This window comes from Balaenoptera ricei, chromosome 19 (genome assembly GCF_028023285.1).
Source record: "Balaenoptera ricei isolate mBalRic1 chromosome 19, mBalRic1.hap2, whole genome shotgun sequence".
Taxonomy (NCBI): domain Eukaryota; kingdom Metazoa; phylum Chordata; class Mammalia; order Artiodactyla; family Balaenopteridae; genus Balaenoptera; species Balaenoptera ricei.
The window spans coordinates 52,365,351-52,942,066 of record NC_082657.1 but is presented as its reverse complement, the minus strand read 5'-3'; the positions used below and the strand labels follow the sequence as shown (position 1 = coordinate 52,942,066).

General features: G+C 38.2%; 1 protein-coding gene and 1 non-coding gene across 8 annotated transcripts; one reads left to right on the top strand and one right to left on the bottom strand.

The window, feature by feature from the left end:
- Positions 1 to 307,700: 307,700 nt before the first annotated feature.
- On the bottom strand, positions 307,701 to 571,050 carry CNTNAP4 (contactin associated protein family member 4). 7 transcript variants are annotated; one of them, XM_059903577.1, is made up of 25 exons: positions 570,951 to 571,035; positions 532,799 to 532,909; positions 494,194 to 494,387; positions 429,334 to 429,481; positions 415,615 to 415,818; positions 414,844 to 415,028; positions 413,890 to 414,033; positions 410,530 to 410,791; positions 396,182 to 396,331; positions 390,118 to 390,289; positions 375,447 to 375,553; positions 372,440 to 372,559; positions 362,015 to 362,212; positions 357,559 to 357,715; positions 353,078 to 353,205; positions 340,793 to 340,963; positions 339,854 to 340,072; positions 328,977 to 329,216; positions 327,328 to 327,552; positions 325,895 to 326,028; positions 324,967 to 325,054; positions 314,341 to 314,376; positions 314,158 to 314,235; positions 313,755 to 313,826; positions 307,701 to 308,418 (listed from the first exon to the last, which is right to left on the bottom strand). In XM_059903577.1, exons 1-25 carry the CDS (start codon positions 571,033 to 571,035, stop codon positions 308,225 to 308,227), a joined length of 3,822 nt encoding a protein of 1,273 aa, XP_059759560.1. In that variant the 3' UTR covers positions 307,701 to 308,224. The 7 variants fall into 7 exon arrangements, with proteins under 7 accessions (XP_059759560.1, XP_059759558.1, XP_059759559.1 ...); XM_059903575.1 differs by having other exon boundaries at positions 314,158 to 314,376; positions 570,951 to 571,050; XM_059903576.1 differs by having other exon boundaries at positions 314,158 to 314,376; positions 494,194 to 494,384.
- LOC132354388 (small nucleolar RNA SNORA2/SNORA34 family) lies at positions 519,944 to 520,075 on the top strand. The gene has a single exon (XR_009499258.1). It is a non-coding gene; the product is annotated as a small nucleolar RNA SNORA2/SNORA34 family (small nucleolar RNA).
- Positions 571,051 to 576,716: the final 5,666 nt, after the last annotated feature.

The window sequence follows — 576,716 nt, the reverse complement described above, 5'->3', positions numbered from 1 at the left end:
TACTATCTTTTCCCCCTTTTTTATGTTTATAAAGTTTGTATGTAAATATCTAAAGGAAACTTAAGGGAGGCTGAGATATATTTTAAACCATGTGTCAAAGCATTATCTTCTGTATATAGGAATGGTATTACATATGGGAAGACATATTTTTAAAAAATTTATTTAATACCATAACCTGAAACTTGGTATGTGGTATACCCCCAATTCATTGCTTTGTAATGCCTTCAAATTCACTGTTTTAAATCAAAAACTACTGATCAAATTATATTTTGATAATCAGTAATGTTCAGTATAAGAAAATTTCATCTTGGAAAACTTCTATATCTAAGACGTAGTGTGATCTATAGTAACCAGTCATAATGTATGTCGTGATGGTATGTGGTTTGCCACAAAATAATCCATTTTTAAAATATTTTAATTTTATTGGAGTATAGTTGATTTACAATGTTGTGTTAGTTTCAGGTGCACCGCAAAGTGATTCAGATTCTTTTCTTATATAGGTTATCACAGAATATTGAGTAGAATTCCCTGTGCTATACAGTAGGTCCTTGTTGGTTATCTGTCTTATATATAGTAGTGTGTGTTTGTTCATCCCAAGCTCCTGATTTATCTCTCCCCTCCACGTTTCCCCTTTGGTAACCATAAGTTTCTTTTCTATGTCTATGAGTCTGTTTCTGTTGTGTAAATAAGTTCATTTGTGTCATTTTTAAAAATTAGATTCCACATATGAGTGATATCCTGTGATATTTGTCTTGCTCCATCTGACTTACTTCACTTAGTAGAATGAGCTCTGGGTCCATCCAAGTTGCTGCAAATGGCATTATTTTATTCTTTTATATGGCTAATATTCCATTGTATATATGTATCACATCTTCTTTATCCATTCCTCTGTTGGTAGACATTTAGGTTGCCTCCATGTCTTGGCTATTGTAAATAGTGCTGCAGTGAACATTGGGGTGCATGTATCTTTTCGAATTATGGTTTTCTCCAGATATATGCCCAGGAGCGGGATTGCTGGGTCATAAGGTAGTTCTATTGTTAGTTTTGTTTTTTTTTTAATTTATTTATTTTTGGCTGCGCTGGGTCTCCACTGCTGTGCACAGGCTTTCTCTAGTTATGGACAGCTGGGGCTACTCTTCATTGCTGTGTGTGGGCTTCTCATTGTGGTGGCTTCTCTTGTTGTGGAGCATGGGCTCTAGGTGCGCGGGCTTCAGTAGTTGTAGCACGTGGGCTCTAGAGCACAGTCTCAGTAGTTGTGGAGCACGGGCTTAGTTGCTCCGCGGCATGAGGGATCTTTCCAGACCAGGAATCCAACCCATGTCCCTTGCACTGGCAGGCGGATTAGATTCTTAACCACTGCGCCACCAGGGAAGCCCTATTATTGGTTTTAATAGGAACCTCCATAGTGGTTGTGTCAATTTATGTTCCCACCAACAGTGCAAGAGGATTCCCTTTTCTCCACACCCTTTCCAGCATTTACTGTTTGTAGATTTTTTGATGCTGGGCGTTCTAACCTCTGTGAGGTGATACCTCATTGTAGTTTTGATTTGCATTTCTCTAATAATTAGCGATGTTGAACATCTTTTCATGTGCCTTTTGGCAATCTGTATGTCTTCTTTGGAGAAATGTCTATTTAGGTCTTCTGCCCATTTTTTGATTGGGTTGTTTGTTTGTTTTTTTGACATAGAGCTGCATGAGCTGTTTGTATACCAAATAATCCATTAAGGTGGCTTGTCACAATTATCACTATCACAATTTTAATTTTTTAAGATGTGTCTTCATGTCTTTTTGATAATTCCTTCAGCTCTTTAAAAACCTAAATTTGAATATCTTATTTGATCTGGAAGCAAAACATAGAAACTGATGAGGGATGTCAGTAGCTAAACAACACTGCTATGTGACCACAGAGTCTTTTATGGTAATTGAAATATATGTGAGAGGGAAAAAGAATAAGTTGAAAGGGAGGAACAGAGAGAAGGGATTCTAGAGAAGACTGGGCTCTCCATTGTATCTTTAATTCCTAAAGCAGTGCCTGTCACAGATAAGCATGCACAGTTTGTGTTGAATAAGTGCATGATTAAAAGATGATGAAGTTCAAGGGAAAATCGTTGATCAAGAGTGACTGTAAATGAGGGCTGGATGTTCCTAATTAGCCAGAGGACTGGCCAGACGAGTCCCAGTTCCTCCAAATGCTCCAAAGATGATGCACAATCACAGACCTTGTTGAAATTCTTAAATTCATTTTGGAGTCTGAGATCCATGGTTTTGAATAGTTCTAATTATGACATTACCTTTTAATCCTTCCTAAAATGGAAAGTTTAGCATTTTGTTTGAGGCTAAAAGTCATTTGGTGACTAAAATGAAAAAAAGGAGACTATATTTTATTAGCTGTAAGGTGGAACTATATGGCAATGAATCATTCTACTTCTAAATGACATTAGGAAAAGAGTCCAATGCGTTGGTCACCACTAATAAAATAAGAACCCAGCCTCCAAAGTTTACTACTTAGGAAGTTCTGATAGTCTTTCAGTAGAGTATTTCTAAAATGCTTTCTAATTTCTTAAAATAGTGGTTTGAAATGTTCTGTGTAGAGCCCTTGAGTGGCTTTGTAAAATGGATCAATGCCTAATTGAGATGTATTTTGATTTTGTATTTCTATATTTTATTTTCTATTTTTTGTGCATACCTATAAGTTGATTTTTGCTATATTTCCCTTCTATCCAATGACTGTGCTAAACTCACATATTAATTGTGACAGCTTATCTCTGTATTCATTTGGATTTTCTATGTGCACCAGTCATCTGTGAATAATGGCAGTTTTATTTCTTCATTTCCTAAGTTTGCCTTAATGCATTACATAGACCTTCCAGTAAAATGTCAGAGAGAATTGGTGATAGCAGACATCCTTGTTTTATTTCTGATCTCAAGGGAAAGCTTTCAATATTTCACACTGAAATGTGAGGTTTGCTGGAAGATTCTTTCAGATACACTCTATCAGATTTATGAAGTTCTCTTTTATTCCAAGTTTGCTAAGAAAGTTTTCATTAATGAAAGCTGAATTTTATGGATTGCTTTTTCTGCATCAATGTGAATGTTATTTTTCTTTATTTTTCTGCATCAATGTGAATATTGTTTTCTCCATTGTTTTGTTAATGTGGTGAATTAAGTTGATTTCCTTCTCTTTTGGGGAAAATGTTATTGAAGTAGAACATGCATACAGAAAAGTGCAAAAATCATAAATGTATAATGCAGTGAATTTTGACAAATGAAATTAGAGTGATCAACTGTCACATGAAGAAACAAGCCATTACTAGGGCACCAGAAATACTCTAGGACCCCTTTCAGTGTAGAGACTGGGTAACTAGAATCTTGACTTCTAATGCCATAGGTCGGTTTTGCCTTATCTTGGGGTGGGTGGGCATCTGGCTCCCTTCATTCAAAATTGTGTTTGTGTGATTAATCTTTGTTACTGTAAGTAGTTGTAGTTTGCCTGTTCTCATTGGTGGAGAGTGTTCCATTATATGAATACACGACAATATGGTTACCCATCCTACTGTCCATGGATGTTTTGCGTCTTTTGGGGGGGGGGCTGTTATGATTAGTGCATATGACAACATTCTTGAACTGGTCTCTCATGACTGTATCCGTGCATTCCTTTACCAGACACACACACACATCCCCCCCAAGAGTGGAGTTTCTGGATCAGAGGTTATGCCTATCTTCTGCTTTAGTAGATACTGCCTAACAGTTTCCCTAAGTGATTGTGCCACTTTGCACTTCTACCAGCAACATATGAGAGTTCATAGTACATTCTAAGTAAATAATAGGTGTTATTATTAGAGAGTATCCTTCCTTCCTAGGGAGGTGATTGAGGGCTGTAAAAAGTAGTGGCATTGGCCTCTGGTCAAAAGAAGTGGTTATATGGTGTCTGGTTTTATATTTTGCTTCCATGGTGTTGAACATATTACCTTACAGCAAGTAGCTGTCCAGTAGGCTTCAACTGAATTGAAAGGTATCACTACGGCCTCCTCCATAATACCTGGCTTGTGGAGTCAGCAGGTGTATGGTGGATTTTACTGGTGGACATGGGCAGCCTGTAAGCACCATTGTAGATGGGAGTGGTGAGAGAGAACAAGAGAGAAGAATATGGAAATTGATGTGGAAGGACCTTGAAGATGAGTTTCCCACCTTGTATTTTTTCTCAGGGTTGTTTGTGGTAAATAGTCAATGTTAATTATTCCATTTAGTATCCTTATCATTTAATATTGTTTAAAAACTGGAATTGTTTTGGGGGCAACCTTAGAATGATAAGGGGGAAGTCTGGTATCAAGAAATCCCGTTCCTTCACCCACCACTAGCCCTCCCCACAATCAATCTGGGCATTTCTGTTCATTTCAACTGATTGCCATCGAAGATTTCATTCAAAGATACTGTTTTGCTAAAAAAAAAAAAAAAAAAAAAAAAGACATCATTGATACAGTAATATTTTTCTTGATAAATACTGAGTTCTTTATTTCCTGTCTCAACCACATGTGAACCATTTTTAGCTTTTCTTTTCAGCTGTCACTTAATGGTAATGTAGGCGTGTATTTTTCTGTGTGGAAGGGTCATTCTGACATATTGTTGGTTCTTTTGGTTGTTAGTTTTGTCTTTAATCACAGCACCCATTTGCTTATATTTCTGTCAAAGAATATCTATTCTCCCAGTCTTTCAGTGACATCTAACTGTGTGATATTTTTACCATTCCTAACGTGTGCCATTTCTTGCAATCAAAAGAACTGGAAGCAGATTTTTACATCAATCGGATTTTAACAAAGCAATCACATCTTGATATATATGACGTGGCATGAATTAGCCAGTTTTAAAATTTCCCATCTAGAAAGGAAGTGAAGTCTACTAAATAATTCTTGATGATGCTGTAAATGTTGGTAACTCAGAAAAGCATGATTTATTTAATCATTTAATGAGAAGAAAAGGCAAATTTCGCAGGGAGGTATCAATGTTAGATAATAATAAACATCATATAAGCAGTATTTTGTCTCTTAGGAATGTAAGAATTAGACAGATTTTCAACAGTAATTTAATTACTTTTGAGAATTTAGTTCTCTGTTCGGTTTTTGTGGTGGTGGTGGTGGTTTATTCTGTTCCAAATCCATATGTTGAAACATAATCCCCAAGGTGATGATTAGAAGGTGGGGCTTTGGGGAGGTGATTAGGTCATAGAGGTGGAAACCTCATGAATGGGATAAGTGCCCCTATAAAAGAGGGCCAACGGAGCTCCCTTGCCCCTTAACCCTGTGAGGATGCGGGTGAAGAAGTCAGCTCTCTGTAACCTGGAAGAGGGCCTTTACTAGATCCTGACCGTGCTGACACCCTTCCAGCCTGCAGAACTGTGAGAAAGACGTTTCTGTTGTGTATAAAGCCAGCTAGTTTGTGGTATTTTGTTATAGCAGCCTGAACAGACCATGCACCAGAGTGCACGACTGTACAGTTTCTCCTTTTCCTACTTCACACTTCTTATTAGAGCATCTCTCATGACCCAAGCGTAAGACACACCTCACCATCATCAAGATCCTACTCCTCTTTGACATATACACACTACTATATATAAAATAGATAACTAATAAGAACCTACTGTATAGCACAGGGAACTCTACTCAATACTCTGTAATGGCCTATGTGGGAAAAGAATCTAAAAAAGAGTAGATATATGTATATGTATAACAGATTCACTTTGCTCTACACCTGAAACTAACACAACATTGTAAATCAACTATACTCCAATAAAAATTAATTAAAAAAAATGATCCCACTCCTCTCTATGGGGGAGGAGCAGGAGGCAAGGAGCTATTGGGAATTCAAGAGGGGGTGCTGAGGATCCTGGAATCCCTCGGGCACCCACTCCATTCAAAAGTTAAAGCCCACGCAAGAGTGAAGAGATATGGGGATATATGTATATGTATAGCTGATTCACTTTGTTACACAGCAGAAACTAACACACCATTGTAAAGCAATTATACTCCAATAAAGATATTTTTAAAAAAAGTTAAAGCCTTTTTACACCGGAAAATAACACAACATTGTAAATCAACTATACCCTGATAAAAATTTTAAAAGTTAAAACCTTTTTTAAAGAGGCAGCTTCAGCTATGAAATGGATTAAAATATATGGATATGTATCAAGAATAATTATTCTGCATTTCTTAGCTGAATATGCCTCTAATAAATGTCACTGGTATTTTTCTCAAAAATATATTTTTCAGTATGATCTTACTAAAAATTTTTATTTAAGAAAAGGTTAAGCGCTTTTCAAATTGTCAGGTGTCTGTTTCCTCATGGGACAGTACGGTATTTGCGCAGTTCTGAGTTCTTCGAGTCTGGGGGGATTTCTCCGAGGTGGTAGCAAGTGAGTGTACAGTGAACAGAGTAAGCAGGTGGGTATCACTGATTCTGCAGTTGCCTGGCTGGACCACAGGGGTAGCCAGGAGACCACTTCCCCACGGAGCCGATGTCACAGAAAACTTGGTTGTGTCCTGCTTTTTTTTAACGCCACATTTCCTGCCACACTGTATTCGGCAAACCAGTACTTGGAATCATTTTTCAACTTTTCAACCTTTAATTTTGTTTGCTAGTTTTGTTAAGAAAAGGTAATGAGTTTTGTTTCTTTTCTTTTTTTTTTTTTTTTTGGTTAATCTCAGAAAAGATATTTTCCTTCTTTTATCACATTTACTTTGGCAGGGTACACATCTGCTCAAGGGCCCTCAGAGACCTGGAAAAGGAGTTTTGAGTTTGTGAAATCATATTTTTTTTTGCTTTGATGGAACTGTTCAAATCTCCATCCTGCCAGCTCTTTTAAAATACTCGCCTCTGACTTGCAAGACACTGTTTTTGACTCCCCTAATTTATTGAGCATTTTAGCACTTGGCTCAGTGATTTTTCTCCCCACCACTGAATGTGACATTTTTTCATGGTGATCTTACCATCTTTGTAGATGTTGCATCCAGTGTTCTGTCTTCCTTGTTTTCATCTTATCTCAACCCAGAATAACAGCCTAGATTTTGTTTTCATCAAGGGCTGTGCTGTGTCTCACATCTCCCTGGCCACCTGTCTGTCTCCAGCTGCTCTTTCTGGTCCCTCCGTTCCTTGAGGACTCCCCACTCAGGCATCTCCTCCGGGGAGCTCAGCATCCTCTCCCTGTCCACACTCTCCTCCCGTTCCCATTCCTTTCCTCTGATTCACTTCCACAGTCCATTGTCACAGTTCTGATCTTGGACACTCAACTCCCTTGCCCTGTCTAACTCTGTTGTAGTCACTGGGCCGTACCTCTTCTTGGTTAAATCCGATGTTCTACCTACTCTGTGTCTGTAACCAAGTATCTCATTACGGTTGAATAAAAGCCCTGGGCCATCCTGAGATGTCTCACTTTAATTAATGACCACTGACCTCAAGTGGAACTTCAGACTTTTTGGTGATACATTTCCCTTTTATTTGACTTTCTCAAATTTCCTCTGTCCATTACTTTTACAGAAAACTCAAGTGAAACTGTAACTTTAGGCATCTATGCAAAGACCAATTTAACAGACCAATTTAACCAGAGGCCAATTTAACAAACTATTTTCTTATCAAAAAATTATAGATTCTACAAATAATTTACAGCCAATATGAATTCATATAACACTTGCCATGGCCTGAACTTTCAACTTCCATTATTGATTATTTCAGCAGAGCTTCAAAATGAAAACAAATAGACATTAATTAAAAATTACTCAGTGATTTAAAAATCTATGACTTGCCATTTCAGCTATCTAAAATTAAAATCTAGGCTATTACACTGGGGGAGCAATAATGAATGTTTGAGTCTGAAATGCACACAAGAGGCTGCAGGGATATACATTTATATCAACTTAATCGTTACCAATAAAACGCAGTGAGGAGAGAAGACATTTATCTTCCACACACAGAGTAATTCTAGTGTTTTGTGTCTTTTTTTTTTTTTAAACATCTTTATTGGAGTATAATTGCTTTACAATGGTGTGTTAGTTTCTGCTTTATAACAAAGTGAATCAGCTTTACATATACATATATCCCCATATCTCCTCCCTTTTGCGTCTCCCTCCCACCCTCCCTATCCCACCCCTCTAGGTGGTCACAAAGCACCTAGCTGATCTCCCTGTGCTATGTGGCTGCTTCCCACTAGCTATCTATTTTACTTTTGGTAGTGGATATATGTCCATGCCACTCTCTCACTTTGTCACAGCTTACCCTTCCCCCTCCCCATGTCCTCAAATCCATTCTCTACGTCTGCGTCTTTATTCCTGCCCTGCCCCTAGGTTCTTCAGAACGTTTTTTTTTTTTAATTTTAGATTCCACATATGTGTGTTAGCATACAGTATTTGTTTTTCTCTTTCTGACTTACTTCACCCTATATGACAGACTCTAGGTCCATCCACCTCACTACAAATAACTCAATTTCATTTCTCTTTTTATGGCTGAGTAATATTCCATTGTATATATGTGCCACACCTTCTTTATCCATTCATCTGTCGATGGACACTTAGGTTGCTTCCATCTCCTGGCTGTTGTAAATAGAGCTACAATGAACATCGTGGTACATGAGTCTTTGATGGACGAAACAATCATTGCTTATCATCAATCCAGGAGAAGCCACCCATTCCTGATGGTGCCAGCACAGGAGCACAAAATATAGAAAGCTGAGAATCCTGGGTGAGAGCATCTTCCCATCGGCCTGGGCCAACTTCATTGTTGGATACTGAGGAAAAGAGAAATTCCAGTTATTCAGGGGAAACATGAGAAACATGGACACAGTTCAAAGTGTTGAGGCTATATCCAGGCTTGTCTCTGTCCTCAGATGCTGGTTTCTCTCTGACTGTTTTCCTGGGTGTTATTGTGGAAACCTGGCAACACGGACACTAGTAATTTCATTTGTTTCATATAGTGCAATTCCCAAAAGAATTTTGTGAGGGAAGTTTAAATTCGGCATTCTTCTAATATAAAATAGAAAGTGAAAATAGAAGCTGGTAGGAGAAGCACAGAAATAAAACAAGAGATGACAGAAAGTATCGACTGAAAAACAGGAAAGGCGAAGGGAAAATGAAGAGATGATTCACAAAAGAAGATAAAAAAATTAGAAATTAAACTTAATCATGATAATCAAATACATTCAAATTACTATAGTAGGAGTAATAATTTGACTACCATTTATTTAATGGTCATCTAACATTGTTCTGTGACTTCATGTGGATTAACTATTTGAATCCTGACTATGGCCCTAGAGGTAGGTGCAGTTATTCTTCTTCTTACCAATGCTTTAATAAAACAAGAAAACACTCAGGTTGCAGAGGGCACAGTGCATTCATTATTGGTCATGGATGTAGAACAAACATGTTGGAAAGCATTTTGGTAATAGGCATTGAGGAACTTAAGAATAATTCGCCCATTTTCAGTTTAATCAACTCTTCTCAAATTAACTCTTCTCAAGAAGCAATATTATATATAATAAAGTTTTAGAAATTTGAAAATGTTTAAAGTAATGTAGTATAACAGCAAGTCAGACTATTAGGCAGGCTTAAAAAATCATGGAGCTTAAGGAGAATTCAAATTTGTGAAAATGGGCACAATATAATAACTGGAAAAAGGATACAAATCATATGATTCATGTTTTGTAAATGAAAGTACATATAATCATAGAAAAAAAGACAGGGCAGAGATATAGCAGGATATTTTTTCTCTAGATAGTGAAATATGGTGACTTTATACCTTTTCAAATTTCCAAGGTTTCTGAATTTAAAAAAACAACAAAAAAATCAGGGGTGGTAGATTGAGTGCATCTCTGGTCCTGGACCCAGACCTTTCCTTCGTGCCCTCCCACAGTGATTCTGGCCTCAGATGACTTGCTTTAGCCAATGGGACAGTAGCACGTTGGATGCTTGCACTTCGGTGCTGTCTCACCTGTGATCACCGTCAGAGGGTTCCCTGGTGGGGATTTGGAGGGAACCTGCGGGAGAGCTCATTCATCCCCGCCCAGGCCAGCCTCCATCCACGGGCTTCCAGCCAACAAGCCGGCTTCTACAGACACGTGAGCAGCTCAGCAGGCAAGCCTCACCCAGATCGGCAGAACTGCCACTGCCCCCTGGGCGCATGGGGATTAACACACGGCTGCTATTTACCCCCTTCGCCCACTAAGATTGGGAGTAGTTTGTTGTAGGGCCAGTTAACTTACATAGGAGGCCATTTAGGGTCCAGAGCTTTACTGAGCAGCAGACCCAGGTGTATACGCATTCGTCCGTAAAGACGTATGCAGGGGCTTCCATTGCCCATTCTCTGAATCACCCCGTGTTCCCAACCTGGCTTTATATCCTCCATGTATTTAACTAGCCGCCTCCACGCCTCTTTTCCTAATTACTGTATCTGTGATCAGATTCTTTCTCAAGGCAGCCGCAGCTTCCTCTGACGACCTGGGCTGGGAGGCGGGAGCGGAACAGGGTCATAGGCAGAGGAGGGTCAGTCAGGCCTGCGGCACGAAGCCCGATGGGCGATGGCGATAATTAATGTGTCCGTGGCGTCATCAGGTGTGTTGGAGGGAGCTCACGGCTGTGACACGGGGGAGAGAGCGACAGTGGCCCCATCTGCCCTGGCTCCGCCCTCTGACCCCTCACAAGCTACAGCGCGTGGCTGAGTCTCATGGCCTTTTTTAAGCAAAGGTAGGCTGGTTTGCATCTGCTTGGAGGGAAACATTGCCTGCCGAGTCAAATAAATTCTCCCCAGGGCCTCTTCGGAGCAAGCCCATTAGGTGCCCTGGGCCTGGGGGTGAATTTTGACCTTTCCAAATTTCCCCTTCACAACGGAATAGCAGTGGTTCTCATCACTACATCAAGAAGCAGTGAAATCCCGGGCGGTCCAGATTGCTCCCTCAGGACCGATTAGCTCGACAGAAGGCGTATGTGTGTGCACGCAGAGCGGTCCAGCCAAACTGATTTGGTGAGAGTGTGGTCCGGCCTTGTGCCCCCGGCATGTCGTTCACCCGTGGATACAGGGCTGCATTCACAGGGACTTTCTGGGCTCAGGGTGGTCTCAGCGCTTCAGAGAAACATTGGGAAACATCTCATGACCCACAACTCTTGCTTCTGGTGTTAACATGGCATCCGGCTTGCACACAGTAGGTCCTCAAAAATTAGTTCGTAAGAAAGAAATTTAAATACCCTGTTTGACCAGGTTAGGTGATCAGGTACATAAACTGGATAGCTAAAAATATGTGTAAGTGTTGTGAAAACATGGGGAATTCCCTGGCGGTCCAGTGGTTAGGACTGCGCACTTTCACTGCCATGGGCCCGGGTTCAATCCCTGGTCGGGGAACTAAGATCCCACAAGCCGCTTGGCGGCCAAAAAAAAAAAAAAAAGTTGTGAAAACATAATAATCCAGTGTAGTAGTTCTTCAAGTGTGGCAGCATCAGAATTACCTGGGGACTTGTTAGAAATACCTGTTTCCTGTTCCCCCTCCTCCTCACAGAACCAGAAGAGCTTGGGGGGGGGTGTGTGTGGCCCAGCCACCTGTGTGTTTAGTGCCTTATGTGATGCACATGCTCATGTGAGACCCATGGACTGAGTGGTTAGAGACTCTGGTTTCTAACGAAGGGTTGCAAAATTATTCTAAAGTTAACTCTCACTCACTTTTCCAAACAAATGGAGAATGTGCGATTGGTTAAAACTGCATTAGAAATGAAAACAAAATAGCTACAATTCCCAAATCCCATATCCATAACTTAATGTTATTAATATATGAAGGCTTTTTCCCATAGTTAAACACAATTCACCGCCAGTTTTAACAGACCCATTGGATCAGTTAGAAAATTTTCATTTGAATTGGTATTAGGTAATATTAGGGAATTATTATTTATCTTATTTGTTATCACGGTATTGCAACTGCAGGGATGTGCTGGAGCATGTATGTTTGAAATGATTATTGTTATCAATACACCCGAGTGAGATAAAATGCAAAATTCATATTAAACGTATTATATGCATGTGTTTTTAATGGATTGGATTAAAGTAGGACATAACAAATGAAAAAGTGATTCTTCTGTACAAATAATACAAATCAAAACTGAGTTTTTTTGGATTCTAGAGGCAAGTTAAAGAATGTCAAATTAAAATTTAAAACAATATAGGTCAATATATTACTAATATTCTAAGTATATTCCTAACTGCGGCAGCCATTAATGTTGATCTGTTGTTTGTTATTCTGAAGCTCATGTCAGAATCTGTGCCTCACCCTCCTTTCATCTCCATAACGACAAGGGAAGCTATTTGTAGCACTCCCTGGTTTGACACATGGTGAAGATAGGATGTAGGGAAATTAAGTAACTCGTTCAAGGTCTTTTAACCACTAACAGTGCAGTTAAGATTCATGATATGTTCTCAAATCAAAATTGTAGGGAACAGGTTCTTTCTACACAGTAAGCAGCTTCAGGAAGGAGCTTATCAGAAACAGCTGCACTTACGGTTTGAATGCAGTACAGCTGTCAGGAGCCATCCTAGACGAACAAAAGCATGTGTACACATATAGCTTGAAGGATTGGGGTTGGGAGTGGAGCTGGAGATGGGGGAAGAAGCAAAAGTCTGTATGAATATGTAGTCTGGGAGAGATTAGAGAGCAGGAGGATGTTAACAGCTAGCATCTGGAGAAGATTATTATTGGCCAAAAAATGCTACAATTTTTGCAAAGGGACACTAGGTCACTTAGAAAAACAATTACTAAAAATGAAATCTAAGTCCTTACCCAGACCTCAATGACCCTGCAACAACATATGATCCATTCCTGCCTCTTAGACTCCTTTTCCAACCTCTCTGCCTCTGTCCACTTGGCTCCAGTTACCTCCTTGAGGCTGATGATGCTTCTGCCTCAGGGCCTTTGCACTTGCTCTTCCCGCTTTTTCCTTGATGACTAATGACATCTGTGTCAGTTTTGTCCCTAGGTATTTCATATGTTTGATGTTATTATAAATGATATTGTTTTTATGTTTAACTTCTATGTCATAAGTGTGTGGGTTTATTTCTGGGCTCTCTCTTCTGTTCATTTAATCTATGTGTCTGTTTTTGTGCCAGTACCATACTGTTTTGATTACTGTAGCTTTGTAGTATAGTCTAAAGTCAGGGAGCATGATTCCTCCAGCTCTGTTGTTCTTTCTCAAGATTGTTTTGGCTATTTGGGGCTTTTCTGTTTCCATACAAATTTTAAAATCATTTATTCTTTTGGTGTGAAAAATGCCCTTGGTATTTTGATTGGGATTGCCTTGGGTAGTATTGTTAGTTCCTAGGGACACAGAAATATAATTTATTTCTATATTTCAATCTTGTATGAACTTTGCTAAATTTAGAGTTTTAAGAGATTTTTGGATTTTATAGATTTCTCTATATAGACATGTGCCTTTGAGATAATGTGTATTGTGCTATTTTTGGTGCAAAGTACTATAAATGTCACTTAGGTCAAGTTGGTTAATAATGTTGCTCAAGTCTTTTATATCTCCCGATTTTCTGTGTACTTTTTCTATGTGTTACTGAGAGAGGAGTGTTTAAATATTTGACTATCATTTGGGTTTGTCTGTTTCCTTTGTGGTTCTATTAGTTTCATCTTCATGCATTTTCAAGCTCTTTTATCAGTTGGATAAAGGTTTAGGGTTATGTACTCTTGGTGAATTTTTCATTATGACTGCTTTATCATCATGAAATGACCCTCTTTGTTCCTGGTGTACTCTTTTCTCTAAGATTTACATTGTCTGATATCCTTTTCTGTACTTTTAATTTTAAATTATTTGTATCTTTATATTTAGTGTGAGTTCCTTATAGGCAGCCTAAAGTTGGGTGTTGCCTTTTGTCCAATTGCACAGTCTCTGTTTTAAATAGCATGTTTAGACTGTCTCCATTTAATGTGGTTATTTTTATGGTTGGGTTTAAATTCACCGTCTTGCTCTTTTTTAAAATCAATCTCATTGGGTATTTGCTGATTTTTCCCTCTTTTTGTAACTTTTGGATGGTGTATTTCTTTATTCCATGTTACTTTGTTGTTTTACTAGCTACATGATTTGTTATTTTAAGGATTTTTTAGGGTAAATAATACAACCGTTTAGGTTATCTCTATCCAAGTGATATTATATTTCTTTGCATAAACTATGGTTATACTTTAATTCTACTATTTTAGAGATAAAGGAAGCTGAAATTCAGAGAAGTGATGTGACTTATCTGTGGCCACACACCTTGGTTAGGGGCTAAAATAGGAATTCTAGTTTACTGACTTCAGACTCGGTGCTTTTTTCACAGTGTAACACAAGGATGAGCGTCACTTTCTTTGGAGAATACCAAGTCACCCACCATAGTTACAAATTATACTTATAAGCACCAATGTGGAAAAATTTGGGATTATTCTTTTCCTGTTTAGGAAAATGTAAGTTTTAAACATCCAGTAGGAAAGCCGTAAAATTTCCCTGCAGACCACTTGGATAGGCATCACACAAAGCATCAGGTAAATAATTAGAGATAAACCTGTGAGCCAGCTTTTAGTTGAGACCCTGGAGCAGAATTTGGCTTCCTTTGGCTTCTCATATTAGTCACTGTGGGAGAGTGATTCACATCCCATAAATCACATTCTGCCTGTGGCTGGTAGGGTTGTCTGAAATTGTATTTACTCATATTATTCTATGTGCCAGGATTAAGGAATATCTGAGACCGTCAGCATGATGGGTACCTCTGTCTAGGCCTGGTTATGTAAAAACTGAACGGAAGATGCATATTTACTTCTTGCATTTGGAACATTGGGATTGCACAATTAATATACTCAATTTGGGCAGATCACATTTTATGTTCCCTGGATCATCATAGGAACAAAGAAGAGAGTCTATTAATAATAGAAATGAATATGTTAATATTACTTTTAAACACAAGTATGACATAGATAGGAGCCAATATTTACTAAAATTTAAAATCTTGAATTGCCACGGTTCTCTCAGATGTATTTTCCTTGTTGTAATTGCATTTATGTCCAGCTTTATTCCAAGTATTATATATTTATACCAGATTAAAATGAAATGCTCTTCTGAGTATTTACACACCATCACTTTGTCATTAGTATTCATGAGCTCTAAATAGCAGATACTTAACTCTGAACCTAGGAGACAGGTCATAAAAGTAATCAGTTGTTATAACTAGTCTGATTTCTGCTTTTTCTCTGGTTGAAGAAAATAAAGAGTAGAATTCTTACATTGAAACAAAGTTTATCAGACCAGAAATTTATGTATGTATGTATATTTATATATGTATTTTTCCAGAGCTTGCTTTTAAAGAAAATCAGTGATGCCAGAATGCCTGGATTTTTTCCTATATTCATAAGAATATTATATAGAAATAGCCTCAAATTATAACTTTTTGACTAATATTTGTATAGTCAAAAGAATTCTCCAAGTTAGTTGTTAAGGCATTTGACAGTATCTAATCAGCTTCTCCTAGAAGTTTACATTGTATTGGGGGGAAGAAAAAGGAATAACCATCGTCCGGTGGTTTCCACTGTAAATGCACAAAAACGACTGTGTGTGTGCAGGCAAATGATCATCACAAATGTAGGCCTCTGAAGACAGTGTAAAGACGAGTTCCTGTGCTGGGTGTGTGATAGTGGAGAGTGGAGAGGTAAACAGTGAAAATGAGAGGACCGAAAAACGAGGCCACTTAGCCTAGCCCCATCACTCTTTGCTGTATAGCTGTGCAACTTCCAGACCAAATGCAGCTCTTTTCAGCCTTTCCCATATGGTTTAATAAAAACAGATTTCTCCAGCATTCCATAGTGCAGTCATCTATTGGAATAGATGTTTAGCTGGCGGTTTCACTGTCTCATTTCTTTAAAAGAGGCATATTTTTAGTGCTCCTTGCATTTCAGTTTCAGGAAATTGCTTTCTTTCTGTGTGGCGGCTCTCCACCACACTAGACTCGATGATGGCGTGTTATTACCCTGCACGTCCACTGCAGGTGACCATGATGAGCCCCATCCTGGGCATGGCTTGACCTCATTTCCTAAAATGTGCTTTAGGCAGGCCGATCATTTGGGTGAATGATAACACAAAAACTCTGTAAAACTGAATTGAAATGTTTGCTCAGGAAAAGCAAAAACGTAGGGTGAAATTTTATAAAGGATTAATAGTAAAATATTCGGTTTGATTGATGAGATGTGCATTCATTTATTCAAAGATATTTCTGAATGCCCTCCATGTCCCAGGCACTGTATTGTGCCTGGTTATAAGTTGGCAAATTAAAAACACATGACTACTGCCCTGGGAGCTCAAAATTTAATCTGGCAGGAGGTCAATAAACAAGTGAACAAATAAAAATTTAAATTTTATATGATAATACAATTATACACGATGAGTGCTATGGTAGAGAATCATTTAGTTGGGCTCCTATTCAGAAATTGAAGTCATAGAAGATCTCTCAGAGAATTTATTTAAACAAGGACTCAGTGATATGAGCAGTCCACCCTGTGAAAATTTGGTGATATCATTCTACGGAAAGGAAGTAACATGAGCAGAAGTCTGGAGTTGGACAAAACTGAGAATAACTGGAAAATTGAAAGGGAGCCAGTGTGCTGGGAGAAGGCAGAACTGAAGTCAGGAAATAATCAGTTTGGATTATTTAGGGCCTTGTAAATCACCGTAATGTATTTGCAATATATATAATTAATGGGTCAATATTTTAATTCCGTTTCTTTACTAATTGGTGTTACTTCTATTCAGTATAAATTATTGAATAGATACAAGTTTTGAATGAAGTATTTATATTACTCTATATACATTAATAGATATCTACTTTCATTCTGAAAACAAACAATTTCAGATCATCCAGTGGAAAAGTATAGGCATTGTGATAGGGCTGACATGCTGAAGGAAATGATAATGACTTTGAAATGACATAGACTAAGGTTAAGTAGCAGAAGCAGATTTAGAACTCAGTTCCTGTTTAATCTTTAATATGATTCTGTTAAACATCAATGGATTGAAAAATAAATCCTGGATGTATTGATGTATCACGATAAAAGGTGACAAAACACACTGTATGACAAGCAGGATTCAGGAATGGATAATGTAATGATGGTGGAACAGTTTTCTGGTTTGGTTGTCTATACTTCCTAAAGAAGACGGAAATGAGTAGAAACTTAAAATATCATGAGATGCTGTAACCCATATGTGTGTCAAGAATGTTGAAATTAAGAGCTGGACCAAAAATGTCCCCAGTTATGTGGAGCATTCCCTTTACTACAGCAGCTGGGGGGAAAGGCATGCAGGATAGGTCAATACTGTGAGTAGAGTTGTCATCTAAAGCATTTTTCTATATTGGTTTGTCTGCCCTACTTTCAACCTCACATTGAGGTTGAAATGTATTTTTCTCTTTACCTGTTATCCCTTCGTGTATTCCAGGCTTTTAGGTTCTTCCCTGTTTTTTTTTTTTTTTTCTTTTCTGACAGTGCTGTCTAATATATCCCCTTCACAGAGTAATTCACTATTTTTTTAAAAAAATAATTGCTGGAACACCTACTATGCAAGACATAATGAAGAAGATACTGCCTCTCCTGTCCAAATAGTGAAACTGGATCAGTAGAAAGAAGTATTTACATTAGTAACTACACATTCAGGGAAAAAAGTTGTAGGTGGTGCTGCAGAAATTAGAAACATCTGCGGAGGGAATTCAGAAGAGAAAGTGCAACATTTAGTTGGGAGGAAGGATGAACACAATTACACAAGCAGAGGAACTTTAAGTGATACTTGAAGAGTGGGCGTTATTGTGCAGGTCGGGAAAGGAGGTCCAGGTGAAGGAATACGGTGAGCGGAGGAGAGGCGGGCACACGCACATCCTCAGGAGAACAGGGTGATGCCACCGACTGATGGTTTGTTTGGACACAAGCCAGTATTCTCCAGCTTGCTCACTTACTTGGTTCATCCTGCTTGGCACCAAGTGACTCTTGGTTATTATCAGAAATAACCCACCTAGTAAGATAAAAATATGTATCCTGATATGGCTGATTTATGTTTGTTTTACTGTGGGAGCCAGGTTCCCTGTGATTCGTGCTCTTGTGTAGTTCACTCCCACGTTGCACCAGGGTTGGTCTCCGGGTAAATATGATACAGAAGACAGGATGGAAAGCAGCTTCTGAGGTGAGGTTATAGGATACTGCTGCTTCTGGCTTGGTTGTTTGCTTGCTGCCTCTTGGGTCGCTTACTCAAGGGAGAGTCAGCTGCCATGTGATGAGTAGCCCTATGGAGCGGTCTGCATAGTGAGGAACTGAGGTCTGCAGCCAGTAGTCACCTGAGTGGCCTTTGTAGGAGATCCTGAAACCCCAGTGAAACCTTCAGACGAGCGAATCCTGGCCGCCATCTTCAGGGCAACCCCATGGGAGACCCTGAGCCAGGACCACCAGCTAAAGCGCTTCTGGATTCTCATCCTCAGAAACTGTTGGTGAATGGTTTTTGTATTAAGCTGCTGGGTTTCGGGGTAATTTTGTTAAGCATCATCAGTAGATAATTAACACTTTTCCCAACACCTAGAATAATGTCTGATATATATATATATGAAAGATTCTCAGTAAAGGTTTAACATTTTTTTTTTTTAATAAATTTATTTATTTATTTATTTAGTTTTTTTGGCTGTGTTGGGTCTTCGCCTCTGTGCGAGGGCTTTCTCCAGCTGCGGCAAGTGGGGGCCACTCTTCATCGCGGTGCGCGGGCCTCTCACCATCGCGGCCTCTCCCGTTGCGGAGCACAGGCTCCAGACGCGCAGGCTCAGTAGTTGTGGCTCACGGGCCCAGCCGCTCCGCGGCATGTGGGATCCTCCCAGACCAGGGCTCGAACCTGTGTGCCCTGCACTGGCAAGCAGACTCTCAACCACTGCGCCACCAGGGAAGCCCTTTAACATATTTAATACATAGAATATTCACTAACTTTTTATACTAGAGACTCATTTTTAAAATTTTAGTTCTAAATATGTAATTTTTATAAAGAACTCATGTTTAAAGAATATTTAAAGACATTACTTAGCAACTCTGCAATGTACCGTTGACTTATTCCCTTCTCAAGTTAGTCCCTGACCTTCAAATACCAATGTTGGCTGCAGGTTAAGATTCAGTTTTCAGCAGCTAGCTCCATTCCATATAAAAGGCTATGATTCTATTTTTATTACATATGATTTTTATTTTAGTCTCCAGAAGCAAATTAGGAAAAAAAGATTCATGAAAGTGTTGATTATTCAATGCAAAATTCGTAGATCAACTTGTAAACATAATCAAGAGACTTAATTTTTAAAATTTTGTCTTTAGTTTTTATTACACTTAAAAGCTCTTTGTCGGGACTTCCCTGGTGGTCCAGTGGTTGAGAATCCGTCTTGCAATGCAGGGGATGCCGGTTCAATCCCTGGTGGGGAAACTAAGATCCCACATGCCGTGGAGCAATAACAAGCCTGCACGCCACAACTACAGAGCCCATGCGCTCTGGAGCCCGTGCGCCACAATGAGAGAGAAGCCCTACACCGCAACAGAGGATCCCGTGTGCCACAACTAGGACCCGATGCAGCCAAATAAAGAAGTGTTTTTTATTTAAAAAATATATAAAAGCTCTTTGTCATGAGGATAGATGATTTAAGAACTTAACATTTGTACAGAGTCACAGTGAAATGGAGACTTGAGGTATTATTCTGCATAAGTCTTGATCAATCCTTTAATTTTTAAAAAGACATTATTTTCTGAGAGTTTAAGGTTCACAGCAAAACTGAGGGGAAGGTACAGAGATTTTCCATATACCTCTAGCCCCAAGCATGCATAGCCTTCACCATTATCAACATCCACCCATTAGATGGTATATTTGTCTTAATTGATGAGCCTATATTGACACATCATAATTATCCAAATACATAATTTACATGATGGTTCCTTCTTGGTGTTGTACAGTTTATGGATTTGAACAAGTGTATAAGGACATGTTTCCATCATATGGTATCATACAGAGTATTTTCACTACCCTGTTAATCCCCTGTGCTCTGCCTCTTCATCCTTTCCCTACCCCCAACTCCTACAACCAGTGATGTCTCTGCTGTCTCCATAGTTTTGCCCTCGCCAGAATGCCTTATAGTTGGAATCACACAGTATGTAGCATTCTCAGATTGGCTTCTTTCACTTAAGACTCTTGATATGTCGCATTTTGTTTAGTGCTGAGCAATATTCCATTGTCCAGACACAGTTTATTTATCCACACCTACTGAAGGACATCTTGGTTATTTCCAAGTTTTGGCAATTATGGATAAAGCTGCTATAAACATCCATGTGCAGGTTTTTGTGTCGTCTTAAGTTTTTGACTTTTTTTTTTTAACATCTTTATTGGAGTGTAATTGCTTTACAATGGTGTGTTAGTTTCTGCTGTATAACAAAGTGAATCAGCTATACATATACATATATCCCCATATCTCCTCCCTCTTGCATCTCCCTCCCACCCTCCCTATTCCACCCCTCTAGGTGGTCACAAAGCACCAAGCTGATCTCCCTGTGCTATGCGGCTGCTTCCCACTAGCTAGCTATTTTACATTTGGTAGTATATATAGGTCCATGCCACTCTCTCACTTCGTCCCAGCTTACCCTTCCCCCTCCCCGTGTCCTCAAGTCCATTTTCTACATCTGTCTTTATCCCTGTCCTGCCCCTAGGTTCATCAGGACTGTTTTTTTTTTTAGATTCCATATATATGTGTTAGCATATGATATTTGTTTTTCTCTTTCTGACTTCCTTCACTCTGTATGACAGACTCTAGGTCCACCACCTCACTACAAATAACTCAATTTCGTTTCTTTTTATGGCTGAGTAGTATTCCATTGTATATATGTGCCACATCTTCTTTATCCCTTCATCTGTCAATGGACAATTAGGTTCCTTCCATGTCCTGGCTATTGTAAATAGAGCTGCAATCAACATTTTGGTACATGACTCTTTTTGAATTATGGTTTTCTCAGGGTATATGCCCAGTAGTGGGATTGCTGGGTCATATGGTAGTTCTATTTTTAGTTTTTTAAGGAACCTCCATACGGTTCTCCATAGTGGCTGTATCAATTTACATTCCCACCAACAGTGCAAGGGGGTTCCCTTTTCTCCACCCCCTCTCCAGCATTTATTGTTTGTAGGTTTTTTGATGATGGCCATTCTGAACGGTGTGAGGTGATACCTCATTGTAGTTTTGATTTGCATTTCTCTAATGATTAGTGATGTTAAGCATTCTTCCATGTGTTTGTTGGCAATCTGTATATCTTCTTTGGAGAAATGTCTATTTAGGTCTTCTGCCCATTTTTGGATTGGGTTGTTTTTTTGATACTGAGCTGCATGAGCTGCTTGTAAATTTTGGAAATTAATCCTTTGTCAGTTACTTCATTTGCAAATATTTTCTCCCACTCTGAGGGTTGTCTTCTCATCTTGTTTATGGTTTCCTTTGCTGTGCAAAAGCTCACTCAGGCGGGAGTTGGGGGGAGGGAGGGGTACGGAATGCGGGGCGAGCCTGCGGCAGCAGAGGCCAGCGTGACGTTGCACCAGCCTGAGGTGCACCGTGCGTTCTCGGGGAAGTTGTCCCCGGATCACGGGACCCGGGCAGTGGCGGGCTGCACAGGCTCCCAGGAGGGGCGGTGTGGAGAGTGACCTGCGCTCGCACACAGGCTTCTTGGTGGCTGCAGCAGCAGCGTTAGCGTCTCATGCCCGTCTCTGGGGTCCGCGCTGATCGCCGCGGCTCGCGCCTGTCTCTGGAGCTCGTTTAGGCGGTGCTCTGAATCCCCTCTCCTCACGCACCCGGAAACAATGGTCTCTTGCCTCTTCGGCAGCTGCAGACTTTTTCCCGGACTCCCTCCCGGCTAGCCGTGGCGCACTAGCCCCCTTCAGGCTGTGTTCACGCCGCCAACCCCAGTCCTCTCCCTGCGATCTGAACTCCCAAGCCTGAACCTCAGCTCCCAGCCCCGCCCGCCCCGGCGGCTGAGCAGACAAGCCTCTCGGGCTGGTGAGTGCTGGTCTGGTGAGTGCTGGTCGGCACCGATCCTCTCTGCGGGGATCTCTCCGCTTTGCCCTCCGCACCCCTGTGGCTGCGCTCTCCTCCGTGGCTCCGAAGCTCCCCCCTCCGCCACCCGCAGTCTCCGCCCACGAAGGGGCTTCCTAGTGCGTGGACACCTTTCCTCCTTCACAGCTCCCTCCCACTGGTGCAGGTCCCATCCCTCTTCTTTGTCTCTGTTTTTTCTTTTTTCTTTTTTCTTTTGCCCTACCCAGGTACGTGGGGAGTTTCTAGCCTTTTGGGAGGTCTGAGGTCTTCTGCCAGCGTTCAGTAGGTGTTCTGTAGGAGCAGTTCCACGTGTAGATGTATTTCTGATGTATCTGTGGGGAGGAAGGCGATCTCCATGTCTCACTCCTCTGCGAAATTGAAGTTCCTCTCCCTCAACTCTTTTTGGGGAAAGACCAAGAAGTGTGATGGATGGATTGGATTGTAGGTGTATGTTCAGTTTTGTAAGAAGCTGCCACACTGTCTTCCTGAGTGGCGGTACCAGTTTATACTCCCGTCAGCAGTGAACGAGCGTTCCTGTTGCTTCAGTCCTCACTGGCATCTGCTGTTGTCAATGTTCTGGATTTTCACCATTATAATAGATGTGTAGTTGTATCTTGTTGTTCTTGTAGTTTGCATTTCCCTGATTACATATAATGTGGAACATCTTTTTATATGCTTATTGACCACCTGTATGTCTTCTTTGGTGAGGTGTCTGTTAAGGTCTTTGGCCCATTTTTTAAAACACATTGTCATTAAGTTTTAAGAGTTCTTTGTGTAGTTTGGATAACAGTCTTTTATCAGCTGTATCTTTGATAAAGATTTTCTTCTAGTCTGTGGCTCGTCTTCTCATTCTTTTGACATTGTCACAGAGCAGACATTTTTAACTTTAAGAAAGTCCAGCTTATCAGTTATTTCTCCCAACCCTTTAAGTATTGAGATAATGGATACAAATGTGTTTTTTATAAGTTACTCACATAACTTAATGTAGAAGACAGAACCTAAAGTGATCCCCAGTGATTCCCAACCTCTGATGTTCATGCCTTTGTGAAATCCCCACTCCTTGAGTGTAGGAGGGCCTGTGACGGTATTCTTACGAGTAGAACACAGCAAACGTGATGGGCTGGCGTTCCTGTGGTTATATTAGGTTACATATGACTCTGTCATATCCGACTGGAGCTACAGACTCCCCCTGTGAACCTGACGAAAAGAGTGGCCATTTAGAGAAGCCCCGTGGAAAGGACCTGCAGGAGGCTTCCAGGGCCCGTGGGCCCCCCATGACCTGTGGTCACCTCCAGCCAACAGCCTGCAGGAAGCCGGGCGCTCACTTGTACAGCTGCAGGTGTTGGACTCGGACAAACGGAATGAGCTTGGAAGCCAATTCTTCCCCAGTGAAGCCTCCTCGTGGAAGGCAGCTCCGCAGACACCTTGATTGCAGCCTGGTGAGACCATGAACGGAGGACCAGCTACGCTGCGCCTGGACTCCTGACCCATGGAAACTGAGAAAATAAAGATGTGCTGTATTAAGCGGCTAAATTTGTGGTAATCTGGTGCACAGCTACAGAAAACTGACACACTTTGTGACTTAAATGTATTGTTACTCATGTTCTTAACCTTTTAAACCCACTTCTGTCTTTGATAATAACAAATATATATATATATATTTACTATTTCAAAATAAAATTACTTCAAAACAAATAATTACAATGACAAATCAGAACAAATCTTTTTTTTCCTTCTCTGAAACTGGATGACAATCATTTTCTAACTTATTGGAACCTGTTAAATTATTTTTACATGTAGGAATACGAAAGGGAAGTGGGAAGGCAGGACCATTTGCTCTTGGTGGTCACTCATGCATTTTCTTGCAAACAGAAGTGGTCCTGCACGGTGATCAGTCCCCTTGTGGTAAACGCCTGGGCCCGTTTCAACGTGGGGCAGCCAGCTGGCTTCTTTTCTGCAGGGAGGATTGGCTGCCATCCGTGTACCAGTTTTCCTCCTGCGTTAGCTCCAGTCTCAGTATATGGGCATACGAAGAACGGCTGCATTTAACAAAGTCACTACGTGTGATCATCTAATTCAGTATGATTTACACTGTGACGTGAACCTCAAACTTTTTTCAGTCTGTACCAGGTCATTCACTGACTTGTCCTGGCGAAAGTAGACAAGAAACAACTTCAGATGCTACAGTCCACATTCTCTGCTTTTGTGAAACATCCAACTTCAATGTATCCTGAATGGAAAGACTGCTCTCATCTCTGTGACATCTCTCTAACAGTATTCTGCATGCTTTCTTGTTATTTTCTGTCTGCATATTTCCCTGTCGTGTGAAACATCATATCCTTCAGGGCAGATATATATTTCCTTTCGCGTTCTCAGCCTGGAGTCTGGCTCTTCTTTTTGCTTCTCCACCAATTATTCCGTTGCTGTTGTTGGGTACTAATTTTTTTTTTTACTGCATTGTTTCATTGCGTTCCCCTAATAACTTTATGTTTGAGGTAATAATATTATCTACAGTCTGCAGATGAGGAAACAGGCTAAACAGGTTGTTTAAAGCACTTGGCATTGGAAAGGCAGTTGGAAAAGATTTTTGAAAAGGATAAGCAGAAAGGAAATGAAAGATAAGTTTTGTGTGTGTGTGTGTGTGTGTGTGTGTGTGTTTTTAAAGCAAAGTGACTCAGCTATACATATATATATTCTTTTTCGTATTCTTTTCCATTATGGTTTGTCACAGGATATTAAATATAGTTCCCTGTGCTATATAGTAGGACCTTGTTGTTTATCCATCCTATATATAATAGTTTGCCTCTGCTAATCCCAAACTCCCATTCCTTCCCTCCCCTCCCCCTTGGCAACCACAAGTCTGTTCTTTATGTCTGTGAGTCTGTTTCTGTTTCATAGATATGTTCATTTGTGTCATATTTTAGATTCCACATATAAGTGACTTCATATGGTATTTGTCTTTCTCTTTCTGACTTACTTCGCTTAGTATGATAATCTCTGGATCCATCCATGTTGCTGCAAATGGCATTATTTCATTTTTTTTGGTGGCTGAGTAATATTCCATGGATGGTGTGTGTGTGTGTATACACATCTTCTTTATCCATTCATCTGACAGTGGACATTCAGGTTGCTTCCATGTCTTGGCTATTGTAAATAGTCCTGCTATGAACATAAAGGTGCATGTATCTTTTTGAATTATAGTTTTCTCTGGATATGTGCCCAGGAATGGGATTACTGGATCATACAACAACTGTATTTTTAGTTTTTTGAGGAACCTACATACTGTTTTCCATAGTGGCTGTACCAGTTAGTAAATTGTTAAAAGATAAGTTATATTTTTCTCTATTTTCTGTTTTAAAAATATGACACAGGAGAACTTTCAGGGGAAATATTCAGTGAACAAAACATGTTTAGGGCCCTGACCTAGGCTCTGACAAGATTCCAGATATATTAAGTGTGATCTGATGATGAAGGAAGCACATTGCTTCCCCAGATACCCGATAGGGACAGAAGTGTGGACTGAGGGGAACAATGAGAGCTACTGGACCTCACAGAAGGGACGGCCATTGATGGTGACAGGGGCCACATGCTGAGATTTGATAGGTTAGTATAGTAGTAGTAGTAGTATATATTTTGACAAGGCAGAGAGTGAGAAAAAAATTCTTCTGGACCAGGAAAACTAGGTTACTAATAATGGGAAAATGAGTACGTGTATTTGGGGCAGATTTAAAAATTTTTTTAAAGTAAATAAAATAATGCAGAAATGAAGGCAGAATAGAGGGGGAAATCTCTATGCCTTACTCTCCTCTTGAAAGTCAACCTCATGACCCTAATCTCCCCAGTCTGAAACCCAGCACCATTTTCCTACCAAGTATGTTAATTTGCTTCAATTGATGAGGTGACTAAATAGATGAGTTGACTAAATACCCAGTTCCTAACTGAATAAGACCAAATCTCCAAAGTTCTCCTCATCCTTCTGAGTCATTTTATTTTAATGACATATGTGCATGGTTCATTTGGCTGCTAAATATCCAAGTAGGGTTTATATTTGCATTTATCCAAATGCCACAGGCCACTCAGCACAGTGAGATCCTAGTAAGCGATTGTTGAGAGCCCTGGAGGTGAGGTTGGGGAAGGGGGATTAGGTGGGAGCGGCTGAATTGGTGGCTCCTTCTTGGTGGGAGCAGGAAGGGCTTGTTGAGAGCACAGCTGGGAAGCAGGGCGCAGGAGTCCAGGTTGTCTGTGTTTTCTCATCTCGTCACGAGCAGCCACTTAAAGGTCTCTTGAGCAGTGGAGCAGTCATGAGCGGATCCACTGTTTGAAAAATTGAACTGAGCAGGAGATTGAAGGAGGAAAGATGGTACTGGAGTCTAATCTAATAGTTTAGGAGGAGGCAACAGGAATAGGAAGAGATGACAATACTGAGATCTAAAGAACAGGGGTAGAAGTTCAATTCTAATTCCTTCTTTGAGACGCTCTGGGGTGTGAAAATTGAGTCACTGTGTTCCTTTGATTGCTGGCCTCCAACAGGAACGTCCTGTTGCTCTATCTGGGTGGAAGGCGTGTTGGGTTGGTTACTGGCATCGTGCCATCGGTCTGGTGGAGCTCAGCACCTGATTCCTACTCACGTTAGGGAGAGTGTAGCGTACACAGAGGGAGCTGCTCAAGCTCTGCTCAGACCACCTGGGCTCAGATCCTTGCCTTCCCACCTGTACCTGCGAGTTCACTGCTGACCCTCCCTGGTCCCCCGATTCAAGTGCACACGAGGTCAGCAGGACTGCGAGTGCAGCGTGGCCCCCGTGGGGATTCAGGGATTTCTGTGAAGCCCCGAGCACAGTGTCTGACCCACACGAAGCGCTCGTGCCCACTCGCCAGTGTGCAAACTTCTCAGGGCACGTGGTTCCTAAACTCTGATCACCGCATTCAGTGAACAAACCAAGGAGTATACGTCCTGCTTGATAGGGTCTGCCTGTGTGTATCATGTTCTTCAATACTGGGCTCGCAATTATTTTTATAATGGGGCCTATTAAGCTTATTTTCTTACGAACAGAATTGGTATGCATTGCCCCTTTTCAGTGAACAAAATAAAAGATTCACTGTCGAACTTTCTTTTGAATAAGAGGAAAATTTCCACACAATGGAACTATAAATTTGAGTGAAATACACTCTGGAATTTACAATAGATGGCAGACCATGTTCTTCGTCTTTCTGAAGGTGTAAAATTGTAGTTAATTGCTTTGTTCTCAATTTTAAAGAGCAAAGAGTTCATAAATAATACGCTTGAGTGGCAGTTTGCAAAGGCTCTAAAACCTCTCAATGTAGTTTCATTGCCAAAGAGGTAATTCTTCTGAGTGCTGATTATTCCTATGCATTTTAAAATATTTAAAAATACCCTACAGAGACTAAACAGATGAAAATGATCTCTGAATTGCCTTTGAATAGAGCTGTGTGTGTCAATGAGGAGCTCTTTGGTTTGCTATGACACATGCATCTTTTATCTAGATAGAATATTTCTTTAGAATATAATGTAGGGTTTTACAGTGAGATGTAAATAATGAAATTACTGCTTCCGAAGTACATAATAAGTCAATTTTCAAAAATTTTAGGTTACACAGTACACGGGTGTGGGCGTGTGTGTGTGTATATATATGAATATAGGTAGAGAGAGAGGAAGGGAAGGAGACTATTTTCTTCATATCTGGCAGCTATTTGCTCATTGACAATACCAATCATTAAGTGAAAGCATGATCTATTCAGTATCCTAAATTTTTCTGAATTAAAAATTTCACCAAGTATATAAAAATGCTTACATGTATCTTTAGAACTATACCACTCTTAACGGTAAAAATGCAATAAATATGCATCAGTTTTGACCCCTTCCCACCAAAAACCAGCACAAATATTCTCATGAAAACTGCAACTACCTGAGGTAAATGTAATTCTTTGGGACACCCCAGCACCAAATGATTGAGATTTTCAAGGCACTGACTCTTTCTGGCTATGCGGTGTCATCATCTTCTTTGTTTTTGTTCAGGCAGGTTTTGTATATGAAGAGTTTTCACGTTTAACAGGGTGATCAAAATCCTTGTTTTAGTGGCCACATGTTTAGCAGACAATAGTAGCAGCAAATAAATACATAAGCAAAGCAACCAAATTAAGGCATGAATAGAACCGTTGTTTTGCTAACTCAAACCCCTGCCCCAGGAGTCGAGGCGGTAACTAAGGTTTGTTTCATTTAAGTTACCAAGAATCCCATTTTCCTCTGGGTTCTTCAAATCCCACAATCTCCCACACAAGCAATTGGAAATCAGACTTTGAAAACACTATTCAGAGAGAAGAAACAATAAATTGTTTAACTTGTTTCTGAAGTCTAATGTCACTTATGTTTTGTTCTTGGGAAATTACACAAGGGAAAAATCTGTTTTAGGTAACTTTAACATATTAAATTATTAAATTGCATGCCGTGAGAACCATTGGGATTTTGCCCTGGGAAGCAGCCAGTATTCAGGTTCTGAATACAGTATTTGAGTCCCAACTTGGTCACTAAGAAATTTACCTCATTCGTTTGCACTCTCTTCATTTAATTAGGTTTCCTTGATGAGTGGAATGCTTGAGAAAATGGTTTGTGGATTTAAAATGCTATGCAAAGATTAATCACTCTCATTTTTTCCATTTTTTTCTCATTTTACAATGTTTGAGGAGCCATCTTGTAAGCTCAACCTGAGTGTGATCTGTCATCATTTGAGATTTAAGTATCATGTCAGTACTAGAATTATTAATAATGCCATTGGTGTAGATGTAAAAATTAATATTTCCATCGAAGAGCAGGCATGTCTGAAAGTACAGCACGAGTCATCACTGTTTGCTGAGATTCTTTTCAGAAGCCATCTTAGAGGCTGCTGATTTTCTTTTCACTCCTGTAATTCCATTTTTGTTTTGGTTTAAGACAAATGACCACTTAGAGGATACACTGCATACAGGAAAATGAAAAGATGGCTGTACTATACTACACTATCCTTGAAATCTTTAGAAAAGAAATTTCTTTGTCACACAACATTTTTCCCATCAGAGCTACTGTTTGTAGTGGTTGCATGACAATTAATTTTATAGAACAAAACCGTGTGGTATTCTTTCTCTCCTTGGACTTGCATCATCTAACTGACATTGTTGCCTCCAAAATAATTGGACAGCTCGCTGTTGGCACTCTCAGGGAATGAATGGCTGAAATGAGAGCCATGCTCTTTTCTGATTTTCATCAGATTCTCAGCAAAAAACCTTTATCTTACTCCATCCTCATATTTTTACTCCTTTTGTCATCCAAAACAAAAACAACTACTAGAATGAAAACTCTGTACTTTAAAGGTTATAATCTTTCTCAACATAGTATCTAAAACGGTCTCATTTCCTTAAATCATAATATACATATTTATATAATATAAACGTTTAAGATCTAGAAGGAGGAAAGGAGGATTGTGAAATAAATAGGACTCATCTCTGATGTCTCTGAAACCAGAGAACCTACTTTACTTGCTAATTCACACAGATAAGCTCGGTCCAGCTTCATCTGCCACTCTGTGCCCCACAGAGAAGAGATGCAGTTACAGCAGCACAGAGATGATGATGTGATCTTTCCAAACGACAAGAACTGGGACACGCTGTGGTGTGCAGCATAAAGGGACGGGATTTTCTACATACTTTAATAAGGCGTGAATGGTTTGTGACCTTTCCTCCTATTCCATAAAACCTCACGTTGAAACACTAAGGACACAGGAAAGTTGTATCCTTTAAAATTAAGTAGAATTTAATACACATTTCATACATATCTACTTATTTATAAATAGTTTTTAAAATTAAAAAAAGCAGAATTCCTCTTTCTCTAATTTTACTGGCTGGGTTTCACCTATGTTGATCATAAATTTATTCTCACTCAAAACATCATGGTAGCTCTGTGTGTGTGTGTGTGTGTGTGTGTGTGTGTCTGTGTGTGTCTGTCCGTCTCTATCTCTGTCCATCTCCATCTCTGACTTGCAGGAGTTAGAAGCATATATGACACATGTAGTCATATAATTTCTCAGTGGCCTGGAACAGGTAATGGCACACAGCCCCCTGGGCTGCTTCTCTTCAACTCCATTCACTAAGGTTATCGTGGGTTTCCTTTGTCAGTTGGGATGATTTGGGCTGCAGGTAAGACAGTGTCCTCACTATAGTAACACCCAATGCAGTGAGAAGGTTGTTTTCTGCCCTAACGATTGTTGGAAGGGTTGCCGGCTTCAGGCTTGGTGGTGCCGCCCTCGCTGACATCTTCAGGCACCTTGATGCTTCCCTTGTCTCTCCTCTGTCTTGTGCTTTTCCATACAGCCCCCCTTCCTGTGTTGTGTGATGGCTACAGGGATTCCAGGTATCACGTAGAAAAGACAAGAATGAGCAGAGAAGAAAGGAATATCCTCCCTTGCATCTTTTCAAATTAGGTTTGAATGACTCTTGCCAAAGTCAGCCCTGTGCAGCCCTTGCCCGTGGCATCTTGCACTGTCTCTTGGGGCACCTGAGAGACAGCATTTCACCTGCATCGTGTCAGCATCTGCCATCCCTGCTCTAAGCAGAGGGTTTGCAGTATTTCCAAACAACTGTTGCCTTCTGCCGTGGCAGCATTTGCCTGACTGCCTGCCTGGTTTGACGTTAAAAACTTATCTCCTCAGAAAAAATTTATTTTTGTTAGTGTTCTGGCAACAAGGTTGTGTAGCTATGGGGAAACTTATTTTTCCCGTAAACCCTATTATTATATTTTAACTTCAAAGGGAAGTTGCAGATACATGGGTATAATAATTATAAGCAACAGTCTTTGTGTTGCAGGCATGGTTGACCGATGGATGCTAAAATTAGGAATACTCTTTGATCCTGAGGTGGAGTTCTTTCACGTGGTTTACATGTTTTACCTGGTTTGAGTGCTTTACAAGGGTCCCTACTTAAGAATTTAGACTCATCCCTTCCTCTCTTCAGTACTGCAAACCTTACAACATGGATCTTACCTTGTCAGCTGCTCAGCAATCTCCTCTGTGTACATTTTCGGCTCTGCGTGGACCTTGTTCTCCCCATCTCTTGTCTCATTAACTTCTGTAATTCCTCAGATCTCAGCTGATGTGTCACTGCTTCTGGGAAGCTTTCCCTGGTTCGTCTAAGTTAGCCCCCTCTGCTTTACCTAACCCAGCTCTCATCATTCTGTGGTAGAACTTCCTGCTTGATAATCTCTATTCCCCACTAGCCCTTAAGATGCATGCAGGCAAGGATCTAATATGTGTCAGGCACTTAGTTGACAGACAAACGAGGAATAAAGTAAGGAAATGGTCCTACTCTTGGTCTTGCCTTATCCAGGATACTTCTTGCCCCACACCATTCCCACTTTAAGCCCCTCTTTTAGCATTTTCTTTCTTTCTTTTTTAAATATTTGTTTATTTATTTGGCTGCGCTGGGTCTTAGTTGCGGCATGCATGCGGGATCTAGTTCCCTGACCAGAGATCGAACCCCGGCCCCCTGCATTGGGATCGTGGAGTCGTAACCACTGGACCACTAGGAAAGTGCCAGCATGTTCTGATAAGTGCCTTTTATTCTGTCTTAACAAGATATTTGCATTTTTGCAAGTTATCTCTTGAGCACCAAGGCCTTTAAGTAACATCCAGATTAATATGTTGGGAAATTCTAGGGCTTGAGAGACTGACCACTCAGACTATATCCATTGACCCGTCCACTCAGACTATATCCCCCGGCTGGCTCCCTATTGGTAAGGTCACACCTGACACACTTTTTTATTCTAAAGTAAAAATTAAGGAACAGAAGCAAATAAATTTTAATAACTTCATACTGTCAGTTAATATTACTAATTCCTTCAGTTCATTTAATAATTGCATGCTTAGAATAGAATCTCTTTGTGTTAAGCTACATATATGGAATTTGGAATATGAAGATGAAAAAAAATGCCTGCAGACTTGGACCTTGGCCTTAAGATGTTAACAAGCTACTGGGATAATAAATACACAAAACAAAATTCCAATATAACCAAATAATTGCTACGGTGGATCACTGCACAAAGCACAGGGGGAGCATATGGTAGGAACGTCTGTTAGGAGTCCAGGAGGGAGGAAAGTTTTAATTCCATGCATATTAAGTTACAAAATCATCAACTGGTTAGGCTGGCTAAGTATTGGAGGTCATCTGGTTTATCCTTCCTCCATCAAATTCACGCTTTTCTTAATTAATGAAAAAAATGTGTCTGGAGAGATTATTTATCTTGCCTAAGGTTGCCAAACAGTGTCAGAATCACAATTACAACCAAGATCACATCCCCGGAAATCCAACTTAAAAAAAAAAAAAGTGAAAGGCACTTTCACGATCTTTAATTTGTCTTGGGAATTGTCTTTGCAAACTGCCAAACTTTAAAAATCTTCCATTTGCATTCATGGGAAAAAAAAATCAGGGCTGTTTGTGCAGTCAAGGACGATTTACTCTTCCTCTCCACAAGTCAGTTGATAGACCAGAGAAGCTGGCCTTAAGCACTGTGTAAAAGGAAAATGTTAGGATTTCAGCTCATTGTACCAGAGATACCGAGAAATCTCAGAAGAGGAGTTCAGGTAGTTTTCTTATGCTCGCCAGGGTAATTGATACCCATATAATTAGGAGGCTGGTTAGAAATTTCTTCTTGATTTTATATATATATTATATATATATATATAAAATCATGTAATGTAGAACATTAACATATAATTAAAATTTTTTTTCCTAATTAAAATGAAGTTTTTATCCAAATCCTTTTACAATTCATGAAAATATGATGTCTGGAGAAAACAGGTTGAACAACAACAGCAGTCCTAGCAGGAGAAGTGGGGATTGGATTGTGAAGCGGGCATGGCTGGTCTCGCACGGAGGCCACGTTCTGGACTTGAAGCAGAGGGCCTAGAAGGGAAACCTTCCCTCCACCATCTCTTATCTCTGGTTGAGTCGCTGTTAGAGCTGCAGATCTTGTGTGGGAATGTTTCACCCTTTCTTTCTAACATCACGTTTGGGGCTAGAGAACTTGCCATTTGACTTTGCTTTGGTGCATCTGAGAGCTCTCTGTAATGCGGACTCACTGGGGGAGGCTGTTGATAGAATGGGTCCCTGCAAAGGCTGTTTTTACTTCCTGCTTATTTCCTGCTCTGTTGTTTGTTGATTGCCTTAAGGACTTGGCTGAATGAATCTGGGGAGGTCTATTCCCCCCACAGTCTGCATGGTCTCATTTCCCTGCTCAGATTGTTTTACTTCCTTCTTGTTCTTGAGTCTGGCTACCTGGGTTTTCCTGGGTAGAGTAAGCCAGTGATGGCCCAGTGTTGTGCTTAAGTACTCTTTGCCAGATAGATGTTTTACCCTTTATCATTGGATGTGTCTGTGGCTTGGAGGGTACTGTCATAGTTCCAGGGGTTTACATTTTTTGGTGTATCTTCAACTAGAGTCTATTAATTTGGAAGGTCCCTGCTCCTGAGAGGACGCAGGTTTAGTCATACAGAGTCTTCCAGACTTCCAGGGACAAGTGCCATTTAATTCGGAAACCTGCTTTCTCGAAGTTCCCTCTGGGTCAGTAACTTATTTGCTCACTGTTAAGTCAATATTTGTCCAGAATTTGTGTTTAAGCTCATTGTACTTATAAGGCCTTGCCCTGTGTTGAAAGAGTGTTTCTCCTTTTACTGTATGCCTCTAGGACAATTTCCAGAGAGTCAGAATGGTTTTTAAAATTAATTCTCAAGAGATAAAGGATTGTTTTGCTGGGGGAGAGAGTTTGCCAAGTTCCTGATTCTACCAGTTTGCTCGTAGGAATTTTTGAGAATCGAATGAAATCACATATGAGAAAATCTTAGCAATGCTTTGCCCATGGCCAATGCTCTGCCCATGGCTAATGCTCAGAAAAAAATGTTTTCTTTCTCTCTCTACTAGAGAATCGGCTACTGTGGTTTTTAAGTTATGGTGATTATGGGTGCAATGAATGAAAGATATATTGCAGAATTTATATATGTTTATATTGAATATACATATATTTCATATAACTACATGTATTAATCATATATGTGAGTATTATTTGTACCTACATCTATATCGCTATATAATCATAGCATGGAGAACAGCGTTATAGCTTTTGTCTGTAGAATCCACATTATCATTCTTTGTTTCATTCCTCCCATGCTATCCTGAAGGGCCAAGTCAATAAGGCTATATACAATCTATATATATAGCCTATATATAGTTAAAATATAAAAACATTTCCTGGGGGAAGTGTCTATTTAATTACTACTGTTCTGAATATATTTATGTCTCTAACTCATGATGAGTAAGACTAGATCTGATGGAAGTAGTTTGGATTTACCTGCCATTCTGAAGTCATCTAGTACAGGGGCTCTGCCCTTGTCCTTGGAAGAGCGTACAAAACTCAAATCATGAAGACTATTTCTGAGAATGAGCCCACTGAGTTCCCTTGCTTGACTCCTCTATCTTCTATCTCCTGGGTGGGTTTACCAGCGTTAAACTTTCAGCAAGACAACCTTATTGAATTTTGCTTTGCATTTTCCACGTATTGAAGGGAAGTTGTTTTGTTTGTATAAAAGCGGAACAACATTGACTTCTCTATAAAGTCTTTGCAAGCCCCTCACACATATATCCCAGGTGTATGGAGTGGGGATTTTACGGGACTAATGTACTACCTCAGCATCGACAACATACGTGGATGTAAAATATCCATTTGGCAAAGGTTTTTGTAGAAAGAGGGAAATTCCTAGACAGACTTCATTCAGCAAAGTCAGACAAAGTGTCATCCCAGCAAAGTCCAACTCCTTGTATCCGTCACTCACTACATGCACGTATTCCTATCTCACTGCAGCAGAGAGTTTCACCAAGATATAGAAGATGTGACACAGGAATAAGTAGGAAAATATCCAGTGATGGGGTTTGTGTAGGGTAGACAAAATATCAGTTAACAAGATGAAATCACCGTTGTAGACTCAGTCATTTTCACATCCTCCCGTCAGAAAGAGAAGAGCGCATGCTTCAGCTGAGTCTTTTGAGGATCCAGAAAGAAACGCTGATGAAAATAACAAACCACAGCATACAGAATACTCCAGGATGGATGCAGATCTCGTTTCAACACCAGTGTGTAGAAATGTCGTGTCATTCACTCAGTGCTCTGAAATTGTTTGTGTTGTACATTTTTGTGAGCCTTGTCACGTCCTCAAATAAGGTAGCTTCTTTCAGGAAGATCAGAGGTTTCGTGCATAGCAACAAGAGCTAATGTTGCTAAAGTGACTGGAAAGAAAGGGTTTTGATGTACAAGTTAAGAACAGATTTTTCTCCTTTACTCCAAAATATATATATATATATATATATATAGAGAGAGAGAGAGAGAGAGAGAGAGAGAGAGAGAGAGAAAAGAAATGCCTCTGGCTTGTCAGCATTCAAGTTGACTAGAAGAATTTTTATTCTTCTTGATACAGTATATATATATATGTAGTTATATATGATAGTGCTTTGTGTGTGTGTGTGTGTATATATGTATATGATGTCATATATATCATATATATGATGAGAAGGTAATTACATTAAATAAACACTGAATCATATGCTAAGATTTTTTTGAAGGAAGAAAATTTTGCTTCCTCCCAACTATTATGCTTAAAAAATAGAACAAATAGGATAGCAGGACAGTAAAACTAAGAATCTGTGGAAAATAATAACCGAAAAGAAAAATAAAGAATAAGCAGCACCAACAAAAATACTAGATGCAAAGTTTTTTTTTTTTAAATGTTTTACATATTGAACAAGCTGTAATTTTAAATTTACAAATAGAAGCGACTCAGTAAAACTGCAGTATAGTTTGAATTTAATATTTAATATTCACAGATACTTGTATATGTGTATGAGTGTGGGTCTGTGTTTGTGTGTGTGAGCTTTGTGTGGGTGTGTTTAAGTGTGCATTGAACCTTTAATGTGCATCGAACCCTTTATGTGGGGTGTGTGTGTAAAGGGATTATAAGGGGTCACCCACCATCCTGCCATATGACTCAAATGGGCTTCAATGGGAAAATGGGGGGAACCCGTGGAGGACTGAAATTCTCTGTTTCCACATGGTTTTCAGGATAAATACAGGGCTTTCAGCTGGGAACCAAGTGAATTAGGTCAGGTGACTTCTTGGCGATGATGTGAGAAACTGGTCTCCACCTTGCTTTTTCCCTCAGCTTTGCAGTGCTGTTAGGGAAGAAGGCATTTCTTAGGAGGAAGGAGGTGCTCTTCGTTACAGAACAGCAGGACCGCACTGCTCTGGGCACCTGGGAAGAAAGTCTCGATGGGAACATGTTTCCTAGTCCTAGTGGCTCTTTCTTCAGTGGCTAAATTCACAGAAAGTAAAAACAAAGGAAAGTAATATTTGCTCTTGTTGAACATTAAGTACAGAACGTCGAGGAGCTTCTCTTTTATTGACAGTGACATTGACTGTCTCTTCAGTTACTCATCATTCAGTCATGTCAGCGTTTCTGCCCGTTCTGGCGCAGGATCTGTCCAGCCCTGGTACATTTCCTGTCTCAGTCTGGGACCAGCAGATTTTCTCCCCCCACCCTCGCCCCCTAGTGTTGCTTTTGCTAATAACACTTAACTTGCTTCGTGTCTCCTTGAGATCATGAAATGCTATTTATGAAGCATAGGCCCTGGGATTTAGTTCCTTCTTCAATATTTATTAGTATTAATCATTATTGTGCATGTTTATTGGATCGCACTTACTTAAGTTGAAAGAGATTAAAAGTGATACTATTAATTGGCATCAAGTTGGTTTAGACCTTGAAGAGAAAGTGATCTGCTTTGATTAATGTAATGAGATAACGAGAAAGTGATCTACTTCAGATATAGTCTTATCGACATAAAGAAATAAGGTAGTTAGAAAATTTAGCTGTTTTACTGGGATGCCATTTTCAATACATATTTTTATTAATAGTTCTTTTTTTTTAACATCTTTATTGGAGTATAATTGCTTTACAATGGTGTGTTAGTTTCTGCTTTATAACAAAGTGAATCAGTTATACGTATACATATATCCCCATATCTCCTCCCTCTTGCGTCTCCCTCCCTCCCTCCCTATCCCACCCCTCTAGGTGGTCACAAAGCACAGAGCTGATCTCCCTGTGCTATGCGGTTGCTTCCCACTAGCTATCTATTTTACTTTTGGTAGTGGATATATGTCCATGCCACTCTCTCACTTTGTCACAGCTTACCCTTCCCCCTCCCCATATCCTCAAGTCCATTCTCTAGTAGGTCTGTGTCTTTATTCCCGTCTTACCACTAGGTTCTTCATGACCTTTTTTTTTTTCTTAGATTCCATACATATGTGTTAGCATACTGTATTTGTTTTTCTCTTTCTGACTTACTTCACTCTGTATGACAGACTCTAACTCCATCCACCTCACTACAAATAACTCAATTTCGTTTCTTTTTATGGCTGAGTAATATTCCATCGTATATATGTGCCATGTCTTCTTTATGCATTCATCCAATGATGGACACTTAGGTTGTTTCCATGTCCTGGCTATTGTAAATATTAATAGTTCTTTAAAAAATATATACTCCTTATAATTTAAAAAAAAAGAAACTGCATTGTCCAGTCTGGTAGATATTAGCCACAGACACTACTGAGCACTTGTAATGTGGTTAGTCCAAACTGTGAGATGCAGTAAGTGTAAAATACACAATGGATTTCAAAAACTTTTTGGAAAACATACAATATCTCTAACACTTTTATATTGATTGCGTGTTGAGATGATACTTTTGATGTATTAGGTTAAATAATATATATTATTAAGGTAAATTTCACCGGTTTCTTTTTTTGTTTAATGTGACCATTACAAATTTAAAGTCATATGTGGCGCCCATGTGTGGCTGACATATTCCTCTTGGAGGGAAATATTTTTGAAGAATAAATAAAATAAGTAATATAAAATTAAGATAAAACAAGTAAAAAATAAAAAGGTGCCACTTTCTCATCTTCCACCAACCCCAATCCCTCTCCTGAGAGTGAAGACATTTCTTGGCGTTAAAAAATACACAATGCATACATATAAACTGTTTTCTAACACCAAATGAAAGCAAAATCCACGTGGAGTTTTGCAACTTGCCTTTTTCATTTAAGAATATATAATGGAAATCGTTCCATAATTATACACTTTTCTAAACTTTTTTTATTTTTTTCACTTCAGTGTGTAATGAAAGCAGCAGACTTGCCAAAAAGTGCAGTTTAGTGCTTTCTGGCATTGGCTGTTGGTGGTGAATTCTACTCTATGTTTCTACTGCTTGACTCCTAGGGCCTTTCAGAGGCCTGGCCTGGTCCTGTGTTCATCTTCCTCTGTTGTGGTCCCAAAGGATCCAACTTCCTTACCATCGTCCCCTTCAGAGCAGTCCTGTCTATGATGCCTTCGATTAGCCCTGGTTGTATGTGGAGAACGTTCCCTGTGAATTTTCCTGTTCCGCTCTGAGTACAGCTCAAAGAGCTTTTGTGTTTAAAGACTCTGCTTCTCAAGGCCCCTAGCGTAATGAAGCTTAAGACACCTTTGCATAGAAACCATTGGGTTAATAGTTCCAAATGTCAAACATATAGTCAATCATTATGTCAGCCAATCATATAACTGCCCCCTGGTTAAGGGGTTTTGTATCTAAATACTTACTAACATCCTTAAAGAGAGTCTTTGGATTCAGAAACATCAGGTAAAAATGAGGGTGAGGTGAAGGGGTTTTACTGAAAACAGCAAGATTACGTGAAAGTCTGCTAACTGAACATTGAGACACCATCTCTCTTCTCATGCTTGGCTCCCAGTATTTTGGATCCAGATTTGTAGGCTCAAAGCAGAGAGATTGGAGGATCCCTCTCTGAGGAATTGTGTATAATTTTTTTAAAGTGAGGGGGTTACTCAAAGTAACGAATGGCTTCCACCATGAGCCCTAAGAATGAACAAGTCTACCACATCCTGGGTGAATCCTAATTCAGGACTGAGCACATTAAATTGAGATGATTCTGGCGTGGTGCTTAATTTCTATAGCTAAATAAAATCATTTACCCTAAAGAGGTAAATTATATCATTTTATGAAAATGTTACTTTTTTATCAGCTTGTCTGCCCATAGAGAAGTTTCCTATGAACTAGCTCTTCTTCCTTGTCTATGAAAGAGGTTGGAGCTTTGAGTTGGTGGCTTGTTTGACTCATATTGTCTAATTGAATGCAGGTTTTCTCTTGGATTAAGCATGTTAGAATGCTTGCTTTGGTCCCCAAGGAAAATATTCAAGGACATTAAGTAATAAAACTTAACAAAGGAGCAATTAAAATATGGAATATAATTTATGAAATATTGGAAACCAAGTTGAATGTTTATTATTGCAAACGTTAATAAAAAGTTAATTGTGCCCTTTAGCAATTAATTTATGCACAATTATCTCAAAGTGTTACCAGGCCTTCTAACTAATTATAATTATATAGAGGTATTAAAAAGAAAACTCCAAAGTATCTACAAAATAGCTCCATAAAAGTCTGTATGCTTAGCTGATGTGGAAGCCCCCAGCTATGTAAGTAATATTAAATGAGTTAAGACTGTACTCCAATTACTCTATAAGAGTTGATCATTTAAAATTAGCATGCTGTGGTTGGGTACATTTAAGGAGCTTTAAAATCATCAAGAGGCATTCAAAACAGTTACTGTCTATTGTACATTTTATTTAATCACAAGCTCATTCTTGTATGTTAGAACGCTTGCATTTAGTTCAATAGGTATTAAATTAATGCACTGGAAGAATGTAAATCTACGTAATATTGCCTTCCTAGCTGCATTTCTTTTTTCAGGCTTCCACCCCTTAAAAATAAAAATAAGGCAGCTGCTGTCAGTTGAATTTGTTATATTACAAGTAATAATACTATCTATTGAGAACCTGCCAGATGTCATGTATTTTGCATATAGCAATAGATAACTCTTATGAGGCTCTTAGATCATGCTAGGCTCTGTTCCAAACATCACACACACACACACACATTCTCTCTCTCTCTCTCTCTCTCTCTCTATATATATATATATATATATACACACACGCACACACACACATACATACACACACATAGATATACATAGTGTTTATATTTCTATGTTATATAATATATAGTATATATTTTATATTATATGCACTATATATTATAATGTATACATTATATATTGTAATATATTATATGGTATACATTATATGTTTGTTTAATATATTAGTGTGGTACTCTAAGTTTGGTACTTTCCATATATACAAATCTTGGGTTGGCCAGAAAGTTCGTTCGGGTTTTTGGTACGATGTTACAGAAAAACCAAAATGAACTTTTTGGCCAACCCAATATTCACTTACTCTTCATAAGAAACATATCTGCTATTATTATTATTTTGAAAAAACTGAGGTCCAGGGGACTTAAATGACTTGCCGAATTGTAACATTACAAAGTATTAGAGCAAGAATTTGGACCCAGGGAGCACAGCTCCGTCAATGGTGCTCCCTAACCACTAGCCCACACTGACTGTTTGGAACCATATATTTTTTAGGTTTGACACTAGCTCTCTGCTTCTTCCCAGAGTTGTGACATTGGACAAGTTATTTAACTCACTTGTGAAATGGAGGGTAGTACCTGAACCATCTGATAGGGATGTCAACAGCATCAAATGAGATAATCTGTGCATGTGAGTTAGCACAGTTGCTGGCATGTGGTCCATATGTCCAGGAAATGCAAGCTTTTGTTACCACCATCTATTATTGCAGTTCTCCAGGTTGGAAACTACTACCCAAATTTCATAACAGAAGAGCAAGCTAATGTCCTCAAAGTTAAGTGTATTGCCAAAGGCTTATTTGAGAGCAAGCGTTCTAACTAAATGTATCTAATTCCAAAATTCTACATTCTGTCCATTCTAACAGAGATACCTTAGCAATGATGGCAGGTCTAAAACTGACGACTACCTTTTCAAGGTGGCTACATTTGGTTATACATGTTGGGGCTGAGTGTGTATGGTGTTTACTGACCTAAGACTAATTACTTCTCTTGCTGCTAATTCTCCAACCAGCTGATGTTCAGCCCCTTACTTTCCCATTTAAGAAGCCAGTGAATGTGGTCAAGAAGCTCCAGTTTAGTGAACACTAATTTTTTCCCCAGCACTGAATTGTGCTAGAATTGGGATGGTGTGGCAGAAGATGGGCATGAAGACTATGAGGAGGGCAAAGGGCCCCCCCCGCCCCCAGGATTCAAATCTTTTTCTTGACTCACTATGGAGACATTTTTATTTTCTGATAAAATAGCCTAAATATTTATTTAATGCCTCAAATGTTTATTTTTCCCCACTTAAGTTGCCTTTCTGAGGTAGCCTTGAGCTGATTTTTTTCCTCTTCAATATTGTACTATCCTTTTCCAGATTATTAGGTGAAAGTGTGCTGTTTCCTTTATTTTAGTGTTATTTTTTTCTTTTTTTTTTTTTTAATTTATTTATTTAATTTATTTATTTTGGGTTGAGTTGGGTCTTCATTGCTGTACGCGGGCTTTCTCTAGTTGTGGTGAGCGAGGGCTACTCTTCATTGCAGTGTGTCGGCTTCTCATTGTGGTGGCTTCTCTTGTTGCGGAGCATGGGCTCTAGGCCCGCAGGCTTCAGTAGTTGTGGCATGCGGGCTCAGTAGTTGTGGCTCACGGGCTCTAGAGTGCAGGCTCCGTAGTTGTGGTGAACGGGCTTAGTTGCTCCGCAGCATGTGGGATCTTCCCGGACCAGGGATCGAACCCGTGTCCCCTGCATTGGCAGGCGGATTCTCAACCACTGTGCCACCAGGGAAGCCCTATTTTTTTCTTAGTTCTTTAAAGGGTACGCTGGTGACTGACATTGTTGCCTTTCTCTAGAAAAGAGCTTCAGTGGTAGATATTTTAGTATATTTTAATATTTGATCTGATTTCAGGCTTGCAAAAAATAAGTTGTAAAAATGATGCAAGGCTCTACTGTAGCCAAACTCACTAATTGTTAACATTTTATTCCATTTGCCTTATTCTCCCTCTCCCTCCCTCTCTCTCCTTCCCTCTCCCTCTCTCTCTCTCTGCGCACACACACAGACAAAACAGCACATACACACACTCGTATTTTTTCCTTCATTTGACCATTTAGCAGTTAATTTATAAAGACTTTGGTAAGTTAACATAGTATGTAGGCAAACTGAGTCAGTTATCTGAAATAGATCATATGTGGTAATGAATTGATGAAGAAAATAAATTTACCCAAAGCTAACACATTATCCAAGGTCCCTACATACAAATAAACATGTACAATCCATTTATGCCAATATGCAGTGGTATTACATGCAATTGAAAGACATTGTCCAATTTGTTTAGGAATTTTAGCAAGTCAGGATTTTAGAATATTAGTATATTTTTAGTCCACAGATGGACTAAAAAAAAAAGTAAGACAGGGGAGAATGGACAGAGGCAGGAGAAACCCTCCAATACCTGCCAGAGTCTAAAGCTGACAAATTTGAGAAAAAGAACTGAATTCCTTTGGTTTTAAATACTTATATCTTTTGTTAGATTATTTTTATTTGCTCATTTGTATGTATGTTTAAGTAAAGTTATAGAACACAATGTCTGTTTTTTATTTATTAAGTGGTCCTGCAGTGCCTGTACAGATTATAGAATCTGGCCACTCTTAGAACATAAAGGGTGTTAAAAGTCATTTCATCAAATTTCTTAGTTTACAGATGAAAAAAATCGAGACCTAGAAGTAATAATTAGTTGTAGAGTGCTAGGCACTAGAATTCTGATTGTTGACTCCTGATCTGGTGTTGAGATGACCTTGTTTCTTGAAGGCATTCTGCTTGATACAACTGGGGATTTGAAAAAAAGCATTAGGTTGAATTTATGATAGTGGAATATTCTTTCAGGTACCTGTTTTAAATTGTGTGTGTCCTTTCCTCTTTGCTGTAATGGGCTCTCTACTGGGATAAAGGGGCACAGGTGAGACCATTGTGATGGATTCTTAATATCATTATTAATTACATTGTTCCCACTTTCTGTAGTTTACTGTCTGATGCTGAAGGAAAATAGACTCTCGACTGCCCATTCCTTTTAATGAAAAGCTGTATCCCTTGCACCCATCCTAGAAAATCCTAATGAACTTCTCTGAAGAGACATAGTTCATCTCAACTTCTAATGTTATCTTCACTTTGGGAAAGCCTCCAATGTATTCTTGATTATTCTTTGAAATATCATTTGGTTTATGGCCATAGAGCTCAGGAATCCTTTTAGAGCCCAAGGCACTGGAGTTTCCGTAAGTCTCAATGGTGCACACTTTATCTTTGGGACTGTACCAGAAAATCCATTTAAAAACAATCTTCTTTACAAGTAGCATTGCTTCCATCATTTGCCTTACACCTGATTTTTTTGGGAAATTGAGAACCTATAAAAGAGGACCTAGTTGTAGTATATATCTTTTCTACTTTTCCAGTTGGATGAGACTTTTATAAACGCCTGAGCACCACTACCAATAAGGATTTGTCATCTGTTGTCAAAATAGTCGTACATAATTTTTATTTTGAACTCAAGCCTTAGATTTCCTTATGTGTTTGTTTTGTCTTTTTTTTTTTTTTTTTTTTGACCCCCCTGGCTTAATGTTTTAAGCTCTGTAGCTATGATAATATATCTTCGACTCCCATTTATAAATCCATCAATAACATTGCAATCCAGTTATGCAAAAGAAATCATTAGTCGATGCCTGTATATTAATCATTCAAAAACAATAAACATAAAATTGAGGGCAGAACACTAGTTGCCTCGAAGTACTGAATAAGCAAATTCCTCTAGGAGTTTTATCATCAGGATTTACAATTATTTTTCCTAATGAAATTGAGCTTTGTCTGTTAGAATTAAAGTGCAGATCACCTTTCCTGAGTCTTGTAACCATGAAAATATATTCTTGAAGAGAATATAAGGATCAGAAACCTCATATATTTAGAGTTTTTTGCACCTTTTTATATATTCATAAAATAGAATATATAATCTTTGTAAATACAATGATTGCCCAGATACTACTAATTTATCTGAATTGATTTCTGTCTTGGAATTTCTGATGAATGAATAAGTACCGTAAATCAAACAGTCAATAAATTGACTTGAATAAAAACACCTGTAAACAAATGTCAAGGAGTAAAGATGTGTAGCATCAGTATAAGTCATACTAGATAGAATTTCATTAAGATAAAAAGTGTCTTAATGTTCTAGAATATACCTTTCTTTTAATATACAATGTCATCCTATTTATAGAACCACAAGCATGGTCAAAATTCTTGAATTGCAAGCAACAGAAATCAAACTAAGCATAGATTAGGCCAAAAAGTTTTTTTTTTAATTTTTATTATTTATATAGTTGGTAAGTCCAGGATGGTAAGATGGGTAGATTGGATTTCAGGACAACAGGGTCTAGGAGTTCGGACCCTGATGTCTTTTTCTCCCTTTGTGCATCACTGAGCTCTGCTCTTATGTTCTTATCTTCATTCTTGGGGCTTTCTCCATGCTGGCTCCAGCAGGCTCCAGGCTCATGCTCACTGATTTCAGGAAAGATATAGAGAAGCATCCTTCTCTAGAATCTGGCAAAATCTCAGGAATGTTCTAGTTGGCCCTGTTTGGTCACATGCCTACCCATGAGGCTAACAACTGTAGACTGGAAGATGAGAATACGTAATGGATTAAGTCCAAATCAAAGGTGATACTCTTGCCAGAGAGCAGAAAGACATTGTGATTGACAATCCCACCTGAATCACATGGGATATAGAATGGGCATTGTCCAGTTGAAAGAGGGGTGCTGGATAGAAAATTAAAATAGATGTCCATTATATCCTGCCATGACTTTTATAAAAACTGTGTAATATTTGCTACCTTGTCTGCTACTGACATTCTCGTTCTAAACAACGTGCCATTAGAATGAGTCACCCATTATTGAAGCAACTTGAGTGAGGCTTGGGTGGGACTCTTCCTTATAACTATGGAAGAACCCCCAGAATAGCTCAAGTGGGGCTCTTCCTTATAACTGTGTAGAGCACCCAGAACATCAGGGTTTCTCTTCTGCATAGCAGTGTCACTCATCTGTAAAATCTCTTCCTTCCATTTCTTCAGAATTCCTGTTTTTAGGGCATATGAATGTGGGGAGTAGATTTTACCCATCATCTCTCATACTCATCGTCCTATAAAGGTTTCTAAATGACCCTTCATAAGAGTTAAAAAATTTTTTTAATTGAAACTTGGTAGTCAAAAGTTCAGAGATGTTTGATTGGCTTAAGGCTACATCTTTCCATTTTTCTTCTTGTCTTTCTGGAGAGATTCTATAGCTCTTCAATTTTCCAACAAATATGAATGCTCATATGAGTCAACCAATAAAAAAAGGCAGACTGGTTGGCTACAAGAAGACTGGAATGTGAGTCAGAGATTCTGGATTTCCATCCTATGTCTGTCTATTAGGAGTGGAACTTTAGTCATTTTTTATAAGATCTGTGAGTCTGTGATTTCTCATTTGTCAAAGTAAGGGCATAATTTATTTCATCAGCACCTCCTATATCCCATGCATGTTGTAGAGGTGGAGTACAGTTAGGAAAAGAAAACAAAATGGAAGAGGCCTCTGCTTTCATAGAAATTTTTTTCTAGGGTGAGGGAGACTAGCAATGAATAGTTAGACAAGTAAGCAAGCAAATAAGGGAATTTAAGCAGAGCTAAGTGCTGTGAAGAAAATGCAATGGAGCAATGAGAGAGCACATGATTGGTGAGGGCGTGGTGAGGACTACTTATGCAGGGTAACGAAAGAAGGTCTCTTTAAAGGGACATAAATAGAACCTTATACCTCAGTGATGAGAGTAAGTTAGTCTCATGAATATTTAGGAAGAGTGCATTCCAGGCAGAGGAAAAGAAAGGGAAAAAGTGCTGAATTGGGAGTAAGCTAGGCCTATTTGAAGACTATTAAGCAGGTCCATCTGTCTTGTCCATAATGAGGAAAGAGAAGAGAGAGAGCTGAGTTCAGGAGTAGTGACGGGGGCCACCATGGGATGAAAGGACCCCCTGGATGGTTTTAGGAATGGGGAGGATATAATCCAATTTTTGTTTTTAAAATTTCTTTTGAGATGGCTTGTCGGCAGGAAAAAAAATGGAAGTGATGAGTCCAGTTAATGGCTTATGGTAATAATTGAGGCAAAATGTGTTGGTGGCTTGAAACAGGCTATTTGAAATGAAGGTAGTGGTGAGTTTTATTTAGTGATAGGTTTTATTTAGGCAACATCATAGACAGGACCTACAGACGGACTGAATATGAGGAGTGAGGAGAGAGATGACTGATTTCCAGAGTCTACCCAAGTATGTGATAGTTAAATTAAATGATATGACTAGGGTATGAATAATTAAATATTGGCCTTCTAGATATAAAGTGCTGTAGTCCTATGATGACTTTGAACTTATGGTGAGCCCTGGGCAAGTGAAGGCAGGACCACCCATGCTCTGCTTCCCCCAGGACACTCGGGAAACTGTGAAGTGCAACAGATACTCAGGAGCCCAGAGCTCTTCCACACCCTGAGTCCAGTAGCATAGTAGAAGTTTTTTGACACACTACAACAGATGTGCAAATGTCAGATATTCTTTTTGACTTACTGCCAGATATTTTTATCCCCTTCTATGATTTCTTTTCCCAAATTTTGTAGGCAGACATGAGTTTGGCCGTTGCTATAGAAATGGAAAAATTATAAGACATGCTGAACTACTCAATAACTAGATCTAGCTTTGAAATGTATTTTTTTCTACCTTCTTTCCTCCTAATTAATTACAGCTTTGAACATTTGGGTAGCAGATAAATTGACAGGAGGTTTTGCCCCCCTCTGGCTGAAATGATCATAATATAGTGAGTAGTTCTTCAAATTGGGTGACCCCAGACTGTGATAAATAGAACTTTGTGAAACAGTAGAAGTGTTTCAAATGACAGTGTTTGAGGCTGTGACGGTGGCATGATGCCAGTGGAGATAGCTAATAACAAGGGTTTCTGTTGGACAGGAAACATATGAAAGTAGCTTTAAAAAGTCATTAGAATTCAGTGTTCAGGGTAATCTTAAGCAATGTTGATTTGCCTGATGTTGTTTGCAATTAAGTCTTTGTGCTTAATTCAGGTGTGGGTGAGAAAAGGGGAAAGGGTCTTCGGAATTATTAAAAATATTTAGGGGTGTGTATCATTGTGTACCTCCCCTTTTCCATCTCTCTGTCAACGTGGAAGTCCCAGAAGGGAACACGTGAAAGCAATCATTGTGAGAGGATTAGCAAAGAGAGAGATGGACCCACCACTCAGTTTCTCCGTTTCAGAATTTATTGTGCAAGGACAAATCAGAGTCAAGGTTTTCAGGGGGTACAAAAAAACGCCTTGTCGGTGAGGTGGACTCTCCAGCTGGGTCCAAAAAAAGAGAGAGCAACAGTAATACCAAATTAAGGCATTGGCACTGGTGCAGGGCGTCATCACAGCCCACTCACGCTGGGTGTTTCTTGTGTCTCTACGTGTGTCAGTCTAAGGAGTATAAGTTGGGAGTATATATTGTGGTTTTGGTCCCATGTCCTTGCTTGCTCCTGGAGTAAGACCCATTGTCATGAGTTTATTGGCATTTTCAATTACCGTTTCAGATATTTCTTTATGTCCTTTGCCCTGTTTTCTATCATTTTTTAAATCATTGGTGTAATAGAAGTTATATCTTTCCTGTTTTTGTACATGCCATGTACTTTTATAGTGGCTTTTTCATGTAGATATTTTTAGCTTGTACAAAGTCAAAGCATTCAGTCTTTTTCTTTCATGATTGCAAGCTTTGGTGTCATATTTAGGAAGTCTGCTCCTGACCCAAGATTCTAAAAATGTTCACCTCATTTCTGTCTAGGCCAGTTTTTTCATTTTTACGAAAACACTTTATTATTTTTGCTGTCTTATCATTCCATGATTGATTGTAATACAAGGTGAGAGATACAAATTCAAGTTTATGTATTTTTTTAAATGCTTAACCTTATGAGACCAGGAACTCTATCCATCCCCTCCCATCTTGATACAGTATATAGTGCACAGTGGGCTCTGAATAATTATTGAACAAATGAATGAATAAGCTACATCTAGAACCTCATGGCTCCCTATGGTATATGTGAGTCACAAACTCAAAGGTTAATAATAATCTGATAACTGCCTATTAAATTAGAGAACTGAGTTACAAGAGCTCTATAGTACTCAGTAAGAAAAGAGGAATCTTTTAAATCTAGGGTCTAGAAAGTTTTTGGACATTATAAAGACAATTTTAAAGACACAGTACACTGACGTATTTTAACCACGTGAGAGATGGCATGGTGAACGCTTTTGACTGAAACATATTCAGGTTTGAATTCTAATCTTTGAAGTCCTTGTTTTTTAATCTGGATTTTGTTACTAATCTAGACTCAGTTTTTCCATCTTTTTTTTTCTGCTTTGTCCTCACACGTCCTTTCCTCTGAGCACACATGGAGAGAGCGAGTGAGCTCTGGTGTCTTTTCTTCTAAGGATACTAATCCCGTTGTATCAGGGCCCCACCAACATGACCTCATTTAACCTTAACTATTTCCTTACTTCAGATGCAGCCGCTGCGGGTTAGGGCTTCATATACAAATTGGGGAGGACACCTATATTCAGTCCATAACATTTCAACCTGGTCCCCCCCAAATTCATGCCCTTCTCACGTGCAGAATACATTCATTCCATCCCAACAGCTCCAAACGTTTTCATTCATTTCAGCATCAATTCTAAAGTAAAGTTCAAAGTATCATCTCAATATCAAATAAATCAGGTATGGGTGAGACTCAAGGTATGATTCCATCCCGAGGTAAAATTCCAATCCAGGTGTGAACCTGTGAAACCAGACAAGTTACGTGTTTCCAGAATTCAATGGTGGGATATTGTCCTTCCAAAGGGGAGCAATTGGGAAAAAGAAATAAAACCTAGCAAGGCAGATTACCATCAGATTGTAAGGCTCTCAAGAATAATCTTCTTTGATTTGATGCTCCGTGCTTCAGACCCCTCCATCTTTAATGTGGGACTAAAACTGCGTACTTTCCAGGGACAGTGTAGGAATTGCAGTGTTAGCGTACACAGAGCATCTAGCATGGTGCCTGTGAGAACAGATGTTGTATTAATTCTAGTTGTCCTTTTCAGCCCTCCTCTAAGCATCCTTCTAGAGTTCTCAGAATTTGAGAGATCTGTCAGTACATGTTAGCATAACAGTCTTTAAAGCGTGTGTTCCTTATGTAAACTTTGACATGTGAGTCATTTCCTAGTATGAGTGTGTGCTGTTCTCTAATCTGTCATTGTGGACTGAGTGTAAAGATTCAGATTGAACGCTTTTGTTTGTGTGTGTTCAGTGTAGAGTATTTTAAATTAATAAAAAAAGAGGCAGGTTGAATGAAATGCAGACTGCAAAGTTTCAGGTGATTTGCAGTTAAATAGTTTGTTGTCCAAACAATCACACAGTTAGTGTAGTTATGACAAATCCTGTACCAAGTCACACTGCTACGGACACGTATGTCTGATGCTCCAATTAAATAAATGCCCGTTTTCATCCAATAGAACATCCAGCAGTGTTTAAATCGGGCTTTTGAATTGCCCTTTCAGTGAGTCATTTGTATGTTCACGTGCTCACATAAAATAAACTAGATGCTCATACGCTGTTCAGTCGCAGGGAAAATGCCAACTGAATTGCTGAATGATCCGAAGTATAACAAAAAATCTAAAGAAACTAATCATGTGTCTAGTGGACAGCTGTGACGCAGTCACTGTTGAGAGCTTGTGCCAAAGGAATAAATCATGCGCTAAAGGTATTTCTCCTGTTCCACTCCCTGGACAGAAGGACCCGTTTATATTATCCTATAAAAAGCATACTGTGACTGGGAACAAACAATATTCTTACATACGTTCCCAAAAAGGCTCAGCATGGTTCTTTTTTCATAAAATAGAATTCTCTCTAGCAAACTAATGAAATACGATGAAGAGAAAAGAATATCATCAGGAGTACAAATTATGCTAACTGAATTTCTGTCACTCTGATTGCTGTAGATGGCAAACGTTAAACTTGCCAAAGGAAACTTGACAAGATTAAATGCTACCAGAAATAACTTAGGCAAACCAAGCTGGGTTTCTGCACATCTTACAAAAGCATCCACTCCCAAGCAAAATGTTGAGCCAGTCTGGTTTCCATATTCTGGAACATTTTTCTCCCTTTTCAACAATGTGTCGTTTTCTTACAAATGCTTAGAACCCTCTTCTGTCAGCCACTTTGCCTAAGAGTGCTAATCTGTTCTATTGCTTTAAAATGAACTTTTCCACCGAGAGCTGCATGACTTCGCCTTACTTTTTTTAAAAATGAAAACATCTTTTTCAATAAAGACTACATTCTCAATGACTAGAATGCTGGTAATGAAAAAAAATTCATAAACATTTTTCATTATTCTTTATTCTCTTTGGAATAAAAATAATAGTTGACAATTCTAAAAATGTATTAATTTGATTAGAAACATATTTACTCACTAGTAATGAGCGTTATTTTGTTTTTCTGACAACCCTAAGCGAGTTTATATCACGTGTTAAATAATAAATACGTGGGAAAAAAACAGATTGACAAAAATGTCATGTATTTATTTTTTAAGATTGGACATTAATTCAGGGTTGTCAGAAAAACAAAATAATGTATAATTTTCTTTACATTCAAAGTATCTGTTTCATCAGGGTTGACTTTTAGGTCTCAAGTTTAAGTTTTTTCAACTGAATTATATGTAGGTAATCATTGTACATAACTGAGAAAACACTTAAATAATATGGGAAAATAGTATTCATAGGATGAGATCATATTCTATAGTATCTTGGCAGTAGCTTAGGACTAACGTTCAGGTACAGACTTTCTGAAAAGTGAATTTCACCTTCTATTTTTATATCTGTATCTCCTGCCATATGTAACACAGTGCGTTGCACATAATAGGACAGCCATCTGTTGAATGAATGAATGAATGAATGAGAGAATGAGCACAATAGACTTAAGCTCCTTTAACAGTCCTTGGTCCAAACTAACCATGAGAGCCCATTCTGTTGTTCTGTCCTCTATCATTTGATGAGTACTCATTTGCCAGTGTAGACAAGCAAGGTCAAGTGCCAGTAGGTAATTTCATATCCTTTCATTCACAAAAGTGATATAGAAACTCTGTTTCTTTAAAAATTACTGTATTATAGTTTTACCTAGAAGGACTGTATAAAACATTTTTTACACGTTCATTCTGCTCTTTCTTGAGCCTAACCATCCATACCTAAAACAAACCTGGAAAATATGTAACATCCTTTGCTACAATATGGTGGGAATTGAACTATAATTAAGTGAATTCTCTTTCGCATTTGGAGTATGTCAGTAAAATGAGCAGAGAAGAACTGCTAATAATTGAGATTAAAAATGTGCTTGTCTAGGTGACTATGTGGTTTGGGCAGACATTGCCAGAAAAATTACTTTTGAGGCAAGGATTTTTCAACAGATAGATTAAAGTACCTTTAAACTGAATTATTGCTTCCTTTGTGGTTTTCTTGACTGTGGACTAAGAATAATGAGCTGTCCTTGGGTCCCCAAGTATAGTAGCAGAAGTGCTTGGTAGAGGGCTGGCACTGATGCTCCTGGTCCTGTCACAAGGTTGGTGAGATTTCCTAGCATTCAAATATACACGGTGCCTTGGGGTCTCTATTATCTGAGTAACGCGGGAGTCTGGCAGCCCCAAGCGAGACTGTCTTTGTCGGTCTCTCTGGTCTCAGCTGCCTTCCCCTCTCTTCTCTCTACCTGCTGTGAGGAGCATGGCATGTCTTGCATCTTCGGTTTTGAAGGGAAGCAGCAACTTCCAGGCTGAGGTGAGCTCTCCTGCAGGTCAGTAGATTCTCCAGAGCCCCGTAGCATCCTGCATCCCTGCTGCCACTGCAGCTATTTAGCATCTGTTATGTGACTGTTCACTCTGCCCAAATGGGTACCTTTCCTCATTTTTGACATACCCACTGAGATGCCAACTGAATACGTTGAAAAATGGGTTGTACACTTTCAAATGGCAGTTTTCCTCTCAAATACGTCATTTACAAACAAAGGAACAAATAAAATGTCATCAGGTATTTAGCCGCCTCTCCACACCTCCTCAACAGGCTGGTCCAAGCCTTGATACTTCACATGTATAGGGAAGCCTGGTGGTCTGAACCCTAGTGCCCACCAGGCCTCCCAGACCTGCCTCTGTGGAAGTTTCTTTCATTCTCTCTCCCCCAGGCAGGTAACCTATTTGGGACAGGCAGGAAACACAGATGGACTTCTCAGTGTTAGGAGTGGGGAGTTAAATATAGGAGCTGAAGGTAGTGTCCAGGTGTGATATTGTTGCTAATAAGAAATACATGTTTGGTCTTTGCCCCAGGCTCCGGCACAGAGCTCTTAAAACCTTTGTAATTTCCTGAGTGATAGGGATGAGAGGAGCATCTTTTGTTATTCATAATAAGCCCCTTTCACCCAGACCTGAGTTTGTTAATGAGATGACTGGTGACAAGATGCTCCTGAGAGCTTCAGGATGACGGCTGGTTCCCAGAGGAACCAACCACGTGGTTAGAGGGTTTGGACTTTCAGCCGCACCCTCCAACCACTGGGAAGGGGACAGGGGCAGAGGATTGAATTAATCACCAATGGTCGGTGATTTAATCAATCAAGCCTACATAATGGAACCTTCACAAAAACCCCAAATGAAGGGGTCTGGAAAGCTTCTGGGTCGCCGAATGCATCCATGGGCCAGTAGGGTAGCACACCCAACTCCAAGGGGACAAAAGTCTTGCTCTGGGGATCCTTCTGGACCTCTTGATCTAGCTGTTCCTTTATATCCTTTATAATACCCTTTATAATAAACTGGTAAGAGTTAGAACAGTATCCAACCTGAGGAGGAGGTCATGGCAGACCATGATTTGTAGGCAAAGCAGACAGAAGTGTGGGTAACTTGGGGACTTACTACTTGTGATTGGCATCTGAAGGTGGGGGGGTAGTCTTGTGGGACTGAGCCTTCAACCTGTGGGATCTTCACTAAGTCCAGGTAGTTAGTGTAAGAATTAAACTATAGGGCACCCAGTTGGTGTGTCCAGAGAGTTAAAGAATTGATTGGTGTGGAAAACCCACACACTTGGCGTTTATAAGTGTTGTGAGTAGAGAAATAGTTGTCCCACCAGGCCATCTGAATTAATGTACATTTTTAAAGCATAGTCATTAAGAACACAGACCCTAGCTAGACTACTTAACCTCTATGAGCCTCTGTTTCCACAACAGCAAAATAGAAATACTAGTACCACCAGGCTCATTGAGTTATGAGGAGGGTCACGTGATTTAATATTTACAGATAATTTAGAAATTTCCTGGCCCGTAGTAAGAAGTAATGCTTAATTAAATGAATGAATAAAGTAGAAGGAAGCTATTTTTTCCTGTCCTACTTTGTCTTCTGTTTTCTCTGTTTTTTTTCTTTTTGCCTCATGGATAATTCATTTTCCTTCTTTTTAAAAAATATTTATTTATGTATTTGGCTGCACCAGGTCTTAGTTGTGGCACACGGGATCCTCGTTGTGGCATGCAGGATCTTTTAGTTGTGGGATCTAGTTCCCTGACCAGGGATCGAGCCCGAGCCCACTGCATTGGGAGCTCAGAGTCTTAACCACTGGACCACCAGGGAAGTCCCGATAATTCATTTTCTATTCCTATTTACACTTTTTATCATTAGCCCTTGATATTCAGCTAGTATCTTTACATAATACTTCCCTTTGATTACCATGAAGGGCTAAATAATAACAAAAAAAGGAAACCAAAAAACAACACATAATTTGCTATTGAAATATTCCTACTTAAGGGTACAACAGAAAATGTTTATTCTCCGAGTTGAGAACACCACTGTTTATATATTATTTCTTCATGATTTTTATTTTTCATTATAAACACAAAGAGGACCTTCATACTATGAGAAAAGAATTAGCATGCGTTTCTTCTCTACTCTTGAAAATAGCTCGTTAATATGACACTTCTCTAAAAACAATCATGTATTCCGTCTGCATCAGTGATTCTCAACCAGGGCAATTCTGCACATCCTCCTTCCCGCAAAAGGGATGTTTGGCAGTGTCTGGAGACAGTTTTTGGTTAGCATAATTAGGGAAAAAATGCAACTGGTATCTAGTGGGTAGAGGCTAAGGATGCTGCTAAACATCTTAAAATTCACAGGACAGTTCCCCATGACAAAGAATTATCCATCCTAAAACGTCAGTAGTACCAAGGTTGAGAAACTCTGATTTATATAAATCCATCATCGATAAAATTCCTATGCTCTCTCTTCCTGGGACCAGGACACCCCTTTCTTCCCACCACTATATACTGTCTTCATCTCTTAAGACACTCAGCTTATAATAGAGAAGACAGAGAGCAAAAATGGTAACTGAGACTTGGGATAATTTTGTGGAACTAGTAATGCTCTGGGACACCATGGAAGCAGGCTGCCCTGTCTCAGGAATGATTCCAGAAGGAATCATTCATGAAGATTTTATAGATGACCTCTGACCACGTTAGTACATTCCCAGTGTCCTTTCTATTCATCTAACATCATCATACAACTCAATTGTCGCAATAAACAGTTACAAAATGATTACTGTTATAAATGATTAGTGTTATAAAAAGTGTTTTGATGTTTGTCTTTTGAAAGTATTTGTCTTCTTGACATTTCAGACAGTACATAGAGCATATCAAGTCAAGCCAGGCCCTCCAGCCACCCAAACATGTGTGTTCACGTGATTTGAACCAAATGGGATCTCTGCTTACACGGCACACAGCAGATAAGAATCTACAACTCGAGGTATCAGCTTGCACCTAACGAAAGGAAGAAGGCAGAACTGTAGAACTAGATGAGAGTGTAACACTGACATCAAACTAGGCCATTAGCATTCTGAGAGTCAAAATTATAGGGAGTAAACACTCCCTATAAGTTCTGAATAGATTTATCCAGTTTTGATGGCTGTCTTTTAAAAGTATATTCTACATTGAACACTTGAATTATGTTCATGATAATTTTGATATATATATGCACACCACATTTTCTTTATCCATTCATCTGTTTATGGACATTTAGGTTGCTTGCATATCTTGGCTATCGTGAGTAGTGCTGCTATGAACATTAGGGTGCATATATCTTTTCGAAATAGTGTTTTCGTTTTTTCCAGATATATGCCCAGGAGTGGTATTACTGGATCATATGGTAGTTCTATTTTTAGTTTTTTGAGGAACCTCCATACAGTTTTCCATGGTGGCTGCACCAATTTACATCCCCACCAACAGTTTGTAAGGGTTCCCTTTTCTCCACACCCTCCCTAATATTTATTTGTAGGCTTTTTGATGATAGCCATTCTGACACGTGTGAGGTGATACCTCATTGTGGCTTTGATTTGCATTTCTCTAATAATCAGTGATGTTGAGCATCTTTTCATGTGCCTGTATGTCCTCTTTGGAAAAATGTCTGTTCAGGTCTGTTGCCCATTTTTTGCTTGGGTTGTTTTTTGATATTGAGTTGTATGAGCTGTTTATATACTTAGGATATTAATTAACCCCTTGTGGGTCATATCATTTGCAAACATTTTCTCCCATTCTGTAGGTTGTCTTTTTACTTTGTCAAAGTTTTCCTTTGCTGTGCAGAAAGCTTTTAGGTTTAATTAGGTCCCATTTGTTTAACTTTGTTTTTATTTCTTTTGCTTAGGATACAGATCCAGAGAAATATTGCTACAATTTATGTGAAAGAGTGTTCTGCCTATGTTCTCTTCTAGGATTTTTATGGTTTCAGATCTTTTTTTTTTTTTTTTTAATATTTGAGTTCGATTTTTATTTATTTATTTATTTATGGCTGTGTTGGGTCTTCATTTCTGTGCAAGGGCTTTCTCTAGTTGCGGCAAGTGGGGGCCACTCTTCATTGCGGTGTGCGGGCCTCTCACTATCGCGGCCTCTCTTGTTGCGGAGCACAGGCTCCAGATGCGCAGGCTCAGTAATTGTGGCTCACGGGCCCAGCCGCTCCGCTGCATGCGGGATCTTCCCAGACCAGGGCTTGAACCCGTGTCCCCTGCATTGGCAGGCAGATGCTCAACCACTGCGCCACCAGGGGAGCCCTGTTTCAGATCTTATATTTAGGTCTTTAATCCATTTTGAGTCTATTTTTGTACATGGTGTGAGGAAATGTTCTATTCTCATTGATTTACATGTAGCTGTCCAGTTTTCCCAGCCCCACTTGTTGAAGAGACTGTCTTTTTTCCATTGTATATTCTCATCTCCTTTGTCATGGATTAATTGACCATAGGTGCATGTGTTTATCTCTGAGCTCTCTATTATGTTCCATTGATCTATCTGTCTATTTTTGTCTCAGTACCATGCTGTTATGATTACTGTAGCTTTACAGTATAGTTTGAAGTTTGGGAGAGTGATACCTCCAGCTTTTTTTTTTCCCTCAAAATTGCTTTGGCAGTTGGGGATCTTTTGCTGTTCCATGTGAATTTTAGGATTATTTGTTCTAGTTCGGTGAAAAATGTCATGGGCATTTTGATAGACATTGCATTAAATCTGTAGATTGCTTTGGGTAGTATGGCCATTTTAACAATATTAATTCTTCCAATCCAAGAGCATGGGATATCTTTCCATTTCTTTGTATCATCTTTAGTTTCCTTCATTAATGTGTTATAGTTTTCAGAGTATAGGTCTTTCACCTCCTTGGTTAAGTTTATTCCTAGGTATTTGATTCTTTTAGATGTGATTTTAAGTGGGATTTTAAAAAACGTTTTCTGATAGTCTATTATTAGTGTATAGAAACACAACATATTCCTATATATTAATCTTGTATCCTACAACTTTGCAGAATTTATTTATTAGTTCTCATAGTTTTGGGGTGGAGACTTTAGGCAAATAGTGACAATTTTACCTCTTCCCTTTGAATTTGGATACCTTTTATTTCTTTTTCTTTTCTGATTGCTTTGGCTGGGACTTCAAATACTATGTGAAACAGAAGTGGTGAGAGTGGACATCCTTGTCTTGATCCTGAATTTAGAAGAAAGGCTCTCAGCTTTTCACTGTTGAGTATGATGTTGGCTGTGCATTTGTCATAAATGGCCTTTATTATGTTGAGATATGTTCCCTCTATACCCACTTTGATGAGAGTTTATCATGAATGGATGTTAAATTTTGTCAGGTGCTTTTTCTGCCTCTATTGAGATGATCATGTGGTTTTTATCCCTCCTTTTATTAATGTAGTGTATCACATTGATTGATTTGCGAATGTTGAACCGTCTTTATGTCCCTGGAATAATTCCAACTTGTTCATGGTGTATGATCCTTTTTATATATTGTTGGATTGAGGATTTCTGCACCTGTGTTTATCAGAGATATTGGCTTGTAATTTTCTTTCCTTTTTTTTTTTTTTTTTTTTGGTAGTGTCTTTGTATCAGGGTAATGTGGCCTCGTAGAATGAATTTGGGAGTATTCCACCCTCTTCAATTTTTTGGAATAGTTTGAGAAGGATAAGTATTAGTATATCTATATATCTATATCTATATCTATATCTATATCTATCTATATCTATATCTATCTATATATATATATATATAGATATAAAATGTTTGGTAGAATTCCCATGTGAAGCTATCTGGTCCTGGACTTCTGTGTGCTAGAAGTTTTTTTTATTACAAATTCAATTTCGCTACTAGTGATTAGTCTGTTCAAATTGTCTGTTTCTTCTTGATTCGGTCTTGGCAGGTTGTATGTTTCTAGAAATTTGTCCACTTCATTTAGGATGTCCAATTTACTGGCATTTAACTGTCATATTTTTGTGATTTTTTTTTGTAACTCTGTGGTATTGATTGTTGTTTCTCCTTTTTAATTTCTTATTTTATTTATTTGGGTCCCCTCTCTTTTCTTCTTGGTGAGCCTGGCTAAAGGTTTATCAATTTTCTTTATCTTTTCAAAAAACCAGTTCTTGGTTTCATTGACCTTTTCTGTTTTTTTGACTTTATTTATTTCCTCTTTAATCTTTATTATTTTCTTTCTTTTGCTGACTGTGGGCTTTGTTTGTTGTTCTTTTTCTAATTCTTTTAGGTGGTAGGTTAGGTTGTTTATTTGAGATTTTTCTTGTTCCTAGAGGAAAGCCTGTATCACTATAAACTTTCCTCTTCTTAGACCTACTTTTGCTACATCCCATAGATTTTGAATTTTCATGTTTCCATTTATATTTGTCTTGAGGAATTTTCTGATTTCCTCTTTGATTTTGTAATTGACCCATTGGTTTTTTAGCAGTATTGAATATGTTGTTTAGTCTCCACATGTTTTTATTCCTGTTTTTCTTTCCGAGATTGATTTCTAGTTTTATACCATTGCGGTCGGAATAAATGCTTGATATAATTTCTATCCTCTTAAGTCTTTTGAGGCTCATTGTGTGGCCTAGTATGTGATCTGTCCTGGAGAATGTTCCATTTACACTTGAAAAGAATGTGTGTTCTTTTGTTTTTGCATATAATGTCCTATAGATATCTATTAAATTCAACTGATCTATTGTGTCATTTAAAACCACTGTTGCCGTATTGATTTTCTGTCTGGATCTGTCCATTGATGTCAATGGCATGTTAAAGTCCTCTACTATTATTGTATTTTTGTCAATTTCTCCCTTTATTTCTTTTAGTATTTGCTTTATATATTTTGGTATTGGGTGCATATATGTTAATAAGTGTAATATCCTCTTCTTGTATTGATCCCATTATCATTATATAATGGCCTTGTCTGTCTTTTGTTATATAACCTTTGTTTTAAAGTCTATTTTGTCTGATGAGCATTGCTGCCTCTGCTTTGGTGTTGCTTCTGTTTGCGTGAAAGATCTTTTTCCTTACTCTTGCTTTCAGTTTGAGTGTGTTTAGCCCTGAAGTAAGTCTCTTGCAGGCAGCATATTGAAAGATCTTGTCTTTTTTATCCAATCAGCCACCCTATGTCTTTCAATCGGAGCATTTAGTACATTGATATTTAAAGTAATTATTGATAAGCATGTATTTATTGCCATTTTATAACTTGTTTTCTGGTTATTTTTGTAGTTCTTCTCTGTTGATTTTCTTTTTCTTTTTCTTTTCTTCCCTTATGGTTTGATGATTTTCTTTAGTAGTATCCTTGGGTTCCTTTCTTTTTGGTTTTTGTGTATCTATTGTAGGTTTTTGATTTGTGGTTATCATGGGGTTTATGTATGTTGACCCATAATTATGTCTACTTGTTTTAAACTGGTAGTCATTTAAGTTCATACACATTCTAAAAGATCTACATTTTTTTTTACTCCTCTCCCCACCATTTTGTGGTTTTGATATCATATTTTATACCTTCAAGTTTATCACTTTATTGTTTATTGTATTTATAGTTGCTTTTATACTTTTTTGTCTTTTAATCTACACACTGGCTTATTTAAGTGATCTTCAGTCCTTAGTACATGTTTATTAACTTTCCTAATGGGATTTTCCCTTTCCTGTTGATTCTTATTTTTTCCATTTGGAGAAGACACTTAAACATTTATTTTAGGGTAGGTTTAGTAGTGATAAATTCTTTTAGTTTTTGCTTTTCTGGGAAGTTCTTTATCTCTCCTTCTATTCTACATGATAATTTTGCTGGGTATAGTATCCCAGATGGCAAGTTTTTCCCTTTCAGCACTTTGAATATATCATTCCACTCCCTTCTGGTCTGCAGAGTTTCTGCAGAGAAACCAGCTGACAGCCTTATGAGAATTCCCTTGTGACTCTTTGTTTTTCTCTTGCTGCCTTTAGAATTCTCTATTTATATTTAACTTTTGCCATTTTAATTATGATATGTCTTGGTGTGGGTCTGTTTGGGACCCTCTGTGCTTCCTCTGCCTGGATATCTATTGCCTTCTTCAGGTTAGGGAAGTCTTCAGCCATAATTTCTTCAAGTATATTTTTTATCCCAGATTCTCTCTTCTCCTTCAGGAACCTCTGTAATGCAAATGTTGGAATATTTAATGTTATCTCAGAGATAGCTTAGATTGATTTAATTTTTTAAATTAATTAATTAATTTTATTTTTATTTTTGGCTGCATTGGGTCTTTGTTGCTGCATGTAGTCTTTCTCTAGTTGCGGTGAGCGGGGGCTACTATTTGTTGCGGTGCACGGGCTTCTCATTGTGGTGGCTTCTCCTGTTGCAGAGCACGGGCTCTAGGCACATGGGCTTCAGTAGTTGTGGCACGTGGGCTCAGTAGTTGTGGCTCACAGGCTCTAGAGACCAGGCTCAGTAGTTGTGGCACACAGGCTTAGTTGCTCCATGGAATATGGAATCTTCCCGGACCAGGGCTTGAACCCGTGTAGCCTGCATTGGCAGGTGATTCTTAACCACTGTGCCACCAGGAAAGCCCTGCTTTAATTTTTTTTTTTAACATCTTTATTGGAATATAATTGCTTTACAATGTTGTGTTAGTTTCTGCTGTATAAGAAAGTGAATCAGCTATACATATACATAAATCCCCATATCCTCTCCCTCTTCCTGCTTTAATTTTTTAAAATTTGTTTTTTTTCTACTGTTCTCATTGGCTGATTTCCATTTTTCTCTCTTCCAGATCGCTTATGCATTCTTCTGTGTCACTTAGTCTGCTATTCATTCCCTCTAGTGTGTTTTTTATTTCAGCTATTGAATTATTTATTTTTGTTTTTTTAAAATATTTTCTAGTTCCTTGTTAAAATGTTTGGTGTTTGGATCAATTCTTTTTCCTAATTCAGTTAACATTTTTATTACCAGTGTTTTGAATTCTTTGGTAAATTGTTTATTTCTGTTTTATTGATTTTTTCAGGAGTTTTCTCTTGCTCTTTCATTTGATAGTAGTCCCTCTGCCTTCTAATTTTACTTAACTTTCTCTGCCTCTATGAATTCAGGCGAAACAGTTACTTACTGCCGTCTTGAAGAAGTATTCTTATGTGGGCGTGTCCCTGTGAAGACTGTCTATGCCCACTGCTTTTGGTGGGAAGGCTAGATTTGATGTGGATGCCAGTTACGTCTCTTCTCTGGGTTTGCTTTAGTTCTCATCTTGGTAGGAGGTGGAGCTGGAGATGGTGGAGCTGGAGATGGAGGGGCTAGAGCCAGCACCAGGCGTGAGGCTGGGCTTCCTCTCTGCTCAGTGGCTGTCATTGCCCTATTAGGGGTGGAGTCTGATCCCAGGTTCTGGAGGCAGAAGACCTGAGGGTTGGGTTTGATCTGTCTCTGTTCCCTTTAAGTGTGTGTTCTTCCCTCTCCCCAGACCAGGATCTCTGCTTCAGAGGAGGGGAAGGGCCTGTGTGCATACAGAGGTCCAGTGCACTCTGCTCAGCTCTGACACAGCCCACGTTCAAGTCTTTTCCCTGGTCATGGGAGCCCAGATCCAGTGCCACACTGTGGCATTCTCTGAGTGGGACCAGAGCATTTGCTCGGCTTGAGCTGAAGTGCTTGGCAAGGCTGTCACAGGAAACCTGGCAGCTAGTAGGGCAGACCTCTCTCTGCCCTGCCTCAGGTGCAAACCAGCATGGGTGCCCTCCTCACGAGCAGAGTGCGGCTTCTCCAGCCTTTCTGTCTGTCCCAGTGGTCCTCTAGTCAGTCAAGGAGGCTTGTCTTCTCCGTGTAGGACCCTGGGGCTAGGGTGCCCAGTCTGTGTTTTGACCCACTCACTCCCCAGAGCCGGTTTCCGCTGATGCAATCTCCCTTTACTTCCACATCCACTCCCAGGGGCAGCGGTCCTGACCCTATTACTTTTCTTCCCTTCCTACCCAGTTATGAGTGGGTCTTCCTTCCAGCCTTGGTTGTGCAGGTCTGCCAGCTTCCGGTTAGTTTTCAGTGAGAACTGTTCCCCACGTAGATGGATTTTTGATGTGTTTGTGGGGGGAGGTGAGCTCCACATCCTCTTACTCCCCCATCTTGATCTCCGCCCTCAAGAAACTATTTTATAGGCAATAAATGTGTCACATTTTATCTAGTTTCATAAATGTTTCATTATTATATGTTTGTATAATTACTTGTTTTTGTGGTTTATCATTCATGTAATCCATTTTATTACAGCAAGCTCAGATTTTTCAAAACGAAAACAAATCACTTGACAGAATACATATTGTCATATTGTTTATTCAAGACTATTCTGAGACAATTTCAGAAATGTGGGAGGGAAGTAGGATTGGGCAGAAGGTAGAAGGTTGGTCTTCATCTGACTCTAATCTACTTGGAAAGAAGAACATCCACCAGTGTAAAACTTAGTGCATCTGCACGAATGGAAATCAATTGAATTGATTTTTGAGGGACTTTTTCCTACGCTGCCATTTAAAAACTCAATACCGTGTAATGTTCTAGGATAAGGTCATTACAAAGATCAACAGAACAAAATATAAAGTTTTACTTAATGCATGAAGATTACACATTTACAAAAGCCTTTAATTGTACAAGTTTTCAGTGAAATTTGAAGTTTTAATTTAATTACAAATCTATAATATGCACGTAGGCATTGTGCATTCCAGTACTAAGAAATCCATTCTTCCACTGATGTGTGAAGGATTTAAATGGCCATCAACTCTGAACACTAATAGATTTTCTCTTTTTCGCTCTTGAATCTGCAGCAGGTATTGCTGTTGCCCAAAGGGTTCTGAGCAGTGTTTCCGAGCACATCTTAGAATTAAATATTAAACTTCTACTAAATTATAATGCTAAAGTGATAAAATGTCAGCAGTAATTATACCCACCAGATTATGACAATAGAACTTTCTTTATTCCATTAAAAATAAGAAACGTCAATAACAAAATTTGTATTCAGAAGTTTTTATTCTTTAAAAAGTATTTGCTTACAAGTGGTAATATTCTTTTAAAAGTCAGCTAAAGTGTTTGTGCTTATAACAATTTCAGGCTTATTACTAAGTTACTGTTAGGCACCACTGTTTTATGGTTTTTAAATTAGGTTTGTAAACATAATATAAACACAGGTGTGTGTCACATATGGGTATATGTGTATTCAGTCGATTAAAAAGAGAAAAAGCATCACTTGACCATTACTGTGTAAAGTAGCAACATCAACTGAATATTAGGATGAATTCAAACAACCAGAAGACGGACTCTTGCATAAGGATATGCATCATCTAAATCTAGATGGGATTCTTTTTTTCCCCAAATCTCCTTAGTATGACAGCTTTAGTCTTGTTTCTATAGTTAACATGGGGGCATAGGAAACTCAAACCCTGGACCATCTGGCACAAAAGCCCATGTTTTGAAAATTGCATTCTTTTACCGACACATCAACTATTTTTTTGGCTGCACCGCGTGGCATGCGGGATCTTAGTTCCCTGACCAAAGATCGAACCCGTGCCCCCTGCAGTGGAAGCTCAGAGTCTTACCCACTGGACTGCCAGGGGAGTCCCTCAGCTGCTTTTTTATGTACATTAAATTTGAGCAAAAGAGCCCTCACCTCTTTGTCCCAAAGATTGTTGCATGAAAGTAACCAAAATTTGAATAGTTAAATTTAAGCCTCGGCTTTCTCCAAGCATGGAGTCATTAGCACTGCTAATAAGTGTTTAACGTGGCAGACAGTCCCTTTTGTCAATTGTGAGCTGCTTCACCTAAACTGCTCATTCCCTCTGAGACCATCCTCATATCTGCGTGGTGTTTAGCTTTATCTCTCAGCCAGGGCTTCTGACTTTCGACCTTCAAGTCATTTGCATTGATTCTGCCTCTTCTGCCAGTTTGCATAGGACTTTGGCCCTGGCTTTTGTCTTGATCAGTTCAGTAATGCCAACACCACTGTGATGTGATGCTGTCCATTTCTTTGTTTATCTGGGAACATTTTTCTCTCATTGTCTCTAAAACTCATTATGAGGATTATGCTCTCCCAGGTTTTTGGCTGAGGTTCCATGATATCCATTGGATCATAGAACTTCCTTTCTGCAATTGATTCCCTGCAAGGTAGGCAAAAAAATATTTATTTTTTCTTACTGCCCTTTCCTAAAATTCCAGGTGAAATGCTTTGTTTATTTGTTTTTCTCCAACTTAGTTAGATTTATGAACTCCACTCAAGCTCAATATACAATTTTAACTTGGTCAGTCCTCATTTTCCAGAATTTTATCAATCATTTGTCTTAGATGATTTTCTAGCTAATTTGTTGTCTCATTTAGACACCAACAAGTGCCTGGAAACACTTTACTAAAAGTAAAAACTTGTGATTGGTACTACTAGCATTCTTGGTAAATAAAAGTAGATACGCAGAATAATATAAAGTAGACAATGGAATACTATAGCAGTGATTTTGTTTCTGAGATCTCAAATATAAACTAAAATATTTTCCTAAAAAGTAGGTATCAACAACTTAATATAGGAAAAAAACTTAATTGAGGTTGTTTATCAGAATGTTGTAGGCAAGTGTTCTAGCCTGGTGTTAGGATGTTAGTGTCCTTATCCTTTGAGAATTTCTAAATACATTGGTAGAAAGGTGTATATATATAAACCTTATGAGACTCCAACACATGTGTGTGTATATATATATATATATATATATATGTATGTGTGTGTGTATATATACATGCATACATATACATATATATATTTATGATATTACTAGAAATGGAACATCTGAGGACATTTTATTTTAGAATGGAAAAATTCTTTATCTTGATTGGTGTGGTGGTTAATCACATGTATACACTTATCAAAATTCATCAAATTATGCATTTTGTAAGATCCATGCATTTTGCTAATGGAACTTTTACCTTAGAAAAAATATTTAAAAAAATTTTTAAAAATAAATAAAAAGAAAAAGAAAAAAAAATTTTTTAAAAAGGAAAAATATTGGTAAAACATGTATACTAATGTATATTTGTAAATTTAGTTTTATTTACTTTATTTATTTTTGGCCATGTTGGGTCTTCGTTGCTGCACACAGGCTTTCTCTAGTTGTGGTTGAGTGGGGGCTACTCTTCGTTGTGGTGCGCGGGCTTCTCATTGCAGTGGCTTCTCTTGTTGTGGAGCATGGGCTCTAGGCGCGCGGGCTCTAGAGCGCAGGCTCAGTAGTTGTGGCGAACGGGCTTAGTTGCTCCGCGGCATGTGGGATCTTCCCGGACCAGGGTTCAAACCCGTGTTCCCTGCATTGGCAGGCGATTCTTAACCACTGTGCTACCAGGGAAGTCCCACTAATGTATATTTAGACTTAAGTCTAAAAACTATCTCATGGTCTATAAGGGGTAACTGAGATAGCTATTTAGTCATCTTACTTTCTTTTTGCTTACACTGATAAGCTATTTGAATGAGAATCTCCATCTTCATTTTCATTTCCCCTCCACACCTTCTCTTGCCCCTCTTGATATCTCACTAACATCCATATATGTTTATAACTGTCTCTGTGGTTGACAGCATAATAATGGCCCTCAAATATGTCAACATTTTAATCCCAGAACCTGTGTGAGTGTTACCTTACATGGCAAAAGGGACTTTGCAAATATTTGATTAGGTTAAGGATCTTGAGGTAGGTAGATTGTCCTGGGTTATCTGGGTGGGCCCAATCTTACCACAAAGGTCTTTAAAAGGGAAAGGGGGAGATAGGAGGGTCAGAGTGAGAGACGACGTGACCACAGAGTCAGAGGTCAGAGTGATGCAGTTTCTGGCTTAAAGATGAAGGGGACCGTGCGTCAAGCAAGGCAGGCAGCCTGCCTCTAAATGCAGGAAAAGGCAAGCAAATATGTTCTCCCCTGGGAGATTCTTCACTGCTTCCAGAAGGAACACAGCTCTGCGAATACCTTGATTTTAGCCCAGTGAGACCCATTTTATATTTCTGCTCTTTTGAATTATAAGGTAATTCTTTCGAGTTAAGTGACTGCATTTGGGTAATTTGTGACAGCAGCAGCAATCCGAATCTAATACATTGCCCTAAGCTTTAAAAATCCCTTTGTCCTTAAAATTATGACAGTGAACTTTCCTAGATTTCACCTTCACCTCTTTGTACCCTCTGTCTCCTTGTAAAATTTTTCTCTAAGAGAAGGATTTTTTTTTTAAACCTCTAGAAATCTAACTGTGGATGATTTAATGTCACTTTAAACACAGCATTCCAAATCTTAATTTGTTATATTATTTCTCAAATTAGGACTTCTCCAGCTCTTCCTCTTTCTGTAAATGGTGTGACTACTTCCCAGACATTATGGTCAGGACAAACAGCAAAGCACATGCCGCCTCCTCTCCTGATAATGGTCCCCTTGAGAATCATCATGTGGGGTCATTCGTGGGGAGAGGAGTAATCTGTAGGAAAGGATATTTGTCAGTATTAAATGAGGTAAAAAGAGAGGCATAGTCATCATTTAATAACTCCTAGCATTATTATTTTTTTGTGCACACATCCTAGTCCTTCTGCAGAATCGATTTCTAGAAGTAGCCTGTGCTAAATATGCAAATAACATGGAGATCTGGAAATTGCCTAGTGATTTGCATTATTTTATAAAATGTTTGTATGATTATGCCATAATTTTATTGCCAGATTATGTGTGCAAAATAAATTTGTATCTCCCCAAAGGATTTCAGAGATGGATTCTGTGTACTAAAGAATTTTCTTTCTTTTCTTCAGTAACATTTTAAAATAAATCATTCAAATGAGTCCTGATGCAAAATATGTTTTTTTTTCTTTTTTTAAGCTTTTTATGTCTTTTCCACAAACCATGCTTGGATAGATACTTTTAAAAGATTTTAACAGTTGAAGAGTACACAGGGCAAAATGGGGAAGAAGCATTCACCATCCTCCTCTGTGATGATGCCAGCTTAATGCTGGGGTATCTGAGGATTATTGTTAAAGAAAATAAAAGCTTCTGAAGCTGTTAATTAGATTAACTTTCTTGTTTCTTCACTGATTTATTTATTTTTTTACTGAAGGTCATGCTCAAAGTCTTAGCTTACTGGCTGCTAATTTTAGTCTTTTATTGTAGCAAGAATACTTAACATTAAATCTCCCTCTTAAATGTTTAGGTGTAAAATACAGTATTGTTGACTATAGAAACAATGTTATGCAGTGGATCTCTCTAAGGATGCATCTTGCATACTTCAGATTTTATTCCCATTGATTAGCAGCTCCCCATTTCCCCCTTCCCCCAGTCCCAAATAACCACCATTCTACTCTCTGCTTCCATGAGTTTGACTATTTTAGTTTCCTCATATAAGTGGAGTCATGCAGTGTTTGTCCTCACACTGGCTTGTTTCACTTAGCATAACGCCCCCAGGGTTCATCCATGTTGTTGCAAATGGCAGGATTTCATTCTTTTGTAAGGCTGAATAATATTCCATTGTATGTATACACCACATTTTTTTTATCCATTCATTTGTCAAAGGATATTTAGATTGTTTCCACATCTTGGCTACTGTGAATAGTGCTTCCATTGAACATTAGGGTGCTAATATCTCTTCAAAATGCTGATGTCAGTTCATTTGGATAAATACCCAGGAGTGTGATTGCTGGATCATAAAATAGTTCTGTTTATAATTTTTAAAGAAATATCTAGGGCTTCCCTGGTGGTGCAGTGGTTAAGAATCCACCTGCCAATGCAGGGGACACGGGTTCAAGCCCTGGTCCGGGAGATCCCACATGCTGCGGAGCAACTAAGCCCGTGAGCCACAACTACAGAGCCTGCATGCCACAACTACTGAAGCCCTCACACCTGGAGCCCATGCTCCGTAACAAGAGAAGCCACTGCAATGAGAAGCCCATGCACTGCAACGAAGAGTAGTCCCTGCTCGCTGCAACTAGAGAAAGCCCGCATGTAGCAACGAAGACATAACGCAGCCAAAAATAATAAACAAATAAAATAAATAAATAAATAAACAAAACTAAAAACTTTATAAAAAAAGAAAGAAACATCTATACTGTTTTCTATAGTGGCATTGGTTTTGACAGTGATTTCCTGGATATGACACCAAAAGCATAGGCGACAGAAGCAAAAATAATTTACAAGTAAGATGTCATCAAACCAAAAAGGCACAACAAAGGAAACAAGAGTGAAAAGAAAAGCTATGGAATGAGAGAAAATATTTGCCAACTCTATACCAGATAAGGGGTTAATTTCCAAAATACATAAAGAACCCCTACAACTCAATAGCAAAAAAAAAAAAAAAAACCCCTAAGAAGCTAATTTTAAAATGAGCTGATTAATGACCTGATATGAAAAAGATGCTCAGTATCATTAACCCTCAGGGAAATGCAAATCAAAACCACAATGAGCTGTCAACTCACACTTGTTAGGATGACTATTATCCAAAAAAACCCAAAAGAAAACAAGTACTGACCAAGATATGGAGAAATTGGAACTTTGGAATTTTAGTACAATACAATGTACAATACCAAGATTGTGATTTATTGACCTGTAGGTAATATTCATGACAGTGGGTGGTCCATAAGGAAGCCAGTTTTACCATGTGAGTCTAGTAGTGACAGACCTTGTTCAGTTTTAATGTTCTAAGTGCATCCCTCTTTGGGTTTGTTTGTTAGTTTGGTTTTGGTCTTTCTTTTGTTTTTATGTAATTTATAACTAACAAAATACTTAAATAATTTTGTTTCCTGAATAAAGTAAAACTAGCAAAGTGTTTTAGGTTAATAATATGCCTAAGCCATCCTCCTTTCAAGAATGCTCTCAATATCATTTTAGCTAGTTATTATATGTTATGCAATTAGCACTGAACCATTCTAATAAGTGCTAGAGTGTTTCTAATGAAAATTATCAGAAGAGTTGTGAGAAATATTAGAATATATCTTTTATAATTTGTGATAAATAATAACATAATCAAATCTGGTTCTAAGTCTATATTTCAGAGCTTTAATTAGGTTTTATAATTCTCTTGCTACTAAAATTCAGCATACTGTGTAAAACATCAATTATTTTAAGAAGCCAGTGTCAGTAATAACATGAAACAAGCATTGGAAGAGAACGTTAGAAGTGGAGGGATTTTAGGAAACCTCTCATCTGAGCTTAAACAGGTAGAGAATCTGAGATCCAGAGTCTGGAAATGAATGGCCCTAGTTGGCTCTTCCTTTGGGTTGACCTTTTATGTGAGAGGAATGAATGGCTCCAATGATGTGATATCCCAGAGGCACGGCGGGGAGCCTGACATCTGTCCATCTCCTGTTATGTGTGGTCTACAGGGAGTCCATACTTATGTACTACTCTACACAGTTCTCACAAAAATTCAGAGAAAAAAAACTTTGTGTCCCTGTTCTGAAGTCTCTGCTTTTTTTTTTTTTTAACATCTTTATTGGAGTATAATTGCTTTACAATGTTGTGTTAGTTTCTGCTTTATAACAAAGTGAATCATCTGTACATATACATATATCCCCATATCTCTTCCCTCTTGTGTCTCCCTCCCTCCTCCCCTCCCTATCCCACCCCTCGAGGTGGTCACAAAGCACCGAGCTGATCTCCCTGTGCTATGCGGCTGCTTCCCACTAGCTATTGGTTTCACATTTGGTAGTGTATATATGTCTATGCCACTCTCTCTCTGTGTCCCAGCTTACCCTTCCCCCTCCCCATGTCCTCAAGTCCATTCTCTAGTAGGTCTAAATCTTTATTCCCATCCTGCACCTAGGTTCTTCATGACCATTTTGTGTTTTTTTTTAGATTCCATATAAATGTGTTAGCATACGGTATTTGTTTTTCTCTTTCTCACTTACTTCACTCTGTATGACAGACTCTAGTTCCATCCACCTCACTACAAAGAACTCAATTTCTTTTCTTTTTATGGCTGAGTAATATTCCATTGTATATATGTGCCACATCTTCTTTATCCATTCATCTGTTGATGGACACTTAGGTTGCTTCCATGTCCTGGCTATTGTAAATAGAGCTGCAGTGAACATTGTGGTACATGACTCTTTTTGAATTATGGTTTTCTCAGGGTATATGCCCAGTAGTGGGATTGCTGGGTCGTATGGTAGTTCTATTTTAAGTTTTTTAAGGAACCTCCATACTGTTCTCCATAGTGGCTGTACCAATTTACATTCCCACCAACAGTGCAAGAGGGTTCCCTTTTCTCCACACCCTCTCCAGCATTTATTGTTTCTAGATTTTATGATAATGGCCATTCTGACTGGTGTGAGGTGATTGATAACCTCATTGTAGTTTTGATTTGCATTTCTCTAATGATTAGTGATGTTGAGTATCCTTTCATGTGTCTGTTGGCAATCTGTATATCTTCTTTGGAGAAATGTCTATTTAGGTCTTCTGCCCATTTTTGGATTGGGTTTTTTTTTTTTTTTTGATACTGAGCTGCATGAGCTGCTTGTAAATTTTGGAGATTAATCCTTTGTCAGTTGCTTTGTTGGCAAATATTTTCTCCCATTCTGAGGGTTGTCTTTTCATCTTCTTTATATTTTCCTTTGCTGTACAAAAGCTTTTAAGTTTGATTAGGTCCCATTTGTTTATTTTTGTTTTTATTTCCATTTCTCTAGGAGGTGGGTCAAAAAGGATCTTGCTGTGATTTATGTCATAGAGTGTTCTGCCTATGTTTTCCTCTAAGAGTTTTATAGTATCTGGCCTTACATTTAGGTCTTTAATCCATTTTGAGTTTATTTTTGTGTATGGTGTTAGGAAGTGTTCCAATTTCATTCTTTTACATGTAGCTGTCCAGTTTTCCCAGCACCACTTATTGAACAGGCTGTCTTTTCTCCATTGTATATTCTTGCCACCTTTATCAAAAATAATGTGACCATATGTGCATGGGTTTATCTCTGGGATTTCTATCCTGTTCCATTGATCTATATTTCTGTTTTTGTGCCTGTATCATACTGTCTTCTTCTTTTTTTTTTTTTCATACTGTCTTGATTACTGCAGCTTTGTAGTATAGTCTGAAGTCCAGGAGCCTGATTCCTCCAGCTCCATTTTTCTTTCTCAGGATTGCTTTGGCTATTTGGGGCCTTTTCTGTTTCCATGCAAGTGGTGACATTTTTTGTTCTAGTTCTGTGAAAAATGCCATTGGTAATTTGATAGTGGTTGCATTGAATCTGTAGATTGTTTTGGGTAGTATAGTCATTTTCACAATGTTGATTGTACCAATCCAAGAACATGGTATATCTCTCCATCTGTTTGTATAATCTTTAATTTCTTTCATCAGTGTCTTATAGTTTTCTGCATACAGGTCTTTTGTCTCCTTAGGTAGGTTTATTCCTCGGTATTTTATTCCCTTTGTTGCAGTGGTAAATGGGAGTGGTTAATTTCTCTTTCAGATTTTTCATCATTGGTGTATAGGAATGAAAGAGATTTCTGTGCATTAACTGTGTATCCTCCTACTTTACCAAATTCATTGATTAGCTCTAGTAGTTTTCAGGTAGCATCTTTAGGATTCTCTATGTATAGTATCATGTCATCTGCAAACAGTGACAGCTTTACTTCTTTTCTGATTTGGATTTCTTTTATTTCTTTTTCTTCTCTGATTGCTGTGGTTAAAACTTCCAAAACTATGTTGAATAATAGTGGTGAGAGTGGACAACCTTGTCTTGTTCCTGTTCTTAGAGGAAATGGTTTCAGTTTTTTACCATTGAGATCAGTGTTGGCTGTGGGTTTGTCATATATGGCCTTTATTATGTTGAGGTAAGTTCCTTCTATGCCTACTTTCTGGAGGGTTTTTTTTTTATCATAAATGGGTGTTGAATTTTGTCAAAAGCTTTTTCTGCATCTATTGAGATGATCATATGGTTTTTCTCCTTCAATTTGTTAATATGGTTTATCACATTGGTTGATTTGCGTATACTGAAGAATCCTTGCATTCCTGGGATAAACCCCACTTGATCATAATGTATGATCCTTTTAATGTGCTGTTGGGTTCTGTTTGGTAGTATTTTGTTGAGGATTTTTGCATCTACGTTCATCAGTGATATTGGCCTGTAGTTTTCTTTCTTTGTGACATCTTTGTCTGGTTTTGGTATCACGGTGATGGTGGTCTTATAGAATGAGTTTGGGAGTGTTCCTCCCTCTGCAATATTTTGGAAGAGTTTGAGAACGATAGGTGTTATCTCTTCTCTAAATGTTTGATAGAATTCGTATATGAGGCCATCTGGTCCTGGGCTTTTGTTCGTTGGAAGATTTTTAATCACACTTTCAACTTCAGTGCTTTGGATTGGTCTGTTTATATTTTCTATTTCTTCCCGGTTCAGTCTCAGAATGTTGTGATATTCTAAGAATTTTTCCATTTCTTCCAGGTTGTCCATTTTATTGGTATATAGTTGTCTCTCATGATCCTCTGTGTTTCTGCAGTGTCAGTTGTTACTTCTCCTTTTTCACTTCTGATTCTATTGATTTGAGTCTTCTCCCTTTTTTTCTTGATGAGTCTGGCTAATGGTTTATCAATTTTCTTTATCTTCTCAAAGAACCAAGTTTTAGTTTTATTGATCTTTGCTATTGTTTCCTTCATTTCTTTTTCATTTATTTCTGATCTGATCTTTATGATTTCTTTCCTTCTGCTAACTTTGGAGGTGTTTTTGTTCTTCTTTCTCTAATTGCTTTAGGTGGAAGGTTGGGTTGTTTATTTGAGATGTTTCTTGTTTCTTGAGGTAGGATTGTACTGCTATAAACTTCCCTCTTAGAACTGCTTTTGCTGCATCCTATAGGTTTTGGGTCATTGTGTTTTCACTGTCATTTGTTTCTAGGTATTTTCTGATTTCCTCTTTGATTTCTTCAGTGATCTCTTGGTTATTTAGTAGTATATTGTTTAGCCTCCATGTGTTTGTATTTTTTACAGATTTTTTCCTGTAATTAATACCTAGTCTCATAGCATGGTGGTCGGAAAAGGTGCTTGATACAACTTCAATTTTCATAAATTTACCAAGGCTTGATTTGTGACCCAAGATATGATCTATCCTGGAGAATGTTCCATGAGCACTTGAGAAGAAAGTGTATTCTGTTGTTTTTGGATGGAATGTCCTATAAATACAATTAAGTCCATCTTGTTTAATGTATCATGTAAAGCTTGTGTTTCCTTGTTTATTTTCATTTTGGATGATCTGTCCATGGTGATAGTGGGGTGTTAAAGTCCCCTACTATGATTGTGTTACTGTTAATTTCCCGTCTTATGGCTGTTAGCATTTGCCTTATGTATTGAGGTGCTCCTATGTTGGGTGCATAAATATTGTTATATCTTCTTCTTGGATTGATCCCTTGATCCTTATGTAGTGTCCTTCTTGTCTCTTGTAATAGTCTTTATTTTGAAATCCATTTTGTCTGATATGAGAATTGCTACTCCAGCTTTCTTTTGATTTCCATTTGCATGGAATATCTTTTTCCATCCCCTCACTTTAAGTCTGTATGTGTCCCTAGGTCTGAAGTGGGTCTCTTGTAGACAGTGTATATATGGGTCTTGTCTTTGTATCCATTCAGCCAGTCTACGTCTTTTGGTTGGAGCATTTAATCCATTTACATTTAAGGTAATTATCGATAAATATGTTCCTGTTACCATTTTCTTAATTGTTTTGGGTTTGTTTTTGTACATCTTTTCCTTCTCTTGTGTTTCCTGCCAGAGAAGTTCCTTTAGCATTTGTTGTAAAGCTGGTTTGGTGGTGCTGAATTCTCTTTGCTTTTGCTTGTCTCTAAAGGTTTTAATTTCTCCATCGAATCTGAATGAGATCCTTGCTGGGTAGAGTAATCTTGTTTGTAGGTTTTTCCCTTTCATCATGTTAAATATGTCCTGCCACTCCGTTCTGGCTTGCAGAGTTTGTACTGAAAGGTCAGCTGTTAACCTTATGGAGATTCCCTTGTATGTAATTTGTTGTTTTTCCCTTACTGCTTTTAATATTTTTTCTTTGTATTTAATTTTTGATAGTTTGATTAGTATGTGTCTTGGTGTGTTTCTCCTTGGATTTATCCTGCATGGGACTCTGTGTGCTTTCTGGACTTGATTGACTGTTTCCTTTCCCATATTAGGGAAGTTTTCAACTATAATCTCTTCAAATATTTTCTCAGTCCCTTTCTTTTTCTCTTCTTCTTCTGGGACCCCTATAATTCGAATGTTGGTGTGTTTAATGTTGTCCCAGTGGTCTCTGAGACTGTCCTCAATTCTTTTCATTCTTTTTTCTTCATTCTGCTCTGTGGTAGTTATTTCCACTATTTTATCTTCCAGGTCACTTATCCGTTCTTCTGCCTCAGTATTCTGCTATTGATTCCTTCTAGAGAATTTTTAATATCATTTATTGTGTTGTTCATCGTTGTTTGTTTGCTCTTTAGTTCTTCTAGGTCCTTGTTAAAGATTTCTTGTACTTTCTCCATTCTATTTCCAAGATTTTGGATCATCTTTACTATCATTACTCTGAATTCTTTTTCAGGTAGACTGCCTATTTCCTCTTCATTTGTTTGGTCTGTTGGGTTTTTACCTTGTTCCTTCATCTGCTGTGTGCTTCTCTGTCTTCTCATTTTGCTTAACTTACTGTGTTTGTGGTCTCCTTTTCCAAGGCTGCAGGTTCGTAGTTACCGTTGTTTTTGCTGTCTCCCCCAAGTGGCTCAGGTTGGTTCAGTGGGTTGTTTAGGCTTCCTGGTGGAGGGGATTGGTGCCTGTGATCTGGTGGATGAGGCTGAATCTTGTCTTTCTGGTGGGCTAGTCTGTGTCCGGTGGTGTGTTTTGGAGTGCCTGTGACCTTATTATGATTTTAGTCAGCCTTTCTGCTAATGAGTGGGGTTGTGTTCCTGTCTTGCTAGTTTGGCATAGGGTGTCCAGTACTGTAGCTTGCTGGTCATTGATTGGCACTGGGTCTTAGCGTTGAGATGGAGATCTCTGAGAGATATTTCACCGTTTGGTATATACGTGGAGCCGGGAGGTCTCTGGTGGGCCAGTGTCCTGAACTCAGCTCTCCCACCTCAGAGGCACAGGCCTGACACCCGGCCAGAACACCAAGACCCTGTGAGTCACACGGCTCCAAAGAAAAGGGAAAAAAAAAAGAATGAAAAAAAGAAAATAAATAAGTAAAATAAGGTTATTAAAATTAAAAATTAAAAAAATTATTAAAAATAAAAGTTTTTTTAAGTAATTAAAAAACAAATGGACAGACAGAACCCTAGGATAAATGGTAAAAGGAAAGCTATTCAGTCAAAATCACAGAAAGAAGCATACCCATACTCCCTCACAGAAAGATAAATAGGAAAAATATATATATATCTATATAAAAAAAAAAGGAGGAAGAGAGCAATGAAATCAATAAACAAATCTACCAATGATAATAAACTAAGATAAACATAAAACCAAAAAACAAATTGGATGCAGAAAGCAAACCCCAAGTCTACAGTTGCTCCCAAAGTCCACTGCCTCAATTTGGAATGATTCGTTGTCTATTCAGGTATTCAACAGATGCAGGTACATCAAGGTGACTGTGGAGCTTTAATCCGCTGCTTCTGAGGCTGCTGGGAGAGATTTCCCTTTTCTCTTCTTTGTTCGCACAGCTCCCGGGATTCAGCTTCGGATTTCGCCCTGCTGCTGCATGTAGGTCGCCTGAGGGCGTCTGTTCTTCGCTCAGACAGGATGGGGTTAAAGGAGCAGCTGCTTCGGGGGCTCTGGCTCACTCAGGCGGGGGGAGGGAGCGGTACGGATGCGGGGTGAGCCTGCGGCATCAGAGGCCGGCGTGACGTTGCAGCAGCCCGAGGCGTGCTGTGCCTTCTCTCGGGGAAGTTGTCCTCGGATCACGGGACCCTGGCAGTGGCGGGCTGCACAGGCTCCCGGGAGGGGCGGTGTGGAGAGTGACCTGGGCTCGCACACAGGCTTCTTGGTGGCGGCAGCAGCAGCCTTAGCATCTCATGCCCGTCTCTGGGGTCCACGCTGATAGCCACAGCTCGCGCCCGTCTCTGGAGCTCGTTTAGGCGGCGCACTGAATCCCCTCTCCTCACGCACCAGGAAACAAAGAGGCAAGAAAAAGTCTCTTGTTTCTTCGGCAGCTCCAGACTTTTTCCCGGACTTCCTCCCGGCTAACTGTGGTGCGCTAACCCCTTCAGGCTGTGTTCACGCCGCCAACCCCAGTCCTCTCCCTGGGATCCAACCGAAGCCCGAGCCTCAGCTCTCAGCCCCGCCCGCCCCGGCGGGTGAGCAGACAAGCCTCTCGGGCTGGTGAGTGCTGGGCGGCGCCGATCCTCTGTGCGGGAATCTCTCCGCTTTGCCCTCCGCACCCCTGTGGCTGCGCTCTCCTCCGTGGCTCCAAAGGTCCCCCCTCCGCCACCCGCAGTCTCTGCCCGCGAAGGGGCTTCCTAGTGCGTGGAAACCTTTTCTCCTTCACAGCTCCCTCCCAGAGCAGCAGGTCCTTTCCTTATTCTTTTGTCTCTGTTTTTCTTTTTTCTTTTGCCCTACCCAGGTATGTGGGGAGTTTCTTGCCTTTTGGGAAGTCTGAGGTCTTCTGCCAGTGTTCAGTAGGTGTTCTGTAGGAGTTGTTCCACGTGTAGATGTATTTCTGATGTATTTGTGGGGAAGAAGGTGATCTCCACGTCTTACTCCTCCACCATCTTGAAGGTCTCCCCTGAAGTCTCTGCTTTTTAAAAAAATTTTTTTTAATTGGAATATAGTTGATTTACAATGTTGTGTTGAAGTCCCCACTTTTAATAGGAAAACTGAGACTGAAAATCTGTTGCTGTGGACTGATTTTGTGTGATTTCTCCTGCCTCTTCAAAGTTCATATGTTGAAGCCCTAACCCCCAAATAACTGTATTCAGAGATGGAACCTTTGGGGGATAGTTAGGGTTAGAATGGTTCATTGAGGGTGAGACCACCATGAGGGGATTAGCGGCCTTATAAGAAGAGAAAGAGAGAGAGAGCTCCTTTTCTTCATGTGCATTTATCTGGGAAAGGCCACTTGAGGACAATGAGAAGGGGTCCATCTATAAGCCAGGAAGAGAGCTCTCAGTAGAACACGACCATGATGGCACACTGATCTTGGACTTGGAGCCTCCAGAACTCTGAGGAAATAAATTTCTGTTGTTTAAGCCACCCAGTCTAGATTATTCTGTTATGGCAGCCCGAGCTGAGTGAAATATCTGTCAAATAACTTTCCCAAAGTTGCCAAGATACTGAGTGCTGAGTTGAGCTCCTGAAGCAGATGGATCTCTGTGCCAGTCTGTCCCTTGGGGCTTAGACATCAAGCTCTATTAGGCTGTTTTAACGTTTTCATTGGCTGTCCATCACTACTTAAACTATTACCATGCCATTGTAAAAAAAAAAACAACAAAAAAACACACACACACAAATAATTAAGGCTCAGATTTATGGAGCCTTTACCAGCCACTGTGCTTAATATTTTATAAAAATTGTCTCATTTAAGCTTATTTTCTGCTTTTCTTACTTTTGGTCTATTTTTCTTCTCCTGAAAGATAACACTTTACTCTTACCTTCTTCAATAGTTTCTCATGTCTGATTCTGGAAATAAATTACAATAGGGTCCATGGGGAAGAAAACCCAGTTTATTCAGAGGCTACAGATATGTATCTTTATGATTTTCTTATTAAAACACCCCATGTGGATGTTATAAATTTGTGCAGTGTCATTGCTTCAAAAAAAGTTTTTTAAAGAAACTCTACTCTTTAGCACATTTTGGTAATTAGTGTGAGCCCTAAACTAGGAGTAATTGGGCAAGTTATTGTTTTTAGAGCATTGTCATTGTTTCAATGTACAGTCTTGTGTAAATCATTTCATTTCTTGATGTTCCCCAATTCTGACATCCATCCATGGTTGCTACTTAGGAGAGATTATGTAAAACAGTAAGATAATGCATATGAATGTTTGGCTCGTGTCAGTTGTATTATAGAATAGCCTCTGGGGAATACACTAGTGAAGGAAAAGTTTCCATACAGAAGGTCAGAGGGTCCTATGGTTGGCTGCCCTTCCTGCCTGTCTCCTGCCTGCACTGAGGCTTAGCAGAGATACCGTAGGTCAACCTGGAAAATATAAGTCACTGGCCTGGCAAAACAGTCTTTCAACAAGTTCCTAATGAGAGCTTACAGAGATATAAGACTCATTAAAATGAAAATGAGGAGATAGAAGTAATCTGAACAGGGTCCCTAAGTAAAGGAACTGTAATCCATTGAGGAGATTAGAGATTCGATTCATCCATATATTCCATGAACATGCATTGGTAATGTGTCAGGATCTGTGTCAGCTCCTGAGGACGGAGCAGTGAAAAAGGCATGGCCCCTAAAGCTTGTGATCAAATGCAGCATTTCTCCTGCAGGGTTTACTGAAGCTCTGGGAAATGCTGTTCTCTCTGTATCTACTTCCCGCTATCTGTTGAAGAGAATTTCATAACATGATTCCTGTGGGGGTAAAATACCTCCTGATGGAGGTAAAATACCATTTTTTAAGGAGCATGGGTTTTAGAATCATATAGGTATGGTGTGAATCTCTTTCTTGCATTCCATGTGAAATCTTGAGCAGTTGCATACCATCCCTAAACCTCAGATTTCTTACCCACTCAATGGCGGATAATCCAGTTCCAACCTCCTGATTTTGTTGAGAAGATTAAATAAGATATAAAGTGTTTGCTATCACAAAGATATATAATAAATTCTTGAAAAAATTTAGCCATTATTAATATTCTCATCAGCTGATTAAAATTTTATAGGAGAGATGAGATAGGAAGAATAGTGCTGCCTTAGTTAGGGTTGCCCCAGAAGTAGATCTTGAGACCTGGACTTAAGTTGCTTATTTGGAAATAGATTCTGAGAAACGTCACAAGAAATCAGGGAGGTAATATGCAGCAGGGAAAGAAGCCAAAAAAAAAAATAAGGAATTATCAAGTATGTCACCCCTGTGGGCCACTGGAGTTTAGCCCTGTCAGGAAACTCTGGCAGCAATGCCAAGCGCACACCTCAAAGTTACCCCGCCGAAGACGTGAGGCAGCTGGGGTATCTCCATCTGTGATCAGTTCCCTGGCACTTGTGTCCTGCATCCTGCTAGGGCAGAGTAGTAGGCTCTAAAGGCCAGAGAGAGCCTTCAGAGAAAGAGATGTGGCCTTGGCAATTTGAGGTTGGTCTGTGTTTTAGTTTCCTATAATGACTGCAAATTTAGCAACTTAAAACTGCACCCACTTACTGGCTCACAGTTATGAAAGTCAGAAGTCCAGGGACAGTTTGATTGCACTGAATCCTCTGCTTAGAGTCTCAGAAAGCTGAAATCAAGGTGTCAGCCAGGATGTATTCCTTCCTGGAGGTTCCAGAGATAAGCCCGTTTCTAAGTTCATTCAGTTTGTTGGACAAATTTGGTTCCTTGTAGTTGTAGGACTGGGGTTTCCTTTGTACCTAGAGGCTGCCCGCATTCCTTCTCATGAAGATACCCACCAGCAACAGTGGGTTAGGCCCTCTCCCACTTAGAATCGCTCTCCCTTTCCTTTCTGCTCCATGTCTTGAACTTCAGCTGGAGAAAGTTCTCTGCTTTTACGGGATTATGTGATTAAATTGGGCCCACACAGATAATCCAGAATAATCTCCCTGTTTCAAGGTTCATAACCGTAATTGCACTTGCAAAATGCTTTTTTTCCCAAAGAACATAATATGCACAGGTCCCAGGGATCAGGGTGTGGGTGCCTCTGGCATGTGTAGAAATGGTAAGGCCTGGGCACACACATAGGCCACCAACATAAACGACTAGAACTCCCAAACATTGTTCAGTTATTCACGTGCCTAAGTTTTGAGGGATAGGGAAAACTCTAAAACAGTATTTTGTAGGGGCAAAGGGTGGCAAGATACGGTAGTTTTTCAAACCTTTCTTATTAAGAAAATAACATTTATCAATATGCAGAAAAAGGAAATCTGTAACAACTGGCTTTTTGACATGGCAAACCTAGGAAGACTAGGGTCTAGGATTCGTGGAAATGTGTGCTTTATTCTTGGTTTGGAGCCAGTCAACAGTCGTTGCAATGTCAAAATTTACATGGAATTGAAGAGAATTGATTCCACGATGTTTTAATTATGGAATCTGGGATATGATACATTGAGAACCACCTCTGTGCCTTTTTTTCTGACAAATATATCTAAAACAGATTTCTACCAAATGCTCTTTCAAGCAGAAGATAATAACTGACACACTTGTACCCATTCCAGTTTATGTTCTGTCCATGAATGTTTGTCCTGTATTTGTGATCTCTTAAAGAAATCTGATGCGAAGCCCTCAGTGACTGAGACAATGCACAACCAAGCTCTGTGCCCTTCCTGTGGGGAAACAATGAGTAAAACTTTTCTGGGTTTTTTGAAATTGAATTATAGTTGACTTGCAATGTTGTGGTAGTTTTAGGTGTACAGCAAAGTGATTAAGATATCTTAATATATATAGATATGTAGATATATTCTTTTTCAGATTCTTTTCCATTATAGGTTATTATAAGACACTGAATATAGTTTCCTGTGCTATACAGCAGGTCCTCATTGTTTATCTATTATATATATATAGTAGTGTGTATCTGTTAATCCCAAACTCCTAATTTATGCCCCCCCCTTTCCCCTTTGGTAACCATAAGTTTGTTTTCTATATCTGTGCATCTCTTTCTGTTTTGTAAATAAGTTCATTTGTATCATTTTTTAAGATTCCACATGTAAGTGATACCATATGATATTTATCTTTCTCTGTCTGACTTACTTCACTTAGTATGATAATCTCTAGGTCCATCCATGTTGCTGCAAATGGCATTATATCATTATTTTTATGGCTGAGTACTATTTAATTGTATATATACACCACATCTTCTTTATCCATTCATCTGTCAATGGACATTTAGGTTGCTTCCATGTCTTGGCTATTGTAAATAGTGCTGCTGTGAACATTGGGGTGCATGTATCTTTTTGAAGTATGGTTTTCTCTGGATATATGCCCAGGAGTGGGATTGATGGATCATATGGTAATTCTATTTTTAGTTTTTTAAAGCACCTCCATACTGTTTTCCATAGTGGCTGCACCAGTTTACATTCCCACCAACAGTGTAGGAGGGTTCCCTTTTCTCCACACCCTCTTGAGCATGTATTATTTGCAGACTTTTTGACAATAGGCATTCTGACCAGTGTGAGGTGAAAACTTTTCTTTTGATCTGTGAATACTGTTTGATGTTTTGCACTCAAAGGTAAAGAGGTGGGTTAAAGCTTTCTTATCTCTTCCCAATGGTAACAGGGCTATATTCAGAACACCCCTGAGACTTCATTTAAAAAAATGTCCCCATGACTTCAGGGTTCCAGCAAATAGAGGCACAGTGTAATAAATAGCATGTCACTGTAGATTGATTACCCAAATGTTATAAGAAAGGTTTTGGAGACTAAGAGAGCAGCATTACCTGCTCTCTTCCATGATGGTGGAGACTTTCTTTGTTCCCTGTTTCATCTGACTGCACCAAAGCGTAGCCCTTGCAAAGCTTTTACAATGCTTCCAAAGCACATTTTTTGCTCCGTATATGGCGGTTGACATTTTCATACTCAAGTGTGAACTATTAGAAAGAAAAAACTACGTGTTTCCTTTAAATCTGAAGATTTTTTAGCATATCATCAGTTCTGTTGACCTTGTATTTGCTCCCAGGAATATGCTTAGGAAGGTGTCAGTGGTTTTGGTCTGAGGTCTGCTATAAAGAGTTCACTGGGTATGCTCACTTATTCTTACTGGAATCTCTGATGTATACTTATTTTCCAGATTGTTTTGTTTGCTTATTTCTCCTCATGGAAAAAAATCTAGAATGGAAAACACCAGTGCAGCAATAAGTACAAAAAAATAAATAAACAAGGCTAAGAATTCAGACAACAAAAACATTGCCAAGTTCCCAGCTAATTTTATCCCAGGAGGGAAAACAAAACAAAAAAGCAACCCTTAAAGCAAAATTAAATACAACGCTAGAATACTGAACTGGAGTTTGCTTAAAGATTTGCTTATTTGTCCACTAGGTTTGCTTTTACATATATGGAAGGATATTAGTCAGAAGCAAATACTACAGAAAAGCATTCACTCTCTAATATAATATATGTTCAATTTCTTTGTTGCTTTCAATTTTATTTCCAAACAATGCAGGCCCTGATTCAAGATGCATATTAAACAACCCTGTGCTAAATTTTTTACCTTTCATTTTTGCAGTATCATAATTAGATGTGCCTGAGAGACGGGGGAGAATGTTTATCTACAATCATATTTTGTTTATATTATAAGAAACCATTTGAGAAGTTAAACATGATATGCATTGTAATTAACTAGGTTCTCTTCAGATATTGAACTTAACTGAAAGAAAATGCCAACTGATTAGCAGGTGGCAAAACTTAAATGGATCTGGACGAAAGTGTCATGAATATGTCCTGTTGGGATGTGCTTTTCTTTTCATTAGACTTCCTCTGCAGTTCTATTTTGTTTATTAGGAGTTAACACATAGCCTAAAAGAACCTATACTTTCAGATATATTGAACACAATTTGTGACCTACTCTAAGAAATGTCCCTAGATGTGACACTGATAAGAGTGAACTAAGGAACTAGTTGTATTTTATGTCACTGATAGCAAACTAATGATTGGCTAACATTTCTTTCTATGTTTTGTAATTCATTTTTTTTTATTACCAAGTTTTTAATCATTCATGATCCCTTAAGGGGAAAAAGGACAATCTAAAGCAAGGTTCCTTGCTGAGAAGTGAAAGTACAATCATAAAAACCTCTGGTTACACTTGTTCTTTTATAATTTTTTTTTTTAGTTACTCAGAACTAAACGTTCATGTTGACATACTATTGTGTACTCCACACTGCACATTTGTGGGTGAACGTGGGAATGTTAATGGTGAATAAGGAACATTAGAGTAATAATATGACAAATCCTCCATCAACCCTAACTCGGAGAAGTCAGCTGTCCCTCATTCCCAGGCTCCCTGTGTGGGCTGTCCTACCACATTCCTTAACAGCATGTACAATAAAATGCAGTAATTGTAGGACTTCTATCAGTGATTTAATCTAAAATTCAGCAGCAGAAAGTTATCGTTCTCTTTTGAAGAGCAGGCATGCTTTCCTTCATTGGATAATATACTTTAGAAAGGCCACCTGAAAACAATGTATTTTAATTATCAATCAGAATAATTATATTAGACTAGGATTTTCTATATTTAATCCCATCTAAACTGACATTTTAATCTGCTTCTATTTTTATACTTTTACAGTGTAGGTAGGATTGGGTTTTATGTATGTGTCCTTATAGGAAAAAATAGAGATCTTTAGTTGTAAACCTCCTTTTTTTTTTTTAACATCTTTATTGGAGTATAACTGCTTTACAATGGCGTGTTAGTTTCTGCCGTATAACAAAGTGACTCAGCTGTATGTATACATATATCCCCATATCCCCTCCCTCTTACGTCTCCCTCCCACCCTCCCTACCCCACCCCTGTAGGTGGTCACAAAGCGCCGAGCCGATCTCCCTGTGCTATGCGGCTGCTTCCCACCAGCTATCTATTTTACGTTTGGTAGTGTATGTATGTCCATGCCACTCTCTCACTTCGTCCCAGCTTACCCTTCCCCCTCCCTGTGTCCTCAAGTCCATTCTCTATGTCTGAGTCATTATTCCTGTCCTGCCCCTAGTACATTGGAACCATTTTTTTTTTTTAGATTCCATATGTATGTGTTAGCATACGGTATTTGTTTTTCTCTTTCTGACTTACTTCACTCTGTATGACAGACTCTAGGTCCATCCACCTCACTACAAGTAACTCAATTTCGTTTCTTTTTATGGCTGAGTCATATTCCATTGTATATATGTGCCACATCTTCTTTATCCATTCATCTGTCGATGGGCACTTAGGTTGCTTCCATGTCCTAGCTATTGTAAATACAGCTGCAGTGAACATTGTGGTACATGTCTCTTTTTGAATTATGGTTTTCTCAGGGTATATGCCCAGTAGTGGGATTGCTGGGTCATATGGTAGTTCTATTTTTAGTTTTTTAAGGAACCTCCATACTGTTCTCCATAATGATTGTATCAATTTACATTCCCACCAACAGTGTAAGAGAGTTCCCTTTTCTCCACACCCTCTCCAGCATTTATTGTTTGTAGATTTTTTGATGATGGCCATTCTGGCTGGTGTGAGGTGATACCTCATTGTAGTTTTGATTTGCATTTCTCTAATGATTAGTGATGTTGAGCATCCTTTCATGTGTTTGTTGGCAATCTTTATATCTTTTTTGGAGAAAAGTCTATTTAGGTCTTCTGCCCATTTTTGGATTGGGTTGTTTGGGGTTTTTTTGATATTGAGTTGTATGAGCTGCTTGTATTATTTTAGAGATTAATCCTTTGTCAGTTGCTTTCTTTGCAAATATTTTCTCCCATTCTGAGTGTTGTCTTTTCATCCTGTTTATGGTTTCCTTTGCTGTGCAAAAGCTTTTAAGTTTCATTAGTCCCATTTGTTTATTTTTGTTTTTATTTCCATTACTCTAGGAGGTTGATCAAAAAGGATCTTGCTGTGATTTATGTCATAGAGTGTTCTTCCTATGTTTCCCTTTAAGAATTTTATAGTGTCTGGCCTTACATTTAGGTCTTTAATCCATTTTGAGTTTATTTTTGTGTATGGTGTTAGGAAGGGTTCTAATGTCATTCTTTTACATGTAGCTGTCCAGTTTCCCCAGCACCACTTATTGAAGAGGCTGTCTTTTCTCCATTGTATATTCTTGCCTCCTTTATCAAAAATAAGGTGACCATATGTACATGGGTTTATCTCTGGGCTTTCTATCCTGTTCCATTGATCTATATTTCTGTTTTTGTGCCAGTACCATACTGTCTTGATTACTATAGCTTTGTAGTATAGTCTGAAGTCAGGGAGGCTCATTCGTCCAGCTCCTTTTTTTTTTCCCCCTCAAAATTGCTTTGGCTATTCAGGGTCTTTTGTGTTTCCAAACAAATTGTAAAATTTTTTGTTCTAGTTCTGTGAAAAATGCCATTGGTAGTTTGATAGGGATTGCATTGAAGCCATAGATTGCTTTGGGTAGTATATTCATTTTCACAATGTTGATTGTTCCAATCCAAGAAGATGGTATATCTCTCCATCTGTTTGTATCAACTTTAATTTCTTTCATCAGTGTCTTATAGTTTTCTGCATACAGATCTTTTGTCTCCTTAGGCAGGTTTATTCCTAGGTATTTTTTTCTATTTGTTGCAGTGGTAAATGGGAGTGTTTCCTTAATTTCTCTTTCAGATTTTTTGTCGTTAGTGTATAAGAATGCAAGTGATTTCTGTGCGTTAATTTTGATCCTGCTACTTTACCAGATTCACTGATTACCTCTAGCAGTTTTCTGGTAGCATCTTTAGGATTCTTTATGTATAGTATCATGTCATCTGCAAACAGTGACAATTTTACCCCTTTTATGATTTGGATTCCTTTTATTTCTTTTTCTTCTCTGATTGCTGTGGCTAAAACTTCCAAAACTATGTTGAATAATAGTGGTGAGAGTGGGTGCCCTTATCTTGTTCCTGATCTTAGAGGAAATGCTTTCAGTTTTTCACCATTGAGAATGCTGTTGGCTGTGGGTTTGTCATACGTGGCCTTTCTTATATTGAGGTAGGTTCCCTCTATGCCCACTTTCTGGAGAGTATTTTTTATCATAAATGTGTGTTGAATTTTGTTGAAAGCTTTTTCGGCATCTATTGAGATTATCATATGGTTTTTATCCTTCAATTTGTAAATATGATGTATCACATTGATTGATTTGCGTATAGAAGAATCCTTGCATTCCTGGGATAAACCCCACTTGATCATGGTGTATGATCCTTTTAATGTGCTGTTGGATTCTGTTTGCTAGTATTTTGTTGAGGATTTTTGCATCTATGTTCATCAGTGATATTGGCCTGTAGTTTTCTTTCTTTCTGACGTCTTTGTCTGGTTTCGGTATCAGGGTGATGGTGGGCTCGTAGAATGAGTTTGGGAGTGTTCCTCCTTCTGCTATACTTTAGAAGAGTTTGAGAAGGATAGGTGTTAACTCTTCTCTAAATGTTTGATAGAATTTGCCTGTGAAGCCATCTGGTCCTGGGCTTTTGTTTTTTGGAAGATTTTTAATCACAGTTTCAATGTCAATACTTGTGATTGGTCTGTTTATATTTTCTATTTCTTCCCGGTTCAGTCTCGGAATGTTGTGCTTTTCTAAGAATTTGTCCGTTTCTTACAGATTGTCCATTTTATTGCCATATAGTTGCCTGTAGTAATCTCTCATGATCCTTTGTATTTCTGCAGTGTCAGTTGTTACTAATTCTGTTGATTTGAGTCTTCTCCCTTTTTTTCTTGATGAGTCTGGCTAATGGTGTATCACTTTTGTTTATCTTCTCAAAGATCCAGCTTTTAGTTTTATTGATTTTGCTATCATTTCCTTCATTTCTTTTTCATTTATTTCTGATCTGATCTTTATGATTTCTTTCCTTCTGCTAACTTTGGGATTTTTTCTTTTGTTGTTATTCTTTCTCTAAGTGCTTTAGGTGTAAGATTAGGTTGTTTATTTGAGATGTTTCTTGTTTCTTGAGGTAGGATTGTACTGCTGTAAAGTTCCCTCTTAGAGCTGCTTTTGCTGCATCCCATAGGTTTTGGTTCATCGTGTTTTCATTGTCATTTATTTCTAGGTATTTTTTTATTTCCTCTTTGAGTTCTTCAGTGATCTCTTGGTTATTTAGTAGCCTATTGTTTAGCCTCCATGTGTTTGTATTTTTTACATTTTTTTTCCTGTAATTGTTAGCGTTGTGGTCAGAAAAGATACTTGATATGATTTCAGTTTTCTTAAATTTACTGAGGCTTGATTTGTGACCCAGGATATGATCTATCCTGGAGAATGTTCCGTGAGCACTTGAGAAGAAAGTGTATTCTGTTGTTTTTGGATGGAATGTCCTATAAATATCAATTAAGTCCATCTGGTCTAATGTGTCATTTAAAGCTTGTGTTTCCTTATTTATTTTCATTTTGGATGATCTCTCCTATGTTGGGTGCATAAATATTTACAATTGTTATATCTTCTTGGATTGATCCCTTATTCATTATGTAGTTTCCTTCTTTGTCTCTTGTAATAGTATTTAATTTAAAGTCTATTTTGTCTGATATGAGTATTGCTACTCCAGCCTTCTTTTGATTTCCATTTGCATGGAATATCTTTTTCCATCCCCTCACTTTCAGTCTGTATGTGTCCCTAGGTCTGAAGTGGGTCTCTTGTAGACAGCATATATACGGGTCTTGTTGTTGTATCCATTTAGCCAGTCTACGTCTTTTGGTTGGAGCATTTAATCCATTTACATTTAAGGTAATTATCGATATGTATGTTCCTATTACCATTTTCTTAATTGTTTTGGGTTTGTTTTTGTAGGTCTTTTCCTTCTCTTGTGTTTCCTGCCTAGAGAAGTTGCTTTAGCATTTGTTGTAAAGGTGGTTTGGTGGTGCTGAATTCTCTTAACTTTTGCTTGTCTGTAAAGGTTTTAATTTTTCTGTTGACTCTGAATGAGATCCTTGCTGGGTAGAGTAGTCTTGGTTGTAAGTTTTTCCCTTTCATCACTTTAATATGTCCTGCTACTCCCTTCTGGCCTGCAGAGTTTCTGCTTAAAGATCAGCTGTTAACCTTATGGGGATTCCCTTGTATGTTATTTGTTGTTTTTCCCTTGCTGCTTTTAATATTTTTTCTTGTATTTAATTTTTGATAGTTTGATTACTATGTGTCTTGGCATGTTTCTCCTTGGATTTATCCTGTATGGGACTCTCTGTGCTTCCTTGACTTCACTGACTATTTCCTTTCCCATGTTAGGTAAGTTTTCGACTATAATCTCTTCAAATATCTTCTCAGTCCCTTTCTTTTTCTCTTCTTCTTCTGTGACCCCTATAATTCGAATGTTGGTGTGTTTAATATTGTCCCAGAGGTCTCTGAGACTATCCTCAATTCTTTTTCATTCTTTTTCCTTGTTCTGCTCTGCAGCAGTTATTTCCACTATTCTGTCTTCCAGGTCACTTATCTGTTCTTTTGCCTCGGTTATTCTGCTATTGATTCCTTCTAGAGAATTTTTAATATCATTTATTATGTTGTTCATCATTGTTTGTTTGCTCTTGGACAAACCCTAAGACAAATGGTAAAAGCAAATCTAAACAGACAAAATCACACAAAGGAACATGCACACACACACTCACAAAAAGAGAAAAAAGGAAAAAAAGAAGAAAAGGAAGCAAGCAACCAAACCAATAAACAAATCTACCAATGATAACAAGCACTAAAAACTAAACTAAGATAAACATGAAACCAAAAACAAATCAGATGCAGAAAGCAAACCCCAAGTCTACAGTTGCTCCCAAATTCTACCGCCTCAATTTTGGGAACATTCGTTGTCTATTCAGGTATTCCACAGATGCAGGGTTTATCAAGTCAATTGTGGGGATTTAATCTGCTGCTCCTGAGGCTTCACAGAGAAATTTCCCTTTCTCTTCTTTGTTTGCATAGCTCCTGGGGATCAGCTTTAGTTTTGGCCCTGCCTCTGCATGTAAGCCATCCTCAGGCATCTGTTCCCCACCCAGACAGGAGGGGATTAGAGCAGCATCTGATTAGGGCTCTCTCGCTCACTCAGGCCAGGGAGAGGGAGGGATATGGTAGTCATAATTGGAATGCGGGGTGAGCCTGCAGTGGCAGAGGCCAGTGTGATGTTGCAACAGCCTGAGGCACGCTGTGTGTTCTCCCGAGGATGTTGTCCCTGTATTGTGGGACCCTGGCAGTGGCGGGCTGCACAGGATCCCAGGGGGGTGTGGTTGGTGACCTGCACTTGTACACAGGATTCTCAGTGGCAGTGGTGGCAGCGTTAGCAGTCCATGCCCACCTCTGGGGTCCGATATGATAGCCATGGCTCACGCCCATCTCTGGAGCTCACTTAGGTGGTGCTCTGCCATCTGTGGGCACACGGAGCAGAAGGCCCCTCTCCTCACGCACCCTGAAACAATGGTCTCTTGCCTCTCCAGCAGGTCGAGACTTTTTCCTGGACTCTCTCCCAGCTAGCTGTGGTGCACTAGCCCCCTTCAGGCTGTGTTCACGCAGCCAACCCCACTCCTCTCCCTGGGATCTGACCTCCGAAGCCCAAGCCTCATCTCCCCGCCCTCGCCCACCCCGGCGGGTGAGCAGACAAGCCTCTCGGGCTGGTGAGTGCCGGTCGGCACCAATCCTCTGTGCGGGAATCTCTCCACTTTGCCCTCCGCACCCCTGTTGCTGTGCTCTCCTCCGTGGCTCCGAAGCTTTCCCCCCACCCTGCCCACCCCCTGTCTCTGCCAGTCAAGGGGCTTCCTAGTGTGTGGAAACTTTTCCTACATCTCCCTCCCAGAGGTGGAAGTCCTTTCCCTATTCTTTTGTCTCTATTTTTTCTTTTTTCTTTGTCCTACCCAGGTACGTGGGAATTTTCTTGCTTTTTGGGAAGTCTGAGGTCTACTGCCAGTGTGCAGTAGGTGTTCTGTAGGAGTTGTTCCACATGTAGATGTATTTTTGATGTATTTGTGGGGAAGAAGGTGATCTCCATGTCTTACTTCTCTGCCATCTTGAAGGTCAGACCTAGTTGTAAACTTCTTAAAGTAAACTTGTGATCCTGTGAAATACAGGACATCAATTAAGAGTCTCCACAATTCAAAGGTTCATGAGCAAGTCATTGAAGAGCAAACCCAAGAACCGCATAAGGGAATCCACTTTGGAGTAATAGCAGTCTTGCCTGGCAACCTCCTGCTTTGGAAATTAAATTTTTAGGAAGAGCAACTATGATGTTTGGGACCTGAAGTTGAGCCAATTTAGCATAAACTCAGCTTTCCCTTTTTTTCTCTGAGAGTAGGTTGATGGATGTTACCATGTCCTTTGAGGAATGGAACTTGCCAAACTAAGGAGGAGATAAAAGGAGAACTCTTAACACCCATGCCTTCCCCACAGTAATCTTTGCTGACTTGAAGCCAAAGCCTATGAAATATCTGGAGCTTTTCTTCCCTCTCTGCTTTTATCTTTAATTAAGGGTTAGATGTGACCTGTATTTATGAACACACACAGTGTCACGTGGATGACGGTGGGTAGTGCTGTTGGTGGATTCATTTCTCCTCAGGCGATCTGGATCATTGGTGTCACTGACAGTCGTGGGATGGGGAGCAGCTCAAATAGCAGCTATGCTTTCATATGTGTGTTTGCCAGTGACCACTGTTTAGGTCAGAGGAGAAAAGAAAATATTAGAATTATCACATTTGCCTACGTCCTTCTCCAAAACTGCCATAGTTATGGGAACAGGGTTCTAAGACCAGCCATCACCAGATCTTCTCTTTAAGATTTCCCCTCTTCATCTCGAGGCACAGAGCTTTGCTCTTCATCTGCTAGCCCTTTGCAGAGAGCTGGGAATCTCCAAAGCTCTGCCTCATTGAGCTCCTGAACCCAGAGGGCAAAATCCAGTGAGAAACTGTGTGCAACAGAGTACACACCTCATGGACCAACGAGTAATTTAGGACACAAATGGCATAACTACATTTCTTTTTAATTGAGTTATAGTTGATTTACAATGTTGTGTTAGTTTCAGGTGTACAGCAAAGTGATTCAGATATATATATATATATATTTTTTTTTCAGATTCTTTTCCATTTTAGGTTATTACAAGATATAGAATATAGTTCCCCGTGCTATACAGTAAATCTTTGCTGTTTATCTATTGTATATATAGCAGTGTGTGTCTTTTAATCCCATATTCCTAATTTATCCCTCCCCCATCCCTTTCCCCTTTGGTAACCATAATGGGGTATGGATTTGAATGGTGTCAGTTTTCAGTCTGTTACTACACTCAGGCTATCCTCTTTTTGTTCCCTCACTATTCAAAGCTCAGAGTGATACCCTCTCTATTTGCAGCCCTTTCTTTCCATCTATATATACCAAGTGATGAAGTAAAATCAAACCTTTCCTTTTATCCCAAATCCCACCAGGTTGGTCCCTTACCATTGGATGGTCAGAGCATCATGCTGGCCTCCCAGTTGCACAAGACCTTCAGAGATTTCCATTAACTTTGAATACTTGGAAATTACGTAATTCATTTGTTCAGTATTATGTTTACTGAGCAGTGATTGTTGCATCCTGTGCTACACAGTGGGAATAAAATAAATAGATGAGTTGAGAACCTGCTTTTCAGGGAATATTAGCAAAGTGACAGCTTTGAATACACTTATGGGAAGAAATACAAAATGTGGATTTTGTATTTTAATATGGTATTTATGATGTAGAAATTGGATTAAATTTGGGGAGTCATGGTGGAGTATTGGTAACAGAGAATGGAGCAGAATGGGGATTCAGATACCTGGGCGGAGAAGACAAGGCATGAGAGTGTCAGGACATTGGGAGGGTAGTTCAGGGCAGTGGGTGCCCGAGAAGGATCCTGCAGTTGTGATGCGGATAAGTATTACTTTCAACTGTTGCCAGTTCCTCTGTCTGTGCCTTCACTCCTGGCTGCGATCTCTGGTTATGTTAGCTAGACAACCCAAGGTGATGCTGAGCTGTGACTTGAGCTCCTCGCCACTCACCATAGCAGCATAATGGAGGTTCTCATGTCGTTCCCTCCCGCTTCTGAGGTGAGCCAGGTGTGACTGATGATTTTTGCTGACAAGGATTCTGGAATAGTCATCAGGGTAATGAAGCTCAGAAGCTGTTAGTGAGATCCACCCTTATGTTCTTTCACGATGGGAATATACCTAAAGTAAGTTAAACATGAATTTTTCGATAAAGTAGTTTATCTATGGTCATCCCATCAGCATTACAAGGAACTGTCAGAATCTAGTAGATCCATTATGTGTGTGTGGTTTCCTCTAGGTTGTTCTAGAATAAAATTAGATCGAGTGAAATCATATCATAGCTTTACCAGAGATGATTCTACTTTAACTGCTTTGCAAGACTGAGAAGTTTGCTGGGGCTCAAGAGAGTATATCTGTGCATATGGCTTCTCTTTATCACTCTCAGAACTGCCACTCGGATTTCCATTTTAAATTATCTGGGGTGTAGCAATCCCGTTATTTCTGCACCACCACTTCTTGAAGATGTGAAATAGCTCTCATCACAGCCCCAAAAATAGAACACCAAAAACAGAACTAATGAAATCATCGGCATTTTTAAATTAAGAAAAAAGATGAAATGTCTTACTTTGGTCTGAAAGAATAAGGACTATTTAAAATGTTTCCTATGAGATTGAGGTCTGTTAGGAAGAGGCTTTACCCCTTTAGTTATCTTTGTTTTTTTCTGTGTAGTTTATAAATGAATACAAAGTTTTTGTTCTTACTTCCTCTATTTTCTCAGGTACTCGTCTTGTATTTATTCAGGTTTTGGTTGAGGAAATCATATTATTTTTTCAACAATAAATGTTTGTCATATACTTTTCAGAAAAACAATCATCTCAGTTGCTATGATTCGTAATGTGATGTGTAAAGGAGAGATTAAATAGGTATTAGACTTTTTAAATAGATTGTGATGGCTTCTATCTGTATTCCAAACATAACTTGGAAAGGAGGGGATTGTTAAAACGTATAAATGCACAAACTCGTGTGTGTGTGTGCGCACGCGCATATTTTGCCATTCTGAAAAGAAAGCTTCCATATTGGAGCCAGATCTAGGGAGCTAATGTTGAGAGTCACTAAATATCTCTCACCTCCCTCCCAGCTCTGCCATCAACCCATATAGACCCAATGGGAAGCAGAGGAAAAGAATGATAATTAGGAGAAAGCAGAGCTAGATCAAAGCAGGGACGTGTGTTGGTGCTTGTGTGTTGTGATGCTGGGGTGGTGGGAATTAAATATGTTCAGAGCTCTCAGAAGCCTGCTGTCTGATTTTCATGCAAATACCAATTAGACTCAGTTTATATAATAAAATATAGGGTTTGGATGGGGGAAAGGCATAGACTCCTACATAAAACTTTTCTTTTAAATTGTATAATGGAAAAAAGGGTTAGGAAAGGAGATGTATATATTTAATAGGACATAGTTTGGCAGGAAGTAAGTCAAGGGCAAGAATCTGGTACCTCTTTTTGGATGTATCCTTTCAATGTTGTTCTTGTGAGTAACCCTCGCCCTCGCTTAAATTTCCTATTTGACCCAAAGCAATATCCACAAAGTTATTGAATTGCATTGGAGAAAGCAAATCTTATTTTAAGATTTGTACGTTCTTCCTGACAGCAGACTGTTTACTGACTTTAAATACTATGTGACTTCTTGGCAGGCATCCCTTCTTTCTCTCTCCCTCTTTCTCCATTTAATCCTTAAATAAAGACTTGTATGTGTGTGCGCATGCACCTGCATGCGTAAGAGAGCACATTTTTCTTGTAAAAAGAGTATTAGGTGCCTGAAGATCCAGTAAAGGCCCAGAGGTGCAAGGGGTGGGGGACAATTCCTACAGAGGGATGAACGCGTTCTGGAAACTGCCGTCTTATGTTAATTTTCATACAGGTGATAATATACAATTAAATACTGTCATATAAGCTATTGGCTGCTTAATTGTATGAACAAGAGGGTTGTAGTTCTGTTTGAAAGGGGAATTATATACCAAAAAAGGAAATCTACCAATCACACCTTGGGAGTAGGGCCACCATTTAAAGGATCTGCCAGTAAAACTTAGGAGATTTGACCATAGTCTTTAAACTCTACAAACCTAAAGAGGGTGCATGGAAGCATTTGTATCTGTTGGTACCACTATGTAAAGGGTTTGCATTAAATATACATCCTACAGTGAACCCCTCCTCCTGTCACATATCAGAACTAAAATCAGAGAAGAATTATGACTCCCATTCTCCACTGTGTTTAAAAACTGATGGGAATTATATCTATACATCCATGCACATATATACCAATTTCTCTATCCCTCCCTCTCTCCCTCCCCCGCAGTCCATCCATCTATCTATTCATCTATTCATCTTCCCTTTAGGGAATATTTTCCTGAAATCATATTAGAGTTCTGTGAATGATATTCAGATGCAAATTAGAGACTTTAATTGTGTTATGCTCTGCAAGCAACTCAAATATTTTTTGACCTAATTGATTTGTGCACACAATAACAATAACTGAAGAACTTTGAATAACTGCTACCACTGCTGAGCTTTGCTGCTTTTCTTGAAAGCTACATATTTTAATGTTTATCCTGGGACTTAACAAATTGTCTCTATTATAAAAGTTTTTCCAGGATAACTTGTAGATATTTGTTCTGCAAGACTAGAGAACAAATAATATAATACTTCCCTAATCATTTTAAAACTGGGTCTGTGATCCTACCTGACAGAGCTCTCTAGAAATAAAATCTCAGACATATTTTGAGGTTCATTCCATCACACCATGGTCCCACAAATTTTCTGGGGTCTTTCCTGAGAGAAAATGTGTACTGGGCTTGTCTTTAGTTTTTGGTTGTCACTATTGCACTATTGACTTTTATGCCAGAGTCAATCTAGAGTTTTCATCTACTGTAGAAACCCCACAAAATCAAGCAAATTAATCCAAAATGGAAATGCCACATAGAATTATCCCAGGTAATACGTTGCTAAAATATTTTTTAATAAAGAATACATGATATTCCCAGAGCCTGGTTTTACCGCCACTGTATGTGTTAATTGTGACCCAACACTGTGAACCCTTTCCAGTTCACAAATGCTGGTGAACTGGAAAGACCATTGGAGAGTTGAGCCTGTCTGCAGGCCCCTTCTGTCATACCTGGGTCGTGTGTTTCCATGGGTGAAGGTTAGAACAACCAGCGTCAGCCCACACACCTATAGCATGATTTCGAGAGAAGCAGGCATGCTCTCGCCACTTTGGCAGTGACATCTATTGTCTTTCTGCTGGGAATGAGTTTGGGAACTGGCATGCCACTCCGGTGCTCTTATCAACCACCCTATGCTCATTTCCTATTATACATGCGTCGGACGATATTCAAAATGTTTATGCATGTCTTTCTCACAGACGAGGTATGAACTTTCTGAAGGCAGGTTGGATGATATGTTTCTACATGAATTCTAGTCGCCAAAATGTTAAAGGTTCAATCAAGGGATTAGAATAGATGAATTCCTTATTTATCTATAGGTATACATTCCTGGGGGATCACAATGATGCTTTAGTCATCTTTCATATTTCACACACCTGGTGCTTTTTTTTTCTGGTGGAAATGCAGAAACATTAGTAAAATCTGAGACAGACAAGATCTGGATTTGAGTGGTAGCATGCTGGTAGCTCCGTCTGAATCACCCGTCTGATATGCATAGGGCATCCAAGATTAGTAGGAGAGAATAAACTTAAGCCAGATGTGCACAGAAAGATGCATGTACTTTTCAGAGCATATACTATCCCAATCTCCAGTTGTGCTAGTTGGTTTGTACCTGCATGTTCCCACTCTCTATTCTCTTTTCCACCTCAAATCATCCTCTTTCCACTTCTGGATGCTGTCCCAAGCATGGATCCCAGCAGTGGATCCTCTAGAGGAGTGCAGGTCCAGGTGACCTTGACTTGCCTGGGAACACTGAATACTGAAGTGACTCTAGTGTCTATACGTGCAGTCTCTTTCAACAGTGAGTTAGGAAAAAGGTAGAATACATAGTAGTTATGCTACCTAACTATCTAATCAGACATGCCAAGATTCAAATCCAAAATCCAGCACTTGGATGCCAAGTGATCTTGGACAAATAGTTAAACTTAATAAGTCTTTGTTGTCTTATCTGTAAAAAGTGAGTAAATGTATTTATTCATAGAGTGGTAGGAAGGATTAAATTAGGCAGTGCAAAGCATTCAACATAGTGCCCGGGAACATACTAAGTGCTCATTAAAGAGTAGCAGTAAATAGTTATTTAAGAGACTATTTGGGCTGCTGGAAATGTCACATTGGTATTTAGTTGAATTAAAAACTATCTGCATATTGTAACATTTTGTTGAGTAATTACAATTATAGGATTCCATAGTTCTTTAGAGACATGACAAATGATTTTTATCAATTGATTTAGTAAAAATTTACAAATATAATGTCAATGTAAATATTTGCTTTTTAGAATTCGGTAATCCTGGAAAAAATTGTTGCATTTGTATCCTAGCATATATATTTATTGTATATAAAACGTGATCAGTGTGATTGGGAGAGAAATACATAAGAAATATGATATAAAGAAGATGCAAAGCTCATTTTGTTTTCAATATCAAAGCAAAAGGGGATATTATTAATCTCTTTACCCTCTAACAAAATGATTTATTACCCTGTATTCATGTATCATACTGAATTTTGTGTAAGTGTAATGTTCCAAAATATAAAGTAGATGGCCTTTCAGCTTCTTTTACACTGTTTGCCTACAATGCAAAACTTAACGTCTCTGTTAACATAAAGTTTGTGCATATTATGGCTATTGGAAGATCCTGAAAAATATCCTTGTTTTTCATTGTTATTCTAAGAAAACAGTGACTCCCAAATAATCGGAGTTTAGCATCTGATGGGTTTACTCTTTAGTCAGACATTTTAGATTCAAATATTATCAGAGAAATTAAGATCCTAATAATTCTTACAGGATATAAACTGACCTCAATTCAAATTCAAGTTAATAATCGATATAACACATCAATTTTGAACAATTACCTTGTTCTACAGTTGATGATTTGCCAGATAATCATTTCATTCCAATTTTATTTTTTGTTTTGAACAAGTATTCAATTCCCCAGAATCAAATGAAAGCTCTTTAGGGACTGTACCTATTTCTTTATGGTCATTGATGGTAATTTTTAGTATTACTTTGTGTTACTGGCTTCTTATATTAATTTTACACTTTCTCTGTGCTTAATCTCACCCCTGCCTGTGATGTATGCACAATGAGCAGGTATTTGAGTACTAGAGAACCTAGCTGTTCATTTGGTTGCAACAGCGAAGCAGGTTCATTTTAATTTGATGAGCAAGGCTCTCTGGATCAGAAAGATTAAGCTGGTCTGCTATACCGGGAAATGATTGCCCTTGCTTTCAGCCTAACCATTCATAATTTACTTTCATCCTTTCACTCATCATGTTTTTTTCATTAACTCGGTAGAAATGCATTATCACAGGGCATTCACATTTACTTGGTATGTGAATTAATGGTTTCCATTGGAATTAACTGACTAGAAATTTGTAAAGCAAAAATGATTGGGATCAGACAGAAATAACAAGGGTTGGCAATAATACAGGGAAGTGGGAAACCTCATATGTTGATGGTAAGGATGTGAAACAGTACAGCTACTTTGGAGAACGGTTTGGTAGTTCCTTAGAAAGTTGAATATATATTTCCTATACAACTCAGGAATTCTACTCTTAGGCATGTAACTGAGAAAAGGTTTAGAGCAGCATTATTTTTAATCATCAAAAAGTAGAAACAGTCCAGATGTCTGTCAACTTAATGGATCAACAATATGGTAATTTTATACGATGAAAACTATTCACATGAAAGAAACAAACAACTGGTACATGTTACAATATGAATGAACCTCAAAAACATCAGGTTACGTTAAACAAATCAGACACAAATAACCACATATTTAGACAAGTGGATAATTCTAGGACTATTTGGAGCTCGACCAATAGATTGGATGTAGGGTATAACAGAAAGTGAAGATCATAGATAACTTCTTAAACTTGGCCAGGTTCAACATATGCAAATCAATCAGTGTGATACACCACATTAACAAAAGAAAAGACAAAAACCACATGATCATCTCAGTAGATGCAGAAAAAGCATTTGATAAAATTCAACATCCATTCATGATAAAAACTCTCACCAAAGTGGGTATAGAGGGAACATATTTCAACATAATAAAAGCCATTTATGACAAACTCACAGCCAACATAATACTCAATGGTGAAAAGCTGAAAGTTTTCCTGTTAAATTCTGGAACAAGACAAGGATGCCCACTTTCACCACTCTATTCAACATAGCATTGGAAGTCCTAGCCACAGCATTTAGACAAGAAAAAGAAATAAAAGGTATCCATATTGGAAAGGAAGAGCTAAAATTATCATTATTTGCAGATCTCATGATACTCTACATAGAAAACCCTAAAGACTCCACACAAAAACTATTAATGAACTAATAAATGAATTAAGCAAGGTAGCAGGATACAAGATTAATATAGAGAAATCTGTTGCATATCTTTATGCTAGCAATGAAATATCACAAAGTAAAAAAAAAAAAAAACTCCTTTAAAATTGTGTGCAAAAAATAAAATACTGAGGAATAAACCTAACCAAGGAGGTGAAAGAACTATATGCTGAAAATTATAAAACGTTGATAAAGGAAATTGAAAATGATTCAACAGAATGGAAAAATACCCCATGCTCTTGGATTGGAAGAATTAATATTGTTAAAATGGCCATACTACCCAAAGCAATCTACAGATTTATGCAATCTCTATCAAAATACCAATGATATTTTTCACAAATAGTCTTAAAATTTATATGGAACCACAAAATACCCAGAATTGTCAAAGCAATCCTGAGGAAAAAGAACAAAACTGGAGGCATAACCCTCCCAGACTTCAGACAATACTACAAAGCTACAGTGTTCCAAACAGCATGGTATTGGCACAGAACTAAGATATATGGATCAATGGAACAGAACAGAGCCCAGAAATAAACCCACACACCTACGGTCAATTAATCTATGACACAGGAGGCAAGAATATACAATGGAGAATAGATAGTCTCTTCAGTAAGTGGTATTGGAAACACTGGACAGCCTCATTTAAATCAATGAAATCAGAACGCTCCCTCACACCATACACAAAAATAAACTCAAAATGGTTTTAAGACCTAAAGATAAGACAGAACACCATAAAAGTCCTAGAAGGGAAAATAAGCAAAATATACCCTGACATAAATTGTGGCAATATTTTCTTAGATCAGTCTCCCAATGAAAAAGAAATAAAAGCAAAAATAAATGGGACCTATTCAAACTTAAAAGTTTTTGCACAGCCAAGGAAATCATCAACAAAACAAAAAAACAACCTGTGGAATGGGAGAAAATATTTGCAAATGATGCAACCAACAAGGGGTTAATTTCCAAAATATACAAACAGCATATGACTCAATATCAGAAAAACAATCCAATTGTTTGTGCCTGCCCAATCCTGCAGATTTTCTGCCCCAAAAATGGGCAGAAGATCTAAATACACATTTCTTCAAGGAAGACATACAGATGGCCAACAGGCACATGAAAAGATGCTCAACATCACTAATTATTAGAGAAATGCAAATCAGAACCACAATGAGGTATTACCTCACACCAGTCAGAATGGCCATCATCAAAAATTCTACAAATAGGGCTTCCCTGGTGGCGCAGTGGTTAAGAATCCGCCTGCCAATGCAGGGGACACGGGTTCAAGCCCTGGTCGGGGAAGATCCCACATGCCGCGGAGCAACTAAGCCCGTGCGCCACAACTACTAAGCCTGTGCTCTAGAGCCCAAGAGCCACAACTACTGAAGCCCATGCACCTAGAGCCTGTGCTCTGCAACAAGAGAAGTCACCGCAATGAGGAACCCATGCACCGCAAGGAAGAGTAGCCCCTGCTCACTGCAATTAGAGAAAGCCCGCGCGCAGCAACGAAGACCCAACGCAGCCAAAAATAAATAAATAAAATAAATTTAAAAAAAAATTCTACAAATAATAAATGCTGGAGAGGGTGTGGAGAAAAGGGAACCCTCCTACACTGTTGGTGGGAATGTAAATCGGTGTAGCCACTATGGAATAGAGTATGGAAGTTCCTTAAAAACCTAAAAACAGAGTTACCATGTGATCCAGCAATCCAACCTCTGGGCATATGTCTGGAAAAAATGAAAACTAATTAGAAAAGATACATGAACCCCAGTGTTCATGGCAGCATTATTTACAATAGCCAAGATAAGGAAACAACCTATGCCCATCAGCAGACAACTGGTTTAAGAAGATGTGGTGTGTATATATGTCTTTGTGTGTGTATGTCTGTATATATATATAATATATATATATATATATTATATATATATACAGACATACACACACACACAATGGAATATTACTCAGTCATAAAAAAGAGTGAAATATTGCCATTTGCAGCAACATGGATAGACCTAGAGAATATGCTATTAAGTGAAGTAAGTCAGACAGAGAAAGACAAATGTTATATGATGTCACTTACATGTGGAATCTAAAAAAATAATACAAATGAATCTATATACAAAACAGAAACAAACTCACAGACATAGGAAACAAACTTATGGTTACCAAAGTGGAAAGGGGGTGGGGGGAATGATAAATTAGGAGTATGGGATTAACAGATACAAACTGATATATATAAAATAAATAAGCAACAAGGATTTACTGTATAATACAGGGAAAATATTCAGTACCTTATAATAACCTATAATGGAAAATAATCTGAAAAAATATGTATAACTGAATCACTTTTCTGTATACCTGAAACTAACACAATATTGTAAATCAACTATACTTCAATAAAAAATACAAAAACAAAATAAAATTTGGCTAAAGGAAAAAGGTAGATTTTGAGCCTATTTAATGACATGGAGAAGACTGGGAAGGGTGTGGATATAGAGATACACCTGAGGGCAAAAATTTAGAAATGCCCAAGAGAGGTCCAGGTGAGGAGTCCCATGCAGTTGGATATGTGTCTCAAGCTTTGAGGAGTGGTCAGAGCTGTAAATATATAGATGCTAATTAAAGTCATGACTTGATTAATTCTTATAGAGTGTAAAGGTGGAGAGGAAAACTAAACCCAGATTCTTGGAATAAACCAGCATGTAGAGATCTTAAGAAGAGAAGAAGCCAAAAATAAGAGTGAGAAGGAGTGGATAGTGAGGCAAAATTAGGAGCATGGTGAATAAAATAAAGAGAAGACATTTTAATGGAATAGAACAGAATGAATATAACTATAAAAAGAGCCCAATCCTGCTACATTTATTTTAATTGATTAATGTATATTTAATTATTTCTTACTGGTAAATATATTCTCCTAATTAAACTTTGCATTTTGACTTCTTTTTATTTAACGGAAGCATTCTCCATGCATCCATATTAATGATGACATAAAGTTTCATCTTCAGGAAATTAATTAAATAGTGAGACATGCTGGAGATGAGTCCATTTCCAGATAAATAACCCCTGTTTTAGAAATAAATTATCATACCCAACAATTGTTACTGCAAGTGTTTGAAAATTCTAAGTGGCTCTGTTCAAAAATTCTCACCAGTCTAAAGCTTTTCAACAAATTATCAGTTCCCATATTTACATAATATATTCAAGAAAATGTGCAAGTGTGACAATGAAGCAGTTTCTGTGAAGAGGCCAAAGGACAGGAGAGAGTCTCAAATGAGTTGTGAAGTCTTTTATTGAAACAGATTTTAGTTTAAATGTTCATTAACTTAAGATTTTACATTAAATTTTGTGTAAAAATGAGAACCGCTAGAATTTTTTTGTTTCCAATGCATGGGTGTTCAATTAGCTACTGTCTAAACAGGTAATCAAACTGATATCCTGAGTCAGAAACCAGTAAACAAATGTACTCAGAAGGAAGAGGTTTGGCTTTTCTCTTCCTTGTTCTCTGTGCACAGCATAGAATTCGTGGACCTTTCCCCAGCACCTCAGAATCAAGTAAGGGTCACCATGGACCAAGGAGGACCTGCCTGATGTCCTGTCCATCCCTAACCCCTCTGGTCAGTCTCTCAAGACCTAGTTACTCAGTTTCCCATTGAATGAATGAATATATTACATTATAAAGATGTTATATTCTTCTCCCTTTTAACCATTTGAGCTACAAACAATAATTGAACAAGGAATAACCATTAATTCACTCTGATGAAGGAGGATTAATTATGATGCAAATCTATTGATACAAACTCTACTATGTGTTCTCAGTTGTCACTGAGCAATGTAAGTGCTTAGGATAACATACATGTTGAAGAGTCAGAAGGTTTCACCGCTGAAAATGAGGAAAAACAGAAGAAATCAGAGAAGGCACATTATATACCAGAATGTGATATTTTCCAGCATCATAAGTATTTTCCCAGAAACCCACTCCACAATCAACTTACTGTATGAAAAATAAACTCTTGTTTGGCATATCCCATTTTCTAGAACACATTTAAAACTAGTCTGATGGCTACCTGGAGAAACGTCTGATTCTTCTTCTGGGGTAGGAAATATAAGACGATCCTGGAGGATCCTGATTGCCAGAAAGTAAGGAATTGCTAAAGAAAAAAAATGAGGCACGCAAAAAGGAAATAGGAGTCAACCTAAAAGAGCTCCCGGGGCCAAAACTGGAAAATGATGAGCAACAAAATAAATTAGGAGAGTATTTTATTGTAACTCCAAAACCAGAATGAATATCTGAGTCAATATTGATATAAATCAATGATTGTATAAATAAATAAATGTAGGAGAAGGGATAAGTCTGCCTTAGAGAAAAATTCTAAATAATTCTTCTCCTCCCGGGGAAAATACATCCCCTCCAGGTGGTATAACAATTTCCCTCCTGCTGAGTGTGGGCTGGATTTAATCACTAGCTTCCAAAGAATAACATATGGAAAGGGAAAAATAGAAACTTTCCAGTGAAGAAAGCTGGCAGTGTTCAAGATTAGCATCACCATTGAAGGCATGTTGATGTCAGCAGTGTCTGCCTATGATTAGGGTCAATTACCTCTGTAAGTATAGTAACTCATTTCTGTGTCTTTCTAGATATATTTTAGAGTGTCTTTTTCTACTACAAAAGATACCTCTAGTATCGTGAAGTCTGTTGAATCATTTGGCTGAAGAGGCAGGGGTACGTGCGCCTCAGCCTGGATCAGCTACAGCAAACTATTTTTCTCAGGACCACGCTCAAAACTAAAAGCCTTCCACATAACCCAATAAATGGGTCAGCGCATTATTTATCCTCAAGTGTAGAGTGTGCAAAACCTGAAGAAGTTTGCCTTGCATGACGCTTTCTTTGTTGTAAAAGATGCAGTGTGCAGGATTCTTCCTTTATTTTTAGGGGATGTTCTGGCAATCTTCTGAATCTTTGTAGAGTTTCTCTTCTACTATTGGAACATCTAGAGTATTTGCTTCTTTTAGCTCAACAGATTAATATGATGTCCTAAATATAGTGGACCAAGGTGATGTTCTGTAGAGTATGCAAAGTGCCAAGACACCTTAAGACTATGTTGTGATGGACAGCAGGAGAATTAGCCCCCTAAGAGAAGCAGCCCCTCTTGGCTGAGGGCAATTCCCAGAGAGGGAGTGCCATACAGGATACATGAGTGGCTAAAACCCAGAGTGATTGGGAGATGGATGAACTTGGGACCTGGAAGGGCACCAATTATACTTGTAATGAATGCCATGAACAAAAAGAAGCTAAGAAAAAAGACACGAGAAAAAACATGAATCGCCCGGGAATTAAAATAGAGAAGATATTTTAGGCAAATGACTGACAATTAATTTGTTATAATACCAAAAAGAGAAAAGCCATTTACTTGTGGTTCAATGAGCCATGATAAATTTCATGAGGTTTCATTTATATTTATACTTGTAGAACGTGGATTGCATATGACATCATTTTAAAGCCAGTAACTGGAATGAAAAATCAGAAACAGAATATAAATGAAAGCTTTAAAAATAGTTCCATTTTCTGATTGCAAACGTTTTGTATTTTGAAAATCCTTCTGTGAAGATAAACACATACTGTCAAGCCACATTGTAAAGTGGCTGATCAAAACCCTTTTTCAAGTTGTTATCAAGAACAGCTCTGAGAGAATTGCCTTTATGACTTGTATAGTTGTCCAATGGGTACATCGCTGGGAGGATGACTGACATTCACATACTTGAGCACAGAGACTCCGTTCTCTGGAGATCCTAAGCATTCATAACATTGATGAAGAGAATGAAATAGTAAAGTGACCATTGAAATGTGCAAGGCTCAGCCATAGGCTGAGAACTTAGGTGCTGAGTAATTTTAGAGCTAAAGACGATTTTTGCAGTGGTTTGCTGGCCATTTTAGTGAACCTTAGATAGTGTGTATGAGCTCCTTCAGAGCGGCTGGGACTTCGTTAGTGATTGCAGAGGATATGGCAACCCTCCGTGTAACAGCTGGACTACAGTAAATGCCTTGGCCTATGACGTGTTGGCAGAAGGTAGATTATACCAATTCAAACCTAGGCCTGGAGAGGCCTTGTGCATTTCCACCTGTGCTTTTGTGTGTCAGCTTTGCCATGAGAGGAGCAAGGCCTGGCTATCGTCCCCCAAGAAGGATGCAAGACACATGAAGCAGAGTCACTCCAGCTGCTGCGGCCTGAAGCAGGGCTCATTTCTGTACGCCTCTGAGCATTGCTGGTCATTCTTCATGTAGCAAACCCCAACCAAGCCAGCTGATTTTGTACAAGTCTATTCTGCACCCTCGTCTCCTGCTGTGGATCTAAATTTCCTTCAGTCCTGCCTCTGTTTTGGGTTGCAGCCCTGCCACTGGAAGTGTAGCCAACTCAGGCCATATGACCTCCACCATCTTTCCTGACTGCACAAGCCTTGGCCCTGAATCTCATGTAAATTATGCCTGTAAGCTTCCACAGGAATCAGTCGCAAAGTGAGGAATTAAACCAGTTATCAGAAAAATATGATACTAAAGATTAATTTTCCTGCCTATGACCTGTTTGGGGACTGAATAGCATTTAGTGAGTACCTACTATGTGTGTGTAGGACGTTTTGCTGCGGGTTCTAATGCCCAACATCTCCTTTAATCTTTATAATGAATGTTCACAAGGGTATCATCACTCTAAGAGAAGGCTCAAAACTCAGAGGCTATGTCACTTGCTAAAAGTCACCAATCTAGGAACTGAGCTGCGGACACAGGATTTTATGGTGCCAAAGCTCACTCTTTCTCCATTACTCCAGTGTGTCTGAGTCCACAGTGATATTGTTGTAATGACTCAACTTTGCTAAAATATCTAATATCTACATGTCTCATCACAAAATGAGATAGTGCAGGAAATACTAATCTCCATTTTTTCTCTAAAATGATATAGGTAAATAAGTTATCCCAATACCTGGTTCCTAATTGTTAGCTACCATTAAGGGTTAGCACTCTTCACTATTGTCACAAATATTGCTAATACAAATTAAAATAAAATATATTTATAAAGACAGTGGGTTCCCAAGCCATTTACTTTGGCTGTCACTGTGGAAGACACAGATTCTTTCTTTTTTAATTTTATTGGAGTATAGTTGATTTACAACGTCGTGTTAGTTTCAGGTATACAGTGAAGTGATTCAGTTATACATATTCATATATTCATTCTTTTTTAGATTCCTTTCCCATATAGGCCATTACAGAGTATTGAGTAGAGTTCCCTGTGCTATACAGTAGGTCCTTGTTGGTTATCTATTTTATATATAGTCATGTGTGTGTGTGCATCCCGAGCTCCTGATTTATCCCACCCCACGTTTCCCCTCTGGTAACCATAAGTTTGTTTTCAATATCTGTAAGTCTGTTTCTGTTTTGTAAATAAGTTTGTTTGTATCTTTTTTAAAAATTAGATTCCACATATGAGTGATATCATATATTTGTCTTTCTCTGTATGACTTGCTTCACTTAGTATGATAATCTCTAGGTCCATCCATGTTGCTACAAATGGCATTATTTCATTCTTTCTATGGGTGAGTAGTATTCCATTTTATATATGTACCACATCTTCTTTATCCATTCATCTGTTGATGGATATTTAGGTTGCTTCCATGTCTTGGCTATTGTAAGTAGTGCTGCAATGAACATTGGGGTACATGTATCCTTTCAGATTGTTTTTCTCCAGATTTATACCCAGGAGTGGGATTGCTGGATCATATGGTAGTTCTATTTTTAGTTTTTTAAGGAACCTCCATACTGTTCTCCGTAGTGGCTGTATCAATTTACATTCCCACCAACAGTGTGAGAGGGTTCCCTTTTCTCCACACCCTCTCCAGAATTTGTTGTTTGTAGACATTTTGATGATGGTCATTCTGACTGGTGTGAGGTGATACTTCATTGTAGTTTTGATTTGCATTTCTCTGATAATTAGTGATGTTGAGCATCTTTTCATGTGCTTTTTGGCCATCTGTATGTCTTCTTTGGAGAAATGTCTATTTAGATCTTCTGCCTGTTTTTTAAATGGGTTGTGTTTTTTTGACATAGAGCTGCATGAGCTGTTTGTATATTTTGGAGATTAATCACTTATCTATTGCTTCATTTGAAGATAGTTTCTCCCATTCTGTGGGTTGTCTTTTTGTTTTCTTTACAGTTTCCTTTGCTGTCATAGATTCTTTTTAACATGATAAATGCATTCACTGGTGAACTAATGTCAGAACTTCTCTTTGGAAGGAACTATTTTTTGTTTATAAAATATTTAACGTGCCCTCTGGAATAGAAGAGAACCTAGGGGCCTGGATGTCAACAGAACTCTAAGAGTGCAAAGAAGAAGGACTGAATTCTACATGATATGTGATATAAACTAGTGGCTGATACTAGCATGGTACTGACCGTGTACCATGAAAACAACTGTGTACATTAACTCGTGTAATCCTCAAATACTACGAACTAGGTGTACTTCTACTAACCCACTTCTCCAAATTGGAAAACTAGCCATGGAGGTTAAATAACTTTCCCAACTGTATACAGCTCGAAGTTGTATGCTTAGGAATTAAGAACTAGGTGTCCTCAGCTTCATAGACAGTTGTCTTAATAACTGTTTTTTTGAATATTTCCCTCTAGAATGGGATATTCTGCAAAAAAAAAAGAGTAAGGATGGAAATGGAATCTCTACAGGGAGAAATATTGAAGTCCTGAGTTTGATGAAAAGTCACTAAGTAATACCTGATGGTTGAATGGATTATAGTGTGAAAAGTGAAATAAGAATTAATGGCTAATATAAAATGGGGTATTTTTGTCTCTTTGGTACATGATATAAATTCAAAACCATAGTAAAAATCAACTGTGTGCACAGTGACTCCTTTAAAGGGTGTTAGATTTACTGGGGAAAGAAGGTAGGTGATGAAGAAGATGTTGAATTTTCTCATAGCATATTTGTGTATATAAATAGCTATTTCCTCAATGCCATAAACACCTGTAAAATAATCTAAAATTAATCAAATGTGTGGCAGTATTTTAAAAAACAAACCAAGTTTGAGGCATTTTGAATGAAGAGAAAAGTCTATGAAACAAATGAAAACATTTTTCAGGATCCTCTTTCATCTCACTGGTAATAGATTATTAGTTGGAATAATTTTCTCATTGGAAACACAAGCATGTTTTAGGAAATGGTTATAGTCTATTCTCACTAGAATAGAATAGGCTACCACTTAAAGGGGATAAGAAAAAATCTGGAGGAAAAAGGGAGGAATAAAAAGATTTAATAGCATGAAACTCCTAAAAGGCTAAATACAAACATCGTTAGCAGCAGGATGAAATGAGACACGACAGAAACTCACTCCTTGAGAATCGGTTTGATATTCTCCACCATGCGTCCTCCACATCTCAACGAAGAATTTCTGTTAGCAAGGAAACTCAAAATAGTTCCTGCTTACATGAAGATCTGCAGTGGCAAAGGTCATCAATTATTCTTTCCTGAAAATGTAGGAAGGACGGAAGTAATTATACTTTGCGGGTGAAACAGGGCTTCCTCCTAGTGGGAAAGAGTTGATCTTTCCTGCCACCAAGATGTTCACAGTGTTTGATAAAGAGAGAGCCTTCAGTTAGTGGTCATATATGAAACACTGAAGACCACAACTCTGTATGTGCAATTTAATTTACCCTTTTCTAACTACAAAAACTCCAAAGTAGGAGGAATCTCCATCAAGCTGCATATTCATTTTTTATTCTAAGGGCAATATAGTTTAGTTATGCCCAAGGTAAAATTTCTAATTTCTAAATTCTTAAAACTTAAGTTTCCCAAGTTCTGCTGGTATTGATCCCAATTAAAGACAAGTTTTGTTCTGCCATTAAGTCAGCAAATTAAATGAAATCAGGACAAACTGTCCATATGATAACTTTTCCGTTCTGATTTTCTGCATTTTAATAATTAGGTAATAACTTATGATCCATTACCATGGGATCCCATATAGAAAATAAACACCACAGGCAAAATTTTTTACACAATTCTACATTTATTTCATTTATTCCCTCTAGAGTCAGAAAGACTTAACGTTTGAATTCAAATTTTCTCTTTTATCCGCTATATTATAAAAATCCACTTAAAAAAAAACTGACTATGCCGAATACTGGCAAAGATAGGGAACAACTGAAACGCTCCCATATCATTGGTTGGAAGCAAAATGATACAAGCCCTTTGTACAAGAGATTGGCATATGACCCAGCAAGGAAAAAAAAAAAAGACATACGTCCACACAAAAACCTTACATGAATGTTTATTGCAGCTTTATATGTAATTGTCCAAGAGCTGGAAACAACCCAAAGTGGAAAACCCCATTTTCCATTCAATGGATGAATGGAAAAATTATAGTACATCTACACTATAGAATACTACTCAGCGATATATGAGAATGAACTCTTGATACAGAATAACTGCCTTTAATGAATCTCAAAAGCATTATGCTGAGTGAGAGAAGCCAGACTTAACAGACTACATACTGTGTGATTCCATTCACATGACATTCTGGAAAAGGGAAAACTATAGGGACAGAAATCAGATCAGTGTCACCCAGGGACTGAGGAGTAGGAAGAGGGATTGACTATGAATTAACCTTTAAGGGTGATGTCAAATATCTTTCTTGACTGTGGTGGTGTTACATGACTATATGAGTTTGTCCAAATTTATAGAACTGCATCTGTAAAATGTGTGGATATTATTTCATGTAAATATAATACATACCACAATAGACAAAAAATGCAATGACTATGTATTTACTACCTTAAATTATTTTTTTTCATATCAAAAAATAAAACATTTTAAGCTTCAGTTTCTTCTGCAGATTACCCCGTGGTAACCTCACAGGACTGTCATGAAGACTAAGCAGTACATAACACCAGTGTTTCCTAAACAGTCACTTATATGCAGTTTCTGTTACCTGGGGAGAAGAGGTCAGAGGTTATTGGTCCTTTTCTAGATTAAGTCAGTTACTTGTCCTTGGCACTAACTGGTAAAGTACATGGTTGGGACTAAACTTCAGATTCCCTTTCTGGGAGTCAAGGGAGACTTTTCCCATATATTTTGTTTTTCTCCATCCTAGGTAGTAAAAAATAACCCCAAGATCTTTAATCTTAATTCCTTTGGAAAAGGATAATCTCTCCATAAAATTGTACATATACACATACCATTTTATAGTCCATGATGGAGGATTCATAATTGTCCCCTGGAAAACCATCTGCTTGTACCATGTTCCCATGAATCCTCCCCTCTGAAGGGAACACTCTCCCCTTTACTCTAGGGAAGATCTTCTCCCTTTCACCCCACCTTTAATGATGTGGTTTCCATGGTGATTGGCCAGAGAAGGGAGCAGATGATGTAGCCCCAGGGACTTTCTAGTTAGAATTGAAGAGAGGAGTCTTTCCAAAGAGTGGGAGATGTGTTCCAGGAGCTGCTGGAGACAAAACCTCCTGTCTCATGTGAAAATCCGAGGAGAACGAAGTAAGGCAGCCTGCAGAGTGTGGAGACAGGAGTCACAGGATCCTGAGCATTGAGCTTTGCTCTCGTTCTTCTCCACTTGACACAGACGACGCACCCAGTAGATACTGGTCCCGTGCCCTCTCTTCAGTGTAGTTGTGTCTTATCATGAGTTGGTTTTGAAATGAGTTTTTGTTTTGTTTTGTAACCAAATGAGCCATGACTAATAGCCCAGAGATCCCTGTTAATAATCCTTGATATAAGCCATGGGGCCGTGAACTTTTATATTGAAAGTTAAGGTAATGTATGCAATCCTCTAGTATTAATTTTAATGAAGGAACTGAAGCCTATAGAGTGAAGTAATTATTGCATTATCACATGATGTAAATGAGCATAACCAGGAATCAAATTGATGGCTTTTTCTGTGGCTCCTCCAGTACATGTGAGGAAGAAGCAACACATATGTCATGTCTGAGTCTCTTATGATTCAGCAGCGGGTGATGATACTAGTCTATGTGTGTCTCTTGTCCCTTGTTGCTACCAAACACAAGTTCGTGTGCCTGATGCACAGTGAGGCCAAACAAACTGAAACACTGCAGTTTGGAGCAGAGAAAGGTTTCTTGCAGGGCCATGCAAGGATCATGCCCCCCAAAAACCCTAAACCGCCCAAAGGGTTTCAGTAAAGCACTTTTAAAGGCAAGGTGAGGAAGGGGCATGGTTAGTTGTTGCAAACTTCTTGGTGTTGGAATCCTTTGTTCTCGCAGGTGTCCACATAGGTCAGGTCACGATGTTTCTGTAAACCTCCACCAAACAAATGTTATTCACTGTTGTGCAACTTTTTTTTTGAAATTTATGTCACTATTTATTATTTATCAATACAGTGATCAAAGATAAAAACCATTCTTTTTAAAAAATGTTATTGTATAGTTGACTTACAATGTCATGTTAGTTTCAGGTGTACAGCACAGCTATTCAGATATTGATATTGAGTATAGTTCCCTGTGCTATACAGTATGTCCTTGTTTGTTATCTGTTTTATATTTAGTAGTCTGTATATGTTAATCCCTTTTAAGCAACTTTTTATCTCTTTATGAATGGAAAAGAATTATACTCTTAAAGGTCAGAGCCTTAAGAATAGGCTAACCTGTATATATCAGGCTATAGGCAAGATTCTTTTATAAAAGGTACAGAGCCAGCATGACTAAGCACAGGCAACAGAGCACAAAGGTTAAAGTAAAAGAAACAGATCTAATGTGGAGTCAGATTTGTTCTTCCCTATTACATTGTTTACATTGTTACCAATAACTTTTTTTTTTTTTAATTAAGAGACCTGAAAACAAAGTTCTACATAATTTGGCTACCTGTTGCCTCTGGGACCTCTATTCTCCACCCTTCTCAAGTACACTTCACTCTAGCCACCGGATCACCTCACTATTTTAGCATATTTTTCTCCATCTATTTACTTTAAACCTATTTATATGTATCTTTATATATGTCTTTAAAGTAGGTTTCTTGTAGACAACATATAGTTGGGGCATGTTTTTTGATCCACTTAGGCAGTCTCTTTTAATTGGTGCATTTAGACCATTGACATCCAGAGTGGTTATTGATACTGACACAGTGTTATGTTGATATAGTTGGATTAATATTCACTATATTCATTACTGTTTTCTATTTGTTGCCCTTGTGCCTTGTTCCAATTTTTGTATTCCACTCTTTTTCTGCCTTTTGTAGTTTTGAGAAATTTATGATTCCATTTTCTATCCCTTCTTTGTACATCAGTTATACTTCTTTTCCCACTTTTTTTTAGTGGTTGCACTAGAGTTTGCGATGTACAACTTACCGACATCCAATTTCAGATAACGTTATACCCCTTCATGGCAATATGAGTACCTTTATTTTTTTTTTTTAATTATTATTTATTTATTTATTTATTTTTTGGCTGTGTTGGATCTTCGTTTCTGTGCGAGGGCTTTCTCCAGTTATGGCGAGCAGGGGCCACTCTTCATCGTGGTGCGCGGGCCTCTCACTATCGTGGCCTCTCTTGTTGCGGAGCACAGACTCCAGACATGCAGGCTCAGTAGTTGTGGCTCACGGGCCTAGTTGCTCCGCAGCACGTGGGATCTTCCCAGACCAGGGCTCGAACCTGTGTCCCCTGCATCGGCAGGCAGATTCTCAACCACTGCGCCACCAGGGAAGCCCGTGAGTACCTTTTATAGTTGCCTCACAGTCCTTGGACATTCTCTTCTTTTTTGTTGTTGTTGTTTGTTCGTTCCTTTTTCTTTCAGTGTTTGTTCTCTTTGCTTTTCAGTTTGGAAGATTCTGTTGCGATGTCCTTCAGCTCAGAGGTTCTTTTCTCAGCTGTGTTCAGTCTACTAGTAAGCCCATCAAAGGCATTATTCATCTTGGTTACAGTTTATTTATATGTAGCACTTGTTTTTTGTTCATTCTTTAGCAGTTCCGTCTCTCTACTTCCATTGCCCTTCTGTTCTTGCATGTCGTCTACTTGATCTAATAGAGCCCTTAGAATATCAATCTTAGTTGTTCTGTATCCCCAGTCAGATAATTCCAACATCCCTGCCACATCTGGTTCTGATGCTAGCTCTGTCTCTTCATATTGTGTTCTTTGTCTTTCGATATGCCTTTGGAGTTTTTCTTGATAGCCTGACGTGATAGCGCGTTAAAAGGAACTGCTGTAAATAGGCCTTTAGTACTGTGGTGGAGAGGAGTAGGGGGAAGTGTCTGTAGCGCTACCATGGGTCTCATTCTTTTCGTAAGCCTGTGCCTCTGGACTGTGAACCTCGTGAGTCCTGCTTAGTTTTTTTCCCTCTCCCCTTAGGTGGGACAGGATGGCTGGAGAGGGCTGGAGTTGGGAGTTGCCCTTCCCCAGGTCAGTGAGGCTCTGGTAATACCTCAGCAGGTCAGACTCTGGTTAAGTAGTTTCTTCTCAGAGCAAGCCTGTTAAGAACAGAGTGCTTTAGCGTATCTCAGAGTGATTCCTTTCCCCTCCCCGTGCTGGAGGAGGGGAGGGAAAAGGAATATTTGATGCTTCCTTCCTTTCTACATATCAGAAATACTTCTCTGATATTTCCTGTGGGAGCCTGGTTGAGCTCCAGGAGGTAAATCTCACCATTTTGGGTGGGGGGGTGCCCTAACAACCGGGTCCCCCAGGAGTTCTAACGCTGACTGCTCCACACTGAGCCTCCAGAAGCTCAACAGTCACAGTTCAGGCTTTCCAACGCGGTCCCTGGTTTGCACAGTGGCTTATACATCTCTGCTCTGGGAAGCCAGCTGCAGCTCCCGGTCACTTGCCTGTCTCTCTCTCCAGTCTTGGTGCGGGAGGGGCATGGCTCCTGGGTCCATAAGAGTGTCCTCACCTCTCTTATGGATCCAGAAAATCCAAGACCAGTTGATTTTTCCAGTCTGTTCAGCTTTTTACTTGTTGTTAGGACGGAGTGGTGACCTCAAGGTCCTTACGTGTGGAACTGGAAACCAAAGTCTCCCGTCACTACTCTACATCATTGCTCGTCATGCTTCCACCTAAAATCCTTTTTACTTATTTCCACCTGTGAATTCTCTGCCGTCAGCTGTCCTCTTGGCCCTACTCCCTTGTCTTCTTCAGGTGTCCTTTTGTCACATAAAGGCTCCTCTGGACACTTCATAGACTATTATAACCACCTCCAACATGAATTTTGCTGTCTTCTCCCTTATATTAATTTTCCTCCTTAGAAGACATCATTAACATCTATTACTTCTTTTATATTCTTCTTACTTATTACCTGTCTTCCCCACTGAAGTGCAAGCTTCATGAGGACAAAGATATGTGTCCATTTTGTTGGTTACTGTATCCACAGACCCTGGAAAATGCCTAGAATATATGAGGTGCTCATGTATTTCTATCAAAATGTGTAAAATGAATGGATAAGTAAGTGATTCTGGGATTTTATTTATTTTACCATTGAGTTTTGTTCACTGAATACAGAACTCACCCATGAAATATGCTGGGGGCTTTCATTTTGCTTCTAGTAAAAAGAAGACTCCAATTCTAACCAAATTCTATACAATGAAAAAAGTCTTTATGGTAAGGAGCACCTGTAGAATCTAAGGACAGAATAAAAACATTTCCTGGCCTTGAGTGGTCTGGTCCCTAGAGACAGGGGCTGTAGCGAGGTTGGGGCAGCTCTGCTCTCTAATCAGTCCATCCAGAGCCTTCTGGTCTCTTTTCACTCTCTGCTTCTCTGTACATGAGTTTGTTGTGGTTACCCCAGTCAAGTTTATAGAACAAAGACAGGGAACAGGACTGTCTATCAGTGATCAGGTGTCCATCCCTTTGTGATCATCCATGACCAGGATCACGGAGAGGAAGGTGGAATCATGGGAAAAATAGGAATGCCTCTTCTAGGGACTGTGGAGAAGCATATTCTCTACAAAGGACTAAGGACAGGTCTGACAATGAAACGTCTTCAGTAGTATTCTGTCATTTATAAAGTTGTTGATGTAATATAAAATTAAGTCTGTGACTCTCGGCCTTTTGATAGATCTGAAGTAGACCTCAATGGATGACATACATTTTCCTTTCTTCATTTTACAAGGAGGAAATTCAAATCTGAATTTGAATTTTGAAGTACTGAGTGTCATCAGTGTTAACCACAGTACTGAGCTTTGATATCTTATGAAACTAACCTCAACATCCTAGGGTCTCAGTTTCCTGGTTAGTGAAATAAAATGAATTAGAAATTTAAAAAAAAAATAGTATTGGCCTTGAAATTAAATTTCACCAGTAATCTTACCTACCATTCTCCCACTATTTCTGTCCTTGGAACACTTTAGTCTCTATGTTGGCCCTTTTTTTCTTTTCCTCCATAACTTAAAGAGTCTTAATTGGTGAAAAAAATCTCAGGAAAAGAAGCAAAATACCCCACAGGAAGTTCTTGATTAAGAAAAGACAAGTATAGCAGCTTTATACAAATGAAACAAGAACTTGTGCAGAACACTTACACATACAAACACATACATACAAAGGTGAATTCTCAGATATATTCACACCCCAAACATTATTCTTGTGTGAAGAAAATAAACATAGTATCTACAAAAGTTCATTTTGATTTGAGCAACAGAGGAGGAACAGGTTTTGTATCATTCCTTGAGAAGCATCTGTTTACTTTCCATTTACATCTGTATACTTTACTGTACATATTTCTTTTTTTGCATGTATTTATTCTTATATACATCTTAGCAAAATCACCAGGAACACTTTAACAAAATGAAAGGAAAGCTACTAAATTAATGTGTACTGCATAGTTCTTAACACAAATCAACGTTAAAGGATTATATACTGAAGAAAAAAAAAGACAAAAAACCCTTGAAGTGGATGCCACAGTGTAGTGTGAAGCATGATTTGTCTGAAAAATCATGAAAGCTAAAAATGAGCTCCACAGCTACTGCTATAACTTAATAGATCTTTACACAAACGCTAGGATGTTTCTTTGTCGACAGGAGTGCTTTTTTTGTCCACTGTCACATATTAGTGAACTCTGAAGTTGTAAACAAATGTTTGTTTTTATTTTCCAGACTGTATGCAACTAAAAAATAACTAGATGTTGGCATCTTAAATACATAAGTTAATTTTTAGGAAAAAGGAAGAAATAGATGCTTATTAATTTAACATGTTTTATCAGTTACCTTGGCAGTTACATATATGAAAACTTAGTTTTCCTGAATGACCTTGGGTACATAACCTAGCCTTCTTGAACCTCAGATTTTTTTACTTTGGAAACTAGATCCTAACACAAAAGAGTTATTGGGAGAAATTAATAAATTTCGGTCTTCAGAAAGCTTAGCACAGAGCCTGGTATATAGTAAAATGGTCAATAATATTTGCTGTTCTTATTACTATAATTCTCTAGCATCAGAATATTACCATGGAATCCAGTACTCTCTAGCAATGAATATTTTGGAAGACTATTATATTTGGAACACTCACAAAACAAATTTGCTTTCTTTTCATTTGGCAATGAGCAGTTTTCAATTACAGATGAATTTGTATCTTGAGGTTACGTAGAGGATGTCTCTGCCAGTGGATGATAAACGCACCTTGACCAGACCTGCCTTTACACACAATAGAATAAATGGCTGAGCTTCTGCAGAGTGGCTAATGTAGTCGTGGAAAATGATCTGTCCACTTTTGGAGTTGTTGCTGTAATGAACTTGCCTTGATGAAATGGTAGTTCATATCACTTAAGAAACTTAACCATGCCAGATAATCATCCTGTATATCATTTCGTTCCCATAATAGACAAAACACGCTGATTGCACACCTCTGAAATGTGACCTGTTCCTCTCCTTTGCATTGTTCTGTATTCTGTGAAGGATTTAATAGATGTGAGTAGCTTGAAAAGAAAAATATTGTCAAAACAAATTGCTACATAATTTTATTCCCTTCTTTATTTTCTCATGGCCATCTTTGACTTGGATAATGACTCACTTCAAACACTTCATCAACAAGGTGGACATTCAGGGGCTGGTGGGGGAATCTGTATTCATAACAGAAGTCATCATCATCTACTTAGTATCTCTAAACTGGATTTGGTTCATTTCTCACTCTTGCATTCAGCTGGCTCCCATTATAAGTTGCTATCTTTTAACTACTAGCGTATATTATGTCTCTATTGAAGTTTCAAGGCTAAATAAGGATGACTTTTATGTTGCATATTTCTAGACCGCAGAGCTATCATGCTTAGGAAAAAAACCAAACAAATAACTATCTAAAAATCTTCCTTGCTGATTTCAGAAAATATTTCATCTGCCTTAGTTGATAAAACCATACATAGTTTAGCCTGGATGTTTATTTTAAAACTTAAAAAAAATAACCTTTTGTGTTTATAAGGGAGGTTACTTTTTGGCAAAATGCACTCTTCCTGATACTCATCCTACTTTCATGGTGTATAAAAAATATTTTCTATAAGCAAATTGAAGACATCATCCAATAAGTTGAGATTTGATGCCAGTAACTCTAGATGCTTCTAGAGTTTGAGGGCAACTAAATTCATGTAAAATATACAATGGGTAAGCTATTACTTATACCTTATATAATTATTTAGTTGTCACAATCAAAAGACTTTTATAAAGCTGGAAAGTTTGCAAAGCACTGTTAAGTCAAAGCATCTAAAAATATAAAGAGCTTTTAAATAGATTTAATTAACATATATATTTATATTTGCAAATTCGTATTTAAAATATAGAGGTAACTGGTCAGAACTGTAAAGAGAAACATGTTGGTTCACTGGCTGAGAAAAGCAGGGCATCATCTCCTCTTATCAGTAGCCACATACAGACCCAGACACAGAAAAGAACAATTCTGAATGTGGGGTTTCAGACTAGGAATCCTCTGCCTCTCCACATTTCTGGCATATTCTTTCCAGGTCATGCAAATGTTTCAAGAGCTGGCACTCACTGAAAAAGCCTTCCATGTGCCAACCAAATGTGCACCAAGAAATGGAAAGGATTTTGTGCCAGTAATCTTCAAGTACACTTTGCTTGGCACAGGTTCTTGCACCAAATTTTCTGAGGAACAGGCATCAAACGTAATGGATTTTTGTGGCTCATGCTTTTAAAATTTGTCAGAATAATAATATTAGCCCCTCTCTACAAAAGGGTTCTTTCCTTATTGAACAACATCAACAAAAAGACAAACACGAGGAGAGGGAAAGCTTTCTTTCAGTAGAATCACAATACTATAAATGTAGGAAGACTACAGAAAAGCCACCATCTTGAAAATAACATAGAACTAACAACGTATCAATGGTTGTTACAACCCTTAAGTGAAAACTTCAACAGGACATTAACGCAGTATCAAAATTTCTCACCACAGGCCACTTATTAGTAAAAATAGGAACAGAACACCTTTTAGGTAGAGAAATCTGGTGGACACCACCTTAACCAAGTGATCAAAATTAGCATGACCATTAATAAGAGGAAGTGACAGGTGCCTCATGGTATGATCCACAAAGAAGGACAAGATATCACTGATGTATTGATAGTATTCTGCCAAAACATGCATGTAAATTGAAACACGAGGAAAGATTCAGTTCAACCACACAACACAACCAGCCTGACAGCCTGTTGGTTATTCTCAAAGATTATTTGTAATTGCTTTCAATGAATCATTTGTCAAGCACCTTTAATGTTTCTTACCAAAAAAAAGAAAATAAAATCTTAATATATGTATGAAGTGAAGTGAAAAATATAATTTTAAGACCCACCAAAGTGTTTCACAGGAACAATAAAACAAGAAACCATCACTTTGAGGCAAAAAGAGACAAATTCAACTAAATACAGCATTCATTTTACACCAGAGACTATATTTTTTGGAGATGGAATTTTATCTATATATTTTTTAACATCTTTATTGGAGTATAATTGCTTTACAATGGTGTGATAGTTTCTGCTTTATAACAAAGTGAATCAGCCATACATACACATACATCCCCATATCTCCTCCCTCTTGCCTCCCTCCCCCCCTCCCTATCCCACTCCTTTAGGTGGTCACAAAGCACCGAGCTGATCTCCCTGTGCTATGCGGCTGCTTCCCACTAGCTCTCTATTTCACATTTGGTATTATATATAAGTCCATGCCACTCTCTCACTTCGTCGCAGCCTACCCTTCCCCCTCCCCATGTCCTCAAGTCCATTCTCTACGTCTGCATCTTTATTCCTGTGCTGCCCCTCGGTTCCTCATAACCACTTTTTTGTTTTCTTTTAGATTCCATATATATGTGTTAGCATACGGTATTTGTTTTTCTCATTCTGGCTTACTTCACTCTGTATGACAGACTCTAGGTCCATCCACCTCACTACAAATAACTCTATTTCGTTTCTTTGTATGACTGAGTAATATTCCATTGTATATATGTGCCACATCTTCTTTATCCGTTCATCTGTCGATGGACACTTAGGTTGCTTCCATGTCCTAGCTATTGTAAATAGAGCTGCAGTGAACATTGTGGTACATGACTCTTTTTGAATTATGGTTTTCTCAGGGTATATGCCCAGTAGTGGGATTGCTGGGTCGTATGGTAGTTCTATTTTTAGTTTTTTAAGGAACCTCCATGCAGTTCTCCATAGTGGCTGTATCAATTTACATTCCCACCAACAGTGCAAGAGGGTCCCCTTTTCTGCACACCCTCTCCAGCATTTATTGTTTGTAGATTTTTTGATGATGGCCATTCTGACTGGTGTAAGGTGATACCTGATTGTAGTTTTGATTTGCATTTCTCTAATGATTAGTGATGTTGAGCATTCTTCCATGTGTTTGTTGGCAATCTGTATATCTTCTTTGGAGAAATGTTTATTTAGGTCTTCTGCCCATTTTTGTATTGGGTTCTTTGTTTTTTTGATATTGACCTACATAAGCTGCTTATAAATTTTGGAGATTAATCCTTTGTCAGTTGCTTCATTTGTAAATATTTTCTCCCATTCTGAGAGTTGTCTTTTGGTCTTGTTTATGGTTTCCTTTGCTGTGCAAAAGGTTTTAAGTTTCATTAGGTCCCATTTGTTTATTTTTGTTTTTATTTCCATTACTCTAGGAGGTGGGTCAAAATGGATCTTGCTGTGATTTGTCAAAGAGTGTTTTTCCTATGTTTTCCTCTAAGAGTTTTATAGTGTCTGGCCTTACATTTAGGTCTTTAATCCATTTTGAGTTTATTTTTGTGTATGATGTTAGGGAGTTTTCTAATTTCATTCTTTTACATGTAGCTGTCCAGTTTTCCCAGCACCACTTATTGAACAGGCTCTCTTTTCTCCATTGTATATTCTTGTCTCCTTTATCAAAGATAAGGTGATCTTATGTGTGTGGGTTTATCTCTGGGCTTTCTATCCTGTTCCATTGATCTATATTTCTGTTTTTGTGCCAGTACCACACTGTCGTGATTACTGTAACTTTGTAGTATAGTCTGAAGTCAGGGAGCCTTATTCCTCCAGCTCCGTTTTTCTTTCTCAAGATTGCTTTGGCTATTTGGGCTGTTTTGTGTTTCCATACAAATTGTGAAATTTGTTCTAGTTCTGTGAAAAATGCGATAGGTAGTGTGATAGGGATTGCATTGAATCTGTAGATTGCTTTGGGTAGTATATTCATTTTCACAATGTTGATTGTACCAATCCAAGAACATGGTATATCTCTCCATCTGTTTGTGTCATCTTTAATTTCTTTCATCAGTGTCTTATAGTTTTCTGCATACAGGTCTTTTGTCTCCTTAGGTAGGCTTATTCCTAAGTATTTTATTCTTTTTGTTGCAGTGGTAAATGGGAGTGTTTCCTTAATTTCTCTTTCAGATTTTTCATCATTAGTGTATAGGAATGCAAGAGATTTCTGTGCATTAATTTTTTATCCTGCTACCTTACCAAAGTAAATCATTGATTAGCTGTAGTAGTTTTCTGGTAGCGTCATTAGGATTCTCTATGTAGAGTATCATGTCATCTGCAAACAGTGACAGCTTTACTTCTTCTTTTCTGAGTTGGATTCCTTTTATTTCTTTTTCTTCTCTGATTGCTGTGTCTAAAACTTCCAAAACTATATTGAATAATAGTGGTGAGAGTGGGCAACCTTGTCTTGTTCCTGATCTTAGTGGAAATGATTTCAGTTTTTCACCATTGAGAAGGATGTTGGCTGTGGATTTGTCATATATGGCCTTTATTATGTTGAGGTAAGTTCCCTCTATGCCTACTTTCTGGAGGGTTTTTATCATAAATGGGTGTTGAATTTTGTCGAAAGCTTTTTCTACATCTATTGAGATGATCATATGGTTTTTCTCCTTCAATTTGTTTATATGGTTTATCACATGGATTGATTTGCGGATATTGAAGAATCCTTGCATTCCTGGGATAAACCCCAGGTGGTTGATCCTTTTAATGTGCTGTTGGATTCTGTTTGCTAGTATTTTGTTTAAGATTTTTGCATCTATGTTCATCAGTGATATTGGCCTGTAGTTTTCTTTCTTTGTGAGATCTTTGTCTGGTTTTGGCATCAGAGTGATGGTGACCTTGTAGAATGAGTTTGGGAGTGTTCCTCCCTCTGCTGTATCTTGGAAGAGTTTGAGAAGGATAGGTGTTAGCTCTTCCCTAAATGTTTGATAGAATTCACCTGTGAAGCCATCTGGTCCTGGGCTTTTGTTTCTTGGAAGATTTTTATCACAGTTTCATTGTCAGTGCTTGTGATTGGTCTGTTTATATTTTCTATTTCTTCCTGGTTCAGTCTCAGAAGGTTGTGCTTCTCTACGAATTTGTCCATTTCTTCCAGGTTGTCTATTTTACTGGCATATCGTGGCTTCTAGTAATCTCTCATGATCCTTTGTATTTCTGCAGGGTCAGTGGTTACTTCTCCTTTTTCATTTCTAATTCTATTGATTTGAGTTTTCTCCCTTTTTTTCTTGATGAATCTGGCTAATGGTTTATCAATTTTGTTTGTCTTTTCAAAGAACCAGCTTTTAGTTTTATTGATCTTTGCTATTGTTTCCTTCATTTCTTTTTCATTTATTTCTGATCTGATCTTTATGATTTCTTTCCTTCTGCTAACTTTGGGTTTTTTTTGTTCTTCTTTCTCTAATTGCTTTAGGTGTAAGGTTAGGTTGTTTATTTGAGATATTTCTTGTTTCTTGAGGTAAGATTGTATTGCTATATACTTCCCTCTTAGAACTGCTTTTGCTGCATCCCAAAGGTTTTGGGTTGTTGTGTTTTCATTGTCATTTGTTTCTAGGTATTTTTTGATTTCCTCTTTGATTTCTTCAGAGTTCTCTTTGTTATTAAGTAGTGTATTGTGTAGCCTCCATGTGTTTGTATTTTTTACAGATTTTTTCCTGTAATTGATAACTAGTCTCATAGCGTTGTGGTCGGAAAAGTTACTTGATATGATTTCAATTTTCTTAAATTTACCAAGGCTTGATTTGTGACCCAAGATATGATCTATCCTGGAGAATGTTCCATGAGCACTTGAGAAGAAAGTGTATTCTGTTGTTTTTGGATGGAATGTCCTATAGATATCAATTGAGTCCATCTTGTTTAACATATCATTTAAAGCTTGTGTTTCCTTACTTATTTTCATATTGGATGATCTGTCCATTGGTGAAAGTGGGGTGTTAAAGTCCCCTACTATGATTGTGTTACTGTCGATTTCCCCTTTTATGGCTGTTAGCATTTGCCTTATGTATTGAGGTGCTCCTATGTTGGGTGCATAAATATTTACAACTGTTATATCTTCTTCTTGGATTGATCCCTGATCATTATGTAGTGTCCTTCTTTATCTCTTGTAATAGTCTTTATTTTAAAGTCTATTTTGTCTGATATGAGAATTGCTACTGCAGCTTTCTCTTGATTTCCATTTGCATGGAATATGTTTTTCCATCCCCTCACTTTCAGTCTGTATGTGTCCCTAGGTCTGAAGTGGGTCTCTTGTAGACAGCATATATACGGGTCTTGTTTTTGTATCCATTCAGCCAGTCTATGGCTTTTGGTTGGCGCATTTAATCCATTTACATTTAAGGTAATTATCGATATGTATGTTCCTATTACCATTTTCTTAATTGTCTTGAGTTTGTTATTGTAGGTCTTTTCCTTCTCTTGTGTTTCCTGCCTAGAGAAGTTCCTTTAGCATTTGTTGTAAAGCTGGCTTGGTGGTGCTGAAGTCTCTTAGCCTTTGCTTGTCTGTAAAGATTTTAATTTCTCTGTCGACTCTGAATGAGATCCTTGCTGGGTAGAGTAATCTTGGTTGTAAGTTTTTCCCTTTCATCACTTTAAATATGTCCTGCCATTCCCTTCTGGCTTGCAGAGTTTCTGCTGAAAGATCAGCTGTTAACCTTATGGGGATTCCCTTGTATGTTATTTGTTGCTTTTCCCTTGCTGCTTTTAATATTTTTTCTTGTATTTAATTTTTGATAGTTTGATTACTATGTGTCTTGGCATGTTTCTCCTTGGATTTATCCTGTATGGGACTCTCTGTGCTTCCTGGACTTGATTAACTATTTCCTTTCCCATATTAGGGAAGTTTTCAACTTTAATCTCTTCAAATATTTTCTCAGTCCCTTTCTTTTTCTCTTCTTTTTCTGGGACCCCTATAATTCGAATGTTGGTGCATTTAATGTTGTCCCAGAGGCCTCTGAGACTGTCGTCAATTCTTTTCATTCTTTTTTCTTTATTCTGTTCTGCAGTAGTTTTTTCCACTATTTTATCTTCCAGGTCACTTATCCTTTCTTCTGCCTCAGTTATTCTGCTATTGATTCCTCCTAGAGAATTTTTAATTTCATTTATTGTGTTGTTCATCATTGTTTGTTTTCTCTTTAATTCTTCTAGGTCCTTGTTCAATGTTTCTTGTATTTTCTCCATTCTATTTCCAAGATTTTGGATCATCTTTACTATCATTACTCTGAATTGTTTTTCAAGTAGACTGCCTATTTCCTCTTCATTTGTTTGGTGTGGTGGGTTTTTTCCTTGCTCCTTCATCTGCTGTGTGTTTCTCTGTCTTCTCATGTTGCTTAACTTACTGTGTTTTTGGTCTCCTTTTTGCAGGCTGCTGGTTCGTAGTTCCCGTTGTTTTTGGTGTCTACCCCCGGTGGCTAAGGTTGGTTCAGTGGGTTGTGTAGGCTTCCTGGTGAAGGGGACTAGTGCCTGTGTTCTGGTGGATGAGGCTGGATCTTGTCTTTCTGGTGGGCAGGTCTGTATCCGGTGGTGTGTTTTGGGGTGTCTGTGACCCTATTATGATTTTAGGCAGCCTTTCTGCTAATGGGTAGGGTTTTGTTCCTGCCTTGCTAGTTGTTTGGCATAGGGTGTCCAGCACTGTAGCTTGCTGGTCGTTGAGTGGAGCTGGGTCTTAGCATTGGGATCGAGATCTCTGGGAGAGGTTTCCGCATTTGATATTACATGCATTTGGGAGGCCTCTGGTGGACCACTTTCCTGAACTCAGCTCTCCCACCTCAGAGGCACAGGCCTGACACCCGGTCAGAGCCCCAAGACCTTTTCTGCCACACAGCTCAGAAGAAAAGGGAGAAAAAAAGAAAGAAAGAAAAATAATAATAAAATAAAATAAAGTTATTAAAATAAAAAATAGTTATAAAAATAAAAAAAATTAAAAAGTAATTAAAAAAGAAAGAAAGAATAGAGTAACCAAACCAGAAAACAAATCCACCAATGATAACAAGCGCTAATACTATTCTAAGAAAAAAAAACAAAAACGGACAGAAAGAACCCTAGGACAAATGGTAAAACAAAGCTATACAGACAAAAATCACACAAAGAAGCATACACATACACACTCACAGAAAGATAAAAAGGAGAAAAATATATATCATTGCTCCCAACGTCCACCACCTCAATTTTGGGATGATTCATTGTCTGTTCAGGTTTTCCACAGATGCAGGGTATTGACTGTGGAGATTTAATCCACTGCTCCTGAGTCTGCTGGGAGAGATTTCCCTTTGTCTTCTTTGTTCGCACAGCTCCTGGGGTTCAGCTTTGGATTTGGCCCCACCTCTGCACGTAGGTCGCCTGAGGGCATCTGTTCTTCACTCAGACAGGACGGGGTTAAAGTAGAAGCTGATTAGGGGGCTCTGGCTCACTCAGGCTGGGGGGAGGGAGGGGTACGGAATCCAGGGCGAGCCTGCGGTGGCAGAAGCTGGCCTGACGTTGCAACAGCCTGAGCCGTGCCATGTGTTCTCCTGGGGAAGTTGTCCCTGGATCATGGTACCCTGGCAGTGGTGGGCTGCACAGCCTGCCGGGAGGGGAGGTGTGGATAGTGACCTGGGCTCGCACACAGGCTTCTTGGTGGCGGCAGCAGCAGCCTTAGCATCTCATGCCCGTCTCTGGTGTCCATGCTGATAGCCATGGCTTGCACCCTTCTTTGGAGCTCGTTTAGGCGGTGCTCTGAATCCCCTATCCTCGTGCACCCCGAAACAATGGTCTCTTGCCTCCTAGGCAGTTCCAGACTTTTTCCCGGACTCCCTCCCGGTGAGCTGTGGCACACTAGCCCCCTTCAGGCTGTGTTCACACAGCCAACCCCAGTCCTCTTCCTGGGATCTGACCTCTGAAGCCGGAGCCTTAGTTCCCAGCCCCAACCTGCCCTGGCAGGTGAGCAGACAAGCCTCTCGGGCTGGTGAGTGCTGTTTGGCACCGATCCTCTGTGCGGGAATCTCTCCGCTTTGCCCTCTGCACCCCTATTGCTGCACTCCCCTCCGTGGCTTCGAAGCTTCCCCCCTCCACCACCCACAGTCTCCACCAGTAAAGGGGCTTCCTAGTGTGTGGAAACTTTTCCTCCTTCACAGCTCCCTCCCACTGGTGCAGGTCCCGTCCTTATTTTTTTGTCTCTGTTTTCTTTTTTCTTTTGCCATACCAGGTATGTGGGTAGTTTCTTGCCTTTTGGGAGGTCTCAGGTCTTCTGCCAGCGTTCAGTAGGCATTCTGTAGGAGTTGTTCCACATGTAGATGTATTTCTGATGTATTTGTGGGGAGGAAGGTAATCTCCACATCTTACTCTTCCGCCATCCTGAAGGTCTCTCGAATTTTATATATTTTTAATTCCTTATATAGCTCCAGTCTTCCTACCTGTTTGGAAGTGCTTAACTCCTGTTTTGTAAAGAATTTCTAGGGAATTCTCTGGTGGTCCAATGGTTAGGACTCTGCACTTCCACTGCATGGGGCACAAGTTCACTCCCTCATTGGGGAACTAAGATCCTGCATGCCACACAGCGTGGCCAAAAAAAAAAAAAGAAGAAATATTTCTCTTGGCTACTAGACACTGGGATGAGGTTGAGAGATGCATTAGATGCTCTGTTAACACATTTAAAAAGCTGAAGTAAAGAGATTACTGAGTAGATTACAGTATTATGAAGATACCACAAAATGTTTTCTGGTCATTAAGGTACTAAGCAAGTGCTGATTTAATTTATACCTCAGTTCTTTGTTGTCCAAGAAGTGGTCCCACGAGTCTGTTTAGCATGGAAGCAAAAGAGAACTCTTTCTCTGCATTCACGCAGGAAGATTTTCTAGCTTTGCCCATGTTCAGTGAAAATGATGGAAAAGCAGAAGAAAATAAAACATAGCACGCTCATCCTGACCGTGAATCCAGTGACTGTCAGGCTAAACGGCAGGCTATCCTAATATCTACATCTGTGCCTCCCCACATGTTAGCCTGTTTTTAATTCTTACATTGATTAGGTATGATCACACTGTGATTTCCTCTCCTGCAGACAACTCATTTGTTAATAACATCCTAAAGTCCAAGAATATTATCATCACTGTGGCCCCTACAGCCTTCATATTCACTTCCACATTATTGAACTAACAAGCCTGGACACAAGGACAGCTGTAGCTCCTGGTGAAGCTTATGTAATCAGAGCTGGCTTTCCCAGTGGGGGCCTCAAACTACTAGAGGCTTGTAAAGACTAGGTGAATCTGATGAGCAGAGGTGAAAGCATTTGCTTCATTTGTCCTTTTTGTTCATACATACAACATTAGGAATGCTAGTGTTTCTTTTACCAGGGGACTTCATATAAGCATTCCATCTTTATATCTATATTCATAGTCAGTATTTTATCCTCCAAATATAGCTCAGGCTAAATTTATTGACCAGCATATACAATGAATGTGTTATCAAACTCAGGTCCAGTTACTTGCTGCTCAAAAGCCAATAATTCGAGAGGCAAGTGTCAGTAGAAAGGAAAGTTGCTTTAATCAGAAAAGCCAGCAATCTGGGGAGAAGGTGGACTCATGTCCTGAGACCAACTCGAAAGATTCTGCTCAGCCACAAAAGTTTTTAAAGGGAAAAATGGAGGGGTGGGAAGAATCTCAGTGAGTCATCAGGGGAGGAGGTTGGATTCTACATCGTTCTCCATTGCATGCAGACTGGCTGAGTCTGTGTTCAGATGTTATCTTGCCTGTGTGATCTGCCTGCAGGATTGCTAAGGGGGCTGTTAGGTGTAGAGAGTTAGTCATTAATTACTTAATTTTTCATTCTTACTTCTTTTTGTCTAGGGAAAGAATCAACAGGTTAGGCAAGGCATGGTGTACATTCAGGAAAGCATAAGGCAGGAGTTAGTTTCAGTTGCTTAGTCATCTCATTCCTATAATTAGGTTTTTTGAAGGTTAGAGGAGGACAGAAATGGGTAAACAGGAAAGGGGCAAAAGAGCTGCTTTCAGATATACCTTTGGGCTTTGGAATCAAATACACTTGTGTTGGAGTTTTGGCTTCTCTGCTTAACACAGTGTGGGCTTTGAACAAGTTTCTTTTCTCTTTCTGCCTGTTGCCTCATTTCAAAAATATAAATAACAGTGATCCTTTTGTGGATTTAATGAGTTGTATTTAATGAATATGTGGATTAAAGTGCTTGTGTACAATAAATACCAGCTACTGCTACAGCTAATCATTAAAGTGCTTTCTGTGGTAAGGGTATGCTATTTCTCAGATTTTAGTTTAAGTGAAATAAATATATTATATATTCAATTGGATTCAATATATGCTAATAGTTTCCAAATTACATCTTACATGTTGGAATCTTGAGGGGCCAAATGAATATAACTCCATGAGACATTTGAATTAGCAAATCGGCAAATAATCTCATTTGAAGTATGGTCATACATTTACTTAAATAGTTTAGATTGATGGTAATTTTGTCCTATCAATCATTTCCTTTCACTTTTACGGTTTAATTTTGGACTCAAGAGTGTGGTATTTGAAGATTTCTGCTTCTGGCTGTGATGGATTAGTTTGCAGCTGACCAAACAGAATGCCAAGAACACTAGAGAAGGTAAATGCAATAAAAAACACATTTTGGAAGGTACCCGAGAGCTATCAAGGCAGTTAGAACTTGTGGAGCCAAGAACATGGAGAGAAGGAAAAGACACTGGAGGCCAGCCCAACATCCTCTGCCTTTTTAGTCCAGGCATTTGTAGATGGTTAAACAGCAGGGGGCAGGATGTGGAAAAGCTGAGCAGAAATCAGAGCAGAAAGTAGCTGCTAATGAGTGTTTCTGACTGACTTACAGGTGAGAGTCAGAGATTGGGGATCAGCTCTTTCAAAGCAACCAGGACCTGAGGGACCAAATCCTGCAGTGAAGGAGAGGGGAGCAAAACAAACTCAACTCTGCTCCAGTTTTCATCTCAAAGTGGTTTGTCAGTGCAAAAGCGTCGTAGGGCAAAAGGCAGAGATTGGCCCCTAAACGTCTAAGATACTGAGAGATGTTTGCAGATTCACAGCACAAGAAGGTGAAAAAATTGAGACGTAGGCCCCTGAGAAGGAAGGGATCCTGATAAACAATCTGTTGGAAGAGTAACCAGAAAATAGACCAGGTCTTACAAGAACCTAAACCCACTCTTGAATCTGTGCAAGTCCTGCTTAAGGGCATCATGAGGTGATGCCGAAATTAACTACGTGCACAAATTTAAGACCTAGTTCCCTGGAGGAATATTGCATCACCTGCAGCGGGTAAAAATTTTCATGCAAAATGGACTGCACTTAATTCAAAACAATTAAGAGGTGAACAAAGCAACAGGTCCAGGAAAATAACACCATTAGAAGAGCCAGTGATCATCCTTATTTTGAAGTAAGCAGAAAAAAAGTTTAAAACTGTGACCTATATCAAGAGGAAAGATGATAAGTTAGAGAATTTCCACAGACAACTGGAATCCATAAAAATTCCTTCATGATTTGGGAGTAGGCAATATTTTCTTAAATTGGATGCAAAAAGCAGTAATTATATTGTCTTCAAGGTTCATCCATGTTGTTGGCAAATGGCAGGAGCTCCCTGGGGTTTTTCTTGTTGTATTTTCCTCATCCTTTTAAAAAAATTTTATTGGAGTAGAGTTGATTTACAATGTTGTGTTAGTTTCAGGTGTACAGCATAGTGATTCAGTTATACATATACATATATTCATTCTTTTTCAGATTCTTTTCTCATATAGGTTATCACAGAATATTGAGTAGAGTTCCCTATGCTCTACAGTAGGTCCTTGTTGGTTATCTATCTTATATATAGTAGTGTGTGTATGTTAATCCCAAGGTCCTAATTTATCCCTCCCCCGCTCCCACATTTCCCCTTTAGTAACTGTAAGTTTGTTTTTGAAATCTGTGAGTCTGTTTCTTTTTTGTAAATAAGTTCATTTGTACCATTTTTTTAAAAATTAGATTCCACATATGAATGATATTATATGATATTTGTCTTTCTCTGTCTGACTTACTTCATTTAGTATGATAATTTCTAGGTCCATCCATGTTGCTGCAAATGGCATTATTTCACTCTTTTTTATGGCTGAGTAGTATTCCACTGTGTATATGTACCACATCTTCTTTATCCATTCTTCTGTCAATGGACAGGTTGCTTCCATGTCATGGCTATTGTAAATAGTGCTGCTATGAACATTGGGGTGCATGTATCTTTTCGAATTATGTTTTTCTCCAGATATATGCCCAGGAGTGGCATTGCTGGATGATATGGTAGTTCTATTTTTAGTTTTTTACGGAACCTCCATACTGTTCTCTATAGTGGTTGTACCAATTTACATTCCCACCAACAGTGAAGAGGGTTCCCTTTTCTCCACACCCTCTCCAGCATTTGTTGTTTGTAGACTTTTTGATGATGGCCATTCTGACCAGTGTGAGGTGTTACCTCATTGTAGTTTTTTTTTTTAACTTCCTTATTTATTTATTTATTTGCTTATTTATTTTTATTTATTTATTATTTACTTTGGCTACACCAGGTCTTAGTTGCAGCATGTGGGATCTTTGTTGTAGCATGTGGGATCTTTTAGTTGCGGCATGCAGACTTCTTAGTTGTGGCATGTGGACTCTTAGTTGCGGCATGCATGTGGGATCTAGTTCCCCGACCAGGGATCGAACCCGGGCCCCCTGCACTGACAGCACAGAGTCTTACCCACTGGACCACCAGGGAAGTCCCTCATTGTAGTTTTGATTTGCGTTTCTCTGAAAAATTAGTAATGTTGAGCATCTTTTTGTGTGCTTTTTGGCCATCTGTATGTCTTCTTTGGAGAAATGTCTACTTAGAGGATCTCACTGTTTTTTAAGGCTGAATAATACTCCATTGCATATGTGTGTGTGTGTGTGTGTGTGCCCGTTAATCTGTTGAGAGACCCTTAGGTTGTTTCCATATCCTGGCTATTGTGAGTATTAAACACATAGAAGCAGAGAATAGAATGATTGTTACCAGGGGTAGGGAGGGGAGGAAAATGAAGAGAGGGGAGAGATGTTGGTGAAAGGGCACAAAGCTGCAGTTAAGTGGGAGGAATAAGTATAGAGATCTGGTACACAGCATGACGACTATAGTTAATAATACTGTGTTGAATACTGGAAATTTTCTTAGGGAGTGGATTTCAGGTGCTTTCATCACAAAAGAAATGGTAACTATATGAGATGATATGCTAATTAGCTTGAATGTAGTAAGCATTTCACTATGGATATGTGTATCAAAGCATCATGTTGTTTACCTTAAATATATACAGTTTAAAAATGAATAAAATATCATTTTGAAAAAAAAAAGGAGTAATCGTATAGGAAAATTTTGATAATAGAATTCTCTGAGCACTAAGAACTTTTGGTCATTAAAAGACACCAAGAAGCGATTAGAAAGGCAAGCCAGAGAGTGGGTGAAGTTATTTGCAGTATGTAACAAAGGACTCATGTACAGAGTAGATCAGCAACTTTAACAAATCTCATTTCACAAATGAAAACAACCAATAAGCCGATTAGTATATAAGAAGATACTCTACATCATTAGGCATCCAAAAATGCAAATCACATGACTACCAGAGTGGATAGAATTGAAAGGATGGCAGTATGTTGGAAATTCGGATGGAGAAGAACGTAACTTGTATTCTGCTGGTAGAAAGGAAGATGGTTACTAGCACCTTGGACAGTTCTTTGCCCCTGTATATTAATCAATTAATGTGTGGATATTCCAAGACACAGTCATTCAACTACCAGGTTGAATCAAAAGAAATGCATAGACTATCTACGTTAAAGATGTATGATCGTGTTCATAGCAGCATTATTTACAATACCTCAAACTCGAATACTTAACTGTAGAATGGATAAATAATTTATGGTATATGCATACAATGGAATAACACATAAGAAAATAGAATTTAACTTATGCTACAAGAAACAACTGTGGATAAATTTCACAAACATAATGTTGAACAACGGAAGTTAGACACAAACATGAATATCTTGTGTTAGTACACTCATATAAATTTCATAAACAGTCACAACTAAGCAATGGGATTAGAAGTCTAGATAGTGGTTATATTTGGCTGGAGGTTATGACCCACAGTAGCTAAGCAGGGGTTTGTGCAGTGCGGTGATGTTTGATTTCTTAACAAAGATAATATTTACATGAATATATTCATTTTTAATGCATCAGCTGGTTCCCTTGTAATATGTATATTTTCTTAGTATCTAACAAAGTGAACTCAGTCCCTGAGAATCCTGCAAGTTTGCCTTCAAAGTTGTTATTAATTTTTAATCAGTCAAACCAGACCACAAGCTTTTGTAGCTTGTCTTTACATATAAATATAAATGTCTATACATATAAATAGCATTTGCCTTCTTTCTAGCCAGAATTTACCACTTTCTCAGCTTCTCCGAAGTGAAGACCGCTTATCATTTTAACTTTTAGAGCAGGAGCACATTGGGCATAGCTATTTCACCATTTCTCATATATTAGAATCATCTTTTTATTATAATATAAAAGAATTAGTACATGACTTGGGCTTCTGGATGTAATACAAAATTGATTGTGCCATGAGTTCTTATGATGGCTCGAATGATGCCATTCTACTCTGATGCTTTCCCCCCACCTTCTCTTATTCATCTGCCTGCAAAAGTCTGGAAGAGGTATGTCCAGATGGAGGAGTGTGGGAGTGTGGGGATACGATGTCCCCCTATAAGCACAATTTTAACAACATATTAATTTCCTTACATTTCAATTATTATTCTTTTTAAGGTCCAAGATTCAGCAAAGTCAGCCTAAATCAGAACTTAACATTTGTATTGCACCAGTGTGGTTTTGCTTTTGCTTTTGCTGTACTTTGCTTTTATATTTATCTGTTCATTTGTCAGGGTTAACATGCCCTTGGTTGTATACAATAACACTATCTCTCCCCAAGGAGAAGTTAATATACTCTATGAAAATATTACTATTATTATATCTGCTCATTTTTTTTTTTAGATCTCCCAACAATCTAATAATGCTTTATCTATTCTCTTGCTTTGCAGCTTTACTGATTCTTATTGTAAATTTTTACTATCTTCACTATCCACACTTCTTCTACCGTTTGGAAAAGAAATTATTTTTCTCTAAACAAATCATGCTTTAATTGTCAGCAAACAATACTTGCAAAAATGGAAGCTATTATCGCCTTGCTGATCTGTGAATCAATATCCAGGAGACATTTTATCCAAAACACTCAGATCAGATTAACTCTGCAGGTTGGCATGCTGTCTGGGAATAAGGGAGTGAGATTTAGGGACACTGGCAAGACCAGCCAGTGAGCTCTTCCCCTAATAAAGCGCTGTTTATTCCCTTAATAACACACTCTATCAAATCTCTTTTAGCTTTTATAATCTGCATAGGGGAGTTCGGCTCTTGATAATAGCAGCCTAGTTTGTGACAGACCAACTTTTGTCCTGAGAGCTACTGGAAGAAACTGGACAAAAACAAACAAACAAAACTGAAGATACAAAGAGATCTACCTTTAAGGCAGTGGGTATTTGGGGAACTAAGATCTAAGGAAAAGAAAAAAGCCAAGAGATGTGAGTCTAGCGTTTGGCTCCATTCTCCACTCAAGGCAATGACAATTCTAAAAGCAGTTGCTAAGAGACTAAGAAGAAAAAAAAATTTTTTCCACAGTCCTGTGGGAATGGGAGAAGGAAGCAAAAATGGAGTTTATATTCACCCAGGAGGACAGGTCCTTGAAATCAGTAAGGGTTTCTATTGGGTCCCTTGTATCTCCACACAAGATTATAGGTGAACCAGAAACCAGCAATCACTAATACGGAAACATCTAATTTAAAATCTACTCAGTTCCCAGTTAGATTAAGGAGATCATCTCTAATTCAGCTGTCTTCCTGAAGCAGAAGTAAATCCTTATTCCATGTTTTTAGGTAAATATACAGGATTCAATAAATAGAATTTGACATAGAAGAAGAAAAGACTAAGAACCAAAGAAAAAAACATATAATAAAAACAAATGCAGAAGAAAAGCAACTAAAATATCAGATATATACTTTGAAATAATGATAGTTAGAATGTCCAAAACATTAAAAAAATAAGAGAATTGGCAGAGAACTAGAAACTCTAATAAACTACACAATGAAAGTTCTAGAAATGAAACCATACAAAACCGAGACAAATGCTAGATGTAGTTTGAGATATAGTTTAGGTGGAAGGGTGAGAATAAAATACCAAGAATGAAGCAGAGAGTGAAAAAAGTATGACAAATCCTAAAAAGATTTTTCTTTTAATTTTTAAGTTTTTGGCCATGCCACACGGGATGCGGGATCTTAGTTCCCCTGCCAGGGATCAAATGCACACCCCCTGCAGTGGCAGCGTGGAGTCTCAACCACTGGACCACCAGGGAAGTCCCTAAAAAGAATTTAAAAGAGATACTGGACTTGGGTAAAATTCTGACATATGTGTAATTGTAGTCCCAGAAAAGAGGAGAAAAATAATGGGGCAGAAGCAATATTTGAAAATATAATGGCACTCAGTTTTCCAAAATTAGGGAAAAACATTAAGCTACACTTTTAAGAAATGATATAAACCTCAAACAGGATAATCACTAGAAAACCATATCTAAACACTGCTAAAGTTCAAAGACAAATAGAAAATCTTAAAAATCAGCCGGAAAAAAAATATGCATTACCTTCATAGCAGGAACCCTAAGAGGCTCCAATGGCAGAGGCTCTGTTATAGGAGTTGGGGTGTTGTTTCTGGAGAACCCCCCAAGTCTCTTTGTTCAGGTCCTACAGAGCCTGTGACCTACTCAGTTTTCTTTCCACAAAACTCTACTTTGTGGTCCAGAGTGTGTGTCTCTCATATGCAACTAAAATTCCTGACTGCTGGGAAGGAGAACACTGAATATTCAGGCATCTCCTTGACGTCAAAGAACCAAACATTTAAAGGAATATCAACGAGAAATAATTAAGATTCCTCAGTAGAGACATTACAACAGAAGGTAGCTTTATGAGTTACATTTGGATCTCACATTAAACATCTGGAGAATTATAAGTACTTGGAGAACTGAAAGAGTTATCTGGTGAAACCAGTTTCTGAACAGAGGGCCATGTGAGCTCAGATAGCAAAAGAGAATGTTCTAGGTGTGGAAAGGAAGATATAGTCAAATGCTGATGTAGGGAAGGTACCTCAAGCTGTAGGAACAGTATCTGGACTGCCATTCAGAATATATTCAGGCTTAAGCATTATATCTAAATACAAGAGAAATACTTTAAAAGTCCTTTTGTACAAAAACAATTAACATGAAAGAGTAAAAATTTAACTTGGAGTGGGGGTAATATGTTCAAAAAAGAGAATGCATAAAATTATATATCTTTAATTTGCTGTTCTCCCTTTACATTAATTATCACTAACCTTTGAAATGGAAGGAGAAAAATATTTGGCCCTAATTTTCTTTTTTGGTGGTGTCTTTGTCTGCTTTTGGTATCAGGGAGATGGTGGCTTCATAGAATGTCTTTGGGAGTGTTCCCTCCTCTTCAGTTTTTTGGAAGAGTTTGAGAAGGATGGGTGTAAGTTCTTCTTTGTATGTTTGGTAGAATTCGCCCGTAAAGCCATCTCGTCCTGGACTTTTGTTTGTAGGGAGTTTTTAAATTACAGATTCTATTTCATTTCTAGTGATTGGTCTGTTCAAATTATCTATTTCTTCTTGAGTCAATTTTGGTGGGCTGTATGTTTCTAGAAACTTGTCCATTTCTTCTAGGTTGTCAGATTTATTGGCAGGAAAGAGAAAAATATTTAAGTGAAAGTGGAAGCATAAGAAGTGGGATAAGAGTTTCTTGTGATTTAATGATCATTTAAATTTCCAAATTTGTAAAATAATCCGAGTTAGTATACTAAAAGAATGAATAAAGCCATGTTTCTGGTGATGGAGTGGGCCGGGGGGAGGCTATTTACTGGAAGATGGGAATTAGGTAGAATCTCCCACAAATGACTGTTCATTCAGAGCTCCACAAATAAGATGGAAAATTATGTAATTTAAGGAGCACCTAAAAGAGCTGGCAACATTTAGGTTACAGCATAGAAGAGTAGAAATGGGGAAATACTTGCAAAATTGTCATGTGCAGGACAAAGCGCCCATCTTTTAAGTGTTTATGTAACAGAGATCCTCATCTTTTCTAGATATCTAGGAGAATTACAGTATCTCACGGCCTGAGCCTAGACCAAGGAGTGGAGAAGTGCCTTTCTCATATACTTTCATCCTCTCTTATGTCTCTTTTACCTAAAGGTTGGCTTAAAAAATTAATGTCTGTGTCAGTAATGGTTTTCCATGAAAGATAAAATGCTTCTTCAGGTAGAGATGAGAGTTGAGTGTCCTAGGTACCTGAGCCCTGGAACCAGCCAACCTGTGCTGGAAACCAGCCTCCACTTACCACCTGTGCGACCTGAGGAAAATTAGGTGAATTCTGAGTGTCTCAATCTCCTCATCTATAAAATGGGGATAATAATGTATCTTTTTCTAAAGCTGAAGTATAATTATGAATGTAAAGCACTTAGCATAAGCAATTCCACTTCCAGGTTATATACCCAAAAGAATCGAAAACTACATTTGTGTACACCCATGTTCACAGCAGCATTATTCACAATAGCCGAAAGGCAGAAACCACCCAAGGTCCATCCACAGATGAATGGATAAACAAAATGTGATCTAGCCATACAGTGGGATATTATTCAGCCTTATAGAGGAAGGAAATTCTGTTACAAAAGGACAAATATTGTGTGATTTCACTTTAGGAGGTACCCAGAATAGTCCAATTCAGAGACAGAAAGCACAATGGTGGGTGCCAGGGGCTGGTGGAAGGAGGAATGGGGAGTTATTGCTTAGCGGGTGCAGGGTTTGAGTTTGGGAGTATGAAAGGGTTCTGGAGGTGGATAGTGGTGATGGTTGCCCAACAGCGTGCACGTCATTAATACCACCGAACTGTGCACTTGAAGATGGTTAAAATGGTAAATTTTATGTAGTGTGTGTTTTACTATAATTTTTGAAAATGCTTCCGCTAATGCTTAGAGCAGTGGTTGTCAGTCAGGTGTCAGGACTAGCCACAGTGTCAGCCTCCCCTGGGACCTGTTAGGAAAACAGATTCTCGGGCCCCACTCCCAATCGACTAAATCCTAGACTTCAAGGGTGGAGCCCAGCCTTGTGTTCCAACAAGCCTTCTAGGTCACGCTGATGTATGTGAATGTTAAAGTTTGAATTTTACAGAAGACAGCTATAAGCAGTTGCCAAATACTAGCTATCATGATATCACTCATCTTCCTTTTCTGTATTCTTTAGGCTTCCTTGATTTATTACCCAGAAAACATTTGTGCTTTTGTTTAATTCCGTATTTGCCTTCTTGATAATACCTACTCTGATGTCTCAGCCAAAATGGCTAACAGAAGAAGGAAATATTTAGGGATAAACCATACAGTAAGTTATTGGCTGGTGGAGGCATCTCCCCAAGGCTTATCTTTCATGTATTTGAGTAACAGATAGACCAGAGGTCGTTTCCATAGTAACGCATACTCTGCAATTTATAAATTGCAGAATGTAGAAGGAAATTACTGAAAATGCCTGTGGAAACTAAAGTTTTTCTGAAGAATGTTTGTAATACCGTAAATTGGCATGTTCCCTCTCATGATAAACCTAGAGGTTATGGGTTATTTAAATGGGTTGTAAGCATCTGGGGGGCCATTGTAATCCTCATTAAACTTCCACTAACCGTAGAGACCTCTTTATTCTTAAAATGAACATGCTGTGAAGGAACTCATTGCAAAATACCCAGACTGTGACAGACATTAACCTCCTACATCAATAGCTTCTACTTTTACCAAACTCCAGTAAAACCTAGGAATTCTCAACTCGAAGTACTTTCCTTCTGCAATCAAGTTTGCTTTTTGCGAACCCATAGATCACATCACTTTCCCTGTTCTGAACAAAACCTAAACCAGATTCCTTTCCCTCATTTTCGTCAGGCCTCCAAATTGGTAAACTCTTTCTTTACTCGATTCTTGGTAACTAAAGGTTGTTTCTTCAGGAAAGTAAGCTCTCAGAACATGCAGCTAACCCTGGTTTTTGCAGGGGCTAACAACGTGTACTCGATATTTTGGAGGAATGACTCTATAATGGATGTCTATCAATGGAGTGCTGGACCCCATCAGTGGATCTGAAAGCTTGTCTTGGTGTAATTTCAGGCCACCTGTGATGATGTGTCCCAAAGTGTGTGTCTTAGGGCTCTGGACTGGAGCCAGTGAGACTTATTTTGAGCTCAGCTGTGCCACTTATTATGTGGCCTCTTGCAGGTCACCTGGGCCTCAGTTTATGTATAAATTAGACTAGATTCTCCCTAAGTTTCCTTCTAAATCTAAAGGTGTTATGACACTTCCCCCCAACCCACAAGGGGAAGTTTCTAAAAGCAAGCTGGATGTTCATAATTAGTGACTAGTGACTCAGAGGGAAAAGAAATATAAAAAATGGTTTCTGATTCATGGTCAGCTTTCACTGGAGGAATCAAAATGAAGCAAAACTCTGAGTGCCCATTAAAGGATAATTTGGTTTGGGGAAGGACATAGGCCTATATATACAAAACCATCTTTAGAAACGTCACCTAGAGATGACCCTCTGAGCCCTGTGTATGAGGATTCCACCAAACTGAAAGGGACCTTCTGGGGAAGGGGAAGGTGGTGGCTTCATTCCTAATAGCTAAATAATGCAAAACCTGAGTGTCATTTATGTTTTGTAGAGGGGTCAGATTTGATCCTGCTCAAATTGAAATGTTCAACAGAAGTAGTTGTTTTTTGTTTTTTGTTTTCTCAAGTGTTCTATAACTTGTTTTGGATCCCAACTCCTAAAAGTAGCAATCTATGGCAAGGAGATCAGGAACCCACAGGATGATTTAAAAGCAAACAAATTCAAGGCAATAATTTCTTCCAGTTCAAACCCGTCTCTTTCTGTTAATTCTAGTTGGTTAGGAGAAAGAACCAGCAAAGTTTAAATCCCTTTTTCTGGCTGTTTCTCCATAATCTACGTTTCCTTTTTACCTCCTTATTCCCAAGAGGGCTGCTGGGTGAAGAGGGAGACTTAAAAATCCTAATGATGTATGAAGTCATCCTCTGTTCCCTCTGCTGTCCCCTCTGCTGTCCCCCTACATATGAAGCCTGCTGAAGCTCCTGGTAGGTCTCCCTTTGAGTGGCTTATCTTTCCTGCTACTGATTGGGGGGCTGTTGATGATGTCTGGTACCCACTGCTGTTTCTAGCCTTTGCCTCCAGTTAAAAGGCCCCCACTCCCTACTGTCTCCTTGTCCCACCCCGAGACCTCCACAGGTCACTGGCTGAGGGTGTCCTTGATGTCCTCCTGATCGCAGCACATGGGAACCCCTGGGGATTGTGCTGGGCAATGACATCTGTGGGGCTTGGACTCAGGGCGCTATCGCAAGCCTTTTATCCAGGACCACTTTTCACCCTGTGCTCTGTGTAGCTCTCGCAGCATCTGAGTGATGACGTGCAGTTGGCACCCTCAGCGGGGAGTTCTGGTATAGTTTCTGTCACTCACATCCCCCTTGACCTAGTCCCAGGGGCACGAAGGATGGTGGTCCTCTCTCCAGGTTCAGGTCAGGACACTGAACCTAGTAATGGCACCACTCTCTTTCCATCAACAGAAGCTCCTTGCTTTTTCATCCTGACGATAGGGATTTCACATTCAAGCAGTCTTCCATTCGACCTGCTACCCTACATCATTACTCACAGTGAAACTCCATACTCTGAATCATCCTGGCTTAGTTCTTACAATGCAGGAGAAAGATTTTGAATTTAGTTTACCCTCTTCTCATGAACAAAGCCTATTCATCCGTCAAAAGCTATTAGATCACTTGGGCTCAAACGTCGTAGTTAAAAGTCAAATGCAGAATAACTGATGCTGGGTGTTTTCCTCTATCTTTTAACAATCTGATCTTCCTTGATGCAACACATGCCTTGGGCCACATAGAAAACTATCTGACACTGATTGGGAGGCTACTCTGTGCTAGGTTGTGTTCTAAGCCCTTGTTATATTGATTGAGTTAATTCTCTCAACCATACTAGGAGACAGGTACCATTAATACCCCCATTTTGCAGAGGAAGCTGAGGTTTAAGTGAATTAGAAAACTTGGCCAACAGCATGTATCTAGCAAGTGATGGAGCTACTATCTTGGGAAAGTGCCACCCCAAGAGCCATAATGAATTCATTTTTATGAGCTATATATACTGTTTATTTGTGATATATGTTTAATTATTATATATGTTGATATTTATTATTTATAATATCTATTATGATCTATTTCTATGCATTATATATCATAAATATATATTATTTATTATATACTTCCTATTCATATATTAATTTCCATATATATATACATAAAATGTACGCAATACTAAAGGGTTTAGTACTTAATTAGCCAATTATTCTCTTCTTTTTGTTTTCATATTTTTAAGGCAGAACAACCACCTTCATGGCTCTCTTGGATGGTAAGCGGAAAAGGAGCCGTTCAGGTTAAAGCAGGGAAAGAGAGCGGCATTGTCTGTGGGTCCGTGATAGTGGCCAGTCCAGTTTACCTCCTCCAGGGCAGCTCTGCTGACCCCGAATTCTTCTCAGATTTCAGTTTGAAAACCCTCTCCCTGCAGGTGGCCTTCTCACCATCGTAGTACCTCCTGAGGCATAAGTCAAAATCCAGGTGCCAGGGACTCCCCTGGCGGTCCAGTGGTTAAGACTTTGCCTTCCAGGGCAGGGAGAGTGAGGTTCAATCCCTGGGGGAGCTAAGATCCCACATGCCTGGCAGCCAAAAAACCAAAACAGAAAACAGAGACAACATTTTAACCAAAATTCGATAAAGACTTAAAAAAAAAAAAAAGAATCCAGGTGCCAGGACTGGACTGGGTAGACCAGTAGACCATCCAGTTTAGTTTGTAGACCATCCAGTTTAGTTTTTGACTGGATGGGGGCCCACAGGTGAGCACTTGAGCCGCAAGCTGTAACCTCCACCCCTTGACTTTCCACTTCTATCCGTATTTGGAGGCCCCTGAGGCCCCCAAAGCAGAGAGTGCCAAGTTGAAGTTAGTATTCCCACTTATTTTGTTCCCAGGGCGTGCTGTGTTTGGTTGCTGTGTTATGACAGTGTGTTCCCACAGTCTAAGCCCTTGCTTTCCACCTTCACTTACTTACCTGAACTGAGTGGCCCCTGACAGCTTTTCTGTGTGCAGCCTTGACCCCCAGGCACTTCCTGATAAGCCTGAAATTAGGGTCAGGGGTGTCAGCTCATACACACTGCCATGTCACATGCTCTGTGAGGCAGTGACTATATTTTGTTCACTTTTATGTCCCCGGCACGCAGTACACTACTTGGGACATGACAAGCACTCCACGCGTGTTTCTTCAATTGTTAATTAACTAATGGCACTAGCTTGTGCTCTTATCAGTTGATTTAAATGTCAGTGCATTAACTATCCTGAAGAAGCAGATGTGGTTTTACATGCTTAATTTATAAGGAGAAAGCCTTCTGATGATCATGGGTTTTGTTTTAAAATCTTAAAAAAAAAAAAAATTAGGGGGATTTAGTGATTTGATGAACCATGGAATTAATTGCTTGCTCTCCCCAATTTCCATCATCTCTCCTGAGTCCAGTCTGTTAAAGATGCTTTTGACAGCTCTGACATGTTGTTTTACATCTTAACTAGCAGGTCAACTCACCTTCCTTGTGAACAAGGAACCGTCTTTCATGTTTGTTTTCCTTATTCCAGTGTAATTCTCTGGAAACAAAGCTATCAGCTGTCATTGTTTTTCTATCATTATTATTTCAAGTGACGTTATAACAAGCTTTTTCGGCCCTCTGGGATACTTAGAAGTATTCATTAACCTCATATCACAAAGTATAGCTCTCTTAAAACTAAAAATGCAAATATTTCATCAGCTTATTTTTCTCATGGTTAGTTATCATGAACGATAGAAGTTTTGTGAGTCAAGTGACATTTTTACAAAAGAAGAAAATGTGTGTGCTCTTAACCACATCAAAGCTATTTTAAATAATAGGTATGTCAACTCAATGTCCAAATAACTTCAAATTATCAGAATGTTAAAGGCAAGAAATAGTTCATCAGTTTGAAGTCATGCCCAATTTTTCTACATTCTAGTATTGCCTTTTCTTTTGCACTGGATTTGAGCAAATATTCTCAAGGATAATTAAACACAGGTGAAATACCTGGCCCTTACTATTAATTTGATACCAGAGTTACCCCAAATAGGAGAAAACATTATCCTGCTAATGGTAATATCATATAGTGCCTTGCTTTCTATTTTTTATATATCATTTTTCCACCAATATTCAGCTTTTGAGTAACAGGTCCTAGACACTACAGCAATTAAATCCAACTTTCCCACAAACCTACATGGCCATAGGGCAAGTAAGAGGCCAGAGCCAAAGATTCAGAATCAGGTTGGCTAGATTTTTTATTAGAAATTTTATGGACACTATTTTTTTTTAAAATTAATTAATTAATTTATTTATTTATGGCTGTGTTGGGTCTTCGTTTCTGTGTGAGGGCTTTCTCTAGTTGTGGCAAGCGGGGGCCACTCTTCATCGCGGTGCGCGGGCCTCTCACTGTCGCGGCCTCTCTTGCTGCGGAGCACAGGCTCCAGACGCGCAGGCTCAGCAATTGTGGCTCACGGGCCTAGTTGCTCCACGGCATGTGGGATCCTCCCAGACCAGGGCTCGAACCCGTGTCCCCTGCACTGGCAGGCGGATTCTTAAGCACTGTGCCACCAGGGAAGTCCCAGTCTCAGCACTATTAACATTTGGGTTAGGTAATTATTTGGGGGGTGTGTGTGTGCACGCGTGTTAGTGGGAGGGTGCTGCTCTGTTCATGGTAAGACGTTCAGCAGCATGCATGGCTTCTCTCCACTACATACCAGTAGCACCTCCCCGAGTCCTGACAATCAAAAATGTCTCTAGATGTTACCAAACATGGTCTTGGGTATCAAAATTGCTCCCTTGAGACTTACTTAATAATCCAATACATGCCTTCCTCTGACCAAAATCAGTCACATTGACAAAATAATAAAATCTTACTATCAATAATAATAAGACAAATTCCAGTTGTGTCTCTAACTTGCCTAAATACCTTTCGCTGGGTCACCATGTCTATAGAATTTATAACGTGCGCTGTAAATAATGGCGTTGTCGAAAGCAGGATCTGAAATATCTGCATTGTACTTACTGTCTCTGCCATGAGTTGCTACTTTGACCTTTAGCAGGTGCTTAGACCTCCCTGGATTCCAAGTTCTTCATTCCGAAAGCTAGGCTAAATGATTTATACTATTTTTCTCACTCCAAAATTCTCAGATTCTTTATACAATTCAGTTACCCATGCGAATTGGCAAACACTGTCTTTACACGTTTAGCACTATGTTCAGGCAACACCTATTGTTTAAAGTATTTTTAAATATCACATCTGGATGCTATCTAAGAATTCAGAGATTGCCTGAAATATTTTTCTTATGAGGTACCAAGAAACCCTATGCAACACTTTGCATAGTATATTATTTAGAAAATAAAGTGTGTTCTTTCTCTAATAGACTTCAAGTAGTAGAGTGCTATGCTGTTGAAAGATGGGACCCTTAATCTTGGTAACTTATTACGTGGTTTTGGGGAAGTGATTTAATTTCTGTGAACCTACTTTCTCCCATCTGTAGGTTAGAAGTTATAACGGTACCTCATATGGTTGTTGTGAGGTTTAGGGTTTGGTACAATGCCTCATGCATAGTAAGTGTTCAATAAATTTTACTGCTTTTTTTTTTTTTAACTAATTCTAAGACATTTTTTAGCAATGGCAACTGCTTTAATCAGCAACTTTTTCTCTTAGTGCCACATGTAAGAAATGTTCACCTTGTAATCAACAGCATCAAAGATAGGAGATTAGTATTACGAGCTTTTTGGTCCACACATTATATGAGCTCATAGTGTCCAACAGTATAGGAGCTCAATACAAATTTGTTGAATTAAATATCATGCATCAGTATACATGCATGTTTCAGCGATGTGTGGGCATAGGTTGTTCTACTTTATGGAAAAATGAAGTTTTATTGACCTGTATGGAAACCAACAAAAGTCACTTCCTGTTTATGACCTAGATGGTCAGATTAAAAATCTCATTCTAAAGTTATCCTCATTTGCATAGAATGTCCTTTACTTGTAACATTTAATTAATATCATAACTCATCAAAGGTGCTGAATAATAATATATGCCACTATCCCATTTGGCTAATCCCAAAGGGGCATATGTTTATTTAGATTTCCCATACCAGAGAGATTAAGGCCTGAAGATGCTGCATTAGAACCTACAGCTATCTTTGTTTATTTTTCCCAAGGCTGCTAATTATGTTCTCAAAATATGATTAGTTGAAGCAATTTGTATGCAAAGCGCATCCTATCATACAATGCCTTTATATCTTTGTCATGTGGCTGCTTAGCCCATATAACCTAACAATAACCCATTATCAAGAAAGATGATCTGGGACTTCCCTTGCGGAGGAGTGGTTAGGAATCCCCCTGGCAATGCAGGGGACACGGGTTTGTGTCTTTGTCTTCATTATGTTTTCTGGACAACCGCACACGTTTAGGGTATGGAACATTCCTTATTCCTTTGGCCCAGACATCTCTGTTGAGCCTGGTGTCAGTGCATACATCTGGAGTTCCTATCTCCTTCATGGCAAATTTCTGCATTTCTTTGAGTGCCTGAGGGGCATGCTTCTTGAAACCCACTCCATGGGGGTGAATATTGTGAATGTTGACAGTATATTCTCTGGTCACCACCTCTTTGATGGCGGACCGGCCCTTCTCGGCGCCCTTCTTTGTGGGAGCCATCCTGCCAGGCTGGGGTTGGAAAGCAACAATTTTTATTTTAAATCACGAAGTTTTGAGGTGGTTTGCTATGCAGGAGCAGAAACATGGTATAGAAAGTAGGACCTAGAAGTGGGATGTTGCCATAGCAAAAATCTAAAGTATGTGGCATTGGGAAGAAGGAAACTACTTAGCTAAGCTGACCCAAAAAAAGGACGAGGAGCTTGGTTGGCAAAGGCTTGGGAAGTGGTGAGAAAAATTTTATTGGATGTTGAAAAAAATGATGACCCATTGTTTATGGACAAAATTGTCCCTTCTGTTTAGTAGAAAATGGAAACAATGTACCTAAACGCACAGCATCTCATCAACTGTGGTTGCCCACTGTGAGTTTAAGAAATGATTTTTCACTCTAATCTTGTGATAATTATCCATAAAAGCGGCCAAGTTTACTTGAATTGCTTTTTAAAATTTCATACACATTTGTCACTCTTTATGCTTTAGCCTGGAAACTTATTTTAACAATTACATCAATTTATTTAATAGATTGGTTTTCCTATTTGTTTTACAAAGTTCATCACATAGTGTTTTTCTTGTGGTTTGCTTGCTTATTTGTATTTTGCCTCCGTACTACCTGATTTAAATTGTTTGGGCATCTAAATGCATCTTCTCAAGAAATCCTTCATTTGCTTCTGTGTAAAATTATCCTAAGTACCACCAGAATTACCCATAATATTGTTTAGTGCTAGAGGAATTTTAAAGAAAACGCAGACTCAATTTTTATTTCATGTTCAGTCAGCACTTTTACATAAGTATTACAGAAGCCAAGTTCTCTCTCAAAGATGGGTAAAAATATCAACGTAGGCTAAGAATGGGGAAGAATAAATAATGTAAATCTTCAAAATCATCCATTTTAGGAGTTTTATTATTTTTATTTATCTGTTACGCATAGGTATTCTGTATGTTATACAAGTATATTAGAGAACTGAACTCTGTGGCATCATGATCTCAATAATTAATCTCTATAATTATATCTCTATAATTAATAGCCTTTAAAATTTGAAAAAATAAATATAATTATAATAAAATATGTAAATAGATAAGCCAAGTATATTTCAAAATCTTACCAAAAAATACATTTGTTTTTTATTTCCCTGAGAGCAAGTTAGTGCTTCTGAGAATGACAGATTCATGTTTAGGTGGATGACTTTCACTCTGTACACACTCACTACATCTATTTAAGATCAATAACATTTCTGAATATTTTTAAGGAACAAAAAAGATTTGCCTTGACCATGATTTCCTTTTCAAGCTTGTATCTATTTGAAGGGATATATTTAAATCATGTCAATATTCATGTTGTCCACATACAGTTGTTGTTTGCTGATATAAAGCAGATCACCCTTGAGCTGGTGTTTTACTCATATCATAGAAGTGCTAGAGAAGCCTGAAATTTTATCTGTAGGTACACATGTTTTAAATTATTTTATTTTTACATTGAAGTATAGCTGATTTACAATGTTTCTGGTGTACAGCACAGTTTTATATATACATATGCATATATAAAACATGTAACATAATATATATATTACATATATAACATACTCTTTTTCAGATTCTTTTCCATTCTAGGTTATTTCAAGATATTAAATATAGTTCCCTGTGCTATACAGTAGGACCTTCTTGTTGGTAAACATTTTTGTACAACGTTTGTTTTGGGTGCTTCTCATGACAAAAAAATGCCCCACCATCTACAATAGTAGCCCTTGCTTAGAATAGTCCCTGACACGTAGGATGACGTTCAGTAAATGAATGATGAGAGAGGAACATCTAAGCTCCCGTAGCAGATGAAAGAATGAGGCAGAAGGTATAATAGCATGAAAATCATGATGACACTAAAGTAAGCATGATGCTTGGCCGTCTAGGCAGCTGATGCAGTGGAAACATCTTCCTGGCATTAGGGATCCTGGATTCCAGTCATTCATCCTTTACACTCACTCATCTGAGCCTTGATTTCCTCATTGTATTATCAAATCAAACTTTAAAAGATCCAGCTTTAACATGCAAATATTCTGTCATTTTTGGTATAATATACCTCCTTACAAATACGATTCTTGTCAGGATTTTATGTGTAAGACTGGCAATCTTCTTAGTGTTATTTCCTTTTTCTCTTTTTTTCCTTTACTACTGTAGAGTCTTTCTTTTAACTGAAGATTCTGCCCAGCAATAGTGTTCTTGCTAACATAAATATCAGTTATTTAGGTCTGGAAGAAATCTTACAGATGGTCCTTTCCTATTTACTCATTTTTACCTAAGAACTGAGATGCTGACAGGTAACACGAATTGTTTAAGTTTCTACATGGAGTTGCTGGTAAAGCCAAGATTCTTGGTTTTCTGATTTGCTGCAAAGAGAGTTCTTTCTACTCCTCCATTGTGCCAGCTCAACAGAGCCAAGTTTGTTATTTAGGATTTAATTCGCATCTTGTTGTCTTCTTTCTATCATTTGCTTTTATTTTTCACTACATGAACAGACATAGTATCCTTCAAATAACAATCACCAACCTAGCAGAAAGAGTAAAACACATGTGAGACTGCAATATGGTTATAATTGGTGAAAGTTTATTTAAAAAAATAATGTAGCCATCACCAGGAGCAGATTCTCATTAACAAAAAAGTTTTTAGCATCTGAACTTTAAATACCATTCATGTAGTTTTGAAATGTTCTTAACATAGCCAAGTCATACTTCTCAATCTTTAATTTGGGGCATTTTGCTTGTAGGGAATCAAAGAGACAAAAAAATTTTCTTTCATCTTCTCTTTCCAACCACATGAATCCCCCTGTGCTATAGCTCTAAACCCAGAAAACACATCTATTCCTTTTATTTATTTTTTTTACATCTTTATTGGAGTATAATTGCTTTACAATGGTGTGTTAGTTTCTGCTGTATAACAAAGTGAATCAGCTATACGTATACACATATTCCCATATCTCCTCCCTCTTGCGTCTCCCTCCCACCCTCTGTATCCCACCCCTCTAGGTGGTCACAAAGCACCGAGCTGATCTCCCTGTGCTATGCGGCTGCTTCCCACTAGCTATCTATTTTACATTTGGTAGTGTATGTATGTCCGTGCCACTCTCTCACTTCATCCCAGCTTCCCCTTCCCGCTCCCCGTGTCCTCAAGTCCATTCTCTACGTCTGCGTCTTTATTCCTATCCTGCCCCTAGGTTCATCAGAACCTTTTTTTTCTTTTTAGATTCCATATATATGTGTTAGCATACAGTATTTGTTTTTCTCTTTCTGACTTACTTCACTCTGTATGACAGACAAGATGTGGCACATACATACAATGGAATATTACTCAGCCATAAAAAGAAATGAAATTGAATTATTTGTATTCCTTTTATTAATATCATTATACTTAGCGTATGTTTCCCTGGGACTGGAAGTAGATGGCTGTTTCAACACTTAAAATGTTTACCAGCGGCAGCTGTTTCCATGAATTTGCATCTCAACACCGTGGGGAATGTTACATTAGTCTCTAATCCTGAGCTGAAACTGTCAAAGAAAGTAATGAGCAGCACTTGGTAGCAAACTGTTTGCCGCACTTGGCAGGTCCTTATACAGGCTGCTCTCTGATTGCAGGTGGGGATTCGCACACATCTTGGGGTCAGAAACAAGAACGCAAATAAAATACCTAACCAGAATTCTTCAACATCTGGGAACCTTTTAAAAAGCCATCTCACCAGCTAGAAGGGATACTCTTGGCACTGGGAACAGTTCATTATAAGAGACAACTAAAGTATTAGGAATTTTACTCTTCAACATGAGTTAAGCTTAAAATAACTTCTGTGTTTTATTCTGAAATGAAACACACATCCTACATTTCTATTAAACCTCAGTCCAATAGTAAGCCGTAAGTCATTTAATAAAGCAACTGATCAATTTGACTGAAAGTGGATTAGTGTCGCTGTTGTCACATGAAATAAAACAGGTGATGACCAGGTCATACACGTTTCACTTTGGTTATAAATCCAAGCACTATACATTTTGCAGTCACCTGAAATCCTTGGTCACACATCTTTCATCATTTCCTCCCCCCGTAGCTTTAGCTCACACCATTCTTTGGGTTCTCTGAACTCGCACAGTAATTACACTCAGTGCTTCAGCTCTTAATTATGGGCTGCGTCGCCTTTGCAGAACAGAATGCTAGCACTTGAAAGCATCTTGCTAATCCTCTGATCTAACCTCCTTATCTAACAAAATGCCCCCCAAATCGTGATTTTTTACAGTATCTGTATCATGCACCTCATGTACAGCAGAATTGAAACTAGACTTGAAACTTATTGATGTCTAATCCAGGAATTTGCCATCTTTAAAATGCAGTGTTCATGTGTCTTCCCAACCAGATTGGAAGGTCTCTGGAATAAAACTGCACATAAAGCAGGTATATAATGAGTGCTTTAGTCTGATTCTCGTATGCCCTAGAATATGTTAGAGTTGGAAACAATAGCTGGAAAAGGCCACTTCAGTAAATTTCACACTTGTCATAAAATCCTGTTGTGACAGACAGGTTTTTTAAAAGATATTTAAAACATCTAGAAAGTGCGATCGCTTTTTGTAAGTTTTAACATGAGTCATCGCATAGACTCCAAAATCTATATCCAAATATAAAGCAGTCATTTGATAAAGAGAGATTATCTGGATTATCCTGCTTTCCCAAATTATCATGAGAAACCTTCTCTGTTCACTTAAAACTTTATAAGGAAAATGATTTCTCCCAGGCATCCACATTTCCAAAGGATTCAGGGATCTTTGGAGAAATACTAATTATAGGATCAAGACAGAAAGAGAACTCAAGGTGCGCCTGGTCTATCTTTAGTGTCCCAAAGTAAGTGCTAAAAACAAACAAACAAAAGACTATGTTGAGAGGATATGTCAAAGGAACACAGGATCCAAGCGAAAGAGTTCCCAATGGCTAAAGATGGGATGATTTGAACAATAGATAAATAAAGTTGGATTGGATTATAACACAAAGCATAAAATAAATATCCATGAGTCCATATTGATATTAGCAAACAATTGAGTACATAAATGAATGGAGGAGGGACAAATCTGCCCTGAAGAAGAATTCCAAATATTTTATGTAGATACTCTGCCCCCAAGGAAGTGAGGCATAAACCGCCCTCCCTAAGTGTGGGTTACACATAGTGACTTCGTTCCAAAGGACACAGTGTGGAAAAAATTAGAATAAGTAACTTTATGGTGGAGAAACCTAACAAGACCTCAGCCCCATGATCAAAGTTAACACCAATAGTGATGAGTCACATTCATTTATGTGCCCTTGATATGATGTGATAAAAATGATACTTTACCCGTGTTATCCCTGCCAAAACCTGTAACCTACGCTAGTCATGAGAAAAATTTCAGAAAATTCCCTATAGAGGGACATTTTACAAAATCCCTGGCCACTACTCAAAACTGTCAAGGTCATCAAAAACAAGGAAAGTCTGAGAAACTATCACAGATAAGAGTAGCTTAAGGAGACGTGACAACTCAATGTACTGTGTTACCATGAATGGAATCCAGGGACAGAAAAAGCACATAACGTGAAAAATAAGAAAATCTAACTAAAGTATTGACTTTAGTTAATAGTAATGTATCAATGTTAGTTCAATAAAATTAACAAAGGTGCCAAGCAAATGTACAATGTTAATCATAGGGGAACTGGGTGTAGGTTTATGGGAACAACAATCTATACTGTGTTCACAATTTTTCTGTAAATCCAAATTTTTTTCTAAAATAAAAAGTTGATGTAAAATAAATAAATTGGCAAAATATCTGAACACACAAGTTAATACAAAATTAAATATACAAATTGCTATTAAGCACACGAAGAGATGCTCATTAGTCATCAAGGATGTGCAAATTAATACCACAGTGAAATACCACTGCACCTGACAACACCAAGGCAGGGTGAGTGTTTGTTGCAACTGGAACTCCTCCAGATTGCTGGTCAGGGTGCAAACTTATAAAACCATTTAGGAAAACAGTTTGAGGGTTTCATAAAAATTTAAACATATACTTTCCCTATGACCCAGCAATTAAACTCCTAGCTATTTACTCAAAAGAAATAAAGATATATGTCTACACAAAGACTTGCACACAAGGATTCATAGCAGCCTTATTCATGAGGTCCCAACCCTGTAAATTAGTAAGAAGTTTTTTATAAATAAATGTGTTCAATAATAAAATGATGATTACATATTTTTCTAGTAATTTTGCTGTATGTATTGTCTCCAAAATATCAAGATGTTATATAAAGACAAAAATGATAAGCCCATGTTTTATGTTAGCCGTACTATCATTTATTCATATCTGTTCAAGGATAACCAATCTATTTTTAAATAATTTCCCCTCATAGATTTCCACTCCGATTCTAATTATCCAGCCATGCTCAGTAACAGTGAGATGACTTTCTCCAAATCACCAAAAGTAAGATTCCTTTCCAATGTGCTTTTAAGCTCTAGGTAGTTCAGCTCAGACTTACTTCAAAGGAGGCTGCTTGTGATTTCTTTTTTTCTGTGTGGACATTTGGCTGACTCTCTACATCAGAAAATTCTTTGCACTAACGAAAAATAGTTAGATGCATCGTTGTGTGTTATTTTTATTTATTTCCTCCTGAATTAGATCAGGTGTTGTATTTTGTTTCCTCAATATTATACTCTGAACCAAAATGCAAAATTAATGTATTGCATTTAGGTTTTTAATAATGATATAATATTTACAATTGTGGTTGTGTTTATAGAGTAGCAGCCATTTATATAAAAAGTGAAATTTTATATATTATTATTCCAATAGTTTGGTTTTATTAAATCAGAGCATCTAAGGAATGATTAAACATTTAATGATTAAACCCAAATTGTTGCCTTAAAGACATATATTTTCATAATTTTTGAGTAAAATAGAATTATCATTTCAGGTCCACTAACTACCATTTTTTAATTTAATAACGTTCTGTTGAGTTTGCCTCATTTATTTAAAAACACTCACGTAGCCTATACTGAAATTAAATGATGAGGCATCTCCATATATTTCTACTGACACTAATATTTTGATGGCTAATACTTTGCCTCTGATTTAAGAGTCTGGTTTTTGGCAAAGAAGATAATCCATGAGACCTGCTTCTTATAAAGAATTGTTCTAGAAGGTGTATTACTTTAGATATTATTTATTGTATATTTCCAGACTCTAAATTGTTTGGAGCCAAGGATTACTTCTAAAAATGTTCTTTGAGTTCAAATTCTCCACCTTGTCCTGCCCAACAGCGTGAGTAAATCACTCCTCAGCAGCAAAGCAAAGAGAAAATAAAAGTCATAGGGACACATTAAGGTTATTTGCTAGGACAGTTCTGAACTATGCCGAAGTTAAGATGCGTTCACACATTATGAGGATAGTCTTAAAATGAGCTGCATTCTTACCAAGGTATTTTGCATAGTTTGGAGGGCAGAGTTTCGTTAGAACAATAACACAGTCTCTAAACATCAGTGCCAAAGCAAGAGAAAAACGTGTGAGTCCAGATTCATTAATTCACACCTTCCTTTCCCTCGCAAATCAGGGAATAACATCAATTTCCCTACGTGTGAGCAAACCATTAATCTAGGATGTATCTTTGATACCTCCCTGTTTTCTCAGTGCAGTTAGTCACCCAGCCATACCAGTTTTAACATCCAAATATCTATAGAAAACTAACCACAGGTAATTAGACTGTAATCAGTCTCCTATCTCATATTTTCACCTTCTCGTCCCTAAATGACTGCAAAAGTATCTGAATTTCCTGTTCTGGAGGCATTAATTGTCTTCTTACATTGAAAACCTGATCACCTGCTTAAAACTAAACTAACTGCTCAATGGCCCAAGGAATAAGGACCACTTTTTATCAAGGTCTGTACAGACTTTCATGATTTGCCCATAATTTCATTTTTACTCTCTGTCTCTTTTCTTTGTTCAACAGACACATTGGGCTTCTCTCATTTATATGCTTGTAAATCCTGCCACAGGGCCTTTGCACAAGATGATCCTTGGCCTGAAATGTCCTTGTCGCTCAAAACACCTGTCACATGTCCACATCTGTACAGATGTTAGTTCTTCAGAGAAACGACTCATGGTTCCCTAGGCCCTGTTCATACACCCTTTCTTTACAATATCAGTGCACATTTTTTACTGCTCTATGTTTAATAATGTACCAATGGACATTTGGCTCAACATCTTATTCTGAACACTAAATAGAGTGAAGCAGATATTTTTTGATGAATGAAAAAATACTGATAAATCACCTCCTTTGTTCCAGGCAGTGATCTGGCTCCTGCAGAAATAACAGCAAATTCTTTGGGGACGAATTGTTAAGAGATAATAAACAAATGTCAGGAAGCATATAGAAATACTATGTTATTAGTTCTACAGACAAGGAAAAAACATATTAAAACCTAGCAGGGAATAGAGTGGCAGGGGGATATCCCCTGGTCAAAGCCAGTCTCTCTGAGAAGCTGACACTAGAGAAGGAGTTAAATGACCTGAGACATTCTGCTTTCTGGTCACATCACATAGAGTCTCGCAGGCATGTTACTTTTGAACTTGGAATTTTATTCTGAGTGAGATGAGAAGTCATCGGAGAGTGATGAGCAGGGTGTGATGTGGTCTGACTCGGTAAATAAAGTGATGTGTTGTGAATATATAATAAAGATTCCCTCTGGTTGCTCCGTGGAGTACAGACTTTATCACGGAAAAGGCAAAACATGTTGATTAGTGATCAGATTACTCCAATCATGCAGAAGAGAGATGTTTGGATTCTGGATGTTTGGAAGGTAGAGCTTTCAGGGTTTGCTGGAGGAGAAGATGGGATTGGGTGAAAGAGAGGAGTACCCAGATGACCCCAAGATTTTAGTCTCAGCAACTGTAGGAGAACCGCCCTCCCCTGAGAGACGAAAGCCAAGGAGGGGGTGTGGTGCAGGTTTGGAGGGGGTGGGTTTGGAGAGAGAATCAAGAGCTAGTAATTATTTTAAGAGAACTCAGTTTTCTCCATGGGTGAAAGTGCCTCAACATAACAAATCACTTAGAGCATAAGAAACTCATGAACCAGAAATCATGCTCAGGGGATTCTACGTTGAAATACTAACATTGTGCTGTGAAGGAATTATAAAATATTTATATAGTGGTAATTAAGTTTTAAGTCTTTTTTTTCTTTAAAGAGTTACCCTTTAAGGCCAATACAGGGCCTGATATGAATTCCTCTAGATGGTTTAAAGCCTATGGTTTTAAGTGACTGTAGCAAACATAATGTCTAATTCATTAACTCTTGACTATGTTGATTTATTATAACTAGGTGATATTTGCTGAGGGTATCACCACATTGTACCTTCTTAATGATTACAATAATTCCTTTGTAGTGCTGATAATCTGTGAAGGACAGGATAAAGAGTTCACAAAGAGGCTGAATTTGAAATGTCCTAACAGATATTTCCGATTATTACCCTCTTAATATAGGAATAATCAAGGGACTTTATCTGTTTCAGCCTGGGCTGTAAATATTTTTAAATTGCCTAAAGATTTGTAAATATAGATATGCCCTCATATGTCTTTGGGGTTTGAATTCACAGTACTGTTGTAATTGGGATAAACTCGGGCTGAGAAATACATTTAAAGTTGTCCACAGTTGATATCACACCTGCTACCTTGCAGAAGTTAATAACATTGAGAAAAGAAGACACTCCATCAACCCAAGAGGTTAACTTTCCCAGATAGATCCACCAAGGATGAGCTCATAAGTCAGAATTACAAGACATACGAGGGAAAAAGTCAGATTAGCAAGAGTTGTCAGGAAAAAAAAAACATAAGCAGAACCCAAGAATTGGAGATGATGGAATTATTGGAAACAAAATATTTATAAATGAGAGTGGATCAAAACATCAGAGAAGGAACAAAAATTTGATAAATATCTTTACCGTAGAGATAAAGCAGAGTAGATTTGGATTCATGATTATAGCTCTAACTTAATGTAAAGAGCTTAAGAGTTGTCACTTCTGTGCTTACAACAAGAAAAAAATCTGGAAAAAAAATGAAGTGGATGCATGAGAGAATTCAGGTGACAGGGTAAATGTCCGCCCCAGAGTCTTGAGATATAGGCAAATACGGAGAATCACAGTGAGATCAGGTTACTGGAGCAGAAGCCTCTGCAACAACTAGGCTTTGGTGGAAAAAATAGGCAACATGCAAGAATAGACAATGAGTAATGGAAACAGAGAGATCGAAAGTTAGAAAGAATCAAAAAGAAATGTTAGAAAATGAAAATTCTGTAAGAGAGATGAAGAATGTCTTTGATGGGCTCATCAGTTGACTGGATATGGCCAAGGAAAGAATCAGTTAACTGAAGATATGTCAATAGAAACTTCCTAAACTGAAAAGCAAAAGGGGGAAAAAAAAAAAAAAGAATGAAAAAAAAAAATCACAACAGGATATTCAAGAACTGCAGGACAATTTTTTTTTAAGATTTTTTTTTATGTGGACCGTTTTTAAATTCTTTAGTGAATTTGTTACAATATGGCTTCTGTTTTATGCTTTGGTTTTTTGGCCGAGAGGCATGTGGGATCTTAGCTCCCCTACCAGGGATCGAACCCACACCCCCTGCATTGGAAGGTGAAGTCTTAAACACTGGACCACCAGGGAAGTCCCTGTAGGACAATTTTTAAAAGGATAATATGTGATTAATCAGAATACCACAAAGAGAAAAAAGAGAGAATGAAACAGAAATATTTAATGTAATAACAGCCAAGACATTTCCAAAATTAATTAGACACCAAACCACAGTTCCAGGAAGCTCAGAGAATAGTAAAATCTACACCTACGTAAATCACCTTTAAACTGCAGAAAAACTAAGACAAAGATAAAATCTTAAAAGAAGCTGGGGGCAGAAAGATATCACCTTACCTCTAGAGGAACAAGGGTAAGAATTACTGTGGACTTCTCAGCAAACCGTGCAAGCAAGAAGACAGTGCGTGAAATATTTGAAGTGCTGAAAGAAAAAAAACAAAACACACCAGATAGAATTCTGTATCCAGAAAAGTTATCCTTCAAGAAGGAAAGAGAAATAAAGATTTTCTCAGACAAACTAAAACAAAGAACGCATTGCCAGCAAACCGGCCCTGCAAGAGATGTTAAAAGAAATTTTTCAGGAAGAAAAAACTTGGACCTGCATAAAGAAAGGCAAAGCACTGGAGAAAGGAGAAATGAAGGTGAAATAAAATCTTGTCTATTCTTAATTGATGTAATTGATATGGATAAGTGAAACAAATGACAGCAATGTTTTAGGGGATGGGAGGTAGGAATGGGGAATCATCTTTTATAAGGTATTTGCACTACCCGTGAGACAGTATAGCATTATTTGAAAGTGTGCTTAAATTAGTTGTAAATGTATATTATAAAATCTAGGGAAACCACTTATTTTTTTAAAAAGACAAAGCACATTTGGGAAAAAAATGAACTTCTTAGAAATGGAAAAAGCATATTGAAAAAAGATATCACTGAAATTAAAAATGATATGGGTGAGTTGAAAAAAAAGATGAGACAGATGAAAACAGAAGTACGGTTAGGTATAAAAAATCTGAAGAAATTATGCAGGTGTGGTATAGAGATTCAGAGAGTTGGAAAACGTGAAAGATATCAGACAGGATGCAGGCTATGGCACAGTCCAGGCTTTATCTCTGGGGAGCACTACACAGCCTGTGGTTTAGGATGTGATGATAGTTAAGACTACAAGGATGGTACGAGTCATTCCTGGGGCCCTTTGAGCTGGTGAGGCCAGCTCAAGGCCAGGTGAGCTGAGCAGATCTGAAGAGGCTCATAACAGAGCCTGGCACACTTTGATGATGTTTCAATTTGGATAGACCTGGGATAAAACCACTCAATCGAAAATTACTTTGTGGAACTTCTCATAGTAACTGCTCAATCAAACATTTGGTAAAAGTAGTGAAGTGTAAATTATTTGCAAAAAAATATATAAGCCCATGTTATTACCATAAAACTTGGAAAAATAATTAACATTTGCATTATGACTCCATGATGGGTTCAGCTGTATTATGTCTGAAGTATTTCAGTCCTCCCATTTCATTACCAGAAACACAGGATTATTTAAGTGAACCATTCCTCATGTAGGTGAATGCATAACACAAGATTTTATAAGGGGGTTTCACTATATAAGTGATCAGAAAGAGCAGACCAGAGAAACATGAACATAGCGATAGGAGTGTTGATTCGTTTGTAGATTAATACTTTACTACCAGCACTAGATATTTTAAAGTACTTTCCAAGGACTTGAATTTGTAGAGGAGTCTTAGTGCATCTAGTACAATGAAGCAGAGAAATGAAGTACTATGTGAAAATTTAAACATTTTTCTAGCCAGTCTGTTCTGTTCTTCAGTGGGAGAAAAGAGGTAAGATCATTCTGTGCATTAGCTGAATTCTCTGGACCTTTTGCCATGACATGCTTCTGGAGAAATATGTTTGCTCGTTTGTTTGTTTTTATTATTGTTCACTTACAGTTATATCTGAATAATTGTTCACTTCTAATCATATCTGAATACTTTGAAAAAAATTTATATTCCCCTAAATAATACTAGAAACTTGAAATACATAACCTGGGGCAGACTTTTCATTTAGCTGTTACATTATTTCTATCTTTGATATTGTATGACAGCAGAAAAGTTAGCGTTACCTTTATGCTTGATTTTTTTTAACTTTTTAATTAATTTTTTATTGGAGTATAGTTGATTTACAATGTTGTGTTAGTTTCTGTGGTATAGCAAAGTGAGTCAGTTATACATATACATATATCCACTCTTTGGTAGATTCTATTCCCATAAAGGTCATTACATAGTATTGAATAGAGTTCCCTGTGCTATACAGTAGGTTCTTATTAGTTATCTATTTTTTATATAGTAGTGTATATATGTCAATCCCAATCTTCCAATTTATCCCTCCCCCCCTTTCTCCCTTGGTAACCATAAGTTTGTTTTCTACATCTGTGACTCAATTTCTGTTTTGTAAATAGGTTCATTTGTACCTTTTTTTAAGATTCTACATATAAACGATATCATATATTTGTCTTTGACTTACTTCACTCAGTATGGCAATCTCTAGGTCCATCCATGTCTCTGCAAATGGCATTTTTTTTTCTTTCTTTTGTATGGCTGAGTAATATTCCATTGTATGTACATAAATACTACATCTTCTTTATCCATTCCTCCATTGATGGACATTTAGGTTGCTTCCATGTCCTGGCTATTATAAATAGTGCTGCAATGAACATTGGCTTGCATGTATCCTTTTGAATCATGCTTTTCTCCAGATATATGCTCAGGAGTGGGGTGCTGGATCATATGGTATGTGCTTGATTATTAAAATGTGTGTTCAGCTAAATGAAACATTAGGTAAGAATGATTGCTGATTTCAAAAAAAATATTTTCTCCATGGCACGTTTGCAAAGATATTCCTTTAAAAAAAAATCTCTAATGATTGTTTTAATGTAGCTTTTATCATTTAACAAACTCCTGGGAGATATTAATGAAGAAAGATAGATTCAGGCCCATGGGTGATTGTAAAGTAGGTAGACATTGAGTTTTTTTTTTTTTTAGTCTTGTTTTTACCACATTGTACAAATTTTTTTCAGTGGGTTGGGAAAAGCCAGTACAAGAGATGAACCAATAAATGAAAACAAGTATTGTCAACAGATTTGGGTAAATATTTTAGAGAAATCAATGGATAAAATGATATTAAGGGTCATGTGCTATACCCCTATAAACACAGATGATCATTATTGATCACAAATTCATGTTACATACATAAATATGAAACGTAATTGAAACCTAAAGATTTTATGTGTACAGCCCAATTAGTCAAGCCAACTAACAGTGGCCTCTGCAAATTAGGCCTGAATCTAGAGAAACCATGCTCTATGATATAAACATTTTAAAAGAAAAGGAGTGTCTTCAGTTTTACTCTGTCCTCTGTCTTCCTACCCACAAATTTGTATTTAAATAGACGGTGGTAATTGTGGGAAGGAGTAGCTAAAATACGGCAGTGGGTAAAACCCTGAGTGGGTCACAAACTTGGTTGTTTTTTTAACCCATTCCATAAGCTTGTCAACCCTAAAGAACAATTTGTAAAGCCTTCAGTGGCATGGTAAGAAAGAACTAACAGCCCTGTCCTGAATTGGAAATCAATAAAGCATTAAAAATGCAAATACATTCTTGTTAATATGATATAATTGTGAAGAACTTTTAGGCATTCAATTACCATTTAACACAAAAGCCTGTAATGAATTAATTAGGAATCCTTCACCTAATTGAGGTCAAAATTGTTAGCAGTGGATATCTAATTAGCTTGCTTAGGCGGCTGTCTTTTTTGAAAACTCCCTGGGAAAAATCCTTCCTTAAAAGATATCCACCACCACCACCCTCCCCTCTCCATGGTCCTGTGAACATAGATGTAGGGCTCAGATTGGGGAGGGGATCAGCAGAATAGTGCAAAAAGCTGTGGCACGTGGGTATTCACATCTAAATTGTTATTTGTGCAAACTGATTTGTTAGAATTGTACGCCCTTCAATAGTGTTTGTCTATTTAACCCATTTCACACTCTAACTACCAGCTTATGGCTGAATGTGTTGCAAGCTCTGTTAATGGGTATTTTACTTATCCTGTGCCTGTAGCTGCAACTACTTCTCCTCTCTTGTAATTGCCTTTTCTCAGTAAGACTCCACTTAATTCCACTGCTTTTCATTCAGGTCAGTCCACAGAGTTGGAAAGGACAGTGTAAGAAAAGGAGAATGTGAAGATTTTGCTTAAGAGATAAAATATCCTTGTAAGTGAATGATGTTCATTCTTTGAACACTTATCTCTAGCTATCACCATTCCATAACTAGCTAGGGACTCTTTGTTGCAAATGTGAATATTTAGCTTTGCTATCTTTTGATGGAGAACTGTAGTCCCTTGATAAATCAGGGGGTTTATCAACAAGTCTCACCACTTGGGCTCTTCACCTGTTTTTCAAAACTCTCAATCAGCAGCTACTACATGGATCACATATTTTTAGATATAAAGATAAAAAAAGAGTAGTATTCGGCATTCCGTGATAGCTTAAAATAACATTTAGCCACTGACCTTGACATTTTTATGAATGTGTTCAAAATTAGGCCCTCCTTCTCTTCAGCTTCATTTTAAACTTGATTCTACACAGGTATTGATAGAAAACTAAGGTGTGAGTAAAAATATAGAATATATAGAAAAATATAGAATTAGTCAAAATACAGAAGTATACAAATATCCTTATTAAAATGTAAATATATATATACACACACATACATGGCTTGAAAATCCATACAACACCAGCCCTTAAAATTGTCTGAATGAGTTACTGAAAGGCTTATTCACGGTAATAAAAACAGCATTTTTATAAAATGCCAAAGTTATACTAATAAAAGAGGCAAGTGCTTCCCACACATTAGAGACTGTCCCTTACAAGTCAGCGCTTATGCCCAACAGTTATGTGGTAAACACTTTCATTAGGGATTTTTCTGACTGAGTTCCTTCCAATAAAGATGGTTGGTCTATTATGTAGACTGTAAATTGAACTACAGTCAGAAAAAGGGAGGTAAACAACCTTTTTGTGCCATAAAATAAAATCATTTAGTTTCAGATTAGTCATTCCAAGGAATTTTGGCCTAAAACCATGACATAACTGATGTTACAAATCTAGGTGCTTCTGACAGGAAGTAAGAAAAAATCAGGGTCCAGCTCTTTAGTTTTCTGAAGATGCAACATGTGTTCTAAAATCCTTTATATAGAATTCCAGTAAGAGGTAAAATAAATCATCTGTCTCAAATAAATTGATATTTTAGCAGACATTTATTTCTCTGTGTTAGAAAAATATGCCAGGTACCTTTTTAAACAGATGAATTGGTGATTTTTCCATTGAATTTGTATACTTTGTTGAAATATTTTCTAATATGTATTTGTAAATGGTCTACTTCATTAGAAAAGCTAAGTAGAAACATAAAGTATTTTCTATTACTAACATACCGGAAAAGTCACCATATAACCAAATATAAAATAATTTTCAGAAAGAGTAGATTTACAGTTAGGTTTAAATGCATTAATTGTTGGTTTGATTTCCACTTTGCTCTAACAATCAATTATGAATGAATATATGGTCTGTGTGTTTAATCTACTCATTTTCCCTAGTTCGCTTTTAATGAGTGAAAAATAATATGATTTAGCCGTGTAACACAGTTTCAAAACCCCTTTGTTTTTTTTTTTTTTTGAAGAACTTCTCATCATTATATACCACTATCCCAATTACATTTTAGAAAGATGATGGAGAGAGGGTATTTGGCAAATCTTGACATTCTCTTTGTGTCTCTTAATGAAAGTTGTCTTTCAGTGGGTACTAATGTTAAAAGGGTAGTAGTTCTCCAGGAAAGGCAGGAAGGGAAATAGCCTTTCCCTGGACAACTGGGGAAGGCAGTTATTGTTGCCAAACCTTTCAAATGTCTCTTTGTATCGTAGTCCCTGAGAGATGTGTCTCCTAAAAACAGTAATGAGAGTGTAAAGGATGGAGAGCTTCTCAAAGGCAGAGGGTCCTGTTTTCTTGCACAGGGGGCTCTGGGCATATCTACAGCCATTTGCGTCACAGTTTGGCTGCAGTCTCTGGGGGAACACAACATGGCAGGCCTTCAGCTACTGCAAATAATTTAAAATTATTAGGGGCCATAAGGGCGTGAGGAGAAGTACAGAAGAATAAATGAATTGAGAGAAGCCACCCAGATGGCTAAAGTCTAAGGAACTAGATGGGGGTGAAACAGGGAAAATTCCTAGTAAAAGTCATTGTTGACCTAAACCAGACTGCCAGATAAACCCACCTTCAGCAAAGGTGGGTTTATCCCATGGCAAGGAAGGAAATGCTCTTATAGAGGGGAATAGGAAGTTAGGGGCGGGGCAGAGTAAACGAAGAGTCTATGGCTTTTCATTGGCTGAGTCCTTGCCAATGAAGAAGAAGATTCTTCTTTCTGTTGGGCTCTGCTGTCTTCGCAGGGCATGAGAACTTCCCCTTCTGGTTTCCCAACTCTATTTAATTGAGGTTTCTGTTTCTTAATTTTTTACATCACAGAAGAATATTTTAAGAATGTGGGTGACTGGTATTCAATTTGAAGTTGTGTTTTCATTCCTATATGTATCCCATTCTCTGTTCCTCCCAAATCCTAATTCTTCGATTAAGACTGCAATATACACAATTGCTGTGTGTGATGTTCTGTTGTATTTTAGTGACTGTGTAGAAATAGAGAAAATTTTCCCCGTCGATGTCATGTGGAATGGAAACTAGTATTCCCAGGACAGGGAGATGACTTAAACATGCTTTCATGATCAGAGAGCCAGAGGGTGACCAAGATAGTCATGGCCACTCAGAAAGTAGCACACATTTGAGGAAGCATTTTAGATATTCATGAAGATTGGGTTTTATGCTCTAAGCCAATTTTTCTGGCCGGAATGCACCAGCTGGCATTTAGGTGCCAGAGGAAATGGTTAACAGAAGAGTGGTTTACATGATAAAACAGAGCCATCAGAATGGAGATGAGTCTCTGTGGTTGCTGGCAGCCCAGATCAACAGAAAGGAGTTGAATAGAAGCTTGTTCTAGGGAACTGGCAACCAAGAAGTGGTGGCTGACTCAGGCATCTGGTGAAGACACTAGTAAACCAGCTGAGTCAGTTGTGGGAGGGAAACCTGAGATGACTGGCGGTTGGGAGGAACGTGGGGGATGGGAGAGGGGAGAGTTGCTCAGGTGGCTCTGTGCGTTGCCACTCCCTTCATAGTCTATCATTCCTAGTGCTTTACAGGTCACCCCGCTCACCTGCCCACACCTCCTGTCCTCAGGCTGCCCTCCAGTCCCTTCCAGTTGCCTTCCCAGCCCTGTCTCTACCATCCTTGAAGGGAGTATGGATTGTGCCGCGAGCCATGGGACCGGGTCTCTTAGCATGGGGTCACCAGTGCCCCTTTCTTGCATCAGGGCAGCCCAGCTCTCTTGGGGTATGAGGGCTGTTTCTCTGTCTCCTTTCCATAGGACGTGTCAGGTAGGCAGGAGTTAGAGAACATTCTAAGAGGCTCCTGGCCCCGAGGACTGGTGAAACTTGTGGTCCTGCCATCCTTCTCCTAGGACTGTGCTCTGACTGTTGGACCTACTCACAGTAAGATGTGCCAGTTCTGGAATTTTCTCCTCTGCTCCAGGCATTGAAAGGCTGGTCCATCACCTGTCATCTGGCACAAGAAATTAGGGTTATCAGTGCCTTGGAGCCTCAGATGTTCTTCAGGCCACAGGCAGCAACAGTAAAATGTGCAGAAGGAGCCGACTGGGGAAGGTGGGTCTTCCTGGGCTGGCCCATCCCTTCTCCACCTGTGCCTCCATCCTGGGCAGTGGGCCTGCTATCTCAATTCCAGACTGCGGTGACAAAATGGCAGTGAGCCCCTTTTCAGATGTGTGGACAGGTAAAATATGGGACACTCTGAAAGACACTGTGTTTCTTGGAATTTTCAGAGGAGTTAAACATATTGACATAAATATAATGCTGCCTGTTCAGAATAGCTGGGCTTTAGCCAACCTGGCTTCATGGAAGTAGCCATCTTGTTCCTATTTAATATCCAGCAGAAAGTCTGCTAGCCACAGTTGGTTGAAACATTTAATAAGAATAATGGTAGTGTAATTATTCATACTGGGAATCGTGATCTCCACTTAGAAATACAGTTCTACTTTGCAGCATTTTCTTAACTGCAACATCTCATTGCTGCTCCTAGACATCCCTAGGCTATGGGACAGTCTCTTGTGTCTGCTACTTACCTGACTCCTGGGAACATTTGTCCCTTCCTCTTTAGGGAGGTTTTCTTGGGGGTGAGAGAGCACGCACTGTTGCGTTTCACTCTTACCCAGCAATGCCTGTGCCTATGTGAGGTCTTTCAATATCACGCTTTCTAAAATTTGACAAATAAATGAATAAGTGAATAGAATGGATTCTACTCTTAATAAGAGAATTGTAAAAGTTGTTTGGATAAACTTTCAGGTAAATTCAAACTTGTAGAGAAACCTTTAGTAGCCTCTTCATGGTAAGTCATCCTGTGACACTCAGATCCATTTACCTGCTGAGTTGATCACTCAATGGATAAAACGTCAGAGAGTTCTTCAGTTTTTGCTCTCAAGTCAATCATATTCATTGTATACCTTTTAAAAAGAAACTTTATTTTTTAAAAACAATTTTAGATATACAGGAAAATTGTGACGATAGTACAGAGAGTCTCCATATAGCCTTCATTCAGTTTCCCCTATTGTTAACATCTTATGGTCGTAGGGTACGTTTGTTACAATTAAAAAACTGATATTGATACATTTTTATTAAATAAAGTCCATATTTTATTCAGATTTCCTTAGGTTTTACTTAATGTACTTTTTCTGTTCTAGGATCCCACCCAGGATACTGTATTCATTTAATAGTTGTGTCTCCTTAGGCTGCTCTTGGCTGTGACAGTTTCTTAGGCTTTTCCTGGTTTTGGTGACATTTTTAGTTTTTAGGGATACTGGTCAAGTATTTTGTAGAATGTTCCTCAATTAGGATTTATCTGATGTTTTTCTTATGATTAGACAGGGGTTGTGTGTTTTGGGTAAGATCAGAGAGGTGAGATGCCATTATATTATACATCACATAATATCCAGGTATGACTTAATTTGGTGATAGTGACGTTGATCACCTGGCTAAGAATGTGTTTGACAAGCTTCCTCACTCAAAGTTACTCTTCTTTTCTTTGGGAAGAAGTCACTATGCTCAGACCGTTCTCTTACAAGGAAGCAGGGGTCCTTAGAGAAGTAAGAGTCTAGCAATAGGGCAGAGAAAATACAAAATGAGCCTGAAGATATTGTATTATGAGAAAGTAAGGAAATGTTCAGAAAACAAAAGGATGGAGTTATGTCAAGGCGATGCAAGAGTCAACCAGAAAGACTTTTCCACATCCAAAACTGAAATAATTCCAGCAACAAAATAAATAACATTGTGTTGGATTATAACCCAAGATATAAAATAAATATATATTTGTCATACTAATACACATACATAATTGAATAAATAAATGAATGTAAGGAAGTTTCTACTTACTGAAATACCCAAGTAATATATGTAGATAATCCCCCTTCAAGGAGGTGGACCTGTCCCCTTCACTTCCAACTCCACTGAAAGTGGGTTGGACTTAGTGATTTGCTTCCAAAGAATAGAATAGTGCCAGGTTAAAACAATGATTTTAGAGTGGAGAAACCTGGCAAACCCTGTGATGAAGGCCAGCATCATTTATAAAGTCGTATTGACATCATGTACCTGATATGAAGTGATAAGAAGGGCACTTCACCTCTGTGGTGGTCTTCCCCAAGGCCCTCGACACCAGTGTCATCATGAGCAAACGTCACACTATCTTGGGGGACATTCTACAGGATGCCTGGAAGCACTCCTCAAGACTGTGAAGGTCATAAATAACAGAGAAAGACCGAGAAACTGTCACGGATCAGAGGAAACTGGGGAGACAGGAGAACCAAATCTAATGTGATTTCCTGCATTGAATCCTCGAACAGAAAATGGGCATTAAAGGAAAAACTGGTAGAATCTGAATGAAGTCAGAACTTCAGTTAATGTTCCAGTGTCAGTTTCTGAGTCTGGACAAATGTACCGTGGTCATGTACGATATTAATAATAATGGGGGAGGCTGAAGGGTATGTGAGAACTGTCTGCACTCTCTTTGCAGCTTCCCTGTGTATCTAATAGTATTTCAATATAAGCAGTTTATTTAAAAAATAAAAAAGAAACTGGTGTTTCTAAATTTAAAATAAAATAAATGATCTCTTAAGCAGGATATGTATTCAGCATACAAGAAACAAATATTGACTAACCGGAATGACTCCTTATATTTCTGTGAATATACGGTAGAAGTTACAGGTAGCAGAAATATTTCTGACCTTCAAATCTAAAGAAACCATAAAAGGATTCAAGATTCCATTATCTTTACATGAACCAGGTTATCAATCCACATTTCTTTTATTTAGAACAGATGGTACTTCATATTTCTTCCCTGAAATTCTGAATCTTGCAAGCAGGGCCATTCTTCAATTTAACTGGGGGAAAAAAAGGCTTAAAGTGTACTAAGCCCATTAAATGTTGGTGATTTCCCCCATTTGCGCTGCATGGAACATGAAAAGAGATGTTTTTACCATGGTAGGTGGCTTCCTCTGAACACATTACCATAGGAAATAAATACAGTTCAGGAAGCTACAGAATATGTTGCCATTTTAGAATCACTCAGAGAATGCAGCCAGTGTAAGAATCACATATTGCCCAATCTCCTACCTTATACTTAGATACATAATACAACATATTAATACCAACCAGATACGCTTTAGATATATGTATTATGTCAATGTAGATGCATAGAAACCACGAGACAGGATAATGAACAATATAAAAATATGATTTCTATTACAAGGAAAAAGACAGTTTCTTTGTATTTTTAGAATCTGATAAGTAACATGTAGTTTGACAACTAGAAGACAGTATATGTAATTTTGAGCTTACTGATACTATTTAGTAGAATCTGGGATAAAATTAGATGATCACATGAATTTCTTAAATATGATAAAATTATAATATTCTACTTAGAATTACCATATAAAATTATTATAATAATTATAATATTCTATTTAGAAAATAAGAATTTATAGTTTGATTTTTTTCTACGATCAGTATTATAGTATTCAGCATAAATTGCATCTCATTAACAGAAACCTAAAATTGAAAGTAGAACAGCTGAAGTGTTGAATGGAGAAACCTCCACAGCAAAAGTCAAAGTGTCATACTTAATTACTTAACCTAGTCTACTAATTATTACAGAAACTCCTTGATTTAGAATAGTATGAATTATATTTTATTTTACCTTGTATGCCACTTACGGCAAGGAAAATATAGAGGAAAATGTGGTGATGTATATTCACTTTTTCCTTCTTAAATAATTAAACTCCTTTAGTTAAAAGAAGAATGGAGAAGAAGACAGCTTAGGATGAGTTTGGAAATCAAGAAAACAACATTTACTCTGCCCTCTTGCATATAATCCATTTTTCTACTAAAGGATAAATTTGACATTCTTCCATCTACCACTAAAACTGTCAGAAAACCCTTGAAAATAGCATTTTAAAAAATCAGTAGTGCCCCTTCACATCTTTTGAATTGGTCAGTTTTGATTGCCTAGTTCCCTGAAACACTTTGGAATTCACTTGTGTATAGATGACCTAAGCCAGTCATTATGAAAGCTGTTAAAGAGAGGCACCAAATTTAGAGAACAAGATATTGTAGAAATATATTAAAATGTGTCCTCAGGTGCTGTTTATAAGGAATACCGTGATTTCTTAAGTGTATCCATCTCCTGGGTCAGTCCCAGTCATTATAATTGATTTTTTTAATTTGGTTTAAAACATAGCATCTTCTTAATTTGCAAGCGTAGGTTTCTTTTATAGGGTGGTATGAAAGAAATCAGGAAAACCAGAAGTGATTTCCAGCCAAAGGTGGTATGTTAAGATTGGCCTCGCCCAAGGTCAGGAGCTCTGGGAAGATCCACTTCTTTTATTTTGCTTTGTTTCTACTCTCGAGACTTAGGACTCAAAAGGTCCTGATAGGTGCCAACATCCTGGTCCACCCCTCCATACTGCCTACTCCCCACACCCTCCCTAGTGGCAACAGAAACAAGTCCTGCTCCGCAAGGTGATCACATGATCATGACTCTATCTGCCCTACTGTCATGGCAGCCAGATTTATGAATGAGAACCACTGTGTCTGCAATCCAAGGAAGAGTGAGTGCAAATGGGAAGAATGATAAAATTCATTGGGTGAAGCTGTACTGTAAGAAGTGATGGCAAAATGAGATGGAGTTTTCAAAACAAATGTTTAAGTTTAGAATAGGTTTGATGTACGTTATCAGTTGTTAATTTTTTTAAGAGATGGATTACTTTTACACTAACCTGTATGCCTATTCTAAGTTTAAGATATGATACACTCCATACATGCTCCGGAGGCCATCATTGGAGTCATGAATCTAGCTGTGCTTCCTGCTCATGCTGACCTAGTATCTGCAGTTAACTGAGCAAATGTGTGTCATGGGCTGAACTGTGTCCCTGCAAAATTCATATGTTGAAGTCTTAGCTTCCAGCACCTCAGAATATGACTGTATTTGGAGATAGAGTCTTTAAAGAGGTGATTAAGTTAAAATGGGGCCATTAGAGTGGACCCTAATCCAAATATGACTGGTGTCCACATGACAAGAGAATAGGACACAGACACGCACAGAGAGAAGACTAAGTGAAGACACAGGGAGAGGTTAGCCATCTAGCCATCTTCAAGCTGAGAAGGGAGGCCCCAGAAGGAACCAGCCCTGTTGACACCTTGATCTCAGACTTCTAACCTCCAGAACTCTGCGAAAATAAATTTCTATTAAGTCGCTCAGTCTGTGGTACTTTGTTATGGCAGCCCTAGAAAATTAATACAGTAATACAGATACTTGTTTGTTTGTAGGCTTGTTTATTTGTTGCATCAGCCAATTTGAGATGGTTTTTCAGTCACTTATAACTCACTAGATGCTAAAATATTCATGAACATTATTTATTTAATTCTTCCTCATTGACCTAGACCCTTGGTTTTCTTCAAAAGCTTGGTGGGCCCTTGTTGCGTTTTCATGTTTAACGAAGTAGAAAATCTAATGGAAGCTCTGCATGCTGCATTTTCTAGGGCTTCGTTTTAGGCTGAAGCTGCGGAGAGCCGTTCTTCCTGCTGAGGTGCCCATTGCCAGGGTGCGGAGGCCCACTCGGCAGGGTAAGCCTGGCACCCCAGCTCTCTTCCAACATGCATTTTAGCACTTGTGGAAAGACTTCTTCAGCGGTTGGCCCGATTGTCTCACTTTTCAGTGTATGAGGTTGGAGAAGTGTTGGTGAGAACTGAAGGATGAAATTTTTAATCATCTTTCGATTATTCTCCGGGGTTTTTTTTTTGTTTTTGTTTTTGTTTTTTAAGCTCTACCTCTTGTTCCTGTCCTCCACCTTCCCTGCCAGCTCCATTTCTGGATACTTCTGAGACTCTGCCTGGCAGGGCGAGTTGATTCTCTACCCCACCCTAGTCTTCCCCATGGTTGTGACATCCTCAACTCTGTTTTTTCTATCAAATCTTTGTATCCGCTTTCAGTTTTCCGGAGAAATATTTTAAGTGTCTTATCTAGGGATGACTCCCCCTCCTGTCTGTTATGAGGGTGCCATAGGAGGCAAAAGTCAAGGGGCATCTTTTATCCTGAGAGCCAGAGAGGAGGTGCTAAACTTAGAGCATCCTCCCAGAAAGACCCTTGGCCCCCGTAAGAGACTCAGCATCAGTCAGACACCAATGAAACTGTCCGACGGTATCAGTCAGCTGGGACCTCTGCTGTGCCTGCGTTCAGTCCCCTCCTCTACCCAAAGCAAGAAGAGCCACTGGTGGCCTAGCGAGGGAGTAGAGGAGGAGGACAAGCCTACGGTGGGGAAAGAAACCAGGGGCTGACTGTGCTTCTCCATTCTCCATAATAGGTGTCCAGTCTGTAATAGGCTGGAGCTGAGGGGAGGAAGGAGCTGTGACCTTGAGCTGAGTTCCAAGGTTGACTCTCACCCAGGACTAGACATTTTCATGACTAAAACTAGACTGATGGTGACTTGACTTGGGAAGGATTTTTATTATCTAAGAGTGGCTGGAAAAGAAATGAGACCTGCTTGACTGTTCACATAGTCCAAAGGGGGAGTTAAGACCACAGCGTGGATTGAAAAGGATTATGACCAGTTCTTCACTAACTGACTTTTAAAAGATGTGTCAAGAATGCTTTCCTTTGAACACATGTGTTATGATGGCACCTGATGGATAGATTTGCTCTTAATCTTGCTTCTTGAAAAAAATGCTCAGATATTTTTCGGTGGTCTGTAAAGTAACAATTCTTTAAGATCAGTGCATCTTTTTTTCTTCTAATGTTTTATTCATGTGATAATCTGATGGTACTTAGGCACATGTGCAAACTATCAGAGAAAAAAATATTGATTCATAGCTTAAAAAACAAACATAAACATAATTTCAAATATTACTATTAGGTTGAAACTTCTGGGAGGATAAAATATTATGAAGGTGGAACAAGGCTTCAAAAATTAGGTTCATTTTTCAGTTGGCCATTTATTTGGCAAATCATGAAGATCCCCAAAAGTACTATGACTCAATGGTACATTTTTTTGTTTGTACTTGTGCCACTTATATTACAAGTTAAATTGATTCTAATTAATTTTCTCTTAGAATGTGGATGAGGGCATCCATTCAAGTATCTTGCTCATTTGCTTTCTGTCTTTTTTTCCCCCAAGTTTTTATTATTCTCATGTAGTCGAATTATATATATGAGAGGCAATGCTGTGCTTTGAACCCACCTCAAAAGTGTGATTTTGTAAATCAGTTTTGTTGAGGTATACTTACACACCAATACTTACATACTAATTAAATGTACTCATTTTAAGTGTCCAGTTCAATGAGTTTTTACAGATGTATACACCCATGTGACCATGGTTTAGACAAATGCATACACCACGTGGCTTCTGAGACATTGAGTATTTTTATCATCCCACGAGTTTCCCTCAGCCCATTTGCCGTCAATTCCCCCAGCCCCCAGGAATAGGCAAAAGCTGATAAGCTTCCTGTCATTCTAGTTTTGCCTTTCCTAGAATGTCAAAGAAACTAAATTGTACTCTTTGTGTGTCGGGCTTCTTTTGTTCAGCATGGTGTTTTTGAGAATCATCCAAATTGTGATATATATCAGTGGTTCGTTTCTTTATGTTGTCGAGTGGTAATTCCATCCCTCATTCACTTTCTGTTGTGAGCAGTGATCTTGTACCTACAACACTTGGAAGAATGAGACAGGGGGATTTTATCCCCAAACGTGCTATTTATATATGTTTATATATCGTATAACCCTGAGCAAATTCCACTAAGCCAGCCTTTTCAATTTGTTAGACGTGGGCGATGATGGAATACTACTCTGTGAGCCCAAGAAAAGTCAAGTGATGGTGATGCCCTTGACAAGCATACAAATGCTAAAAACAGTGTGAGGAATAACAGCAGCTCTCCTTGTGAACCCAAACAGCAATGCTTTGGGCCTGATCCGGGCAACCACCACTACTGTATTCAATTATCATCGTTTATGACCTCATTTGTGGGAGGGTCATGTTTCCAACATTCATTGCTGTGAAAAATGATTACTTTCTTATATACAGAGGGTTGTGTTTTCAAATAGGAAATCAGCAGCAGGGTAGAAAGATTCTTTTAAAGATTTTTTTTTTTTTGATGTGGACAATTTTTGAAGTCTTTATTGAATTTGTTACAATATTGCTTCTGTTTCATGTTTTGGTTTTTTGGCCACAAGGCATGTGGGATCTTAGCTCCCTGACCAGGGATCTAACCCACCGCCCCCTGCATTGGAAGGTGATGTCTTAACCACCAGACCACCAGGGAGGTCCCTAACCAGCAAACTTTCCCTAGAAAGAATCTTTAGGAAACACTTTTTTATTCCTAAGCAAGTATATACTCATATTTGTATAAGACACAAATTAATAATAAATGGAGGGGTAAATCGTATGTAATAGCTGTGTATTCAATCTAGAAGCACACCTCTTTCAAATTGCTCCAGTTGCCCCTAAAATATCATATCACCTTAGTTGTACGGCATCATTGGCTCTTATGTACTCTATACACTTTCACAATCAAGTTAAGGGAAGTCCAAACGCCACGTGTTTGCAGACTGTGCCTAGTTCATGGGCCGTGCTTTATGCTGTGAAGTGACATTTTGTGCTGGTCTCAGCCTGTCAATAACCAGTGTTGGGTCTGGACCAGCCCTCGAGGTTATGATGATCACAAGACACCCTCAGCAATAAGCATCAGAAAAACTGGGAGTGGGGGGAAGGTGCATTAGTTACAGGTCCTGGAAATTACATGGCACACCTAGGGCCACACGACAAAGTCATAGGGAGTGGGAAAGTGGAGAGACGAGGGCCTGGGGTTCTGCGTTTATTGGGGTTGGCGGTGGGGGCTTTGCATTGCTAATTCCAGCAAACGTTCATTTGGGCCCATGGGGAGCAAGGTCTGAGAACCAGGGTCAACTCTCTACTCACATGCCTTGGGAAGGTCCTGCTGTCACCCTCCAATGCTCATGCAGGCCCCTATGACCCAGCAGGTGAGGAACCCTCCCAGCCTGCCCCTCCTGCAGTTCGCTCACTACTGTGGCCTTCCAGAGCCACTGTCTGCATGGTAACCTCATGAATCACCATCCCAGTAGTACCTGGGAACTTAGATGGAGGAGTCTGGGTCTTGCCACAAGGGCTTCTTCCTGTCTGCCTCCTCAAGACCCATCCACCCTCCTCTCAGGAAGGAAATCTTTCATCTGTGATTATTATTAACAGCAACAATATATCACAACAAGGTGCTTATTTCCTTTTTGAAAACACAATCCTCTGTGTATGAAAGAATAATCATTTTTCACAACAGACATTGTGATGGTTAATTTTATGCATCAACTTGACTGGGCTAAGGGATGCCCAGGGAGCTGGTAAAACATTATTTCTGGAAGCATCTGTGAGAATGTTTCTGGAAGGGATTAGCTTTTGAATCCATAGAGTAAGAAGACTGCCCTCACTAATGCGGATGGGTATCACCTAATCTACTGAGGGCCCCAGAGGAACAAAAAGGTGGAGAAAGGGTGGATTTGTTTTCTCTTCTTGAGCTGGGATATCCTTCTTCTCTGCCCTTAGGCATCAGTGCTCCTGGTTCTCAGTTCTTCAGACTCAGACCATTGGATCCCCTGGTCCTCAGATCCTTTGGGTTTGGACTGGAACCACACCACCGACTTTCCCGGGCCTCCAGCTTGCAGACAGCAGATCATGGGGCTTCTCAGTCTTCAAAATCACGTGAGCAAATACCTCACAATAAATATCTATCTATCTGTTTACTGATATCTGATTGGATCGATATCTGATTGGTTTGATTTCTCTGGAAAACCCTGAATAAGACATATTTTGGTACCAGAAGTGTTCAAGAGGAATGGAAACTTAAGGATGAATTTTCTGAGTTGGTTCTGGGTTTTCTGGAATTGGCTCCCTAATCTGATTAGATTTAAAGATGCCAATGACCTTATTTCCAGCCGTAAAGAGAGCCCTGATAGTCCATGATATGAACTCTGTATAGCAACATGCAAAATATCTGCATTGGACCCTCCTAATCAAGCAGTTAAGTGACTCTGTATATGATGCTTTCAAACATTATTAGAAAACTAAGGAATATAATGACGTTGTTTGGTTGCTCCTAATGTCACTGGACAAAGCGGTTGAAAGAAAAGGATGAGCTCAGGGCTTCGAATTCCCAGCTCAAACACCACATAAATGACCTAAAAGCTTCTGTGTGTTTCCTGAAGGAGACCTTGTACACGGGGCTGAAATTGCTGAAAGTCAAACACAGAGCCCCATCCTGCAGTTGGCTGAATTACAATGCAAATTGAGCTCCCAGCCTCAGAGGGTGTGTACTGATGAAGTGAGGATATTGACTGGGAAAGAATGAGGTCCTGTAAGTTGGGAAGGGGACATGTAGGAAGACCCTAATGGAGCTGAGGACGTTGAGCATATAAATTCTAATGAGTCTCCTGTGCCAGGGAGGAGGCGATCTCCCTACCCACAGCGTAGCGATCTTTCCACCTCCATCTGAGGGATGGGAATTGGGAAAATTAAAATGGGACAAAGCTGACTGTACTTACTGAGGTTCAGCTGTTTTTCTTGAATAAATGTCTCCTGTATTTACTGCTTTAGTTAATTTTCAAGTTTTGAAAAACTTGGTTTTGTTGATTATTGCCAGCGTTTCCATTCTTTTATGGAGAAGATTTTTAAATGAATTTATCCCATTATTCCTGCTGATGTCACCTAGGCTCATATAATGATATTATTTTTTTTTTTTAAATTTATTTGTTTTATTTATTTATTTTTGGCTGTGTTGGGTCTTTGTTGCTGTGCGCGGGCTTTCTCTAGTTGTGGTGCGCAGGCTTCTCATTGTGGTGGCTTCTCTTGTTGCGGAGCACAGTCTCTAGGCACGCGGGCTTCAGTAGTTCTGGCACATGGGCTTCAGTAGTTGTGGCTTGCGGGCTCTAGAGCGCGGGCTGTAGAGCGTAGGCTCAGAAGTTGTGGCGCACGGGCTTGGTTGCTCCATGGCATGTGTGATCTTCCCGGACCAGAGCTTGAACCCGTGTCCCCTGCATTGGCAGGCGGATACTTAACCACTGCGCCACCAGGGAAGCCCTGATATTATTAAAAGCATGAATGCAGCCCTTTTTCTTCAGGATTCTAACAGTTATTTGCTGTTCATCCAGAGGTTACAACTGTCTATACTCTTCCACTTTTTTGAATGAAGTGGCAAATGGTTTTGTTTGTGGGAAAAAACCTTAAAAATAAATTCATAGTGTTTCCCTTTTAGCAGTAGCTTCCAATAATCACTAGCTGTTTGGTATTTGCCACATTTCATGAACAGTCTACAATAGAGTAGGGTTTATCTTCCATATTTTTTAAAATCGACATATTATCTCCATTTGTCCAGATTTTCTTTTTTCAATAATTATTTATAAAATGTTTTTGATAAATAAATCTCATTGATCTTTTCTCACTTTAATTTTTTCCTCAAGCACTAGTGCAAAATGAATCAAATTCTGCAATTAGTGCCATAATTTTCATGACATTTCTGTTATCTCAAGAATGCCTCTTGTCACCGTCACCTCTAACAGGAAAACTTCTTTCTCTGAGAGTTGAATCACTGCAAAGAATCCTTTAGTATCTCAAAATAATGCTGAATATTTCCTCTTTACCTCCAAACATTGGTCCAATCTGTGTATGTTTGTTTATTTATGTGCAAGCCAAGTAAACCTAGTCTTTCTAGTTTGTGGAATATTCATGACTTTTGAGTATTCTCATCATATGCATCTGGTCTTAGGACCCAGTTGATATAAATGATTTCTGTCCTTTTGAAAACAGTTTACAAACAAAATATTATTTGACAATGTTAGTCATGAAATAGACTGTTCAGCATCTCATAACTGTGACTTTTCAAAAACATCTTTCACAAAATACTTGAGAATATCTGTTTTATCCATTGTATATTCTCTTTGATATTCTATAAACGTTACTGAGAATAGTATTTCGTATTACTGGGAATATGATTTGGGGGGAAAAACTGTTTTTCATGTAAAGTGTTGTATCAATCTTATCTTTCTCTATGGTTTACCCTTACGGTCCTTTTTGCATTTTGGTATGATTGATAATGCTGGGAAAATATCAATAGTCACTGAATGTTAAGAATACTTCAAAATGCCTGTAGCCTCTTCAAAGTCTCCTGACAGGAGGAGAAGAGAGAGAAATTGAACTGGAGAGAGAACCCAGTCTTAAGTTGTAATTAAAATGCCTTACTTTTACAAATTTTACAGAAGCGTATGATTATCTCAGATCATTTCCAGGACCTTAAAAGCTGCTGGTGCAGCTGAGGCATCCAGAAGCTTAGGTATATTTGAATCTTGACCTCAGACTTTTCTTCTCACTCTGAGGTAATAGAAATTCCTTTGATTCCCTTAAGTTATAAACAACAGTCTCCAATTAGGAATTCAGTGTCCACTGAAAAGTAGTAATCAACATTTCCGCTGTCATTGACTGCTTCCTTCAGGTGGGCTGGTAGAAATGGAAATCTGTGATATGGGGAAGAAAGAGAAGCATCTCCTCTCTGTCACTCACCTGCGCCTCCCCACACACCCCCCCAAGCCGCTGCTTCTCATGCCACAGTATCTGATGGGCTGGGGTCGGGGGAGTGCTCATGGGCAAGTTCCTGCTTAACTGGCACTGTTGTACGTTGGCTTCACTCTCTCTAGACCTGGGAGATATGAAAGCAGGTTCTCTCTCTTGCGTGGGTGTTTTCATAACTTTTTCAGGCTCCCCCCACCTGTCCGGCTGCTGGTTGCATCTGTCATCCGGGTGATGTTTTCCGTGACATCCGTTGCCACTCCTCTCTGGACCCCTAGTTTTCAGGAAATTCAAGCCACACAGACTCTCTGTTTGAGTTCCATCTTCTTCCCAGGTGGTTTACCGGTCCAGGTGTCCAAATAGATCCAGGCTGACTCCCCCTACTTTAAGGACAGCATCTAGTTCATGAAAAACAGTCACGTGTCCTGTGTTCCTACGCAACCAAAGTGCAGGGCAATTCTTACGTAGCCACCTTTTTTTCTTTGTTCTGCCTTTACAATAGATCTCTGTTTTTCTTTCTTTCTTTCTATCTGATTTTTCGTTTGTTGGTTTGTTTGTGGGGTTTTTTGTAGACCTCTAGGTTTCATGGCAGGAGTGAGATCCCATTCCACCATGTTCCCCCCTTCCAGGAAGTATGAATCAAGCTTTCCTTGAAGCATTGCCTTATACCCCCAAGAGAAAGGAGGAAGAGGATGTCCCTCCCCATCTCCCCCCTACACAAACTTTTATCAAGTCACACTCCCCTTCCTCTTGTGTATTGGTGGGCGGGACAAATGACACAGATTTGTCTGAGGAATTTATCTTCATAAAACTTCTTTCTACATAACTAAAATCCTAACCATTTTCTACCCTCACACTAAGAGTATCAGTTCTTAGCATTTGCTTTGATACCTACATCTTGATCCGACTCATAACACACTTTATTATACAGTGTCTTTTATATCTGGGTGTTTCTATCAAAACTTTCAGTATAACAACATTTACTCTTGGGAGACCTTAAAATAACAGATTCAGAAAATCTCCTTAATTATATTCTTTGGGTTGGAAAAGATCTCAGAAAATACAGGCTCTAGCAGATCAAAACTGGGCTTGCATCAAATATAGAAGTTGAGACCAAAGTTATTATATTAAGTTCATTCAGTCAATCAATCAATTAATCAAAGAATCTATCTTCCTAGACTAGCTCCTTATATACATAAGTAGAAAATGAAAATGTATTCTTTTGCATAGCTTTTTCACAGTTTAAGTCAGTATGATTTCAGGAGCTAAATCTGGTATGAATTTTTACTTATGTCCAAATAGGATTTTCTCCTTGCTGTCTCTCCCACTCCCATCTAATTTCTCCACACACACCCAACAGAGACTGTTCTTTCTCCTGGTGCTCTGGTTCAGCTGTGGAGACTGCTAATTATTTGGGTAAGATTCAGAGCAAGACTGAAACTAAATGATCTGCAATCTCTGTTTACCCTTGACAATCAGCCTTCTCCATGCTACCTTCCTGCTTAGTAGCAAAGGCAGACTTAATTAGTAAAAGTCACAAATAACACTGAACAAAATAGTCATTTTCAGCCTTTTGTGAATCTTTAAAAGATTAAGTTAAAAAAGAAGTCTGTTTTGTCTGTGATAACTTAAGCCCGGGAAGGCTTTGCTGCTTATTTAGCATTTTCCTATTTTTTCCTCAATCTAAGCTAATTTATCTTAAAGTACTGTCACAAATGGTCCTCACTTCTGCATAAGGTAAATACAGTACTTCAAATGTGTAAGCTCTGTTTGATATAATAAAATACCTCTAAACCTAAAAATACCTAGACAAAGAAAAAGGTATCTCATAAATAAGATTCTTCCAGGAACCTCTCTAATTTTCTATCCCTCTAACTCTTCTCATCCCCAAAACAACCATCCTTACCAGTTTGTTTCTTTTTTAAATAAATTATTTCATAATTTTACATTTGGGTTGTATGTAAACTGATTATTTCCTCCAGCATTAGTCCTCTTATTCCTTAATAATAGATCCCAATATTTAGCTGTTCCCCTTAACCCTAATGCTTTTCCCTGCTGTCTTGTCAGCTAGGTACAAATTCAATAAGATGTTTTTTTGAGATGTAAGGAGAAATTCTGTGTGGTAATTACAAAAAAAAATTTTTTTAATGGGAAAGTCTATATTCTAAGAGGTAGCAAATACCTAAATAAAAGATTCAAGATGATCTTTGATGCTGTGGTATTCATTGCAGCACAATTTATAATAACAAAATGGTGATAGCAACTTCAAGGTCTAGCAGAAGGAGATTAACTAAGTTATTATACGAACATAGTACAAAATCCTCTGCTACCATTCAAATCAAGTTTTTCAAAGATACTTAATAATATAGGAATATATCTCATTATTTACATGCTGTGAAAGAATTAAGTGAATGTTTTTCCATATAATGGAAAATTTTACAGACTTAAAATAGTTTCTTAAGATTAGTTATTAACATGGAGGAATGTTTATGATACTATGTTAAAAAAAAAAGCATAATGTTCACTTGTACAACATGCCTATATACACATCAGACTAATCCTGAAAAGAAATATATGACAGGGCTTCCCTGGTGGTGCAGTGGTTAAGAATCCGCCTGCCAAAGCAGGGGACATGGGTTCGAGCCCTAGTCTGGGAAGATCCCACATGCTGCGGAGCAACTAAGCCCGTGTGCCACAACTACTGAGCCTGCGCTCTAGAGCCCAAGAGCCACAACTACTGAGCCCTCATGCCACAACTACTGAAGCCTGCACACCTAGAGCCCGTGCTCCGCAATAAGAGAAGCCACTGAAATGAGAAGCCCGTGCACCCCAACAAAGAGTAGCCCTCACTCACTGCAACTAGAGAAAGCCCACTCACAGCAACAAAGACCCAACACAGCCTAAAATAAATAAATAAATAAAATAAATTTATTTTAAAAAATTATTTAAAAAAAGATATGACAATGTTAAACACTGCTTTAACATGAGTGGTGAGGCTATGCATATATATTTTTCTTTTTTTCCCTCCTTTTTATATAGTTGAAAGTTTCTATAATGGAAAAGCATAATGTTTATGGTAGAAATACACATATTTCTAAGAATAAATACAAGTGCTGTAGAGACTTCAAGTAAAATGAGAGTTGGGGAGCTTTCCTTGGCTTTGGCATTTAGAAGGTGATTGAAGAAGAACTTAGCCAGAACGTTTTCAGTGAAGTTGATGGGGGTAGAAGTCAACTTCCTGTAGATTAAAATTAAAAATGGGAAGCTAAGTGTGTTAGTGAAGTTAAACCCTATTTCGAAACAGCTTGGCTATGAAAGGAAGGAGCAAGATGAAGCAGTAGCTAAAGAGGGATATTAGGTTAGAGAAAGGCTATGTCTATATACTTAATGGGAGATATGAGAGGATACTTAGGCGCTGTATGAAGTCGGTAGAAAAGCAAACGTCTTGAGTATAGGTTAAAAGCCTCAATTTTCTCTCTGAAAAAGGAGGGAAGATGATCAGCAGAGAGAAGTGGCTGGTGGCAGGGTCGGTTTTGTGAGGCGAATGAGGAAGAATTATAATGATTGCTGTGATGCGCAGTACCAGGTAGCTGACCAATGAGCGTAACAGTATTACTGAGCTGGCGTCCAGCTGCTGCTGGGTTCCCGGAAAGCCTGATGACACCAATCTGCTCAAATGTGTGATTTAATCACAGTCCGTAGGGGTCTGGGTATGGAGCAGAAAAGGTGGATAGCTCCGCCGATTCAGAGTTGAAAAATTAGAAGTTTTGCTAAGAAAATGGGACAAAAATTATAACACCTATGCACCTTCAGTGACATGGAAGCCGAGGGACTTGGGGTGGGAACAATTACTTTATAAAGGAGTCGAGGTATAGCACCCAGATCAGGTAATTGACAGTATCCTCGAGAGCAGGCTGATGAACTCCAGGCACTGGGCAATCTTGGGGTCTCTCAGTTACTAACTGGTCTAGTTCTTTATCATCGCTTAGTTGGCAGGGTTTTATTGTAAACAGGATCTGCCCAGGGAGTATTTTCCAGGCTTGCTTTCATGTATTTATTTTTCTTCAGTTTCTTAGAGGGTGGTTTCTTTTGGGGGGGGGGGTTGGTTTTGGGTTTTTTTGGTTTGTTTTTGAGTAAGAGAAGAAACAGTATATAGCATCACATACGAATTAGTGCTCATTGACTACTGAGAAGAGAGCTGCTCACATGGAGCTGGTGAGTTCTCCCTGTGGTCTGGGCAGGTAATGGGGGCTTCCAGAAGGAGAGAAGACCCTCAAGGCCCTGCATCTTGCTGGTTCCCAGGAAGCTGAACTTCCTCTGATGGAGCATCTTCACCATGGTCAGGTTTTGTGTCAACCACGAGCAAAAATATGTGTGAAGACTGAAAGGTGATGTTTCTCTCTCTGACTAGAGCAAATAAGGTAGGAGGATAGTGTGTTTTAAAAATACTTACAAATAGATATTTTCTCATTAGTACGCTATACTAGTTCACATTGTCATCTCATACATTCCAATGACATTAGAAATCAGACATGATTTTTATTCTAGATCATTGTGGTCCCAGCATCTCTAGGCTGTCGTGTTCCTTCTAATCACATAGTCAAAGGGATGTAGGAGATTCATCATAAGCATCTACAGAGTAGGTTATTATGAGATAGAAGGTCAGCAGCTATAAAGAAAAGGTCCAGATATACTGTGAGAGAGATTATGACCTCAAAGTATGAGAGGGGCTGTTATAGCATCTATAGTGATTAGTATTATAGGTCAGTTTTTCTTCACTACTTATAGGCACCTCTGTACCTATTCATGGTATAACTAATAATAGATCCTGTGGGTTTTAAAAATTAGCCATGTCCTGTAAAGAAAATTAATAAATGTTTCATAAGCAAGTGGGGAAAAAAGGAAAATACTATGTATACTTTAATATTTTCAAATAAATATTGGTACTAAATTTCCACAAATAGCTAGAATGTGTCTTGGAAAATGTTTCTAAAAGCAAGCACGTCTTAAGAGCTTAATAATGATGATGATCTTTATTGAGCACACACACTGCTTGGCACTGTTCTAGGTGCTTTACATGTATTGTGTCATTTAATCTTTTCCTTAATCCTATCAAATAAGTATTATTATTGTCGTTATTTAAAGGGAAATAAACTAAAATAGAGGTAAATTCTCATGGTCGACGTTATACATCCTCTACCACCTAACCATCCCTACCGTGTGCAGGATTTCATGTGTCATTATTTGTTACACTTACAATATGGTAATGTTGTTAAATTTTATGGTTTCCAAAAATGATCAGATTTTTTATCCACTTACCCAGTGGGATTCATTGTTTTTGCTTTCTGACATCATGTTATTACACTGAACTTCTTTTATATCTAGAGGCATACTGTTTCAAAAACTGAATTGATACAGGCAGCAAAATCTAATGATTGTGTGTCAATGTCATTAATTGAATGGTAAAGTTAACCTGATATATCTCTTAATAAAGAAAAAGAGTCTCTACCAAAGCTCATTAATGCTAAATATTTAAAATATGATCATGGGGCTTCCCTGGTGGCGCAGTGGTTGAGAATCTGCCTGCCAATGCAGGGGACACGGGTTCGAGCCCTGGTCTGGGAAGATCCCACATGCCGCGGAGCAACTAGGCCCGTGAGCCACAACTACTGAACCTGCGCGTCTGGAGCCTGTGCTCCCAACAAGAGAGGCCGCGATAGTGAGAGGCCCGCGCACCGTGATGAAGAGTGGCCCCCACTTGCCACAACTAGAGAAAGCGCTCACACAGAAACGAAGACCCAACACAGCCAAATAAATAAATAAATAAATTTATATAAAAAAAAAAAAGAAAACCCCAGTAAATCATGCTCTCTTCTGAGGCTATTAAATGATAAAAAAAAAAAAAAAATATGATCATGAATACATTCCAACATTGACCATAAAATGGGATTGTATTTTGTTTGTTTCTGATTTTTCCTATTTGGATCCATCTTATCTTTGAAGTTTCACTGAATTTTAAGGTACATCATGCACACATTATTTTCTAAGCGCCATTGAGCATAGCTGTTGGATTTTTTAAAAATACATTTCTAAGGAGAAACTTGAAGTGTATGTTTTAGTTTACTTTTATTATCCCAATATATATCTAAATTACTTTCCTGACAAGCGCATGGAAAATATATAACAATTTAGGCTTTAAGGAAGTTTTGTGAGTACAAAGTAAATACCATCTAACACAGACTAATGTAGTTTTTATCACCATTTTCCATGAGGGGTAATAAAGTTTATCTAAACTGGTGTCAACCTTAAAAATAATAGTTATTTTACCAGTAAAAATGTTTTTTGGGGGGAATAGCAGAGAACTGCAATTGGGGACAAGCATGCTATAGTGAAAACTATAGGCAAGTCCAACAAACAAAGCAGAAGACTGTTATTTTTTTTTTTTTTAATTTATTTATTAATTTATTTTTGCTGTGTTGGGTCTTTGTTTCTGTGCGAGGGCTTTCTCTAGTTGTGGCGAGCGGGGGCCACTCTTCATCGCGGTGCGCGGGCCTCTCACTATCGCGGGCTCTGTTGTTGCGAACAACACAACAGGCTCCAGACGCTCAGGCTCAGTAGTTGTGGCTCACGGGCCCAGTTGCTCCGCAGTATGTGGGATCTTCCCAGACCAGGGCTTGAACCGGTGTCCCCTGCATTGGCAGGCAGATTCTCAACCACTGCGCCACCAGGGAAGCCCAAGACTGTTATTTTATAGAGAAAAAAGAGGAAGTTAGGAAGGGTTGTTTTGAATGAAAGTCCACTGGGGAAAAGAGAGTCAGGGTGATGATGATTTCTCATTGGCTGAGTTGCTGGGGTAGTGGATTTCTTATAGGAGACAAAATGTACATCTTTTCTTGTTGGGGCCTGTAATTGACGACTCTTCCTATAATTGATGTCACATGGCACCACGTGGGAGCTCCCCTTTCTGGCCTCCCGACCCCATTTTAGTGCGGTTTCCCTTTATTAAGTTTCACATTGGAGAAGAGTAATTGATCCGGTCTCCAAAATTAGAACTGGCCCATTATTGGGAAACAGTTAATTTTCTGTCAAATTTTATGAATTCGACCTGCACCTTTTCCTGACCTAACTCAGCATGTATTCCCTATAGCAGGTCCTTACTAGAAGACTGTTAGCAACATTCCCGTATACAACTGTTCTCTGCATTTATCGCAAGAGGGAAAGAAATGTTTAAAAAGAAAACTTTTCTCCAGAGAGCATTTCAGTAGGACCACGACTTTCTAATATGATCTCATCTGCTCTGAAAGTTCCCTTTGACAAGAAATAAAGCCATCTCTCAACTCCCTGTGACCACTCATGTTTGCCGGTCCAAAGACTTACTCTTAGAGTGGTAGTTTACCTTGAAACGGATGAGCTCAAGTGATCCTTCATTGGACTGTAATGCCAAAATCTCCTCTGCTGCAGTTACACTTCCTGCGCTCATAGTTGCTTATGAAGGTTCTCTCATCTCCCACTCAATACTATTAATTCTCCCTTCTGACTATATCACTAACCCGGTATTCAACTAACCTGAGTTTAGATTCTAGACCTGTCACTATCACCTGCATGAATTGGGGCAAATAACTTATGTGAACTTGAATATTCAAATCAAAATATAGTGCTTAATTAAAAAGGATGATTTGAGGATTAAAATAGATGTTGTGAGGGAAGATTACTTGTTGATACTTGCTATTACCATTACATATAATTAGGGAGGCTATAAAATAAATCCAAACTTGAAAGGACAGAAATGTGAAGTTGTGGTATATAGGAGAAATATTACATTGAAATTTTAAAAAATTCACAGTCACAACAAAACCACTGAGAGACAGAAAAGATACATACATTAATAAATTATATAATTAACAGGTTGAAGGTCTAGTCCATTAAAATTAATCTTTACATCTGAGGAAAAAGAACAGCTGCAGCAGAGCCTGCAATAAACAAATGGCAAGAGTAACAGAATCAATTTATCTACCTTCCTCTTATTTCTCATGCCTCTTCCTTGAGATGAATTGATTCTGAGGGAATCATCTACATTTGAAACTCTTCCTTAGTAATTGCAGATAAACGAGGCATTACAGTAAATATTCATATGATTTCAGTCATGAATATAGGAACAACATTGGATCAGAGGTTTTTGGGAAGAGACTAGGCATAGCAGAATTGTGGTTTTTTTCCAAATAAGTTTTGGGAGGAGAATAAATAAAGAATTTGCACAAATACTATGTCCCAAGGCTGAAATTGAACTTATTTTAGCAATTGTATTATTATTGAGTGAAGTTCAGAAATCCAAGCCAAACCTTATTTACAGTAAGCAACCCTGAGCCAGTACTTTGTAGCAGCGTTGCTACCAGAACCTCCCTAAAAAGACTCAAGACCATGTATTCATTTGAGAAAAATGCCTGGAATATTGTTTAGCTTTGCTCCTCCCACCCCATTCCAAATATGCTGAGTTTATTCTTGGAGGCAAAAAAAAAAAAAAAAAAAAAAAATCAAAACTTTCATTTATTATCTACCAATAGATTCAGCAGTGCTATCCCATGTCCTTCTAGATTCTATTGATGGCTAATTTTAAATGCCTTTTAAATTCCCACAAAAGCAGGAACTAACCAAAATGAACCACAAAATAAAGAGATAACACCTAGGACTGTAGTCAGATTTCCATTAGGCAACTTGTCTACTTTGTGTTACCCCATCTTTTTTATTATTTTTTTTTAGTTGAAGTATAGTTAATTTACAATGTTGTGTTAGTTTCAAGTGTACAGCAAAGTGATTCAGTTATACATACACATATATATATATATATATATATATATATATATATATATATATATATATACTTTTTCAGATTCTTTTCCATTATAGGTTATTACAAAATATTGAGTATAGTTCCCTGTGCTATACAGTAGGTCCTTGTTGTTTACCTATTTTATATACAGTAGTGTGTATCTGCTAATCCCACACTTCTAATTTATCCCTCCCCCCCTTCCCCCTTTGGTAACCATAAGCTTGTTTTCTATGTCTGTGAGTCTGTTTTGTATGTAAGTTCATTTGTACCATTTTTTTAGATTCCACAAATAAGTGATATCATATGATATTTGTCTTTCTCTGTCAGACTTACTTCATTTAGTGTGATAATCTCTAGGTCCATCCATGTTGCTGCAAATGGCATTATTTCATTCTTTTTTAATGGTTGAGTACTATTCCATTGTATATGTATTTACCACATCTTCTTTATTCATTCATCTACCAGTGGACATTTACGTTGCTTCCATGTCTTGGCTGCCGTAAACAGTGCCGCTGTGAACACTGGGGTGCACACATCTTTTCGAATTAGATTTTTGTCTGGATGTACGCCCAGGAGTGGGATTGCAGGATCATATGGTAACTCTAGTTTTAGTTTTTTAAGGAACCTCCATACTGTTCTCCATAATGTTTTTGATAACTTCTCTAGAAATAGGCCAGTTTTTAATGTTGAAAGTTTTAATACAGAGTTTTATCTTTGGGAATTCTGTTCTCAATAGAACTGATTACTTCTACTGAATGGAACTATTCCTATAGTGTTAGAAAGAAATGTAGTGCTTTACTTTTCTAACATTCTAAAGAAAAAGACTTGATCACAAAGTCTATTGTCATGCCATACATGCCATATGAATAGTAATTACTTGGATTAACTTTTCTCTTATGAGCAATGAATATCTAGTCCCAGGTAAATGGCAGTGTACCTAAAACCAATTCAAAATGACATCTGTTTTTCCCCTAAGTTTAACTAATATTTAGAACTGCAATTAGAATAATGATTTCACTTTTATCTACAATTATTTTATTTAGGGATTAGACTTGTCTCTAATATAAGTTATATAATTATATATAATACAACTGATATAAACTGATTTAAATAAATCTCAAATACTTGCTTATTAATCAAAAGTATTTTAACTCATGTGTATCAAAATACTCAGTCTATTAATCCAATTATGGTATTTATACTCATTAATATCAATTTGGTTCAGAAATTTTTACCAAAAAATTATAGTATAATTATACCTAAGAATTAGTTTTTCAGTTACCTTCCTTAGTAACTGTGTCTTAACATTGCAGTGTTTATGGTTTTCAAACACATCAGGGAAAATCTGCTGGTCATGGCAGAAAAAGTGTATAAAAAACTAACCATTTCTTTTCTAAGCACACTCATTTTATTCCTCACCAATTTATGAAGATTCCTAGGATTATCATTTTGTACCTTTCTGTAACGTCTAATCCCTGCCTGAAAGAATCACACTTATTTTACAAACTAACAGCTATTCTGGAAATGTTAAATAAACAAATTTCAATATTAATTTAAAGTTTGATCCAAAGCTCTAAAAATTGTCCTGTGGCCATGTCCATGTCTTTGTGAGAACTTCATAATACTATGAATATTTCTATTTGGTGAGCCTTTCCATCTTTTACTGGAGTATAAGTCCCTGCAGAGTATGAAAAGGACTGATCATTGTGTAAGTGATCTTCAGCTATAAGATGCCCTTAATATTGTAGTTGGTATTTAATAATTATTCTATCAAAGTTCCATTGAGAAAGATTAAGATTTTTCTATTAAACACTCAAAGTGATTTGGCTTTACTGAGTTTTATCATGATGAAATCTAGCATGTTGTTACTAGTAGAATTTCGTATAAATATTAAGTAAGATAAAGTCACTCAGATTCATTTAGATTCATTTATTCAAGTATCTATTGAGTACATATCATATACATGTCACTGTTTAGGTATTTAGGATATATTAGTGATTCCTTACACCATGATAATATATATATTTAAAGAGCAAGACAGACGATAAAATAGTAGCAAATAAATTTATGGGATATTAGACATTGATAAATGTGTGAATAATGAGAATAGTAAATCAGAATCAGTGTTTAGGAAATATAGAGTAGGGGATGAACTTGTATTAAAATTCTAAATATTTTGGACATAGTAGGACTTATTGCAAAGGTGATACATTCTGGGAGACAGCAATCCACACACTAGCAGGTAAAAGCGCTCTATTTTTAGAATTACTAAACTTGTTTCTCTAAATACCTGTGATCTTTAGACATCTCAGTTTTCCTTCTTAACGGCTTAAACCTTTTAGAGCAGTTTCTAGGAAAACCCATTGCATATCTTTACATATCTATGAAAAGTCATTTTTATGTGAAGTCTTTGTATATCATACATCTAGTATTTTCAAACCTGCTAGTAGCTATCTCTCAGTTGAATCTGCTGGATCATTTCCAACCTTGATTTACTAGGCAACTGATGTATATTTTTATATTCATTATGTAGTGTAGATATTATGGACACTTTGATACCAGGTGGTATCAGGTTATTGTTTCATCTGTAATACAGACCCACTCAAATTACAGAATCTGTTACCGCGTCTTTTCATTATAATACTGCCATTAGTATTTATTTTCCTGCATATATATAATTTTATTTTTCTTATTGTTTTGTTTAAGCTCTGCAAATCAAGGCAATAAATCTTTTGTCTTACGTGTTGCAAAATTTCCCCTGGTTTATCATTTATTATTTAGTTTGTCATTTGACATTTAATATATCTGTATCTAGAAAACAAAGTATACATGAATTTGGGTTTTTAAAATATTTTGTATAAGTTTATTGATTTTCTTCTGAGTATGGCTTTTAATACATTCTCTAAGATTGTGTACTTTTGAACAAGTCTAAATTTATAAACTAAATATGTAATGTAAAGTTTTGTTGTTGTTGTTTTACAGATTGAAATGTCCCACTCTGAAATGATTATAGATACTAAGAGAAGACAAAACAAAGCCCCAGCTCCATGAAGGTACTAATTTTTTAAATTTACAAATTCTTATTTCTTGTTTTACATTAGGCTACGGCAATTAAAGTCTATTGGAATTAAATACAAATCTTAACAACATAGATAAATATCCTAAGAAATGGCAAATAGTCATAGTGAAATGCAACAAGAATAAGGGTCAAAATACGTTTTTCAGTGGCAAAGTGGAAGGATCGTGATGCTGGACCTCAGAAGCTCATCTACTAGTTACATAGTAAGTCACAGTCTCTCTGGTCCTTAGCTTTCCCACTAATGAAACAGGAAAGTAGGACTACCTCACTGGTTCCAAGCGATGTTTGGAAGACTCTCTAGAGCTTAGAAAAACACTGAAAGGGTCTGTGAAGCCAAAATTAAGCTTTGTATTCAACCTTACCTATCACTAGAACCTCAGATTAACTCTGAGAGCTGAAAAATAAAAACGAACTTCAGAGTGTTAGATTTCCTGTTTCCACCCAATATAAGCCAACTGTAAGTAAATATATCTTGAAATGGGCTTATGCGTATGCATGTGTAAATTGTTTCCATAAACATCTAATTATTGAAAATGTTCTAAATCGCACACCTGTGTGATAGTCAGAAAAGTCCTTTGATCCTGATGTAATTATTTATATAAAGGAACAGATTGGCTTTGCTAGATCCACTGACTGATAAACTCCGTCTCTACATTTCTGTCATTTCAAGGCTTTCCTGATTAAGCTGTAGAAAGGAATTAAGTTTATTCAAGTTGGATTAATGAAACGCTGATTTCAATAGTGTTATTCTGTAATATGTAGCATTTCTTTGCTTCTCCTTCACTTTTTAAAAATTCTTTTTCCTTACTCCTCAAGTTTAATATATGATTCTTTTACAGAAAGTACTCTATAAAGGGTTTCAGAACTATGCATGCGGCTATTTTATATCTGTTGCAGTGTTTTGAAATTATGGTTTCATTATCCCTTGGCCTGTTTTTCTAGAGAGAAAAATATGTGTATCACCATCATTATAAGCTTTGGAGGCTTTGGAACACTATTGAGATTGAAGTGCTGTGCTTGCACAAAAAAAGTTAATTCTAACAAATGGTGTGCCCTGAATTTTCCTTTCTACTGACTTTTTATTCATTTTTTAAATTCTCACATGGTGTTCTGAAGCAGTTAACAATGAATCATAGGGCTGAATTCAGCTTTGCAAATATATTAAAAGAAATTGTCAGGCATTTCAGTTCATCTAGAAATATCACCCACCCAAGGGGTGGGCAATAAACCTTTGCTAGCTAGTGTTAACACTAGGAGCAAAAAGAATTGAATCAGTATTATTGATTTCCATTTGCCAAGCCCAAAATTGTACTATCTCTGAGAGGAACTATTTGTAAACTTCTTGGAACATAGCTACCTTTGTATTCGTTACTTACTAAGACCTGTAAGACCTTAGTAATATTGCATAAATACCACTTTGCTTGAGCTTACATGATGTGCCTTGCTTAAACGCTTACACTTAAAACATTGATGGTGTTGTTAAAACATTGGCTCTGGGAAACAGTGCCCTGGGAGTACCTTCATTGAGATCCAAAGTATAAACTGCTATATACCGTCAGGACCTGCTGTCACCTTTGGATGAAAAGAAATGTGTTGGCTTTCTGAGGTGTCTCCAGTGCAATTTCATGGGTCACCATGAACAGCACCCCAAATGATGATTTACGATGTCTCCGTCCATGGGTGGCAGTTTACAAATCACTGCTTACGTGTTGCCTCAAACTCTAAATGTTATTAATCAGCTTGTAACTGAGAAAAGCTTTCAGTGGGTCGTGTCTTCCTGACAACGTGTTCTATAATAATTGTGGAAAATATCACACCGCCTTTGGGTTTTCCAGAGACTGATGTTTCTGTATTGCTATTGTGCAGAATATTTGCTTAGCCACCCTTTTCCTATAAACCACCACACTGAACTTCGGGTTTCAAATCAAAGAATGATGAGGAATAAGGCAGGTAGAAGTCACCTAAGACCCTTTGGTGCTTTGGCTTCACCTCTCTGAAAGTTTCTGAGACGGTAAGTAAGCCACTGGCTAAGTGAGCATCAGCAATTACTTGTCTGTTAGTCTGTATTTTCAATTATCAGCAATAGTAAGAAACCGTATTTTATGCTATTCTGAAGGAGTGGAAGACCTTTTAAATCTGAGTTAACATGGCATCTTACTACATCCTACATATTTACTCACGTCCCGACTGTTTAGACTTTCTGGTGTTTTCTTTTTATATAAATTATTAATAAATTCTGCATGTTCAGAGACAGTATCAGTGTAAGTAAACTTAGAGGAGTTTTCTACACCTTTTGCTTAATATTTTCACTATTTTAATAAATACTTGATTTCCATTAAGAGGCCCAAATTTCAAATTAAATATGAACAATCAGGTAGGAATCAGTTTCCCTTTATAGGGCAAAAAACTAAATTTCTTAGATAAATATACACAGAAATAGCCACAGCCATGGAGGCGGATACGGCTAGGCATTCATGTACACCTTCAGGAGGGTAGACATAGTTCAGTGGAGTGTTTGGGTCATTTTTTTTTTTTTAGCTGAAACTGTTTTGGTTTCTGTAGCTGTTACATAAACTTTGAAAGTTGCCTTCTTTGCGATAGTTGTTCCTATAATTCGTCTCTGTAGGGGCTGAAAATATCTAGACTGTAGAAGGACTCAGAACATCCTGGTCCATTCCCTTCAGGATGTTTTAATGATTATGATGCAATTACAGGTACAGTGTTTCCTTTTCCCTCTTGAAAGAAGTGGAGAGATGAAAGCAAACAGACAACTGACATTAAATCGCCAAATTTAGGGTAAAATTTGGAATTTCTTTCTTACCAGCATAAATAGATGTTTTTATAACATTGAAATCTCCAAGAAAAAGCTGTTTTTAAAAACTGTGTCCTAATATTGTATGCCTTCATGCCATTAAACATTTATTTTCTTCAAATAAATCAAGAATGTCATTCACACAAAGTCTTATATTATCTTAATCATAAAATACAACTAGGCTTATTGAATATGAATACATTCTGTACTTTGATGCATTCTAAGATGCTGTGCTCTGCTTTTTTGGGAAAAAAAATCTCCTCTTCTGTGTAACGTTGGCTTATGAATATTATAACAACAGTTCTTTTCTGTTCACATGCAGTGAACTGAGACAACCTTCACTCCAGCATTTGGAGTCTCCTTCTGTGAGTTTGTCTTATGAGAATGCATATTCAATGTTTGAATGTCCTCTGAAGAAACCAATCTGGCAAGTTTATAATCTTTATGGTTACTTTGGGTTTTGTTTTATTTTTCAAGTAGGTATCAGGCAAAATTTTTCATATGTTCACTTTTCAAAGAAAAGTTAAATAGATTTCACAATCAGAGTGGATAGTGCTATTTTTGTCACCAGGAAAGTTTTATTTTGGCATATGACATACATAATAATTATCTTCCCTGATTTAACAGCCTATTTGGAATATCATTGCCACTTAGGTTATGTAACCCTTTGCCTTCCAGATAGTTCAGATATTTCATCTAGAAAATATTAGAAGGTTCTCTTTCCAATCACTGAATAAAAATAATGTTATTTTTGTTAAATTAAACATCTGAATCTAGAAATTGTAAATCTGAGAGTACGCAACTGGTAGAAAGTATTGTGAAGTCTAGGGTCAAGAAAGGTAAGAACTTTTATTATGCATGCTTGGAGAAATGTTTTCCTACCTCTTTCTTGTCACTTGATAATCATGTATATAACTGTTAAGTGAAAAGTGATCCAAAAAAAGATCTACTAGTCAATGAACATGCTTCTACTGGAGCAAAATAGTTCTAGTTCAGTAAAACAATTAAAAAGTAAGATGGGATCTGGGCTTAAGCCTGGGGAGACAGTCTCCATGGAAGCATGGGCTGTAAGCCGCCCGCAAACAATATTCCCAACAGCTGAGGTCTGGGCACCTGAGCCCCAAAGCCAGTGTCTGGTGGAAGCCAGTACCCAGTATCCAGCACGACCCCGGTGTGAGTGACTCTGGAGCCATTATAACCAAGAGCAAGTCAACATCCCTCCAAGGCATCTACGTCTCCTCCTAAGATCCTACACCATGAGTTTGGATTCCTACTAAATGAAAACGGGTGTATACAGTAGGATGATTCGTCTTCAATCCTGTGTATCTCTTGCAGGAGGAAACTATCCCATAAAATCCTGGGCTGGAGGCCATGCTGAAGTATACGTACCTTGCAGCGACATGATTTCAGCTTTCATCCAGTCCCCTGCCTGGACCGGTCAGTCTAGGTACGATAACCTTACCATTTTTAGCTAAAGTCTCTTCTTTTGGCATCACAGGTGATTTATGGGGGTAGACTTTTTTTATATGGACATATTGAAGAGCTGTCGGATTATGTTGATTAAGTACTCGGGCTCAAGAGGCAAAGTGCCAAGGTAGAAAACAAGACGGTAAAGCATCCTACCTTGGAGTCTGTCAGCAAGTTCTCTGTGCTTTAGTTTGATTTCCTAATAAATAGATCAGGGATGATGATGATAGCACTAATAATAGTACCTACCTCACAGGGTTGTTTCAAATATATGAAGTTAATCTATGTAAGATAACACGGCAAAATCTAGAATATGGTAGACACATATTATTAGCTCCTAGAGTACTCTCTCAGTAGATACCCTATATCTGTGCCTTGTAGTAAAATTATATTAGTAGGAATGACTGTTCGCACATAGTAACCAGTAGTCACATTCAGTGCATTTTTACAGCATCCCTGAACTCTAGGGGTTGCAGTCATCTCAGAGATTCAGGAGATTAAAGGATGGAGGCTCTGACCAGTGAGGATTTATCCTCAGACTCCTCTGTGACCACTGCCCTGGGAGAAATCAACCCAGGGTGGCGGGGCTGTGAGACCTCACAGGAGGCCCCCAAACCAGCCTGGTCGGCTGGGATGTTCGGGGAAGATTAAATGAGGAGAACGGGCAGGCTGTTCTCCAACTGTCATAACAAATTACCCCCAAATTGGTGGCTTACAACAGTATAAATGTATTGTCTGGTTTGTGGAGGTCAGAAACCTGAAATGGGTCTCCATGGAGACAAAATCACCATGTTGGCAGGGTTGGGTTCCTTCCTTCTGGAGGCTCTAGGGGAGAGTCCATTTCCCTCTTTTTTCCAGGTTAGAAAGCACCCACATTCCTTGGTTCATGGCCCCTTCCCCTCACCTCCAAAGCCAGCAACGCTAGGTAGAGCCCTCCTCACATCACACTGCTTTCCTCTTAACCTGCTTTCAGGCTCCAGCTTCCAATTTAAGGACACCCTTTGTTATTTACATTGTGTCCACCAGGATAATCCAGAATAATCTCCACATTATAAAGTCAGCTGGTTCACAACCTTGATGCCAAGTGCAATTTAATTCCCAGATCCTGTGAATGTGTTACATTTCAAGTCAAAAGGGAATTTAAGACGGCTTTGGGAGGTCTTCATTCTGCTTACCACACTGAAGGCTGAGGAACAAAATGGGGGAGGAAGAAAGAAATGCAACACTAAGTATTGAAACTATTTAACATACAATGATACAAAGGGGAAAAAATACCTCCCCACTCCCACACACTTGAACACACACGGATGAAATTCTACTTGGCAAGGCTTTCCAAGATCAGTTGCCTAAATTCTCTCAAATAGGTTAGTATTGCCAAAATGCCTGCCTGTTTCTTTTTGAGAGAAACACACGGAGTGTGTTGAAAGCACCTGATCATGTGATTGCAAAATAAATGGGGGAAATAGAGGAATGATTTCATCTTTGCTCTGCAGAGATTTTGTTCACATTCTATCAGCATTAATTTGCAAGTCTCATGTCCTTTTTTTTTTTTTCTAACTAACTGTCCATCATTCTTATCAGAAAAACAAAATCAGCTTCCAGGTCATCAATGAAGTCAATCTAAACAGGAAGAAAAAGAGAAAACAAGAGGAAAAAGGTACTATTGGTTATATTTGAGCTTACCCATCTTCTGGTTTTGCTTTAACTATATACTGTTTTTACCTTACAATTCTACGTTATAGTTTTAAAAAATCAAGCAGGGCATGGAGTGCATTAGTTCACAAATCTTCCACAATATCCCTGATTCCAGTTTTAATTCTTAAATATAATTGCCATTAATATTTGGTGTGCATCTTTCCAGGTGTTTTTATGCATACCCATGTACCTATTAAACAATCAGTATGAAAATATGTATTTCTCTGCAGCATAGTCTGGTTTGAGATAACATAGTTTGATATACCTTTGCAGGAAAAAGAGATGTCTTTCCACTATATCATCAGAATCTCTTTTATCTCTGTACCTTAGTTATCTTAGTAGAATTCTAAGGCTTTCTATACAAGAACCAGACCTTTTGTTGAGACTTATTCTTACTGTATTTTAATTCTTCTTCCTCTTTTTGTTTCTGTTAATGGTCAGTTACCTACCCAATTCCTTCCTTTTGGAAACATTCTGGCCTCATTAGCGTTCACCTTCTTCTTCATAGCTTTTCCAGTACTGTGGGTGAAGTTCTCCTGACCGTTATTCCTATGACGGAGCAGGTTTTCAGGAAAGTCAGTTGCTGCATTTTTTCTTTAGTAATCTGTGGAATTTCTACAATTTCCCGTCCATGTACCCCAGGGCCGTCCCCAGTGGGGACATTGCATAAGTTCTAGCCCTGGCTCGGCAGCCAAATCCTAGTTTTACAAACCCTGATATGTCATTAACCTCTTTGGGTGACCACTTTCTTATCAGTCAAGAGGGCCAGGAGAGGGGGTGGTGGTTTTCAAAGCATGTTATGAGCCCTGAGGTTCTGTGGGGCAGCCCTGGAATGGACGTTAGGCTGGAGATAAAGGAAGCTTGCCCTACTTTATTTAGCTCATGGTTTACAGACAAAAGTCATATTTTGTTTTGTCTTTTACCTAATAGAAGATTTGATCCTTAGACAAAATACTGAAACTCACTAAATAATCCGTACATCAACATCTCTGAGAGGATCCTACAGGACCTCCTGTTTTGTGAACAAGACATAAAATATCTGTAGAACTTACCTAAAAATTACCTAAACCAAGTTCTAATTTACTCTTTACTTAGTTAAAAAAAAAAGATGGAAAAATCCATAGATTCTCTGCATTTCGGTAGACTGAACTGCTTTTAATCTGATATTTGTATTGTCAAAAGCAAATATATTTGAAATCATTTTATAACTGCAGCACATTTTCATCACTGTAAAACCTCATACCTCTTTTGGAAACTCTGGTTTCTGTTTTCTAACACCTATTTTGCAACCTACTCTACTTTCCCAAACAAGATTGATTTCTCCCAGTCATGGCATACTACTGGTTCAAAACTCCCAAGGCTAAATTTCTAAATTTATTTTATAATTACTTTTAGTTGTGCTACACTAGAGATGGTAAGGGAAAGTCATAGGATAATTACCAAGAGTACAAGTAGCTGGATCTTTTGGCTGGGTGGGGTGTGTGTGTGTGTGTATTCATGTGTTCCTTGCCTTGCTGCAACTCTGGTTTGGGCAAGGTAATGAATCTCTGTGTATCTATCTCTTTTTCCAGAATCTCTAAAATGCTTCTTTGAGAGTTAAATGTTATAGGTTTTTACATGTTAATCACTTGGTATGGTGCCTAGCATGGAGGAGACTGCAGTTGGTTGCTAGCATTGAATTGTATGCTTTCTGCATCAGCCCAAGAAAGTAAAACCTTACCATCCAGTGCCAAATTGGATTTTATATATATATATACGTACATACATATACACACACATTATAAATTTTATCATTATTGAAAGAGGATAACTTGGAACAGTTTAGGTATATATTCCTATATTTTTTAATAAAAATTTTAAAAATTCATGGCAGTGCATAATTGATCTCATTGTTTAATCACGGAATATATAATCTAAACAAAAAAATAATATCAATATGAAGAACACCATGGAGCAGATAGCACGGTCTTATTGGACCACTAAAGCAGAGGGAGAAAATACAGAGTAATATAAAAGCTAAAGCTTACCTGCCCAGCGTCCAGAGCAGACACTGCAAGATTGATAATGTCCCTCTTTTCAGATATGCGGAATGATCTTATTCACAGCACACAGTTCAGGCAGCCTATTGTTATGGTCTTCTTTATCATGTAATGCCACTCTTCATCCCTGATCACTTTCCTTGCTTTGAAGTCTACTCTGAAATTAATATAATTATTTCTGCTTTCTTTTGATTCTTATGGTATATCTTTCTCTATTCATTTACTTTTAATCTATATCTAATCTAATGTATATTTAAAACAGGTTACAGACAACATATAGTTGAGTCTTGTTTTTTGATCCACTTTGACGATCTGTCTCTTGATGAATGTATTTAGACCGTTGACATTTTAAGTGATTATGATATAGTTGGATAACATCTACCGTATTTGTTATTGTTTTCTATTTGTTTTCCTGTATTGTGTTCCTATTTTTGGCTTCCATTCTTTTTCCTTTTTGTATGGTTTCAACTGAGCATTTTATATAATTCCATTTTCTCAGTTATACTACTTTTTATTTTTTTAGAGGTCGCCCTAGAGTTTCCAATATACATTTACAAAAATCCAATTCCACGTTCAAATAACACTATGCACTTCATGAGTAGTGCGAGTACCTTATAATGACAAAATAATCCTAATTCTTTCTCCCCTTCCTTTGTGTTATTGCTGGCATTCATTTCATTCATATACATAAGCATATACGTATATAAGAATACATAATCAAATATGTTGTTGCTATTATTCTGAACAAATTGTTATCTTTTATTTTCTTAGATCAGTTTAGAATAAAAGTTGTTGAGCAACTATACACCAATAAAATGGACAACCTAGAAGAAATGGACAAATTCTTAGAAAGGTACAACCTCCCAAGACTGAACCAGGAAGAAACAGAAAATATGAATAGACCAATTGCTGGTACTGAAATTGGATCAGTAGTTTAAAAACTCCCAACAAACAGAAGTCCAGGACCAGGTGGCTTCACAGGTGAATTCTAACAAACATTTAGAGAAAAGTTAACTCCTATCCTTCTGAAACTCTTCCAAAAAATTGCAGAGGAAGGAATACTTTCGAACTCATTCAACGAGGCCACCAGGACTCTGCTACCAAAACCAAAGATATCACAAACAAGAAAATTACAGGCCAATATCACTGATGAACATAGAGGCAAAAATCCTCAACAAAATACTAGCAAACTGAATCCAACAGTACATTAAAAGGATCATACACCATGATCAAGTGGGATTTATCCCAGGGATGCAAGGATTTTTCAGTATCCACAAATCAATCAATGTGATACACCATATTAACAAATTGAAGAATAAAAACCATACGATCATCTCAGTAGGTGCAGAAAAAGCTTTTGACAAAATTCAACATCCATTTTTGATAAAAACTCTCTAGAAAGTGGACATAGAGGGAACACACCTCAACATAATAAAGGCCATATATGACAAACCTACAGTTAACATCATGGTCAACGATGAAAAGTTGAAAGCATTTCCTCTAAGATCAGGAACAAGACAAGGATGCCCACTCTTGCCACTTCTATTCAACACAGTTTTGGAAGTCCTAGCCACAGCATTCAGAGAAGAAAAAAGAATAAAAGGAATCCAAATTGGAAAAGAAGAAGTAAAACTGTCACTGTTTGCAGATGACATGATACTATACATAGAAAATCCTAAAGATGCTACCAGAAAACTACTAGAGCTCATCAATGAATTTGGTAAAGTTGCAGGATACAAAGTTAATGCACAGAAATCTGTTGCATTTCTACATACTAACCATGAAAGATCAGAAAGAGAAATTAAGGAAACAATCCCATTAACCATCGCATCAAAAAGAATAAAATACCTAGGAATAAACCTACCTAAGGAGGCAAAAGACCTGTACTCAGAAAACTATAAGACACTGATGAAAGAAATCAAAGATGACACAAACAGATGGAGAGATATACCATGTTCTTGGATTGGAAGAATCAACATTGTGAAAATGACTATACTACCCAAAGCAATCTACAGATTCAATGCAATCTCTATCAAATTACCAATGGCAATTTTCCACAGAACTAGAACAAGAAAAATTTGTATGGAGACACAAAAGACCCTGAATAGCCAAAGCAGTTGTGAGAAAGAAGAATGGAGCTGGAAGAATCAGTTTCCTTGACTTCAGACTACTACAAAGCTACAGTAATCACAGCTGTATGGTACTGGCACAAAAACAGACTCATACATCAATGGAACAGGATAGAAAGCCCAGAAATACCCACACAACTATGGTCAATTAATCTATGACAAAGGAGGCAAGAATATACAGTGGAGAAAAGACAATCTCTTTAATAAGTGGTGCTGGGAAAACTGGACAGCTATGTGTAAAAGAATGAAATTAGAACGTTCTCCAATACCATATATAAAAATAAACTCAAAATGGATTAAAGACCTAAATGTAAGAGCAGATACTATAAATATAGACAGAACACTCTGACATAAATCGTGGCCTTATTTTTTTGGACTCAGTTAAAAAATGGGCAGAAGACCTGAGTAGACATTTTTCCAAAGAAGACATACAGATGGCTAACAGGCACATGAAAAGATGCTCAAATTGCTAATTATTAGAGAAATGTAACTCAAAACCACGAGGTATCACCTCGCACCTGTCAGGATGGCTATCATCAAAAAGTCTACAAATAATAAAAGAGAGGATGTGGGAAAAGGGAACCCTTGTACACTGTTGGTGGGAATGTAAGTTGGTGTAGCCAATATGGAAAACAGTATGGGGGTTCCTCAAAAAACTACAAATAGAACTACCATATGATCCAGCAATTCCACTCCTGGGTATATATCCAGAAAAAACAAAAACAGTAATTTGAAAAGATACATGCATCCCAATGTGTGCAGAAGTTTTATTTATAATTACCAAGATATGGAAGCAAGCTAAGTGTCCATTAACAGATGAATGGATAAAGAAGAGGTGGTGTTTGTGTGTGTGTGTGTGCACGCGCATATCACTTAGCCTAGAAAAAGAATAAAATTCTACCATTTGCAATAACATGGATGGACCAGGAGTGTATTATGCTTAGTGAAATAAGTCAGACAGAGAAAGACAAATACTTATGTTATCGCTTATATGTGGAATCTGAAAATAACAAAATAGAAACAGACTTACAGATATAGAGAACAAACTATTGGTTTCCAGTGGGGAGAGAGTAGTAGAGAAGGGCCAAGATAGGATTAGGGGCTTAAGAGGTACAAACTACTATGTATAAAATAAATAACCTACAAGGATACATTGCACAGCACAGGGAATATAGCTATTATAGTAACTTTAAATGGAGTATAATCTATAAAAATTTTGAATCACTGTTGTACACCTGAAACTAATATTATATATACATCAACTATAGTTCAATTAAAAAAAAGAAATTACCATCATATAAAGATCCCATTATAGGAATAAAATGTAATATATATAGTAATGATTTGGATAAAACTTTGAAAAAATTGAGCGATATACCGGATTTCACTTATTATAAATGTACTGTAATATCTCTAAAATCAAAATACATCTTATTGTTTGACAATATTTTCTTTTTTAGTGGTAAATAAAATAATAGTACAATGTTGTTTTCTTAACTTTGATGAAATATGGGAAAAGAAACCTTGAATAAACAGCCAAATATTATGTTTAAAAAAAAAGAGCAATTGAGAAACAGGAAGATTGTTTTGTTAGTCACTAAAGAAATGTCTAAATATGTCTAAATAAGATTGCTAAATTATGTATAAGACTGGCTGTCTAAAGGCCAATAAATTACATTATCAATATTTTGTGGTTTACCTCTAACTTTATGGAGCTGTAAACTACTTGCACATTTATCGGTTGTGGGTTGTTAATCAAATATACTGTGACCACAAAGTTACACCTCCAAGAGTTTCAGGTGAGAGTCCAGCAGAATTTTTATAAAGTGCTCTGACATTGTAGAACAGTAATCAGTACTTTGTCTCTTTCTAGATACAGCCCCGTAGGTCACCGTGTTTTCTATACCGAGATGCCTTTTGGGTTCAGAGGGATGCAGTGGTAACCCTCATCCCCTGCACATCTTCACTGGAGGTTTATTTACAACGTACAATCCAGACACAGCAGGTGCAGCACACTGAAAGGATTTCCTAGGTAAGAAATCAGTGTACGGCGGTCCCAGAACACCCTCATTTATCTTCCAGCCAGTAAATTCCATCAGTATGTTTAAAGGAGGACAAAACTGCCTGAGTTGTCCCCCAAAGCAGGAGCAAACAGTTACAGACCCACTGTTAACCCTTTCTTACCCAGGCATACTAACAAATAATTCTTCCATGAATTATCTAGCACTTGTTTTGGGTGGCGGTAAATAATACATTTTTTTAAAAAAGCAAAATCATAATTTTTATACAGATATGAAAAGAACACAGGCCACAGATGTTTATATAACTCACAAATTAATTAGCAAGTCAGCAAAATGTTCCATTGGTTCAAAGGAGAATTCAAACACCGAGATATAGGCAATCAGGAATGCTGAAATGAATTTATAAGTAAATGCTAAACTAATCAACATTTATGGCACAATAATCAATTGCATTCCTCGAGATTAAATTCATTAGCATTTCTCTAGAAGAATAATTTATAGTACTATACATTTCCTGCTACCTACAGAGTTATAAGTAGCTCAAAAATACTGAATTAGAAAACCTGGAAGGGTAAGCTAGACAGAAACCCAGTAATCATTTGTGCAGGCGGGTGTGCATTTCAAAATGTCTCAGTTTTTCCTGACAGTGGCCACTTTTTTTTTTTTTTTTTAATTAATTAATTTATTTATTTATGGCTGTGTTGGGTTTTTGTTTCTATGTGAGGGCTTTCGCTAGTTGTGGCAAGCGGGGGCCACTCTTCATCGTGGTGCGCGGGCCTCTCACCGTCGCGGCCTCTCCCGTTGCGGAGCACAGGCTCCAGATGCGCAGGCTCAGTAATTGTGGCTCACGGGCCTAGCTGCTCCGCGGCATGTGGGATCTTCCCAGACCAGGGCTCGAACCCGTGTCCCCTGCATTGGCAGGCAGATTCTCAACCACTGCGCCACCCGGGAAGCCCGACAGTGGCCGCTTTTATCAGGTATTTACCTAGAAGCGGATTTGCCGGATCAGGGGTATTCCCGTGTTCAGGTTTAGCGGATATTGACAGATATCTGTTTCTCAAGGGATTGTGCCAACTTTCACACTCATCAGCCATGTAAAATTCTTTATACGCTCTTGAAAATTAGGAAGTTCTGAACCTCAATTCAGATCTACAGAGGGTGAACGTTTAAACGGTCTCCTTTGTAGTTCTCGTGCATCCCAAGTCGCTGCAAGCGGTGACTAGAACTCAGTCTGAGCTCAAGTCCACTGAAGCCAAGGGCAGGAGGGTTGATAAGGGCTGGGTGAGAGGGAGAACACAGGCGATGTGTGTTTGTTAGATGGAGTTACCCCCGAAGGAAAAGTATCCTCTCTCGTATCTTTGGGACAGGAGGTTGTTTTCTAACTAAGAACAAAGCACACATGAAAATTGGGCTCCTACCATCTCACAGGAACCGGGGCGTGTAGGGATGCTATCTCCCTTTACATTCTAAGAGCTGGGCTGTAAAACTGCCAAGAGGCTTTTAAAGAGATTTATATCTCAAAGGGGCAGAAAAAAAAAAAATTGTACCAGTTTTCTAACATACATGTTCTAGAAAAGGGAGGTCTGGTGCCTGGAGTCAAGAGAATCCTGTGCAGGGCTTCCCTGGTGGCGCAGTGGTTGAGAATCTGCCTGCCAATGCAGGGGACACAGGTTCGAGCCCTGGTCTGGGAAGATCCCACAGGCCGCGGAGCAACTAAGCCCGTGAGCCACAACTGCTGAGCCTGCGCGTCTGGAGCCTGTGCTCCGCAACAAGAGAGGCCACGATAGTGAGAGGCCCGCGCACCGCGATGAAGAGTGGCCCCCGCTCGCCACAACTAGAGAAAGCCCTCGCACAGAAACGAAGACACAACACAGCCAAAAATAAATAAACAAATAAATAAATTAAAAAAAAAAAAAAAAAAAAAAAGAATCCTGTGCAGAGTTTGGAGAAGCTGAGGGTAACATTAGCCCTCTTGGTCCATATATCTCAGTTTCTTAAAAAGCACTAAAGCAGTCGTACAGACCGGCTGTATATTAGTGAGAATTGTACAGAAAAGTAGACTTGATGGGGGTGTGTGTGTGCACATGTGCGTTCAGAGAGATTGATTGATTTACACTAATTGGTTCATGAGACTGTTCGGGCTGGCAAGTCTGAAATTTGCAGGGCAGGCTGGAGACCCAGGGAAGAGTTGATGTTGACCTTGGGTCTGAAGGCCGTCTGCTGGCAGAAGCCTCGCTTCTTCAGGGGGACCTCAGTCTTTTCCTCTTAAGGCTTTTAGCTGAGTGGGTGAGGCCCACTCACATCATGGAGGATGATCTCCTTTACTCAAATTCCACTGATTTAAAGGTTCATCTCATCCGAAAACTATCTTCATGGCAGCATCTAGAGTGACAGTTAACCAAATATCTGGGTACCGTGACCTAGCCAAGTTGACACATGAAATTATCCTCACAGGCAGTGAGCCTGGTATCCAGAGAAACCCTCTAAAGGGCTGTATGGGGATTGTGACAGTGTCTTTCTGAAAAGTAAGTGTTTCTGAGAAACATTCCTCTACTACTTTTATTGAATAAATCAGTTACCTAATGGGGGAAATTCAGATAACTTGACATAAACTAGGTTCTTGTGAATTTTTATAGTTTCAAAGAAGCATAAACCATCATCATTTTTCTTTTCTGGGTCATGAAGCTGGCTTTAGAATATATGAATATCAGAAGAGTGCCCTGAGGTAAAGAAGATACCACTTTTTAAGGAAAAGATCCAATTTGGGAAGCAAGACCTGTGCTTTCCGTGGCCGGATAGGTAAGAAGACTCTGACCTTCTGATGATAAGAGTGTATTATTTCTGTCACGGCAGGGGACCCAGCACACAATCTGAGAAGTGAAGAGATGTGCAATTTACATCTTCATTGTGATACAGCAAAAAAAAAAAATGCGATGTGGAAATACAGCTTTTCTTAGAGTTAGTCTACACACCTACAACCCATGATAAGAATTAGATGTAGTTAGCCTTAGAAATGATAAGTTTAGATACTGTGTATTTCTCAGTACTTGGGGAGAGCTGGAGACAGGAGAATAAAATAGAAAGATGCATCCAAGCACTAAATAGAGATGTTAAGAAAACTTCACCTGCGACAAGCTTATTATTCACCTGACGTATTGTTGCTGTCTCTCAGATCACTGGATACACCTTAAAATGCAAATTGCTCCTTTCTAGATACCGGCAATTTTTCTCTCTTCAGAGGACTGAAGATAATTTTGGTTTTCTACCCAGGGCCCTGCTTTTCAACTTCCAAAGTCCTATGTAAAGGTAAAGTTATTTTAATTTCCTCCCACAGGTTCCTCCTTCTCCTGGAGCCTTTATTATCCTTTACTGTTCGGCTCTGAAGAGTCTACTAACGAACAGCGACTTCTAACAAAAAAGGAAATGAAACCGATCTATGACACAGATTCATGGAAACATACTTGATGGCTATTTAATCACTTGTCAAAGATCAATAATGTGCATAATAACAATGAATTATTACTCTAGTTTTCAGAGTCCATACCCTATTTTTCGTATTCTACATCCTCCTGGTTTTTATTATAATTCTTATCGAATACTGGAGAGTAGCAGAGTATGCCACCTGAAAATGGCACTCTGGCATAAGGATTAATTTGAGCTGATGGCAACTGAGAAGAAGCAGCTACAAGAAAAGCTCTCTGCGTTCCCCCATTTGCCGAAAAGCAGGACCTAAGTTTGTAAAGGTGTCCTGTCTCCTCTCTACCAGGAAGGACAGAAGTTAGTCACCCGGGACAACTCTAAACTCTAGACCCTGATGAGCCCAGAGGTGGCACGCGTGGAATCTATACAACAGAGGTGACTAATCACCCTTATCTTCCATTATTTCCCCATGTATTTACCTTCCCACAGTTTGCTGCCCTGGAAACTCAAAGTCCTTTCCTTTGTCTTATCACTTCTCTAAAAATGTATTGTTCTTTGTTAAGATGCCAAGTAAGCCCAAGTTCTAACCACCCCTTCGAGTTACTCCTCACCGAGTGCTCCCTTGTATATGGGAGACACACATGTTAATAAACTTCTGTTTTTCTCTTGTGGATCTCTCTTTGCAGGGTCCCAGCCAGAGAACTTAGGAGGTGCGGGAGAAAGGTTTTGTTCCTTCCCCTACAAGAATAAGTCTTGCTGTTATAAATATTACACTTCTTCCTCCCCTATAATATTATATAAATATTACATTCTTTTTCCCCCTACCCACTTAGAATGCTAAATATTTGATTCTTTTAGGTCATAAAAATGCCTAGTTGACCATATTTCCTAGATTCTAAAACCTTATCAATAGTATGATACTTTATTTTTTTTCTGAAATGTTATAAAATTTATAAACTAAATATAGATTGCAGAATCAAACCTGATTTTAGGTCTTAAAACTAAAAGTAATTTAATTTATACATCTATGCATGTATGTAAAACTATGAAGTAAAGTAAGTTAATGATTAAACGGGGGGGGGGGTCAATGGAAAGAGTGGACTGTGTGATTTCTTGAACTGAATAAGAGGTACCTAGGTTTTTCTTTTATTACTCTTATACTTCAAATACATTAACTTTATTTACATATACCTATAATACGTATATTTTGTAAATGTATACATATATATGTATGTGCACACATATGGTATCTCTATCTATATAATTGGTAAAGATCAATTTGTGATGGCTGATTTCTGATTTAGATTGAGCATGGGCTGTTACTCTCCTTCGAGATTATCCCCTTTAGTCATTTTTAGTCATTGCTTATGTAACTCACGGATTGAATGGCTTTTGAAATAGACTTTCTCCAATGTAATTTAGCTGGGAATAAACACTTTTGACAATATTATATCCCATTACTTCTCCAAGATCAATCTACTAGAAAGCTTTCTTTAATTATAATTGTGTAAAAGGAAAAGTTTTCCCTTACAGCAGCACTTGCCTAGGAGATATCAAAATGAAAACTATTTCACTAAAATTCTAACCAGCTGGCATTTTTAAAGAATCACCAAGTTTGAGTGACCCCCACGTATGCTAGCCTGGCATTGGACCTGACTGGAGACTCTTTCCTGACCAAGGAGCAATGCGATTTGTTTTAACTAATCATGAATAGACCTATGGACGCATTACCCTATCTGCTTTCGATCCTTAATCGGAAAGCCCACCATGAAATCCTCTTCTAAGCCTTTGAAACCCAGGACTTTCCCCTTGTCTAACTAACTACTCAGGGAAAATTCTTCACTGGTATGTTTTTGAAGCTGACAAATAAACAAACCCAACTTTTAAAATGGTCTTGTTTTGTTTTGTACTGGCTCCAGTGGATTTTGCAGTCCTTTTGAAACCTAGGTTCAGGATATTAACTTATAGTTTATTTAGATCTGAAAATATGCTCGTGAGAATGAAGCTGAAGTTATATTTAGTCAATATTTTATCTGATATTAACTCTTCTGATGACATTTTCTTTTTTCATAATTTCTTAGAACAACTGTCTTACGTCTGATCTTTTTATGTCAATACAAAAGCAGAAACTGAGTATTTTTTCCTTTCTTTTGCCTCCTTTTATTTTCTGTTCTCATGACTATAACACTAGTGGTTTGCAAATGAGGTTGGCTTGTTTGTTTGTTGTTGTAGTTTGAGCTTCTTCAAAAAAATTCCTTCCCAAAACCTTTGTTTCCTCCACCACTGCCTAGTGTACACATCATGAATGTATCCAACTGAGCTCAATTATGTCAAACAAAGCAAAGAGAACTTGGGACGTGCTTTTTTATCTACACCTGCTCCTCTAAAAAAGGAAATAAAGTGGAGTAGTCTTTTTTCACGGACTCACTGTGGGCTCTCTGGGGCTGTGTGAGAAGGTGGTTATATTTTCTTAACAAACTGGTAATCCATCCTCAATCTGAATTGGTTGAACACTACAACCATCATTGTTTCCATTTCCTTTAATGCCCATAAAAATGAATTCACTTGAATTCAATGACTATAGACTCAGAACATTTGCAGTATATTTGTGCTGGACTTTAAAACAAACAGATCTCTTCACTATTTTTATTCTCATTTTATGAAAGAACATTAACGCAGGAATAAAGAAGATAAAGAAAAATGAATTCCATCACGAATTAAATTATTTGCAAATTTCTTTCAGCTCCAAGCTCACATACTAATTTTATACAGCTATCAATGTTTTTATATGATTATGTTAACATAAGCATTTTTGCCATTACCATACATTTTGTAATGGTATTGAGTGGATTCATATTATGCCAAGTCGATGAAGCAGGGTTTCCTAACCATTCTTTCGTTCTGGGTAGTAGAAATTTAACCTGTTCCTATTTAAAACAAATTATTAAAATTAACCTGTAGTTCAAATAACAAATGCTGGAGAGGGTGTGGAGAAAGGGAACCCTCCTACACTGTTGGTGGGAATGCAAGTTGGCATAGCCACTATGGAGAACAGTATGGAGGTTCCTTTAAAAAAGAGTTTCCATATGATCCAGCAATCCCACTCCTGGGCATATATCCAGACAAAACTATAATTCAAAAAGATACATGCACCCCTGTGCTCATAGCAGCACTATTCACAATAGCCAAGACTTGAAAACAACCTAAATGTCCATGGACAGAGGAATGGATAAAGAAGATATGGTAAATATATACAATGGAATACTACTCAGCCATAAAAAAGAATGAAATAATGCCATTTGCAGCAACATGTATGGACCTAGAGATTATCATACTAAGTGAAGTAAGTCAGAGAGAAATACCATATGATATCACTTATATGTGGAATCTAAAATATGGCATAAATGAACCTATCTACAAAACAGAAACAGACTCACAGACATAGAGAACAGACTTGTGGTTGCCAAGGGGGAAGGTGGGAGGGAGAGGGATGCACTGGGAGTCTGGGGTTAGCAGAGGCAAACTATTACATTTAGAATGGATAAACAACAAGGTCCTACTGTATAGTACAGGGAACTATATCCAACCTTCTGGGATAAACCATAATGGAAAAGAATATTAAAAAAGAATGTATATATGTGTATAACTGAGTCACTTTGCTGTACAGCAGAAATTAGCACAACTTTGTAAATCAACTATACTTCAATTAAAAATAAATGAAATTAACCTGTAGTTGAATAGTGATACGAATGGATTTTCTCCATTTATTTTAGGACAAATAAATTTCATATGGTGGTATTTCTGGGTCAAATACTATATACTTTTCTAATGACTCTTGTTATAAACATATTCTGGTTACATAAACATTTCTGAATGATTCGGGTATAATTTACAGACATCACCTCTCTTTTTCCACAAATAAATTCAGTGACTTTCTTCCTAAAATATGGATTTTCTCTTATGTAGTCACAGTATATTTATCAAACTCAGGGTACTTAATACTGACTCAATACTATTATGTATTCCACAGTTCATATTCAAATTGTATAGTACCAATTGTCCTAATCATATCCCTCATAATAATTTTTTTCTTGGTCCAAGTCCAATCCAGAATCAATTTTCAACCTTTTTTCTTTTTATTTTTTTTGGCCGTGTGCTTGTGGGCTCTTAGTTCCCCGACCGGGGATCAAACCCAGGCCCCCTGCAGTGGAAGCACGGAGTCTTAACCACTGGACCGCCGGTGAATTCCTAGCAGCCTTTCTTTTCTTTAATGATTTTAAGATTTTTGAAGAACACAGACCAATTATTGAAAGTCCTTCAAGTTATATTTGCCTGATGTTTCCTCACGACTAGATCCAGGCCATGCATTCTTAGCAGGAGCATCACAGATGCAATGCTGTGTCCTCCCAGGGAATTATTCTAGAAGACACAAGATATCGGTTTGTCCATTTATGGGTGATGCTAAGTTGATCACTTCAGTAGGTGGTGTCTACCAGGTTTTTTCCCTATAAAGTTACTCTTTTTTTTCCTTTGTGATTAATTAGTAACTCAAAGGAGAAACTTTGAGATTATGTAAATATTCTGTTCATTCAAATTTCATCCACTATTTTTAGCATCTATTAATGATCTTGCCTGAATCAATCCTTAGTATGATGGTGGCAGAAAGGTGATTTTATAATAAAGCATTATTTCTGTATTTATTATTCTTACAGAATAATAAAATTTATAGAATTCTTCTACAGAGCTTCCTCTTTTCCCCCATTTTTTTTTTTATCAGTATAGATTTATATTTACATGTGTTATTTTCTGAATTCTGTTACTATCATTATTCTGGTGCTCAGATTGTTCCAGATTTTGCCACAGGGAGCCCCTTCAAACTGGCTTGTGACATGTCCCCATGATATTTCAAACACTGATTTATTTTTTGGCACAATAAGATGTTCCAGGCTTATCTTGCACTTTTCCTATCCCAACCCTGACATCAGGCTTTTCTATGAGAATCCTTGATTCCTAGTGAGACCTGGGATATAGAAATCAAGGCTGGGTACTTGATAAGAACAGTGAAAATCTGTGGCATTTGAGCCACGACCCATTCCCTCTCACACCCCCCAGTAGACAGACGCACTATTCTTTGTGGTGCAGCTGAAAATATAGGGTTCCCTCTGCCCCCCACCCCCAGTTCACTGACTAAAGCTACAGTTCATTGCAAAAGGGGTAAGTCACCAGCATTTCTAATTTCCTTTGGCTCCTGGTTGCAGAAACTCTTTTCCTGGAAGGTGTGGCTGAAAGGACCAGGCTCCCCTTCTCCCACGTAGGGATGGAAGCTCTACTCCAAACATAGCAGGTTGAGAATGTTTGGCCCTAACTGTCTCTGCCCCATCTTGCTCTTAAGGTAGAATTTTCATGCTGGAGGGAGAAGCCAAGCCCATTAGGTTATACTACCCACCCAGCACCTGCTTTTACAGGTGTCACATGGGAGAAGGGGACCACTGTCCTTACCCCCAGCTCCTGTACAGTGGCCCAGAGGTTCTGCCAGGGAACAAAAGCAGGCTCTATACATGATGTGCTCTGCTGTTCTGCCTGAGAGGACCGACTGTGTTTGGAAAAGAACATGGAGAAGGCTCCAACTAAAGAGACTGACGAAGCAATGGAGATCTTGGTGGAGGGTGTTTAAGAGGGAACATGGGGCTCCTTGATAATGGCAGCCAAAAGCAAAACGTCAGAACACTTAGAAGTTTAACAGAGAGGATCAAGGAAAGATATAGGCAATTAGAGTCATCCTGGCTTCACAGTCAGTACTGGGGGTTGAGAAGGCTGTGGACACATGCTAGGCTGCACCACTGAGGACCAATGAGAACACAGCGTGACAAAGACTAAAAACATTCCCCACGTCACACACAGATCCATCAACAGGACGGAAGCCTCACTGTCACTAAGGGATCAAGCACAAGGTCTGAGCAAACACTGGCTGAACAATTAGCAACTCTGATCCAGGGGAAACCCTTAGAAATCTGGGCTTCAAAAGAAAATCACGACCATCCCTGGCAGTCTGGAATACTGCATGCATGCCCAAGACTTGCCCTTCCAGGAGTGACTGGAGAGGGCGTTCCAAGCTACTGGCCTGAATAGAGGGGAAAAACCTAAACTTGAACTACAGTATTAGCCTCTAAGGCATACACACATAACATGGTAGAGGCTAAAATCTAGCTGGCCAAGAGGGCCAACCTCAGCAAAAGGACAACCTCAGCAAAATGTGGCTCATGCTGACTCAGAGGTAATGCTTAGGCAGCATTTGATAAAATCCAACACCTTTCAGACTAAAATATAGTTTTTTTTTCAAAATCTGACCCCAGACTTCAGATATTATGGATATGTTATTAGACATTATAACTGTTACGAGAACCAGAAAACATTTTTAAAAAATTAAAGATAATGCTAAAAGCCATAAAAGGGGAAATCGACAGTAACACAATCATAGTAGGGGACTTTAACACCCCACTTTCACTAATGGACAGATCATCCAAAATTAAAATAAATAAGGAAACACAAGCTTTAAATGATACATTAAACAAGATGGACTTAATTGATATTTATAGGACATTCTATCCAAAAACAACAGAATACACTTTCTTCTCAAGTGCTCATGGGACATTCTCCAGGACAGATCATATTTTGGGTCACAGATCAAGCCTTGATAAATTTAAGAAAATTGAAATCATATCAAGTATCTTTTCCAACCACAACTCTATGAGACTAGATATCAATTACAGGAAAAAATCGGTAAAAAATACAAACACATGGATGCTAAACAATACACTACTTAATAACCAAGAGATCACTGAAGAAATCAAAGAAGAAATCAAAAAATACCTAGAAACAAATGACAATGAAAACTCAATAACCCAAAACCTACGGGATGCAGCAAAAGCAGTTCTAAAAGGGAAGTTTATAGCAATACAATCCTACCTCAAGAAACAAGAAACATATCAAATAAACAACCTAACCTTACACCTACAGCAATTAGAGAAAGAAGAACAAAAAACCCTCCAAAGTTAGCAGAAGGAAAGAAATCATAAGATCAGATTAGAAATAAATGAAAAAGAAATGAAGGAAATGATAGCAAAGATCAATAAAACTAAAAGCTGGTTCTTTGAGAAGATAAACAAAATTGATAAACCATTAGCCAGACTCATAAAGAAAAGGGAGAAGACTCAAAGCAATAGAATTAGAAATAAAAAAGAAGTAACAACTGACACTGCAGAAATACAAAGGATCATGAGAAATTACTACAAGCAACTATATGCCAATAAAATGGACAACCTGGAAGAGCTGGACAAATTCTTAGAAAAGCACAGCCTTCTGAGACTGAACCAGGAAGAAACAGAAAATATAAACAGACCAATCACAAGCACTGAAATTGAGACTGTGATTAAAAATCTTCCAACAAACAAAAGACCAGGACCAGATGGCCTCACAGGTGAATTCTATCAAACATTTAAGAAGAGCTAACACCCATCCTTCTCAAACTCTTCCAAAATATAGCAGAGGGAGGAACACTCTCCAACTCATTCTACATGGCCAACATCACCCGGACACCAAAACCACACAAAGATGTCACAAAGAAAGAAAACTACAGGCCAATATCACTGACGAACGTAGATGCAAACATCCTCAGCAAAATATTAGCAAACAGAATCCAACAGCACATTAAAAGGATCATACACCATGATCAAGTGGGGTTTATCCCAGGAATGAAAGGATTCTTCAATATCCGCAAATCAATCAATGTGATACACCATATTAACAAATTGAAGGAGAAAAACCATATGATCATCTCAATAGATGCAGAGAAAGCTTTTGACAAAATTCAACACCCATTTATGATAAAAACCCTCTGGAAAGTAGGCATACAGGGAACTTACCTCAACATAATAAAGACCATATATGACAAACCCAAAGCCAACATCGTTCTCAATGGTGAAAAACTGAAACCGTTTCCACTAAGATCAGGAACAAGACAAGGTTGCCCACTCTCACCACTACTATTCAACACAGTTTGGAAGTTTTAGCCACAGCAATCAGAGAAGAAAAAGAAGTAAAAGGAATCCAAATCAGAAAAGAAGAAGTAAAGCTGTCACTGTTTGCAGATGACATGATACTATACATAGAGAAACCTAAGACGCTACCAGAAAACTACTAGAGCTAATCAATGAATTTGGTAAAGTAGGAGGATACAAAATTAATGCACAGAAGTCTCTTGCATTGCTATACACTAATGATGAAAAATCTGAAAGAGAAATTAAGGAAACACTCCCATTTACCATGGCAACAAAAAGAATAAAATACCTAGGAATAAACCTACCTAAGGAGACAAAAGACCTGTATGCAGAAACCTATAAGACACTGATGAAAGAAATTAAAGATGATACAAACAGATGGAGAGATATACCATGTTCTTGGATTGGAAGAATCAACACTGTGAAAATGACTATACTACCCAAAGCAATCTACAGATTCGATGCAATCCCTATCAAACTACCATGGCATTTTTCACAGAAGTAGAACAAAAATTTCACAATCTGTATGGAAACACGAAAGACCCCAAATAGCCAAAGGAATCTTGAGAAAGAAAAACGGAGCTGGAGGAATCAGGCTCCCTCACTTCAGACTATACTACAAAGCTACAGTAATCAAGACAGTATGGTACTGGCACAAAAACAGAAATATAGATCAATGGAACAGGACAGAAAGCCCAGAGATAAACCCACACAAATATGGTCACCTTATTTTTGATAAAGGAGGCAAGAATATACAATGGAGAAAAGACAGTCTCTTCAATAAGTGGGGCTGGAAAAACTGGACAGCTACATGTAAAAGAATGAAATTAGAACACTCCCTAACACCATACACAAAAATAAACTCAAAATGGATTAAAGACCTAAATGTAAGTCCAGACACTATAAAACTCTTAGAGGAAAACATAGGCAGAACACTCTATGACATAAATCACAGCAAGATCCTTTTTGACCCACCTCCTAGAGAAATGGAAATAAAAACAAAAATAAACAAATGGGACCTAATCAAACTTAAAAGCTTTTGCCCAGCAAAGGAAACCATAAACAAGGCGAAAAGAGAACCCGCAGAATGGGAGAAAATATTTGCAAATGAAACAACTGACAAAGGATTAATCTCCAAAATTTACAAGCTGCTCATGAAGCTCAATATCAAAAAAACAAACAACCCAATCCAAAAATGGGCAGAAGACCTAAATAGACATTTCTCCAAAGAAGATATACTGATCGCCAACAAACACATGAAAGAATGCTCAACGTCACTAATTAGAGAAATGCACATCAAACTACAATGAGGTATCACCTCACACCCGTCAGAATGGCCATCATCAAAATATCTACAAACAATAAATGCTGGAGAGGGTGTGGAGAAAAGGGAACCCTCTTACACTGTTGGTGGGAATGTAAATTGATACAGCCACTATGGAGAACAGTATGGAGGTTCCTTAAAATACTAAAATAGAACTACCATATGACCCAGCAATCCCACTACTGGGCATATACCTGAAGAAAACCATAATTCAAAAAGAGTCATGTACCAAAATGTTCATTGCAGCTCTATTTACAATAGCCAGGACATGGAAGCAACCTAAGTGTCCATCAACAGATGAATGGATAAAGAAGATGTGGTACATATATACAGTGGAATATTACTCAGCCATAAAAAGAAACAAAATTGAGTTATTTGTAGTGAGGTGGATGGACCTAGAGTCTTTCATACAGAGTAAAATAAGTCAGAAAGAGAAAAAGAAATACTGTATGCTAACACATGTATATGGAATCTAAAAAAATGGTTCTGAAGAACCTAGGGCCAGGACAGGAATAAAGATGCAGACACAGAGAATGGACTTAAGGACACGGGGTGGGGGAAGAGTAAGCTGGGACGAAGTGAGAGAGTGGCATGGACTTGTATACACTACCAAATGTAAAATAGATAGCTAGTGGGAAGCAGCCACATAGCATAGGGAGATTGGCTCGGTGCTTTGTGACCACCTAGAGGGGTGGGATAGGGAGGGTGGGAGGGAGACACAAGAGGGAGGAGATATGGGGATAAACGTGTATGTATAGCTGATGCACTTTCTTATAAAGCAGAATCTAACACACCATTGTAAAGCAATTATACTCCAATAAATGTTAAAAAAAAAATGTTAAGATATGATAACAGTGTCTCATCAAATAGAAAATAACAATAAGAAGATAGAACTTATTTTTTAAAAAAGAAATGCAAACTCTGGAGTTGAAAAGTATAACAACTGAAGTTAAAAACTCACTAGAGAAAAGACAATGTCAAGAGAATAAGAGAAAAGCCCCATTCTGGGAGAAAATATTTGCAAAAGACACATCTGATAAAGGACTGTTACCCCCAATATACATAGAACTTGTAAAACTCAAGAGCAAATTAAAAATCCTGATTAAAAAATAGGCCAGTCATTAACAGACATCTCACCAAAGAAGATATACAGATGGCAAATAAGCATATCAAAAGATATTCCACATCATATGTCATCAGGGAAATGCAAACAAACCTACTAGAATATCCCAAATTCAGAACACTGACAACACCAAATCCTGGTGAGGATGTGGAGCTATAATGTCTCCCATTCACTGCTGATAGGAATTCAAAATGGCACAGCCACTTTGGAGGACAGTTTGGCGGCTTCTTACAAAACTAAACATCCTCTACTACAAGCAACTATATGCCAATAAAATGGACAACCTAGAAGAAATGGACAAATTCTTAGAAAAGTACAATCTCCTAAGAATGAATCAGGAAGAAATAGAAAAACTGAACAGAGCAAACACAAGTACTGAAATTGAAACTGTTATTAAAAAACTTCCAACAAACAAAAGACCCAGACCAGATGGCTTCACAGGCAAATTCTATCAAACATTTAGAGAAGAGTTAACACGTATCCTTCTGAAACTTTTCCAAAAAACTGCAGAGGAAGGAACACTCCCAAGCTCATTCTATGAGGCCACCATCGCCTTGATACCAAAACCAAACAAAGATATCACACAAAAAAGAAAATTACAGGCCAATATCACTGATGAACATAGACGCAAAAACCCTGAACTGAATCCAACAATGTATTAAAAGGATCATACACCATGATCAAGTGAGATTTATTCCAGGGAGAGAAGGATTCTTCAACATATACAAATCAATCAATGTGATACAACACATTAGCAAACTGAAGAATAAAAACAATATGATCATCTCAATAGATGCAGAAAGAGCTTTTGACAAAATCCAACACCCATTTATGATAAAAACTCTGCAGAAAGTGGGCATAGAGGGAACCTACCTCAAGGCCATATATGACAGACCCACAGCTAACATCATTCTCAATGGTGAAAAGCTGAAAGCATTTCCTCTAAGATCAGGAACAAGACAAGGATGCCCACTCTCACCACTTTTATTCAACATAGTTTTGGAAGTCCTAGCCACAGCATTCGGAGAAGAAAAAAGAAGAAAAAGGAATAAAAGGAATCCAAACTGGAAAAGAAGAAGTAAAACTGTCACTGTTTGCAGATGGCATGATACTATACATAGAAAATCCTAAAGATGCTACCAGAAAACTACTAGAGCTCATCAATGAATTTGGTAAAGTTGCAGGATACAAAGTTAATACACAGAAATCTGTTGCATTTCTACATACTAACAATGAAAGATCAGAAAGAGAAATTAAGGAAACAATCCCATTAACCATCACATCAAAAAGAATACAATACCTAGGAATTAACCTACCTAAGGAGGCAAAAGACCTGTACTCAGAAAACTATAAGATGCTAATGAAAGAAATCAAACATGACACAATTGGAGAAATATACCATGTTCTTGGATTGGAAGAATCAATATTGTCAAAGTGACTATACTACCTAAAGCAATCTACAGATTCAATGCAATCCCTATCAAATTACCAATGGCATTTTTCACAGAACTAGAACAAAAAAATTTATAATTTGTATGGAAACACAAAAGACCCTGAATAGCCAAAGCAATCTTGAGAGAGAAAAACGGAGCTGGAGGAATCAGGCTCCCTGACTTCCGCCTATGCTACAAAACTACAGTCATCAAAACAGTATGGTACTGGCACAAAAACAAAAATATAGATCAATGGAACAGGATACAAAGTCCAGAGATAAACCCAGGCACCTATGGTCAACTAATCTATAACAAAGGAGGCAAGAATATACAATGGACAAAAGACAGTCTCTTCAATAATCAGTGCTGGGAAAACTGGACAGCTACATGTAAAAGAATGAAATTAGAACACTCCCTAACACCATACACAAAAATAAACTCAAAATGGACTAAAGACCTAAATGTAAGACCAGACACTATAAAACTCTTAGAGGAAAACATAGGCAGAACACTCTATGACATAAATCACAGCAAGATCTTTTTTGGATCCACCTCCTAGACTAATAAAAATAAAAACAAAAATAAATAAATGGGACCTAATTAAACTTAAAAGCTTTTGCACAGTAAAGGAAACTATAAACAAAACTAAAAGACAACCCACAGATTGGGAGAAAATATTTACGAATGATGCGACCGACAAGGGATTAATCTCCAAAATATACAAACAGCTCATGTACCTCAATATCAAAAATAAACAACCCAATCAAAAAATGGGCAGAAGATCTAAATAGACATTTCTCCAAAGAAGACATACAGATGACCAAAAAGTACATGAAAAGATGCTCAACATCACTATTTATCAGAGAAATGCAAATCAAAAGGTATCATGTTACACTCGTCAGAATGGCCATCATCAAAAAATCTACAAACAGTAAATGCTGGAGAGGGTGTGGAGAAAAGGGAACCCTCTTGCACTGTTGGTGGGAATGTAAATTGGTAAAACCACTATGGAAAACAGTATGGAGGTTCCTTAAAAAACTAACAACAGAACTACCATATGACCCAGCAATCCCACCCCTGGACATATATCCAGAGAAAACCATAATTCAAAAAGATACATGCACCCCAATGTTCACTGCAGCACTACTTAAAATAGCCAAGACATGAAAGCAACCTAAATGTCCACTGACAGATGAATGGATAAAGAAGATGCGGTGTGTGTGTGTGTATACACAGACACACACACATATATATATAATGGAATATTACTCAGCCATAAAAAGGAACGAAATAATGTCATTTGCAGCAACACAGATGTACCTAGAGATTATCATACTAAGTGAAGTCAGACAGAGAAAGACAAATAACATGGTATCTCTTATATGTGGAATCTAATAAAAAATGATACAAATGAACTTATTTACAAAACAAAAACAGACTCACAGATCTCGAAATCAAACTTATGGTTACCAAAGGGGAAGCATGAGGGGAAGTGATAAATTAGGAGATTGGGGTTAACATATACACACTACTGTATATAAAACAGATAATCAACAAGGACCTACTGTACAGCACAGGGAACTCTACTCAATATTCTGTAATGACCTATATGGGGAAGACTCTGAAAAAGAATAGATAAATGCATATGTATAACTGATTCACTTCGCTGTACACCTGAAACTAACACAACATTTTAAGTCAACTATACTCCAATAAAATTTTTAAAAAGCATCCTCTAACAATATGATCTAGCAATTGCACTCCTTGGTAGTTACCCAAAGGAGTTGAAAACTTATGTCCACACAAAAACCAGTATGTGGATGTTTTAGCAGCTTCATCCATAATTGCCAAAACTTGGAAGCAACCAAGATGCTCTTCAGTAGGTAATGGATAAATAAACTGGTACATCTAGACAATGGAATAATATTCAATACTAAAAACAAATGAGCCATTAAGCCATGAAAAGACATAGAGGAAATTTAAATGCCTATTACTAAGTGAAAGAAGCCAATCTGAAAAAAGTTACATATTGTATGATACTAACTATATGACATTTTGGAAACAGTAAAAAGATCACTGGTTGCCAGGGATTTGGGGAGGGAGGGATGAATAGGCAGAACACAGAGGATTTTTAGGCCAGTGAAAATACTCCATATGATATTATAATGATGGATATATGTCATTATACATTTGTCCAAATCCATAGAATGAACACCAAGAGTGAACCTTAATGAAAACCATGGACTTTGGGTGATAATGATGTGTCATCATAGGTTCATCAGTTGTAAGCAATATACCACTGTGGTGGGAGCTGCTGATAACGCAGGAAGCTATGCAAGTATAGGTATGAGGTATATGGGACATCTCTGTACCTTCCTCTCATTTTGATGTGAACCTCAAACTGCTCCAGAAAAAAAAAAACTTTTATTTAATGTTTTACTAGAGAATCTAGTCAGGGCAATTAGGCAAGGAAAAGAAAGAAAATTCATACAGATTGAAAGTAAGAAGACATGTCTATTCAAAGATGGCATGATCTTTTATACATAAAATTGTAAGGACTAAAAACTCTATTAAACTAGTTCAACAAGACAGCAGGATACTAGAATAATATTTTAAAAATCAAATGTATTTCTCTAAACTAGCTATTAACAATCCCAAAATGAAATTATTCAAAAGAAAAATACATTCACCCAGGTACTATAGGAAATTACAATAGCCAATTTGAGTAGCCCCTTGGCTTAGGATGTACAAAAATATTTGTTTAAGTATGGATTTTTGTTATTAAGATGATGCGAACGTCTCTGAAAATCACTGTCTCCCATGTGAGAAATTCTGGGTAACTACTGAATGAAATCAATTTGTTGCCAGAAGGGATCACACAAGTTTGGAAGGAAAATTAACAGAAATATTTACAACAGAGAAAAAAATCCTTATTTAGGAATAAGAAAACCCAATAAATTAACCATATGAGAAATTGAGGTTTCTTTTGAATCCGTTTAATCAGAGAAATTTTGTTAAAGGAATATGCTGTTGCTATGGCCAAATCAGTTTGGGATCTACTAGAAATAATTCATCTAGAAAGCACGACCTTTTTAAAATCAAAAGAACTTGTCAAAAGATATATTTGATTGTCCTAAACACACACACACACACACACACACACACACACACTCGCTCGGCCTAAAAAATTCACAAGGTGTCTTTTTAATCCACTTAGAAGTTTTACAATGGGTAAGAATCGTGCCTTTGATTTGATCCTTGCTGCCTAAGCTCAATCATCCTTTATTGAACAAAGACCTTCTGAAATTTATCTTTCACCACTTGATGATAAAAAGCAGTTACCTCTTCCAAGTCTACATAGTCTCTATGGTCTTTTGTCTCACAAATTTTTTATTTATTTATCTATCTATCTATCTATCTATTTATTTATTTATTTTTGGCTGCGTTGGGTCTTCATTGCTGCGCGCAGGCTTTCTCTAGTTGAGGCCAGCAGGGGCTACCCTTTGTTGCGGTGCGTGGGCTTCTCATTGCGGTGGCTTCTCCTGTTGTGGAGCATGAGCTTTAGGCATGAGGACCTCAGTAGTTGTGGCACATGGGCTCAGTAACCGTGGCTCATGGGCTTAGTTGCTCTGCGGCATGTGGGGTCTTCCCGGACCAGGGCTCAAACCCGTGTCCCCTGCATTGGCAGGCAGATTCTTCACCACTGCACCACCAGTGAAGTCCCTGTCTCACAAATTATTCAAACTACAGATTTACCAAAATTTTCATCATAGAATAAGAAGAATAGCCATTATTACAGCCTTCAATATCAGTTTAAGTCCAGTCTGCCTAATAACTATTATGCTAATGCCACATATATTAGTTTTCATTAAGTCAGACTTCTCTTCTAGATACTGTTATTTATAATAGTTAGAATGGGCCAGGTTTGGCAATAACCCCACATCTCAGTGCCTGAGTTATATTTTCTGCCATCACAGGCAGCAGGCGACTCTGAACATCTTATTCACTCAGAGATACAAGCCAGTGGGGCAGCAATCCTTTCAAATATTACCAAAGGGGGGAATAATCGCTGGAGGGTATCAAACCAACAATTAAATTCTCTGACTCAAAGACATACATTAACTACTGCTAGTAACTCATCCCAAGTCACATGACTTCAGTCAACCACAAGGGTTTTCAGAAATGTAATCCTTACATGTGCTCTGAAGACAAAGACCCAGTATTAAAGGGAGATTTATTAACTTACGGTGGGGGTGTAGTATTTATCCACATAAAAAGCCAAAAGGATTTCAGAAATAATGGTTAAATTGGAAAACCTTTTTTTGATATAAAAGCAGAGTATCAGGTAAAAGTGTGTGCAGATGTACACAGAATGAGAAAAATGTTATATTAAATGTGCTAGAACTGAAGTGAAACTCAAGTGACACAATACGGTGGAAAGCATACTTCACTTTCAATTTAAATACACTATTTTTCCTAGTCCGTCGGCTGGACCAATCACAATATAATAATAGCTTATGTCATTTAGCAAAACTCCTGGCAACTATCAAGATTAATCATAACATTTTCCTTTCATTTAACTGAACTACTTGCTATCTCAAATTGGCAATGTCTGCTCCACAGAGAATTAGCAAATGATACAGTTCAAAGGGACTTTAAAGTGATTTAGCAGTATAACCCTAAACGTGATTGCTTTTCTTAACTTAGCCTCAGACTGCTTAAGGCAGAAAATGGGCAGAATTCTAAGTCACTCAATAGCAGGTGGTAGTGCTGGGGTTAAAAACCAGACCAGCCAGCAACAGCATCACTGCTTTCGGTTATAAATGCAATTTCCTTTGATACACTGAAGTCAAGAGCAATGATTAATTACTCACTAATCAAAATGTAATAAAACATTTACATTCACAACAGCAAAGAAAACATGCTGTGAGGTATCTAGAAACACAATTTTAAAATATTGTCTTTTTAAGGAGCATGGTATTCATAGATAGTCAGAGACAGAATAAGAGAAAGCTGAGCTCAGACACATACTCAGGTGCATGGGTGGAGACTTGGTTTATGAAAGAGGTGGTTTTACAAACCACTGGGAAATGATGGCTTTTTATTAAATACTAATGGGAGAATTGAACATCCATAGGAAAAAATATATATCCTTGTTCATATCACATACTAAAGTTAAGCCCAAATATTCTAAACACTCAATGAGTAAAGCTAATCTAAAATGTCTAGAAAATACATAGGTAATTATCCTTAGGATTTATGGGTAAGGAAGATTTTCTTAAAGAAGCCTAATCATAAAGGAAATCCTGCTACATCTGTGCCATAAAATAAATTACAAACAGATTCAAAACACAAGACATAGACAAGGAGCTTATTCAAGCAGCCTGTATAAAGAAATCCTAAAAATCAGTAATGTACAAAATATGTATGTGCAATTCACCTGAAAAGCAGTAAACACAATGAAAGAAAATGTTCTACCTCACTGGTAATCAGGAAAAATGCAAATTGAAGCCAATATTTCAGTCTTACAGAGGAGAAACTATAGTACATTTTGAGGAAATTGATCTGAGGAGAGAATCACCAGATTGTGTTATTAACAGCTAATATGACATGGAGAGCAATAAATACATATTCTACTTTGATATTACTTGTAGGCTCTCTTTTTGGCTTCCTCCCCTACATCAATTTTTCCTATAAATAGTTCAGGGACAGACAGCAAAGAGGATATAAAGAAAGCATGCCAGAAAATAATGTGTGCAGCAGTCTTAAAAGAATTGAGAAGCTTGTAGCATCGTAGAGCTGACAGCCCTGCAGAAAACACACACCTACACAAGAAATGTAGCCTGAAGACAAGACACTCTTGGCATTTAGTTTAACAGGGTGCTAATTAGATGAACAACAACAAGAAACATGCCAAGAAGATACTTTTGGAGAATTTTTTAAATGCTGAATGGATAGAATAAAACACTAAATATTCTCATTTGAAGTCAAGATGTTTGGTTACATACAGCTGCATAACCTACCACCTCCAAACACAGGGGCTTAACACAATAAATTATTACTATTTGTTATAGTTATGTGGGTTGACAGGGCTCAGCTAGCCAATTCACACTTGGGGTCTCATACAAACCAGCCATCAGATGGTGGCTGGAACTGGAGATTCACATGTCAAGTGTCTCAGTAAGGATGTGGGAACATCTGAGGAATGGCAGGGAATCCTTACATGGCCTGGTTTTTCCCAGAACAAGACTAAGATGGAATCTGCCAGAATCTTGTAACTAGCCTCCAAAATCCCAGAACATCCATTCCACTGCATTCTATTTGTCAATCAAGTCACTAAGGACAGCACAAACTCAAGAGGGCTGGGGATAGGGGTGGACTTGGACCCCATCTCTTGACATAAGAAGCAGCATGTGGGCAAAGGGAGGGAAGAAATGGCAGAAATCTTTGGAGACTATGCACTACCAAAGATAACTTCAACATTCCTTCACACCCTAGAGTATATTAATAAAATGATTCTGAAGAGTGAGTCTCTTTACGTGTTAGCACTGTATGTGAATGGAATAGCTCTTCAAGCTTTTATCCCAAGCCATGCCTGGGCACAGGCCAGCACCAACAGAAGTCATGAGTACCACCACGAGAATGGGGTACCCTGAAAATAACTCCTATGGCAGATCAAGTCACCTGGCTTTTTTTCAAGGTATTGTTTGAATCACTGAATGTCAATCGAGTCAAGTCTAAGCAATCAAATCGATTTTGTGAAATGAAATTGATTAAATGATCTTCTGAAAATAGGATATACATGTCTGAAGAAATTTCATCCTAATCTCCCAATTCATCCCACCCTCCCCTTCCCTCCCTGTAGCCGCACGCCCATTCTCTACATCTGTGTCTCTATTCCTGCCCTGCAAATAGGTTCATCTGTACCATTTTTCTAAATTCCACATATATGTGTTAATATATGATATTTGTTTTCCTCTTTCTGACTTACTTCACTCTGTATGACAGACTCTAGGTCCATCCACGTCTCTACAAATGACCTAATTTCATTCCTTTTTATGGCTAAGTAATATTTTATTGTATATATGTACCACATATTCTTTATCCATTCATCTGTCGATGGACAGTTAGGTTGTTTCCATGTCCTGGCTACTGTAAATAGTGATACAATGAACATTGGGGTGCATGTGTCTTTTGAATTATGTTTTTCTCTGGGTGTATGCCCGGTAGTGGGATTGCTGGGTCATATGGTAGTTCCATATTTAGTTTTTTAAGGAACCTCCATACTGTTCTCCACATTGGCTGTATCAATTTACATTCCCACTAACAGTGCAAGAGGGTTCCCCTTCTCCACATCCTCTTAGGTTGTAATTCTTACTGAGAATAGCTGATACCTAGATCTATCCTCTAATCCTTCCCTCTTTTATCTGACCTTTGTATCTCAAAGACGAAAATAATATCCAAACTATGTAAATGCCATGGGACACTTTGCTCTAATCCTGGCATGTAGGACAATCCCAATGATCACAAGAATATCTTCATGTCTTCATGTGTCTGTATCATCAGAGATATTTTACAAAATAGACTAACGAAGTAAAAAATAATAATAAAGTAAATATCTAAAGTATCAAGAATTTTGTGCTGTTGATTTTACAGGTGTCTTTAAAATTTCATACCACTTTTTAAAATGCATATATATATATATATATATATATTACATGTTACAACTGTATTACTTGATTCCCCATGTCCTGCTTTTCAGAAAAGGCAAACCACAGGTCAATCAATTTATATATGAACTGTCTTGAAAAGCGCAAAGATAATTCTGCAACATCATGGTGAAAAAATAATTTACCTTTGCATTACAATATTTACAAGCATTTGGTTTTTCTCTTCCATAAAAATGTGCAGCAGCTTCACTTTTAAAAATTCGCATTTAGGGAGTATCTTGTTCTGAAGGGCAATGGAAGTTGTCATAGAAACAACCATAATTACAAGAGAGACATTTATCAGGAAGGAAAAGACTTATCTTAAAATCCGATCTACTTTTTCTTTGTTGTTGAGGAAATGAGTCATTTGTTTGTTTGTTTGAGGAGCAAGGTTTATATTTCACGAGTATGCAGAGGATTATTGACCTTCTAGGTTTCCACTCCCCAAAGTCCTTTCTTTCAGGTATCTTGAGCCTCAATTTAAAGTCAGTGTTCTGCATCCTAAACTTGCTGCTGAAGACATGATGTCTCCTCACAAGACTGATTTAAGGAATCATGTGATGAACAGACAGGCTATTGTTTGCATTAGAGGGGGAAAAAACACCCATGATATTTCCCAAAGCAAATAATTATCTTCAATAATATGTATCCTTGGTGTATTCAGAGTTAACAGGAAAGCACTGGAGTAGAAGCAGAAAGACATAGGTAAATACCTAATTTATAACCCTTTATAACTTTGTCTCCATGACCACTTCATAAATATCTTAACTGTTGTGTCCAGTGCTTAAAAAATACATATCTTAAATATATGTATATATTTTATTTTAAATATATTTATATGTAACATATAAATATCTTTATATAATAATTTAGAAAACTATATCTGCATTTATTCATATTGTAAATGTACATTTTTTTAAGCATTGGATTCAATTTATATATACATATATTTCTTTCCTGATATTTAAAAAATTGAGACTTTCTTTGAGTTTCATCCCCAAATAGATGTATGGCAACTTTCAAAACAGAGAGAGTATAATGAAATTAAAATAATAATAGAATTTTAGAGACAAGACGGCAGAGTAGAAGGATGTGAGCTCACCCCTTCTTATGGAAACACCAAAATCACAACTAACTGCTGAACAACCACCAACAAAACAATGCTGGAACCTACCAAAAAAAGATACCCTACATCCAAAGACAAAGAATAAGCCACAACGAGACAGTAGGAGGGGTGCAAGTGCAATAAAGTCAAAACCCATACATGCCAGGTGGGCAACCCACAAACTGGAAAACAATTATACCACAGAAGTTCTCCCACAGGAGTGAAAGTTCTGAGCCCCACATCAGGCTCCCTAGCCTGGGGGTCTGGCAATAGGAGGAGGAACCCCCAGAATATCTAGTTTGAAGGCCAGTGGAGTTTGATCTCAGGAATTCCACAGGACTGGGGGAAACAGACTCCACTCTTGGAGGGTGCACACGGGGTCTCGTGAGCACTGAGACCCAGGGTAAAAAGTGGTGACCTTATAAAAGACTGGGCCAGACTTACCTGCTAGTACTGGAGGGTCTCCTGCAGAAGCAGGTGGCACCTGTGACTCACTTCGGGGACAAGGACACTGGCAGTGGCAGCTCCGGTGAGCACTCATTGGCGTGAGCCCTCTTGGAGGCCACTATTTTCTCACTAAGACCTGGCCCCACCCAACAGCTTGGCGGCTCCAGTGCTGGGACGCCTCAGGCCAAACAACCAGCAGGGCAGGAACATAGCCCCACCCATGAGCAGACAGCCTGCTTAAAGTCTTTCTGAACAAACCACTCCCTGATAAACACACCCCTGACATGGCCCTGCCCACTGGAGGGACAAGAGCCAGCTCCACCCACGAGTGGGCAGGTATCAGTCCCTCCCACCAGGAAGCCTGCACAAGCCTCTTAGCCTCATCCACCAGGGGGCCGACAGCAGAAGCAAGAAGAGCTACAACCCTACAGCCTGCAGAATGGAAACCATAATCACGGAGTTACACAAAATGAGACAGCAGAGGAATATGATGCAGATGACAGAACAAAATGAAACCCCAGAACAACAACTAAGTGAAGTGGAGATAGGCAATGTACCTGAAAAAGGAATTCAGGGTAGTAATAGTAGATTAAGTCCTCTACATACGAACGAGTTCCGTTCCAAGAGCATGTTCATAAGTCAAATTTGTTCGTAAATCCAACAAAGTTAGCCTAGGTAGCCAACTAACACAATCAGCTACGTAGTACTGTACTGTAATAGGTTTATAATACTTTTCACACAAATAATACATGAAAAACAAACACACACAAAAAATAAAACATTTTTGGGACTTCCCTGGTGGTGCAGTGCTTAAGAATCTGCCTGCCAATTCAGGGGACACGGGTTCAAGCCCTGGTCCAGGAAGATCCCACATGCCATGGAGCAACTAAGCCCGTGCACCACAACTACTGAGCCTGCACTCTAGAGCCCGCGAGCCACAACTACTGAGCCTGCACACCTCAACTACTGAAGCCCACGGGCTCTAGAGCCTGTGCACTGCAACTACTGAGCCCACACGCCACAACAACTGAAGCCCGTGCGCTCTAGGGCCCACATGCTGCAACTACTGAAGCCCGCGCATCTAGAGCCCATGCTCTGCAACAGGAGAAGCCACCGCAATGAGAAGCCCATGCACCACAATGAAGAGTAGCCCCTCCTTGCCGCAACTAGAGAAAGCCCGTGCACAGCAATGAAGACCCAACACAGCCAAAAAAAAAAAACCAAAAAATTTTTTAATCTTATAGTACAGTACCTTGAAAAATACAGTAGTACCAGCTACATCACCACTGCTTTTACGCTTGCTTCTGGACATCCTCGGCTTGAAATAAAGATACTGTACTACTATACTTTATACACTACTGTACACAAAAGCACAACCACTTGTAGAGGATGAATGCACATGAAAATGTACACCAGACACGTGAACTAACTTATGTAACTGGACATGCGAACGCACATTCGCATCTTTGAAAGTTCGCAACTTGACGGTTTTCATGTAGAGGACTTACTGTAAAGATGATCCAAGATCCTGGAAAAAGAATGGAGGTACAGGTTGAGAAGATACAAAAAATGTTTAACAAAGACCTAGAAGAACTAAAGAACAAACAAACAGAGATGAAGAATACAATAACTGAAATGAAAAATACACTAGAAGGAATCAATAGCAGAATAATTGAAGCAGACGAATGGACAATTGAGCTGAAAGAATGGTGGAAATCACTAAACACAATCACAAAACAGAATAAAGAAAAGAGAATGTAAAGAAATGAGGACAGTCTAGGAGACCTCTGGGACAACATTAAATGCACCAACATTCGCATTATAGGGGTCCCAGAAGGAGAAGAGAAAGAGAAAGGACCTGAGAAAATATTTGAAGAGATAATAGCTGAAAACTTCCTTAACATAGGAAAGGAAACAGTCACCCAAGTCCAGGAAACGCAGAGAGTCTTAGGCAGGATAAACCCAAGGAGCAACATGCTGGGACACGTAGTAATCAAACTGACAAAAAATAAAGAAAGAATTTTAAAAGCAACAAATAACATACAAGGGAACTTCCATAAGGTTATCAGCTCGTTTCTCAGCAGAAACTCTGCAGGCCAGAAGGGAGTGGCATGATATATTTAAAGTGATGAAAGGGAAGAACCTACAACCAAGAATACTCAACCCAGCAAGGCTCTCATTCATAGTCAACAAGGAAATCAAAAGCTTTACAGACAAGCAAAAGCTAAGAGAATTCAGCACCACCAGACCAGCTTTGCAACAAATGCTACAGGGACTTCTCTAGGCGGAAAAGAAAAGGTCACAACTAGAAACAAGAAACTTACGAATGGAAAAGCTCACCAGTAAAGGAAACATACAGAAAAGGTAGGAAATCATCAGCACACAAATATGATATCAAAACCAGCAATTTTGAGAAGAGGAGAGCACAAATGCAGGATATTGGAAATGCATTTGAAGTTAAAAGACCAGCAACTTTAAACAATCTTGTTTATATATAGACTGCTATATCAAAACCTCATAGTAACTGCAAACTGAAAATCTACAATAGATACACACACAAAGAAGAAAAAGGAATCCAAACACAACACTAAAGATAGTTATCAAATCACACGAGAAGAGGAAAAAAAGGGAAAAAATAAAACCTACAAAAACGAATCCAAAACAATTAACAAAATAGCAATAAGAACTTACATATTGATAATTACCTTAAATGTAAACAAATTAAATGCTCCAACCAAAAGACACAGACTGACTGAATGGCTACAAAAACAACACCCATAGATATGTTGTCTACAAGAAACCCACTTCAGATCTCGGGACACAAACAGACTGAAAGTGAGGGGATGGAAAATGTATTCTATGCAAATGGAAATCAAAAGAAAGCTGAAGTAGCAATACTTATATCAGGAAAGATAGACTTGAAAATAAAGGCTATTACAAGAGACAAGGAAGGACACTACATAATGATTAAGGGATCAATCCAAGAAGAAGATATAACAATTGTAAATATCTATGCACCCAACATAGGAGCACCACAATATATAAGGCAAATACTAACAGTCATAAAAGGAGAAATCAAAAGTAACACAATAATAGTGGGGGACTTTAACACCACACTTTCATCAATGGACAGATCATCCAGACAGAAAATCATTAAGGAAACACAAGCCTTAAATGACACATTAGATCAGATGGACTTAATTGATATTTATAGAGCATTCCATCCAAAAGCAGCAGAATACACATTCTTCTCAAGTGCACATGGAATATCCTCCAGGATTGATCACATGCTAGGCCACAAAGCAAGCCTCGGTAAATTTAAGAAAATTGGAATCATATCAAGCATCTTTTCTGACCACAATGCTGTGAGATTAGAAATCAACTACAAGAAGAAAAAACTGTAAAAAACACAAACACATGGAGGCTAAACAATACACTACTAAACAACCAATGGGTCACTGAGGAAATAAAAAAATACCTAGAGACAAATGAAAACAAAAGCACAATGATCCAGAACCTGTGGGATGCAGCAAAAACATTTCTAAGAGGGAAGTCTATAGCAATACAATCTTATCTCAGGAAACAAGAAAAATCTCACAGAAACAACCTAACCTTACACCTAAAGCAACTAGAGAAAGAAGAACAAACAAACCCAAAGTAAGTAGAAGGAAAGAAATCATAAAAATCAGAGCAGAAATAAATGAAATAGAGACAAAGAAAACAATAGAAAAGATCAATGAAACTAAAAGCTGGTTCTTTGAAAAGATAAACAAGATTGATAAACCTTTAGCCAGATTCATCAAGAAAAAGAGAGAGAGGGCTCAAATCAATAAAATTAGAAATGAAAAAGGAGAAGTTACAATGGGCACCACAGAAATACAAAGGATCATAAGAGACTACTACAAGCAACTATATGCCAATCAAATGGACAACCTAGAAGAAATGGACAATTCTTAGAAAGGTAAAATCTCCCAAGACTCAACCAGGAAGAAATAGAAAATATGAACAGACCAATCACAAGTAATGAAATTGAAACTGTGATTAACAAACTCCCAACAAACAAAATTCCAGGACCAGATGACTTGACAGGCGAATTCTATCAAATATTTAGAGACGAGTTAACACCTATCCTTTGGAAACTCTTCCAAAAATCTCAGAGGAAGGAATACTCCCAAACTCATTCTATGAGACCACCTTCACCCTGATACCAAAACCAGACAAAGATACCACAAAAAAATAAAATTACAGGCCAATATCACTGATGAACATAGATGTAAAAATCCTCAACAAAACACTAGCAAACTGAATCCAACACACATTAAAAGGGTCATACACCATGCTCAAGTGGGATTTATCCCACGGATGCAAGGATTTTTCAGTATCCACAAATCAGTCAGTGTGATACACCACATCAACAACGGAAGAATAAAAACCATATGATCATCTCAATAGATGCAGAAAAAGCTTTTGACAAAATTCAACACTCACTTATGACAAAAATGCTCCAGAAAGTGGGCATAGAGGGAACATACCTTAGCATAATAAAGGCCATATATGACAAACCTACAGCTAACATCATACTCAACGGTAAAAAGCTGAAAGCATTTCCTCTAAGATAGGAAGAAGACAAGGATGTGCACTGTCACCACTTTCATTCAACATAGTTTTGGAAGTCCTAGCCATGGCAATCAGAGAAGAAAAAGGAATAAAGGGAATCCAAATTGGAAAAGAAGAAGTAAAACTCTCACTGATTGCAGATGACATGATACTATACATAGAAAATCCTAAAATACTAGAGCTCAATGAATTTGGTAAAATTGCAGGGTACAAAATAAATACACAGAAATCTGTTGCATTTCTATACACTAACATCAAAAGATCAGAAAGAGAAATTAAGGAACCAATCCCATTTACCACCATATCAAAAAGAATAAAATACGTAGGAATAAACCTACCTAAGGAGGCAAAAGACCTGTACTCAGAAAACTGTAGGATGCTGATGAAAGAAATCAAAGATGACACAGATAGAAAGATACACTGTATTCTTGGATTGGAAGAATAAATATTGTCAAAATAACTATATTACCCAAGGCAATCTACAGATTCAATGCAACCCCTATCAAATTACCAATGGCATTTTTCACAGAGCTATCAATAGAACAAAAAATCTTAAAATTTGTATGGAGACACAAAAGACCCCCAAAAGCCAAGGCAATCTTGAGAAAGAAGAATGGAGCTGAAGGAATTAGGCTCTTTGACTTCAAACTATACTACAAAGATACAGTCATGAAAACAGTATGGTATTGGCACAAAAATAGAAATATAGATCACTGGAACAGTATAGTAAGCCCAGAAATAAACCCATGCACCTATGGTTTAATCTATGACAAAGGAGGCAAGACTATACAATGGAGAAAAGACAGTTTCTTCAATAAATGGTGCTGGGAAAAGTGGACAGCTACATGTAAAAAATGAAATCAGAATATTCTTTAACATTGTTCACAAAAATCAACTCAAAATCAATCAAAGACCTAAATGTAAGACTAGATACTATAAAACTGTTAGAGGAAGACATAGGCAGAACACTCTTTGTCATAAATTGCAGCAATATCTTTTTCAATCTGTCTCCTAGAGTAATGGAAATAAAAACAAAAATAAATAAATGGGACCTAATCAAACTCAAAATCTTTTGCGCAGCAAAGGAAACCATAAACCAAATGAAAAGACAACCCACAAAATGGGAGAAAATATTTGCAAACAATGCAAAAAAAACAAGCAACCCAATCAAAAAATGGGCAGAGGACCTAAATAGACATTTCTCCAAAGAAGACATACAGATAGCCAAGAGATACATGAAAAGATGCTCAACATCGTTAATTACTAGAGAAATGCAAATCAGAACTACAGTGCGATATCACAATGAGATACACCAGTCAGAATGGCCATCATCAAAAAGTCTACAAACAAATGTTGGAGAGACAAATATTGTATGATATTGCTTATATGCAGGATCTTAAAAAAAATGATACAAATGAACTTATTTACCAAACAGAAACAGACTCACAGACTTAGGGAATGTACTAATGGTTACCAGGAGGGAAGGGTTGGGGGGGAGGGATAGATTGGGAGTTTGGGATTGACATGTACACACTGCTATATTTAAAATAGATAATCAACAAGGACCTACTGTACAGCATAGGAAACTCCGCTCAATACTCTGTAATAACCTAAAGGGGAAAGAATTTGAAAAAGAAAAGATACATGTGTATGTATAACTGAATCACTCTGCCATACACCTGAAACTAACTCAACACTGGTTGTTGTATGTATGTATGTATGTATGTATGTATGTATGTATGTATGTATTTATGGCTGCATTGGGTCTTCATTGCTGTGTGCGGGCTTTCTCTAGTTGCAGTGAGTGGGGACTACTCTTTCTTGCGATGTGCAGGCTTCTCATTGTGGTGGCTTCTCTTGTTGCGGAGCACGGGCTCTAGGCGCACAGGCTTCAGTAGTTGTGGCACGTGGGCTCAGTAGTTGCGGCTCATGGGCTCTAGAGCACAGGCTCAGTAGTTGTGGCGCATGGGCTTTTGTTGCTCCGCGGCATGTGGGATCTTCCCAGACCAGGGATCGTACCCGTGTCCCCTGCACTGGCAGGCAGATCTGTAACCACCGAACCACCAGCGAAGTCCCCTCAATATTGTGATTCAACTATACTCCAATATAAAATAAAAATTTTTTAAAAATAAATAAAACACACACAAATAATAATGAACTTAAGCAGGGAAAATCAAGAAAGGATAAAACAAACAGAATATGTGATGGAATCTGGTTCACATGAAGTCGCTAGAAGATGCAGTTGACTTCCCTTCATTTTCCCATCAGTCAGTGCGGTGAGCAGCCCTCTCACCCTCCTGATTGGCAGTGTCCTAATGACGCTTTCAAAGTCCATGCTTAGAGGAAACACAATTCTCTCCACCTCTGAGAAAAACTTTTCCCAGAAGCATCAAAGATCCTGTGTAAAGCACTTAACTTTTTCAACAACATTTTATACTACATCACATAGGTTTCATCTTGTATGTCAAAACATCTCAAAAATGACAATCATAGAAAATTAAGTTTTAGGAAAAGTGTTCCATGGTGGTGTCAGAAGGCTGGTTCCTGGTTCATTTCTCCTCCAGATTAATATAAGGATCGAATTTGAGCATCCAGGTTGATGGACAGATTAGAACACTTCAGGTCTAAGTGTACCATTTCAATCAATTAGTTTCTTTGGTAAATTTCAATGAACCAAGTTATATTCACTGATAATTACTGGAGTGCAGTTGTTCTATTTTATTCCTTGCAAGTAGATTAGACCAGCCAACCAGAAGCAGAATTTCATTCTCTGTCAGGAGAAGACTTTGACAAAGCCACAGGCTATGTATAAATTAGCTTTCTACCTGCCCATGGAGGACTAATAGGCAGAGCCTACTAGTGTTGGAAACTAAACACACACACACACACACTTAGAAGACTGAAACCTCAGAACTCGATGTTATAAAGCATAGCCTTGGAAAAGTTTGGAGCAGATTACAAAGGCCATGAATCTCTGGATAAAGACCCAAACAAAATAAATATTATTATGTAACAAAGATTAACTGTATGGAAACTATATCCTAGCCTGTAGCTCTCTTGGGCTTCTAGATTTCACAAATCATTAAAGGTACACACACATACACAGCGTGCATGCATGCTCACATGCAAATAAACATGACAGCCACATATTCTTATTACCTTTCATTGCAAGTTGAAGCCAGGGAAGGTGACTAAGCATCCAAACATACACGTGCACAGCACACATACACTCACACACACCTCACACTGGCTCCCACTACCATTTAAAAATGTGAAGGTTATCTTCATGAATCCAAAGGGCCAAATTATTTTAGTACCAGAGGATGTCAGTCTTAAGAAAAATTCCACAAAGCAAAGTTTTCTTATTTTTCTGAGATGAATTTAAATGATTCGTCACAGACTAACACAAGTGTTTGGGCCAACATTAAGGAAGGTCTGTCCTAGGTAAGTGAATGAGTGAATTGGCTGGATGGGATTCAATGAATCATTTTCAAGCTCTAGCCATGAAAGAGATCCTGCATTAGACACAAAACACTAAGAACTGACAAATAAGCCTGATTTCTATCCAGAGGTGTAGACATGACACAGATCATCCCACAAATGATACTGAAACTTCACTTCCATCAAGTTCTGTGACTACAAAGTTCCAGGTGTAATGAGAATTCATGACGGGAACACTCCATCTGCTTGGCCCCCTACTGCAGCATACAGATGAGCTGCCCAGCAGCAGGGAGAAGTTCTGCTCTATTTCTGCCGTAGTCATTTGATCCGGATCAGACCTTCATTCAGTGAGTCAACATAGTTCTTGAGGACCTAGTGTGTTCTTGGGACTTTTCCTGGGTGTTCCAAATGATTTTGATATTCAATGACAACCAGATTAGCCAATGGCATATTTATTATTGCCTCAGTCTTCCCTAACCTCCAGGCTGTGAATCTCCTTTCTTTTTCTCTCTCTCATTAAATGTCTTAGAGAACACTCTCCAGTTCTATCCAGCAGAAATGGCATGACGTGGCTTCATCAAAAAAAGAGAGAGTTGCTAGGTTACCCATACATTCTTAGTTCAAAATGATCCTGTCTCTATTATATGTAGCAGAAAAGCCTCAAAATTATGTAATTTTACTTCCTGTTAGCCTTAATGTAAGTTTACCTGTATTCTTACCGTATTCTGAATCTGTTTTGGTAATATCATCAGGATATGGGAAGTACTAAAAACAAGAGGGGAGGTTAGAGTCTCACGGTGGCTTGACATTATCCAAAATAATTCCACACAAAAAAAATATAGTTAATGGAAACAAAATATTCAGGTTTACGAATTATAGTTAATGCCTGATTTTAAAATCTTTAAAATTTAAAAGTTCAGGGAATTTCATGAAAGTTCAAATATAGACATAATCCAGTCTTGGGAGGTGAATTTAACAGTCTATTTCTCTTTCTCTCTCTCTCTCTACACAAACACACACCCAGTAAAGAGGATGGTAAATTGAAAAAATGACATTTTGTTTTTAAGGGATTTGTTTTATGGGGGACTGCTGTCGTTGTGTTATTCCTTATAAAACTGATAAAAGATAAAATATAGAAGTATCCAGTATGCCAAAATATGGTTTGTTTTTCCCAGCTATCTCTTGAATATATATTTTTCTAATTCATTAAGGATGTTTCTTTGCTCACTTCTGCTCACAGTACCACGTCTGGTGTTTTACAGTTGCCACACCTATGGAATCTAAGCTTTTAATTACAAACTTCACATCCGTCCAATGAGTGTAAGTTCCCATTAGGATTAAGCTTAAATTGTACTTATACTCAAGGCCACTCCTTCCTCTCAATCTTGCCACATACCTTATACCATTGTGAAATGGCTTTCTCCATTTTTGTCCCAGTATGTCCTCTCTCCATAGACTTCCAGCCTAAAGCCATCCTTGGGAAGACCCTGCTATACTTTGGTCACTACAGATCTGGAAGGTTTAATCTCATGGGTAGACCCAGGTCACATTCAATGGCCTGATCATTTGGGATCACCTTTAGTAACTATCTCGACTCTCTGTGTTCTTACATGATCTCCCTTCTTGTTTTGACTACTTCCTTCTTGACCTAGGAAGAAGTCCTACTTTTCATACTATTAACCTCCAGTCATGATCTGCTCAGGGAATGAACTCATCTTCAAAGTTGAATAGAAAATAACCATAAAGTGAGCAGAGGAGAAAAGTCAGAATGCATATACTTTGCCCTTATACCTTTACTTGAGACTGTGTCTGTATTAGCTATTCATTGCTGTGTAACAACTTGCCACAAATATAATGGCTAACCAAACACCCATTTACTATCTTCCAGCTTTTGTGGGTCAGGAATCTAGGCACAGCTCAACTGGATCCCCTGCTTTGGTGTTTCTCAAAAACCTGGCAATCAAGTTGTCAGCCAAGGTTGTGGTCTCGTCGGAAGTCTCGACTGGGAAAGAACTGGCTTCTGTGCTCACTTATGTGGCTACCGGCAGGATTCAGTTCCCTTTGGTCTGTTGGGTTGAGGGCCTCAGTTTCTGGCTGGCTGCTAGCTAGGAGTTGCCCTTGCTGTGTGGGCCTCTCCCACATGGCAACTTGCTTCATCAAAGCCAGCAAGAGAAAGCATCTGCTACTAAGATGTAGGTTAGGGACTTCCCTGGCGGTCCAGTGGTTAAGAATCCATCTCGCAATGCAGGGGATGCTGGTTTGATCTCTGGTTGGGGAACTGGGATCCCACATGCCGCAGGGCAACTAAGCCCACATGCCACAACTAGAGAGTCCGAGTGCCGCAACTACAGAGCCCATGCACTCTGGAGCCCACACGCCAAAACTAGAGAGAAGTCCACGCACTGCAACGAAAGATCTCACATGCCACAACTAAGACCCAATGCAGCCAATAAATAAATAAGCAAACAAATAAATAAATATATAACACAAAGTTCATTCAAATTTAAAAAAAGATGTAGGTTACATTATCGTGTAATGTAATCAATTACAGAATGTACTTGGGAAGTGATAAGCCATCACCTTTGCCATATTCTATTGGCTAGAAAATTTCTAGGCCAGTCCACACTCACAAGGAGGGGACCACACAAAGGCTTGTACCTGAAGGCAGGGATCACTGGGGGGTCACCTTAGAAGCCACCTATTGCAGCATCAGCATAGGAAAAAAAAGTGTTAAAGACTTCCATGCCCACTAACAGCTATGGGAGCTTCGTCCATGGGCAAGTGACTGTTTTCACACAGAATAATATCTGTTCCTATAGAGGCTGCAAGCACAGTCTGGACCTTACTCAAAATGATAATCTTTTATTGGTTTGTCCAGTCTTCCTAAACTGACCTGGCTAAGGCAAGAGTTAGATTTCAGGGAAAACCTTTCCACATAATGGCTTTTTAGCTATGTGAAAGGGTAACCATGGGCCTATAATTTATTCTTCCCTCCTCCGGGGTCCCTGAAGAAGTTTGACCCTGACCAGAATTCTTTGCAAATATCGACTGATCGAACATACCAGCTAAAAGATAAATGAGCGTCCTGAAAGGGTTTGCTATGCACTGATTACTGATTTAGAAACGATTTTAGCATTATAACCTGGTCCATCTGGATGGTTTATATTAAATTATCCTACAAATCATGGGCTGAAGCTGTGCTGAAGCTATACAGAGAACCAGAACAAGGTCGTGTGTCTAGAGAGAGTCGGGAACCCAGCTGTTTCCCTGGTTAACCTGTCACATGTGAAGTCAGTTCTTGACAAACTCCAGAATATGTCCTGATGTGGGAAAGGACACTCAGAAAGTTGTATCTGCAGGTTTGGAGCCTCCCAGATGTTGTGTATGTTATCGCTTCTGTCTCGTATCCATTGAAAAATATGCATAAGCCTAGTGTTGGGGAAGTCAGTAGTATCTTTCTGAAGCAGTGGGAATGACAAAGGTGAAGGCATTGGAGCAATGTATCTACTTAACAGCTTTATTGAGATGTAAGTGGCATACAAAAAACTGCGCGTGTTTAAAGTTTTGGCAGATGTATGCACTCTAGAAACCATCCCACAATCAAGATTATGGAAACATCAGATTCGATACTGCTGACCCGAACCGTGATACATGCTATGATTGGGGGTGCTCCTCAAATCTGGGCTCCTCATGTTATGCTGCTGTCTAGGGATCAAGAAAATCCTCAAGAGTTAGTAAGCTCAATTATTATGCAGGGAATTAAATGGTAGCAAAAATGTTCTTGTTACCCAAGGGAAAGGTGGTACTAAGGGGGAAGATTATAAAGACGAAGAATGAGGTATTAATGGACTTATTCGGCTGGGATTGTTTCATTGCTGTTGAAAAGCAGGATGGGAAAGGAAGAAAGAGACAAGACCATTAGTGGGTGTTGGTGTCATAGTCTTGTGGCTTGAGAGGTGAAAAACCATCTTCATCTCCAGCTATGACAACCACAAACCTTCAGAAGCCCCTTAAACTTCACTGCATATCACCTAACATGGATGAGCACAAATAATCCGATTACAGAGATGACGATTCGGAACAGAAAATACTTAAAGAGGGACTGAATTCATTCTCTCAGCTAAAACCATAACATTTTTTTTTAACATCTTTATTGGAGTATAATTGCTCTACAATGGTGTGTTAGTTTCTGCTTTATAACAAAGTGTATCAGCCATACATATACATATATCCCCATATCTCCTCCCTCTTGTGTCTCCCTCCCACCCTCCCTATCCCACCCCTCTAGGTGGTCACATAGCACCGAGCTGATCTCCCTGTGCTATGCGGCTGCTTCCCACTAGCTATCTATTTGACATTTGGTAGTGTGGATATGTCCATGCCACTCTCTCACTTCATCCCAGCTTACCCTTCCCCCTCCCCATGTCCTCAAGTCCATTCTCTACATCTGCATCTTTATTCCTGTCCTGCCCCTAGGTTCTTCAGAACCTTTTATTTGTTTGTTTTTAGATTCCAAATACATGTGTTAGCGTACGGTATTTATTTTTCTCTTTCTGACTTACTTCACTCTGTATGACAGACTCTAGGTCCATCCACCTCACTATAAATAACTCAATTTTGTTTCTTTTTACGGGTAAGTAATATTCCATTGCATATATGTGCCACATCTTCTTTATCCATTCATCTGTTGATGGACACTCAGGTTGCTTCCATACCCTGCTTATTGTAAATAGAGCCGCAATGAACATTGTGGTACATAACACTTTTTGAATTAAAAACCATAACAGTTTAAAAATAAATTAACTAAGGGTTTGGGATCTGCTCACCCAACCCTCGGGAGAGTAATCCTAGGAACCAGGAAATGGGGTGGGTGGAATGGCCTCTGGGTAATAATGAAAATACTTGGAAGGATCTCTCTTGGCACCTAGTGTACCATAATTCCCACGGCGGGTAGAGGAGGCACTTACGGAGCCTCAAGGTAAAACTCAGAGGCTATCAAGATGCTGACAGGTAATACAAAGGTCCATCCCTAATGTAGAAAATATGACAAGAAAAACTGCTCTCTGGTTGCACTGTCTTTACTGAAATGCATGATTGGGATGGACGCCATGTGTGCACGGAAGATGATGGTCCTACATTCTTCAATTACATGTGTTCCATGTCCACCCTCCACCTGGTTTCAGCTGAAATGCTAAATGAGGATCTTTGCAATTCCCAAGCCTCCCCACCACCCCGCTGTGGAAAATATTAAACAATATAGAATTCCAGGAGTGCAAGAGGAGATTAATGCTTTAGTTAGACCAACGGTTGCAGTAGGGATATTGATCTCCATTAATTCTCTTTTTAACAGCCCTTTCAAGCCAAAAGGCAAAGCAGATGATTTACAGATACTGATAGTGAACTTTTGGGAATTTATCTAGGTAGACCCATCAGTCGCCTCAGATGTGCTGTAGATATGTTTAAAAAACAAAAACAAAAAACTGCACCAAAAGGCAACGGCCAAAGGAGACTAGTGAGCAAGCAGGGCAGAGTTAGCTCATGCTTTCTTTTCTATTCCATTTTCAGAAGCCAGTCAGGAAGAGTTTGTGTTGATGTGGAACTACCTCTGGGCTATTTTAACTGTTTACACAAGGACATTTAAGTTCACCAGTTCACTGTCACATCTAGGGTGGCTTCATTTGGTCTTAATAACCATTAAGGGTAAGTTGATAACATCAGTGATACACTGTTGCCTCCTCCGAGGAAAAAGCACAGGGGTATTTAGAGACTGTGATCATCCAACTTGCCCATAGAACGTGGCAGATAAACCCCATTAAAATGCAAGACTTGCCCCAGTCTGAAAATCTGGGGAACAGGCCTGTGAGAGGCCGTCCTCAGAGGGTGAGAAATAATTTATGATCTAATCTCGACCCCACCACTAAACAGCCCAGAGACTGGAAAAACCATCTGAGTTATGTATGGCAAAATCCCATCTCCCATTTGGGGATATTGTTAGTCCTACTCACAAAGTCACCAGAAAGAAATCTGAGATTGAAAGGTGCCCTGACAGAAACAAGCAAATAAAAGATTTATAAAGGGCTGTCAATGGCAGTGTCTCTTGAGCCTCATGACCCCAAAGCACAAATGATTGTAGAAGTGTCAGCAACTAGACCACACACAGACTAGAGCCTTTGGCAGAAATCAATATAGCTCCTCACTGGAGACAGAGGGAATTTTGGACTTGAAAGTGGTCTGACGCAGCTGCTCGATACAGCCCTTTAGAAACGTAATTGTCAGCTCGTTGTTGGGTGTTGGTAGAAATCACTCCTACCGTATGAAATCTTCAGAGAATCCTGAAACCACAAACGCCCATCATGACTTGGGTGATGGCTGTCGGAGAAACATTCAAACTGAGGAAGGATCTCCATGAAGCTCACTGATGAATGGAAATGGTATACTCCTGAGGACACTTTAGCTGAGGGTTCAAAAGAAGTTCACTTCATTTATGCACAGATTTTTTCACTGCATTTGGAGCCAATGGTAGAACCCCTCGAGGACCTCTCTGCTGTGATGGCTAGATTGTCTGAACCCTGAAATTCTCCCCTAGCAATGCAAAATGCCTGATGTCTACTGATTGGGTTTCCTAAACTGACAGTCATGAAGCTGTTTGGAAATCAGTTCTTACATGGTCTACATATGGTGGAAGAAGGGAGAGGCTGAAATGATATTTTGAGAAGTTATCCATTAGGAGGACAAATATTTGCTAATCCAAGTAGGGACACTAGAGGGAGCTCTCTTTCAGGAGACTGGCCAAGGCTGGCAATCAACTTAGAGACATGGCAAAGAAATCTGAGAACAGACGGTCTGTATTACTAGACTCACACATCAATCTTGCCAGCAGTTCTGGGAAAGAGTATCTGCCCTTACTCAGGGGACATGTTAATAACAATGAAATCAGATCTATTTAAGAGACAATGGTGCTAGTGGAAAAATGTCACTAAGACTGGGCAGTCCAATAAGGTAGCTGCAATTGGCTACTGAAATGCGGCTAGACCAAACAAGAGGCGTCATAAGTGTAAGCTACATACGGGATTTCAAAGACGGCACAAAAAAAGAATGTAAAATACCTCATTAATAATTTTATTTTGATTACATGCTGAATAATTATTTTGGATGTATTTGGATAAATATATTATTAAAATAATTAATTCCAACTTTTTAAAAAGCTTTTTTTAGTGTACCTCCAGAAAATGTAAAATTATATATATGGTGTACATTGTATTTCTTCCCAACAGTACTCTTCTAGTTTGCTTATCGTAAATAACCCTGTAATTTGTGGACTGCAGTTGGGCCAAATAATTGAAGGCACACTTGTAGCTTGGATAGGGCTACAGGAAGATCAAGATGTAATATGTAAACTGACAGACACCCAGGTTTGGCTACTTCCCTGTGATAACTGGTTCTACACATGCTCAGCTCTTGTCACTACAAAACCAAAATATTCACTAATTTGGAAGAGGGGACTTGGAGAGATGTAGCTGTCAGGTCCAGGACCTCCTGGATAGTGACATGGAGTATGTATGCATTGTATCTGCTTCGTGTCCTTTGTTAGTTACGGTAAATCTTCACACTAAGACAGACATGTTTCCGGTGGATCCAACTGACAATCTGAGCTTTGTATCTGCACAAAGGTTAAAACGATATTTGTTGTTTTTACCATGTTTTTTTAGCAAGGTCTACAAGACATTACTAGTGCTAGGTCTTGGAAGACAGCACTATTAGGCCACCTGAAATCTGTTCATCTTCTGCAGTATTTGAACAATCTACAGAACTATGACGTGGGTCTGTACAAAGACCAGCCTTGAATTCATGTGGTTTGTCTGCAGTCACCTCCTAGGACATGACCCAAAATTGTCTACATGACCTCTGATCACACCTCTTGGATTTAGAAACCTAGTTCTCCACATAAGGAAACTGTTTTCCATACAAAAGAAGGACAATTTTTTATTAAACAAATACAAATAAATGAGATCTTTTATTAAAATAATAGGACATTTTCTTATGTGGAATAAAAAGTTGATGAAATTATTGTAAAAACTAAAGGATGTCTACACACTATGTTGTGGACCAGGAACCGACATAGGATGGTAGGTCAATTATAGTCCAGAAACAAACTCATAGAAAAACAGATCAGATTTGTGGTTACCAGAGGTGGGAGGTGAGGAAGCTTTTTAAAAAGTTGAAATTAATTATTTTAATAATATATTTATCCAAATATAACCAAAATAATTATTTAGCATGTAATCAAAATAAAATTATTAATGATGTATTTTACATTCTTTTTTTGTGCCATCTTTGAAATCCCATATGTATCTTACACTTGTTTGATGCCTCTTGTTTGGTCTAGCCACATTTCAATAGCCAATTGAAGGTGGGGGGGAATTGGATGAAGTCAGTAGAAAGGTACAAACTTCCAGGTGTAAGATAAATAAGTATGAGGCATGTAATGTACAACATGACAAACACAATTAACACTGCTGTATGTTATATATGGAAGTTGTTAAGACAGTAAATTCTAAGAGCTCTTATCACAAGGAAAATTTTTTTTCTATTTAATTTTGTATCTATCTGAGATGGTGGATGTTCACTAAACTTATTGTGACAATTATTTCATGATGTATGTAAGTTAAATCATCGTGCTGCGCACAAACTTCTATTCAATACTGTGCTGTACATGAATTACATCTCAATAAAACTGGAAGAAAAAATAAAAATAAATTAAAACAGGGATATTTCTTTAAAAAAAAAAACAACTGAAGGATTTCTAGATAGGTTTCCTCAGAAAGGGAAGGAGGGAAGGACCTGGCCTGCTTAGAAAAACACAGGTTTTACTCTCACTGTCATAATAGGAAAAGCAGACTTTGAGAATAAATAAAGTGCAAAAAATTGTTTTTTTAAGAAGAAAGAATAAATTAGAGGAAGAATAATGTAACTCAGGAGAAACTTTAGACCTTAAAAACCAAGATAGACAGATAGAAAAGGGGAAAAAAGATGTAACTGGGTCCGTATGCTCACAAAAATATGTGATAAAAGTAGAGCATGTCCTATAGTTTCTAACAAAAAAAAAATTCAGGTGGACACAACGGAAATACAACAGAGAAAGGGAGGCTGTCTCAAAAATCAGAGTAGATCAACACCTTCTCAATTAAAGGCCAGAAGCCAAGAAGCCACTGAAAGGAGGTCTCAACTCTTGAGAGAATCTCAAAATATTAGAAAGATTTTAACAAGTTGTTACAGGAACTTTAGACAGATATGAGAGTAAGATCCATCTGCAGATATTATTATGTAATGTTAGAGCAATGTATTATTTATAATTAGAGATTGATATATTACTTGTTCTTAAATATACTCAAGAATTGGTAAATTAGGATTTTGAGAGAAAACACCGCAAAGATGAGACATTTATGGGGTGTCAGCCAGGGCCATCATAGACCCAGTCAAGATTTGTGTTGATGCTGCTCTAACAGGACGTCACTTGGATGGGATTATTTATATCGACAGGATGAAGATGGTCAAGATTTATGGGACTTTATGTCAATTGTAAAAGCTTACTTTGTAGCGCTGGGATTTTTAAATGTCATACCACTATCAAGACTTTATCTAAAGGAAAAAGTCAGGGAAAACTCTGGTCCAGAAAGCAAAGAAAAGAAAGGGAAGTAAGGGACTCAGTTCCAGCAAACATTATTAGACCTTTATGTAATATTTACTATAAAGAGCAAAATTGGAACACAGCTTGAATTGTTTAGACCACAACAGCATTCTAGAAAATATTCTTGAAACAGAGAAGGAAGGAAGGAAGGGTGGGGAGGGAGAAAGCAATCCAACCAGGGTGATATTCAAACTATTTAGTAACCAGTTAGAGAGAAACTAGTTTTGATTTCACATTAAGAGTAAGCACTGGCCAAGAAAACAGGCAACACACTCTGACCACAGCAATAAACAAGCCTGTGTCTGTGTAATCAGCTGAGAATAGGCATGCCCTTCAGGTAAAAAATAAACATAATGAAAGTTAGAACAAACTAATAATATTTCTTGAATTAGGACACATACACACACTTACACTGAGATTGATAATTAGAAAAATTTGCAAAAACTAGTTGTAAAAAAATGAGGAGATGAAACGCCAAGACGTGAAAAACATTCAAGCCACAAGGGAAAAAAATAAAGAAATTTTACAAGTGTCCAATCATGAAAACTAGGTTAAGTTAATTGAATGCAAATCAGAATAGCTTTAATTTCCTCACTAAAACAGAAGACTTTGGAATAATTGACAGAAACATCAGAGGAGAAGACATGCTAAAGTTATAAATGGATATAATTTCAATGCTAAATCATAATGGAGAGCTAAAATAAATTATTAATTGATGGGTGACTGATTTTAAGGCACATATACTACTTGTTACCTCTGACCAGTGTAATTAGGGAGAATGTAAAAGACGACTTCCAATTTTTATATTTTGCATTTTTTTTTACAATGATTATGTTAGAGAATGCAAGGTAAATATATATGTTGTTCTATAAAAACAACCAAGAACTTGAAATTAAAATAAGAAGAATAATACACCTTACTATAGCATCAAAAGCCACAAAATACTTAGGACTGGATTTAAAATTGGTAAAAGATATGTACTTTGAAAACTAGAAAAAGAACAAAGCATAAAAAAATTAACGGAGATGAAAATAAATGGAGATATATAATGTTCTCATGAATCAGAAGGCTTAGTATTGTTAAGAACTGATTTCTCTATAACTGATCTTTATATTCAGTACAATCCCATACAAAAAACCAGCAGGCTTTTTAATAGAAATTGATGAGCTAATTCTAAAATGTATCTGGATATTCAAAAGACTTCAAAAGCCAAAAAACACTTTTGAAAAATAAGAACAAAATGAGAGGACTCATACTATCTAATTTCAAGATTTCTTCTAAAGCTAGACTAATTAATATGGTGTAGTATTCGTATGAAGATAGAAAAGTAGATCAATGGAAGAAAACAGAGTGCCTAGTAGACTCATATGTATAACAAGAACAGATTTTCCACAAAGTTGCCAAAGTCAGTCAATGGGGAAAGATTTTCTTTTCAACAAACAATGTTAGAATAACTGGATAATCTATATTAAAAAATAAAAGAACTTTGTCCCTTTCTGGATATGCACAAAATTAAATCAAAATGAATATAGTTGAATACTTACAAGGTGAAATTATGAAACTTTTAGAAAAATATCTTTATAACATTCACGAACTCAATGAATTTTATATAGAACAACCACATTATTAAGACACGATATTGAAAGACATGAATAAACAAATGAATCATAAAATTAAAAATTAAATTTCATCAAAATTTTGTCTTCAATAAGATAATAAAAATCATATAATTGGACTCATATCAAGAACAGATAAATAACCCTAACAACTCAATATCAAGACAAACAAGCTAACTTAAAAATGTGCAAAATATATGAACAAATCATTCACAAGACATAAGTAGCTAATGAATGTATGAAAAATTATCAATATCATTAGTCATAAAGAAAACGCATATTAATATACTAAAAACTCTCTAGGAGAGCTGAAATTTAGAAGGCTGGCAATAGGAAGCTTTTGCAAGCATGTGGGGCAACTGGAAATCTTGTATATTTCCTCTGGGGATACAAAATTGGATAACTATTTTGGAAAACAGTTTGGCTTGCCAGTTCCTTACACATATGCTTACTACGTGCCTCAACGGTTTTATTTCTAGGAATTTACCCAATAAAAATGAAACTTATGTCTACACAAAGACTTCTACATAATTGTTCAGCAGCTTTATTCATAATAGACCAAAACTGGAAACACTTCAAATGTCCTTCAACTAGTAAATGGATAAATAAATTATGGTATATCTATGCATAGAATACTATTCAGCAATACAAAGGAATGGGCAACTGATACATAAAAGAACATGGGTCAATCTCAAAAGCATTATGCTGGAAAAAAGAAGGTACACACAAAAGAAGTCCCTATTTTATTATTCTATGTATATAAAAATGTAGAATAAGATAAACTAACCTATAGTAACAGCAAGAAGATCAGAGCTTGCCTACAGCCAGGAGTTAAGGGGGTGACTTTTAAGTGGCAATAAAAAACATTCTAAGGTGATAGAAATGTTCCGTATTTTGATTGTGATGATGACTATATGGGTGTATACTTTGTCAAAACTCATCTAACTGTATATTTTAAATTAGTGCATTTCATGTAGACTATGCGTCAATCAACTTAGTTTAAAAATACAGATGGTAAAGGTAGTAGATGCTCTATCAAATGGATTGGATAGAGGAAATAGCTCCCTCCCCCATCCTGCAACACCAAGAGGAAAAGAGACCCTACCTTTAGTGCATAAACTGCTTCAGACCTATCAGTTATTGGAAATATTTGAGAATGAGAATCTGAGGAAATCTTTGACTTTCTGATAATAAGACAAGTGTATCTTTATGCTTAGAGATTTAGAAACTTGCTATAAATCTAATATCAGATGGAACAGCTTCACCAAATCTTAGTACATTAAGAAATTGTTAATGTCGTAGATTTTTTCTTTCCTCTTACTTGTTAATAGTATGTTTGTTCATAGAAAACATTCTCTATAAATTGCATTTCAATTTGAACCAGGTGTTTCCTAGGCCAAGTGCATTGGCATTCTGAGGTGAAGCTTCCTGTCTTTTCCCTAGTGGTGCCAAGTTATTTCATGCCTCAGTTCTTTGCATTTGTGTTGCTTTCCGGGCCTGGAATTTTGTTCCCTGCTCTCTGTTGGCTGGCTCCTACTCAATCTTCCAGACCCAATGTAAAAACTACTTCTTAGAATCACCATTCTGTTTCACTGAGGTGTTCTTTTTTAAACTTTCTCATTGCACCACATTCTACTCCTTCAAAGCATTTGGATCTTATGTATTAATAAATAAGATTTTTTGCTTTCTATCTGTTCTCCATCTATGCTACGTTCTATGACCCCATTCCTTTCAGTACATAGAAATGCTGTTGATTATTGGAATCGTTCAGTGCTTTTGGATCCTAGAGATGATTAAAGCAGAGTCAAGGTTTTCATACAAAGAGAATGTACCATTTTTAAATATGTGCTTTATGTAATCACTTGGTAATGTGACTTAATCTGGAAGTAACCTGGGAGGATTCTGAAGGCAGGACTAATACTGTGAACTTTACATTTCTTGTTCCTAAAAGAGTTCTGGAGAAAACAAACAAACAAACAAACAAAAAACAGTAACAGCAGCAACAAACCATCAAACAAACAAAAATAAAACAACAAAAACTAATTGGTCATCTTTGGCGGATGATAAGGAAACAAGTCTTTTTTTTGGAACAACAATAATAGAGGCCAATATATGTGAAGAAAAAACTTACGTATTTGAAAAGAGGGGTACTTCAACAATAACAGTTGAAGAAATCAATATCCCCAAATGAATAGAAAAACTAGTCAAATTAAAACTACAATGACATAAAATAACAAATGTTGGCAAGAATGTGGACATATTAGAATCTTGATAAGTTCCTGGTAAAATGTAAAATGGCACCTAGATGTTCTAGAATTAGTAGTGATGGTTGACAGATTTATAAATATGCTTAAAATCACTGAATTGTATACCTTAAAGGGTGACTTTGATGGTAATGTGAATTATATATGCTAATAAAAATGAAGGGAACTAAAGGGAACTAAAAAGTGAATCAAAACCATGATTTGATTCAATATTTTTAACTTAAAACTCAAAAAAATACGTATTTATTACTAATGTTTGCAAAGAGAAATGAGTGAATATAATCCAGTGATCGTCCTTCTGTGTAATTTTCTCACAATCCACACCCATAATGCATCTTTTTAGAAACTTAGTTTGAGGTTATTTCAAATTGAGTGAGAAATTAAACATTTTTTGGATCACTCTGAGGGCAGAATCTGTCTAAATATTTTCCCAGTCTTTTACAGTTACCTCATCAACACCTAATTTGACAGCTATTTTAAAGCTACTCTTCTTTACTGAGTCTTTCTAAAGCCTTTAATTTAGCTCAAATTGAACCCCTAACTTTCTCTACTTTCAACTTATATTTCAACACTTTTTTTTTGGTATTTCATTAAAACATGTAAAGAGACTAACAGCTACAAGTGACAAAAGTAGTTTTGAAAGGAATATAACTGATTCTTGACAAGCATGCAATTCAGCTGGTATAAACAGAAAGGTGAGGGCAGGCAAAAGTAGCAATGCCATGGCTACAAGCCAACAGGTAGCACAAAATAAACAGTGGAGATTCCAGTTAGTTCCAGGACAATGGTAAGTGGAAATTACCTAAAATAATTTCTACTATACTTAAACCTGATATTCCCAATATATGGGAAGGTCATTGCATGCACACGTAGAATAGCAAGGGCAAGAGGATAGACTTTTGGAAACATAAATGAAGAAATTTGACTAGTATTTATACACTCATGCATGAATCTGTGCCCTTAGTTGAAAATATTCTTCAGTCTAGTTTTTAGGACATTTACTGCAAAGAGATGGTGATAACCAAAATTTGATGAATATGAGCATCTTCTCCCATTAGTCTCACCTCTCTGTCTTTACTCTGTATGGATTTCTAATTACTGACTTGGAGAAGATTACATGGACAGGGTTCAAATCCTTTTTACTCTCTAGCTTGGGAAATGGCTTTCCTCATCTTTAAAGTGGCTATAATGATGGATGTATTAGGCAGAACAGTGGGTGCCAAAGTTTCCAACACCCTAATCTCCTATAAACATGGTATCTTACTTTGCAAAAGGGACTTGGCAGATGAGAGTAAGGTTAAGAACTCTGAGATGGAAGATCATCCTGGATTATTAAAATGAACCCAATCTAATCACATGGGTTCCTCAAAGTAGAAGAACAGGCAGATGAGTGTGTCAAAGAGACACAAGATGAGAACTTGACCATCTCTAACTGGCTTTAAAGACAGAGGAAGAGGCCATGAGCCAAAGAATGTGGCAGCCTCTAAAAACAGAGAATGACCCCCAGCCAATAGCCAGCAAGGCAACGGGGACCTCAGTCCCACAACCATATACAACTGAATTCTGCCAATAGTATGAATGTATTAAAAAAAAAAAAAAAATTCTCCCATAGAGTTTCCAGAGAGAAACACAGTTCAGTAAAACCTGCACTGGACCCCTGAACTATAGAACTATAAAGTAAATGTGTGTTGTTTTAAGCTGCAAAATTTTGTGTTAGTTTGTTATGGCAGCAGTAGAAAATTAATAAGATAGACTCATCCTTATAGAGTTGTGATCAATTTAAAATTAGATAGTCCATATAAAAAGCAAGCTTGGATAGAGCCTATCACTTAGTTGTTAATAGTTTTAGCATCACTATTTTTGTTATCATTAGTATCACAGCACTTATAACACTTGATGAATGTTTTATGGCTATCTTTTTAAAACAGATTGTATGCCTCTTGGTGGCAATAGTCATTCTAATTTATCTTGGAATACTCAATTCTAGCAAGATGCCACACCATGATGGGTGCTTAACTTCTTTTGTGTGTGTGATATAAAAAGAAAGAAAAAGAGTTCAAAGTGCTAGAGTCTGAATTTCAAACACTTTGGAATTAAAATGAAAGTAAACTTATCTGTTGTAACTGAGTCTTAAATAGGCTAGGACATGACCAGTAAAGATTGAGGAATGGAAAACACCCATAAGACTAAATGTTCCATCCCACTGCTGACTGGGTTTTGACATGGTTGTTGTTAGAGATGATTTGTATGAACGACAAAACATGTGTGGAACCAAAACATAGATCTACATTCATTGCTGATGCGGTTGTGGCATCAGAAGTATTAGGAGTTTTTATTTCCCTCAGATTCTGCTCAATAAGGCTTAGTAGAAAAGATGAACAACCAACAGTAAGAACAGCTCTGTGATCTCCTCTATAAATTTCTGGCCAGTCAGTATTCAAATTGTTCCAAATTGATGCCTGTTTGTGTTACTGCATGCACAGAATACTCATCAGGGATTATACCAAGGGATATTAGAATAGAAAGAGGCTTCAAGAAGTTGAATTTAATTACTAGAAACTCTGTCACCAAGACAGATTTTTTTTCTCCTAAGCTTCTATTCTCCTTGCTCACAATGACATCCCCAGAGCTTCCGGGGCACAATTTTTACTGCTTTGGAAAATGTTGTTGTATTTTCTACAAATCAACTAGGTTTGGATAATTACTTAGTTGAAGTTTACAAACAAAGCTTTTAACATATCAAAAAGAAACATATAAGGCAGGTAAAGACAAGAAAGATATAAAATATCATTGTTTCATGTTAGGTATCACTCTATTCTTAAATGCTTGAGAGTAGGTAGGAGAAACATAATCTCACAGGAATGGGAATTATCTTCGTCTCTCTGTGACGGCATGATCCCCACCTCCTGGTACTTATACATCATCTCCTCTCCTTGGATGTGGACCAGACTTGTGACTTCCTTCTAAACTTTAGAATCAGCAAAGGTGACAGGCTATGTGATAAGATGGCAAAAATTGTCTTGCTAGAAGACATTTCCTCCTTTTCAGCCTTTGAGGAAGCCAGCTGCCATGCTGTGAGCTGGCCTATAGGGAACACCATGTGACAAGCACCTGAAGGTGGCCTCTGTCCACTAGCCAGCAAAAATTGCAACCCTTAGTTTGATGACTTGCAAAGGGACTAAATTCTGCCAACAACCACATGAGCTTGAAATGGGATCCTTCCCCAGTTGAGCCTCAGATGAGACTGACACCATGGCTCACAGATTGACTGCATTTAAATGGAGGATCCAACTAAGCCATTTCCGGACTCATAACACAGAAAACATGAGGTAATAAATGTATGTTGTTTTAAGCAATAGCTAACAAATATACTAGGTTTCAAAGCCAACCGTTTACCTGTGAAGGCTGAGAAAAGTTGCCTACTCTTAGGTGTTATCTCCTATTTCCTCATTAAATGCTAAACCAGAACACGGTATCTGTTGACTCATTATAATACTACATACATCAAACGGGCTGACAAGTGGAAGCCAGCCTTGAATTCAACTTCAATATCTGCATTATTTAATTTGTTGTAAAGAGTTCTCATCTCTTTCTTCTTATCTTACCTATATCTAATCCCCAAGTCAGGCCATTTCATGTCCCCAATATTTCTAAAACTCTTCTGGTTCTTTTCATTCATAGTCCCAGGTCCTGATTCAGGTACCAATATCTCCCACCTCTTGAATGTATCAATTTCCTTCTGGTCCAACCACCACCTCACCCTCACTGCTGTTTCCTCCCTTCATTTCACCTGTAGCCTGTGCAATATCTCCTATATAAACATGTGATTATGTCAACTAGATTCTTTAAATCCTTTCCAAAGCCTTTGAACAAAGGCTAAACTCCTCAGTATAATTCATATTATGCCCCAGATTTTACTTATTTTATACATCTAGCTAATAAAGCACATTCTGCTTTCCTAAGGGTAAGATTGTGTGTGTCTTATCATTTTATTCTCAGCTTCCTGCATGCTTGATTCAAGCCTGAAACAAATTTGGCAGTTAATATTTGTTGAAGGAATACATGAAACAATAAATAACATACTTGTAAAAGTTTAGATCTCATGTTAAGTGTTCCTACACCCCCTCACACACACACACACACACACACACACACACACACACACACACACACGAAAGCTAAGCAATACAAAAAATCTTTTGGAAGTGATGGTTATGTTTACTACCTTGATTGTAGTGATGGTATAATGAGTATATGTATATACCCAAACTTGTCAAAATGTATATGTTAAATATGTGCAATTTTTTATACATTAAGTATACTTCATAAGGCTGAAAATAATTTTAAAGGATTAAAAAGTTTTAAAAATTAAAGGTACTTCTTTAAAAACTAGATCTCATACATTTTATGCATTTCCTGAAATTGGTATTTATTCATTATTAAACCTTTTTCTGCAACAACCAAAAGGCATCTGTGTCTACACAGCTGATACTCAGGTATTTATATACGTGAACTTGTATCTCCTTACATACATGCCCCAATGGGAAGGAGAAGAGGTGAGAGGAAGCAGAGCACAGACACAGCCAGGTAGTATCTACCACTGAGTGAGATAATGATAGTGTCTGTACTCTGTAGGAGTCTGTACTGCATAGTTTGAACTAATAGTTAGCTTCCCAGTGGCCACACACAATTCAACAAGCACATGTTTTATACATATATTACCAAGTAAATGCAAAGCTCTGAGAGTTATCTACATAGCTCTCATTTTAACAGAAAACCTTCGGCCAACACAACAGAAAGAGATTGGAGAGGCACCCAATGGCAGTTGACTAACCAATCATGAATTTGCCACTCCCCATGGTTTGCACTGTTTGTAACTTTGGCCGCAGATAATACATTTACAGACACTGCATGCAGATATGAACACACATGTCTCTTTGGCCGTTTCCATATAGTGAGTGATTAAATTGTACCAAAGAATTTATTCAAACATTTTTGTTCAGACTCTTCCCCGTCTTTCCACCACTCTGAATGATACACAAAGAAAATGAAATGAACGAGTCACTGATCTGTATGAGAGTAAAAAGAATTTCCAGCAAATGTTAAAAAACAGGGCTTTTTTGCAGGCCATGGATGGAATTTAGGCAGAGAGAATGTTGGCAGAGTGGTGACTCCACATTCCTCATAGCTGGTGTTCATTTAAAGTAATAGGCTCTGTACAACTTTTTCTGCGCTGGTGGTTTGAGAAGACTTGAAAAGCCATTGAGTGATTCTCTCCTGAACCCAACCATCAGTCTCTTAAAGCATGAAAATTGAGAGTATCTGAAAAAAAGTGGTCTCTTTATTTCCTTCCATGGCTCCATTTGTGCTATCCAGTATGGTAGCCTCTGCATTTGTCTACTGAGGGTATGAAATGTGACTAATCTAAATTAAGATGTGCTATAAATGGAAAATACACACTGAATTTTGAACACTTAATGAGTTTAAAAGAATGTAAAATCTCATTAATAAATTTTACATATTTATTACATACTGAAGTAACATTGTGGATATCTTGGGTTAAATAAAATACAGTTGGCCCCTGACTCTGTGGATGTGGAACTTGCAGATACAGAGGGCTGACTATACTATGCCACTTTATGTAAGGGATTTGAGCATCCCTGGATTTGGGCATTGGGTTGGGGGGGGGGGCGGTCCTAGGACAAATACCCTATAGATACCAAGGATGACTATACATTATTAAAGTCAATCTCACCTGTTTCTTTTTAGTTTAAATGTGGTTACCGAAAACTTTAAATTATATATGTGGCTCACATTGTACTTCTATTGTTCAGGGCTGCTCTGTGTAGTACTAACTTCAGTAGTGAAAAGGGAGAAGTGAACAGTGCTTCTCTCAACTTTCTTACATTTCTCATGGACATGGAATCCACCTCCCCTGGACTTCACAAACTCTTATTCAGGCCCAAGGCTATGGAGTGAATGGTGAGCCTTTTTAAGTGCTTCCTAGTTCCTTTAAAAAGTAGTAGTGTATCCCTTTAATTATAATTTTTAGCTCTTTGCTCTAACACTACTATTACTTATCTTGCAAAACACAAGCTGTAGCTAATATTTGTTGGGTCCATTTTCTGATCATTAACTTGCATGTGCATAAGTCCACTGTGCTATATAGTATCTCGTCATTTTGTTGTTTTATCAATAAAACTTTTTGGTTGCAAACAAAAGAAATCAACCCTGAATAACTTAAGTTGAAAAAGACTGCATTGGAAGGATATGTGCAAGCCATGCCTCAGAGGTGGGAGAATAATGCTCAGTAAACTAGCAGGAACTGAGAGCGGGACAGGCAGTGGGAAACACAATCAAGCCCACACCTTGTGTTCTGACACCCCGTCCTCTAAATAAATAATTAGTGATGTCAATGTTTCTACTGTCCCTGTACTTATTTATCTTCCTCAAATCTTAGGTGGGAGCATTTGATTGATGGAGCCCAGTAATCCATGCCCGTGCCCTTCCCACCACAAGAGGCTTAACCTGACCTCCAAGGTCCCTCCCCCCCACCAAGACTCACGCACACAAGGGGGCCTGCCACAAATTTGAAAGAGGTGTTCAGAATCTGGGTAACTTTATGATTTTTTTTTAAAATTTTTATTTATTTATTTATTTATTTATTTATGGCTGTGTTGGGTCTTCGTTTCTGTGCGAGGGCTTTCTCTAGTTGCGGCAAGTGGGGGCCACTCTTCATCGCGGTGCGCGGGCCTCTCACTATCGCGGCCTCTCTTGTTGCGGAGCACAGGCTCCAGATGCGCAGGCTCAGTAGTTGTGGCTTACGGGGCCCAGCCGCTCCGCGGCATGTGGGATCTTCCCAGACCAGGGCTCGAACCCGTGTCCCCTGCATTGGCAGGCGGATTCTCAACCACTGCGCCACCAGGGAAGCCCCCAGAATCTGGGTAACTTTAAAATGACAACTATCCTTATAAATCCTTCCAGAAAGATCACGTCTGCAGTCTATCACAGTGGATAGTAAGTTTGGCAATAGAGTTGACACAAAAATTTGAACTTTATATTTTTAGTGAAAAAGATGCTAGTGTATTACAAACAGCATGGTCTTAAATGCATCAGTGTATAAAGATACACTTTGTGATGTAACAAAAATTTCCTGTGCTTTCCAAAATTAAATTGGCCCTCTCAATGTGTCTCTAATGAGGATTGAATCTTAGCTTCAGAGCCTTTCAGTTTTTTCTTTTTCAATCTACAGACATGTATTGACCTATTAGTCTTAGTTCAGCCTCTAAGAATGAAGGATCAAGGAGCAGTAGATAATTGCATATAGACATTTCCATTAAAGGGGACGAGGTAGGTCTTTTTGCAGTTGTTAATTGTCTGCTGACTCTCACTATGAGAGTAACTCTTTATATTCCTGTTTTATATAGAGCTATGCCTACAACTAGCTATTCATAGCTTGGGGTACTCATTTAATTGAAATTATCAAATTAAAAAGTCTCCTTTTATTTACTTAAAAACTTATACCCATTAAAGCAATCCATGTGCATCTAAAAAAAAATAAATAGGACTTACATTGTAAAGCAAAACTCGTCTAACCTGTAATTTCTTGCCCTTAGTCCTGCTGATTTTAACTATTTTTTGTTTCAATTATGGAGGTTTTGTTTCAAATCTGGAGGTTATCCATACAACTTTAAATAAAGTATTCATACTATAATTTAAGTCTGTCATACAGAGGGAAGTAAGTCAGAAAGAGAAAAATAAATATCGTATATTAACGCATATACCATATGCGTTAGACACAGATGTAGAGAACAAATGTATGGACACCAAGGAGGGAAAGGGGGGATGGGATGAATCAGGAGATGGGGACTGACATACATGCACTATTGATACTATGTATAAAATAGATGACTAATGAGAACCTACTGTATAGCACAGAGAACTCTACACAATGCTCTGCGGTGACCTAAATGGGAAAGAAATCCAAAAAAGAGGGGATATATGTATATGTATAGCTGATTCACTTTGCTGTACAGCAGAAACTGACACAACATTGTAAAGCAACTATACTCCAACAAAAATTTTAAAAAAAAATCTATTATTTGTACCCAAGGCACTGAATGACAACATTCCCACTTCTCATTTCACAGTCTATTGATTCCATAACACCACAAACAATTGTAATTGGTAAAGACAGAAAAGGAATTAGAGGACGCACAATGGAGAATAAAATACACTGAACCAGAGGTTTCCAGTGACCATATCTGAGACTGGTTTTGCCTTACTGTCTCTTAATGCAAGGGAAAAATTGGGGGTAAACTGTCAAAGGTACCTGGGCTTTTATTATGTGAGCCCTCGTATGGGAAGGCAGAGAGCCACGCCCTTCCTCCCAGACACATGATGTGGAGGCCTGAGCTTAGGTGTGGGCTGGGGGGCGGGGGTGTTTTGGGCTCTCCCTGCAAAACCACCCGAGCAAGAACCCCTCTCTCCTCAAACCGGGTATCCTCTGTGTTAGGTGTGTTGATAGCTCAGCAGCCAGAATGCAGCTGCTATTTCCAGCTCTGTTGTTTTCTTTTAACGAACTCAAGCCAAGAGCAAAATGTTAAGGAAGCAGAATATTTACTTCTGGCATTTGCTTATTCAGGGCTTTAATGTCATAAGTTAGAAGAATCTGAACATCAGGACATACCAAGCACCATGGTGTGTGTGTCAAAAATCAAAGCAAGGGAGTAGTCATCTGTTATTTGAAGTGAAAACTAGAACTTCTCTAATTCGAATTGCTTTTTCTTGTTGCATGCGTGTGTGCGCATGCGTGCGTGTTTCACTGGCACGCACACACAAATATTATTGGTGGAGATAGTCTTCTAATTAATACGTTTTGTAATACATTGAAAAACTTCATAAATGGATATGGCTTCCATATATTAAACTACCTACATCATTACCTAAGTGATAAAGGGTATAAATTTTACCATTATCCAAGCTTTAACACAAAACCTGGTTTCTTGCAGTATTTCCTATCTTAGTTAATGGTAATTCCATTCTTTCTGTGGCTTGGTCAAAAACTTGTAATTATCCTATAGTTCTCTTTGTTTGTTTTGTAACAAATCACAACAAATCCATCAGTGGAACTGCTCAGCTGTACATTCAGAATATGTTCAGATTCCAATCACTTGTCAGCACTTCCATGACTACCTTCTTGGTCCAACACCATCTGTCACTGATTTTCACAGTAATCTACTAGCTCTTCACCCTCCTTCCACCGAGAAGTCTTTAAAATTCCTGGTCTGATAATCTAGCATCCCTGCCATGCCTGATTCTGATATCTGCTTTATGTGTTCAAATTGTGTTTTTGGCCTTTTGGTATGCTTTGTAATTTTTTTTTTTTTTTTTTTGATAGCCAGACATGATGCACCAGGTAAAAGGAACTGCAGGAAATAGGCCTTTAGTAATGTGGTGGTGAGGCGTGAGGGGAGAGGGGTGTTCCATAATCCTGTGATGCAGGGCGCAGTCTTTGAGCTGTGCCTCTGGATGTGAACTTCACAACTGTTCCTCTGTGTTTTTCTCCCCGCCTTGGGTGACACATGACGACTCAGCTGGGCTCGGGTTGCATTTTTCCCTTCTCCCACTTGGAAGGCTAAAGGCAGCTAGAGTTGGCTATTTCTTTCTGAGGTCAGTCAGGCTCTGATAATACCCAGCAGGTTAGGCTCTGGTTAACTAACTTCTCCTGAGGGCAGGCCTTGTTAAGAAGAAAGGAGTGTCTGGGCAGATTTCAAAATGATTCCTTGTCTGTTCCCCTCTCAAAAGCCTGGGGGTATTTCCCCCCTATGTTTACTAGGGGAAACTGGTCGAGTTCCCGGAGGGAAATCTCATAATATTGTGGGTCCCCCACCACCATGAATAGGTCCCCCTGGAGTTTTCAACGGTCAGATTTGTCCACACTGAATCACTGGCAATGCAATCACAGGTCAGGTTTTCCTACCCTAGCACTGGTTCCCGAGGTGGTGTCTGCTCTTGAGTCTCTGCCCTGGGAAACTGCGACCCCCTGTATTTGCCTCTTGGCCTCTACAATCTTGGGGGCAGAGGTTCGCCCTGTGCCCTGCCCTCTCTTACAGATCCAAGATGAGCTGCTGATTGTCAGGCTGCTCAGCTTGTCACTGACTGTTAGGAGGGAGTGGCAACTTCCAAGCTCCTTACGTGCTGAACTGGAAACCAGAAGTCCCCTTGGGCAGGGAAATACATTTAAATTTCATACACTCTCTTTCAGTTGAATGTCCTAAAGCCCATGTGGCACTAAAGCTTTGGTGACAGTTCTGGGCCCTAACTCATGACTTTACCATTCAAACTAGTGCTCATGTACTGATGCTGGAAGAGCTTCCTGTATTTCTTTATTCATTCATTCACTCATTTTTTTAAAAATATTGTGCTTCTCCTAAAGGCCAAATGTTATTCTAAATTCTGGGTGGAAAACATGAATTAAACATGGTTTCTGTTCTCAAACCACACAAAATTGGAGGTAAAGTTCAGGGAAAACATTTCATAATGTAACCAACCCTGCCATCTGCTTGGACCCTCTTCTGTACAATGGGGAAGGAGGATTGTGTGGAATTTTTACTACTTAGGAAGGAAAAAAGATGATAGTGGTGAACACAGTGCAGCTCCAATATATTTGCATGTGTGATTTATAATACAGTAAATGTATGACTCCAGACATCTACTTTGGAATTTTTTTTTTTTTGGTCATACATTATATCCTAATGCCAGAAAATAGAAAATATACTTTCTAGGTGCTTAATTGGATTATTTTATGACCACGATGAATGGTTTCTATACATACAACAGCAAATATGGTCTTTAGCAATTCTAGTTGAATCTTTAGTTAATGTCATAAGACAGTTCCTCCATCCTAGTACATGTCTGGTGGAAGCCCTAAGTTGGTCAGTGAATTTTCTTTTTAAATGGATATTAAATTTAAAATTTCTTAGAATTATTCTTGCATGATGTTTATGTTGGCATATCACGTGAGCTTAGAGAAAATTAGCTTGTTATACAAAATAACGCATTTAAGTGTTTGAAAGATTTAATAAATACGGTGTTTTAAATATTCATAAAATCTCATTACAGACTCAAAGTTTTGCAAAGGGAGTAATTTTTTGAAGTAAATATATGATAAAACATTTTTCACAGCACATCAATATCAGAGTTCAAGGTAAAGAATGTACACTAGATGTGTAATTGCCACCAAACATTATTCCTTCTACTAGACTTCACTCATTCATGCATTCATTCATTCATTCAACAAATTTTCTGGTAGAACCCTCTGTGGGTTAGCCGTTACAAAGTGCCCTAAGAACTTAAAGATATGCTTAATAAATATTTTTGAATCAACACTGGATACATGGAGGAACAAGACACAGTACTTTGTCTCTGAGCTCTTCCAGTCCAGAGAAGAATACAGGTAAGACCCAATCTTAACATATACTACACTGAAGGTCACAAGATGCTGTGAGGGCCTGGAGGAGGAACCCAGTTTAGGCAGTCAGAGAAATGTTGCTAAAAGAAATTGTCTCTCATATGAGATTTGAAGGATAAGTATTGAAACAGAGTTCATCACTGGCCTGATGTGTGATGGATGATTGGGACATTTTGGGCACTTGCTCCTCCTTGGGGTAAGGGAAGATGTGAAGCGAGAGGGAAGGGGTCATTAATTACTCTCCTAGCACTGTGATTGCAATGCTCTGCTTGTGGGTTGACTAGTCTCTGTGTCACTGCTCTCTCAGGTGACAATAGGGAGTGTAGGTGATAATAGGGAGTGTAGGTGATGAGGCAGGGAGTGTAGGTGATGAGGCGGTTACTCTGGGAGACTTTAAGCCACGCCTCGGGGAAAGTTCAACCTCATAGCTCTATGGAGCCACTTGGAAGCTGGTTCTGGGGCTCCTTCAGAGGATGAAAGTTGAAGAGCGAGTTCTCTCGGGTTTTGGGTCCCTCATCTGTTCACTATCTTGTATCTGTTTTTCAACTTAATCATTCCCATCAACATTCCAATGCACTTAATTCTAACTTTAAAAGAAATCTTTTAAGCCCACACCCCACCAGTTATCATTCTATCCTCTACTTCCCTTTATTCATAGTTTCTCGAAGAGTCGTCTACACAAACTGGTCTCCATTTTCTCAATGTTCGCATCCCACTCTAATCTGGCTGCCAAATTCAGACACCCATTTTGCAAAATCCAATGGGCATGTTTTAGTCCTTATCCTACGAGACATCTCAGAAGTATTTGATTCAGTCACCCCCCAACCTCCTCCTCCAACTTTTCTCCTCTCTTGGCTATTACATTATCACCTTAACCATTGTTTCTGAAACCGAGTCCCCCTAAAACCAAGTTCCTCTGTGGAGTTTATGGTGAACCTCTCTATCTAAAACTTTATTCTCTTTCTTGTCCTGCACCTGTTCCCTCTCAAGATTGAGGAGTATCAAAGAAAAGGGGGGAGGGGATTGAAACCAAGCAGGACATTGCAGGTCCCTCTCAGATACAAAACCCTTTCTGTGTCCTGTGTTTCTTGTTTGCAGGCCTTCCCTGAGTTCCAAAGGGAAGATTCAAACAGTTACTAATTAGGGAAGTGAGGGAATGCAGAAACAAAGGAAGAGCAATCAGGAAACAATAGTGCAGTGATAAAGCAGACTCCTAGTTCCTCCTCAAGGGATATATATATAAATCCCTTTGATACATATCTCTGAGTTTTTCTGATACATATCTTTGAGTTCTTCTACAGGAACTAAGGCCCCCACCCAGATGGAGGATGGTAACTTCAGGCTGAACACAAGGACTGGACCCCAGACTGGTTGGAACCAGAAGGCTGATGATTGAGATTCTTGAAACAGCACCCATTTACCTCACCACCAACCAATCAGAAGAAAGGTATACATCCAGAAGCCCTCTCCCCAAAATTTGCCTTTAAAAACTCTTCCCTAAAAACCATTGGGGAGTTTGGGTCTTTTGAGTATAAGCTCCCATACTCCTTGTTTGGCCCTTGTAATAAACCTTTCTTTGCGCCAAACTCCAGAGTTTCAGTTTGTTTGGCCTCATTGTGCATCAGGCACATGAACTTGGGTTCAACAACATTTCTCCTAAAACTGAAATACTTCTGTCTTTGTTTCAATTTTCCCTTTTTTGTGATCTTTTAAATATTGAGTTTTCTTTTAAGACTCACTCTAAGATCTTCTCTTTCCACTCTTTATTCCATTCCTAGATGATCATGACCATTCCCACTGTTTTAAATACTACTCATATATCAACAGTCCCCAATTTCCATTTCCAGCCCTGATGATCTCCATGCTCATTTAGCCAAATGCCTACTCAACAATCAGATATGAATAATTCACAGGTAGCTCAGAAATAACATGCCCAGGACCCACACCTTCTGACATTCATCTCAATAAAAAGAATTTCCACCCACTCAGTTGTTCAAATTAAGGAAAAAAAAAAAAAAAGATTTTGAGTTGCACTTTTTTTTGGAGCAACTGTGGTGATGGTTTCATGAATATTTAACTATCTCCAAACTCATTAAGTTGTATACATTAAATATGTACAGCTTGTTGTATGTCAACCATACCTCAATAAAGTCATTCAAAAACAAAAGAAAAAAATCATAGTCAGTCTTCACAGTTCCCTTATTCTCAAGTCCTACACCCAACTAATCAGAAAAACCTTGTAATTGACATCTAAAGTATTTTTCAATCACCTGATTCCTCCCCAATGCAACATTCAATCAAGTTGTCCTCATCTCAACTGTTCTGGCCAGCCATAATGTGCTTCATTCCAGTCTATTTTCTCACGTATCACACAGATCCAAATTTTATATGTGAACCAGGTATATCATTCAGCTGCTTAAACCCCATTATAAACATCCTATTCCATCAATGATAGAATGGCTGTATCTCTCATGTATATTCATATGATGCAGTACTACAGAGCAATGAGAGAAAATCAAGTCATGTTATACGTAACAACATGAATACCTCTCAGAAATACCATGTTGAGTGAAACAAACCAAAAACAAAAGAGCCTTTACTTTATAATTCCATTCATTTAATGTTAATAAAAGAAGTAAAGCTGATCAATGGTAGAAGTCAGAATAGAGGTTACATGTGGATGAGTAATCACTGTAAAGAATTAGACTGGTAATGTTCTATGGCAGCTACCTGCATGGCTTCACTTTTGTGAAAATTCACTGAATTGTATAGTTCTAACTTGTGCATTTTTCTTTGTGAACATTATGCTCCAATATAAAGCTTACTTTAAAAACCAAATGAAGAGCGTTTGGGTCTTTCATAGATCAATTTTTTTGAATTACTAACCACTCTGGGTATGTTAAAACTAAGAAATAGAAATGGCAGAATTTTCTGCTGGGTAATTATTGTGTATTTAGAAAAATGCCTAATTATACATTCAACTGACACACTAGAATGATTTCAGAAAGCCTTGGCTAATACGAAAAATATGTGTTCTGAATAAATAATATCCTGTTGTTAGAAAAGTAAACATCCAGGCCTATGATTAAATAATGTTAATACAACTATGGTAAAGAAAGAAATTGAAAAACATAAACAAAGTCTAGAAATACAACATTACAAGTTCTATTCTCGTTGTTGGGTTGACAGGAATAGAAATACAATTTTTTGAGTGGGGGAAAAAAGACAGAGGAGCTATAAGAATCCGTACGTTAGAAATCATATTTAAAACATGACTGCTCCCTTTATAATTGTAAGATTACTTTACAAATACTCAGGGTTGGTATTTTTATCTCAGGTGTCTAGCAGAGAGAGCTAGAACACTGATTTCAGTTCTAGAACTTTGGAGTTACTTGTACACATATTTTTTGAGAAATATAATAACAGGCATTCATGAGTAAAAACTGTCAAAGCCAGTACATAGGGCATAGTCTGTTTGTAATAACACACAGTAATAAATTGGTATTACCTTCTTAGTTTGTGAACTCAAAATCAACTTTCAGAATAAATGCTATCGCTTGAAACTCCTCCATCACAAAGTATATGGTAAACTATTGAAACTGAGCAGGACCCTTTGGGGCCCTCCCAGGTACAAGTCCTTTCTGTATCTCCCATTTCTCATTTGTAGGCTTCATTCAGCCTCCATGACCTTCCCTGAGTTCCAAAGGGCAGATTCTAACAATTGCTTATCAGAGAAGGGAGGGAATGCAGAAAACAAAGGGGGAGCAGTCAAGAAGCAATAGTGCAGTAATAAAGCAGGGTCCTAGTTCCTCCTCAAGGGATATACATAACAATACCTTTGAGCTCTTCTGCAGGAACTAAGGCCCCCACCCAGGTGGAGGATGGTAACTCCAGGCTGAGCACAAGAGTCCTGGAACTTCGCTCTGTTACCTCACCACTAACCAATCAGAAGAAAGTCTGCACACAGTGGAAGATAACAAAGACTTTGATCCCCTCCCCAAATGGGTAACTGTGATTAATTTCCCCTTTCTCCCTTTAAAACACTTTCATGAAAAAAAAAAACAAAAAACACTTTCATGGTTGAGCAGCATCTTCAGAATTGGTTCTTGGACATGAGTCCACCTTCTCCCCAGGTTGCCATCCTCCAGAATAAAGCACCCTTTCCTTTCCCATCAACACATGTCTCTCAAGTACTGGCTTCTGAGCAGCCGAACCTGAGCTTGGTAACAATACAAATCAGAAATAACAACTTAACAAGTAATGTAAATTATAGCATTAATTACGTTCTTTCAAGTTCTTTCAAGTTATGTTTACCTAGGCGAGAAGAAAACGCTGAAGACTAATCCTTTGGATATATGATGTGAAAATTATTAATATGGTTAAGTGGTTCATTTAAAATTTATAAATCATTCACTCCCCCTGAAAACTCAGTTTTCCTAAATCATTAAAAGTTCCATATATTAAAGTTATGGATAATATCACAACCAGATATGCTATAGGATGTTTTCTGCTTGGTCATCTTTTTATTGGAATGAAAGATGTTAAATTTCTATATTAATGTACCTTCCCTCTTACCCCTATTTAATTATTTTTCATAAATTTTTATGATCATTTTTGCAGAAAATCAGAATTTTTACCGATTCTCTCTATAGACTTCTTTACACGAATTCACACATATTCTTAAGATATATTTACATACAGTTTTTAATAGGTAAGATTTTGTAATATTTTAATGTTCCCAGTGGGGGGAAAAAAGTCTCTAAAACGAACGGGAGCTTCATTACCAGTCTAAAAACAACTTCATTTTTCTATTCTCAAATGATTAACTCCATTTTACAACATCTGATAAACATCAGACTGAATGGTCTCTTTTGTGCGAGGATGAGGGGCTGGAGAGGGAGTTGGGCAGATGGATGTTGAAGTTAGTCATGAATGGGAGCACGACCCCTTCAAATTCCATTTCACGACTCACTTCATGTTCAGAGCTGAATTTGCATGAAAATCAAATTCATAAATTCAGCCACGGCTTTGATCAGGAACTTTGAGGTTGTTATTGTTCTCTTTGAATTGTTGTAAAAGTCATGGCAGATGGTAATGTTTCTTGAAATGTCTGTTGACACTCATTTCCTTTCCTCTCCCAGCACAGTACTAGGAAATCTTTAGTACCTTCAAAGGATCAGCCCATCTTAGACCTTGAATGGTCCTTAGATCTCAGTCCCTCATTTCAAAAGCTACAATCTGAAACAGGCCTCTGTCCTCTAACTCTTACCCCGGGGACCTTTCCAACATTCCAGTATGGTTTCCAAGAAAGTGAGCACCAGAATCTGGGAAACATTGTGAGTAATTACAAACTCTGCTATAGAAACAATCGAGGGAAAATAAAGCAATCTACATATATATGGACACACACATATATGTATACACATGCAGTTGCTATTATGCCTTTATATGGGATCTTTATCTATCTATATTTATATTTCTATATATATAAGAAAATTATAAATGGAAATCAATTCACAAATACTTTATATTTCTTCTATATATGATGCATATTTATACATTTACATATGTCCCCATAGATGATATTTATAATGATTAGCTCAAAGAACACATTGATTGAGTAGAGTTTGGAAATCAGTGAACATCTGAATCCCAGATCTGCTGCCTAATAGCTATAGGACTTTGGACATGTTATTTAACATTTTGTAGATTTAAATATATATATACGGGATTGTTGTGTGGATTAGATAAATGAATATATATATATATATATATATATATATATATATATATATATATATATATAAATGCTTACCACAATGCCTGACGCATGTCAGTTAAGATGCTTTTTTCAAGTTTCAAAGACATTATCTATGTGTGCCTGGAAGTGCACTATCCCATACCATGTGCCAGGAAATAGGCTAATTGCTTCTCGTGCGTAAGCATGAGCATCAAGCTCTTCCACTTACCATGGAAGGTTGGTATGACTGATACCTTGGTTACAAGTGAGGGCACAAACCTTGGAGGGGTACAGTGGCCTGATCAACATCTGATGATGGTGACGGATGCAGCTCTTCTCTACAATACCGCCACACATAATTTCAACTTAAGCCACACAAAGTTCTAACTCAAGGACTGCAAGTGTGTTGATTTCAATAGCCTAGTCTCTAAAATTAACTTCATTCTCACAATTTTCTGAAGCATTAGAGGACATTTAAAATAAGGCATTTAAAAATTTCTATTCTGATACATTTTGCCCAAATCTGTATAGTATCATCATAAAATTATACAAAAATTTTTCCCTTCTAGTCTGCTTTTTCCTGATCTAAGACATAACCTATAGGTGGATTTAATAACAACAATCACCACCACAAGAAAGAGAAAATAGACACCTGTTCTTTGGAACTCTAACCCCACACTGTGTTGTGATCTGATATCTCAATAACCATTAATAAATTTCTGGGCTAGGACCCAAGACTCTATTTAGTAATAAAATTTAAAAAGCATCTCTTTTGCATTCAACATGTAGGCAATAGGCCAAGAAAGGAAACAAATTATCTTGACTTGTTTGCCAGCTGGTGCTTTAGACCAAATGGCCAACTACCAAAGAACCAAAGAAACACCATTCCTCCATCACACAGGAAAATGAATTTCTTGCTAAGCATACATACTTTGACTACTGAAAAATTATCCTGAGAAAAAAACGAACTGCCACAGTAAAACTCAATTTCCTCTCACCCGACATGCATCTGGAAACTCAGAGAGAGACAAATATAAAACTGCTGTTAGTAGGGGTTTTGGATTAATACGGCTATTGGTAAATGGCTGTTAATCACCTTTTGTTGAAATTGTTTCAGTATAGTTTCCCATCTCAGTGTAAATATTTTGCTTTTATTTGCTAACACGAATCTTTAAATGGGGAAATCATTACATAGTTGTGTTATATACGCACACATATAACACAACTATATAATGATTCGTGTGTGTGTGTGTGTGTGTGTATATAATGTTCTAAGCATCTAAAATATATATTGTAAAATAACTTGACAACCCACAATGAATAGTCTCTTTTATGATATTATGCAATCATAATTAATAATTCCGGGTCATTTTTATTATATCATTTATTAGTGTCAGAGATATTTAGAAACACATGAGACTTGCTATTGAAAATGGAATTTGAGATTGGATTGATGGAGATGAAACACTAAATTTTAGCCATATTCACATGTAAAAAAATGTGAACTGGTTAGCGATTTTCTGGCTACCACTAGTTACCCAATTATCATTTCAAGCATTCAGCACAAATTTTTCTCCAGAAGATACGCCATTTGGAATTTCTTGTCCCTTCCTACTCTCTATATCATTTAACCTGAAGTTTGGAAAGGAGCACAAACATAGCAAATTCCATACCAGCAGATATTTAAAGATGGGTAAAATCTTGTGAGATAGCGTAACAATTTTCAAATGCACTAGTAACTATACAGCATATGGGGCAGCAACATCCCTCCCATGGAAACCTCGTGTCTTATACTCCACTGACTTCTTTGGAATGTCCACTTAACTCTTAAGTAATTACTTGAGCTGTAAAGAGATGCAGCTCCTAAAATTCCACTGCATGATAACACTGTTGGTAAATTCTGTGAGATTACCAAGTAGAAGAAGAGCAGTTTGGGAAAATCTTGGTAAGAAAAACATGATCAGAATTTTGAGATTTCTAATGAAAAAAATACAGACACCTGTGTATATTAGGCATAATTTCCTATTTAGGCTTCTTTCCAGGTTACTAATAGGTGTCTGTCAGTTGTTTGTTAAACCTCTATTTTATTCATGTAAAACTGCATAGTTTGGAAGAACGTAACAGAAGTGGCTATGTTAACACTGATTATAACTAAGTCTGACAAGTTCTGCTGACCTATGGAAATAAAATCATAAAACTTCCATTTCTTATGAAAGGAACTGAAACCCTAATTTGAAGAAATGCTCTATTTGCATCTGCATGCAGCTTGATGATTTATGATAGTGAGAGTTTTCATCTGAAATAGAAAGATGCCTCTTTAGGAGTTATTATATAGTGGAAATGAAATTTCCTAACCTATTTAGATGAACCAGGTTGTGCATTATCTTTCACACTGCTATCTCACTGCCTTCATTTCAATAACTACTCCTGCTATTCTCTGCTTACTCTGGGGAGAAGGAGATAAAAAATACGTTATTCCATGAAAATGGCAAAATATCTGATAGTTATTATATTCAGATAAAAATCTGCTTGAAGAATAAGTTAAAAATACATATAATGATTCTATTCCTGAATTATTATGTATTTTGTTGCAATATATAGTGGTGGGGGTAACATTTTATTGACTGCATCCCTTTATATTAGTGATATTTCTATATACAACAACTGAGGAAAAAGAAAGAAAAAGAGGATTTTGAAAGTTATGTAATGGGAATCAAGTGCCACCAAAGTTTACCAACTTTCAAAACAACCACCTCCTGTATTGATGAGATTCTCTAAGTTACTAAGTGGTCTATTAGTACTTAAAGGTATTCTTGCGATGGCCAACTACTGCATGTACAAATATACCATTTGGTGGTACCATTATTTTTTTCTCCATTGTCATTTTAGAGACTTCATTTATCTCTTACAGTGTGATTACAATGAAAGATAACTAGTATGTCCAATGAGAAAATTTTGGAGATGTTATCTTTAATTACTCTAATATAAATCAAAATATGTTTTGACTAATTTTTAAAATTTTGATTTCCAAGCTCCTGTTGAAATTGGAAAATGAAAAATCACTCACACTGGAAAAATCTCTATTTGAGCTGAAAAGTCTCCCTGTCATAAATCATAAGGCTGCATGTAGATGCAAATGGAGCATTTCTTCAAATTAGGATTTCAATTCCTTTCACATTATAGCACCTGCCCATGCGTGACCTTCAGAGAGAGGGTTGTTTTTTTTTTTTTTCTCAAAAATTTCCAAATGTGACAGGCAGGGTAACATCAAGGAGATGCCGTGCATGTGTATTTTATAGGAATGTGTCAGCCAGAGTGCGTATGATCGTCAAGTTTCAAGGTTAGAAGGGAAGGTAAAACGTATTTAGTTCAACCATAGGTTCTAATTCTCGAAGCATCTCCAGACGGAGGCTGACTGAGTTTGACCACCTGGGGTTTAATCCCAGCTCCTCCCTGTCCTAGCTTTTGGCATGAAGTCAGTTACTTAACCTGTTAGTGTCTCATTTTCTTCGTGTGTAAAATAAGAATAATAGTAATAGAACCTCTCTACAGCATCACCATAAGGACTAGATGAGTTATTGTGCTTGGAACCCACCCAGCCCTCCTCATCTCCCGTAGTGAGTCTCTGCTCTTAGTTGGGTAACCTCCAGGGAGTTTCTTATTTGGGGGCCAACATAGATTGTTGATGGTATATTTCTTGTATTGAGCCCAAATGCATCTGCTTGGAATTTCTTTTCATTGTCCTAATCCCACCCTCCAGAATTATGCAGCAAAAGGCCTCATCTCAACTTCTCTTGAATTATCTTCAAATATGTGAATTCAGCATGGGCTCCAAATTCAGACCGGGTAGGGACGCAGAAATTTACGGCAGCTAGTAACCTAGATCCTGTAATACCATGTTTCCTTGTGGCTTGAGAGAGACAAGGGACAGAGACAGAAGGAGGTGGGGGAGAGAGCGCGCGCGCAAGTACAGTGGTGTAGGGTCAAACGAATATAAGTGCTTAGAATTTAATTTATGGTGATAATGCTAATGACGATGATGATGGTGAAGATGCTGTCTCATACTAGGTCAAATACTAGGCACGCTGGACAAACTGTTCAGAGCTTCTTTGTATGTCACTGAATACCACAGTTATCACATGATTGCAAAGTTACCGTCATGCCTATAATCCGAATGATCACTGTCGTGGATGAATTCTCTTCTGTAGTTCTGACAATGAAATCATCGTGGTAATATGCTGCACCTATTTCATTGGCCAAAACTGCCCTAGAGTGGTTGCATATCTTATCAAGATCTGAAATTTTCCCTGATACAGAAACACTACAGCCAATTATCTAGAAATTCTGAGCCAAGACCTTTATTTCCTTTAGTTGCAATGCCTGTTAGCCCCCATGCTATATTCCTCAATTCTATTTACTTTTCATATTGAAAAAAGGCATCCTTCCTGTACAAACTTCCTCCAATAGAACCATATTTCTCTCCATTTTAGGCAATTTTTTTTCATGTTACGGTTAAATATTTTTCCCTCAATTGTTTATATGGTGTGTTTTCTAAGAAATATTTTTAAAATAAATTTATTTATTTTATTTCTATTTATTTTTGGCTGCATTGGGCCTTCGTTGCTGTGCGTGGGCTTTCTCTAGTTGTGGCGAGCCGAGGCTACTCTTTGTTGCGGTGCGCAGGTTTCTCATTGTGGTGGCTTCTCTTGTTGCAGAGCATGGGCTGTAGGTGCGTGGGCTTCAGTAGTTGTGGCTCGCAGGCTTCAGTAGTTGTGGCTTGCGGGCTTAGTTGCTCCACTGCATGTGGGATCTTCCCAGACCAGGGCTCGAACCCGTGTCCCCTGCACTGGCAGGCGGATTCTTAACCACTGCGCCACCAGGGAAGCCCTTCTAATAAATATTAAGGGTGTTTATAAAACAAAGCATCACCTTCCCTCTCACTAAGAGAAGGATGATGGCCTTATAACTACATGTGTGCTTCCTCCATCATTCTCTTACAATCTCAACACACGGTCAGTCATCTTTCTACGACATCAATGTTCCCTTCATTGATTAAAATCTTCTACTGCACAATATCACCTACAGAATGAGACGTCTTTTCAAGGCATCCAAAGCAGGCCCGCTATTATAGGAGCATTTATTTTCTCACCAAATTCACTGTGTTAAATTTCTTGCACCTCACACCGCATCTGTAGCACTACCTGGTATTTATCCAATTATTTCATGCTGCTTTGGAGCTTCCTCACAATTATACCTGATGTTCCGGCTACATGGAAATGCTACCACCCACACTTAAACACACACACACACACACACACACTCAAACACACGCACACGTACACAGCTGTTTAGCTTAAATGTTTTCTCCTCTTTGAGGTACTTCCCGTTTCCCTTCTTACTGATCCTGCTCTGTAATTTGCATGTGTTACCCTGGATACAACTGTGTGATTTACCTCCCTGTCTCCTCTGTTTGTGAGACATTTAACTTGCAGAATCTGTCTTTTGCTCTGTACCTTTGGTCTATTGTAGACCAAAACTTAGTGAGCAGCCCACAGCAGCTATACATGCAGAATCCACAGCCAAACTGTGTGAATACAGTTCATCTCCCCTACAGTGCGACTTGGAACAACTTCTAAATCCAGTTTATCAGTATCTGACTCAAAGAATTAATTTGAGGAATACATTAAAATGCTTAGAATAGTTTTTGGCACTTAGTAAATATTCAATTAGTGTCTGTTATTAGGTATTTTTAAATTATGGGTAGTATATACAGACAGGAATATAATACTAATTAAAACTAAAAGTGAGCTGGCTAAGTTCCTGGGCATTAAAATTTTTATGTTAAAAAATTTAAAATAGGGGTAACGTCATTTTATTCCAACCTCATTCCGATTTTCAATGATAAAAGGATAGGGACTTCCCTGGTGGCACAGTGGTTAAGAATCCACCTGCCAATTCAGGGGACATGGGTTCGAGCCCTGGTCCAGGAAGATCCCACATGCCGCAGAGCAACTAAGCCCGTGCGCCAGAACTACTGAGCCTGCACTCTAGAGCCCGTGAGCCACAACTACTGAGCCCACGAGCCACAAATAGTGAAGCCCACGCACCTAGAGCCCATGCTCCGCAACAAGAGAAGCCACTGCAATGAGAAGTCCGCGCACCGCAACAAAGAGTAGCCCCTGCTTGCCACAACTAGAGAAAGCCCGTGTGCAATGAAGACCCAACGCAGCCAAAACTAAATAAAATAAAATAAATTTTAAAAAATGATAAAAGGATAAAGGATAAATTGTTCATTATGTGAACAATATTTAATATTTAGTAAACAATCAATTAGTAATAATCACCAAGTATTTTTAAATACTGGAGTAACCATTTACATATAAAAATGATAGAGAATATTTCTGATATGCAAAAATGAAAAAAAATCAATACATTTCCAGAGAGAAAAAGTAGCACACATGCAAGTTATGATACCTGAATTCTGTTTTTTCTACTATAACCCTGAGAGTTCTTTACATTTGGGCCTTCAGTTATAAAGTAGTGTGGTTTTTTAAGGACTGAAATTATGTTTTTATTTTTTCTTAACTTTAGAATTTATTTTTAAAGTAGTATTTCTTATATTTAAGCATTTGTAAATAACTGAAATTTTCTTAGTTTCTCCTGCTAATTTTTCACTTAAAAATAAATGTTAAGGGCTCTCCTGGTGGTGCTGTGGTTAAGAATCTGCCTACCAATGCAGGGGACAAGGGTTCGAGCCCTGGTCCGGGAAGATCTCACATGCCGTGGAGCAACTAAGCCCGTGCACCACAACTACTGAGTCTGCGCTCTAGAGTCTGCGAGCCACCACTACTGAGCCCACGTGCCACAACTACTGAAGCCCAAGTGCCTAGAGCCTGTGCTCCACAACAAGAGAAGCCACCGCAATGAGAAGCCCGCGCACTGCAACAAAGAGTAGCCCCCGCTGGCCGCAACTAGAGAAAGCCCGCGCACAGCAATGAAGACCCAATGCAGCCAAAAATAAATAAATAAATAAATTTATAAAAATAAATAAACATCTTGTATATATAAATATTAATTTAAAAAGTTACTGAACATAAGTAACTTTATTTGCTTTCTTCTTCCTGGAGCATGAGAATAACATTTTGTGTTGGGAGAAAAAAACCTTTTTGATCACAATTTGTACAGTTTACGTTTTCTATTACTTGTATACATTATTTTTTAATAAAATAATTTCATTTAAAAGTATAGATTTTTAAAATGTACTTTAATAAACCTATCATCTTTCTACCTTTTTATTGATACTTGTATATGTGCTTTAAAAAGCAACCAGAATGAGTTTCACCAAATGTAAACAATGATTATTTTTGGATGGTCAGATTTAAGAAAACGCTTCATTTTTTGTGTGCTTTGTTGCTTGAATTGAATACATTTATCATTAAAAATAATGGTAGACAATATTCCCTAGATGGAAAATATTAAAATTTTTAGGTTTTTTTTCACATTTGGAGGGAAAGTAGATATTTAAAAACCAACAATATGGAAAAATACAATGGATCTGCTGATTACACATTAAATCCTTCTAAAGGTCATGAGACTGAAGTTAAGTAAGCAACTCTGTATAATTTTTAGAATTCATACATCCATTTGGCATACATTACAAAAACCCAGAGGGCATTAAAAGGAAGAGGAATTTTCCACATTTTTAATGCCATTATGGTCTCCCTACCATACAAATGAATCAAGAAATAAAAATATTCATTATGTAGTGAAAGCATTTATGTAATATATAATTGTGAAGATATTATGGAAATTGCTGTCTAGTCAAATGTAAAAGGAACTGCTGTGTTTGCATGTCTAAAAAAAAAAAATAACTGTACCACATAAGCCTGGGCATTCTTCACACTTTGCCATAGGCAAAAACAATTATGGTAATCCCTTTTATAGGTGCTTACAGTAGAAAATACGTTTTGAAGAATAAAGTAAATTAGCTAAACGCTCCAGAGGCAGAGAATATTGGGGTGATGCTGAGTGGCTCTGATTTGGCTGTCATTTCCAAAACAGGGAAGAGATAACATTATTTTAGTTTTTAATAGCTGGTTAATATTTGGCTCGTGTGAGTGCACAGACAAAAAATATCAGCTTCATCTCATCTAACTACATCTGATTTCAGGCAAGGACAGAGGATCGATCCTCTGGATGATGGCAGAATGCTAAATTGGCTCCTCAGAACTGGTTTGCCAACATATTAAACCCTAAATATCTACTTGCTGGCAGGTGATCTTCATTTCAAGCCCTTTACTAATGCTTCTCTGCCTTTCCTCCATTTCTTCCCCAGAGCATCTGTTACTGCACACATCACAGAATACACAAACGGGGTTTTCCCTTCTCATTCAATAAATAATCGACCAAACAAAAAAACCTAAGCAAAGCTGAAAACAAAGAAGAAACAAAAATTAAAAATTCTAATATTCAACTATTTGCAGGAAAACTATATTATTGGTCTGATTTACCCAGATAATTCCTTACTTTTACTGTACCATAAATGTGTAAATTCTAATCCAGAGTTGTCTGATAACCACAGTTGAGAGATGAAAGCAAAGGTAAAATAGAGACACCTAATAAATTTTAAATGCTCTAAGTAATCCACTTGGTAATTTCCTTAAATGTCTAACACATACATGTGTATTCAGCACCAGAGGCAGTAAAACATAAGCCTCTATAAGTGTGTCAAATATGTGCGTTCAACTCACTTCCTAACAGTAAATCCTTGGACACAATACATATTCCCTCTAAAACTGAGTTTTCCTACCTTCAATTTGGACATGATAATAATAGGTAATTATAACAAATAGTAACAGTACCAGTCTCACTGTGATTTTGAGGCTTGAATAACGCATATTGATTTCTAAACAGAGCACCTGGAAGTAAGCATGTGGTAGAAGTGATAATTATTCACTCCAAATACGTTATATGTAAGCATTCTTTTTAAAGGGGCTCTTCAAAGTCTAAACTTGACCCCCAGAGAAGGCTGAAAGCTGATTAGCGTATTTAAGCACTAATTCCTACAACCCAGGGTCACGGCACCTTAATCATCCCCTTTGATGGATTGACTGAGCTGAGCCTCTGCAATAAGTTTTTAGGCACCAGAACTCCCAGGATTCCTAAGTTTAAATAGTTGTTGTCTAAGCTTAAGAAAGAACATGATGAAAGCAAAAAAGGTCAGTATATCCCATGCTCCCTTTAGATGTTAAAGATCCAACAAAAGCTAGCGTTACAAGGAGGACAGTAGCACTAAGACTGTCCCTTGAGATGTCAAGGCAATGAGCTCCCTCCTGAGGACTGTCTGTGCCACTGGAGTGGAGCTTATGGTGGCTGTGACCCTCAGTACCAGTCCCTGCAGTGACTTCAAACTGGCGGCTGCTGTGACAGCTCTCAGTGCCTCTCAGGGCCCAAGTTCTCTGGGGGACCCTCGTGTCCCATGTTTACCCAAAAGTGTCTGGCTTTTAGGAGAATCGATGACTCTCGATTGGCCTGTCAATACCACCTCCCAAGGGCAAGTTAACTAGTATTTCCATGAGTGAAGGCACACTTCTATGCTAGACTTTCTTCCAAAGATGTCCCTTGGAGAAGCTGGTTGATGTTCCAGAGAGCTCCTTTAGAAAACCAAGGTGACGCACTGGTGGAATCACGACTAGTTGACGCTGCTCCCATCCTTCTGTGACTTAGGGAAGATGCAGGCTCACTGATCAAGCTAGGCAGGACCACCCCTTCGCCACCGCCTTGATGACAGATAAAAGGGACAATTTTATTTGCCTGATCAGAGCTATGTATGTATACATTTCAGTATGTGCTTGCAGGATCACCTCTTTCCCCTTCGGCTGGCTCCCACATTCCCACAGATCCTGAGGTCTTCGCAAAGACGTGTTTAGAATAGGCACTGGGGAAATTTACAACAATGAAAAAGAGAACCGTGAGTGGCTAACTCAGGGAAATACGTATAAATGTCAAGACCGTGGTTTTTTGACACCCAAAGTGCCATCAAAGAAGGAACAGAAATCTCTTTAAAGAAATTAAGGGAGGGGCTTCCCTGGAGGTGCAGCAGTTAAGAATCCGCCTGCCAATGCAGGGGACATGGGTTCGAGCCCTGGTCCGGGAAGATCCCACATGCCGCGAAGCAACTAAGCCCATGCACCACAGCTACTGAGCCTGTGCTCTAGAGCCGGCGAGCCACAACTACTGAAGCCCACGTGCCACAACTACTGAAGCCTGCGCACCTAGAGCCTGTGCTCCGCAGCAAGAGAAGCCACCGCAATGAGAAGCCCGCGCACCGCAACGAAGAGTAGCCCCTGCTCGCCACATCTAGAGAAAGCCCGCGCGCAGCAACGAAGACCCAACGAAGCCAAAAATAAATAAATAAACAAAATAAATCTATTTTAAAAAAGATGTTCCTTTAAAAATAAAAGAGAGATTAAGGGGAAAAAATGTTAGATTTAGGAGAAATAACAGTAACATTTACAGGTGAATCAGATGGCTATGTAATAGAAGCTGAATTGGACCTCTGTGCCTGCATTCTTTCAAAATTTGCTTGATGTTAATATAAATAATAAGAATTGATAGTTCATGCTACGTTTTGCCATTTCTAATAAAATTTTTATAATGGAAAAGCCATTATTACCTGCCTAGTGTGTTAATCTATTCTCTTGACTTCCCCACACACAGAAGTAGCCTTTGCCAAATGATTAATAGTTTTTATGGTCACAATTAACTGTTATTGAGGCCATGAAACTCAGGAGGAAATGAGAAATCCCTAAAAGGCAGCCTTAAAGCCCATAAAGAGACAGTAACACACTACATATTGAGTCCACTTAGACTCTGAGTGTGCAGATTAAGGCTCATTTTGTGGTCACCATTAAAAATACAATGCTACAGGCATTCACTTTTAAACAAGGTTTAAAGCAGAGGTGTGCTGGAGACAGCCAGCTTGTACCAGCTCACAAAAAAGCCAATTCTGTGAATTTCTTTTCAACTCTTCATTCAGCAACGTCAAGTTGGTATGTTGAAATGGACCATGGTGGGAGTATTTACACCATGGAAATCGGCAAAAGCTACAAATCAGGACTGTGTTCCTCTCTCTGTTTACCAACACATCCCTACTTAAAAGAGCAAATTTTAAATGATCATAGAGTTATTCCCCAAAAGATATTTTGAGATTAAAAAAAGAAAAAGACTGAATAAATGCAACGATTCCCTGAATAAAACACTGCTTCTCATTCCTTAATTTCTTTCTTACTTTATTATTTTATCACCTATAATCTCTGCTTCCTAAAAATTGTATTTTCTCTCAGTCTCATTTCTTAAATTCCCTGTTGTCTACTGCATTTTATACATTTATTACTCTTTTCTGAAATATCCGATTTACCTCTACTGATATTTACTTCTTGCTTTTATTAACAATTATTCATAATCAATTACATTAGATGTAAGTAAGTTCCCCTAAAACAATGTTTCCCATTAAGAGCCTAATGTGGAACAATTTAGCAAGCACATTGTGAATGAGAAAATGAGTAGTGCTGGTAGAAAAAGGAATGAGAGGACTGAGGCATAACAACAATAGTAATAATAGGTACCATATTACCTATCCTATGCCAGACATTGATCTTAAAACTTTTCATTTACTTTGGTATGGATGTAATTATTCACCAGCTAAAAGCAGTCCCTCTAAGATCAGGAACCAGACAATGATGTCTATTCTCGCCAACTTTTATTCAGCATAGTTTTGGAAGTCCTAGACAAAACTATGGAATCGCTGTCCTAGCCACAGCGATTGGAGAAGAAAAATAAAAGGAAACCCAAATTGGAAAGAAGTAAAACTGTCACTGTTGGCAGATGACATGATACTCTACATAGAAAAACCTAAAAGCCTAAAGAAAAACCTAAAAACCTAAAGACTCAGTAGCATCTTTACTGAATCAATGAATTCAGTAAAGTTGCAGGATACAAAATTAATATACAGAAATCTGTTGCATTTCTATACACTAACAACAAAATATCAGAAAGAGAAATTAAGGAAACAATCCCATTTACCATCGCATCAAAAAGAATAAAATATCTAGGAATAAACCTACCTAAGGAGGCAAAAGACCTATACTCCAAAAACTGTATGACACTGATGAAAGAATCTGAAGATGACACAAACAGATGGAAAGATATACTGTGTTCTTGGATTGGAAGAATCAGTATTGTTAAATGGGGTTATAACTTTTTTTTTGAGGTTGAACTTCATTTTTTATTTTTTTAAATTAATTTTTATTGGAGTAGAGTTCCTTTACAATGTTGTGTTAGTTTCTACTGTACATGTGACACAGCAAATGTATGGTCAAACAAAGATTTGAACCCAGCTTTTATTTATGCTTTCTCCAGTGATTATGATCTCTAGTGATGTGATTGAGCAGATGTGTTATTGCTGAAGGGCATCTCAGTGGATTGTAATACGTGAGAAGAAAGGACATATAAACAGAGAAAGGTGGTTGACTGCTTTTAAGTGAAGGTAAGATAAATATTTCCTGAACTAACCAGAGGAGAGGAAAAACATGAAAGAGGTGCAGGCATTTTTATAAAAAGATGCACTTTCTAATCTGAGTCCTGGAAGTTATTTCAGACTTTGTGGAGCTTTCCAGCAAAAGTGGTTCAATTGCCAGTCTAAAAAAAATGGATTTAGCATTGAGTCAGTGTCAGGAAAAAGATGGCTCTGAGAAATTTGGATCCCCATGATAAATCAATTATTTGGATTTTTATTTCACTTATTAAGTGTCTGGGGTTCAGTTACTAGAGAATTATGACCTCACAGAGCTGTTAGAATTGTCTGGAATGAGAAAGCTCTAAGCCAGGATCTAGATTACTCTATGTTCCCTTTCTGTCTCAATTTGGGATCACATCCTCCATGGGGCAACTCCCCAAGCCTGAATTAAATATTCCAAGCTATGTGGAATTCTTGAGTCCTAGTACTTATCACACTATTGCTGGGCTCCCTTAAATTATAAGACCCATGAACACAAGAGAGCTATCTGTCTTGCAGATTACTGCATCTGTAGTACCCAGTACAGTGTCTCAATGAACCAATTTTGAATAAATGGATGAATGAATGAATAAATGAAGTTTCTGGTGGCCACAAAGTTACTATCTATTATTCTGTTGCAAAACCCAGTTTGGTTGGTCACACCTAGACCTCTTTATACTGCTAATTTCAATACTATCTACTATTAATCACAAAATTTTGTTAGAGGCAAGTTTAAATAACAAATAGCCTTCTTCAAAAATCAGTTAATTTTATCCTGGCCATTATAGCCATAACATATTTTGGGGGAAACAATGGTATTAAGCATATACAGATCCTCAGTACAATTTCAGCCAGATTAAAAACAGATCAAATATTAGAAAAGAATGAGTGGTTTTAGAAAAAGAACTTTCCCTAATTCCATTCTATTCTTTCTGACCCCAAAACTTGGCCTCATCATAGTTGTCTGGTCTCCAACAAGAGACACTTCATGTAGCATTGTTGATTCACATAAATGCTGCAACATTACTTCCACAGAAAGGCAGCACACTTATTAGGGTATAAAAGTAATCGCTGATATTGATCTGTTTTTGGATATACAAAACAAGAAGAAAAATAATATGTCAAAAATTCCCCCCCCCCAAAAAAAGAAAAATAATTTTGAGAGATTTATCAGGAAAAAAAATCCCACTAATTTAACAAGGCCTCATTGCAAACCTGTACTTGTCTTCAATCAGCAGATTTGAATCCCCCAAAATGGAGGAACAGATAGTTGGCTAGATGGTGCATAGAGGTAGAGAGAATAATGGCCCCAACAAAGTTGAAAATTAGGAAAAATGATGTACCTGCAAAATTTGGTCCTGGATAATTTAAGCTGGATTGTATGGCCACCACAAAGAAACTCATAAGGCCAGTAATGGTAAACAGTGAAACTGATATAGATAAAAAATTTTCTATTTTGAATCAACCGTGTTGTGTAACTACACAGAAAAGGTCTTAATGAAAATACTTTCAGTAAGATATAAATAAAAGGAGAAAAAATGAAATAATTTCACATCACTTCATGGAATACCACTTGGTGAAATAAACTACATTAATGAAAGTAGCTCTAGAAAATATTTTTCTTGACAATTTCTGTCAACACTGGTATAAACTTAATTATTATGATTGTATTTATAAGTATATATGCAAAACTCAGGAACTAAGTGATCACTTCATGCAGAGATGTAGAACAACTCTATTTCTATTCTTAGAAACAACAGGAACTTCATTTTTCATTTTAGTTGATGACAGCAAAATTCTTAACTCTTCTGATCTGTAGTTCGTAAAATAGGCATACATATTAAGTTGGCCAAAAAGTTCGTTCAGGTTTTTAAGATGTTACGGAAAAACCTGAATGAACTTTTTGGCCAAACCAATACTTGGCCAATATGTACTGGGTTATCTGAAAGTATTACTGAGTACTGGTACCCCAGTGTATTATATAATTGATGGGGTAGTTGTTTAAATTCAGAGCCAATTATTTTGTTGAAAGATGATTTAATAACACATGTGGACTTTTCCTCTTTATTGGAAGTAGTAGATTTTGATAGCATCTATCTTTGGTAGATTAACGATAGTGTGAAAGTAACAAGTTGTCCTTGAGGAATCACTCAGATTTGTTGATAAAAGCCCTCAATGGCTCGATCCAGAGATCTAGTATTTCCGAACACATTTTAAAAGTTGAGTTTGTAAATTCACTTAGAGAGTCACGTGGTTGGAGCTCTCCTTGGAGAATCTTAGAAGCCATTTGGTTCTGTGACGTGCTCCTTACAACCTGATTGACCAGCGACTGCCAGTAACATTTTTAACCCACACAAACAACGTCCATGTGAATCACAGTTCATAAATGTAACGCTAGATAACACCTATCAAAAAAGCTTTGAAATAGTTAATCTTATTTTACGAACAAGTGAAATGAAGCAATTTGCCTCAAATCACTTAATTTTTTAATGACAGAACCAACACTGGAATTCAGTTATAGTGACTCTTAGTCATAAACTCACTTCAAGAAAATCAATTACATATTCTAATTTTATAATTTGTTTTTCAATTTTTAACACATTTGCCAATAACTGTTAACTTATAGGTCAAACTCCATCTTCTTTCATAGCTCACCTCCAGATGATGTCACTACAGAATTCAGAATTGAGTAGGAAACTTGCAAGTGCAAAATATATTTTCAAAAAGGGATAAATCATTGAGAGAGTAATGTATCTACTATACCATCACTATTTGCATTTTGGAAAAAATGGGTCGACCCTTCTTTTGCTTGCTTCTTTTGTTTTCCAAATGAGTTAAAGAAAGAGCGCTTCTCTGAGTGAGGCAGGTCAATTCTATCACGTTGTGGAGACTGAGACTCTGCATCATCAATCACCTTAACACTCCCACCTCCCTGAGTCTTTCAATTTCTCCTTCGAGATGTAAGGGTATTTTTACTTCACTTGTTTGGTAGACTATCGTTTGATCTAGGCTCCATGACACTATCAAAGAAAACTATTAGGATCAGCTCCAAGTATTTTTACTAAAATGTTAACTCTTCAATTATGAGAGAATTCGTATTGATGAATTCTGTCATATTCAATCTTCTATTGCACACACACAATCAGTCTAAAACTGCTAAAAATCCTCTTGATCCGCGTATCCCTGGTTCTGGTTGACATATTAGCAACGTCTGAATCTGAGAAGCTGTGTTGGATCTTTTATCCCCCAGGAGCAGGGCTCGTACTTTGTCATTCAGGACATACTAAGAACTGACCCTGGTTACTGACTTGGAGGCAACAAGAGGCAGAAAACCCCTGCAAGGCATCTGCTTCAATAAGGTCTTCACTTGGTCTCCAGGCCAGGGGTAGCTAATCTCCTCTGGCAAAGAGGGACTCAGGGACTCTGAAGACGAAAAGGTCTTGTACTTAAGCACCCATTCCTCCCCAGGCAAATCTGAGGGACTATTTTTTTCCCTCTATCAGGGCTCCGATTTTGACATAGGAAATCTACGGGGACTTTACATTTAGTTTTGTTTGCAGCTTTGCTATGTTGTCATCAGAGCCTGACTTTCAGCACGTTGTTCCTTGAGGCTGCACAAGGTACCCCTCAAAGCTGCATCTGAGGCCACCTGGCTTCCAGAACATGTCTTAAATTGGCAGTTGACTGCCCGGAAATTGTCACATCTTTCTGTAAGTTCCATCAGAAGCCATGTTACTCCATTATCCTGATGTCGAGCAAGAATTCCTTCATCTTCCAGGGCAGTGCCATGAGCTAGTACCTCCTTCCTGGTAACCCAGCCACTGTGTGCTAGGAACTATTGCCACCCTACTTAATGATTAGTAATATGGTTACTATTACTTTCATTCAGACAAGCAATCCAAATCCTAAAACCCATCTTGAACACCTGTATTTTTAAAATACTTCTAGTACAAATTGTCTTAGTCCATGAGATTTAGTAGAAAATAAAGCCTGAGGAGAGGATTCAAGTGCTAAAACATTATTCGGGAGGTACCAGCCCAGAGAAGAGGAAGGAATGGGAAAGCAAGTGAGGCCGGGGAAGATGTTGTGCACTGAGATGCCTACTGCTTCGCAGGGATGCACGAAATGACACAGCAGATCACAGCAATGTTCGTTCACCACTCGGAAATTCTCAAAGTGTTGCAAGGAGGAATCTTATCCTGCGGAAGAGAAACGAGGAGGAATCTACCTCCTTGGATCCCTCATGTTTCCCACTTCCTGTTAATTGCTTCCCTTTGGGGAGAGATAATGCCCCCAGACCCTTCAACAGGCACAAAGAGACCCAAGTCTCACACCTTGAAGTGTGATGATTCACCGCACTTCAAGAGTCTGGTGTAGGTGAGATGACAACCAAGAAAGAGAGAAAGAAGAAGGCATTTGTGGGAATCTGAGAAGGTCGATGAAGGCTTTGTCCCCAAAGAGTCCACAGTTACCTCTCATTCACCAACCCACCCATGCCCTCCCATCATCAACAGACCTCACCACACATATGGGACCTCCACTTTGTGCATGAGAAAAACAGATGCAGAAGAGAGACAATTCATGCCATGGGGCTTTAGAATCTGGTTGAAGGGAATAAAAGAATTAAGTAGGCCTGCAGTTTTAGATGATACATAAAACAGTATAGATAGAGAGTGAAGGGGTAGTGAGAAGTGAGGAGTTTATTAGGGAAGGGTTTATGAATGAAGATTTGATGGGTTTTGGTCTACACTTTTTTTTTATGCAAAACTTACAAATATGCCTCCTGCCTCTTGTATGTCTTGGTCCCTTCTCATCCCACTATGTGTGTGACACAATTCTCTCTCATATTGTATCAACATGACCAACCACAGTTCAGTCATTTAATTCAGCAGAGTCCAGGCATCCCAGCAATGATTACACATCTTAAGGGTTGATACAGCTGGAGAAGTCTAACTCATTTTTTTGATAGCTACGTTATTTAGGTTATCACTGACTGTTCTAACAGTCTTAAAGATAGTCAAAGGTATCAATGAATGCAGAGATTTATAGAGAAATTTTTAATGAGAATAAAAACTGCAAGAAAAAAAGGTAATGGACAGAATTGATCATGCCAGGGAAAACATTATCTTCACAATTTACGTAACTGTGAAATACTTCATTCGCATTCAAATCACACTTTTAATTCATAAACACTGAACACAATTTATATAAGCTGAATTTATATTAAAATATTGTAATGCTATTAATAGACAAATTGGTTCCCAAATGTATTAAGTGCATAAAGACGTTCACTTTCCTAAAGCAGATGCATAACAGATAATGCAAAGATTCTTTATTACATTGCTTCTTGTAAATTTTTCTCAACAAAATGGGCTTTATTAATGTTTTGAATGTACAATATTTGAAACCTACAGCATGTCATACCCAGATGAAGATCACACACTAATGGAAGATATTTACTATGAACACAGTATAACAATTTAAAATCGTTTTGAATAGCAAATATTTTGTGCTTCTATTTTGTATGACTACTCTACACTCACACGTGCACACACACACACACACACTACCCCCTATACATCTGTATGTCATAAATCATGAATCGTGGCTGTGTTTAATAATGCCAACCTGATTGTGGGATACATTTTTTGGATCAGTTAATTCCTCTTCTTTTTGTAAAGACAATTAATATAAATAGAAACAATCACATTTCAATTTAACACTATATGAGTTAAATAATGTAGCCCCAAAGATTACATTTCTATGTGTTCTACATAGTGACTACATGCCAGTTAGGCTAAAACAGGTAATATACATGATACCTTGTATTGTTTAAGATTCCACTCTGATAGTTAAGCTCTCTTTTTCCAATTGATTTTCAAACAGTTGTTGGTCTGACTTTTGCCACTCTGTGCCAAAAAGATTTAAGGACTACTTTGGGACAATTTGGTTCATAGAAATATGTAGGTCCTCTCTAATATGTATGGTTTTAAGGCTTACTTATACTTAAGTGTAAATCTTTATTGGTTTGTAAATACAGGATATTTATTTCTATCTCTAACCATTTTCTGTTCTCTGCACTGAAATTTCTGAACCTTGATAAGTAACCCTCCCACATTGTTTTGATCAATTTAATTTCTACATTTTAAACAAGATTTTTGTTGTTGAAAACAACTGAATCACTGACAAAGCCTTCCAGCAAATTCATCTAGAGTGGGGGCTCTTGCCCATGCTGGGTCAGCAGACCCCTTAGGCAGACTAGTAAAGTTTGTGGCTTCCAACACAGAATAATGTTGATATACAGATATCAAAATATTATATAAAAATGTATGTTTATTACATTAAATAACAAGCTTTCATGGCAGGCTAATAACTACTGTAAATTTTAGATAGGAATATAAACTATATTTTGAGATATCTATAACAACTATAATGTCACATGAAAAATAATCTGGTCTCTGTTGGTGCTAATCACAGGGACTGTTGATACTACTTTGGTTAGTGGTCAACAATCAGAATTAACAGAAAAGCTGCATGATTTCAATTAACTCAGCTATAAGCCAGTTTCCCTCCATCAGATTCACTAATATATCATGAGAATTTAGTAAGATGTCTCCTGAAATTATGTCTTTCAGTGGAGCTTTGATTTCTCATATTCCACAGGGAATTCTGGAGAATAGAAGACATTCAATGTATTTTTGCATGCCTGTGTTCTGTGGAGGAATTGTTACCTTTCAAACAACTCCAATTTGCAAGTTGTAAAGGCTCTAGGAAGAATATGTGTGATAAGATTACTTCTGCTTTATGCAAATTGTAGCAACATGGTACTTAGAAAACAGGATAAACACTGTTCATGAAACACATAAATACAAGGCTTCTATGACAAAATAAATGTATCCTTCGGTATTAACATAACATAGGTGTAACCACAAAATTATAGGTGTATCTAATATTATTGTGTAATTTTAATAAATACAAGTCAAACTGGCAGTGCTATTTGTCTTTTAAAACAAACATTAACTTTACAGGCTCAATTTCCAAGTTTCCCCAGTACTAGTCCCTAAGTGCTTACATCATAAAAATAATATGATTTATATAAAAAAAGTAACCATCCAACCAGCTAGTATATCAGTGTTACCCAGCCTGTGAATCACTGAGACATATTTCATTTGAACATACATCCATCAAATTAGCTCCATATGTCAACGCAAGAAGCATTAACTTTCACATGGAGAGAAGATTCTATAAAACCATCACTGACAAGGTAGTTTCACAGCTCTTATTTTTATGTGAAGCTGAAAAGCTAATTTAAATGAATACTAGAGAAGCTTAGTTTTATTGAATATGTGTGATATATAGGACATACGGCTTTAGCCTAACTTCCAGAATGGGTAAAAACAAAAAAAGGGCACTACTTATATTATCCCCATTACTCATAATAATTTTAATTACATGAAATATGTAGTTTTGAACCAAGCAAACTTTCCTAAGAAGCATATTCAACCTTAAAGTGCATGTGTAGTCATGCATGAGTATGTATGAATGCATGTACAGACATATGTTCACAGGTGAGTGCATGTTGGGAGTACACAGAAGTGCAGAGGTCTGTATCTAATAGTGAATGCACGTGTGACAGTGGGTGTGTGTAGGCGTCTCCCGGTGGGGATGTGTGATGGAGAAACTTGCAGGAGATACATGAGAGAGAGAGAGAGGCATGAGGCAGGGGTATTCACGATGGAGACTTCGGAGAGGAATGAGGGAGGGAACTGCAGATTTATGAGGGGGGCATGTGAGAGAGGATTTGAAAACTTGTGAGGGCCACAAGTAATGAATACCTACACGGGAATTGAGGGATGAGGGGGACGGGGAGAAGGGGGGGCAAAAGGTGTGTGTGGGTGAGAAGCTGTATATGGGGGGAGAAGGTGTGTGGGGCGGAGAAGGTGTGTGTGTGGGGAGAAGGTGTGTATGGGGGAGAAGGTGTCTATGGAGGGAGAAGGTGTGTGTGGGGGGAGAAGGTGTTGGGGGGGAAAAGGTGTGTGTGGGGGGAGAAGGTGTGTGTGGGGGGAGAAGGTGTGTGTGGGGGAGAAGGTGTTGGGGGAGGGCAGAAGGGAGGTGTGGGAAGGAAGTTGTGGCGGTGCAGAAGGTTTGGGGGAGAAGGTATGGGGAAGTGTGAGTGCATGTGTTGTGTTGTGTTGTGCTTGCATGGGTGTGTGTTGTACACCTGGGCCTGCCTCAGCAGTGATTATTTAATTCTAGTGGAGAGGAATTCCCAGCTTAATTGCCAAGGAAGTTGATGGGAGAGATTGGGATGTAGGGCAAGTACCAAAGAGAGTTTCAGCAGCTTGAAAACTTCATCTGAGCTTGGGTCTCCATCACTCCTCACCTTGGATTTACATGCTTTATCTAGCACCAGCACTAATAACCTGTCCTCTGTTTAAAATCATAAAATATTAAGGATTCAAGGTCATTTACTTCAAATCCTCAATTTGGCAGTGATGTTAACGAAGTTCAGAGAAGTTTTAGTTTATGACTCAAACTTTTCCTTTTCCCTTCAGACTTAGTCGATACTTGTATTCTGTGTGATCTTGGTCAGGTACCACTGACCACTGACGACTATGCATTTGTGGGAACAAAAATAACTGTATCCCAGAGAAAAATTTCTGGAAGATAACCTGCCATAGGAGCTGAATAAACTTCAGATCTGAGAGGGTCACACAGACAGAAGACATAGCCATGGGCTGCAGATAAATAGGGCCCTGTGGGTTTTTCAAGATAGAGAATTAAATCAAGCATATCAGCTCTTTTGACTCTAATCCCTTGCTGTTTTCAACTGACTTCCCTATATTTTGAACTCTTGAATCTTTACTTTTCACCCTAAATTGTCAATCTTGATAATATTTGACTTGTGGACTCTAGGTAGTAAACCAAACCTTAATTAATCTCAATACAATTGCCCTAAATGCAATTTTAGAAATATTTTACCATTTTCCATTTTTTATTTTATGCTTATAAACATATTTATTTACAAGCAACTCATTTTTATTAAGCAATTTGGTGGCTTAACCTATGTCCTTAAAAGGAACAAAAGAAAGCACCCCAGACTCAAACCTCATTTCTTTTTTTATCGACTCTCCTTCCTAGGTGATCTTATCCAGGATCATGGCCTCAACTATCACCTCCTGATTCACGACTCCAAATACTATATCCAGGTTCATGTATCCTCAAACTCAGTCTCTGATATCTCCTACTGAATGTCCAAATGTTATCTCAGACTCGGGCTTACATGTTCAAAGGGAACAAAAGAAAGTTGAATAAATAATCATCTGCCTCTCACCCTTCCACTGTCACTCGAGCAACTTTTATCCTTCTGGAAATACATGCATGCAACAGGACACACACACACACACACACACACACACTCACTGTGGTAGGCAGCCTCTATGATGGTCCCAAATGATGCCATCTTCTGATACCCAAAGCCTTTTGTAATTCCCACCACTTGACACTCCTGTTTCTAATAAATGGAACACATCAACTTTAAAGACGCTAACCTGGGTTTTGCTAGCAGACTCTCCCTCTTGCTGGATTTGATGACGCAGAAGGAGAGAAAAGCCATGTGACCAGTAGCTGAGGGCAGTCTGCAGCCAACAGCCAGTGAGCAGCTGAGGCCCTCAGCAACCCTTGAGCAGGTGAATCCTGACAACAGGCTTGTAAGTGAGCTTGGAAGGAGATCCCTCCCCAGTGAAGCCTTCAGTGGAGACCCCAGCCCTATTTGGCATCTTGACTGCAGGCTCGTGAGAGACCCTGAAGCAGAGAATCTGTATCCGTATTCCTGACTCACAGAAACAAGCTAGCGGCTTAAAACAACAAGCAAATGTTAACTTTGAGGGTGATTTACTACGTAGCAATAGATAAAAAAGGACACATGTACATGAGTTAGCATAAATTTGAATATATTTTATGTACTGTTCTGTACTTTACTTTCATTTATGTAACATATTTATTGAGGATTAAGTGATAGAAGTGAGAAAAATTACATGAGTTCAAAATAAGTATGCTAGCCACGGTAGCTAACTACGAATAGGTAGCCTCAGTTCTGTTACCACCTCCACTGTCCCCATGACACCTGCTGTACCAATGGTTCCCACAGCTGTCACCATAACTATTGGGTTAGCCAAAAAGTTCATTCGGGTTTTTCCATAACATCTTCCATACAATGGCTGTGCCTACAACCAGAACTTGGTTAGACCCATTCCTGCCTCAGGGCCTTGGCATCTGCTCTTCTATTGCCTGGAATTATCTTATTAGCCCTGGAATTATCTACATGGCATGTTGTCTCATTTTACTCAGATTTCAGTCCAAATATCAACTCTTCAGGGAAGCCTTCTGTCCACCCTATCTACAACAGCACTGTCACTCTAATATCTGTGCCCTGTTTTTTCTTTTTTTTTAATTTCATACTGTATGTCATTCATTAGTGAGAAAGTTAAAAGCAGCCCCTGACTTCCAAGAGCTGGTCTGAATTCACAGCTGGGCCTTGATTTTCCCCTGCCCAACATCAACTATCTCACAGGACACCAACCTCACACAAGGCCACCTCGTGACTGTGACAAAATGTGACCATCCCCTCCCCCAATACTATTTTATAATAGTGCCTAAGCACGGGCAGAAAACACTGCGAACCAAAAAAATCCCCAACTTCCCTCTCTCCCAGCTGAAATGAATGACCCCTGCTGCATTACCGATCCCAGCACTGGCCTCTCTCTGCTCTTCACTCCCAGGCAAGATTAAGATTCACAACCATAGAATTCCCTGCATTTCTTGACAGCATCCAAGCCAGAGCAAAGCCCTGCTTTCTGGAAACTTCCCCCAAATTATCTAACACCAACTCAAATTCTACAGTCCTTTCTGACTTCTTGTTACTGAGACACGTTGTTTCCTTATAGAGTGTGTGTTGTCCTTTGTTGCAACGAGTGATAAATCCAGCTTTACTTAACTAACGGTCTGTTGGTGGTGGTATGTGGTTAGAGGACATTGACATTAGCTAAGGTAGCTATTACACTTAGTTATTATTGGTTAATTGTAAGCTCTGAAAAGGCGGGAACTTTTTGCTTTGTTTTCACTAACACTATCTCCACTACCTAAAACAGAGCCTGACGTGGGCTCAGCGATCAATACCTTTTTGCTCAGCCATTGAAAGAAGTACTCCTCCCCCTAAAACATGGGTTGTGAAAGAATCAGGAACGAACAGAGTTTGGAGGACCCCTTATCTCTTTTGGATAAGGTCCCTTCCCAACTGACTTTGTATTATTTAACTCAGAAATTGAGAAACTAGGGTAGATTTTCTTCTTAGGTATAAATCTATTGTAGGGACACAGAAATTTATCTCTTCTTTAACTTCTTTTTAAAAGACAGTAGAAACAAAAATATCAATACAAAGCAACAGTTTTTGGAAACAAATAATTAGACCTATGGGCAAAAGAGGTACAATTTGCTTCCCAGATAAAACTGAAATAAAGTTATGGATTCTACCATGGATCATGACCTCCTTTCAAACGTGAACAACAAGACCGTAATTACTCTGGGGCTACAAGTTTCAAATAGTTTCTACTAACAATACTGGCAACCGTGGTAATAGATGGCTTCATGACTCTCAAGGGTTTGGAAGCATCAATAATTCTTTTTCCTTATTCTATTTCTGATGAAGTCCCATACTTTCCTTCTCAAGATCTTAATTTAGACATCAACCCTACTGTCTTCATTAATATCTTCACCATTGCAAGGCACTTATTTACATCTTATCGATATAATTACAGCTGATGTTCTCTTCAGCTTATCTCTTTATTTTTTAAGTTGCTAAGACATTCTATAGGAAATTGAAGTCGCTTTTGATAAATCACAGTACTTTCTTCAACATCAGTTAGATTAGCAAAGAAGAGATTTCACTGAAGAGAAATGGCACCTACAGCTGAGTATTAGTGCCATGAGCAAGGACCCTGTTTAAGTGACGTTCTATCTTCTGGCACTGTCTACTACCCCAGGATCACACTGCCATTACTACACCACACTGCCCTTTACCCTTGTACATGGCACAGTGAGCGTCGGAAAATAGCGGTACAAATAATTGTAGCCATCCAGGACATGTACAAGATGTTTGAATTCTTTTCTTGGCATTGAAACCCAACGTGCTGACCAAAAGACTTGAAAAGCTACTGTACGACATTTCTTAGAAGCTCATTTATTTTCCATTTCATTTGTGGTTGTAAGTGTACTATTGGCATTCATTGTGATAAAAACACACACACACACACACACACAACAAAAACAAGCATGCTTACTTTCTTCTGTTTTTGCACTTTAAGTCTGAAAGGCAGATTTTTATGCACCCCCATCAGAAACATTTACCCCCCCTGCGCTGGGGATGCAATTTCTTGGTTATTATACACAGTTTCATCTCCTTTGTTTCCACCGCGGTAACTGCTAGCACATTGAAATCCTAGTTACATATTGCATTGCAGTAACTAGGAGATGCCAGGCTGGAGAGTTTTTAGCGCTACCATTGTTGTCTTGGATTACACCATGAATGCCAGACCATCTGTCAGGGAAGCGCTGCCAAGAGTGGATATTTATCTGGCTTCTCTGTCAATTTAAGAGGACTTAGCAAGTTGGCCACCTGCCAGCAGCTACAGAACCAACCTTTGGAGAGATGGCTGCTGAGGAAATGACTGAAATTGTACAATTTTCATCTCTCCTATTTTTCCACGTCTGCACATAATGAAAGGGGAACTGACTCAACAACCCATGCCCTCCCCCCCACCGCCCCGGCTCTTCCACGTTCACTCCTGATTCTCTCTCTTTCTTTCCATCACTTTCTTCCTGTCCAAATCCCATCCATCCTTCGGGGCCAGCTGAAATTAAAACCACCAGTGGAATAAAAAATATCTCCTCTACCTTCTGTGTTCTTCTTGGCCTTTGGCCCAACACATTTATCAAGCATCTATCACGTATCATGTTATTGCCAGAAACCTAATAGATTGTGCACAGCAACATATCAGGAATGTAAAAGCCTCTGTAACTCACTAATCTAGCAAGTGTCTAGCCCATGATATCCACTAAGTAGTTATTGTAAACAATTGGAATGAAGAGGCAAATCTCTAACCAAATTTAGGGTTAGTAGAAATGCTTGTGAGAAGCACTTGCTGAGATTTTCCGAGCCGGCCACCCTTGCAGATATAAAGACAAGTCAGATGCAGGAGATTAAAGTCCAGCATGAGAGTCAGGCAATCCTATCTCAGTGTAGTAGGTTTATTTCCAATGAGCAACAGGGGAAAGTGTGGGAAAACTTCCAAATAAATGATTTGAACTAAGGTGCATAGATGAATTGCTTATTTTTTTCTCACGAAACACACATAGAAAAAAAAAAAAGTTACCTTTAACTAAAAGCCTCACAAAATGGTCCTAATTTAATTTACTCTAGTGGGCAAAAAATGAGTTACAGTTTGTTTTTCTCTGGGATGTTCCTGCTACCTTTGGTTGAAAAATATGGCTGTAATTTTGGCACAGTGTTTTTGGCAAAAAGACAAAGTTCCAAAAGAAAATGGAAGACAAGAGACATTAGATTTGTTTTTATTATCTTAGGAGAACAGCTTTCCAAATGTCCCCTATTTCACCTGAAAACTTGGAGCCTCTCTCTAGGGTTAGGTAAATGACTGCAGAGGAATAGGAGGGGAGGCCAATCAATCAGGAGAGGTCAGGGGTTGTCAGAAATTGTAATGGCCACTGCGGGATCCAACTGGCTTGCATGCTGGGTGCTCAGACAAAGCCCATGTTGTCAGCTTTGCCTGTGGTTCAAGAGATTCTGCATAGGACAGTCACTGTGGCCAGTATCAACAGTGAGGTCATGTGTGTGTATGTGAGTATGAGAGTCCCTAAGAACACGGGCTGCCATACTTGACTGCATGTTGGAATCTCGCAAGGAGTTTTTAAAAATACCAGTTCATGGGTCCCACCCCAGGGATTCTGATTTGATTTTGATTGGTCTAGAGTGCAGCCTAAGCTTTTGGATTTTTAAAAAGATCCACAAAGTTTTAGAAACACTGCCATAAAGATAAAATGACTCGACATAGTATTAGCGACAGCCACAGTAATTGTGAAAACAGAATAGAGCACAAATTGGGAATCCCAGGATATCAAATTTGTGTGGAAAATTGAGGTGCAAGAATATACAGTTGGACACAACACTGTAAAACGACTATACCCCAATTAAAAAAAAAAAGAATATACAGTTGGCAAATAAGTCTCCCTATGGAATTTGTAGAGGACTTTTAAAAGAGGGGGATATGATATTTGTCTTTGTCTGGCTTACTTCACTTAGTATGATGATCTCTAGGTCCATCCATGTTGCTGCAAATAACATTATTTCATTCTTTTTTATGGATGAGTAATATCCCGTTGTATGTACATATATATTACATATATATAATACATATATACACAAAGACAAATATATGATATCACATGTGGAATCTAAAAAATGATACAAATGAACTTATTTATGAAACAGAAATAGACTCTCAGACATAGAAAACAAACTTATGGTTATCAAAGGGGAAGGGGGGTGGATAAATTGGGAATTTGGGATTAACAGATACACACTACTATACATACAATAGATAAGCAACAAGGACCTCCTGTATAGCACAGGGAACTACAGTCAATATCTTGTAAAAGCCTATAAAGGAAAAGAATCTGAAAAAGAATATATATATATATATATATATGGATCACTTTGCTGTATACCTGAATTACTGTAAATCAACTATACTTCATTTTTTTTTAAAAAGCAACATAGGGCTTCCCTGGTGGCGCAGTGGTTGAGAATCTGCCTGCTAATGCAGGGGACACGGGTTCGAGCCCTGGTCTGGGAAGATCCCACATGCCACGGAGCGGCTGGGCCCGTGAGCCACAACTACTGAGCCTGCGCATCTGGAGCCTGTGCCCCGCAACGGGAGGGGCCGCGATAGTGAAAGGCCCGCGCACCGCGATGAAGAGTGGCCCCCGCTTGCCGCAACTAGAGAAAGCCCTCGCACGAACTGAAGACCCAACACAGCCAAAAATAAATAAATAAATAAAGTAGCTATAAAATTAAAAAAAAAAAAAAAAAAAGCAACATAAATAAATAATGATAAAAATAAAATAATTAAGGGGGGGATAAAATACCTAAAAGAGTCATGGTCAATCATGGAGAAAATACAGAAGGTGTGCAAGACCCTGTGGCCAGGAGTTAAGAACCGGAATGAGACTGGTCAAAGATTTAAGAAAGGACAGCTGTGAAGGGCCCTGGGAGAAGTGCACCAGTTCCTCACTGGTAGCAGCATGGGGTCACTACTTTATCAGACTTCAGGAGTATAAATGTATCACACAGGTCTCTCGGCAAATATACCCATCCATCACCTACCACCGATGTCACTGAGTATTTCTTAGCTAATTACCTGTTAGCTTGTAAAGTTCTAAGTTAAATAATTCTTTGAGAACTGTTAAGCCAGATACACCTGAATCTTATACATGGCCAACCTTTGGAAGGTCACGTGAAAAAACCATCCATTCGAGGACTATTATGCTGGTCATACCCAGACGGAAAATACTACACAAATGTCAGGAAATCCTGCCACAGTTTTAGACCACAAGGACAAAGGTCACTTCACGTTAAGACACTGGTTTACCTTTTTCACTCTAGATACATTTGTAAAAATCTGCACGTTTACCTATGAATTTGAGGCTTCACAAGAGAATGAACATTTGTAAAGATGTCCAGTAATGACCAACATGAACTAAGACTCCAACTGAGGGAGGTTGAAGCTCTGTAACTGAGACTTGGGTTTAGTTTTGGCAGAAAAAAAAAAAAAAAGAAACATTCTTTTTTCAAAAACATAAGTGTTTAAATGTCATAAAACGTCAAGACTTTTGCACCCGTTTGAACCATAACATGCAATTTGCTGAGGAGACTTGCTGTGTTCTGTCTCCCAAGCAGAGAAAATATACGGCAAGAGCAAACAAATAAGCCTACAGCAGAAACTCCCCATCGCGTGAAATGATACACATCCCTCCCAAATTCATTCCACCCAGGGATTTCCAAGATCTAAAATCCCAAGGAGTTTTCGTCCAAATATTTTAACACGTTTAGTTTAAATTTTCTTTCCCCCCATCGGCTGGATTTCAAGACCTAGATGTCAATCAGGACTCTGCTCTCCCTCACACAAAGCCTCGTGGGAGAAGGGATAGGGCATCTCACAAAGGATTTACTTCAATAAAATTCTCTATTTGTGCAGTGTTGACAGGATTCTGATATTTCTTTGTGTTCCCTCCCAACTGGTTGTTCAAAGAACAGTCGTGGGCGTGTACACACTCAGTTTAAAACCTCACTATACAAAACGTGGTCCATGAACCAGCAACACAGGCATCCTTGGCAGCTTGAGAAATGCAAACTCCCAGAGTAAACCTCGGACCGGCTGAATCAAAAAGGGCTTTAACAAGATTCCTGGTGTTCTGCGCCCAGGTTCAAACGGACAATCACGGCTCTAGACAACTTCCCCTTCAGTTTTTCCTGAGCACTTACCATTTGCTGATTTCATATATTTAAAGTTTGTGTTCATTTTTTTTAAGTCTTCACTTCACCAACACTGATTTTTGGAAAAAAATTCACACTAGGCAAAGCAAACAAACTAATATATGATTTCCAGCTGTTCTACTTCTGTTTTATCTGCTGGTTATCTCACACAGCTCTCCTACTCCCCTCCATACCCTCATATTCCCCTACAGTCTATCATTCTCATGAAAAAATTATCTCCCTTATCACATCGCCATTCTCACCACTCTCAATACCCAGTTTGACATTTAAAACATACTAGGGTTGCCCAGGTGGTGCAGTGGTTAAGAATCTACCTGCCAAAGCAGGGGACACGGGTTCGAGCCCTGGTCTGGGAAGATCCCACATGCCGCAGAGCAACTAAGCTCCTGCACCACAACTACTGAGCCTGTGCTCTGGAGCCCACGAGCCACAACTACTGAGCCCACGTGCCACAACTACTGAAGCCTGCGCACCTAGAGCCCGTGCTCCGCAACAAGAGAAGCCACTGCAGTGAGAAGCCCGTGCACCGGAACAAAGAGTAGCCCCTGCTCGCCGCAACTAGAGGAAGTCCGAGCGCAGCAAGGAAGACCCAACACAGCCAAAAATAAATAAATAAATTTCCTAAAAATCCCATACTTATTGGATTCTTTCATCATGATTGACCTACAGCAATTAAAAACCAATTGATCTAAAATTATCTTCTGCATTTAAGACGCTTTGGAATAAAAAGAATAATTACAACAAAAGAGCTTCTCATGTGATTCTAATGACCAGAACACTTTGATAAATTCTGAGTATATTAAACATTTTTTTCCCTCCTTTTGAAATAGGCATCCAAGTTTTTGAAATAAGTTACCATTAGCCTCAATGTGTATTTATGTTACATCTCAACAGATTTCTTTACAACACATTTTAAAATTCTCAGTTGGGTGGAGGTGTTTTTTTCTTGGCAGGTTGCAGGGGGAACCATGTTTTGGCAGGCTAACAAGTACATAGATTTACCCCTGAATTAAAAGTCAGAAGCCCTATAAATTCTAATTTATGTTACTGAGAATTCCAATTTTCCAAATAACTTTGGAAAACATATTTGGATATTGGACTTTAGCTTCTTTTTTAAAATGATTTTTTAAAAACCTTATTCATTGTGCAAATACATCATGGTAAATAATTTAACTGCTTAATTATAATAAAAAATAAATATTTTGCTACTACACCACTTTGAGAGCATATTTGCCTCCCCAGGTGAAAATCTTTATTTACATTCACATTATTACTACTTGTATTTAATTCCCAGAGACTAAGACAATTTACAGCTCAGAGGATACTCAACTGGATTGAGTATCAGCCTACTCAGCACATGAGGCATTTGCTCATGAACTTCAAAAAGAGTCAGATTATACTTGAAATGAAAGCAGAATGGTACATTATCCCTCTTATTCAACTTCAGAAACAGAGACAGGAGAGAGAAAATGGTGTGCAAAAAAAAAAAAAAAAAACCACTTAAATCATAGACAAACATGGACCCATGGTTTATATCCACATCACAAGCCAAAAATGGGTAAGTCCAGTCGCTTACATTTAGAAGAATTAAGTTGAAAATTACCATTGATTTAAAAAATAAAATTAGATGTTAACGTTTTAGCTTTTTCTTTGGTGATATGGTGCAGGGTGGGTACTTGTTTTGCAAACACACATTTAAAGTGTATTCCTTTTCCTGAAATCAATACTGAAATGACTTACTTGTCAATAACTGCAACACGGAATCAGATGAGGGCATATGCAGAGGCTGGGTGGTCTCTGGCTTACTGAGGATGAGAACTCGGACACTCAACACGCGTCCCCACGGAGATTCGGCTTCACCAACTTCTGGAAGTCGCCAGCTCACCGGGTCTGCTCCCACCTCGGGCTGCGGCTTCTTACGCACAAGCGCAAATCCTTTCCCAGCAGCCCTCCCGACCTGCGTCCGCCGAATAACAAGCAAAGCCTAAGAACAGCTCTCGAGCCATCGCCATCGAGTCTAACGCAGTCTTCTACCAGCTCCGAGATGTTGATTAAAAGTGGAAATTCCTGTTGCTCGCACTTACCAGAATCACGTGACTGGGTCTGGGAAACCACAGCTGAGATGAATTTTATTTCACCCAATGTTGAGAACTACTCCGTCTACTACGCAGAGAATGTTGATTGAAGCCACAGACACCCCCAGTGTCCCTATCCTGTTTTGCCAAGCGGTTTGGAAACTGCTTTGGAAAAGATTCTTGGAATTTATGCTTTGACTGTAGTAAAACAATTAATGTTCTCCTATTTACATTAAATATTGCGTGAAAATTATGGCCTATGTATTACTGATGAGTCAGGCAGTTGTCTGGATTCAGGTGAAATGCATAATAATTAACACCTATATAGCACTTAGTATATGCCAAGCTTATGTGTCCTGAGTGCATTTACACAGGTAATATTGAAAGTTACTTGCAGTGTTAGGATTTATAAGACATCTTCCAGGAGGCTGTGGTGAGAAGGCTTTGGAGTATATGTTGTCAAATAAAGTTAATTTGGAAGAGGGAGGCACTTTGAGAATTTAGTAGGCCAAATGAGTCTGCGAAGTTTTTACAATGTATCCTTTAACCATGTCCCTTGGAAAGTAATCTAGCTGCCTTTATGAATTTCCAACAAAGTAGATTTTTAAAGTGTCTTTTATAATTCAGGCAAGTGACTGTAGAAGAAAACATACACAGAGTCCATAAAACACAGAAGCAGATACACACAAGTGCTTAAATGACACAGGCATATATATACATGTATACAAACATATATATACTATAAATACAAATATTGATAGATATTTTATCTATCTATAAAACGCCAAATACATATACGGTGTTTTACATAAATGTTTCCTAGAGGAAAATTTTTGGTCTCTTAAATCACGTTCACAAAATACACTGTACCCTCTGTGACACTGAGGAGGTAGGTGGTCTGTGGGTGTGTGCACCTGCAGCGGGGGAAAGCCTGGGGGGCATGGCTGCAGGCTCTCTGTGGGGGAAACACTCCCACAGGCCATGACCAGCCTGCGTGAGGATGAAGTAAAAAGCTCTGTGTCAAAACAGATGTTCTTAAAAACAGATTCCGAAACTTCATAGCTCTAGTGTCTGCAGAATAAAATCATAATTATATTTTTGCATCACTGAGACGCAAAACAAATAAGCACTAACAAAAGGACAAAGAGCCAGAGAATGTAGTGACAAAGATCCCCTCCTCGTCCAGGCTCCTCTGACTAGGGCCCTCTTCTCGACTAGGCCTCATCCCTGTGCTAGAAAGACCTGAACCAGCACTAACAAAGTTTCTAACATCCGGAGGATGGCCCTAGCTTCCCTTAAAGCGCTGGCCTGGAAAATCTCAAGGCTGCCGAAACAGTTTACTGTTTGTTGCAGCCAACACCTGAGGAAAGGAGGGTAGAAGCCTAGCTTCCGTAATTGCCAGCAAGCAGACACAGCTGGCCTAATCGTGCCTACACTGACTAACCCTTGGTCATTTTTCCCTTCCCTGACTCTACTGAGCCCCTGCCCACCTCCTCCGGACTCCCCGCCTCCCCCCTTTAAAATGCCAGTCACCTCCGTACAAATCCAAGTTGAGTTCAGCTAATGCTGGACTCTTTTCCCTATTTCAATATTTATTACTAACTAAAATCTGTCCTTACTATCTTAATGAGTAACTGACTTTACCTCTGATAACAGCAATATGGACTATTTAAAACAGCCAAGTCAAAGGAGAGATCAGAGGCTTCCGCTTTAGAGAAGAGGGGGAGGGAAATCAGACTTAAATTGAACTGAGCTGTGCTTAAAACTGAGGTGTAAAGAAAATGATGTTTCACGTGGAAAATTATGGTTATTTATTTTTGCTCCATTAGGCATTTTCTGCTAGAAATATACAGAAGTTAAGTATTTGTGATTAGTTAAGTAACAGGATCAATACTTTAATTTCTTTGATTTTTTTTTCTTGACTTCTGACTGGTTGTTTACTTCTGTATTTACTTTTTTTTAATTGAAGTATAGTTGATTTACAATGTTGTGTTAGTTTCAGGTGTACAGCAAAGTGATTCAGCTATACATATACATATATTTTTTCTATTTTCAGATTCTTTTTCCTTATAGGTTATTACAAAATATAGAGTATAGTCCCCTGTGCTATATAGTAGTAGGCCCTTGTTGGTTATCTATTTTATATATAGTAGTGATTTGATCATATGAACCTCTGTGACCATCCATAAGCCTCACCTGGGGGCCGTTACCAAGGAGGCCAAATATGGAACAATCTGAGCAACAAAGCAAACAGTCATGGGACTGGATTATGACCCACTGAATAAAACAAATAAGCATGAGTCCATACTAACATCAATGAATAATTAAATAAACACTTAAATGGTGGAGAAGCGTAGCTCCTCCTTACGGAAAAATCCAAGTTAATAAACGTGTAAGGAATGAGGGAAATACAAAGCACCATGAGGCACACATCACAGCAATAACTGCAGGAGGCAAGATGTGCTAATGGATGCTGAAATCAGTGGGTGAGAGTTTAAGGAGAAACAGGATATCAGCCTAGGCTAAAGGTAACTTTATAAAGGAGAAGGCTGACAGACACCACACTGACCAAGAATCCAGGGTCCACATCACAAGTAATGGGACATACTGACATCATGTACCCCATGATACTATGAACTGAGCAGGACACAACATCACTTCTGCGGTGTACTTGTCAAAAAATGCATACACTCAATTTAATCATGAGAAAGCATCAGGAAAACCAAAATTGAGTGATATTCTACAAAATGATCAGTTATTGTAAGAAATCAGAAGCGTCAAGGTCATGGAAGATTAAAGGCAGACTAAGGAACCGTTCCAGATGGAAGGACATTAAAGAGACACAGCAGCTACCTGCAATCAGGAATCCTGGATTAGATCCTGGAACAAAAATAGGATATTAGGGGGAAAATTGGAGGAATTTGCATATGAATCTGTAGGTTAATATCCAATGTTAATTTCCTGGTTTTTATCATTGAAGTATGACTGTGTAAGTTGTTAATATTAGGACGCTGAAGGAAGGGTAAATGTAGACTCTCTGTCCCAGTTTTACAACTTTCCTGGAATTATAAAATTATTTCAAATAAAAAAGTTTTTAAAAAGACAGAAACCTAGCATTTTCATGTTGACCCATCCTTTCTTGCAATGTTTCCAAATTAAACCCAAAGTGCTATCGAGACATTTAATTTCCCTCCTGGTACACATTTCTGTTTACTCTTCTGAAAGTTGCTACTGATGTATGAATGGGCACATCCCCCCATGCAAAGTGCCAGGTCTGTTGATCAGTGAAAGTCCAGCTTGATTAGTAATAAAATTCATTTACTATAAATGCAGTCACACTCTTTCAACATTACAATAAGTAAAAGAAAATTACTGATGAATGTAGTGTGCAAAATGAAATGTTAATTGCCCATAAGTGTTACTGTGGGTAAATTGGTATTGAACAAGGGCACCATTTTCAGCACTAATGTATATAATGTGACTCATTTAAAACACATTTCACTACCTCAGAAATACAATTTAGCAAATTTAGGGCATTGAGTAATTGGCTTTCATTAAAGTTTTCTTAATTGGATACTTTTGAAATAGGTTTATTAGTGATCACAAAATGAATCTATAAAGCAACCTGTAAAAATGGAGAATTTACCATGTAATGGACACTGTATTCATGGTTATTACTATCAGGAGAAGGGCATGTGATAGATAAGCTACATTTTACTTAATGTTTGCTTTGAGGTATTTTATCGCTCTAAATAGGTAGTAAGTGTCCATTTAAAAAGAAAAACAATAGTCAGCAAGCTGCATAAAAAATAACTGGAGGACTGTCTATGTTTCTACCAGTTTTAATCAAGTAAGTGAAAGCAATCACCCTCAATCATCCTACACGCCAAAGTCACTGGCAAATGAAGCCATGTTGACGCCTGTGTAAGCACAAAAGGGCTGCTGCCATCCAGCCAGTGCACTGAAGCAACTGGAAACATCCAGTCCAATCAAAGAGTATGTGCTTGCTTGCTCTCCTCCGCTCCCACCCCACTCCACTTGGATTTCAAGTGAAACAATTTTCAAACCAAACAGAACTATATTAGAAAATATAATCCACCCAACGAATTACAATATCGAAAATCCCCATTTTCTTCTAATTCAAACACACCATCTAATCTATAATGCTCAAACCATAATCCTTTTCTTTTAAACTAATCCAAATGCTCATAACAGTACGCATATGTTGTATAGTTGTGAGCACATATTGTATGCATCTTACATAAACCCAACAAAAGAAAGTTATAGATCAGATAACTGTGGAGAAACTAGCTTTCAATTTTACATAATGGCATGAATAATACTGAACAGAGAGAAGTAAATGATGGATTGTGGCAGCACTCTTTATAAAATATAAAAAAGTGGGCTGGAGGCTAATGTGTTTCATTAAGAGCAAATAAGAGATAGAAGGACTAGACAATGTAAGAATTGCAACTTGTAGAGAACAAAGTTTTCAGCGCACAGATTTGTCCTTTATTTGTTTGCTTGTTTGTAAGACAGTAAAAGGTTGATTTTAGTAATGCAATATTAACCAAGATGCTGATTAAAGATGCTTTATTGATAAGTCCAGTGGCATGAGGGATGGGTTAATCTGTTTTGCTAATATTAGAGGCTGCATTTAAACATCACTAGTGGTCTTCAGGTTCTAGAGATAAAGATAATTATTTATCTTTGCAACAGTCTTGCCTTCTTATGGGGTAGTCACGAGAAATTGACCCTTCAATTATGTCAGTTATATGTATACAGAAAGCAACCAGTGCTCAGTCATTATTTACTTAATCTATATTTATTCAGTTAACTCTATTGGGTGGCTGTTAATCAGGCCCTGGGTTGGTGGTTGGACTGAATGTGAATGAAACACAGAGACACATCTCTTGATCTCATGGTGCTGTGAGTCAGGTGTTTTCAGTAGGAGAATCTGACGCAGCAATGGAGACCATGGAAACTTTGCTGAGAAAATGATGCTCAAAATGATGGAAATGAGTTAACTAATTAGAGAAGAATTTACTGCAAAGGAACTGCAAACTCAAAATCTGTGCGATGGGGGCAAGGGATAAATGGAAAATAAATGGAACTGAACTAAAAGAATCTTAGTGTGGGGTGTCCGTGTCTGATCTGAGGCTGGGGCCAGATCATGATTATGTTCAGGTCAACCACATAATTTATCATTAGAAATGTAACATTCTTGATAGTGAAATATACATTCATAATTAACCTGGGACACTAAGTGTAACCCATATAGAACATACGATCACCATGACCTTCATCTTCAGAGCAAAGAAACAGAAACTTCTAAAGACGCACAGTGAACGTGAGATGACATACAGAGAGGTTTGCAGAGTACGGGATGGCCAGGAGGTTCGGGGGTTGTGGTCCTCACATGATAAACTAATTAGGAGGCCACTGCAGTGGACTAGCCAAGTGATGACAGTAGCTTGAGCAGGGTTTCTGAAGAATGAGACAAGAGGATAGGGTTATGATACAGTTAAAGGACAAATGGACACATCTTGGTGAGGAATCAAATAGGGAGTGTGAAGAAAAGGGGCTCCTGGTTTGATTTCAACTTTTGGCAGGTAGGTGGATGGTGCTGCTATTCTATAAAACCGGAAACACGGGAAGAGGCCAGCGGCAGGGAGATGCAGATTGATGCACAGTTGGGATGAAGTTTAGAGCATGAAAGATGAGGCTAACCTTCACGTTAACCCAGCGGTGACTCCATAGAAGGTACCAGAGAGACTATGTCAAAATCCTCCACCTGGTACTCTGCAAGGATGGATATTCTGTACACTAGGAATTCACTGTCAAACACTTTAATTGTCCTGGCAATGACTTGGAAGCTAGACCCTATTCTGTGTCTGAAGTAAAGGTTTCTACCAAATAATATGAATATCTTTCATCCTGGGGCAGAACGAAATCCAGTATCGGCAAAGAACTGCACTTCCCTTTGGGCTGTGGTCTTCATGTTTTGGGAGTGGGAAGGCAATTGTACCACGTTGGGTGGGAGGGCAGCAGTACAGAAGAGTAACTCATTGAAAGGGCAGGACTGGTGGACCCTAGGAACTGTAACAATCGATACCTGATTGAATTCAGTTTTTCTGCTTTGGGAATATTTTATATTATTTCCAAGATGTCCATAATTTTTTTTCTTAAATGTTACTTTCCTCTCTTCTCTGTATTTAGTGAATTAAGTGAAAAGCTTGGACTACATTCAGAAGCTGGTTGTAAAAAAAGAGAGAGAATCTACTTAGCTTAAACTAGACTCTAGTTTGGTCACTAGAGTAATGGTCTCACGTGGGCAGCTGGCTGAGTAACATATAAGGACCAAGACAGGTTTGCAGAATATGACACCATTCCTTCAGGGACTCCAGAAGACCCTGGGGGGAGGAGGTATACACTTAAAAGATTCAACTTCCTACAGTCCTGAGAGAAGAGCTCAAACTATTTTTCCTTGGGTATTAAAGGAAAGGATGATACATGAAGGTCACAGGAACTAGGTGGAGGTCTAGCTTGGTTTCCCTGAGCTGTCTGGAAGCCAGTGGGAGGTTCTAAACCTCTTCCCATACCTACTCCTTCAGTGCAAAAGCAGTCACATGGCAAAAAAATAGTTGCATGTGTGTAACTATAATTTTTTTAGCAATTTAGTAGCGATTTTGTTTGTACAATATTATAACTCAGAAAATATTTCCCTTCAAATTAAGGATTATAAGAGTAGACTGACTCTATGTTTATATTATGATTTATAGCTTAAATTCTACAGCTAAGCTTCAGTTTCATGACAGAAGCCAACAGAAAAGTAGAAATTGCTCAAAGAAAATTTTAGAGGCATTTTATCACCGTATTGATTTCATACATCATGAAATTTCAAACATGATAAGGTCGAAGTGCACTAAATTCCGCTAAGAAAGTCGACAGGAAATATGAGAGATTTTCTTTCTCTTATACAAATTACAGGTAGAAAAAGAATGTGTGGACATGTGACACCATTCAGAAACTATCAGCAGTATTGGCACCACTACAGTTCTTAATAGTTTAAATTAATTTGGTCAGTGTTTGTTTTAGTTTCTGATTTTATTTTTTCTGGTATGATAAAATGTGGTGTTTTGTTATATTTGGTTTATTTTCCTTCATAGAACTGCAATACTTTTCCAGAAAATGTCATTCTACAATAATTTATTTGGTACCATAGACTTCTACTAAGAAAAGTTTGTCAGATATCTTAAGCAAATGAAAAAAATTATTGCAAAGAGTCTCTTAATCATCCTAGTCATTTGTAACCATCGTCTTTTAATATGTATTTTGGAAGAACAGGTCATTTGACCGCTCAATTAAAAAATTAATCTGTTGCTTAGGGAGGATGGGAGGAAGGCTCAGGAGGGAGGGGATATGGGATATATGTATACTTATAGCTGGTTCACTTTGTTGTATAACAGAAACTGACACAACATTGTAAAGCAATTATATTCCAATAAAGATATAAACAAAAAGAATAAAAACATGAAAAAAAATTAATTTGTTCCTGTTGAAAATATGGAGAAACACAAATTCATTCACAGAAATGTAATTTATCAGAAAGTTTCTCACACGAACAGCTTGGAAGCAGATATGTTAGTTCAATGGGCACGAAGCCATGTCTAGTATCAGCACATTGAAAAGGAACAATATTTTATTACGAGCAAACACAAATTAGTCTGGCATGACACAGGGAATTATAATAAGAACTGGTCTTGCTAGTTTGAGGCTTGATAAAATAGATATTACTAATTTAACGACTTTTCGAAAAATAATGGTTAGAGCTCCTAATTTTCAGAGAGGCATATGAAGACAACGAGCAAGTCAAATTGTGAGAATTTCCAATCTTTTCTCAGGAGGAGGAGCAGGAAGTTAGAGCCAAGGGAGGAGCCCAGAGTCCACTCGGGCTAGATTCACTATTTGCATTGCATCCATACATGGAAAGTGAGACAAATTTATGCAGAGAAATGGACCAGACATTCTATACCTAACACAGGAAATATGGGGACAGACAGTGCTCTGGTCTCCCAAGCATTTTACACAGAGAGGCATACAGGACACCTGAATACAGGTTTCTCTCTAGAAAAGTTCAAACAAAAAGGATCTGGAGTAAAGGATATTTGGCTAGTTGGATGAAGAAAAATACAGTAAATGGGGGTGTGGTAGGCAAAACAGAAACAGACTCACAGATATAGAAAACAAACTAGTGGTTCCCAGTGGTGAGAGGGAAGGGGGGGGTAGGCTTCATTGGGTTCTAGAGGCAGCCTTTTCCACACTGGGGAATAGAACTGTGACCATACATTGGGTAACATAAAAGTCCTCTAGTTTTGAATGGGGCTCAGAGCAAGAAAGGGTTTTACAGTGGGTCTAGACAGTAGACAAGTGGTCCTGCCTGTTGGACCATATAACTCTGTAGACCCTATGCTCTTAGTGGTATCATTGGTGGAAGAAGATGCCATGCAGACTTCACTGGCAGTCACCAATGGGAATAATACACTGCAGAAATTCAAGATTTGGAAGCAATGCCATGTCATCTGCAGCAGAGAAATACCCAACTCTCTAAAAAATCCCCTGGCACGCTACTGAGCCCTGCTAGAGATGAAGTGCCTCACGCTGGGATATTAAATGTGGTCAAAATTGTCCATAATGATCTGGGTTCTGTCAGAATCACCAAGTCACAACGTTAGCAGGACGGCCAGCATAACTACAAAATGGTGCATCTGGGATCAAGCATTAGCAGGAACAAGCCATCTGCACAAGGCACTAACCCAGACCCCCATGTTCTCCACTACTCTTCCCTGGCACGTTTCCCTTGGCTCACACTTAGGGTTGCATGAATGGTCCCTTATTACCAACTGCTGAAGAAGGTAAAACGGTGAACTTGGTGCATGGATGGGATGATTTAGAATGTGGGTGAAGCTGAAGTTGAAAGGTAGCACCACTACAGAGTCCCAATCAGGATAGCATAGAAAGACAGTGGTGAGGAGAGACCTACCCAATGAATAGAACTTTTGGATGGTGGCCCCGGTCACTCACTTGGTATGAAAGAAATGGCCCAAGGTTATAATATATATGGACTTACAAGCAGTAATTTGGTCAATTTGTCAGGACCTAGGAGATCTGGAAGATCAGCGACAAGGAGGTCTGAGGTAGAAGCATGTGGATGGACCTATGGGTAGGTGGGCATGAAATGTTGAGATCTTTGCCCACCAGAAAGCTTATGCTGCTGTCTAACAACCAAGTAGACAGGAGGACTTAGCCAGTTGGTATCAACCACTCAATCACTGACCACTGAAGTGCTAGTACAATGGGTGTATGAGCAGAGTAGCCACGGAGGTAGGAATGGAAGCAATGCATCCTAAGTAGATTAGCTCCCATCCATCAGGACTGTTGTCACTACTACCACTCCTGAATGTTCAAATGGTCAGCAGCAGAGACCCATGCTCATTCCCCACAAAGATTCCCCTCTACAAGGACACCAGTTTTGCGGCCAGCTGACTACATCAGATCTTTTCTACCCTGAAATGGACAGAGATTACTTTTGATTAGCATCATTACTTATTTCAGGTATGGGTTGCCTTTACTGCCTGAAAGGCAGCAGCCAACACCACCTTTTGAGTGTCTACGCAGACCTTCTGATGGTGTGATATGGAAGGACCAGCATATCCCACAGTATATGCTCACTCTCACACATCCTTTGCTATAACGTGGATCTTTAGCTAGTGCAGTGTTACGTGGGAGGCTATGTCAGGGGGAACTGTCCTGATCAGTAACAGAGCTGCTGTTACGCTATGGGGGCAGGAAGAATATGTTTGGCATGTAGATACCCCTTTGACCAATTTTAATGGTAAATGCAAAAGTACAGCAGCTACAGCCTGAAAAGGTCATACTAGACAAGGGTTCAAACTCTTTGCAGAGTTGTCAGCTCGCGATATGGGAGTCTGGTATGGGTTGTAGAGGAGGGAGAGAATGAGTCCCAGTTGCAGCCAAGAGACCCCCTGCAGGGGCAGGGTCTGTGGTCTGTTCTACCCTCTTTCCTGGTATAAGTTTCCCCAGGGCAATGAGGCCCACCAGAGTCCTGAAGGAGCGGCTCCCAGAACTCACAGGAAGCAGGTGGGTCTGAGCTGCATAGGGTAGACCCTGGGGGATGGTACACTGTGCCACCCAGATCCCCCAGATGCTGAGGAGGTCTATCCTCCCTCTTCAGGAACTACCTAAGCTGAAGAGAGCTGTTTGTCCAAGTTCATGCCCTGGTCACCAAGCAGTCAATACCCAATGCCTGGATGATACAGGAGTAAAAATGCCCGGCCCTCTCACCCCAATTCAGCACATCTTTAATGGACCACATCAACAGGGTTGGCTGAGTCTCTGTTGTAATTGTACCAACTTCTCCATCTGCCCCATTTTCCCCAACAGATGTTGACCTCTACAATATTCCCTAATAAATTTCCTTCACAATAATCTCTGTCTTAAGACTTTGCTTCCCAGGGAACCCAGCCTGTTACAGCATGTAATTAAGAAACATGGAGATAGCTAAAAAGAGACAGCTAAAGGAGCTGAAAGTGATATGTCAGGGGATATGGCAATGGAGAGCTATTTTTCCTTGTAAGATTTCTTGTATTGAATACTATTTAAATTTTAAAATACATGCATGTACTTTTTTAAATTAAATATAACATTATAAATAGGGAAAAGAATAAAAAAATGATTTCACCTGAGAAGCCATTATAATTGTGGATCAGGTTGTTTTCCATCCCATTCTATTTGCATTTGCAAATCTTCAAAGCCAGGCTCCAGGGAAGCTATTGATACACCAAAAGTCCAAGTCTCTTACCACATTATATGCAAAATGTTCATATTCCCTTGCTCCTCATGTCGTATTCCTTCTTGTCCACATGCATGTGCTCACGCACACACAATCCTAACACACAGTCGGCTGCTAAACTTTTTCTTCCCTGTTATCACTCTCCATCATCCCAACTTTGGAAAAGTAGAAGACAAGCAGGACTTACTGAATGCATCTGTAAAATTGCATTATTTAGTTAGATCCGTCACTTAGTTGATACATGGATTGGAAAGTCAAACAATCAACTACACATTTTAATATGAGATGTGTCATCTTCTATCACGAGGAAAACATTTGATGACTCAGTCAGATCTAACTCATATTGAGTATTTCACAAAGACTATATGTGTTTCGATTAAAATGGTCTTTCCTAGAGTCAAGAACCATAAGCCTAATAAATATGTTTTTTTAAAGAAAAATCTGTCAACAGCACGACCTACCAAATAAAGGTTTATGTTCATTTAAAAAAGGATACGGAAAAGATCTAGAACTATAGGTCATTCTGGACCAAAAGGATACCAAGATCCTTTCTACACCACTAAATAATTGTCAGAACCCCAGGTCTTAAAGGCACTAATGATCAGCAAAATGTGGAGTGAAAATGAAATTCCTGTCACAGCTTCGTCACTTATTACATACGACTACATGTCCCCTTGGGAATATAACCTCATAGATATGCGTCTCAGACATTTCATCTGTAAAACTGAGCTGTTCACACTAATATATCAGCGATTGCCAGTTGCACGATGGACTGTCGCAAGGCTCTGTTATAGATGAAGGACAATACCATCTGATGAAAGGTAATTTGGAACGCTTGACTTCTGTCTGGTTGGTTGTCTAGATAAAGCTTCTTCTCTGGTTGTTGTCTTTAACTTACCATCTGAAGAATTTATTAAATTTGCTTTAAAGAGCAAGACTTGGGAAAGGATTTTTAAAAATGGAACTATTTCCTAGAGTGGACATGGTTTCTGCAAAATTAAGATGTCATTTCCCATGCGTGACCCTCATTTCCTATGCCACCCTAACTCCACTTTATTTGCATATTGCACATTTGGATTTAATGAGATTTGGGAAATGTTAATTACATATTGTTTTCATTTTTTTTCACTTGAAATCACCAATAAAGAATTTTTAAACTTTTGTATTACAGCAGTGTGTGCTATATGCTTACGTATAATCCCGTGCATCTATACAGGGCTCACTGTATAGATGAGCCAAGTTCTTGGCAGAAGTAAAAGGATATCACCCAATTTAAATATAAAATAACCTTTCAGCAAACAACTGCTAACAGTCAAATCATTGTTCTCTGGCAAAACTTAAAATCTAGTTTAACTTCCTTTACTTGTTACAATCAGTAAACATCTTTCTATTTTTTCTTTCATTTCTGAGCCCAGTTAAAAGGAAAAATTATAAATGCAGCTTTTGTTAACAATTCATAATAATCATGGGGTGTACCAAAAGGTTCAAAAAAAACCACAAACACCAGTAAAGAAGGCATACATCTACGCATCTTTTTACTGTTTTGAGAAAAAAAAAAAAATCCAGTATAATTCCCTCATTTTAAACTTTTATACAACATCTCAAAATATATTCTGCATTTTACTTCAAAAGTGCATTTTATTAAGAAAAAAGAAGGAACAGATTACAAATCAGGGAATGAAAGTCATGGCATATGATGTATCAGTGCGTTTTGATGTCATAATGTTGAAGTTCCTAGCCGGCAGACCACAGAGTATTGTGAGGCTTTACCATCTATAAACCTGTTTACATTCCAGCTCCCAACCAGGTTAATGCTGCTACTAAATAACAAGAACACGTGTGAAAGATTCAGAGCTTGTTACAGTGTTTGTATTCAGCTTTGCATTAAATGAAAACTACCATTTTCATGTTCAATCCTTGATAGCTACCACAAGCCTTTCAACAACAACAAAAATGCCATTTATCCATATAGGTCCTTCATAAACTAGTGTTAATTCATATCCTTGAGATTTAGTCGGGCATTTACAGAAACATCAAAATGGATATAGTGCTGTGAGAAAAGACAGGCAGGTTTGGTAAGGTGAGTCAAGAGGGAAAATAAAGAAAAATATGTTAAATTTACATATTTCCAAATTGTTCTGGTGTGAACAAACTAAGGAATCCAATTTTTCCTTGGCAGACACCTGGAAAGTGTGAGTGTAAATTCCAAAGTGCCTCTGCTATATAATTGGCTTGTGGAATTCAAAGATAGCTACATGCAAGCATCTTGTTTACATGGCCTCAAAGGTAATTATTGCAAGTTTCATAAAGTTATTGATAATTATTTGAACTTCTGGTATGTATATATCTCCTAATCAAAATGAACTAGTTAGTAAGTTATATTGATTTTTGGTTCTTTTTGAGAAATATACCCCATCATCGTAAATGAGAAGTAACTAGAACGACAGACTTAGAATATGACATGTAATATGCCATCACCCCTTAGGAGGAGCATTCTTGAATAACTCTACTGGATTTGCACAAAAGGGGGCATGGCTGCAGCTTATATTTCAAAAAGTACGTCCTGGAGGTCAGTGCACAGCAAAATATATGCCTGAAGGGGGGGATACAGTTTAGAATGAAGAATGGAGCTCTACACTTCAAATTGTCTCTTTTTTCTAATACGTAAGAAGATGCTCCATGGAATACAGTAAAGGGAGATCAAAGAAAAGTGGGTGATAAACTTTAGGAAAACAGAAATAGAAACCTATAAAGAAAACTGACATAAGGTTTGGGGGAAAATATTCTCGGAAGTATATTTCATTTGAGATATTACAGTTGTAAATAAAAATAATTCTTTGAAGTGTTAAGAACTGTGTTTTTTATATCAACGAGTTTACTTGCCAACATTTCACACTCTTTGGGAAACTGGCATTACCCAGGGTCTTAACTACTGCCGATACCGAACCATGAGAGCAAGTTAAACAGAAAAGTGTTAAAGGCAAGACATCGCATACTGATGACCAATGCACTTTGTAGGTCTTGTAACATATGAATTGCATGTTCAGAGCTGGAGCCTGACACTCAAAACCTAAAGTTTTCAAAATCATCGAGAAGAGTCAAATAGAAAAAGAGCAATACAAACAAATCAGTGACAACAAAACATATTTCGACACTACTGATAAATTGTATTGAATGCAATACAGAGAAAGGCAAAGGGGTTTATATACTTTTGGCCACTGAAGATGCAAACACCAGCCAAACAGGATCTTAGAAGCATTTCCAGGTCTATGAATAACACCATGGGGACACTTAAAGCAAACACAGCATATGTTCTCAGATAAAGCAAGGTCATTATAGTCCAATTTTGACTTTTACCTCTCACACAACTTAGGTATCACTTATGGCTGAGAGGCCAGGGCTACACTTTTCACATTGAAAAACTGTAGCTCTCAAGTGGGTTAAACTTCTGTTTTAGATCATATCAGAACAGTTGGAAATTAACATCAGTATCTAAAACTCCTTGTTATATGGAATGACCGCTACGGGAAGTATGTCACTGGATGAGGCCTCCTGGAGCTGTCTCGAGTCTGGACGTGGCAACATGGCAGTGCCGCAAATCCTTTGCCTGTACATTCAGTGTAAGAACTTTTTTTTTGTCCCTTGAGAGCCCCTGGCTATTAAATCAGACTGCTGTAATTATAAGGTAAATCACTGCTGCCAATCAGAAGAAGTACTCTTTCTGATTTTCACTGACTGCATTTTGCATATTAAGCTCACTTTTCAAAACAGCCTCGGCACTGGCTACATTCTCTGACCTTTTTGCCTCATTTCTTCTGTATAACCTTTTCTGCTGATAAATGCAGACAGCTATGGCAGCGATGCACAGCAAGATAAAGATCACAACAGCTATCAAACCTAGTGAGAGAAGAGAAAAGAAACACAAAATCAGAATTGTTGTCCAGGTAGAAACTGTAGACTTCACTGTTTAAGAAGTCATGATAAAATGATTTTCTACTGAAATCAAGCATCTAATATATATAAATTGGAAATAGCAATTTCAAATCAATATCAAAACCTTAGGCATTTCTGGATCAAGTGGTATCAAAATATGTTCAGTTCACTTCTGAGTTCTATCAGTCTTGTAGGTTCACCTTCATTTACTCTGAATGCATATTATACTGGATTTATTCAGTGCATTTATATGTACAATATGTTAATAACACAAGGTATTACCTACATGTCTCTAAGACCATGGGGTCACTTCACATTAATACCCAGACAAGTTTGAATTATTTTGAAATTATAGAGTAATAGTAACATCATAAAATAATCAAATGTGTTTTTAATACTTAAATATGTAAACATTTTTTATTATTTATTTTATTTTATTATCATTATTATTTTTGGCTGCACCATGCGGCATGTGGGGTCTTAGTTCCCCGACCAGGGATAACCCACGCCCCTGCAGGGGAAGTACGGAGTCTTAACCACTGGACCTCCAGGGAAGTCTCTGTAAACATTTTTTAATTAAAGTATAGTTGATTTACAATGTTGTGTTAGTTTAAGGTGTACAGCACAATGATTCAGTTATACATATATACATATACACATATATCTATTTTTTTCAGATTATTTTCCCTTATAGGTTATTACAAAATATTGAGTATAGGTCCCTGGGTAAACAGTATGTCCTTGTTGTTTCTCTATTTTATATATAGTAGTGTGTATAGGTTGATCCCAATCTCCTAATTTATCCCCTTAAATGTAAACACTTGAATGAAGTTGATTATCAATAATTTGTTATATTGTTAAATAGCAGGAACAAGTTATGTATATGAATAATCTTGACTAATGAAATATATCGATACTAATACATAGAGTAATTATATCTATATGAGGAATACTGATTTTTTGAAACACCTGATTGTAATTAAAAAATTTAAATACCACAACTGTTAGCTATGTCAAATGGTTACCAATCCTGGCATTACGTTAAGTCAGTCTTCTTCAAAGTGTGATCTATGAATCCCTGGTGGTTCCCGGGACACTTTGAGGGGTCCACAGGGTCAAAACTATTCATAATAACTCTAAGATGCCTTTTTCACTGTGTTGTAATATCCACCGATAGGACAAAACAAGGTTAGGTGAACTTCTTGGTACCTTAGCATGAATTAAGGCAAGGCCACCAAACTTGAAAAGTGGTCACTGAATTCATAAAGCAGAAAGCAGGCATTGCACTACCAGATTCATTTAAGAATATCCTTGATGAAGCACTAAAAATTACGCATTTTACCAAATCGTGACCTTTGGCAGTAAGTCTTTCTAACATTTTGTGTGATGACATGGGAAGTATTTGTAAAGTACTTCTACTGCAGTGTGAAGTATGATGGTTGTCTCCAGTTAGAATGCTAGCGTGAACATCTGAGTTGAGTTGTGAACTGAACTAGCTGCTTTTTCCTTTAAAGAACACTGTTTTTACTTGAAAGGATGACTGACAGATAAACTATGGTTGTTTTAACTGGGATATCTGGCAGACATTTTCTTTAAAATGAAGTAAATCTGTCACTTCAAGAAAAACAGGGCTTCCCTGGGGCGCAGTGGTTAAGAATCTGCCTGCCAATGCAGGGGACACGGGCTCGAGCCCTGGTCCGGGAAGATCCCACCTGCTGCAGAACAACTAAGCCCATGTGCCACAACTACTGAGCCTGCACTCCAGAGCCCGCGAACCACAGCTACTGAGCCTGTGTGCCACAGCTGTTGAGGCCCATGTGCCTGGAGCCCATGCTCTGGGGGGGGGGGGGGGCACCGCAATGAGGGGGTCCCCGCACTGCAGTGGGGACTGGCCCCCACTCGCAAGCCCATGCACAGCAATGAAGACCCAATGCAGCCAAAAATAAATAAATAAAATTTTAAAAATTTATTAAAAAGAAAAGAAAAACAACTGACAATGTAGGATGCCAATGATAAAAGCCAAGTTTTCAAATGAAAAATACAATTTGGAAAACTGTTGTCTGTCACCATGAGTTTGAGAGTCCCCTTGTACTTAGACTCTTCTGATGAAATCAGTGGAGGTACTAATATAGTGTTTTCAGGCGAAAATAGGTACAATGAAAACAGTGATGCGGATGGAGTCTCATATCGTAAAACAAGGACTCTTCATCCTAGTTTAAATTAGGTATAAACAACTCTAACAAATCCAACTGAAGCCAGAACTTTGAAGGTCCTCATCAGTCACAATGGATTCCACAGCACATGATCTGACAGGCAGATTCACTACAGCCAATCATAATACTGCCAGGGGCTAAGCCGATTTTTGGCGAGGTCAGCCTTATCTGAGAGGGACAGCAATTCCTTGCTGATAGATCCAACATAAACCTGGTAACTAAATTCTGTACTGTACTTGAAATCTGAAGAATTTACTAATGCATATGATCTTTCATAATTGGTCATATTAATAAAGAATAATTTAAATCAGAATATCCATTTGATGTTATATATTTTGCCTCTCATCTTAGAAAACTAATCAGTTGAGTTGCTATAACTACTTCTATTGTCTGGTTATAGGCCTCTAGTTTAAAGAAAGAGATTCTGAACAATTTCAGCATGGAAAGCTGATGAAGTAGATACAGAGGGCAGGCTACTGCAGGCCCAGGCAGGACATCCAGACAGTCAAAATCACAGGTGGACTCTGGAAATGGTTTGCTTCATGCATGTGATTTCCCTTTTAACTGGAGACAGTGTTATGTCAGGGTTTGTCATGTCCACGAAAAATCTTGATCTAACCTGTTATACAAAAAAAAAAAAAAAAAAAAAGGAAGAAAGGAAAAAGGATACTCTAAATGACATATGGCCATCTACAGCACTCTGTGACACTGCCATCTGAAGCTCTGGGTGAATGTGTTTTTTTGAGGAAATTATGTAGCTTTCTGTCTAAATCTGAGCATTCATATCTGTGTATTCTGGCCAGAAACCCTCTACAGTGTCTGAGTCACCAGTTTTAAATATCTTATTAAATCAATTTTCCCATCTCACACTATTTATTTATTTACTGTTTGCAACTGAAGAAAAAGATTACCTAAAATGTAAAACATGGGGGAATTAGCCAATTGGAAACTACTTAAATGGATTAATTATTGTTACACAGTGGGTGCAATTTATGAGTAACGAGAAAACAAATGAAGAACTCTACCACAACGCTAGCAGATGGAGCAACACGCTAGAGAATGGAATTCTGTGATTTAGCCAAGAAACTGCGCGTGACCCCAGGAGAGGCCTCCCGGGCTTAGATGGCCACGATCAGCTGCTCTGATCCTGAAGCTCAGTCTGCAGTGATCAAAAGCAGACACTCCTGGATCTGTAGACCCTGGCGAGACCCCGAGCAGCAAATCTTCCATAATTCTTGCTCTGCTCTGTGCATTTGAGTCAAGTGAGAATTTCACAGGTCACCTATTAGTTGTTTCCATTGTATGTTCCATTCCAACACACAATGACTTACAAACAATATTCTAAAGATTAAATACTTGCTGTAACATTAGCTTGACTATACAATAACTATTTATATCTAAATCTGTATATTTATCTCCCTGTATCCTTACTATATATCTATACTAATTAAATGCACAGAAAAAGTACCATTATGAGACTGAGACAATTTGTTTGACTAGAATCCCAACAATTTGCAATGTTGAGCACATTTTAAATGCTATAACTTCAAATGAGTTTTTACCATGGATTGTATTAATACTATATTGATATATTTATTTTAGACACGCAGTTATTAACTACTCTTCTAACAGGGTTTTAGTTTTTGTTTTTCATTTGTTACATAACTAAATGAGGAACCTATTTTATGCATCTTTAATTTATACCTCATTAATTTGATAAAAAGTAAAGCAACTGAAAAAGCAATGGGGATGTTAATATTCTCACAAAGATTTGACCAGTACTCTTCTCTGTCTAAATAAAATTCTAAGTTCTTAAAGGAAGTCAGTGTCTACATGAGTAAGGGTGTAAAAATAGAACCAAATGAATCAGGTATAAAGCCCACTTAAGTTGCTCAAGTATACGACTAATCACGTTACCTGGCAATATATTGATAATAAAATAATTGTTTACTTTTTATGTCCATATCATATGCAGAGTATGGAGGAAAGGTGAGCCACTTAACATTTCAATAATCTGATTAATAACATTCTTAAGACCATTAATCAAGAAGGAAAAGGTTTATGTAGGGGGTTGGTTTTGAATAAATTATGTCTCAGAGAATATGCTGCTTTACTGCCAGGAAGATATATTTAAAATTTTTTGTGTTAATTTTGCAATTTAAAATAAGTATTGGGACTTCCCTGGTGGCGCAGTGGTTAAGAATCAGCCTGCCAATGCAGGAGACACGGGTTCGATCCCTGGTCCGGGAAGATCCCACGTGCCGTGGAGCAACTAAGCCCGTGTGCCACAACTACTGAGCCTGTGCTCTAGAGCCCGTGAGCCACATCTACTGAGACCTCGTGCCACAACTACTGAAGCCTGTGTGCCTAGAGCCCGTGCTCCGCAACAAGAGAAGCCACCGCAATGAGAAGCCCGCACACTGCAACAGAGTAGCCCCCATTCGCCGCAACTAGAGAAAGCCCGCGTGCAGCAATGAAGACCCAACACAGCCAAAAATAAATAAATAAAATAAATAAATTAAAAAAAAAAATAAAGTAAGTATGAACCACCCTTATTCCATTAGTTTTGTATTTGATAAAATGCAAATAAAAATGTCATATTCATTGAGAGGAGCATCTAAACCATGGAAATATCCACCTTTATTAAGCATTAAGGCAACATTAAATATATGCTCCTAATGTTAATCTCAGGTTTTTCCTACTTCTTACATAAACCCTTGCAGAAGCAGTGATGTGTCCAAGAAGGCAAAAAATGACACTTCCTCAAATACAGTCAGAACACCCTAGGGAATGTAGATGGCCATTATCAAGCTAAATGATATTCATTAGTACACAGTTTAACAACTATTCTTTGAGTGTGATGTTTCAGTGAATTATCAATTATTTACACTGAAACTCTCCAAGGGAGCTGGGAATTCAGGATGACTCTGTAAGACAATCCAGTACAAATAATAAAGCACCCCACTGACCTCAGGATTGACTGCCTAACTCTTGGGCCATGTGTAGATTCTGCACAGACAGCTTCTCTAGTGCTAACTACCCCATCATTAGCAATGATAGGAAGAGCTCGCTCATGCTTTCTACTACCTCCAATTACTGCAGAGTCACTCTTGATTGTGTTAGTGACGGGTTTTCTGTCATCTCTTGTTCCAGAATGATCTGCAGTTAAAGGACAGAAAAGGGGGGAGAGGGGGATATCGGTGAGTAAAAAGAAGAAATTTTTAAAAATTCATAAACTTTTTAAACCAGAACAGAATTATAGAGGTCAACGTGGGATGTCTGCAATTTTAACCTTAAGCAATGCCCACATGCAATGGTCCACATGAATAAAGAACTGAGAATCTAGGAAAGAAATGGGAAAGGACTGAAAATTAAACAAAACCAATTTCAAGAAACCATCTCGAGAACATAGAGTCGCAGCATTAAAAGATTTTAATATCCAAAGGACAAGCTGTGTTTGTGACTGGGTAAAGGAAGAGCCATACGCCACCTGCAAAGGAGTGTGTCCTCTCCCTTGATGTGGCATCAGTGCCGGCCTGGGCCACACAGCTGGACTCCGTCACGTGTCCTGAGATGGTGATGGGGGCTGGGCGGCTGTGGTGCAGAGCGGCCTTCAGGGGGACCACGTGGCTGACCTGCACAGCAGAGAGACAGCCCAGGAAGCCCTGTGCACCTGCCAGCGCCGTCTCCTGGTCCACATCACTGTGTTCTGTGAAGCCAAAGAAACACCGCAGTATTGACGACAGTGAAGGTGCAAACGGGCAATGCCACAGTGGAATATTCCAAGTCTTGACAACTCAACAGCAATACATACACAGCTGTTAAATTCCTTTTGCTTTTGTCTTTATTACAAGAGATCCATTCAATCTTTCCACAACTACTGGTGAGACATCCCAGGTTAATAAAGACAAGTTTTTAAGTATGGCTAATTAAATATACTGAGAGCTCTCTGGAAATAATTAAAGTCTCTAAAAGAATGGGTCAGATAATGAACTGATCAGGGTTCTTGCAAGATGTTATCATGTTAGAGATTGTATCTCAAAAGCTTTTAGAGACTCTTAATTCTTCACGTACAGCAGTGAAAACTTTCATACCTCACTGACTTTTCTCCCTGTTTCACTATCCACCTATTGCTCAGACTGAGATATGTGTGTGCCCCCTATACATAGATAACCCCTCCCCCCATTTTAATGAGCATTTAGTTAATATGGAACTATTGTGGGACAGAGATTGGTTTGAGTGTCAAAATATTAATTCATAATTTTACAGGGAAGAAGATACTTCATGCTTGGCAAGCATGAAATCTAAACAAGGGGTATTAATTGTAGACTTTTAACGTTCAAATGTTATCAGACTACGATGCACCCACCCATCCTATATGATCATAAAGCAGCAAGACTACTTTCCCCTGTGCTGCACATACCGGGACACCAACATTTGCATTTTGGTCTCTTCAAAAACTAATATAATAAATATTGTATTTATTGAATGCTTATTATATGGTAGGCACTATTCTAAGGGATTTGCATGCTTGTGTTTAAACCTTACAGTAGCCATGAGTATCCTATTCTAGTCACACAGACAAGACCCTTTAGGTTCAGAATTTTAGTGATTCGCCTGAGGTTACTCAGCTGTTGGCATTGTGCACTGGACTCCAGGCCTGTTGGACTGCAAAATCATAAGCTTCTTTTGTTTATAATTGACACATTCTTTCTTTCACTCCACTTATATCTTCTGCGGTACATTTTTTTTTTTTTTTTTTTTTTGGCTTGAGATCTATTCTTGAAATGACTCTGGGCAACTCCGTTCTGATTGAGGCTGTCTTGTTATATCAATGTTTTTGAAGAACACTTCCTTCTGCCCCATTTTCATTCACGCTTTATATCTTTAATAAAAATACTGATTAGATGTTTAGCATCATGAATATCACACTCTAAAAAATCTGAAAATTAGAGAGATTACATCACTTTCCTGTTGTGCTGGGGGATATGGTATTCAGATCCAGGTATCCTAGCTCTGGAGCCTATGTTCTTACCATTAGGCTGTCCTGCCTCGTTGCACAAAGAGCCCTGAGAGGCTATCACTCTGCTGCTCCGTGAGCGCACAGGGAACCCTCAACACCCAGCACCACGCGGTTACACGGGAGGCGCTTCATCAATGTGTATAAACCAAAGAACTAACTTAGTCCCACCACACAGCACTCACTCATTTGAATGGATGGAGATACATTCAAATATACATATTTTTAGAAAAAGACAGCATTCTTGCTTTGTAGTTTTTTGGTTTATTTTATTTTTTTACTTTAACAAGAAATAAAAAGGAATATACTTTAATAGCAACATAATCAGAACAGTGCTTTTCATATTTCCTCCACAAGATTAAAATCTTGAATAAAATTTCTATAGACCTTAAAAAAAAATCTTACCTTTTGAACAACAACAAAAAGAGTAAATAGATAAAATTCACTTCTTTGGTAAAAATCTGATATGAGGCAACTTTTTAAAACCCTACACCTTTAAACTGAAAGTATTTACCTATTATAAAATATTGTAGAAAAAAGCTTTAAATTGTAAAACTTAAACTAGTCTGTCAATTAATATTTGTTTTAAGAGCTAAATATACAGGCAACACATTCCCTGCTGTTTGAGCATCTTACATCCTAGCAGGGGAGACGGACAATAAACATGAAACAGGAATGGATGAAAATTCTGGAGACTGATAATGCTATGAAGAAATAAATTAGAAAATGTGATGGAGTGTATCTGGAACAGAAATTTATCTTGATGGATTAGGGGATTTTTTTGTGTGTCTGTTTTAAGGATGACTCTGCCCAGCCCTATTCTCTTAATCACCTGTAGACGTCACTCCAGCATCTTCTGGCTCTATCACTTCTTTCTTAAACTTTGTAAGATTCCCTGTGATTTAGGAATTTTTGTCAGATTGTCCCTGCTGTTTATCTTCTCTCATCTCTTATGCATAGACCACGGTGGCCCCTTTTAATCTGCAGACACAAGGTTTTTCTTCAGCTTGGAAAATTTCATATGCTGTGCAAGCAACTGTTTCACTTTCATCCTTTTTATCCTTCTGGACTGCCGAGTATTCACGTTGGGTCTCCTCTGCATATTCTCGAACTGCTTTTAATCTCCCTCCTGATTTCTATCTTTTTAGGACTTGCTTTTGTGTGGGTCAAGTGCGTCACTCACTGGCTCTTCCAGGGGATGATTTCAAGTATCCACAAAGATCATTCTTTTTTAGTCTGGAAAAATCATACTTTTAGCTCCTCTAGGTCTTTTTGTTGCTTTGTTAGAATTTCCTTACAATGCTCTTACTCAATTTCATTCAGGATGGGCTCTGTCTCCTTGAATAGCTTAATTCTGGTTGTTTTGGTTTCTCTCCCACTTGATTGCTGTTGAATCAAGGGTTGTATATAGGGCTGTTTTTCTCATCTGCTAGTTGATTCTCTGTCACTGCCTTCCTTAGGTGGTTGACGCCCAGAGAAGGTAGAGAGCGCAGCAGCTGTCCTTGTCAGTGAAGCTGCCATCCAAATGCCCACCCAACCTCAGGAGAGAGAGGACATGGTCCAAATTTCAGGATTCAGGAAATCCTCACATTTCAGGTCATTCTCTCCTCGGCAAAGAGGGAACACAGAAGCACTGAGTTTTCAATGCTGCCCTTTCCCCACTGGGTCCAGGGCTCTCTGCAAGCCAAGCATTTTCCAGGATCCACACAATTCAGGGTCTCCCTTAAGACTCTTCTAGGCTGGTCCCCAGACTCCCTTCCAACCAGAAGCAGGGAGTCTCACAACACTGTCTCACTGGCATCCCCCAGGCATGACCCCTGGCCGCGCTAGACCGTCAACTCCCTTGTTTCAGGAAAGTCAATGGGTCGGAACTAGAATCTGGAGAGAAAGGGAACTATGGGACTTTGCATCCATCTTCCCAGAGTTGAGTCCAGATGAAGTCAACAGCTATATTAAGTTGCTTATAAGCAGTACATAGTATCAGAGAGCTGCACTGACAACCGTGTTCATAAAGCCAGTGAACAAAAACATTTATCTTTCCTATTATCTGACTCCTGAAATGCCAACAACATGTAAGGGTTAGAACAGGACAGGTGGGGGAATTGTAGATAAATGCCTCTTACTTCATTGAAATCCTGATAAGACTATTATGTTTGGGATGTTTCCGGTTAGAAAAATTCTTAACTGACTCAGATTTTGCAGGTGGTCTTGTCTGTTAAAAAGGTAGCCTCAAGTGTATCTTCCAACCAAGGGAATGGTTTCTGCTTTTGCAAAGAAATCTACCAAAAGTTCTACAAGAAAATAGAGTAACAAGAAAGTAAAATTCGTATGAAGCGCCTTTCTATTTATTACCCAGAGAGAGGACTGTTTCTGGAAAGGATATGAAGTAAATGAAGAACAATTAAAACAAGAAGTGCTTCATGAAACTTCTTGTGGCTGTCAAAACAACAACAACAAAGATAAACAAAACAAATAACTCAAAAGAAACCTAAGTAGTTTGGCCATACCTATGGAAAAGGGGCCACCTTAAAAAAGGATCTCAATACCTTTAATCCATAAAGATAAAGAAAGCTTGCCAGAAAATGGTGCAATGAATCAGAAGAGCAGTGCTAATATCCAGCAGGACATTTTTACCATCATAGGCAATTACAACAAGGATTCAACAACAACAAAAGTTGGTGGAAAAGTCAAATGGCAGAGCAGACAGCAAATACTGTGTGGATAAAGGAGCAGTTTTTTTTTATAAACAGTATTTATTTGCCAACCAAGCCTGCTGCTCTGAGATACAACCTTGAGAACCTGATTAATGTACAAACTATTTATAGTGAGGCATCTCGGGGTAACCTGAGCTTCTCTTTTGCTTTCAGCATGACCTGTGTCATCTGAAGTGTCAATTGACTGGACATTTACAAAATCACAGTGTCCTTAAGTAACTGAATTAAACTTTCTTATGTACCCTTTGGCTTTGAAGCAGGTTTTACATAAAATGTCCCTGAGATTGAAGTCCGTTCCTGAAGCTCTTCTGAGGAGATGCCGTCGACATCCTCTTCCCTCTGACCACATACTTTATTTACATCTGGCCTAGATCTCCACTGCAGAAATCTGAGTTAATTCCTGGCTCTGCAGCCTCAGAAGAGATAAATGATCCCGATGTGGTCACTGCCTTTAAATATACCAAAGCTACTGCTCACAATGAGTGAAAACATCTTCAGGCTTTTAGAAAACTCTTCTAACATAAAAAACAATCTGTAAACACAACTCAGAACTTAATCTAAAGAGTTTTGGATAAACAAAGCAAATGAAATGCAGCCTATTAATTAGGGAGGAATATGAACCCAGTTTATCTGATGCAACCTGGCTCTTCCCACCATGATGTACCCACCGATTTTTGCTGTCAGTGTTCTTGCACCATTACATACCTGACATAAAAAAGTAATAAATAGTCGTAAACTTCACTCAGCCTCTGAATAGTAATTTTCAGTCATTTTGTAATAGGTTAAATTATATCACTTTTCAAAATGTGGGCACATTTGCTATGAGAGGCTTTATGCAATTTCAAGAGTATGCAATGATCTTAATTGAGATTTTTTTTTTCATGTGGTGGAATTGTGACCCAATAAAAGCTTAATGAATTAGCAAAACAACTTTATACCTGCATACCTCCTTTGATTAATTACATAATTACATCGTAGAGAGATGTCTCTTTATATAATCTTTGAGTAAATAGGTCTCTTAAAGGAGCCGATTGAGGAATCATTCACTTTGGCCTCAGTACTTAACACATTTTGAACATGCTTAACAAAGAAATGACATCAGGCTGCCTGCGTCTTCAGAAGGAAGAATAGAAAGAGAGGAATTGCTTTCTCTCTGTCCTCCAGTACTCATTTCTACGAATGAGAATGGACTGTAGGAACACTTTTTGGCTTCAATCATCGTTAACAAGCATTACTGGCAGCTATCAAGCAAGGAGGATAATTTATAGGTAACAATATCTTACTCTGATGACATGGAAACCATCACTAACCCTCTTTTATACTTAACAGACAACACGAGCAGAATTCACATTTCACTGTCTTTCTTCTGACTAGTGCTATAGACCATCATTAGGCTGGCCGGTCCAGTATCTCTTTGCCGTGGCTGTGCCCTCTCTCCACCCCAAAGGTCCTGTATCCGTACCTCCTGTCAATTCCATCCTCTCTCTCTCATCCATCAATGCCTGGTCTTTAATAAATTCACGCACACAATAATGTAAGTCCCTGATCATGGCTTTATTTTTTACTTATTCCTGGTGCAGGTACATTTTTTTTTTTTTTAATAATAATAGTTTTTGTTTTTGTTTTTTAAGTATTTGTTTTATTTATTTATTTATTTATGGCTGTGTTGGGTCTTCGTTTCTGTGTGAGGGCTTTCTCCAGCTGTGGCAAGCGGGGGCCACTCTTCATCGCGGTGCGCGGGCCTCTCACTATCGCGGCCTCTCTTGCTGCGGAGCACAGGCTCCCGACGCACAGGCTCAGCAACTGTGGCTCACAGGCCCAGCTGCTCCGCGGCACGCGGGATCCTCCCAGACCAGGGCTCGAACCCGCGTCCCCTGCATTGGCAGGCAGATTCCCAACCACTGCGCCACCAGGGAAGCCCAAGGTGCAGGTACATTTTAAAGCACGTCAGTAATCAAAGAAATAAACAATTGCTTTCTCCTTTTTATTTTAGAAATTATTTGAGTTTTATCATTGTATGAAGGCTTCTAGATTGTGACAGCTGATAAATATATAATTTGGGATTTGTGACTTTGGCTTTTATCATTTAGCATTTTTTGCAGTGTAAGTTGAGCTCTGTTTTACGATGTTTGACGGCCAAGTGAAAGTGATGCAGGTGACATCCTTGTCAAAGGCGTACACTTGCCCGTCCCACCTGGAGCGTGTACTCATGATTATATGTGCCTCTGACAAAATCCCACTGTCTACCTTATCATTTGCTCCATAATTAAAATCAGATAATATGCTTCAGCCTCATGAGTGCTCTTTGCTTTTGGAACATGACACTTCTGATCGATGCTCAGGTATCACGATGAGGAGAAAAGCTGTTTTTAAGTTTCTAGGTATGGCCAATTCAAAATGATACAGCTGACTGTCTGGAAACAATTAAAGCTGCCACAAGGATGAAGTCATGCTAAGTACTGAAGATGGTCTATGACATTTTAATTATTAAAATATTCAAAAATCAACCTGATGAATACAAAAAAGTGATTTTAAGTAGATGCCTTACTTTTCTTGCTCTAAACTATACTTCTCTTTTAAAACGTGCTTTTAAAATAACGCCTCCATTATCTTAAGAGACGTTTCACAATATATTTACAAAATTGCAGTGCCCTTAGGTTACCTGGCTCATGTTTTTTCCTCACGTCTGGGCTCTTAAGTGAGTTTTACATGAACGGTTCCTGACACATTGAGATTGTTCTCAAAGCTCTTCATTGGAGACTGAGTAGATGTCCTTTCCTAGCTGACTACAGACTTTATTTACATCTGGGCTAAACCTCCACTGCACTAATCTGAGTGTACTCCCTGGCTCTATGGCCTCAGAAGAGAGAAATGATCCTTAATGGTCATCAGTCACCTCTAACATACAAAAGCTACTACTCAGGATGAGTGAAAATAATCACCCAGCTTCTACTCAAATAAATCATAAAACGATTCTAACATACAAAAGTATCCAGATGCAGAATCCAAAGTTTAATTTTATAGTGAATTTTAAATATGAAAAGCAAATTTAATGTACTTTATTGAATACAGGAGTATCTAAATTGAGCTGCTTGGCAAACAGCTGGATCATCTCACCCCGGCTCCCAACTACTAATGACTATTAATGCCAAAGTTATTGAGTCTTTAAATATTTTAAGTGTAGTAGGGAGTTAGAGATGGTTTCCCTGTCATCATAGTACAGCTTGATATTATTTCTAAAATTTACCCTCCTTTTCAACATCTGCTAGTAATGTTGATTAATAGTGACAATAATCCAAAATTATTCCCATGATTCTTCCTAAGTTTAAGAAATGAGTACTGGAGAAAAGTGAAAGAGAGGAAGAATTTCCTTTATATCTGGGTTTCCATCTAAAATGGCAGTGGGGGCTTCCCTGGTGGGGCAGTGGTTGAGAATCCGCCTGCCAACACAGGGGACACAGGTTCGAGCCCTGGTCTGGGAAGATCCCACATGCCGCGGAGCGACTGGGCCCGTGAGCCACAACTACTGAGCCTGTGCGTCTGGAGCCTGTGCTCCGCAACAAGAGAGGCCGCGATAGTGAGAGGCCCACGCACCGCGATGAAGAGTGGCCCCCGCTTGCCACAACTAGAGAGAGACCTCGCACAGAAACGAAGACCCAACACAGCCAAAAATAAAATAAATAAATTTATAAAATGGCAGTGGATGGTCATATCCTTAAGTCTTTGGTTGAAAATAGGCAAATTATAACTCCAAAAAAAAAAACGGGTCAATGGTTTTTTCTGCTCCCTTAAAAGAAATATTCAGAAATTATAAAACGAAACAAGTATTTAATTTTTTTTTTTTTTTGGCTGTGCTGCTCGGCTTGTGGGATCTTAGTTCCCTGACCAGGGATTGAACCCGGGGCCCAGCAGTGAAAGTGCCGAGTCCTAACCACTGAACCGCCAGGGAAGTCCCACAGTATTTTAATTTATTTTAATTTGGAGGATAATTTGGAACTATTTTTTCCCAAGCAACATAGGGTACATTACACTCAATTAGATACACAGGAACATTTTGTATAGTGATTATCTGTATGCCCACTAACCATAAATTCTGTGAGGGCAGATGCACTGTCTGCCTTGCTGAGTGGCATTCTCTGTGTACACAACCGGTGATCACAAAGTATGTGCTAAATGAACAAGGGAGCCAAACAGACTTACAAAAATGAAAAACATAGTTGATAAGTGTGGGCACATGAGAATGTGCCTTGCAGACCTCCAACTAGATGAGAGGAATTGACCAAGGGCCCCAGCTGCTGGGCTCTGAAATCCATCCTCTTACTTGGGCCAGTGCCTTGCTTCCCATGGGCTGTTCCCAGCCAAGAGCTGATCATAGCAGGGACTCTAAGGCAGACCCATCCTTGGAAACATGGGACTCCTCTGATGGATGACAGACTCATGGGCTCCCCAAAGACTGTTTAACCTTTGTTGACTGCACGGAAGTCTAGGATGCTTCTGTCTAACTTTCCCTCCCTCTCTCCTTCGCTTGAAGGCAGAGCTGCATGGCATCTGACGGCTCTGCCAGTCTTGGCAAGCTCTCTCCCCACGTTCTCTTTCACAAGTGTCCCCTTAATAAAATCCTCACGTGGTTAATTTTGTCTTGGCAATGGCTTCTTGGAGGACCCCGACTAACATAATAAGAAACTTCAAGATTGAGTAACTCTCTGGAAAACTACTAGTTCCATTTTAGCATCAATTTTGCTATAAATTAACATACCATATTACAACATAATAATATAGTACATAACATTTTGTTGTAAATTCATATACCACACCACACGACCATAAATTATTAGTCTCCTTTGAATTACAAATGATTTGAATGTAATATTAGTCCTTGGTCAAGATCCACACCTTAGGCACGTACCAAATAAACTCTTACTTTTGAACTTTAATCTTAATTTTCAGCATGAGTGATATGCATTTTAATAATACTCTGTTCTTGAATGAAAACATTAACATCTTTAATTCCTTATTAATCTGCGATATTCATTATAAAAAGGGAAACAAATATTTATATAATGAATGCTATTATTCTACTGTTTGATTAATATAATCCTCCTCATAAAATGCAGATCAGTTTCCCAATTGTTTTATAGTATATTTGACTTATTTCTATTCACACAAAATATTTTCATCAGCAACTCTGGCATTAAATTTGAACATGTTATTTCTTCACAAATATGATTTTATCAACATTATGCATAATTGTTAGAATTTTCTATCTTGTATTTTACATTTTTATGTAAAATGCCTCCTCTCAGACCTTGCTAGACTGAGGAGCTCTTGAAATCGGGATTTGCTATAATTATCTGATTTTTTAATTACTGTAGTTGAATTTATGTAACTTATACTATGAAACTCACTTGGGATATTCCAATTAAGCTTCCAAATATCCAAGAAGTACTTTGCACATATTTTTTATCTCTAAAAAGATAAAAATGATTTGGAAGAACAATGCAATTGATATTTCCCCTGCTTGTTTGGAGAATAAGAGCGTACAATACTGGTGCTTATCATAGTACTAGAAAGCCTATAAGTATTTACAAACTTAACTATTAACCTTCTCAAGGGCCAATATTTTGATCATTCACCCATAGGTTTGATCAAACATTCTCAAGATTCTGAGATTATGTACAGGGAATGCAAGAAATGATATATCAAGGTATAAGTAACTGAAAAGGTCAAAAAAATAAAAGATTCCATTTATTATCTTGGACAAAATATTCGAGGTTAGTGTCAAATATCAAACTAGGAATGAGAACCAGACTACAGAAAGTCTCCCACCCCCACTTTTATAACTAAAAAGAAAATCCCTTTTAAAATGTACTGCCCCTCTTTCCATTTAGTCCTTGCTGGCAAGTGTAAAAAAAGCGTACATATTTTGATGTTAAAATGGCAAGAGTATGTTTCTACTTCAGTGCTATTATCAGAAGTAACTAGTGGATAGAAATAAGAATTATAAGGCACTTAGATAGACACTGGGTTATACGTCATTGGGTTCTAGCAGGAGTGGCTGGCCACTGCATCGCAACAAGGCAAACAGGATCCAGGCCACAACCTAAAGCATATTCACTAAGCAGCAGAAAAGCAATTGCTTTCTCCTCCGTTTTTTTTTAGATCTAATCCTAGTTTTATCATTAGATAATGGTTTATATATTTGGCAGCTGACTGATACACAGCCTGTTATTTCTACTTCTATTTGATATTCTTGAAGTGTGAGGGCAATACCGTGTTTCATTATGCTGGACTGACGCATGGCACACGCCAGAGTGGCATAACTATCAAAGTAACATGCTTGCTCATCTTGCAAAATGTCCCTACTCACGATTACATATACCCCTGAGAAAGTACAGCTTCTGCCTTGATTATCATTCACTTCAGAAATGAAATTACGCAAGAGATTTCTTTTGGCATGATGAATTTGTATGTGGCGTGTGTGTGTGTGTGTGTGACTCTGGCATATGACTCTTCTGGTCCATGTTTATGCATCATGATTAGGCGAAAGGCCATTCCTTTTACTTACCTAGAATCCTGCCCAGTACAAGGGATCTGACCGCACTGAGTTCTGTACCTGATGCAAGGTGGACTTGTCTCCTCGCTTTCTCGTCAATCTACAAAATTGTTCCATGAGATGCAAACATCCAAACGGATGCCATGGTTGAGAAGAGGCAGGAAGCAAAGGAAGACAAAAGAAAATGATAAAATAGGCAAGAGTTAATATGGCCCCAAAGATTTAGGAAAACGAAGTTTAAAGAGTTAGCCATTTATACAGGTGAATATTATTTTCTAAACTATTTCTATGCACCCTCAGATACCAGTGCACCCCACCTTCTATCCCCTTATATCACTCTATTTTTCTCCACTGTATAAGAAAGCCAAAATGGGGAAAACCAACAAAAAGATACAAGCTATTCTCATCTTGATATTTTTACTTAGCTGGGTATTTTCACTTGAGTCATTCAGCTAAGAAATTTTCCTCTATCTAGAGGGCTGAAACATTAGTGCTTTTCTTCAAAAGCTGGTAGAGTGAATAATTCAACTTTCTCTGCTGTAATTCACATCATTTTAAAATTTATTCTGATATTGCAATCATTAATTTCTGTGCTAGAATTATGGTTGCATGTACACCCATCTGAAGTAAACTGGTTTCATTAGAGTAGCAATGGTCCTACCAGTAGCATATTATGCTAAACTAGAAAGCATTTCCCTCCTGAGTAAAGCAAAACAAATAGGAAAGTTTGGCAATTTTAAGTATCAAATATTAATAATATTTTGGACAGAATCTTATTGCTTAAAAAACCTGAACACGTCTGATGGTCTATGATCTATGCAAAAGCAGCAACTGAAAGGATGTCTTTGTTTAATCTATCCATTATCCAATTTCTGCTGTAGGTGCTTCTTGCTGGGGAGCATAATTTTAACCATTGCTTCTGCTGCATTTTCTCTATTACCTCCACAAAGACCACTGCTTCTTCTCTGTTAATCTTTATGTGGTGAAGCTGCCCATCAGCCATGTTTTTGAAATCAAAGTTAACAACATCGGGCTCTTGATATCTATTTAGCTTGTACCTGATCTGCAAACTTCCTAAAGTAGGGGGAAAAAGTTATATTTTAGTAAAAATTGTATTTTAAAAACTACTTAAAAAAACTCAAGAATCCTTTTTTGTTATTTATTAATTTCTGGGGGAAAATCCACAGTAGTTCATTTGGATGTACACTTTCCTCATAATCCCTAGAAGTCAGTTTCCATGTGAAAGTGCACTATTTTCAAAATCAAGAGCAAATATGCTGCGAATAAGCAGGCTTTTTCTTGCAAAATTTTGATTTGTCAAATATGTGATTAAGCATTTGCAAATCTCTGTACTAGCCTCTAACTTAAAAAAATAAGATTTCGTATATTATGAAGTGCCAAACTACTGTGGAATATTGCAATAACGTTGTTTCTATAATCTCATCTTTCAAAAAAAATATATCTACCATTCCTGAAATGCAACTGATGAATGGAATGATTATAAGCAAACACTACTCACTTAATTGCCTGCAAAGATGTCAATAAATTTACTTCACAGGATATCTTCCAGTTTAACAGAGAAAATGTCGTAATATATATAGATAAGCTTCAAGCTCAAAATGTATACAGTGAGGAGAAATATACTTATTGAACAATATTATTTTTATTTTGATATTCAGTGCCCTTGGGCCATATTTGATTTAGTTGAAATAATATATTCACATGTTTGTATGTTCATTTGTTTTCCTCACCCAGAGGATTTACTCATAAAATTTTTATCTCTAATCCAGATAAAGGGAAGAGAATAATAACAGTAAGTGGTTTTCTGTAGCACACACGTCCTAAGCCACATACCATTACCCTGCGTCGACGTACTAGCATTTCCCATGACTACTTTATTGCCGACAATCAGAACCAACAGGTTATTTTGTGGACGTTTTCTTATACATAATGCTAGTTTGTTAACATTCTCTCAAAACTTCTCTACTTTGATTCAAAGGAAATTATTTGTTATGTACAAATAGGCATCCTATTTCAAAATGAACCACAAAACTGATACTGATATTCACATGGAATAGGAAAGTGATCCAAGCAATGATAAAATATAATAAATATTTTATCTACATAAATTAAAAATTCACACTGATTGTGTTAAATTACCAAAATTATAAAGTGATAAAGGCATTTTAAGTATTTTAAATAATCCTTTTAGATTGAGTTGATAGGACAGTACCGAAAAAACAAAACTGAATACACAGGACAGGCACACTTTTCTTCCTGTTTGTAGTTTGAGGAGTGGGAGCATGAGAAGGATTCATATCGTTCCTGACCTAGTGTTCTAACCCAGTTTTCTCTCGTCTGAACAGCACTCACCATTTTTGGCAATGATAACGGAAAGGTATTCTTTATAAAAGGAGTTGACGTAGAGCAGCAAGCTCGGGGTCCGTGTGGTGCGGAAGCTAAACTTGATCGTTTCCCTGCTTAGCCTCATGTCACCGTGAAATGAAGCCGCGTGGGAGCTGGAATTTTTACTTAGGGAGTAATTTTCTTGAAAATTGTAAATCACAGATGAGCCAGATCCAAAATAGGCAGAAATCTCTGAAATGATATGCACATTTTACGTTAAAAAATTTAAGAAACAAGGATGTTGTCTCAGTTATACTGATACTTTTTAAATTAAAAAAATAACTATCCAAACTTTTAGAAATCATTTTACTTACACGAGATTAATATCCTAAATTCACACATAAACACACACACACCCCAAATATATTTGTATAAAAGTGAAGAAGGTGGTGGGAGAGGTAACTAGCTCGGGATCCCAGAACTCTGCTTTCCCCCATTACTATACAGGGCACTTGTTGAACGTGAGCTTCAGACGATGCTCACGGATAATGTAGCAACATCTCCACTCCCTCAGAGCTTTAGGTTTTTGTCTGTTTATTATTTTTACTATCTATAGATACACATTTTAGATACTGCATAACATGTGGATGCAGAATAATATTCCCGATTACACTTAGCAAGATGAACTGGAAATCATTTAGATTCAGAAAATAAAGACATCCTCTTATAAAGACATGAGGATGCAAAGACAGGTCTTAGTTCTAACTTTAAACGTGAGAAGCATAGAACGGTAGCAGCAGTGATTGATTACCACAGGTTGATTTTAAACGATAACTTATTCCTGATAAAAAGTAGATGACTCGAAGAGTGCACTTTGGCCAACTTTCCATTAAATAATCTCAAATGCTTTCATTGCAAATCAGGGACTGCTTCAATTTGCAGCCAGTTTTCGTTAGTAAAGGTTCAGTAGCCCAGAAACACTTAAATAAAGCAACTGAATTAAACCGGTTGACATTTTTCTATGAGGAACTACAGCAAACGTTTGTCTATTCACGGAAGTCTGTTCAGAACGCTGAGTACTACACTCAGCTCGTTCCTTCTTCCATGACACGGATCAGTGAACAAGACCAGCTGAAAAAGAGTCCGCTGTTTCACTTCACCAACAGACAGTAGACATTTCACAGAGCAAAACGCCCGAGCATCTCTATTTTGTTACACATCAATATTGAATGCAAACGTTATTTATATTCCTGGAAATAATATTTGTTTGGTAAAACAACAAAGCTTCCTAAATGTCTTTGCATTGTTGACCATCTTCAAAAATAGCAATAATGCTTTTAATGATTTGAAAAATGAGAACTGCCCATGGGACTGGTTGTTGACACCCATATTACTTAAGAGCATTAGCTGTAGATAGAAAAGTGCAGACTGAGCAGCCAACACTCTACAACACCTAGAGGCGAGATTAGAGGGTTTATCATCAATAAACACAGTGTTTTAAGAACCGCGGTAAATATTTAAGTAATGAAATGCCATTGGCATAAAATAGGCAATTTGCCAAAAAAAATTCAGAAATGGAAATACTTTTGTTTCAAATAGCTACAGAGATAAAGAACTGCAGGAGGTTTTATTCACGTTGGATTGTCTTGCTGCTGGGGCACCCGCGTCACACTCACCATCTGAGCAGAACGGCCCTGCGAATGCAGAGGAGGTGCAGTCACAGGCGAACCCGCTGGGCTTTTCCCTGCACTTCCCGCCGTTGTGGCACAACCTCCCGTAGCTGCTGCAGTGCCCTCCGCAGCCCGGCTCCACTCCGGGAGTCACCTTGGCTCTTTCTTCCAGGTCCAGGGCCATTCCGTTCAACTGCAGAGACCGAATGCATCCCAGAAAGCCCCTCTGTCGGGTGGCTGTTCCACCTAAAAGGGAAATACTGCAAATGCAAACACGTTCCTAGGTGTTTTGTTCAGGATTTTAAGACCAAACAAAACTGAGGCCTCACGGAGGGCGGCCAAAATCATGACCTTAACAGAGAACCGCTGGAGTCTGAAGAGCCAATATACTTTTAGAAGCACGATTTGTGACAAAATAGAAGAATTCAAAAAGATAAAAGATAAAACATTGATTCATTTTTTTCCCCAAAGGTTGAATTTGTTATAGATTTGTTTTCTAAAAGGGTGTTATTAAACTTTAAATTGGAGACTTTTTTTTATCAGTCTCTTTATTTTAAAGAACAACTTAAAGGCTCTTTCATTCAAAATAACAGTGCTATGCATTGATATTCTTATGTAGAAACTAATCTTTTTCTTGCAATTTTAAATAAGCATATATTTGTGGGTAAGTGTGGTTTGTCCTTCACATTGAAACCTGATCCTGATGCCGGGACAGTTTTAATTTAGTGAGAACTATGAAGGAATCCTTGAGTTTTTCTAACTTGACTGTGCGTTGATGTGCTCTTTTGGTTGTTATCTTTTCATCAAAAACACACAGCATCAGATTGAGCACCAGAGTATTTGCTTCTGTCAGGCATATTTCCCAGTGGATTTTTTCTAAGTGTTCGACCAGTGTTCATTGTTTTAAGCTTGAAAAGATTCTCAACGAAATCGGGAAAGGGGATTAATGAGGACACACAGTGGTGTAACATTTATTGAATAATATATAACAACATGTATTTACCAAGTCACCCTTGAAGAGGTTTACAGTGTTTGGGTAGAATCAGACCCTGCTATTCTAAGGCAGAGGTTCTCAAACGTTAAGGAATATGAGTACTACATGGAAAGGCTTCTTAAAATACAGGGTCAGGGGCTTGTCCCAAGAAATACTGATTGTGTGGGCCAGAAAAAAAGGCTGTGAATCTAAACGGTCAACAAGCACACAGGTGAACCTGATTCAGACAGTCACTTAAAGCACTATCTTAATGGGAATGTAAGCTCTGGGTGCACTTGCACATACATTGGTGCCCAGGAATACCATAAATTAGTGCTCAGCATTTGAAGTAGGAATATAGTGTCCTAATCTAAATAATCTGGGCAATTTACCCAGAGACAGTTAGGTGGTCTTGGGGCCTCTGAAAAGGAGCTTCATCTTTGAACACACAATGCTGCCTCACCTCCAGGATCCTATACCTGCTCTGTACCTGTTCTCTCTTCCCAGAACATGTTAACTCTCCCTACCCCCCCAACCCTCCCACTTCATTTAGCTAGTTCCTAATCTAGCCTCATTTACCTAAGGTCTCCTATTCTCAGATTAAACAGGTTTTCTGGTTTTGTTTTTTTGTTTATTTTTTTTGTATTTCAGAACCAAAATTTGGCCAGAAAGACGCTAAATAAGTCTTTGTCATCATCTAGCAAGCTTTACTTTTGTACAATTTTCCTTGTATATTATCAGTGTATCTCCATCAAAATACACATTCAATAAGGGCTGTTTCAATCACACTATATCCCCAGAACAAAGAACAGTGCCTGACACATAATAGCTGTGCAATAACTATGTATAATTATAACTAATTATCAATTAATACTGATCATAATTAATTATTAATTCTCAACTAATTTACTGCTAATAAATAATTAACACACTCATTCACTAAACCGATTGTACCTTAGGAGTAGGAGATGGGAACTTGGTGCTTCAAAAGTTGAAGAGAGGTACAGCCTTTCCTCACAGGGATGTTTGGGTCCCTGGGACTGAGATTGTCGATAGAACTCAATGAATATTTCTGAATAAATTAATTCTATGTTTTTGGATAATGAAACACCATGAAGAGGACAATAAAAGAATTTCTGAGAATTCTGAACTCATGGTACTAATGCTATTTAGTCATATATTTCAAATGACTGTATCTAAATATCTGTATTCAAATGGCTTCAGTTGACATAATTTGTGCCTTTTCAATGAAGAATATGAAAGTTTTAAGGGTGTGGGTCATATTTTCTATTTATAAATCCAGATCAAGTATGGTATGGAGCCAAACATCTTACAATTCCAGTTTATGTGGGCAAGGAAGAGAGGAGTTGCTTTTATCCCAGAGTTTCAGAATTGCTGACACAATTGTTTCATCCTGCCTACATTTACTCAATCTCCTGCCATTCTTGAAGTCTCTCTTCTCCCCTTACCTTGAGGACATCTTTTCTCTTCCTTCCACTTCAAAGCTGCTGCTAACTCAACTCAGTAAGAATGTCTAGGGCTCGGTCAAGTTTGTGACAGAGATTCTTTCAGCATCCTTACTGGAGTTTTCTTTCCTGGGAAAGTAAGGCAGCCTGCAGCCTTGGTTTTAGCTTTGGCCCAGGCACTCTTTGGAGGAGGGCCAAATGCTGTGAAATCTGGATTAGAGGTGTATTCCTGGTGTATTTCACTGACTTCATGTTACAGTATTTTAAATCACAGTGTAGAGTTTATAGTACACAGTAACATTAAATCATGGCCTGTTATGCATTTGTCACTCTGAAACATCTATAGTCTCTCTGATTTAGGGGTTTGTCTCAGTCTACCAGTGACATAATAATAACTAAATAACCCAGAGTCCAACAACTGAATAATCCATTTTCATTGGTTCCAATTCATTCATTCTTGTTTGTTTTCTGCTGTTTTGTTTCAGATGGATGAGGAGCTAGAGGCATAGAAAAGTCCAGGGACTAGCCCATGGGCATAGCTGAGAAATTTTAGAATAAACACATTTAGTCAGAGGCAGAGTTAAGACTAAAATGTACAGTTGGCCTTTCGCTACAAGGACGCCCCTTTCCTCTCCACGTAAGAATATGGTCAAAGAAGAAAACTTCCATTTTCTTCTCCTCAGATAACTTTTGGTTTGAATGGCATTTCAGTTCTGCAAGCTTCACTTAGCAGCTCTTTCCTGGACACTGTCTGACATTGGAGGTACAGAGTTATACGCAACAAATCGTGGTCTCAGAGATCTCATAGTCTAGTAATGGATTTAGACAGAGAGACGTGAGCACAACATGATGTCAGTGGCAGAAATAGATACCCCGTGGAGAGGAAGGTCAGAGGATGGGGATAGTAACAGGTGAAAATACACATGTACACATGTGAGATATATGCCTAAATAGCATTCGTAATAGTGAGACGAAAATCAACACAGTTTTGTAAACAGGACTTAATGCTGTACTTTTAAAGAGTTAATGCTTGCCTAATCAAACAGTTTTAAACTACATTTTTAAATTACCAAGAAAATGTAATGTCTAATTAGATATAAACATTTGCAGCACACATGTACTGAGGATTCTTACTTTACCATTAGGTTTCAAGTTAATAACCTTTTATTTTAAGATGTAACTGTTCAGGAAAACACGACTAATGTAAATAGGATTGGGCTTGAAAGCTTAATTAAAGATTCCAATGACTTTTCCAGGTTAGAGTATGTCCAATTAAAATGAGTTGCAGTTTGATTAATTGATTCTGGATGTTTCTGCTGAGTTATTGTGTTTGGAACTGCCTTCCAATTAATTTTCTATCAATTTACCTGCCATATTGTATCAGATATAATGGATTCCGTAACTTCACAAACACTGAGTATTCTGTGAAACAAATACCCAACGTTTCTATGTGGATGAATATAACTGAATCTGTTCCCTTACATAACAGTATTGGGATACTGCACCTAGATAAGTGCGCAAGGTGCTGAGTAGAGACTGAGGCCAATCCCTTTATCACATTCCACACTCTCAGGAAGTTAGACTAAGTGACAGATGCTATTGTCACAGAGTACAAGCTGGCTCTTTCCTATGCCAATTTTCCACTACTTTTGTGGCAGGAAGACCTTTCATTTTTTAATGGCAAATTATTTACGTGCTGTGCTTGAATATTATTGAGGATTAACTGGGAACAACTGTGTAATTTGCCCAGGGGCCTTAGAGGAAAAAAGAAATCAAGATCCTCACACTTCTCTTTAAAAGCCAAAGTTACAGAAGCTTGTCAGAGTACAAGGGTTCTCTGTGACCAGGGTGCTGTGCAGAGAAAGGCAGGGAAGGCCCCGATCATGGGTCACCTGGGGGCAGGGAAGTGACTGGGGCATGAGGGCTGGGCCAGGACCAAGTCAGCGGACTGACGGGAAGAGTGGTCCTCTGTACATCACGCATTGGACCTTCAGTCCTGTCCTTCCCAGCCATCCCCTAGGTCTGGGGAAGACGCAGCCCTGCAGCAATGATGGTATCAGTTAGTGTAGAAAGCTGTGAGACTGGAAGCCCAGCTATAATTTTGCCATGGAATGTTCCTCACTGAGCAAAGCCCTGGGCGGGCTGGGAAGAGGAGGACTGTTCTCCCTCACGTTTAAAGAACGATCATGGTTGAAAGAGGCAGGTGGTGTAAGCAACCGTGTCACAGGCAGAAAGTTCAGTCACTTTCCCCTGAACCAGAGTCAGTGGTGAGCACACGTCCCAGTGGTAGTGGCAGCAGGGAAAAATGGGTCTACTCAGACTTAAGGCCACAGCAATGTCTGGTTTGACCGTACTAAGGTCTATTTCAAAGAAATGAATGTTGGTGGTATTAGTCATATTCTCCGATTTCAAGAGATCCCATCTGAATTCTGATTTTAGTCAACAGTCACTCAAATTTGCTCACTAGACACAGAAAAGTACACCGGGAGCTTCTTTGGCTGATCATGAAAAAGACATCTCAAGGAGGGGAGAAGAAAATAATTGAAATAAATGATATGATTACATTAAAGAGAAATGTGACTTTTATTGCACTGCACTTTGGAAACGAGGGAACATATTTACGACTACAAAAGAAAATTAGTCTGTAATAAAAATTATTCAAACATAAAGTTGTTTGGCATTCTCTTGCTGTAACTATATTTTAGCCTATCAAAAACAAACCAAAAGCAAAAAATCTAGAATATATTATAATTAAGAACTTCTGCTCATCAAAAGACACCATTAACAAATGTGAAAATGCAATCCACAGAGAGAAAGGAAAATATCTGTAGTGAATTTATCTGAAAAGGACTCATCCAAAATATATAAAGAATTCTACAATTTGTTTTTAAAAGAGGACAGCCCTGTAGAAAATGGGCAAGAGATCTGAACAGCCACTTCATAAATGGCGCTGCCCAAATGGCCAACAGAGATTTGGTAGAGTCTCCTGATGCTTGGCATACGCTCATTCCTGTGACCCTGTAACTCCACCCCACGTACACACCCCACAGATATACAAGCATATGTTCACCAAAAGACCAGCACAACGATGCGTTTGTAATATGCAACTTTGAAAGTACACAAATGCCCATCAACAGTAAATAAATATCTTTGTACTGGCACTGCCAGGGTCCCAAAAGCTCCCCAGGCCATGTGAGTGTGTGACTAGGTTGAAAACCATCTTTCAGAGCTTCAATATGCTTAGAATTCAGCATTAACCTTTGAGTATGGCATTTAGAGATTGTTTGCTCTTGATACTTAATAAATATTTGTAGATTTGATGCAGTTCAAATGCAATGCAAATGACTCGTGAGTCTACGTCAGGAGTCCTTACTTCTCCTTCGGGCCCTGGTCCCAAAGTATCGAAATGAAGTTTGCCCCATTTAAAAACCTGCCAGTGAAAAATTTAGGCTGCAAACAAAAATTTTAGAGCTGGTTGAATGAAAATCAATTCAAGGCTAATTTAAGACGCTTCTAAGAAAAATGCTGAGTTTACAAGCCAAAACAGAAAATGACCACTGTCACAATTCAGCTTAAAAAAATGACTGATTCTTTTCTCTGCCTCATTTCCGTGGTTGGAGCATGTCTGTGGGTGTAAAATCACAGCAGTGACTCTCAACATTGAGTCCTCAGTGTTTACAACGTCAAGGGCATATGTTAATTACACCAATCAGCATCATGTTGCTAAACTTCTTTTTTAAGGTAGGGAATAGCACCTCTGAATAGGACTATTTAACTAAGATATGTCATAAATCACACACATACAAAAAAGGACAAAGTGAGAGAACGTGAAAAGGTTGGTAAAGACCCAGTGCCATAATTGAGAACAAGAATAGAGAAAGATGGGCTACAAATAGGAGGGGAATCATCATTTTTACACCGAAAAGCAATGTAATGGTTGAGATTATTTGGGGGAAGGGAAGATGTTCATTGCATTGTTGTTATTGTTTCTCATCTGACTATCACACTACATTAATGTTAACTTTCTCATACAAGGATTTTTGTTCATTACTTTATTACTCCTTCACTTCGCATGCCATCCTACAGTTTAGATTAGTTGAAGATAGTTGTGCCAATATTGGGAACTGCAGGGATTGTTAAAGTCCTTCTGTTATAATTCTGTGGTGCAGGCTAACACTAGTTGAATCTCCAAAACTACCTATCATTTCCTTATTCCTGTTTCAGTTGCCGATAGTTGTTGCCCAGCTGAATCACGTTTTTAGTCATGCTTTCTATTTATTTTTACTGATTTTGCTCAGAAGTTAAAGCATTAGTCTTGCCTCAGAGTTTCACTCTGAGATGTGAACACACTTTACGATTGGTCTTTAGGGGAGAGAGTGAAGCAAGCAATGGAGAAAATACATTGGATTCTTTCATGTTATCCTATTGCAGCAGTCACTTCTGAGAGACTGCCAAAAACTCTAATCTCAAAAAAAAGTAACATCGACAAATATCATCAACATGGGACTGGCTATGGTAGCACAGGGAGCTGGAGAAAATAATTTAATTCAAAATTAACATATATTCAAATATCTGTAACGTTCTACTTGTAGGTAAAAGTGTTAAAGATAGTATCTCAAACAAACAAATATCTACATTATCGAAATTTCTACTGTTTCATATTTGTAGTGCTATAAAATAACTTCATTTAGTATTTGAAATATTCTACAACAGGTTTAATGTTTTGTGCTATATTTGTTTACAAACAAGAAGGTGAATTTTTGGTAAAAGCTGCTAAATGCTGGGGTAATAACATAATCTAACTTTGACAGACTGATACTAACTTGGTCTTTCAGTTTTGCCCTGTATTTATAAAAACTGTGTTTCCACAACATTTAAAACATCATCATCATCATCATGTGTCTGAATTTAAACATTTTTATTAGGGAAAAGAAAGTGACGCTGAAAACTGTAGACTTACTCTTTGCAATTATATCTATCTCATTCATTTGTCCTGATACCCAAATACAAATGACAGTCGTTATGCACGGTTGAAAATACTGATTAGTCATAATTATTTTTTAATATGCATGGGTGAGCTACAAATTAAACTCTTGAACCTGTAAGTAAGGGAAATGAAATTGCCCTTTAAAATTTTAACCAGAAAATCAATTATATTGGCTTAAAGCGGAGCCAGTCACCCAAGGATCACTGGCTCTGAGAGCAGACTTAAGTCCAACAATTTGAAGGTATTAATACACGGGGAAACAGTTTCAAAGAGAATGTCCTTCTACATCTGACGTACTGGCACAGAACATATGAACAAAGCAGCCAGGTTTCCTGGCGAGAGTGTGATTATGGGGTGGATGGAACCTCACTGAAGGAGGTGGGATATTTTCTCTGGACTATGAAGAATAACCAGGGGTCTTTTCCAGCCTGGCACAAGTGTGGTCTGTATTGTATATGTGGGACCGGGGAACACCTTTAATCATGCTACAAGTTAGGATTAAGGAAGAAAACAAGAAAAGTTAACTTCAGGTGAAATTAAAGACTGAGAAATGATGTGAGTAACGCAAAGACCTTGCCGAAGGATATTAGCAGGAGTAAAAATAGTGAAACACTAACAGCGATAACCGACTCACTAGCAAGTGCTGTGCATCTCCATGTAAAATATGTCCCAACTCTCTTTATCACCATTTCCCCTTTAGCCCGTGCCACCACGATCTCTCATGGGGACTAATGCTGTGGCCTGATTCTACCCTTTCCTTCCATCCATTTTCCTCACAGCAGTAAGAGAGAACGTGGAAAACGTAAATTAGACCATGCCACTTGTCTGATCCTTTAGAACGAAATCCAAATTCCTCACCATGGCCTTTGCACCATCCTCCTCTCACACCAATTCTCTCCTCAGCCACCACGACTTACTCCTTAACTCCCGAGAAGCTCATTCCCACCGCCTGGAATTCTCTTCCTTCGGATATTCCCAGGGTTCCCTCTTCTGCTTCATCTTGCCTCTGTTCCAATGTAAGGTCCTCAGAGAGGACTTCCATGAACACCCTACTTGACATAGAAGCCTCCCAAACCAAATTGTTGCCTGACGCCTTAATTTACTTTTTACTTTATTGTATTTATCATTATCTGAAACTTTATATACATACACACACACATACAGACATATGTGTGTATGCATGCCTGTGTGTGTATATGTAAATTGTTTTTATATATATTTATATACATATTGTTTTTTTATTCTGTCTTAGTTTTTACTCTTTTATTGGCTGCCTCTCGTCTCTTCCACTGAAACATACTCTTACGAAGGCAGAGAACTACTTTTGGTCTCGGTAGTGCTACATTAAACTAGCTGTAATTATTACTAGTTTTTTACTACTTTTCACCCACTTTATGCTAATTCAGTATAATCTTTTAATTATAATTTAAATTCTATCGACTCTTCCTACAGGGGAAAGGTATTTTCATCTAGAAATTTAAAAAAATGTTGATTTGTTTGACAGTAATGTTGTAAATAGACAATTACTATTTTGTCTTGTATGTATTATTCTATTAGCTTGGTTGGGGCCCTCTCCTAAGAGTGGTTCACTCTTGCAGTAGAGGTGAGGATGAAAACAGACCCTTATGTGGCCTCTTGACAGCCAAAAATGTGCCTCTACCTAAGGCTGCAAGCCTTTTTTTTTTTTTTTTTAACATGAGTCCATCTTTAATATTATCACATTAACCACTTCAATTTACTCAGTTACCTATGAGTAGGAAAGAGGGAACTGTATAAAGAGATTTTTATTAATAGATGTAACCTTTTTTTCAGAGATCTTTCTTTCTGCCTTTCCTTTTTAATTTTCAACAACTTTGACTTAAACATAAGATAGATTTCAGTTTTTAAAACTTTCAAGTAACACAATAATCCTTGAATTTAACACATGTAGGAATGTCAAAAGCCTAACCAACTGCCTCCATAAAGATGAAATCTTTTAGATCTTATTAAAATTATAACACATGACTGATGGCAAAAGACTCAAGTCTGTTCGAACACACAGTTGTGTGTCATAATAGTACTTCTATTCATTACAACTACCCGAAACCAAATAAGGCTAGAATTCCCATCAGACACAATATATAGTGACTCCATTTCTATGAAGTTAAAATTCATACGAAGAATGAAAGGTCATGCACAGGCAAACTGCAGCAGATTTCACTGAAAAATTCGAGGACTGTTTCAGCCTTCTCAATTTCTAAGAATAGTAAGGCTATTTCCTAGATCCTGACAGATTTGAAATTGCCATATCTTTTGTTGTGGCCATCTCTTATTTTTTGTAACTCAAGAAATATCTGTGTCAATTTCCTGACTGAGCTCCTAGCATGTTATTAAAAGAAAAGTTATGTATTTCTTTTCATGGTTTCTTTATGATTTCCATACCCTTAAATAAGCTTCATCCTTCGCAGTGAGAGAGAATAAAACAAGGCTGTTAAGCAAGAGAAGATGTAATGGGGACCTGATGAGAATTTTGTCCTAAAACAACTCTTACAAGTGCTTGAAATATAATTTCTGATAATTTACAATTTATCCTGCTTGACAGCGTTGCTGTGTCCTCATTTACACTAAAATGTATGAAAAGTGATCAAGACATAATTCCTTGAACTTTATGGTCAATAAGTTCTGTTAAGTAATTAGCAGAGATGTAAAATAAAACAAACACACCCAGGAGGATTCTGCTATCAAGTCTCTAAAATAACAAGTGAATGTATTTAGAAAATAAAGGAACAACGTTTGGATATAAATATGAAGTAGGTGGTCACAAGACATGAGAAAAACAGGGAAAATAAGGGACACCAGAAGAACTGGTGAAACTGGTCAAATCATGGATCCTACACACTTTGCTCATGCTTTTTTTTTTTTTTTTTTTTTTGCCCTGCTATTGGCCTGTTTTACACAGGGGTCACTGGTTGGCATCAGCTGGATTTACAAGGAAGGTTCTTCCACTTCCTGGGGAGAAGAGGTAAACATTTCCAATATTATACTAAAGATATTAATCTTAAAGAAAAACTGAAACAAGTCACATAATCTGTAATAATAAGAATGTTTATGTTAAATTTATGCAGTGCTGTATGTCAATTATATCTCAATAAAATGGGAATGGAATAAAAGAATGCAGGTTTAGGAATTAGTCAAACACAAATTTGAATTTCATTTATTAGGTGGATTTCTGAAGACAGGTCATTTCAGCTCCCTGAAACTCAGTTACCTTGTCTGTTAAACAGGGATAATACCCATTTCACAGGTTGGTTACGAGGAAGTAATAAAACACCTGGCGCAGCCTGGAACATAGGTTCTCAATAAACGGTGATTTGGTGGTGGTGTTATCGTTATCTTATAGTTGGTGTTATTTTATTTTGGCCCATCTCTGCACTTACGCCATGCAATTAAAGACAAACTGCCTAAAAGCAGGACTTACCCACAAAGAGCTGACTGTTGAGCTGTAGGAGGACATGCCCATCAGCCGGAGCAGGCTGCGTCCTTGGTGAGAGCTGATCCACTTGAACGGATGCCTCTTTCGTGTTCCTCTCAACCCTAACGTGGTGCCACTGGTTGTCGCTGAAGTGAGTGGGTGACTGCACCGAGATTTCAAAAGGCCCATTCCCCACATCGAATGAAAATGCCACGACTGCAGGAGCTGGAAATGTTAGACGTGAAGATTGTTCACGTTAGTCCCCGTGGTGGAGAGCTGAGTCTTCAATACACTCAGGAATAGCACCATAGCATCAACGGTCACTAAACATGAAGACAATGGTTTGAACTCTATGGAAGGAACCATTGATGTCGGCACAGAATAGATGTGGAATGAGACAGTAAAATACATTTGTATTTTGGGGAAAAAATGGATTCTAAGAAATTCATCACCAGAGTTAATTTTTCATGGTGATAAAAATGAAAGCTATTTAGCCAGGGCAAGAAAACTAAATAGCATCTGGCATTTTATATAAAAATAATTTTGACAGTGATTCAAAGTTTATTTAATTTCAAAAGCATGCAATATGCACTTGATATCAAAATACTAATAGCAGTCTAAGAGGATATCAAAACAATACAGCTATTTGATTTAATTAAGTAATTTTGAAATTAACTGAGAATTTGGATTTTTTAAAAATTTTAATTTTTTGAATTTAAAAGACTTAAGTTGGTTCTAGAAGACTAATAATTTCCCCAAATTATTATATATGTTAAATATCAAATAATTTTCTTGCAAAAACGCTATCTTAATATCATAGTTTTTTTCAAAAGGACACAATGAAAAGATTCAGCTGATAAAGTAGAAACATAGTACTTTAAAAATTAGTTAAAGAATTTACTCCTAAATAGAATCCCAAAGACTTCTTAGGAAAAGAAGACTTACAGCGTAGCTCTATCCGTATAAAATCAGTAATCCCCAGGTTCTCTAAAAATACCCCAGATGAAGCTGTTGTCTTAAAAAAGAAAGACACATCTGCACTAAGTTCTCCGTGGAAAGTAGGAAAATGAAGGTATGAAGCCTCAGTATTGAAGGAAGCTGAATTCCAAAATAACCCTGTTTTTTTTTTAAAGGGAAAGATAAAAAAGGAAAACAAATTCATAAAATAAATGACATAACTATATTTTCTATTTTTTTTTTTTGCAGTTTTACTCTTAAAATATTGCTAATTTATACAAACCTGCTTTTCTTTTGTCTGTTAATTATACAGTATACAAGACATGAAAACACGATTGGAGATTTTACAAGGTTGAAATTCTGGATTCCTTCCAACATAGGAGAGGAAAGATCACTGCAGTAACAGTCGGAAAGTTATATTTCATATAAGAAAAATAACCTGCAGCCTAAATACCAAAGCATTATGATAAGATCTGCCAAACATTAATAGACATTTTTTTTATAACTTGAAAATTTAAACACCTACATTACTTTGAATAACAAAAACTCTACAGAAGCTCAAAGTGTTTTTTGTTCTAATACTTCTAACATACCTTACAGAGTTACACCCCCAACTAACTGTTTTCATTAATGGGCTTTGTGATTTTCTAAACTGAGATTGGCAGCCAAAATATTCTTATCTAATTAAAGATCAAGACACTACTTACTCTGTGCTATGCTGATATTCTCATGAAAGTGCTCTTTTCATTCAAAACTATCTTTTATTTTGCTTATAACAGTGAAGTAGGAAAAGGGTTCTCAAAATTTGTTTAAATGCTCAAAATAAGGAGCAAATGTTTAAAAATTGTAGTATAAAGTAAGACATCTGCAAAAATTATGTGGACTATAAAGTAAATTATAATTTCTGTCCAAATACAACTTCTTATTTTCACCTTCCCATTCATTTTTTTGGTTACATCTACAAGTTTCCACAAGTTTTCTTTTGAAAAAAATATTCTCGGTCTTATAAAAACAAAGCATGGAAAAGAAAATACACATGCAGTGGCATGAAGTGACGGAAGTGAAATCCACCTGGATACGTGTGGTTGATGAGAAGCATTATAGGAGAAATGAACTACGCATTGCCGCTGCCACCAGCAAGTTGTCGACACATCAAAAATAAATATACATCTTCAGTTTTAAGCAACTGCCATCATATGTACTCACAACACTGAATGAAATTCTACTAAATTACCTTCCTGGAAGAAAGACGTATTGATCCTCTGAAGTAAGAACACAGGAATTTCAAAACAACGTTTTGTTACGTTAGCAGAGAACGGATACCTCGTTAAGTTAAAAGTCACGAACTTGACTTGGCTTCTATTTGTTCCTTAGATTATAATTTATTTTCTATAAATTCTGGATCCAAACAAACAGGGCTTACTTACATCTATTGTATTTTCTCCTGTATTTCCTATGGACCTGATTCAAAAGTCAATCCTCAGCTCATATGTGGACAACTTTAGAGCTGAGTTTATTCAGCTGAGAATATACTTAGAGGGCTTTTTTTTTTTTTTTTTTTCCCTACAGCCAAATGAAACTGTATATTTTCTGAGTATGTCAAACTTTGCCCTATTTCCATTTTGCAGCTATTTCTGTACCTAGACATTTTGCTCTCTACGAAAGAGAGCAAGAAAAGCAAAACATCAAGCCAGGGGTAATAACACATTAGTGTTCTTCAAAGTTTTTACCTGACCTATTTTTAGAAGGAATTAAATGCCTTTCTGTTGAAATGTATGAACATTAAAATAAAGCTGTAACTTTAAATTATGGAGTTTTATTAAACCTTGCTCATTTGGAGTGATTACTAAGAGGAACACTCAGAATTACTTAAAGGTCTAAATTAGATATTATTACTATAAGAACATAATATCCCATTTGTTTCATTTTTATATCACAACTAACCCAATAAAGCATCATACAGAGGGCTTCAGGGAACTGGCTGAAACAGAGGAACAATTCTTTGAATTGCTGCTATTTTTACAATGAATGCTTCTACAGTAATGAAAACAATTTATTACCTTAGGTAGTTTAAACACTCACACACACATAGTACCACATTTATCTAGTTAGCAAACCTTATTTTACAGACTCACAATAGGTAAAAAATGAAGTAAGAACACTTTATTGAATTAAGAAATTGCTGCTAATTCACAACAACTATAAAGACAGGAAAGGCCAATATTTCCAAATGATAGCTCAGCTCTTTACAGACTGTGCCAGGAAGCACCCAGGAGGATCTGGACTGCCTCTGAGAAAGGAGGGGCAAGAAAGAGGAAGCAGAGCAGAGCCCAGCAGGCAGACACCAGCCAGAAGTGGCAGGTCTTTTAAAGAGAAGATTTCATGGCTGGGGTGGATTAAAAATCCCTAAGCTACACCTGGAGCAGACCAGAATGCAACCACTTACTATATGAACGCTCTTTATCATCCCAACAAAATGCCATTTGCAGCAACATGGATGGACCCTGAGATTAACACACGAAGTGAAGTAAGTCAGACAGAGAAAGACAAATATCATATGATATCACTTATATGTGGAATCTAAAAAATGATACAAATGAACTTATTTACAAAATAGAAACAGACTCACAGAAATAGCAAATAAACTTATGGTTACCAAAGGAGAAATGTGGGGCGGGGGAGGATAAATTAGGAGTTTAGGATTAACATATACACACTACTATATATAAAACAGATAATCAACAAGGACCTACTGTATAGCACAGGAAACTCTACTCAGTATTCTGTAATAACCTATATGCGAAAAGAATCTGAAGAAGAATAGCCATATATATATATATATGTTTAAAAAACCATGATGCATTATTCTAAGTAATTATTATTAATAATTAATAAAAGTAATTAATAATTAATATATTCTCAATTGCATTCAATATAGGGTAGTAGAGATTTGGAAAGATTCCGTCAGGGATGCCACTTACTTATTAACTTTCCAGAATTCAAAAGAAATTGTAATGAATAACGGGATCCATATGGTCTTTTACATAGAAAAGGAAGATGTACTAAGTATTTAATTCCATACATAAAGTAAAAAAGAGCCCATAGAGGAAAATTAACTTAGTAGAATATTAAGATTACAAGTAATTTTTAAAATACCTGTTTTGCTAAACTTTTATTTATATCATTTATTAATGATAATGATTCTCCTTTTAAAAGTAACAGATTTATAGAGACAGAAAGTAGACTAGTTGGCTGGGAAGACGGAAGGATTGAAAGATGACAAGGGCTAAGAGGTGAAGAGTTCTTTTTAGGGTAATGAAAATGTTCTAAATTGATTACAGTAATGGTTACACAATGCTATGAATAGAAAGCTTAGAGTAATCACTCCCAGTTTGGATGTATCATACGTATCTCATACATATACTCAAATTCTTTGGTAAACATGTAGGAAGAGGAAGGTAAAGAGGGGAGACCGCCTAGAGAGAAGAAAGAGGAAAAGCAAGAAGAGGAGGGGGTTAAAAGGGTGGAGAAACTTTAAGAAAATTAAATAAAGGAAACCCAAGGAAAGAAAACAAAAAGAAACATAAGAATTAACATAAAAAGAATTTATTAATGGTGAAGGATTATCAGATATAGTGGAGCTTGCAAAATTATATGATTATCTGTTAAAATGGAATTGGTCCTCATTCTTTCTAATGGTTTATTGTAGTCTGCCAAATGGAATAGAACTCTGTCAATGGAAGAGAAATTAACCAAATCACTCATCAATATCGTTTTCCAGTCTAAGAATACAACTTCTGCAAAGTTATTTATTGACTACATGCACCTTTGATTATTTAATGCATTCTGGGCAGCTGTGATTTCTCAGACAGCTGAACAAGTCGATGCAGGCAAAAATGAAGAAACTAATTTCAATGACAAGAGTATAAGAAAAAGAAACTTAGAACAATCTTTTCTAACCATGTAGGTTTTGAGGGTGCCTTGGTTAGACATAAAATTTCAACACAATGAATTAACTGAGAAGAAATACATTTCATAAAATTGGCTGAAAAATTCAAATGCCAAAGAGTTAAAAATACTACCTTGTCCAGATTAACAAATTGAGAGCAGAAATTTAGATCACGCTTACAACTCTTTAAACCGATTATGAAATGCAGGTATACATTTTACCACATCACAGCCTATTTCAGGAAAAATTAATAGCAGTGCACAAGACTGAGATGCATCCTTGTTAAGTACTGACCTATAAGGATAACTATTCCTTAAATTATTCTGTCAGAGAAAGCAAATCACCTCAAGCTGGAAAAGTCAGTTTGGCCTCAGAATTTCCCACAGCAACATTAAAAACTAGAAGATACAGGAGCACTGTCCACAAATTTCTGAAAGAAAATGTTGCCAGCCTAACTTTTTTTTTAAGCATTAAAGTAACAGATAGACCTTACCAAATTTGAAAGAATTCTGAGAATAAAGCACATACAAACTCTTTTGGGGAAAAATAAAAATAAAGCATTCCTTCATAATGAAATATAGTCCATCAAAAGATACCTAGACAAGCTATAAAAGACAAAGTTGACTGCATCTCTTAGTGCAGGTAGAGTATTATGTACAAAGTGGTGAAAAGTCACAAAGTGTGATTCAAAAATACTATACCAGTTTCTAAAAAGGTTAAACATAGGGTTACCTTTTGGTCCAGAAGTTCCACTCCTAGATGTATACTCCTAAGAGTGGAAATATACATGTCCAAAAAAACACACCTATACACAGATGTTCATAGCAGCATTATTCATAACAGGCAAAAAGTGGAACCAACCCAAATGGCCAACAACTGATAAATGGATGAACAAAATGTGATGTATCCATACAATGGAACATTATTTGGTCCTAAAAATAATGAATATTTGATACGAGCTACAACATGGATAATCCTTAGCAAAGTGCAGGCTAAGTGAAAGAAGCCAGTCACAAAGATCACAAACTCTGTGTTTTCATCTATATGAAATGTCCAGAATAGGCAAGTCTGCAGAGATAAAAAGTAGATCCACGGTTGACTAGGGTTGGGGTGGGGTGAGAGGAAAATGGGGAATGTCTGCTAATGGGTACAAGTTTCTTTATGGGGTAGGAAAATGTTCTAAAATTGATTGTGGCGATGGTTGGACACCTCTGTGTAATATGCTAAAATGATTAAATATACTAAAATACCATTAGATTGTATACTTCAAATAGGTGCATCATAGGGCACATGAACTATATCTCAAAAAAGCTGTTACCAAAAAATAACATAAGGTTAAACCAGCCAACTTTGTCTTAGAGTTCTGAGGCAACAAATACTCTCAAGCATTTGCCAACTCAGGAAATGCAACACTCATGGGTCTTTCTAGAGGAAAAAAAAAAACCACAGAAAATATCAATTACCTGACAATGCAATCCAAGAATAAATTAAAAAAAAAATCATTCAAGAATAGAGAGGCTCTGATGATAGGACCTGTGGTTAGCATTCAAAAATAAACAATCATACAAATAATAGCATAACTAACAACAATTGGGACGTGGGGGGAGAAAAAGATGAGGAAGGGACAGATGAGTGCTAATTTTGCCATTTTTCAGAATAGATCAATGCTATCTAAAATTTAAAATAACTTGAATATAAAACCAAGTGACTCCATAACCTTTAAAATTTTTATAATTTTTTTAAGTTTAGCAAGATCATACAAGTTGAATATATATTTATTAGATATATAAATAATATAAAGCAATCCCTACAGCTTCAATTTGTTTCTTCTTTCTCTGTCAACTTCAGTTAATAAAGTTTTGCAAATTTATTTCTAAATCTCTTTTTCTATTCTTCTGTCTAGAACAGTGCTTCTCAATCTGGGGCTATTTTGCACCCCAGGGAACATCTGGCAATTTCTGGAGACATATTTGGTTGTCACAACTGGGGAGGGTACTACTGGCACCTAGCAGGTAGGGGCCAGGGATACTGCTAAATGCCCTACAATGCACAGGACGGCCCCCGACCATCACAAGGAATTACTCAGCCCAAGAGTGCCGAGGTTGGGAAACCCTGCACTAGCGATATTTAGAAATGTCTGGAATAATGCTCACTGGTATAAATCATTATTTCTGAGTTGTGTGACTCTTGGTGATTACTGTAGTCTTTTCTTTGACATTTCTGTATATCTTAAAATTTTAGAATGACTTCATATCAATTGTCATTAATATTTAATATTTAAAACAATGAATAGAGATATATACATGTAGAATCTTGTCACAAAAGAATATTATTGTAGTTCTGAGAATTATCAGGATTCCCAGTCTCAAAAAAAATGGAAATCTTTTGAAAGTGTTAGAAAGAATGTTTGTTGCCCCACATTTGGGAAGTTTCTTGAATATCAGTTACTAGCTAGTAATGTAAATGTTTTCAAAAGAACACAAAACAAAAAGCAAAATAAATCATAAGATATTTTTCTTTCTTCAAGAAGTAGATAATATTTCAGTTTTATAAAGTCACTGTCTTATTAAAAGAGTGAAAAATCAAAAGTATTAAGTAAAATCATGTGCTTATTTGAAAGCACTTTCACTGCCTCAAGCCCACGTACATGAATGAGAAATGGCTCAGGATGGTACTAAACGTCCTTTGTACTTTGTGATTTTTAAAAATCAGAATAAGTCTTTCAAAATATAAACTCCTTTAATTAAAAGCATATATTTGCATATCATTTAATTGCTTATACAATAAAAAACTTATTCCTGTTCTCTCACGAGTAACTCCAAGCTATAGGTTTCTTGAGCTGTATGAGAGATCATTCTCATTCTTTCATAAGCTGCTATTTATTGATTATCTTTCATGTAACAGGTAATGTACTAGGTGTCAGGAATACAATGATAAATGAGCAATTGACCTGCTCTTGAGAGGCTCAGAAATAATTAAAAGCCAGTATGAGAAGTATATCTTCGTAATTTACTGAACATTCTTTGAAAGTGTAGGTAAAGTCCTCTAGCGACCTGTGGAAGGCTTCATGAAGGAAGGGTGTGAATGTGAGTGTGAATGGTTTCAGTAAAAGGATTGGGGGTGTGTTGCAGATGAAGGAAAGAAAGCAAGTGAAGAGGAAATGGAGCCAGATGCCATCAGTGGTGGATGAATTTTCTCTGTGCTGCAGGACCTGAAGAAATAGGGGAAGTTCCGTGTAGGTATTCTCCTGATTGATGTCAAAAAAAACATTTAACCCCGGGGGTCAATACTACTATGCTTTCTCCTTAGTGTGAGGGGAGAGTTCTGAAGATAACGCAACTACAATTGGCATGCTCTCCAATAATTTTTAATGCATGCTGAAGTTGAAGAATTACTGGTCTAGAACAGTGGTCCCCAACCTTTTCGGCACCAGGGACCAGTTTCGTGGAAGACAATTCTTCCACGGACAGGCGGTGCGGGGGAGGGACGGTTCAGGTGGTAATGCAAGCGATGGGGAGCGATGGGGAGCGGCAGATGAAGCTTCAATGGCGCACCTGCCGCTCACCTCCTGCTGTGCGACCCGGTTCCTAACAGGCTGCGGACCAGTATCAATCCGCGTCCTGGGAGTCGGGGACCCCTGGTCTAGAAGACTTCTGATGGCACCTCAAAAATGAAGATGGCCCCACTGCTCCCAGGAGAGTGAGCAGAAAGGAAAATATATGTACGAGCCCTCCTAGTTATAATCTTTCTATTAACTGTAAACCCATATGTTTTCCCGTGATTCTTTCCTTTGACCCTTTGTCTCTAAAGTTAGTAAAAGTCAAAACATATTCAGTAAGATCCTAGGAGTATCCTGGAGAATACCCATGTTACTAAAATCTTTACTAGTCAGTTTCTTTGTTTTATTATTCTTTTACAATTTCAGCCATTCTAATAGTTATATATTGGTATCTCCTTGTGGTATTATTGTACATTTCCCTAATGACTAATGATGTTGAAAATCTTTTTATGTGTTTATTTGGAATCTGTATATTTTATCTGACAAAATGTATGTGCAAATCTTTTGCTCATTTGTTAATCTGAATTTTGTTTTAATTGCACTGTTAGAAAGTTCTTCATATATCTTGGATACTAGCCTTTATCAGATATGCGCTTTGCAAATATTTTCTCCCCGTGTGTGGTTCTTCTTTCCATTTTTAAAAAATTAAGTTATATTGAAGTATAGTTGATTTACAATGTTGTGTTAGTTTCTGCTGTGTCGCAAAGTGAATCAGTTATACATATACATATATCCACTCTTTTTTAGATTCGTTTCCCATGTAGGTCATTACAGAATATTGAGTAGAGTTCTTTGTGCTACACAGTAGGTTCTTATTAGTTATCTATTTTATATATAGTAGTGTGTATATGTCAATCCCAATGTCATTTTAAAAGCAGTTTTTAATTTTGGTGAAACCCAATTTATCATTAAAAAAATTTATGGATCATGCTTTTGATGTTGCATCTAAGAAATCTGTGCCTAACCCAAGGTCACTATGATTTTCTTCTATATTTCCTTAGAGAAGTTTTATAGTTCGTGGGTTTACATTTAAGTTTATGATTAATTTGAGTTAATTTTTGTATGCAGTTTGAAGTATGGGATGAAATTCTTTTATTGTTTTTGTTTTTGTAAATGGATTCTAACTGTTCCAGCACTGTTTCTTGAAGGGGACAATTCTTTCTCCCTTGAGTTGCCTTATGTGTATATGTGTGTGTATACATATATCTATTCTACTCCATTAACTGATTTGTCTATCTTGATATCAATGTATACTGATTTGAATTGTGTAGTTTTGCAACAAGCCTTAAAATCAGATAGTTAAGTCTCCAATTTTGTTTTTATTATTCAAAATGTTTTAGCTAATCTAGTTTCTTTGCTTCCCCCTATACATTTTAGAGTAAGCTTGCCAATTTCTGCAAAAAAAAAAAAAATGCCTGCTGGATTTTGATTGAGAGTGTATTAAATCTGTACATCAATTTGGGGAAAATTGACATCTTAACAAAATCAAATCTTTCAATCTATCAGTATTACATTTTTATTTAGTTCTTTAATTATTTCTCATAAATGTTATATGTTTTTGTTATATTTATACCAAATTATTTCATTTTTTTGGTGCTGCTCTAAAAGGTACTTTTAAAATTTCAATTTAAAGTTTTTCATTATTAGCATATAGAGATATAATTTATTTTTTGCATATTGACCTTGCATCTTGTAATCTTGCTAAACTCACTTTTTTTTTTTTTTACAAATTCTGAAGAATTTTCTACCTAGAAAACCATGTCATCAGTAAATAGAGACATTTTATTTCTTCCTTTCTGATCTGTATGACTTGAATTCCTTTTCTTGACATACTACATGTGCTAGGACCAACAGTATGATACTGAATAGGAGAGGTGAGAACAGACATCCTTGTCTTGATCCTGATTTTAGAGAGGAAGCATTAAGTCTGTGACTATTCAGGATAAATAGTCAGATTTTCAGATTTTCACAGATGCCTTTTGAAACACTGAGAAAGTTTTTTTAAGTTCGTAGTTTGCTTAGTTTTTATAAGTAGGATGTTGAATTCTGCCGTTTACTTTTTACATATTTTTCAAAAAAATTATTTCCATATTCATAAATAAATTCTTTAAGGTCAACAATATTTACTAAGTTTTATATCTGCAGCACAACTTTAAAGGGGACTTTATCATTCATATCTTTTGTGCTTTTGGTAAAACACCTAACGATGTTACCTATGACTTCTGACATTAAGCAATAATAGCAGTAGTAACACAAAATTTTATACCCATCTACATTTAAAAAAATGAAAAGAAAGACCTGGAGTTAGGAGCAAGCTCCTATCTGGTACCTGTAGGTCTCACTCATTTTTATTTGTCCTGCTTTCTCAAGGCTTCTGTCTTCTTTCCTAGAAAAACATGGCTAGATATGAAATTTTCAACATCTCTGGTTTGTGTGATAAATCCAAAATATTATTTTTTTATTTTCATCTTTCCATTTTTCTGTTCAAAGAAAATCTAAAAATTCTGTGTCTCAATGAAGGGTACTAGCATTCTTATTGTCTCAACAAACGGTGCTACCTGCTTTACTCAAGTCAGGAAGCTGGAGATCATCCTCACAACTTTTCACCCTCACTCCCGTCCAAATCATATTGAACTTACCTCCCTAACTGAGCCCCTTATTTAAGCCCCATGACAACTATTGCCTAGTTCAAGCCTTCATCATTTTCCTTGTCTTACGTCAAAGGTCACCTTCCTGCCTTTAGGTTTGTACCTGATCTCCATGCTTTCAGTTGGATCATAAGAATTAAGCTAAGTCTTAAATTCTCCCAGTCCTAACTAGTGATCCAGTCCTAACGCCTTCAGGATAACATCCACATATCTTTCCTCTGCTTATAAGGCCCACTGTGCATGATCCCATATCTAGAAGCCCTATATCTGCCCAGTGTATCTCACTTGGAAAGGAAAAAAACTGTGTCTAGGGCATTGCACCTTCAGAGATACAGTCTGCCCATACAGAGAAAACGGGCGCATTCATTACTCTGCCACCATCATTCCTCAGACTGAGAAAGTTTTTAAAAAGGGCCCTTTATGCAGAAAACGCTCTATGACCTTATGTGGGGATGAGTCTCAACCCTAAAGCAGATATGGGGGACAAGAAGGCCAAGGAAAGCTCTCGGTGATTGTTTCATTAATAAGTCAGACGTTAATCAGCAGGTCTCTAAATACTTCAGGATTTGTAAATCCTTATTGCTAATGTTGTCAGCCTCCTTCTGCATCCCCGTGGTCACAAAAGTTTAACGCTCTAGTCTCCCAACCTTAAGACTATGGACCTTTTGGACCAGATAATTCTTTGTGGTGGAGGGCTGTCTTGTGCACTGTAGGATATTTACAGCATTTCTGGCCTCTCCCTTTAGATGCCGGTAGCATAAAACCCCTCACAGTCGTGACAGCCAAAACTGTCTCCAGACATTGCCAAATGTCCCCTGAGGGAGCAAAATCACCTTGGATGGAGAGTCACTGCCCTAAGGGAAAAGATGCTGTGTGCTTCAGTTCATGACAGGAAGTCTGAAAGAAAGAACCCCTAAGGGACAGAGTTGGGAGTGACCTTAGTCAAAGCAGAACAGTTCCCCAGGGATGGTGGCAAATGGAGGAAGCCGGCCTGAGCCCCTGAAGGGTTAAGATCAGAGCCAGCAGTGAAGAGTGCATGCGATGTACAGAACAATTTCTCTAAAGTCACGCAAAATCATCGCACTCCTCGGGATGCATCCTGCGTTTACAACCTCATCTCTTTGCACATAACTTTTCTCTGCATGAAATATCCTATGTCATCTTTAAGTGACTGTTTAAGGCCTACTGGCAGAACAGGAAGTAGAGATGATAAAGATTAGGGATGGTAGGTATAATGGCAGACCATTTTTTTTTTTTACAATGCATATACACATTTTTATAGGCCAGTATCATCTTTGCTTTCTTAACTAAGCAACTTCTGCTATGTATCTCCATAAATCCAATGCATTGTCAGATCACCTCTTCCTCTTTTGATCCCCTAGAATAAAATTTCATTTTAGGATATACTTTTAAGGTAAATAAATATTTCTTCTATTTGCATTTTAAGTTCTGGAAATAACTAAAAGCAAAAATAATTGACGCATCAGTCTCTAACCTAGCTGACTTCAGAGAGGTTATAAATGGATATGTATGCTAATTTCATTCCCTGTTGAAAATATGTATTTTCTATGAAACTATATTTTAACTAAAAAATTCCAGTTTAGAGTGTTAATACATTGAATATACAAAACAGCAGGTCCCACTGATTTAGACTAAAAATACACACACACAAACTGGGAAAAAAAAATGAGATTAAAAGTTGAAATGTGTTTGATTAAACTAACATTTGATTCTACTGATGTTCTAATTTCACCCCAGGCCCAACAGTATAAAACTCACCATACATTCTTGATAATTTTATGTAGCACTGAGGTCTTCCTTTATAGACAATGGCATGCAGACATTTAGGAATGATGGAATGAGCTTATGAACCAATCAAATAGAGATGCTTTGTGGTTTCTTTCTCTTGGACTCTTAACAAGGTTTGCTGTAACAGCATTTATTGCCGGGCTTTGCACTCTATAGGGGCGCTTTGTTGATTGACTAAAGGAATGATTTCAGACACTGCTTATGAGTTTTCACACGAGAAGTCTGATTAATTATTATAAGATAGAAACATGGTTCTTAAGCGACATCACTTTCCTCACACATGTTTACGGCACGTCGCCACCACTTACTGTCGCCCCGGCAGAGCAGAGGTCCTAGTTTATAGGCTGCTGCTGAATGTGGTCGACCGGTGTCTGTGATCACAATCTTAGTTACTGGCAGATGTTCTTTATAAGAAAGGAATCCAGTGTCATTGGTCCTAAAAAACAGTAACAACAGCAAGATTCTTAAAATTATTCTGATGAACATAATTATAAAGTAAACAATAGTCCTTATTGCATTTCAAAGCCAAGATGTTCTGAGCTAAATTTGCACACACAGAAGAGTCAGGATCAAATTACTCATCTGAGGATGGAAAAATATGGCAACATTTTAGTGTCCCTTGCAGACGGAATATAGTTGGTGATTTTGAAACTCTGTTGGCCATTTTCTACCTTTTAAATGAGATGGTTAATCCACGGCCATTTAGTGTAATAACTGGTAGTGTGTTTTCAGATCTACCGTTTTGATATTTGTTTCTTATTTTTTTCCCACAGGGTATCTTGTATTTCTGCTCCCCCTTTCATGCCTCCTCTTGGTTTACTTCATATTGTTTTGCATTCGATTTTTTTTACTCACCCTTTAGCTATATGACTGTTTATTGTATTTTAATATTTTCTTCATAGATTATAAGACACATCCTTAATCCATCACACTCTACTTATATTTTATGTTGTATTACTTAATATAAAATGTCAGAAGCCTACCATGGGATAATTTTTAACATCCTTCCCGACACAAACACCTGCTCTTTGTGCAATGGTTGTAACAATATATTTTAAATCCAGATGCTATAAACTTTATAATTTAATTTACCTAATCAAGAGAAAAATTTAAACACTGGCTTTTACATTTACTGACATATTCATGATTTCCAGTGCCCTTCATTCCTTCCTGAAGATCTGTGTTTTAATCTGGTGTTAGTTCTGTCTAACCTGAAGAATTTCCATCAGTATTACTTACGGTACAGTTCTGTTGACAACCGATTCTCTGAGCATTTGTTTAATCTGAACAGGAATTTATTTTACTTTCATTTGTGAAATGTATTTTCGTCCTGTATAGAATTCTAGGTTGACAGTGCTTCCTCCTTCAGCACACTAAAGGTATCATTCCATTGTCTTCTGACCTGTGCTTCTGATGAGAGGTCAGCCTTCATTTGTATCCTTATTCCCCTGTATGGAATGTCTTCTACCAGATTCACCCAAACTGGCTACTTTGAAAACATTAATCTTTATCACTAGTTTTTAGCAATGTGAACAACAAGCCCAGGTGTGCTTTTCTCTGGTTTTTATTCTGCTTGAGATCTTCTGAGTTTCTGGAATCCATACATTGAAGTTGTACGAGTTATCTACTATGGCATAACAAATTATCCCAAAATGCAGTGACTTAAAACACGACTTTTTACGGTCTGTGATTCTTCTGATTTATGATCCTCTGTCTCAGGGTCTCTCCCAAGGCTATACTCAAAGTGTTGGCAAGGACTGCAATCAGCTCAGTACTTGAGTGGGGAAGGCTCTGTTTCCAAGCTCACCTTGTGGCTGCTGGCAGTACTCTACTCCTTGCTGGCTGTTGGACTGACAGCCTCAGTTATTCACTGGCTGTTGGTTGAAGGCTACCCTCAATTCTTTGTCCACGAGAGCTCACGACATGGCAGATTGCTATATCAAAACAAGAAGGCTAGAAGACGCAGAGAATTTTGAGCAAGTCAGAAGTCACAGTCTTCTGTAACCCAATCTCTGAAGTGACATCTCATCACCTTTACCATATTCTGTTCTTAAAAGCAAGTCACAAGGTCCATGTGACATACAAGAGAAGGAAATTGCACAATGGTGTGAATAACAGGCAGTGTGGAAAATTGGGGGCCATCTTGGGGGCTTGCTTCCAGAGATGTTTATTAAGCAAATTCGAGAAATTTTCAGCCATAGTTTCATCAAATATATATATATTTTTTGCCTCATTTTATTTCCTGCCCTTCTGGGACTCCAATTTCTTGCCTGTTAAATCATTGATATTTTCCCACAAGCCACAAAGGGTCTGTAAATTTTTCTTTCAATCTTTTTTTTTTTCCTGTGTTCTTCAGACTGAATGATTTCTACTTATGTATCTCCAGGTTTACTGAAGATTTCTTTTGCTATTTCCCATAAGAGTTGAAGTCTATCCAGTGAATATTTTACTTCTGATGATGTTGTACTTTCCTGTTCTAAAATCTACATTTGCTTCTTTTTTTCTTTTTTTTTTTTTGGCAGCGTTGGGTCTTTGTTGCTGTGCTTTCTCTAGTTGCACTGAGCAGGGGCTACTCTTCGTTGCGGTGCGCGGGCTTCTCATTGTGGTGACTTCTCTTGTTGTGGAGCATGGGCTCTAGGTGCATGGGCTTCAGTGGTTGCAGCACACGGGCTCAGTACGTGTGGCACACGGGCCCTAGAGCGCGCGGGCTTCAGTAGTTGCGGCGTGTGCACTCAGGAGCTCTGCGGCATGAGGGATCTTCTCAGACCAGGGATCAAACCCATGTCCCCTGTGTTGGCAGGCAGGTTCTTAACCACTGCACCACAAGAGAAGTCCCTACATTTGCTTCTTTAATAAAGTTCTCATTTATCTGCTTAGAATACCCTTTGTTCACTTTTGATTATTTTTACCTTTAATTCTTCATATGTTTTTTAACAGTTGCTTTAAAGTTTTTGCCTGCTAATCAAACACCTGTGTCCCAGGGCCTGTTTCTAAATGGTGCTTTTATTTTCTTGACTTTGGATCAAAGTCTACTCTTTTTTGGAATAAGCAATAATTGTTATAATGTTCTGGATATTATGGGTGATACATTGTAGAGACTCTGGATTCTGTTATCATTCTCTGAAGACTTCTTTTGTTTTCACAAGCAGTTAAATCACAACCGTATCACAATAATGGTGGTTCTACTTCATCAGGGTGGGCCTGTGTCAGTTTCACTTGTAGTTTTCAATCATACTCAGTTCTCGGACATCAACTTTGCTGTAAAGACAGTGGACCTTCTGTCATTTCTATGGAAAGCTGAGGGCTTTACAAAGCCCATCTCAATTAATGAGACTTAAGCTCTAAATTCTGTCTCTCCTCCGGTGGTTGCTGCTGAAATTCTTGTGTAGCTTGTTCAGTTTCCCAGCTGCATCTCTCTGCTTGGTTCCTAGAAATCTCCCCTGTGCATGTGCAGCTCAAGGGTCAGGGGTCTGAGAGGAGTTGATATAGTGGTCTCCCCTCAAGTGGTTTTCTCCTTTCTGACACATCCAGAAATCAATTTCTAGTCATTCTGGCTGCTCTGAACTTTCCTCTGATACCCCCAGCCAAAAAAAATCTAGTATTCTCTTTGAGTTCTAGCCACTCCATGGCAGGTGGTCTGGTGAGTAGCCTCAAGGAAAAGGCACATAAACACAAATCTCACTCACTTAAGTTCCCTTCTTTTAAGGTTCGAAGGCTCCCAACCCTGGTAGTTCCTGCCTACATTTGGTTATTCTCCACTTGCTACAAGTAGGTGTTTTTAATAAATAGTTTTCCTGGGATTACAAATGTTATCTGGGGTTAGGTTAGTTCTATGCAAGCTACTTAAGCATAAGCAGAATTTAATATGAAAAATTTCAAAATCTTATTTTTAAAAATTATATTTGATGAATAAAATGTCATGCAGACATTGGACAGTTATTGGTGATTAGATTAGTTTAAAATTTTTTTATTTACATTTTAAAATACGTTATTACTGTGTGGGCATTTTCTGTGAAGGCAGTGAGAAAAAAAAAAAAAAGCGTCTCCCAAAGGAGTAGAAATTTTGAAAAATTTTGAGTAAGAGAGACAATATTCTTCATACTGAACATATAACAATACGAGTATAATCATGACTCCATATAGATGCCTCCTTTAGGGTATTCTAAAATAATCTGGTTTTTGATATAACATAGTCTTTGATGTTTGACAAATGAATAAATGTAATGTCAAATGAATAAATGGAATATTTCAAGCTCGATTTTCAAATCCCTAAATATTATAGATTTCTTTTTTCAAAATACGATAAACGGAATATTAGTTTTTCATAGCATAGTGTATTCTTTAAGAAAATAAAAGAGCTACATGTTTAAATAATTGTGGGAAATTCTAAGTTTATATATTTAAAGGTTTTATAGGCAGATTATTGAAGAGATGTGTTAGTAATTAAAGGCTGTAAATATATTTTGAGAATACTATAATTCTTAATTATACTTAATTTTAAAGAGAATAACTGACTTAAAATGAATAGCAGACATGAAACAGATGCCTGTTTCATCATATTACAGAAATAAAAGGTGTACGACTCATGATCCATTACCAAAAAATTCAAATAAAAAGATAGTGATCTTACCATTTAGAATTCAGATTGTAATAAATTTCATCAAAACATACCTTTAATTTCTTCACTGTACTACCTTGTTCAGTATCTGCCTACCTATATATGTTTTGAGTGATTCATTTAAAAAAATAATAAACTTGATTTTGCATAAGGAAATCATATGGAAATCACCATTCATTCCGGTCAGCATCACAGTTGCAGTAATACTGAGAATCAATGCAGTTCCCCTCTAATCCACAAGTACATTTTTGAGGATCAGGTAAAGAACCTCCCCAATAAGTTTGTGTTTCATTGGTTCTTCCAACCCACCAGCTCAGAGGGGTTCCATCTGAAAGACAGAGGTGAGAAATGTGACATCTGCTCTATACCCCAACCCTTCCATCCAGTATAATTCCCTCCTTCCCAAATCATTAAAAAGAATAAATGGAGAAAGACTGATTTGATGTAGTGATATTCGCAACACTGTAATTGATGGCATTTCCTTAAGAAAGTTTTTAAAGAAAATATTTCATTATTTAAGTTTAAATGATTGATATATTTTTCTTTGAGTAGAAGAGAAACCAGCAGTTCCTATTTAATTCAGGCTAAATAGTAAAAAAAAAAAAAAATGTATTGACAGCAGATCACATATGCAATTTTGTTAAAAATAATTTTTCAAAACAAGAAGGCATCAAATTATAAACCACAGTAATTAACATATGAGAAACAAAATTGATTTGAGATCATGAAATGCCCATTAAAACATTATGAAATGCTATGTAAAGTTAGTGATTTATCTCAATATATTTATTGGCTAAAAATAAACTAGGTGTTTATTAAACATTAGGCATATTATGGCACTCCCTTGCTATGATTTAAGATATATTTGAAAGTGTATATTTTTTCTTCCATTTACTGTCTTGGCTACTTATTTGAAGACTACAGAAATAATACTGAAAGATCTTTACGCCCGAAGCAGATACTCCACTCAAAAACAAAGTTTCCCTTAACCAAATGCATTTATTTCTATGATGAATGTTCAGCTACCAGCTCCTTCACAGAGCTAAGACTAAACATGATGCCAAGGAACTAGAGCAAAGAATAGACAGAACATTTAGATGCGGCATGCAGGCAATCTGTCTTAGGGAAAAACAAGTTAGAGAGGAAAACTCATAGTCACTTGAGAATCACGGCATGAGAGGAAGGTGACATCAAATCAGTCAGCTCCTCAAAGGTACTTGATCATTTTTCCATTGACTTGCAAACCTTTTAAGTTGCTGCCATTAGCCCTACTTTTACTAATTTCTCCCTTACTTACAAATGCCAAAGCTCATAAAAACTTATTATTAAATTGGACCTGTGCTGATGCAAACAGCCTCTCTCCCAGTGTTACTATACATTCCTGTCCACTATGCCGGGAAAACAAGGAGTTGTTGGAAGCTTGTGTTATGCATTAATTAATATCAAGAATCTTCATCTTCTTTAATTGCATGATTAACTGATCAACTGAAGGCGAAACCTACTTGAAGCACTTAGTAGATCTATTTCAACACACTGCTTAAAACATTATGTGTTCATAGATTTAAAAAATAAATCATTATTCCTAAATACTGAATAATATTTTCACATCTATATTTGCTATCTTCCTGGGACTTCCCTGGTGGTCTAGTGGTAAAGAATCCGCCTTCCGATGCAGGGGACGCAGGTTCGATCCCTGGTCGGGGAACTAAGATCCCGCACGCTGTGGGGCAACTAAGCCCGCACGCCACAACTATTGAGCTCGTGCGCCTCAACTAGAGAGCCTGTGTGCCGCAAACTAAAGAGCCCATGCACTCTGGAACCCACACCACAGCTACAGAGCCCAGGAGCCCTGGAGCCTGCGTGCCACAACTAGAGAGAGAAAACCCGCACACCACAACTAGAGAGAAGCCCGTGTGCTGCAACAAAAGAGCCTGCGCCGCAACGAAAGATCCCGCGTGCCTCAACAAAGATCCCGCGTGCCGCAACTAAGACCCGACACAACCAAAAATAAATTATAAATAAATAAATAAATAAATTTGCTATTTTCCCTACAAAGTAGAAACCACTTAATGTTTTAAAGATACCAAATACCTTCGGTTTCCTTCAAGACGTTTTTGAAGTGTCCTAAAGAATTTACATAAGTATAAGGAAGAATTAAGAAAAGCAAGAGAAAATTTTAAAGTTGAAATTAAAATGATAAAGTATCAGAGATCACGGTAGGTCACTTCTATTCTCATGGTTAAAATCCCAAATGGCTTGAGTTTCATACTGAGCATCCTTCCAGTGTGCTGAGCTGCAGAGCCACAGGTTGCTGGAAACATTTTCATACACATTTCACTTTATTCATCCACAATTATGGCACCACTGTTACTTGAAGCTGCTATATTCTCAAGATCTGAAACTGTAAAGTTAACTTGTCTGACGCCACCTTCCTGATCTTCCCCATACATTTCTTACAGTGACCTCGAAATCCAAATTGTTCCCTCTTTTCCACCTCAAATCCATTCTACATGAATTCTAGGGTCACAGACCTGAGGAAAATCTGTATATTTAACAGTTATCCTCATCATCTGTTCTACAGCCTTCTAGAGTTTACTATTCTCTTCACTAGTGGTTCCCAAACACCTGGGGGTCCTGAAGGTAGGGACTCCTTCACACTCCATGTCGTCCCCTTGACTTCGGGTGGTGCTCGCTCACTAACATTCTTGGGGATTCTGTGTTCTGGGTCTTTTAGAGTTTGACTCATTTGTGACTTTGATGATTGTCCTTCCTTTTCTTTCTTCTCTAGTTAAGCAACTCAGTTCATTTTGTTCCATCACATTCATTTACCCTTCTAAAATTATGGTTCTCATTCTTCTTAGAATACAGTTCTGTACTTGCTTATCTACTTTTCTTTTTTAGATTCCAATATCAATATTCACTAATAATGAACAATCAGTTGCATACTGAACTGGCAGGTTCACTATAACCATGATGCACTGGAGAGCTGGGAAGAGAGGAGCTCACTTCATGCACTTTGTATGTGTTATGCCACCCAGCCATGACCACGCCCCCCTGAGGTTGGTACGATTGGCCCCAATTCAGTGAAGAGAAGACAAAGACTGAGAAATACTCTTCTAGCCAAGTTCTGTACCTAATCAACAAGAGACCTGGAACTTGAACCCAGATCTCTCCCCACCTCTAAATCCTATGCTCTTTGCACTGCAACTATCTGATGGTCAGTCTCAGATGGGATTGAGGTTTCAGGGGGTTAAGATTTGAGGGGATACCAGCAAGATGAGAAGAGTTAGGAGGAGTTAAGAGGCGGAATGAGAACATTCTGAAAAAGAAGGAGGAGGAAATGGAGGAAGAGGGAGTGGAACTCAGGCATATGGGAGAAAATGATCAGACTGTATTAAGTGGGTGGAAAAGTATATAAGATTGGGGCTTAACTGGAAACAAAAGATTCAAAGGTCATACCAGGAGTTCAAAGTTTTTCTACATGACCCATATAACACATGATATTCACATATGAAACACATTTCATTTTAAAGTTCTTGTCATTCTGTCTGGAACGCCAACCTCTCTTAAGATGACAAATGAGAGGGAACAAAGCAGCTTTATTGTGCAGATGTCCTAGAATCTTCTCTGACTACTGAAGAAAAATACACCTGATTATTGCTGCTAGAAAACAGTGTGCTGGGGAGCGGCATGAAGGTTCATAGGCAAGTGGGTCCAGAATACGCAGCTGAGGTGTCCAGACAGAAGAGTCTGTACTGGACAGAACAGCTAGGAAGGCACTGGAGCTTCTTAAACAGTAAAGTGTTGTGATGGAAGCAGTGTTTCTTGCAGGTGAATTCTCTTCATGAAGATTAATCTTTTGGATGATACAGTGGGTGGGCAGGAGATATGGACTGATGACCGGCTGAGAGGCCAGTAGGAAAGATCTTGCAGTAACTTCATAAATTAGGTCATTAAAGCCCGCACTAAGGCAGAGCTGGTGGGACTCGAGATATTGTCACATAATGAGATGCTCTAAAGGGGGAAAACACAAGACCGGAACCATAATTTACGAGCAGACTGGTTATTAAAAGTAGAGTAAAAGAAAGAGTTAAACATGGTTTTCTGATTCCTCTTTGAGCTACTTAAAAAAAAAACAAAAAACTGTGTTTCTAGCAGACTGTTCTAATTTTCAGTTATACCCAGAGGGTAACTGTCAACAACCCGTGAAAGAGTCACACAGAATAGTCACTTTCAGAAAACGAATTCATATTTTTATTAGCTCTTTTCCATGGTAAAAACCAACCGTATGTGTCACTTGCCCTTTATGAGGGATCAACGGTGCGCATTCATCGAGTATCAGAACAAAGTCCTTTTCTGTGCAGTTCTCTGATTAAGGGCAGGCAGAGACTCTAAAGACAATCACGGCTTTGCACAAAGCTCAGCGTGAACTGACCTTGTTCTTTTCTTCAGGCAACAGCATCTCTGTGACTTCCAGACTGTGACACGTTTGCTAAAGACACAGGGAGCACACACCCTCGGCAGCTCTAGGCCTCCACCTTGGCCGACTTAAAACTCCGCAGGAGCTGGTTAAGTAAAACACACTGTGCGACGTGTGTAGGGGGGACAAGTGCCCCAATTTACGTACCTTCCTTATTGACCAGTCGTGACTTCTTGCAGTAGTAGGTCAGCTCCTGTTCACAGTGCTCCGCACGGTTAACTGTGGCCTGGAGCTGCTCCATGCTGGCCACATACTCGAACAACCCAGCATAGGGGTTCTCTGGATTGGTATTGCGGACTCTTGTTACATCAGAGCCATTGTGCTGGATGATGGTCCACGCAGTTTCTTGTATGCAGAAATGGGGGAAGAAAGAGAGGAGACCATCACTAGTCTGCAAAAGTTAAAATAAATAAAGAAAATCAAAATCACCTTTTATCTGAGTCAAATTTTTCTAGTCATCAAACCTCTCTGAGAGGTAGAATCAACACAAATGGATTCTTAAAACTTTGAAAGTATAGTAAAGTGATTTTTTTCCCTGAAATTTATACGATTGCCACGCATTTGCAGTGTTTTTATTCTACTTTTTCATATAATTCAGCCAGAAATTATTCATGGTGAAAAATATTAAGAAAACTGATTATTAAAATTTGTGGTGCATTTCATCAAATCTGACATTCTGCTTTTAGAAGATGCATCATTATTTTTCTTCAAGAAAGAAAAAAATGATGCTATTATAACTGTAAAACATTGTTGATTGTTGACACACCCTGAATTCAGAGATGTTACAATATGAAAAAAAAATGTATCTTTGAATTTGTAAAATATTTTAAATGACATAATGTAAACAATGACTGTTCTAGTCTTATTGTATGCTGCCAGTAAAAAGAAAGTCAAAATTTTATGGTCTGTATATATACCTCCCTTCAGACAATTTTTAATTATGAGTGTACATCTATTTCTTTTTTACATCAAGTTTTGGATAGAGGATTTTTTCATAACATGGGAAAATGTACAAAATATTTAAGTGGGGAATGCAGGATACAAAACTATATATAATATGATTATGATACATACACAAACACACACATAAATATATATTCATTGGACACAGATGTTAGGAAATTACACCAGAAATACATCTATTTCTTTTAAAATCAAATCTGAAATATTCATCTTGGTATCATGTGATCTGCATAGTTATGCAATGCAAATAGGAAGTTACTTTTTTGAACACGCGATACAGCATCAGCAACTCAACTAACACAAGAAATAATATATCTTTGAGTAGGTACTAGACCTATCACTATTAGCATCTGAATGCCTGTAAACATTTCAATCATACTGATTACCAAAACTATTTAGATGAAACAAAAATCCGACAAGGTTTGTAACAGAAGATGGCATATTGTATCTATCCTTCAACCTTCCCAGCAATAAATTTCTTATTATATTTACTGTGATATACGCAGGTCCAAGAACACATTAATCAAAAGGCCTCCGATTTAATAGGTGAGAAACAGATTGGAAGTTGTCAAAACTCTGCTATAAATGTGCTGTTAAATCACATAACTCTTCTGTATTAAGAAGAATATTCCAAATTGGAGGAAAAGAGTAGGTAGAAATCCCCGCCAGCCTCTTTTTAGCTAATACATTCACATGGATCAAAACAAGACATTTCAGTCCCACCCGTCTCCTGGTCATCAGAATTTTGAATAGAGAGGCCTGTTAAATAAATGAGACAGGAGGCAAGTTTGACAGCCTTACTCCCCTCCAAGTGGATCATTATTTTCCTCTGAAACAATAGCTGTTACTTTTATTCCCACCTTGCATTTCAGCTCACTGAAGCGCTTTAACAGTAAATTATTTTCCTTAAAGAGGACATGATATATAAGCTCATGAAATTAATTATGGAAGACCAGACAGCAGTACAGTGGAGAGGTCATCAGGAGACCTGAGTTGCAGATCTGGCATGTGTCTGCGCCCTTAAGAAAGTCAGGTGAAATCTGAGCCTCCATTTCCAAATTTGGAGGAAAAAAAAAAAAAAAAAAAAAGGTAGACTATAGGAGGCAATATATTAAGTCTGAAATTCTATCATGTTAGCCACACAATCCTGACTATTAGAAATGTAAGATTATTAACCAGGCAGATCTGTTAGCCTAGCCTCTGCTGGACTCTGCTTTTATTATTCAGCGGAATGATTCACCTTTTCTTGTGGGGAATCAGTGGCGTGCATTAAGCAGCTCATCTCCGGCTGAGTAGCTGCTGAAAGAGCAGGACGATACACCTCCTTGAGACCTTTGTCTCTTTGCTTTTTGGGTCACCCTGAGAGGGACTTCCCTATCGCTTAGCATCCACTGGGTCATGAAGAACACACTGTGTTCTTGTAAGGTCTCTTAAGGTATTGTAAGCAATCCAAGGCCACAGTGCATGACAGCTGTTAAAGGGCAGCTCATAGAAATGTTTCCTTTTGAAATTCTAAAATTTCCATACTATGATAGTTTCTGTAAGTGATTTCATTTTTCTAATATGAAGTGCTACAAAGGAGGAAGTTACGCGGATGCCGTGCTTATCAGATAATCAAGATGTCCAGGGCAAAGCAGAGACAATGAAAGCATCACAGTGGATTCTGAGCAATGGAAATGAGAGCCCAGCATCCATGCTCCGAATCGCATGTGCTTTACTAATACGAGGAACGTCTGCAAACTATTATACTGTTCTTTCGGACACGATCGTGTTATCTGATATTTCTACAAATACCTATTTAGAAATTACAACTATAAAAAAAGAAGACTTCACAATGCGTAATTCAGTATTTTGTGATTTAATCTATCGGTTTTTCCACTATTAGAAGACTGATAGGTTCTGATTTGCTAACTATACTGCTAGGTTCTGATTTGCTAACTATAGTATCTCCAGCACGTAGGCTTGGCACGTGCTGAAAAAGACATTAGTCACTGAAGGAATAAACATGTGAATGAATAAAAACAAAGCCTTGTCCAGACTAGAGCACAGCCTTCCAGGTTATCTGGTTGTGATTCTGTGGTGGCTCTGAGATTTTCATTGCGTTTTAACTATTTTAGAACTTTGTAAATAGGATACATCTGATGCAACTGCAAAATAATGATAAGGCTGAAACTGTGAAGGGTATGAGACATCCCACTTGCAAGCTAACAAGTTATCTTGCCTTCTATACAAATTGTATCTATTTATCTTTAACTCTCTCTCTCTCTCTACATACAGTGAGCGCCAGATGCACCTAAGCCTACTGGAGTTGTACCACGAGAGAGGGACCCCCAAATTACAAGACTTGGAGCTTAGAGAGGATGGCTGGCACATCTCCACCCCCCCAAAGAGTGAGAGAGGAACTCTGGAATGCAACAAATCTCTGAGGAGAGGGTGGTCAAGTTCTTAGGTTTTACAACGTAGGTAAATACCTCTGGGGGAGATAAGCTTCAGATCCCTCCAGGGGAATCCACTATCTCTAAGACATATTTACATTAAATTATCCTTTAACACAGACTTCCAGTTTTTTTGCTACTTGTTTTGCTTAGCAAGCAAGGCATTGTTTCCTTACAAGTAATTCTGTCTACAGACCAGCAAATTCAACCTGGTAGAGGTCGATGGGCTCCTCCACTAGGGAAGAAGCCAGTTTTGCCTCCCTTGGCCCAGTCACTTCAGCATTACTGATGTATGGATATGTCTGTTCTTTGAATCCTCTTCGAACTGACTGCAACATCTTACCAGTTTCCTCAGGAATAAGGTTAAACGTTAAACAAGATCTTCAAAACGTGTTTTTTAGCTTTTATTTTTCTATCTGTGTAAGAGTCGTGATGTTATTTTTTTGAAAATTATCCTTTACCAAGTGCAAAGAGAGTTGTCAAGGTAAGGAAACACAGGGAAATGAGTAAGAAGAGATAGCAGAAAATCTATGAAATTAATATATATACTAAAACATTGAAAGGCAGTTTGGGTCTACTGGTGTCTCTCCCTGAAAGTGATTTCTAACACATAGATTGTATGTAAAGCAACTGAGTGATTAAGAACTTGATTTATCTTGGGCTGACTGCTATTTTCTAGTGTGATAACAGTGTAAAGAAAAAACATGCTGTTTAAGCAACACAGTTGCAGAGTATGTGTTCCTTCAGGATTAATAGCTGCAGGTGATAGAGGTGATAAAGACTGTAAGAGTGGGTAGGAAGTGCTGTGTTAAGGAAAGCTGGGAGATGAAAGAAAAGCTAGCATCCTGGAGCAAAACTTGATGTAAACAAGGCTGCATTTGAATGACGACAGCGAGTTATTAACTCTCATAGCTATTAAGAAGGTCTTTACTATTGAAATCCCTAAAGTAAAAATAGTTTTGTTATTATGTCTTTTTTTTTTTTAATAAATGAATTCATTTATTTTTGGCTGCGTTGGGTCTCGGGCTTTTCTCTAGTTGCGGCGAGTGGGGGCTACTCTGTGTTGCGGCGCGCGGGCTTCTCGTTGCGGTGGCCTCTCTTGTTGTGGAGCATGGGCTCTAGGCACATGGGCTCAGTAGTTGTGGCTCACGGGCTCTAGAGCGCAGGCTCAGTAGTTGTGGCACACGGGCTTAGTTGCTCCGCGGCATGTGGGATCTTCCCGGACCAAACCTGTGTCCCCTGCACTGGCAGACGGCTTCTTAACCACTGCGCCACCAGGGAAGTCCCGCTATTATATGTCTTAACACTCTCCAGACTTCTCATGAAAGGGTCTCAGGGGCCCCTATCTCAGAATCACATGGGGAGCTTGGATTTAATAGAGTAGACCTTGGTCTCTAAACTTACTGAGTCAGTGAAATTAAATCCAGGAGTCTTGGTAGTGGGGCACTGGGAAAAGGTGACTTTAAACCACAGAATTATTATTTTCACAAAAGTTAAAAAGCCACGGCTATACCTCTCAACAATTTCTCTGCACTGAAACAACTGTCCTTACAGTATAATATTTGATGCTGAGACATTTCTTGAACATAAAACTATTTCCTTACAGAGAAAGCAATGGCTTTAGTGTACAAGAAGAACAAAAAAGCCCTATACATTTCAACAGCGACAACCACTGGGATTCATATTATCCTAATTATTTAAAAATTATATTTAGAATACTCTGTTTAGAACGAATTTTCAGTTTTTAACATAGTTTAGGAAATTATCCATTCAAAGGGGATTTTCTTTGTATCTTTTAGCTTGTAATGCTTAAAGATATTTAAATCCATGTGGAATCATCTGTTGGACAGTAATTCTAGACTAAGAACTTTTTTTTTTTACACTATTTGTAAGCTGCCAATTCAGCATTTTGTCTTGCCTTCATAATTGGTATACCTGATTGCTGTACCTTGAGGATATGTTATTGGCTACAAGCAATGAGATATTGGTAGAATGTAGCCTTTTCTAGTGGAAACATTTTCAGGCTGGGAGACGGGACCAAGGTTTGATGTCTTGATCTATCCCTAATGATATTCCTTAGTCTGCCTCTGTCAACCTCTTTGAGTCTTGGTTTCCGCATTTGCAAAACCACATCAGTAAGGAAAGTTTCAAGTTGTAATGTGCATTTTTCACTGGGTTGTTACATTCTGGGACTGTCACTTTTGTTTGAATATATTTCAATATTCCGGAGCTTCTGAAGATACTTCCCTGTTTCCTAACTGGATTATCTGTGTCTCTGTCCTCCACTGCTTGCTCTTCAAATGGCTTTAAGTTTTGTGAATGTCCTCTTTTTCATCAATACTTTTTGATAATTTTGCTAAAGCACCTTTAACCTCTGTGTGTGTATATATACATAAATTTACTTCTTCGAATTGTAGACTTGAGGTGTGAGACTCAGGTAACTAAAACAGGCATATTAGTAATATGACAAGGTAAATGTTGATTTAATAGAAATGAAATAATTCATTCAATAAAATGAAATTAATAATTTCCTTACCATTTAGATGGTCATGAAAAATGTACATGGCCTATAAATTACTGAATTATTATGCATAATAAACATAATGTAGGCATGCATGTATGTGTATACAGTCAATCTTCATTATCTGCAGATTCTCATCATTTGTGAATTTGCCTACTCACTAAAATTTATATGAATCCCAAAATCAATTCTTGAGGTGCTCTTGTATGTCTAGACACAAAGCAAAAAAACTGAGTTGCCCAATATGAATTTCAGCTGCCCAGCTGAAGTTGAACAGAGCCACGCTCTGACTCCTTGCTTAGCTCTCATACTGTAAACACGTATCCTATTTGTGCCATGTTCTTTGTGCTTGGTGATTTCACTGTTTGAAGTGGCCTCCAAGCATAGAGCTGAAGAGCTGTCCAGGGTTCCCAAGCACACGAAGGCTGTGACGTGCCTTCTGAGAACACATGTGATACAAAAGCTTCCTTCAGGTAAGAGTTCTGGTGCTATTGGTTGTGAGTTCAATGCTAATGAATCAACAGTATGCATTAAATAAGGTGTCTTTAATCTGAAACACTAGTAAAACAAGGTTATATATTGATCAGTTGATGAGAATACTATGACCAGAGGCATGCAGGAACCTAATCTTACTGTAATTCCCTGGGAGCAATGGTTCAGTATTGACTAATTCAAGTGTCTGTGGTTACTTTACAGAACATTACTATCACAGATAATGAGAACAGTGTGTGTGTGTGTGTGTGTGTGTATGTGTGTGTGTGATATTACTTAAAGCTTTAAAGATTACAGATACTTAGAAGTATCTGAATCGCAGAATCAAAACTTCATAAAGCATGTGCATATGAATAGTTCAGGGTGCTTTTGTGGGAATGCAGGATTCACAGGCATGCAGTAAGAGACTGTTAAATCTCGCTCACAACGCAAACAGAAAAAATCAAAAAGTTATTTGACACTTAAATTCATATCTTTCATTTGCAAAACTTTCCTTTTCTCTTTGTGAAGTCTTCTCACATTTATTATGTTCAATTCTCACATAACAGAGCGGGGTGTTCTCTAAAGTTTGAGAACCACAGGTCGAAAACAGCTACTCCCAAACCTGGGTGCACAAAAGCATCAAATGGGAAGATTTTTAAAAACACTGATTTTATCGTCTCACCCCAACCCTCCTGCCTCAGGGAGCTACCTGGGAGTCTGTACTGTGCAGACTGGGGAATTTCATTGAGGAGATAAACATGTAAGAGTCATCAGCTGTCTTAGGTTGCTTTGGCATTTGGAACGGTGCTATGGTCTGAATGTTTGTGTCCCCCACTAAAATTCATATGTTGAATCACTAACCCCCAAAGGTAATGGTTTTAGTAGGTGGCACCTCTGGGAGCTCATGAGGTCAAGAGGGAGGAGCCCTCATGAATGGGATTAGTGCTCTTATAAAAGAGACCCCACAGAGCTCCTTCTATCATGTGAGGACACAAGAAGGCTGAAATCTGGAAGACAGCCCTCACCTGACAATGCTGGCACCATGACCTAGGACTTCCCATCCTCTAAAACTGTGAGAAATATTTCTATTGTTTATAAGCTACCCAGTCTGTGGCCTTCTGCTACAACACCAAACAGACTAAGACAGGTAGCATCCTCAATGGTGGTGACAGCAAACAGAAGCCACCTGGTTGTGTTATATGAAAAACCTCTAAGACACATTCTACAGTAATTTTCCCGAATATTTGTGGCCAAGGTTTTACCACTACCCTGCAGTTTTCAGAATTACACATTAATACAAAGGAACTGTTGCTCCCACATTCAACTGCCTTCTCAGTATTCCATTTGAATGTGTAACAGACATCTCAAACTCAAAATGTGTAAAACTGAGCTCGTTATCTTTCCCTTCAAACCTTCTCTGACCACATCTCAAATAATGGCAACTTAATCACTCCAATTTGCCCAAGCCAAAAATGTGGTGTTATTTTTTTGGTTCCTTTTGTTTTCTCATTCCTCACACATATTCAATGAGAAAATTTAATCTCTGTCCACCATCTACATTGTATCATCCAGTACAACCCACCATCTCCAGCTCTTGCCTGGATTCTTGCATTACTTGAACTTGGTCTCCAAACAGACTTCCAAACTCCTATTATACACATACATCTTATCTATATGTATGTACGTATTTGGTACACACACACACACACATACATTTTCTAACTCCTTTCTACCCCTGCTCCTAGATAGGCATTTCCCAACACAGGAGCAATCATGATTTTATTAAAGGAAGTCAGATTGCATCTACCATTGCTTAAAACCCTCCAATGTCTTCTCAGCTTGTTCAGGGTAAAAACCAGAGACCTTACACATTGTAAGGACCCAGGACTCTTCCTCTCCTGCCCCCACCCACTTGATTCCCTCTTGCTCTTCTACTACTCCCAGATTACTCACCATACTCCAGTCACACTTTATCTGCTGCTGTTTTCTGAACACACCTGGTAAGATCACCTCTCTCAGGACTTAGCACTTCCTATTTCCTCTGCCCGGAAGGCTCTTTCCCTAGATATTCACTGTCAGATTTTAAGTAGTAAATCCTCCTCTGCCATGCTTTCTGCTTCAATTTCATATTTCCTTTTTTCTGCTTATTTTGCTCCATGAAATGCTGACTTCCTGACACAGTGCTATCCAATGTAAACTTTTTCCAATGATCGAATAGATGGCTATGGAGCAGTTAAAATGTGGCTAGCGAGACTGAGGAATTGGCTTTTAATTTAATCTTATTTTAATGAATTAATTTAAACTTGTAAAATTTGTTTCAAGTCATTTAGTTATATTAATTAATTTTAATTAAATGTGAATCTAAATAGGCATTTGTTGCTAGTGGCCACTACACTGGACTGCACGATTCATCTAGAATCTATTTGTGTTTGATGGTGAAGGGATCAAGAGTCTTTTTTACAATATTTACAGACAATTTTCCCCAGCACCACTTGTTGAAAAGACCATCTTTCCTTCACTGTTCATCAGTGCCACCTTTGCAATGAATCAACTATCCATACATGAGGGAGTCTGTTTATAGATTCTCTATTTTGCTTCATTGGTCTATTTGTTTATCCTTGGGTCAATTACATGCTGTTTTACTTAGCCTATCAATATAATGTCTATATTATATCTAGTAGAGTTGAGTCCTCCAGCTTTACTCTTTAAGACTGATTTGGTTCTTCTTGTCCCTTCAAATGTACTGATAAATTATAGAATCTGCTTGCCAATTTTCACCAAAAAAATTACACCAACCAACAAACACACTGCTGAAATTTTAATTAAGGTTTGCACTGAATCAATACCTAGTTGGGAAGAACTGATGTTTATACCACCATATTGAGTTTTCTAATCAATGAAACTTTCATATTTCTCCACTTATTTAGGATTTAACTCAAGAGTATTTTACACTTATCTGTATAAAAGTTGTGCACATCTTTATTTAGATTTTATTACCATGTATTTGAGGTTTTTGATGCTACTGAAAATAGAATCTTCTAAAATTTCATTTTAATTGCTGGTATACAAAAATGAAATTAATTTTTACATTAACTTGATATCTAGTGATCATCCTAAATTTTAATAGTTAGTCTGTAGATTGTTGAGAATACTCTCAATACATAACCTGGCCAACTACAAACAATGAGAGTCATAGTTCTTCCTTTCCAGTACATATATCTTTCATTTCTTTCTCTTGCTTTATTGCAATGGCTAGGACCTCCAAAACAATGGTGAACAGAATGATAATAGCAGGCATCTTTGTGTTAATGTTGGTAACAGGGGGAAAGTTTTCAATATTTCACAATAAACTGTGATATGTGCTATAGGTTTTTTTTATGGGTCCTCTTTAACAAATTAAGGAAATTTTCTTCTATTGGTAATTTACTGAGTTTTCATTTTCTCTTTATCATGAATGGATGTTGAATTTAATCAAACACATATTCCAAGACTATTAATTCCTCTTTAAGTTTATGTAAGTAAAGAATTCAAGAATGAAATTCATTTTTGCCCAAATTTAAAAAGTAAATATTTTCAAAACTTTCATGTATATCAATCTTTTTATTTTATTATTAGTATTTAAAATATTTTTCCACTTTATGTTGGCAAAAATTGTATATATTTAAGGTATGTAATGTGATGGTTTCATATGAATATACATGGTGAAATGCTCGCCATAATCAAGCTAATTAGCATCCATTACCACACTTGTTACATTTTTCTTTTCTTTTCATCCTCCTACTCCCCTCCCCTTGGGCAACCACCTGTTTGTTCTCTGTATCTGTGAGTCTGTTTCTCTTTTGTTATGTTTGTTCATTTGTTTTGTTTTCTAGATTCTACTTATAAGTGAAATCATATGGTATGTATCAATCTTCTAAGAGGAATACAGTCTACCCTTTTTGTTTTGGGACTTAATAAGATACATTTATTATTAGATGTTCTACAGAGATACCATATGCATAGAAAATAATGACATTTTAAATCACTACCATTAAACTATTTTTTAAAGATTTACTTTAAGTTCTTCTACTGAACAATATACATTTTAATCAAGTTGCAAATTATGTCAACCTCTTACTTGTTTCATTTTAATTGTGTGTGTTTAAAATTTAACTATTAAATGAAAATTGATTAACTCACCAGTCATATTGCAATATAGAAGAAATGGTTCCAGGGGACCACTTCCATCTGCATCTATATAGTAAAATCCTGAAGTATTTCCTCTATGCTTATAGGCTTCACATGACTGCTCATAGATAGCTGTAAAAAAAAAAAAAAAGGATCATCATAAGCGAAATAGTATAAAATTAATTTCTTTAATTTTAATTTGGACACAGAATACTCCAAGTCTTGAAATTTGTATGTACATTACTGACCAGGAGAAAAGGTAACACACACTTTAAAACAAAACTCATTTTTTTAAATTAATATGGTTGAAAGAAGGTTAGATAGAAAAAAGGAAGAATGATATTGTATTTTATGGCATTTCTTTTTATCATTAAACGAATATGAGATGAAATTTTAGTTTATTTTTACATTAGGTAAAACAACAAAAGAGATGGTAGGTGTTTTAAATGTTAAGATCCTTATAAGTATAATGTGACTTCCATTTTGGACATGCATCCAAATGGATCTTTTGACAACCATTTTGGAATTTCTAATTCTAGTATCACCTTGTAATAACCTAACATGTGAAGCACAATAGTGTAATCTCCTTAAATAATCTGCTGTTATTCAAAAATTATGCAATAGAAAAATTTTAAATAATGCTTTAACTAGTCTCCTTTCTCATATAAAATTATCTATATATAAAATCCTTTTTTCCATAAAACAAATATGATTTACAAAGCTTCTTGTCAATAATTTAAGAAGTAATTTACATAAGAAACTCTCTAATGCTCTGTAATGAGAATTTAAGATAATTAAAATTCAAAGCAGAAGAAATATAAAATATATGCCCTCAAGTGGTCTCAGTTTGTTTTGATCCATAATTGGATGTTTTTAATTACACAATTATATATTTGCCATGTACAAGGTTTGATATTAACAACTGTATATGATGCACTCATCTCATTGAACACTTGGCCAAATGTAATGCTGATTTCCATCAAGCTTTTAATTTTGTGAAATGAGAAATAAACCATCCCCTGAATATCATTCCTTGATCTATTCTAAATTTTCAAAATTATGTTAATGAGTTTTTAGACCATATGAAATAATGTAACTAATTTTCTCAATGTTACAGAGATTTCAGATAATCATACATATTTACTTCTCTACTCCTCCACAATTTCTTGGTTTTATTTTATTCCTATTGTATATTACACAGACAGAAATATAAGATGGATTGGTTTCTAGTCACATTTGTATTTTGTGCAGTGAAGTGGGCATATGAAAATGGTTCATTTATATATTACTATACGTGCATACATGCGTTGATAAATTCTTTGAAAGAGGCTGGGATATAAACATAACTTTGCAGAGAGGGCTGGTATTAGAAAGGACGCACAATTGCATGAGGGTAATTGGGAGTACTTTTGCTTTATGTGTATTACTTGGCTTTTTATAACATGACTGTTTAACATATTATTTTCTAGTAAAACCTTTTAAAAGACCCCCATCACTCACCCTCCCTCAACTCAGGCTAACGATACTGATGGCTTCATTATAATTGGGTTTGTCATCCTGGCCCCATTTCCCAGAATGGTCATTGGCAAAACCCTTCGGCTCCCTTTAGACTACCTGCTCAAGAACCTAATAAATTAACTCAATGATTGGATCAAATTGTGGGCCACAGATGAAAATACGTTATTTATTCACCGTCTGATTTTTTTGGCTCAGAGATGTTTGTGTTTATATTTAGATCTAGTCATTGATAACAGTTGAAAATAAACAAATAGTCAACTAAAACACATTCTATTAGCTTTCTGTGTTGAGTTAGTTACTATAATTGGGATGATACCGGATATGAAGAATTAAAATACGCCGTCCCTTTGCTGCTGGTGACCTGGGACAAGTAACTTGGCCCTGGCTTGAGCGACAGCAGGCTTTCTTCCTGTTCTTATGAAGCACTCCAACCCACACAAGCTGATGCCCCAGGAAAGACTGGCTGCAGTGGTGAAGGCATGAGGGTGAGGCCAGAAGGTCCCGCCGCCCCTGCTCACGCGCTCTCCAGCCCTGAGCCAGGACTTCTGAGGGTCCCTTGTGGAGCCTCCAGGGCTGGGAGCCCAGGATTCCAATCTCAACTCCAGCAGGAGTACAAAGCAGTGCACAGTGAAGAGACGAGAGTGGTGAGGCTGAGGACTGCACCTAGCGCCCCTGCCTGAAGTCACGGCTACGGGCCAATAGTACTAAGAGTTAAGCTGCCCAGCAATGTCAGCAACAATATGAAAAAATGGGAAGGAAAAAAATGGGCATTTGGGTCTCCCCATCCCACGTCCTGAACAAGTAGACAAGAAAATGACATGAGTCTTACGACACATGCAAAACTTTTCACCAGGAAAAATATGAACGGCTTCTAACACAGGAAAAGAGTATTTGGTTGTGGTCCCAGCCTCTGGAGCATAATTGCAAGCGTTCACATTCTCACTGTGCCTCAACTATTTCAGGAGCTTCTGGGCATGGTGATTAATCTCTCTCTATAACCTAGTAAACTAGGGATAATAACAATGACTATACCCACCTACTAAGGAGGTCATCAGAATTAAATAAGTTGGGACATGTAAAATACTAGAGCAGTACCTGCCATTTAGAAAATACTCAATAAAATTAACTATTATGATTAATTCCATTTCTACCATCCTTATTCTCATCATCCTTATTAATGGAGTTGCAAGAGAATTGAAGGATCACCTATTCTGCACTGTATTTTATGCTTATCCTTAGCTACCTTTGTTTTCTACATGTGTTTTCCCCTTGCCAGCTCTCCTACTCTTTTCTGTCTTGCTTTATTTTATGTGCTTCTGTAAGCTACCTTGACTACTTTATGAAAAGAAGTGTGGACTAAAAATAAACTAGAAATCAAATGAATGCTAATAAGATCCAGGGTTGTACACACATGGACATATATACACCCAACAACAACAAAAAAGGGAAATAAATAAGGAAATCAGGACAGAGGCGAGAACCACGGGTGTGTGTGGCTTACAGTTGTGGCAAGTTGCTCCCCTGTATCCAGTGTTTGTACAGTTGCAGTGAAAGGTGTCCCAGGACTGGGAACATTGACCACCGTGTTCGCAATAGTTGGGCAAACACCTAAAAGAAGGTGCAGATACAATTACTACTATTCATTTTGAGAAATCACAAAATACTGACAATTTATACATGATCATGTGAAAGAAGAATGTCAACAGTAACCTAAAGAGTAAATACAGCGTGACTAATTGTCATTCCATTTGTCGTTATGGTACCTTAATCACAAAACTAAACCTTAGATCAATAAGTTCATCAGGTTTCAACCAATCCTCAGGTAGCTGTGACTGCTTAATTTTCAACATGTCCTACTATATTATAGCCCTTTCTTTTCCCTAGTGACATAACACTAATTCAATATGTTGCCAGAAACATCAATAGTTTACATAAAATAACGACATTTAATCATACTGATTTACTATACTGAATATTTAAATGAAGAGGGAATAAAGAAGAGAGAAGGAAAGAAGGAAGTGGGAGGGAGGGACATCTCTATTCACTTGGTGTATACATCCGGGAATGTTGAAGATGTACAGTATAGATGCACAAACTCCAAGCAGTGGGTCAGCATTAGGATGCTGAATCAAAATCACAGGGGCTCCCAGGATATTTTAAATTTTCAAGAGAAATACAGGCATACTCAACATCTGTCAAGCACTGTGCAACTTATTAGCTTGAGGTAGTTAAATTTCAACATTAGATAGTAATATATTCCACTTAATCATGTCCTATCTTTGAGAAGCTGGAGTCTTAGTAGTTGTTAAAAAGTAACACCATGTGAAATCAAGTTGAACAAAAGTAAGGGTAGCAGTGTCTGATCTGATCCCAAGCTTTGAAAGGTTGTACACTACATTAAAAATAAACTTAAAATATTTTTCAAATTTTATATGTATAATTTAAAAGTATATATAAAAGTAATATATGTATAAATTACTTTTTCAAAGGTTTCTAAATTGTTAGGACAGGGCTTCCCTGGTGGCACAGTGGCTGAGAATCCACCTGCCAAGGCAGGGGACACGGGTTCGAGCCCTGGTCCGGGAAGATCCTACATGCTGCAGAGCAACTAAGCCTGTGCGCCACAACTACTGAGCCTGCGCTCTAGAGCCCGCGAGCCACAACTACTGAAGCCCGCACACAGAGAGCCTGTGCTCTGGAACAAGAGAAGCCACCACAATGAGAAGCCTGTGCACCGCAACTAGAGAAAGCCCACGCACAGCAACGAAGATCCAAAAATAAATAAATTAACTAATTAATTTAAATAAATAAATAAGTAAATTGTTAGGACATAAACACTTGTAAAGTTGCCTGGAACTAAGCCACTGTTTAAATGAAAACGTTAGTTATATCTTTTGGCTTAGGACACTGTGAAAAAATTACTGAAATACATTAAGGCACTCTGGACAAAAAAGTTGAAGAGCTTCTGGTATCAACTCAAATAGCCCTGATCAAATAACTGATGCTTTTTAGAATTTAAATTGAAAGTTATATTGAGACCAATGCTCTCATTCACCCCAGAATTAAAAAATAAATAAATTACAAAACCTGTCAAGAATATATTCTTGATGAAGTTTCTGCCACCTCCTTTTTTAAAACTAAGACTGGGAACTTCATGTTTAGCTTTTAGGATTTTCCCAATTTTAACCGAAAATAATGTTACTGTTTTTCCTGATTATAAAAAATAGATATCCACTGTATAGAAATCAAACAATATAGGAAACAATAGAGAAGAGATATAATTTATAATTTCAATATATAAAAATTACCACTATAAACATATATGTGTGTGTGTATAATGTATTATGTTCATAAATGTAATCATAAAGTACACGCTACTTTACAACCTTTTTAAGGATTCAAAAATAAATAATGGGCATCTTTCCAGGACAATTAAGTTTATATGTATTTTAGCATTTTTATAGATTCACAGGAACCTATCCAAAGAATATTTAAAGAGGTATTTAATTTTTTAAGCATTTCAAATCAATAACAATCTAGAAGAAAGAGGGAATTTTAAAAATAAAATTAAAACAAAAACAATTCTAATTGGTAATCAGAAAAGGACAGAGAAGGCTATTCTTTAACAGACCTTGAACAATGTTTTAAAAGGGGGCAGATATAAGTGACTACACCTAAAATTCTAAAGAATGAATCTACTGTGGTACATGTACTATTTCTATTTGACCTGCTGCGAAAGATACTGTGTCCATTTTCCTAGATTCCTGTTAGACTTGACTTTTCATATTTTTTAATTACAATGTGAAAGACTGAATTGTGGATTGTATTTAAATTCATCATATAGTAGTTCTGTTTGACTACTAGTAACCTATGGCAAATTACATTGTATAGTGAAGTACTGATTCTCGCTAAAGGTTTTAAACAATTATCTTTTATACTTTTCTCCCTGAGAGTCATTTCGATACAAAGTAGAACATAAACAAATGAATATATCAACATGCCCCAAACTGAAGTGACGTGTATGATTTTATTTATTTATTTATTTATGGCTGTGTTGGGTCTTCGTTGCTGTGTGCGGGCTTTCTCTAGTTGTGGTGAGTGGGGGCTACTCTTTGTTGCAGTGCGCGGGCTTCTCTTGTTACGGAGCACGGGCTCTAGGCACGCAGGCTTCCGTAGTTGTGGCACATGCACTCAGTAGTTGTGGCCTACGGGCCCTAGAGCGCAGGCTCAGTAGTTGTGGTGCACGGGCTTAGTTGCTCCATGGCATGTGGGATCTTCCCAGACCAGGGCTGGAACCCATGTCCCCTGCCTTGGCAGGCAGATTCTTAACCACTGCGCCACCAGGGAAGCCCTGACATGTATGATTTTGGTTTATCCTGAATTCTAGCCCATTCCAATTTAAATTACAAAAGACTTTCACACAATGTACAACTTGGCTAGAATTAAAGATACTGAAGTAAAAATCTATACAACATTATCACATTTAGGAAACATAACCAAAATTAGATATGTATGGGTCCTGGGAAAATGGTGACCACCTGAATTCAAATATCATATCCTTCCTCAAAATATGAAATCAACAAGAACCGGCCCTTTACCCCACAAATAACTTCCTCCCCGTGAAATAAACAAGCCACCCCTTCAGTATCACGGGAGACAGAACAACACCGTGATCTTCAATCAACCATCAGCAGAGGAATAAACACAACAGGTGAACATAAGGAAGAAGGAACGAGGGGAGGTTTAAAGGGCTCCTCAGAGGAGAGGAGAGGGAGGGTGGGGGACTGGAGGGAAGATGGTGCCACGGGGGCCCAAGCCCAAGGACTGGGTGGTGGGAGTGGACTGGGAGAACGCAATGATGGCGGTCCAAAGGCTGCAGGTTGGGGAAGCCAGGAGGCAGGAGCTGGGCCTCCTGAGGTCGCCATGGTGAACGGTGTCACACGGTGGCCTCTTAATTCTTGTGAGGAGTCTCTGTAGCCTGGTGTCATGGAGACCAGGGACACACCACACCCTCTGCCTTACTGCACTCGTGAAGGGTAGGTGATGTCAGAGCTGAGATGGACCTTCCCCAATCAGTTGATATTCTTTTTATTTATTTATTTATGTTTGGCTGCCTTGGGTCTTCACTGATGCACACGGGCTTTCTCTAGTTGCGTGAGCGGGGGCTACTTTTCGTTGCGGTGTGCGGGCTTCTCACTGCGGTGGCTTCTTTTGTTGTGGAGCATGGGTTTTCTAGGCGCATGGGCTTCAGTAGTTGTGGCATGCGGGCTCAGTAGTTGTGGCTCGTGGGCTCAAGAGTGCAGGCTTAGTAGTCGTGGAGCACAGGCTTAGTTGCTCTGAGGCATGTGGGATCTTCCTGGACCAAGGCTCGAACCCATGTCCCCTGCATTGGCAGGCAGATTCTTAACCACTGTGCCACCAGGGAAGCCCCAGTTGATATTCTTAAAAAGTTGATATCAAAAGATTTCCTTAATATTATTGCTTAATAAGTGGTTTAGGTCCAAGCAACTTAATAAATATTTATGCCCTTAACAGTTGTCACCCCTACCCCACTCCCACTTGGGTTTCTGCCCCAAGACATGGGGACATAGAGGACAGCTCCCTTTGCAGTTCTGTCCTCACCTCCATCGAGGGACTGATGGACATCAGCCTCAGTCAGCCCCCACCTCGATTTCCTTGCAGGTCCACAGAGGACAAGGGGAGGGCTTCTAGATGAGTGTGTGTGTGTGTGACTGTGAGTAAGAAAGGTGTGAGTGTGTAAAGAGTATAGGAATGATCTTATGAGTGTGCAGGTGCATGTGTAAAGATGCTATGGGTCTGTGAGAGTATGTGTGTGAGTGTGCTTGTGTATGGATGAATGAGTGGGGAGGTGTGTGTGTGTGTCTGTGTGTAGACTGTGTGTGACAAGTGGCTTTGAGATATGTGACTGTATGCATGTATAGATGTGTGTGGGAGACTTGTACAATGACATTAGTTTACACATAAAGAATGTGTGTAAATGACTGTGTGGGTGTGAGTGTGAGCACATGTGTAAATTTATGTACACCTTTATGTGTAGGTTTGATCCAACTTAAAGTTAGTTACAGTAAAAAGAGAAGCACATTGTCTAAGGTTCTGTCAGATGTTTTTTTTTGGCTGTGCCTCATGGCTTCCAGCATCTTAGTTCCCCGAACAAGGACTGAACCCGGCCCTTCGGCAGTGAAAGCGTGGAGTCCTAACCACTGGACTGCCAGGGAATTCCCTCTGTCAGATTTTTAAATATATTTTTAATGTTCCTGTTTGTTTTAATTGCAATTTATTAAGCCATAAAATTTTGTGTTTAATCTACATAGATTAAGCATGAACCACAATACATGTTGACGTGCACCCAGGGAAGTGGTACAACACGGCAGGTAGCACGCAGGGGGACTTCCTGGCACCAGGGGGCTTAGATCCGATGCTGGGCTCTGCCTTTAGCCATGTCCTCTCAGCCAACTTACGTAACCGCTCTGTGCATCTATTTCCATGTTTACAAGAAACAAACACTCTAAGAACAGGTTCTAAGGGTTTTTGTGAAGATTAATTTAAATACATATTAATTAATTTATTTAAAATATATCTTAGAACAGAGTCATTGCACAAGTCTCTCACACAATGCATAAGCTCACTCACATATCCAAAATCGCCCTACATACTCATACAAGTCCTGACACACACAATCACACAAGTCCTCAAGCATTAACCCATGCATGTGTACACTCACACATGCACACGCTCACACACAGCCACACCATCCCTACACACACACTTGTAAGGTCATTCAGACACATTCCCAGGCCCCTCACTCACTCACATCACCCTACACAAGTCACTCACACACACACACAAACCTAAATACTAATTCATGTTAAGTTAGAATACAACCTAGTAAACAGATTTTCTTTAAGTCTCTATTTAATAATGCTTTGGAAGCTATGTCAACAGGTATAGCATATAAGACCAAGATAGATGGATACATATTTTCTTCTGACTATAAGAGAATGGAATGAATTTAGAGATACTTTTGGAAGTTTAAAAGGTATACAAATATAAAAGGTACGTTGGTTTTTGATATTATTTTTAAGATTTCTAGGGTTACCATTAGCCTAAAATTTTCTTTAAAAAATGTATAGTCAAGATCTATCCATAATTTGCTACTTCTGAAAAGCGTTTTTAAGGTGTGGTACCGAAACCATAATTCTCCTATTGTGCTGTATCATGTTCTGTTTTACAAGCGTGCACCTCCAGAAAGCAGGCAAGACGGATTCCTTGTGTAAAATGGCAGCTTCAGAGAAACCCATGTTGGAGAGGTGTGGGTCTACTTGTACCAAAAGAATGTTCTGCAATCTGAGATGGTCAAAATGACCATCACTCATAGTGTGGATGACCGAACCTCCCCACCCATTGAGGGTGAGGGCTCCCTGCTTCTGTGAGTGAGACCCACCTCAAGAGAGCTGGCCCAGGGAGCCTTGCTACAGGGCTTCCCCAAAATCAGGATTAATGTTCCTGAGCTGGCGTGGCTGTAATTACGGAGACGGTCACTGTCATTTATTCCCCAAATCAAGCCCATTGAGGTTTATCGTCTCAATTCTCCCTTTACATATCATCTTTCATTATAGAAAGTATTATTTTATCTACAAATTGAGTTAAATAAACACATATTCATAGAGAGGAAATGATGTCCTTCTAATCCATTGCTAAATAAGGTTATAATTATTTTTTTCTACACAGAGAATAATATCTACTAGTGTTCAAAACAGGATCAACAGACATTGATAAACGGTCTTCAGATATAATAGATGTGTGTTTATGTTGCTAAAATGTTTCATACAAATAAAAAGTTATTTTTAAAACTCAGAATTTGGGACTTCCCTGGTGGCGCAGTGGTTAAGAATCTGCCTGCCAATGCAGGGGACACGGGTTCGAGCCCCAGTCTGGGAAGATCCCACAGGTCACGGAGCAACTAAGCCCGTGCGCCACAGCTACTGAGCCTGCGCTCTAGAGCCTGCGAGCCACAACTACTGAGCCCACATGCCGCAACTACTGAAGCCTGTGCACCTAGAGCCCGTGCTCCGCAACAAAAGAAGCTACTGCAATGAGAAGCCCACACACCGCAAGGAAGAGTAGCCCCCGCTCACCACAACTAGAGAAAGCCCGTGCGCAGCAACGAAGACCCCACGCAGCCAAAAATGAAAAAAAAAAAAAAAAAGTTATAAAACCTCAGAATTTATCTGTTTGCTCAAAATATATATTGAACACTACTACACGGCTGGGGTTAAGTTTGTCACATTGCTTAATTTTTTTTAAAATCTGGAATGGCCATGACATTTCATTGAACTCAATAATTAAAAATAACTGCCTTGGGGGAGGAGAAAAGATGGCGGAAGAGTAAGACGCGGAGATCACCTTCCTTCCCACAGATACAGTAGAAATACATCTACACGTGGAACTGCTCCTACAGAACACCCACTGAATGCTGGCAGAAAACGTCCGACCTCCAAAAAGGCAAGAAACTCCCCCCGTACTTGGGTAGGGCAAAAGAAAAAAGAAATAACAGAGACAAAAGAATAGGGACGGGACCTGCACCAGTGGGAGGGAGCCGTGAAGGAGGAAAGATTTCCACGCACTAGGAAGCCCCTTCGCGGGCAGAGACTGCGGGTGGCAGAGGGGGGGAAGCTTCGGAGCCACGGAGGAGAGCGCAGCCACAGGGGTGCGGAGGGCAAAGAGGAGACATTCCCTCACGGAGGAGCGGTGCCGAGCAGCACTCACCAGCCCGAGAGGCTTGTCTGCTCACCCGCTGGGGCGGGTGGGGCTGGGAGCTGAGGCTCGGGCTTCAGTCGGATCGCAGGGAGAGGACTGGGATTGGCGGCGTGAACACAGCCTGAAGGGGTTAGTGCACCACAGCTGGCTGGGAGGGAGACCGGGAAAAAGTCTGCAGCTGCCGAAGAGGCAAGAGACTTTTTCTTCCCTGTTTCCTGGTGCGCGAGGAGAGGGGATTCAGAGCGCCGCCTAAACGAGCTCCAGAGACAGGCGCGAGCCGCGGCGATCAGCACGGACCCCAGAGACGGGCGTGAGACGCTGGGGCTGCTGCTGCCGCCTCCAAAAAGCCTGTGTGCGAGCACAGGTCACTCTCCACACCGCCCCTCCCGGGAGCCTGTGCAGCCCGCCACTGCCAGGGTCCCGTGATCCGGGGACAACTTCCCCGGGAGAACGCACGGCGTGCCTCGGGCTGGTGCAACGTCACGCCGGCCTCTGCCGCCGCAGGCTCGCCCCGCCTCCTCTGTACCCCTCCCTCCCCGCGGCCCGGGTGAGCCAGAGCCCCCGAAGCAGCTGCTCCTTTAACCCCATCCTGTCTGGGCGGGGAATAGACGCCCTCAGGCGACCTACACGCAGAGGCGGGTCCAAATCCAAAGCTGAACCCCAGGAGCTGTGCGAACAGAGAAGAGAAGGGGAAATCTCTCCCAGCAGCCTCAGAAGCAGCGGATTAAAACTCCACAAACAACTTGATGTGCCTGCATCTGTTGAATACCTGAATAGACAACGAATCATCCCGAATTCAGGAGGTGGACTTTGGGAGCAGGATATATTAATTTTTCCCCTTTTCCTTTTTTTTGTGAGTGTATATGTATAGGCTTCTGGGTGAGATTTTGTCTGTATAGCTTTGCTTTATAATAGCTTTATTTTACTTCACTATATTATAGCCTCTTTCTTTCTTTCTTTCTATTTTTTCTCCCTTTTACTCTGAGCCGTGTGGACGAAAGGCTCTTGGTGCTCCAGCCAGGCATCAGGGCCGTGCCTCTGAGGTGGGAGAGCCAACTTCAGGACACTGGTCCACAAGAGACCTTCCAGCTCCACGTAATATCAAACGGCAAAAATCTCTCAGAGATCTCCATCTCAACATCAAGACCCAGCTTCACTCAACGACCAGCAAGCTACAGTGCTGGACACCCTATGCCAAACAACTAGCAAGACAGGAACACAGCCCCATCCATTAGCAGAGAGGCTGCCTAAAATCATAATAAGGCCACAGACACCCCAAAATACACCACCAGACGTGGACATGCCCACCAGAAAGACAAGATCCAGCCTCATCCACCAGAACTCAGGCACTAGTTCCCTCCACCAGGAAACCTACACAACCCACTGAACCAACCTTAGCCACTGGGGACAGATACCAAAAACAACGGGAACTACGAACCTGCAGCCTGTGAAAAGGAGACCCCAAACACAGTAAGATAAGCAAAATGAGACGACAGAAAAACACACAGCAGATGAAGGAGCAGGGTCAAAACACACCAGACTTAACAAATGAAGAGGAAATAGGTAGTCTACCTGAAAAAGAATTCAGAATAATGATAGTAAGGATGATCCAAAATCTTGGAAATAGAATAGACAAAATGCAAGAAACATTTAACAAGGACATAGAAGAACTAAAGAGGAACCAAGCAATGATGAAAAACACAATAAATGAAATTAAAAATACTCTAGATGGGATCAATAGCAGAATAACTGAGGCAGAAGAAAGGATAAGTGACCTGGAAGATAAAATGGTGGAAATAACTACTGCAGAGCAGCATAAAGAAAAAAGAATGAAAAGAACTGAGGACAGTCTCAGAGACCTCTGGGACAACATTAAACGCACCAACATTCGAATTATAGGGGTCCCAGAAGAAGAAGAGAAAAAGAAAGGGACTGAGAAAATATTTGAAGAGATTATAGTTAAAAACTTCCCTAATATGGGAAAGGAAATAGTTAATCAAGTCCTGGAAGCACAGAGAGTCCCATACAGGATAAACCCAAGGAGAAACACGCCAAGACACATATTAATCAAACTGTCAAAAATTAAATATAAGGAAAACATATTAAAAGCAGCAAGGGAAAAACAACAAATAACACACAAGGGAATCCCCATAAGGTTAACATCTGATCTTTCAGCAGAAACTCTGCAAGCCAGAAGGGAGTGGCAGGATATACTTAAAGTGATGAAGGAGAAAAACCTACAACCAAGATTATTCTACCCAGCAAGGATCTCATTCAGATGTGATGGAGAAATTAAAACCTTTACAGACAAGCAAAAGCTGAGAGAGTTCAGCACCACCAAACCAGCTTTACAACAAATGCTAAAGGAACTTCTCTAGGCAAGAAACACAAGAGAAGGAAAACACCTACAATAACAAACCCAAAACATTTAAGAAAATGGGAATAGGAAGATACATATCGATAATTACCCTGAATGTAAATGGATTAAATGCTCCCACCAAAAGACACAGGCTGGCTGAATGGATACAAAAACAAGACCCATATATATGCTGTCTACAAGAGACCCACTTCAGACCTAGAGACACATACAGACTGAAAGTGAGGGGATGGAAAAAGATATTCCATGCAAATGGAAATCAAAAGAAAGCTGGAGTAGCAATTCTCATATCAGACAAAATAGACTTTAAAATAAAAACTATTACAAGAGACAAAGAAGGACACTATATAATGATCAAGGGATCGATCCAAAAAGAAGGTATAACAATTGTAAATATTTATGCACCCAACATAGGAGCACCTCAATACATAAGGCAAATACTAACAGCCATAAAAGGGGAAATCGACAGCAACACAATCATAGTAGGGGACTTTAACACCCCACTTTCACCAATGGACAGATCATCCAAAATGAAAATAAATAAGGAAACACAAGCTTTAAATGATACATTAAACAAGATGGACTTAATTGATATTTATAGGACATTCCACCCAAAAACAACAGAATACACATTTTTCTCAAGCACTCATGGAACATTCTCCAGGATAGATCATATCTTGGGTCACAAATCAAGCCTTGGTAAATTTAAGAAAATTGAAATCGTATCAAGTATCATTTCTGACCACAATGCTATGAGACTAGATATCAATTACAGGAAAAGATCTGTAAAAAATACAAACACATGGAGGCTACACAATACACTACTTAATAACGAAGTGATCACGGAAGAAATCAAAGGGGAAATCAAAAAATACCTAGAAACAAATGACAATGGAGATACGACGACCCAAAACCTATGGGACACAGAAAAAGCAGTGCTAAGAGGGAAGTTTATAGCAATACAAGCCTACCTCAAGAAACAGGAAACATCTCGAATAAACAACCTAACCTTGCACCTAAAGCAATTAAAGAAAGAAGAACAAAAAAACCCCAAAGCCAGCAGAAGGAAAGAAATTATAAAGATCAGGTCAGAAATAAATGAAAAAGAAATGAAGGAAACAATAGCAAAAATCAATGAAACTAAAAGCTGGTTCTTTGAGAAGATAAACAAAATTGATAAACCATTAGCCAGACTCATCAAGAGAAAAAGGGAGAAGACTCAGATCAATAGAATTAGAAATGAAAAAGGAGAAGTAACCACTGACACTGCAGAAATACAAAAGATCATGAGAGATTACTACATGCAACTCTATGCCAATAAAATGGACAACCTGGAAGAAATGGACAGATTCTTAGAAATGCACAACCTGCCGAGACTGAACCAGGAAGAAATAGAAAATATGAACAGACCAATCACAAGCACTGAAATTGAAACTGTGATTAAAAACCTTCCAACAAACAAAAGCCCAGGACCAGATGGCTTCACAGGTGAATTCTATCAAACATTTAGAGAAGAGCTAACACCTATCCTTCTCAAACTCTTCCAAAATATTGCAGAGGGAGGAACACTCCCAAACGCATTCTACGAGGCCACCATCACCCTGATACCAAAACCAGACAAAGATGTCACAAAGAAAGAAAACTACAGGCCAATATCACTCATGAACATAGATGCAAAAATCCTCAACAAAATACTAGCAAACAGAATCCAACAGCACATTAAAAGGATCATACACCATGATCAAGTGGGGTTTATCCCAGGAATGCAAGGATTCTTCAATATACGCAAATCAATCAATGTGATACACCATATTAACAAATTGAAGGAGAAAAACCATATGATCATCTCAATAGATGCAGAGAAAGCTTTCGACAAAATTCAACACCCATTTATGATAAAAGCCCTGCAGAAAGTAGGCATAGAGGGAACTGTCCTCAACATAATAAAGGCCATATATGACAAACCCACAGCCAACATTGTCCTCAATGGTGAAAAACTGAAACCATTTCCACTAAGACCAGGAACAAGACAAGGTTGCCCACTCTCACCACTATTATTCAACATAGTTTTGGAAGTGTTAGCCACAGCAATCAGAGAAGACAAAGAAATAAAAGGAATCCAAATCGGAAAAGAAGAAGTAAAGCTGTCACTATTTGCAGATGACATGATACTATACATAGAGAATCCTAAAGATGCTACCAGAAAACTCCTAGAGCTTATCAATGAATTTGGTAAAGTAGCAGGATACAAAATTAATGCACAGAAATCTCTTGCATTTCTATACACTAATGATGAAAAATCTGAAAGTGAAATTAAGAAAACACTCCCGTTTACCATTGCAACAAAAAGAATAAAATATCTAGGAATAAACCTACCTAAGGAGACAAAAGACCTGTATGCAGAAAATTATAAGACACTGATGAAAGAAATTAAAGATACAAATAGATGGAGAGATATACCATGTTCCTGGATTGGAAGAATCAACATTGTGAAAATGACTCTACTACCCAAAGCAATCTACAGATTCAATGCAATCCCTATCAAACTACCACTGGCATTTTTCACAGAACTAGAACAAAAATTTTCACAATTTGTATGGAAACACAAAAGACCCCGAATAGCCAAAGCAATCTTGAGAACGAAAAATGGAGCTGGGGGAATCAGGCTCCCTGACTTCAGACTATATTACAAAGCTACAGTAATCAAGACAGTTTGGTACTGGCACAAAAACAGAAATATAGATCAATGGAACAGGATAGAAAGCCCAGAGATAAACCCACACACATATGGTCACCTTATCTTTGATAAAGGAGGCAAGCATATACAGTGGAGAAAAGACAGCCTCTTCAATAAGTGGTGCTGGGAAAACTGGACAGATACATGTAAAAGTATGAAATTAGAACACTCCCTGACACCATGCACAAAAAGAAACTCAAAATGGATTAAAGACCTAAGTGTAAGGCCAGACACTATCAAACTCTTAGAGGAAAACATAGGCAGAACACTCTATGACATACATCACAGCAAGATTCTTTTTGACCCAGCTCCCAGAGAAATGGAAATAAGAACACAAATAAACAAATGGGACCTAATGAAACTTAAAAGCTTTTGCACAGCAAAGGAAACCATAAACAAGACCAAAAGACAACCCTCAGAATGGGAGAAAATATTTGCAAATGAAGCAACTGACAAAGGATTAATCTCCAAGATTTTCAAGCAGCTCATGCAGCTCAATAACAAAAAAACGAACAACCCAATCCAAAAATGGGCAGAAGACCTAAATAGACATTTCTCCAAAGAAGATATACAGATTGCCAACAGACACATGAAAGAATGCTCAACATCATTAATCATTAGCGAAATGGAAATCAAAACTACAATGAGATATCATCTCACACCGATCAGAATGGCCATCATCAAAAAATCTAGAAACAATAAATGCTGGAGAGGGTGTGGAGGAAAGGGAACACTCTTGCACTGTTGGTGGGAATGTAAATTGATACAGCCACTATGGAGAACAGTATGGAGGTTCCTTAAAAAACTACAAATAGAACTACCATACGACCCAGCAATCCCACTACTGGGCATATACCCTGAGAAAACCATAGTTCAAAAAGAGTCATGTACCAAAATGTTCATTGCAGCTCTATTTACAATAGCCAGGACATGGAAGCAACCTAAATGTCCATCGACAGATGAATGGATAAAGAAGATGTGGCACATATATACAATGGAATATTACTCAGCCATAAAAAGAAACGAAATGGAGGTATTTGTAATGAGGTGGATGGAGTTAGAGTCTGTCATACAGAGTGAAGTAAGTCAGAAAGAGAAAAACAAATACAGTATGCTAACACATATATACGGAATCTAAGGAAAAAAAAAACAAACAAAAGGCCATGAAGAACCTAGTGGCAAGATGGGAATAAAGACACAGACCTACTAGAGAGTGGACTTGAGGATATGGGGAGGGGGTGGGGTGAGATGTGACAGGGTAAGAGAGTGTCATGGACATATATACACTACCAAATGTAAAATAGATAGCTAGTGGGAAGCAGCCGCATAGCACAGGGAGATCAGCTCGGTGCTTTGTGACCACCTAGAGGGGTGGGATGGGGAGGGTGGGAGGGAGGGAGATGCAAGAGGGAAGAGATATGGGAACATATTGTATATGTATAACTGATTCACTTTGTTATAAAGCAGTAGCTAACACACCATTGTAAGGCAATTATACTTCAATAAAGATGTTTAAAAATAAATAAATAAATAACTGCCTAGATGACTGGCAAGATTATTTGGCTACAGTTGCCCATGCCTAAAAATACTTTAAAATTATTAACTATCAATTATTATATTAAAAGTTACTTGTCCTCTGCAATGAACGCCCAAAGCTTGCACTAGCATGCCCTGTACTGGAGTTCCTATTGAAACTACTGGATCATCCTCACACTTTATCAACACTACGGCTCCAAACTTTTTTACAGGGAGTTTCCTCTTCATTTTTCCTGCAGAGAAGACAGTAATGGGTTCTTAAAGGTACACATCAGGACCACAGCAACCAGTTAAATTCCTATGCCTCTGAAATATTATTCAGCTGTCTGGGAAGCAAAAGCCAGTTTGATAACTGACCACATAGGTCTCTGATTTACTGGTACCTGATGGTCTAGATTACTGTTAGGGTATCCTAAGCTATTGCGTTTAATGATATATTTTTGATACATTTATACCCCTCTAAAATTATAGCAGCATCAACATCACCTTTTGTGAATTGGTAGCTATTTGTACATATAAATAACATGGTCACGTGTCTTCTAGCTAAATTTTATCACTGGAAATATGAAGTATAAAACTAAAAGAATATTTTCTTATTTCTAATGTGAATATTATCTCTTTCCCGTGGAACAGATGATGGTAAGAAAAAGGAGAGAAAAATGTTTGTTTTACATACAAATTTCGATCTGTTGCCAAAAGTTTGAAAATGGACAGGTCAAAATAAAGAAGTGAGATTGCCTTTACCTGTCTGTGATTCCACATGAGTCTATCTGAAGGTCACTGAAGTTCCCAAGGGACTCCTGCTGAACTGAAATCAGATCTACCATCTTGTGACTGATAGAAATGAGTCTCATACATCCCTGAAACCCACCAAGTGGACTTTTACATTTGGATCCAAAGCTGTTGTCAGGACAACCTGATAAAAACAAAACAAAACAAAGTTGATCAGGATACATCATAATGAATCAGGACTCAGTATCTTCACTAAAAAAATTTTTTAAATAGGCATTTGATTATTAAATTAAAATGGAGGGGAAAGCCCATTGCAGTCATCATTCATTTGATCTAAATTACAAATAGCAATTCATACAAACGTACTTCTCTTTATTACCATAGGATTCATAGGAAATTACTACTGTTATAATAATTATGTGCAAGGATACTAACTTGATCCCAACTTTAGAAATATACAGATCAGCTTCAGTATCCTGAACATGTCAGCCAGCAGTATTAAATTATATATAACTCAAACACAGGAACTTAGTCTTTCGGTTTGCAAGAAGAAGAGCATAAAGGATGAAAACACGCACTGTAGATAAGAAAAGATAAATCGATAATGCTGAAATACCTTTGTGTTTAAGCCTATTCGGAAAAGGAGTTACGATGACTTGGAATAAAATTACAACTATTTATGTAATTAAATACTTTTCATATGTATATAAGAGCCACATGTACATGCATTTTAATAAATCATAATGGCTAAATGTCAAAACCATTTCATTGTTTGACTTTATTTATTCTCTGCCTCATAAAGGAGTGTTCCATTTATATTGATTTTTTTCCTAACATTTATCTAAGACCTGTTTCTAATTATTTAAATAATAAAGAACTATAATATTAACCATTTTTGTCTGGGGTTTAATGATGTTCTCAGTGTTTCTCTATCCAAGTGAAATAAACAATTTTATGGAGTATGAACACATATATTATACTTATGTATTTTTCATTAATCTTTCTTTGCCGTTATGGTTGTCAACCACTAATACAATTTCAAAGAATAAGAAATGAATCAGCAATTTCCTAATTCCTGTACAATCCATGCTAGTTTTCTACCTGGGAATTTCCATTATAATTAAATATTTTGACTGAGGATGTTTCTCCTTAATGCTTTGTTTTCCTAACAAAATACTTTTACCCAGAAAGGAAAGGCCAGGATTCATACTTAAAACTGTTATCAAGGACATTGAAATATTATATTTTAAGCAATGGAGACTGAAATTTAAAATTTAATATATCAAGAAAAGGGGATGAAAGTTTTTTGAGTATCAGTTAATTGTACATGGTTCTACACACACTTTCAGTGCTTAAAATTCTTCTGTGGTATAGGATACAGTTACCATAACCTGGATGTGTTTTCTAGATGACTTATTAACCAATTAAGAATGTTAAAATAAAAACCGAGAGGATAACAGTTCAATAATATTTGGGGGCAACTACAATATGCCAGGAATATAAACAGCGTTGCTAATCTCCTTTTCTCCAGGTGACGTTTCCTGACACATTTCAAACTATTTCAGAATAAAATAAATTGTGTGGTGTGCCTCTAGGGAACAAAACTAAGCAAACTCACAGTCACAAGGAGAGGTCATGGAACTTTACAGAGAGCACAGCGGTCATATGATGAGGCCCTTCACATTCCTGGCTACAATGTTTAATAAGCAAGAGATTCTAAAGAACAAAGTAGGGTTCAACCCAGGTTAGTCTCATTAGCCTATGATAACAGACATAACAGGTTAATATAATGCAACAGCAGAGAGAAATTCAGCACTGAACTGGTTTGAGATGAAAGTTCTAAAATATGAAGATTTCTAGGGAATACTTCATGCTGAATTAATGGATGGATCCATTACCAGAGGCAGGCAGCATGTTAAGCACCTCGGAGATGGCAGATAAATGATCGCTGCATGTACCAGAAGTAAGATGTCGGGTTTGACTTCAGGGTGGTGTAGGCAGTTCACTGGATGGATAATGTCTGATTTATACACGTGGGAGCGTGAAGATTCTGCACAGTCTAGTATCTCTAGCTTGTGCTACACGGTGCGCTATTCAATCGCACAAAGATTGCATAGGGGAATACACAGAAGTTAGACTTTCCTCCATCCTCCATCTGGAGAACCCAGATTTAAATTGTATAGTTTATAAATGATAAAAGCTGACCTCAGTAATTTTTTGAAAGGCATACATTTGCGGAGGGAGGAAACGTAAACAATGATGGGCAGAGAGCGGCGTGTGGCAGTATATGCAGAACGCCCTGAGCTCCGGGCAGCTCACTCTCTCTGTAGTCACACTCAAGACTGACACAGGAAACAGATACAACCCAGGCTGGTGGGACAGACCGCCCCTTTGCATGGGGGCACTGTAGCCAGCTTATAGGCTAGACTGATTGCTGATAAGATAACTGGAAACTGGCAGTTGAATTTAGAGAGGACCAAAGGGCAATGGATGGGAAGTGTCTCAGAACGTAGGATGTTTATTTACTTGAAGACAAACTGGCTGAAAAATTAACTACCTAAAAAAAGCTCTCCATCTAGATAAAACAGATCCTAGGAATAAAGGGGACTCTCATCCACACAGCGGAGAGGGTTTTCTAGGATGACCAACTGCCAAGTTTGCTCTGGGGGTGGGAAGCAGGGAGGCTGCTCGCAGGACTCCAGGCTTTCAGTGCTAGAACGGGACAGTTGGTGGTGCAGCAAAAATAGAAATGAGACTTCTCTTAAATAAAAATGAGACTTCTCTTTCCTGATAAACAAGGAAAATAAGGAAACAATGAACAGGCTGGGAAACAACATAAACAGGCCTGAAAGAGTTAAGGAGTCTTGGTTATTCTTTAGCTGTTACTACTAACCAACACTTGTAGCTGGGCTTCTCCTTCACAAAGGAGACTGACTCCGTATGAATTACACTCTGCACCTGGCTTTCTTCTCCCCTTACACTCCCTTGTTAGCATTCTTTGTTTCAGAAAGAAGGTCACCGGCCAATAACTTCAGAAAAGACCAACCCCAGTTACCAAGTTGCCTGATGCCAGCTGTGGCTGTTTTGAAATTTTGCAAAAGAAAAAAAAATGCAAGACCTTCATTAGGATGTAAAACCTCTCCCTATTCCCGGGGTGGGGGTGGGGGTGGGGTAGCCTGCTGTGTCCTCTCTTTGCCTGGCAAAGAATAAAGCTACTTTTTCTCGTTCCTCCAAAACTCTGCCTCCGTATTTCTTTTTGGCATTGGTGCATGGAGAGCCAAGATTTTGGCATCATTGGTCACCCCATTGCCAGTACCACTCAGACAATGAGCCCCAGAGCCAGTCCTGCCCTTTAGGGGACCCTATTCTAACCCTCCTCCAGCCATGATTCTGCCCATGGCACCAGGGGGTCTCACAGGGGAAGGTGATGTGCCCACTTGGAAACTGCTCCCCTCTAGCCCATCCCAGAATCCAGAATTCCCACCCCAGAAGCCCTACTTGGGCTTCCAGAAGGATGGACCTCCTCTACCAGGTCCTGGAGGCGCAAGGCTGGGAGGAGGAGGGAGAAATGTGGCAGCAGGAAGCCTCCTGCTTTCCTTTGGACCCTTGCTCGCAGTCCTGGAAATGTCAGGGTGCCCTGGGGCTTGCAGGGTATATACTTAGTGATTAGTAGAATCTCATGACAAGATCAAACATACTCTGGTACTTAAGGATACCAACTGAGAAGATGATTGAATAAACAGAGATGTTGCCTAAGTAAACTTAAGATTGGTTATTTAAATAAAAGCCCTGAAGTTGAAATTTTATTATGGAAGCTTTCACAGTATATTGTTTAGGGACTTAGGAATACCTTAATAGATGTCAAATCATAAAGAACATGACAGGAGGCATAAAACCCCAATTCAAGACGATGGTTACCTGGGGAGATGAAGAGGTATGATCATGGAGTGACAAATGGATATTGGTAATGTTATCTTTCTTAAGCTGGAAAATGCATGTGTAGATGTGTATTTTAAAAATAATAATTAGTATTCTTTAAATTGTATATATGATGTAAGATGTGAACAATACGAAGTAACTGGGTGTGGGCTATTTGGCAACTCCCAGTGTATCTTTGCAACCCTCTGGTAAATCTAAAACTATTCAAAAATTATTAAGTTCATTTAATTAAAATGGTGTATATCATATGTATCATAATAAAAACAAGCAAAATTACAGACTGCTCATGTGATATATTTCATTACAAAATATTATAGTATGAATAAAAATCAATCAAAATTTTGTACAAAAAATAGGTAGGCATCATTAAATCTGAACATGAAGGGTGTAAAATAATTTAAGAATGATGATTCTATTTTCATTACTTACACTTTTATGCAGTCTGTTATTTTTATCATCTCTTTTTTGCATCATTTAACAAAATGTTTGGGTTTTTTCTTACCTCTTTTGGTGCTTCTAAATCTTTTCCTTTGAAGTGAAAGCTCTTGATTAAGTTGTTCTACACAGATCTTCCTTGACTTACAATGTGGTTACATCTTGATAAACCCATTGTAAGTTGAAAATATCCTAAGTCAAAAATGTGTTTAATATATCCAACCTGCCAAACATCACAGCTTAGCCCAGCCTACCTTAAACATGCTCAGGACACTTACATTAGCCAACAGTTGGGCAAAATCACCTAACACAAACCCTACTTTATAATAAAGTGTTGAATACTCATGTAATTTATTGAATACTGTACTGAAAGTGAAAACAGATTGGTTGTGTGGGAACAGAATGGTTTAAGTGTATCTGTTGTTTACCTTTGGGATTGTGTGGGTGACTGGCTCGCTGCCACTGCCCAGTATCCTGAGAGAGTATTATTCCACATGTCACTAGCCTGGGAAAAGACCAAAATTCAAAGTACGGTTTCTATTGAATGTGTATTTCTTCGCACCATCATAAAGTTGAAAAATCCTAAGTCAGGGACTGTTTGTATATCTTACCATGTATTAAAGGAACATGTTCCTATGGACTGCTATAAAATCAATCATATATTCCATAAGGTTTTATAAACCACTTGGTTTATAAATGAACAAATCACCCTAAAGGAAGCAATTATATCTTTTAAGATTGTTGGCATTATTCTGCCTTTCACAGTAACGGATTATGTAGGGGTTTTTTGGTTTGTTTGTTCACTCTTTATATAAGATGAATGATTCATGGTCTGTGTACTTACTGTCAATTCTTAGAAAGGAATTTGTATTTTATTGATGAATAATGAAGACTGGGCTTTCAACCAAATTCAAAAGTGATTCTAGACAGAAGTCATGATTACATTTCAAAATAACAAGAAGAAACACCTCAAATCATGATTAAAAATAAGTCTTACTACAAACAGTTTTACAACTTTGCCTTTCTAATTAATGTCAAATATTGTCTTATTTTAATTTTCCAGTGCTAAATATTCATTTCCACTTCCAAGGTTTGCTTTTTGAAGATTTTAGTTCAATCAAACATCCACTGGACAAGTAAACACTTCATTTGTTTTTGTTCTTTAAGAGAGATGGCCTGGTGCTGAAGGCTGATGCCTTCATTTTATCAACTATATCAGTGTATTATTACTTAGCAGTGAGAAGAGGCTTCTGGGGCTAATTAAGTTAGATTATTTGTCCATTGGCATAATATTGACCTCCACTGAGCAGCAGAAAAGCAATAAGAATGCTCTAGAAAAGCTAAGAGGCATGATCAGGAAAACAGTGCAATGAAATGAGCCCATAAAATCTGAAAAAGACATACATGTAAGGCCATTCAACATTAGGAAAATATAACAAAATTTGAAAGTAAGAACTGAAGAGCATGGCCTACTTGCAAGCAATCTCATTATAGAAATCATAAACATAAGTCAGTCCACCTCAAAGAAATGCATTTTAGGTCATAATTAATCATCGTGATCTACTCAACATTTCCATGTTCAAAGAAAGTGAGAAATGATTCCATAATATTGACACTGGTTAAAACACGATGACTTTAAGACACAGGGGTAGTAACTGCGAACATGGTTCAACTGCCCATATGGAGCAACCGTTTCTCTTACCTCCAAAATAATAGGTGCCCCCTGAATAAATCTGCTCAGGCCCCAGGGAAGGAGATGCAGAAGCCACTTGGCCATCCACCGCCACGCTCAGGTAACTCCTTTTGGCAGACAAAGAGATGGAATGCCACTGCCCATCATTTAATCCAACACCTGGGGGAGGTAAAATCAGTTAAAAGAGATACCTCTTAACAGTGAACATTGTAAGCAGTTGGTTAGAAATAGCAATGTACGCATCACTCAATCAAGGGCAGCACTCACAACTATTAATAAAAGAAAAGAAGGAGGGAGAGAGGAAAGGGAGGTCAGTGGGCGATCAGCACCCTCTACGTGGAAATAATGCATGATTATCTTCCTTTCTTGGGGCCTCAATAGAGAGAACAAAATTCGAACTCAACTTTGGACAATCCTGAATGGTTAAAATCTTTCAGTGGTTCAAATCTTATTTGGCATGGACTAATTTTCAGCTTCCACCATGTAATTTACCTTTTAAAAGGAGGGGTTTGGGAAGAGCACAGATAGTTTCCAAAATTCTAGGTTCTACCCAATAAATGATTTATCTGCTATTTTACACTTTGGTGTAGTCATTTTTTGTGAGACTAGAATATTTAGCAAAGTATATGAAGTCAATCATTACAAAAATATTTGAAGAGATTATAATGCATGCTGAAAGCATACTGGTATAATGCAAAGTTAAAAAATAAAGCAGCGTGTAAAACCATATTTACACAGCTGATCATAATAATTTTCAGATTTCATATTTGCAAGTTCAACCAGTTGCCATAATTTATTGGTAGCTTCCAAATCAATACTCAGGGCACTTTTGGGGTCAGGCATAGAAATGCACAGAGCAGAGAAAAATTTGAGTTGACCGACATGCATGCTTCTAGCTGAGGTCAAGTAAGGCAAAACTTATTTCAGCTCTCACATGTAAACCTGTCTTCACATTTTTGTGTTTTTTGTTGGTGATTTTGCTGTTTAAAAGGCCCCCTGGCACAGTGATGAAGGGCTGTCTAGTGTTCTTAAGTGCAAGAATGCCATGATTTGCCTTATGGAGAAAATACATGTGATAGATGAACTTCATTCAGGCATGAGTTATAGTGCTGTTGGCCACGAATTCGATGTTGGTGAATCAATAATAAATACTAAATAACGTGTCTTCAAACACAATCATACATACAAGGTTGTGTTGATAGGTAGACAAAAATGTTGCCACCACAGGCTCACAGAAACCTAACCCTGTATTTCCGCTGGAAACAGGGGAAATACCAAATGGTTTAGTATTTGCTAATTCCATGTTCACAGCAACTTCAGAGAACATAACTATTGCAAGTATTGAGAATCGACTCTATACATACAATTCTAATTATATTCCTAATTTTACATAAATATGGGAAAGGGCTGAAAGGAAATATCTCTACATATAAAGAGTAATTTTTGCATAAAAGAAAACTGGTTGTTTTTACTTTATAATTTTTCTGTATTTTCCAAGTTTACATATATAATAAAAAATTGCTATAATCAAAAATCAAGGTTTTCTTATCACCTATAGAAACAGTCAGTAGTCCCTCCTAAGGCGGTCCCAGAGTCACGAATCCAGGAGATGGTGAGCCTTTTCCTCTTAAAGGGAATTAAGTCTACAAAGGTTCTGTTTTGAATACTCAGCAGACAGGTGGAATCTAAGTCTCTCTATTGTAGGTAAACCAGTAAGGTTTACATCCACCGAATAGTCAACTCTGTATGATTTTGCAGATCAAATTACTGAGCAAAAATATAAGTACTCTATTAAATCTAAAAGTCATGGGCCTCTTTCCTGATATTACCTGCGATTTCTTTATTTCTCCAGCTATTTTTGACCACAAGCTTTCAGACAGAAAATGCATGGAAGCTCCGTTACATGCTGAAGCTCTTTGCCCTGTACTCATTTAGTATAACACAAATTCCATCCTGGGCACCAAAGCTTATTTTTAAATTATATCCATGAAGCAAAAAAGATTTCCAAATACCCAATTCTGATTTGGTTTGTGAAAGATAATGAGAAAGACCTAAAAACTGAAAAATGAAGAATGTAGGCTAGATACTTTTAGACACATTTTCTAAGAGTGGACTCTGAAATAGACGGCTGAATAGAGTTATGTAATCCCTGACGATATGAGACTGGACTAAAATAAATCAAATGTCCCAAATTTGTCATCCTATGCTTCCTTTAAGAGGATACATTTAGAGTGAAAATCCTTGTACTGAGTTTTGCGTCACAAGGACGAACACTTCTCACCCTCCTCACCCCACCCTGCGTCTCCCACCATCTCTTCCTCAAAGCTCGGATGTGCCTGGATACAAGGCTCTGCTTCTGTTATCTCATCCTAGGCTTTCCATTGGCCTGGGACGGTGCTAATCAAACTACCTGCGGTTATGGACATTTTCTTTTCTGATCTACTGCAGTTTGATACTTTTATAAAATTCAATAAAAATGAATGACTGAAACATTAAAGAAAGAAGATATATAAAATACAAGCCCACTGACCATATGCTTAGAAGTTGCGGCAATACCTTCTTGCTCTAACGGTTTCTAGGAGCTTACTCTCAATTTTTGTACTTATCTTGGTAATAAGTATTTCACTGAACCAGTATATCCCAAGGAGCACACCCTGAGTAGCAGTGCTCCAGGTAGCTGCTGGGGAGCTGCAGCAGGATAAAGTCAAAGGCTTGGGGACATCTTCTGTCAATACAGAAGCTAATTTAGATTAAGAACACAAGTCTGTCAGGACAGCCATTCTGTGACTTGACACAGTTAAACGCACCCATTTGCCCAGCTTGTGGGTTATGAAGTTGTACTATGTTTGTGGGGGAAACTTCAGAAAGCTATTCTTGAGCCTCATTTGTAATAGACATCGCTTGCTTATGATGAGGAGACTTTTATTACCTGTCAATGGGATTTATTACTCAAATTAAATAATGAAAGACCCATTTAATTCATTTCACCTAACTCTACATAATAAAAAGGATAATTTTTAAATTGCATTCTATTTTACTTTTAAATCTACAGCTCCTTCCACTTTAATGTCTGATGAGAAGTGAGCCCCTTTCCAAGGCCACATCACGGTGAAAGAGGGGAAGAAAAGGAGGAATTGCAGAATTTGTATTTTTTCTGATTCATGGTATAAGGTAACTAAATGCTAATTCTAGTACACGACTCCCACCACTCACAACTTTCGAATGTAGGGGAAGGGATATGTTGTTGGTATAATAATAATAAAATAATAACAGTTTTAGTGACTATTATTCATAACAGGTACTGTGTGTTTTATATGCGTGTCATTTAATCTTCAACATTACTATTGTTATTCTCATTTTAAATATGGAGAAAATAAAGCTCAAGAGGAAAAACAAATCACCCAAGGAAGTATCCAGCTGGTGAGCTGATTCCAAAACCCACACTCTTCTCGGCCTGCACGACAGGGGGTCCCCTTATTGTTTTGCTCATGTTAAACAATTAACTTTGAAAAAGAAAAAAGCAGCCCCTAAGAGCTAGGAGCTAGTGGCCTGGTACTCTCAGGGAGGCCTTGGTGGTGGGAGACGCTGGTGGGCATCCAGAGCTAGGCCCTGGTGTTCTCCCACTGAGCATAAACAAGCTCACAGAACATCAGTATTAGACAAGGTCACTCCGTCACTACAATGAAACGGGACCAAAAAAAACCCCCCAAAACAAACAAACCCCAAAAGTACTTTACAAACTGGTTTAAGCACAGACAAAAGCAAGGCTACTGTGCAAACCACAAAAATACCAAGTCCTCTCCTGGATAATATGAATAACAACTGACTTTTTAAATCAATTACAGAGTTAGCCTTATTTTATTCCTCCATCCTTCTAAATAATATTTACAAAGATACTTAAGCACACAGTTACCTTCACCTCCTGGCAGCATTTAATCCCAAGCAATTTTCCATTTCCTTGAGACCTCCACGCAAAACAGCTAACTCAACCTAAAATCCTATGACGAGTCATCCTTAACACCTTTGTAATGAGACTCTTCCATGGTTCCCCTGGGTGAGGGTTCTCCTTGTTGCAATAAGCAACAAACCCAACCTGTTTGATTGCAGGTATGATCACTGTGGTCTCTGGGTAGAAACCATTGACAGCTCCAGCTGGAAGAACAGAAGAATAAATGGAAAGGTTTGCAAGTGCAGGTGGCAGGAGAATGTGGGATCCTTTACAAGAACCTTCTCCCTCTCCCCTTCTTCTCCTTCTCCTCCTCTTTTCTTTTCTCTCTCTCTCTCTCCTTCTCTCTTTTTCTCTCCCTCTTGGGCCCCAAAACACATAGACACACAAAATACAGGAGGAGGAAAAAAGTTTATCTCTGCTCCTTGTAGATAATATCAGGGACCAGTCTTAAACTGCTACAGAAATATTGTGACACTTTAGCTGCCATCACTCTTTCATAAGATTATAACAGGCATCCATGAAGTAGGATGTGTAAAGGGAAAAAAAAAAAAAGCCTGCTATATAGGGTAGATTCTTTGCAAAGAAGCAAAAGGCAATTATACAAAGGCCATTATTAAAGGAGCAACTGAAGGAATTTGCCTGTTCCAAGTAACCTTTAGTGCTCTGAAACTGTGCCAGACATTCCTATATTCACTAACTATAGCCACTAACCAGAATTAAAGATCCGTGACACCAGATTGCTCTTGCCAAGAGGAAAATATGGAGGTCAGTGCTGCCAATCACTTTAGGGGAAAGTGGTACTTTCAGGGAGCGATGGGGTTCTAACGTGAAAAGTAGGAATATTCCAACAGTGAAAGGGAAGAAGCGGGAACTTTAAAAATGGCTTACCCTGGGTGAGGCAAATCAAGAGGGCAGTCCCGTTGCCAGGGCCACAAGAATCACGAATGCCTAGTAACTGAAACATGCAGAAGCATGTCATAGGCGGAGTCAAGATGGCATACTGTGAGGATGTGGAATTTGCGTCTCCTCACAGCTAGGGCACCTGCTAGGCACTGGTGGGGGACCACGGACACCTAAGGGGACGGGAGGAACCCCTAGTGACTGGGTAGGATGTGGGGTGTAGGAGAAGTGAAGGGGGAGGAGAAGTGGAGGCGGGATGGGACTGGCGCCCCTGAGGGGTGGCTGGGGGAGGGGAAGGGATCCCACGTCCGAAGGGGGAAATTGGGGAACCACTGGGAGGGCAGAGGATCAAAAGGGAGTGTGGCCAGGTTCACCATGCCTACTTGGGCCCCTGGGAGCCTGCTGAAGACCCAGGCCTCATCCTCTGCCCACAGAGGCCTCCTCCAGCTGCGCAGGTCCTGAGGGAGTGGGAGGAAGGCAAGGTGGAGCAAAAGTAAAGTCCGGACCTCCAGGACCGGCACCCCTGAGGGGTGGCTGGGGGAGGGGAGGAGTTCCTACACCCAGCGGGACCCACCCCGGTTAGGGGGGGAGACCCTGGGGGAGAAGGTGGGGGAGGGGCATGGAGGAATGGAAGGCAACAGGGCCAGTGCGTTCCCTGTCCACTTAGGCACCGGGAAGACTGTTGGGCTCCCGGGCCTAATCCTCTGCCCTTGGAGCCTCCCTCCTGTGCGCAGAGCCCAAGCCCCGCCCATACATCCCCCACCCAGGGCCCCACCTCTACACTGGGAGACCCCGGCCAACGAGCTGGGCCTAAACCCCACCCACACACCCTCACTAAGGGCCCTACCTCCAAACTCTGGAACCCCACACTCCAGAGGCCCTGCTTTGGATGTGCTGCCTCTCCCCTTCCCCAGGTCCTAAGCAGACGCCCCACCCCACGCTTGAATGTCACCCCACCCCCAGGGACTTTTCCAGCTACATGGGTCCTGAGCCTAGGCCCCGCACTACACTCAAACATCACTCCCCCAACCGCCTAGGTCCCGCCCCACCCTAAACCCCGCCCCTGCCTAAGTTCCACCCCCGCCTAAACTCCACCGGCATAGACAGGGTTTTTTATTTTTTAATTTCTTCTGTTGTGCTTGTATTTTACCTTGTTGTAGTTGTTTCAATTATAGTTTTATTTTTCCTAATATATTTTTTATCTTTCTAATTTTATTTTGTTTTTTATTCTTTGATATTGTACTGCTCCTTTTTTCTTTCTTTCTTCTTCTTTTTTTTTTAACTGCACCATGAAGCTTCTGGGATCTTGGTTCCCAGGTCACAGGTTGGGCCCGAGCTCCTGTGGTGGGAGCTCCAAGTCCAAACCAATGGACTAATGGAGAAACTCAGACCCCAGGGGATATTAATCAGAATGAGGCCTCCCGGAGGTCCTCATCTCAGCACCAAGACCTGACTCTATCCAACTGCCTGCAAACTCCAGTGCTGGACGTCTCAGGCCAAACAACCAGTAAGAAAGGAATACAGCACCACCCATCAAAAAAAACAGAAATGACAAAAAAATATGTTACAGACGAAGGAGCAAGGTAAAAACCTACAAGACCAAATAAACGAAGATGAAATAGGCAACCTACCTGTAAAATAATTCAGAGTTATGATAGTAAAGATGATCCAAAATCTCAGAAACAGAATGGAGAATATAAAAGAAACATTTAACAAAGATCTAGAAGAACTAAAGAGTAAACAAAGTGATGAACAACACAATTACTGGAATTAAAAATACTCTAGAAGGAATCAATAGCAGAATAACTGAGGCAGAAGAATGGATAAGTGAGCTGGAAGATAAAATGGTGGAAATAACTGCCAGGGAGCAGAATAAATAAAAAAGAATGAAAAGAATTGAGGATAGTCTCAGAGACCTCTGCGACAACATTAAACACACCAACATTCAAATTATAGGGCTCCCAGAAGAAGAAGAGGAAAAGAAAGGGTCTGAGAAAATACTTGAAGAGATTATAGTTGAAAACTTCCCTAATATGGGAAAGGAAATAGTCAATCAAGTCCAGGAAGCACAAAGAGTACCATAAAGGATGAACCCAAAGAGAAACACGCTGAGACACATATTAATCAAACTATCAAAAATTAAATACAAAGAAAAAATATTAAAAGCAGCAAGGGAAAAGTGACAAATAACATACAAGGGAATCGCCATAAGGTTAACAGCTGATCTTTCAGCAGAACCTCTGCAAGCCAGAAGGGAGTGGCAGGGCATATTTTAAGTGATGAAAGGGAAAAACCTACAACCAAGATTACTCTCCCCAGCAAGGATCTCATTCAGATTCGATGGAGAAATTAAAACCTTTACAGACAAGCAAAAGTTAGGAGAATTCAGCACCACCAAACCAGCTTTACAACAAATGCTAAAGGCACTTCTCTAGGCAGGAAACACAAGTGAAGGAAAAGACCTACAAAAACAAACCCAAAACAATTAAGAAAATGGTAATAGGAACATACATATCGATAATTACCTTAAGTGTAAATGAATTAAATGCTCCAACCAAAAGACATAGACTGGCTGAATGGATACAAAAACAAGACCCGTACATATGCTGTCTACAAGAGACACACTTCAGACCTCGTGACACATACAGACTGAAAGTGAGGGGATGGAAAAAGATATTCCATGAAAATGGAAATCAAAAGAAAGCTGGAGTAGCAATTCTCATATCAAACAAAATAGACTTTAAAATAAAGACTATTACAAGAGACAAAGAAGGACACTACATAATGATCAAGGGATCGATCCAAGAAGAAGATATAACAATTGTAAATATTTATGCACCCAACATAGGAGCACCTCAATACATAAGGCAAATGCTAACAGCCATAAAAGGGGAAATCGACAGTAACACAATCATAGTACGGGACTTTAACACCCCACTTTCACCAATGGACAGATCATCCAAAATGAAAATAAATAAGGAAACACAAGCTTTAAATGACACATTAAACAAGATGAACTTAACTGATATTTATAGGACATTCCATCCAAAAATAACAGAATACACTTTCTTCTCAAGTGCTCATGGAACATTCTCCAGGATAGATCATATCTTAGGTCACAAATCAAGCCTTGGTAAATTTAAGAACACTGAAATTGAATCAAGTATCCTTTCCAACCACAATGCTATGAGACTAGATATCAATTACAGGAAAAAAACTGTAAAAAATACAAACACATGGAGGCTAAACAATATGCTACTAAATAACCAAGAGGTCACTGAAGAACTCAAAGAGGAAATCAAAAAATGCCTAGAAACAAATGACAATGAAAACACGATGACCCAAAACCTATGGGATGCAGCAAAAGCAGTTCTAAGAAGGAAGTTTATAGAAATACAATCCTACCTCAAGAAACAAGAAAAATCTCAAATAAACAACCTAACCTTACACCTAAAGCAATTAGAGAAAGAAGAACAAAAATAATCCAAAGTTAGCAGAAGGAAAGAAATCATAATGATCAGATCAAAAATAAATGAAAAAGAAATAAAGGAAACAATAGTAAAGATCAGTAAAACTAAAAGTTGGTTCTTTGAAAAGATAAACAAAATTGATAAACCATGAGCCAGACTCATGAAGAAAAAAAGGGAGAAGACTCAACAGAACTAAAAATGAAAAAGGAGAAGTAACAACTGACCCTGCAGAAATACAAAGGATCATGAGAGATTACTACAAGCAACTATATGTCAATAAAATGAACAACCTGGAAGAAATGGACAAATTCCTAGCAAAGCACAACCTTCCGAGAATGAACCAGGAAGAAATAGAAAATATAAACAGACCAATCACAAGCACTGAAATTTAAACTGTGATTAAAAATCTTCCAATGAACAAAAGCCCAGGACCAGATGGCTTCACAGGCGAATTCTATCAAACATTTAGAGAAGAGCTAACACTTATCCTTCTCAGACTCGTCCAAAATATAGTAGAGGGAGGAACACTCCCAAGCTCATTCTACTAGGCCACCATCACCCTGATACCAAAACCAGACAAAGATGTCACAAAGAAAGAAAACTATAGGCCAATATCACTGATGAACATAGATGCAAAAATCCTCAGCAAAATACTAGCATACAGAATCCAAGAGCACATTAAAAGGATCATACATCATGATCAAGTGGGGTTTATCCCAGGAATGCAAGGATTCTTCAATATACACAAATCAATCAATGTGATACACCATTTTAAAAAACTGAAGGAAAAAAACCATATGATAATCTCAATAGATGCAGTAAAAGCTTTTGACAAAATTCAACACTCATTTATGATGAAAACTCTCCAGAAAGTAGGCATAGAGGGAACTTACCTCAACATAAAAAAGACCATATATGACAAACCCACAGACAACATTGTGCTCAATGGTGAAAAACTGAAACCATTTCCACTAAGATCAGGAACAAGACAAGGTTGCCCACTCTCACCACTATTATTCAACATAGTTTTGGAAGTGTTAGCCACAGCAATCAGCGAAGAAAAAGAAATAAAAGGAATCCAAATCGGAAAAGAAGAAGTGAAGCTGTCACTGTTTGCAGATGACATGACACTATACAAAGAGAATCCTAAAGATACTACCAGAAAACTACTAGAGCTAATCAATGAATTTGGTAAAGTAGCAGGATACAAAATTAATGCACAGAAATCTCTTGCATTCCTATACACTAATGATGAAAAATCTGAAAGAGAAATTAAGGAAACGCTCCCATTTATCATTGCATCAAAAAGAATAAAATACCTAGGAATAAACCTACCTAAGGAGACAAAAGACCTGTATGCAGAAAACTATAAGACACTGATGAAAGAAATTAAAGATGATATCAACCGATGGAGAGATATACCATGTTTTTGGATTGGAAGAATCAACATTGTGAAAATGACTCTACTACCCAAAGCAATCTACAGATTCAATGCAATCCCTATCAAACTATCAATGGCATTTTTCACAGAACTAGAACCAAAAATTTCACAATTCGTATGGAAACACAAAAGACGCTAAATAGGCACAGCAATCTTGAGAAAGAAAAACAGAGTTGGAGGAATCAGGCTCCTGGACTTCAGACTATACTACAAAGCTACAGTAATCAAGACAGTATGGTACTGGCACAGAAGCAGAATATAGATCAATGGAACAGGATAGAAAGCCCAGAGATAAATGCACGGACATATGATCACCTTATTTTTGATAAAGGGGGCAAGAATACACAATGAAAAAATGTCTCTTCAATAAATGGTGCTGGGAAAACTGGACAGCTACATGTAAAAGAATGAAATTAGAACACCCGCTAACACCATACACAAAAATAAACTCAAAATGGATTAAAGACCTAAATGTAAGGCCAGACACTATAAAACTCTTAGAGGAAAGTATAGGCAGAACACTCTATGACATAAACCACATCAAGATCCTTTTTTGACCAGCCTCCTATAGAAATGGAAATAAAAACTAAAATAAACAAATTGGACCTAATGAAACTTAAAAGCTTTTGCATAGCAAAGGAAACCGTAAACAAGACGAAAAGACAACCCACAGGATGGGAGAAAATATTTGCAAATGAAGCAACTGACAAAGGATTAATCTCCAATATTTATAAGCAGTTCATGCAGCTCAATAAAAAACACAAACCCAATCTAAAAATGGGCAGAATACCTAAATAGACATTTCTCCAAAGAAGATATACAGATTGCCAATAAACACATCAAAGAATGCTCAACAGCACTAATCATCAGAGAAATGCAAATCAAAACTACAATGAGCTATCACCTCACACTGGTCAGAATGGCCATGATCAAAAAAATCTACAAAAAATAAATGCTGGAGAGGGTGTGGAGAAAAGGGAACCCTCTTGCACTGTTGGTGGGAATGTAAATTGATACAGCCACTATGGAGAACAGTATGGAGGTTCCTCAAAAAACTAAAAATAGAACTTCCATATGACCCAGCAATCCCACTACTGGGCATATACCCTGAGAAAACCATAATTCAAAAAGAGTCATGTACTACAATGTTCATTGCAGCACTATTTACAATAGCCAGGACATGGAAGCAAGCTAAGTGTCCATCGACAGATGAATGGATAAAGAAGATGTGGCACATATATACAATTGAATATTACTTACCCGTAAAAAGAAACAAAATTGAGTTATTTGTAGTGAGGTGGATGGACCTAGAGTCTGTCATACACAGTGAAGTAAGTCAGAAAGAGAAAAACAAATACCGTATGCTAACACATATATACGGGAAAAAAAAAAAGGTTATGAAGAACCTAGGGGCAGGACAGGAATAAAGATGCAGACTTATTAGAGAATGGACTTGAGGACACGGGGAGGAGGAAGGGTAAGCTGGGACAAAGTGAGAGAGTGGCATGGACATATATACACTACCAAATGTAAAATAGATAGCTGGTGGGAAGCAGCTGCATAGCACAGGGAGATCAGCTCGGTGCTTTGTGACCACCTAGAGGGGTGGGATAGGGAGGGTAGGAGGGAGGGAGATGCAGGAGGGAAGAGATATGGGGAAATATGTATATGTATAGCTGATTTACTTTGTTATAAAGCAGAAACTAACACACCATTGTAAAGTAATTATACTCCAATAAAGATGTTAAAATAAATAAATAAATAAATAAAATAAACAGAAAATAAATAAATAAATACATAAATTTTATAGTTCTGGGAGGAGAATTTTATATTTAACTTAAAAAAAAAAAAAAAAAGACCTAGTGGCAGGACAGGAATAAAGATGCAGAAGTACAGAATGGACTTGAGGACACAGGGAGGGGGAAAGGTAAGCTCGGACGAAGTGAGAGAGTGGCATGGACATATATACACTACCAAATGTAAAATAGATAGGTAGTGGGAAGCAGCCACATAGCACAGGGAGATCAGCTTGGTGCTTTGTGCCCACCTAGAGGCGTGGGATAGGGAGGGTGGGAGGGAGACGCAAGAGGGAAGGGATATGGGGACATATGCTTATGTATAGATGATTCACTTTGTTATACAGCAGAAACTAACACACCATTGTAAAGCAATTACACTCCAATAAAGATGTTTAAAAAGAAACATCTCAAATACTGTAAGGCTGCATCTGCCAGGCCCTGCCCGTGGGAGCAAGAAGCTTGTTTTCAGGCCTGATTTTCACCTTTAGGCAAAAGCAACAGCAGAAATGTAAAACTCATAGCAGAAATCTCAAAATTGACAATAAAGAACTTGTTTTAAATAGGAAAATATAACCGTATTGTTCGTTAGGTTCTTGATCTGAATGATTTTTGCTTTGCCATCTATAAAGGTGACAGAGACTGACAACATTTTATGTCATGAGTGATTTTGTAGTGCTGCTAATATGTTTTATGATTTAGACTATTATAATACCCTTAATATTTCAAAAATGACTGAGGCTGGCATAGTAGTTTTGAACCTTTCCAAATGACGATTTGTAAAACTACATCACATTAAAAATTTAGCCTGATAATTCAAACATCTGCACAATTCCATTCTTCCTCAACATAATATAAATTTTTATTCCATTGTAAAAAACATAAAAACTCTATGTTTTGAAAACCTGTAAGATTAATAATTTATATCTCCAGTAGCAAAGAAAACCTGAGCCATCCTTATATAATGGAATGATTTAGTATATGATACTCACCCACCAATAATAGGTCATCCATTCTCTTCCAAGTCATTATGATACAACCTGACAACTGATTTAATTATCGAGCACTGTACCTGTGAAAGTCTTCTCCTATGAGAGAAACAAATGGACCACCCACCCATACCATTTAAATAGCCCACTATCCAATGCAAAATGTACTTTCCTCACCGAAACTAGCAAAAATTAATACTTTAAAAGAAACTAGAAAGATGGGAATGGGGTAGTTGGTGTGTAAAGTCCTACTTGTGTTATCTGAAATGTAACAATTTTAATATATTGACTTTCATATTTTCTCGAGGATCCTGGTTATTAGCTATGGGCACAATCACACAAAGTCATATGATGTCAGAATAGATTACAGTGTACACGGATTTAAACATTAATTTTTAAAATCATTTGGGGTAGTCTAGGTAGACTTACACCTAGTATTTTATTAAATTTGTATGCTTGTAAAGTGTTTAGAAATGAACTAGCTTCATGGGACTCAGTACAATAACACTGTACTGAAGCAGCTTCTTTAAGATGTTGAAAATTAGGCTATGAATATAACCACCCCAGAGGATGTCAAATAACATCACAATAAACTACACATTAATAGCAAGCTTAACATTTTTAGCCCCTCATTTTAGGGAGCCTATTAATTAGTAATATGACACTGATTCATTTATTTCCTTTTGTCAAGCCTGCAAATCTACCACATTTTGAGTATTGCATTAAAAAGTCACAGCACAGTACCTCTTAAAAATGATAATTGATATTGAAGTTTCAGTTCCCACATTTAAACTACAGTGATATACGAACAACAAAAAAGATACACAAAGACTAGGCATATTCATTTGTATGCCTGTGTTTCTTATATTTGGTTTCTGACTGTATTTTAACTTTTTTTCCTCTCCCAGTCATATGCTATTAATTTTGGTCATAGTTAATATAGATGAGTAGTACAATGGCATCTTTAAATTGTTTTTAAAGATCATTTATTAACTTGATGTCGCAATTTACCCCAATGTGACCTCTAGTTGCTTGGCTTGGGTATTATTCCATATATATGAAAATGTGATGGAGATCCTTCGTCAAGAATTATATAATTTTAATGAAGAGACAAAAATATCCCTCACCCAAAGCACTGACCTAAATTAGACATCAATTTTCCAGACACTCATACAGTCTCTTTAATTATATTCTAGTCATTAAAATGGTACCATATTGCCTAGAAGTGCAGAGAATTCCATTTGGTTCCCAAATGAGAGACTTTACACAAATCTTCTCCCCAAATATATGCAACACCACACAAACTACAGCAGCAAGTAAAGTTAATTTGACTAAATATTTAGGTTTTACATCCACACTAATATTGAGATACAGATATAGATTCCAGAAAGACCCCTCCCCATCTCTCAAAGACCAGATAAGACTAATAACTGTGTTACACAAAGACTCATCTTCCTTTGAAGACACCCAGCAAACTTGGGGGCCATTTCAAAGTCTTTCATATTTTTCCCAGAACACATTTCCTCGGGATATATTGATTTACCTGGACTGGGCAAGAGGGTCATGGAAGGAAATTTCTATTGCCCCACAACTATCATTTTGGTTAATAAGAACTGCTCGTGTTGAAGACATATTTAAAAGAAAATCGGAATCGAGTTCTTCTAAGGAAGAGATAATCTTATTAACTCAAGCATTCATTTGTTAAACAAATATTAATTTTTGGGTTAAGCATAAAATTTTATGGAGAAGGGACAGAGAGATAATGAAATCTTTCAAACGCATATACTTTGCCTGCAGGAATACACTTATTACCTGCTGTGATGTCACTGGGTAATTTTCCTGGATGGTAGAGATTCAGCTTAAGTTTTCCATCATTAAGAAAGAGGAGGAGACCCCCTGAAAGCAGCTGAAGCTCACTGAATAGCAGAAGCCCCTCCTTATTCCAGGTTCGAAATTGAAAAGTGGCAGAAACCTCGTCCTCCCCAGAAGAGTCCGGCAGTGCTAAGTAACTCCTGGGGCTCAGAAAAGTCACAGGCACAGACTGTGGTTCTGAACAAGAAAACAACACATTTCCCTGAGAATAAAGTAAAAGAAAAAGCTTTAAGAATGACACTCACATCGCCTTAGTGATAAAATCTGAAATACAGAGGCTGTTTATCAATCTCTAATGACCCCTGATTTAAAACAACAACAAAAATCGCTATCAACATGAATATTCAAATCCTTGCCATATGTCTTAAAGGTTCAAATCCAGGGATACATGGTCAGGCAAATCTTTCCCTGCGTTTTCTGGGTGAAATTATTTCCTCCCCATCTCTCAGTTCACAAAGGCATCTAACTCAATGCAATTGAATTCAATAAAAAATTTATTTAAAACAACTCTTTTTTATGTTTTACTTGGTTTTCTCTTCCCACTTATTTCACCCTTTTGCTGCCTTTGGCTTCTAACCCACCCCATAACATAACCAACATTAATGAGCTACTGGTTTTCCTTCCATGTTTTTTCATAATTCTGTTTCCATTGACATATACAAATATATATATACACATATATATGTATATACATGTTTAAGTTATGTGTTCACTTATATGTACATTCACATACACCTAAATATATGTTTTGAATACATATACCTACACACTAGGCATTATTTGTTTTATTAAAATAGGAGCCATGTTTTATGCTGTTAACTGTATCATGATTTTATCATTAACAAATAACTTATGGAAATCCCTTTGAGTTACCTGGCAGAAGCCTAATTCCTACTTTTATTGATTGCATAATATTTTACTATGTGAACGTTCCAATTTTAGTCAACTGTTTCCTTGTTAATGTATATTCACTTTGTTTCCAGGTTTTGCCTCCCTGAACGATGCAAGAATAAATAACTCTGCATGCTTCTCTATGTGCTGGTATTTTCAGTTCTGCAGAAGAGGGTTCTAAGTAAAGTACTATTGTATATACATGTTTTAATAAATATTTCCAGCTTCTTCTCTGCTCACCAAAAAAAGTTAAATTCTCCACATTTCCAACAGTAGTATACAAAGATATGCTTTTCCTACATCCTTGACAAAGATATGCTTTTCCCCACATCCTTGACAGCAATAGGTATTACATATCTTTTAAATTTGCATAAGTTCAACAACAAAATGCCAAAGTGATGTATCACTCTTATTTATCTTGCATTTACCTAACAGTATATCTAAGCATTTTTCATGAGTTTGTTGCTCTTCTGGACTCGCTTTCCTCAGAATGGTCTGTTCATACCCTCTGCCTATTTTTCATTTTTTTAGGTTTAACATTGCATAATACAATGTAGTACTTACATTCTTTTTTGAACCATTTTTGTCTTTTTCTTATCATTATGTGCTTGTCATCAGATACATGTATTATTTCTTATCTAATGGTTTTTAGGTAGATCTTCAAGATACATTAGAATTGCATGAATTTTCATTAAAATATTGTACATGAAGGATTATTTTGCTATTAGAGTTAAATACATATTTAAGGATTAAAAAAAAAACATAAAGGTATGAACTATTTAGAAATAATTAGAATGTTCCTTAACAGGCTTCAGAAATCAAGATAAATGTTTTTATTTTTCCTGAAAATAATCTTCAACAAATTTTCTAAATATAGATTTGAAAAGTCAATGAAATCACTTTATTTAGAAGAATACACATTGGAATTAAACTACTAGTCTTGGTTAAACAAAAACATTTGGCTATACTGTGATTCTGCTAAAAGTGAATTAGCTTTCACTGCAGACAAATACCTTGCCCCAGTGAATGAAATAACAAAAGCAGAAGAGTGAAATAAACTGACCCATAATGTAAAGGCAATTGTAAGACTAACAAACATGGTAAAAATGGAAACATTTACCAGCTGCATTTGGACAGCTGTCTGCTACTCTACAAGCAGCAAATCCTCTTGGCAATGAAGAGTGGGTGCTAGCTGCATGAGCAGCTTCTGGAAACTCATTTTGCAATGAAACACATCTATCTCTCTATAATATTTTTATTTTCCATTTAAATTCTTTTCCCTTTAAAAAAAAAACTATTTAAAATTCTTGCTGGATGGTGTACTCATATAAATACTATCAATTCACACAGAGAATTAAGAATAAAATGTTTTGTAAGCAATAAATAATCCCATAATGTGCTTTGGGTTTTGCTGACACAACATGAGCTTACATTTACATATTCTGAATTTTGAACAATTAAAGAAATGTATTCAAATGGATAGATGTGTCTGCTTTTCTATCATTAAACTGGTTAAGCTAGAAACCACGTTTCACAGAATCTCTTTTCTTGTCTTGCTCTGGTTAAAAGTTAGCCAAAAAGGGAGCTTGCATGATATGAGTCAGAAGTGAAAAGGCTGGCCGTTTTCCCCCCAAAGGTTTTCTGTGTGTGATAAAGCCCAGTGAGGGATGATCACAGAGGGGCTGGTTTATTCCAGCTTGTCCTGGCTCTTTCACTCTGTTCCATCTCTTCCTCCAGACAGCTGGGCTCCACTTTCCAGCGCCTCTGATGATTGTTAAGATCCAAGTCCTAAAATAGATCCTTGTTCCTAAACTCATAGTGGTGCTGCTTCCCTGACTGAACCCTGACCGATAACAGTTGTATTTAAATTCTGCTGCATTTCCATAGAATTAGAATATAATGCAGCCTGACCAGCACTGCTCTTGGGACAGACTGGCAGATGCAATCTTGTAAAAGTCTATTAATTTCTTTTATTGGTTATAAATGACCATGGCAAAATACAAATTTTTCAAATGCTTCTCTAATATACATGGATGTTATCTGACTCCAGGAACTTGGTATGCTTCTTCAGAGAGTGTGTCAGGGAGTTATCTTATAAAGGAAATTACAGAGTAAAAGAAATTAGTCTCCTGGGAGTAATAATATCACAACAAAATAAATTATCAGTTGCACCAAAAAGAAGCCTGCTTTACTTCATATAAATATAAAATAATCATGCCCTATGAATTTAAAATTTTTAACATAGAATTCATCCCTTACATGCATATTGCCAAGCAGAGAAATGTTTTTAAGGAACAAGAGTAAAGTCTAAAACATCACATCAAGTGGGAATTCAAAATGAAGCAATTTTTTTGTGTGGAAAAGCCACGTAGTTTTCCTCATTTGTTCACATGAAGACTCAAGTCTTACCATAATGATGATCTGTGGGTTCTGTTGCTTGGCCAAATCAATAACATCCACTCCATTATAATAGAGATTTTCTAAACACCCATGAAAATGTTTATGGGGGAATGACACTGATTTTCCAGGTGCTGGAATCCCTCCAAAGCTGATCTTAGAAAGAAAAATGGCATCAATAATATTGTTTAGTGATTTTTTGATAATCTGCTTAAATAATTACGATTAGCAACTAGAGCTGTAATCATCATAGATAGACCGATTTTTCAGTACCCTACACTGCCATATTGTTAATTTCAAATGGAGATTTAAAAAAATTAAGATGCAGATCTTAAAACAAATTTATATGCATTCAGTTTTCACTTACACAAGAGCTTGATTACTTTTACAAGTTGCTAATCACACCTGATTTTAATATTTTTTGGTTGTTGAAGAAAAATACATCTTTATATCCATGGTAAACCTTGGCGGCTTTAACACGGCTACCAATTATAATGACATTTTGTTTTATATACATTTCTGGCACACACTGATATTTGTGCATTTGAATTGATTATTAATAAATCAATTAATCTATTTATTGCTACATTCTTTCCATAAATCTGCACTGTTCAGGAGTGCCCTTTACCCGCCCCTCCCACCACCAATCATGCAACACATTCTGTATTTACTTGTGGTAATGAGATCTCTTCGTGAACATTTCCTCCATGTGGCAATTTGTGACTACACATTGCAGGCAAAAAAGGTGACATTTCTTTGTAATAATAAATTAACATACTGGGAGAAAGATGAAGCCTCAGTAGTATAGGCACAAAATTTGCTACTTGAGTTAGGTCACCTAGAGGAACACTTCATCAGAACCTTGACTGACTCTGAACATAGGTTTTCTATAGTGTATTTTCTTTCATGTGGCTATACCACATATACATTACAAAGTCTGCATTAATTGAAACGTAACCGTCACACCTCATAATCGAGATGTAGGTAACTGAACTCTCCCTGGGCGTGGAAACGACGCCTGTGCTCATCCACTGTAAAGTTGACTTGTTTGCCCAAGCGTTGGATGAGCACGGAATGCCAGTGCTGGTCGTCCAGCAGGCTGCCCAGGGTGAGACTGATGGGGACGTGAGCGGAGGGCAGCTTAGCTTCACCTTAGAAGAGAAAAAAATAACAGCACCATTATTCTCAGTTTAAAAAAAGAAAAAAAAAGTTTCTTTTGGGGGCACCAGAGTCTCATGATAATTGCAATCTCTTTCCATCTACTCCATCTAAAACGCTAGTCTGAATTTACCTCAAGTTTGAATATCCTCTCAACCTTGTTGTAATTTCTTCCTCTGTTAATTCTCTTTATTAGCATTACCCACCATCACACACTCATTTTCAATGTAAATTTTACCTTTGCTACAACCTCATTATTTTTACTACCTCAGTATTTTTCAATGACCCATCCCTTTCATCATGATGTTTGAAAATAGCTAAGTGGTTCTGTCAGCACTATGACATTGAAAGAGGGTCTTGTACAATTTGCAAATTAGGAACCATTTGTATGTGCAAGTACAATATGGGCATGTATATATATATGTGTGATATACATATATCACACATATATACATAAACACTTGAATGTGGAAATAAGGCACCTTAATTGCTAAAAAAAATAAGCTATAAAAGCATAAAGTTACTAAGGTGATATCTAAATGACCAGATTTTTCAAGCACTTTACCCAAATAGTTTTACCTGAATTAATAACTAAAAAGAGTTTTCCTCTTCTTAATTCCAGTGTGATGTGATCTCCATTTTGCCCTTCCCGGTGGAGTAGAATCCCATCACTCTGCATGGTTTTAAATTTCAAAGAAATTATATCCTTTATTGGGCTCAGGGATTTTTGATCAAATCTGTAGAGAAGGCAACTTTTCCCATCAAGATCAACCACCTCTGATCCTAGACAAAGATATTAAAAGTCATTCTAAGGATAAATATGCTTTTCATTAAAGCATTTTAAAAGTATATGTATAAAGAGAGCATTATACTTGTACCCATACATGTATATTTTAGCTCCAAGCCAATCAAAATAATGGAAAATAAAACCACCAAATGTCTAATTCCTTCTAATTCCTGGGATTGATTCCATTTTAGTCTTTACTCACCTATTTACAAAATTCATGATCTAGAAATACATTTTGAAATATATTTCTGATTTTCTCTTATATTATTAAAGGCTGTTTCTCATTCCATAATAAATTAGGGAAAAGGTTATAATCAATACCCATAAACCACTTTGCATATTTCATGATCAATATTTTTAATGACATTCTTGAAATGTTGAAGTTAAATGGTTTTTTAGCTTCTGAAAAAGTAGTTTTGAAATCTCAAAATTCTTTCTATATGGCATATATAAAAGAGATCGACACATAAATACATACACATACATCGGACTCATCAATGCCACCTCAAGTATATATTAAACTGATCTTTGTGTTTTGTTTTATTTTATTATTTTTGTGGCTAAGTAATAGTATTTAAGAGCAATGCTATTTTCTGTCTTCTCAAGGGCACTGTTGGAAAGATATTCACTTAATGACATTATAAGGGCTGTTCTGCTGCATTTGTGTCATAACTGTGACATTGACAGGTTTTTTCAGCTTTCTGACAGTGTCTTATCTACTCATTGTCAAGATCACTTTTATTCAGTTCATCTGATAAAAGATGTCATGTTATACCAGTAACATAACAGTACATCTGTCAAAATCAGTTGCACCCTGAGCAAAGAGCTGATAATACTCAGAAAGCCTTGCAGTGTTTCCTACATTTCACAAGTCAAAGATTTTTTTTTTTAAGGCAATTACCCTTGAGAGTGCATTTATGTAATAAATGAAGAGGTTAGGGAAACCCAATAAAATAGGAAGCTATTTTTCAACTGGTTAGGTGACTTCTCCCAGTCAACAAAACGACATTACAGTTCACTCATCTTGTTTCATTCGACAAAATTATTACATCAACTTGTATGTCCAAATGTGCATTTCATTCAGATTATCCATCATATTTAATGGGAACCATTTATATTCACCACCGCCCAAAATTTTTTCCAACTATTTTATGCAGCTATCTTTTGGAAATTCAGAGGTTTGATTTTTCCACGTCTTGTTAATGTTCTTATAAAAGAATTCATTCACCAAGTGCACATGAATAAACATTGCATTCTGTAGAAAGAATAATGTTAACTGAATAATTACTCCTTGTTATATAGCTGAATGAATGTGCATGGCAAAAACATAACTCTGTGTCAAATACAAATAATGTGTTCTATGATAATTAGATTACAGTAAATTAAGAAAAATTCCAATAAGACAGACTTTAAATGCTGACACATTTGGAGCCATGCAGTTATCTCTGAGTTAATGCATCGCTTAAAGGCAACCATCATTATAATGATTTTATTTCAGATAAAGCCTATTTTTGGAATTAGCTACCAAGAGAATATTTTCCCCAATGAAGGTCTAGCCTGTGATACTTCAGCCTTCTATTTCTTTTTTTCTCTCTTCTTCACTATTGTTGTTATTACATTATAATGGTCATATTAGCCTTTCATGGCACCAAGAGCTTTGTGCCTGGAATATCTCCATCAGCCAAATGGGATAGTGAGAAACATTAGACTATTGATGCCTAAAGCAATGGTATACTGCTTCATCTCTTAAATGGAAGCCACTTGCCATTTTCTCTCTTACCTATTATGTTTTTATTTCACAGGTATCACAGTAAGTAGTTGGGTCCATTCATGCAATAAATATTTATTTAGCCCATCCAGTTTGAGGCCCTGTGATGGATGCTGAGATAAAAGACGGATCCACACCAACATGGCCCTTGTCCTCATGGAACTCACATTCAGTGAAGATGGACAGCAAGTAGCAAGTAAAAAAGTAAGTTCATAAACCATTACAGACCAGAACAGGCATTCGGATCAAGATTAAAAGAAGCCTGGGGTCACTTTAATTAAGGTAGTTGGGAAAGCTCAGTTCTCAGGTCTAGAAACCTGATGCTAAAGCAGATGGTAATCAATAATCTTCTTACTCTTGTCAGTCTTCAAGTCCTAAACTTGCCCCCATAAAATAGAATTACTCTTATTATGCTTAATTTTAAGATGGCTAGACATTCTCCCAACACATTCTCTCATTCACTATCATGAAAGGAAGCTCTGAGGATGCTGAGAAACTCCAGTGGCAGTCAGTAACTCAGCTCTCAGATTTCACATGCAATGTGAACAATACCCTTCGGGACAAAAAAGCTAAATATAATTCAGAATGTAAGTACAATGTCAGTACGGGGAAACTTCAAGTTATATCCGTGTAATATATGTACAAGGATTCCCATAAAACAAAGAAATTCAGGATGGTCCCTAACAGTTTTAGATAGAAAACTCACTTATAAAAGCTATTTATAGAACTTATCTGATATATAAAAAGCATGCGATTTTAAACAATCATCATAAAACGTTGTGCTATGATAAATACAGTTAACGATATAAAAATATGGAACTATCTGAAAAAAAATAATCTTTTGAGAGACAGAGGGAGAGAGAGGAAGAGAGAATCTGAATTTTCTCCAAGGATGCTGGTGGGAGAGACAGGTCTCTCTTGAAACTGATATTACCACTGTTAAGAAAATTGAAAAAGCTGGAAAATAAATCAAAGAAATAACTTCATGTCCTCCCAATGTCATGCGGGAGCTTTTTAAAAGAAGCCCGTCTAATTAATTCTAGGTGAATTCACAAATATCCTATTTTACTATTTATTACTGATGAGGGCCAGTCTCTAAGTTACATGTTAATTTACAGTTGTTGGGTTTTTTTCCCAGTAGAGATGCAAATAACTTCCGTCAGGTAGAAAATATATCCCCAAAGGTTATGGTTTTATTGCCCTGTTGGACATTAAACATTTGTGTACTTAACCTAGTGATAGTAATTCAACATTCTTTTTTCCAGCTTTTAGGAACCACTTGCGTTCTTGGCTGTGGCCCCTTCCTTCCTGTATAGGACCAGCATCATAGCATCTTCAGATTTCTCTCTTTCTCATTATCTCTCATGTTTGCATTCACAGTCACATCTCCTCCTCTAACTCTGATCCTGTCACCTCTCTTTTATAAGGACCCCTGTGACTACACTGGGTCCACCTGGATAATCCAGGATAATCTCCCCAACTCAAGATCCTTAACTTAATCACAACTGTAAAGTACCTTTGTCATGTAATGTAACATATTTACGGTTACAGGGCATTATTCTATCACAGCAAGTTACCTGCCCTCTTTGTCCCTGTTCCTTCATTTGTAATGTGGGAATAGTAGTACATTCTTTTTTTTAAGTGATTAATATTATTAACAATATTTTGTTAATAACAGTATATTCTTCACAGGTCTGTTGTATGAATGCATATCTATACAATTTTTGGAAGTTGCTAGCATATAATTAGAATTCAATAAATGTTAACTACTATTAATGCTATTACTTATTAGAATATTGGGCAGGGAAAGAGGGATAGCAAAAATAGCTTAATAAATACATTTGGTGTGTTTATTTTTTAAAAGTGGACTCTAAAAAATAATGAATTTCTGAAGTGTACAAGAAATGCTCAGTTACCAATGTCATTGCCAGGTTATGCAGCAAGAATGATTTTGAGCCATCTGTGGGTTCTGTGGCTTTTTCTCTGTCTGTCAGCAAATGCCTGAGCTGACTCACCATGGTAATTGTCGGTGACCTGAATCCTCCTCAGTGAATACCTCCATCTCAGATCTTCTCATTTATAGCAGGAAGCAAGCAAAGAAGTGGCTCACAAAGATTGCAGGCCCTCCTCTCATATCAATTCTCCCTGTGACCCCGGGAAAGAGGTATAGCCTGCTCGATTTGCATGATTCAGAAATATAATCTCCCATAGAATAAAGAGTTTTCTGAAAGAAAATATCCTATTTCTTTCAGGGAGTTGTGTGAGAAGTGGAATTGCTGAAACACGTATTCTGTGCTCCTTCTGCAGCACGTATTTATGGAGACCTTTCTGCGAACACAGTGGGAGACACAGTAATGCATAACACGAAGTGCATTTTTTTTTCCAGGAGCTTACGGGTTAGCAGGGAAGACACACGTTCCTGAGATGTGATTATTCATGCCTCACTGCTGCATCAGGGCTGGGTCCCGAACGATTTCTAACACGTGCAGGAGGAGTTGAACCTCTCAGCCTCAGAGAAGGACGTTAACTAAAGGGCAGAAATGCTTCACCTCCGTGAGCAGCAAACTGCTTTTCTACCTCCACATGTTTCACATGCAGACACACTGCTCATTGTCATATCTTCCACTTGACCCAGTACCGTTCCCTCGCCCTTGCATCCTATCCCTGCTCCAGAAGTTTGAGGCTTCTCCAATTGTGAGGGGTTGCCATTTGAAAAAGCAATGTCTTCCCCACCCTGTAAGTGAATTACTAAGAAAAACACATCCAAGAGCATGATTTCTCAAATTGGGGTCCATGGCCCCACCACGTGAGAATCACCTAAGGAGAATCTCTTGTGGCCTCCATAAACATTCAACAAACATCCTGCGCTCTGCCCGATGTCCGCTAATTTAGAATCTCTGAAAGACAACCCAAGAGTATAGGTTCCTGAGTGATCCTGAGGCAGACGACAGCATGAGGGTTATTTGACAAGAAGAAGAGGTAGCTTACAGAAACCTGTTCTCTGAAAATGAACAACTCATTGCACACTGAATTGTACCATGGAAAACAAAATTGTTTTATTTATCTATACCATAGGTGGTACTTGCAGAAAATTGTGGAGGTGGTAGTGACTTGTCCCTGAAACATCTTTCAGGGAGAAATGGATTCTGTGAGTTAAACCATGAATCATAGCATTATTGATGAGATCAGCTGACTAAGAAACTTAAAAGAGAAAAATTGGAATAGAAAATGCATGAAATGGAAAACAAATCATTAAAAATAGAAAATTCATTTTATTGAAGGTCATGAAAGAGTTCTTGAAAAAGACATGAGACTCTTCTAATAATTCTTTGGGAATCACCCCAAAAACACAAATAGAAAAAGAGTGCTACCACTAGAGAAAACAGCTATGGACCAAACTCTTCTGGGCTAAATTGAAATCAGTCTTAAACACCGATCATACTGCCTCTCTATTGAAAAATTACTACCTCTGAATCACTAAACAAACAGAGGTCCAATTTTGACTTCTAAAAAACATTAATCAGACTGAGTCACTGTTAAACTATTATATAGTGAAATATTAAAGCTACATCATGATGTATAGGCACGTGAGATGTGCATTACAGAATTGTGCTTTTAAAGAGATGGAGAGGAGAGACCAAGCACTCGAGAAATCAACAGGAAATGGGTTGTTCTATTTTTGCATAGTAGCATAAAAGAACATAGAATGATTTAAGGGACTCTTAGGTTTAAAACAACTAAAATTGATATGGTAAAAAGGAAGAAGGCACAGGATCAAATGCTGTACATAACCACAGGGAAAAGATGACTTTACTATCATGGTTTTAAACAGACTGAGTTAAGGTCAGTGATAACACATCAGGAGGTTATGGGAGCAAACATCATCATGGCCACTTACATATCAATTTAAATTAACCTTTTAAATAGATTTGAAATCGGTAACATCTACTTCATCAAGGACGCTGGAGTGTATCATTGGAGGATGTAAGCTGGATTACTGTTTCTAATATTTATTTGTTATTTTTGTGATGTCACAGAAATCACTTAAGTGCCAATTCTCAATTTCCTTATTTGGAATATGTGGAGAATAATTCCAACCTTTCATGCTATACCAAAAAAAGCTGTTGGCACCCGAGGGAAATATCAAAATGCCTTGACAGTTATTATTTAGTATGCTATTATTCTCATTTTAATAATAACAACTTTTGAAATTTCATATGTTCATCTCGGAGATATTTCTCTTTTCGTCAGTTGCTACTGCTTGAGTATAATAAATTTGGATGTTTACATATTTATTCATTTTTTGGTTTATGTCATGGCTAATCAGATATTTTTCTTAATACCTCCACTTAACAAATAGTTACTGAACGTTTACTGTGCCAAGTTCTACAGTAGGAGCCTGTGTAACGGGGAACACATTCCGTCCTCATGGATCCTCCAATCAGAAGGAAAAGAAAGACATCACGCAACTCATCCCATCTGAACAGATGTTTTTACAAATTGTTAAGTGGAACTTGAAGGAAAAGGACAGGGTAACATCAGAGGTTTGAGCAGAAAGGTCTAAATTAGGTTGTTGATTAGGGACGACATCTCTGAGGAAATGATATTTAAGCTGAGTAGGTCACCACCTATGAGAACATCTAGGGTCAGGAAAGGAAGAGGATGTGGGGAGGGGGAGAAGAGGGGGAGAAGAGCTGGGAGGGTGGGAGAGTCTGGAGAGGGATGGATGATGTGGCAGAAACTAAATGGAAGAGATCCACAGGGAGCTGAATTACTGGCAGATCACCTTGACCCTGTGAAAGCTTGGTTCCAGGATTTTCTTGGACAGGTCTATTTAGGATTTGTCCTTAGTCCCAGGACGTAACAATTGGTCCTCAGTTATGGTCTTTATTCCTAAGGCAATGCCTTTCTGGCTTTTCAGGTAGAAGCCCAAAGTGTTTAACAAGTCTCTCTAAATTGGCAGAACTTAAACTCCAAAGGTATCCTTCCCAGAACTAGGCAGATGCTGGATGAAGTCCTCAGGACTTGAATCTCCCAGCTCTTGCTTTCTGCCCAGTGCATAGTGGGCATGGGCAAGTCAGGAATCAGGCAAGGATTTAAGGCGAATGTGTATGCAGGAGGCAGGGCTCTCCCTCTCTGACACCCTCCTTTTCAGTATTCCACCCTAAATTTCTAATCACTCTGGCAACATAGAACTCTGACCTCTGTCTCCTCAGCCTAGTAAAATCTGGCTACTTGCTACTTGAGTATTATGATGTTCTTAGGAAAAAGTCAGTTAAATATGGATCTCCAGGAGTTTGCTTTCCACCTTTCAAGAGTCAAGTCCTCTCAAGTTGCTGCCTGTTTTGAGCTGAATTTCAAAGCCCTGAAGCATTTTTTTAAAATGTATTTTATCCAGCCACTATAATTGCTGTGGGCAGCAAAATAGTCCAATAAAAGCTACTCTGTTATGACTGGTACCTAAAAGCAAATCTCTCTCTTTTTGTGAAATTTTATAATTATTGACTTGTCCATTAATTTATTTAGGATTGCAAAATGGGCATATACTGATTCTACTATTCCTTGTTTATTTATATAAATATAACTTTAAAGAGAAATCCCCTCTAATCTTCTATTTGATTACCTTGAGGTACAGATTACATAGGAAGAGTAGGATAAATGCTTGATGTTTTCTCTTCATTTATTAGCTTTCAAAATAATGAGTCGATTCCTTAATAGTTTTCCTAGGTGACCAATGAGGGTTTTTTTTTTTAGTATTATCATGAACCCATTCACTTAAATATAGTTAATATGTTTCAAAACTGCAGTTACTATCTTTATTGATGCTAAAATATTTCCATCTTTGGTCAGTGAGAGCCCCTTCAGTTGGCTGAGTTCTTTTGACATTATTCTGGTGGGTTTTCACAGTCTCCTTATTTCCTGGCATTCTAAAAGCTAACCTCATTTTAATTTTAATATAACTTCATGTATCATCAAATTAAAATCTTAAGACTATAAACTTTGCAAAGAATTAGAATTTATCCACTTTGATTTTAGGCCAACATGAATCCATCTTCTTTTTAAACTCTGACATAAAATAGGATCCCTCAGCTACAGTATTAGCTGATATACAATCTGAGAGCAGGGACTGTATTTAAAGCACCTTGTCAAGATTTTAGCAGTTAACATGTTGGAGCTGCTTAATAAGTAGGTATTGGATTCAATCACAACTATTCTTTAGGGTAAATCTAACACATTTCCTGCTTTTCCTTTTTCCCCAACCCAACAAGTGGCGTGAGAGAGCGGCATCCTAAGTAGAAGGAAGGTTATTACTTAGTTTTCTTTCAGTGTTTTTTCACCCAGATAAACAGTTGCACTTTTCATGTTGCTTTCTTAGATTTCCTATTAATATATTTTCTAAACGGAAATCTACAGATGTAAGTAGTTCCAACTTTCAGTTATTTTTTACATCAAGAAATGCATACTCTTATTTTAAGTTAACATGAGTTTTGTAATTTCTGACTTATTTCCATTTACTAAATAGAATCCATAATTTTCTCTCACACAGTCTGCATTCAAGCAAATAAACATAATAGTGTAACACTTCTGTACATTTCTTCTCTGCCAATCCTCTCACTCAGTTTTCCCTGTGCTCTATGCCTGATCTTTAATGGACTGAATAAGACACTGGGATGATGGGAAAAGCCTTCCTGAAGTTCCCCAGACCTGCCTCCATTCATTCATCTATCTGTCCAGAAGACTAATACCAAAAAAGGACCATCCGATTTCAATACAGTATAATGTGTGCATGATGCGATCAGGAGCAGAACAGCTGTTCCAGGAGCAGAACACATCCTCTGACCTAAACAGGAAGTACTAGAGAAGTTGTCAGAAACAGTGATTTCTATGCAGAGAAAAGACAATGAGTAAAAGAATTATCTAGGTAGGGGAATGAAGGCTAGATGTGTGGTGATCGCCCTATGCTTCATGAAAAGATCCTAAGACTAGAAAAATCATGAAATCACAACACTTCAAAGAAACTGTAATTCTTTCGCTACGGCCGGGCAGTTGGATGCTTTTATTCTGCTGAGGATGAGGAAGGAGAGATCGTGGGTCGCAAAATGAGAGTGTGTACACAAGAGCTAGAGAAAAGAAACTAAGAATTTCTACTCAGGACAATTGCTTCAGCAATTCACCCACAATTAAACATTATCTCCTGCGGCTTGATTGCTACTTCTTAAGGACTCCTCAGACACACTCACGTGCAGCCAGTTATTTCCCGTTCTTGCCTTTGTTTACCATTGTTTACCCTTTGGGACACACTGAGCAGAGTAGTATTTCTTCATCATCAAACACTGTCTTTTCTTTTTCTTTCTTCCACAAGTTATTTCCTTACCTACACCTCTTGTCTAGATCTGTAAACGTGTTCACAGTGGCTATGGCCAAGACATCTGAAATTTATGCTTTCCCTTTGAATCCATAAAATTTAGCTTCTGCTTCTCTCATTACTCAGGAAACAACGTCAGGTTTACTGACATAAAAGCAGAACATGCTCTTTGATATGGATTTTCCATTCACTTGATGCTCCTTCATAACAAGTTACTGTTCTAACTCAGGGTAATAAAACCATGTGTGATTCTCACAACAGCCACTTTCCCAGCAATATTCACAGCGCCAGCTTGCATCTATAACTTCAGCCAACACACATATTAGGCACAAGGGGCCAGGGGGGTCTGGCATAAAAATGCACACTACCTGAAAAACAGTATAAAGGACCTGTTTTAATTATGACAGAAATGCATTTCTGTTTTTCAAAGACATGAGTAGTTGTACAAACATAGCTTTAAACTTTATACTTTTATTATCAACAGTAAGTGGAAAGGTTATGATGTAATAACTAATGATATTTTATAGGTTTCAATTCTGTAACTTCACCCCCAAGGGTGTGGAGTTCCAATCTTCCGTATTTCACAGTCACTTAAACTCAATGAGTCAGCGATGGAATTAATTCTCTCTCCTGCTCCCTTCCAGAACCTATTTGTTCCCCAGTGCCCCCTCCCAGTAACTGACACTACCTTCCAGACAGTTGTTCAAATCTGATAACTCAGTGTCCCCTCACATACAATCACTAAATTCTCTTGATTCAATAGTAGCCTCAGCATACTGTGAATCTGATTCAAGTCAGGAGAACTCTGTCTCCTCATTGCTGGTCCTCTAGTTTGAGACTCCAGCTGTCACTTGCACAAAGGAGTTCAGAAGCCTCCCAACTGAGCTGCTGCCTCTAATCTGTACCCCTCATTTAGCCCTCCAATCTGTACCCCTCATTTCAGTCTGAATGACCATTCTCAAATACAAACTGATCCCTCCAAGCAATCCTCATTCCTGTTCTTGACTAGAAGACACCCCTTCTCCTATTTGGACCATTCTCCCAGCCTCTCATGTGAAAATATCTGCACCTTAGTTTCAAAACCTATTGCCATAAACTTTCTCATACTAACCTCAATTTATCAATCACGTTGTTCCTAACACCCTACACTAATGCTACCATATTTTGCATTGGGCTTGTGTAATTTTTATGACATTGCACATTCTCATCTTTAAGAAAAAATATATTACTTTAAGTTCCTCCCTATACCCAACAGCTAGTAGATTTCTCTTTCAGCAAGTGTCAAGAGACATTTAAAGGATGAACACATGTATGATTCATCAAGAGTACTGGTTTTGGAAGGTGATGGATCTGATTTTAAATCCTAGGTCTAACATGGGCTGTTTAATCCCAAAGCTCTTAATTTCTCTGAGTCCACTTTCGCCCGTGTCAGGAGACTTGAAGCACCCTGGTATACAACATTCTTGAGTGAGTCACTCAGGCAAAGCCCACCCAAAAGTCATATTAACTTGGTGCAGGCAATGGGAGCACACAAGCTGGCAGGTTGGATGCAATCCTCCAGGCCTTCCTCAAGCTCACAAGAGGCCCACTTCACTGCCGGCACGGACAGGTGTCCTGGGACTGTTATCCGCAAGAACCCTGCTCATGTCGCACCCTGCCACACTTTTCCTGTTCTTAAGGATTGCGGAAGAATGGCCTTGCATATCTGGAGAAAATCCAGTCTGATCTTGGATCTGGGCTACTCAGGAGAGTTGCAGACAAAATCTTGAGCGGGCTTCTTTTGCCGACCTACAGTTCTTCCTTTTGAGGGCAGGGGACACTGGTGGTCTCAGCTATTTCTGTGCCAGACAACCCAGAGCAAGCCACAGGGGTCATTCAGCAGACCACAAAATGGTAATATCCAAGTACCTACTTCACTGTGTTGTTAAAATGGTAAAAAATAGTACCTGGCACATATTAACTGTTCAGTAAATGATGATTAAATAGTATCATGCTTTAGTAAACTAATATTCTGCAAGGCTAATGCTACGCAGAGGTGGAGAATAAGAGTGTTGACTATGGTGTAATTGAGGAATTAAAGTCAATTTGATCAAATACATTCCCATAAAGCATTCACACCCAGCCCATTTTGAGGTTATTTTCGGTCATCTGTGAGAGTATTTTTCCATTAAGTTTATTTTTTTTCTCTTTTATCCAAAATTATCCGACAGCCATTTTACATTGAATCCTGCTGTATCATTCTGCTGTGTGTGTTTATGCTTGAGTTTAAAATGTTGGCTCTCACTATTGACCCTTCAACCGTGGGTCCATGAAAAAAGGAGGTTGACTAAGTGCCCGGATGATGTGCTTACTCTAAGAGAGAGCAGATGAAGTCACAGCAAAAGGAATGTTTCGTGGGGTTGCGGGGCGGGTGGGGGGGAATCTGATTATCATCCAGCACGTGGCAGCAGAGAACTCAAAGGAGCCTGCACCCCAGCAGCCACTTCATAGGGACGTTACTGTGGGAAAACAGCATCAATAGCCTTGTTAACCTAACGTTGAATTTACATACGAGATCGAATGTGTATTAAGTGTATGCTGCTGGGAAAACTGCTTAATATTTCTAAGACTCCATTAGATGGGTGATTTTTAGGATTAAATTAGAATGTCTATAAAAACTGTTATCTGACGCAGAATAAGTGCTCAGTAACTGTTTGCTATTATTATACAGTGATAAATAAATATTTTGCAAGGTAGACCCTCTGAATCAGTAACTATAAATATGAGTCATTTTGGAGTTTGCTTTGCTGATTGTCCATTGTGTGGCACGGGCTTTATTAAAACTCTACGATCCAAAGACAAATAAGACTGACTGTCCAGATTCTGTGTTCCAGAATCGCAATTTGGGGTGGGACCTTTTTTTTAAGGATGATTTTATTCAAGTGGGATCATTGTAAAGGGAGGAGCTAACACATACCAGGAGTAGCTAAGCTGAACTGCAGAAGCCAAGAAAGCTAGAAGGAAGTCAGGCAGATGATGAGAAGTAAGCTGCCCATGGCTCATCTCTCATTTAACAGCTGGAGGAGGCATGAGAATAAGCTGGGGTTCTGGAGTCTGGCAGGCTTGGCTACAAACCCAGCTCTGTCACTTCCTATCTGGGTGGCTGTAACAAGTCACACAGTCTCAACATCGAATCTCTAAGCTCTAGCTTCCTCATTTGCAAAGTAGGGGAATGGAACAAGTTACCTAATAATATTTATCTGGACTTTGTTTGGAATTATAAACTAACTGGTTAATATGGTATCAGACATATAATAAGCACTCAAGAAAAATTTGTTACTTCTAGAATTATAAAAATTAATCCCACTAACATTAGTGCTATTGCTACTAATACTATTATGACAATTCTGTCAACGTGGTTTCTCTGTCTGACACAGGGTAAACAACTTCAACAAGCTGCCTGCCCTCTTTATGACATGCCTGCCTTTTACATAAATAAAGTGAACCTGAAAAAGTGATGAAATACATGTGAAGAAAGCTTTAGTGGCTAAAAAAATAAAGGTTTACTAGAGGAATAAGGATGCAGTGAATTGAACAGTTATGGGTTCTCTTCCAGATTTTTCTGTGGACTAAGTTGTGAGATGCTGGGCAAATTACTGACTCTCTCCAAACCTCAGACTGCTCGCCTGATAATTGTAGATCATGTTAACTAACGACAGGATGGTGTGGCTTGAGGTGGGCTATCAAGAACTCTCAGGTCTCTGTCCCACAAAAAGACATAATAAAATACTTCATTAAGTGGAGACTAAGTGAAATCTGTGGTTTCTATCTTTTATGTGAAAGTATTTCAAACACATCTTACATTTTGGCAGGGGTCTTTACCTTTTCTATGAATTTATGCACAGGGCATAGCATATTTATAAGTGAGGTTCATGGCATATTATTAGGCTGTAGAGAAAAACATACTTTGGTCTCATAACAGATGATTGGTTTTACTAAATGGGCCACTGTCTTTTATTAAATTTAGGGTGCCCAAATGAAACATCAGCACATATAGTCTATGGGGGGACGTTCTAATATTTAAAAGTTAAGATCTGGTCAAAAATATCAGATTTGGATAAATGGATTCACGTATGTCTACAAACATGTATCTCTATCTATCTATCTCTGTAACGATTTGTCTATCTGTAAAATGCTTCCATTTCTGATTTAAAATATAAAAGCTGAACACGTAAGTCAATATTGGCATGTATGGGCACAAATAAAGCTTCCCATGGAAACTGCTCCCGTTTTTTATGTCTCTTTACATAGCTCTTAAATCAATTTCAGCATACAGTTTGGCTTTTAAAACATCTCCTTTGATATCTATTCCACTGTGTTGGATAAACAAATACTTACTATATGCACATCCAAACACCTCGATTCGCATTCCAATTCTGCCCTTGGGGTTCCACTCTAAAGGGATGAAGCGCAGAAATCTGGCTTTGATAGAAGGCTGTAGTCTATAGTACACAACACTGTCTGCATTTGCATTTCCTGAAAATCCCTAGAAGAAAAGAGAAAAGAAGGAAATCATTGTACCTGGAGAATATCTATTTCCCTTTGTCTCCTACAATGTCAACAGGCAACGTATGATTTGCTTTTTTACTATAAAATGGCAACCTTCTTTAAGAAGATCATATTGTTAACAGTTACGCCATAACGTATCTTCATCCGCATAAGTTACTATTGTCTAAACCTCTTTCTATCTAGCAGTTTAAATTCCATCATCCGCAGCAAGCCAGCTTTCAACTATGAATCCCCCAGTAAAGTTTGTTTCTATAAGGTGCAGACGAAACATAAAAGTTACTGACATTGTGCACCATGAGGAATATTGAGAACATCTTCTTCCTGTATTCAAAAGCTAGGATCTGATTCAGCATAGAAGTTGCTCACATCATTGATGAATGAGTAAGGTTAAGACTTGTTTGTATTGTTTCACTTTATCTTACTCAGTAACATAAATGAAAGTTATCACCATTCAAGTCAGAGCTACACTCTGAGAATAGGTTGTTAAACTTCATTCACCACAAGGCTGGATACACACCTTAAAAATTGTTGTTGCGTGTCACTTTTATTCAATAAAAAATAATAAAATAAAAGCACCTGTATTTAAAAAATTGTTAAGGGAAATTGGAATCAATAATAATCTGGAAAGACCTGAAATTAGACTTACAGATTCCAGATTTGAAAGCTAGAAAGACCACAGGAATGATGCTGAGCTAGCACCATCAAATTGCAGATGAGGAAATTAAACGTCAGAATGGTGAAAAAAAAATCTCTGGTGTTTGCAAAACTATTATATGGTATGACCAGGAGCTATGCTCCTTCCACAATATCAGGATGCATCTACCTAACACATAGCTCACCTGCAAAACCCACACCTGAACAGCTTTTATTTTCTCTTACATGACATATGGTAAAGCTTCATATGTGAAAAAGTTAGGATGAAGCAGTTGTTCTCAATAATCGATATTTAATTTTTATTTTAGCTTCTCCTCTTCCACCTCTTCCTTCCTTTCCTCTCTCCTTTTCTCCTTCTTGTCTTCCCCTCCTCCTCCTCCTTCTTTTTTTGTTTAACTGTAACAACCAGGATACGTAGGAACGAAATAAGGGATGAAGCTACGACCTATTCAGCCGCATGACAGGTCCCCTTACCATGACTGGATCAACGAATGAGGTCACCCTCATGTAGATCATACCAAACAAAGCAAATATTTTAGGAACACCAATACCCAGGGAGTTTATTCATTTGCCTACTTTTCTTTCTACTTCACAAATATCTCTTTACCAACATTTACCAAAATATTTTCTAACACAGTAAAAAAAAAAAAAAGTAAGGTTGGGTTTTTCAGTCACATTAATTTGATTTGATTCCCCTTATCAGTCAACTCTACTTCCTGCCCCCCAATGCCCCCCTCTCCCAGTACCTCATACACCCAATTTTCAGGCTCACACAAAACAGACAGTTCTATGATGGTGCCTCCAAATTATATCCCAAATCTAGGCATCTCCCTTCATCTCAGCTACAACCACCAGGTTCAACAAAGCATTATCTCTCCAGAACTACTTCAATGGCCTCTTCATCATCTTTTTAGTCTTCTGTTTCCTATCACCATCCCCATCCCCATCCATATCCCTAATCTCTTTCCCTCTGAGCAGTCAGTAAGATTTTTAAAGGTAAGATAAACTATGTTACCCCCACTGCTTCCTTTACCACTTAGAAGAAAATCCAAATTCCTTATCAAACATAACACAGTCTTTGGCAATCTCCTCCATGATGCTTTAAGCACACGGAACCTCCGTGTAGAAGCCAAGCTCAGTCCTGCTGAGGGCCTTGGCGCCAGCTGTTCATTCTGCTCTGAAAGTTCTTCCCTCAAGATCTTTGCACAACCAGCTCCTCTTGTCATCTCAGGCCTTGGTCTGAAGAGCACCACCTAGGACAGGCCCTTTTTGATCACAGCTTCTAAAGGAAGTGTACCTGGCACCCCAGCATCTTACCTTTCTGTTTTATTTTCTTCATATTACTCATTATTTGGGGACCTTTTTTGATTATTTGTTTATCTTATCCCCTTAGAAGACAAGCTCTGTAAAGCAGGGACCTTTACTGCCTTCCTTCCATAGTACCTAGAATATGGCTTGGCTCAAAGTGGTTCTCAACAAAGTATCTGTTGGATGTGTATGTTTGGGAAAGACTGGGCTTAAAAACAAATCAAAGTTCAGCAAGTTTCTTGATTATTATATCTCTATGAAGATGTCAAATGAGAATGTACAAATGAGCACTGTATCTCCTGAGGGAGGAACAGTTATCCAGCATGTTTCAAACATATTAGGCCCACATTCCTGCTTAATATTTCCCAGAACATAAACAGGAGAACATCGTTTAATCCCACAGACATTTGGACTCTGATAACCAGACACTTCTAGAATGTTCCATGCTATTCCACCAGTTGAAATTTCACACTGAGGATTTGATATAAAAGGTTAACTGTATTCTTTATTGTACTACCTAATCCCCATCCTCACTTCACCTTTAGGGCACCATGGTCTCCATTTCTGTCAAAACCATGAACATTTGCCTGAAAATGTCCATTTATACCAACTTTTTCTTTAGAATGGCTGATGAAGGGCAGTTTCATTTAAGACAGTATTTCCCAAACTTGGACTACACATTAAAACTCCCAGTGCTCAGACCCTGGGCATTGTTGTACGTGTGTGTGTGTGTGTGTCTGTCTGTCTGTCTGTCTGTCTTTACAGGCTCTCCAAGTCAGGGTAATGTGCCTCCAGGGTTGAGGACCTGGTTTAAAGACATTCAATCCTAATCAGACCTTCTTACACTTCTGATTCTATTTTCCTGGGTACCACTGGCAGGTTAATACAATACCTAATTATGATTTCTTGCAGTGAACACCTGGATGATGAATTAGATAACCCTCCAAAAGATCTCACATTTTTTCAAAATTAATATAAGTTCATAGATTGAGACAGATGGCACTCTGTGATCTCAGCATTTTATGGGATTGGAAGAAAAGATGCAGGTGACAGTGGCAACAGACAGGTAAATGGGAAGAGGACGTCTGTAAATGGAAGCCTTTCACAGTTTATCTGATCAACTTATGAGCTATTTGAATTTTGAGAACATAAAGAAGAAATGTAAATTACTTTGTCTGTATAAGTAATAAGAACATCTGAGCACATTCAAAATTTTAAGTGATTATTTCTGACAAGGGATGAGGGAAATTGTGAGGTGGGGGATATGGGATTTTTACTTAGCACATTTTAGTCATTTCTGAATTTTTTTAATGAGCATGTATTAATTTTATAATAATTAGCAAAATAAAGTAATGCATAGACATGTAAGTGTATACAGTGACAGAATAGGCAGAAATACCACTTAGTAATGCTCTGGGTACCTTAAATAACATTCTAAGATTAATGTTACTGGGAAAACATGCACCATTACTACTAGTTAAATATATTTAACTGAACAGTAATATTTGCGTTGTTTTGTTCCACTTGTTGCTAACTTTTAAAACATAAGATAACAAAGATTCTGCTGTGGAATTCAATATCTAACGGGAATTTTTTTAGAATGTCTGTGAATGAGACAGGGAATTGATGCTATTCACTTTATAAATGAAAAGTTCAATGCATACTAATGTTCCTAACGTAATTCCCTTGCCTAGAAGACTTTTCTCAATTTGCTATGAAGATTTTTTCATATACTCATAATTCATAAAGGAATGCATGAATTTAAATGTCTCATTCTTTTGAAAAAATAATTTTATTATGAGAATGTGTATGTCTTCCCTTATATTATATATTCTGAACTTTAGTGCTTGTCCAAATTACGTGAGGTGCTGTCACGCACTAAATCTGTGAGAGGGGCCTTAGAAATCCGCATTTCAATGCAGGTCAAGCTGATTTGTGCTCTTGGTCTTTGGTCTGCTCTTTGAACATTCTTCAGGCTTGTGGATAAATCGTGCTATTTTTCCCCTCCCCATTTTATCTCAAAACTTTTCAGAGAGGGAAAAGATTTTAGGAGAACAGTTGACTAGGGCTAACCTCCAAAGGGAGAAATAAGTAACAAATGTCTTCTGTGCTATCAATCTGAATGTCTTCAACGTGAAAGCTTGTGTCTCAACATCAGACACAGCAGAAATATATAATATATTATGTAGTTTTAATATTTGCTTCAATCCTGTGAAGTATTTTTGTGCCCACCATAAAACTGAAGATAACAAAAATTATAGAGCTTATGTGCCTAAAACCACACAGCTAGAAAGTGACAGAGTAAGGATTTAATTCTATACTTTTCTGAATCAAAAGCCCATAATTTAGCTAAGCCATCAAAGGCCTCACTCCAACAGAACGTGAAAGCAAACAACTCACCCTAGAGGAAACCTGATATTTTATCTGAGGCTGTTTTTCCCTTTTTCTCATAATTTATATTTAAAATCTTTGACACATCTGAAAGTAATGCAACTTAGATTATTACTGAACTGGGACACAACTCTACCAGTTGACTTTTATAGACAAAAGGATTGTTCTATTAACTTTATATTTTCGCAAAATTACTACAGCTGAATGAAAATAAAAGACAAATTTTCAAACATCAATAGGACTGTTGCGTATAAACGGTAACCTCCTAATAGATGCATAATGTAGAAGAATATGCCATTAGATCATCAAATATATGAAATATCTACAAGTAAAATTAAGGTGATGTGTCTTATGTGATAAAAATCAAAAAGCCTTAATTGTATTTTTCTTTTCTTTGAGACTTGATGATTTTCAAACTCAATGAGATGTTCAAAGATGGTTTAGAAATGTATTCTAACCAAGATAATTTATGGAGTTAATGAATTAAAGTTTTTCACAGGATTTTAAGTATTTTCATAGTGCTTCTAAAGTTTATGAAGAAGTGTAATAGCATTAACTTCTTTTGTAAATAGTAATTGAGCAACTCATCTATGAAAGCCAAGATGCATAAAGGGAGATGGCCATATATGGTAGTTCATAAGGGGCTCCAAAACACTGCTGTAATAAATTAGAAACGTGGGACCAGTTACATGTGGTTATATAGCAGATCTGTAATTACATGTAAATTCGTCCAGCTCCCACCAAAATAAACAGCAACATTAGTAGAAATTCAATACAACAAACAGGTAAATATTAAAATCCTCTGACCTCTCTTATTCATGTGACTTACATATGACCTTTTTCCAAGTACAATTCATTCTGACACTGTCAGCTAATATGCAGAAACTAAATATATCATAGCAACATGCTGTCTAATGGAAATCAGCTCTTTATTTTATGATGTTAGTTATAAATCTTTACTAAGTGTGCCTCCCATGAGATCTTCTGGTCTAGAAAAGCATAAAAGAAAAGAAAAATAAGAACTACCAAAAAATGGGAAATATGCTAACATAAACCCAGATAAGAATAATGTTTAAACATATGTTGAACAAGACATTGTAACTATATCCAACAAAAGTTGATTCTATCTTGAGTGTGAATGGAATTCATTTAATATAATAGAAAACCAGCAATGAGAGTACAGCAGTCAAATCAGAAAGTTAAGTTTTGCTCTGTATACATAATAACTCAATTTTCAATATAAAAGAGTATAGAATTTTATTAATATTAAATCAGTTTCTACTATCCCTCTCAGAAGATATTCAATATCTTTAAAATATTTATTTGGAGGGGTACCAAATTATTAACAATAGTTCACTGAGGGACCACAAACCAGCCATTATTTTAGAATCTGTGGAGGCACAAAGTTGTAAAATACACTGGTTAGGCCCTTTTAGCATAGAAGGGTTTGAATTCTCAAGACAGAAATATCAAAGGGCAAGAGAGAAAAAGCGCACGAAAGATACAATCTTCACTATAGTCTGTAACTATTGTTGAGACATAGTAATAAATTTTTACATGGCTGATATATGGACAGGTCGTTAAGCCTAAATTTATATTAGGGTGATAACATGTACAATTTTGAGGAAGATTAAAATTTGACTGAGATGCAAAGTAACTTTTAACTAAAAAATAATAATATTATGGTAATGGTAGATTAGGAGATTCTGAACAATGCTCCTGCTAAAAGCTGTACAAAATTAAAAATAGGGACTGAAGCTCTGAAAGACAATAAAATATTAAATGTCCGAGATTTGGGAGAAGAACAGCCAAAGAGACCAGTCCTACCTTTGGGGCCCTTGTTTTCCTCTTTAGGTGACTTAAGGATTTCTGAAGAGGAGAAACTGAGCAGGTCCTTTGACAACTTCACAGGGTTAGAGACAAAACTTTAGTGCTAGAGCCCTCAAGGACATGAATATACCATAAGCTTCCACAGGTTTTGTGTCAAAACTTTGAGAGTCTACAACTAAGAATAAATGGTAAGACAGAGAGAGACAACTCCCCACAGGGATGAAAATTCAGCTTCCCATCTTCTCCATCTGTGAAATTATATGACGATGGTCAGAGATGCCTCATGCTTGCCTGCAGAAGCAACTGTAATTATATTCTGTAGGAAGACATCCTTCTAGATCTCAACTTATCGTTCATTTTTTTCATATATAATGTCCTACACACAATAGAAAATAATAAAACATTAGCAGAAATTGTTCTTAAAGGAAATTTATAGTCTTGAACATGCACACATATTAGTAAATAGGAAAGGCATCAGTTCTGTTATTTAAAGAAGTCGGAAATCATCACTCTATACAACAAGAAAGAGGGACAAACTTAAAATCAATGAATTTTGTGAGACCCATCAGAAAACTGAGGTTACATGGTGCTATGGACTAAGTTGTGTCCCTCTAAAAACGTATAGGTTGAAGCCCTAACCACTCCCATTGTTATAGTATTTGGAGGTGGGGCTTTGGGAAGTAATTAGGTTTAGATGAAGTCATGAAGGCGGGGCACCCATGATGGGATTAGCATCCTTACAAGATGAGGAAGACAGACCAGAGCTTTCTCTCACTCCGCCAGGTGAGGACACAAGAAGGCTGATGTCTGCAAACCACGAAGGGGCCCTCACCAGGAACCAAATCGGCCAGCACCTTCATCTTGGACTTCCTAACCTCCAGAACTGTGAGAAATAAACACCTGTTGTTTAAGCCACGCTGTCTATGGCATTTTGTTATAGCAGCCTGAGCTGACTAATACACATGGCAAACCACCCCCATGAGATCTGGAGAGAGAAGGCCACCCAAAGACCGCAGAAATCTGTCCATCCACTGGTGCCGTAAAATGATAGGAACTCTCATGGTAATTTTGATGAATTGATGGAGGCAGAGTGTGGACTAGCATGAGTGAGAAACTCCCGAGGGCTGTGGTCTCAGAGGACCCCCACATTGTTGTGGGCTTTTCCTCCAGGAAACTTTCTATGCTCTGTGACGATCAGAAAAAAAGATTTCTTCTTGGCTCTGGCAAGGAGGGGGAAAGGTAATCATTGTGAAATATGCCCAGAGTGATCTCCATAACAAAGACTTTGCCAGAGCCTTATCCCTATGAAGGACCTCCAGAAACACTAGTGAAGGTCACAGATTCAAGACAAAGGCTAAAACACTAACATTTAATTGCAATACTGTAGAATGATCTCATTCCCCCACGTCATACCACCATACCAACAGGACTCCAGTATAATAATACTGGATAACAACTGAGAGAAATGCAAAACCCAGACCATCTCTGAAGAGGATGCCAAAGTCAAAGGAGAGGCAAAAACAAGGATACTAGATGAATTTGAAGCCTCTGGCACCTATACCACCTGCAGCAAACATTAAATACAGCCCAATTTCTAGCCAGATTAATATAAATTCTCACATGAAAGACCTATTTACCTCAGTTCCCACTACTAGATACAATATGTCCAAATTTCAACAAAAAGTTGCAAGTCATGCCAACAGGCAAGAAAAAAACAGTGTCTGCATAGACAAAACAATCATCAGAACTTGGCTCACGTATGTCACAGATGTTTGAATTATCAGACTAGAAACTTTAAAAAACTAAGATGAATATGCTAAGGACTCTAATGGGAAAACTGGACAACATGCAAGAACACATGGGGAATGTAAGCAGAGAGATGAAAATCTAAGAAAGAACCAAAGATTCCAAAGTGTTTAGAAATCAAAGACACTGTAACAGAAACGAGGAATGTCTTTGATGGGTACATTGATACATTCAGTGTAGCCAAAGAAAGAACCAGTGAGCTTGAAGAAAATACAAATTTCTCAAATTGTAATGCAAAAAGAAAAAAAGTGGAAGAGAATATCCAAGAACCATGGGATAACTGCAAAAGTTGTAACATTTGCAAAAACGGAACACAAGAAGGTGAGTAAAGAGAGAACGGAGCTGAAGAAATATTTGAAGTCATAATGGCCAATGGATTTATAAAATTAACGACAGACACCAGACAAGATCCAGGAAGTTCAAAGAGTAAGAAGTAGGTTAGAAATCAAAATAACAACTATACTTAGTCATACATATTCAAACTGCAGAAAAGAAAAGATAAAGAGAACATTTTGAAAGAAGCCAGAGGAAAACAAATACCTTACCTTTAGAGGTAAAAGGATAAGAATTATATTGGACTTCTCATCAGAAATCATACAAGCAAGTAGAGAGTGGAGTGAAATATTTAAAGTGTTGAAAGAAGTAAAAATAATCTTGGAATTCTATAGCCAGAGAAATTATCCTTCAAAAATAAATGAGAAATAAAGATTTTCTCAGACAAAAACTGATGGAATTCACTGCTAGCAGACCTGCTCTACAAGAAATATTTAAAAGAAGTTCTTCAGACAAAGGAAAATGATAGAGGTCAGAAACCTGGATCTACATAAAGAGAGGAAGAGTAGTTGAGAAGGAATAAAAGAAGGTAAGATAAAATAATTTATTTTTCTTATTCTTAATTACAAAATAACTGTTTAAAGAAACAATAGTAAGAGATAACGCAGAATCATGCAAAATGCTCAATTACATTCAAATTAGGCATTAAAAAGGGGGAACAGCAACAACAGGAAGAGGAACAAAAAAACACAAGACAAATACAACAAATAGAAAACAGCTACAAACGTGATAGATATTAATCCAAATATATCAATAAGCACTTTAACAGTGGATCTAAATACACTACTTAAAAAACTACTACTTAAAACACAGAGACCTTCAGAGTATAAAGGAGTATAAAGGATGACCAGACCCAACTATTTGTTATCTACAAGAAATTCATTTTAAATAAAAGACTAAAAATAGATTAAAAGAGATGGGGAAAGATACACTATGTTAGTGTCAAAAATCCAGAAACAGCAAAATTAAAACCACCGGATCAATAAAATAGTAATCAGTAAGAGTTTATTGTGCATATTAAGAACAGTTTTAGGGACTTCCCTGGTGGTGCAGTGGCTGGGACTCCACGCTCCCAGTGCAGCAGGCCTGGGTTCGATCCCTGGTCAGGGAACTAAATCCCACATGCACGCCACAGCTAAGAGTTCACATGCCGCAACTAAGGAGCCTGGGAGCTGCAACTAAGAAGCCTGCCTGCCACAACTAAGACCTGGTGCAACCAAATAAATGAATAAATAAATATTAAAAAAAAAAAAGAAAGAACAGTTTTATAACTGGGAGCTTTCAACCCCAAAACTAATATGAAGCTCAGAGGCACAACGTTACAGAATGGTTTATAAAGTGAAAATGAGGAAGTGGTTTAACCTTTACAATGACTGGTTATTACAATGGGGGTTTACAGACGGCAGGGGATTGATCAAAAGTGATTATTTAATACCGTGTTTAGGAAAACGACTTAAGTTTCTTTTGTGATTATCAGAGGCATTTACAAGAAGTAAACTAAGTTAAGTTTTGCTCCTGTGCATGAAGTAGGCTAGATTTAGTTTTGCTTATGTGGCTTAAATGGTTTGGTCTGCTCAGGGAATTTTCAAGTGTGGTTTTCATTTTATATTTCACTTTTTACGCTAACGCTACATCTAAATAAACCTAGAATAGCTATATTAATTTCAGACAAAGCAGCCTCCAGAAAAAGGAAGATTATCATAGATAAGTAGGCACATTGCATACTGACAAAATGATCAGTCTTCCAAGATGGTTTAACAATCCTCTTTGCATATGGACTTAACAGCAGAGTCCAAATACAAGAGGCAAATACTGATAGAACTGTAAGGAGAAATAGATAAATCTATTATTATAGTTGGAGTAATTGATACATCAAGGAGTCAGAAAAACAGTAAGAATGTAGAAAACCTATATCACTATTAATCAACTGGATCTAATTGACATTTTAGAATATTCCACCCAACAACAGCAGAAACAGTCTTCTCAAGTTCATGAAGCATTCATCAAGATAGACTGCATTATGTGCCCTAAAATATGCCCTCACAAACGTAAAAGAATACAAATCATACAAAGTATGCCCTCAAATCACACTAGAATTAAACTATTAATCAGTAACAGAAAGATAGCTAGAAAGTCACAAAATGTTTGAAAATAACCCAAGAGTTAAAGCAGAAACCCCAAGTGAAATGTTTAAAAACTTATCTAAATGAAAATGAAAGTAAAATTTATCAAAATTTGTGGGATACAGCAGCATTTTTAGCATTAAATACATATATTAGAAAAAATAAAGATTGAAATAAATGTTTCCATCTTAGAAAACTAAAGAATGTAGAGCAAGTTAAGTCTAAAATAAGCAGAGGAAAAGAAGTAATAAATATGTATACCACAACTTATTGGAATTGAAAACAGGAATGCATTAGACAAAACCAAAAGCTGGTTGTTTGAAAAGTTTGCTAAAATTGATAAATCTCTAGTCATGCTGTCCAAGAAAAAAAGAGAGAGAAGACCCAAATTATCAACATCACAAATGGAAGAGAAGTCACTGCTATTGAGCACATGGATGTCGAAAGAAGAAAGGAGAAGATTAATGAGCTGAGGATGAATGAAGACATCAGAAAAAATACAGTAAATTAAAACCAAGGATGAAACAGGAAGTAGATAATAAAGATAATGCTTTGAAGGACATTTCTTTCTTTCTTTATTGAAGTATAGTTGACTTACGACATTGTGCCAATCTCTGCTGTACAGCGAAGTGACTCAGTTATACACATATACACATTCTTTCTTTAGTATTCTTTTCCATTATGGTTTATCACAGGATATTGAGTATAGTTCCCTGTGCTATACATTAGGACCTTGTTGTCTATCCAGTCTAAATGTAAGAGTTTGCATCTACCAGCCCTGAACTCCCAGTCCAAACCTCTCCCTTTCCCCCTCCCCCTTGACAACCACAAGTCTGCCCTCTATGTGTACGAGTCTGTTTGTTTTGTAGATAGGTTCATTTGTGCCACATTTTAGATTCCACATATAGGTGATATCATATGGTATTTGTCTTAAGGCTTTGAGGGACATTTAAATGAATGAAACTCTAGTTAGACTGATCAAGGAAAAGAAAAGCGACACAACCAACATCAGGAATGCAAAAGAGCATCTTACCATGATCTTACACACATTAGAATGATAATAAGAGGATATTTGGAATAATTCTAGGCCAATAATTTTGAAAATTAAGTGAAGTGGACAAATTCTAAACTGCAATTTACCAAAACAGATGAGAAACAGGAAAATCTGAGTTGCCTATATATAGGCGAAATTAAATGTATAATTAAAAAACATTCCCACACAGGAAATTGCAGGCCCTCTGTTTTCCCTAGTGAATTCTTCTAAACATTTAAGGATACAATAATGCGGGTATCATATAAACACCTTCAAAAAAGTAGAAAAACAGAATGCTTCCCAGCTTGTTTTGTGAGGCCAGCATAACCTTGATATCAAAATCTGACAAAGAACTTGTAAGGAGGAAAATAAAAGCCAGTCTTATTAAAACATAGATCCAACAATCCTTAAAAGATAGTTGCAAAATTATTCTAGAATATAAAAATAAGGAAAAAGTCTAATAGGTCATAATGCAATCAAGCTTATTCCAGGAATATAAGGATTGCTTAATATTTAAAAACTCTTCAATATAATTAATCAAACTGAAGAAAATATAGTCTTCTAGATAGACGCAGAAAGAGTATTTGATTAAATTCAACATCTAAACAAGATTGAAACTTTTAGCCAAGTAGGGAATTTCTAACTCTGTAAAGGATATCTACAAAACTCTTACAGTAAGCATTGCATGTAGGATGAAATTCTGAGAACTGTTTTGAGTTTGGTACCCAGACAAGTATGTTGTCTACAGACCTGTTAATTCAACATTAGTATCATATTCTAATTAGTACAACAAGGTAACAAAAGTGTTTAACAGGTAATAAGGATTAGAAAGGAAAAAATAAAACTGCTATTATTCATAGGCTGCATGATTGTGTGTGTAGAAATTTTTCTTTACTCTGTAGAGTGCGTTTAGGCAAATCTGCTGGGTAAAACTCTCTATATAAATATGAACTGAACTTGCACACCTATTAAAGTGGCCAATATCCAGGACACTGACGATACTAAATACCGGCGAGGATGTGGAGCAACGAGAACTCTCATACATTGTTAGTGGAAAGACACAGGGACAGGAATCACCAAGATACTCTTGAAGAAAAACATAGTCAGAGGATTTTCTTTACTGAATATGAAGTCTTAAAATGTGAAGAAAAAGAGAGAGAGAGTGTGTGTGTCATATTGGCAGGGAGTGACTCAAACAGACCAATAGAATAGAGAATTCAGAAACAGACTCAACATATATGGACAGTGAATTTTAACAATGTTTGCAATGCAGAGCCGTTAAAAAAAAGAGACAACAACTTCTTTTAAATGCCTGGCGCTAGACCAATTGAATATCTACTTTGGAAAAAAGAAGAAGAAAAAAAATTTAATGGAAAGTTGGTTGATTACTACTTTAAATCACACGCAGAAGAGAATTCCAGTAGGATTGTAGGCCTATATGTGAAAAGCAAAACAATAAAGCTACTAGAAGATAGCACAGCTGACCATGTTCACAACTTTAAGGAGGGCAAAGACTCCTCAGACATGACTCAAAAGGCACGAACCATAAGAGGAAAGATTGACAAATCCGAATCTATTAAATTTAAGAATGTCTATTCATTTGAAGATGTTAAAACAGTGGAAAGAGAAGCCACAGAACAGGAGAACCTATTTTCCAGTATATTAGTAACCAGAACATGTGGAGGACTACAGAGCAATAAAAAAGAGGAATAAAAGCAATATCTAAATGACTAACAAATCTAAAAAACAGTGTCCAAACTCATTAGTCATAGAAGCATTGCAAATTAAAACCAGTGTGAGAGTTGTGCACATCAACCAGGTTGGCCAAAATTGAGGGAAACATTAAAAAGCTAAAATAAAATAAAACTGACAATATCAAGTGTTGTCAAGAATGTCAAGCAAATGGAATTGTCATACACTACTGTTGAGAGTGTAAATTAGCACAATCCCCATAAGAAGCCTTTCATATATTCCACTAAAGTTCAACATATACTTATTTGATGAACCAGCAATTCCACTCTGAAGAAGGCACCCTACATAAAAGCAGACGCTGTGTAACAAAAGACATGCATGTTCCTGAAGTATTATTCAGAAGAGTCCCAAAATACAACTCACATGTCCATTTGTAGAATGGGTAAACAAATTCAGACGCAGTCATATAATGAAAGGTTGTAAAGCAAAGAAAATTAATCAACTATTCCTATACACCATAACATGGATATGTTTAACAAGTATAATGTCAACCCAAGAAGCCAGGAGTAAAAAACATACATATTGCATGGTTCCCTCTGTACATAATTCAAAACTGGCATTAGTAGTCATGATAGTGAAAACTTTGGGAGAAGAGGGAGGCAGTAGTGATCAGGGAAAGGATGAAAGGAGGTGTCTGAGATCCTGTAATATTCTTGGCCTAGGTAATATTTAGACAACTATGTTCACTTTTTGATAATTCAATGAGCTGTACACATACATGCCTTTCACCTTTTTCTGGATGTGTGTTGTACTTCAATATAAAAATAAATGAAAATAATCTTGGGAACTATGGAAAAGAAATACGTCCTTAATGCTTTAAAAGATAGTTCAGTGAAGACAATCAAGATTTAAATTTGCATGTATTTATCTAAGAGCAAAAAAAAAAAAAAAAAAGATTTTGAAGAATACCTCATTAAAACTGTATTTTTCACTCTTGTGCTTTTTTCTATAGATCATTAAGAACACCATGAGAAGTACCTTTCAACTTCGGATTTTAGATATCATATAATTTATCATGCATTATACCATAATGAGCTCCATTAGCAACTTTCCTTTTACCATTAATATTACAGAGAATAATGGCACTCCTATGACCATTACCATTAAAATAACTATTGTTCAGTGATAAAACTACTGAGTTTTCTGTTAGAGATATTATAAAATTTAAAGTAAAATATTCCTCACTTACCTCTATATTCTATTAATGTTTTTATAGTCCTTCTAATATATTGATTAATCTTCAGAGTACTTCAAAATGGCATTTATTTACCTAATGAATTGCTAATAGACTTCCCAAGTAGAAACTTGAATATGTTTTAGAAAGATCCTAAAAAACCAATCCTTCCAACAGAATAAAATAAAATATCCATTTATTATACTTAATTTGAAAAACTGAAATGTTTAATCAGCCCTTATTGTTCAATCAACCCTTACTGTGCCTTATAGTTTTAGAGTCAGTGGCTCTCATTTTTGGCCTCTGAAGCCATTCCTAATTTAATACATATTAAATACATTATATTATTACTGTATATTATATGTGCATTAATGTACACTCTAATGTGAATTGCAATGTAAATTAAATACTATATACTTTATTTAACTGGTGAACACTGTATCTTCACTTAGATCATAACCTAAACCTTCATAGAAGTTTGTCACTCAGAGAAGCTATGTAACCTCTAAGGCGTGCCTAATTGTTAATACTGAGTCTTAGCAAGGTACAAAGATTAATGGCCTCTAAAGTATTCTTTTTAAAGTCGGTGCCAACTTGATATTTAACCAAGTATTTTTAGAACACATAGATGAAACTACAATGCAGTATTATTTTGGGTACCTTGACCTTCAGATTCTGTATAATTTGGTCACAATTAAAGTTTCATTACACAGAAAGTCAAGAGAGAGACTACTTTATTTGGCAATAATGTAATCAGGGAGCAAAAACCTGCAGACTTTCCTATCCCATTCTTCATCAAAGAGACAAACTCACCAGTCCTCTGGGGGCAAAGGGTGAATAAATGCATGCAGCAGACACTGGGTTAGAGGAACTAAAGCAAAAGTGTTTTATTTCAATCAATAATAACACCTGCTTATTTGCATTGCCTTTTGAAACTCTGCCAGATGTAGCAAAATAAGAAAACAAACCAGTAAGTGGCTCACATACCCATGGGTACCTCGACACAGATAAATGGAACAAAGATTACAGAAAACTTAAATGCCTTAATGCATGTGCTACACTTTTAATGCTAGGGTGTCTGAGATTTAGAAAATATTTCCTCTACTCGACAAAGATGACAAAAATTCATTTATTTCTTGCTCAAACAAATATCTCTTTAATCTTTGTAGACAAGTTTTTAAAGCCTCAATAATCATTATTCCAACAACTGAAACATTAATAATGTCTTCACCCCCTCTTCACAGAGAAAAATTAAAGCTGTTCATCTAAACCTTTGATCTGGAGACCTTAGTGTGCCCTGGTGAAACAAGACTACTGTGACTCTTAATAGATAGGTAGGTATCTATCACTTAATAGCTGGAGAAACTTCCATGAGATATATTCCTAAACCTAAGTTTCTTCATCTATAAATTGAGAATAGAAATAATTACTTTCAAAGTTTGAAGTATGAATTAAGTAAAATAAAGCAATTAATATCTGCTTGGCTCATAATAAGCTTCGATGAAGTGCAGTTGTGGTTGCTGTGTGGTGTAGCGATCAGGTCCTTGCAGATGGCACACTGTCCCTGACATCTAACTAGTCTGACTGAATAGCATTATTTGGGTTTAATATCTGAGTCTCCCAGCCAACAGCAACTCTTTTGAAGTTGCTATTTCAAAAGAGAAATAGCAACTCCTCTAAATGTCCTCTGATCAAAGTGACAATCCCATTTAGGAAATAAAGTGTTCAAATAGATACTTATTTGAATGTTATTGACAATATTTTTAACCTCAAGGCAAAAATTATCAAGAAAATACCTCTCAGAAAAGTTACTTAAACAAAAATAGTTTTCATTTCTTAAATGCAAAGTCTTACTTCTTTTTAAACTCATGTACCTTTGAATAAATATTTTGGAAATTATACTTCAGTCAGGGTAATCATAGCACCACGTAGCAATAAGAGGTCCCTAAATGCCCATATTATTTCTGTTTCAATGCAACGGAGATTAGTTGATGAACATTTGAAGAATATTTCAAAAGGATGTAATAAATTTAAACCAGATAACTTTTATAGATATCTGTATGCATCCTTGAAGTCTGTTTATAAAACATATTGCATGTGATTTTAATGATACTCTATAGGTTTTAAAATTCTACTTATTTGAATTTTAAGATACTACATTGTTTTTAATATACAGAATAACCATAAGTATTTCCTTAAGGAACCAGATAAAATGCCTCCTTGCTCTCTATAGATAAAGAAACTAAAATCAATGAATCTGAGGGCAACCCCTCCTAGAATTCCAATGACACAGTATTGGGGCTTATTACTTTACAGTTTAAATATTATTTAATATTTATCTTGACATGACATGTAGTGTAGACCCTACTTTTCTATACCTTCAAATTTTCCTTGACTTCTTCCAGAACAGTCACGAATTCTTAGACCACAAATGTGACACTTAGGAATAAAGAAATGACAGACGCAGTGACCTATTCTGGCTTTGTTCTCAGCTCAGGTATGAAAATCATGGTTCTAAAAGAAGAGGAATGAGCATCTGCTCTGAACACAAGACTCCTCCAGCAACTCCTCAGGGACTCAAATCTGGATTGAGTGCCAGTATCGTACAGAGTACACGTGCAGAGAACAGGCTCTGGCAACAACAGCCCTTGATACGAACTTTATTTCTTACTAGATTCTTCTACTTATCATAAGTATATATTTTGAAAGTTGCCTATTGACGGGCAAGAAACAGTTATTTTAATGTATCTAGTCAACTTAAAAGCTCTCAGTACACCACAAAAAAACTGATTTATTTAGTAATCAAGATTGATTACATTTGATAAAATTATTAGTTTCTGTATTATACTCTTCAGTTACGTAAAAAGGTGTAATCTCGGGACCATTTACATGTTATACATCATGTTTCCAAAATAATTTATTTAGACACTGATGATACTGAAAGGTGCCATTCTCCATTTTATTTTGCTCAGCAATTAACCACAGGGAAGGAGCGATCGCTACACTAGTGTGGTTTTATGGTGGTCTCTAGAATAATGTGACCTAATGTTACCTCTTAGAGTGAGGGGTAAAGTGCTCATAGAGAGTGACACTGAAAAAACACAAATCTGTTGATGAGAAGCTCATTAACAATTGCATTCGGGTAATCTACTAATTCTGTGTCATTTTCTATTCAGAATTTAAGACATAAAACTATTTCCTTATTTGAAACACATGCTTTTATCATACATTTATTATAAAGTTTTTACCACAATAGCATTGTCATAAGTTCTGAAGTACTCAAAACATGAGTGTTTATGTACTCTGCAATTCTTATATTCAATCTTAAATTTCTAACATGTCTATTCCCTGTGCTAAGTGATTTCACATCTGCATTTAATGCTTACAAAAATCTTGACAGGGCCTTATATATAGACACCACATATTGAGCAATGTAAGAATGATTAATCAGTCTTGCCAGACACCCACCTACACTGAGAGAGTCTAACTCAGCCCCTTAGTTAACCTTACTCCAAGCTGTTTTGCTTCAGAAGTAGAATGATGTTGTTTTAAAGAAGTGCACTGGAGAAGGGAATCCTGTACGGGTTCTTCCAAAGGTCAGATCTAAAGCATATTCTTTTTTTTTTTTTTCATTTATTTATTTTTTTTATTTATTTTTGGCTGCATTGAGTCTGCTGCTGCATGTGTGCTTTCTCTAGTTGTGGCGAGCAGGGGCTACTCTTCATTGCGGTGTGAGGGCTTCTCATTGCGGTGGCTTCTCTAGTTGCGGAGCACGGGCTCTAGGCTCATGGGCTTCAGTAGTTGTGGCACACGGGCTCAGTAGTTGTGGCTCATGGGCTCTAGAGCACAGGCTCAGTAGTTGTGGCACACGGGCTTAGTTGCTCCACGGCATGTGGGATCTTCCTGGACCAGGGCTCGAACCCGTGTCCCCTGCATTGGCAGGCGGATTCTTAACCACTGAGCCACCAGGGAAGCCCTGAAGCATATTCTTAAACACACAGCCTTGGCTGACTCCTTCATCTCTCACACAGTAATAATACCCGGAACGCCCAGATCACAGCTCTGCTTGAAAGTAATATTACTAAAAGTGTTTGCTCTCTATGGGGCTGTGTAAATACGAGGCATTATTAAACACACTGACTTATATGTGTTAGTATGTCTAAATCCATTGGATTAAAATAATGTGTAATTTATACTACACATTTTTGAAGATACTGAATTACTTTCAAGTCCAGAGCACTAAAATATAATTATCCTGGCACATGCACTTGAGGGAATATTATGAAGCAATTAAAATGGTGATTTTTGCAGGCTATTGAAAAATTAGCATGCTCTCTTCTTTACTTAAGGATGAAACATGACTGTGTGAGCAGCATAATTATAAGTTAATTCAAAGTTAAGCAAAATACGAAAAGAATAAAGATGATACATTAAAGTTTTAATAGCAGTCTGTTAAGGGATAAACTTACAGATTTCTTTTTTAACTTCCCCCATTTGGCAATTTTTAATGATATGATTATAATACTTATATATAGAAATGTAAACAAAAAAGGAAAAAGCAAAATACATTATTCTTTTTTCATCTACTGTTAGTCTCTTTCCTTCTCCCAAATCCCCTCATCCTGGACATTATCAATTTCCTGAACATTATCCACTGCAGTTTCTCTTGCTCTCTTACCATGGGTTCCAGTGACCTCAAAAGAATATCCCCTAACTGAATTTCGATTATTGGCAATTTTATAATAACCCAATTTCCTAAACTCTTTATAACTTTGCCTTTTGATAAATCATTTTAAAAATTAAATTCAAGAAAAACAAATACAGAAAACTCCTTGGGGGAGCTTACTACTCTGCAGACCAAGTACGAATCACCTTCCGTGCAATTCTCATTCCACGACCTTCCTGTGACAGAGAGATGTACTTGCTTCTCATTTTACAGATGAGAGAACTGAAACTTAGAAAGGTGAAGTGACATCCAAGATCACACACTTAGCAAGTTGAGGAAAAACAAATACACTGTACAAACAGATGCTCAATATTGTTATTTAAAAAGACAGTAAGAAATAAGATAATACTTTGTGCTTAAAAGGCTGGCATAATTCAGAAAGCTGCATAATAGCGTGTGTTGGCAGGAATGTGGGGATATGGGGCCCTTCGTGTATCGTTGATGGGAGTGTACACTGATACAGCTTCTCTTGAGATCATGCTTGCATTATATAATTCAATCACTGATCAATCACTGATCCGTGTATATCCTATTACCTAGTGACTCAGTTTCTAGTAATATAGCCAAAAGTAATGGTCGCGTAAGTGCATAAAGGGTCACGCGGATGATGCCCTTTGCAGCATGGCGGCTAAGAGTTGAAAGCAACCTGAGCGTCTATGGCTGGGAGAGCGGGTATTAAGGAGAAGGAGGTGCCCGGTATGCAGTATTACATGCCCGTTAGTGAGCCGTCTGGATGATTCTGATGCAGGCTAAACAAAGCTTGAGAACCTTTGTACTACAGGAGTCTTAAGTTTTGCTGTAGCATAAGATCTCTCTCTCTCTCTCTCTCTCTCCCTCTGCCTGTGTATGCATTCATATATTCATTTATATCCATTTGTTTATTTATTCATTCGTTTATTTATTCATTCATTCATTTATAATGCTGTTGATTATAACCATGAAATTTTATTCATGAAATGACAGAATTTATGAATTGACGATAACACTAGTATTTTATGGTTCAGGCCTTATTATTTTTGGTTGTTTACTGCTACTCTTAGGTATGTAACAGTTGCTATAGGTTCTGTTCCTAGAAATGCATAATAATGAAAACAAACCTACCCACCCCCTATCTGATGTTGCTACTGTATGCACGTTCCAAAGCTTCTTTCCTTCTATTGCATGCACAGCCCAACTCTCCTTGGAAAGGGAGGGAGTAAACAGCTACTGCCCCCAATGATCCCACTTCCGTTAATATTTAACCCTTTACGATTTAATCTCCTTCCCCACAATTCTCCTGACATTAACAGCTCAGTGATCACCCACATTCTTCTGACCATCATATCTAACAACCTCTTTCCATTCTCATTCTTCATTTTCCACCATCCCCCACCAACATCATCCATGGATGCTCTGCCTAGAGACTGCTCCCTGCCTTTGGACCCCTAGTTCAAATACCACCTACTGCATAAATCCTTCCCTCATGCCCACATAGGGTGCACTGTTCCTTCTCCTGTAGGCCCCTGGGTCCCCATTCACTCAGTTACTAAAACAGAAGCTGGAGTATAAAGTCCTGTTTGCGTGTGTGACTGTGACATCCTCTGCAAAAAGGAAAGCGCCTCATCCATGACTGATTCCCCTGCAAGTGTTTCACTGCCTAAGGCACAACACTAAATAAGTATCTGCTGAATAAATGAATGCATATTTGATGCTCAAAGCTTGGTAAACGTTCATTCCCAATACACACACACGCGCGCATGCACACACACACACACACACACACACACACACACATATACACACCCCACCGCTTGGAATACTCTTTAGTCCCAGGTCAAAAACATTCAGTGACCAATGGAGCACGCCCTTCGCAAGCCTCCTGTTCGAATCCACCCTAGTCTTGCATGCCTAGTCCTTCACTCCTGACTCTCACATACTCTCTCCCCATGCGCTGTCACTCCCGCCAGGCTGCTCTCTGTACTCTCTCGTCTCTTCTCCTCTTTGCCTTTGCTCTCAGTGGACCCGGAATGACTCCCAGACCCCACCCACCCAGGAAACCTCTCTTTGAATTTCTATCACTACTTAAATTACATCCGAAACGCCCCAGTTCCACAAATCTTCCTGGTTCCCCTCAACCCCTTGTGGCTCTGCTTCCTTTGAAACTTCTCATTGTTTCTTGTGTGTTTACTTACTGACCTAATTGTGCTTTCACAATAAATAGCTTCAGTTCTTCCCCGAGTGTCCACGGGGAAGCTATAGGACTTCTGAGTGGTGTGGGTGTTTTATGTGTAAATTGGGAAGAATGATACCTCCTGTCCGCACAGGACAGCTTTGAAGAGTGAGTGATTAGTGTGCAGGCCCAGCAGTGCTGACTGATACACGGTGTGCCTGAGGTGAAGGACAGTGAGAAAGATAAAAGCAGCCCCGGCTGCTGTCAGCTGGGGGCCAGGCCGGCGTTTTACGACTGAACATAAACAACATCACAAGACACCAACATCACACAAGGTTACTCTGTGACTGTGATGGAGTGAGACAAAAATAAGACCACTCTGCCATCCTGCCTGAAGGCATACCCAAACCAAAATAACGACTACACCACAAAAGTATGGTGTCCACCTCCTGGGCTAGCATGAATGACTGCTCCTTCCACCGATTACAGCTTTAGCCCTGTCCCATTCTCCAACTCTCAGATAAACATTAGGAAACTCAAATACGATCCACCTTCTCCCTTGTTGTAACAGGTAGTAAGCACAACACTGTTTGACCGTAAGCCTATTATTACTGGTGGTGTCTGGTGGGCTGGTGGGCAGCCGTGGCAGCTATTATTGAAATCAGTTATGTGCTATTTTTGTTGAATTCAACGGCTAGCTATGATGTGGGTTTGAAGGAATGTGAAGTCATTCCTTTTGCTCTTTTAGATATATAAATGCCTAAGAAGTTAGTTTAAGGAAGTAAAATTTATCAATGAGTTCCATATCATGGAGTCTCTTAAGATATGTCTTACTTTTAGTTGATGTTGAAATTTTTCCTTATTTATGATCAAGATGCTTTTATTTTAACCATTGTTCACGTTAATCAAAACCAGAGATCTTTTCAGGGGGCCACAGTGTTACTGGTGCCTGTCACTAGTTTGTGTGACCAAGACAGAACTGCCAAAAGGTTCTCTGTGTACATTTATTTTTCCTGAGGATACTTTCAAAATACCATTTCTCTTTAAATGAAATAATTTATCACACTCTATTTTAATAACCTTCAGCCTGAAAAAGGAATAGTGAAAGTGGAAAAAAATTAATAATGTCAAGTCCTCTGATGTCCTCTAAGGATCTGATTTGAGCAACTTCAGAAGGTCATGATCGCCCTAAAGCCCAAGCTTACTGCTTTCCAACTGGCTTCCGTTTATCGTCATCACAGACATTGCTCCAGGAGCTTCACGTGTTGTCATCAGGAGACCATTTTAAACATACAACTGTCTTTGAAAAAGAAAAATGTTCGGTGGCTCTGGTCACACTGATTTGCCTGGTTGTTCTATTAAATCAGCAGAAATTTATTCATCATGTTATCACCTTGGGAAAGGGGAGTAAAGGGGAGTAACTGTGGCCCTAAGTAAAAAGGGCCTATGAAATGTTAGTACTGATTTGGGGAGAAGACATTAACGCGTGATTTCAACCTTGGGCACTTTCCATGGTAGGAAGATGTGAATGATGCATCACTCGTCACAGGGGTTGAATTCTCTCTATACTCCTTCTAGGTTTTACACATTCATTCACTGACATTGCCTAGGGCCTCTTTGATAATCATAATGTTTTAACTGAACTAAATCAATACTTAAGTAGACACCAAGAATGTTGAAATTTAAGTTCAATAAAACTTCTATTTCAAAGTATAATTTTTATTTTAAATAGTGAAAATTTTCATTATAAAAGTAATTTAAATATGTTGTTATAGAGTCTGGGGGGAAAGAATAAGGGAAGAAAAAAGTCCTACTCACCATTTCAGCATTTCTAAAAATTAGTGGAAAATTGGGTCATTTCCTCTAGCCATTTGTTGAAAGTAAGAGTCCCATCCATTAAATTATTTTATAATTGTAATCTGATACCAATAAATATAATCTTTCATTTTTATTATAGCTAATTAGCATTTGGAAGACCTATTCGTTCTTTTCACACTTTCCAAACACGATAAGGTATGTACATGTGTGCACTTGCAAATCCAACCTTCCCGATTTCAATGACAGTAAAGGACATGGCATCTGTGATTTACAGAATAAACTCCATTTTAATAGACACTATTTAAATAGCTTACTCGAGGTCAACTTGCAAAACCAACTCTATTCTACCACTAAGATCAGAGCCTCTCATGATGAATGCCAAATGATAAGATGAATTTTTAAAGGCACAGATTTTCAGATGTTGTAGAAGTCAGAGCTTGCCACAAAAAATAGGCATAACTTTTCCCCCTGCTCCGTTTGATCTTTTTCTTTGGCTTCTCTGTTCATCCCCGTGAAGACGAACGTATATACATCCATACACCCATATAGCCAGAAGAAAAACAATCAGAGGGGATATGTTTGACACAGGAAAATGTGCTCACAGTCTAAGAGAGTTTGTTTCTGTTAAGAAAAAAATGAAATAAGCCATTTGCATTGACTCTCTTTTTCCTCTCAACTCATTTAAGCCCCTAATGTTGAAGTTATTTTATAGTTACTTGATAGACCCAACAGTTCTCTAAAGAGGCATCGAGGACTTCTACATCTTAGCCAGATCTCACGGCACAGAGGGCTGAAGAATCTTCTTAGGGAGGCGGGCTGGGGATGCAGCTCAACACGAAGATGACATGCTTGCAGCATCCGCCAGGCTCTCCCAGTGTGCCCTCCCCTCCCCTGTGGAGCTCTCATTGCTGCCTGAATGTGGCCTCCCCCGACCCTACCACCACCCCAACTACTGTAACTCTGCAGACGCTTCTCCTCTGTCAAAAATGTCCTCCTCCGCCTCTCACCTAATCCCCATGAGACCCTTGCCTGACCCACTCTCTCTGCTGCATCAGCTGTGATCACTTGGGGGCCCAGAACTCTCAGTCATCTCCATATATCCAGCAGTACAGAACAGCTGCCCAGTGCTTAGTACACTCTGACTGAATGGACATACAAATTCCTGTGTGATAACCCACAGCCATGGGGCTTACTGCCACTGCCGCTGGCAGAAATAAGAGTGTGAATACGGGATGTGGTATAAAGTAGGATTGATGTGGAGACACAGCCCCTCCTCATTTTGTGATATGATTAATACTACCTCTGAGCTTTCTTGATCAATGCATCACATGTCCTATCGAGGGCATATTCTGGAGCTTCTTACTGGATATTAAAGTTGTTCTCAATTGTTGAGAATAACCAGAGTAATAGGAATGCATCAGTTCCTAGGGGTTTTTTTCTCATGGAAAAAAAGTTGTGAGGTAGAGAGCGAATTTGGTAGAGCCTCTTTGAGCTTGAGCGTGAGGTGTCAGGAACAAAAGGATGACAAAGAGCTCCGTATCAGAGTGAGATTTAGACAATCACGGTTGTTAAGGCCATTTCACAGGCTCAGAGCAATTAAAATCTTTGTGATAAAATTGCTAAGCCTCTTATGCTGAGACACCGTTTCTCGGACTTGGCAAGAAGCAAATGGCAAGGTACAAGCAGAGACGCTGGTCTAAGCACTCTGGCTCCCTCCCGCCCAGTACCGTACCTGCAGCCGCCTGCCCACTGCTGCCTTGACGGGCGCCAGCCGTCACCAAACGGGAGGCTCAGGGATGTCTGTGCAAAACGAATGGATCTATGCCCAGGTATCCGTGTCCATGTGCAAGCTTTAACAATTCAAATTCCATGTCCATTTGTTATTTCAAATAAGAGTTCTGCCCTAAGGACTCAACACTCAAAAAAATTGTTTTATTTTTTCTTTGTGTTTGACGGAGCCACATTTCCCGAAGGACAATATGTGCCGAGCAGAGCTGGCAGTGTTTGGGAGAAAATAAATCTCTGCCCCATGCACTGAGAGGAGACATTTTTCCCCATTTCCTCAAGGATGTGTTCCAATCATTTTGAGTAGACTTACAGTGTCTTGTTTTTTTTAAAAAAAGTAATGAAGTTGAAAGTAGGTCTGCAGGGTGACTTTCTTTACCCTTCTTTCCCTAGCTGCTATCTTTTTGTAGGACTCACATTATATCTACTTAATATCCTGGTTCATGGTTTTCCAATGAGAGCTTTGATTTCACAGTTAATACTGGTTCTCCTTTTGGGTGAGTGATATTTAGGAATATTTCCTTAACATAACTGTCCATTTACATATATACACGACCAAATGTAAAACAGATAGCTAGTGGGGAGCAGCCAGCATGGCACAGGGAGATCAGCTCGGTGCTTTGTGACCACCTAGAGGGGTGGGATAGGGAGGGTGGGAGGGAGGGAGATGCAAGAGGGAAGAGATATGGGGACATATGTATATGTATAACTGATTCACTTTGTTATAAAGCAGAAACTAACACACCATTGTAAAGCAATTATACTCCAATAAAGATGTTAAAAAAAAAAACAAAAAAAACCACAAAACTGCCCATTTAAAATATATTAGGATCCATTTTTGATGGTAACTGTATTGATTAATTTGACATATCTTACTATTTACTGACACTGAAAACACAAGCTAAATCCTGTGGAACAGGGCTATTCAGATTTTAATGTGCATACAAATTTCCTGGGGCTCTTGAGGAAATGCAGATTCTGACTCAGTAGGCCTGGAGTGGTGCCTGAAATTCCGCATGTCTAATGAGCTCCCCTTTTGCATGCTTCTGATGCTGTTGGCCCCGGAACCACACTCGGAGCGGCGAAGCTGTAGAGCTGTGCTACTGGAGCTTGCTGTATCTGACACCACACGGGAGAACTGTTCAGCCATGATTCCTGGGCCGCATTCCCAGAGGTTCTGATTGGGTAGGCTGGCGTGGGCTCTCACATTCTGCATTTCTGACAAGCTCCTAAGTGATGCTGAAGCTGCTGATTAGTAAATCAGACTCCGAATATCATACGAGGCAATCTAGCTGAGCTATAACGTGCCAGCCTGACCCTTACCAGGGCAAGCACGCAGTCTGGCGCAACAGGACATTTTAGGCAAAGAAACGTTAGCATGCTTCAGAACACTCCCCCGTTAAAAAGCAATTTCTAAAAGTCAGATACAAATTGCAAAGACTGCCACTGGTGGCAAGAAAACTGGAGGTAGGTTGACTTTTCCAGCCCAAAATAGTAAGAGATGTGGAATAAAGTAATATTTGCGGTCATTTATGTTGGAAATGTTTACCATATCTGATTTTTTCTCATGTGCAAGAGGGCAGTAGTAATCTTTACACTTTGGCCAAAGGTCAGTGTGACTTACTGTCCACATCCATAGACAAAAGCAGTTAATGGGAACTAAGGGAATATCAGACGCTATACTTCCCAAACTTCAGGAAGGTAAACTTCTATAGTTCAACCCAAAAATGGTCAAAAGAGTTCAATTTAGCTAAGAAAGCAAAGGAGGAGCAAGGATGGAATAAGAGATGACAAAGTGTGGACTTATGATGGTTCATGTTACGTGTCAACTTGACTGGGCCACTGGATGCCCAGATATCTGACTAAGCATTATTTCTGGGCGTGTCTGTGAGGGGGTTCTGCAAGAGAGTGGCATTTGAATTGGTGCACTGAGTAAAGCGATGGCCCCTCCCAGTGAGGATGGGCATCATCCAACCCGCTGAGAGCCAATACCTTATCATAAATATCCTTATGTATATATATAACTGGTTCCCTTTCTCTGGAGAACCCCAACTAATACAGATTTTGGTGCCAGGAGTGGAGTTACAGGGACAACCTTGGTTTCAGGCCACATCCTAGGCTTTTGATTTGTACTGCCCTTGATAATGCATGGATGGGAAGGAACAATGCCTACTTACAACAAGTAGAGTTTTTTGGTACCTATTATTTACAGGGCCAGAAGACAGAGAGTTGAACTCCAGTTCGTGAACAGAGCCCCTGCTGTGAAAGCTTACTGAGGCAAGAAACACTGGACTTCTCTTAGAGGAAGTAATTGCACGCTGAGGTTTCAAGGGGGAGGTGAGTCCTGACAAACGGATACAGTCCAGACCCCGGGCTTCAGAGTGTGGTCCAGCCCAACAGGCCTCAAATGCAACGATGAAAAAGAACGTGATGGCTTCAAAAGACTAGCTCCAACAGGTAAGGTACGAGCACTGCAGCAACAGATGTCAGTAACCCACCGTATACCTGAGGCTTTTGCCATTTCCAGACATGTCTTGCCAAATCCCAGCTTCTGGCATCACATAAGTTTATCTGAGGGCTTTATCTATCTCCCAGGGAGGAAGGATGAGCACTCCACCAAAGACCGGCCAGAGAGGGTGGATGACTGACTTGTCCTGTGGGTAATAACACTGAGACAAGTGAAGTACACCAGCTCCTACGATTCCCTGCCAGGATTAAGCTCTAGTTGCCCAAATTGCACGTTTATCAGCTGCTTTCCCTCTCTGCCTCATTTCCCCCCCTCTCCTACTGATTCTTTGGATCACCTTCCAAATAAATAACTTGCACTCAAAGTCTTGTCTCAGCATCTGCTTCTGGGGGAACCCAAACTAAAACACATTAGTTCGGGTAGGCATATTAGAAAGAATCAGAATATCGAGCCCAGACTGGTTCACCATTCTGAGGTAATGAGGTTCCCATAAATAGAACTGTTGACGCACCGGATGGAAGAATTGCTGCAAGCAATAATGCAGAAAAAACTCTCATGACATTGATTCGAGATAAGTTTCAGAAGTAGATACAAACACAAGACAGACTCATTTGATACGTGTTATGTGTGCATGTATGTGTGTCAGGACACATACTTCTATAGGTCTGTACGATACCACTGCATTGCCTGATCCCACCCACACAGAAAGCTTTATCCTGCTCATTGATTTCCTAACATTTGAGTTTTCCCTAGTATCTAGCAATATCCATTTTCTTTCTTTCATCAGTGAAAATATTTTTGTACAGACTTATATTCTGTTATATACTATAGAGTGTGCTCTACATTACACCAATACATAATATTTCAGCTTATATACACATACATAATATTCACTAGGTACATGTAAATTTTTTTCATTTTTTTAGAATTACTTTCCATTTTATTCTAGAATTGCTAGAAGGGCACAGAAGTTCTTATTACATATTATAGTTTAATCACAAAATGAATGATTTTACGCTACAAGCAGAACCTGTTGGGACAGACTTTACTTTGGAGTCATATACTCTTCAAGCTGTATGACTTGGACAACATTATTTAATTTCTTAGATTTTACTTTCCTGGCATGTACAATGTCAATAAATATTTCTGTTAATGTAAGCTTACCTGAGGAAAACAAATAAATAGTCTAAAATATTTCCCAGCATGGACAGGTAGAAAGTCAACAGAAAACTTATTTGTCTATCATAGGAAAAGATATTATTACACAGGAGATATTATTACAAGTCATGGTATTATACATGAGATAACTATAATTTTAGTACCTTGAGTTTTTCCTTTTATTTTGTGTTCATTTTACCTTGTGCAAATGGATATATTTATGAACATACTAGAACCATATTAATGTCTCCTGCATTTGTTTCAAATCCATTTAATCAATAGTCTACTAAAGGCTTCAGAATCACCTCATCACTGCCCCCAAATAAGAAAGAATGGTGTTTTGCTGTGTAGAGGAAAGTATTTTTCCTTTTTTAATTATTATACCAATATTTCAAAAATGCTGACTTTCTAGGAGAGTGAATTCCTGGCAGTACACGATGCTGGTGCCTTTCTGAGGATGGATGAAATAAACAGCACACTACAATGAACTCTCTGGGTAAATGTCTCAGAAATGTTCCTGATACCACAAGATCCTGACTTAGCTAAATCAATGAGGTGGGAATTTGTAAAGTAATTGCTACTCACCTACAGATGAGGGAGATCTGTATGCATCTCAAGTCAGTGACATAGTAAAATACAAAACCTCTCACTTTGGGGCCAGGTAGACTGGCAAACACCTGTAATGACTAATATTTACACAGTGTTGGGTTTCAGAAAAATTAATGTTTTTGAATGAAATATTTTCACTAGCCTAGAAAAGAAGGAAAGAGGGAGATATAGCTCTACTATGTTTACATAATAATAGCAATGACCTTCTTAACAATAATAGTAACAGCTATACATTTACTGAGCATGGCCTATACATTTAGCAGTACAAATAAGTGCTTTACATCATCCTAGCTCATCCTCATGACAACATAATCATCCTTATCTAAACCTCTATTAAATCACACTGGTTGACAACATACAATCAAGATTTTGTCCATGTTCAATGGTTTTTAAAACATTAATTTTCATTACTTCTTTGCTAGATTATTTCATGAACATTAATTCTGAAGTTTAAAAGGGCAATTTCTTTTTTTAAGTACTGTGAAGTTGATCTTACCATATTTTATCACAAAACCTGATTTTAAAAATTGTAGAAATAAAGAGGCATTGCTTAGCACATGATTTATAAATATATAAAACAACAATTTATTTCACATGAAAATGACAAAACAGTGAGATAACAAAATCAATTATTTTAGCCCTAAAGCCAGATAGGCCATTGGTTCCAAAGGATTTACAAAATCAATTGATCAATTTCATGAACAGCTGCTAAATTACATACTGAGATCTGAGACTGGGATGAGCTCCCCTCTAAATATCAGTTCCAGTCTTCACCAGGATGTTTGACGTTGATACCTAAATATTCACTGCTCTCTGTCTTAAGGGCTTTTCAAATTTGTGATGTCACTTATTAGACTATAGATACTATTTGGTGAGTGTAATGTCTATGGCATGGCTGTATATCAAATGCCAAAAATTTAGTGGCTTAAAACAACACAAACGTGTTATCTTATAGTTCTGTAGGGCAGAAATCTGACACAGGTCTTACTGGGCCGAAATCAGTAAGATGTCAGCTTCCTTTTAGGAATCTCTATGGGACAATCCATTTCCCTGCTTTTTCCAGCTGCTAAAGGCTGCCTGCATTCCTTGACTCATAGCCCCTTCCTCCGTCTTCAAAGCCAGCAACAGCAGTTTGAGTCCTTTTCAGACTGAATAACTCTGACCTCCTTCCATAGCCATCTCTCCCTCCCTCTGAATCTCCTCTTCTGCCTCATTCTTTGACTTTTAAGGCCCTTGTGATTACATTGGGCTAGTCTGTATAATCCAAGGTAACCTTCCTGTTCCAATCTCAGCAACTTTAATTCTATCTGCAACCTGAAATTCCCTTTGTCATGTAAGTTAACATATTCACAGGTTCTGAGACTTAGGATGTGAACATCTTTGGAGGGCCATTCTGCTTACCATAACAGGATGCACATTATTAATGACACACATTCATTTATTTTGTCTGTATATCTCCTGAGTACCTATTATGTTTCCAGCTCCAAGTGAGGCTCTGGAAAATTAACATAAATAATACAGACATATCTTTGGGAGCTTGCATTTTAGATTTTAGTCTTATTAACTCCTGCAAGTAAACACAGATTGAATTTTTAAAAGGGGTACCCCTGAGAAGGCAAAAGACAGTTTCTAAGAGAAAAAGATGTGAAAACATACCTGAGCTAGTGACCCATATTGGTTTTTTAAGGCAAATGGTAAGTGACAGCCAGTTCCCATTATTCACAGATTCTGTACTCGTAAACTCACCTACTCGCTACAATGTATTTATAACCTCAAAATCAATATCCGTGGTGCTTTCGTGGTCACTGGCGGACATGCACAGTGTTGAAAACTTTGAGCTGCCCTCGGTGCATGTTTCCAACTGAGTTAAAACAAGGTAATAGTCTGTTTTCCTGTTTCAGTTCTCACCCCCTAAACCAGCGTCCTTTTCGTGTTCTATTTAGGGTCACATATTCACATTTTTGTACTATTGTTGGTGATTCTGCTGTTTAAACGACCCCTATGCATTAAGGCTGAAGTGCTGTCTAGTCCCAAGGGCAAGAAGGCTGTGATGTGCCCCATGGAGAAAATACGTGTGACCAATAAGCCTCGCTCAGGCAGGAGTTAGAGTGCTGTGGGCCGTGAGTTCAATGTTAATGAATCAACAATACAGGCATACCTCGTTTTATCGCACCTCACAGATACTGTGTTTGTGGCAACCCTGTGTCAAGCAAGTCTGTCAGTGCCATTTTCCCAACAGCATTTGCGCACTTCCTGTCTCTGTCACATTTTGGTCATTCTCACAACATTTCAAACTTTTTCATTATTATTATCTTTGCTATGGTGACCTGTGATCAGTGATCTTTGATGTTATTACTTGCTGAAGGCTCAGATGCTGGTTAGCACTTTTTAGCAATAAAGTATATTTTAATTAAGGTATGTACATCGTTTTATAAGACAATGCTATTGCACACTTAATAGGCTACAGCATGGTGTAAACATAACTTTTAAATGCACAAGGAAATCAAAACATTTGTGTGACTCGCTTTATTTCGATATTTGCTTTCTTGTGGGGGTCTGGAACTGAACCCGCGGTATCTCCGAGGTGCGCCTGCATACGTTAGCGTCTTTAAACAGAAACACACATAAAACAAGGTCATGTATTGATGGGTTGATGAAAATGTGACCAGAGGCTCACAGGAACCTAACCCTGTATTTCCCTCAGGAGCAACAGTTTAGTATTGGCTAATTCAGTGTTCAGAGAGAATTTATAAAACATCACTATCGCAAATAATGAGAATTAACTGTACTTATTGTATAACTCTTACTGCTTTAACTGCTGGAAAAATCCATAGTAAGTGTCAAGACAAATCAACAAAATGCATTATATTATAATGTCATAAAAAATTATCTTTAAAGATTTATAATTATGCTCCTAACATATAAATTATTTCATACTTTACAAGTTGCACCTGTCAGGTGTCAGAATAATTCACATGTATATGTCCACGATATGTATGTCTTAGGTTATTTTTCTTTAAAAAAAACTATTGTAGCTGGTTGAATAGTGACTTTAAATGAAATCACTGATTTTTAAATTTTTAAACGCACACTTCAAATGTAGCTTGGGTACTGAAACATATGTTTTCCCTGTTGTTCCCGTTTTCCAATTTTACTTTATATTAGGTATTTTGAGATGAAAATAGCAGAACTATAAATACAGATGCTAATGAATCATCATAAAAGAAAATCTTTTAAAAATGTGTTATCATGTATGCTTCATACTTTGGGAATGATTTCTAAAAGCCTAGACAAATGTAGATTAGATGATTTTGAGGCTATTACAAAGCTTGGCTAACAGGACCACTTCCCGTCACCTTCCATGAGTGTTCCTGTGAAAGGAGTAAAGGAATCTACCCCGTTGTTAAGGTAGTTCCTGGAGAGGTTAATCCACTCGTCAGCTCCTCTCTGCACCACACTCTCCAAGTGTGGGGAACTGAAAGGCAGGTCAGTTACAGCCAGAGCTATGCGTGGCCCCGGGCTCAGGCATCACTTAGCCTGAGGTATGGGGGTGGAAAAACAAGAGAAGACACGGCAACCCTCTCATTTCCTTTTTTCCCCATTTCTCTCCTTTTCCTTCCCTGTGAGATCTGCCGTTCATTCCTCTTCTCTATTTCTCGGTAGCAGCAAGCCTCATCTCTACCCTCCCCACTCCCAACCCGGGTGCTCCTTTATCAGAATCAGCCTCCCGTGGGTCTGGACCACCTCCTTTCATCCCCGATGGAGACAACCAAATCCACATTAGTCTCAGTACTCTATTCAATTTGGTCCTAATGGTATTCGTTATTCTCAGCCTTATTGCAGGTAAAATTATACTGTGTGAGAATGGAAACTTAAACTACTAAAAACTTAAAGAGGAGAAAGCATATATCTGGCATTAAAAGTTTTATTATAGACATTTTCAAACATATACTCAAGTAGGGAGACTAGAACAAAAAAGTCATCTATATCCAGTTTCAACGACTGCTAACTCATGGCCAGTTTTATTTCACCTCTACCCACACCCCTTCCCACTTCATAACCTTCCCTAATAGATTATTTTAAATCCAGTCTCAGATGTCAAATTATTTCATGCATAAGTATCTCAAAATATTTCTTTAACGGATAAGGATTTAACTTCAAAACCTAAAACGTTGACAACAGTTCGGTAATATCATCAACATCCTGTGATGACTGCTTACCTCTTGAAAGTGTATGCGCCTGTGTGTGCGCATGTATATGCAATATTGTTCAAATCAGCTTACCCCGAATTTCCATACAGTTGATGTTTGTCTTAAATATCTTTTTACCTATGGATCATCTCCCTTTCATTTTCTCTTAAATTGTTATCAAAAACTGCTGGCCAATTGTCTTATACTTTCCCACAGTTTGCTGATTGCCTCTCTATGGTGTCATATGATATGTCCTATCTAGTTTGTAAACTGGTAGTCAGATTTGGGGGCTTGATTGGACTTAGGTTTGACTTTTTAGCCAGAAGCCTTCAAAAAACACAATGTATACATCTAGCAGGAGATGCATTATACCTGGCTGTCTCTGTTTTTATGATTCTAGAGATCACTGATGTTCTCCAAGTACATTATTTCATTAGAGGTTATAAAACGGTGATATTCTGATTCTATCATCCCTTCCTCAATATCTTATTTAATCTAGAATACTTCTCTAAAGACAAACATCCTCTCATCAAATACCTGGCTACCCTGAGATGCAATTTAATCAGAAAAAGCAGAGAAATCTTGATTATTCCTTTTTTTTGAACCAGTGTTCAGAATAGTGAGTTGATCCTCTAGCAACTTCCAATGATGGTGAATAAGGAAATTTTTGTATTATTATGAATTAATAAATGATTAACTTACTTGGTGTTTCAATACATTTCTGGAATTATTCTTATTGATATTCTAGTTGCAATCCTTCTTGAGTTGCCTCCTGAGTCTTTCTGACATGACCCCAGTAGTCTTTGGTAAAAATCCTAGTTTTCTGGTACTATAAGATATTCTAGATTTATTTTGTATATTTCATGCCTCATATCTGGATTCAGCTATTTTTCACAATGAGTCCTAAGTCCTTTCAGAGTATGATATTTGGGATCCACAATCCAGGTGCTAAGGGAGATCACTGTTTTAGGTTCATGATACCTTCTTGATCAACAAAACTAGGAAATGTTCTATTTTCCTTAGAGAGAAAATATATCAAGTTCATACTGATATATCCAATTCAAATTCAGAATTGCAGGATATTTACTTAACCTCTTCAATTTTATTCTTTTATTATTACTTTTTTTAATTTAAAAAGTTTATTATAGAAGTTTAAAAAAGTATACAAAGGTAGAGGGGACTGGATGATGCCCTCCACTTGGATAAACAAATGTCTTTTTTTTTTTTTTTAAACACCTTTATTGGAGTATACTTGCTTTACAATGCTGTGTTCGTTTCTGCTTTATAACAAAGTGAATCAGCTACACATATACATATATCCCCATATCTCTTCCCTCTTGCAAGTCCCTCCTTCCCACCCTCCCTATCCCACCCCTCTAGGTGGTCAGAAAGCACCGAGCTGATCTCCCTGTGCTAATGCGGCTGCTTCCCACTAGCTATCAGTTTTACATTTGGTAGTGTATATATGTCCATGACACTCTCTCACTTCGTCCCAGCTTACCTTTCCCCTCCCCGTGTCCTCAAGTCCATTCTCTAGTAGGTCTGCGTCTTTATTCCCATCCTCCCCCTAGGCTCTTCATGACCACTTTTTTTTTTTTTTAGATCCCATATATATGTGTTAGCATATGGTATTTGTTTTTCTCTTTCTCACTTACTTCACTCTGTATGACAGACTCTAGGTCCATCCACCTCACTACAAATAACTCAATTTCGTTTCTTTCTATGGCTGAGTAATATGCCATTGTATATATGTGCCACATCTTCTTTATCCATTCACCTGTCGATGGACACTTAGGTTGCTTCCATGTCCTGGCTATTGTAAATAGTGCTTCAGTGAACATTGCAGTACATCTCTTTTTGAATTATGGTTTTCTCAGGGTATATGCCCAGTACTGGGATTGCTGGGTCGTATGGTAGTTCTATTTTTAGTTTTTTAAGGAACCTCCATACTGTTCTCCATAGTGGCTGTATCAATTTACATTCCCACCAACAGTGCAAGAGGGTTCCCTTTTCTCCACACCCTCTCCAGCATTTATTGTTTGTAGATTTTTTGATGATGGCCATTCTGACTGGTGTGAGGTGATACCTCATTGTAGTTTTGATTTGCATTTCTCTAATTATTAGTGATGTTGAGCACCCTTTCATGTGTTTGTTGGCAATCTGTATATCTTCTTTGGAGAAATGTCTATTTAGGTCTTCTGCCCATTTTTGGATTGGGTTGTTTGTTTTCTTGATATTGAGCTGCATGAGCTGCTTGTAAATTTTGGAGATGAATCCTTTGTCAGTTGCTTCATTTGCAAATATTTTATTCCACTCTGAGGGTTGTCTTTTCGTCTTCTTTATGGTTTCCTTTGCTATGCAAAGGCTTTTAAGTTTCATTAGGTCCCATGTGTTTATTTTTGTTTTTATTTCCATTTCTCTAGGAGGTGGGTCAAAAAGGATCTTCCTGTGACTTATGTCATAGAGTGTTCTGCCTATGTTTTCCTCTAAGAGTTTTATAGTGTCTGGCATTACATTTAGGTCTTTAATCTATTTTTAGTTTATTTTTGTGTATGGTGTTAGGGAGTGTTCTAATTTCATTCTTTTACATGTAGCTGTCCAGTTTTCCCAGCACCACTTATTGAAGAGGCTGTCTTTTCTCCATTATATATTCTTGCCTCCTTTATCAAAGATAAGGTGACCATATGTGCGTGGGTGTATCTCTGGGCTTTCTATCCTGTTCCATTGATCTATATTTCTGTTTTTGTGCCAGTACCATACTGTCTTGATTACTATAGCTTTGTAGTATAGTCTGAAGTCAGGGAGCCTGATTCCTCCAGCTCCGTTTTTCTTTCTCAAGATTGCTTTGGCTATTCGGGGTCTCTTGTGTTTCCATACAAATTGTGAAATTTTTTGTTCTAGTTCTGTGAAAAATGCCATTGGTAGTTTGATAGGGATTGCACTGAATCTGTAGATTGCTTTGGGTAGTAGAGTCATTTTCACAATGTTGATTCTTCCAACCCAAGAACATGGTATATCTCTCCAACTGTTTGTATCCTCTTTAATTTCTTTCATCAGTGCCTTATAGTTTTCTGCATACAGGTCTTTTGTCTTCTTAGGTAGGTTTATTCCTAGGTATTTTATTCTTTTGTTGCAATGGTAAATGGGAGTATTTCCTTAATTTCTCTTTCAGATTTCTCAACATTAGTGTATAGGAATGCAAGAGATTTCTGTGCATTAATTTTGTATCCTGCTACTTTACCAAATTCAATGATTAGCTCTAGTAGTTTTCCGGTAGCATCTTTAGGATTCTCTATGTATACTATCATGTCATCTGCAAACAGTGACAGCTTTACTTCTTCTTTTCTGATTTGGATTCCTTTCATTTCTTTTTCTTCTCTGAATCCTGTGGCTAAAACTTCCAAAACTATGTTGAATAATAGCGTTGAGAGTGGGCAACCTTGTCTTGTTCCTGATCTTAGTGGAAATGGTTTCAGTTTTTCACCACTGAGGACAATGTTGGCTGTGGGTTTGTCATATATGGCCTTTATTATGTTGAGATAAGTTCCCTCCACGACTACTTTCTGGAGGGTTTTTATCATAAATTGGTGTTGAATTTTGTCAAAAGCCCTTTCTGCATCTATTGAGATGATCATATGGTTTTTATCCTTCAGTTTGTTAATATGGTGTATCACGTTGATTGATTTATGTATAGAAGAATCCTTGCATTCCTGGGATAAACCCCACTTGATCATGGTGTATAATCCTAATGTGCTGTTGGATTCTGTTAGCTAGTGTTTTGTTGGGGATTTTTGCATCTATGTTGATCAGTGAAATTGGCCTGTAGTTTTCTTTCTTTGCGACATCTTTGTCTGGTTTTGGTATCAGGGTGATGGTGGCCTAGTAGAATGAGTTTGGGAGTGTTCCTCCCTCTGCTATATTTTGGAAGAGTTTGAGAAGGATAGGTGTTAGCTCTTCTCTAAATGTTTGATAGAATTCACCTGTGAAGTCATCTGGTCCTGGGCCTTTGTTGGAAGATTTTTAATCACATTTTCAATGTCAGTGCTTGTGATTGGTCTGTTTATGTTTTCTATTTCTTCCTGGTTCAGTCTCAGAAGGATGTGCTTTTCTAAGAATTTGTCCATTTCTTCCAGGTTGTCCATTTTATTGGCATATAGCTGCTTGTAGTAATCTCTCATGATCCTTTGTATTTCTGCAGTGTCACCTGTTACTTCTCCTTTTTCATTTCTAATTCTATTGATTTGAGTCTTCTCCCGTTTTTTCTTGATGAGTCTGGCTAATGGTTTACCAATTTCGTTTATCTTCTCAAAGAACCAGGTTTTACTTTTATTGATCTTTGCTATCATTTCCTTCACTTCTTTTTCATTTATTTCTGATCTGATCTTTATGATTTCTTTCCTTCTCTTAACTTTGGGTTATTTTTGTTCTTCTTTCTCTAATTGCTTTAGGTGCAAGGTTAGCTTGTTTATTTGAGATGTTTTTTGTTTCTTAAGGTAGGATTGTATTGCTATAAACTTCCCTCTTAGAAATGCTTTTGCTGCATCCCATAGATTTTGGGTCGTCGTGTTTTCATTATTATTTGTTTCTAGGTATTTTTTGATTTCCTCTTTGATTTCTTCAGTGACCTCTTCGCTATTAAGTAGTGTATTGTTTAGCCCCCATGTGTTTGTATTTTTTACAGATTTTTTCCTGTAATTGGTATCTACTCTCATAGCATTGTGGTCGAAAAAGATACTTGATATGATTTCAATTTTCTTAAATTTACCAAGGCTTGATTTGTGACCCAAGATATGATCTATCCTGGAGAACGTTCCATGAGCACTTGAGAAGAAAGTGTATTCTGCTGTTTTTGCATGGAATGTCCTATAAATATCAATTAAGTCCCTTTTGTTTAATGTATCATTTAAAGCTTGTGGTTCCTTATTTATTTTCATTTAGGATGACCTGTCCATTGGTGAAAGTGGGGTGCTAAAGTCCCCTGCTATGATTGTGTTACTGTCGATTTCCCCTTTTATGGCTGTTAGCATTTGCCTTATGTATTGAGGTGTTCCTATGTTGGGTGCATAAATATTTACAATTGTTAAATCTTCTTCTTGGATTGATCCCTTGATCATTATGCAGTGTCCTTCTTTGTCTCTTGTAATAGTCTTTATTTTAAAGTCTATTTTGTCTGATATGAGCATTGCTACTCCAGCTTTCTCTTGATCTCCATTTGCATGGAATATCTTTTTCCATCCCCTCACTTTCAGTCTGTATGTGTTCCTAAGTCTGAAGTGGGTCTCCTGTAGACAGAATATGTACGGTCTTGTTTTTGTATCCATTCAGCCAGTCTATGGCTTTTGGTTGGAGCATTTAATCCATTTACATTTAAGGTAATTATCGATATGTATGTTCTTATTACCATTTTCTTAATTGTTTGGGGTGTGTTATTGTAAGTCTTTTCCTTCTGTTGTGTTTCCTGCCTAGAGAAGTTCCTTTAGCCTTTGTTGTAAAGCTGATTTGGTGGTGCTGAATTCTCCTAACTTTTGCTTCTTTGTAAAGTTTTTAATTTCTCTGTCGAATCTGAATGACATCCTTGCTGGGTAGAGTAATCTTGGTTGTAGGTTTTTCCCTCTCATCACTTTAAATATGCCCTGCCACTCCCTTCTGGCTTGTAGAGTTTCTGCTGAAAGATCAGCTGTTAACCTTACAGGGATTCCCTTGTATGTTATTTATTGTTTTTCCCTTGCTGCTTTTAATATTTTTTTTTGTATTCAATTTTTGATAGTTTGATTAATATGTGTTTTGGCGTGTTTCTCCTTGGATTTATCCTGTATGGGACTCTCTGTGCTTCCTGGACTTGATTAACTATTTCCTTTCCCATATTAGGGAAGTTTTCAAGTATAATCTCCTCAAATATTTTCTCAGTCCCTTTCTTCTTCTGGAACCCCTATAATTTGAATGTTGGTACATTTAATGTTGTCCCACAGTTCTCTGAGACTGTCCTCAATTCTTTTCATTCTTTTTTCTTTATTTTGCTCTGTGGTAGTTATTTCCAATATTTTATCTTCCAGGTCACCTATCCATTCTTCTGCCTCAGTTATTCTGGTATTGATTCCTACTAGAGAATTTTTGATTTCATTTATTGTGTTGTTCATCATTGTTGTTTGCTCTTTAGTTCTTCTAGGTCCTTGTTCAATGTTTCTTGTATTTTCTCCGTTCTATTTCCAAGATTTTGGATCATCTTTACTATCATTACTCTGAATTCTTTTTCAGGTAGACTGCCTATTTCCTCTTCATTTGTTTGATCTGGTGGCTTTTTACCTTGCTCCTTCATCTGCTGCATATTTCTCTGTCTTCTCAATTTGCTTAACTTACTGTGTTTGGGGTCTCCTTTTCGCAGGCTGCATGTTCATAGTTCCCGTTGTTTTTGGTGTCTACCCCCGGTGGCTAAGGTTCGTTCAGTGGGTTGTGTAGGCTTCCTGGTGCAGGGGACTAGTGCCTGTGTTCTGGTGGATGAGGCTGGATCTTGTCTTTCTGGAGGGCAGGTCCACGTCTGGTGGTGTGTTTTGGGGTGTCTGTGACCTTATTATGATTTTAGGCAGTCTCTCTGCTAATGGGTGGGGTTGTGTTCCTGTCTTGCTAGTTGTTTGGCATAGGGTGTCCAGCACTGTAGCTTGCTGGCCGTTGAGTGGAGCTGGGTCTTGGCGTTGAGATGGAGATCTCTGGGAGATTTTCGCCGTTTGATATTACGTGGAGCCGAGAGGTCTCTGGTGGACCAATGTCCTGAACTCGGCTCTCCCACTCCAGAGGCACAGGCCTGATGCCTGGCCGGAGAACCAAGACCCTGTCATCCACACGGAAATAGAGAAAAAGGAAAAAATATATATATATCGTTGCTCCCAAAGTCCACCTCCTCAATTTGGGATGATTCGTTGTCTATTCAGGTATTCCACAGATGCAGGGTACATCAAGTTGATTGTGGAGATTTAATCCTCTGCTCCTGAGGCTGCTGGGAGAGATTTCCCTTTCTCTTCTTTGTTTGCACAGCTCCCGGGGTTCAGCTTTGGATTTGGCCCCGCCTCTATGTGTAGGTTGCCTGAGGGCATCTGTTCTTCACTCAGACAGGACGAGGTTAAAGTAGCAGCTGATTAGGGGGCTCTGGCTCACTCAGGCCGGGGGGAGGGAGGGGTACGGATGCGGGGCGAGCCTGTGGCGGCAGAGGCCGGCGTGACGTTGCACCAGCCTAAGGCGCGCCATGTGTTCTCCCGGGGAAGTTGTCCCTGGATCACGGGACCCTGGCAGTGGCGGGCTGCACAGGCTCCCAGGAGGGGAGGTGTGGACAGTGACCTGGGCTTGCACACAGGCTTCTTGGTGGCGGCAGCAGCAGCGTTAGCGTCCCATGCCCGTCTCTGGGGTCCGCGCTGATAGCCACAGCTCGCACCCATCTCTGGAGCTCGTTTAGGCGGTGTTCTGAATCCCCTCTCCTCGCGCACCCGGAAACAATGGTCTCTTGCCTCTTCGGCAGCTTCAGACTTTTTCCCGGACTCCCTCCCGGCTAGCCGTGGTGCCCTAGCCCCTTTCAGGCTATGTTCACACAGCCAACCCCAGTCCTCTCTCTGCGATCCGACCGAAGCCTGAGCCTCAGCTCCCAGGCCCCGCCCGCCCCAGCGGGTGAGCAGACAAGCCTCTTGGGCTGGTGAGTGCTGGTCGGCACCCATCCTCTGTGAGGGGATCTCTCCACTTTGCCCTCCGCACCCCAGTGGTTGCGCTCTCCTCCGTGGCTCCAAAGCTTCCCCCCTCTGCCATCCACAGTCTCCACCCACGAAGGGGCTTCCTAGTATGTGGAAACCTTTCCTCTTTCATAGCTCCCTCCCACTGGTGCAGGTCCCATCCCTATTCTTTTGTCTCTGTTTTTTCTCTTTTTTTTTGCCCTACCCCGGTACGTGGGGAGTTTCTTGCCTTTTGGGAGGTCTGAGGTCTTCTGCCAGCGTTCAGTAGGTGTTCTGTAGGAGTTGTTCCACATGTAGATGTATTTCTGATGTATTTGTGGGGAGGAAGGTGATCTCCTCGTCTTACTCTTCTGCCATCTTGAAGGTCTCCCCCAACCTCTTCAATTTTAGATTTGTTTCTCTTTTCTCTTTTACTGAAATTTTGATTTCTAACGATATTAAAATGATTGCTTAACTGTTTTATCAAAAGAAATTTTAGAGTCACGATACAATATTTTAAATAAAATGTAATGGGTATCACTAACAAAATATGATTATTGAAAGTAGTTAAAGATTTTTTTGTCAACGGGTTCTAAAACAATAAAAATACACAACTGCTGTGTTTTTAAGTCACTTAAAATAATTCCTTTGTGTGTGTGTGCCTTTAAGTGAACCTACAGGTTTGTTTCATGTTACTGTTGATCTTTAGAAATAGCTTCCAAATTTTTATTTAATATTGGTATACAATTATTAAATTGTGTATATTGCTTTATAGTTAAATCTAAAAAACAAGGCACGTCCAGAAAAGTCCAACTCCTATCCCTATTCCATCCTTCCCCCTATAGGTTATCACAGAGGTAACATTTTTTTAATTGGTCTTGCTTATCCTCCCGTTTATTTTAAAAATATGAGCAAATATGTAAATACATGTGTATATTTCCATTCCCTTTATTTAAATAAATGGTAATATACCCTACCCATTTTCTTCACCTTGTCTTTGTCAAGGTAATTGAACAAATGTGAGAGGTAGAGGTAAGATATGTATTAATCTTTTTAAATGGTCTTCACCCTTGAAGGGTTAGCCAGATGAAAAGTGATGATCCCAGGAAGGGAGGGTAAGTAGAGTCCAGGCCAACCTACAGTAAATTTGGAGCCTTTTCCAGCCTAATTCCTCAAGTAGCACTGTCCACCTGCATCCTCTTCTCACTCGCATGACATCAGAATTATTACCAAGAGTTCTCATGGAGACAGCTGTGCATCTGTCAGAGTCTGCTGAGAGAAGACTGGGGGGTGGGGGACAAGGAAGCTACTGTGTCCTGTCTCATGTGTCAGCTTTGGGGACTCACTCCAAACACACGAGTGGCCTCTATCTTAATGTCTCCATGGGGCACAGAGTTTTGGAGAACGTCAACTTTAAAAAAAAAAAGAGGTACCTTCATTAAAATTGCTAGATTTCAAAATTTAGCCTATCCAATGAAATGCGTTTTGGGGAAGATAGTGTGAAAGTATCTATAAATTCCTGAGAAAGTTTTAGGAAAAAGTAATCGTGGGTAAATGATAATAGGCAATCGAGAAAAGCAGTTATAAGGTACAGAGAAAAACTTGGGAAAGTTGCAAAGCACAGTCGCAGAGGAGAATAACAGGAGAGAAGGTCCAGGGATAGTCAGTAATAATATGGTAATAATTACAGCGGCAGATATCTAACTGAAAAGAAAGTAACTGCGAGTTCATGATGCAACATAATTTTTTCTTGGCATTCTAAGGTGCACATATTGATGCTTGTGGTGTGGAAGAAGCATCCTATATATATGACTTCCTGAGCACACACTGGCTCTATCCTTGGTAACTGCTGTATCATCGGAACTTTTAAATATTTATGGATGATTCAGGTACACATTGTTCTGTTCCAAGCATTGTCTACTCATAAGAACACAGCTCTTCAGCTATATAGAAGCAGTATTTCTAATAACAAGCAATTGATGAAAGTTTTTAAGAAAAAAAAAAAGTTCCCCTAATCACATTCAGTTTTGAAGTCATCTCTTAGTCCTCTTATTGTTACACTTTGCTTGAGTCTATTCACATAATTGTTTGCATTTTAAAAAATGGGGAAAAGCATAAAAAATACAGACTACAAAATGTACCAGTCATTTCCCTTTAAAGTATAGCAACACTAATTTCAAAGTTATCTTGCAATCTGAAGGAACTTAGTTTCTAACGTCCTTTTTCATCAGTGAGACCGAGACCAATTACGTGATACAGAGAGGCATGTAGTTTTTCAGAATATGTAAATCCTAGTTCTGTCTGCCCATGCCAGAAACGGTTTGATTCCCTCAGCAATCTGTCACCGTCCTCAACCCCACTGATTTCATTTTGGATGCCACAAACCCTTTAGATATAATATCTTATTTAAATTAAAATAAATAATAGTGTATGTGATCTAGTCCTAAATATATAGGGTCATTTTGAGCACATTTTCCAGCAGAAAATAATGGACCTAATGTCTTGCACAACTGCAGTAAACCTGAGTTTTAGTTGGTATTTTCCTCAAAAAATAAGTAGAACTTTCACTATGAAATTCTGACTTGGGACATCAAGCATTAGAGCAAATGTCATTAAACTAGACAGACAAATACACTCACAGCCAAGGACTTCATACCCCAAGGTCATCAAGACGTACACCATTTTATAGATATTAAGCATATCTTTCTAAATCTGAACTTAAGCATAGAGAAATCCTTCACATATCATTAGCCCAAGTACGGTACAGGAAGCCAGAATATTCCACAACCATGAATCAATTTAGAGAAAAGATGAGGACCACTGTCCTGGTCAGAACCAGCTAAGATCAGTCAGTAGTGATTGAAACTGATGTGTGTGCACTTAACTACTAAATTAGAAGTAGAATATCAGAAGGCACTCAAAGGATAATGTCACAGCTTGGTTAATCTACAGTTCTATTGGGAGGAAAGGTGTGATTAATAGATGCATCTCACACGAATGATAATCTGAGTAATGAGGGTGTGACCTCTGGCTGCCATGTACAAGGTAGGATGGCAATAATAAGACAAAATCAGTAAGAGGAAGAGTGTCATATTTTGGAATCGACTCAGCTAAAATCAGATATGGAGAAAGACAGAAAGTAAAACCAATGCCAACTCTAAACTCCAAAGAAAGTTTAAATGATAACATAAATTTCACAAATTAAATTTTTAATGGAAAAGAAACTTATACATAGAATGAGAAATAGGAAAGGAAAACTATCTAACCCCTAGATTGTGGTAAGAGTTTCTGTTAATTTCATTCTTTTTCTGGGTATGTGAACTTCCCCTAGGATGCCTTCCATAGTCACTTCCAAAACTCATGAGCCCTTTGCATTCTTTTCTCCTATTTCCCATGTCTTTCTGTGAACTGGAATGATTTGTTAAGGACCAGAAAGTAGGGCTGATTTAATTAGATCCTATAATAGCCGAGGAATGATGCAGAGTGAAAGGCATCTGTGATGACTAATTTCATGTGTTAACTGGGCTAAGGGATGCCCAGATAACTGGTAAAACATTATCTCTGGGTGTGTCTGTGAGGGAGCTTCCAAAAGAGATTAGCATATCCCGTGAAATCCAAATTAGCACTTTGGAACCAAAAGTGAATTTTGCTCACTTTTCCCAAATGCTACATGTCCATGGAGTCAGTAATTTTTTTACAGCTCTTCTGTCAATTCCATATGATTTTTCTTTCTTCCTCATGAAAATAAGCCAGCAAAAGGAAAAAAAAGAAACCTCATTTCTCCTCCTTTAAGAATATCAGCTGGTTACAGCAAATTCTGGCCCTCTCAGCTCGGGTCCTCTCCCAAATTAAAGGTCATTTCCTCATCCTCATTGCAAACTTCTCAGCAACTCTCTGCTTCAATACCCTTTGGATGACCTATAAAACATCCTGGACTTAAATGACCTTCACGTGCTCCTTTTTAACACATCCCTGCCCATATCTTGGTCCTTAATCATTTCCTGTGATTGCGCCATCTTTGGAATTGTAAATGCTTGTAATTCTACTCTTTGATCCCAGACGACTAGACCTTCTAGCTCTCTCAATTCCATTCTCCCACTCTTATTTACTTTTCAGCCTCAAAAGCTCCACTGTTCCTTTGACATCTTCCATCTCTGTGACAGTTAATTTTACGTGTCAACTCGACTAGGTCACAGTACCCAGACATTTGGTCAAATATTTTTCTAGATGTTTCTATGAAGGTATTTTTAAGATGAGATTAACATTTAAAGCAGTAGAGTTTCTAATAAAGCAGATTACGCTCCCTAACGTGGGTAGGCCTCATCCAATCAGTTGAAGGCCTTTGGAGAAAAAAGACTGACCTTCCTAGAAGAAGGGAATTCTGCTAGCACATTGCTTAAGACTCGAACTGTAACTCTCCTATGTGTCTCCAGCCTGCCAGCCTACCTTGCAGATTTTGGACTCGCCAAACCTCCACAGTCACATCAGCCAATTCCTTAAAATAAATTTATTGTTCAACATCCTATTGGTTCCATTTCTCTGGAGAACCCTGACTAACATAGTCTTCCATCAGCACCCCCGCCCCCGACTTCACTTCCTCCCCTACATGGTGCTAACTCTACACTTTCCTTCTTCTATGCTCTTGCCAGCCCAAATGTGTCCTTGTCCTAGACAAGTCCTCCCATCACAGTATCCCCATAGATTCCAACACTGGGTCAGACTAAGAAACTACACCCTCTGCTCCTGCACGTGGCCAGCTGCCCACAGCTGGAGAAAACCAAACAACAGTGCACACAGGTGCCCTGCGTGTGGTCTCCAGCCTACGCTGGGCTCTCAGTGCAACATCGAGATTCTTTTCCTAGTCAGCACCATTCTCACTTCTCTTTGTTCTCAGTAAACACAGGAACTTTCTGCCCCTTGAGAGACCTTCTACGGACTGAAGTTCAAACCCATCTTTATTTTTTTTCATCTTTGTTTATAAGAAGATATGTCTCTCTTCAAAACCAACTGGGATCTGGATCCCCTTGCTCCACCCACTACCTCTGGAATCACCCATTCACGTTCAACCTCTGGACCTCCATGGGCTCCCACTCAAGTTCTAACCACGCTCAAGTCTCTCCACTAACAAGTCCTCTATTTGTCTCTGCATCACTTATCCTGTCTCTTTACCATCGTCCCACTTCCTTTCTCCACACAGCCAAACTACTGGGAATAATATTTGCCATTTCCTCTTCCCTCGTTCTTACCATGGTTCCCTTCCAAAAACCACTGCATTCAGTCAGGCATTTACTGTCACCTCATAGCTGAATTGCTGATAACCTCAGATCTATTGCTAATTTTGCATGAGTTGTTTTTTTTAAATCACATGGTACTTTTATTTATTTTTTAAAGTCTTAGATACTTAATCTTTTGCAGTTAAGCAGGTATTTCATTTTTGCCTCTAGGGAAAGACACAAAATTCCAAAGCTGCCGCTGAAGATTTCAGCCCTTCTAGCCCTTATGTAGTTGTGTGCTGAGTACTAAAATGCTTACTATTGAACTCTTTAGAATGGCGTCATTGTCAGCAGATCGAAAATCTACACTATTCTTCACCTGATTCTTTGCCAAGTTCATAAAGGTGTTTATATTTTTTTAAAAACCTTTGGCATGAGTTTTAAATTTTTTTTTTTTGCATTTAATTCTGCAAAGGTTCCTTCCTCCCTCACACACATTCTTTAAGGCGTGTATTATTGCTATGCCCAATTTGCAGACGAGGTAAAAGCAACTTGTCCAAAATCACACAGCTTGTAAGAGATGGTGCCTGTATCTGAAGGCATGCAATGTGGTAACAGAGATGACTTTTTCAACTGCCCTCCATAGCCTGCCATCTCTTCCTTCTTTTGCATGCTATAGCTCTGGTACTTTGAACTGGACCTGACTTGACATCCCAACTATTCAAGTCACTCTGGGTTCAGACTAGAGAAATAGGACCATGGTTTCCAGAAAGCCAACCTAAGCATGGGTACAGAAATTGAGACAGTGTGTTGACGGCGTTTGCTACTTTTGCCCCAGATTATCAGATCCAGTCATATTTATTCTGTTTCCAATCCAGAGCCTGGGGATGGTGAGTTTCAATGGAGGAGAGGAGAGGAGAGATGATTCACAGGGACTTTCCAGGGAGTAAAGTAAGGAGACAGCCATGTTCTATGGTGTGGTCCAATGTGAAAAGTTGTATAGATGCCCATGTTGCAGAAGACTCCAGTACAAAAAGCCCTATGCAATGTTCTAAGCAGACTGTAAATAGAAGTAAACAGAAGGAATATATTTCACGAATATACAGACCTGTTGTAATCACACAAAACGTAGTTCCTTGCGAAAACATCTTTTAAAAAATTGTGCTACAGTCAAGTGTATACAGCTCAGACGAACTAAACGCTCAAAGGCTAAGAATTTAAAAGTACAAACCAAAAAAGTGAGAGGAGCCCATATGGAAATTCAATGTTTGTGTGGTCATGTATCCAAAGAGTTTGATTTTATGGAAAAAAAAAAAAAGAGAGAGAGAGAGAGATTGAACAGACCAATTTCTTTCTAATTTAGAGCCGTTTTTGTATTTACCTGTCATCTTTGACATGCAAATTTTTTAAGATAGCATAAATATCACTGTGAGCTTCATTAATTCATGTATTTATTCTAATCTAAGGATCAAAAATCTATTTCCAAAGTGACATATTGAAAAAAGGTTTTTTTACCTTTAAATTTCAGAGTGCAAAAAATGGAACTGCCATTACCATAATAGCTTTGTAGCTCTTGGGACAATTTTCTGCAACTTTTCCACAAACTTGCTAAAATAAATACAAGTGTTTTTTCCTGAAACTTATATTCCCCACTCACCCCCAGCTCATGATGACTCTGACATATTGTAATAAAGCCATTGCTCCCTGAGGCTCTCTCTTTTCACTGCTCCAGCAATTTTTCTCTTCTCTCTCTCTCATTGGAAAAGAACCCTATTACTGAGCACTTAAAATGTTCAAGGCTCCAAAAGGAAGACAACCTTTCAGTATGAGAGATTAATAATAACAATAAGAAGCACAGAAGGGAATATAGGAGTTCAAAGCCAAATAAAATTTTCATTTGCAGAATACCAATCAAATATGATTTCTTTTGAACTGCATTTCTCTGATTTATAGACACAGCTCTGCAGAATATTTCCCAGTATTTTTGCTTCCTGTTTTCCTCCTTTTTTTTTTTTTTTAAATGTATTCATTTATTTATTTGGCTGAGTTGGGTCTTTGTTGCTGCGCGTGGGCTTTCTCTAGTTGAGGCGAGTGGGGGCTACTCTTTCTTGTGGTGCACTGGCTTTCTCATTGCGGTGGCTTCTCTTGTTGTGGAGCACGGGCTCTAGGCATGCGGGCCTCAGTAGTTGAGGCTCACGGGCTCTAGGGCGCAGGCTCAGTAGTTGTGGCGCACGAGCTTGGTTGCACCGCGGCATGTGGGATCTTCCCGGAGCAAGGCTTGAACCCGTGTCCCCTGCATTGGCAGGCGGATTCTTAACCGCTGCGCCACCAGGGAAGCCCCTGTTTTCCTCCTTTTATCCTCACGGCTACTTCTGGATAAATGCCCTAACACTTTTCTAAAGCACGGCTCTTCTAAATCAAGGGTTATTCTTTATGAACATTTCTGAAAGGAGTAAGATGTAGGTAACAATACAAAGAGAAAGTCTTAGACAATACCAACTCAGAGGCAGGACTCCTAACGGCAATTGGGAACATGGATGGAAGAAACCAAACGGTTCGAGTCCTGGTTCTTATGGCTAGGAGTTCTTCTTTTACATACTTATACAAAATATCAGATGGATGCCCTCATCTCAGTACACAGACATACCTCTGTATTGTAAACCAGTAGACACATCACCAGTTTACTGTATTTTAGATTTGAAGTAAGTAATCACAAAAGTGTTTCCTTTTACTATTACATTTTTATTAACATCTATTCTAAACCACATTAGCAAAAAAGTATGGTGGTCCTATCTCCAGTCATGTTTACTATCTCCTTGGAATATCTCCTACCTCCTAGGAATCCAGTACACATAGTATGCATTTTAGCCGGTAGCATTTGGGTATTTCTGTCAAGCATAAAATTTGGACACAAGGAAAACATGTAAGTAGAGTGAAGGAGAATGAAAAATATATGAGTGAGTTTGAAATTCAGTTGATTAAGGTTATACAAACCACGCAAAGTACTCCAGAAACGTTTCTTGGAAATAACACTATGGAGGATGTCATTGGAAGTAAGACTCTAGAGGTGAGTTGGTGACTATTGGAGAAGTGATGGGGCAGGCTGGACTACAAAGTAAGTGACTGAAAGGCCCTAAGTTGGAAGGCATGAAGCATGCCTCAGATAAATGAAGAGCATGACCCAGAAGAGAAGTCTGAAAACACAAGAAACCTTGGTGACTGTCCCAAGAGTGGCAATTAAGTGTCTGAAATTGGAGCTGTGGGACATGAGGAAGCCGCCAGTGAAATGTGCCAGATCTGAAGTTGGGTGGGGCCGTCAGGTTTGCCAGCCAAGCAGAAACATTTCAGTAAGACAGCAGCGTGCTGTTTCCGTACAGCAAATGCGTGTAACAGCCCCATCCCAGAGGCAAAAACAAATGTGTATTAATCCAGATACACTCTTGTACCTGGTCCCGTGCAGTGAGCCCTGGACTCATCTGCAAAATGCCTGATGAGAAACAGAGCAATGCTACCTTTCCCACATAGAAAGCAAAACTATCCCCTGAACTACAATACATATTTTGATAAACCACAAAGGATTGATTCATAATTTATTATTTTTGTTCTCCTGCCTTAGAGTAGATGATGTGTAAAAAATGACACTAAACCAATGATTTAATCTACACCATGAATTCCTTTCCTTCAGTATATTTTGAAATACTGTTCTTTCCTAGCTTTGTATATTCATTGATATTGGCAGGAGGAAAAAGAGCTAAATGTAAAAACTTTATAAATCTGGCTCTAGTTAACATGAACTTAGGTGGGAACTTACTATCTTAAATCTCAATTCCTTCAGTATCAGAGTATTATTGATTCACTTTCTTTATGGGTTGATGGAGAAGCATGCAATTTTACTACTGAAAGGAATGAGTGATCACTCAGTAAGTATCAATACCTCAGTCTGTAAGAAAAAGAAGTTCATAGAGGTGAGTTGTCCTTAGGAACATACCTTCTTAGGGCTGTGCTGGTCGTGTGCTTGTTTCACTTAGAACCATGTATCACTGTCTCCCTGCTCTGTTCTGAGACACAGGGGGGCTGAGTGACGGAGGCTGAGAGTCCCAGGTCCCGGTGTTAGCAAGCTTCCTGCTGAGCACCAGAGAGAGCTTGAGAGGTGAGGGGAAGGGAGGAGCCAGGATATTCCTCTCTGCTCTTGCTCTGCCGCAGGCAGCTTCTTGGTAGCAGCTGAGCCTCTTGCAAGGCTCCTGCTCCCCCCATGGACACACCCTGCTTCCAGAATCCTCTACTGGGCAGCCTCGCCACGACTCTAGCACTATCTGGCCAATGTCAGCCACAAGCTCTGCAAACACCACCTTCTCACTGTCCCTCCACTCTTAGAGTTACAGCATCTGCTTGCTGTTGCTAGGCTCTGAGTTGCTCACCACATCACGTGATTTACTTTGATCTGCTTTTCCATCACCTGTAACCGATTTCCCAGAATGACTTTGCAGTTTCAGATGCCTGGAGTAATTTCTGACTCTCTGACTGAGTACTGACTCGCAAACCAATTTAGTATCAGAACTATGGTGGTTTTCTATTCTATGATCAAAGATTAGATGACATGCTGCACATATAAGTGCCACCCAACCATTACATAAATATAAATGTATATTTAAACTACTAAAAGAAATATTAAAATAATATATGATGCTCTATATTGATAACTCCCATAGGCTCGATGCTATCAATAAATGTTACAAGATAATGTCATATAAGTGGGAAATATCCATCATCTGTTTTTCTTAAAAATTCAATAATTGGATCATTTCCTACCCATTCCTCTCTGTTATCCTTTGTTTCTTTCACTCCCAGATTACTTTATCCCTTTTGAAACCTCATATAAATCCAATCTTTACCTGTGTTTTTAATAAATAAATATATATTCCACCCACTGTCCCCATCTCTTTCTCTTCACTCCTTAAGATTTATTCTTTAGTATCAAATGACACTTCAATTCAGAATTTTACATTGGTTTTGGAATTCACACCAGAAATGGCCAGTGTATTTTTACTTCATCTGCCTCTGATGGCCATACAGTATTCCACTGTGCAGAGGTACTATAATTTACTTAAGCAAGTGACCTATTGCTGGTGAATTGGATTGATATTACTTTACTGCTAGAGACAATGTTGCAACGAAGATTCTTGCATCCTTTTCTTCTGCACAGTGCAAGTGAACTTGCAGGATAAATCCCTGGTTTGAGTTGGTTTTTGGTGTAGATTATATATTTGGATAGATTTAAAGCATTAGCCAACATTGTTTTGGATTCCCTTCCTTCAACACACTAAAACATTCATTACCTTCTAAAGAGTTTGTATCTATTTATTCTCCCATCAACAGAGTGTGGGAGTGACTCTTTCCCCCTGCCTCAGGGCAATGTTTCTCATGCCTTTAATCAGTTGAGTTCTCCTTCCAAATGTTGATTTCACACACATGATACTTGAACATATAGCATAGAGGATACTTAAACCAGATTACTGGGGGTCAAAACCTTGCCCCATCCAGCTGTGTGGCCTTGGGAAAATAATCTCATCATCCCTCAGTTTTCTTATACACACTCTAGGCGTTATCATAGTACCTAAGTCACTGGATTGTGAAAATTAATTGAATATATATATATTAGTATAAATCAATATATAATGCATGTAGAATAGTGGAATAGTGCCTGGCATATACTAAGTATTTAATAAGTATTCATTTTCTTGTTTTTAAAATGCTTCTTTTAAAAATTCACTTTTAGTTTATTCTTGTGTTAACAGTAGTGTCCATAATATACCATGGACTTGATGTAACAATTTAAAAATTTTTAAGAAAAGTCATTACATTAAATGCATAACTATTAAAATTAAAGAAGATATTATTTTGTTATATACCACAATTTGGAAAATAATGTCTTAAATAACACTGTAGTTCCAAAATTCCCATTTCTTTCACTCTTTTAGGAAGTGTTGCATTTCTTCAATATTAAATTAGGTTGAAGACACTTTTACATATTTATATACCATGTTTTCCTTTCTATGAACTACCTGTTTATATTTTTACCTACTTTTTAAAAAAACAAAGCCTTGGTTTTTTTTTGGTTTTTTTAATTAGTTAATTTATTTATTTATCTACTTTTGGCTGTGTTGGGTCTTCGTTGCTGCGCACAGGCTTCCCCTAGTTGCAGCGAGCGGCGGCTACTCTTCGTTGCGGTGCACGGGCTTCACTGCAGTGGCTTCTCTTGTTGCGGAGCACGGACCCTAGGCACGCAGGCTTCGGTAGTTGTGGCACACAGACTCAGTAGTTGTGGCTCATGGGCTCTAGAGCGCAGGCTCAGTAGTTGCGGCGCACAGGCTTAGCTGCTCCGCGGCATGTGGGATCTTCCCTGACCAGGGCTCAAACCCATGTCCCCTGCACTGGCAGGCAGATTCTTAACCACTGCACCACCAGGGAAGTCCCCTAAAGCTTTGTTTTTTTGTTTGTTTTTTTGTTTTTTTTAATTTTATAGCTACTTTATTTATTTATTTATTTATTTTTGGCTGTGTTGGGTCTTCGGTTCGTGCGAGGGCTTTCTCCAGTTGCGGCAAGCGGGGGCCACTCTTCATCGCGGTGCGGGGACCGCTCTTCATCGTGGTGCGCGGGCCTTTCACTATCGCGGGCCTTTCACTATCGCGGCCCCTCCCGTTGCAGGGCACAGGCTCCAGACGCGCAGGCTCAGTAGTTGTGGCTCACGGGCCCAGCTACTCCGTGGCATGTGGGATCTTCCCAGACCAGGGCTCGAACCCGTGTCCCCTGCATTAGCAGGCAGATTCTCAACCACTGCGCCACCAGGGAAGCCCAAAGCTTTGTTTTTTGTTACTAATTTTAAAGAATGTTTTGTACCTGTGCTAAAAGAATTTTTCGGTGATGATGGATATGTTTTCTATCTGCACTGTCTAATATAGTAACCACTGGCTTAATATAGCTACTGAGCACTTAAAATGTGGCTAGTATGACTGAAAAACTTTACTTTTAATTTATTTCATTTTAATTAATTTAAATTTAAATAGCCCTATATAGTTAGTGGCTACCATACTGGACAGCATAGCCTTAAATATTAAGGAAATTGGATCTTTCCCATTAGGACAGAGTTAACATCTGGCTTATAGCTTGTTTTTTTTTTAATTTTTTTTTTTTTTTTACTGAAGTATAGTTGATTTACAATGTTGTGCCCCAATCTCTGCTGAACAGCAAAGTGACTCAGTTATACACATACATTCTTTTTTTCATATTCTTTTCCATTATGGTTTATCACAGGATACTGAATATAGTTCCCTGTGCTATACAGTAGGACCTTGTTGTTTACCCATCCTATATATAATAGTTTATATTTGCTAATCCCACACTCCCAGTCCCTCCTTCCCCAACCCCAGCTTTTTTTTTTTTAACCTAGCCTTGATCTTTAGTCAAATCCTTCTTGCAACACTTACTCAAGAAATGTATAGGAGCACACTGGATCTAAGATGAATCAGCATCCTGCTGAATATGTTTAATATGTTAAACTAAGAGTATGTACTTGATTGTCCAGTTTGCTTATTGAGTAATCTGATGGTTCCCATACTTTGCAGCAAACTGGAATAACAGGATACTATTTTTTAAATCCCAATACCCGGGTTCCCACCCCCATATATTATTTAATTGGCATGAATACTGCCTGGGCATCAGAATTCAAATGGGCAGTAAAATTTGGGAACCACAGGCATAACTTGTAATCAGTGAATAACCTGGGAATGATGAGATGCAGATGCACCAGAGAATGGGGCTGACACATATCTTTGAGGAGTTACATCATTAGAAAGGTATAAGAGCTGAAGTGCCCCTGGAGCTGATGGCTGTCCTGGTCTGTGGTGGTCCCACCCACTCAGTCTCCTCCATTGTGACCATGTTTATCCCAGTTCAAGTTGTTGGGATACTTAGAACCTGTTCAGCATAACTGAGCACCCATTATGCTGTTGCTTGTCCTTGATCCTTTTTGAAGCCTAAGTAAACTTGTAGGTGAATGAACTCCACTCAATCATAGGCAATCTGAATATCAATCTTAACCCAAGACCACTGCTGCTAATAATCAAAGTGGGAATTGCCATCATTTAGGCTAGAAATATTTTCCAAAAATTTATACTTTTTCTTTTAATGTTGTTTATACTCTTTTTTTTTTCATGCAGCTTTGAACATATTATCCAATTTTTCACCTTTTCCCCTGTGGCATCTGGGTTTGGCTCTCTTGCTTAGAAAGACACACCCTTCCAATATTATATGTGTATCTATACATTGTCCTGTGAGTTCTTTTAATGCTTTTGTTTGTGTGTCTGTATTGTTTTTAAATATTCAATTAATCAAGAATCTATTCTGATATAAAAATGTTATTATTTATTTTTCTAGAAGCTATAGCTTACCAAGTTCCATATTGACTAATTTACATTCCCTCACATATTTTCAATGCTCTATCGTAGGAAAATCCCTAAATGTATTTGGATTTCCTAATGGAGGTTCTATTTTGTTCTTCCACTATGTTTTAATGTGCAAGTATAAACATGTTTTAATTAACACAGATTTGTAAAATTTTCCTAATATGTAGATTCTCCTTACTACTGTTATTTTGCTAACAGCTATTTTCTCATATTCACTATTTATATATGAAATTCAGAATGATTTCACTTTTTTGAGTTATTTTAGGTAGAATGAATAGCTTCATAATATTGTTTTCTATTTCAAATAGATATGTCCTCACATTTAATCATCTTCTTTTATGTCCTTTAGTAATATTCTAAGTATTATTTTCATATATCTCTTATAATTCCTTTAAGCTTTTTCCTTGATATTTATTCATTTCTGGCTCTATTATAAGTGGACTATGTATTTCTTTTATATTGTCTACCTAGTTATTTGTATGTAGGAAGATAAATTACTGGTTTTAAAAATTAATTTTATTGTTAGGTACATAATTTATTTAATTATCTTTTTAAAAATAGTAAGATGATTTGCTTAGATTTTTAAGGAATTATTGTATCAATGCCAAATCTTACCTCCTTTCTAGCTTTATATATTTTTCTAGCCTCTAATCTGACTGAATTGTTTGATAAGTTTGAAAATTAAAAATGTAAAATAGGAAAGAGAGACTCATGCATCAGTTTTTTAGAAGACCTAACTGACTGAGTCTTGAAGAGCAATAAAGAAACATTTCAGACTTAATTGATATTTATAGGACATTCCAGCCAAAAATAACAGTATACACTTTCTTCTCAAGTGCACATGGAACATTCTCCAGGATAGATCATATCTTGGGTCAGAAATCAAGCCTTGGTAAATTGAAGAAAATTAAAATCATATCAAGTATCTTTTCTGACCACAATGCTATGAGACTAGATATCAATTACAGGAAAAAAATACAAACACGTGGAGGCTAAAGAGTACAGGTAAAAAATACAAACACATGGAAGCTAAACAATATGCTACTAAATAACCAAGAGATCACTGAAGAAATCAAAGAGGAAATCAAAAAATACCTAGAAACAAATGACAATGAAAACATGACAACCCAAAACTTAAGGGATGCAGCAAAAGCAGTTTTAAGAGGGAAGTTGATAGCAATACAATCCTACGTCAAGAAACAAAACAAATCTCAAATAAACAACCTAAGCTTACACCTAAAGCAATCAGAGAAAGAAAAAGAACAACAACAACAAAAAGTAAGCAGAAGGAAAGAAATCATATAGATCAGATCAGAAATAAATGAAAAAGAAATGAAGGAAACAATACCAAAGATCAATAAAACTAAAAGCTGGTTCTTTGAGAAGATAAACAAAATTGATAAACCATTAGCCAGACTCATCAGGAAAAAAAGGAAGAAGACTCAAATCAACAGAATTAGAAATGAAAAAGGAGAAGTAACAACTGACACTGCAGAAATAAAACGATCGAGAGACTACTACAAGCAACTATATGCCAATGAAATGGACAACCTGGAAGAAATGGACAAATTCTTAGAAAAGTACAACCTTCCAAGACTGAACCAGGAAGAAATAGAAAATATGAACAGACCAATCACAAGCACTAAAATTGAAACTGTAATTAAAAATCTTCCAACAAACAAAAGCCCAGGACCAGATGGCTTCACAGGCGAATTCTATCAAACATTTAGCAAAGAGTTAAAACCTATCCTCCTCAAACTCTTCCAAAATATAGCAGAGGGAGGAACACTCCCAAAACTCATTCTGTGAGGCCACCATCACCCTGATACCAAAACCAGACAAAGATGTCACAAAGAAAGAAAACTATAAGCCAGTATCACTGATGAACATACACGCAAAAATACTCAAAATACTAGCAAACAGAATCCAACAGCATATTAAAAGGATCATACACCATGATCAAGTGGGGTTTATCCCAGGAATGCAAGAATTCTTGAATATACACAGATCAATCAATGTGATACACCGTATTAACAAACTGAAGGATAAAAACCAAACGATAATCTCAATAGATGCAGAAAAAGTTTTCGACAAAATTCAGCACCCATTTATGATAAAAACTCTTCAGAAAGTGGGCATAGAGGGAACCTAACTCAACATAATAAAGGCCGTATATGACAAACCCACAGCCAGCATCATTCTCAATGGTGAAAAACTGAAACCATTTCCTCTAAGATCAGGAACAAGACAAGGGTGCCCATTCTCACCACTATTATTCAACACAGTTTTGGAAGTTTTAGGCATGGCAATCAGAGAAGAAAAAGAAATAAAAGGAATCCAAATCGGAAAAGAAGTAAAACTGTCACTGTTTGCAGATGACATGATACTATACGTAGAGAATCCTAAAGATGCTACCAGAAAACTACTAGAGCTCATCAGTGAATTTGGTAAAGTAGCAGGATACAAAATTAATGCACATAAATCTCTTGCATTCCTATACACAAACAACGAAAAATCTGAAAGTGAAATTAAGGAAGCACTCCCATTAACCATTGCAACAAAAATAAAATACCTAGGAATAAACCTACCTAAGGAGACAAAAGACCTGTATGCAGAAAACTATAAGGCGCTGATGAAAGAAATTAAAGATGATACAAACAGATGGAGAGATATACCATGTTCTTGGGTTGGAAGAATCAACATTGTGAAAATGACTATACTACCCAAAGCAATCTACAGATTCATTGCAATCCCTATCAAACTACCAATGGCATTTTTCACAGAACTAGAACAAAAAATTTCACAATTTGTATGGAAACACAAGAGACCCCGAATAGCCAAAGCAATCTTGAGAAAGAAAAACGGAGCTGGAGGAATCAGGCTCCCTGACTTCAGACTATACTACAAAGCTATAGTAATCAAGACAGTATGGTACTGGCACAAAAACAGAAATATAGATCAATGGAACAGGATAGAAAGCCCAGAGATAAGCCGACGCACATATGGTCACCTTATCTTTGACAAAGGAGGCAAAAATATAAAATGGAGAAAGACAGCCTCTTCAATAAGTGGTGCTGGGAAAACTGAACAGCTACATGTAAAAGAATGAAATTAGAACACTCCCTAACACCATACACAAAAATAAACTCAAAATGGATTAAAGACCTAAATGTAAGGCCAGACACTATAAAGCTCTTAGAGGAAAACACAGGCAGAACACTGTATGACATAAATCACAGCAAGATCCTTTTTGGCCCACCTTCTAGAGTAATGGAAATAAAAACAAAAATAAACAAATGGGACCTAATGAAACTTAAAAGCTTTTGCACAGCAAAGGAAAACATAAACAAGACGAAAAGACAACCCTCAGAATGGGAGAAAATATTTGCAAATGAAGCAACTGACAATTAAAAAATCGCTAATCATTAGAGAAATGCAAATCAAACCACAATGAGGTATCACCTCACACCCGTCAGAATGCCCATCATCAAAAGATCTACAAACAATAAATGCTGGAGAGGGTGTGGAGAAAAGGGAACCCTCTTGCACTGTTGGTAGGAATGTAAATTGATACTGCCACTATGGAGAACAGTATGGAGGTTCCTTAAAAAACTAAAAATAGAATTACCATATGACCCAGCAATCCCACTACTGGGCATATATCCTAAGAAAACCATAATTCAAAAACAGACATGCACCACAATGTTCACTGCAGCACTATTTACAATAGCCAGGACATGGAGCAACGTAAGTGTCCACCGACAGATGAATGGATAAAGAAGATGTGGCACATATATACAATGGCATATTACTCAGCCATTAAAAGAAACGAAATTGAGTCATTTGTAGTGAGGTGGATGGACCTAGAGTGTGTCATACAGAGTGAAGTAAGTCAGAAAGAGAAAAACAAATACCGTATGCTAACACATATATATGGTTCTAAAAAAAAAAATGGTTCTGATGAACCTAGGGGCAGGACAGGAATAAAGACGCAGACGGAGAGAATGGACTTGAAGACACGGGGAGGGGGGAAGGGGAAGCTGCGACGAAGTGAGAGAGTAGCACTGACATATATACACTAGCAAATGTAAAACAGATAGCTAGTGGGAAGCAGCCGTGTAGCACAGGGAGATCAGCTCGGTGCTTTGTGACCAGTTAGAGGGGTGGGATACGGAGGGTGGGAGGGAGGCTCAAGAGGGAGGGGATATGGGGATATATGTATGCATATAGTTGATTTACTTTGTTATACAGCAGAAACACAACACTGTAAAGCAATTATACTCCAATAAAGATGTAAACAAGAAAAAAAAGAAACATTTCAAAAGGACAGAATTGCTTCCCAGAGAGAGGATCTCCATACGTAGCTTCTTGGGACTGGGGAATGAGCAAAGTTAGAAGCAGAAATCTACAACGCTGCATCACAGCAAGAAAGGAGAAAAGAGAGTGATGTTCGGTCACTGAACTGTCACATGGTAGAATGTGAGATACAAGTTTTACAGTGTTTTTAAAACATGCCATCCTCTGGTTGATGATTTGAGAATAATCTGGATGTGACTGTGCACTCTGAAGAGGGCACCAAATCAAATCTCCTGCTAACTCTAATCACTCTCTTCAAATTATTTTTATTTTGCTGGCTTAGGGACAGATCAATTGGAAGAATGTGAAGCAACATTACCATTTATCTTATATCACTGTATATATGTTTCCACAGCTCACAGGAGTTCATATATATTTTTGTATATTACATATTGATGTAAAGTTCCAATATACATGTGCCCAAGAAGTTTATGAGAAGGGACTGACATCGCATGTTACAGAATGAGCACAGATGCGAGGAGGTGAAATAAACCATGCTGCTTGATAGAGAAGGCGCCTAGCAAACCGTTCTGATTCATGATTGATGTCACATTAAAAACCCCAATGCAGCCACCTTTAACCATGCACTCCTAGGTTAATCATTTTCAAAAGGGTGGAGAACTTGCAGTTAAATAGAAATGTAAATAGGAGATTCCCTGAGGATAAAGACTAAAAAAATAGACTTTCAATAAAAACATCTTTTTGGCATTCAAGTAGAGGCAGTGTTGAAAGGCTGAAGCAGCTTAAGGCACTCTCCAGGCATTTGCCCAAGTACTGAGCCAAGAACTGCAAAGTATTATGCTTGATGACTTGACATGTTGACATACACAGCATCAGCACTGTTACACTTTATATCACCACACGTGACTTTTGAAGGCTTAGAATACTAGAATAACATAGTAGAAAGGTCAACATAGGGAAAGGTCTAGGAAGGTGCGCCTCACAAGGCGAGGAGTCTACCAGTCTTATCACACACCTCCCACTTGTGTTTCTGCCTCCTTGGGTTTCCTATTAAATGCCCTCAGTCACTTATTTATTTGACTGGAGATAAATACATGTTAAAATCTTTGCAGGTGGTGTTTCTGCCCTGTCTGGCGTATGGAGTTGACAACTCAATCATTCACAGTGATAATAATGCCGTGAATATTTTGTGACAGGTGATGCTTATGTCTAATTGACTATACTTGTCATAGGGGCTCCGTGTCTTTCACCAGCCAAACCCAGAACCACGACACTCAACACTTCTCATTAAAAAATAGTTATACTAACTTTAGAAATATGCTAATATGAAATTATGGGTTTTTTGTTTGAAAAATCAGATACAATTGAAATCCAGAGGGAGGAGATATGGGGATATATGTATATGTATAGCTGATTCACTTTGTTATACAGCAGAAACTAACACACCATTGGAAAGCAATTATACTCCAATAAAGATGTTAAAAAAAAATAGCACCTGACACACAAAAAAAGTAAACTATTGTGCACAACAATCATATTTACTTAAGTAATTCATAAAATTAGTACCATCCCATTCCTTGCCCTTATAGTCTGCAGTGTAAAAGAAGTTTGAGCATGTATCAGAGAGAATTTGTATAGTTCGGCTGTAAAGTTCCTGCACATGTTGATTTGCTTAAAATAATTTCTAAGATGTTCGTTTCATGAAGTTTCAGCAATTGTTCTTAGATGAGTGAAAATTATACCTTACATTTCCTTTTCCAATCATTTACAATAAACTGGCTGAAAAGTCTTTTGATCATGGATGTTGAGAGAATTTATTTTGTCTTCAATTTGAGAGGAACAATTTCAGTAGCTTGCATTTCTAAGTTTTTGTAAAATATTTATATGCTATCCAGTAGAGTACTTTGTATAAATTACATTTGTGAGCACTAGACTATAAATTTTATTCCAAAGAATAATTTTTTAAAATATCATATATCTCTCAAGTTTACAGTTCTATTAAACATATGCATGGCCACATAGATAACAAAACATTTTGCCTTTCTTTTTAAAGATTATTTGTAAAAAGCAGCAGGGCATTTGATTAATTCTTTCAGGTATATAGAAGTCACTGTTCTCTCTAGTGCTTGAAGAGGGATAAATAAAGGGAGAGTGAGGAATCCTTAAGGCAGCATTTCCATCCATATTGATGGGTTTTATTTTATTTGTCTCTAAACTTGTAACAACTGCCTTTTCTTCCTGTTTCCATCACATACTCATATAATGCCTTAGGTGTTTCCTAACTCTCTTTCACAGATTTATTTGTATCATCTGGAGCAGACTGTGAAGCTCTGAAAGAAAACTGGCAAGTTTTGTATAATTTGGATACATCCCATAATATCTAGAAAAACTGGGCAAAAAAAAAAAAGTTAGGAAACACATTTGTAAAATGTGACAAAGGGTTAAATTCTTTACTATGAACATCAATTAAAAATTGTTCTTTGGCTAAAAAAAAAAAAAAACAAAAAACAAATTAAAGTGATCTGTGTTATACCAGGTGAAAATGTCAAGAGCCAGGGCACAATTCGCCATGTTTCGTTTTTCCTTCGTTGGCAATTACAGATTCACAGAGAGGGAGCTTCCCTCAGAGTGGGACCTGAGTAACTGTGGGGTAAAAATAGAACTATTAGCCTATCTGGGATGAACAGGTAGCATGAGTGTGTGTGTGTGTGTGTGTGTGTGTGTGTGTGTGTGTGTGTGTCTACATATATCAACAAAGTTTGAAGATTTGAGGCTGTTTTACCTACACCATAACCTTACCCGTTTTATGTGTGGCCATGGCACCAACTGCACCAAGTCTCAATTCTGACCTTGACATTCATCTACTTTCTTTACCATATTCAAAATTATAGTCCAGTCCTTACCAAACTTGATAGTCCATTCTGACCACAGTCTCACTGGTTACTACATGGGAAACCATATCTCTGGATAATGCCAATGTCCATTCTTCTGTTCACACTTTTCCAGCTTCATGGAATTGCTTCCTTAATCCTTCCATAATCTAAGTTTTAATGCTTTTTGCAACACCCATGTAAGCCCTGCTTTTTTTGACAAATTCATTCTACAGTGATCTCCATATTCTGTCAATTTCCAAAGCTCTAGGAGTCTGTACCACACATTTGCACGCTCCTCTGACTCACTCTTTGGTTTGTTCTGATGTGTTTTATCTTTTCAACAACATTAACATGAGCTCTTTTTTTTTTAACATCTTTATTGGAGTATAATTGCTTTACAATGGTGTGTTAGTTTCTGCTTTATAACAAAGTGAATCCGTTATACATATACATATATCCCCATATCTCCTCCCTCTTGTGTCTCCCTCCCTCCCACCCTCCCTATCCCACCCTTCTAGGTGGTCACAAAGCACCGAGCTGATCTCCCTGTGCTATGCGGCTGCTTCCCACTAGCTATCTATTTTACGTTTGGAAGTGTATACATGTCCATGCCACTCTCTCACTTTCAGCTCTTTTAATACAGAATTTCATACAAAGTTAGGCACAGATTAGGAGATCAATGTATTCAAATCTATTCATTGATTGACTGATTTTTTTTTTCACTAATTTACTCAACAAGTGATGTGCCACACTGGGTGTTGAGTGCTGGAAATGCAAAGATGAGAAAGATAAACCTTTTCCCATGAAAAAGTTCAAAATGTATAGGGGAGAGAGAAATGTAGCCTTCTAACTCTAAAGTACATTAATCTGGTACAATATAAATGTACTAAAAGGAGGAGCTGATGGGTGGAGGAAGGGGTCACTTTTAGTTGTGTGATCATAAAAGTATCCTACAAGAAAGTGCATTTCATTTATTGGTTCATTCACTCTTTCCCTCATTCATTCATTCATTCAACAAACATTTAGTAATTGCCGGCAACATGCCGGGTACTGTTAAGATTGGGGATACTGGGATGACAGGTTGGAAGGTAGAATCTCTATTTCCAGGGTGCTCACACTCCAGAGGGGAAAACAGTGAGTAAACCAACAAATGATAGCACAGTCTAAAAAACAATGTTACCTAGCCAGGTAATTGTGATCGATTCCGGCTGTCTTTACATTGATTGGTTTGGACTAGTTAAGGATATCATTCACGTCACTATTGCACCCTGAGCACCTCACCTTTACTAAGTAAGTGAAAAAAGGCAAATAGCACTATCTAGGTTTGGTTTTCCTCAAGCTTAATCCATGAAAAACAATTAATTGTCATGGTTAAGATTAAAAATTTTTTTTAAATATCAAAAACATACATCTTACTTAACACAGCTAAATATTAGCACGAATTAGCTGCCATTTATCTAGTTTAAAATCCAATGCTTATTTTGAAAAAAAGAGTAAAAGATAATCCAAACACCTAGTTAAAATAAATACCTCATTAAGCTTTCATTACTATTGGTTCATAATTACTGTTTATTTTATCCCTACTTTGAATGGTTTTCATGGAACTAATTCAACCATAATATCCAATTTTTCTCGCTCTTATACAGAACTTCAACTTGCTTTGGATTTTAATGCAGGTTTTCTTAAAAATGCTTATAGAAAACTTCTTCCAGCCTGACTGTTGTCCTTGCTTGAGGAAGAGCAGGGCTACATCTTCTCAATTCAATTTACATCAGTAAACATGCACTGGATGACCACCAAGTACTTTAGAGATACAAAGGTGAGTAAATCACAGTCGATTTCTTCAACAACTGTATAATGTATAACGGAGTTCTAGGAAGTTTCAAAAGAGAGGCCATTGACTGATCAAAGAAAATTATCATTATGTGCCCAGATAGGCCTCCAAATTATCTGTGTGCTAAGAATGATGCTTCATTAAGTTACTCATTTTCTCTGGTTCCAGCAGCTCAGTCAGAGGAAAATTAAAAACCAAAAAAAACACAGTTCTTTGATGGCAGTATGTTGTCCCTGGCCCACATAAGATCCAAACCAATACTTTTCTACACTAAAAAAAGAAGTTCTTTCTTCACCACCAAGCAAACTTCCTTTAGCTTCCCTCTTCCATTGGGTGTTTAAATACCATCAGTCAACTACAAATACCACCCACTTTTTTACAAACGGCCTCCTTGTCAGTCTCCCTTACAGGAGCTGTGCCCTGGCCACAAAACACAGCATCTAACACACTTGAAAAGACTAGAGAATGGTTTATATATAAATCATATATGTGGGTGTATATATAAATCATATATGTGGGTGTATATATAAAATACATATATAAATATTCCAAATATTATACATAAAAACCTCCATATACTAGAGAGAGATTAATTCATAAATCTGTCATCAGAAGAAATAAAAGCAATAAATTCTTGTCAACAAACTTAAATAAAGACAATGCAAAACTACTATGTTATTGAACAAAACTTAAAATTTTTTTTATATAGGTTTAGTTTCTTTCTTTAACTTCCACACTATTTAGTGCACTAATGAGATTTTTTTTTTCAATTTCTGAGGACTCTGTGAAATAAGTTTACCTTTCGTATTTTCATAAATTAAACCATAAAATGTATTAGAAAATGAATAGTAATACATTTTCTCTTGAAAAATGTTCTCTAAGTAATTCTGAAGATTCTGTTTCTAAACTTAGTTTAAGAGATTCGTAAACAGCATGTAGGGATGACTCTACTTCTCTCTCTGAGAGGCGACGTATTCTGTTAAAGAAACATACCCAGATACTGTCCTCTTGTCGATACTGTTTCCAGTTCCTGCCACTGTCACTGAACATTAGGAGGTAGCTGGTCACCCAGTTGGAGCTCCCATATCCCCCTTGGGTGGCCACAGCGGTGATCTCCATTCTCTCTCCAAGGTCAATCTGCAACCACTGGTATTTGTTTGACACAAGTGGAGACCAGCCACCGGCTCCTTTTGTGAAAAGAGAAAAAGGAGAAATGAGCAAAGAATTCGTTAAAAATCTGTTCGTGAACCAGCAATCCCAGTAAGACTGTTCCTCTATGGAACTTAAGAAAGTCAAATTTCCAAAATACGAAACTTTCCATAATGCTAGAAAAATATAGAGAAACAAGAATGTAATGTAAATGGATGGAACCTATGTTAATTATGTTCATTTCTAGGCGTTTCAACCATCTGACACTGGGAGAGTTAACTGAATGAGGTTAAACTCATTGAATGTTTAAACCACTTAATTTGACAGGCAGACATCCACGTCAACACTTGGAACTGGCACGTTTACTGCCCACATGCATGACTGTGTAATGATTTGGCCTTACACCCCTTTGCCCAGAACTTGATTTACCTTCACACTATGGTGGAACTAGAAGACTACCTTTGATGTCTGATCATGTTTAGACTCCTTAGAGAAAGAAGTACAGCATTAAGCCCGGGAATACAAACATGGCCAAGGGATAGTTCCTGCCTTCACCGTGTTTACGGTCTTATGGGAGGAAAAGACATTGAAAAGCATATTTGAAACACAACATGAAAAGGGTTAATGGTGAGGCAGGTGCAGGGAATAATAACACAGTAAATAATGGAGAGCTCTATCCAGTGATAACTGACTTGCAACAGTGTGTGAGAGACCATTAAATTTTCAGCAATTTTGCATGATGATTGTTAAAGATAGCCATCTTTGCAATTGGCCATGATGGGAGTATTTAAACCACGAAAATAGGCCAACTCTGCAAATCAGTACCCACTCCCACCCCAGCCAGTTTACCAACACATCACTAGTTGTATCCTATCTGGGAAGTGGGGTGGTGGGTGAGAGGATAGCGGATAGGAGAGCCATGGTAAATTGTGTTTGAGCACTCAGAAGTGAAAAATAGAAGTCTGTTGTATATTCAAGGAAATATGGATAGAACAGAATTTATTGTGTTTTGTTTTATCCAAATGCACACCAGAAAATTATAGACGTGATTACCTACTGTACATCTTGTTAAGACGTTTCATTCTTCCAGTTTACTATAATAGTGCTTTATTTGAGGAATTTATTTAAGTAATACTGAATTGCTAACCGTGTAAGTATTATGTAGTCACTGTAAAAAACATGAAATAGGGTTTATCCCATTTTTGAATCCATAATTATCTACTATTCAATATATATTAAAATGCAGTATCTGTTACATAATGTACCATGTAAGAATATTAGTACATGTTTTCTTTTCCCCATTCTTTTGCCATCCACCTTGAGGTTCTGATAATAAGTTCTGACATTTCAGATAGAGATTACCATAAATTTATATACAGTTTTTATTCAAGCATTATTCTTGACATCCATGCCCTGTTTTATAAACCTTGAGTCAGGCACTAATACAAAGAGATGCCCAATTTTGCTATTACGGTAAGGCACATACCTTTGTGAGACCTAAAGGGACACATCTGTATTAACAACTGCTTTAATAAGATTTTTAAACCCTTCTGATGGCAGATACAACACAGTGACACTCTGAGAGATAAAAAGCAGAACTCTGTGTTACAGCTTCAAAGAAAAGAAGACTGCCAGGAAGGGCCGTAGAGGGTAATGCCACCACAGAAAGGGTGGCAAGTTGAAGCCGTTGAGGGCAGCTTACGTATGCAAGCGGGGTGGAGTTAGCTAAGTTTTGTGAGCTCCAGGGAAGAGGGGCTGTGTCCGGGGGTCTGGGCCTGGCTCCAGGATGATCAGGGTTGAGGCACAGTGGCCACAGAGGGTGTGAGCACAATCAAAGAAGGGGTTGGGTTTGGACACAATCAGCTGCTCAAGAAGGGGACTGACCAGCTTCTAGTCAGGGCCTCAAACTGAGTTAAGACAGCATTTTTTTTAAGTATTATATTCTAACAGTCTCCTTCCTTGACAGTATCACACTAACTCCTGATTGTATTCCGGTGTGAGTCCCGAGATCACTTACTACATTGTCTTTAGAACTATATAATTTCTTTTCAAATTTCCTTCTTTCTTGGAGGGAATCATTGTTCAAAAGTGTCTTCCACTTTGTACATCAAAAGTACAAATGCTCTCCTTCTTGACCCAAAATATTAGTACACTGTGCAATTTTTATTGGTGTGTTTTTGCTTTTCATTTTCTCTGTATTTGCCCCTGAAGAACCTGTGGTTTTGGCTGGTAACCTGGATGAGTGGAGTTCTCTTGGTCACCAATGCCATCTACCATGTTTAGGCTAGAGTGAAAAATGCTTGTATTTTAAGTAAGAGGGCTTGTTGGGCAGACGTGGGCCCTGGCTGCATTTCGGGTGTCTCGGGGTCATTGACCTAGCATGGCTTTGCTGTCCACAAAGGGCGCTGCTCATGCAGCCTGTCTGCAGAGCAACAGGAGGCACGGTGCTCTTAACTAGGACACAGCAGTGTCCCCCATATTGTCATGATATATAAATGGGAATCAGCAGTTCCCAATGGATATAGAAAAGACAGCAGCAATAGGGGTTGGGGAATCTCAGGATTTGGCTACCTGACAGTAGGGTCAACCTTCCTCTCCAGAGTTAACAATAGACCATGTCTTTGAAGTATGGGTACATGATGGGAGTGGTGAATGGGTAAAAACTTCCCTCTACTGTCCTATCTAATTTTACATTTCTGCCTCAGGGCCTATCAAAAGTTTGGAAGTTGAAAGTCTTCCAGGGTCTGATGTTCACCAAGCATCCTTGGTCCATCTGCAGCATAGTTGCATATGTGTTACAACTGCCTATCTCTCTGCATTTTTATCATTTTTTGCATAGAAAAGTTGGAAAAGAATGAATGAAGTGCCCCCAGCCAGCCATCATCTTTACCTGGAATTTCTATGTTTGGAATTTTATCTACATCACCTTATACCTTTGAGAAAATACTGAGTTATTTTGTTTCTTGCTCTTTCTAGTTAATTTTAATGGTCTAAAGTTAGTAATGAAGATACATTTTTAATACAGAGTTGTATAATGTTTCTGTGGCACTCTGACAGTCCTTTATAGATCAGTATTTAAAACAGGAACACATGAGAGAAGCACAGTGGAAAAAAAAAAAAGAATCAGCGTGAGTCTAGTGAGTTAAAATTGGATCATCAATTCCCATCAGGAGCAAGAGGAACCTCTCACTGACCGCTCCCTCTTCCCAGCGTCACTCACCATTACAGCTGCTCTAACCAACTTGAAACATCCGCAATTAATTGACCTTGAACATTTCAATTTCTCACCTGTGGCGAAAAGGTACTACTGATATGCTAAATCAAGTGATACCATTAACGAGGTACACCAATAAAGTAATGGAAATTCAGATGCTCCTAGGCTTTACCGAGTAATTTCGGCAAGCTAAGTCAGCCATAGGGAATCCAGAGATTCCTACAGGGTTTTAAACTGTGTGGCTCTGTAGACACACATGGTATAAGTGTGTGATGGAGTGTTATGATTGTTCTAATTTTAAAACAAATGTTGAATAGTAATATAGAAAATGCAAATATACAGATATAGATAAACAGACATGGATATAGAACTCAGCACACTTTGCTAGTGCCAGCCTATGATGACATGTAGGGACAATAGTGACATGAAATGAAAATGCAGCTGCAGCTGAGGTTAAGCTACCCCAGGCGTAGGGTCACCGCCAAACCAACTAGCCTTCTGGAGACATCCTATTGTCATAGTATCTACTTTTTGAATGGAGAAAATGATGGCTAACTCCAGCAAGTTGTTAACCCTGAATTACTATAAAATAAAATACAGTGAACTTTTAAAATTTACTAACTAAAACTTTCAGCTGGTGGTCAAGTATTATTTGTCCTTAATGATGCTTTTAATATGCCGATAGAGTCAACATCATGGTAGACCAATGTGAGACCAATGACCATCTTTCCATAACCCCATCTATTCCATGGTTATTGACACTTAATCCACAAGACCCAGTCTTATCCCTCCATTTCTTTTCTTCCCCATATCGCAGCCCTCCTTCCCCTATTCCACCCTCCTTTTTCTCCTGCCTTGGCCTCATTACTGAGACTTGGCATAATAAAATGTCATAAATTTATTCAAACAGAAACATTTCTTGCATCTTCATATCACAGCCTGAAAACTCACACTTAAAAGCCCTCTACCCACTGATGAGACTTTTACACTAAGCATTGTAGTACTGCTATGAGATTTAAATTTAAAAAGCATAATAAGTGCCTATTGATTTCTCTCACAGACAGCAAGCCCGTGAGTATATGGTAATTGTTAATTTTTGAATTATAAAACAATTATTATTGCTATCGACTCCAAAGAGTTACCATCACAGTAAAGTTGAGCTTTGGAAAAATTTAGTTACTGAATGATCACAAAACACAGCATCTCTTGTATCTGTTGCCTACTACTTTTAAACATCAGCTTCCTCAGGAACTGGCTTCTGTAACACATGTTGCTGTGAACTGTCAGGAAAAAAAAAGCAAACTAAAATTTAGCCAGTGCCTATTGTATGCTAAGTACTCTACTAGAAATTTTATGTACCATATTAAACTTTATTAAAATTATCTTGTGAGATGAAATATATTTTAACATCTCTTCTTTTCAAATGAAACTTTTAAAAAAGAGATTCACAGAAGCTAAGTAAATTTTCCCAAATTTTTAGTATAGATGAGAAATTATTTTTTAATGATTTTAATCTGTTAGGATCTCATTTAAGAAATCTCCTCCTTTTTCATTCTTTAACCTTGAAATAATTATACAACTACCATTGCCCCAGAGTGGTATATTTTATCCCAAGAATAAATTCAAATAATAGATTGTGTTATTTAAATATAAATAGGTAGCTGGCTGAATTACGTTTAAAACCCTTATATCCTTTCTAGTAGGGAGCACGAATATTTAGTTCTGGACATGGAGGCACATCTTACAAGTTCATGGAAGTGAAAGAAAAATTGAAGAAAAAAATACTCTTGGTAGGAGCTTTAAAATATAGAAAAGAATCACTTCTATCCCCTACTAGTATTAAAAATGGCATGACTGCCACTGCTGATGGTCACCTGTGAAGGTGATGTGTCACAGAGTTTGTCAACTTTGCAAAGGTTGGAACACACGAAAGGGCAAGCCATATTTCTCAAGATGTAAAGCATAGAAGGACACAGGTGTTCAAGGACACAAAACACAAGTGAACACAGTTCAATGACAGTCCTAGCCATCATTATGGCATCTACATTTCTAGAAAACAACTGGCTTAATTAAAATTGTCCTAGGGAAGTTTCCCTCTGAGATAATTACATTTTTTCACATGTGATTTCATCTAGATTTCCCCACAATTGTAAGTTTGCCTGGATCATTTTGATCTTGACATTGAATTACAATAATGTAAAAGGAAGAGAAAAAACATGGTGCCAGTATTTGTCTGTCTCCCTTAAATGGTTCGCAGTGTCCCGGGGCCACCATTTACAACCTTATCAAGCTTTGTATTTTTACCAGTGTAGTTCTTTTTGCTGGAAGGCAACATGACTCTATCGATGCTCCGTGCCTGGCTAGTCTTGCCTCGTGTACACTCCTGAAACGTGGCGTTGCTGCCCCTGGTCACAGTGATTATTACAGGTACAGGCAGGTCAGCTGAGCCGAGCCAGCAGGGCATTTCCAGGATTTCATTGAGACTATGAGAGAAAGACCCTCTTTTCTGCTGTGAACGCTGAAAGGATGGGAATTAGGCATCGAGCTGTAGGAGCAACTGTTGTGGAAAACCTGAGTGAAGCAGCAAAGGCCCAAGCAGAACAGAGAGACGAGGCGAGACCCGGTTCTGATAGCACAGTCAGCACCCCTGGGTCCAGCTGGGCCCGCAGGGCATCCCTGCGCTTTCCAGGTACGTGAGCCACTGGCCAGCCCCTTCCCCTGGTGCTGAACCCACTCAGGCCACTGCATCAGCAGTTCTCCATTCTCTCCTTCATTTTTTTTTTCTCCTTAATGCATCATACCCATTAATGTACATGCATGCTGTTATTTTTCCCCCTTTAAAAGAAAAAAAAAAAAGAAGCTTCTCTTGACTCCACTCTATTTCTCCTGCTTTTTATATTAAGGTAATATGTTAATTCAAATAAGATGTCCATGCACACTCTTTCCGATGTTTGTCATTTCATTCTATCTCAGGCCAATTCCAATTAGACTGTCAGTCCATGCCACTCAATGAAAACTGCTCTTGTCAAGGTTACCAAAGAACTGCATGTTACTAAATCGAATGGTCAGATTTCAGTCTTCCTACCACTTGGCCTGTCAGTGACATCTGATACTTTCAACTACTCCCAATGCCTTGATATTCTTTGTCCACTTAAACTTCCATAAAGCTCATTCTCTTCATTTTCTTCTTAGCTTATTAGTTGCTCCTTCTCAATCTCCATTGTTGGTTCTTCCCCTTATCTCTTCCCTCTGAAGGCTGAGATGCTCCAGGGCTCAGTCCTTCGCCCTGCTTCTTCTCCATCCCCATCTCCTTGCTGACCTCTCTTGGCCTCATGGACTTAAATATTATGTGCCAATAATTCCCCAGTTTCTATCTCCACTCCCAACCTCTTCCCTGATATTAGACTCTCTACTTGCTATCTTTAACATTTCCCAAACCAAACTCCTCTTATTCCCCCAAATCCTACTCTATTCACATGCTTCCCCAACCCAGTTTATGACAGACAATTCCATTCTTAAAGTTTCTCAAGACAAAAAAAAAAAAAATACAGTGTGCCTGACTCCTTTCTTTCTCTCTCACCATACTACCAAACCGACAGAAATACGCTGGTGCTACTCAACTCTGCAGAATCAGAGGATTTCTCCAACTCCACTGGTGCTCCTTTCTATTCCAGCCTGGATTCTTGCCACAGCAACCTAACAAGTCTCCCTGCTTCCCCCTTTGCTCACTGAGACTCTCTCTGTTCTCTATACAACAGGTTTAAAATATTCCTGGGCTCAGAACACTACAATAACTTTCACTTTCACACACAGTGAAAGACAAAGTCATTACTAGACGGCCTCCAGATTCCTTATATGATCTGCCCCCCTTGCACGGCTCCCGCCCCAGGTCTGGCTTCCCAGATCGGTACCCTCCGTCAACGACGGCCTCCTCAAGGTTCTTTGAGCAAACACCATTCTCCCATCTCCCATCCCATGCTTTGATAAGCTATCCTTTCTGCCTGGAGTGCTCTTCTCTGAGATAGACTGGGCTAAAATCTTTGCTACCGTCAAGTCTTTGCTCAAATGTGATCGCTCTCATACAAGCATGCCTCTCCTGACCTTCCCTATTAAAATTCCTTCCACCCAGCAATCCTGCTCCCATTCATCTTAATCCAAACCACTTTTCATTTTTTGTCAGATATTGACATATTTATACATACATTTCTCGTTTAGTATCTTTCCTTATCCTTTATCTTGCCCTATCAGAATATAAGCTCAATGAGGCCTAGAGTCTTGGCCTGTTTTGTTCAAAGATAGATCCTACATGTCTAGCACACTGCCTGACACATAGTAGGTGCTTAATAAATATTTATTGAATAAAGGAATGAAATAAATCTCTTTCCATATGGGTATAATAAGACTGTGTTAATTCATATACCAAATATGAATATATTATACCTAGTGGCAAAAGCTGGAACTAAATAAAACTAAATAAAAGCACAAGATACTTCTCTTTGCAAAAGAGAATGAAAAACACATCCTTCTAATAAAAAAAAAAAAAAAACCAATTGTCTCTTTCAGTACTTTCAGTGAGGTTCTCGAAGAGAAAGCTTAGGCACTTGGCTGAGACACACACACACACACACAGAGGCATGCACGTACATACACACAATGTCTACCAACCGCTTCAAAGTTCCCTAGTTTAATCACTTGTAAACTACATTTCCTAGATGTATTTATTGCTCTATTTTTGGAGTTTTTGATACAATGAAAGAGATGCTTTTTACTTCATTTCCCCAGCAAGGTTCTAAACTAATAATACCTTACTAAATTCTCGTAGGTTTTAGTGTTTTGCTGTTGATCAATTTTTCCTCCCAGCAGACTGGCAGACTGACTTTCAGCCCTGCTTCTTGTATTGCCAGATCAAACGTTTCTGAAGTGTTCAATAATTCAGTGGATTAATCAGTAAATATTTACATCCTTTCTCTGCTTAGGCATTTTGATTCGTATATTTGATGTGCAAATTTTGGGAAAGCCAAATTTCCTCTAGAAGACTAGAATAAAATTACAAAACCACCAAAATCTGTGCTTTAATTTTTTTCACCACAGCCAGTTTTATTTCATTCAAATTAGTAGCTTTGGAAAAATGACTTTGAGCACATGATGTCTGGAAATTCAGACGGTAATCAGGACTTGCCCGTGTTTTGCTCTAAGACCATTATAATACTTTTCTAAAAGTTTCGATTTAGATCTACTACAGTGAGGCAGGTCATTTCAGTAAATGACCTCATGCATCAGATAGAGCACACTGACAATATCCCAGAGACTGAAAAACCATTTTTTGCTTCCCTACCTTTTTTTTTTTATCTTCCCCAGCCAGAGAGAGATGATAAGCTGCCATGAGTCAAATGTCCTCATATCACTCCTGGGTTAAGAAACTGAAGTCACTCTTGTACCCAACAGACATTATTTCCACATAATGATTGGAAAAGCCAGCAATACTAGGGCACAGTATATGAAAAAAAGGTAAAAAGTACAAAATCAATTCCAGGCATTTGATTAAATCATTTAATATTTTCCCAATTTGTGAAAATGCTAAAACATTAATACAGCATCACGATCCCAATGAATGAGATATGTTTAACTCTAGGCTTAGATATTTGTTGAATTTAGTCTTGAATACACATACTTTAATTCCACGATTTATTCCTTTTTAAGTATTATTTTATTGTGGAAAATTTTATTTCACAGGCAATGGGAAAAATTATTAGTGATGCTGGTGACCGAGACATCCTTAACATTCATTCATAACATTCCCCTCATCTTGACTGAACTTCAGACAGGTTTTTTCCCTGACCATAGGCCCCTGACCTCCCTTTTCTCAGAGCATTTAATTGAGGGAAGTTGCAATTGTAAATTATTTCTCTGATCCTTGCAATGTAAATCTTCGTCAAGCCTCCTTACAGTTTTACAATCCAAGAATGTCTTTCTCAAGGACCTGAGTCATCCCTCTGAAATGTAATCAAGAAAGATAGAGCCCTATCACCCAGTCTCTGCGGGAGGGCAGGAGCCTAACTCCACAAGCACCAATTAGCAAACACAAATGGCCTAATCACATTGACCAACTTCCCCCTGAGGTTCTCCAGTACTCTTCCATTAGCTCATCAGCTCAGTGCTTTAAAACTCTCCCACCTTGATTTCAACAGAGCAGAGTTCAATCTCTCTCCCCTACTGCAGAAGTCTTGACCCCCATTGCTATAGTCTTGAATAAAGTCTTTTTGTCTTTTTAATTCAATCCAGTGCAATTTTCTTTGACAAGAGATAATTGGTTTTTTTTTTTTATTAGAAGGATGTGTTTTTCATTTTTCTACCTAATGAGTCATGTTCCCCAGAAACCATTACACAGAGTCTGAGAAGATAAAGAACAATGCTTAGAAATGAATGAGGGTCTGACTAGAGCTAACCAGAGGGGTTCTTCAGGATAGTGACAGTGTCCAAAGACCACTGCCCATCTGTTCTACCTATTAACCAAAAGAATGTCACAGCCAGCTTAGGGGAATCTGAATAGAACAAGAACTGTCATGGGGCCTGGCCAGAAAAGGTGATGGCCTTTGTCAAGAGAACAGTCGTAGGGACCAAATGACCACTAAATTTGGCAGTGTACATCAACAAACATCCAGTGTGAGGACCAACCAAACCACACTTAGCAGGTATCACTGACCTGGGACACAAGGATCCAATCAATGATCTTGTGGTGGACATCAACACAACAACCGACATATGTCAGGGGAGCCCCCCACCCCAAGTGCCAGGACATCATCTGAGTTCCTCTCATGCCAACTGCCATTTTGGAAAGGAGTGGAAGAAAGATTAGGAAATCAGAAGGTCTGAGCATTTACCTGGAAGAGACTGACACAACCAAAGGAGGTTCCTTTACCCAGCAGAGGCTAGGGGGTTTGAGGTGACTTGGTAAGTGGGCAAAAATGGGAAACAGTCTCTGAACTGAAGAGCAAACAGGATCTTCCCAACTAAAAACAATACACTCAGCTGCTAAAGTTTTGGCAATACTGAAAAATATATGGTGCTTCCATGTTACTTCTCAACTACTAACATAACCTGCAGACTCATAGCTTTGCAACTAGCTTGAGAAAATCAGATCGACCAGTTTTCAGATCTGAATGACGAAAGATACTAGAGTGTCTTTATGAGTGTCTTGGGCGTGTGCTTAACATCCCCAAAGCTGCCGATTATGCATTTTATATAACTTATGATTTTCTAAAACTGTATGTGGACTGGCCAGAACGATGTCATCTGCACGTGTACATGGGTGGTCAACCAGAATCAATATGTCTATCTGGTTCAAAAAACATTTTGCCATATGCACAGCATTGAAACAGTCAGGTCTACGCTGCTCCAGAGCAGAATCACTCCACATTCATTGGGCATCACACTGATTTTAGGTACAAAGAAGAGAGAAACACACACACACACACACACACACACACACACACACACACACAGTCTGCTGGCTTTAACAGAAAAAACGTTCTACAATAGCATGTGGAGTGGGATCCAAGTAGGACTGAGTGTGTGAAGCCAACAGGTGAAATACTCCTCCAGCATCGGGCAACCAGCTCCACGCGGCCCTGGGCCTAGGTACAAAGAGCGGAGCACACAAGCGTTAGGGCTTCATAAAAAGAATACAGGGGAAAATACGCTTTTACAAGATTTAGTTCAAAATGGTGATACCTGACCATTAATTTTGCCAGTGATACACATACATTTAGATTTTTAAAATTATCCTCAATTATTACATGTGTATTCAATGGTTTCTTTACCTCATTATATAAAACAAATCATGTTTCGACATATGAGAGTCTGGTAGAGTTTATTGTGCCAAAATAGTGAAGACTCCAAATAGACGTAAATGGAACAAACCACTGCTGCGTGGTTTTTTCCAATCAAGCCCTTTTATTTATTAATCTGATTTTAGCCTATGGTTATAAACTCGTCATTTTGTCATTGTATCACCTAAACTGAGAGATAAACACCTTCTAAAATTATATGCACCAATTATTCTGTATTAGAAACAATATCACACATTGCCCTGGCTTCACCAAGAGAAAAACAGTCCTATTTTGAGGGAGTGTGATCGAGTCGGTCAGGATGTGAAAGGTGGGGAAGCACAAGGAGAGGAGGAAAAAACACATCATTTTGTTCTGTTTATCTCTATCTTATTTCTATTTGTAATGTATAATGGAAAGTTCTAAATTGTCCTTTTTGATAAGAAGAAAGTCTCACAAAGGAACCTCATTTCCACTTGAACCAATGAGGCCTTTCACACGATTGTCAGGCCACCTATCATGGTTCATGGTTCCCAGTGTATACTGATCCACTGAGTCATAAAGTAGTGCTTCCAGCTGGGAATGAGAGTTAATGCAAACTCTCTGGATCAGAAAAGACGGACCCCAAAAAGTAGGTCATGCTTCCGCCTAGCCAATTTCAGATTGCTCCTGGCAATACTGTGACTCTAACCCACACCCCTGCGCCTTCCCACATGCCCCGTCACCACACAGGAGAATGCGGCAGCTGAAAACAGCATCCTAGCAGAGGCAGCTCCACACATGTTCACGGTGACCGCTAGGACAACTATAAGAAAACAAAGACTTTTGATAAGCAAAAGGAAAAGTCAGTTATCAACATGGATCATTCTGTTGCAACTGTTTTTGCTTTTACTATATTCTTTTTCTGAAGAATTAACATAAAGGTTAATTTGTTGGTACTGTTTGGAATGTATCTTCAGAGTTTAGAACTTTGCATTTTAATTTTTTAAGTTACCACCAAATTTTTAAAAAGTTTTTTAAGAAAAATAGAAAGAGAGAGGGAGGGATAGGGTGGAAACTTCTGGAGGTGATGAATAAGTTTAGGGCTGTGATTATGGTGATGGTGTCATGGGCATATACTTATCTCCAAACTCATCAAGTTGTATACATTAAATAGGTACAGCTGTATACATATCAATCATACATCCATAAAGTAGTTTTTAAAATTAGCAATTCATAATTTTAAGAAATATGAATGTAATATTTCCAGAGTCAGCTGAGCTTGTCAAACATAAATGTCAAGATCTTTATATTTTTATTTAAAGGTATCGATTTTTCCCTTAACAAATCATAACTGAGTAGAAGAGTATTGTGGTGTGTTAATGGCCATAAAAAAAAAGTTTTTTTGCAAAATTATATGCAATCCTAGGATTTTAGGCTCCTTTACATAAAACACGGGAGGGACAATATAGTTGCATGGATGTTGTATTTAAGGGGACCTCCCAGATGATCTTCAGACAGAGTTTCAATAGTGAATTCACGATTTACATGATTCTTCAGGGATGATGCTTTCAAAAAAAGAACAACTGTTTTTTGCTTTTGCTATTTTGACATACTGTATCTTTAGAATATCTATCTAGGTCAATAAATGAGCTGCAAATAAAACCATCAGGAAATGTTTCACAACCAAAATTCTGTCACTTAAAGCAAGTCCCTCCTTCTTTAGCTCCAGGTGACACCGCAACTTCCTGGGTTTTTTTCCTCACTCCTCTGGCCAGCCCTTTTCAGCATCCTTCACAGAGCTCCCTTTCTCTACGTTTGTTGAAAAGCTAACACAACTGTCCTCTCTTCTTTTACTTTACATTCTCAGTGGACTACATTTCTCATGCCTCTGGCTGCAATGATTAATTTTTTTTGTTTTTGGAAGACGAGGCCTGATCTTTATTTTTAGCTCTGACTTTCCTTTGAAATCTGTATTCCAAATCCTGAATGCTTCCTATATATCTATTCATGGATGCCCTACAGAGATCTCAAACTCGACATGCCTAAAATGGATGTCTTACCTCCTGTCAAAACCAGATGGCCGTATCATTCCCATCTTCAAGTCACTCAGACTAAAATGTGAAAATCATTTCTAATTATTCCCTTTCAATAACAGAAATTTCTACATATGTAGAAATTGCCAGATCTGGTCAACGTCACCTCCAAAGTGATTTTCATTGTCCCTTTTGCAGTTTGTTATTCCTTAGTTTAAGTCCGTATGTCAACCACTCAGTTAAACTTATTTTCTGTATTTATTTTTAGTTATGGGGGATACAACTTTGAAGCAAGTAAATGAAAGCATGAAAAGACATGAAAGCATTTGAGAGATCCTAGTGAGGCAGAACTGGAAGGCCTTGATGTCCTGTGGATAACCCCTTCGATGTTAGACGCTGGGAGGGCAAGGAGCATGGAGAGGACAAAGTCAAGGATGCCAGCTTGGAAAACTTTCTGGATGCTGGTACTGAGAGTAAAGAGTCATCAACGGAAGGGAAATCTGAAAGACGTAAAATTGAAGGAATGGGAACCCTAAGGAAGTACGAAGGACTCAGAATGCTGTGAGTGATTCATTGTGGAACAGAGGGGCAGGACTTCTAGGGTGATAAAAGTGAAGGAAGCAAGGCCACTGGGATTTGCATACGTTTACAGGATTTGGAGAGGAAATCAGGAAATTGTTTTCCGAGCCCTGATGGCCTACCCTTCCTAAAAATCTTCAATATGTGCCTTTTAGAAAACCAATCTGTTTTTGCCATCATTCCCAGAGTTGCTTTGGTAAAAGCAGGTTGAATCATTTTTCTCCTGGTTGCAAAAAGCATTCTTTTTGACACAGCATTTAATTCAACTTCAATCTGGCACTGGAGCCTCAGAAAATAGTCTATTTTTCTATGAAGTCTGTTCTCATTCTCCACAATTTCATTTGAATTATACTTATTCCTGTGCCTCTCACTCAGCCAGGACTTTGTTTCTTCCACCTCTCAGCTGCAGCTCAAATACCACCTCTCCCACAGTCTCACTATAAGAACTATGTAATATGAGATAATATAGTTTATTTATGTTTGTTAAATTAATAACTAAGAATCAAGTTTCCTATTAGAATACCACTGTCATATTTTAAACCCACTTGGCAGAAACGTTTGTGTGCTGCTCAGACATGAAAATGAGGCTTGCCATTAGCTGAACTGCTATTGTTCTAATATGGCCAAACTCAGAGCAATTGAAATAGATTAAATAGATTCTGAGATGACTTCAGAAGGTCAAAGGGCTGTGAGAGTTTTGCTTTCTAGTAACAAAGTAAAATGACAGACTTTTTTAATGAGCAAAATTGACATTTCAAAGGATCTTAAACTCTCTTTATGCCATTTCTTTTCTAAGACATGGTTCTGATTAATTCCCATCATTTTTTTTTGGAATATCTGAAATTGTGTCTTGAATTCCAATGAGTAACTGAATATTGGCCAAATATTAATTTAATAAAGTATCAACATAATTAAGTATCTTAAAATTTAAATGACTGTGGTTTGTGTGTAGATTACAAAGTGGTTAGATTTTATATTTTTGAACAATGTAATAAACACTTTTAATAAACTCTTCTCAGACCTTTTCAAAAGTAAGAAGAAGACAGAAATGAGAGGTTAAAAGTTGAATAAAGGAGAAGCTATGAAGTTTAGGATATTTCTAATTCTTAATAAAAATTATTAAGCACAAGAAACTAGAAGGTTATAAAATACCACTTTCTTTAAAGTCCCTAAATGTCATCCCTCATAACAAAGAATATAGAATTTATCTCCCTAATTATATTTACTAGTTATGCTTTTCAGTACTAGATCACACACAAACTTTTCAAACAGAGAAAAATACGGTACACAAGGAATTATCAATATCATTCTAATCACCATCATTAATACCCACAATTTACACCCTGAAAACCTAAACCAAAATGTGATCATTATATCCATCAGCCCATACGTAAACAAAAGAAATGCTAGGTATATCCAGAAAAGACAAAAACTCTTGATTTGAAAAGATATATACACCCCAATGTTCACAGCAGCACCATTTACAACAGCCGAGATTAGGAAGCAACATAAGTGTCCATCAACAGATGAATGGATAAAGAAGATGTGGTACATATATACAATGGAATACCACTCAGCCATAAAAGGAATGAAATAGTGCCATTTGCAGCAACATGGATGGACCTAGAGAATGTCATAGTAAGTGAAGTCAGACAGAAAAACAAATATTATATGATACCACTTATATGTAGAATCTAAAAATGATACAAATGAATTTATTGACAAAACAGAAACAGACTCCCAGACATAGAAAACAAACTTATGGTTACCAAAGGGGAAAGGGGGGATGGGGAGGGATAAATTAAGAACATGGGATAAACAGATACACACTATTATATATAAAATAGAATAGCAACAAGGATTTACTGTATAACACAGAGAACTATATTCAATATCTTATAATAACCTATAATGTACAAGAATATATATATATATATATATATATATATATATATATATCCAGATCACTTTGCTGTACCACCTGAAACTAACACAATATTGTAAATCAACTACACTTCAATTTTAAAAAAATGCTAGGAATGACTGGATCTGCTAGCTATGAATAGAAATCGCCGATGTATTCTACAAGGTACTAAGTACATCACTGTTCTAACTCATTTGATTCTCACAATAAGCCTAAGTGATAGAAACTATTATTTTTCCTATTTTAGCCATGAAGAGACTGAGGCAAGGGGAGGTAAAGTCACTTGTGAAAGGTCACAGAGCTGCAGTAAATCAGGCAAAACCCTGAACACAGTCCTACTTCAGAGCCTATTCTTTGTCACTTAAGATAATGGTTTCCACCTTCATGAACTTTATCTTTTATGAAAGAAGATGACACATCAGCAGGTGATACACATTATATGAGGAACTGAATATACACTAAAGAAGTTTAGGATAGGGCAACTGCTGGCTGAGTGATAAGGGAAACAGAAACATTTCATTCAGGTTCTAGGGTGGGATTTTGAAAGGTCAAAATGAAGGGTTGGAGCCTTCGGAGCAGAGGAATGACTTGAGGGCAGACAGGTGCAAGGCACGTTTTTCAGGATGGCAGTAACGGACTGAAGGGAGTGAGGGGGCATGGAGAGGGCAGTGGTCACTACGGCAAGAAAGGAGAGTGGAACCAGATTGTAGGAAGTCTTTCATTCAAAGCTAAGAAAACAACTGTCAAACTCTCAGCTCCTGAGGACCACCTAGTGTGTGTTTTCTGTTTGGCACATATGTGGATCACCAGTTTTAGATAACTTGACAAATAGAGACCATCCACAATTTTAAAGGTACAGAATAAACAATATGTTAAGCTCACTAATAATAGGCATGGTTCTTCATATCCTTTTACAAGAAGACGGTATTTGCAATCTTCTACCAAGCTGTACCCAGCCTGATGGATAGTTTGGTCTGTATGGGCAGCTTCCACAGCGAGTTGCTTTAACTATCACTCTTGATATTTACTAAAGAAAAAAAAAACCTTAACTTATACACCACTGAGAAAAACAGATGTCGTGAATACACAAATTAACATATTTACGGATTTAGTTTTCTGAGCAACAAACAGTCAAGCACTGGGAACATGTCAGACTCTTTTGGTTCATGTCTTCTGCATCACAGTCCAATTCTAAAAAGAAATGTTTGTATCTTTCCCCCCGACATCATTACATCTTGTCTCACGAGAGGTAAGTCCAGGTAAGTAGTATGCCAGAAAGTGTTTAAAAACTAGTTCTCTGGGGGGAAAAGTCCTGCTTTACAGCATTTGTCAGTTCCTGTGGTGTAAATGTTCCCTCCATGGCAGATTTCAAGCTCCCAACGTGACAATGCTGAGTTGGGAAGAGCCGCTCTCCCAGGCCGGCAGGTTACTGACCATATCTCAGATAAGCTACTTGAGCACAGCAGTTGGAATCATATAGAGTTATGAATTTCTCAGTTACAGCCTCAGGTTTGAAAAATGCATTTTTTCCTAACTCATTCTAATTTTCTCTCTTGAGCTCCTATTCTGTCCAATGTAGAAAATCAATCTGATCATTACAGAGGCACTCAGTCCAGTTCATGGATTTCTCAGTCAATTCAGGATTTTATTTCTGTCACCTTCAGCTTCGAAATGCTTGCAGGGATCTGCCTCCCTTCCTGCCGACCCTGGGGGCAGTGGAGACCGGGACCACTCTTTCTCCGTGTTTTGCGTGGGCGGTCAAGCAGCTTCCACTCCGCACCTAGGTGACTGGCTGCAGGTTAGCTGGGACATGCCTTTGTCACAACATTCTGATGCTCGTCCTCCCATCCCTGGTGTGACTCTTTGCCCACACCTACCACTTCACGCCCTAACTTCTGCATCCCTTCTTGGTGCCCACAGCAGCTCCTGGTTCCCCTCACATGCCATCCGGCATCCGGGGCTGACGTGGGGACTGTCACAGCACCGCCTCTGCAGTGCAGCAGCAGGATGATTTAGTGACTTCTCTTGGGGCGGGCACTCTCCTCTGCAAGCACCCTTCCACATACAGACACCTGAGTGTGAATGAAGGGTTCTGTCAAGTTTCCTACTGTGGACTTAGTTTGAGGACAGGACTTCAGGGAAAATGATCCCTCACACTTGCTCTCTCACGTCTCTTCCCTCAGTGGGGTATGGGGAAAAGGGATTCCTTTAGGCTGGTCATTTCCCCTTTCAAATCGTTTATATTTTAGATCTAAAAGGTACCCACTTAACTTTGTTCCCAAGCTGGGCAGTGACCATCCTTTCCCTTAAGCCATGGGTGGCATGTGCCTATCTGCGCTGAGAGGGGAGACGAAGGACCAGTGGGGAGGTCATGTCTACTTCTGCTCCCCCCATCACCCCACATAGAGAAATAGCCACTGAGGCAATTATTATTGTCATTAAAAGTGCTCATATTTCATCCTTCATTAGAGGAATTTATGCACTCCCCTTTCCCAACATTAACCAGTTTACTTTCATGCAAAAAAAAAAAAAAAAAAAAAAACAGAAACCACTGCCCACTTTTTTGCACAACACAATAAAAAGAGCCCCCCAACCCCTCACTTCCTAGCAAACTTGGTTTGGTAAGACAGTCACACTGAGATCTGTGACTGTGCGCCCACTCTCCTCTGTGAGCAAGGTTTCTTGCATCCATCCAGGGCCACCTCAGTCCAGTTCCACGGCATCTTCCAATCTGCAACATGCACCAAATGACCCAGAACACAAGGAAAAGTGCTGTCTCCTGCAGTGTGGGTCACCAAGGCTAACCAGATTCAAAGACCAATGAGTCCTTTGCGCTTACATAGGCAGAAGCAAGATTAAAACTCAGAAATCAAAGTGGTTCTTACGTTGAAGAAAGCAGGAGTCGACTAGTATTTTCTCATATTTACTCCTCCACATCCAGAACCACTGAAAAAATCTAGGTTGTGATAGTGTCTTTTGAGAGAGAAATTTTGCAAACAGTTTATTCTACTTTGCTCCCCAAGCATAATATTAGTAATGAGATGGGGTTTTGCTATTAGGAGTGCAACTTTGATGTGTATCAAATTCATAACATTCACACTAGAAGACACTAGTTTAGATCCGTTTTACAATCTGTAACTCTTTATTGATAGTCTCTATTTGTTGAGACACCATGTTCCTGGTTTCCTTTGGCTCTTTGAGCGTATTTAAGAGAGACCATTTAAAGTCTTTGTCTAGTAAGTCCAATGTCTACCCAGTGGTTTTCTTATTTAGATGCCTGTATGAAATCACCACATTTAAATATGCACATATCCCAACTTCTATGATTTAATCTTTGTACTAAAATCATAGTCACTCCTTATATTTATGATATTGTATATTTATTAGATTTGTAGAAGAAATATAAGTAATAACACACAAATTAAGCAAAGATAGGTTAGTTAGCAGAAACTATACAGATATGCCTCAGAGATACTGGGGAATGAAGACCACCACAATAAAGCAAATACCACAATAAAATGAGACACACAAATTTTCTGGTTCCCAGTGCATATAAAAGTTATGTTTACATTAAACTGTAGTCTACTAAGTATGCAAGAGCATCACATCTTTTTAAAACTGTACATACTTTAATTTAAAAATGCTTTATTACTAAAAAATGCTATCATCTGAGCCTTCACTGAGTCATAGTATTAATATCAAGATCACTGATCACAAATCACCATAATAAATATGATAATAATGAAAAAGTTAGAAGTATTGTGAGAATTACCAAAATATGACACAGAGACACAAAGTGAGCAAATGCTGTTGGAAAAAATGGTAATAACAGACTTGCTTGACACAAGGCTGCCGCAAACCTTAAATTTGTAAAACCACGATTATCTGCAAAGCACAAAAAAACAAGGTATGCCTGTACTCTGTTAGTGAATTGCAGACAATTCATATATTCTTACACTTTAATTTGTGAAAAGTTTTTAAGTATTTTTTATTCCTTTTTCCTTGAAACTACCAAATTATCTGCTCAACCACTGCAAAATATTAGCTGGATTTCAGAAAGCACGTTCAGAAACACCTATACATGCAAGGGAGGTAGGACTGAAAGTCTTAAGCAGGCAAAAAACAAGGTCACAACTGTGCTTTAAATTTTATTTTTATTGAGGAAAGCCTCAAAGTTGCATGACTTCAAAACTGCAAGGTTATTAAAATAACCTTGCTTAGAAATCCAAAAACTGCATTAGGGTAGTAGCAATGGAAACTGCCCACCCCCAAAAAAAAAGAGTGTAAGAGAGACAGATTGCAAACCACGAATACACAGGATTTATCATCTTCAGGAGGAGGGATCAAGGGAGAAATAAAAGGTGATTCTAAGAATTTTAAGCCATGGTGATTAAGATAACCAGCAGGAATCAGAAAAGAAAAATAATTACAAGCAGAAGCTGGTTTAGATGTGATATATTTAACTTAAGACTTATGTTGAGCTTTTTTGTGAAGACAAGACATCTAGCAGGCAGCTGGAAAATTCCAGCAGGCAGTTGAAAATACAAGATAGGAGATTGTTAGACATGTTTCTTCTCTAGCACAAATGTGGGAGATGTCTGCACAGGCCTCCTCCTGAGGCCCTGGCAGTGGACCAGCTCATTCAGGGAGGGCATGCACAATGCCAAGGTCAAAGACAAGGCTTTGGAAAAACCCACATAAACATTGTCATTTTGGCATGGCGTCTCTGATCTTGTTTTTCATTTTTATACAGATATTTTTATATAGTCTATTAAATCAGTTGTATTTTATATGGCCAATTTTAGTCAATTTTATGTGTGTCCCTTTTCTTTTGTTGTTAATATTCATGATATGTCAATTTTTTTAAAAAGGACTCAAGGGAAAAGGTAAGAGAAGAATAACAAATAATCATCAAATCACTGAAATGTGATTTTAGGCTAGCTTCCTACTTAAATTATTGGAGCTTTAAGGACCTAACAGTTCCCACTGAGGGAGAAAATCTCTGATATAAAGTCCTATTTGAGAAGAAACACAGAGAAGTCCTTCTAAAATCGTGTAATTTTTGTACATCTTTTCCCATGGAATTACATCTGAAGGGCAGCCTTCAAAAGGGTTACAGTTAAAACTCAGATGAGATAATTTATGGGAACAGATTTTAATTTGCAGAACTATTAGAGAGACAGACAGACAGACAGACATGTAATATATGAAGTGACGTCAGTAAGATGGCAGAATAGGAAGTCTCCCACTCATATACCCCCTCAGCAACAATAATCTGGCAGCCATCCATGGACAGAAGCCCCTTTGTGGGAGCTTTGGGATCCAGCCGCAGGCCCAGAGAAGTCTTGCCCCGCCCAGGGACCCACCAGGAGACACGCCTGACGGTACCGCCTGGAGGTAGGCCCACTGATTTTAATCCAAAAGGAGATTCTGAAACAGTCCTGTAACTAAGCCCCAGCCCTCCCAGCTGCCGTTCAGGGGCTGGGCAGGCCAGCCGACGCTGGTGTGACTGCGGATCTTAAAGCAGCCGCATCACCTGGCCCCAGGCCCTCGCAGCTGCGCTTAGGGAGCGGTCTTGCCAGGAAACACGTCATCCCTGCCCCCAGAGGTAGGCCCTCAAACCTTAGTCTGACTATGGATATAGAAGTGGTCCTGGAACCCAGCTCCACACCCTCTCAGCTGCAGACCGGGAACAGTCCTGCCCACTCAGGGACGTGGAGGGAGACACACCCACCCTGAAGTGGCCCTGTGACTGGGCTCCAGCCCTTCCCGGCCACAATCTGAGAGCAGTCCCACCTGCCCTGGGACCTGGTAGGAGACATGTGCCTCCACGCCCCTGAAGGCAGCAGGCCTGCAGACCTTGTCCCAGCTATGGACCCTGAAGCAGCCCTATGAATCAGTTCTGGCTCCTCTCAGACACAGTCTGGGACTAAACCTGCCTGCCCAGGGACCTTCCCAGCGATGCTCCTTCAAATGCACAGACAACAGCGCAAGGCTACTTAAATCACGAAAAATCAGGCAAACATGACACCACCAAAGGACACTAATAAACCTCCAGTAATTGACCCCAAAGAAATGAAGGTCTCTGGCCTAACAATTCAAAATAATCATCTTAATGAAGCTCAATGAGATACAAGAAAACACAGACAGATAAGTAAACAAAATCAGGAAAACAATGTATGAATAAAATGAGAAGCTTAACATTTCCAAGCAGTCTTTTGATGAGGTGCAGCTCAGAACTTTCCCCCTTGAGGACAAAGGTGGAAGATTTTATACATCAGTTCTCATCTTCTGTCGGTCAAGGTAGCCTCACAGGCAGGCAATAGTGCCCATACCCCACCATCAGAATTTATGGTGCCCAGTGGTTCCCTGGAAGCAGATCATCCCTCAGCATCAGAGGAGCCACAGGGCAGGAAGCTACAGGTAAGTGGTACCACCCAATATGAGACCCTGTTACACCTGTGGGAAGTTGAACTTGATCCTGGTTGGAGAAAGAGGCGGGGCTGAGAAGATGTAAGTGTTGCCTAAGAGGTGTCCAACACACAACAGCACATCTGTAATTATAATAGTCTCTAATATGAGTGAATACAAAAAAGATGGTCTTCTACTGCTGGCTATAGTCACACTTCCGCTCCATCCTCTCCTAGGTAAGATGCTCAAGATACTTATGCATGGATCAGACCGGAAAGCTCTAGGCCCTGCTTTCATTGTTTCTCTGGTTATGCAACCCACCATGCTTTCAGAACACGTGTGCATCCCAGCCAAGAGAGAGCATCTCAGGCGGAGGCCAAGCCCGACCCCCTTCACACATGTATGCCAATATTTTGTTCACGAGAGAGAGTGGCTTTTAATTTTCCTTCCTTGTTTGTCCTTGACAGGGTTTGGTATCAAGGTTATGCTGGTCTCATAGAATGAGTTGGGGAGTATTTTGACTTTTTTTCTGTCCTCTGGAAGAGAATGTGTAAGATTCAAGTCGTAGCTCCCCTAAAAGTATTTGGAAGAATTCACATATGAATTCATTTTAGCCTGGAGTTTTCTGTTGGAGCGTGTGAATTATGGATTTACTATCTTTACCTGACAGAGGAATATTTAAATTTTATTTTATTTCTTGGGCACAATTTTTCAGGTTGCGTTTTTCAAATAATTTGTTCAATTCATTTAAATTTTCACAATTATTAGCAGGAAGTCTGTTAAAATATCCTCTTATTATATTTTTGTCTTACTGATTGTCTATATCGCATGTTTTCTATTTCATTAATTGATGTACTGTTCTTTTATTCCTTTCCTTTTCCTTACTTTGGGTTTAATCTGTTGTCCTTTTTCTAATTTCTTGAGAAACTGAAGAAGTAGGCAATGGATGGGTTATTAATATTTAGCTTTCCTTCTTCTGTATTATGTGCAGTTAAGGCTACCAATTTGATCTAAGCTGCATCTCACAATTCTGACCTATAGTATTTTGTTATCAGTGAGTTTAAACGTTCCCTAATTTCCACTGAGATTTCTTTTTGAGAAGTGTGTTAATTAAATTCCACACCTTTCTGGGTTTTTAAGTATTTTTTAATTATTGATTTCTAGCTTAATTCAACTGTACTAGGGCACCTACTCTGCATGATATAAATCCTTTGAGATTTGTTGAAACAATTTTTATGGCGCCGAATAAATTTAAGTAAGTATTCTAGGTACTCTGGATAAGAATGTGTATTCTGCAGTATTTGGAGGCAGAGGTTTATATATGCTACTCATTATATAAATATAAATTACATATGTAAATATTTTGTCAAATTTGTTAACTGCTGTTAAAATCTGTATTTCCACTGATCTTTTCTTTGGCATACTTCTTAAATAAGCTACAGAGACAGAAATATTAAAAACCTCTCACTATGTTTAGTGTTTCAATTTGTAATGTCTATTTCTCCTATTATTTCTGTCCATTTTTCTTTCTGTATTTTGAAGCTCTGTTATTTCGTGTAGAAAATGTCAGACTCACTATATGGTATTTCCTTTTTCTCCAGGATCTTTGACCCTGAAGGCCTGGCTATCTTGGTTTTTCCCAGGTATCTTCAAGCGGTTAACACTTTTTAGCTGGTTTACTTGTTTATAGAAAGGCAGCTAACTGTTATGGGCTGAGCGTGTCTCCACCCCCACCCCCCAAATTCATACACTGAAGCCATACCCCCCAATGTGATGGTATTTGGGACCTTGCAGAGGTGGTTAGGTTCAGATTAGGTCTTTAGAGTGGGACCTCCCTGATGGATTTGTGACCTTATAAGAAAAGGAAGACAGATCTTTCTCTCCCTCCCCACATGCAAGCACCAAGGAAAGGCCACGTGAGCACACGGCAGGAAAGAGGCTGCTGCAAGCCAGGACAGGCTCTCACCAGGAACAGAATCTGCTGACACCCTGATCTTGGACTTTCCAGCCTCCAGAACTGTAAGAAAAGAATGTCTGTTGTTTAAGCCACCTCGTTTGTTGTATTTTATTATAATGTCTAAAGCTAGTGTTTAGACTAGAGTTCAGACACTAGGTTTTCTAAATTACTCACACAGCCAGCCACCTTGGTAGTTTCAGTTCCTTTAACGGGAGGTAAGACAAAGCCTTAGGTAAAGTTTTATCATCCAGAGTTTCCTGGGAGATCAGGCTGTGTGTGGGACTTCACTTGAAATTGCTTTCTTCCCCTTGCTAATCCGGCTTCTTACACCCCCTCACTGTTTTCTCCTGGGAACCATCCCCTAATAAACCTTTAGCACCACAATTGTCGGTCCAGGGTGTGCTTCTGGGAGAACTCAACCCAATACATCACCCAATTACTTACTCACTGTTCATTTTCACTGTACCTACATGTGAAATTTTCCTCCTCAACAGAATGAAAAATATTAGATATACACAAAGAAGTGTAACCTAATATTAATGGTAATTTAAAATTTTATGAATATATTTTAACTGACTAAATTTAAGTTCCTGTATCAATTTCAATAGGTTCATATTTATAACTTGAATTCCTATAGTTTATAACAGTTGAAGACATTTCCTAAGCCAGGCACATTCTGTGTCCTCTAGTTTGAGAGGACTTAGAAGGACAGACTGCCTTAAGATTCTCCCCTTCTTCTTGAAAAGCCATCAGTGTCACTCACTCACATGCTTTGAAAATCTCCATTATTAGAGTGAGTCAAAAGGAAAAGAGATGGTGCCTATAGAATATTACAAATAAAAAGAGTACATTGTCAGACAATTTAGAGATCCCCAAATTCAACCCCATACTTTTACAGGAAAGGAAAAAAAGAGAGGAAATGTCTTTTCCCAAGACCACCCACAATTTAGTATTATAACCTAGTTTTTGTGATTCCAAAACCAGCATTTTTTATCACTATAAATTACTGAGGATCAGCTCAGTGAATCATGGCACATTCACTGGGCTTACATCATCAAACTGATTTAGAGCTGAAGAAAGCATGGTACAGGGCAGACAAGGACGATAAAGGGTAAGACTGAGGGAGGAGCAAGACACTGGCCAGAGATCAGAAGAGAGTCGAACATGTTCTTGAGGAAGAGGGCCCAGAAGGGAGAGCTACATCCAAAGTAAGAGAGAAGCAAACATTCAGGAGGACAATCACCTCTGGTGTTAAATCAAATGAACTGACAGAAGAATAGAAGTGATTCTATATTAATCCCAGAAGTGAGAGCAAACTCTCCTATACTTTAATGACTAGAGGATACAGGCATATCAAGAAATAAGATGTAAATATTCACTAATCTTTATTTCACCTTCTCAAAGCCAGTACGCAAAATATAATCTATAAGTACATGTGACACACCACTGACCATAAAACTGATCTGGAACTTCATTTGCCAAACCTTTATTGAAATGTTAGTAAGTTTTTTTTAACTTCATAAACCAATTTCCAATTGCTAAAAAAGTAAAAATATTTTAAATAAAACCACCAGATTACCCTAGGTCACAGATTTTGACTAAAGATATATGAGAACATTTTATCTTTACTTCAAGCTAATAATGAACATATAAAATGTAATTCTTTGTTTGGCCCTGAATCAAGGCCAGCAGTTTGGCTGTTGGTTTCAAGCAGGAGCCTAAAGAAGTCTCTTTCTATGGTCTACTGGCCATTTCAGAACTTTGGAAATGTAATGGTCAATTCATTAGAAAGAAACATCTAAGTCATTGGTGATAGATATGGGCTAATACTTATTTGTAGTTGATTAACACTGCGATTCCAAAATTTTGAGATCCCTGGCTTAACTCATTCATTAGAATTATAATACTGTTAAATCCAATTACTACAAAAAAATTGCTGAGGATCCAAAAACAGTCGGATGATTCTGAACTGTGAGCTTTCTTTGAATATTATCCTTTCGTACGGTCGGGGCCCTGACTTGTGTATTTTAGACTTCATTCAAATAGGAAACTTATATTTACTATTGGGCTGTAACATTTTTTTAGTTATATATTGAACTGTGAAAGTGCATCTATATTATGGACATTGATTGAGAAAGTTACTTTCATAGTAAATGCACCATTTAAATATGGTGTTCTTCATTATATGAAAGGCATAATTCTTGCTGGATTTCATTTGCCTGGCAAGATATACAAATATTTGGAAAGTAAAATGTATTTTCTTTAATAGGAAGGGAAGGAAGACTTCCTTGCTCTTTTGAAAGGAAAACTGATTTTTTTCTATTCTGCTTATTAAATATTTTACCAATTTATTAATTATTGTAACAAATGTCTGGTAAAGGATTAGTGCCCTTAATATATAAAATTCTTGTGCAGAGTAATTAAAAACTAAAGATAAATGCTCAAAAAAAAAAATTCTTTGACCCTGCTTTGCTCTATAATTAATCAAGAATAAAAAGACTCTTCTACCAGAGTTATGAGGATGCCTGAATTTTGAGATTACCTTTGTATAAATTAAAGTATATATTTGGTCCTGTGAGGTTTGCTAAAGTGGGGTTAATTGGCAGGACACACTCTGAAACTGTTTAACATTCTCTTGGGACTGTGCTTTTGTAATTCTTGTGGTTACACCACAGTGCCGTGATCATTTTCAATAAAGCCAAAACCTCTTCAGTATTACCCCTATTCTTCCAAAAGAAAGCTAGAGAATTAAAGCATAGAGGTTAAGTGTTTCTTCCGTCTTTAAAATAAAGTAAGGGACAAATGTAAAATACATAGCTAGTGGGAAGCAGCCGGATAGCACAGGGAGATCAGCTCGGTGCTTTGTGACCACCTAGAGGGGTGGGATAGGGAGGGTGGGAGGGAGACGCAAGAGGGAGGAGATATGGGGATGTATGTATACATATAGCTGATTCACTTCGTTATACAGCAGAAACTAACACAACATTGTAAAGCAATTATACTCCAATAAAGATGTTAAAAAATAAATAAATAAAATTACTTCCTACTTAAATAAATGAATTTAAAAACGTCTTCCTAAAAATAAATTAATTACTTAAAAAAAAAAAAAAAAGTAAGGTAGTAATGATTTAAACCCAGGAATGGTGAATTGATCCAGATAAGTCTAACACCAAAGTGTTCACTCTTCACCTAAAATGTCATGATCCACTGGAGAGAGTACAAAGGAGAGAAGCAGAGCAGGTTAACTAAGGTTCAAGTGTGCTGGAGAAGCTTGCGTCCTGTGACTACAGGGGCGACTCTCAGGGATCTGACTATTCAGGAATTTTTGTCAGGTCTAAGTGCTCACATCCCAACATTAAGAACTGTACATCTCCTAATCTCAGAGATCAATTAGGGCAAGACAGAAAAATAGGGCAAAGCTAATACAAAGTCGGGTACTTACAGCCTGACTCAGCATGAAGGTGTGGGACCCTTGCAATTCAGGTAATTATTCAGGCCGAGGGCTTACTCAGGCACATTGCATCCTGGGTGTGATGGGAAGCAGTTGATATGGAAGCAAATAAACTGTTGGCATCTTTTGTTCTCTAGCCAACTCTATAAAAATAGGCGGTCCCCAATGCAGTCAATTCTCTACACTCAGTTCGTGAGGCTCACCTACCCCATTTCTGGTCCTGGGGACCGTCAGGCAAATTTCAGACCTTCACCCACCATGCCAATGAGGCTCTCCTCTTCTGAGGCCTGAGTTTTTTCAGTCCTGTACAAAATTCATCTCTTATTCTTTTCCTCATAAAGTACTGGTTATCAAATATATTAATTTTATCATTTTAAATGTGATAAGTATAAACGATTATATGCAATATGTTTAACGGCAAGAAACATTTACCTCATCTATCCTCTTAAGCACTGACATGCACCATGCATACCTTGGGAATTTATCTCTGGGATTTTAATTTAAGCATAATAGTTACATGCAAAGAAGCACAATGATTTAGGGCAGAAATTCTCCCCCTAACCCCTTGCTGGCAATATTTGACATTTCTTGGTTTGTAGCTATATCATTTCAATTTCTGCTTCCATCTTCTCATGGACTTCTTCCCTCTGTCTCCTCTGTCTCTGCGTCTCTGTGTATCTCTTTCCCCTTAAAAGGACACCAGTCACTGGATTTAGGGCCCAGCCTAATCCATTATTACCTCATCCTGATTATACCTGCAAAGACCCTAGATCTAAACAAGGTCACATTCTCAGGTACTAGGTATTAAGAATTAAATATATCGTTTAGGGGGACACAATTCAACTCACAGAAGTCTACCCTTTGCTCCCCCCAAAATTCATGTCATCATCATGCAAAATACATTCACCCCATCCCAACATCCCCAAAAGTTTTAACCCATTCTAGCATCAACTCTAAGTCCAAAATCTCATCTAAATACAATCAACACAAGAAATCCTAAATCTTATCTTCCAAACCATCTAAATTAGACATAAGTGAGACTCTGGGTATGGTGCATCCTGAGGAAAACCTCCATCTGTGGACTGTGAAACTAGAAAACAAATTATCTGCTTTCAAAATACAATAATGGGACAGTCATAGGATAGACATTCCCATTCTCAAAGGGAGAAACTGAAAGGAATAAAGGGGTTATGGGTCCAAAGCAAGTCTGAAACCCAGCAGAGCAAATTCCACTAAGTTTCAAGGCCCGAGTATAATCCTCTGTGGCTTGATGCTCTGCCCTCTGGTCCTGCAGAGGCCCAACTGGCCCCAGACTCAGGACCCATGGAGACCTTGCTGGCCTAGCTTCCGTCTCTTTCAGTCTAGGCAAGTAGTGTTTCTGCTAGGATAAAATTCTCAAAAACTGCCTCCTATGTAATTGACAGAAGCATGTCCTCCACAGATCTTTCTGGATAACCCCATCTATATCCCAGGGTTCAGCTGAGATGATGGACTGCATTCATGAGTCACACTCCTAATCTCTTTAGCAAAATGTGCCCACATCCTTGATGTTCTCTCTAGAGCATTTTTTGCAGTAGAGATAGGCTGAGAAATTTCCAACGCATCAAATTCTGGTTCCTTTTTTGCTTAACAGCTCCTTGCTCCATTTATCCCTTTCCTCCGGTGTTTTACTATAAGCTGCAAGGAGAAACCAGGGCACATCTTCCATATGTTGCTTGGAAACATTCTGACGTAAATACCAAGTTCATCACTTACAAATTCTCCTTTCCACCCAACACTAGAACACAACTCATCCCACTTTCCCACCACTTTATTACCAGGATTGCCTTCCCTCCAGTGTCTCATAATATGACCCTCTTTTCTTTTGGAGACCTCTCCAGAAGCACTTTATCCTCCACATTTCCACCAACAGCAGTCTCTTCAAGGCAATCTAGGATTTTTCTATCACACACCTGAAAATTCTTCCAACCTCTGCCCATTACCCAATTCCAAAGCCACTTCCATATTTTTAAATATTTGTTTCAGTAGCACTAAACTTACAGTACCAAAGTCTATATTAGTTTCCTAGGGTGGCTGTAATGAAGTATCCAAACTGGCTTAAAGTAACAGAAATTTATTCCCTCACTGTTCTGGAGACCCAAAGTCCAAAATCAAGGTGTCACCAGTCACGCATCCTCTAAAAGATCCTTCTTTGCCTCTTCCCAGCTTCTGGTGGTTGCTGGCAAACCCTGGAATTCCTTGGCTTGTAGCTGCATTACTTGAATTTCTGCTTCTGTCTTCACCTGGCCTTCTTCTCTCTGTCTTCTCTGTTCCTGTGTCTCCAAATCTCATTCTCCTTATAAGGCCTTATCTGGAGCCCACCCTAATCCAATATGACCTTATCTTAACTTGATCACATCTGCAAAGACTCTAGGTCTAAATAAGGTCACATTCATAGGTATCAGGGTTAAGACGTGAACGTATCCTTTTGAAGGACACATTTCAACCCACAATGGAATTAAGTGACAAAATTAAATTAATATACCTCAAAAAAAGTAAACTTTTCTTCTTCCCTACTGGTAGAAATGGAATAATTACATTTAACTGTAGTCTTTTTCTGATTTCCTTTCCCCATTACAGGGCCTAGTCATTATCACAGTGTAACCCAGGGCACTTCTTATCTCATAGACGGAAAGCAGTGGGCTGTTGAGCTTGATTCCTCATTTCTTGCTTGTCTGTTCTTTGGCTCTAAGTTTTCCAGATTCCATAGCAAAAAGGTAACCCTATATGTGTTTCTAGGATACTAGGATCTTTATTTGCTGATTTAGTTTATTTATACATGACCTGCTGACTTAGCTGAACACCCTTCCATAGCCTGATTTAAATACCACAAGGAATGTCAGCATACTAGTATAATATACAGCCTTTAATAAATCTTTCAAAATCTGATACTCTCTTGTGAACACTTCATGTAATTAACAGGTAAAAAAAGAAAAACTAAATAAAAAAGAAAAATGTAATCAAGCAGGTTGACAACCAGCAAAAGATAATTAAAATGATCCTGTTGTGTTTCTCCATTTCATTAACATGCAAATGAGATTCATGAAGTTTAATATTGTGTTTCACCAAGAGCCATAGAAATGAATTAAGAATGAAAATGAGTCCTACTGATAGAGACTCCTGATGAGTATATAAATTAATGAAAAATATGATTTGATCAAATCAGTAACATATTATATATACATATAGAGAGAGAGATTTATTGAACCTCAACAAATGAAAATAAAGATAAATAGTTACATTAAATTTTGTATCTCTTTTGATGGGCCAAATCCTATGAAACCTTATTATAACTCAAATGGAGTGGTGGTAAATGCTAAACTCTGCTTTACTTTAAAAAGAAATACAAGATGGAAACTTCATTCTAAGGTCAATGTTGTGATGACAGCATTCCTATGGAAAGGACCATTGGTTCAGGATCTGGACTGACCCCCCCATAGGGCTAGGAAATCTCACTTGCCTGTGGTAAGGGATTCAGAATTGAAAATAGGAAGAGAGAGTCCAATGTGACAATAACTTTCACTATAAGGCAAATAAATGTAACAGACAAGAATTACCTACACAAATATATTCAAAGCCCACAAAATTCTCCATTTGATACAAGGATCTCAGTTATTACTCTCCAATGATATTCTCACACTAAGAAACACACAAAGTTATGGCAATTATACCTAATTAAAAAAAAAGAAACACACATAGAGGACTGTATCAAAGAATATCAGATAAAATTTTTTAAATAAACTCATGCTACAAAGTTAGATATTTATAACATGGACCATATGGCAAAACACACACACACACACAGACACACACACACACACACACACACAATCTATTTGTTATGTCCAATGTTCAATGTACTCAAACATTAAACAACAGCACAAAGGATAAGATCAAGGAGTAAAATTAGAAGTAGTAGCTGCAGCATGTGAGAAGGGAATAATAAATGAGTGGATCATGGTTTTAATAATATATGATGTCGGTGTCTTTTTTTATGGTTGTTAAAAATATTTTCTTTGTTAGTATTGCTAATCCTCTTTCCATAGAATGCATGAGCAGATGGGTTTTGCCTTAGCATATTATAGAAAGGGATAATAACGATACTTTGCCTTTAAGTGCAGAGAGTTTTGAAATTCTCTTATATCTACAGCAAGTTGTCATTTAATTATCTGCACTTTTCTTTAAACATACTCAAGCAATCAAACACAACCTACCTAAGAGATAGTCAACAATACGAACTGAGTATTCCTAAAGGAGCATGAAAGCTTATTAACTTCCTATTCCTCAACAGGAGAGAAAGTTATGTCATTCATTTTGAGAATTAAATAAACTTAGGGATGATTACTGTTAAATAACTAGCAACTTTTAAAATCGCTTCTTGCAAACTTCCTTGCTTATCTTGAAATAGAGGGCCAATTAAATTTTCATGGCTACTGTATACATAATGATTGTATATTGTTGTAGAAAAGTATATTTTAGGATCAAGATGGCAGAGTAGGAAGACCCTGAACTCACCTCCCCCCACACGCACACCAAAATAACAACTACTTAGAAAGTAACTATCAGGGCTTCTCTGGTGGCGCAGTGGTTAAGAATCCGCCTGCCAATGCAGGAGACACGGGTTCGAGCCCTGGTCCAGGAAGATCCCACATGCTGTCGAGCAACTAAGCCCGTGCGCCACAACTACTGAGCCTGTGCTCTAGAGCCTGTGAGCCACAACTACTGAAGCCTGTGTGCCTAGAGCCCGTGCTCTGCAACAAGAGAAGCCACCGCAATGAGGAGCCTGTGCACCACAACAAAGAGTAGCCCCCACTTGCCGCAACTAGAGAAAGCCCGCACACAGCAACGAAGACCCAATGCAGCTAAAAATAAATAAATAAATAAATTTATTTTAAAAAAGAAAAGAAAGTAACTATCTATGAGAACAACCTGAAGATAAGAAAAGATTTTCCACAACTAAAATATAAAGAAAAAGCCACAACAAGACAGGTAGGAGGGACAGAGATGGAGTCTAGTCAGGAACCCCAGCGCAGGATCAGTGACCCACAAACATGAGGGAAATCATAGCAACAGAGGTCCTCCATGAGGGGCATGGTGTCCAAGCCACACATAGGGCTCCCAGCCCAGGGATCCTGCACAGGGAAAATGAGGCCCCAGAAGTCAAGCTTTGAAAACCAGTGGGGCATATGTTTGGAAGAGCCAGAGGGCTATAGAAAACAGAAACTCCACTCTTAAAGGGTGTGCAGAAAATCTCACATACTCCAAGTCCCAGTGCAGAGGCAGTAGTTTGAAAGGCACCTGAGTCAGACTCACTTAATGCCCGTGGAGAGCCTCCCAGAGAGACAGGAGGCAGCTGAGACACCCCTGGGTAATGAGACACTGGTGGTGGCCAGTTTTGGAATCTCCTTCTACTGAGCTGACACCAGCACTGGCAAGTGCCATTCTGGAATCCTCTCTCTAGCCTATTAGTGCCAGGATCCGACAACACCCACCAGTGGGCCCACAACAGCCATGCACCACCAGGTCACATGGCCAGCCAGGTTGGGGGTCAGCCCCACCTGCCAGCCCACCCACAGTAGTGGGCCCTGCCATAACAAAAGGGCACATGCAGCCCACACAGGGGACACCCCTGGAGCATCTAGCTCTGATGGTCAGAGGGGAGTGTGCTGCTGGCCCCAGAGGACATCTCCTATGGAAGACCACTTCAAAAAGACTGGGAGATGTAATGGAACTACCTAATACATAGAAATAAACACAGAGAATTAGGGAAAATGAAGAGACAAAGAAATCTGTTCCAAATGAAAGAAAAAGACAAAACCTCAGGAAAAGAACTAAATGAAACAGAGATAAGCAATCTACCCAATAAAGAATTCAAGATAATGATCATAAAGATGTTCACCAATCTTGGGAGAATGGATGAACAGAGTGAGAGCTTCAACAAAGAGTTAGAAAATTTAAAAAGAAATCAGAGCTGGAGAATAAAACAACTGAAGTAAAAAATACACTAGAGGGTATCAACAGTAGATTAGATGATACAGAAGAAAGGATTAGTTATCTGGAAGACAGAGTAGTGGAAATCAACCAAACTGAACAGGAAAAAAAAAAAACGTTTTTAATAAAGGTAATTAAGGGACATCTGAGACAACATCAAGCATAGAAACATTCACATTATAGGGTCCCAGAGGAAGAAAAGAGAGAAGAAGGACCAGAGAAGTTTTAGAAGAAATAACACCCAGAAACTTTCCTAACCTGGGGAAGAAAACAGACATCCAGGTCCAGGAAGCACAGAGTCCCAAACAAGATGAACCCAAAGAGGTCCACACCAAGACACATTATAATTAAAATGGGAAAATTAAAGATTAAAGTGAGAATCTTAAAAGTAGCAAGAGAAGAGCAACTAGAAGGGAACTCCCATAAGACTATCAGCTGACTTTTCAGCAGAAACTTTGCAGGTCAGAAGGAAGTGCATGACGTATTCAACATAATGAAAGGAAAAAAACCTACAACCAAGGGACTTCCTTGGCGGTCCAGTGGTTAAGACTTTGCCTTCCAATGCAGGGGGTGCAGGTTCGATCCCTGGTTGGGGAGCTAAGATCCCACATGCCTCACAGCCAAAAAACCAAAACATAAAACAGAAGCAATATTGTAACAAATTCGATAAAGACTTTAAAAATGGTCCACATCAAAAAATCTTAAAACAAAACAAAAACCCTACAACCAAGAATACTCTACCCAGCAAGGTTATCATTCAGATTTGAAGGACAGGTAGAGTTTGGCAGAGACGCAAAAGCTAAGAGTTCAGCACCACTACACTGGCCTTATAAGAAATGTTAAAGGGACTTCTAAGAAGAAAAGAAAAAGCCACAACTAGAAATAAGAGAATTACAAAAGGAAAAAATCTCACTGGTAAAGGTAAACATATAGTAAAGGTAGTGGATCAACCACTTATAAAGCTAGTAGGAGGGGCTTCCCTGGTGGCGCAGTGGTTGAGAGTCTGCCTGCCAATGCGGGGGACGCGGGTTCGGGTCCTGGTCTGGGAGGATCCCACATGCCGCGGAGCAACTAGGCCCGTGAGCCACAGCTGCTGGGCCTGCGCGTCTGGAGCCTGTGCCCTGCAACAAGAGAGGCCCGCGTACTGTGATGAAGAGTGGCTCCCGCTCGCCGCAACTGGAGAAAGCCCTCGCACAGAGACGAAGACCCAACACAGCCATGAACAGATAAATAAATAATAAATAAAATTTAAAAAAAATTAAAAAAAAAAAAGCTAGTAGGAAAGTTACAAGACAAAAGTAGTAAAATCATCTGTATCTACAATAAGTATTTAAGGGATACAAAAAATAAAAAGGTACAAAACATGATGTCAAAAACATAAAATGTGGTGGAGGGACTAAAAACATAGAGTTATTAGAATGTGTTCAAGCTTAAGAGATCATCAAATTAAAATAGATACCTATATATAATAAATAATTATACATGAACCTCATAGAACCACAAACCAAAAACCTATAACCCATACACACAAAAAAAGAGAAAAAAAATCCAAATATAACATTAAAGACAATCATCATATCAGAAGGGAAGAGAACAAGAAAAGAAGAAAGAACAGAGAAGAACTACAAATATAACCAGAAAACAATTAACAAAATGGCAATAAGTACATTCCTATCAATAATTACTTTAAATGTAAATGGACTAAATGCTCCAGTCAAAAGACATACAGTAGCTGAATAGATTAAAAAAAAAAAAAAGACCCATATATATGCTGCCTACAAAAGACTCCTTACAAATCTAAAGACACTCACAGATTAAAAGTGAGGTGATGGAAAAAGAAATTCCGTGCAAATGGAAACAAATTGAAAGCTGAGTTAGCAGTAATTATATCAGACAAAACAGACTTTAAAACAAAGATTGTAACGAGAGACAAAGAAGGACATTACAAAATGCTAAAGGGATCAACCCAACAAAGATATAACATTTGTAAATATATATGCACTCAACATAGGAGCACATCAATATATAAAGCAAATATTAACAAACATAAAGGGAGAAATTGACAGTAATACAATAACAGTAAAGGACTTTAACACTCCACTTATGTCAATGGACTGATCATCCAAACAGAAACTCAATAAGGAAACACCGACCTTAAATGACACATTAGACCAGATAGATTGATATATACAGAACATCTCATCCCAAAATAACACAATATACATTATCTTCAAGTGTACATGGAACATTCTCCAAGACAGATCACAAGCTAGGCCACAAGAAAAAGTCTCAGTAAATTTAAGAAAATTGAAACCATATCAAGCATCTTTTCTGACCATATGAGTATGAGACTAGAAATTAACTACAAGAAAAAAACTAGAAAAAACATAAACATACGGAGTCTAAACAATATGCTACCAAACAACCAATGGGTCATTGAAGAAATCAAAGAGGAAATTTAAAAATACCCTGAGAAAAATGAAAATGGAAATCTATGGCAATACAGGCCTACCTCAGTAAACAAGAAAAATGTCAAATAGACAAACTGAACTTACACATAAAGGAAGTAGAAAAAGAAGAACAGAGCCCAAAGTTAGCAGAAGGAAATAATAAAGAGCAGAGCAGTAATTCAAACAAACAAACAAACAAAAAAAGAGACCAAGGAAAAAAAAAGACCAATGAAAAATGAACTGAGTTTTTTGACAAGATAAACAAAATTGATAAACCTCTAGCTAGACTCATCAAGAAAAAAAGAGAGAACCAAATAAATAAAATCAGAAACGAAAGAGGATAAGTTACAACCAACACCACAGAAATACACAGGATCGTAAGAGATTACCACAAATAATTATACAACAACAAATTGGATAGCATAGAAAAAAATGGATAAATTTCTAGAAACATACCATCTTTAAGAATGAATCAGGAAGAAATAGAAAATCTGAACAGACCAACTACTAGTAATGAAATTGAATCAGTAATCAAAAAACTCCCAACAAACAAAAGTCCAGGACTAGACAGCTTCACAGGTGAATTCCACCAAACATTTAAAGAAGAGTTAACATCTATCATTCTCAAAGTATTTCAAAAAATTGAAGAGGAAGGAATACTTCGAAACTCAGTCTAAAAGGTCAGCATCACCATGATACCAAAACTAGACAAGGACACCACACACACACAAAAAAAATTACGGGTCAATATCATTGATGAACATGGATGCAAAAATCAAAATATACAATGCATTAAAAAGGATCATACACTATGATCAAGTGGGATTTATCCTAAGGATGCAAACATGGCTCAATACCTGCAAATCAATCAATGTGATAAACCATGTTATATGGTCAATTATTAATGTACAACAAAGAAGGCAAGAATATACAATGGGGAAAAGACAGCCTCTGCAATAAATGGTGTTGGAAAAATCAGACTACATGCAAAAGAATCAAACTGGACTACCTTCTCACACCATATACAAAAATAAACTCAAAATGGATTAAGTACTTCAATGTATGATCTGAAACCATATAACTTCTAGAACAAAACATAGGCAGTATGCCCTTTGACATTGGTCTTAGCAATATATTTTTGGATCTCTCTCCTCAGGCAAGAGAAACAAAACCAAAAATAAACAAATGAGACCTAATCAAACTAAAAAGCTTCTGCACAGTGAAGAAAACCATCAACAAAGCAAACAGGTAGCCTACTGAATGGGAGAAGATATTTGCAAATGACATATTCGAATAGGGTTTAATATCCAAAATATACAAAGAACTCATACAGCTCAATATCATAAAAACAAACAATTCAATTTAAAAATTGGCAGAGGACCTGAATAGACATTTTTTCAAAGAATACATAGAAATGGCCATCAGACACCTGAAAACAGGCTCAACATCACTCATCACCAGGGAAATGCAAATCAAAACCACAGTGAGATGTATCTCACACCTGTCAGAATGGCTATCATCCAAAAGGCAAGAAATAACAACTGTCTGCGAGGATGTAGAGAAAGAGGAACGCTGGTGCACTGTTGGTGGGATTAATTGGTGCAGCTGCTATGGAAAACAGTATGGAGGTTACTCAAAAAATTAAAAACAGAACTACTATAAGGTCCAGCAATTTCACTTCTGGGTATTTACCCCAAGAAAATAAAAACACTAATTCAAAAAGATATATGCACTCCTATGTTCACTGCAGCATTATTTACAATAGCCAGGATATGGAAGCAACTTAAGTGTCCTTTGTAGATGAATGGATGAAGAAGATGTGGTATATACATATACAGCGGAATGTTTATTTTTCATTAAAAAAATAAAATCTTGCCATTTGTGACAACTTAGATGGATCCAGAGGGTATTATGCTAAGTGAAATAAGTCAGAGAAAGACAAACCCATATGATTGCACTTATATCTAGAATCTAAAAAACAAACAAAACAAAATGAAATCAGACTCAGAGATACAGAGAACAAAGAGGTGGTTATCAGAGGAGGAGGGCTGAGGGGATGAGTAAAATAGGTGAAGGGAATTAGGAAGTACAAACCTCCAGTTATAAGATAAATAAGTCATGGGATGTAATATACAGCATAAGGAATATGGTTAATAATACTGTAATATCTTTGTATGGTTACTAGACATAACATGGTGATCACTTCACAGTGTATTTAAATGTCAAACCAATATATTGTACACCTAAAACTAAAATTATATAGTACATCAACTATATTTCAATTAAAAAATGAAAATAAAAAAATTCTGAAGAAAAGTTTATTTTATAAGATACATTTAAAAAATCTCCAGATTTAGGGAATTCAATTCTTTGGGCGCTAAAATGATGATACAAGATCTTGGAACAGATGCATTCCTTTGCCATTCTAGAGCCAATCCTAAATGTCATGTACATCCCATCAGTTTCTGCCATTTGCTTATTAAGAAATTTATTACCTTTTACAATATATCACTTACAATGATTTTACTAAAAGAGAATGGAAGACGAATGAGATTCGTCATGAACCAATCAGAGCAGAAAAAGCAGACTTACCATCTCTTCGATTTAGCCTTGCAAATCCAGGACCATGGCTGCTAGAGAGCTCGGATGAACTGCTGAATGATGCCTGAGACAAGGCAGACACCAGAGGGTCATCACAATCGTCTGCCAAAAGGAAAAATTCCACATTCAGGTTAGTAATGTGCTGACAGCTTACTTGGATTCAACAGATAAAACAAATAAACAAAACAAAACAAAACAATAAATCTAGGATCTCTAACAATATGCCCACTGCTTATATACAGTGTAAGTTCAATAAGAGAAAAAGAATTTAAAGACAAGAGCATATGGAAATGGAGAAGGAAAACTTCGTAGAAATTGCAAAATAGTATCTTGAGGTAGAAACGGTTTACTTAAACAAGAAACAAAAATACCTAATCAGTATTCCTAATTTACATAAATAAATGTATATTAGGAAAGAATTATAAACTTAACTAGATTAAAACTAAGAACTTAGGGTTGCCAAAAGACATGTGATGTAAAGAGAAACATCACAACATGGAGAAAGTACTCCCCAAACAGTTTACAATTAGTACTGCAAATTAAGGAAAACAAAAAAAAAATAAGGAGAAACAAAAACTCCTTTTAAATCAGTTAGAAAACACACTAGAAAAAATGACATAAGGCTAGACCAGAGATTTCACAGCACAGAACTGCTATTAAATGATGATCAAACTCAAAGTGTAAATTAACACTACAATTAGATACTATTTTACAAACAGTAGGCAAGCAAGATTTAATAAGTCTGACAACACCAGATGGTCCAGATAATGTGGGCCAAGAGAAACTCCAACATCCTGCTAGTGGGAGTGTAAAGGCGAGCACCTACTTTTAAAAAACAATTTGTCATCAGCTTGCATATTTGAACTTCTGTACCCCATGGTCCATTGATATGTATTTCCCCCTGGGCAGAGCCTCCCTATGATGAACTGCTGGTCTCAAGAAGCTTTGCCTTTTGGGTGTTATACAAATACTAGTATTTATTGTGTGCCATCAGAAAAAAAGTTGAGAAACATTAACCTAGAGCAACTCTTGTATTTGTGCACAGGGAGATGTGTGCAATTTCTAGCAACAATGTTCATGATAGAAAAAATTGATTAACAATCCAAACATTTACTGATCAAAGAAGAGATCAATAAATCATAGTACTTTTCACAATGAAATAACATACAGCAGGAAAAAGAACTACACCAACACACATCAAAAAATAAATAAAATAAAATAAAAAGGTTGGATCTTAGAAATAAAATATTTAATGAAAAAAGTTATAGAAGACCATATAATATATGCTGATAGTTTTGAGAATCTTAAAAACAAGCAAAGCTAAGTAATACATTATTTAGGGACACATGTGACTAGGACAAAAAACTATTTAAAAAAACAAAGAAATGAAAAGCTTAGAATTCAGGATAGTGGTTACTTCTAAAGGAAGGCAGTGTGTGTGTGCGTATGTGTGTGTGTATACATACACATACCTGTATGTGTATATGAATAGGTATGTAAGGATATATATGAAAGTATATACATGTCTTATCTATCCTATTATGTATATCACATATCAAATAAAAAGTAAGGCACAAAGAGTGAGGAAAAGTATAAGAACAGTCTCATGTTGACCATCATATCTATACATGCTTATTTTATTCAGCTAATTCTTCATTTCATGCAATCTTCAGATTTTCATTTTATACAATTATTAAGTTGTTGCCATTTTTGCTCTAATCAGAAAATACTTCTCTTATATTTAGGATTTAACATATGTTGGTAATTAAAAATCATGCAGGATTATTGTCCCAATTTTTAAATTAACAATAAACATTTTAAATAAATCTAGGAATTATCTAGATTCATCTGAAATTTTATGAAGCCTATGCCTCTTGAACATAGGTTTTTATAAAATAGTCACTATCAATTGTACTGCTTAAATATTCAAACTACAATATTTTTCTGCAGTCCTGCCATTTGAAATATGTACTTTTTCTTAAAGTTAAATAAAGGTTTAAAGTATAAGTGGTAAGTAAAAATTTACCAACTTAACATTTGATTGCCTTTCAAAAGAATTTGCTAAAGGTAGCATTTTATTTTTTAAGACTGTCTCATTTTCATTTAAAGTCCCCTTTTGCTTCTTTCACACCTTAAACTCTTTAGCTCAGCGGTCCCCAAACTTTTTGGCACCAGGGACCAGTTTCATGGAAGACAATTTTTCCACAGATGTCGGGGGATGGTTTCAGGTTGATTCAAGTGCATTACATTTACTGTGCACTTTATTTCTATTATTATTACATTGTAATGTAAAATGAAATAATTATACAACTCACCATAATGCTGACAGGAGGTGGAGCTCAGGCGGTAATGCGAGCGATGGGGAGCGGCTGTAAATACAGATGAAGCTACGCTCGTTTGCCCGCAGCTCACCTCCTGCTCTGCAGCCTGGTTCCTAACAGACCACAGACTGCTACCAGCCTGTGGCCTGGGGGTTGGGGACCCCTGCTTTAGCTAGCTCTTAAGAAAGACTTGATAACTGGCCCACAGTTCCTGCATGTCTACTGACTGGCTTAAGTACTGACACTCAATCTAGTTGTAATTCAAGTGTTAAGAAGTGTAGACATAAAAAGACATAACAATCCATGAAGTGTTGAAGGAAATTCTGATTACACCCAATCACAAGCAACAACCAAAATGCTTTAGTATGCTGTGGAAGCTATGATGTGTGTGTTAGCGTGCACAAATGAGCACATTATCTATATTGGGGGGGGTGTGCATTTGTGGGTGTGTGTCTACCAAAACTATAATCATTTTTCAATCATTATGAGTATTCAGGTATAAGTGTGACCCAACAAGGCTGTTTAACTGCAATTCACAATCAATTATGCAGATTCAAATCAATGTTTCAGATGTAAAATGCCTCTCTAGTGCAATCACTCTAGAGGGCATATATTTATTGCACATTTGTTTTTGCCACTATAAACTGAGACTCAATACTGTTTTACTTTTAGCTTAAAAAGAATGGGATTAATCTAAGAGAAGTGGTGCTTATTCCATTTGTGAGAAGAGGGACATGTGATACGGGAAAGAGATCGGCAGGGGACAGGGGTCGGGGGAGGACAGACGGGGACTTCTGGTGTTTGGTAAAGTTCTAGCTGTAGGTCTGAGTGGTGGTTACATGAGTGTATACACTTCCCCCCAATCTGTGGTATGTTTATTCAGCAGCAGAATATTCTAAAGTTATTCTTACATAGAACTAATAATAGTGAACACACATTCAGTGAGCATTCTCTGCTAAGAACTCACAGCCATTCAACATGTAGTTACCAATCTTTACCACTCCTCTTTGAGGTACTGATATTATTTTACAGATGAGGTAAAATTGAGTCACAGAGTTTGGTTAATTTGCTCATCTCATTGTGATGGGACCATGATGTTTATGAAGTGAGTTGGAGTCCAGAAACTAGTAAGAACACCATGACTATAATCACTATTTCTTTAGGTCTGGAGCACAGGAATTTCATCAGACACCATAATGACATAAAATACCTCTCAAGAAGGTACATGCTCCAATGCCAGGTTTGCCAGGCTATTTGTTTATTACCAATTTGATCTGCAATAGTCTTAACACCAGGGCAGGGGGATCTCAGCAATAATGAGTCTGGAGTGAGTAAAACGGATATTTCCCTCTAGGCATTAATGAAATTGTATTCTGGATTAAGAATCAGTGTCCTGGGACTTCCCTCATGGCACAGTGGTTAAGAATCCGCCTGCCAATGCAGGGGACACGGGTTCGAGCCCTGGTCTGGGAAGATCCCACATGCCACGGAGCAACTAAGCCCGCAAGCCACAACTACTGAAGCCCGCGCGCCTAGAGCCCGTGCTCCCAAGAAGAGAAGCCACCGCAATGAGAAGCCCACGCACTGTAATGAAGAGTAGAGCCCCCCACTTCCCCACTCACCACAACTAGAGAAAGCCCATGCGCAGCAACAAAGACTCAATGCAGCCAAAAATTAATTAATTAATTAATTAAAAAAAAAAAAAAGAATCAGTCTCCTGTGAATTTCATTCCAGAAAACCAGTTTTCTCTGACTGTACCAGTTAAAGCAGTAAAATGCAGGTTCTGGCCTTGCAAAGCTGAGACCCATAACCGGGGGTGATTTCCCTCCCCCTCCCAGGGAACATTTAGCAATATCTGGAGACACTTTGGTCATCACAACTTGGGGGTACTCCTGGAATCCAGTGGGTGGAGGCCAGGGATGCTGCTAAACACTTTACAGTGCCCAGGGTGGCACCCCACAAGCAAAAATCATCCAGGCCCAAATGTCGACAGTGCAGCCATTGAGAAACCCTACCCTACACTCTGGTAAAAGCAGCCCAATCAACTAGCTTTCTCCTGGACTAATCCCCCAGCTAGAACGCTCAACTTCCTCTCAAATTTCTGTGATTGTTAGTTCTACTTTACGGCTTTTCAGAGTGCATATAATCGTCATTCAGAGTGTATAAATATACAGGCATTTAAGGCAGGAGCTTTTCAAAGCTGAAATAATATATTATTTCAGCTCAAAACATAATTGTATTTTTTAATTAAATACAATACTGGTCCTTCACCAAGGGACCAGTATATATGTACATATATACTATATTATATGTATATACTACACATATACTATATGTATATACTATACATATATTTATATAATAGTATAATGTATTATATACATACTATATGTATATGTACAATATTTGTACTTATATATGTATAATGTGTATAATCATATATATGTATATGTATAACAGTATAGTTATACAATATACAGTTATACTATACTGTGTTATACATGTTATACATATATTACATATACAATTATACATATAAATAGGTAATCATATATACAATTAAAATACATATTAATTATATATACAATTACACTACATATGTGTACAGGCATGTGCATATGTGTTATAACATACATATATTACAACATACATATGTATAGTGTGTATATATATATATATATATATATACACAAGCTGACCCTTGTATAAATGCTAAGTTGGCCATCATATCATAAGTTTAACTGATGGCATATACTTATATAGTAACCTTATATAAATATGTCTGAACATATTTCTATATACATATTATATGCATTAATAACAATACGTATGATTTTATACATACATATAAATATATTTCACATAATATGAATAATACATAGAATATGAATACATTTCTCTTTTTTTTTTTTTTGGCCACATGGGGCTAGTTTATTGCAGTTAAATACCTCTCTCTCTCTATTATTTTTGTTTTTTGGTCCATTTTTCCATAAAGAAAATGAGAACACACTCACACACCCAAAGGGGAGGAGGGTCCAGAAACAAGAGGTGGGGTGGGACATGGCCTCCCCTGCTTAGGTCCAGGCCCCGGGGATGGCCCCCCAAAGGCTCCCCTCCTTCCCAAAAGCACCCTGTCTCAGTACCTCTAGGGTCCAAGGAAGCAGTGGGATATGGCAGAGCCTCTGTCCTTCTCCCTCTTCTCTCCAGACGAGACCACTACAAGTGCTGGGGCTCAGTGGGGGCCGGGAGAAGGAAGACAGGCAGGCGGGGGCACGGTGGTATATGTAATTTACATATTCACGTATGTAAATATATAGCGTGCAAGTACTGACACCTCTGCACCCACCCCTGCAAGTCTCCAGAGGACTGCCCACCACAGAAGCTGCTGAACAGGGAGAACCTGGGCCAGCTGTGGAGTGGGAACGTTGGGCCTGGACCCTGGACGGCTGCTGCCCCCTTGCCGCACCCTAAACAGATGAGCAGCTCAGGCTGTGTGGCCCGGCCCTCACCTCACCTCGCCTCGCCTCGCCTCGCCTCGCCTCACCTTCAGTTCTCGCCCGGCGCTGTAGCCTGCTCATCTCTCTCCTGCTTCCTGCACATCAGTGGCACATGCGTGCCGCTGGCTCTGGTTCTGTTCAGCTCTCGCTTTGCGTCGGCGTGGAGGTCCTAGCTCCCAGCTTCCCTCGCGCTGCCTCTTGACCCTAAGAAGGAAGGTTCCTAAATTGCAAGGGCCAGGTGGAAATCCTCTGCTGCCTCTCCAACTTTCAGAAAGGGCACCTGGGAGACTGAGGCCTTCCTGGCCCCCCGTGCTGCTTACTGTACCTCCCACCACCCGCACACGGGATGGATAGGGCTGTCTACCTCCCAGCAAGAGAGCCCTGGCCTGCATCCCGCTGTCCCCCACCGCGAGAACGGCGCCAGGACCGCTTCGCCCCGGGCCTCGGGCTGCCGCATTGCATGCTGGGACTCAGCTCCCACCGCTCCCTCGGTTCAGGTGCTGCGGGCGAATTGCGCTGCCGCAACTCACTCGCAGCCGAACGCGGTGGGAATCGGGTATAGCTTGACAACCTTAGTGAAGAAGGGAATTTGACCGGGAGAAAAAAAGCACATTCTAGGTAAAAGGGGCACAGGAGAGTATGAAAGACTTCAGTCACCAGTGAAATTTAAAAGCACAGTCATCAGGGGGAAGGCTTGTACAATTCAAAAGGGTAGCAAGGCATGTTTGGTTAATTAGTTCTTTCCGAGGAAGAAATGAATATCACTCTTACTACTCTATGCTTTTCCAAAATTATATATTTTACTATTTATACAACTTTCCATAGTCAGAATTTCCACATTAAACGTGATAATACAGTCGGAAATGTGAAACTATAGTTCTGTCTTTTTTTGTAATTACAAACTTGGGGGGTAATTTTTTAGTATTTTCAGTCTCTTTTGATTTCATGTAAAGAGTGTTAATGAATTATGTTAGACTATACATATTCCAGGGGAAAAAATTACCTGATTTCTGTTGAGACACTTTCATGTGTGTGTGCAAGTGCACACACAGGCAGAAAGAGGCACAAATCTACAGCTTTCAAATCAATATCTCAGAAAAGACATCATTTACTTCTCACTGTGAGAGAAGAACTTACCATTGTCATTAAAAAGACAAGGATAAATTAGACCTCTGGCGAATTGTGTATATGAAAAAACTCAATAGCCTCTTACAAATAAAGATGCAAGCTATATTGAAAGTATTTTAATATAGCTTGATCAAAAGTAATTTAATTTTATTTTACAAAGGGCTTTAATTCATAATTCTCATAAGTAAGTAAAAGCTGTTCCGTTTTTAATAAAAGTAATTCAATTTTCTTAATCTCTGTGCAATACAACCTGTACTAAGATAATAGGTCCATATTATTGGCTGCTTATATTCTCAGTGCTTTACATGTATTAAATCCTGACAAATACCTTATACTATTTGCTACTATTAACTCCATTGTACAATTGAGGAGAAAGGGACACAGTGGTTACACGATTTACCCAAAGACACACAGCTGTTGTTCTGAGCCACTACATTGTTGAAACAGGTACTGGTAATCTAAAATATACCTGACCAAAAATAGGGCTAATTTTCAGTAACATTCAGCTTAGTTGCCACTGAGTAGAATAACCTTCTCTGTTATTTGGAAGACCCGCCAAAATCAATTGCGTACCTGCTAATGTATCATATTTCCCACAGGAATACTCATTGAAGAAGGATAGGACAGGACAGGATAGGATAGATAGGAAACATGCTTAAAAATCTTCCAAAATTCCCATATACTAGAGGCAGGAGTGGGACTTTTTTTTTTTTTTTTTTTAATATTTATTTATTTATTTATTTATGGCTGTGTTGGGTCTTCGTTTCTGTGCAAGGGCTTTCTCTAGTTGCGGCAAGTGGGGGCCACTCTTCATCGCGGTGCGCAGGTCTCTCATTATCGCGGCCTCTCTTGATGCGGAGCACAGGCTCCAGACGCGCAGGCTCAGTAGTTGTGGCTCACGGGCCTAGTTGCTCCGTGGCATGTGGGATCTTCCCAGACCAGGGCTCGAACCCGTGTCCCCTGCATTGGCAGGCGGATTCTTAACCACTGCGCCACCAGGGAAGCCCAGGAGTGGGACTTTTGACAGGGAGCTTTGGAAACATTGGAATCTCAGTCTTTTCAGAAAACAGTTTACTATTTAGACCTAACCCAACTATTCCATTGACAAATTCAGGATTAAGGAATGACCTTCCCTTCAAGAAATCTATTTCCTTAAAGAAAATGTTTTATTCTGATCTATATTATTGAAATTGTCATCCAGTTGAAATTGGAAATCATGGACTAATTTAGGAAAAGTGTGGAATTAGGCTAACATAGATCAGAAATATTGTGTACAAGGCAAGATTTCATCCCCAAAGTGAGAAAACAATATTGTTCTTTAACCATAAGCCAAATCTGAGTTAGTTCTACAGATTATTCAGGTCCAGTTTTAGGATTCCAGGAGGAGTCCCATCTTCCTGCCCTGGCATGACACAGGATCCAGTCCCTGATGACCACTTCTGCCCAATGAGAGACTGAATATACAAACAGACAATGGCCACACTACACACAAAAACAGAACTTCTGACCCATAACGTGCAGCAACCAGCCCAGGAACCAACCTGCTATCCTCGGTAGCCACCTCAGGAAGCCTAACAATAATCCCTTGTAGCAATTGGCCCCATACAGCCAGTACTTGGTAAATATCTTATAGCTTCTCTAATTTGTGCCCCTGCTTCCAACTTAGGACTGGATAAATCTCTGCTAAATACAGAAGAACCCAAATACGCACACCTAATCCATCACATAGGATGGCCTGCTTCTGGTTACCCTGTCTACAGCTTCCCCCTGCCAACAGCTTCCAATCAAGGCATACCTGATGCCTTCTCTCTTTTTTTGTCTTTTCACTATAAAGCTTTCCCTTGCCCCCTGCCTGCCTTTGAGTCTCTGCCAAACACAAGTGATGGCGGCTGACTCCCTAGCTATAGCAAAATCTGGATAAAGAGCCTGTGTTTGTTCTCATTTGGGTGGCCTTCGTTGATTTCCACATCAATGAGCTCTTCCCAACTCTGCAGGCTCATCCTCACAGTTGTAACCACCCTAAGCATTCACTCAGCACATCAAAGAAAAGCCACAGAAGGCCATCCTAAGAATTTGTAGAAGACCCAGGTTATGTTTGAAAAGTAGCATCAGCCTCCTGATAAAATTATACACGGATCAGCCTCAGGCTGTCACTTGTATGGAACATGCACCTATAGTGATTCATCCTAGCTACATAGTACAATCACTTGAGGGAGGTTTAAAACTTGCCCGTGACTGTGCCCTATTCCAGGTCACTCGGACTTGCTTTGTCTGGGGTGTAGTTTAGCCAGGACCATGGTAATTTGGAAACCACTAAAATAGACTTGCAAATTAATTTCTATCCAATAGAGAGATTTGTTCCTTTTGCAAATCTCTTTATGGTTTTCATACTGTTTCATGAGGCTATTTAAAGATCGGAGAAATGGTTATGGTATCACACACCCCATCCCTTTCTCCCTATGTAACTATATCAACTGACAGTGTGTGGAGGCAGCTACCACACAGTGACATTCTGGTGAGAAAAAAAGAAAAAGAATAAATTTTAAGGAGTAGTGATGATACAACTGGGCTTGAATAAAATATAATTTTTCATAAGCGTAGGTGACAAAATATGGGCCTATCCTGATTTTTCTCTCTCATCATTACCTAAAATAACATTTCAACTCAATTAGATACCACTGAGTATAGATCACTGCTAAATTCTTTAGCTTGAGTAGTGATTTGACTCTGACATGAAAATTAACATTCACTGAGGAGACTAGTTTTAGACATAAGACAAACATGAGCTTCTAACTTTGTCAATCAGTGGCTTAAATCTAAAAAACAACATATTGCTGCAACTCAAAATATATTGCTGAAACTCAAGTAAATATTTATCAGTATTTTTTCTAGGGCTGAGTCAAAGACAAAGATGATTTTCTAGTTGTCAAGAATTCATTTTGGCAGCAGCCTATAAATTTCTATGCATTTTCTCCTACATAAGCCATGGGTGAATTACATATACACACACACCCACCCACATAGATACATATGTGTGTGTGTGTGTGTGTGTGTGTGTGTGTGTGTATGTGTGTATAAGTACTCTTTGATGTTAATGGGATAAGGTTTCACTTGGAGGCAAACACTGGCTTACATACCCAAGTTATAGCCTTGGTTTGAATAGCTTTCCCAGTTAATCTTCACAATTAATGGATTAATGGGAAGGCAGTTAACTTTTAATGACAACACAGCCAGAGGCTGATTGATTTTAGAGGTTTAACAGCAATTATTTAAAGTCCAGATGTTAAGACAAAGAGACCTACAAGTCCACCAAACAAAACCAACCAAAGGTGAAGGGGTGGAAGAAATAATTAAAAAGTAAAGACAGGATCAGAGTTCTAGGAATCTGTACACAACACAAGCCTTTACTGACAGATAAGTGACCACATGTGACACCATGATGATGTTACCGAGTCTAAGCTCCTACTTCTCGCTGCACGACAGGCCAATAAATCAAAAGACGAGTTGTTGGGCCAAGGAATAACAACTTTATTTGGAAAGCGGGCAGACCAAGAGGTTGGTGGACTCATGCCCCAAAGAACCATCTTTCCTGATTTAGAATTCAGGCTTCTTTTATACTAAAAGGAGAGGGAGTAAAGTCAGACATTTCCTGGTTCTGGTCAGCCTCTGAAGGGATGTGTTAATTTCTTCCTCCCTGCTGTGGTTCACAGGTGGGCCTGGTCAGGATGTTTCCTGTGAGCTAAACAAAAGTATTTTAGCTTAATGCTCATTACCTGGGAGGCAGGGTTCCCAGAGATGGGCCATTATGTATAATTTAAGCTTACAGCTAACATCCCTTTAGTGATTAGCTTGTAATAGAGTACAAAAAGTTCTTCCCTATTACAATGAGTAGATTTAAGACTTGTAACCATATCTCGAATTCATTCCTTTTATGACCAAATCTAAATTTCAGAACTGACTTTTGACTAAAAAAGACTTAAAGAGAGAAGCTTTAAGTAGGTATAAAACTCAAAATCATTCAAATAATAAACTGTAGAATATACGATGTTTAAAACAGAGATATAAAGGGGCCTCTCATAAATTTTGGATTTTTGTGGAGCGGAGGTGGGGAGAGGTTTAGAACATTAATAGGTGTGTAACTTGGATAAAATAAAATATGCTTCGAATTAAGGAAGAGGAAAACCAGTCTAAAGAAAATTCTCATGTAAGGTTAGAAATGGATAGTTACAAAAAATGATAATACAAGTAAAAATGATGTTCACCAAACATGAGGTTTATGCTGTTGACAATCTAAACACACAACATACAGTCAAGCAAGAAAAAAGATGAAAGCCATAGAAAGTATCACATATAAATGAATCCAAGGACATTCTGTCTACATTACTCATACACAGATTGTGGAATGCATACAGTGTGAGCTCAGGCATAGGAGTTTATGTGACTCCTCCTCCATTTATTGCAAACAACACAGATTAACATGCCTTTAAATCTATGATAGAACAACTAAAGTCAAATGGTAATGAAGGTGTGTCTTTAAAAGAAAATAGGTTTAAGTGTATAGAATAAAGAACTTTTCTTCTGTTTTTTTTTTTCTTTCTTTTTAATAGGTTCATGTAAAAACTCTCGAGTGGGGACTTCCCTGGTGGTGCAGTGGTTAAGAATCCGCCTGCCAATGCAGGGGACACGGGTTCGAGCCCTGGTCTGGGTAGATCCCACATGCTGTGGAGCAACTAAGCCTGTGCTCCACAACTACTGAGCCTGCGCTCTAGAGCCCGTGAGCCACAACTACTGAGCCCATGCTCTGCAACAAGAGAAGCCACCGCAACGAGAAGCCCGCGCACCACAACAAAGGGTAGCCCCCGCTCGCCGCAACTAGAAAAAGCCCTCAAACACCCAACACAGCCAAAAATAAATATATAAATAAATAAATTTATTTTTTTAAAAACTCTGTTTTTTAATTTTTGAATTTTATTTTATTTTTTTTATACAGCAGGTCCTTAGTAGTCATCAATTTTATACACATCAGTGTATACATGTCAATCCCAATCGCCCAATTCATCACACCACCACCCCCACCCCCCAGCTGCTTTACCCACTTGGTGTCCATATGTTTGTTCTCTACAACTGTGTCTCAATTTCTGCCCTGCAAACCGGTTCATCTGTACCATTTTTCTAGGTTCCACATATATGCGTTAATATACGATATTTGTTTTTCTCTTTGACTTACTTCACTCTGTATGACAGTCTCTAGATCCATCCACGTCTCTACAAATGACCCAATTTCATTCCTTTTTATGGCTGAGTAATATTCCATTGTACATATGTACCACATCTTCTTTATCCATTCATCTGTCAATGGACATTTAGGTTGCTTCCATGTCCTGGCTATTGTAAGTAGTGCTGCAATGAACATTGGGGTGCATGTGTCTTTTTGAATTATGGTTTTCTCTGGGTATATGCCCAGTAGTGGGATTGCTGGGTCATATGGTAATTCTATTTTTAGTTTTTTAAGGACCCTCCATACTGTTCTTGAATGAATTACTACAGACAACTGCTTGTTTTTCACAGCCCAGGAAGAGTGGCAGAGGATGTAAATGGCTGCTGTATTAGTTTGCTGTTGCTGCTGAAACAAATGCTCACAAACTTAGTGTCTTAAAGCAACACAAATGTATTATCTTACAGTTCTGGATGTCAGAAGTCCAGAATTAGTTTCACTGGGCTAAAATCAAGGTGTCAGCATGGTGATATTCCTTATGAAACTCTAGGGGAGAGTCCATTTCCTTCCCTTTTCCAGCTTGTAGAGGCCGACTGCCTCATGCACAGCCCTCTGATCTCTGCTTCCACCATCATATCTTCTTCCTGACTCTCCTGCTACCCTCTTTCACGTATTCTTGTGATTACACTGGGCCCATCTGGATAATCCAGGATAAAATCCCCGTCTCAAGAGCCTTAATCTAATCACATCTTCGGAAGTCCCTTTGCCAGTCCCACTGTAACATTCAAAGATTCCAGGGATTAGCATGTGGACATCCCTGGAAGGCCATTGCTCTACCTACCACAATTACCAAACTGTAGGTGTAGAATCAAAAAATAAAATTTTTTTCAGATTCAAATCACTGCCCAGTGATTATTAAAAAGTATTGATAGTTTTGAGTTTGATTTAGTGACACACATATACTGCTTTAATGATGAGACTTTCTATTTTGAGTAAGCCATTAGGGTTAACAATGGAATCCACATGTGTGACTATAATTTCAGAGCAACAAGACTATATCATTCCCAAAGTCACTTGGAAGATTATCCCAATCCTCTCCTCAATGCACAAAGCTGAAAGAGGTTGGTTCTTCTCTTCATTTTGAGCACCTGCTTCTCCAAGTCTCAGCTGTATTTCCTGATTCTCTATGAAACCCCTCCTGAACCACCACTCCCATCCCTCACGAGGGTCCCTCCTTAACCTGAACGGGCTTCTGTGACAACACCTCTCAGGTGATCTGGGTCTCCACTTGCTGGGATGAAAGTGTTTGGAGGGTCAGCATCATAAGTTACATGTCATCTCACCCAGAAGCCAGAATATAGCATAGCATAGTGATTACAAGTACAGCTTCATAGCCATACTCCAGGAGCTCAAGTCCTGCCTCTGCCATTTACTGAATGACCTTAGGCACTTTATTTAGATGGCCTTCCCCCATCTCTAAATGGGGATAATGATAGTACTAAGGTAAGCAGGGCTTTCTGAGAATTAAATGAGTCAGCATATAAAGAGTACTCGTACCTGGTATATAGTAAGTATTGTATAAGTGCCTGTGATTGCTACGTTAAGTAATTATTATAAATTCAAACATTTCAAGAGTTGGAACTGGATAAAATTCAGCTGGATATCTCTTACAAAAATCTTATTATAAGAATTAACCCTCGAGAAGGGGAAAGAAAGAGAGGGCAGCGTTAAACATGCCCAATCACATTGTTACCTTCTCTCTAAAAAAAAGTGGCACAGAATTATTAACCTGAAAAGGAAGTTAAATGTCCTTGGGATGCATTGTTTTTCTATTAAGGAATAATTTTTAATGTTCCAAAAGGCCATATTTTTCTTTATATCTCTTGAATTTTAGAGTTACTTGCTTCATTTACTCCAGAAAAATAGAATTTAAGACTGCAAATGATGCAAAAATTGAGTGGCCATGATTCATAAAGAAAGTGGAAAGGATTCAGAGGACACAGGCATCTCTTCATTTAGACACCTTTGATGATGTAGTTAGAATATTCAGAGCATTCATGCTGTGCCCAGCTACCTCACATGTGCGTGAAGTCACAGCAACGATGACCTCCTAAGTATGTGCTATTTCCATTAACTGATTATTTGCAACCTGAAATTGCCATGTTTTAGACTTTGATTCCTGGAGGGAAAATTGGGTAAGCCTCACTTCAGTTCCTATTCTAGTCATATTAGATGATATTTTGACATTTCTGAACAAATACTCCATTTTATTACCAAATTATTTTGAGAGTTGTTATTTGTATCTCAAAATATCACACTTAAAGATAAAGGCTCAAGTCCTTCACAGTCATAAGAAATTTTTCTGCAGATAAGTGCATTTTAATAGGTGAGTCCACAAAGCTATCTAATAAACAGTTATTTCTAACTAAGGGGACAGGGGAGTGGGGGGCAAGTTAACTAGAAACAATAAGCTTCTCTGAGTTATAACATGAAGTTAGATGGAGGATATTTCCAGTTCATTGGCTAAGATCATTGTGTTTGATGTCATAATTGAACAAGGGATGAGCTTGGCTGGCCTCTGGGATTGATTTCCACTCTGTTTTTGACAACTTAGTTAAAAGCTGGCTAAGCAGGTATAAGTTAGCTCAATGGGACAACAGGCTGATACCAGTTCTGAGTTCTGGAACAACCCCCTTTCCAACAAGGCCACACTCTTACCAGAGAACCACCACTGTTTCAAGGACACTTGGATGTTTCCAGCCCCTGATCTCCTTAAACATAGGTAGCATCATAGCACGGGCCCCATAGCCAGGAGTGCAAGCCACTCAGCAGTCAGAGTTTTAAGATGACCCCAGGATTCCAGCCCCTTGTAGAACTTTGTATAACCTCCTCCCCTTGAGTGCAGGCAAAACCTATGAATGTGATGGGATATCACTCCTGTGATTAGGTTACATTATAAAGTAGAAGAGATTTTGCAGATGTAATTAATTAAGAACTCTAATTTCATTAACTTTAAGTTACTCAAAAGCGAGATTATCCTGGGTGGGCATGACCTAATCGGGGAAGCCCTTCAAAAAGTCTTAAAGGTCAAAGACACAAAGAAATCGGAGAGGACGTGAAACATGAGTAAAACTGTTCCCACTGCCCTTGTAGGAGAAAACTGTCATGTGTTTCTTACCATATAGTGGTCTCTAGGAGCTGAGAACAGCTCCAAACTGACAGCAAGCATGAAATTGAGGGCCTCAGCTGCAAGGTAATTCTGCTAATAAGCATGGGAGTTTGGAGAGGACTCCAAGCCTTAGATGAGACCATAGGATGCATCCTTCATCTCTTTTTAAAATTATTGTAACTCTGCCAACATCCTGATAACATTCCTTTGTAACTAAACCAAATACTGGTAACTCATTTACTTCATGGTCTTTTAATGTTTATGAGTGTACATATTATTTGCAAATACCACTTTTTAAATAGTTAATTTTATCTTAGATATATGTACTATGTCTTGAATTATATCATAAATTATTTTAAAATGGAAAACACATTTCAATTTTTGCATATCCCACCATGATTTACTTTTGGCCTCAAAACACAACTTCTTAAAAAAAAACTTTGAATATTTGTCTTCCAACTTTAGTTCTTAAAATAATTAGCTTAAAGTAATCCTTAGAGCTTTTAATATGATGATGGTATTACAAGTGGCCATATGTCGTGTTGACTACCATGCTTAAAAACCGATTATTCCCTATAGCAGAAACTAACACAACATTGTAAAGCAACTATACTCCAGTAAAAAAACAACTGATTACTCCCATAATAAAAGACAAAACCCAAGAGTCTCATTCAAAATTTTTCTCTTTTTTAATGCTAATTTTTTGTATACTTCTACTCTCACTTCTCTGGAATTAGAAAGAATGGTGTATAGTTTCTACTTCGTTTTCGTGTGAATAAGTTATCATTTTCATGTTAATTCCTACAAAATGCTGTTGAGTTGACCACGTATTTGTTACCTGTTCACACCATCACCACTCCAATATAAAAGACATCCTCTCCTTGACCCATCACTCAGGTACTTCCCTGACATGTCATTGCATCTAATCTACTGCAAAGTGACTTTACATGTAGCAACTAAGGCATTAATAGGATGAACTGATCCATGCCACTGTACCAAGGATATCTTAACTGGAGGCCTCTAGAGAAAAGTGCTAACAACAATAATAGTTACAGTATTGCATACTATGCCTTAGCCACGTTAAATCCTTACAACAAACTTGTAAGGAAGGTATTATCTCCATTTTCTAGATTGGGAATTGAAGATCAGAGAATGTAAATTTCTTGCTGAAGACTTTGGGCTATTTTTTTCTTCTTTCAACATCTTTACTTTAAAGACTATATTATACTACCAGCACAACTCTCCCACTTTATTGCCTGAACTTTTAAAGTTATTTGAGCAAGTACACTGTGTACAGTATCCTAATTGGACATGATGTGGGAGAGGCAAAGTTGTCTATACAGTAGACAACAATGGAACATACTTTCCATAGTGAGAGTTCTTTAAATGCATCTTTTTATATATATATATAAATTTATTTATTTATTTATTTATTTATTTATGGCTGCATTGGGTCTTCGTTGCTGCGTGCCGGGCTTTTCTCTAGTTGTGGCGAGCAGGGGCTACTCTTTGTTGCTGTGTGCGGGTTTCTCACTGCGGTGGCTTCTCTTGTTGCGGAGCACAGGCTCTAGGAGTGCGGGCTTCAGTAGTTGTGGCACGTGGGCTCAGTAGTTGTGGCGCACAGGCTTAGTTGCTCCGCGGCATGTGGGATCTTCCAGGACCAGGGCTCGAACCCGTGTCCCCTGCATTGGCAGGCAGATTCTTAACCACTGTGCCACCAGGGAAGTCCTAAATGCATCTTTGATATGACAGATATCACCTTCAAAGTATTGGCTAATTTAATTTTTTGAAGATAAAACACTGTAAAAATCGAAATTAAAAATCTCTACCACGTTCTAGAGAACACTGAGTCACAGTCAGGAAAGATGAATCCGTATAGTACAAACTTCACATGACTATCATTTCTGCCCTACCTACTCCTCCCCAATCCATAATCAGTATTAAAAACCCACCACACACACTCCTATGCTTGATAAGAGAAAGCCTGAGGGTCTGCATATCAGATAATGTCCCCATTGATGGGAGTGTGATCCTGGAGATAGTTTACAAGCCAGTTGGCCAATATCCCTGCAGACAACTGGGTCCTTGGAGAGCAAATGGCTACAGCCACCTCATTACTTCCAGGATGTGGTCACTCCACTTACTGGTTTTCTGCCTTAATTTCAGATTCTAATGAATTTCTCCACTTGGTTGGGCGCTAGAACTGAGGCTCTGGCTGCTTCCCAGCACTGGCTCCCTTCCTACTCCCACACACAGTTGAATGGGGTAATCTAAATAATCTAATTGCCATGCATAAAACCTGGAGCGTTTGTTCTAAATTCATTTTCAACTCTGCTTGCCCCCATCCCATCAACCCTTCTTATGAACGCTACAGGACTATTACATTTCGATGATTACATTTTGGTTAAACTCCGCTATTACAGTTTGATTAAACTAGCAGTTCTATTCGGGTTCCACTGATCTGTGCCACTGCTGAAACCGTCAGCTTGGAACGGCCTCTATACAAGGAGCCATTAGCTGACCTCCTTGGGCTCAACTCTCCTCCTTGTCCTCCTGGCACCCTGTATAAGCCTCTTGCACAGTAAGTAAAACAACACATTGAAATTCTGTGTTCACACGTTTCTTGTCCCCGTCTAAATGCTCAGCCCCAAAGTGTAGTTGAAAAGCCTCCACCTTTCTGGCTGTGACAGTAAAACGAAAGGAAAGGAGTGGATATAGAGATGCTGAAGAAGGAAGAACGAGTAATTTGTGACCACTCGAAGAGATGGGTGAAGGTAGCAGAGAAATAAAAGTGTCTTGAAGGGTCTCTGACTATGGGTTATCAGGAAAAGATAACACATTTGATCTAAAGAGGACAGACATGATTTCTGGCTACTAGGTTATTATCTGATTTATCGGGTCTTGTAGTATGAATAATATTTTTAAAAGAAATATTTAAAACAGACATTTTTTGTATGTTGCAAATGCCAAACAAAATCAGAAGTGGCAAGTTATTTGGAGTCTTTGGGTAAAGGGATCTGAAAACAGCATGCTGGAGGATTACATATAACCATTAGCAGAGTAAAATATTATCTATTGTCTGTCTGTCTATCTCTCTCTGTCATAAATTTCTCAGCTTCTTTTTGTTTAGTAAACTTTGACAAATTTGAGGAATAAAAACCAATTATTTCATAGCCTGAGAATATATATTTCAATTAACTTGGAAGAAGTTTAAGTGATAGATTGGAATCAAGATTTTCCTGTAAGATCACTATCTCATTCGTCAGTACTAAGGATTTAATTTCCATTGTGAAATAACTCATGATATGCATGCACACCTGGAAGAACAGGTCCCTTTTAATTTTTTAAAGGCGCAACATAATAAATGAAATATGTTACTGTGGTTGAGTAAAATATAAATAATCATGATTTATTATAATTCATTTAATACCTCAAGTTCTTTGCAATGCAGAGCACTAATATGGGTAGGGCACATTCCTATCTAACAGAATTTTGAATGTATGTTTGCTGGTTTTAAGCAAAATGTAAATTAAATAACAGTGTATTACAAATGCTGAAATGTTAAGTGGTCAAGACGAGTTAGCTAAATGGTTATCATCAATTTCAATAGCTTGTCAAAGACCAGTTGCTGATTTTGTCGTACTTGAAATTCTGGTGTTCAAAATACTAAAATATTTTTTAAAAAAGAGCTTTTCGGGCTTCCCTGGTGGCGCAGTGGTTGAGAATCTGCCTGCCAATGCAGGGGACACGGGTTCGAGCCCTGGTCTGGGAGGATCCCGCGTGCCGCAGAGCAGCTGGGCCCGTGAGCCACAACTGCTGAGCCTGCGCGTCTGGAGCCTGTTCTCCGCAACAAGAGAGGCCGCAATAGTGAGAGGCCCGCGCACCGCGATGAAGAGTGGCCCCCGCTCGCCGCAACTGGAGAAAGCCCTCGCACAGAAACGGAGACCCAACACAGCCATAAATTAAAAAAAAAAAAAAAAAAAAGAGCTTTTCTTCTTATTTTTCATAAATCCTCTGAGTTCACTTATAAATTAGAAAAGGTTATTTCTTTACAACTTTGTTGAGTAAAAACCTTCTGGGTTTTTCTTCAGAGCTAGATGTGTCCAGGGGCATATTTTAAAAATGTAACAGTTGCCACTGGAGAGCAACTGTAAGCCTCAAATGTTTCCTGCCACAGATTTTTAAATCTCACAAGATTGTGTAACCCTGTAAAACACACTGGCGAATTAAAGCTCTCTAGAGGGGCAATTACCTTAGCTCTTCTCAATGCCTGAGGTATCAAAGATGGTCAGTACCCAATAGCATTCACCTATAGCTTCTGAATCCTTAGATATAGCAAAAGAAGTGGATTTGAAATTATGAGGCATTTTCAAAAATGGTACAATTAGTACCATTTCTCTCTCTCCTCTCTCCTTCTCTCTCTCTCTCTTCCATTTTTGAGAGCAGAGTCTATACATCTTTATATACCTGTTTTCTAGCACATGCTTCAACATGGAAGGCACTTGGTAAATGTCTGTTCAATTACATTGAAGAGCAAGTTGTAAAATTTTAATCAACTTTTGCTTTTCTATTTTGTCTAGGTCTTCTTTTTACACATCAAGTGACAGATACTTCAACCCAGACTGTATTTGTCCTGAAGCCTTTAAACAACCCAACTAAAGGAATTCAACCTTTTGTCAGAAGGAGCAAGTATTGAATCTCTACTTTCTAAGACATCTGGGTGGGGTGGGGGTAGATATTTGAGTGGGAGACAGGAAAACATAGTTATCAGTGATGGGGAAGAACAGTCCACAAAACCTTCAATTCAGGTTATATTCCTGTTCCTGCCAAAAATAAGAGATGTCATTAAAATGTAACAACATGCGATGCCAGAAAGTACTCTGTGTGAGCCTTATTTCAGACAGGTTTTACTCAGTATATCACCATGGCATGGATCTTTGTAAAATATCGCATTATATCTCAAAAAATTCAAATATGATCCTTTGTAAACAGAGTGGGGAAGAGAATGAAAAAAAAAAAGGAAACAAATATAAATGAATTAAAATTCCTTATTCAGAAAGAAAGCAGCTACATACGAAAAGCATATTACACTTTTTGGAATATAAACACAGTTATAATAAAGCAAAAGTAAAAGCCAATAACTGGAATTGACTATTCCTCGATCTCACGTATCTCTACATTCAATCAATCATGACATTCTGTCAGTCTTACATGTTCACACGGAACAAGTCTGTCTCCACTGTCACTGTCTCAATTTATAGCTCTTATTACTTCTTACAGGAATTAATTCACCCGCTAAATATCTGATTCTGTGTTCCCAAGACAGACTCTATTCCCCTTCCCTCATCATTCCTTCCTTCATATTGCCAAGAGTTTTAACTTTACAAAAGACAAATCTAATCTATGTCACACACGTGTACATATAACACTTCTAACAATAAGATGATCCCCTAGAGAATATCAATACTTAGGTCTTGTTTGTTTGTTTGCTTTTTTATACTGCAGGTTCTTATTAGTCATCAATTTTATACACATCAGTGTATACATGTCAATCCCAATCGCCCAATTCAGCGCACCACCATCCCCACCCCACCGCAGTTTTCCCCCCTTGGTGTCCATATGTCTGTTCTCTATATCTGTGTCTCAAATTCTGCCCTGCAAACCGGCTCATCTGTACCATTTTTCTAGGGATACTTAGGTCTTTGCTTTACATATAAGACTCATGAGCTGGGATGCTTCCTGACTCTTTCTTTAGTTTTATCTGCCACCAGTCCTCACTTTCAGCCCGTCCTTCTGGACGACTTGTAGTGCCTTCCAATGCTCCACGCTTTGTGAGGCTCCTTCGAACTGGAATGTGCTTCCCCCTACTTCCCCCTCCTGGCTCTTCTATTTGTCCAAGAAATAGCTTTCTCTGGTGTTCTGCCTATTACCAGCCCAGAAGCCTTGTATTCCTCTCTCTCATCATGGTGATCACACTGTGCTGTGCTTTTCTACAGAACTAGAAAGTGGCAATGTTGAGCTTTAAGCCCAGGGTGGGCTAGTTAACAGTTAGCCAAAACAGCAACTGAGCACATTGTGTGTAATAGAACTAACCACCCTGAATAGTACTGTACATTTTCTTGTAAGAAAATCAAAACCTTAGGCATAAAATATGATCTCAAAAGCCTTTATGTATCTGGGAGTCAAAACTTCCATTCTCAATTGTTAGCAAGAAGTTACCAATTCTGACCACTGTAACATTTCAAAACCACTGATGCTGCGGACATGTGTAATGATAGGTAGCACACTGTAGAGGCTTACTAAATATTTGCTGAGTGAATAAATGAATAAAATGAGCAGAGTAAGGTAAAAGCCCAAGAAGCCTCAAAAATTATGAGAGTAAGGAACACTTTAATAGATTGAATGAACAATCACCCCACCCAGTGAAAAGTAATTGTTTGTATGAAACCAAATACATCCAGGCAATGTAAACATTATTTCACTAAGAATTTTTATAATATTCTTAGTTAGTATTTCTTCTTTCTTTCTTAGGTATAATTCTCTAAATCATCAGTGCCAACTGAAAAATAACCAGAGTCCCAGTGAGTGCAATTATAGGGTTCATTTAATATGGAACATATTCACCCGGTATAATTCATGGGGATAAATTTCCAAACTAATAGTCAGTGAAAAATATAATAACTCATCTTATATCAACTCTAGTAATATTACTGGTCATATACTGATTTTTAAAGGAAATAAGAGGAAACATATAGGTTACCAAATAAATCAGAATGGCATTACATCAGGAATCTAGATTGAAGTGAAGTGTGTATCACAGCCTGCTTTTCATTTGAATTACTTTAAGGCATGTCTTTCTGTCTTCCCCAAATGGTTTGGGGTCCCTGAGTGGCAGGGATTTATGATTTTACCCCACTAGCCTGACTAGGAAAAAAACTCACGTGTCATTTTAGCAGTTGAGTAGATGGATGGATAATTTCTTTACCTACCACACTCACCCTCCGAAATATAGAAACTCCAGGGTAACTCTGATATTTCTTTTGCTGTGCATCACACTGGAAGCTCATTTAGAAAATAAGCAGAAGCCCTGCAATGGCAACTGTTAGACAGATAGGTACTTACTCTTTTTATATCTCTTATTTTTAGAAGAATGTAAGGCTTAAGAAATTCTTGCTGGAGAAGAAGGAGATTACTTGAATTAGCTCTATGTGTATTAAATAAATTTAATTAATTAATTAAAAAAAAAAAAAAAGAAAGTCGTGTTGAACATAAAGAGTAAAGACTGATCACAACCTTCAGTTCCAGCCACTCTGCTAAAAATGCTACATTCAGTTCTGGGCATCAGTTGTATCTTTTAATTAAAAAAAAAATAAAAACAGCGCATTCGAGAAGATGCAATAAATTTCAACTCTTGGATTAGCCATTTGCTTGTGGTATTTCACCTCGTATTTGACTAGCAGGTGAAATTAAATACATTTATTTTCAACAATATCCAATTAGTTCCAAGCATATACCCATAAAACTGTGAAGATATACTTTGTGAAAGGTTGCCTTAAATGCAGAGTCACAGAAGTCCACCTAAAAACAGTGGATTGTACAAAGTAAGAAGAAATTCATCTTAGAACCAATTAATTAATGCCCTAGGAAATCATTTTCCCTTAATATTTTTTACTTGTGTGATTGGGAAGATAGAAAGAAAACTAGAAAGCATTCAATGTTGTTATACCTAGAACTAGAAAGCTCATGAATATTGTTATATCAAAGATAATATTGAAGACTTCCCTGGTGGTGCAGTGGTTAAGAATCCGCCTGCCAATGCAGTGGACACAGGTTCGAGCCCTGGTCCGGGAAGATCCCACATGCCACGGAGCAACTAAGTCTGTGCGCCACAACTACTAAGCCTGTGCTCTAGAGCCCAAGAGCCAAAACTACTGAGCCCTCGTGACACAACTACTGAAGCCCGCGCGCCTCGAGTCCGTGCTCCGCAACAAGAGAAGCCACTGCAAGGAGAAACCCGCACACTGCAACAAAGAGTAGCCCCCACTCGCCACAACTAGAAATAGCCCACGTGCAGCAACGCAGACCCAATGCAGCCAAAAATAAATAAATAAAATAAATAAATTTAAAAAATAATAATACTGAAATGGTGATCTCATTGATTTTTTTGATAGAGCAAATTTTTAAGGTGTAGTGTACTGCTTGTGCAGAGTAACGAGGAAATATTAAAGAGAGCTGAGCTAGATGAATAGGGGTCAGTAGTCAAAGAAAGAGTGAGACCCAAAGTGCTCTTAATGTCTCTGATATTTTTCTTTTTCAGAAAGAGATTGGGATTAATGAACACCATTCAAAGGCATATCAGGTATTTCACAGAATCATATCCACCCTGGGAGACTGGCTCAAGGGGTATTGGTCCTGGTTTAGCTGTGGAAACAGAGTTCTCATTCAAAATTATAAATCTGAAGTTTTTCTTTTTCACTATGATCTTCATTATATATAGGTTGCTTTTCCTGATTAAGGAGGGAATAAAAGTAGGGAGGAATACTAATTTGTTTTGTTGAGATGTTGAAATTTTTCTCAAAAAGATGGAAGAAATTTTCATTTTTTTTAAAAGGAAGACAAAACCGGAAGATGCCAGAAGGAAATCAAAACCAGTACCAAGGGAGGTGTGATATGGCAGTTAGGAGGTTCTTCCCATAAACAGTGACTCATGCCTTCTGGAGAAGACACTAGGCTCATGGTTACAACTGAAAACCTGCACTTGCAGCCGCCCATCAGAGGCCATGGGCACCAAGCTCCTGAGAGACACACAGGTAGGGATGACTGGTGATGCTGCTGAGGGCTATAGAGACGAGACGGCTGTGTGTGTAACTGACAAGACCAATGGATGAGTGAGCAGGTTTCCTGGAGGGTGACAGATGTGCTTCTGCGATCTGTCAAGTGTGGCAATCTCTACCCACCACCTCTGATTCATGTTTGAACAAATGATACCACCGGAAGAGACACAGAACCATCTTTAAGTGTTATAAATTCTTGAGCAGGAAAGGGACGGGTGTAGACAGTTATCGTGTTAAATTTCTCCTTCCAAAATAAATTTAGGTTTTCACTAAAGTGGGGCAAAGACATTGAACACTTCATGACACTGACATGTGTAAATGGCTTAAGATCCTGTGGTCTTAGAGAATTACAGGAATCTTAAGATAGCCATATATTAGAAACAGACACTGGTAGACTGAGAAACTTTAAAAATAAATCAGTGAACAACCAATTGGTTCTTAACGTTTAAATAAGAGCATATCCACTTGACAAGTTACGAAGAACCATTTAAAAAGACAAAGAATATTTAGCCACAAGAGAAATGCACTGGAGATGATGGAAAAGCATGCATAAGAGAAAACACTGGTGTGAACAGACGCTACATTAAGATTGAGTGAAACAATGTATGGCGAACATCTGTCCCAGTTCCCAATACTAGGAGGGCATTCTACAAATTTTAAATTAGACAAATTTTAAATTGAATTTAAAGAAGTTATTAGAATGATGATTGTTCATTTGTTTTGCCTACGTTGTGTTTGGTTGGTTTTGGCTTGACAAAGAAAGCATCCCAGGGAATAAAGGGAGAATCTGTGTGCTCCGGGTTTTACAGATTAGAAGTGGAAAAGTGCCAGAGGAAACAAACTGCAAAATCAACTTTTGGGAAGGGGACATGAGAAACACAGGGAGCAAATCACAACACAACTGGAGCTCGGTAACATAAAGGAGAAAAGAATTTGGAGGGGGATAGCGGGATGTCAGAAACTCGCGGGCAGAGGCAGTTAGAGAGCACCAGGCCCAGATAAAAGGAAAGAGAGAAGGGTCAGGGAGTGCTAGCGCCTGCGGCAACCAGGCGGCGGGGGTTAGCGGAGAAGCGCACTGCACATGATCCCAGCAGCGCCACTGAGGACGGGGTCCATCGGAAGACAGCTTAAAAAAACTTGTAAGATGACTTCACTACCTTGATAGGTTTCAGTAGGTCAGAGCAATATCTGTCTCAAATACCAAGAGAAGATACATTTTACTCAGGCAGTTGAAACAGGGAGAGCACTTACTATGGACACCACCCCACCCCTCCCCCAAATTCATACATGGAAGTCTTAACCCACCATGGGACTGCGTTTGGAGACAGGGCCTTTCAGGAGGTAATTAAGGTTGAATGAGAGCATAAGGGTGGGACCCTAATGGAAGAGGGCTGGTGGCCTTATAAGAAGAGGAAGAGACACACCAGAGAGCTCCCTTTCTGACTGATCACACACAGAGGAAAGGCCATGCGAGGACACAGTGAGAAGGTGGCCATCTACAAGCCAGGAAGCGAGGTGTCACCAGGTATCAACCCAGCTGGCACCTTGATCTTTCATTTCCAGCCTCTAGAACTTTGAGAAAATAAACTTCTGTTGTTTAAGCCACCTAGTCTGTGCCATTTTGTTATGACAACCCTAGCAGACTAATACAGCACCCAAAGGGAGCATATTCCTGAACATGGGGAAGGAGAGTGGTTTCACAGAGGCAAGAAACAAAATTGCAGAGTGCCTTGGTCAGGCACTGTTGCAATCTTGCAGAAAGGAGCTGGGTTTTCTTTGTGATTTGAGCTGTTCCAGCCCCTTGGAACCTGTTCCTGGAACTATCGACTCAAAGAAGGAATTTAGACAGAATGCATAGGTCCTTGGGTATCAGTGAGCAAGGGTAGGGGGTTGTCGGTGGAACTCAGAGGAGAAAAATTTACACTTATATATACACTGGGTGATGTTTGATACTTTACTTCAACTCGTAAGGAAGAGCTTGTTGATAAAATACAAGTGACAGAATCCTTGGAAGAAAACAGGCACATTACCTTATAATTTATCACACCAGGGAGGGAACCCTGAAAACAGGCAAGTGTGGGTTCTAATACTCAGGGGAGGTGATCTTAAAGGCTCACGGAGAAGATGAGTGTATTCCATTTCAAAGAGCAATGGCTTTGGCATCACGAAACTTGGGTTCAAGTCCATCCCAGGTTACCCTTCCTTACTCAGTGGCTTTGGAAATACCTCCTACCTCCTAAAGTCCAGTTTCCTAGTCTGTAAAATAGTGATAATAATGTCTGCCCTCCAGGCCTGTGAGGTACACTCCACCACTTTAGAGTCCACAGAGCCCAATGCAAAAGGAATATTTGTCAATATTAATGATAACATACGTCATGTGTGGAAAGCTATGAACTATAAAATAATAGCAATGAAAGTCCCAAATGTTTACCATGAGGAGGAATAAACATGAGAGGAATCTTTAAAAAATGATGACATTTTACAAGAAAATAATCTTTAAAAATGTGTGCAATTAAAAGAGGAATATACAAGTTCAGAACTCATTAATGTTTGTCAAAATTACTAAAGGCAATGAAAAACGTTTTGCATATATTTATAGACAAAAGAAGACCAAAGAAGCTGCAGGTACACTCTTTATAAAGTTAATGATGAAAAGAAAAAAAAGAGAAAACTGATTTTATTTTTCTTCTACCCTCCATAAAGGAGATAAATCTTCAAATGGGAAAATGTAAAATAAAGGAATTGAAGTGCAAGATAGATGAAGGAGTTGAAAATTTCTTCTTGAAATGTGGCAAGAACTTTGTGGTCCAACTTTCCAAATTGAAGGTGATGACCTGGGAGGCCCTACAGAAATGAGGAGGCACACTGATGGCCTGCAAGAGGAAAAATGCTGTTCCAAGTTTATGCTTATGATGTATTTTTGGTTTGCCTGTCCATTGAACATCCTCAATCCAAAAACCTGATAGGGGCTTCCCTGGTGGCTCAGTGGCTAAGAATCCGCCTGCCAACATGGGGGACATGGGTTCGATCCCTGGTGCCGGAAGATCCCACATGCCGGGGAGCAACTAAGCCCATGCGCCACAACTACTGAGCCTGCGCTCTAGACCCCGAGAGACACAACTACTGAACCCACGAGCCACGACTACTGAAGCCCATGCGCCTAGAGCCCATGCACCTAGAGCCCATGTGCTGCAACAAAGAGAAGCCACTGCAATGAGAAGCCCGTGCACTGCAACGAAGAGTAGCCCCCACTAGCCACAACTAGAGAAAGCCCGCGCGCAAAGAAGAAGACGCAACACAGCCAAAAATAAATAAATTTATATTTTAAAAATGACCTGATATAGTGGCCTATCAAATGACATTTGCTGTAAATAAAAAAGGAAGCAGAGAGAGAAAGGGAGACATATTTTCTAAAAAATCAGATTTGATACTCTATGATCAGGAATAGGCAAACGCTCAAGGTTCTACTGAATTTCTGTTAGAAGAATGAATAGAGGTGAGGTGGTTTGATCAGGCAAGACTCCACAGAGGAAGGAGGTGAGGCTTGCTTTCAGTAGAAGTTTTCCAGGAGGATTTAGAGGGAGTGATTGAGGGCAATTAGGCAAAGGGAACAGCAGCTGTAAAGACCAGGTGACAGAGGCTAGAGGACACTTGCAGGGGGGCAGGATTGTGAGGGAGAGAAAGCAATTAAGACAGACAAAAGGGGAAAGATAAGCAAATTCAGAGGAGGAAGATATTTGTTTGCTACGCTAATAAGTTTGGACTTAATATACACCTAACAATGAAATACAGCTGAGACAAGATTCGCTTTCATTTTGATAAAAACCTTAAACATTAATTAAAAACATCAATTCATTATGGCAGACACCTAAAAATATGATATATGTGTAGTATTTAAAAATACTGCATGAGTCACAGGAAGTAGTGAGGGAGGAAGGGGACAGCTGCCTCGCAGGTCTCTCAGCCAAATCAACCCTGGCAATCGCAGAGATGACAGATGCCACAGCCAGATCACCCTCACATCCAGGAAAGTGATCACGGAAGGCTCAGTTTCGCTAACTCAGAAAAAGAGGGCGCTGCTGGCATCTTCTCTAGAGAATGTGTCAGTGATTAATGATACTACATACATTCTTCTCATACTAATCTGTTTCATGTTGCGATTTATATATATATATATATATATATATATATATATATATATATATATAATAGAGAGAGAGAGAAAGAGGGGGAGAGAGAGAAAGGGGGGGGGAGAGAGAGAGAGACAAGGCAAGCACATATCAAGGCTTTTAAGAGATGAATATGATCATTTACAAGGCCACACCAGCAAACGACTCAGTTTTATGCATCAAGCATAGAAAATTATTGTGATCGTGATTTTATTCTTAGTACCCAAAATTCTACATCATATTTTTGGTAGCCTCCTTTTTCTATTTCTGTAGTAGACATTTGACTATGAAATATTTTATCATATTCCATTTTGGGATTAGATCCTATAGGTTGCTATGAATTTAAGAAACCAAAAGTTATCTTCAGTGTTTGCTCCTTGCTTTCTTACATGTATGCTAGTTCTTTTCCCGAATTTTCTCTCTTTTGTGTGTTTTAGGAAGGACTACACATCTTACGATACTTAAAGTTGTGTTATGACATTTTACAAGGCGCATGATGTTTTCTTAACAGTATTATAATACAGGCTCATGTTAAAGTACAACAGTTCAAATAAGCACAGAAATCATACTCACAATGGAACAAAAGAGCCTAATTGAGCAGCTTTATAACCTTGTACAGAATTCCCTCACCACCACTTTAGATAGAATTGCTTTTATTTTAGCAATGTTCTTTTAATTAAGTCCTAAACATCTAAAACATGGCAAATGTAAATATGTATTATAAATCCTTAATTATGAGGATTGCTAAGCATTCATGCAGCTTTCTGCCTTGGAGATAGTTTCTTTCTGTTCAAAATCAGCCAAAATTGAGAAATAAAAGTGAATGGATGTGAAAAATGCAAAACTTTGTTTAAAACGCCCTTCTCCTGGTAGCAGTATCATTTCACCACATTGTCTTCAAGAGTTAAATTATGTTTCAATTTATCTAGTGGCTTTTAAGTCAAAACCTCTCCTGCCATTTTCTGCCTTTGTTGCCATATTCAGAAAGACTAGCACCCTGAGACTGACTAGAAGTTGAGTTAACTGGGGATCCTGAGGTCTTCATGGCCTTTGCCTAGAAAATAAAGCACTTTGGGATCAGAAAAGGGCAACACTGTCCCTCTGCTTGGGATGAGTTTAAACTGGATCCAGAAAGACCTCTTGCTATTTTTAATCCCACATACTGTTTTAAAACTATACAGGAGACTATTCTGGTATAGTAGCAATAAAATAAAAATCTTATTATGTATCCCAACAATACTTAATTGAAAATGTGCCACCTAGGGGATTGTCTTCCATTTCTCTGCCGACATGGCCTGTTTCCCAGTCCCTATCCACAATATCTTCCAACATATGCATGCACACTCGTGCGCACACACACACACACACACACACACACTGACAATTTCCTCTCAGCAATTCATTTCCCTCACAGACCACTTTGCATTTAGTTCCCTTCTTCTGTTTGCTTATCTACTGATGAACATATCTTAAAAGACAAACACATATCAATATCTTTGAAAACTAAAGACAAGTCTTGAAGATCTAAATACATACTCAATCTTTTAGAACAAAGCTGTTAGCCCAGAGAGAAACTGAACTTTCTCAAATTTTCTCAAAAATCTCTCTTTTGGGTCTGATACACAAAGGTAATTTGTTTACATTAACAGGAAAATGCGGGGTTCTCAGCTATGGGCCACAGGGTCAAATGTCTGTTCATTGCCATCCAAGCATCTCCCAACTCCAAGGCTTGCAACAAATTCCTAGGAGAGTTTATCAATGCCCTTCAACGGACATTCAAAAAATATCTCTCGGGACTTCCCTGGTGGCGCAGTGGTCAAGACTCCACGCCAGTTCAGGGGGCCCAGGTTCGATCCCTGGCCAGGGAACTAGATCCCACATGCATGCCCCAAATAAGAGTTCGTGTGCCACAACTAAGGAGCCCGAGTGCCACAACTAAGGAGCCTGCCTGCCGCAACCAAGACCTGGCGTGAGCAAATAAATAAATAAATATTTTAAAAAAAAATCTCTCTGTAGGTTATAACTTCAGAGTAAGTCTGAATTAACGAAATTACAGGTTGTAGTTTGTCTTAAAACTATACGATAAATGTAATTTAGGAAAGCAGTTGAATTTATATATTCACATGCTGTTTCTAAACTAAGGTCGACCTGTGACCTCACTTGTAAGTATCATATTTGCCAGTGAGGGAAAAAAAATGGTTACAGAAACAAATATGTTTTTTATAATTTAGAAACACATAACATCTTATTCTAGAGCACTGCCAAGTAATAAGAAGTACTCAGTAAAAAAAGTAATTAGAGCTGTAGGACAACTGATACACATCATACCCTTTTTTTCCTTTGTGATTTAAAAACCTTAGAGGTAAATTTCTTCACTGTTCTATTAAATACTTATAGCATAAAAAAATTTTATAGTTACTAATTTTAAACTACTTAAAATGTCAAATGTTTTTAGGCTGCACTCACTTTTCCAATTATTACATTGGAATGACTCATTAACTGTAACATAAACGGGCTCATTTTTACCTCCTGTTATGCTATTTCTCTGGTTTTACGACCAGAGTACCACTTTTCCGTGAACCATGACGAAAATGCACTGGGAGAAAAAAAAATGAAGCACATACTCTTCCTCTTCCAAATACCAACTCACCTCAGAAGAACTGAAGTAATAATGACAATTTGTAATGTATTTTGCATGTACATTTTTACCAGTAAGTAATACCATAGTTTCAGGTCCCATGTATGTGAATACCTTGGCAAAAGACATGCTTGCAAAAACTTTATCCTCTGAAAGTCAATTGGGGAACAAAAATATCTTTACTTGTGCTAATAGCATATCAGATATGGTGTTTACCAACACAGAGTTACCAAGACCCTGGAGTGATCAGCACCGTGGAAGGTCTAAATTCATAGATTATAAACAAGGAATGATAGTTCTAGAAGTCAAATAAATAAACATATGTATACATACATGCCTAACTGAAGCACACAGCCAGACAACAACAGTCTTAGAACTCCTTGAAAAAATTCAAATGCTGGAATCTCAGACATCAAAGTTCCTCCCAAAAAGTAACTAAGAAGATAATCCAATGGTCAACGACATCTCGGTTATTTAGGAATGCATTTATTGTAACTTAGTCTTATGGGTAAACTATCCATTATTTCTCAAGAAATTTTAAACTTTAAAAAAAAACCCTCAAAGACTTCAAATTACAATATTAATATTGTGGGTGAATTATTCATTTAAGTATATTCAGTTAATTGAGGCTTTTTGATGAGTTCATTCTTCCTTTAAGGACTTCCAGTGATAAACACAAGTTCTTCTAAAGCTCCATAATTTTTTGTCTGCATTTAGTTTAGGGCATTTATTTCTCTTTCTGAGATTTTCCTTTTTATAGGGACCCAAATCAAACTGACCTTAGCATGTGATGCTACAATTCAAGACATGTTTTTAAAGGTCTGTTTGTTAAAGGGTGTTTCTAAAAGTTCCCACCTGAAATACCCATTAAAACAACAATCCATATATTCTATGAGAATTCACCCCACCACCACCAAGAACACAGCTCAGTTCACCTCATGATCATGGTTCATCCGTGAAACATCCCCTATTTTAAGCACATATTCTGTGATGGGTCCGTCCTTCCTTACCATACAGTTAACTTGAAAAACTGCAATAATTCTAAATAAATACTAAACAAGTTACTGAGGCCAAGATTTCTGAATCGATAAAAATGAAAAAAAAATTAAGCTAAGCAATAATGGAAACAGCAGGCCACTTAAAAAAAATCAAACTCTGCATTATTTAATATTTCACCAGAAACAGTCACCTACAAATCTGAATACACATATCTGGGATTTATGTAACAATGCTGGATAAATTCTTATTATTCTTCCGACTGTTTTCAGGGACTGGGTCATTCTGTAAACTTTCAGTCACAACAGAGGAAAGGAAAAGATTTTTTTTAAAGGACAGAGAAGGACTTCATAAATAACCTGACTAATCAGTGATATGATTCGTAAGTTGACAACATTAAGGCCCCAATACAATTTATCTGAGGTAAAGGAGATTCAGATTCTAAATACAGTATCAAATTGTGAAAAAGCGGTGTTTGCAAAGCAAGACTGGTATTCTATTGTAAAAAAGTTCAGAACCATGTAATGCGAGTGTCACTATCCTTTATCATCTATTTACCACAGAGAGTCATGAATCCCATCATCATTCTCGTCCACACCCAGAATAAGTCACATTAAGTAAGCTATATGAGACGGTCCTAGGCTGTCTTTGATCTGGAAATTGGTCTTTTGATAAGACAGAAATCTTCATTAGTTCTGCACCATTGTAAACAGTATTATGAAAAATAAATCATTTTAACATATGGCCATTCATTTGCGGGAAAAAATGCTACAGTGAAACTTCAAGGAAAAGAATTTTTAAAATATTATACCGTATCATATTTTTTAACTTAAACTTTAAAAAAAAAACACTGTAGTAAACAGTGTAATGTAAATAAAATGAGGCCACTCATCAGTTCTTGGAAATGAAAATTAAATACAATTCCAAATGGACAAGGCATTTACATAAAAATTAATTATCTTGGCATGAGTAGGTAAAAGGCACCTGCTTAATTATTATGAATTCTCAGTGGGCAGCGCTTAAATGAAAATCTATTTTTCAATTTATTCTAGAAAGTTTGCCAATTTCAGAATTTTTAGGAAGCTGCTACTGTAAAAGTCATAGGGACAAGGACATTCTTCCAGTAAGATGATTTACTTCATACAATCAGTGATTTCAAATGCGTGTTCCTTATTAGTATGGAGTGGAATAATTTACACTAATGAAAGTATAAAATAACAACAGAATTTTCATTCAAAATATCTAAGCTGCAATTACTTATACACTTTATTGAACTTCTTATACTAAGGGGATTACTTGAGATTGAAAGTGTCTCTTTAGCAGCCAAAACTGCTGAAACTTTGCAAATAGTTATAAATAATTCATACCCATGGAAATAACAAGATTTCTGAAGAATAATGTCTTTAAGAAGACACATATGAAGAAGATGCTAATGAAGGCTTCTTCTGTTATAGCTCCTGGCAATTGTAGCATTACCTTCAGCACTTCAATTCTTCAGGAATGTATTTGCGTACTAAATAAAGACTAAATTTATCATAGCAGTATATAATTTATCCACTATCCAGGTCACATCATTATATTATATTGTGGCTTATTTAAGTCAAGGGTCAATGAACTTTTTCTATGAAGAGCTAGAGAGTAAAGAATGTTATTTAGGTCCTTGTATAACGAGAGGGAAATCAATTTTAAGATAATTTTATTGATAAAATTAAAAATATAATAATAATTGAGTATAAATTTTCGCCATACAGGTCTACTAATGAGAAGAATGAACAACTAAGATTTGAATTTCATATAATTGTTTTATGCCACAGAGAATTCTTCATTTAATTTTTTTCAAACATTTCAAAATGCAGTAAATCAACTATACACCAATAAAAATTAATTTTAAAAAATTTGAAAAAAATATAAAAACCATTCTTAGCTCACAGGCTACTACACAAAACAGGCAGTGGGCTAGATCTGACCCATGGGCCATATTTTACCAACCTCTGAATTAAATATTACATTATCTTACAAGTGACATTATATAATTCTATTAATTTGTTTTCACGGAAAAGGTAAATTAATTCAATCTTGATATAGAGATTGGCTTCCATAAAGGAATTGTTTACATATGATACAAATTCTGACATTAATTTTAGAAGACATAAAAATGTTTTTTACTTAGGTTAAGCACTAGGTATCACGTGGAAGTCATGTGTTCGATTCCTTGTTGGCTATGAGCTGTGTTATCTCCATAGCTGGAGGCTGCCCTTATCAGAAATGATTTGGGATGTATACTATCAGGAAAGGGGAGAATGCACCAGATTGATGAAAACAAATCAGTATTGCTGTTAGAAAAGTGAGTCAAAGTTCAGGCTCACCTTTATATCCAGAGGTCAGCTACTTATGTATTGCAACTCATAATTGTATTTTATCAGTACTTTACTGTTTATATTAGTAATTTTTTGCTATGGAAAAGAATTTGGGTGGGAAGGAGGAGGAAAAGAAGAAAGTTTCTAGAAAGAGGTACAAGGCTGAATTTGAACAATTTGAGAATCTGTCCAGTAGCATTTAGGTGGCATCCCAGAGCCCACAAGAACAATCATCTACTCAAGTCATTACCTTCATCTTTTGTTAATTTTAACATATTCTTTAGTGCTTCTTTCAGGGTAGATATCATACAGTCTTTATTCCAATTATGGAAAAGAAAGCACACAGTGAGAAATTAACTTCTAATTATGTCATTCATAAGCTACTTGTTAAGCATTAAATATTCTCAGAATACCTGAAGCCAGAGAGCTTCCATCACATGATCTGCAAGAGTAAAAATAAAAGCAAAACTCTTAGCTGCCTTACGACTTACACCTTTTCTTCTTTTACAGTGTCCACCCCTCCCCCAACAATGTCTTAATGCTCAGAAGGAAACTGTGGGTTCATAAGAGCAATTTAAAAATAAAGGGACTTCCCTGGTGGCACAGTGGTTAAGACTCCACGCTCCCAAGGCAGGGAGCCCAGATTCGAGCCCTGGTCAGGGAACTAGATGCCACATGCCTGCCGCAGCTAAGAGTTCACATGCCACAACTAAGGAGCCGGTGAGCCAACACTAAGGAGCCCACCAGCCGCAGCTAAGCCCCAGTGCAACCAAAATAAATAAATAAATGAAAATAAATATTTTTAAAAAAATAAAGAGATGACTCCCTTTTCAGTGCATGTATCTTACTAGCAAGTGAAGAAACCAACAGCCTGTGCAGCTTATCAAAGAGCAGCCCTACTAGGAGGATCTGTCTCTAAACTTTCACAGAAGGAACCCTTCAATATAATAACACCTTGACCAGAACAAGGAGGAAAGACCTGGGGCTGGTTCAATGCTTTTGAAATGTCAGGTAGGGTGCTAATAGCCAAAGAATGTGGTCCATTCAACGTTTTCCATCTTTAGTCAGAAGAGGAGTCAGCAGTCACCAAAGATGTATAAGCACATGCATCTAGTGGTTTATGCATCTTTATATAAATATATACATATGTTCACACACAGATACACATGAACATGTATGTGTGTGTGTGTTTGCACAGAAACCTTCTAATGTAAAGTTACCCTGTTGATTAATTAGATCAACTAACATTCAAATTAAAGTCTACCTAATCCCTGAGCTGTCCCTGGTGTACAGAGTCCTGTCCCATGAAAGCTTTCATACTGGCGGCCTTGGGCAGTCTTGGGCCGACTCAGTGGATAGCAGATTTGCTCCTGGTGAATCAGCTGTAAATAGATGGAGGGAAAATGTCTTTGTATTCACCCGAGAGACTGACCTTTAATTTCCTTTATTTTTATTCAGTTCTCCCTGACTTTAATATTGGTGTTCAAGATTGATTCATGTTTTAATATAAAGTCTTGTCCAAAAGAATTACTGGAGCTATTATAATACTTTAAAAACACTTATGCTGGTTGATGGTCACTTGTCACTATGCTGAATTACAACCTTGCTGGTAAACATATAGACTTGTTCCTCCAAAAAAGATACAACACATGGAGTACAATGACTTGGTAATAAGTACCTTGCTTTCTTTCCCCCCCACAAAATACTAATGAAATAAAACTTGGGAAATGAATTTTTTCTTTTATATCTACTGCTGCAAATCATACTGTCAATGTGATAGTAACAAGAAATTACTAAATGCAGCTTTAATTATCTGAAGTCATTTAACTGCATTTATGACACTTTAAGAACAGTCAACTCTTAAAACATATGGTAACCAAGAATTCCAACTTTAATATTTAAATGTTCCTAATAATTTAAAATGCTATAGGTTCTTTAATCAAATGTTTAAAAGAGCATTAAACTACTTCCTGAAGAATAAACCAAGGCTGAAAGAATACAGAATCAGGATTGAAATTTTAAGTGTCAGGAGAGGCCCAGCCAGAGCTCAGCACCCATGAATATTCTGCTCTCCTCAGATCTTCTCAGCAGCTCAACTTTCCTTTGAAGAAGATATATTACAAAGAAGCTATTGAATGTCGATCTGCCTTTTACTGGACTTCAAGAAAATAAACAAATGTAAACAACTAATAGCCCAGTCAGTCACATTAATCAATGATAAACTCAAACAGTCAGCGTATTGGAAAGACAAGACCGCCTCTAGGCCAGACTTAAGCTCTGCTTTTCTTAAGGGAAGGATGCTTCAAATGATGTGCTTTACATTGTAAGAGTGACCTCTAGCGCTTCCTTTTTTGTTGAACTTCGGTAGTTGGACGATGAATTACTTATGCGTTTTCTACAAAAGTTTCTGTGTGTGTGTGTGGGGGGGGTCTGTGTTGTTACTGTTTGTTTGCTGTAATGTTGGTCAAATGCTACTATTACAGCATTCCAAGATTTTGATTAGGTGAAAATATGCACATTTTATTGACTCATGGGATTCTTACACCCCCAAATTAAAACAGAAGCTAAAACACAGTGCAGCATCCGAGTGAAGTTCTCTTCTTTCAGAGTGATAGATATACCACACCATTAAGTGAGCTAATACTGAATGGAAGCACGGAATCACAGTGGCCATTCAATGTAAATGAGCATTTGGCTTGGGCCAGTAAGGTCATTTATAATGTTCTTCCCACATCAGAGTGCTTTAGTGCACTCAAGCGATGTGCCATAGCAAATGCCTGGTTACTGGCTTATTTGTGTCCCCCAAACCTAAACCTGCTTGAACAGTAGTGACATAAATTCCTGATCAGGCCTCATAGCCCTTTCTTGAAAAGCAGATGAGCTTTTCCTTTAAAGTCCAAGAAAGAGAGAAAAAGTTGTATTTGCCGAGCTTGTTGATCATTCATCAGGGAGGGGGAAATTCTCCCGTTTAGAGATTTTAGGCCAAATGTAACTTTTAAAACTTTTCCTTATCTCTAATAAAAAGTGGATGAAGGGGCTTCTGTCAAATTATTTTGGATGACACTTAAATTAGAAATAAGGTCTTAATAAATCTTCCCTAGGACCATTAACTCAGAATCAGAATATTCAATCACAAATTTATAAAGTTAAAAATTCAAGAATAATACTTTTGAAAAAAGCACCTGAATGTATTTCTTTAAGCAAGATGTAGGAATCAAGCCCCCTCTTTCAGTAGTGTTCAAGTCTCATTCCGGTGGCAGTGAGGGCACAATTCCTAATATTGAGGTTCATCTCTACCAATTCTGCCCCTGAATTCTGCAGTACATTTCAGTTATTATCCGGGCATCATTTTAAAGATGCAGCCAGCTATCAGTCTGCCAAATTGCAAACTTCAGAAATCTAAGCTAATGTAGCATAATGTAAAGTCTGCCAGTTGTTTTCCTGTTAGACATAATTCCAATAAAATTCAGTAAACCTAAAAAAGGGAAGAAACGAAGACATTCACAGGCTATTCCATGATTAAGATGACGATTTAATGTTTTACTAGAACTTGAGTGTTCTCAATGAATACAGAAAGACAAGAGGACAAGATTCTGCTCATAGACAAAAAGAGAAATGATACTTTGCATATTCTGACCAGACCAAGAGGAAAGACATGTGTAAACCCAGTCGTATTTGCAAGATTTTAAGTGATGCTTCATTTATAGCAATATGCTTTGCAGCAATTCCAGCTGCAAATAATAATCATAAAAAACAACAGAATTAAAGTTTTGCAGAGAGGCCCCCTTCAAGTTTTAAATCATTTGCTGTATACTTACGGGAATTCCCAGCTAAAACCCTGTTCCAGTTTGGAGTAGATAACAGAAGTAGCGTCTTGAGAACAGCTCCGGTGACAGACCCCATGTTCACATTTATTGGGCTCCCCCAAAAGATCTTGAGTGGCTCTCCGAGGGCTCCAGTCCTGCTCTCAGTCTCTCTCCCAGCTCTGTCTGGATTTTCAGCACCTCTGGGTCTCTTGGTCTCTCTTCCTCCTCCTCTTCCTTCCCTCTCTCTCTCTCACACACACACAAACACACACACCACAGCCCTGACTGCTCACTGAAAAGCGCTCAGCATCTTTCCGAACGAGCATCCACACTGCCGAGGCCACGCCCACTCCTCGCAGCCGTGGTCCCAGAAATTGGCAGCAGCAGCGTCCCTCCTCCAAATTCACAGCAGCGCTCAGAGCTCCGCCGTGCGCTGCGCTGCTGATGAAAGCTGCACTTGGAGGCGAGGCCTGCCGCTCCTGGGCCTCCTCGGGGCTCCCTCCCCTCTCCTCTATTCTTCAATAATCCTTAACCCTTTTCTCCCCTCTGGAGACGTCCGTTGTGGGAGGGGTGAGGCGGCGGAACCTCCTGATTTTCTGGAGGTCTTGCCTTCAGCAGAGCCAGTCAACATACTGAGCTAATTCCTGATTATCCGGGAGTGCATCCAGGTAAAATTGTGTTTTGTTTCAAAACAAAAGCATAAACTGAGACAGAAATAACTAAGCAGCATTGGTAAATTGTAGCTAAAACTGTCCTTGGGGAAAATACTTGCTGTTGTTTTTCTCTGTTTATATAAAATTATCCTCTTCAGCTATGGTGCCAGGATTTTATTATGGAAATGCCTCACAAGGAAACAGACATTCCTGTTTGGCAGATATTTAAAATCATCTAGTAATAGTCTGCAAGAAATTAACATTTCTTATTTTAGTGCATCAGGAGTACAAATCCACAAACTGAATGCTTTGGATAGATCTATTTTGATGAATGCTTCAGGCTGTGAATACACAGTGGCATTCTACAATCAAATTCTTTAATAATAATTCCCAAAAGGCCCAAAAATAAAAATGATGGGATAGTGAAGAAAGGGAACCCCCCCCAAAACACACACACACACACACACACACTCACACCAAACCTCCTAAACAATATAAAGATGTAATTCAAATGGCCTAAAGGAGAGAGGAGTGAAGTTGAATTCAGAAGATCACCAGCTACAGAAAAATTACTCTTCAAATGGCTGATCCATGGATACTGCCAGTTCTTGAATAGAATATTAAAATATTTAAATAATGGAGCCAGTATCACATAGTGATAAGTGTATAACATGGTGTCATAGAAGGATAAATCAGCTCTTCAAAATAAATGTCAAGATATTTAACTTAGAATGTGCTAAATTTTATAACAATAGGAACACTGAGGTTCTCAAGCACTTCTTGGTGATAACAAGTTAGAAGAAACATAAGCATTCAGCAGCAGCAACCTTGCTATAGAATGAATGAAATAAGGGGGAAATGACAGAAGCATTCACCATAAGAGCTAGCTCTTGCCTACAAACAAAGCAGAATAGATATTTTTAATTTCCCTATTTTGCAGATGAGAAAAGAAGAACAGGGAATTTAAATGATTTGAGGAGATCATAGAGTTAGTAAATAAAGCACTGGGATTGAACTTTGTTTTTCTGACCCCAGTTTTACTGCTCTCACCCTAGGACTTGCTGCCCTTCACATAAGAGTACAGCTCCTTCCTGACCTCTGTCAAAGGCAGTGAAAACCTGAAGCCCTTAAAAAAAAAAAAAAAAAAAAGCAGAGGAAAAGAAAGGTCCTTGTTCGAGTGTTTACTCTGTATTTCTAGGCCTATATCATTTTCAAACATAATATGTTAAGCAAAAGCAGATATAAATTGACAATTTCTGTTAAGTAATCATTGAAGGGGATTAAATATTGTTGAACACATATGCCACTTGTTATCTAATTAAATTATTATAGCAATCTTTGAGGGAAATATCATTGTGCCCATTTAACAGACGAATAGATTGAGCCTCAGCAAAGTTAAGCAGTATGTCCAAAGTGCCACGGTGAGTAGGCTCAGTATTCTGGTCTGCAAGTATTTCCTTCAGTGACTCCACACAGAGGGAAGGGGTCTCAGGCTCTCCAGAAGAGAAAAGTTGTCTTCCTTTTAAAACTTTATACTTAAAATTGTTCCCATAAAATAAATTAGAGAATGCATTTTAAAAGGATCAGTACACATATCAAAAATGAAAAATAATTGAACCTTTCATGGCAATAATAACTTCTTTAGGACAAAGTGTAAATTTTCATAGCAACCGTTAAAGATGGATTTTTCCATATCAATGGGCTATGGTAATAGAATGAGTTGGAGGCTGGCAACCTGAGTATTTCATACCTGAAATACCTGAGTATTTCAAGCCATTGTACCACCAGACCCTGCCTGATGGCCACAGAGGAGAGAGAGCCACATGGACCACATGATGCAGTGGAGAGAGTTTAGACATTATAAACAGAGAAGCCCAGATATGAATTCAGCTTTCACTGTGGTTCTGATTAAACGACTCATTTACTCTGGTCTTCGATTTCCTTTTCTTAAAAAGTAAGAGAATAATGACTAAAGAGCCATTGTGATATAATGTATGACAACCCCCCACTGAGTGCCTAACACTTAGTGGGTCCGCAATTACTCACTGGCCTTAGATATCTGCATTCTGACTGTACAGAGTAGTGGTTTGAGCAGGCAGTGTTGGAGTCTGGTAACCCAGGTTCAAGGTCTGCTCCAGCGCCACCTCCAACCAGCCTGCCCTTGAGCAAGCTGCATATCATCCCTGATTCTTAGTTTTCTCATCTGTGAACCAAGGACAGGTAGAGTATCACCCTCATGGCTGAGACAATGCTTGTAAAGTGAAAGCCCCTGAGAGTTAGACAATCAATGTTGTTCTTGTAATCATTGTATTATTACAGCTCACTTTGCACAGATGAGAAATCTGAGGAGGAGAGGAATTACGGACTTGCCAGAGGGACATGACTCATTGGTGGCAGAAAAGGGATGGTCACCAAGACCTACTGACTTGTGCTTCTTTTCTTGCTCTCTACCATTAAGAGTGGTGCTTAATGTCAGGGAGGAAAAAAAAAAAAAAGAGTCTGAATGGGAAAAATCAGAGAAGTGTAGAGACCTAATTTTGCACATTACTGTACTGCTGATTCAGACGTCACAAATCATTTCTCCCTGTGTATGCATTTGTGGTTATATTTTCCACCGATTAAGATAAAAACAACTGCTGGTGCTTCAGGTTTGGCGTATGCATATTATGGGCCAGACCCTGCCTGAGAAAGCATTATAAATCAAACCAAAATGTTCCAATTTGTAAAATAAGGCTTTCAATTTCCTCTTGGTACAACTTGCCAGGGAACTGTATGACCCACCACAGCGTGCATAGAGGCTCCTGGACTGTCCTTTGGATTGGAAAAGGATCATCGGGTCATAGTGGAACAAAGTCACATCAAAAGACTAGAAAGAGATTAAGATGCAACTCCTTTGTTTCGCTTATTCATGTGAATTGTGTTATCTGGTGCCTGAACCTCTTAACTGGTTTCTGGATTTCTTACAAAGGCAACTGGTTTGTGGATGTCTCCCTAGGGGAAGAAGAGGCTGGGCTTCCTATTCTGCAATTTTGTTGATGTTGCTACTCAAAATTTCTTCTTTTTGTGATTTATGAGAAATATATTTTGGTCATCTGAATGACCAAATATATTTTTCTTATATATATGCTTGGTCTTCCTCCACAGTTTCTGGCTCAGGACCTCCCCAAACCTTGGAATTTCCTAAGTGTAGACAGTGGTAAAGGTGTCTTGTCATATGTGAATAGGCGACTTTTAGAAGCACCTAAGGATGGGGGCTGGTTGCCAGGAGAACCAATCATGTGGTTACAGGATTGGAACTTTCAGTCCCACCCCCTGACCTCCAGGGAGAGAAGGGGGCTAGAAGTTGAATCAATCATGCCTATGTAATGAAAGCTTCCATAAACATTCAAAAGGACAGGATTCTGAGAGCTCCTAGGTTGGTGAACACGTGGCGATGCGGGGACAGTGGTGCTCCTGGAGGGGGCATGGAAGCTCCATGGCCGTCCCCATACCTTGCTCTAATGCATCTCTTCCTTCTGATTGTTCCTGAGTTATATCCTTTTATAATAAACCATTGACCTAGTAAGTAAAATGTTTCTCTGAGTTCTGGGAGCCACTCTAGCAAATTAATTGAACCCTCCTTGGGGACCTTGAACCCTTCATGGGAACCTCTGATTTATAGCTGGTCAGTCAGAAGCACTGGTGAAAAACCTGGACCCGTGACTGGAGTCTGCAGTGGGGACAGGATGACAGTCTTGTAGGCTGAACCCTTAACCTGTGGAATCTGATGCAATCTCTGGACACTCTGCTGGTGTCTGAGAATTGCTTATTGGTGTGGGGGACCCCACACACATTGAAATTGGTCTCAGAAACCTATTTATGAGGTAAGAACATTTTTGCCAAAAGCCCCTTCCCAAATATATTTATATTGGATATAAACAATGTTTTCTTTGCCCTAACAGTCAACATATAAGAATATTCATTGTCACTGTTGGGATTGAAACTTTATCAAGTTAATATTTTATTAATGGCATTTACTTTTATTTTGTATTACATTTTCAGTTAAGGGACTTGACATTCTGTAACATACATGCACTTTTCACGAGTGATCTTTATATTGCCCTAAGTGTTACTATTTTGTTTTCCCTTTTAATCAGTATGTTACAAATAGGGTAAGTGATGACTTCCATAATAACACACATATTGAGTTTTCAAGTTTGCAAACACCCAAAGCTCTAGCAGGTGCACTTTTCCTATTAACATCTCACTTGACACAACCCTTACATAATAAAGACAATTTGCAAATAAAGATACAAATTATAGGCAACACTGGCCACTCTCTTCAGAAGATTATATTGGGTTGGCCAAAAAGTGCCTTCGGTTTTTAAGTAAAAATAAAAGACACATTTTTCATTTTCACCAAGAACTTAATTGAACAGCATATTCACCATTTTGTTCCACTACCTTCTGCCATTTTTCAGGCAACTTCATAATTCCATCTTCCCAAAACTTTTTATCTTTTTGAGCAAAGAACTGTTCCAGGTACCTTTTACAGTCTTTCAGATAATAGAAATTTTCTCCATTAAGGGAATTTTGTAAAGACTGAAATAAATGGAAATCCAAAGGTGCAATGTCTGGTGAATACGGTGGATGAATCAGAACTTTCCAGCCAAGCTGTAACAGTTTTTACCTGGTCATCAAAGAAACATGCAGTCTTGCGTTATCCTGATAGAAGATTGTGTGTTTTCTGTTGACTAATTCTGTATGCTTTTTGTAAAGTGCTGCTTTCAGTTGGTCTAATTGGGAGCAGTACTTGTTGAAATTAATCGTTTAGTTTTCTGGAAGCTTATAATAGAGGACTCCCTTCCAATCCCACCATATACACAACATCACCTTCTTTGGATGAACACCTGCCTTTGGTGTGGTTGGTGGTGGTTCATTTCACTTGCCCCATGGTCTCTTCCGTTCCAATTATTGTACAGTATGCACTTTTCATCGCCCGTCACAATTTGTTTTAAAAACAGAACGTTTTCATTACGTTTAAGTAGAGAATCACATGTGGAAATACCATCACGAAGGTTTTTTTGCTTAACTTATGTGGAACCCAAACATCAAAGCGATGAACATAACCAAGCTGGTGCAAATG

Excerpts from the sequence above, each read along its gene's own strand:
- CNTNAP4 (XM_059903575.1), bottom strand. The coding sequence starts at position 571,035 with ATGGGGTCTGTCACCGGAGCTGTTCTCAAGACGCTACTTCTGTTATCT. Across the intron at positions 396,332-410,529 it reads ACCCAGTGACATCACAGCAG|GTGTTGGATTAAATGATGGG; the intron begins GTAATAAGTGTA and ends TACCTCCCCCAG. Across the intron at positions 325,055-325,894 it reads AAGCAGTGGTCTTTGTGGAG|ATTGACGAGAAAGCGAGGAG; the intron begins GTAATAGAGAAA and ends ACAATTTTGTAG.